Raw genomic sequence first — 559056 nt, 5'->3', positions numbered from 1 at the left:
AACTCTAAATTGATAACTACAATACAGGGTAAGAAGAGAAAAAGCCACTGGAGATGTATATATTAAGGTCTTTGGGACTTGGAAGAGGCCCAATACTCCAATAGCAGGGCAAGAACAAGGGTGATGCAAAGTACCAAGTTGCCGGACCCTAAGAGTGAGTGCCTCCTTAAATTTTGCACCTTAAGCATCTTGCTAGTCTGACCCCAGTCCCAGCCCTAGCTAATAGTGGGGATCGAGAGGACTTGATAGAAATGTTAGCACCGGAGCTGAACCTAGGGGCAGGGAAGACTTGGACTTAATGGCATTATCATATACCTCAAGGTAAAGTAACAATATAGAAAGCAGTCAGGCGGGCAATCACATGGTCTGCTCAAAGATCATCAGACTCTTGAGCGTGACTTAAGCATATGGGGCATGAAGGAGGAGGGGGCAAGAAGAAAAAAGGAAGGTACTTAGGGAAATCAGATTCTGCAAGCAAGAAGAAAATAGTGACAACTGCTAAGCTGGAAAATGACATAATCAGAGTAGTACTTAAAAAGATTACTGGAACCACAGCGCACAGCATGAACTAAAGGAAGAACTAAGGTCAGAGCAACCGGTTAGGAGGTTATTGTGATAATCCAGACAGAGAGGTGAAAGTCTAAACTAATTGGCACTGTGAGCAGAGGGACTGTAGGAGGAAATAAAATACAATTAAATATAACTTGGCAGTTGATCGGATGTTAGAGACAAGGGAGAAGAGAAATCAGAAATACTGCTAAACGCTATGCAGCTATAACAACGGATGAGAAAACATTTGATGAAACCATGTCCAAGATATATTATTAAGTGAAAACAGCAAGGGGTAGAATTGTGTACATGGTGTGCTATCATTTGTTCTCTAAAAAGGTGAAAAAGAAATATGTAAATAAATAATTTGCTTACATATGCCCAAAAAAGTAAAATTAAACAAACAAACAAAAAGACTCACAAAGCTTTCATGTTGGTGGTTGGTCAGGAGCGCAACTGGATAGCTGTGGGCCTGTAGTGGGAGGGAGTCTTTTCAGTGTTTACTGCTGGAACCTTTTTAATTTTGAACACTTTACATGTATTAATGAGAACAATTAATTAAAATTACTAAACAAAAACAACCCCCAAACCCAAAGATGATACTGAATTCTGGAGCTGGGTGACAGTAGCACCATCGGCAACAGTAAAGAGTTGTTCAAATGAAGAGAAATTCATTTGGGAAAAAGGATAATGTGCTTTGATTGGGACATACTAAGACTGTGATGCAGTTATATGTTCCTTTGGGTGGAGAAGTCCTGCAAGCAGTGGGGGAGAGGAGATCTAGCCAATAGGAGGTCATGAAAGACCTTTGCCAGAATAGTTTCTAGGGAATGATGTGAAGGTAAAGTAAGAAAGCAGAAATTACTAGAGTAGATGATTCCTTTAAGAATAATGGATGAAAGGGAAACAATGAAGAGGCTGTGATCTATCATAATGTTTGTTAGCTAGAGAGAAAGATCAAGGTAGAAGGGGGTCGTGGATGTGGTTCAAGCCATCGGGCTCCTGTCTACCATATAGGATGTCCAGGGTTCATTTCCTGGGGTCTCCTGGTGCAAGCTGGCCTGCGTAGTGAACTGGCCTGAGTGGAGAGCTCGTCTGTGCACAGTGCTGGCCCATGCAGGAGTACTGGCCTGGGCAGGAGAGCTGGTGCAGCAATATGATGCAACAAAAAGAGACTCAGAGGAGAGACAGTAAGAGATGCAGCAGACCAGGGAGCTAAGGTGGCACAAGGAATTGAACACTTCTCTCCCACTCCAGAAGGTCCCAGGATCAGTTCCCGGTGTTACCAAAGAGAAGACAAGCAGACACAGAAAAACGCACAGTGAATGGACCAGAGAGCAGACAATGGAGGGATGGGGGTGGAGAAATAAATTAAATAAATAAATATTTTTTTAAAAATGGGAGATGGTATTGGGGATAAGGGAGAGATAAATTATTTACACCCTTCTGGAAATGAGCCAGTAGAAAGAGAGAGGTTGAAACTAAAGAAAAAAGAGAAGGGGAGAGAAGTAGGTGTGGCTCAAGAGATTGATTCCCACCTACCACACGGGAAGTCCTGGGTTCGGTTCCCAGTGCCTGCTGGAGAAAACAACCAAGACAGTGAGCTGGCACAATGGGCAGGTGCGGTGAGCTGACGCAACAAGATGACACAACAAAGAGACACAAAGAGGGAAGGCAATGAGAGACACAACAAATCAGGGAGCTGAGGTGGCTCAAATGCGTGAGTGACTCTCTCCCACATGGGAGGTTCCAGGTTTGGTTCTCAGTGCCTCCTAAAGAGAAGAAGAGCAAACACAGAGAGCACACTACAAATGGACACAGAGAGCAGACAGTGAGTGCAAACAACAAGGGGGGGGCGGTAATAAATAAATAAAATAAATCTTAAAAAAAAGAGAGAGAAGGGGATATTGAAGAAGAAATTGAAGGAGGTAAGAAAGCACAGGAGTAGGGTGGGACTGGAAGATGACTACCTGAACATCTGAGATCAGCTGGAGGAGAAGAAAGGATGGGTTGAAGGTGAGGATATGAATGTTTGTAGGGGGCTGAGGAGGGAAGGAGCATTCAAGCCATCTGGTCCCTGTTTTATCTGAGGCAAGAGACTGAAACATCTGCCGAGAGGGAGACCCAGCGGTCAGCAGGGACCTTAAGGGGAATGGTGAAGGTGTGGAACAGGAACCTGTTTAGGAGAAACACTGAATAAGGGCAAAGAGGAAGGTTGACCAATGGTAGTGAAAGCCCAACTGAGATTCAGCGCATCTCACAAGTCAACGTGGCTCGTGCTTTCCGTGACTTTCCACAGCAGCACGCACGCACTCAAGTAGCCAGCACGTAGTTTTCTTTGCTTGTTTTTTGGCTTTCCCTTTTTTGAGAGTCAACTTAGGTGTTTTGTTTTATTTTTAAATGTATTCCTTATGGCTCATGTGTCTTTGATAGCGTCCTTGCTTTCTGTAACCAAGAAGATATACCAAGCAAAACAATATCTTCCAGTCTCATTCCTGCCAAATACTAACAAACAGCCATTCCTATAAAGAGCCTTGGTTCCTATTAGTGGGGAATTCATAGAGAACAAATCCAGGCACTGGGAGTGATCATTCCCCTTGGGCTATCATTTTCAGTGGACAGTGCTAGGAAATATGCTTTTTCGAAAAGAGCAAAAAGAGTTTATGCTATTTCCAACTCAGATTTAATCTTACAATTGTTTACTTAACTGCATTGATTTTATACTTGTATCACTTCTCTCTCAAACTGAAAATATTAGTTCCCAATAATGTTAGGCGAATTACTCATTTATCATATAATGTATACAGAAAAGTTTCAAAGTAATAATACCAATATTGCTACTTACAGTAAGACTATTGAATGAAGTTTAAGATTTCTTTGCACCCTTTATTTGTCCTTTAAAAAAATTCCACCAAGGATATACAGTCAAAATACGATGATCTAAAGTCACTTGAAATACTTTCTTTCTCTCAGTTATGACACCAACTTGCTATACACATAGACTCATTCACAGCTGTTGTGTCCAAAACTGCATGTTGGCCACCTGAGTGTGTGCTGCTGTGAAAAGTCTTGGGATTTTTTTTTTAAGATTTATTTTATTCATTTGTTTCTCCCCACCCCTCCTTGTTATTTCTCACTTGCTGACCTGTTCATCTTCCTTGTTTCTTTCGGAGGCACTGGCAGCCAAACCTGGGACCTCCAATGTGGGAGGGAGGTATCTAATTGCTTGAGCCACCTCTGCTCTCTGCTTTGTTGTGTTTCTCATTCTCTTTTTCCTCCTCACATCTCTTGTTGCGTCAGCTCACCACATCTGCCATTGCTTCAGCTCACTGTCTTCTTTAGGAGGTACCAGGAACCTCTGCTCCCTGCTTTTGTTGTGTCTCCTGTTATGTTCTTTTCTTCTGGGTCTCTTGTGTCAGCTCACTGGACCTGCCCATCATGCTAGCTAGCTGTCTTCTTTAGGAGGCACCAGGATCCAAACCAGCGACCTCCTATGTGGTAGGCGGGAGCCCAGTCACCTGAGCCACATCTGCTTCCCTTGTTTTATTTTTAAATACACTAAACATTTACGTGATTGCAAACTGAAAATGTAAAAGGAGGTATATTCAGAGCTGGCCAACTTCCAACCCTGTCCCTTCTCTATGGATATTAACTTAATTAGTACTTTTAAAAAATCAATTTTATTTTTAAAATTTTATTGATACATATTCATAAAGCATACAATCCATCCAAAGTGTATAATCAGTGGCATTTGGTATAATCAGAGTTGTGTACCCAGCACTTTAATTATATTTGAGCATTTTCATACTCTAATAATAATAATAAACAAAAATCTGATAAACAGAAAAACTGTAACTCCTTAATAACCACCTCTCAATCTCTCTATCCTTCCGTCATACATAACTGTATATGCTATACAGTCCCACGTTACATTTTTAAGCTTTTCTTCTAGTAATATACATGATCTTAGACTTTCCCCTTCAACCACTATCATACCTGTATATTAGCACTGCTAGTTAGAAAGCTCTATGATGAGCTTTCACTATCTCTGTTTATTTCCAAAGATTTACAGTCTTTTTTACCAGTTCTTCACAAATTAACCCTCAGCTTTCCATTCTCTAAACTCATTCTATTTTCTGGTGACCTGTATTCTAGTTATTAACTCCATGAGCTTACATAATATATTTAGTTCATAAAAGCACAATCATACAATATTTGTTGTTTTGTGTCTGGCTTGCTTCACTTGACATAATGTCCTCCAGGTTCATGCATGTTGTCATATGCTTCACAACTTTATTTCTTCTACTAACTGCATGATATTCCATTGTGTGTATATACACAATTTGCTTATCCATTTATCAGTTGATGGACATCTGGGTTGTTTCCATCTTTTGGTAATTGTGAATAAGGCCACTATGAACATTGGTGTGCAGATGTCTGTTCATGTCACTGCTCTTGGTTCTTCTGGGTATATACCTAGTAGTGGTATTGCTGGGTCACATAGTAAGTCTATATTCAATTTCCTTAGAAACTGCCAAACAGTCCTCCACAGTGGCTATAACATAATTTTATTAGTTTTTATTTCTCCTTCTGTTTCTCTTTGCAAAATAAGCACTTACAAGCATACACACAAACATTTGCCTACATGCACATTTCTTAAACAAAAGGTTACATTTTATGGTTATGTTTGCATGGTATATCATTTCCATCCTTTCAATTATCTATGTCTTTACATTTGAAATTTGTTTCTTTAGATAGCATATAGTTGGAAGTTGCTTTTCTATCCAGCCTGATAATCTTTGACTTTTAATTGGGTTATTTAGAATATTTCTATTTAATGTGTTGTCAATATAGTCTGGTTTAAATCTATCATCTTGCAAGTTGTTTTCTATTTGTCCCATCTGTTCCTTGTTCTTTTTTCCTACTTGCCTGTCTTTTTTAGGACTGAGGATTTATTTTTCTTTTAGGATTCCACTTTATCTCCACTATTGGCTTGTAAGCTAGACCTCTTTGTTTTACCTTTTTAGTGGTTGCTGTATATTTTATAAATATGTACCTTTAACTTATTAAGTCAATCTTTGTTTGATATTATATCACTTCATATTTAATATAAGAATCTAACTATGGTAGAAATCAATTTTCTGCCCATCTGTCCTTTGTGCTACTTTTTTCACAGGTTTTTACTTCTATATATAATATAAGCATCACAGTACATTATCATATTTGTCTTACAGTGAATTATATTTATAATGAATTTTAAAATGAGGAGGAAGCATATGAAAAGATTTCAGCATCATTTGTCACTGGAGAATTGCTAATTAAAACAATAATGAGATACCACTACACTTCTATTAGAATGGTGAAAATCCAAAAATCTAACAATACCAGTTTCTGGCAAGGATTGAGAGTCACAGGAACTCTCACTCATTGCTAGTGAGAATGCAAAAAGATACGGCCATTTTAGAAGACCATTTGGCAGTTTCTTACAAAGCTAAACATAGTTTTACCATATGATCCAACAATTATACTCCTTAGTATTTACCTAACTGATTTGAAAATTTATGTACACACTAAAAACCTGCATATGAAGGTTTATAGCAGCTTTATTTATAATCACAAAAAATTAGAAGCAACTAAAATGTTCTACAATAAGTGAATGGATAAACAAATTGCTATACATCCATACAATGGAATATCATTCAGTAATAAAAATAAGTGAGCTATTTAGCTGTGAAGAGGCATGGATATATCTTAAATGCTTATTGTCAAGTGAAAGAAGCCAGTCCGATAAGTCTACATATTATGAAATCAATTATCTGACATTCTGGAAAAGACAAAGTATAGCAACTCTGAAAAGATCAGTGGTTGGGGTGGGGGTGGAGAGTGGGAGATGATGCACAGAAGATACTTTGGGGCAGTGAAACTACTGGGTATGATACTGTAATGGTGGAAAAATGATACCATGCATTTGTCAAAACCCATAGGCCTTTACAGCACAGGTGAACTTTAATGTATCCAAATTAAAAAAGAAAAAAAACTTCAGGACTCTTACTGAAGTCTAGGACTAGGGCAAGAAATAAACAAGATGAGCAGGAAGTATCTTGTAGTGCCAGAAAATAAGGAGGTACTCCAAGAATAATGATGATATTAATAATAATAATTTTAAAATCCCACAAGGATGGGTTTATATCAAAGGGATAGAAGAGTCAACTGAAAGAGCTCCCAATGGCTGAAGATAGAACAATTTGGGCAAAGAAATAAAGTAGTACTGGATTTTATCCCAAAATATAAAATAAATATCCGTGAGTCAATACTAATTTATATGTATTGAATGTGTATACGATTGAATAAATAAATAAATGAGAAGAAGAAACAAATCTCCTGTGCATAAGAATTCCTAATAATTTATATGATACTTTGCCTTCAAGGAGGTGAAGCATAACTCTCTACTTCTTAAGTGTGGGCCTAGCACAGTGACTTTCTTCAGGTATTGTAAATCCTCAAACTGCATTCTCTAAAATTGTTTTGACTTTTGCATTTCCACATAAATTTTAGAATCAGCTTTCCTTTTTTCATAAACTGTCTGCTTGGATTTCAATTGGGATCACACTGAATCTATAGATAATTATGGGAAAAACTGACATCTTAACAATATCGAGTCTTTCCTCCACCTATATGGACCGTCTCTCCATTTATTTAGATCTTTAATTTCTCTCAGCAATGTTTTGGTGTTTTCAGTATACTGATATTGAACATATTTTGTTTAAAATATCTACAAGTCTTGCATATTTTAGTGCCATTATAATGGTGTTTTTAAAATTTCAATTTCTAACTGTCCATTTCTAGTATTTAGGAATACAGTTGATTTTGTATATTACTTTGTATCCTGCAAACTTGCCAATCTCGCTTATTTGTTCTGGTAGCTTTTTTGTAGATTCCTTAGTATTTTCTACATAAATAATTATGCTATTTGTGAAGAAAGACAGTGTTCTTCCTTTTCCATTTGGATGCCTTTTACTCCTTTTTCTTGTCATATTACATGGATAGTACTTCCAGGAATGTTGACTAGAAGGGGTGAGAGAATACACCATTTCCTTGTTCCTGATCTTAGGGGGATCTTACCATTAACTATGATGTTGTAAATAACTATGATGTTAGCTGTAAGATTTTTTAGCTACAAAATTTTCATAGACGTCCTCCATCAAGTTGAGGAAGTTCTTTTCTATTCCTAGTTTGCTGAGAGGTTTTTGGTTTGTTTTTATCATGAATGTATGCTGAGCTTTGTCAAATGCTTCTTCTATATGTATACAGATGAATACATGTTTTTTTTTAATCTGTTAAATACAGTGAATTACATTGACTTTTTTTTTTTAGGTACCAGGGCCAGGGATTGAACCATGGACCTCATATGTGGGAAGCCGGAGCTCAACTACTGAGCCACATCAGCTCCCGTAAGTTGTTTTTGTGGTTGTTTGCTTGTTGTTTGTTTTTTTGTTTTTAGGAGGCAGTGGGAACCGAACCTGAGACCTCCCATGTGGGAAGCAAGGCGCTCACCCACTTGAGCCACATTCATTCCCACATTGATTTTTTTTTTCCATTTAGTCAACTTTTTTTTTTAAGATTTTATTTGTTCCTCACTCCCTCATTGTTTTGTGCTCGCTGTCTGCTTGTCCTCATTTTTTTAAGGAGACACAAAACCGAACCCATAATCTCCCATGTGATATGCAGGCACCCAAAGGATTGAGCCACATATGCTTCCCTAGTCAACATTTATTGAGCATCCTCCATGAACCAGGCACTTAATATGTGCCTGGGGTTAAACAGAAACAATCCCTGCACTCTTGGAAATTATGATAGAAATGGGTTGCCTGGTTTTGCTGGAGTAGTAGCAGATATCTTTCAGTAAATACTTTTGGTTACAAACTTTGGCAAAAAGGAATTAATTGGCAGAATTATAGGGGACAACAGAATCAACTGGAGACTGGAGAATCAGACCAGGCCAGGTGTGGCCCAGGATAGGTCATGTGGTAGGGGTATTACCTTTAACCCCACAAGACAGCTTCACATGGCTAGGTTCTCTCCACAAACTCGGGAGAGTGTTCAAGCAGCAGAGCTTCTGTCAGAGGCTCACACCAAGGCATCAGAAGGTAGAGATTCTTACTATCAGAAGGCATAAATACATTCTTAAGAAAAGGGTCAGGGAAGCGAGTTTGGCTCAGCAGATTGAGTGTCCGCCTATCACATGGGAGGTCCAGGGATCAAACCCAGGGCTTCCTGACCCATGTGGTGAGCTGGTCCACGCACAGTGCTGATGTGTGCAAGGAGTGCTGTGCCACACAGGGCTGTCCCCCGCGTAGGGGAGCCCCATGCACAAGGAGTGCGCCCCGTAAGGAGAGCCGCCCTGCATGAATAAAGCACAGCCTGCCCAGGAATGGCATCGCACACACAGAGAGCTGATGCAGCAAGATGACACAACAAAACGAGACACAGATTCCCTGGTGCTGCTGACAAGAATACAGTCGGATGCAGAAGAACACACAGCGAATGGACACAGAGAGCAGACAACTGGGGGGGAGGGGTGGGCATGGGAGAGAAATAAAAAATAAATCTTAAAAAAAAAAAGAAAAGGGTGATTTTTACTTTTAGAAGAAAGTGACCAACACTCAAGAATGATCCAAATCAACCCCAGCCTGATTGATAACACTCAGTAGGAAGATATGGAGAGTAAAATTTGTGGATCACTTTTTCAATTCTGATTTATTTCAATAAAGAAATATAGACTTTGGAAAATTCTTCCAGAGCATTTGATATTGATTTAAAATATATATATATATTGCTTTTCCCCCTTGTCTTTTCAACACTTTTAATTCAGCATGCTGCAGTGTTAACTTTTACAAAGTACTTTAAACAGTATTAGAATGTATACCATAAATCTGCACTAAAAATAAACCCATTAGATTCTAGGTTAATCTCTTCTACATAAATGCAGAACAGACATGCATTCTCTTTTTTTTTTTTAAGATTTATTTTATTTATTTTTCCCTACCCTCTCATTGTGTGCATTTGCTGTGACTGTTTGTTGTGTGGTCATCTCCTTTTTTTTTTTCCCCAGGAGGTACAGGGAACCGAACCCGGGACCTCCCATGCAGGAGGGAGGTGGCTAATTGATTGAGCCACCTCTGCACCCTGCTTTGTTGTATATCTCATTATGTTTCTTTTTTCTTGTATCTTTTGCATCATTTTGTTGCAACAGCTCGCCACAACAGCCCGTCGCAACAGCCCGTCACATCAGCTCACTATCTTGCTTGTCTTTTTTTTTTAAAGATTTATTATTTATTTATTTCTCTCCCCTTACCACCCTCCCCCATTGTCTGCTCTCTCTGTCCGTTCGCTGTGTGTTCTTCTGTGTCTGCTTGCATTCTTGTCAGTGGCACCAGGAATCTGTGTCTCTTTGTTGCGTCATCTTGCTGCGTCAGCTCTCCATGTGTGTGGCACCATTCCTGGACAGGCTGCACTTTCTTTCCCGCTGGGCGGCTCTCCTCACGGGCGCACTCCTTGCGCGTGGGGCTCCCCTACGCGGGGGACACCCCTGCGTGGCACGGCATCAGCACTACGCATGGGCCAGCTCCACACGGGTCAAGGAGGCCCGGGGCTTGAACCCACCAGACCTCCCATGTGGTAGGCAGATGCCCTATCCATTGGGCCAAGTCTGTTTCCCAAGGTTTTCTTTTTAATAATATTATCTTATTTTCTTTTTTAAAAACTTGGATATTACTTGGAATGTTGCAATAGGCTTATTTTTTTTTAATTAGAGAAGTTGTAGGCTTCTAGAAAAATCATGTAAAAAATACAGCATTTCCATATACCCCACCCCCTATTATTAACACTTTGTATTAGTGTGGTACCTTTGTTACAATTGATGAAAGAATACTATAATTGTAGTATTAACTAAAGTCCGTAGTTTACGTTAAGGTGTATTTTTTCACCCAATTTACCCTACCCTGTTTTTAAAAATATGGAACGCTTCATGGATTTGCTTGTCATCTTTATGTAGGGCCCCTGCCAATCTTCTCTTTATCATTCCAATTTTAGTATATATGCTGCCTAACTACGCATTCTTATTTTCTTTTTAATGTCAGTGTTCAGTAAATCTGCCTAACGATGTTTACTAGCTAAAATGCCAAACTCTTCTCAAAATCATCCCATCTATTAAAATATATTTTAAGTGAAAATATATAGATATACTACATCAAAAATGAGATGGAATATGTCTATGTTAACAGTAGTTATATCAAGGTAGTTCAGCTATAGGTTATGTTTAGCATATATTCTGGCCAGTGGTTCTTCCCTATTCCCTGCCTGATTCACACCCGAGCATGCCCAAGGTGTCCTTCCTTAGCACCTGCAGGCTTGCTCTTGGCCTCACACCAGTAGGGATAGGCCAGAAATCCCAGAGGGTCACAACCCCAGGGCAGCCCTGAGCCCGCTGACAGGTGGGAATGGGAGGACGACTACCCAATTTACTAATTCCTTGGTTGGGACCATGGGAGGTGTGTTCTACACTGCCACAGAGTCCTCCCGCAGGATTCTGGAACTCTGCTCTATCATGCACCCTGTGTTGGCTTCCTTCCCCCCACTTCTCACTTCCCTACTCCCCAACAGCACTTCCCAGGGTCACTGTCCAAATAAAATATTTGCATTCAAATCCTTGCCTACAGGGTCTGCTACTAAGGGAACCAAACCCAAGACATCAAGCTCTGTTTTTTAAGAAGTATTACTTCTGTGAGAGAAGAAAATAGAGAAAAAAAAAGACCCCAAAATATCATATCTATAGGGTGACTCCACGCATGAATCTAAAGACGACAACATTTTAACCAGATTCCAGTGAGTTTGTTATCTAAATGGCCAATAATCAATGGAGTTGGAGGATAACCACTGTTAGTTAGTTGGAGTTCTGTAAATTGGGTATTTGATATTTTGATGACCAGGCCCACTATGAGGCAGAAGCTGGATGGGAAACCTTGCAGGCTAGTTGTGCCAATACCAATCAGCCATGTGCTGTGTTTTTCTTACCTAAGGAGTAGAAAAAATAAAACATTGTTACTTTTATGCAAATAAGACTATCAAAAGTGAAAGATGCTTTGGAATTCAAGATATATTATTATGTTATTTTTGGGAGCCAAGTTGTATTTTTTACTTGACATAGTCACAGTGCTAAGTATTTAAGAGAAGACTTTAAATGCTGGGCAAATACTAAATTTAAGTGTATTTTTAGGAAAGCGAATGTGGCTCAAGTGATAGAACTTCCACCTACCATATGGGAGGACCCAGGCTCAATCCCTGGGGCCTCCTGGTGAAAAGGAAGAAGAGAAAGCATGCCTGCGTGGCAAACCAGGGCCCGCTCCAGTGCCTGAGTGGTGAGCCAGTGCCAGCACGAGTGCCTGCACCAGTGCCTGCATGGTGAGCCAGTGCCCTGCGCAAGTGAGTCATGCAGCAAGATGATGACACATCAAAAGAGAGAAAAGGGGAGGGTCAAGGTGAAGCACAGCATAAACCAGGAACTGCAGCGGTGCAATTGACAGGGAACCTCTATCCCCATCGGAGGTCTCCAGGATCGAATCCCAGTGAATCCTAGAGGATAGAAAATAAGAAGGGAAGACAACACAGACAGCAGAAACAGCAGGGTGGAAGGAGGGGAAGGGGGGAAAAAACAAACAAATCTTTAAATATATATATATACTTTTAATGATAAAGTGACTAAAGCTCTGAATAAGGAAAAATAATTTCAGTATATTTAAGACCATCTACTTGTTTTTAAAGGGAGAAATGTGAGACAAAAATGCATCAAAATTATAAAGCAATTTGTGCTTAAAATGGTGGGATAAGTTGGGGTTTTTGGCTTTTGTTTTCCAAAATTTTGTTTATATGATTGTGTTATTTTTATAGTAAATATAATATTTTAGAAGAATGACTTGCAGACAGCAGATTTAATGTAAAGAAAGCTATCTTAATACTCAGCTGTCCTTTTATTTACATTTGGAATTTCCACTGTAGGAAAAGACTCAGGAAACAAATGTGCAAAATTTTATCAGCCACTGGATTTCCCCCCCACCTTGTGGTTTGCTTGCAGTCTGCTCTCTGTGTCCATTCGTTGTGCATTCTACTGTGTCTGTATTTATTTTTATTTATTCCCCTCCCTTGTGGCTTGCTTGTTGTCTGCTCTCTGTGTCCATTTGCTGCACGCTCTTCTGTGTTTTTACTTGTCTCCCTTTTTGTTAAGTCAACTTGCTGATTCGGCTCTCCGCGGTGCTTGCAGGCAGTGGCTCTCTGCAGCGTGCCGGCGAGCCTGCCTTCACAAGGAGGCCCTGTGACGCGAACCCAGGGCCTCCCATGTGGTAGACGGCAGCCCAAATGATTGAGCCACAGCCGCTTCCCCAGCCGCTGGATTTTTAAATAGGGTCTCCTCACTGATTTTTTAAAAAGATTTATTTATTTTATTTTATTGTCCCCACCCTCCTGTTTTTGCTATCTGTACCCATTCACTATGTGATCTTCTGTATCTATTTCTCTCTTTTTTTGGTTTTCTCTTCTCATTTTTTCTCCCCTAGGATTCACCAGGGTTTGATCCAGGGGACCTCTGATGTAGAGAGAGGTTCCCTGTTAGCTGCGCCACCTCAGTTCTTGGTCTCTGATGTGCTTCGCCTCGACTCTCCCCTTTGTCTCTTTTGTTGTGTCATCGTCTTGCTTGCGCAGGCACTGGCTCACCACGCAGACACTCTCACCGCACCGGCACTGGCTCACCACGTGGGCACTGGCTCACTGCGCAGGCATTCTTTCTCTTCTCTTATACCAGGAGGTCCCGGGGATTGAACCTGGGTCCTCCCATATGGTAGGCAGAAGCCCTATCGCTTCAGTCACATCCACTTCCCACCACTGATTTTTAAAAAGATATTATTTATTTTTTAAATAAACTTTTAAAGTGAATTAAAACACAAAAGAAAAAAAGCACAAAGCTCAATGAAATTTCAGCATTAACTCGGCTGTGTAACAACCACCCAGATAAGTAAACATTACCAGCACACAATCCCCTTTATCCTTCTTTCCAGTCATTACCAACAAATCCTCCCCAAAGGCAACCATTAGCCTTACTTCTAACACCATGAATTAATTTTGCCTGTTTTTGAAGTCTATGTAAAGGGAAATTTACAGTGTGAATTCTTTTGTGCCTGGGCTTTTTTGGTTCAACATAGTTTGTGAGATTTGACCATGTCATATGTAAGCAATTCCTACAACTTACAAATATACCAAACTTTATTATTCTAATATTCTGAACATTTTAGTTGTTTCCAGTTTGGGGCTATTATGGGTAATGCTTGTATATTCTTGTGCATGTCCCTGGATGCACATATGTATATGCTATTCTGTTGGGTAGATATCCAAGAATACACATGCTGAATCATGGAGTATATGAAGAGAATACAGTTTTAGTAGATATTTCCCATTTTCTTTTATTTATTTTTATTTATTTCTCTCCCCTTGCCACCCCCCCCCCCCGAAGTTGTCTGTTCTCTGTGTCTATTTGCTGCATGTTCTTCTTTGTCCACTTCTGTTGTTGTCAGTGGCACAGGAATCTGTGTTTCTTTTTGTTGCGTCATCTTGTGTGTCAGCTCTCCGTGTGTGCGGCGCCATTCCTGGGCAGGCTGCACTTTCTTTCACACTGGGCCGCTCTCCTTATGGGGCTCACTCCCTGCGTGTGGGGCTCCCCTACGTGGGGGACACCCCTGCGTGGCATGGCCCTCCTTGTGTGCATCAGCACTGCGCATGGGCCAGCTCCACATGGGTCAAGGAGGCCTGGGGTTTGAACCACAGACCTCCCATGTGGTAGACGGATGCCCTATCCACTGGGCCAAGTCTGCCTCCCTATTTCCCATTTTCTAAAGAGATTGTATCACAGTCCCCCAGGTGCAATGGTAAGGACCAGGAAGGAATGAGGGTCCAACAGTGAGCCCCTGATACTAATGACTGTGCTTATGAGCCTATACACCTGAAATAAGAAAAAGGCCTAGAGCAGCACTGTGCCTAAGAGTTCTCTCCTGACAGCCTCCGTGTTACTCAAATGTGGCCAGTCTCGAAGCCAAACTCAGCATGTAAATGCAATGCCTTCCCCCTAGCATGGGACATGACACCCGGGGATGAGCCTCCCTGGCACTGAGGGATCAATACCAAGTACCAGCTGATGATGTAACTAGAAAGTGACCTTGAATTAAAGGTTCAATGCGGACCAGCAGAATATCCCTGTCTACATATAATAACAGGAGTTTAAAATGCTGTTTGACCTAAAGTAAGGGGGAAATGGAAAGGACAAATGAGTTCATATGGCTATGAGTCTCTAAAAAAGAGTCTGGAGGTTGTCAGAGGGGTTGCCCTTATGCACACCTGAGCAGAGTCTCAGAGACAGATAAAGTAGATACAACCACAGGTATTGGTCCTTTTGAGGGCTAAAGAGACCCACAGGTTCTATGGTCATGGCAGATGGGGTTCACTGCCATGTCGGTTGGCCCTTCTTTGGAGCTGGTGTTTCTGCGTGATGGAGCTGGACTCAGATGGGATCTCTTTTCACAAGCCTTTCATGCTACTTTACTGGAATTGTAGTTGGTGCTGGGGTTTAAGATATATCTAGGGGATTTGAATCTCTGGACTGACAATGTGATAGCCAGGCCCTGAGCCTCAACAGACTTCAGCTCCTACACTCTGATTTATTGGACTTACCCCATTCAGCTAACATGGAGTTGAAGAATGTCAACCACCACACCATGGAGCCTAGAGTGCCTACAACTGAAAGCAGGAGGATTGCATCCAGTATCCATGTGGAATCTAAGCCCCCTCTTGACATAGATGTGGAATGGACACAACCAAGCCAAGGTCCACAGGAAGGAGGAATACAGTAAGGATCAGAGTGGACTTAATGATATCCTATTCATGAACTACTGTGGTTAATAATCTAGAAAATGTGGCATTGGTGTGGAAAAAGTGGCCATGGTGGCTGCCGGATGCGGGGAATGGAAGGAAGAGATGAGATGTGGAGGCATTTTCGGGACTTGGAGTTGTCCTGGGTGGTACTCCAGGGACAATTGCCAGACATTGTATGTCCTCCCATGGCCCACTGGATGGAACATGGGAGAGTGTGGGCTATGGTGTGGACCATGGGCCATGGGGTACAGCGATGCCCAGAGATGTACTCACCAGATACAATGGATGTGTCATGATGATGGGGGACAGTGTTACTGTGGGGGGAGTGGTGGGGTGGGGGCGGTGGGGGCGAATGGGGACCTCATATTTTTTTAATGTAATATTTTAAAAAAAAAGAATAAATTGAGTAGAATTTGGAAAAAATAAAAATAAAGAGATTGTATCAATTTACACTCTTTCCAGCAGCATGTGAAACTTCTGGTAGATACATATTCTTTTTCAACACTTGGCTTTCTCAGCCTCTTTAATTTTAGCCTGTTGGTGAATGGGTATGGTATGGTGGCTTCAATTTGCATTTCCTTGTTGACTAAAGAGGTTACCTTGGGAAGCAGACTTGGCCCAGTGGTTAGGGCATCCGTCTACCACATGGGAGGTCCGGGGTTAAACCCCAGGCCTCCTTGACCCCTGTGGAGCTGGCCCATGTGCAGTGCTGATGCGCGCAAGGAGTGCCCTGCCACACAGGGGTGTCCCCCATGTAGGGGAGCCCCACACGCAAAGAGTGCGCCCCATAAGGAGAGCCACCCAGCGTGAAAGAAAGTGCAGCCTGCCCAGGAATGGTGCCGCACACATGGAGAGATGACACAACAAGATGACGCAACAAAAAGAAACACAGATTCCTGTGCCGCTGACAAGAACAGAAGCAGACAAAGAAGAACATGCAGCAAATAGACTCAGAGAACAGACAACTGGGGAGGGGGGCTTAGGGGGAGAGAAAAAAAATTATAAAAAAAAAAAAGAGGCTACCTTTTCACATCCTTACCATTTGTATATCTTCTTTCATGAAGTGTCTGTTCAAGCTTTTGCTCAGTTTTCTATTGGGTTGTCTTTTCTCATTGATTTGTATGAGTTATTTATATATTCTGGATGTGAGACTTTTGTTGGTTTCATGCAGTGCAAATAGTTTCTCCAGGCTGTGTTTCGCTATTTCACTCTATTCATGGAAAATCTTTTTCTTTAAAGTTGTGTGTTGTGTCTCCTCTTAAAGAAATCTTTAACAATAATGAAGATGGGAGCGGATGTGGCTCAAGCAATTGAGCACATGCTTTCCACATGGGAAGGTCCTGGCTTCAGTTCCTAGTGCCTCCTAAAAAAACAAACAAGCAAACAAATGAGAAAACCAACTCAGGGGAGCTGATGTGGCTCAGTGGTTGAGCACTGGCTTCCCACATACTAGGTCCCGGGTTCAATCCCTGGCCCCAGTACCTAAAAAACAAAATTCATATATATATATATATATATATATATATATATATATATATATATATAAATTTTAACATTTGGATCTGCCATCCATCTAGAATTTATTTTTGTGTATGGTGTGAAGTAGAAGTCAAGATGCTTTTTAAAAAAAAAAGTTAGTGTAGCCAATTGACCCAGCATCGTTTATCGACCAAACTTTCCCCAGTAATCTACATTGCCACCACATAAATCAAGTGACTGTACATGTGTGGGTCTCGTCTGGATTTGGGTTCATTCCTCTGTGGCATAAAACTCACAAATTTTAATTTTTTATGTATATGCTTAAACGACAGGAATTGATTGGCTCATGGTTTCGGAGGCCAGGAGGCCTCCTTCTGCTTGGAGTCGGTAGCATTCTAGTGGGCTGGCAATCCTTGGAGTTCCTTGGCTTTCCTGTCCCATGGCCATGTCTTCACCTTTGTTTTCTAGGCTCCCTTGTTTCAGCTTCCAGCTCCTCCCTTTGCTTTCTCTCTATTTGGCCTCCAGGAATGAGTGTACAACCCACGCTGATTCAGTTGGTCACACCTTAACTAAAAACAAGAGTTTCCAAAGGTCCTATTTACAATGGATCCTCATCCTCAGGAACAGGATTATTATGAACATGTGTTTTCTGAGGTACGTAATTCAACCTACCACACATATAATATGTATACTCTCTGATTTTTCTTCTCTTAATGAAGTTACACAAAGTAAAAACTTGAGACACTTCTGTCTCTAGCAGTCCAAGTTTCTTTAAAAGAGAAAATGTCCCTTTTTGGTTGTAATCCAAACTCACAACAGAGACTAGGTCCTAAAACAGCCAATATGTCATTCACAAAAAAAACTTTCTATAAAAGACACACAAACTGGGTTGTTATCAATCACAGTTTTTTGTAAAAGCTTGAGTTAACATTTAAAAAATCATATGTATTCACATAAAACTCCAGATTTCCAGTTTTTCTTGAAAAATGTAGATTATAGCCAAAGACGAACCTGAATCTATACTTGACAACAAGTAGCTCTAGCTGCTTCCCTTGGACAGGACATGTACTTTGCCATTCATTGCAGATCCCATCACTCAAACACTAAACAGGCATGTACTTATATCCTCTTCATAATCTGCTCATCCCTGGTAAGTATCTGAGTTTGTAGTCTAATGAAAATGAATGCAAATTCTTTTAGATAAAATATTAGAAGGATGGGATGGGAGCTGCCTTATGATTGTACTCCACTCTCAGTTCCTTAGCAGACCAGGCTGACGTCTTAGGAACTTGAGGTACTGGACTCCAGAGAGACAGGTGAGTTTAGGAGAGTCAAGGGATGTCTTGACAGAAGCTTCTTAAACCACAACGTTAAGCGCTGCCAGGATGATCAGGCACACAGAGATGTGGCTCCCATCCCAGCAGAGGAGGATGTCCTGGGCCCCTAGACTGCTGTGCCTCACCCGGCAGGACAGGACAGCCACCTCTCCAGCTGCCACATGCAGGGACAGCCAGGGCCACCATGTCCCATCAGCACTGAGCAGGACATTGTCTCTCTGAGGGTCTGACTGCTCCTCCTCACCGTTGCTTTCCCAGCTCTGACTTCCCTGCCCAAGGAGGCGGCTGACAAATCAGGAGCAGGTGTCTATGTGGAGCCACTGCACTGTTCCCTTAGTCCCTTGGTCCTGGTTGAGCACTTTGTTGGCTATTTGGACCCAAAGCAGGGTGCCTGGGAGTCAGCTCCCATGAAGTTCCTTGGAAATTCAGGGTATTTCTTCCTTGAAATGCTCTGTGGAAGCTTTCTGAGGCACTCCAGTTTGCACCTTACACCTGGCAAACACCTGGATCTCAATGGGATAGGTTAAATGCAGCATTTTGACAAAATCTTGACTGTCCCTGGTGAAGGTGCTTTGATAAACCCGAAATATCTGCTGCAGTTCCTCTCACTACAGGTGGCTGAAGTTGCCCTGGGACCAGGGCTGCTGGAAGCGACTGGCCTCCAAGTAATTGCTCTGAGTCAATCCAAGCCACGCCAAGGTACCTGTGCGCATCCAGCAGCTGTTGGCAAAAGATGAGCTCTTTAGAACTTCCCCAGATTTGAGGAGGCCCCCGAGCAGCAGAAACGGTAGGCTCCCCATGACCCTGAGCGCGGGAACCTCCTAGGCGCCTCGGCAACTGAGCTCTGACCTCTGCTCTCAGTCCCAGGCCGCACCCCTGGCTGCTTCCCAGCCTGTCCCCACCTCGGCCCCTGGCAGGACTCCCACTCTGGCTTTCTGGGTTCACGTTCAGCACAGACTTGAGGTGCCTTTTCCAACATGCAGGTGGTTTACCTTGCCTTTTGCCAGGTAAGCTGCCAAGAGCTGTGGTTGGGGTCACAGTCACAGTCCTGAGGCTTATTTCAGTAAGTTTCACAACCAGGTTGTCTACATGTCTTGTTTCAATGAAGAGTTTGGGATAGCAGTTTCAAGCTAGGAGAAGTCCACAATCAAGGCATCCTCACGGCCATGCCTTCTCCCAGAAGACTGTGGCCTTCTGGAGCTGGCGGCAGGCAACCCTTGGTTCTTGGCTTTTCTGTCACGGCAAAGCACATGGCGGCCTCTCCTGGCTTCTCCCTTCTCTTCCCGGCTCTTTTGACGCTCGAATTCTGGCTGCGACTCTCGCTTTCTCTTCGTCTCTTCCTTCCCTATAAGGCTGAAGCTGGACTACACAAGATTCACCTGTGCAAGCAAATTCTCTACACCAGCTCGGGCCTAGTGATCCCAGGACTGGAACAGGCCCCCTCAGAACTCAGATTTTTTGATTCATAAAAACCTTTTGGACTGAAAAAGAGAAAGGGTAGGAGCATTCATTATAAACATATAAATAGTAAAATTCATCACTACTGTTATTTTATATGCTTTAGTTGCAGCATAGTATATATTTCTTCTTTTTAAAAACAAATATTCAAAACTGCAACATAAACTGTTAGCAATTAATTTTTTTTAAAAATCTTTAAATTTTCAAATATGTAATATATACTTGTTGTTCAAACATTAAAATGTATTTAAAGACATACAGTGAAAAGTTTCTTTTCTACCTCTACTGCCCCATCTGCCAAGTTTCCATCTACCCAGGAAGTAACTACTGCTAATAGTTTCTTGTTTTCCTTCCAGATATTTTTTATGCATATATAAGTTCTCATGAAAATATTTTTTACTTTTATCCAATAATAGTGTGATATACACTCTTCTGCATCTTGCTTTTTTTACTCAAAACATATATTGAAGATTTTTCCATAATAATACAAAAAGATATTCTTCATCTTTCTATAGCTGCATAGTATTCTATTACATATGTGTATCATTATTTAATTAACCTAGTGAGGGACATTTAGTTTGTTTTTAGTCTTTTACTATTAATAATAATGTTACAAAGAATAATCTTGTATGAATGGCATTTTACATGTGAGGGAGTGTAATTGTAGCAATAAATTCCTAGAAAAGGAATTGGTAGGTCAAAGGGTGTCCTTGATTAGATACTAACAAATTCCCATCTATAAGGGTTCTTTCAATTTGTACTCCCACCACCAATGGAGGAAAGTGTCTCTTTCTCCACAACTTTGCTAATATATCATAGTTATTTGTTTGCCTGGATAATGCATCATATTAAAAAATTAAGCAAGTATATGTAATTACATTATCATGTTATCATTTTTTAAAGCTTCTATTTTATGGCTACATATTGCAAAATAAGAAACTTTAAGTATATATAAATGAAATAATGCTACTTATTCCAAATCTTAAGCTCTTTGTGCTCCATTTTTCCTTTCCTTTCATATTGTTACTTCCCTATAATCCAAAATTACTTTTTGACAATGGTTTTATCTATTTTAAATAGTTTCATATATGTTTATATCACATACTTTTTTTTTAACAAATCAATTTCATTGATACATATTAATAAAGCATACAGTTCATCTAAAGTGTACAGTCAATATTTGGCATAATCACATAGTTGTTCATTCATCACTTCAATCATCATTAGAGCATTTTCATTATTTCAATTATAATAATAATAAACAAAAAACAAACAAGAAAATTCTTCACCCCTTAATGTCTCCATGCTTCCCCTGCTGTACATAGCTGCTATTTCTGGCTATCCTTGCAAATTTGCTTATTTATTTATTAAGCAGTTTTATTGAGATATATTCACATACCATATGATCTATCCAAAGTTTATAGTCAATGGCTTTTATTATAATCACAATGCTGTATATTCATCACCACAGAAAATGTTAAAACAATTTTATTACTCCAAAAAAGAAAACTCCACACCTCTTAGCAGTCCTTCCCCAGCCCTACATAACCACTAATCTAACTTTGTCTTTATAAATTGATTTATATTTACATGTTATATAAGTGGAATCATACACTATATAATACTTTGTGTCTGGTTTCTTTCACTTAGCATACTGTGGTTTCTTGTCTATTAACATCTTTAAAATATATATATATATATATATTTATTAATTTATTTTTAAATGAGACATAGATCACACAAAATTTTACATTAAAATATATAGGAGGTTCCCATATGCCCCACTCCCCACACCCCCCACTTTTCCCACATCCACAACTTCTTTCATTAGTGTGGTATCTATTAACATCCTGTAGTGTTAACATACATTTGTTTAGTTTCAAAGAAAAACAGTCTTCTATATGCAATTTTACCCATATTCATATTTCAAATGCGGTTTTACTATGCTCTACAGTCCCATGTTACATTTTTTACCTTCAATATCATATACTTTTTTAAAAACTTTTTTATTATGGAAAAATTTTATCCATACAGAAAGTGAAATCACCCAGCTTCATTGACTCTCAATTCACAGCCATCTTATTTCACCCAATCTTTCCTACTCAGGATTATTTCAAAGCAAATCCCAGACATCATATCATTTCTCTATAAATATTTTCATATGTATTTATAAAATATAAGGACACAACCACAATAGTGTTATTATACCTTAAAAATTAACAATAATTCCCATCAATGTTCATTTTTCCATTATTGTCTCTTAAAATTTTTTTTCTCATAGTGTATTAAAATAACGATTCAGACAAAGCCCACTTATTATGATAGGTCAAATTTCTTTTTAAATCTTAAATGTTCTTAATCTGTAGGCCCACCCCCCCACCCACCCACCCATCTTCCATGAAATTTTTTGTTAAAGAAACTGGGTAACTGGTCTTGCAGAGTTTCCCACAATCTGGATTTTGCTGATTGCATCCCCAAATATTGTCTTCTGTATGTCCTGTAAGTTGGAAATTAGATCTACAGGCTTGATTAAGTTTTAGTTCAAAACCATTTCTTTTGGCGAGACTACTTCATAGGTGCCTGTGTACTTCTTTCAGGAGTCACGTAGTATCTGCTCATGTCATTTGGGATGCTACCATGCATTGATACCTAGATCCATTAGCTTCATAGAACTTTAATTCTCAATGCTGTAGATACTTAGTATTCAATAAATATTTATACATTTATATCACCTTTAATTCCCATATTGGACATGTTCTTTTGGTCTGCACTGTACACCTTCCTGTGGGGGATACTACTGTTCTCCCACTCCCAGTCCTTGTGGTTCAGGCGGGACAGACTGCACCCCTATCGCTATAGCTCCCAGGCTAGGTCCAGGATGCAGGTCTGGTCAGTGAGAGTCCTCCATCGCTGGCCACACCGATAAATTCAAGGAAGAAAACATGTTATAAACCAGGCCAGTGAAAAGCATCCATAAACTTTTTTTCTAAAGAAAGTAGAAAGGAAGTACTCTTTTCTCTGCTATTGTACGTTGTAAGAATAAACTAAGCCTAGCACTGCCGGAGCGGCCTTCCATGCTACCAAGGAAAGGAGGTGCTGGGGATGAGCCAATCCAGGGACAACAGAGCCAAGAGAGGGAGAAGGACATCCAGGAGCCCCTACATCCAGCCTGATGGATAACCCAGAGGCTATGTGTGTCAAGAACAGCTTCATCTTTTTCTCCTTCTCCTTCTTCACTTATGCTGATTGTAGTTTGGTTTCTACAACTTGCAACCAAAAGACACCCAACTAGCACAACTCCCCACCTTCAAGTTCTTAAAATAATTTAACATGCTAGTTTACTGATTAAGAAACCCTACATTCTTCCCTTACTGTCATCTTCATTCAACTCCCCATTGATTTTCATCTTCTATTACCTAACCCTTGTTTGACTAATGAGTTGTTTAGTACTGAACACAATCTCTGCAAGGCCCCATTCGAGATACTATGGAGGATACAGTTCTTTACCTAAAGATGCTTGTGGTCTGGGAGGGGAGACAGACATTTACACAGGAAAAGGTGATCAGCATCACCTGGAGTTCACTAGTTGCTGAACAGTGAACAGGAGGCTGGAAGAAAAGGCCTCCCTTTTCCCGGGAACAGTAAGAAAAGTGTTCATGGGAAGATGAGATTGTTTTGAGTATTTTGTTTTAGTATATAATACATTCACATACTTCGACATTCAAAAGATACAAAGAGGGATACAGTAAAAAGTTTCCCTTCCAACCTGGTGCCCTGGGCCTCAACCACTATTTCCAGTTCAAGATTGTCTTTGGTGGATCAATAGGACCTAGGTGGGACAGAGGAAGGGACAGGGGCATATCAAAATGGCACCAGAAGCTGAAGTCTTGTGGGGGGAGGGGAAGAAGAGTAGAGGAAAAGGAGGAAGAAAGTGGCTGGTGGTGAAGATCATTCAATGAACATTATGAGTGAGGAGCTGGAGGACCAGGCTTAGAGGCGCTTGCTACCAATGGGCCAGAATGAGGCCAGTGAGGTTCACGCCAAGAGGATATCTGGGGAAACCAGGAGAGCTGCCAGATACCCGGGTCTGGGTAGGCAGAGGGTGAGTGAAGACATCGGGTGCTGCAAGGGAACAGCATCACCCACCCCCACCCGATATCAATGTTTTCATTTAGTGTAAATCTTGACTAGTCTAAGTTAATATTATACAATCTTTTATGGTCTGAGACTTCACACTCCTGGACTTCACACTCCACAGTACTGCAGTCACACTTGCTGGTCTCTAGTTTTTTTTGTTGTTGTTGTTGCTGTTGTTTTGTTTTGTTGTTTTTTAATGCTTCTGGTGGTTTTTACTAGCAGGTATATAGAAAAAAAATTTTTTTACCCAATTAATATCTGCATACCAGATACTAGGAGATACGTTGATCTGCTCCAGTAAAGAGACCACATCTGAAACAGCAGCTGCAATTGAAGTCCCCATTGGAATAAATTGAAATTTAGAAAAAAATCCATTATCATTCTCCAGGATCCTTCTGCCTTCTGAACAGGTCAAAAAGTCAACCATCAAAGCAAACTGTTAGGACGACTCCGAGCCACTCGAGCAGTGACATCATAAGTATTGATGGCTTTAAATTTAACCAGATCAGAGAGGTGGTTCCAGATTCCCATTGTGAAGTTCTGTTTCTCTAGGGCTCGTTACATGGTTTCTTTTTTTCCTTCTTCAGTAATGTTTCTGATCAGTCCTTTGGGGCTCAACTGTTGATCGATTCAAGTTTTATTACAGTAAAAGGATACAAATAAGAAGAAGCTAAAAGAAGAGACACATAGGATAAGGACTCTCCAGTGAAGTCAGAACACATCACCCTCCAGTTAAAATGTCACCTCTGCAGGAAAGTTGATCCTGTCTTCTTTGGAAGTTTCTATCACTGCCACCGTGTTGCCATCTTCATGGCCACCTCTTTGTAACTGTATCCCTGAATGCCCTGGCTAACTCCCTGTCCTCTATCCTCCTGGCATTTGCCCATGGCTCCAGGTCCAGGTGCAGTTCCTGTGCAGCTCAAAGCAGTAGAGGGACCTACGCATTGCTTTCCTCACTTGAGAAATGAAGGGATTGTATCAGGGGCAAGAGAATGCCATTTCCAAAATCCAATGCTTCTTTAAAAAAAAAAAGGCAGTTTTCTGAGAGTTCTTTCAGAGCCTGCTGTTTCACTCCTTTATGATGTACGCCATCATGCACCTTTCTACAGTGTCAAAAGACTTATATGCCTCTTAGCTATTGGGCAGGAGGAGGAGGGTGTAGCAGTTTGATATGGTTATCAATTCCAAAAATAGATATTAGATTATGTTTATAATCTGCTCTGTACCTGGGCATGATTGAGTCATGATTAGGGTGTTGATTTCCCACCACTTGGTGGGTGGGGACTCACAGATAAAAGGCATGGCAGGGAAACGGACTTTGGCCCAGTGGTTAGGGCGTCCGTCTACCACATGGGAGGTCCGCGGTTCAAACCCAGGGCCTCCTCGACCCGTGTGGAGCTGGCCCATGCGCAGTGCTGATGCGCGCAAGGAGTGCCGTGCCACGCAAGGGTGTCCCCCGCGTGGGGGAGCCCCCACGCGCAAGGAGTGTGCCTGTGAGGAAAGCCGCCCAGCGTGAAAAGAAAAGTGCAGCCTGCCCAGGAATGGCGCCGCCCACACTTCCTGTGCCGCTGACGACAACAGAAGCGGACAAAGAAACAAAAGCAGACAAAGAAACAAGACGCAACAAATAGACACCAAGAACAGACAACCAGGGGAGAGGGGGAAACTAAATAAATAAATAAATCTTTAAAAAATAATAATAATAATAATAAATAAAAGGCATGGCAAAGGACAGAGTTGATGGTTTTTGATGTTGGAGTTTGATGCTGAAGCCTTAAGCTGGAGCCCTGGGAAGTAAGCTCACAGAGGAAAGAGAAGCCAGCCCCAGGAAGAAAGAAAACTTGAAACCAGAGAGAAGCAAGACTGTGGAAGGGAGGACCCCAAGAAGCCTGAACCCTCACAGCTGTTAGCAGCCATCTTGCTCCAACAAGTGAAAATAGACTTTGGTGAGGGAAGTAACTTATGCTTTATGACCTGGTATCTGTAAGCTCCTACCCAAATAAATACCCTTTATAAAAACCAACCAATTTCTGGTATTTTGCATCAGTACCCCTTTGGCTGACTAATGCAGAGGGGAAGAAAAAGTGCCCTACAGCACCCACTGGCATGGCTTTTTCCTTCCTTGGAGGAAAACCTTCTTTGCCTCCACCTTCAGCTACATCCTTTCATATACTGCATTCTCCATGATCCTGGGGCCGTTACAATGCTACTTGGGACTTTTGCTGAATCTTTCACAGGAAAGGATTGGGACCACTCAAGCTTCCTTCATTCTTTCTCTCTTTTCTTTTGCCTTTTTCACTTTAGAAAAAACAAACAACTAAACAATTGTAGTGCCATCGTCTAAGAGAGTGCCCTTGTTCTTAGGAAACACACACTGAATGTTTAGGGGAAAAGGAGCACAATATCCCAGTTTATAAACGAGTCAGATAAAATACATATCTATATAAATATATAAAGAAAAAGGATAAAGCCAATGGAGCAAAACACAAACAATTAGTGAATCTGGGTAAAGAGCACATAGGCATTCCTTTAACTTCTGCAACTTTTCTATAAATTTGAAATGATGTAAAAATGATGACAGAAATAATCAGAGAAGCAGATGTGGCTCAACTGATAGAGCGTCCACCTACCATATGGAGGGTCCAGGGTTCAATACCCAGGGCATTCTGGTCTGTGTGGAGCTGGCCCGCGTGCAGTGCTGCCATGCACAAGGAGTGCCATGCCGTGCAGGGGGGTCCCCTGCGTAGGGGAGCCCCACATGCAAGGAGTGCGTCCCACAAGGAGAGCCACTCTGTGCAAAGAAAACACAGCCTGCCCAGGAGTGGTGCCACACACACAGAGAGCTGTCGCAGCAAGATGACACAACAAAAAGAGACACAGATTCCCATTGCTGCCTGACAAGAATGCAAGTGGACGCACAAGAACACACAGTGAATGGACACAGAGAGCAGACAACAGCGGGGAAGGGGAGAGAAATAAATAAAATAAATCTTTAAAAAAAAGAAACAATCAACAAGACTTCTGTTTTAGATACCCAGTCTTCTCCACGAATTAAAAACAAAGTTTGTTTTTTTTAAGCCACCTTCTTTTTGTTTTTTACATAATATCCCAAACTGCAAAACAAGTGTTTTCACATCTGGGTCAGTGTGATGGTAAATTTCATGAAACTTGGTGACAAGGTGGTGTCCAGTTGTTTGTTCAAGCAAGCACTGGCCTAATTGTTACTATGAGGGTACTTTATAGATGGGTTTAAATCATTATCAAAAACCGAGGATTTCAGCAGTCAGAAGAATTTCTACCTCTTTCTCAGCTGGCCTACTTCTTCTGTGGCCTGTTCTGAAAAATTCAGATTTGCCAGTCCCAAAGTCACAGGAGCCAGTTCCTATAAATCAGTCCCCTCCTCTCCTTATACATCTATCAATTCCATTTCTCTAGAGAACCCTGACTGATATAATTATCTTTGATCTTTCAAAAATTTATTGAGCGCCTATTATATGCTGGCCACACATTGAGAAATTAAAAAATTAAAAGATGGGGTCCTGGGGAAGCAGATTTGGCTCAACTGATAGACTGTCCACCTACCATATAGGAGATTCAGGGTTCAAACCTAGGCCTCCTGACCCGTGTGGTGAGTTGGTCCATGTGCACTGCTGACACGTGCAAGGAGTGCCATGCCACACAGGGGAGTCCCCTACATAGGGGTTCCCCATGTGCAAGGAGTGTACCCCATGCGAAAAAAGCACAGCCTGCTCAGGAGTGACACTGCACACACGGAGAGCCAACACAGCAAGATGACACAATGAAAAGAGGCACAGATTCCTGGCGCCGCCAAGAATGCAAGCGGACACAGAAGAACACATAGCGAATGGACACAGAAAGCAGACAACGGTGGGGGGAGGGGCGTGGGGGGAAGAAGAGAGAAATAAATAAAAATGTAAAAAATAAAAAATGAAATATGGGGCCCTGGCCTTCAAGGCCCTTAGAGTTTAGTGGGGACTATAGGCAATTAAATAGCCAATTGAAAAAACGGGTATGTGCTGAGCCCTATGGGAATACATGCCAGAGGATGGAGGGTGGGGTGCAGGAAACTTCGGTGGGAAGTGGTGGAGAGAATCCAAAAAGTCCTATCAGTTATAAGTCAAAGCTCACATGCATCTTGAAGAGTGGAAACATTAGGGAGGCAAAGAGGCAAAGAGACAGGACAAAAAGCAGGAAGATGTGTTGGTGAGGGCAACAATGTTTACTGAGGTCCTTGTCATGTACCAAACCCTGTGCTAGAAGCTAATATAATCCTCACTGCAACCTTGGAAGTGAAGCGTGATCAGCCATTCACAGGGAGCACCAGTAACTTTCCCATCTGGTCTGTGACTATCCAGATTCCAACTGGGTGTGCTTGATTCCAAGCCCCACTGCTCTGCTTCTACTCAGATAACACAACCATTGTTCTTGCCTCCTTTTTGCCACTTGTTGCTGAGTTGCCTCAGTTTCCCCAAGGACCACTTTTGCAGGGACTACAAACAAAATGGGTCTAAGAAAATATAGGGGAAATGGATGTGGCTCAAGCAGTTGGGCTCCCATCTACCATATAGGAAGGAGGTCCTGGGTTCGATGCCTGGGGCCTTCTGGTGAGGGCAAGCTGGCCCATGCAGCAAGCTGGCCCACGTGGAGTGCCAGCCATGTGGGAGTGCCACCCCATGTGGGAATGCCACCCCACACAGGAGTGCCAGCCAACGTGGAGAGCTGGCGCAGCAAGATAATGCAACAAGAGACACAGAGGAGAGAAAATAAGAAGACATGGCAGAACAGGGAGCTGAGGTGGCGCAGAGAGTGATCGGTTCCCGGAGCCGCCTAATGAGAATACAAGCGGACCCAGAAGAACACAGAACGAATGGACACAGAGAGCAGATAATGGGAAGGGGGAGAAATAAATCTTTTAAAAAAATAAAAATAAAGAAAATATAGTAAGCCTGAGGTGCACTGGCCCTCTCTAGGGAATCAGCCCACTAGGGGTAAGAGCCGACCTAGCTGAGCTCTGTCATCGGCTGCTGTGTACTTCTCTAGATCAAAAGGATGGAAGGTGCTTGGAACAGTGCCAGGCACATAACAAGTACTATTTTCCTGTTTTCTCTTACTGTTATTATCTCAGAAACAATATCATCTGCCCTTTGGACCTGGCGACTGTGAATCATTTTCTGAGTCAGAATCTGGCTCTCACCTACAGCTCTGGCCTTTGCTGTGCTCTGGGCTCCAGGATTAGGCCGGCGTGCTGAACCCCACCCGAAGAGTTAAAGTCTCCTGGTTGAGTAGAGCTCATTTACACAAGAAGAAAGGAGACCAAGTGTAGGAAGCTAAAATTAGATAACCTACGACTGATCTTCTTTCAAGGTGTCTAAAGCTGGAGGAAGGGGGGAATGGGCAATTGTGGAGTCCGTGGCAAGTGTAGGAAGCCTTGCCTCTTGTACAAGGTGGGTGTGATCATCTCCACCAAATGGATTAGACTGGAAAAGGTTAAATGACCTACCCAAGGTCACAGGGTAGGTGGTTGAACTGGGCTCTGAAACCAGTTGTCCTTGGCCCATGCTCATTCCACTAGGTCACATTACCTCCGTTATACCACCCATGCCATAATCCACTGCAAAATTTCCACTTAGGATAATTACAAGGACCCACAAAACCCAGCTAGGTCTCTGCTGGCAGATTCTTAGGCAAAAGATAAAATTTCTTAGAATTACTTTAGAAGGGTTTTGATGCTAATTCACAGCTATTCACACCAATCAAGTGGAATTTTTCTCACTCTCTGAGCTAAATGGAGCATCGTTAAATGCAATTTTCATTGAAGACCAAGAAAAAATTATACCCACCTCTTTCCTGGAAATTTCCCCCTGAGTGAAGCTACCACAGCCACCTGGGCTTTCCCAGGAAATCCCATTTTCAAATTCTGTCTCTTTAGATTATTTATCTTGAATTTTAACTTTTAAAATGCAGTCATTATAAAAAATGGAATTCAGCAAACACTTGTCAAGCATGTAACAGGTACCAAGCATTTTTCTAACTGCTAATGTGCCAGGATGAATAAGACAGACCAGTGAGGGTGACAAATATGAAATATCCCTTGATGTCAACCTCAAGTTCTCCCTCTCTCCTAATATCCAACAACTATACCTTCCCCAACATATCTTCATCCCTACTACTTGCTTCCCATTTGAAAAAGAGAGAAAATGGAAAGAAAATAAGGAATCACCAGTCCCAAGGAATTTCAAAATCTACCCAGGCAAACATTAAGTTTCAAGGCCTGGTATAATCCTCTGTAGTCTCAGCTCTACCTTGTGGGTTTGATGCTCTACCCCTTGAGTAATTCTTTCTTTTTCATGAAATGTAGCTCATGTTCGCAACTAAGTTTTGTCAACCTGTTTCCTGTTGGTAGATTTGGAGATCTGATAGTCTTCTTTCATTTCATACTCTGCTCCTTTTAGTCCAAACTGGCAGTGTTTCTGCTGATATGAAATTCTTAAGAACCTTGTGGGTCTCCTATGTATATTACGAGGATTAATTTCATTAGACGAGAGGCACGTCTTTCCAAAATAATCTCTTCTCTATGTTTGGCTTTTGCTAAGAAGGTTGAGGGGATTTATGAGTCACAAGCTCTTTAAAGAGTCTTTTGTGTGACTAAATACTCTGGCCTTTCGATCTATCTAAGGTATTAGCAAAAGGTTTTGGTGGTAGATTGAATTATAAACCCCCAAAGACACAGGTTCTTAATCATAATCCATGTCCCTGTGGATATGAATCCATTATAAATAAGACCTTTTGAAGGTGTCATTTTTACTTAAAGTGGCCTCCTGAATCAAGGCGCACCTTAATCCATATTACTCGAAACCTCATAAAGAGAAAAAACTTGAAGCCAGAGTCAAAGAAGGCAACACAAAGAAACCAGAAGTTGACAGAGACCAGAAGGTAGAAAGGAGAGGACTTTGCATGTGAGGATGGCTGAGATGCAAGCCACGGACCCCCGAGGATTGCCGGCAGCCACAGCAAGAAGGCTGTAGGCTCCAGAGGAAGCAAGCCTTGCCGATCCCTTGATTTTAGACTTCTGGCTTCAAATCCATGAGCCAATACATTCCTTGTGTTTAAGGCTACCCATTGTGTGGTGTTTATCATACCAGCTTGGCAGACTAAGATAGTTGTACAGCTAGGCTTGGAAACTGCCTCAGCTAAATGTCCGGTTTCATCATTTACTGGTTCTGCTTTCCATATGACTGTAGGACACAGTTCTGCTAAGCTTTCTATCTCTCTATAACAAGGACTCCCTTTCCTCCAGTATACAACAACATGTTTCTCATTGCTTTCTGAGCACTCACCAGCAGTGTCTTTATCATCCACATTTCTACCAACAGTCTGCTCGTAATGGTTTAGGCATTCTCTAAGGTGACGTTTTCTCTACGATGCTCTTTGTTTCCTTCTGAGTCCTCACTAGCAGAGTTGTTAACATCCCTATTTCTATTTACAATCTGTTCAAGACAATCTTGGCTTTTTATATCATGCTGCTAAAAATTCTACCAGCCTCTTCCCACTGCCCAATTTCAGAGTCACACATCTACATTTTCAGTTGGTTATTTGTTACAGCAGCCCCCACTTCCAGCTATCAGAAGCTATCTTTGCTGTTGCTGCTGTAACAAAATTACCGTGAACTTGGTGGCTTAAATCCACACACATTTATTATCTTAAATACATAGTTCTATAAAACAGATGAAATCAAGGTGTCAATAGAGCTGCGTTCCTTCTGGAGGCTCTGAGGCTCTATTTCCTTGCCTCTACAGCTGCCTGCATTCCTTGGCTCATGGGCCCATTCCTCCATCTGCAAAGCCAGCAAATTGGACCAAGTTCTCAAACTGCCACTTCTCTGGCTCTCTCACTTCTCCTGCCTCCCTCTTTCGTGTGTAAGGACCCTTGGGATTATATTGGGCCTATATATATTATATTGGGCCTATACAGTACCTGATACTGTATGGGATCTAACAAGGGAGGAGAGAAAACTCCAAAGGACAGTATTAGGACATCTGAAAAAATTGGGATATACACTGTAAACTTTATATCAATGTTAACTTTCTTGGACTTGATAACTGTACTTAAGGTACTATTAAATGCATAAGTGGTATACAACCTACACTCATGTTCAGAAAATGGTTGATAAATAGAAAGATGGAAGGATGGATAGGTGGACTGACAGACTGATAAAAATATACAGCAGGGAAACAGATGTGGCCCAACCAACTGGGCTCCGGTCTACCTTAAAGGAGGTCCAGGGTTCAATGCCAAGGGCCTCCTGGTGAGGGCAAGCTAACCCACGCAGTGAGTTGGCCCACGCAGAGTGCCACCCCATGAGGGAATAAGGCCCCGTGTAGGAGTGCCACCCTGTGTGGGAATGCCACACCACGCAGGAGTGCTGGCCGACGTGGAGAGCTGCGAACAAGATGATGCAACAAGAGACACAGAGGATGGGAAACGGACTTGGCCCAGTGGTTAGGGCGTCCGTCTACCATATGGGAGGTCCGCGGTTCAAGCCCCGGGCCTCCTTGACCTGTGTGGACCTGACCCTTGCGCAGTGCTGATGCACGCAAGGAGTGCCCTGCCACGCAGGGGTGTCCCCCGCGTAGGGGAGCCCCACGCGCAAGGAGTGCACCCGTAAGGAGAGCCGCCCAGCACGAAAGAAAGTGCAGCCTGCCCAGGAATGGCGCCGCCCACACTTCCCGTGCTGCTGACGACAACAGAAGCGGACAAAGAAACAAGACGAAGCACATAGACACAGAGAACAGACAACCGGGGGAGGGGGGGAATTAAATAAATAAATAAATCTTAAAAAAAACAACAACAAGAGGCACAGAGGAGAGACAATAAGAAGACGTAGCAGAACAGGGAGATGAGGTGGCGCAAAGAGTAATCACCTCTCTCCCACTCTGGAAGGTTCCAGGATTGATTCTTAGAGCCACCTAATGAAAATACAAGCAGACACAGAAGAACACACAGTGAATGGATAGAGAGAGCAGACAACGGAGGCAGACAACGGAGGGAATGGGGGAAACAAGGGGAGGGAGATATAAATAAAAATACATCTTAAAAAAAAAGATACAGCAAATGTGGCACAATGTTAAAATCTGTGGATCTGAGTATCTGTGAGTATGGGGGTATGTTGGAGTTCTCTGTATAGGGTTTGTATTACTTTTGTAACTGTCCTATAAGTTTGAAAGTATTTCAAAATAAAAAAGTTTTAAATTGAAATTTAAAATAAATAAAAAATAAAACAAAAAAGAAAAGGTGTTAATGAATTACTTTTTGTACTCTGCTTTATTAATTTATTTTTACTGACACAATTATACGAAGTTCAATAATGAGGCTTTTCTGAGCCTTATTAGTATTCACTTATTTTCATAATTATTAAAAAAATAAATTTGCCATATGATAGCTATATGTTTCAAATACATTCATTGGCTATGCCACTGAGCCTCAGAGCCTAGAGAAATGACTGAATCCATGAAATCAGAATAGGATGCATGCAAAAGTATGACTGTAGAACAAAAAGGAGCTCTTGGAAATAAAATACTTTATAGCAGATATTAAAAATTCAATACAATATAAATTCCTGGAGGCACTTGCCGGCTTGCGCGCTCCTTTTCCGCTCTGTGGAGCGGGTGGGATCCCGCACCGTGGTACGCGAGCAGCTGCACCCCCGCCGGCTCCTGCGAGCCCAGGAGCGTCCAAACCACTAGCCGCCAGCCCGCGTGGGGAGCGGGCCGTGCCCGCTGCCGGCCCCACCATCCGGGCCCGGGAGGCCACAGCCAGGGCACAGAGGGAGGAGGTGAGCCTGGACAACTTGTTTTCCGAAAAGAGCGGAAGGAGAGGAGCAAAGCAACCTGGCGGTGAGCGCGGGCTCGGTGGGCGCAGCGGGGGAGCCAGTGTCCTGGGCCGCCAGGAAGGCAGTGTGGAAAGATGAAGACGAGAGCAAAGAATTTGAACAAAAAGAGGTTAATTACAGGAACTCCAAGTTCAGGCAATGCGAATAAGTGAAAAGGAAGAAGATGATCATGTGAAGAGAGAAGAGCCAGGTGATAACTGGGAAGGTGGTGGTGGTGTAGAAGAATCTTGAGGTCCCTGGAATAAAACAGCCCTGGCTTATTACCTCCTGCTCCGGTGATTGTTAGAGAAACCTCAGAACCTGTGATGACTCGCGGTGTGTTAGGCCTCCTGGCGCCAGGTTCACCACAGCAGGAAAAACACCACAAAGATCACCAAAAATATACAGATAGCCGGTTCCCCTGCCTCGCTTGTGGAAAGCCAGAAGGACAAAGAAATGGAGCAGAACTTCAAAGTAGTTAGACACAAAAATAGAGATCCTGAGCCTTCCTAAGGGCTGACTACCTCAGATTTGCTCATTCATTGTGGACTTGATGTGCATCACGTCTTCTGGGTAAGAAGGTTACAGCTGCTATAAGGGTCATAGGACCCTTGAAACAAGTTCTACTGGATTCCTATCAGAAATCCTGCAGAAAGTCAGCCATCTGGGTTCTGATCTGCTTGCTGTAAAAGATGAAGATTTAAGTGGCCCTAACTAACCTGTCCTGTGCCCCACCCTTAAGGCTCACTCTCTGTAGTAGGCTGTGGCTATATTAGACTTCCGGAAACATGTCTCTGTAAAGAACTGATGGTTCAGATAATCTGTGTTGGGCTGTAATTTATAATTTAAGCCTTAATTTGTATTCTGAGGCAAGCACAAATTAAATTAAGCCAAGCTTGGGTCCACCAAGTGGGAAGGGAGGGTGGGAGGGGTGGGGGAAAAAATAATCTTATTTCTTTAAGTAATTTTTTATTTGGGTAGTGTTTTTGCTGCATTCCACAACAAAGCCTTTTGGCTTTGATTTGGAATTTAGTTTCTTGACAGAGCATATCACTTCATTTAGTAACGTGAAATATGCATTAGGATTGTGAAATGTCTGCTGAATTTGCCAACTCCTTGAGGGGAATCAAATAGCCTTTGGTGCAATGGCCAGGGGGCTCTACTTCGGATGCTGCTAAAGTCTCTAATCAGGTCTAAATTGTATAGTAAATGGCAGTGGAAACAGTATCTAGCAGGTTTCTGCTCAGATGAAAGGATTCATTGAACTGCTCTTGTAAGTTCAAAGCATCATGAGCAGAATCTTGCCTAAAACCCTTTAGTTTCAGAGATCTTGTGTGATCTTTGACAAGGATCCCAGATAACATAGTTGTGCCCACATTTTAAAGGTTTTGAACATTCTATAGCTTCAGTGATTGTCCAGCTAGCTCTATTATCAACCTTTTGGTGTGTCTTTATGTTGTTCATTTGGAGAGTCAGGGGCAAAAGACAGGTGATATAGCACTTGTGCTTTTAATAATTATAGCTTAAACTATCCAGTCAGTTTTAGTCCTTAAAAGGGACTTGAAGAAGCTATGCAGAGTTACTGAAAAGTCTCTTTCCATCTAATGAGATATTCTGGTAATTTCCTAGTTTTATCTCTTTAGTTCAATAGAAGAATTTCAAGGTGGTATGTGACCATTTGATGCTGCATCTGGGTTTCTCTAATAAATTCCTTTTGCCAGATGCAGAAGTTGCTACTGGTAAGAATGAAGCAAATGAGCAAACAAAACTATACTGAAGTGGGAGCATCTTCTTGTAGGAGTTCAGTGTTGATGAAAGTGCCAATGCAGGACTTGGACTCCTAGGACAGTTACAGTTTCTCCTAATAGGACCCGCCAACGACTTGTGGGCAGTAATGTCCTTCTTTGAGGTGGCAGGAAGGATGCCTATCTTCTGATCGGTTTGGGCAGGTAGCTGAGCCAAGGAGAGGTTGGATGATAAAAGAGACAGAAGGGATTCCTGGTTAAACTGAAGACTTCATTTGGGAACCAAAAACCTTAATAAATAATCTCTTGGACATTGAGCCACCAATTTTCCCTGAAAAGTATGCATCTTTTCCAGCAAAATTTTGTCGGACGTTATGTTTTTGAGGGATGAATGTAGATGAACATGTGGAAATGTTATTTAATGACATACTGTACTAGAAATCTGAAGACCTGCAGCAGATTTAAAATTCCAACTCCTGTTACAATCATTTAAAAGATTGTAAAATTATCAAAAATGCACATGAATCAAGTTTTAATATACTATATGATGGGTAGATGAGGCTGTCCATTGTACCATTTATTTCTTTGAATTCTCAGGCTTGGTTTTGGCAGTACAGGAACTCTGTATATTAACAAATTCAATAAAAAGTAAATATGTGGGGAAAAGGATAAAATCATGGAAGTCTCTCTTTGAAAGTAAAACAAAAAGGCGAAGAGATGGGTGATGTGGGAGAAAAATTTTTTAATTTAAATTTTTTAATTTAAAAATGAGTGAGGTAACTAATGAAAGATGTTGTTAGTGTGGGAAAGTATGGGAGGGGGAGGGAGGTATATGGAAATCCCCTATATTTTTGATGTAACATTTATGTATCTAAAATTTCTTTAAAAATAAAAAATACATATATTTTTAAAAATGAGTGAAGTAGACCAGGAGGCTCAATTTCTGACTAATGAGAGTTCCATGAAAAAGAGAGAGAGGAGGAGAGAGGAAAATAGAGGGAGAAAACTTTCTATGAAGTAATACAAGAAAACTTTTCAGTACTGAAAAATATGAGTTTCTAGATTGAAAAGACCACCAAGTACCCAGCACAATGAATGAATGAAAATGAAAAATATCACTTCTCATCCAGGTGTATTTTCATGAAATTTTAGAACACCAGAAATAAAGGGGGAAGCAGACATGGCTCAACTGATAGAGCATCCGCCTACCATATGGAGGGCCCAGGGTTCAGTATCCAGGGCCTGCTTGACCCGTGTGGAGCTGGCCCACACACAGTGCTGCTGTGTGCAAGGAGTGCCTGCCACACAGGGGTGTCCCCCATGTAGGGAAGCTCCACGTGCAAGGACTGTGCCCCATAAGGAGAGCTACCCCACATGAAAAAATCGCAGCCCGCCCAGGAGTGGTACTGCACACATGGAGAACTGACAGAGCAAGATGATACAGCAAAAAGGAACACAGAGTCCTGGTGCCGCACGACAAAAATACAAGCAGACACAGAAGAACACACAGAGAATGGACACAGAGAACAGACAACAGGGGGCAGGGCGGGGGGGGGGGGGGTAAATAAAATAATATTTTTAAAAAGAAATAAAGGGAAGATCCCATGGTAACAGAATAAGGACACCCTCCCCCCATGTCCTAATTGCCAGAACCTGTAAATATGTAAGTTATATGGCAAAGGGCAAATAAGGCTGAAGGTGGAAATAAAGCTGCTAATCAGCTGGCCTTTAGATAGCGAAATTATCCTGGATTATCCAGTTGGGTCCAAAAGAATCCCAAGCATTCTTAAAAGTGGAAGCGGGAAGCAGAGGAGGGACAACCGGAGAGATGGCAGCATGAGATGCCTCATGCTGAGGTGGCCTGATGTTGCTGGCTTGATGATGACCAGGAGCCAAGGAAAGTAAGCAGCTTCTAGAAGCTGGAAAAGGCAGGAAAACAGATTCTCCTCTAGAGCTTCCAGAAAGGAAGGCATCCTGCTGACACCAGTGAAATCTGTGTCAGATTTCTGAACTATAGAACTGCAAGATAATAAATTTGTGGTTTTAAGTCATTAAGTTTGTGGAATTTGTTGCAAAAGCAATAGAAAACTAATGCAAATCATGAAAGTTTCCAGAGCGAAAGTAACAGGTCACATAAAAAGTTCGTGGAATATGAATGACATCAGACTGTTGAAGAGTAGCAATGAAAGCTAAAACAAAGTGGAGCAAAGCCTTAAGAATTACGAGGAAAGATGATTTCCAACCTATAATTATATTATTAATAGCCAAACTATTAATCAGTGTGAGGTGGATAAAGACATTTTGTTCTACCAAATATTTTGTACCACACCCTCTTTCTTTGTAAACTGTTGGAGGCTGTGCTCCACTAAAATGTAGCCTAGCAAATAGGGGTTCCAACACAGGACCAAGGTGAGGGAATTTGCAGGATGACTGTGGTGTAAGACTTAAAATTAAGGGAAACGGACTTGGCCCAGTGGTTAGGGCGTCCGTCTACCACATGGGAGGCCCGCGGTTCAAACCCCCGGCCTCCTTGACCCGTGTGGAGCTGGCCCATGCGCAGTCCCCCGCGTAGGGGAGCCCCACGCACAAGGAGTGCGCCCGTAAGGAGAGCTGCCCAGCAAGAAAGAAAGTGCAGCCTGCCCAGGAATGGCGCCGCCCACACTTCCCGTGCCGCTGACGACAACAGAAGCGGACAAAGAAACAAGACGCAGCAAATAGACACAGAGAACAGACAACCGGCGGGGGAGGGGGGGAATTAAAGAAATAAATAAATCTTTAAAAAAAAAAAAACGACTTAAAATTAAGGTCCTATATTACATGCTTCCTTGACATCTGGGGTAACTTGAGAGGGCCTTGAAAGGCCCAATCACAAGTTTCTCTCCCCCCCTGCTCCTGTGGACAGATCCCCTAGCCAAACAACCCCACCTATCACAGGGACCAGGTGCAGTTCCTGCTTATCCTTGAGTCACAGGCTGCAGTTCCCTTCCAGCCCATGGAATTATTCAAATAAGCCAATCACATCCTCCCACAGAAACAAGCGGGCACCCCGCCCTCTTAATACTACAGAGCCTGCCTTCCACAGCCTCTGGTGGTTCATTTTGTTTCCTGAGTACAACCCCTGTGTGACCCTGCATGATGTGGTGGCTTCTTTCCCCAGGTATATGTGACTAATAAACTGCTGTCCATTTCATCTGTCCAGTGTCAGATGTCGTGTATTCAACAATTCCCATAAAGTAGGGCAGGAATCCCTTTCTCACCAATGGGTGAAGACGAGGCAAGCAAAACAGTGACAAGGAGGGAAAATCTCAGGACAACAGGACAAGAGAGTGACCCATCCAGACTAGAGCAGTTGGGCAGAATTCCAGAATTCAGCAGGGGAGAATAAAAAAGAACTAACAGAAGAGGAGGAAGCATCCTCTACCACTTCTCTTTCTCTTACCTGGGTTACTACATAGGAACTTCCATCCTTTCCAAAAGAATTGGGAAGAATAACTTCCCTCCAGGGAAGGAGGTGAGACTTACTGATTGGTGACATGGGAGAAGGACCTCCGTATGGTCAGCTACAAGAGCAGGCTCTGTGCTGTCGAGGGGCAGCCTGCAGTTCTAAGTGGTACGTCTAAAAGGGGTGAGCGGTGGGGCAAGGATGGCAGACAGATGAACTAGAAAGTGGCTACGGATCTAAGTCCTCTTCTTCAGCCACCTTTACCTGCAATAATGTTGCTATTTTAACTCTTTCTCTGATTCTTGCATTGTTTCTGCACTCAGAGGGGAATTCTAAACATAGCAGTTTATCTGATACGTTTGTATGAAAAAATTGGTTTGAGAGTTAACAGATCCCCAGTCAAAATTCCAATGGTCTTTTTCATAGAAACGGAAAAGCCAATTATCAAATTCATATGGAAGACTCTGTATAGCCAATACCATCTTGAAAATGAAGAATAGAGTTGGAGGATTCAGTTTCCAATTTCAAGACTTATTACATGGGAAGTGGAACGTGGCTCAACAGATAGTGTCTGCCTACCATGTGGGAGGTCCAGGGTTCAAACCCAGGGCCTCCTAGCCCATGTGGTGAGCTGGCCCCCATACAGGGTTGCCACGCACAAGAAGTGCCATGCCACACAGGGGTGCCCCTTGCATAGGGGTGCCCCATGCACAACGAGAGCCGCTTCATGCAAAAAGTGCAGCCTGAGCCAGGAGCTGCACACACGGAGAACTGATGCAGCATGATGACGCAACAAAAAGAGACACAGATTCCCAGTGTTGCCTGACAAGAATGCAAGCAGACACAGAAGAACACACAGTGAATGGACATAGAGAACAGACAATGGGTAGGGGAAGGGGAGAGAAATAAATAAAAAATCTTAAAAAACAACAGCAACAAAAAACTTATTACAAAGCTACAGTAACCAAAAAAGTGTGATACCAGCAAAAGGACAGAAGTATAGAACAATGGAGTAGAATTGAGAGCATATAAATAAATCCACCATCTATGGCCAATTGATTTTTTTACACTTAAAACCTTTATTCATTGATTTACAAAATGTACAATATTTACAATATTTAGGTATTAATCCCATATTGAGGGAAATGGACATGGCTCAACTGATAGAGTGTCCTCCTACCATATGGGAGGTCCAGGGTTTGAACCCAGGGCCTCGTGGCCCGTGTGGTGAGCTGGCCCACGCGCAGCACTGCTGCGTGCAAGGAGTGCTGTGCCACTCAGGGATGTCCCCCAAGTAGGGGAGCCCCATGTGCAAGGAGTGCACCCTGCAAGGAGAGCCGCCCAGTGCGAAAAAAAGCACAGCCCGTCCAGGAGTGGCGCTGCACACGTGGAGAGCTGACGCTGCAAGATGATGCAACAAAAAGAGACAGATTCTTGGTGCCACCAAGAATGCAAGTGGACCCAGAAGAACACACAGCAAATGAACACAAGAGAGCAAACAATGGGGAGGTGGAGGGAGAGAAATAAAAAAAAATAAATCTTTAAAAATAAATAAAAAATAAATCTTTAAAAAAAAATCCCGCATTGACATGAAAATGCCATGGGGAGTCTAAAAATAAATATGTGATACAGTGGTTAATATAAACATCGCCACTCTTTGCACTTCAAGCCGCCACCAATGGTGGGATTTAATTGAAGGTTTAATGTGGTAGAAAGGTCAGGTGATTGAACAGTCCGGGCCTTCCACACAAATGGGCCTTGTCTCCTTGAAGCGGAGACCACTTTCTTTAGGAAATGAACACAACCGCTCCAATGCCAGGCCCCTTGGGTGCATGCAGGAACATCAGTGCGGAGTCAGCAGTACCCACCTTGCGGTGGATGACTCTGCACCGTTGAGGACCTGCTCCCTGCACACCGGTCAGGGAGGCTTTGGTGCTGTCCCTTTCTCATGATGAACCAGCATTTAGACGTTGTCTCTTATTCAGATAGCATGCAGTACTTGGAAAGTGTCATTATGCACAAAAATGGCTTTGGTAGACAGGTACAACATCAATTTCATCACATCTAATAGCATCTTTAGATGCAGGATCAACCTGTGACCTCCTTTAAGCAAGAGGGTTGAACGAGGAGGTGGTACACCATCTCCCTCCCGAAAAAATATCATCTGGGGAACATGCAAATGGCATTTGTTGACTAAATAACATCCACAAGTAAGATGGACAAATTCCCATCAAGTCAGACCTGAAAGTTTTCCTAGAGGTGGTAAATTCTTTCCCCTTCCTCTTCAATCTGGCCTCTCCCATATAACCTGTATGTGAAGGAAAAGGCTTTGTGTTTTGGTGTCTTCGAGTGTGAGTACCTTCATCAGTAAAGTGTAAATAGTTACATTCCTTATAAGGTTCTTGTGGGGATTACATGGCCTACCTTAAAGTGCTTAGCACAGTGCCTCGCACACAGGAGGTGCTAAATAAATGTCTTGCTTTCTTTCCCTCTAATTCTCTCCCTCCCCACAATTATGAGTGACCTATTGATAAGTCTACCAAACTCTGAATTAAGGCCATTTGATACAGTTTTGATTATTTTGTATCAGTGTCACCACTATCAGGTCATATTTAGTCCTGAGGGGGTTTCATTTCATGAACCAGATGTGTTTTCCTGAGCAGAGCAGATGAGCCCTGACAGCCCTGACCTCTGTATCAGCAGCGGCTCCACTGAGTTTCAGACACACCCCGTAACCCTGCGCAGAAACTCATACTGGCGTCAATCACCACCCAAAGATTCTAGGACAACGCGACTGAGGAAGCCATGAGCAAAAACCTTGAAGCAAACACATTACTCTCCCTCTCTCACACACACAATATGTTAACTTTTCCCAACACTGGTGCAAATATTATAGACAACTTTCAGCAAACATACATTACAAGCTCTACCACTGTTGAAAAATAAGTATTCTAATTTGACCATTTTGTTCAGAATAAAGGATTTTTTAAACAATATATTTTAGTTTCCAGTTATGCCACACTAAAATAAAAATGGTATAAATGATTTACAAGGAAGGAGAAAAATAATAACTTGGGATGCCAAAAATATAAGAAAGATGGTGGAAATTTCGTCGTCTATCGCAAAAGCAATCATCTAAAAGAAATGAAAGTTTCCCGCTGCAAAGTTGGCTAGATTGGGAAACAGGTGTGGCTCAACCAACTGGGCTCCTGTCTACCATACAGGAGGTCCAGGGTTCAATGCCCAGGGCCTCCTGGTGAGGGCAAGCTGGGCTGTGCGCTGAGCTGGCCCATGCAGAGTGCCGGCCCATGCAGGGTGCTGCCCCACGCAGGAGTGCTGCCCTGTGTGAGAACGCCACCCAGCGCGGGAAAGCTGCCTTGCGCAGGAGTGCCAGCACAGCAAGATGATGCAACAAGAGACACAGAGGAGAAAAAATAAAAAGACGAAGCAGAACAAGGAGTTGATGTGGCTCAAGAGTGTAATCACCTCTCACCCACTCCTTAAGGTCCCAGGATCAGTTCCTGGAGCCGCTTAATGAGAATACAAGCAGACACAGAAGAACACACAGTGAATGAACATGGAGAGCAGACAAGGGGGATATGGGGGTGGGGGGAGAAATAAATAAAATAAATCTTAAAAAAAAAAGCCAGCTAGATCACCTTATTAATTCACCATCACCCTGCTGGTCCACCTGCTTCTCATCCTAGCATGCCTTCTTTCCCTATCGGAGACAATTCAATGCAGATCCTTCTCCCTAAAGTGCTTGGGGATTTGGAAGTAGTCTGAGGAGACTCTTAGGCAATATAAACTTCAGATGGAGGAAAAAATTAACTGAGCCACTTACTGAGTCTGTTAGAACCAGCATCAATCTCCACCCATCTCCTTCCTTTCATTCCAGAAATCTTCTCTATGTAGATTAGCTATGCCTGAAGATAATCCTACTTCCGGAAAAAATACTGCCTCCTGCTTTGCAACTCTTTGGAACAGGGCTAATCTCATTTTCCCAGGTGTAATCAGCCTCTCAAGAAGCCGAATTAGATGCCATGATATGAAAGGATAAACATAGCTACTTTGTGGATGTTGATTTCATTATGGTGGGAGAAAAATCTGCCACCCAACCTATACTTCACGTTTCTATGATTGTCTTCTTTATCTTCCTCACAGAGCAGAGGAAATATGAACCCAACCATTGGAAGAAAAATAGTGGGGAAAATAAATTGGACAAATTGCTTAATATTCTCTCCCAGGGACTCAATCAGAATCTCTAAGGAAATAGTCCATCCATTTTCAGAATAGACATTTTAACATTATAAAGCCATACATGAACTTATGAATTTAAACTAGTGGTTTTTTACCTTTCTCTTGTAAGACACACCGAAGCACGACCATACAACACATTGCCTAACATCTCAGGTCCCTGGACCTCCTGAAACTCATTAATGTATCCCAAATTAAGAACCCCAGATCTTAATAAATGCATAACAGTTTCTTAGAGCAACAACAAAGGTTTGAAATATACAACTCAGGGCCCATATTAGGGGCAGGCTGGCTTCAGTGGTGTCTCAGACTTGAAATGACCACACTGAAGCAAGGTTTGTTCCTAATGGTATGTGATGATGTGTGGCCATGGCGATCTCTATGAATGCTGTGGTCTCACACTTGTGACTACTGTCAGGCCAGTGACTTATGCTTGACCGTGGACACTTATGGTGCCCATGGATTGCTACTGTACATGATGCCCTCAAGATGCTATAATGTGAGTCACAACCAAACCTACAAGCAGGGCACGATCACTGACTATGGCTAATTGGTTTTGACAAGGGTGCCAAGTCCACTAAATAGAGGAAGAATAGTCTCATCAACAATGATGCTGGGAAAACTGGCTATCCACATGCAGAAGAATCAAAGTGGACTCCCACCTCACACCATATATAAAAATTAACTCAAATGGATCAATGACCTAAGTGTAAAAGCTAAAACTATAAAACTCTTAGTAAGAAAACATAGGGAAATACTGCAGGACAGATATTTCTGTCCTGCAATGGGTCCTTAGACTTTATACCAAAAGTATGAGCAACAAAAGAATAAATGGGTAAATTAAACTTCAAAAATGTTTAGAAAATATGTACATCTATGGACATTATCAGAAAAGTGAAAAAACAACCTACAGAATAGAAGAAAATATTTGGAAACCATACATCTGATAAGTGTTTAATATCTAGAATATAAAAAGGACTCCTACATCTCAATGTTAAAAAGGAAACACAATTTAAAAATAGGCCGAACACTCGAATAGACATTTCTCCAAAGGATATAAATAAATGACTAATAAGCATTAAAAAATACTCAACACTACTAGCCATTAGGGAAATGCAAATCAAAGCCATAGTGAGATACCACTTCACAGCCACAGGGATGGCATTATTAAAAAAAAAAACCAACAACAGAAAATAACAAGTGCAGGTGAGGATGCAGAGGAGTGGGGACTTTAGTACATTGTTGGTGGGAATGTGAAATGGTGCAGGCGCTGTGGAAACAGTTCGGCTCTTCTTCAGGAAGTGAAACACAACTACTGTATGACCTGACAATCCAAAAGAATTGAACTCAGAGATTTGGACAGATATTTGTACACCAATGTTCATAGTCACATTTATTCACAATAGGCAAAAGGTAGAAGCAACCCTTGGATAAACAAAATGTGGTATATACACACAATTGAATATTACTCAGCCTTAAGAAGGAATTACGTCCTGATACATGCCAGTACATGGGTGAACACTGAAGACATCATATTGAGTAAAATAAGTCAGATACAAAGGACAGACATTTATGATTCCACTTAGATGAAATAGCTAGAATATGCAAATGCATAGAGACAGAAAGTAGAGTACAGGGGCCAGAGAGTGGGGATTGGGAAATTAATGCACAGTGGATATAGGGTTTCTGTTTGGAGAAATGGGAAAATTCTGGTAATGGACTGGTGGTAAGGGTAGCACAACATTGTGAATATGACTGATATCACTAAATGGTGTGTTTGGGAGTGATTGAGATGGGAAATTTTATGCTGTATATATGTTTTCATAATTAAAAGAAAAAAGGAGTAACTGAAGAGATAGTGACAATTAAATGTGAGACATGATCTTGGACTGGATCTTATAATGGAAGAGAAAAAGCCCCAAAAGACCTTATTGGGACATATGAAAAAACTTCAAGACTTCTTCATAGCAATGTTAAATTTCTTGAACTTAATAACTGCATTTAAAATGGTTACCTAAGTGAATATCCTTGCTCTCAGGAAATGTACACGGATGTATTATGTGTTTAAGGAGCCTGATGTTTACATCCTACTCTCAAAAGTTTAGAAGGTGATAGGATATATGGCAAATGTGGCAAAATATTAAAATTGATGGATCTGGGTATCTGGGGATGGTATTTTGGAATTTGCTGAATGGGTTTTGTATTACTTTAACAACTGTTCTATAACTTTGAAGTTATTTCAAAATTAAAAGAAAAAACTGGCTTGAGAGGCTGTTGAAGGGTGTGGTGCATAAAAAACTAAGTGAATGAAAAACCAAGGTAAATATTAACTTTCATGTAGGGGAAATTATACAAATAATTAAATGAAATCACAGTAAATCAATTGGCTCAATGTTCATTCATTCAATTACTAGCTATAGCTATTGATAGCCTTTTTTTTTTTTTTAAGGTACTAGAGGCTGGGGATTGAACCTGGGACCTTGTATGTGGGAAGCCAGCGTGGCCATATCAGCTTTCCTTAGTTGGTTTTTTCATTTGTTTTCCTTGTTATTCATTTTTGTTTTTTCAGGAGGCACTGGGACCCAAACCCAGGGCCTCCCATGTAGGAATCAGGATCACAACTGCTTGAGCCACATCCGCTCCCTACTGATAACCTTCTATATGCCGGGTACTTCCTTAGGTCTTGGAGGATACAGCAGTAACAAAGTCCCTGCCCTCAATAAATATAATCAATATTTAAATCAATGAATTTGTAATACAAGGCTGCTAAGAAGAGAAAAGTCAGGTGAGCAGGTGTAGTATGGTGGTTGTTATTTTAGATAGGATGGGCAGGAAAGACCTCTTTGATAAGGTGATATTTGAGTAGATTCCTCGATGAAACTAGGAAGTAGGTCAGGCAAACACCAGACAGGAAGACCGTTCTGACAGAGGGAAGAGCAAGTACAAAGACCCTGAGGTAGGAGTGTGCTTGGTGTGTTCACAGGTTTGAGGAACCAAGGATGCCAGTGCAGCTGGAAAGGTGAGCACTGGACATGGCAAGAGGTTTGCGGGAAGGGGGAGCCAATGGCTAAATCTTGTGGGACTTCGTAGGACATTGCAAAGACTTGAAGGATTCCTTTTTTTTTTTTTTAAAGATTTATTTATTTCTTTCCCCCCCGCCCTTGTCTGCTCTCTGTGTCCATTCACTGTGTGTTCTTCTGTGTCCGCTTGCATTATCCAGTGGCACTGGGAATTGGTGTCTCTTTTTTGTTGCGCCATCTTGCTGCGTCAGCTCTCCGTGTGTGTATGGTGCCAGTCCTGGGCAGGCTGTGTTTTTTTCACGTGGGGCGGCTCTTCTTGCAGAGCGCACACCTTTGCATGTGGGCCTCCCCTACATGGGGGTGCCCCTGCGTGGCACGGCACTCCTTGTGCGCGGCAGCACTGCGCATGGGCCAGCTCCACACAGGTCAAGGAGGCCCTGGGGATCAAACCCTGCTTCCCTGAAGGATTCCTAATCTGAATATTGATTTACCTAAAACATGGTATAAGGGTGTAGGGGTGGTACATTGAGTTAAATCGTCATCTAATATAATAGAAAGTCAAAAACATCTACAATTGGTAAATCAAGAAATATAAGAATATGCATATTCTTTGAAAATGTGGTGGGAAATAGCAGAAGAAACAACTAAAAGAATTGAAAATTGTTGCCTCTGGAGAGGAACCTAATTGTTTGGGGAATGGGGAAGGAAACTGTTGTTTATTGTTTAAAATCTTTTAGCATAATGCAATTTTTAAACTATATGCTGTACTCCTTTGACTAAACTAAAAAATAAAACAGGAAATATACATCCCCCAAAAATACAGTTTACAGGCTCACAGTGAATGACAGAGAAGGCCTCCTTCTGTTAAGTTGAAATCTGGCTCCCTATAATTTTCACCCATTGGCCTAGTTCAGCGGCCTGAAAAGACCCAGATAAGGCTGCTCCGTCCTCCCCCTGACTGTCCTGAGGTAGTCAAGACACATCTCTCAGGAAACACTCTCCCCAGACTGCCCAGTGCCTTCGACGTTTCCTCACAAGACTAGGTTCCCCACAGAGCTAACGTGACGATAAGCGGCAGCCACAGCTGAGGCAGGGTGGCGTCCAGGATAAGGGGGACAAGGGTTTGGATATAAGCACCAAACCAACCAAGGGGTCCTTGCTAATCTGCACAAAACTGTGGGCCATACATTAGTTGGAAAAGCTGAGAGAGGAGAATTCAAATTCATTTGAGTTTAAATTCACAAATTCATAAACTCTGCTCCACTTTATGTGTCAGAGGCTTCATACACATTATTTCATTTAATTCTCAAAATCCATCCTGGGTGGAAGGTATTGCCCCATTTTCCGATAAGTAAGCAAAGGCTCAGAGAAATTAAATAACCTGCTAGTGGGGTCTGAGGCAGGTGTGAACCAAGGTCTGTCTGGCTTTACATCAATGTCTGTCTGCCCTGCCCGGGTGTCCCAGGTGACAGGGTAAACGCTTAATGAAACTGCAGTAATCAGCTGTAACACGGGGTTGTGACCTTCCTTTCAAGTCGCACGAGCTTGCCCACTGCCGGCTGGCTTGGCAGTCCCCTGGAGAGGACCTGGTGGGGAGCAGATCCCAGAGAAGGGTCTGCTGTGGAACCCTCTCCAGGCCACTCTGGTCTGTTCCCCGCCCAGGCAGGCCGCAGCAGGGAAGGGCGGCGGCCAGGGCAACAGGCAGCTCCCAGGCTTCTTAGACTCTCTGCGGGAGGTTCCTTTCGCTTGATTTCGGGTTCTGAGCTAGTTGAATTTTTAGATGATGCAAATCTGATTCTCCCCTGCAGGAGCTGGGAGAAATGACAGCGATACCTGACAGGGCGAAGCAGCAGCCTACGGGTAGAATCCCGTTGGGAGGGCTGAGAAGCGGCAGGGAAGGCTTGGGAGGACCGGAGGTGTGAATAACATCACAACAGCAGCGGCCTCGGGCCCTTTCCTAAAGCTCGCTGGGGCAGGCTCTGTTCTAAGCACTTTCGTATGTTAATTTGTTTAATTATCATACCCACACTAGGAGACTCTTTTGTCTAAAGAGTCAAGAGGTTAAAAAAGCTAACTCAAAGCACTGAATTATCCTATATGTCAATTTCCAAGAAAGACAGTAAAAGAGTATTATTTAGAGCAGACAGACTAGAAACCACCTAAACGTCCAACTACAGGGAATTTTTTTTTAAGATTTCTTTCTTTCTTTCTTTCTCACCCCCCTAACCCCCCATCCCCCCACCCCCCCACCCCACCCCGGTTGTCTGTTCTCTGTGTCCATTCACTGTGTGTTCTTCTGTGACTGCTTCCATTCTTATCTGCAGCACCAGGAACCTGTGTTTCTTTTTGTTGCGTCATCTTGTTGCGTCAGCTCTCCGTGTGTGTGGCACCATTCCTGGGCAGGCTGCACTTTCTTTCGCGCTGGGCGGCTCCCCTACATGGGGACACCCCTGCGTGGCAGGGCACTCCTTGCGCACATCAGCACTGCACATGGCCAGCTCCACACGGGTCAAGGAGGCCCGGGGTTTGAACCTCGGACCTCCCATGTGGTAGACGGACGCCCTAACCACTGGGCCAAGTCTGCTTCCCCTACAGGGGTTATTAAAGCCACAAAATTTACGCAGACAGAAAGGATAAAGAACACTAATAACTGTTTTATCCTGAGGGCTCTCTGTGTCCATGTAGCTTGACAAGCGTTACTTCTTTAATCCTCACAATGACCCGATAAGGCAGGGGTCTTAACCTTTTTTGTTCCATGGACCCCTTTGCCAGTGGGGTGAAAGCCACGGACCCCTTACTAAGTCCACACTATACTGTGGATTATTTAATAAATGTATCAACTCGCACCCACAAGAATAATGTTTTTGAAATTTCCATTCAAGCTCACGGACCCCGGTTATGAACCCCTCCTATACGGGCAGTCCTAAGAGTAAGCTCATCTTGCAGAAACTTTAGAAGGTTAATGAGAAAAGATTTGAGATCCATCCCCTCAAGGAGGCAAGCTCTTACCTACTATGTTATTCTGCCTCTCAAGGCTAGAAGATAAAATGTATCACACAGAAGTGTTACTCCCCTCAATCCTATAAACAATCACCTAAAACCTAAGGCCACAGACAAATGTAAATCATGTGAAATAGGTAAGATGGCAATTGGAGGGAAATCAATGGAAGTTGTTTTCCTGATAAATACAGTTGCTAAAGGAGCCCCCAAAGGGTCCTACTTTCCCTCTCTCTCACTGATACCGTTCCTCTTTAACTGTCATCACACTTTGGGCCACTTGGGACATCTGGGCCTTGGTGTCCCGGGTTCCAAAAAGGAGAGAGGCTGCAGAAAATAGTGCTTTTCCTTTTTCAACTCCCCTGGGCCTGCTGGACGGCCGCGGACCCCTACTGTTGAGGTCAGTCTTGGTAGGAGCAGAAGACTATGGCCAGGGGTCCTTGCCACCTCCATTGAGGTTGAATCCCAGGCCTCCTGGAGTCCTGGATACCACTCCAAGGGCCTGCTCTAGCTCCCGGCTCCTGCGTCCTGTGTACCATCGGCTGCATGAGGTGTCTCAGATGTGAAGCTCGTCTCCTTTGAATTCCACAAAATAGACCACTTGGCCAGAGCTTCTGTTGTCAAAGTTGAGTTTCCTGATGATTCCAGGGTGCAGACAGGAGAGGACGGCACAGAAGCCACACTATTGCATCTCCTTTCTTCTCACCAGCCCTGGCTTCTGCCCAACTCTCTGGTTCTTTCCGTGCCCTTTGTCATCCCTTTCATTCCTCTTTTCTTTGCCAGCCTCCTCTCTACCCAGGAGCAAACAAAACTCAGGAATTCCTCCCCTGCTTCCTGCAGAGCAGCTCCCCTCTTTGACTTAACTCCATTCCTCTGGGGTCTGAATTGTATTCCAGGAGACTGATCAAGGTTTTCTGTTTTGTTTTTCTTAAATTTTAAATTTTGAAATAGTTTCAAACTTACATAACAGTTGTAAAAATAATACAAAACCATACAGAGAACTTCAACATACTCCTCCCCCAGATACACAGATCCACCAAGTTTAACATTTTGCTACATTTGCCGCATCCTTCTATCTATCTATCCATCTATCTATCTATCTATCTATCTATCTATCTATCTATCTATCTATCTATCTATCTCTGTCTAGCTAGCTACCTATTTTCTAAGCATTTGAGAGTAGGTTATATACATCATGTTTCTCAAACACATAATATTTCCATGAACATTTCCTAAGAACAAAGATATTCACTTATATAAACATCTTAAGTGCAGTTTTCAAGTTAAAAACTTTAACATGATATAAATCTTATCATTTATATTCCAATTTTTTCGTATGTCCCAATAATGTCCATTTGGGCCTTTTCTCCTCCATTATTAGATCCAGTTCACTATTAGGCATTGCATTCAATTGTCATTGTCTCTTCAGTTGCTCTTTTTCTTTAATTGTGGAAAACATATATTACATAAACTTTCCAAGCAAACCCATTCAGTGAGATTCATCGCACTGGCAGTGTTATGCTACCCTCACAACTATCAATTATCAGAACTTTCCCATCATCCCAAACAAAAACCCTATATCCATTATGTCAAAATTCCCCATTCCCCTTCCCCCCACTGCCTTGGTAACCTGTATTCTAATTCTGTTTCTATGTATTTACATATTCCAGCTATTTCATATAAGTGGAGTATCAAGAGTGTTGGTTTTCCTTTTCTCAAAGACATACTCTTCCCTAAGGAAAATTCTAGTAACAACTAAGTGAAAAGATTTTTTTTTTTTTAAAGATTTATTTATTTATTTAATTTCCCCCCTTCCCCCGGTTGTCTGTTCTTGGTGTCTATTTGCTGCGTCTTGTTTCTTTGTCCGCTTCTGTTGTCGTCAGCGGCACAGGAAGTGTGGGCGGCGCCATTCCTGGGCAGGCTGCACTTTCTTTTCACGCTGGGCGGCTTTCCTCACGGGCGCACTCCTTGCGCGTGGGGCTCCCCCACGCGGGGGACACCCTTGCGTGGCACGGCACTCCTTGCGCGCATCAGCACTGCGCATGGCCAGCTCCACACGGGTCAAGGAGGCCCGGGGTTTGAACCGCGGACCTCCCATGTGGTAGACGGACGCCCTAACCACTGGGCCAAAGTCCGTTTCCCGAAAAGATTTTTTTAAAACCTTTTATATTTGCAATTATCTCAGGTCAGATTACCCAGAAAACAGACAAAGAGACAGAAATTTGCATAAGGAGGTTTATTGGGAAATGCTCTTGGGAACTGAACCTGGAAGGAGTGAGGGAAGCAAGACCGAACAGAGGGTGAAGTTAGCTGTGGTGCAATTGGAATAGAGTCCTCACCCAATCCCACGGAAAGCTCTGGAGCTGGAATGCCCCTTCAGAGTTAGGCCACTGTGGCGAGGGAGTCGGCCAACACATCACACATGTGTTGGCCAGGCAGCCCACCCGGCTGAGGACAATTCCAGATAGGGACACAGCAGTGAGCCATCAGCAGGCAAACTGGGGGAAGGAGGCCTTAGTCCCGAAGAGGGGATCTGGATGACACACCACAGCACCACCTCAGCAGTGGTTAAAAAAAAAAAGGCAAGAAGCAACCTAAATGTCTGTCTACTAGGGACTTGGTGAATAAACAAAGGTACATCCATGCCAAAGAATGCTATGCAGATGTCTAAAAAGTCTGTTTGTTAGGGAGCGGATGTGGCTCAAATGGTTGAGCACCTGCTTCCCACGTGGGAGGTCCCAGGTTCAGTTCCCAGTGCCTCCTAAAAATAAACACAAACAATAAGCAAAACAAACAACAAAACCAACTCAGGGGAGCTGATGTGGCTCAGTGGTTGAGCACAGACTTCCTGCCTAGGACGTCCTGGGTTCAATCCCCAGCCCCTGGTACCTAAAAAAAGTCTGTTTACTGATGTGGAATGGTAGTCAGGATATATTCTTTTTTTTTTAAGATTTATTTTTATCTTATTTTTTTTAAAATTTATTTCTCTTCCCTTCCTCCCGCCCCACCCAGTTGTCTGTTCTCTGTGTCCATTCGCTGTGTGTTCTTCTTTTTTATTTTATTTCTCCCTGCCCCCCAGGATGTGGCTTTTGCTGCGTCGTCTTCTTTTTCTGCTTCTGTTGTTGTCAGTGGCACGGGAATCTGTGTTGCTTTTTGTTGCGTCATCTTGTTGTGTCAGCTCTCCGTGTGTGCGGCACCATTCCTGGGAAGGCTGCACTTTCTTTTGTGCTGGGCGGCTCTCCTTACGGGGCACACTCCTTGCGCGTGGGGCTCCCCTACGTGGGGGACACCCCTGCGTGGCAGGGTACTCCTTGCATGCATCAGCACTGCGCATGGGCCAGCTCCACACGGGTCAAGGAGGCCCGGGGTCTGAACTGTGGACCTCCCATGTGGTAGACGGACGCCCTAACCACTGGGCCAATTCCGCTTCCCAGGATATATTCTTAAGTCAAAAAAAAAAAAAGCACGCTGTAGAACAGAGCATGCTGTCATTCCATTTTTATATTTTAAAAATACATATCTGTGTACAAGAAAGTCTATAAAGATCTAGTCTAAACTTTTAATACTGAGTACCTCTGGTGGGGGAGATTAACCAAAAAATTAACAAGCACTATTTTTATTATAATAAATCTTAAGAAAGTTTTTTTTTCTTAAAAAAAACAACAACAACCAAAAACCTTAGCCAAATGAGACCAGGCAGCAGTTGATCAAATTTAAGCCAAGGAAGTGATTTTTCTTGCTGCTGACTTGAATTTCACTCACGGTGAATTTTCAGTAAGAATGGCATTTCTCCTCACTTCCTGCCTTAAATTGGGCTGCAGCCTGTGCAGCTGTTGAGCAGCTGTCACGTCCCATTCCGACACAGAGGTGGCCATGAGCACCTGATGGGAAGGCTGTTGGTGTCACATACAGTGTGACTAGAAAAGGACACGTTGGGGTAGCCCAAATTTCACAAAGCTATGCAACAAATTCCCAGGTGGTAACCACTGCTTAGCATCCCTTGCAAAACTAGAGTCTTTGCACAACTCTGAATATACTAAAAACTACTGAACTGTACACTTTAAAATGGATGAATATTATGGTATGTGCCTTATATATCAATAATGCTATTTTTAAAAGAGAGGAAAAAAACTGAAGCCCATAAAGGTTAGATAACGTGCCCAAGATCACAGTTACTAAGTGGCAGGGTTTTGTTAGCAAGAAAGAGGCAGTAGGTGGATGCTGGGCAGAGTCTATCACAGCAGAACTTCCCAGCATCAGAGTCGCTGACAACCTCATTTCCGGGGGTAGGGGAGGGTGCCCTAGGGTGGGCAGAGTTCCCTGGGCAGTCACTTCCAGCTGTGAGCAGCAGCATCTGGGTTCTATAGAGAGTGGCCCAATCAGTGTGGAAATGGGGAGAGGGTGGTATGAGAGGGAGTGAGAAAATGAGTGACATCTGCCACTCATAACCCCACTGCTGAACATTCTCCACCACCTAGGCATCTGTGTCAGGAACTGGAAGAAGCCTGCTCTGCAGGAGGTGGAGCTGGAGTCAAGGAGCTGCTGGGGTTCAAGTTCCAAGTCTCCTGGAAGGCCAGGATCCAGCTAAGGAGATGGGGAGTGAGGGAATAGAGGGACTTGGGCTGCTGGAGGGGCAGGTGTCCCAATTCTCTGTCTTCGCCCATACTGGAATCTCTGTCCTCCTGAGGTCACGGTGACTTTGTAGTGGTATCCAACCTGTGTGGTGACTGCTCTAACAAGTCATGTGGAACTAGAGGATCAGCATTATCTTGAGATAGGTGGCATGAAAAAGTTTGGTGGATTTGAAATCCTATCACAAGAAATTTCAACATCACATTTGTCAATGAAAGATAGGCTCTTTAAAGATAATTTCAACAGCTGAAAAATGCTTGGGGGAAGGTAAAATTACTTTCAAACTTTTTGTCTTCTACTGGGGCAAAATTTCTCATTAATGGCGATTATCAAGAATTTGAATAGCTCATCATTTTAAAAAATCTTCATTGGTAATTGTTTACAGCCATTTAAAGCTATAAAATTTAAAGTATGTTTTTAAAAAGTTATGTTGCACACCGATGTCCATAGCAGCACTATTCTCAATTGCCAAAAGATGGAAGCAACCCGACTGTACATCAACCAATGAATGGATAAACAAAATGTGGTACATGCGTGCATGAGATATTATTCAGCTATAAAACGGAATGAAGTCTTGATGCATGCAACGACATGAATGAACCCTGAAGACATTATGTTGAGTGAAATAAGCCAGGCACAAAGGGACAAATATTGTATGAGATCACTGATTTGAAGTAATTAGAATAAGCAAAATCATAGAGTCAGAATCTAGAACACGGGTTACCAGGGGAAGGGATGTGGGTAGGGAATGAAAAGTTAAAGACTTAAAATGTACAGGGTTCCTATTTGGAATGATGGAGATGTTTAGGTAATGGATGTTGGTGATGGTAGCACAACACTGTGAACGCAATTAGCAGCACAGAAATACATACCGAATGTACCTAAAAGGGAAAATGTTAGATTGTATATACAGTAACAGAATAAAATTGTGATTTTAAAAAATCCATTAAACTACTCTAGGCAAACAGGGAACCCTACTAAATTAAACTATGGGGCTTAATTAATAGTACAATTATAAAAATTGCTATCATCAATTACAACAGATGTTCCACATCAGTGTTGGTGGTGGGGTGGCATATGGGAATTCTATATTTTTTGCCTGATTGTTCTGTAATAAAAAATAAATAAATAAAAAGTTGTGGTTCATGGAAGCAAACTCAAGTTTCTCATTAAAAATTTGAAAATATTTTCCTTGGAAATTTCCCTACAAATTCAGTATTTAATATGATCTTTAATTGCCCAAATTTTATTTTTATAATATATTTTATACTCTTTAATAATAAAGAAAACATAATTACTTTTTTTCCATCAAGCCTCACATTTGTCTCCAAATCCCCTCTAGTTTACTTGAGAGTGCCATAAAAATATGAACATTTCCTCTGAGTACAACGGTTTAACAGGGAACCCTAAGTTTCAAAAAAAGTATTTTTTGAGCATCATTAAGATTCAGAAAAGGCATATTTGAGCCTCTCTCTACACCTGGTGTGGTGCTGGATTCTGAGGATTCAGAGATGCTGTACAGAGCAATTGTACACATGGCAATAGTTATGCAAGGGGAATCTTTGTTGTCTCACTAAGGAAAGAAACAGCTGGCGATGAACCTCCAGCAACCAGCTCTGTTGGTCATAGAGTTCTTGGGCATCTGAGTGAGGTGTGGAGCAGCCACAGAGCAGTGGACCTGGGAGTATGGATCTGAACAGAAAAAGTGCCCGTAAGGCCCTTTGCTTTCTCGAGCTTTATCTTTACGTAGCGCCTCTAGCCTGGCTGCCTATTGAATGTTTCCACACGAGGCATTTGCTCTGCGCTCTGTTCTCTCCAGAAGCCCTGGCTGCGTGGCCTAGCATCTGCATGCAGGTTCTTATAACCCATAGCCTGAGGCGACATGTCTCCAGAAGTTAGAGGCCAGGCTGCTCTGGTGCCTGTAAATTCAGTTAGTTTTTATGTGGGTGACTTTGGCAAATCACTGACTCCTCATTAAGGACCAGCCTAATGCCAAGGCTGACATTCTCTTTCCAGCCTCGCACCTCTGGGCCGACTCCCGCAAGCTCCATAAACGGCTTCTGCAATGGCAACGCAGGAAGCCACCTGCATGCCACTCGCTTACATAATTCAAGAGCTGCTGACATTTTCTCGGCTCTTCTGAGGGAAGGAACAGCCAGATAAGATTTTCTTAGCCACACACACTATCATGGGTAGGTCATGGTTAGAGCCTTCTAAAAGGAAGGCAATTTAGCAGCACCCATCACAGTTTTCAGATGCTCATACCACTGGACACTCAATTCGACTTCTAGGATACCATCCAAGAGAAATATTCCCACATGTAACATAAAGACAGATGCCCAAGTGATTAGAAGCATCGATCATCCATTAACAGGGGAATGGCAAAACAAATGATAGTACCTCAATAGATGGAATATTTGGCAGCTTTCTCGAAGTGCAGTGGATCTCTGTGCACTGAAAAGGAAATGTTTCCAAAGTATCTTGATAGTCTGTGCCACGAGACAGCTACTTGTAGAACTATTTTTTGAAAGTCATTTTGTATGAGTATAGAGAAAGTTCTGAGAGGATAAAAACTAAACTGCTAAAAGTAATTAAACTTTGAGGCATGGGGAACGGGAGGAGGAGTGGAGGGAAATTTTTACTTGCTCCTTCATATATTACCGAATCATTTCAATTCTTTACAGTGAATATGCATTACCTTTGTCATTAAAAACCTAATATGGAAAAATTATTCCAGTGTTTTCAACCTATTTTTAATGATATGGGCAAATATTTTAACAAGTGAAAAAATTAGAGCCTGGAATTCTGTATATAGTATGATCTCAGCTGCAGAAAAATGCATTTAAAATCCAGGACGGAAATATATCCTCAATGTTAATAGGAACTGCCCCTGGGTGGCAGGATTATAGGTGTGTGTGCGTTTTTCCTTTTGCTTTTACTTTTCTGTAGTTTCTAGATTCTCACAATGTGCCTGTATTCATTTTATAATGAGGAAAAAAAATTAAGCAGGTCTGCCAGAGGTAAATGGCAGGTTGTAAAACGCAAGCAGCTGAGCCTGGCAAAGAGCTTTCACTCCAGGTTGTCACTACCTGCGTGCTGGGTGGCATGAAGGTCCAAAATCTTGGGTCACCTAAGGAGAATGTCCTAATTGCATGGGACAGATGAGGAGAAAAGGTGGCTCTTCTCCATTTTCTCTTCTGATTAAATTCCAATAGGCAAAAGAAGAGGGAGATACCAGGGGAGGGAAGGTTCTCCTGCCAAAGGGGGTGAAACTTCAGAATGGGGCCCACACAGGTCTCCCAAAGGAAGGTTGCCAATCCTGAAGGGGCAGTGATGAGCTCTCAGGGGCATCTGGGCAATGGCTGGGGCCAGGTAGCGTCCGCACTCCTCAGGAGCGACCGGGCCTGGAGGGCTGCCGCGGCCCTGGCGCCATCTTGAAAGGGGCGGTAGGGAAGGCAGGCACCGTCGCGGGGGTGGGTGGGCTGGCTGAGGCGCTTACGTGGCCCCAGAGCTTGGCTGAGACGCTGCCATGACACAGGGCAGAGGTTGGGGTCACAGTCAGGGTGGTAGGACGTGGGTCATTCCTGCTTTTTCTTTTTCTTCTTAAAAGATTTATTTTATTTATTTATTTTTAATTTCTCTCCCCTCCCTCCCAGTTATCTGCTTTTGTGTCCATTCACTGTGTATTCTTCTGTGTCTGCTTGTACTGTCAGTGGCACCAGGAATCTGTGTCTCTTTTTGTTGTGTTATCTTGCTGCGTCAGCTCTCCGTGTGTGCGGCGCCACCGTGGGCAGGCCACACGTTTTTCACGTTGGGCGGCTCTCCTTACGGGTGCACTCCTTGCGCATGGGGCTCCCCTATGCGGGGGACACCCCTGCGTGGCACGGCGCTCCTTGACCACATCAGCACTGCGCGTGGGCCAGCTCACCACCCAGGTCGGGAGGCCCTGGGTTTGAACCCTGGACCTCCCATGTAGTAGGCAGACGCTCTATCCATTGAGCCAAATCCACTTCCCTGTCCCTGCTTTTTCTTGACATAACAGCCAAACCACAGTGAGAGGGCAGAGCACCCTAAAGCCCACTTTCACAGCGTTTGGGAACTATAGAAATCATTCCTTTATTCCTTCTTTCATCCAGCTTTCATCTGAGGGACTCAGTACTCTCAACCCCTCCCTTGGTAGTAGAGCCATTCCCCTTCCCCTAATGAAGGCCTTACTGCCATACTTGAAGACTTGGGATAACCTCTTTGAAGGAGTTGTTGTCCTGCGAGGGGAAGCCAGTTCTTATCGAGGCCCCCCCTGTGACCCTGTCTTCCCAGAGTCAGAGCCCAGCACAAGATGAAGGGTGGGAATTCATAAGGGGAAGGGCAATTACAAAGGCAAACCTCAAAGGAGAAAGCTTCCTCAAGGAAAGAATTCCAAGATTTTGCTAATGTATATTGGCAAAGATCTAGAGAAGACGTTGGAGGGATGGCTTCTGAGAGTGGAAAGAGGAGTACAATTTTAGAATAGGGAAACGGACTTGGCCCAGTGGTTAGGGCGTCCGTCTACCACATGGGAGGTCCATGGTTCAAACCTCCGGCCTCCTTGACCCGTGTGGAGCTGGCCCATGCGCAGTGATGATGCGCGCAAGGAGTGCCCTGCCACGCAGGGGTGTCCCCCGCGTAGGGGAGCCCCACGCGCAAGGAGTGCGCCACGTAAGGAGAGCTGCCCAGCACGAAAGAAAGTGCAGCCTGCCCAGGAATGGCGCCGCCCATACTTCCCGTGCTGCTGACGACAATTTTAGAATAAGTTAATTTTATAAATATTGTTGCACTTACCAGGGACCCTGCTTTCAGTATGCCATTGATAGCACATGCAAGTGACCATTGTTTGCCCATTGGTGAACTAAAACCTAGGTTCAGAAAATAAAGTTGAGAAACCATTCTTTGGGGTGATAAAGAATCTGGGCAAGTGATGTGGCTCAAGCAGTTGGGTGCCTGCCTACCACGTGGGAGGTCCCAGGTTCGGTTCCTGGTGCCTCCTAAAGAAGATGAGAAAGACAGCAAGCTGACTCAATGGGCTGGTATGGCAAACTGATGCAACAAGGTGATGCGATGAGATAATGCAATGAAGAGACACAAGAAGGAAACACAATGAGAGGTACAACAAGCAGGGGCAGAGGTGGCTTAAGTGATTGGGTGCCTCCCTACCACATGCGAGGTCCTGGATTCGGTTCCAGGTGCCTCCTAAAAAGAAGACAAGTACACAACAGACACAGAGAACAGACAGCAAGTGCAAACAACAAGGAGGCGGGAAGCAGAAATAAAATAAATCTTAAAAAAAAAAAAGAATCTGAAGACTTAGGGAAGTAGGAAAGTTGGAGTGGATTTGTCATGGGCAACTCACTCACTTGTTCCCTAACGATGTCTCTCAAGGAGCCCAGTAGAACTCCCCTTCTCGAGGAACTGGTCCTGGTGTGGGGAGCCTGGTAGATGCTCTGCAGCCTGGAGATGCTGGTGGGAAATGCTGCATCCTGACTTAACTGGCATACCAAGATCCCAGGTGGCCGAGGCCCAGTAGGGGCATTTTGCAACCTGCCAAGGCAGCAGGAGTTACCACAGCGGGCAGCAGGAACTGCCTGCTAACCTGTCTGGCCCAAGCCTGTGGGATCTTTGCTGGTGCCTAATTTTTATCTTGGAATGCCTGGGATCAAGAAAGATAGACAGTCCACTAAAGTCTTACCTGATTGGCATTTATAATGAAAAAAAATTACAGCGGCAAAACATGAGCTTGGGAGACAGAAATTGATTTAAGCCACCGTGACAGAAACTCAAAGCCCCTCACCCCATCCCCAGACCTGAGTCAATTCACCAACCCTTTCAATGGACTTAAAGGCTGGATGCACCTGGGGAAAAAACCTTATCAATGACTTCAAAACTTTGTTCTCTGAGTATTCCCCTTACCTTTCTCAAAGGACAAATGACCATTCACCAGGATAACTGTGGCCCTGAGAAAGGCAAATATCCGAACTTCTCAAGGATTAGTGGTCACTGGCTCTGGGCGGACACTAGTTCCTGGAGGCCGTGATGCTTCTTTGGTTCTCAAGGGCAAGGGCTTGTGGGGGTGTAGCAGGCACAATTTGTTAGCCCCCAGGAGCCATCAGCACCACCCCCCCCTTTTTCTTGTGAACCTTGATTATCTTTAGCTGTTGGGGGTCTCATGTGTTCACTCTTCCCTACCTCAAGTGCTGAAAGTTGATTAGTCTAAATCTGTCATGGTAATTCCAGTCCCCTTGTCAGGGCTTTCTTTAGGTGAAAGTATGAGACCCAGACCTGATCAAATAGATGTACGAGGAGTCTAAGGAAGGGCTTTTGGAAAAGATTTCCTCACTCAAAGTAGTTCAGGAGGCAGAACTAGCCAGAAGTGACCCTACGAACTCACTCTAGGTTATCTAAGCAACACGCTAACTGAGTCAAGGGTTCCCTCTTCTCCCAAGCTCAGCTTCTCTCAGGTCCAGTGGAGCCCTCCTCCTTATAGGGGAGCTGTACCATCCTGTGGACCTGGAAGTCTAGGTGCTGAGTGGCTGGCATGCCCAGTGAACTCCTATCAACAGCGGGTTCCCCAGTCCAGACTGCCTGGAGCCATGCGGTCCCCAGAGCCCTTACTGATTAGGTGGCTTTCTTACTCCCTTACTGTGAGTTGCCCCCAGCACAGAGGAGTCCCTTCACTGAATCTTGGACCAATGTTGTGGACCCAGCTGCACCCTGGCCCAAGCCAATATCCCTGAGGGATAAGGGAAAGAACACAGGCCTCTTTTTGGTGACTCTTGCCTTCTAAACATCCCCTTTCCCTAATAAAGCCTATTCCTTAATCCAGACCGTGTGACATTGAGGATTTGACCCTGAAACCCTGGCATGACCAGTGGAAACCCAGAATGAGCCCATCTTGCAAGACGCTGGGATAAAGGGACATCAGGCAGGACATCAACTCTCTCTCTTTTCCCTTCTGGATATAGTTAGGTGAGGAGACAATTCCTTTAGCTACAGCAACTATCTTGCAAAATGAGTGGAATTACCAATATTTTGAAATGTCAGAGCAGAAAGATGGAAGGAAACTGTGCAGGTCCTTAGTAATATTATTGTACCCTAAATTAACCAATCTTACAACTTTTCTAAATTAGGGTTCCTTGTTATGTGATAAAAATAAATTCCTTATTGCTTCAACTATATTTAATTGAATCATCAGTTCCTTGTAGCTAAAATCATCCTAACTTACACAAGAGTTCAGGGAATAGTTTTTTTTTCTTAAGTCTATCTCATATTCCAGTTTGGCCAGATATGGTAGTTTGATATTGTTTATGAATTTCAAAAATAGATATTGGATTATGTTTGTAAACTGGTCTGTACCTGGGTGTGATTAAATTATGATTAGGGCTTTGATTGGCCACATCAGTAGCATGTTGAGTCCCTACCCCCTTGATGGGCAGGGACTCAACAGAGAAAGCTACATTGCACAGAAGATAGTTGGAGTTTTTGAGCTGGAGCCCAGAAAGTAAACACACAGGAGAAGAACACAGAGGAATAGAGATGGCTCCACAGACACAGCAGAGGCCCGGGAAAGATTAATGAGCCATTCACCTGATAGTCTACAGCTGATCTTGTGGAGAGACACAAGCCTGAGCCTGGAGAGAATCGAGCCCTGGGGAGAGAGACAAAAGCTAGAGAGTCTGATGGCTTACAGCTGATATCAGAAGAAGGTGGCACCATGGATCCTTAAGAGGAAGAGGAAGGCTGGACGTTGGCAGCCATCTTGTTCCAACAAAAGGCAACAGACTTCAGTGAGGAGAGTAACTTATGCTTTATGGCCTTGTGACTGTGAGCGTCTACTCCAAATAAATACCCTTTATAAAAGCCAACAGATTTCTGGTATTTTGCATCAGTACCCCTTAGGCTGACTAATACACCAGGGCAGAGACAAAAAAGATATGTCTTGTAGGGTAAAAATGGGTTAACATAAGCCTAATAAAGTGGTGATTTCATTTGTAGCTGCTATTCAGGATCTGGTCTCCATTCTGGACCAAATAAACATCACCAATGTCATCTGTTAGGTAGCTATTCAGTCTTTTTAAAAAATTTCTGTAACCAAATAGAGAACAGTGAAATTGTGTTCTTTGCCCTGGTAAGGAAAGCAATATATCCTCAAGATCTAGCTCAGGGTTATGTCAATTTTGTTCTCAGAGACCTTGCTTGTCTCACTATCTCACAAGAAATATCGTTATTTTCTTCATTCATGATATAATACTGATCAGACCTGAAGAATAGGAAGTAGCAGCTACCCTCGCTGTTTTGTTTTGTTTTTTAAAGATTTATTTATTTATTTAATTCCCCGCCCCGGGTTGTCTGTTCACTGTGTCTATTTGCTGCGTCTTGTTTCTTTGTCCACTTCTGTTGTCGTCAGCGGCACGGGAAGTGTGGGCGGCGCCATTCCTGGGCAGGCTGCACTTTCTTTCATGCTGGACGGCTCTCCTTGTGGGGCGCACTCCTTGAGCGTGGGGCTCCCCTACGCGGGGGACACCCCTGCGTGGCACGGCACTCCTTGCATGCATCAGCCCTGTGCATGGGCAGCTCCACACGGGTCAAGGAGGCCTGGGGTTTGAACCGCGGACCTCCCATGCGGTAGACGGACGCTCTAACCACTGGGCCAAGTCCATTTCCCACCCTCGCTGTTTTGATAAGACACACATGCCAAAGACTAGAGATAAATTCCACAAAAATACAGGGACAACTACCGCAGTAATATTTTAAGGGAGGGAATCCAGTAGTCAGAGACATATTAAGATAACATCCGAAGCAAAAGACAAGTTTCTCTACTTCACGTTCTCTATCACTAAGAAAGAAGGATAAAACTTGTTAAGCCTATTTGAATTCTCTTTTTTAAATAGCAGGATATACATTCTCTCTCTCTTTTTTTAAGATTTTTTAAAAAATCCCCCCCTCCCCCAGATGATTCTCTTGTCTGTCTGCTCATTCTTTGCTCACCTTCTCAGGCAGCACCAGAAACAGGACACAGGACCTCCCACATGGGAGGCAAGTGCCCAAACGACTGAGCCACATCTGCTCCCATGGGCTGTGGCCTCTGTTGGCTTGTGTCATCTGCTCGTTTAGGCATCTAGAGCATGTGGTTGCTGCAGTATCTAGCTGATTGCGGCATCTAGCTTGTTGTGGTGGGTATGGCATCTGCTCGTTTTCTTTAGGAGGCAGTGGGACCTGAACCTGGGACTTCCTATGTAGGAGGCAGATGCCCAACTGGTTGAGCCACATCTGCTTCCCTCCATTTAAATTTCTGAGAAAATACATAGCATATTTGGGTGTGCTACGCCATTTATTTATTGAGTCGCCCAAAAATTTCCTGGAGCAAAAGCAGCATTTTAGCTTACCCAGGTTGCCATGCACGCAATTCTGTCACTTGGCCCATATGGCCCAGCAGATCAAACAATTCATGAGGCCACAAAACCTGAGACTGGATACTTCATGGAGCCTATATAATCATAATAGCAAGCTCTAGGATTATGGAGAAAAGTACATCTTTTTTTGTTGTTGTTATGATAAAGATTTAGTTTATTTATTTCTTTCTCCCCCCACCCTCGATGCGTGTGTTTGCTGTCTGCTCTCTGTGTCTGTTCATTGTGCGCTTTCTGTGTCTACTCATCTTCTCTTTAGTAGGCACCAGGAACTAAACCCAGCACTCCCCATGTGGGAGGCAGGCGTCCAAAATGCTTGAGCCTCATCCACTTCCCATGGAGAAAAGTACATCTTTGACAAGTAATTAATCTCCTTCAAGGAACAGCTGTTGGCTTACCAGCCAATTCCAGTCCTGTTGCTTCCTTTATCTTCTGCCGCTCTGCTCTTCACTTCCCAGTCTCTGTGTCTGCTGAGTTCTGGCTGGAATCAGCGAGGGGGTGACACTGTTGGGAGAGTAGAAGATAGGAGAAAGGAAAAGCCAAGATATTTCTCCTCTATCTCCTGCCTCAGGTGGTGCCTTTGGCAGCAAATGAGTTTCTTCCATTTCTTCCACTGAGTAATTTTGGGTTCAAGTAACCCCACTTCCTGTCTTTGTCCTGCCAGTTTCAGGACAAAAGTGGCTTCCTGGTGTTGCTAATCTGTAAATTGCTTCGCCATCCTTTGGCGTAGCAGCTCTTCCATCACATGTGTAATCAATTCCCTACATTAAATTCTCTCTTTTGAAAGTACTTAAAATGGTTTGTTTTCCTGGTTAGATCCTGAGCTAATACCTTTTTGGTACTGGGGTAGTCCCAATAAACAGAACCTCAAGATGACACTACTGAAGTAGGTTTACTATGTGTCACGTATTTATCCTCTCTCCCTTACTCTGTCATCCAGGGGCACCCACTGCTTCTCAGTCTTTAATGTACATAAATTACCTGGGGAGCTTGTTAAAGTGTAGGTTCCAGTCCAGCAGGTCTGAGGTAGGGCCTGAAATATGCATTTCTTACAAGCTCCCAGGTGATGCCAATACTGCTGTTGCAGACCTGACTGAGTTGCAAGACACTAAGGCATCAGAAATATATTAGTGAGAACACCAGCATCCTTTAATAGCTCCATGGCAGATGTCCTCTGTAGAACCACCAACAAGAAAGAGGCATAACACTTAGTGAATCTCTTTGGTTCTTAGAGGCAACAGATTCCATATTTGACTATATCATTGTGACACATTTATGGAGTAATCTGTAAGTCTCCTGGTTTTGAGAGGGACAGAGGCAAGAGAAAGCTTTAAAGAAGTCCAGGCTGCAGCGTAAGTCATCATGCCACCCAAGCCTATGACCTCGCCAATCCAGTAGTTCCCAAGGTGTCAGGTGTAAATAAGAGTGCACTGAGCTGCTTGTAAGCCCCAGCAGGAGAATGGCAGCACCAAGTAATAAGGTTTGGGGGAAAGTGAACCCCTTCTTTGCTGGTAACTCTTCTCCTTTTGGTAGAAAGGACAACTGGATTGTTCTGAAGACTTAAGCACAGGACACCAAGTTCTATGCTACCTGAGCTGCCTGTAATGAACTAGATGCTTCTGACCCAGGAGCTATCTGCCTTGACATAAGGTTGGATGCATGCAGCAGCAGCCTATTCTCAGATGGAAGTGGCGTACATTAGATCATGATTAAACAGGTCTGTCTGATGGCACAGGCAAGTTAAATGAGCAAGTGACTCAGACTCCCATAACATTTTCACCAGCTGCATTGCCACTCCTCCTTCAAGCCACATCTTTGGCTTCATGAGGAGCTGATGGGCAAATTAAAAAATTCAATTCTGGATATGGGTCTGCACAAAGTGCTGGCAGAAGCCAAAGGGGACTGCTGCCACATTATCATTTCACTCAGGGGTGGCTCTGAAAGACAGCAGTGAACAAAATTCTCCCAGAGGGAAGATTTCAGGCAGTACACCTGCATCCCCTTCATGGAAAGAGACATGGCCAGAAGTATGGACCGTCACTAATTCATGGCAGTAGACAACAGTTTGGCTACTTGGTCAGGGACTTGGAAAGAGTAAGATGTAAAGATTGGCGACAAGAATTCTGAGGAAGAGAAGAGTGGAGAGACCTCTCACAAAGTGTGTGAATATTTGTGCCCCATGTGAAAGCTCAACTAAGGGCATTTACTAAGAGGCGGCATTCAACAATCAGGAGGACAAGATGATTCATCCTCTGGGCATCAACCAGCTTCTTCTTCAGCCACACCGGTGCTTGCTCAGTGGACTTAAGTACAAACTGATCATGATGGCAGGTGTGGTGGTTTAAAAATATTTCCAAAAATTCTATGTACTCCTCCTTTCAGAAGTAGAGCCTAATCCCCCAATCCTTGAGAATGGTTTCCTAACAAATAAAATAAAGTGGACTTTACAGAGTGTGATTTTGGAAACTAGGTCATAAAATGAATGATGGTTTCCTCTTTGCTTTCTTTCTTGACTCACTCACTCTGGGGAAGTTGGCTGCCGTGTTGTGAAGAGAGGCCCACGTGGCAAGGAACTAAGGCCTCCTGACAACAGCCTTGTGTGGTGGTTTGAAGGTGTGTACACCAGAAAAACATATTCTTAGAGTTAATCAATGCCTATGGGTGTGAGCCCATTGTGGACAGGACCTTTGGATAAGGTTGCTTCAGGTAAGGTGTGGCCCACCTTAATTAGGACAGGTCTTGCTCCTATTACTGGAGTCCTTTATAAGCAGAATGAAATTCAGACACAGAGAGAGAAAACCATGAGAAACAAGAAGCTGAAACAATGGAAACTGGAAGATAGCTGAGAGTCCAGGAGAGGCCACCATGTGCCTTGCCATGTGAGAAGCTAAGGACCAAAGATCACCAGCAGCTCCCCCCAGAATGCCTTCAGGAAGACTGCATCACTTTGATGAGGCCTTGATTTAGGCTTTCTGTCAGCCTCAAACTACGAGTGAATAAATTCCATTTGTTTAACCTGTTTCATGGTATTTGCTTGAGCAGCCTAGGAAAACAAAAGCACCATGTGAATAAGCCATCTTGGAAGGGGATCTTCCAGCACCAGTCAGACTTCAGGTGACAGCAGCCCTTGCCAACATCCTGTTGCAACCACCTAACAGAACCTGAGCCAGAATGATGCAGCTAAGCTGCTGCCGAATTTCTGAACTGAAACTATATGACAGCATATGTTTGCTGTGTTAAGCAATTACAGTTTAGGGTAACGTGTTACACAGCAATAGAAAACTAATACAGCTGAGATGAAGGCTATGGATTCCCCCTCATCAAGGCCATTCTGGTCACCGTGACTGCTGCATGCTTAACCTGCCAACATCACAGGCCGTTGCCGAGCCCTTGAGCTGCCACCATTCCCTCGGTGGGTGGATGGGAGGCCAGAGGCCAGCTACCTGGTGGCAGGTTTGTTACTTTCATATAATTGCATTTGACTATTTTATTATGACTTCTAAAGTTGTTGTACCTGAGCATTTACTTATTTAAATATATCTTATTTTACCTAAATTACTTTCTATTTGGCTTTTATTAAACAGTTAAGAGATGATAGATGGGTAGAGAGTATGTAAGTTATTTATTTTAGCTAGCTAGCTGGTGTGACAATTTGAAGTTCTTTTTTGAATCCCAAAAGATTATGTTCTTAAACTAATCCATTCATGTGGGTGTGGGGCCCTTTTGATTGGCCTATGTCAGTGAGGCATGACTCGGGTTTCCGCCTTCTTCATATAAATGGAGATTTATATAAATGGAGACACACAGAGAGACACAGCAGAAAAAGGAAGTTACCGTATTGATCCTGCCATCTGAGAGAGAGGACTGCAGGAAAACAGAGGAGCCCGAGAGGTTGAGGGAGGTCCCAGAGTCTGGAATCAGCAGAGCACAGAGACACAGAAAGAGGCCCCTGAGGGGCTGGACCCACGGAGCACTCAAGGCTGAGGAGACGAGCCCTGTCATAAGCCTCATTGCCATGTGGCAGGATGCCAGGATCAACAGTAGCTGACTTTGGTGAGAAAGCATCTCTGATGGTGCCTTGATCTGGACATTTCACAGCCTTGGAACTTAAGTTTTTACCCCAAATAAAATTCCTGTTATAAAAACCAACCTGTTTCTGGTACATTGCATTGACAGCCCTTTGGCAAAATAAGACAGATATTATGCACATTAAGATATTTTATCTCTGATTTTCATTTTCAGGGTAGTAAAGGGGATGTTACAAAATATTTGCTTTATAAAGGGGTTTGGGGGTCTAAGAGGGTTGCAAACCACTGGATTAGAGGATCCAAGATGAGATTGAGATGTCTAGAGGTGAATGGGTGCCTTTCAGGAATCCTGGACCAGAAGTAGGAACTGATAAGACACTGGGTTGTTTCCCTTTAGCAGCAGGCGATGCTTGCACTCTTGATTGTACCGGGATAGGGAATAGTGTCATTGTGTTGGGTGACAGCACTTTTGTTCTGAAAGTGTAAGAATAAGGAAAATTATTTATGTGGCAGCCAAGCAGCCAGAGAGGTGGGTGGTGGGTACATCTGCCTCCTCAACTGCACAGCTGCTGAACACCCTTTGTCTGGGTTGGGGGCAGTCTTCTTCTTAGGAGTCTCAGGGGCAGCCTGAGCCAGCCTCCCCTTTCAGAAGCTCCTAAGTCCGAACACTCACTTTCCCAGCCTTCCCTGCAGCAGGTGTGGACTCATGTCCTCAGCACACATGAAGCCAACGGATCTGCCCTGGACTTGAAACGAAGACATGATTTTTCCCCCTGGGTAAGGAGGGAAGTTATTACTGAGAAGGTGGTATTTAAGCCAAACTTTGAAGCATGAGTAGAATCTCCACTGTGGGCCGGGGTGTTGGAGGAGTGAGCAGTGGGCGACTGTGGGATGGGTGAGTCGGCAAGCATTCCCAGCATGGTAAAGGCGGAAGTGTGAAGATACTTTAAAATAGGGGGAAATGCTGTTAATTTTACACATGGATGTTATTGTTAAAGGACTCTGACGGGATTGGAAGACCTGCGTTCAAATATGGATAGTAGGGAAGCGGACTTTGGCCCAATGGATAGGGTGTTTGCCTACCACATGGGAGGTGCGCAGTTCAAACCCCAGGCCTCCTTGACCCGTGTGGGGCTGGCCCATGGGCAGTGCTGATGCGCGCAAGGAGTGCCATGTCACGCAGGGGTGTCCCCTGCGTAGGGGAGCCCCACGCGCAAGGAGTGTGCCCCGCAAGGAGAGCCGCCCAGCGCAAAATAAAGTTCAGCCTGCCCAAGAATGGCACCACTCACACGGAGAGCTGACACAAAGAGATGACGCAACAAAAAGAAACACAGGTTCTCGGTGCTGCTGATAAGGATGGAAGCAGTCACAGAAGAACACACAGCAAATAGACACAGAGAGCAGACAACTCGGGGGGGAGGGAAGGGAAGAGGAAAAAAAAGTATAATGGAGTGTTTTTAAAAAAAAAAACAAATATGGATCGTGTCTTGTGTGACCTTGGATGAGTCCCTCTGGGCTCAGATTCCTCCTCTGTAAAAAGGAACTACTACCGCTGATCTACCAACTTCACAGTTTTTGTGGGATCAAATGAAAAGGAATGTAAACACACTTTTGATGGAAAAGTCAAAACAAAAATTAATAATTATCAATAATTGGAGGGGTAAAAAGAAATAGAGGAGACAGCCAAGTCTGGGCTGCGAGAGGTGGGAAGAGAATCAAGAGTCAGGAGGAATTCATCTGATCAAAGACCAACTCTTCCTGCAAGCTGTGGGCCTCAGAGATCAGGTCAGGTTGGGGAATGGGTAGGCAGAAAATTGCAGGAAGCTTTTCACACCTAGACGGTGGGCAGGTGGCAGAAGGGACAGATAGCCAGCCAGTGAAGGCAAGAGTGGTGCCTTCCTCCCTTTCTTGGGCAGAGCACATACTCCCATTCTCCCTGAGGTTCCAGCCAGGTCATTTCATTCGCTTAGTGAGTGTTCCCAACCTGTCAGTCACTGTTGCTGTAAGTTTCTTGTGTTATTTGTTTTCTCTAGGTGGCCAACATCTTCTGGGGCATTTTTTAAAAGACTTATTTATTTTCTCCCCTCCTCCCCTGCCCTGCTATTTTTTGCTGTCTGTGTCCATTTGCTGTGTCATCTTCTGATTCTATTTCTCTTTATGTCTTCTCTTCTTATTTTTTCTCCTCTAGGATTCACTGGGATTTGATCCTGGGGACCTCTGATGAGGAGAGAGTTTCCCTGTCACTTGTGCCACCTCAGTTCCTGGTCTCTGCTGCGCTTCACCTTGACTCTCCCCTTTGTCTCTCTTTTGTTGTGTCATCATCTTGCTGCGTGACTCACTTCCGCAGGCACTGGCTCACCGCATGGGCACTTGGCTTGCTGTGCAGGCACTCAGCTCATCACACAGGTACTGGCTCACCACATGGGCACTGGCTCACTGCACAGGCACGTTTTCTCTTCTTCTTTTTCACCAGAAGGCCCCGGAGTTTGAACCTGGGTCCTCCCATATGGTAGGCGGAAGCCTTATCACCTGAGCCACATCTGCTTCCCTCTATCACATTTTGATTCTTAACTTTTGTAGCAGCGGGATTCTCCAGAGTAACAAAACCAACAGGATATATGTACCTATATATGAAGAGATTTATTTTAAAGAATTGACTCATGTGACTGGAGGGGGTGGGGTGGGTGGCTGGTGAATCCCAGATTCAAAAGGCTTGAAATTCTGGTAAGAATTGATCTGGAGTCCGAAATCTGTAAGGGAGGCGAGTAGAAGAAGCAACTTGAGGCTGATTTCTTTTCTTTGGAACCCTTAGTTCCTTGGTCTTAAGGCCTCTGGCTTGGGGGAAACGGACTTTGGCCCAGTGGTTAGGGCGTCCGTCTACCACATGGGAGGTCCGCGGTTCAAACCCCGGGCCTCCTTGACCCGTGTGGAGCTGGCCCATGCGCAGTGCTGATACGCGCAAGGAGTGCCCTGCTACACAGGGGTGTCCCCCGCGTAGGGGAGCCCCACGCGCAAGGAGTGCACCCATAAGGAGAGCCGCCCAGCGCGAAGGAGGGAGCAGCCTGCCCAGGAATGGCGCCGCCCACACTTCCCGTGCCGCTGATGACAACAGAAGCGGACAAAGAAACAAGACGCAGCAAAAAGACACAGAAAACAGACAACCGGGGGAGGGGAGGGGAATTAAATAAATAAAAATAAATCTTTAAAAAAAAAAAAAGGCCTCTGGCTGATTGGATGAGCTGACCCACATTATCTAAGGTAAACTTAAAGTTCACTGATTGTAGATTCTAACCCATCTGGGCTCAAAAGCAGCAATCCTGTTTGCATTTAAACTATCACTAAATCCTGATGATACATTAGGCATTGGGCACTCACAAATTTCACAGTCAAGGTCATGACTATTTGCAAGTGACTGCAAAGTCTGTGCAACGGGGTTAATACAACACCACATGCAACACCAACACCCACTGTGTAAGGCTACTTTCAGGGGTAAACAAGAGGGTGCTGCAAAGCCCCAGCAGTCATCTAAACTGCAGCTTTCCGGGTTGCTGAGCAGGCAGTGAGTCATTTAGCATCTGAGGCCACTCAGCCTGCGGCGCCCACAGCCCAGTGAGAGGTACTCTTAAAACCAGGGATTCTGGAAAGCCTCCAAAAAGCATTCTGCTTAAATGGCAAGGATCCATTCCAGCCCCTGTGAAATGTCTGTGGGGACCCTCTCCTTTTCACTCCCGAAGCCCCAGTTCAGGTACTTACCTCCACTTGGACACTGGCAGCAACTTCCCACTTCCACCTGCCATCGTGAAGGTTCTCAACACACCTGGTCACACCATTCGTTCATTCATTCATTTATTTATTATTTCTCTCCCCTTCCCCCCTCGCTGTGTTCTTCTGTGACCACTTCTATCCTTATCAGAGGCACCGCGCTGGGCGGCTCTCCTTACGGGGCGCACTCCTTGCATGTGGGGCTCCCCTATGTGGGGGACACCCCTGCATGGCAGGACACTCCTTGTGCGCATCAGCACTGCACATGGGCCAGCTCCACACGGGTCAAGGAGGCCCGGGGTTTGAACCGCGGACCTGCCACGTGGTAGATGGATGCCCTAACCACTGGGCCAAGTCCGCTTCTCTGGCCACACCTTCTTACACCTTTAGGAGTGAGTCTGTCCTGCAGAATCAAGTCTGAGCCTCTCAGCCTGGCCCTTCAAGCCTTCACAGCCAGGCCCATAACTCCCTCTGGCCTCATCTCCCATCTAGCCACTCTCTCCCCACTGCTGCTGCCTCTCCTGCTCCAGCCAAATTCACCCATAAGGTGGCTTGCAATTGAAAAACCAGCCCCTGTTTCATGCTCTGTCAATTTAGTCAGTGTTGTCATTGTCCTGTGGCATCAAAGTGTTACTCTTAACACTCCACACCATGAATGGTCAGCTAAGACAAGCCAGCCCATAAAATGCTGAAAATGGAGCCGATGATTCAAGCTGCATAAATTAATTGTACGGTGAAGAGAAAGAAGGGGCACGGGGCCTTGCTGGGCTGGAAGGCTGCCTGCTCATCGTGTGGGGCCTTAGCGCTTCGAGGATGGCGGGCCACAGAAGCACAGTGGGTCCCTGTCACTTCTTGGGCCTCAGCCCAGCCTCATCGTTGAGCTGGCCAAATACACAACCTGAGGGGATTGGGCATCGCATGGAGGAGTTTTCACACTCCGTGGCTGGAAAAGGCCTGGAGGCAAGTGCCTTCTCCCCAGAGGGTTGGTGGATCAGAGAAGAAGCAGTGAGAAAGGTCCTTCTTTGGCCAGTCCGAGGCCTGGCTTCTCCCTGAGCAGACCCAGCCTTTGGGCTGTAGGGGAAAGAGCAAAATAGGAGAGACTGCAGAAGAGAAGCCCCAAAGCAAGGGAGAAGTGGGTGAGAGCGGGAGGCGGAGGCGGCAGGAGGACATCTTCCCGTAAGTGGGAGGGGGGAGGGTTTCAAGGAGAGTGTCCCGCCCTGGCCCTCCTCTTCCCTCCTCAGCACGTCTTTCTGGGAACTCCACCCAAAGAGGGAGGGGACCGATGGGTGCTCCCAGTGCTACCCACAGCCCATCACCTTCACTGGCTGGTGAGAGCCACGCCGTCACCCCCTCCCAAAGGTGGCGGCCTGGCACGGACCAAGGCTTTAACTCGGGGCACGGACAGGCCTGGGCCTGGATTTTGCCCCTGTCGTTAGAGCAGTGTGACCTTGGACCCGTCACTTCAACGCCCCCTACCCCGCCCCAGCCCGGCCCGGAGCCTCAGAGGACTGTTGGGAGGATTAAATGAATCCGTGTACAGAAGCTTCTCTACTTAGCTGTCTCCCTCCACAACCGCGGCCTCAGAGGCCCCTCCAGAGCCCGCTAAAAACACGGACTCCCTGGCTCCTCCCCACCTGAATCAGCCTCTCAGAACCTCAACAGTTTATAGGTAGAGGTGCTCCAAGGACCAGGGGCCGCGCTCAGTAAGTAGCAGATGGATAGTAAGCTGGGGGGAGCTCCTGGAGGAGGGGTTCAGGCAGCGTGAGGAGACCAGGGCAATGCCAGTCACCTCAGCCCGGCTCAGCGCAGGTGGCCAGGGCAGGGGGCACGGCCGTGAGCCAGCCCCACGGCGGGTGGTGGTATTTCCTGCGGTGGCCCTCGCCCTGCAATGAGGGCTGTTCAGTAAACCCAGGACAGGCAAGATTTTCAGCTTAGTTAGGTCTGGGATGAGAAATGAACTTACTGCCACAGAGAAAAATAGAAATGTCACACACACATTGAGCACCTGTACATTCCAAACTGGTGAAGGGATTCTTTATTCATTGATACATTCGTTTGAGAATAGAACTTTCTTTAAGCAAACTTGTTTTCTCTGGTCATCTTTTATCTACAAATTCCATGTAAGCTAAAAATGTAGAGTTCACCTCTAACACTCACTTCTCAGTCCAGCTTACTTCCAACACAAAGTATCTTTGTATAATTGCTGATGAGAGAGCAACATTTCACTGAAGTGATTTCGCAGAACTCTGTAGCCAACACTCTCCTCTCACTTCATCTCCCAACCAGCGCTTTGGTGGAGTGAGCCGGGACCTCAGACCTCAGGCTTCCAGTTTTCTAGAATGCGTGACTCATCCCACCCAGGCTCGCTTGAAGAAGGTGAAATTCAACTCTCCCACACTCCTTTAAAAATGTATACTCTAAATTCCAGTTGTCCTAGTAACATCCTCACTCTTCCTTGGTGCCTTTTATATATTTTAGTGTGATGGACCATCAGTTACCATGAGAACATAAGTGGTTTCAAACAAAGGGAATTTCGTAGTGCTTATCTTTGCATCTTGTAAAAAAACAAAACTCACATCCACAGGGACTCAGGAAGCTTAAGAAAACGATGCAGAACCCCAGATCGGTGAGACCTAGAAACCACTAGAGTTTCACTTTATTTATTTTTTGAATTTCACTTTATTAACTGTCATGCTAAGTGAGTAGATCATTTTTAAATGCACGTGCCTACCTTTGGCCTTGAGAATAAACATGCTCACCTGCCACAAAACCTGATCACTCCCTGAGCTCTGCTTTGCTGAACTCAGCAGTACTCCCCACCTCTCCATCCCCACCCCCAGACAGCTCATCTGTGACGGCGACACTGACTGACCCTCCCTTCCCTGCTGCTTCAGAGCAGAGGTCTGGGCATTTATTCTTCCTTGCCAAGCTGAATGTTTGCAAAATGTAAGCTCTTGGAGTTCAAGGACATACACATGCTTCTTTGAAACTCTCTGCACAGTCCTATTTGTTGATTGATTTGAGTTTACACTTTCCATTCTGATATGTAGACTGTCAGCTGAGAATTTTAAATTGTTATCTCCTTGGGATTTGTGTGTGGGAACAACCTTGAAGACAGGAAGAAACCAAACCCACAGTCTGAATGGCAGGCTGGGTCAATGACACATGCTTTAATGAGTTTTATTGATAGAACTAACATTTATTGTACATGTAGCATGTGCTAGGCACTCACTAAACATGTGACATGTATTACGCCACTTAATTCTCACAACACCTAGGTAGCAAGTTCTGTTTTTATCTCCCATTTTACAGAGGAGAAAACAAAGCCACAGGCAAGGTGGGCAACTACTACCCAGTGGAGCTGGGATGTGACAACATCTTCCTCCACAACCCATTCTGTTACCCCTGTGCCAATTAATCTACATTTTACAAAGACATTTGAAGTCAGAGGCCAGTTCAACGGATGGGGCGGAGGGATCTTTTGACTGGTTTTTCCCTCAGTTCTGTCTCTGTCCTGCAACTTTGCCACAGTCTCCCAGGCAGAAGCAAACTCGTAGGCTCAATGACAGTGTGAGAATCAAATCACTGCCAATGGCCCTACAAATGACTGCCCAGTCCTTTGGAAAATACTGTGTCAAAAACAAGAGGCTCTCTAAAAGGCTTTTACTTTTTTTTTTTTTTAAAGATTTATTTATTTATTCATTTAATTCCCCTCCCCCGGTTGTCTGTTTTCTGTGTCTTTTTGCTGCGTCTTGTTTCTTTGTCCGCTTCTGTTGTTGTCAGCAGCACGGGAAGTGTGGGCGGCGCCATTCCTCGGCAGGCTGCTCCCTCCTTCGCGCTGGGCGGCTCTCCTTATGGGTGCACTCCTTGCGCGTGGGGCTCCCTACGCGGGGGGGGGGACACCCTTGCGTGGCGCGGCACTCCTTGCGCGCATCAGCACTGCGCATGGCCAGCTCCACACGGGTCAAGGAGGCCCGGGGCTTGAACCGCGGACCTCCCATGTGGTAGACGGACGCCCTAACCACTGGGCCAAAGTCCGTTTCCCAGGCTTTTACTTTTTGAACCAATAATCCCCCTCACCGGAATTTATTCTAAGAAAATAATTCAAAATAAATAAGCATATGCACAAGAAGGTATTTATTCAACATTATGTATAATAGTAAAAATTGGAAGCAATATAAATGCCACACGATAAGGGACCAGCAGGTAAACTGCAGTACAGCAACTGTCTTGAACAGATAGTGCTGAAACCACACAGTAAAATGCTCATAATTTCATAAACATGTTCAGCTTAGCACTGGAAAACTACCCTTCACCTAAGACCATGACAATGTTTTTTTAAAAATGTTTATAAAGTTAAGTGAAAAATAGAATATGAAAATTTTTGTGTTATGGTTACAATAATAACTACATAAATCATAAATCAACCTTGTTTGCAAATGGCTTGGAAAGACTGGAAAAAATATGCAAAAAACCAGGTACCAAGTCTGATTCATCTTGGTATTCCAAGCTCCTAGCCAGCGCCTATACCCATATGAGGTATTCAATAAATATTTTAGGATGGAATTTTTTTTTAATGAAAAATAAAATCATTAGTGTGGCAGAATCCAGGGTAACAAATTTCCTTCCTTAGTCATTTCTTTTTTTCTTTCATTTTTATCGTGGTAACGTATATGCAACATAAAAATTTCCATTTTAACCACTTTCAAGCTTAGTAATTCCTTTAAAGCTTTCATAACAATGTTAATACAAATGTGAAAAGGCAGGATATCATAACTGTCTTCCAGATATGGAAGTTGGGCTGTTCTTATACATATAAGAATATTTTATATGTATATAAAATATACATATAAAAGAAGCCTGGGCCCATGATAGCAACTGGAGACCATTCAGGGCACTGTGATGGTGACAAGTCCTGTGGTGGGGCCATGGAAGGCATTTTGATGCTTCTTGCCCATCCGCAGAGCTCACAGAAGACTGGGTCATTTTATGGGCACCAGGGAGAGAGTGGAAGACCCCAGCAGGATCAATGAAAGGAGAAATGGAGGGTGAAGGGCAATAACCTGGGGCAGGGGGACAGCTGGAACTTCTGCCATACCCAGTGGCTCTGACTGGGCATTTTGAGAACCCAGATTGTCATCCAGAGAAGGAACAGTCAGTAGGCCACTTAGTTTCAAGCAGAGGTTGAAATCAGAAGGGGATTTCAAACAAAGAAAAACTGGGTGAAAAGATCCTTCTCCCTTCTGCTGCTCCTGGTATAGCCCCTTTCGTTGTCTCCCAAGGTCAACAAGGAGCCACACCCTCAGACTCCACCTCCGTCCTGGTGGGACAGTGGTGGCTCTGCACACACCCAGCCTGGTCTGCCATCACCACCTTGTTGGGTTCTTGGAGGCTGGCTTCAGTAGTCTGGACGGAGCCCAGTGACACCCTGGCATCAGACTGCTGAAGAGGTCTAGAGAGAAAAAGCAAGTATCAAGTGGCCCTGGGAGATTTAACTTGCAAGGCCAGGGGGTGGACCCAGATAAGTTTATGGCTGTTTATAGCTCTCCCAGCGACAAGTCTGTGGCAAAGCAAATGTGACTCTATGGGCAGTACAACTGTGACTGTTGCTCCAAAAACCGGAGACCAGGAGGCCCAAAGAGAGGCAGGCTGAGGGACACCGGGGACTCACGAGCCTCAGGCTGCACAGCCTCCCCGTCGCCTGCACTCTTGTCCTCGCCCTGAGGCTCTGCAGCGAGCCTGACCTCTCATTTATCATAAATGCATTTTACATCCTAGCGGAGAGAAGAAAACACAAAGTTGAAATAACTAAGGAAAGTCAGTCACAGCGTAACAGATCCAAGGTGCACAGAGGTGGAGAGAAAGTATTGATACAAACTCTGAGCCAGGACTGTCAGTGGAGGAGTGAGGGGCAAGTGAGGCCAGCTGTGAACTGTTCTCCGTGAGCCGTAGATTGAACGGTGGGCCAGGCAGGGCAGGAGAACAGCGGTGTGGCCCAGGGGTCAGGAGGGGTGAGCTGGGAGCCGAACAGAGAGAACACTGATTTCTCTGCATCACAGCACAAGGAGGAGAAATAAGGCTGAGTGTAGGGCACGGGGAGGAGGTCAGGAGGGGGTGTTGGAGGATGATGTATCCCAACAAAAGGCATTTTCTTAATCCACGGTCCTGTGGGTGTGAACTCCCGGGTGAAGAGGACCTTTTGAAGGTGTTTTTCTTTTAGCTAAGGTGTGGCCCAAATAATCAGCGTGGGTCTTAATCCATATACTGGAGGCCTTTTGAAGAGAAGAAGCCAGAGGACAGGGAAAGCCGCAGGAAGGAGCCAGAAGTCCAAATCAGTGGAAACCAGATTGGAAAGACAGGAGAGCAAAGGCATTGCCACGTGACGGGAGGCAGAGAGGAGAGCCAGGGAACCCCAATGATGACGGCAAGCCACACCAGAACACTAGGGGAGAAAGCGTGGTCTTGTCAACACCTTGGTTTTGGACTTCTGGCCTCTGAAACTGTGAGAAAATAAGTTCCTTTTGTTAAGCCAACCCACATGTGGTATTTGTCATAACAGCATGACAAACTAAGACAGGGGGAATTAACCATCACTGTGGTGGTTAATTGCATGTGTCAACTTGTTTAGGTTATGGTTTCCAGTTGTTTGGTCAAGCAAGTGCTGGCCTGATTGTCCTCCCCCCACCCCTGAGATGGTTCCCTCATCTGTCTGCTCATTGTCTCTGCTTGTCTTCTTTAGGAGGCAATAGGAACCAAACCCACGACCTCCCATGAGGGAGGTGGGCGCCCAACTGCCTGAGCCTTTATCCACTCCCCTGGCCCAGTTGTTACAGTGAGGGTAACTGCTTGAGCCACATCTGCTCCCCTGGCCTGATTGTTACTGTGAGGGTATATCATAGGTGGATTTGAACGTATAACCAGTTGATTGCACCTATGAATGATTGCATCTACAATCAACAAGGGAGCTTGCTCTCAGCAATGAGAGGAGTTTCCTTATCATATCAGTTGAAGGTCTAAATGCCAGAACTGAGGATTTCAGAAGTCAGAAAGAAGGATTCTTTCCTCTACTTCAGGCAGCTAGCTTCTGGGGAATTCAACCTCATCTTCACTGGTGTTTCCAACTTGCAGCCGGCATCATAGAATTCAAAGTTGCCAATCCCCTTGGTCACATGAACCAATTCCTATAATAAATCTCTTAATATTTACATATATAGCCTGTCAGTTCTGTTTCTCTCAGGAACCCTGACTGACATAGTCTCCTTCCTTCACATCTGCCAGCCCCTTGATCCACCCCCTGCTCCACTGCTCTACAGGAGAAAGGAAGCCTCAAGGGAATTCTGCTGCTCTGCATATGCCTATCCATCCCATCCCCACCTCTTCTGGAGGTCTAAAGCAAAGAAAGAGAAGCCTCGATTTATTGGAAATGGAGACTGAATTTAAAAAGCCTCATGTCATCTTGACCTGCACCATTTTCATTCCCACCAACAATGAATGTGTTCCTATTTACCACATCTTATTTCTCCACATCCTCTCCAACACTTGCTATTTTCCATTTTTTAAAATTGTGGCCATTCTAGTAGGTGTGAAATGGTATCTCATGTTTTTCATTTTCATTTCCTAATGGAAAATGATGTTCAGCATCTTGCAAAAAATCTTATGAATTCAACCTTCCATTCATTCAAAGGCAGAGCAACAGGACTACAAGAATCCCACTGAAGCATGAGCTCTTACTCTGTCATGGCTTTCTTGCCTTGACTGTGATAATCCTATCGTGGCTATATATGAGAATGTTCTTGTTCTCAGGAGCTACCTGCTAATGTATTTAGGGGTGAAGGGTAGGGATGTATGTAATTTACTTTGAAATGGTCCAGGAAAAATGTATGTGTATATATGTGTGTGTATATACATGCAATTAACATTTTTTCATGTTTACTTGCTCTCTATATATGTATGTTCATATATACATACATTATACTTATTACATATAGACATATGGTACATATATTATGCATGTATATTATATAGATTCACAAATTAACATTTATTCATCTTCAGTATGTGTATTATGTCTATATGCACATATACTGTATGTGTGTGGCATAGGTGTGACATATGCATATTTATATACATACATGTATTAAGTATGTATGCAATATGTGCATGTATTACATGTGTTTGCGTGTATATAAAGAGAGTGCAAACACAAATGGGACAAAATGCTAATTTGTGAATCTAGGTCAGTGGTTCTCAATTAAGGAGGGAGGTGCTTTTGCCCCCAAGAGGACATTTGGTAATAATCTTTGGAGATGTTTTCTGGTCATCACAAGCGAGGCGGTGCTGCTGGCTTCTAGTGGGCAGAGGCCAGGACGCTGGTAAGCATCCTGCAATGCACAGGAAGCCCCCACCACAAAGAATTCTCGGCCCAACATGTCAATAGTGCTGAGGTTGAGAAACCCTGACCTGGGTAAAGCAGTTCAGTATGCATTGTACTTTCTTCCAACCTTTCTGTAGATCAGTAATTTTTTTAAAAATATAAATTTGTATTAAAAAAGTGAGAGGAAAATGGGTGACCGAAAGGAGAGGATGTGACGACAAAAGTGTAAGTGAATTCTTTCCAGGATCTTGACTGTAAAAGGATGGATTAGAGCTAGAGCGAGGCACAGGGTGAGAGCAAGCAAGCCCTAGTCTCGACCACAGTCTCACACCCCCAGCCCCGCTGACGAGTCCGTCCCAGGTGTTCGTGGTTGGGAATGTCTGGCCGTGACCACTGTCAGGCACAGCTGCCTGGGCTGGCAGGCCCTTCCCTTACAGCACAGCCTGGCCCCCAAAGACCAGGCAGGTCTACTGGCTTCTTTCTCCTGGAAAGACCCAGAGAATGAGGTCCGTAGGCGAGGAAGTTGAAGCTCAAAGGGAGTAGAGAGATCATAAAGTAAGCTGGAGTCACAAGAGATAAGCAGAGGTTGTAGAAAAGCAGAGAACTAGAGTAAGCAGAATTTATGAGGCAGAGAAGAGATGTGTGGAGTATAAAGAGTCAGCAACTAGCAGAATCAAGTCTCACTACAGTGGGGCAAAGAGTGAAGAATTCTCATTTCTGCTGCTCAGTTTCCAGCACTCTCTTAGATCCTGGGAGCCAGGAGGGCTGACTCCAAGGGGTAAGGTTGGATTTCCACAAGGTTTTCACCTCAGGCCTCTTCCCCTTGTCTCTGTGCTCCTTGTTTCAGTGCCTTGAACCTGCCATGCTCTCCCCTCAGCCTAATTTAGCCCTAGTCAATGCTTTCTGGGGAGCAGATCCAGGTTTTGTGGGGCTTATAGCATGGGGACTTTTTTTTATATTTCTGTTGTGTTAGCCAAACTGTGGTGTGATATTTGTCATAGCAGCTCTAGCAACCCTAACTCAATTTCATTTTCCCCATATGCATTATCAATTTTCTCAGCACCACTTATTGATAGTCTCTCCTTTCTCCAATGTTCTCACATATATACTCATATCACCACCTAGAGAAAAGCCCAAGAACATACCAAATACACCAAAACGTCGACAGAGCTCATCTCCAGTAGGGTGGGCATCGGGTGATTTGAGTTCTCTTCTTTGTGGCAATTGTTTTCTCAGTGTTCTATGGTGTACCTTGTTAAAGGGATGATCAATGAAGCAGGCTCCAAACCCTCAAATAAAAGGGAAGGATTCAGAGCCTGGGTGAAGACCAGGCCAAAACACTCCTCCCCGAATGTTATGTAAGGGTGGGTGGGGGCAGAAAATTGAGGGGACCTATTCAGACCAGAGGCTCTGATATCCCTGTGAAGGGGAAGCAGAGAGGTGAAGCTAAGATCAGAGAGGCCAGGAATAAAGAGCTGTTCCTGTCCTCCAGCCCTGAGCGCAGGACCTGGCAGACGGGAGGTGTTTAAGGCATTAGGTGAATGGGTGAAACAAAGAACGAGAAAGAGGATTAGGAACAAGGAAGTCACTGGTAACTTCAGAACAAAGTTTTGGTTAAGTAATAAGGAGTAGAAGCCAGGTAACAAGGGCCTTGGGGTAGTTCTGAGAGAAAGCAGGCTTGGCCACTCATTCAGTAAATATGGGGGGAAAAAAAAGGGAAAAGAAAAAAAGAGGAGAGGAACAGAATGGAAACCAATGGGGTGGCAGGGTCATGTCAAGGCTTTTCAAAATAGAGGTGACTAAGGGTGTCTCAAGAAAGCAGAGATGAGGAGCAACAATGGAAAACTATACCCTTCCAGGTAGAGTGGACACTTAACAAATGTCCACTGAGTAAATAAAATCCCAGCTGGATCACACCTGAATTTAAACCTACCTATTTCAAATAGCCAGGATACTGAAGTGTTCAGGGAAGATATGAGATTTGCTTTAAAAAGAGAAAAGGGAGCACAGATGAAATGAATAAGGCAAACTATCAGTAGCTGTTGAAGCTGGGGTTTGTTGTATTCTACTTGTGTGTGTGGAAATTTTCAAATTAAAAATTAACATATTTTTTTCTGGGAAGCAGATGTGGCTCAAGCAGTCAGGTGCCCACCTACCACATGGAAGGTCCAGGGTTCGGGTCCCAGTGCCTACTAAAGAAGACTATCAGGACAGCGAGTTGATGCAACAGGCTGGCACAGCGAGCTGACACAAGATGACGCATTGAAGAGACACAGTGAGGAAACACAATGAGAGACATAACAAGCGGTAGTGGAGGTGGCTGAAGCTATTAGGCGCCTCCCTTTCACGAGAGGTCCTGCATTCCATTCCCTGGTGCGTCCTAAAAAAAAAGAAGGCGAGCATGCAACAGACACAGAGAACAGACAGCAAGTGCAAACACCAGGGTGGGGGTGGGGGATAAATAAACAAAAAAATGAATCTTTAAAAAAAAAAGTTAATTTTTATAAATAAAAAGTAAAATACCAGGTGTCCGGTTCTTCAAGTTCCACCAACTTCACTTCTCTTTGTTATTTTGGCTATGTCCTAACTTTCCCTGGGCCAGTGGAGGCAGGGGAGGGCGCTGGAATGATTCAGGGGCTGCCTTGGGTTGGTGTGTGCTTGCACAGGTTGCTGACTTTTTTGAAGTCCCGTAGGTTAAATGTCTTAGCAACCAACTCCACGAGCCTGGACTAACAGAGGCACAGGGCCGGGGGGTAATCACTAGGGCAGGTGTTCCCCCAGGAGCCTTACAGGTCTGGGGAGGACAAGGGTAGAAGACCCTTCTACAGGGAGCTGGTTGGAGTGCTTCAACCAGGCAGTTGGTTCTGTCGTGAACTCTCTCTGTGCCCTGGCAGAGGAGAGGCTGGACTCGGTATCACAGCATGTGGGGTAGGGAATCTCCCCCTAACAATGAGATCTGGTCCGAGAATGGCAGCCAGAGAATAGAGGGTAGAAAAGGTAACAGAGGCTAGAACTTGAGGGAAGAAAGACGACGAGGGCCAGCCCATAATCAACTCTTCTGCAGGCAAGCTGGGCACCGCAGGCGTGAAGTCCCCACTTCAGCCCCAGCTCCCATGTTGCTCGCCCCGAGCTTCCAGCCTGTACGGCTTGACCAGGACCCGGGCATCCTCCCCTGCCCCATCTGTTTGGGTTACCTGTTCTGGCATTTTCCACTCGTCTTCACTGCCTTTATTGCCAAGGCTTTTGGGGCCTTTACTAGCTGTTGTTTGTAAAATTTGGATATAATTCACATACTGTAAATTTGCCTTTTAGAAGTATATAGTTCAGTGGTTTTTAGTTTATTCACAAGGCTGTGCAACCGCATCACAATCTAATTTCTGGACATTTTCATCACTCCAAAGAGAAACCCCTTATTCTTCAGCTGTAAAAAGAATGACGTTCTGATGCATGCTACATCATGGGTGAACCTTGATAATATCAATGTTGAGTGAAAGGAGCCGGACACAAAAGAACAAATACTGTCTGATTTCATGTATATGAAATAACCTGAATATGCAAATTCAGAGATAGAAAATAGATTACAGGTTACCAGGGGTAAGGGGGTGGTGGTGAAGGGAATGGGGAGTTAATGCTTAAGGGGTAGAGTTCTGTTTGGGGTGATGGAAAAGGTTTGGTAAAGGATGATGGTGATGGTAGCACATTGTGAATATAATAAATGCCATTCAATTGTATACTTGAAAGTGGTTGAAAAGTGGAATTTCATGTCATATACAAGTTACCACAATAAACAAAAAACAAAAAAACCGCCTACCCATTAGCAGTCACTTCCCCTTTCCCGTTCCCCCCAATTCCTTGGCAGCCACTAATCTACTTTGTCTCAATGGATTTGCCTTCTCCGGACAATTCATATAAATGGAATCACACAGTACGTGCCCTTTGTGCCTGGCTTCTTTCACTTAGCATAACGTGTGTTTTTTTCATTAGAAAAGTTGTAGGTTTACAAAAACAATGATTTCAAGGTTCATCCAATCCTTGTATTTATCTGTACTTCATTTCTTTTTATTGCCAAATAATATTCCATTGTACAGATACACTACTTTTGTTTGTCCATTGTTGATGGATATTTGGGTTGTTTTTACTTTTTGGCTATTACAAATAATGCTGCTATGAACAGTTGTGTACAAGTGTTTGTATGAACAGTTTCAATTTGGGGGTATATGTCTAGGAGTGGAGCTGCAGGGTCATACGGTAATTCTATAAATAACATTTTGAGGAATGGCCGGACTCTTTTCTAGAGGCCCCAGAGTCATTTTACACTCCCACCAGCTATAATAAGAGTTTCAGTTTCTCCTCATCTTCACCTAGAAGAGTGGTTCTTGAGGCATGTGGTCCAGAAGCGTCAGCATAACCTGGGAATGTGTTGGAAATGCAAACCCTCAACTCCTACCTACTGGGCTGCGAGTGGAAAGGTGCTCCCTGTTTCTAGAGTCTGTAGAGAGAGAACTGAGGAAGAATGGCCTCCCTTCACTGCAGCAAGAGCTCCTCTGGCAACTAGCCAAAGGCTTACATTGACTCTGTACAGATGGTACAAGTAGACAAATGTCATTTCCAATAAACTCACTGGGTTATGAGGTACTCCATTTCCCTAGCACAAAGATTCATGCAATCTTCTTTCTCCTCTGATATTTATGAAATCCCGAGTTTTGGGTTGCAGTCTCCTTAGCAAACGCCATGGATTTTTGAGATCTTCACAAGGCAATCTGTGGCAAAATTATAAGTAATTCAGAGAAACTAAAACGCCCCTGGAATGGTGCTGTCTAGAGAGAATCAGTCTGAGCCTAGAACTGTGAATGGAGATGACAGTGCAGGTGTCAGGGTGGGGGGAAGCGGAAAGCTATGCTGGGAAGGCAGAACAAGAAGCAGAGACAGAATGCTAAGTGACTCAGAGATGATGTTTACACTTACAAATGCCTTTCTTTCCAAGTTTCATATTTGGGGCTTATAGTTTTACCTCTATATTTAAGTGTCTCCTCAGAGGGTTAAGGGGATACTAGAGTATCAGTTGAATACCCATGACAAGTTTCTAGCACCAATTTCAATGACTCAAGGTTAGCCAAGTTTAAAAGAAAGCCTGTGGAAGGTGAGAAGAAAATAAAAGTACAGAGAAAAAGAGGGAGAAGAGGGATGAGTGCTGATTTGCTCCCTTTTCCCTTCACCCCAACCACTGAACATTGTTAGCTATTGGTTTTCATTTTATTAATTTAAAAAATTTTTTAGAGAAGTTGTCAGTTTACCAGAAAATAATGCAGAAAGTATGGCATTCTCATCTACCCCAGCCCTCATGCACACAGGCTGTCAACTACTTTTAATCATTTGTTGATAGATCTTGGCCAAGTTCAGAGCATTAGTGCCGATCTTGGCGCCTGCTGGCATCTTGTGGATAATCCAAATCAGAGAAAGAGTCAGACTGCTGAGAAGAGGATTAGAGAAACAAAATACTTTTTATTATTTGCCCTGAAAAAGATGGGGAAAAGAAGCAGTGTCCAAGAGAGGAATGTTCATAAATATCTCCTGTGCTTTTTGCCCTGTCTTCTCTAAATAAGAAATCCCTTTGGCAAAAGAAAACAATTCATGTGAACCAGAACTGCCTTCTGAGAGCATGGTTTAATTCTGACCCAGAATTACAATAACAATTTTTGTTAAAGTACTGTGAATTCCACCAAGGGCAGTAGGAATTACCAGACCTTTTTTTACCCCTTTAACTTATGAAAAACCAAAGTGGCTAACCATACCTGGCCTCAGCTGATGAAGTAAAATGCATTTCTTTATCATTAACTACCACAGAAGAGCACCCTTGGCTTGAGTTTCAAGCTGTCTTCAGTAAAGTCTATTTTGCTTGCAATATCTGTATTGTCTTGATTCCTTTCCCCAAATCCTGTTCTCTGCAATAGAGGTATGTTGTGAAATGCCATTCCTTAAGTCTTGTTTTTGCCTTTCTTCCCCTTGGGAGCACCCGGCCAGGGGAAGCCTCGCAGGTGCAGGCAGTCGGCGACATTGTGTGCGATGTAGTGCAGGTTCAGCATCGCAGCGGGGCTGAGAATGTCCACTTCTGGCTTCTTTTGCTTCTTCCCATGAGACTTGCCCCGGCCTTTTCCTCTTTTCCCTTTACCTGGCTTTTAAAGACAAGTATAAATAAAGGGGGGATGGAATTAGTTTTATAACCTCTATATACTTTTCGATATATCCTGTTGAAATTAAGGGGAAAACTCTTAAGAGGGGAAAATAATTTAAAAAGCAACAACAAAAAAAACTTTTGCATGGAGGGGGATGTATAGTCAGTCACATGCAGTTACATAAATGTGTACTGAGTGCCCCAGATTGAAAAAGACTCTGTGATGCAATGTGTGGCCCATGTTTCATTTGGATATAAGCAAACTGCAAAAAGACATTTTTTGAGGCAATCAGGTCCATCTGATAATGTCAAGAAATTATTATTATTTGTTAGATCTCATGATGGCATTGAGTCATGGAAGAAACTGGTCACATCAGAGATGCAAACAGAAATCAGCAGTGATGAAATGACAGAAGACATGAGATATGCTTTAAAATACTGTAGCTTGCCCTTACCTCTCAAAAAATAAATGTGGCAAACTCTTGCTAATCTCTGAATGTGAGAAATACATATGTGGGCACTCATTTTACTCTTTTATTTTTGTGTAGGCTTGGAAATTTTCATGGCAAAAATATTTTTTAAAAGTTAGGTAATCAGGATGCAGTATGTACATCTGGGCACTTGTTATGCAGTAGTCTCTGCCTCGTTAAGCAGCCATGAGAATCAAGCAAGACATGAATATAAGGCAGGAATATAAGTATGACATGGAGTAAGCCCTTCATAAATGATTGCTGTCATTATCTTCGTTACCTCTAATCTTTAGAGAGAAATTTCAAGGTAGGTAGATATTATTTCTGTCTTATAAATAGAAAAGCAGAGGCACAGCAAGGTTCCAGTGCAAACTGATGTCCACCAGGCTCAATGCCTGTGCTCTTTCCATGACCACACTGGAAGGTCAATGTCTTCTGGGAAAAATCGATAGATACTATTTTCATCTGGAAAGAAGCTATTTCCAAAGTTTTGCTAGAGCTGCACAAAGGTACAAGTTCAACCTTACTAAATGCTCTGATTCACCCATATAGAAATTAACAAACGGAAGTATGTTATTTAAAAAGTGTTTCTTCTAGGCATGGAGAGGGAGAGGCATGTATAAATTAACAAGGACTTCTGCAAGGGCTAAATATTTGTATAAAGTAGATGTCCGGTCCAAGCATTTCACTTAAAAAAAATGTCCCAAGCTAAACAAAGAGAAACATGGTTACTGTGTTAAAAACACTAAAAGACATTTTTGCCAAGTAAAATGGAATGCATTCGTATTGACAAAATCCAGGAATGAAGAGATGTATCTTGCGATGCAGTATCCTGGCTTCTGTGAGAAAATCTAAGTGAAAACAAACATGATGCCTCATCTGACAACTGTATTCTCCTGATAAAACAATCCTCTTGGCGAGAAAAAGAACAGTGTCCAGGCAGTGGAATGTACAATTTGCCATAAGCTCTTAAAGATTCCAGGTCTTCAGCTTTCATTATGACTTTATATTTTTTGCATGTAAACCATACTTGACTTACCTGCAATGTTGTGGGAGTGTGTTTTAATCTCTAAAATGACTTCTGAGAATTAAAATTCACAGAAAAGTTTTTATCTTTTGGTAGATGATTCTAAAGTTCATATGGAAATGCAAAGGGATTTGAAAAAGAACAAAGCTGGAGGACTAATGCTTCCTTATTTCAAGAATTATTATATAGCTATAGTAATCAAGACTGTTGTGGTACTAATGTCAAGGCAGATAAACAGATCAATGGGACAGAATAAAGGGTTCAGAAATAAATTCACACATATATTAACAACTAATTTCAACAAGGGTGCCAAAGTAATTCAGTAGAGAAGAGGTAATCTTTTCAACACATGGTGCTGGAACAATGAATATTTTATAGCAAAAAAAATAAACCTTAATTCATACCTTGCACTATAAACAAAAATTAACTCAAAATGGATCACAGACCTAATATAAAACCAAAAGCTATACAACTTTTAGAAGAAAATACAGGAGAAAATCTTTGTGACCTTGGGTTAGGCGAAGTTTTCTTAGATATGACCCCAAAAGCACAATCCACAAAAGAACAAATGGATAAATTCACCATCAAAATTAAGAACTTCTGCTCTTCAAAAGATACTGTTAAAAGAATGAAAAGGCAAGCCACAGATTGGAAGAAAATGTCTGCAAATCATATATCTAACAGAGGTTTTATATCCAGAATATATAAACAACTTTCAAAATACAATAAGAAAATAAACAACCCAATAAAAAATGGTGAAATGATTTGAAGATGCTTTCTTGAAAAAGACAGATAACAAATTAGTACATGAAAAGATACTCAAGAGCATGAGTTATTAGGGAAGTACAAATTAAAACCATGATGAGACACACAACAGACCTCTTAGAATTGCTCAAGTTAAAAAGACTGACCATGTGAAGTGTTGGTGAGGATGTTGAGGAAATGGCACTCTTGTACACTGCTGATGGAAATCGAAAATTATACAACCACTCTGGCAAACAGTTTGGCATTTCTTAAAAAGTTAAACATATGCATATCATAAAATCCAGCCATTCAACTAATTGGTATTTTCCTAAGAGAAATGAAAGCATATGTCCTTTCAAAGACTGGACCATGAATATCCACCACAGCTTTATTTGTAAAAGGCTCAAACTAGAAACAACCCAAAAGTCCACCAGCAGGTAAATGGCTGACAAACTGTGGTATATACATATAATGGAATACTACTCAGCAACAAAAAAGGAATGAAACACCGATACATGTTACAACATGGACGAATTTCAAAATATTTATGCTGAGTAAAAAAGGCCAGACCCCTACCCCCAAATAAAATCATAATATTGTTTTAAGTCCATATATAAAAACCTAGAAACTGGAAACTGATCTATAGAGACAGAAAGCAGATTAGAGATTGCCTGGGGATGGTGTAGGGTAGGGGAGGCAAGAGAGAAAGACTGATTACAAAGTAGAGCAAGTAAATTTTTGGAGGTGATAATCATGTTTATTTTCTTGACTGTGATGATAGTTTTTGTATGCGTGTACGTATATAAAACTTACTAAATTGCATATTTCAAGTACATGTAATTTATTGCATATCAATTATACCTCAATAAATCTGTTAAGAAATTATTACAAGGGAGCAAAACGATTCAGTTTTCCAGCCAATCCATTCCTTGGGCTGGTTCAATGCAATTCCATGGCTGGTTGGCTGCCTGTGGTCTGAGAACAGCTCCCGATTCAAGACCGCCCAACTCCCTAATGAAGACCACGTGGCTCCAGCCACACTGCCCTTCCTTCTCTTTCCCAGACTCACCAAGCTCCTCCCTGCTCAGCCTTGCTCTTCCTACAGAACTTGATGGGACATAATTCATCTCTATTTGTGCTGGTCTCTGCTCAAGAACACCTCTTACAGAACAACCTCACTGACACTTTGTCTATATTTAATCTCTAACTAGGATGACCATATAATTTATTGGTCAAACCAAGACACTTCAATAAACAAACCTAAACTGGGACTGTCCCAGGCAAGGAAGGTAGTACAGAAGGTCTCCCTAACTGTAACGGTCTCCCACTATCCCCCCAGCAGTTGTCACTTTCTATCTCCTTACCCTAATCACTTTGTGCTATTCAATAGCATTGTTTGTTTGCTTCCCTAACTATAGTTTTATCTATGAGTTCACCACTACATTCCCAGGGCACAGAACAATGTCCAGCACATTTTAGAAATGAATAAATATTTGCTGAATGAATGAATACAGTGCAACACAGATGCAATTCAGGGAGAGGATTTAGAAAGCAAATGTGGATTCTGCTCTTCTGAATTTTAAGATGCTTCCTTCCTCCATTCATTATAATACGGTGTACCAGGCCCTATATTAGGTGGAGAGAAAAGCAAAACTGGGTTATCTATCCTCAAGATACTTATAGTCCAGTGAGGGACAAAAATACTTGCTACCTAGTCATCGACACATTTAGTCACCAAAAATACTGTGAAGGAAGAGTAGAGGGGTACATGGTATTATGACAGCACAGGATGAGTGGAGGCTGACCTAGTTTGGTGCATCAAGGAAGGTTTCCTGAAGAAGGGCCTGTGAGCTGAGACAAAGGAACTACCCAGGCAGAGCAAAAGGCCTGTGCAAAGGTTTTGAAGTTCTTTGAGGCTCAAGCATGCATAGCCAGAGGAAGCAAAAGGAGAATCAATGTGGCTGGTCTTTAGGCAACCAGGGCTGGTGGTGGGTAAGAGGAGTTCAGGCTATAGGCCTTGCAGGCTGTGTAAGGTATCTGACTTTTTATCCAAGGAGCAGTGAGAAGCCATCTGCTTAAGTGGTTTTGTTAATATTATTCTGGTTCAACTCCCTGGGCCCTGACAGGAAATGGCAATATAAACCATGCAGGGAAATGGAGGAATGACTCTCAATCCAAATGAAGAGATATTTATTTAGTATTTTTACATACAATGAACTGGAAGGAATACAGAGAATTTGGGGGTGAGATATAAGGCTTTCCCAGGCAAAACAGGCAAAGCCTAGTGAGTGATGTGTAAAGGACCATGAGCACTTAAGGAGCAAGAAGGAGGGAGGCCTAGAATCAGCTTCAAGATGACTTCTGAGCTGGGTCCTGAAGAAAAGTTGATCAAGAGCTTGGGACAGGGCAGGTGCAGGATGCTTGCAGAAGAATGCCACTCCAATATAGGGTGTGGTGTTTTCTCAAGTTGGAAAAGATGTTGTGGTGTTTAAAGCTCAAGGGCTGTGAGTGCCAAGCTCAAGCACAGCAGTCTTGGTTCAGCAGGTAACAGTGTCTCTCTGAGGACCTGGAATAGGGGCTAACAGGTCAGCGCTGTTCTGGAAAGATCAAACTGGCAGGGAAGGAGGCTGAAGGAAGCAGACAGCCCCTGCATGCAAGCCAGTCAGGTCGTGGGTTGCTGCAGAAACCAGGCAGACAGTAAGGAGGGCCTGTCTTGAACAGACCGAGTGAGAATGGGAAAAGGGCTGCCCAAGACCAGGACAGTGACTGCATGAGGGCTGAGGAAGAACGCTTGGAGTTTGAGGCCAAGAGAATGAAGGTGTCCCTGGGAAGTGAAGAGGAGGTAGTAGTAGTTAAAGGACAATTTGGAAAAAAAAGAAAAATAAAAACAAACCAAAAAAGACAACTTGGATTTTGAACACAGTTTGAAATGACTCTCAGATGGAAAAACCCATCAGGAAGCTGGAAGTGGAGGTCCGGGGTTCCCCAGAGAGGTCTGGCTAAAGATGGAGTTCTGTAAACCAATGACTTGGAGGTGAGATAGAGACAAGGATGTTGCAAGCTTTCTGCGGCAGAAAATGCAAGAATTCCCTGCACAAATGGTCCCTAATAGCCTTTCCTCCAACTGGAGTCTGAAGGGACAATCATTCTCTACAGCCTGTAGTCCCTGTGGCAGGACCAGGTTTCATTTTCTACTTGGTTAAAACCACCGTGAAGAATCCTGCGCTTAGATCGGCAGCGATGCACCGGAGCCAGTTGCTGTCGGCTGCTATTGACGCCTGGGGTTCCACACGCCGTTACAAGCCTCTTTTACTTCCCACGCACAAACCATCTTCTGGGTGTGAAAGGTGCTCAAAAGAATCAAAGAACTAAAACCAACCAAGAAAAAAACGGGCTCAGCCTGATTGTGCGGCCTGCTTTCCCCTGGGGCAGGTGCAGACCACCAACCAATCCCTGCCGTCATCTCACTGAAAAAAAACTGCTCCGGACACTCTCCCCCTCTTACGCCTCCTGTTCGGATCATGGGGTTGGACACGACGCAAAAACACAGACGACGGAGGAGGCGCTCTCTCGGTGAAGGTAACTCATTTTAGTGAGCGCCCAGACGGCGGTAAACTAAACGAGCGAGAGCCTGAGACGTTCTTACATTTAAGCAAAACGTGTTATTACCATGGCAATTCCTTCCCGGGCTGGCCAGGTGCGTGGAGGAGCATCGGCTCCCAACCGCGAGATACAGAGGGGCCCGAGGTGTGCGCATCACCGGGGAGCGGCGCCGCCGCGCATCCCGCTTCCTCCGCACGCGCCAGCGAACCGACGCCAGGCGGCGACCACGCCAGGCTCGGCCCGAGCCCGGCGCCCAGCGAGGAGCAGAGACACCCAGAGGAGGCTGGCGGGCTGGGCTCAGGAGGCAGCCGGCGAACGAGCGGCCTCGGCGCAGCTCCGCGGACAACCGAGCGGCCTCTGCTCTCGGCGACGTCGGCGAGGCGCGGCGGCCGCTCGCGCGGCTGCGGGCGGCACGACGCTGCACCGACGCTGCACCGACGCTGCACCGACGCCGCGGGGGCTGCTGGGGGCCGGGCTCGCGGGCGCAAGCGGGGCCGCGCGCACAAACGCCGCGCGCCGCGGGGGCGGGGCCCGCAGTGTTTACCTGTTGCCAGGGCAGCGGAGCGCGACGCCCAGCTGTTAGGCCCACCCGGACCGCTGCGCAGGCGCCCCAGCGTCCGCGCCCGCGTTCGCTGCGGGGTCCGATGCCCGCCTCTGGGCCGGCTGGCTGGGCCACGGCGCTTTGCGCGCGGCGGGGTGGCTGCGGGCGCCCGCATCCCTGGCTCTGCCCTGCGGCGTCCGGGTTTGCCCCGCGGGATAGGCGCGGGCGAGCTCCGGGGCCGAGCTGGGCGGGGCACCCGGGGAGGGGGCGGGGCGCGGGCCGAATGCGGCCGAGGCGACCCTAGGTCCTCCTTTGCGTGGGGTACCCGCCTTGAATAGAAGACTGGGTGTGAATGTAAGTTCCACCACTCACCGGCTCAGGAGAAATAAGCGGAGACTCGGTGACGTCTTTTGGAATAAGGACTTTTAGGGATGCCGGGAAATAACATGGAAAAATGCTGTAAGATCCCGGTCCAGGCACCGAGAGAGTAAGAGAAAGGCTAGCTCTTATACCCGCATGGGAGTAGGCAAGAAAGGATAAGGAGGTGCAATTACACTTCAACCTGGCGAGTTTATCTCGACGTCTCCCTCCCCGCAGTGGAAGGCTGCAGTTTGAGAACAACCCCACCTTCTTTTTATCCTGCTATTCTTTTTTATTCAACTGTTAGCATATGCCATATGCCCAACACATTTCTAGGCCCTGGGAATTCAACCTGAATGAGACAGCCCTAGTTCTTTTAAGCGGTTCTTGGGGGGGAGGGGAGGTGGGAGGGGTCAGGTGGGAGTCAGGGCAGACTTTTAAAAGGATAGGTGCTGTATAGTGTGTTACATTAGGTGTATTAAAATTGAATGGCATGGGGGTATGTGGGAACTCTGAATTTTCTGCTTGATTTTCTATAAACATACAACTCTAATAAAAGAAATTTATATTTGAAAAAATTGAGTGATGTGACTGGGAGCTATTTTAGATTGGTGATTGGGAAAGGCCTCTCTGGAGAGACTTTTAAACAAATCTGGATGACAAAAGAGGAGTCAATTATGCAAAGATGGATGGGGGCAGGTCATTGCAGGTCAAGGAAGCAGCTGTGAAATGCCCTAAAGCAGGAACAAGCTGGACCTGTCTCACGGTCAGTAGTCTGCAGGGAAGAAGAGGAGGCTGGACCTGGAAGCAGGGGCGGGTTCCTGAAAGGTTCTGTGAGTAAGGATAAGGTGTTTGCGTTCTCCTGACTGATGAACCCGCCTCCAAAAGCGAGTATTTATGTACCTTTTTCATATGCTTCCCCTAATCCCTCATCAACAAAAGTTCCAACTACTTTTGATTTGTCTAGTAATTTTTCCATAAGGCCATATAACCTTTGATATGGCAAAGTCTTCTGCCCTCTGCCTGCTCCTTCTCTTCAACCCCATCTTAGTCCCTGGATGAGGTTGACCCACCCTTCCTGCTTACACTTCTCTAGGTCATCTCAATTCTCCCAGGCTCACCCACATCAGGATCAGTTGCAAATCTGTTCCAGCCCTGCTTTTCCTGAGTTCCAGATCTTTCCTAAATTCCAGATCAGAGGTCCAGTGCCCTGCTGAAAGTTGTGAAATTCATCCGTCTTAAAAGCAGACCAGTGGTTGGGGAGATGTCATGGGGTGTATTGGGAACAGTGGGCAGTTGACTTTCAAAGGTTAAGAGGAAAACCTAGGAATGATGGAAATACTCTGCATCTTGATTGGGGTGGTCGTTACAAGGGTGCCGGGCTGGCTACATAATTTTTGAGGCTCAGTGCAAAATGGGAATATGGTGAGGCAGGAAAATAATGCCATTAAAGGTACTAAAATACAAAACCTTTTCCTTTTTTCTGTGATCTTGCCCAACTTATGCTGTTTTCGATTGTTATTTAATGTTGTGTTCTCTCAGGCTCAGAGACACTTCTTTTCCAGGTTATCTCCCCTTCCCACAGGCTGCCACCCCAACCAATAGTAGATGAGCAACCCCTAAGGGATCGAAACCTCTGAGCCGGATGTGCACCACACCAGCATCAGGGTGGGTAAGATGCTCTCCAATCCCTGCTGAATGTGCTGGAATGCTGCCAAGCCTGGGGCAAGACAGCCAGGGCATGCCCCACCCTAAGGCAGGAAGATGGGGGGGTGGCAGGAGTTACGAGACTCCAGACTCGGTGTGAGCTAAGGCTCCAAATGCCCTCCCCAACCCGCTCCGTTGTCTCATCAGTCTTCACTTAGAAAACACAAATTCAAAGATAAAATTACTCAGAATATCAAGACAGTGAACTCAAAGCATTAAACCCCAAGCATTGGGCACTTTTGAAAATGGGGTGCTGTGAGACTGTGTGGTCACACATCTATGAAGCTGGTCCTGCCCAGGTATATACATTTGTCAAAACTCATTGACCTGTGTACGTTAAATGAGCACAGTTTATTATATGTGAGTTATACCTCAATAAAGTTGATACTGAAACTTCAGCTCTTAGGAACCTCAGTTTCAGCACATCTAAAACCAAACTTTTCTCATAGTAAATGTGCACCTTTTTCAGTTTTGGAAAATGGCATCAGCAACTATCTAGGCACCCAAGCTGTGAGCTGGTCAGCTTTGATAATTCCCTCTGTCCTTCCATCCAGAGCTCTTCCTCACCCACACCTACCTGAGTCACCTCCTGACTTTCACATGCCTTAGGACAGTACTGGAGTCAGTGGATTGCTGGATTCCTCTGGGTTCTTGGCTATGTCACATAAAAGAATGTAAGAATAGGCCAGTTTAGATAGGCCAGTAAAAAGAATTTAGTGAGAACTTGAGAACTGGGGGAAAAGAACAGAAATTACACCGAGATATTGATGCAGGCTCCTCAGGCAGAGAGCGTTTTGGGGTTGAGAATCTGCCTTTACTAAGGCTGCTGGGGGAGGAGTCCCGACTGTTTGCTGTCCTGATTGATTGCCCCCCCTCCATAGCTTTCAGCGGGCCAATGATAGGCCTTCAACGATGAGGCCCTTTACTTGGGGTCATCCAGGACCAATCGGGAGGCTTGTTTGGAAATATCCAGGGTCTTCCTTGACCTGGAAAAGGTGCCAAGGAAATGGGACCTCACGGTCAGGGTCTGGGCATGGGGGTGGGGGTGGGGAGTGTCTTCCAGCTTTGTTTTAGTAGTAGGAGTTTCTGGGGGGGCCTCGCAGCCATGTTGTCTGCTGGCTCTCATCTGTGACTTGTCTTCTCTTCCTTTCCCTGTACTAACCTGCCTCAGTGCCACCTGCTCCCAGACTCCATGCTCAAACCTTCCAGTGTGCTCTCCTTGACTCCTTGTCAAGTCCTGTCTCTATGGGGGCCTTCACTTTTCTCCTGTCTCTCCCTCTTGTTCCCCAGACCACAGGAGAGAAGGGATCACTTCCCAACTCATTCTATGAGGTCAGCATTACCCTGGTACTAAAGCCAGACAAAGACAGCCCAAGAATATTACAGACAGTATCCATTATGAATATAGTTGCAAAAATCCTCAACAAAATAATGGCAAACTGCATCCAACAGTATATTAAAAATGTTACACACCATGACCAGTGGGATTTATTCAGGAATGCAAAGATGGGTTCAACATAAAACCAATCAATGTAATACACCACATTAATAGAAAGAAGGAAAAACCCACATGATCATGTCAATTTTTTTTTTTTAAAGATTTATTTACTTATTTAATTCCCCTCTCCTCCCCCGGTTGTCTGTTCTCTGTGTCTGTTTGCTGCATCTTGTTTCTTTGTCCGCTTCGCTTCTGTCGTCAGCAGCACGGGAAGTGTGGGCGGCACCATTCCTGGGCAGGCTGCACTTTCCTTTGCGCTGGGCGGCTCTCCTTACGGGCGCACTCCTTGCACGTGGGGCTCCCCTACGCGGGGGACACCCCTGCGTGGCAGGGCACTCCTTGCGCGCATCAGCACTGCGCATGGGCCAGCTCCACACAGGTCAAGGAGGCCTGGGGTTTGAACCGTGGACCTCCCATGTGGTAGACGGACGCCCTAACCACTGGGCCAAGTCCGTTTCCCTGATCATGTCAATTGATGCAGAAAAGTCATCTGACAAAATCCAACACCCTTTTAGATAAAACACTCAGAAAATTATAAATTTAAGGGAACTTTCTCAACATGATAAAGGGCATTTATAAACTACCCACAGCAAATATTATAACCAATGGTGAAAGACTGAAAGCTTTCCCCTAAGATCAAGAATAAGAAGGACACCCAATGTTGCCACTGTTATTCACCATGGTACTGGAAATTCCAGCCAGAGCAGGCAGGCAAGAGAAAGAAATAAAAGACATACGCATTGGAAAAGAAGAAGTAAAATTGTACCTGTTCACAGGGAACATGATCTTGCATAAAGAAAACCCCCAAGAGCCCCCAAGAAAGGTACTAGAACTAAAATGATAATTTAGCAAGGTTGCAAGATACAAGATAAATACACAGAAGTCAGCTGGGTTTCTATATACCAGTAATGAACTATCTGAAAAGGAAATCAAGAAAACAATTCTATTTACAATAGCATCTAAAAGAATAAAATACCTAGGAATAATTTTAACCAAGGAGTTGAAAGAGCTGGACACTGAAAACTATAAAACATTGCTGAAGGAAATTAAAGACATACATAAATGGAAATATATTCTGTGTTCATGGATTGGGAGAATTAATGTTAAGATGTCAATACTACCTAAAGCAATCTACAAACCCAGTGCAATCTCTATCAAAATTCCAGTAGCCTTTCTTTTTTTTACAGAAATGGAAAAACTGATCCTCAAATTTACATGGAATTGCAAGGAGCCCTTAATAGCCAAAACAATCTTGAAGAAGAACAAAGTTGGAGGACTTACACTCCCCATTTCAAAATGTACTATGAAACATTGTGGTACTTGCGTAAGGATAGACACACAGACCAATGAAATAACATTAAAAGCAGAGGTAAGTTCATACATCTATGACGACTTGATTTTCAACAAGGATGCCAAGTCCATTCAATGGAGGAAATAGTAGTTTCTTCAACAAATGATGCTGGGACAACTGGAAATCCACATGCAAAAGAAAAGTGGACCCCTACCTCATGCCATATATACAAATTAACTCAAAATGGGTCAACTACAAAACTCTTACAAGAAAACACAGGGGAGCATCTTAAGGACTGTGTAGTAAGCAATGGATTTTAGATTTTACACCAAAACAACAAGCAACAAAAGAAAAAAATGGATAAAATAGACCTCATCAAAATGAAAAATGTTTGTGCATCTGAAGACATTATCAGGAAAAAGACAGCCTACAAAAATGGGGGGAAATATCTGGAAACCAGATATCTGATAAGGATTTAATATTCAGAATATATAAAGAACACCTACAACTAAACAACAAAAAGATAAACAACCCAATTTTAAAATGGGCCAAAAATTTGAATAGACATTTCTCCAAAGAAGATATTTAAATGGCCAATACATACATGAAAAGATGCTCAACAGCATTAGCCATTAAAGAAATGCAAATTAAAACTATATGAGGGGAGCAGATGTAGCTCAAGTGGTTGAGCACCTGCTTCCCATGTACAAGGTCCCAGGTTCGATCCCTGGTACCTCCTAAAAATAAACAAACAACTCTCATTGGGGAGTGGATGTAGCTCAATGGTTGAGTGCCTGCTTCCCAGATTCGAGGTCCTGGGTTCAGTCCCCAGTACCTCCTAAAACCAAACCAAACCCAAACAAAAAATCTATGTGAGATACCACTTCACACTCTCTAGGGTGACTATTATTAAAAAACTGAAGGGAGGCGGACTTGGCCCAATGGATGAGGTGTCTGCCTACCACATGGGAGGTCCGTGGTTTGGACCCCGGGCCTCCTTGGCCCGTGTGGATCTGGCCCATGCGCAGTGCTGATGCGCGTGGGGAGTGCCCTGCCACAGGGGTGTCGTGTCCCCCCCCCCTTGTGGGGGAGCCCCACGCACAGGGAGTGTGCCCTGTAGGGAGAGCTGTCCAGCACGAAGGAAGTGCAGCCTGCCCAAGGATGGCGCCGCTGAGGTGCTGCTAACACAGCAAGATGATGCGGCAGGGAGAGGCACAGATTCCCAGTGCCGCTGGGGATGGAGGCAGTCACAGAGGAACGCGCAGCGAATGGACACGGAGAGCAGACAGCTGGGGGTGGGGGGAAGGGCAAGGGTAGAGAAATAAATAAAATAAAAATGAATAAATAAAACTTATAAAAAGAAACCCTGAAAATAACAAGTGTCGACAATGATGTGGGAAAAATAGGAACCCTTGTACATTGTTGGTGGGAATGTAAAATGGTATAGCTACTGTGGAAAACTGATAGTTCCTTAGAAAGTTAATCATAGAATTATCATATGAGGGGAAGGGAGGTAAGGGGAGTTATTACTAAATGTATATGTGTTTTGGTTTGGGATGAGGAACTTAGTCTAGAAATAGTGATGAAAGTTACACAATATTGTCGATGTGGGAAGCAGACTTGGCCCAGTGGTTAGGGCGTCCGTCTACCACATGGGAGGTCCGCGGTTCAAACCCCGGGCCTCCTTGACCCGTGTGCAGCTGGCCCATGCGCAGTGCTGATGCGCGCAAGGAGTGCCCTACCACGCAGGGGTGTCCCCCACTTAGGGGAGCCCCATGTGCAAGGATTGTGCCCCAAAAGGAGAGCCGCCCAGCGCGAGAGAAAGTGCAGCCTGCCCAGGAATGGTGCCGCACACACGGAGAGCTGACACAGCAAGAAGACACAACAAAAAGAAACACAGGTTCCCATGCCGCTGACAAAAGGAGTGGACAAAGAACATGCAGCAAAATAGACACAGAGAACAGACTACTGGGGTGGGGGAAAGGGGAGAGAAATAAAGAAATATTAAAAAAAAAATATTGTCGATGTACTTAATGTCAAAGAATTGTCCACTTCTAATGGTTTAAATTATTTTTTAAAATATTTTTATTAGAGAAATTGTATGTTTACAGAAAAACTATGCAGAAAATACGGAGTTCTCATCTACTACCCCATTATTAACACTTTGCATATGTTACAATTGATGGAATATAATAGAATATTATTATAATTGTACTATTAATTATAGTCCATAGTTTATGTATTTACATAGTTTACATAGTTAACATATTTCCCTGTTTGTATTGTACAGTCCTATGGCATTTACAACTTTTTAATCTGGTAACATATATTACCTAAAATTTCCCCTTTTAATCACATTCAAATATTTAACTCAATGATGTTAATTACATTCACAATATCGTGCTACCATTATCAGATAAAAAATATTTTTGTTATGCATATTTCACCATAACTTTTTTAAAACCTTGTCCAAACTTCAAGGCCCAATAGAAGCTGTACCATCTATGTGAACTCATTTACCACTACCAATGTGTTGTGCCCCGTAAATTAGTCTAGCAGAGCAGGTGTAGCTCAGTGGTTGAGTGCCGGCTTCACAGGTACAAGGTCCTGTCTTCAATCTCTGGTACCTCCTTAAAAACAAAAAACAGGAAACAAAACCCAACCAAGATCTTAGGCTAGGCCTCTAGCAGTGTTCTTAACTGTAGTACGGTTTGATATGTTTACTTGTCCCCTCCACCGTGAGTTTCATGAGGGCAGCATTGTCTTTTGGCTCATCTTTGTATGTCACAGCAGTAACTCTAGACATTAATGGAATAACTTTCCGTGATTCAGTAGGAAGTCCTGCCCCTTCATTCTGCCAAGCCAGGCGACTTCATTCTCTCTGACATCTGAGTCCAACTTAATACTGCTACCCTCCCAGATGTGCCTTGTGCTCCTGCTCATCCCTGACCTCACTTAGGTAACTAAGCTTTCTTAGATAGCTTTCTTTCAGGCCTAGCTTTCTGCTGTACTCACCATCCAGTCCTCAGCCCTCTGCCACTCTCCCTCAGGGGCTCCCTGTGTGATAGCCCATGTGGTCATGTCAGCGACGGCCTCTCCTGGGGTGACGTAGTCTCTCTAGTGCGTCATGGCCTCTTTCTGAACTCCAGTCCTCCAGCCCATTATTCCCTGGCCTTAGGGACCTCACCCTTGTGCTGGCCTCTCCTAGTTTCCTCTGTCAATGGCACCATGGCTCTCCCAGGCGGGTCTTCCTCCATCTCAGATGATGAACCCATCACCGAGGCCTGTGCACACTGTGAAATTCTCTTGAACTGATTCCTCCCTGGACATTCTCATCGTTTTAGTTCAGACCTACCTTCGTCATTTCAGTACAGCAAGTAACAGTGAACGCTGATGGAGAGCTGGAGTCAGACCCAGCGCTGCGTACTTTACACACACCAGGGACTCCTCACCTCTCTCCAGCCAGTGGGGTAGGTTCTACTATTTCCTCCATTTTGCACATGAGGGTTAGAGAGAGTAGTATACGCTCAAGTTCACACAGGCAGAGTCAAAGCCTGCTTTTTCTGTCTATCTGTTTAGCCTGTGCTGTTAACCACTAAAATTATTCTGCAAGGTGTCCTGGACTTGAGGCCAGAAGTTGTGACTTCAAGCCTTGTTCTCAGCTGTACAACTGTGGGCAAATCTCTGAACTTCAGTTTCTTCCCTTAGGTTGATAATATAGAATGGATGTCCAAGCACTACATAAATTGAAGTGTTTTGTGATTTTAAAGTGTTTCCAGGAAGCCCTATTTTAAATGTTATATTGCTCAGGAAAACATACTTCGCCAGTGGACAGGAGGGATATAAAGTGAGTGGTCTAGTGACTATCTGAACCCCTTGAATGCAGCACATTTCCTTTAACCAAGTGGATCTTCAGACTGCACTGGAGGAAGTATTGGGGTGCAGGGAGGTGGGGAGGGATGCTGAGGTGTGTGACCGAAAGGCAGACAGACTTTGGTTATAATATAACACCTAGGGTGGACTGCTATGAGAATGGAAAGATCATTTATAACATATGCATTTTTCTTAAATGTCTGTCCATGTCAAGAATCACTCAATGTTTAGGAATTAAGACATCTGTTTACTCCCTAAGAACTGAACAAATCTTCCCATGTAAACTGGAAAAAGATGTTAAATTTAGATAACTATTCAACCTCACATCAGAATAACACTAGTTATTCTGTTTATGAATATATTTCCTTATGTCTTCTTTATAAATAGTGTTAACTGTGCTGTTCTTAAAAAAAAAATAACATCAGAATTGAAAAACACTTTTGGAATATTCAAACTTAGAATATTTCATCACCCTCTTTCTGAGAGGTTACAATAAAAATTTCTATTTCCTCCTTTCCACTCTGGTGAGGTCTATATACTCCCTTCCTTCTTTGTCTGATTCTCGCCTGCCCTCCCTCCCTCCTTCCTTTCTTCCTTTCTTCCCCATTGGAATAAAAACATAAAATGTTCTTTGTAGGTAATTTCCTTCTAGTCAGCCGCTAAGGTACCAGAAATGAGAACACTGGGGTGCAGTAAGACCAGGAGGGGCAGACACAGGAGACGAATACTCCAGAGGAGGGGTTGGCAAACTCTTTCTCTAAAGGACCAGATAGCAAATATTTTAGTCTTTGCAGGCCATTCAGTCTCTGTTGCAACTACTCAACTTTGCTGATGTAGCACAAATGCACCCATACATACATAAATGAATGAGCATGGCTGTGTACCACTGAAACTTTACTTATGAAAACTGTACTTAGAATCTCATAGAATTTTCATGTGCCATAAAATATTCTTCTTTGGATTTTTTTCCCAACTATTTCAAAAGTAAAAACTATTCTTTTTTTAAAAAAAGATTTATTTATCTCCCCCACCCACCCACACATTGTTTTTGCTTGTTGTCTGCTTTCTGTGTCTATTCTCTGTGCGTTTTCTGTGTCTGCTTGTCTTCTCTTTAGGTAGCACAAGGAATCAATCCTGGGACCTTCCAGAGTGGGAGAGAGCCACTCAATCTCTTGTACAACCTCAGCTCTCTGGTCTGCTATGTCTTTTACTGTCTGTCCTCTGTGTCTCTTTTTGTTGTGTCATCTTGCTCTACCAGCTCTCCGTGTGGGCCAGCACTCCACATGGGCAGCTCTCCACTTGGGCCAGCTCGCCTTCACCAGGAGGCCATGGGAATTGAACCCTGGACCTTCTATATGGTAGATGGGAGCCGAATCGCTTGTGTCACATCCGCTTCCCGTAAAAACTATTCTTATCTCATGGGCTTATGAAAACCTGTGATGAACCAGATTTGGCCAATGGGCTATATTCTGCTGACACCCGATCTAAGGAATTAAAATGTGTTTTAGCCTTTGAGGCTGCCTAAATGCAACATGCCAGAAATGGGTTGGTTTTTAACAAAGAGGTTTATTAGCTTACAAGTTTACAGTTCTGAAGCCATGAAAATATTCAAATTAAGGCACCATCAGGCAATGCTTTCTCCCCAAAGACTGGCTGCTAGTGACCCTGGACTTCTCTATCACATGACAAGGCACATGGTGGCATCTGCTGGTCTCTCCCTTCTCTTCTGGTTTTCTTTCAACTTCTGGCTTCCTTGGCTTTTCTCTCTCAGCTTCTATGGGTTTCTCTCCTTCTCACTCTGTATTTAGAGATTATATTATAAAGAACCCCAGTAAAAGGATTATGACTCACCCTGGGGCATGCTTTAACTGAAGTAACCTAGTCAAAAAGCCCCTTAACTGAAATTACCTAATCAAAAGTTCCCACCTGCAATAGGTTTATACCCACAGGAATGGGTTAGCTTTATTTTATTTTATTTCTCCTAAAGATTTATTTTATTTATTTCTCTCCCCTGCCCCCCAGTTGTCTGCTCTCTCTGCCCATTTGCTGTGTGTTCTTCTGCATCCGCTTGCATTATTGGGCAGCACTGGGAAACTGCGTCTCTTTTCTATTGTGCTGTCTTGCTACGTCAGCTCTCTGTGTGTGTGGCGCCACTCCTGGGCAGGCTGCGCTTTTTTCACCAAGGCGGCTCTCCTTGAATGTGGGGCACCCCTACACAGGGGTGTCCCTGCGTGGCACGGCACTCCTTGTGTGTGCCAGCACTGTGCGTGGGCCAGCTCACCACACGGGTCAGGAGGCCCTGGGAATTGAACCCTGGACCCTCCATATGGTAGGTGGATGCTCCATCAGTTGCGCCACATCCGCTTCCCTGGATTAGCTTTAAGAACATGATTTTCTGGGGGTCTATCAAGTTTCAAACTCTCACAAAACGTTATTTATCATTCTTCTGGGGAACTTTTAGGAAAGGAAGAGAATGTGGTGGGAAATAATAATTAGCAATTACTGAACACTTGCATTTAACAAGCATTATTCTAAGCACTATTATTTATCAACTCATTTAATCTTCACAACTCTGGAAGGTAAGTAGTAGTAGTATTCCCATTTCACAGATCAGAAATCCGAGGCATAGAGAGATTAAATAACGTGTCTCATATCACACAGACAATAGGGGCAGAGCCCAGACATAAACTCACAAAGTTGGGTTCTAGTGCTGCCAGTCTGCACCATTACACTGTTCAGCCTTTCTGGGTAAAAGCTATTATATCTTGTGGAAAAGACATATTTTCAAAGGAGTCCACATGGAGGGTCTTTGTCCTGCCAGCTTTTTAAAGCATTTGAACAAAAAGTTACAGAATGTTCAAAAGTAATTTTCCAGCTGGAGGCAAAGGGAGAGACGGTGCTGTCTTATTTAGCAAGGAAGCCACTGTCCTTGATGGTGTTTGAGCACAGGTGGGATGACTTTTGTACTCTTGCAGCCTTAGAAAGACTTACGTTATTTTCTTTTACATAAAATTTAAAAAATTGAAATCACTTTTTTTTGAAATTTAAATCTGGCTGATTGCTAGAGGAACAAATAGTTTGAAAGCATTCTCCACAGCACTTGCGGGGGGCAGGGGGAGGTTTGGGAGTCTGATTAAACAGAAGAACTACTAGTAGGAACTTATATTTCAGCCTGCTTCAGTTATGGGAACTGAGCGGATTTCCTTTAACCCATCCCCATCACCTACATACACATACACACCATTCTTTAAATCTCATACTCTTTTTTTCTTAGCTGAAAAATATTTGAAGTATCAAGGAAGAATTATTGTTTTAAATATTAAATTATGTAGTTACAAGAGGGTGTATTAATATGGAAAGATATTCAAGATAAATGATAAACTCAACTATAGAATAGAGTGTATTGTGCTCCCAATTATATGAAAAAAAAAATTGGGGGGAAAGGGATGGGTAAGTATTTGCATGGGAATTTTCTAAAAGGATAAAATAATAGAAAAAAATATTGATAATGATTACATCTAGGAAGTGATAGAGGTCTGGGGTAGAGGAGAGTCATTTTTGATTGTGCACAGATGTATTCTTTGATAAAATACTTAATAAAATACTAATAAATACATAATTCAATTACATCCTCAGTTCATATCACTTACCCAAGCAAGTCTGAAAATCTTTCTTTACTTGATTCTCCTTTGACTATATCTATAGGTGCAAGCATTTTTCAAACAAAAATAACTTCAGATATTTACGGAGAAGTCTTATTTGGATGTTGCTCTGTTTAAAACAGTAGCTTTTACTTCTGCTCCCTTGGGACTTTGCTCTTCTAATATGATAGAGAGGAAGAGTAAATGAATCAGTTTTGCTATTTGTTAAGTGTCTGATGGGTATTAATGGGTATAGTGGGTTGAATGGTAGCTTCCTCAAAAAATATGTCCATGTGGTGCCTGGAATCTGTGAATATTATTTATGGTAAAAGAGTGAGTATTACCTTAAGATAGGAAAGGATATGATTAAGTTCAGGATCTCAAGAGGAGGTTCTTATCTCGGATTATCCAGGTGGGTCCTAGGTGCAATGACGTGCATCTTTTTTTTTTAAAGTCCTCACAATAGTGATTTTATTAAATTAGTTGCTTTAGAAAACATGCAAAAATATGAAACACTTCACAAATTTGTGTATCATCCTTGCGCATGGGCCGTGATAATCTTCTCTGTATCATTCCAATTTTAGTATATGTGCTGCCAAAGTGAGCACACGTGTCTCTTTTTTAAGATAGTCACAGAGGAGGAGAGACAACAGAGAGGAGGCAGAGATTGGAGCGATGTGGCCACAAGCCAAGGAACACCTGGAGCCTCCAGACACTGTAAGAGTCAAGGGAAGATTCTTCCCTAGAGCCTGTGGAGGGAGGGTGGCCCACAACACACCTTCCTCCAGAAGTTGAGAGAACAAATTTCTGTGTTTGATGCCACCCAGGTTGTGGTAATTTGTTGCAGCAGCCCTAGGAAACAGATACAGTGAGGAAGAAGAAGGATGTGCAACTAAAAGGTAAAGCTAGGGTTTGGGGCTATGGATTCCATTAATTTATTTATGAATCTTCTGACCACAAGCTGATTGTATTGAGTACTGAATTCTGTCACAGACATTTCAGTTCTTATTAATGAAACTGTGAGTTAGTGATAGTCTCGTTAGTGAAAATATTAGAAGAAGGATGAACACATGAGGATGCTATTAAAGGAAATCCTGCACTGGGTGGAAATTGGTTTAGATGATTTCAGATTCCTTTCAACTCAAGCACATATTTCCATAGAAGAATGTTTCAAATATTTAGGTCTCATGGTTTAAGGATATTAGAATTGGCAAAGATTAAAAAAATATGTTTACCGAGAAAATACGTTTGAAAATCTAAGGTCTATAAATTTCTGGACCAGGATTCTAATGGAATACCAGAAGCCACTGAAATTCACTAGTAGAAAAATAGGTAGGATAAGTCATGTATTTTCCCCAAATCACCTTGGATTGATCTATGCCAACATTTCCAAATTTGTATGTTCTTGCAATGCTTTGCCAGTATAAACAAAGCTTTGATTGTTCTAACCTATTTTAGAGATTACACATTTCCTGATATTGTTAAGCTGCCACTACATAAATAGCTCGGTGCTGAGTGGTAAGATTATAAGGTAAGTAAATTATTTTCTTCACTAACATTCTTCCTTTTTTGGTTGAAAGAAAGTAAGAAAGCAGGAGAAAGCTCAGACACAAAGGTTATGTTTGATGTATGGATAATAAAATCACACTGTAGATATATTTATTCTAAAATGTGTTTTTGATCTATCTCATGTTTTCACACTTATAAATATGTATTAAAACATGTATTAGTATTAATCACATGTAAGAATATTTTTAGCAATAGATCTGTTGGCTGTTCTACAAATGTTCATGGCTAAATTCTGTATTTCATAAAATGTTCTCTTTCATAGAAAGGTCACAATACTGCAGAAAAGTCTGGCCTGGAACTATATTATAGATGGAGCAGATGCCAGATGGCAGAGTTCAGTATTTCTGAGATCATGACAAGGCTTTCTTAGCCCCTGCAAATCACTTTAAACATACACTTAATACTTAGCTTCCCAGAGAGCCAAAGAATAGGAAACCTTCTCCTTAAAATAGCCAGAGCATTCAGAAGGCTACTTAACATATCAATTATAGCATCCACGAGATCAAGGTCATGAGTCTGAATGTTGTATGAACCAGCTTCATTTTTGTTCCAGAACTACATCTACATTTATAATCCTAGCTAATTTATGAAGAGGTACTAGAGGAAAGAATTCAAATGCACCGAAACTACTTGGGGGAAAAGAGAAACCACCAAAACACTCATCCATAGGATTTCCTTTATATAACAATGATTTAATGTTTGTGTTCACAGATATATTCATAATCCATTCCAGAATTATGTCAGTCAGGATTTGGTTAAGAAAAGAGAAACCAGTCTTTGCTCTGAGTATGAAGGGTTACCTTAGGAATTAGGTTAAGCAGTTAGGGAAACTAAGGACGACGGTCAAGAAAGCCACAATTGAAGATCCCAGCATAAAGCATGGAAATGGGTAGTTCTCTATACTCACTGCAGAGCTGCTGAAATCTTCAAGGATCCCTAAGAAAGTCCCCCCTATTAGTCTCATGAACTCATTGGGAAGCCACAGCGACTGATCTCTACCTGTATGTCTGGTTGCAATTGCCATCAAAAGGATAAGGCTCCATCTTTTCTTCCATCTTCCAAATCTTGTGTGAGTTGCTTTTATTGGTAAATTCTAACCTGGAACCACTGGGGTAGGGGGTTCTGGGAAATATAGTTCTAGGCTTCTCTTCTTATAATGCAGAGACCTAAGAAAGGGATGGTGGTCATTTAGAATTAATAACAATTTAGCATCTATATACATTATCTTTTCACTCACATTTAACTTCTGAATAAAGACAATATTATGTCACTGTGGTAGCTGTTACACTTGTTCCTAATTATCACTCCCTTCCCTGTAAGGGTATAATGCATGCTTGATTCCCTGTAGGTAGAGTAATCTTCCCTGCCTGTCAGGCTTGTCCATGTGAGTTGCTCTGGGCAACCACATCTGGGTTATTGTGAATTACACTACCTCTGAGAGAAGCTATAAATTCATTCATATGATTTCGTCTCTTGCTTCTACTCTTCACTCCTGTATGGGCTAGTCCATCAGCCAACTAGAGCCCAGCATAGATCAACTGGTACAGAGATCTATGAGCAAGAAATAAATGTTTGTTGTTATTAACCACTAAATTTGAGGATTTTTGGTTGTACAGAGCAAAAGAGTTTAATACTGACGTTGGTAGCAACAGTAGGGTGTTACCATAATAAAATCTGAAAATATGTGATATTGGCTTAAGGGGCAATGCCTAGTGAGACAACTTACAGGAGGCTGGAAATTGACAGCCCGTGTCATGTAATGGCAAAGCATTTGGTGCTGCCTGTGATAACTCAGAAGGGAGACGATGCACTTAGTGAAAGTGTGTGTTTGGGTGAAGAGGTTTTAAGACAGAAAGTTGGAGGTATGATTTGGTTGCAATTAGTTGTATTTGATAAGATACAATAAGAAAGAGATGACAGAAAAGAATTCCCTGTTTTTAGACAAGGATAGTATGGAAAAAAGAATCCAGAAATTTCAGGATTTATGAGGCTGAAAGATGCAACCGTTCTTATCCAACTTTTGAAAGATAAGATTTATAAATGCTTTGAGCAAAAAAATTGTTTAATATTCCCTTGGAGTAAATACCAAATCAAGGGAAAGATATTCAAACCTTTTATCAAGACCTCTGATTGGGAAACGGACTTGGCCCAGTGGTTAGGGCGTCCATCTACCACATGGGAGGTCCGCGGTTCAAACCCTGGTCCTCCTTGACCTGTGTGGAGCTGGCCCATGTGCAGTGCTGATGCGTGCAAGGAGTGCCGTGCCATGCAGGGGTGTCCCCCGTGTAAGGGAGCTCCACGCGCAAGGAGTGCTCCCGGTAAGGAGAGCCGCCCAGCACGAAAGAAAGTGCAGCCTGCCCAGGAATGGTGCCACCCACACGGAGAGCTGACACAACAAGATGACGCAATAAAAAGAAACACAGATTCCCGTGCCACTGACAACAACAGAAGTGAACAAAGAAGACGCAGCAAATAGACACAGAGAACAGACAACTGGGGTGGGGGGGAAGGGGAGAGAAATAAATAAAAATAAATAAATCTTTAAAAAAAAAAAAAGACCTCTGATTGGACTATATGGCCTTCAGTGAATTCTTTCAGTTGGACAAAATGGTTGAAAGAAAGAGACTAAAGGAATGGTCCCACAGAAGTATGATAAACTCAAAAGTACCAATAACTAGGTTTAGAAAGGCATATATCAAATAGAGTTGGGGTAGTAGGTATTGGCAATGGCGCTGACTGGAATTAAATAGATTTTAGAACACTTTTGAAAAAAAAAATGTTTTGAGGGTTGTATTATCAAGTTGTCAGTCCAGTTAAAAAATAGTGACTAGTGCTGATCAACTTGGTGATGTAAGACATCTCCTGAAAATGCCTTCCCAGAGATTTAGTGAATAAAAGGGAAAATTTTATTTGCTTAGAACTCTGGAAGATGGAAGAGAATGGAGAAGGATTCCACAAATGCTGAATTAATGAAACAAAAAAATCTCAAGTAGGAGAGTTCTGCCCTGGTAGCTGGTTGGCCCCTGCTCCCCTCCCCCTTCCTGGGGAGGCACACAGAGGCAGCATGACCCGGGCTCCCTCTCATTGCAGGCTGAGACTGTAGACATACAATAGTGATTTTGACCTCCATGCATATCCAGGCACAGGAACTGAAGTCCATAGAGACCCAGGGTGGAAAATGAGCTGCTGAGGAGCGCCAAACACAATAGGACTCTGAGGATAAAAAAAGAAAAAGAAAAGAAAAGAAAAGAAATGAAAAAAGAGAGACCACATTAGAAAGGTTGGTAAGAACTGTTGTGCCCTCACTCAATCCAGTTTCAGCCAGCTAGACACCTAAAGGCAAAACAGACTTGTCTAAGTGACCTACCTTTCTGGACTGACCCTTCTGGCTCTCCAGAACAGGATACACTAACAGGGAAGAGACCAGAGGAAGAAAATCCCCATAGGAAAAAAAAAAAAAAAAAAAAGAGGGGGTGGGGTTTAAACCGAACTGCTTTAAGACGGGATGGGTCCCAGAACTGAAAAGTGTAAGGAAAGTGTAAGTGAAAAGTGTAAGTGTAAGGCACTGAGTGAGGGAGAGAATTTAAACATATCACAGGAGCTGGGAAGAGAAGTCTGCACAAAAACAAAACAGATCAAGATTTCCAGAGAAGAAACAGAGGAAAGGAATTGCTTTCCTGGAGATGAAACAATTGCACAAAAAGTGCAATATTAAAAATTGCATTGTATATCTAGGGCAAGAATCAGAGGAAGAAGAGCTGATAAAATCTAAACAGTTAAACATGGGCCATTCTAAAGGTCTAGAGTAAATTAAACCAAGCCTCAAAGAAGAGCATTAACACAAAGTCAGTCAACAATAAAACCCTGAACAATGGGGAGAAACAGACATTCAGAGTTACCTAATCAAGATAATGAGCTGCCTAGATATCAGCAAAAAATTACAAGTCAAACCAAGAAACAGGACGCTCAGTCTAGTGAACAAATTAAAACTTTAGAGGACACTCAGATGTTGGAACAACTAATCGAAGATGTTCAAACAAATCTCCTAAATCAATTCAAGCAGATGAGGAAAAATATACATAAACAGATATAGGATATTAAGAAGACAATGTGGGAGCATAAAAAATAATTTGAAAGTACAAAAAGAAACATAACAGAAGTTTTGGAGATGAAAGGCAAAATAGTAGAGATTAAAAATACACTAGAGGCGGGAAGCGGATTTAGCCCAATGGATAGGGCATCCACCTACCACATGGGAGGTCCAAGGTTCAAATTCAGGGCCTCCTGACCCGTGTGATGAGCTGGCCCATGCTCAGTGCTGATGCATGCAAGGAGTGCCGTGCCACGCAGGGGTGTCCCCGCATAAGGGAGCCCTGTGCACAAGGAGTGCACCCTGTAAGGAGAGCCGCCCAGCACAGAAAAAAAAAAGTGGAACCTGTCCAGGAATGGCGCCACACACATGGAGAGCTGACGCAGCAAGATGACGCAACAAAATGAGACAGGTTCCGGGTGCCACTGACAAGAATACAAGCAGACACAGAAGAACACACAGCAAATGGACACTGACTGCAGACAACAGGAGGCAAAGGGGGAGGGGAGAGAAATTTTAAAAAATACACTAGAGGCATACAGCAGCAGATTTGAACAGGCAGAAGAAAGAACCAGGAAACTAGAAGACAGGACAATAGAAATCTTACAGACAGAAGAACAGATAAAGAAAAGAATGAAAAAAATTGAGCAGAGTCTCAGGGATTTGGGTGACAGCATGAAGTATACAAACATCTGTGTTATGGATGTTCCAGAAGGAGAAGAGAAAGGAAAAGGAGTAGAAAGAATGTTTGAGGAAATAATGGCCAAAAATTTCCCACTCTTATGAAAGACATAAATATACATACAAAAACTCAAGGTACTCCAACAGAATAAATCCTAGTAGTCTTCCTCTGAGACACATACATTTATCAGAATGTCAAAAGCCAAAGATAAAGAGAGAATTATGAAAGCAGCAAGAGAAAAGTAATTCATCACATATAAGGGATCTTCAATAAGAGTAAATGCTGATTTTTCATCAGAAACCATGGAGGCCAGAAGGCAGTGGTATGATATAGTTAAAGTACTGAAAGAAAATCTGCCAGCCAAAACTCTTTATCTAGCAAAACTGTCCTTAAAAAATGAGGGAAATTAGTAGGTTATAGATGTAGGTTGTATAATATATATCTCCAGGATAACCACAAACTATTTTAAAAATATACAGAAACAAAAATGAGAAATGGATCTGTCAAACATATCACAAAAAATCAAATATACTGAGAAGGTTACAATAAAAGAAAAGAGAGATGGCTCAAGCAATTGGACTCCTGTCTACCATATAGGAGGCCCAGGGTTTGATACCAGAAGGTCCCAGGATCGGTTCCCAGAGCCACCTAATGAGAATGCAAGCAGACACAGAAGAACACACAGCGAATGGACACAGAAAGCAATGGAGGGGGGGGAAGGAGAAATAAACAAATCACTAAAAAGAATAAAAAAGAGAGACAAAAGAAAGATATGACATACAAAAACCAAAGGACAGAATGGGTGAAGTAAGTACTGCCTTTACAGGAATAATAATAATAATGAATGTTAATGGATTAAACTCCCCAACCAAAAGACACAGATTGCCAGAACGGACAAAAAAGCATGATCGAACTATGTGTTGTTTACAAGAAACTCACTTTAGATGCAAAGACACAAATATGTTGAAAGTAAAAGGTTGGAAAAAAGGTATTCTATGCAAATAGTAACCAAAAAAAGAGTTGGGGTAGCTATACTAATATACATTAAGTCAAAAGCTGTTATAAAAGACAAAGGACACTATATATTAATAAAAGGGGCAATCAACCAAGAAAAAATAACAATCGTAAATATTTATGCATCAAACCATGGTACCTCAAAATACATGGTAAAACACTGGCAAAATTAAAGGGAAAAACAGACATTTTTATAATAATAGTTGGAGACTTCAATACACCACTCTCATCAATAGATAGAACATCTAGGCAGAAGATCAATAAGAAAACAGAGAACTTGAACAATATGCTAAATGACCCAACAGACATATACTGAACACTGCAACCCAGAATAGCAAGATAAACATTCTTCTCAAGCGCACATGGATCATTCTCGAGGATAGATCATGTGTTAGGTCACAAAAGAAGTCTCAATAATTTTAGAAAGACTGAAATCATACAAAGCATCTTCTGTGACCGTAACAGAATAAAGCTGGAAATCAGTAATGGAGAGAGAGATGAAAATATCCACAAATATATGGACGTTAAATAACACTCTTACACAATCGGTTGGTCAAAGAAGAAACTGCAAGGGAAATCAGTAAATATCTTGAGACAAACAAAAATGAGAACACAACATATAAAAACTTATGGGAGGCAGCAAAGATAGTGTAGAGAGGGAAATTTATTGCCCTAAAAAACTACATTAAAAATGATGAAAGAGCTAAAGTCAAAGACCTAACTGCACACCTGGAAGAACTAGATAAAGAAGAGCAAAATAAACTCCAAGCAGAAAGAAGGAAATAACAAAGATTAGAGCAGAAATAAATAAAATCAAGAATAAAAAAAACAATAGAATTAACCAAACCAAAAGTTGTAAAGATTAATAAAATGGACAAACCCTTAGCTAGACTGACAAAGAAAAAAAGAGGATATAAATAACTTAAATCAGAAATTCGAGGACAGCTGTTACAACTGACCCCAGAGAAATAATAAGAGGATACTATGAACACCTGCATGCCAACAAATTAGACAACCTAGATGAAATGGACAAATTCCTAGAAATATATGAACAACCTACACTGACTCTACAAGAAATAGAAGACCTCAACAGACCAATTACAAGCAAAGAGATTGAGTCAGTCATCAAGCACCTCCCAACAAAGAGAAGAGCCCAGGAACAGATGACTCCACAGGGGAATTCTATCAATCATTCCAAGAAGTAACACTAATCCTGCTCAAACTCTTCCAAAAAAAATATGAAGAAGTGGGAGCACTAACCTAACTCATTTTATGAGGCCAATGTCACCTAATACCAAAGCCAGATAAAGATACTACAAGAAAATTAAACTCTTATGAATATAAATGCAAAAATCCTCAACAAAAAAACTTGCAAATAAAATCTAACAGCACATCAGAATAATTAGACACCATGATCAAATGGGTTTTATTCTAGGTATGCAAGGGTGGTTCAACATAAAATCTATTGATGTAATATACCACATGTTACAGTTGGATATTGTTTATATTTTCCAAAAATCGATATTGGATTATGTTGTAAACTGGTCTGTTCTTTCAGGGGTGTTCCACCTTGATTGTACTAAATTCAGAGGTTTCACTTTTACTTGATTAAATTATGATTTGGCCATGTTAGTTGGTGGGCAGGGACTCACAAGAAAATGACAGGGCAGAGTTGGAGCCCCGGTAAGTGAACACACAGAAGAAAACAGAGGAATAGAGAAAGCTCCATAGACACAGCAGAGGCCCTGGGAAGAGAAAGAACCTGACAGTTTACAGCTGACCTTGTGGAGAGACCAGAGCAGCTGAACCTGGAGAGGAATGAGCCCCAGGAGAGAGGTAAGACTTATTCCAGCCTACAGCTGATACTGGAAGCAGCTGGGACCATGGTGCCTTGAGAGGAAGAGGAAGACTGAACCTTTGCAGATGTCAGCAGTCATCTTGCTCCAATAAGTGGCAACGGACTTTGGTGAGGGAGGTAACTTGTGCTTTATGACCTGGTAACTGTAAGCTTCTACTCTAAATAAATACTCTTTATAAAAACCAGCAGATTTCTGGTATTTTGCATCAGCACCCCTTTGGCTGACTAATACACCACATTAACAGAATGAAGGGGAAAAAACACATGATCATCTTAATTGACACAAGAAAAGGCATTTGATGAAATTCAGCATCCTTTCTTGATAAAAGCACTTAGAAAGTAGGAATAGAAGGAAACTTCCTAAACATGATAAAGGGCATGTATGAGAAAGAAACAGCTAACATACTCAATGGTGAAAGACAAAGCTTTCCAAGATCTGGAACAAGACAAGGATGCCCACTGTTTCCGGTGTTATTCAACATTGTACTGGAAGTTCTAGCCAAAGCAAATTAGGCAAGAAAAAGAAATAAAAGGCATCCAAATTGGAAAGGAAGAAGTAAAACTTTCACTATTTGCAGATGACATGACCCCATATATAGAAAGCCCTGAAAAAATCTACAACAAAGCTACTATAACTGATAAACAAATTCAGCAGTGGCAGAGTCCAAGATGAACACATAAAAATCAATAGTGTTTCTCTACACTAGTAATGACCAATCTGAGAAGAAAATCAAGAAAAAAATTCCATTTAAAATAGCAACTAAAGGAATCAAATATCTAGGAATAAATTTAACCAAGGATGTAAAGGACTTGTACATAGAAAAGTACAAAACATTGCTAAAAGAAATCAAAGACCTAAATAAATGGAGAGACATTGTGGGTTCATGGATCAAAAGACTAAATATCATTAAGATATCAATTCTTCCCCAATGATTACAGGTTCTTTGCAATCCCAATCAAAATTCCAACACCCTTCTTTGAAGAAATGGAAAAGCCAATTGTCAAATTTATTTGGAATGAAACAACATGGATGAACTTTGAGGACATTATGCTGAGTGAAATAAGCCAGACACAAAAGGACAGATACTGTATGATCTCACTAATATGAACTAAATGAAATGAACAAACTGATGGAGTTAACATCTAAAATATATGTCACCAGAAGGTGGAATGAGGATAGAAAATGGGGAGCTAATGCTTAATTTATGCAGAATTTTAAATAAGATTGGCTTTAAATGTTTGGAAATGGATGAAAATAATGTTACCACAGTATTGCAAGTGTAATTAATAGCACTGAATCGTGTGTGATTATGGTTGATAGGAGAAGTTTAGGGTCATGTATGTCACTAGAAGGAAAGCTGGGGAATGAAACAAAGGACTGTAACATAGTGAACACTGTTGTGGACAATGAAGGTGGTAAATAGTACAAATATAAGAATGGTCTTCCATGAACTAGAACAAATGTATGTCATTATTATAAGAGGTTAATAATACGGTGGCATTTGGGAAAAAATACACCTAATGCAAACTATGGATTACAGATAACAGTAATATCTTAATATTTTTCCATCACTTGTAACAAAGGTCCCACACCAATGCTAAGTGTCAATAATAGAGGGTAGTATGGGGTTTTTCTTTTTGGAGCAATGAAAATGTTCTAAAAGTGATTGTGGTCATGAAAACACAACTATGTGATTATACTGAGAACCACTGATCATACACTTTGGATGGATTGTATTGTGTGTGAATAAAACTGTTCAAGGAATTTATTTAGAAGGGGTTAAGGAGCCCCAAATATCCAAAAACATCTGAAAAAGAAGAATAAAGTTGGAGGACTCACACTTCTTGACTTTAAAGCATATCACAAAGCTACAGAGGTCAAAACAGCATGGTATTGGTACAAGCAATGGGATTGACTTGAGATTTCAGAAATAGACACTCATATTTATGGCCAATTGATTTTTTTTAAAAGGAGATCCTGGAGATTGAAGCCAGGACCTCCTACATGGGAAGGAGGTGCTCAACCACTTAAGCTACATTCACTCCTTGTCAACTGATTTTTGACAAGGCTGCCAAGTCCACTTAATTGGGAAAGAATAGTCTCTGCAACAAATGATGATTGGAAAACTGTATATCCATATGCAAAAGAATGAAAAAGGACCTCTATCTCACACCAAATACAAAAATTAATTCAAAATGGATCAAAGACCTAAAATTAAGAACCAGGACTATAGAACTCCTAGAAGAAAATGTAGGAAAGCATCATTGGGATCTTGCGTTGGGTAATGGTTCCTTGAACTTTACATCCAGAGCACAAGCAATGGGAAAAAAAAAAAAGATAAACGGGATCTCCTCAAAATTAAAAAACTTTTATGCATCAAGAGACTTTGTCATGAAAGTGAAAAGACAACCTACTCAATGGGAGAAAATATTTGGACATCAAGTATCTGATAAGGGTTTCATATCCAGAATATATAAAGAAATCTAACAATTCAACAATAAAAAGACAAATAATCCAATTTAAAAATGGGCAAAAGACTTGAACAGACATTTCTCCGAAAAGGAAATACATGGCTAAAAAGCAGATGAACAAATACTCAATATCACTAGTTATTAGGGAAATGCAAATCAAAACCACAATGAGATACCATTTCACAACCACTATAATTGCTACTATTAAAAAAACAGAAAATTACAAGTGTTGGAGAGGATGTAGAGTGTTTTAATTGCTATAGGCTGCTTGGTGCAATGTACCAGAAATGTGCTGGCTTTTATAATGGGAATTTGTTAGGTTAAAAGCTTACAGTTCTCAGGCTGTAAAAGTACCCAGATCAAGAGATGCTGTCTCACCAAGCTGCAGCTGCGGGAGATCAAACTCATGTCAGGGCACAGTGCTAGTCCATTTGCCTCTCCCCTCTTCTCTGGGCCTGTGGCTTTTCTCTCTCCTGCCTCATCAACTCCTGGAGTCCTTCCTTTGTCTCTTCTACTTTTTTCTCTGTGTCTGCTGCTTTTTGTCCTCTATTTATAAAGGAAGCCAGTTAGAGGATTAGGACCCACAGTGGGCCACACAATCCAATCAAAGGCCCTTAACAGAAGCAATTTAATCAAGAGTTCCCACCTACAATAGGTTTACATGCACAGGAATGTATTAGCTCTAAGGACATGATCTTCCCTGGGATCCACAAAAAGCTTCAAACTGTCATATGGAGAAATAGAAACATTCATTCATTGTTTTGGGGGATGTAAAATGGTGCAACCACTGTGGAAAAGTTTGGTAGTTCCTTAGGAAGCTAAATACAGAATTACCATATGACCTAGAAATCCTGCTACTAGGTATATAGCCAGAAGAATTGAACAGATATTTGAACACTAATGTTCATAGTGGCATTATTCACAATTGCCAAAAGATGGAAGTGTCCATTAACTGAAGAATGGATAAACAGAATGTGGTATATACATGAAAGAATATTATTCAACTGTAAAAAGGAATAAAGCCCTGATGCATGCAACAACATGGATGAACCTTGAGGACATTATGCTGAGTGAAATAAGCCAGGCACAAAAGGACAAATACGGTATGATCTCACTCATATGAACTAAGTATAAGTTCATAGAGTCAGAATCTAGAATATAGGTTACCAGGGGAGAGATTGAGATAGAGAATGGGGAGCTGATGCTTAAATTTGTACAGAATTTCTATTTAAGTTGATTGTAAAGGTTTGGAAATGGATGGTGGTGATGGTAGCATATTATTGTGTGATTAATAGCACTGAAAGGGGAAGTTTTGGGTTATGTAAGTTACTAGAATGAAACAAGATAAAACATGGGACTGTATAACACAGTGAACCCTATTGTGGACTATGGACTGGAGTTAACAGTACAAGAATATTTTTCATGAATTATAACAAATGTATGACACTAATACAAGATGTTAATAATAGGGTGGTATATGAGAAAAAGTACACCAAATATAAACTATGGATTATAGTGTAAATATTTTAATGTTTTTTCATCTATGATAACAAAGCTACCACACTTATGCAAATGTCAACAATGGGGGGTATATAGGGAAAATTGTATTTTTACATAACTTTTCTGTAAATCTACAACTTCTCTAATTAAAAAATAATAATTTTAAAAAGTATGACTGCTCAAAGTATAGAATGCCTCTTGGGCCCCCAACATTCCTTAAGTAAGAAGCAGACTAAGAAAACTACTCAGTCAGCCAACATTCTTCAATGCCCTCTTCAGATTTTGCCAAGGAGGATATGGAAAAAAGCCCTCCTCTACCCCAGAGAACAATGAAGTAGGGTTGGAGAGTGGGGACAAGGTATTTATAGGAAGCAAACTTAAGAAACATTCCTATACCTAGAGTAAGAGGACCTATTACAACATTTGCCCAGTGAGATTGCAGAATTGCTCTGGGCCAGTGATCACTGTATGCCTTCTGTTTCTTCCTTTTCAGAGTAGAAATGTTTATTGAGGCTATTTTCTCCCTGTTGCACCATTGCATTTTGGATGTGGGTGTGTATGTGTGTGCATGGGGGGTGGAGTGGGGCTTGGGTGCAGATAATGTTGTAATTTTTAAGCATACAAATCTTGGGATCAAGAAATGCTGCATCTAGACCTGATGTAGATCATGAGATCCTGGACTTCACATCTCATGTCATGACTGGATATGACTTTTGGAGTGTCTTCCTTGAGGAAGGGACACATATATTTTGCAGATAGGATAGAAGCAGATATTCATGACAGGAGAGTAGGGCTATAATAGATTGTATTATTGTTCCCAATTCACTTTCTCTACTGTAAGATTACACATCCCCAGCACTTGCCATTCTGTAGGTAGAGTATACTTCTCTAGCCCAAAGTTAGGCTTGTCTATGTGAGTTGCTTTTGATTAAAGGAATAAGGATAATTTTGACTTAGACCATATCTAAGCAGAAGTTTTAATGACCTTGCATAGTTTGGTCTTTTGCTCCTGCTCTTCACTGTGAAAACAGTATGTCCCAGATAGGATTTATTCTATCAGCTAGTGCCAGAATGAGAAGACTTGTGCAGTAGAGCCAAGCTAGCAAGCCAAGCTGAGTGGAGGAGACCAATGAGTAAGAAATAGGTTTGTCATAAGTCACTGAATTTTGAAGTTGTTTGTATTAGTCTAACCCCAGAGTATTTCCTAGGGGTAATACCCTCTTTTTGTATATTCACCCTTTTTAATTATATATTTCCTTCCTATATATTTTTTTGGATATTTACCGTCTTTAATTATATATTTCCCTCCTATATCTTACATGCCTTGAAGATTCTCGTGTTGAAGAATTTAAAGACCAAATTACTAACTCCAGTTCATTTTTCTTTTTATTAAAGTGCTTCAGTAGATGAACAGTATTACCAGCAATCAACATTAACTTTACTGAAATATTTACAAAATTAAAATTCTTGAGTTTATAAATTACTCAAATAGCATTCTTCTGTTTAGTAACAATAATCACCATTGGAGATTGATTAATCTGAATTTATTTCTAACCACGGACATGATTTCTCAAATTGGGGATCCAACCTGGTTACTTTGGTATATGGCGCTGTCAATATACTAGCATACTGCTGAACGCTAGGCCCAGCAAGTCAGTGGAAAAAGGATGTGATCTGAAACTAATCACCTATCCTTGGTGCCTCAGTTTCTCCATTTGTATTGAAAATTAAACTTCCTGTAGAAAAGAGGTGTAAATAATATAGTATGAAATAGTAAAGCTTAGTATACTTGCGTGCTTTAGAAAGCATTCATGTGCATATCTTTAAAAGCTACTTATTTGTTCTTGATAGAAATTAAATACTATATAGCTTTAAAATAGATTGATGATTACTTCCCTGAAAGTTGTCTTATCATTCAAATCACATTAAAATCACACTAACTTGACCCTAGATTAATACAATTCATATAATCCATAGTGACATGCTCAATAAATTATTTTAATCACAATGTGGACTGTTGTCCTACTCACATAAAATTTACAAATTATTTTAAGAAGTTTCATCCATTTACATTCTTGCATTATTCATGACCTTTTCAAAAAAACAGAAATCCTGCTATCCTAAAGTACAAAGAGGTAAAATCTAAGGGTGACTTACTAGAGTATTGGTATACTTCCTTCAGGCATTGTGAGTAACTCCATCATGAGTACCAAGTGAGACTGTGGCTGACAAAAGACAGAGTGAGTGAGCTAATTTTGCTAGACCTCCTGGCTCATTTAAAGTGGCCAGGTGCTATCATAAAAAAGTTTCAGTAGTGTCTAAGTTGGAGGGAGGTATTTATAGTAAAAAAAAAAAAGCTTGAAAATATAGGTAACATAATTTTAGAGGCAGAAGAGAAATAAAATGATCTGACTGAATCAGAAACTTTTCAAAAAATCTTATTTCTGTTGGGAAGTATGTGGTTCTGCTGTAAAAGAGAGAAGTATAAAGAGGTTGGTACAACAATCCTTATATTTCCAAAGAAATATGAAACACTTTTTTAACAAATGGTATTGGTAAATCTCCACATGACGCTTTGAAACCACTAGCAGGAAAAAAGAAAAAAAAATCATTAATCAACTTTAAGAAGAAAAATGGTAAGCTGTAGTGTTCTTGCTGTTCTATTCAATTAAAAATAAATCGATTATGAGCACAAATGGACACACTATCTTGATAAATAAAGTCTCCAGTAGCTAATTTATCATTTGAAAAGTTAATTTGATGAAAAAGATGATTTTCTGCAGTGTACTCAGCCATTTTCAGAAACATGAAACATCCTTTAAGAAGGCCTATTTCATATTGGTTGTGGCTCTTAGAAAATGGCAGAGGACTCTATGCCCTATAGAGAATACACAGGAAAAATTTTCACATTGAACACAGATTTCTTAGGGAATAAAGAAAAAATACTCTACATAATATACTTTCTATAACATGCAGTATTTAGGGAACAGTAAATCATCATCCTTCACAAAGAAGGTGCAGGTGCTCTAAAATCATCTCAGAGCTGATGATTTTAGAAAGAGGTGAGTGTGTGTTCAGGTCATCTTTGTTAAAATTTACACACAATTTCAAAGGTCGTTTTGCCAAACCTCTGGTAAGTCCTAGGAATCCAGAGTGAGCAATTTTTTATAAAATTCATTTCTCATTACTTGTGATGAATGCCATGGATCAAATGCCATAATAAACTTTCTCTCACTCCTGGGCCCAACAAAGGCTACCCTGGTTCTAGGCAAGACTAATAAAGTGGTACCACCCAAAACCTTGGCTAGAATGGATCTACCAAATTTCCAAGGCCAGTGGGAACCCAATCGACCCCAGGGAAGGCTGATCAAGTTTTTGTAACTTGGGATCCCAGGCCTGTCCCACCTCCAGGTCCAACAGCCCCCAGACTGCCCTGAACTATACTGAATGTCCTTGGGCTGGGCCAGATCTCTCCTTGGCAAGCATTCTTGGAGCTGGAATCAAAGGATGAAGGGGCAGGTTAAGCAGAGCACCATTTATTGGAGCCAACCCCCATGTAGCAGACGCTTTGACAAGAGCATAGTCAGTGATTCTGGAGCAGCTCCTCCCAACAGATGGGCTGTGAAAATACTTCTCTCTCCAGCCAGAGCTCATATGAGTAGTGGAAATCCTCAGGAAGATCCAACCTTTGCCCCAGCACACTCTGCAAGCAGTTATCCACAGGTGAAAATTCAGAATCCTGGGGTCTGTCATACCGTCGGCTGTTAAAAGCCTCAATGTTGGCCCTCAAGGTACATTCTTCTGCTTGGAAGTCCCACGGCCTAGCATCAATGTCTGTGTTGGGAAGAAAGGAAGAAAAGGATATACACAACTCAGGCCACAGTTCCTCTTACCATAGAGCATAGTCTATGGTACTCCAACAACAAAACTGCTCAGAATTCCCTTTTAAATAAAGACCTGAATGCTACCATTCAGGTTAATAAAACAAACTCACAGGGAAGTGGCTGTGGCTCAGTCCACTGGGCTCCAATCTACCATATGGGAGGCCCTGGGTTCGCCTTCCAGGGCCTCCTTGTGAAGGCAAGCTGGCCCGCGTGCAAGGAGAGCTGATGGCCCACCCATTCACAGAGAGCTGGCGCATCAAGATGACCCAACAAAAAGGGAGACAAACAGATAGAGAAGAACACGCAGCAAATGGACACAGAGAGCGACAGCAAGCAAGCCACAAGGGGCGGGGGGGGGGCGGGGGAGGGAATAAATAAATAACAAACCTTTAAAGACAAACAACGCCCCCTACACACACAAATGCCCATATACATATGCTTGAATATGCAGACTATTTTTGGAATGGTAGTCTAGAAACTGGTATCAGTGGTGGATTTCTTTTATTTCCTTCTTACTATTTCACTTTCTTACCTGTTATATGTGTTATGTTTTCTAAAACAGTAACACAATTCCCTTTATTGACCTTTCCCTAGGGCATAGAAGTTTCCTATTTGAATGGAATCACCAGCTCTCAAGTTATGGGAAGGAGCAGGAAGGGCACAGCAAGGACAATCAGAATGGAGCAATTACTGAAGGCTTTCCTGATTCCCTAGAATCTCTCCCAGCACATGATAAATCGTCAGCCTGTGTTACAGTTATGAGATGGAGGCTTCCACAGAGGCAAAAATAGAAAACATATTTGCTTTGCTTCTATTCATTCCACTTGAACATTTATTTCAGGGCTAGAGATACATATTTCCCAGGCCTCTTACGTTCCACACTCAATGATTTATCATAAGGAAGTGTAGTTTATATTATGGCAGCAATAATAGGCATGCCATTTGCAGGATAAAGCATTTTCAAGTTTTAAAAATTTACAAGAATTTAAATAGCTAGCTGTGCTTTACATCTTATAGAAGTTACACGCTGGCTTGTTATATGCCAATAACATGCTTCCCTTAGTTCTCTGAACTCTCTTCTGCAGCTTCCTCTGAAATTCAAGCAAGTTACAAATTCCAACAAAGACAAACCATTAGTCACCCTGCCAAAAAGCCTTGAATATAGCTATGCAAATAACAGTCAAATCTCATTATTGCAAAATACAATGAAAAAGCTCTCCAAAATAAAGTTTCCTTAACTCTGACTGATGGTTCATTTGTTTCAAGTATTAATACACAATACAAGGGAAGCAGATTTGGCCCAATGGATAGGGCGTCCGCCTACAACATGGGAGGTCCAAAGTTCAAACCCAGGGCCTCCTGACCCATGTGATGAGCTGGCCCACGTGCAGTGCTGATGTGCGCAAGGAGTGCTGCGCCACGCAGGGGTGTCCCCTGCATAGGGGAGCCCCACACGCAAGGAGTGTGCCCCGTAAGGAGAGCTGCCCAGCTTGAAAAAAGTGCAGCCTGCCCAGGAATAGCGCCGCACACACGGAGAGCTGACACAGCAAGATGATGCAACAAAAAACAAGACACAGACTTCAGGTGCCGCTGACATAAGCCAACACAGAAGAACACACAGCGAATGGACACAGAGAGCAGACAATTGGAGTGGGGGTAGGGAAGGGGAGAGAAATAAATAAAAAAATAAATAAATCTTTAAAAAATATATACAATACAAATAAGTTACTGAATTGAGTTCTGAATTAATCATATTTAAAATATGGGGAGTGGATGTGGATCAAGTGGTTGAATGCCAGCTTCCACATGGGAGGTCTTGGGTTCAGTCCCCAGTGCCTCCTAAAAACAAACAAACAAAAATAAACAACAAGTGAACAAACAAACAAAAAAACCAACTCAGGGAAGTCGATGTAGCTCAGTGGTTGAGCACTGGCCTCCCACACACAAGGTCCTAAGCTCATTCTCTGGGCCCAGGTGTAGCGGTTTGATATAGTTATGAATTTCAAAAATAGATATTGGATTATGTTTGTAAACTGGTCTGTACCTGGGCATAATTAAATTATGATCAGGGCTTTGATTGGGCCAAGTCAGTAGGGTGGTTTGGGATTCAAAGATAAAAGGCATGGCAAAGGACAGAGTTGGAGGGTTTTTAATGTTGGAGTTTTGTTTTTTTTTTTTAAAGATTTATTTTTATTTATTTATCCCCGCCCCCCCCCCCCGTTGTCTGCTCTCTGTGTCCATTTGCGTGTTCTTCTGTGTCTGCTTCCATCCTTAACAGCGGCACCGGGAATCTGTGTTTCTTTTTGTTGCATCATCTTGTTGCGTCAGCTCTCCATGTGTGTGGCGCCATTCCTGGGCAGGCTGCGCTTTCTTTCAAGCTGGGCAGCTATCCTTACAGGGCGCACTCCTTGCATGTGGGGCTCCCCTATGCGGGGACACCCCGGCGTGGCATGGCACTCCTTGCGTACATCAGCACGGCGGGTAGGCCAGCTCCACATGGGTCAAGGAGGCCCAGGGTTTGAACCACGGACCTCCCATGTGGTAGGCGGATGCCCTATCCATTGGGCCAAGTCTGCTTCCCTGATGTTGGAGTTTGATGCTGAAGTCTTAAGCTGGAGCCCCAGAAAGTAAGCACACAGAGGAAAGCGAAGCAAGCCCTGAGAAGAGAGGAACCCAGGAAGCCTGAACCCTGGCCAATGTTGGTAGCCATCTTGCTCCAACACGTGGAAATAGATTTTGGTGAGGGAAGTAACCTATGCTTTATGGCCTGGTTATCTATAAGCTCCTACCCCAAATACATACCCTTTATAAAAGCCAACAGGCTTCTGGTATTTTGCATCAGCACCCCTTTGGCTGACTTGTACACTGAGTACCATTAAAAAAAAAAATGGAGAAGCAGATGTGGCTCAAGGGACTGAGCCCCCGCCTGCCATATAGGAGGTCCCTAGTTCGGGTCCTGGTGCTTCTTAAAGGAGACAGAGAGCTGGTGCAATGCACAGGCATGGCAAGCTGATGCAAAAAGAGACACAAGAAGAAAAACATAATGAGATACAAAACAAAGTAGGGAATGGAGATGACTTAAGCAATTAGATGCCTCCTTCCTGGGAGGGAGATCTGGGGATTGGTTCCCAGTGCCTCCTAAAGTGCCTCCTAAAGAAACAAGGAAGATGAACAGACACAGTAAGTGCAAACAACGAAGGGATGGGGAGAAATAAATAAATAAAGTAAATTAAAAAAAAAAAATGCATTAGGGGCCAGAGGCCAATCTTAGCATAATTCCTAGTAGGTCAAATCGATATCATATTTCCTGATGTGAGTTAATATGCTGTACTCAACATTACCTTGGGTGTACAGTAGCCAAAAAAAAAAAAAAAAAGGTTTAAATTGAATTAATCAAACCTTTAGACCTAACTTTCAATTTACGTAAAGTACCAGAGATAGAGGAATAAGCTAAATGGCACCCCAAAGAAGCAAACAGACAAATCCAGAAGTTAGGCTATTCTGTAGGACAACTGGCCTAGTTCTTCAATAAGTCTGTGTGATGGAAAAAGAAAGACTAAACTAGATTTAAAATGAATTAAAAGATATAACAACCAGATGAAATTTGTGATTCTAGATTAGATTCTGATTTGGAAAAAATAGCTATGATGAGCATTTGGGGATACCTGGAGAATTCTGAATATTCTAATTATTAGAAAGAATGAAAACGTACTGACATGGAAAAGGCAGAGAGAGTTAACTAGAAAGAGAAGACTATAAAATAGCATGTACAATTTGCTTTCATTTTAATAAAATATGCATATATATGTATAGAAAAAGATCTAGAAGAATATACAATAAGATGCTTAACATGGCACTCTGGGTAGTACAATTATGGTGTAAATATGGTAATATATTTTTCTAGTTTTTCCTAATTGCTTTTGTAATAATGAAAGGCTATTTTAATTTAAAAAGTCTTGGGAGTGATGCCATCAAAATAGTGGGAAAGAGTCCCCATAGAAACTAATAAAAATGCAAATTCCACTTGCTTGTGACTCAGGAGGACAACAGAAACTGGAGAAAGACTATAGAAATGCTGAACTGAAGAAAGAAAGAAAAACGCTACGAAAGAAGGTAGGAGATCTGTGACTCAGACCTGCTAGCCTGGATTTTTCCTCCTCATTAGGTCCCATGCCTTTCAAGAGTCACAAAGTGGCAGCACTCTGGCCCAGGTACCTACAGCTGTGGTCACACACACCAGTGATTTAGAACCCCATGAACATTTAGACATGGGGATCCAAGGCCACATAGACCCAGGGCAGAGTCCAATGGGTTGGGGAACATGTGCATACAAAAGTATTCCCAGAAAATAAGAGACCCACAACGGAATGGCTGGCAAATGGTGCATATACCCAACCTGGTCTCTAATTGCTGAAATACCTAAATGAAAAAAAGGGGGGGGTGTTTTTTAGTGCTGACCCCATTTGGCTTCCTGGGACAGGACACCCTAATGTGGAAGTAACTGGAGGCAGAAAAGACTCATAGAAAGAAGGAGAAACTGAACTGACATAATGTATGGTGGGCCCCAGGACTGAAAATTGTAATGAAAAGGAGGCACCTAGTGGAAGAGTAGTTGAGCATTAAATCATAGCCACTGGGGAGGAAAATCTGCATAAAAACAAACAGAAGAGCCCAGGACCTCCAGAGAAGGAAGACAGAAAAGGAAATCTTCTGGAGGTGAGACAATCACACGGAAAAGGGCAACCTGAAAAGTTGTCCAGGGCAGAAAACAGGTACAGAACACTCACTAAAATCTCAACAAATAGGGACTGCTCTAAAGGTTCAGTATAAGCTGGACCAGCCATTGAAGAAGAGCCTTAACACACAGCCAATTTACCAAAAACAAAACACAAAAAACAAAAAAAAACCCAGGCAAGAGGGAGAAACTGACTTTCAGAGTTAGCACATCAAAATAATCAGACGCCCAGACATCAGCAAGAAATCACAAGCCATACTAAGAAACAGGAAGATAAGGCTCAGTCAAGGGAGCAAATTAAAACTTCAGAAAGCACATAAACTTAGGAACAAATAATCAAAGAAGTTCAAATAAATCTCCTAAATCAACTCAAAGAGATGAAGGAAAATAAACTAAATAAGTACAAAGAATTAAAGGATATTAAGATGACAATGTGTCTAAATTAGGAAGTTAAACAGCAGATTTGAACACAGAAGAAAGAACTAGTGAACTAGAAGACAGGGCAGTCGAAATCATATAATCAAAAGAACAGAAAGGGAAAAGAATAGAAAAAATTGAGCAGGGTCTCAGGGACATGAGTGACAGCATGAAGCATACCAATATATGGTGCCAGCAGAAGAAAATGAGGGAATGGGACAGAAAGAATATTTGATGAAATAATGGCCAAAAGTTTCCCTACTCTTACTAAAGACATAACTATGCATGTCCAAGAAGTACAATGTACTCTAAATAGGATAAACACTAATAGATTTACTTTAAGACATATACTAATCGAAGTGTCAAATGCCAGAGATAAAGAGAATTCTGAAAGTAGCAAGAGAAAAGTCAACAAGGCTAAGTGTCAACTTCCCATCAGAAACTACAGAGGCCAGAAGGCAGTGGTATGAAATATTTAAGATATTGAAAAAGAAAAACTGCCAATCAAAAATTCTTTATTATGGAAAAATTTTCTTAAAAATGAGGGAGAGTTTAAGATATTCACAGATAAACAAAAACAGAGAGTTCATCACTAAAAGGTCTGCCCTACAAAAATTGCTAAAGGGAGTCCTTCAGGTTGAAAGGAAAAGACAGGAGGAGAATGGCCTGAGCAGTATGAAGAAGTGAAGATCTTCAGTAAAGATAACTAAATGGGTAAATGCAAACCTAAATAGTCCATATCCTCAGTATATAACTCTACGCCTCATTTCCTCTAAGAGATAGAATACAAATGAATAAGAAATAATCACATTTCCTTATAATGGACATATAAAATATAAAGAGGTAACATGTCACAAAAATAAGATAAAAAGGAGAAAAGGAAGCCAAGAGAGCAATGAATGTGTATGCTATTGAAGTTAGTTGGTATCTTTACAAACTAGTAGGTTATAGACTTAGGTTGTTTACTACACCCAAGGATAAGCACAAAGAAAGTATTTAAGAAATAAAAAGAAATGGAAATGATAAAGGGATCAGTCAGTTACATCACAAAAGATCAACTATACACAAAATGAGCCTGCAATAAAAAAGAGGAAAAAAATGTACAACATGTATTTGAAAAAGGGTAAAATGGCTGAAGTACGTACTGCCTTTTCAGCAATAACACTGAATGCTACTGAATTAAACTCTGCAATTAAAAGCACAGGTTGGCAGACTGGATAAAAAAGCATGATCCAATACTTTTTTTTTAGAAGAGACTAATCTTAGACCCAAAGATATGAATAGGTTGAAAGTTAAAGGATGGAAAAAGGTATTCCATGCAAATAGTAACCAAAAGAGCACTGGGGTAGCTATACTAATATGGAACAAAATAGACTTTAAGTCAAAAGCTATTATAAGAGACAAAGAAGGGTACTATATATTAATAAAAGAGGCAATCTACCCAAAAAATAACAATCATATATTTATGCATCTAACCATGGTGCCTCAAAATACATGAGGCAAACCCTGGCAAAACTAAAAGGAGAAATATACCTTCTATAATAATAACTAGAGATTTCAATATACTACTTTCAACAAAGGATAGAACATGTAGATAGGAGATCAATAAAGAAACAGACAACTTAAACAATATGATAAATGAACTAGACCTAACAGAAATATATAGAATACTGCACCCCAAACAATAGGACACACATTCTTCTCAGTGTATATGGCTCAATCTCCAGGATAGACCATGTGTTAGGTCACAATACAAGTCTTAATAAGTTTAAAAAGATTGAAACCATACAAAGTGTCTTCTCTCACTATAATAGAATGAAGCTAGAAATCCATAACTGAGAACTGGAAAATTCACAAATATATGGAAGTTAAACAATACACTCGTAAACATTAAATGGATCAAAGAAGAAATTGAAAAGCAAATCAGTAAATATTTTTAGATGAACGAAAATGAATATACAACATATCACTTATGGGATGCAGCAAAGGCAGTGTTGAGAGGGAAATTTATAGCCCTACATGCTTACATTAAAAAAGAAGCGCTAAAGTCAAAGACCTAACTGCATACCTGGAGGAACTAAGAAAAGAACAGCAAACTAAACCAAAGCAAGCAGAGGGAAAGAAATAATAAAGATTACAGTAGATAAAATGAAGTAGAGGATAAAAAATAATAGAGAAGGGAAGCGGACTTGGCCCAACAGATAGGGTATCCGTCTACCACATGGGAGGTCCATGGTTCAAACCCAGGGTGTCCTTGACCTGTGTGGAGCTGGCCCACGCACAGTGCTGATGTGCGCAAGGAGTGCTGTGCCAATCAGGGGTGTCCCTTGCGTAGGGGAGCCCCATGCGCAAGGAGTGCGCCCCGAAAGAAGAGCCACCCAGTAAGAAAGAAAGTACAGCTTGCCTAGGAGTGGCGGCCGTACACACGGAGAGTTGATGAAGCAAGATGACGCAACAAGGATAGACACAGATTCCTGGTGCCGCTGACAACAATACAGCAATAGAAGCGGACACATAAGAACACACAGCGAATGGACACAGAGAACAGACAACTGGGGTGGGGGCAGGGGGAGAGAATAAAAAAATAAATAAATAATCTTAAAAAAAATAATAGAGAAAATTTAAAAAACCAAAAGTTGTTTTTTAAAAAGATCAATAAAATGGACAAACCTTTATCTAGACTGACAAAGAATAAAGGAGGATACAAATAATTAAAATCAGAAATGAAAGAGGATATTACGCCTACTGACTCATAGAAATAAAAACAGTTGTAAGAGGATACTACGAACAATTGTATGCTAACAAATTAGAAATCTAGATGAAATGGACAAAATTCCTAGAAACATACAAACAACCTACAAGAAACAGAAGACCAATTATAAGCAGGGATTGAATCAGTCATAAAAAAACTCTCAAAAAAGAAAAGCCCACAAAGAAAATTCACAGGTGAATTCTACCAAACATTTCAAGAAGTTCATGCCAATCCTGTTCAAACTGTTCCAAAAATTGAAGAGGGAACATTCCCTAACTCATTTTACAAGACCAACAACACTAATACAAAGACAGATAGAAGGAAAGAAAAGACCAATATCCCTTATGAATATAGATGCAAAAATCCACAACAAAAGACTAGGTAACTGAATCCAACAGCATATTTTTTGTTCCTTATTTTTAAAGAAGTTTTAGATTCCATAAAAGTTACACCAAAATATAGGGGATTACCATATACCTCACCTCCTCCCCATCTCACAGTTTCCCTCATTAACAACATCTTTCATTAGTGTGGTACATTTGTTACAACTGATGAACAAATATTGAAGCATAGTCACTAACCATGGTCAATAGTTTACATTATGGCTTATACTTACACTGCACAATTTTATAGGTTTTGACAAAATGTATAAAGGTTTTTATCAATCACCGAAAGATCATGCAGAACAATTCCAATGTTCCAAAAATGTCCCATGTTATACCTTTTCTCCACACCCCTCTCCCAAACCCTTAGAACCTCTGGTGACCAACTGTCTTTATATCAATGTTATAAGTTCTTCCATTACTAGAATAACAATAAGTCTACTTTAGTCCATAGCTGCATTCCCCACTTATATGTGTTTATTCCTCAGTCTTGAAGATTTTGGGATGGTGATACCCATTCTGCTTCCTATTGGGGCAGATGGATGGAACTGTCTTGCCTGCAGTAGTAGATACTCTGTTTGTTTTGGGATGGGTGTTGTCCATCACCATCCTATTGTTAGTTGTCCTGGGTGAGTCTGATGAACTGGAGAGTAGGTGTTGGTTGCAACTCTGCTAAGATTCAAGGCTCAACCAGCATATGAACAGACCAAAGATTTAAGTCTCTGGGACATATATTTAACAGGTATAGTGCTATTATAGGTTCAAATAAAAGGGGCAGAAGTACACGTGTAAGAATATTATACATGATCTAACTCTAACTCTGATAGACTGGGGGGGATAGATTATCATATATTTCAAGGTAAGGCCCACCGATGGGGTACAGATTTCCTGGGGTTGTCTGCTCTGCCTATAGTGTCCAGATGCCTCTATATTATCAGAATGAAGGGAAAAAAAAACATATGATCATCTCAACTGATGCAGGAAATGATCTAGCACCACTCCTGATAAGAACACTTAGAAAATTAGGACTGGAAGGATACTTCCTAAACATGATAAAGAGCATATATGAAAAATTCACAACTAACACCATACTCAATGGTAAAAGACTGAAAGCTTTCCCTCTAAATCAGGAAAAGACAAGGATGCCCACTGTCACCACTGTTATTCAATATTGTACTGGAACTTCTAGCCAGAGCAATTAGGCAAGAAAATATAAAATAAAAGGCAAACATATTGAAAAGGAAGAAGTAAAACTTTCCTTATTTGCAGATGGCATGATCCTATACAAAGAAATTCCCAAAAACTCCATAACAAAGCTATTAAAGTTAATAAACAAATTCAGCAAAGTGGCAGAGTATAGATGAACACCTAGAAATCAGTGATATTTCTATATACTAGTAATGAACAATCTGAAATGGAAATCAAGAAAGAATTCCATTTACAATAGTAACTAAAAGAATCAAATATCTAGGAAATGAATTTATTATCTAGGAAATAAGCATATTTAAATATCTAGGAAGTAAATATCTAGGAATAAATTTAACCAAGGATGTAAAGGACTTACATGCAGAAAACTACAAAACATTGCTAAAAGAAATCAAAGACCTAAATAAATGGAAGGACATTCTGAGTTCATAGGCTGGAAAACTAAATATTGTCAGGATGTCAATTCTACCCAAAGTGATTACAGATTCAACACAATCTCAATCAAAATTCCAACAACCTTCTTTGCATAAGTGGGAAAACCAATCATTAAATTTACATGGAAGGAAAGTGGATGTAGCTCAAGTAGTTCAGTGCCCACCTACAACATGGGAGGGTCAGTTCCCAGTGCCTTCTAAAGAAGACGTACAAGACAGCAAGCTGGTGTGGTGAGCTGATGCAAAAAGATGACACAACAAGGAGACACAAAACAAGGAGACACAATAAGACACAACAAGCAGACAGCAGAGGTGGGTCAGTGACTAGGTGCCTCCCTTCCACATGGGAGGTCCCAGGTTTGGTTTCGGGTGCCTCCAAAAAAGATGTGCACACAACAAACAGACACAGAAAGTAGACAGCGAATGCAAACAAGGACGGTGGGGAGGTAGAAATAAATGAATCTTAAAAAAAAGTATATGGAAGGGTAAGGAAACTTGAATAGCCAAAATTATATCTAAAAAGAAGAACAAAGTTGGAGGATTCATATTTCTTGATTTTAAAACTTATTACAAAGCTACAGTGGTCAAAACTTAATGGTGTTGGCACAAGGATAGACATATTGACAAATGGAACCAAATTGAGAGTTCAGAAATAGACCTGCACATCTACTGTTGACTGATATTTGACAAGGCCACCAACTTGTCACTCAACTGGGACAGAATAGTCTCTTCAACAAATGGTGTGGGGAAACCTGGGTATCCATATCCAAAAGAATGAAAGAGGATCTCTATCTCATATCCTACATAAATATTAACACAAGATGGATCTAAGACCTAAATAGAAGAGCCAGGACCATAAAACTCCTACAAAATAGTATAGGGAAGCATCTTTGAGATCTCGTGGTAGACAATGGTTTCATAAAATTTATACCCAAAGTACAAGCAACCAAAGAAAAAATAGATAAATGGGAACTCCTCAAAATAAAAATTTTTATGCTTCAAAGGAGTTTGTCAAGAAAGTGAAAAGGCAGCCTACTCAAAGGGAGAAAACATTTGGAAATCACGTATCCAATAAGGGTCTAATATTCAGCATATAAAAAGAAATCCTACAGCTCAACAATAAAGAAACAAACAACCCAATTAAAAAAATGGGCAAATGACTCGAACAGACATTTTTCCAAAGAGGAAATACAAATGGCTGAAAAGCACATGAAAAGATGCTCAACATCCATAGCTACTAGGGAAATGCAAATCAAAACCACAATGGAAAAAAACAAACAAATCACAATGAGATATCATTTCACACCTACAACTGGTAATATTTAAAAAAAAAAAACAACCAGAAAACTACAAGTGTTGAAGAGGATGTAGAGAAATAGGAACATTCACTACTGGTGGAATGTAGAATGGTGCAGCCATTGTGGAGTTGTGGAGGGCAGTTTGGTGACTTCTCAGGAAGCTAAGTATAGAACTGCCATAAGACTCAGAAATCCTGCTGCTAGGTATACAACCAGAAGAAATGAAAGCAGAGACATGAACAGATATATGCACACCAGTGTTCATAGTGGCATAATTCACAATTGCCAAAAGATGGAAGCAACCTAAGTGTCCATTAACTGATGAATGGATAAACAGGATGTGGTACATACACGTGGTAGGATATTATTCAGCTGGAAAAAGGAATAAAGTCCTGATGCACGCCACAACATGGATGGAGCTTCAAGACCTTATGTTGAGTGAAATAAGTCAGAAGCAAAAGGACAAATATTGCAAGATTTCACTGATATGAACTAAACATAGTGAGTAGACTCATAGAGACAGAGTCTGGAAGTTTACCAAGAGATAGAATGGGAGTAGAGAATGGTGAACTAATGCTTAATTTGTGCAGAATTTATAATTAGATTGACTGTCATGGTTTAGAAATGGATGAGGTGATGGTGGTGCAGAAATATGAGTAAAATTAACGGACCTGAAGTGTGTTCGTGTGAATGTGGCTGGAAAAGGGAAGTTTTGGGTTGTATATGTTATGAGAAGCAAAGCTAAAGGATAAAATGGGGGATTGTGTAACACAGTGAACAAATAAGAATATTCTTTTAGGATCTATAACAAAGGTGTGTCACTACTATAGGGTGTTGATAGTGGGGTGGCATATGGGGGAAAAATGCACCTAAAGCATACTTCTATGGGATATAAAAGTATCCTTGTTGCCATAGGTATATTTTCTGGATAGATAGAGACCCACATGGTAGCTAACAAAATACTAATCCCTGGGGAAGTTCTGCTATTGCCTCAAATAAGATGGCAAAAAATCCTGGAATATATAAGCTTTGCTTAATAAAAGAAAACAGGCCAATATGCCAAGCCCTTGATCTTCATGCTTACACTTATGAAACTTATTCTCATAATAATGAAACTAAGTCTAATTATAATTAATGCCTAAGAGTTATCTCCTGAAAATATCCTTGTTATTCAAATGTGGCCTCTAAGCCAAACTCTGTAAATAAACTCACTACCTTCCCCACGATGTGGGACACTGACTCCCAGGGATGAGCCTCTCTGACGCTGAGGAATACCAAGTGTTAATCAGGGATGCATTTGGAAAGAGACCTTGACCAAAAGGGAGAAATATTAAATAAAATAGTTTTTATGGCTAAGAGATTTCAAAGTGAGTCAGGAGGTCATTCTGGAGGTTACACTTATGCAGGTCTCAGGTAGTTTTCACAAACTGCCACAGCAAACAAAGTCTCAAACAAAACTGTTCCCAGTGGCTCTAGGGACGCCAGGACACCATAGGCCTCGTATCGCCTCATGAAATCAACACCACCTTTGCAGGCTGAATTTGGGAATTTATGAAACTCTATTTTCCCAGTAGAACATAGTTACACTCATTTATAATTCCTCTAATCATGATTCTTCTACTCCTTGTATTCGAACCTATAATTTTCAATGAATCTGTTAAGTATATTTCTCAGAGACTTAAATCTTAGGATTGTTTATATGCTGGTTGAACTATGAAACCCAGGAGAGTTGCAGCCATCTCCTACTGTCCAATACTTTGGGCTTACCTTGGACAACTAACAAAATAATGATGGACCAGTCCCATCCTCCAAAACAAAGTGTATCTTCAACTGTAAGCAAAAGAATTCCTTTCCTCTGCCCCATAATATCGATGTCCCTTCTCAGCCTGAAGCAGCCAGAGTGGACATTGTCCCAAATTCCTCAAGATTGAGGAATGAATAAAAATAAGGGGGGGGGGGGGAGGGAGTGTAACCACAGTCCAAAGTAGATTTATTATAGTTATTACATTGTGTTAATGGAGTAACTTGTAACATTGATACAAAAAATTTTAATGAAAAAAAAAAATAGTATGGTATTGGCACAAGGAGAGCCCAATGGCATTGAACTGAGAGTTCAGAAATAGACCCATAACTACCATGGCCAATGGATTTTTTACAAGGGTGCCAAATCCACTCAACTGGGAAAGAACAGTCTCTTCAATAAATAGTGTTGGGAAAACTGGATATCCATATGCAAAAGAGTGAAGGGGGACCCCTATTTCATATCATGTACAAAAATTAAATCAAAATGGGTCAAAGTCCTAAATATAAGAACTAGGACTATAAAGCTTCTAGAAGAAAACATAGGGAGGTATTTTCAGGACCTTGTGCTAGACAATGATTTTAGGCCTTATACCAAAAGCACAAGTTACAAAATAAAAAAACAGATAAAGCAGAACCTCACTGATATTAAAAACATTTGTGCCAAGGAATTCATCATGAAAGTAAAATGACAACCTATAGAATGAAAGAAAATATTTGGAATCCACACAAGTGGTAAGGGTTTAATATCCAGAATTTAGAAAGAACTTCTATAATCAACAACAAAAAAGAAACAAACCAATCAAAAATTGGCAGAAGACTTGAACGGACATTTCTCCAAAGAAGATATACAAGTGGCTAAAAAGCACATGAAAAGATAGTGAACATCATTAGTCATTAGGGAAATGCAGGTCAAAACCACAATGAGGTACTACTTCACACCCACTACAATGGCTATTCTTAAAAAAATGAAAAATAGTAAGTGTTGGAGAGAATATAGAGAAATAAGAATATTCAATCATTGCTAGTGGGAATGGAAAATGGTGCAGCTGTGGTAGAAAACAGTTTGATGGTTCCTCAAAAAGTTAAGTATAGAATGACCTTATAACCTGGCAATCCCACTTCTAGGTATATAATCAAAAGAATTTAAATCAAGGTCTTGAAGAGACATTTGCACACTGATACACATGGGGCATTGTTCACAAGTGCCAAAAGATGGGAACAACCCAAGTGCCCACCAGCAAATGAAAGGATGAGCAACATGTGGTAAATACATATTGCAATGGAATATTATGCAGCCATGAAAAGGAAGAGTTCTGATAACATGCAACAACATGGATGAACCTTGAAGACAATGTTGAGTGAAATAAGCCAGACATAAAAGGACAAATTTTGTATGATCTCACTGATATGAAATAAATAGAATAAGCAAATTCATAGACTCATCACCTAGAATACAGCCTACTGAGGGCTGAGGAGGGGATAGGAGATAGGGAATTAAGCTGAATTTGTATAGAATTTCTGTTGGAGTTGATGGAGAAGTTTTGAAAATAGATACTGTTGAATGCAGCATAACCCTGAATTTAATTAACACCACTGAAATATTTGTGGTTAAAAGGGGAAATTTTAGGTTATATATATTACTACAATTTTTTAAAAAAAGAAAGAAAATCTTTCAATCCAGAAAAAAGGAGGACAACTTTGGGACAACTGAAAAAAATTGGAATATGGACTATATGCTTTATATCAATGCTAAATTTTTGAACTTGATAGTTGTACTTAAGTCGTTACATAGCAAAAGTCTTTGTTCTCAAAAAATTTACCAGGAAGTATTAATTAGAGGTTCATGATGTATGGAACCTTCTCTCAAAAGTTTCAACAGGGGAGTGGATGTAGCTCAAGGGGTCGAGTGCCTGCTTCCCATGTACAAGGTCCTGGGTTCGATCCCTAGTGCCTCAAAAAAAAAAAAAAAAAGGGAAAGAAAAGAAAAAAAATTGATAAAAAGAGTCTAGACAATAGACAGAATGATATAATAATTGTTGCAAAATGCTAAAAGTTGATAACTCTGGGCATCTGGATGAGAGGATATTTGGGAATTCTATGTATTGTTTCTATTTTTTTTTTTTTAAATCCTCTTCTGAGATGGCTCCTCAGTCTGTCTGCTCATTGTCTGCTTGTCTTCTTTAGGAGACACTGGGAATCAAACATGGGATCTCCCATGCCGGAGGTGAGTACCCAAACCGCTTGAGCCACTTCCATTCCCTCCTGATTACATCATCTGCTCATCATCTTTGGGAGGCACCAGGAACCAAAACCGGGACCTCCCATGTGGGAGGTGGGCACCCAATTGCTTGAGCCACATCTGCTCCTTGCTTTTACATTATTTTGTAACTTTCCTTTAAGTTTGAAGCTCTTTCAAAACAAAGTTTTAAAAAAATCTTTAGGCGTATCCTGTTACTTACAGGAATGTTTTAGAAAGGAGATCCGTACCCTTCAAGTTACTTGTTTTATAAAACGGATTTTCATATAATGATTTATATAAAACAGAGTACATGCTTGCTGGAATTTGGGCACTGTCCTAAAATTTCTTCTATTAGAACCTCACCTATAATCAGTTGTTTACTCATCCAAAATTTATAACAATTCATGCCAATAACAGAGTCAAGAAAAAACTCCTGGAGGGAGGGAAGAACTCTGAGAATACGTACCGTTCCCATAAGCCCAGTCATCATTCATACGGTGTCTCACTTTCTGATAAATGGCTGACATGGTTTTCATGTTGCTTTTCCTCCACTGGCGTCCCAGGTATTTGGTCTGTATCTTTAGCAGCTTCAGGACATAAAGTTGAAGCATGGCCTGTTTGACTTTGAGGGCCCGCTTTAAGATTGGAGCAGACTTAAACACCACCAGCATCTGCCCATTGACAGAGGGATAGAGAGGAAGAAAGGCAGATAAACATTTAAAGTTTCTTGGAATTTCCAAATCACAGACAATTTGAGCCAGTGGTTTCCAAACCTGACTAGCCTCAAATTCCCCAGGAGCTATTGGTAGATTTAGTCTTCAAGAACATAAAGGAACCACTACATTTATATTTCACAATTCAAAGTTTTTGATATTTAAAGTAAATTGTCTAAAGTGCATCATCAGTCACACATTCCATTTCTACTGTTTGCAGTTTCTTGTGTATCTTCCATATGTATTTCATGTATATATTCCATTTTTAAAAAAATACAAATGATAGCACCACATATACTGTCATATTGTTCTACACCTTGTTCTTTATTTAATAATATACCTTGGAAATCATTCCATGTCAGCACAGAATAACCTCATTATTTTTAATGGTTGCATAGTATTCTATGGTAACCATTTACCATAATATATTGAACCAGTGCGTTCTGTACTAATGGGCATTGTTTGTAATTCTTCACTATTACAAACAATGTTACAATGAATATTTTTGTATTTGCATTATTTGAAATGCGACTGTAATTCAAATAACAATGGTAACTTCTCTACCAAGAGCTGGTTCATTCTCAGCTCTCTGAAAAAAAATGGCCTGATGAGTCATTATCTCATGCAGAGTAAGTGCCTGGAATTAAAGCATTCACTGTATATTTATAGAGCCTGCAAAGCGGGCAGTCCACAAACACTTACTAATGATTTAAAAAAATTCAGTCAGACACCTCCATTACCCGAAGTCCTACTCACCATAGTCCTGGAGTGTTTCCATTTGGTCAGTTTATTGAGCAGCCTCAGAAGGTTGATGCAGGAAAAGAGATTCCTCCAGCAGAACTGGTTGTTGTCTCCAGCTTCCTGTAATAAGGCCACACATCATTATCTCAATAGCCACAAGGCTTTCATTTCCACAGAAGCCTGGAAGTCACTGTTGATCAATTTAGGTGAAGCTTTATGGCATGAAATACAACCTCCTCACCATCCTCCTCTGCACATACTTGGAGGTCTCTGAACCATACAATATCCTTCATGTGAAAATATACTCAGTTGCCAATTCTGGAAGACTCTGTACCTAGAAAATTACTGGTTAGATGATACATGAACATAAGAACTTAGTTCAAGCAAGTTTTCTTTTGCAGCTTTCTACTTTAGCATCAGAAAAAGACAGAATTTTACTTATATAAGCTATGCTTGTAATTGCTAAGAGTTAGGTCTCATTCTGGTATATTTCATACCATGTTAGACAGATCTGCTATTCTGGTTGGTTTTTTTTTGTTGTTGTTTTAAATCATCCCTCAGCCTTCTTTATTAAACCATCTTGCAGTAAAGTGCTTAATTCTTCAGAATGAAAGGAAAAATGGAAGATGGCTCATTCTAACCTGGTGTTTCTCTTTTATGTTTCTTGATAACTGCGAGCACCCAACTGGAAATGGGATGTTAGATTAGAAACAGGTCTATTCATAGAAACATTTTTCATGTACAAAAATAATACTTATATGATTTGGGAGCCTACAAATATACACTAGTGTCAGAAGCTACATAAATGAGTAAGCAGAATAGTCAAACTAACAACTTGAAAATTCCTCATGTCAAAAATGTGATAAAACAATACAGGAGGAGGAGGCATGTGTAGAAGTGAACCCTGCTGTCTGATGAATGGTAGTCCTGCTGCTCCCCCCCCCAACCTGGCCCAATTAATTTGATGCAAGCAAGGCAGGTATATATTTAATATGGAATGAACACCCAAGGTTTTTTTTTTGTGTGTGTTTTTTTAAAGATTTATTTATTTATCCTCCCTCCCCCTGTTGTCTGCTCTGTGTCCATTCGCTGTGTACTCTTCTGTGTCTGCCTGCATTTTTGTCAGTGGCACCCGGAATCTGTGTCTCTTTTTTGTTGCGTCATTTTGCTGCGTCAGCTCTCCGTGTGTGCGGCGCCACTCATGGGCAGGCTGTGCTTTTTTTTTTTTGCACAGGGTGTCTCTCCTTGCAGGGTGCACTCCTTGCACGTGGGGCTCCACTGTGTGGGGGACACCCCTGCATGGCACAGCACTCCTTGCGCGCATCAGCACTGTGCGTGTCCAGCTCACTGCATGGGTCAGCAGGCCCTGGTTTGAATCCTGGACCTCCCATATGGTAGGCAGATGCCCTATCCATTGAGCCAAATCCACTTCCCAACACCTAAGGTTTTTGAGGGCATTAGGCTCTCCTAAGAAATAAGTAAGCTCCAGGATCAAAGTTTCAGGGAAAGAAACATTTTAGAAACATCACTCAGAAATAATCTTTTTCCTGTAGTAAATGATCAGTACTGTTTTAGAATCAGAGGTACCATCTGTCTGCTTCTGAGGGAAATGTCCAGTCTAGTGCAAACTAGTTTGACTTGGGAGCTTATAAATGGGAAGCAGGTGCTTAACCACTGAGCTACACCCACTCCCCAGGATAGACTTTTTTTTAAAAGATTTATTTTATTTCTCTCCCCTTCCTCACCCCTCCTCCCCCACCGCAGTTGTCTGTTCTCTGTGTCTATTTGCTGCGTGTTCTTTTCTGCTTCTGTTGTTGTCAGGGGCACGGGAATCTGTGTTTCTTTTTGTTGCATCATCTTGTGTCAGCTCTCCGTATGTGCGGTGCCACTGACAGGCTGCACTTTTTTTCACGCTGGCGGCTCTTCTTAAGGGGCACACTCCTTGCTCTTGGGGCTCCCCTACGCAGGGGACACCCCTGAGTGGCACAGCACTTCTTGTGCTCATCAGCACTGTGCATGGGCCAGGTCCACACGGGTTAAGGAGGCCCGGGGTTTGAACCGCGGACCTCCCATGTGGTAGACGGACGCCCTAACCACTGGGCCAAGTCTGTTTCCCAGGATAGACTCTTAAATGTTTTTTGTTTTGTTTTGTTTTGTTTTTAGGAGCAAGAAGACACAAAATATGGGATAAGTATTTCTGTGAGCTTCCTTTTCCCTGGTTTCTAACACGATAGCGTAAGAAAGCCTTGCATCCCTCAGCACCTCAAAGAATAATATGAGATTAGAGATACAGCCTTCTAGAAGAAGCACTGGACTAGGCATCAGGACATCTAATTTTGGCTTTGGCTCCAGCTGTATAATCTGAGGCAAGTAGTTTAAAACTGAAGTTTTGATAGAGGCAAGCTGACTGCAGTTGCTCCCTTCCTCAGAACTCAGTCTTGAGCCCAGGAAAGATACCCCACTTCCCTCTCTGAAGACAACCTCACCTGCCCAGGACTTTGCTCACCCTTCATTCTGATAATGCCTCCCCAGATGGCTGTAACTATCCTCGCTTCTTGCATCACCAGGTGCAGCCTGGAGCTGGCACTGAGTGTGAGGCTGGTCAATGGTTCTCTCAAAGAGTTAAGCCCAGATTTGTCTGTCTTCTTTGCTTGTAGCAGCAGATCCTACATGGGGCACTGCTACAGTTCTTTGCCCTTATTCTAACCCAACAGATAAACATTTTCCCAGCAGGCCTTCAGCAACACAGGTGCTTTTTCAGATTTTCTAGACTTGAGGGATTTTCTTTTTCCTTTTTGTTTATGTCCATTTGTCACCTCCTCTCTGTCTCCCTCTCTTTTTGATAGGACTCAGCAAATTGAATATGATGTGAACCTCTGTGTGGAGATGCTTTGTGAACAGCAGCACACAGCCACACTCCCTTGTTCTGGTATTTCACATGAACCAGAGTGAGACTCTCACTCCCATTTCCTATCTATAGGTCATTTCCATGACCCATTCTCACAAATATTTATTTGAAATGAAACCTTAGGTCTAAAGATTAAGTTTAGGGATATCCTTTCAGAGTGAATCCAAGACACTGTGAGGGCTCTGCTCTCATAAAGTTCCCTGCATAAGGGGTGTCCCCCGTGTAGGGGAGCCCCACACTCAAGGAGTGCGCCCCGTAAGGATAGCCCCCAAGTGCAAAAGAAAGAGCAGCCTGCCCAGGAATGGTGCCGCACACACGGAGAGCTAACACAAGATGACGCAACAAAAAGAGACACAGATTCCCGTGCTGCTGACAACAACAGAAGCGGACAAAGAAACAAGACACAGCAAATAGACACAGAGAAAAGACAAGGGGGGGGAGGATAAATAAATAAGTAAATAAATCTTAAAAAAAAAAAAAAGAAATAGTGTAATGGAATTGTAAAACAGATGAGAAAATACAAAAAATATGACATCCTTTTATTCATTAACTATAGTCTTTTAACATAAAAAGTAAAATAAAAATTGCTAATTAAAAAAAAAAAGATAACATATAGCTGTAAACGGCAAAACCATATCTCAAAGCCAGGTCTGCCTGCCTTTTCTACACCACAAACTAGTCCATTTCTTTGCCTCTGGACTTCAGGGTTTCTATGCCATGTTAAAAACTCTATTGCCAGGAAATGGATGTGGCTCAACCAACTGGGCTCCCATTACCATACAGGAGGCCCAGGGTTCTATGCTCAGGGACTCCTGGTAAGGGCAAGCTGGCCCATGTGGAGTGCCGGCCCATGCGGGAATGCCACCCTGCATGGGAAAGCCACCCCGCGCAGGAGTGCCAGCTGATGCAGAGAGCTGGCACAGCAAGGTGACGCAACCAGAGACAGAGAGGAGAGAAAGTAAGAAGAGGTGGTGCAAGAGAGTAATTGCCTCTCTCCCACTCCGGAAGGTTCCAGGATCAGTTCCCAGAGCCGCCTAACGAGAATAACAAGCAGACACAGACGAACACACAGCGAATGGACACAGAGAGCAGACAACAGGGGTAATGGGGAGGGGGGGGGGAATAAATAAAATAAACTTAAAAAAAACAAACAAACTGGGAAACGGATTTGGCCCAGTGGTTAGGGCGTCCGTCTACCACATGGGAGGTCCGCGGTTCAAATCCCGGGCCTCCTTGACCCCTGTGGAGCTGGCCCATGCGCAGTGCTGATGCGCGCAAGGAGTGCCCTGCCACGTAGGGGTGTCCCCCGCGTAGGGGAGCCCCATGTGCAAGGAGTGCGCCCCATAAGGAGAGCCGCCCAGCGCGAAAGAAAGTGCAGCCTGCCCAGGAATGGCGCCGCCCACACTTCCTGTGCCGCTGATGACAAAAGAAGTGGACAAAGAAACAAGACGCAGCAAATAGACACAGAGAACAGACAACGGGGGGGGGGGGGGGGGGGGGGAGGAATTAAATAAATAAATCTTAAAAAAAAAAAAACTCTATTGCTATTGGTGCCTATTTAAAATTCAGTCCTGCATTTGAAATTATTTGCAAAAACATTTGCTAGGTCTTAATACTTACCAATAGCTATTATTGCTAATTTGCAATTTCTTGGCAAATGATTTTTTTGCACCATTTCTTTATTATGGTTCACAAAACTAAAAATCAAGTCATACTTTTTATCTTAATTTTGCTTTTTGCCTATATCATTATAGAGTAATTCCCTATCATAAAGTGTGATAGATTGAATTATGAACTTCAATCTAGAAGCGATCTTAATCTTAGCCTGTATATATTATGTGGGTGTAAACCCATTGTAAATGGGACCTCTTAAAGATGTTTTTAGTCAAAGTAGCCCAACTGACTTGGGGTGGGTCTTAACCTGGATTACTGGAGGCCTTATAAAGAGAACCCAGGGGTCACAGAAGAAAAAAGACATTGCCATATACCATAGACAGAAACACAAGCCAAGGAACCGCAAGGATTGCCAGCAGTCAGCACCCAGATTTTCAGGAGAAAGCAAGCCTTAGCAATATCTTGATTTTGGACTTCAAAACCATGAGCCAAAAGTCCTGTTGTTTAAGCCAACTCATTGTGTGGTATTTGTCATAACAGCCTGGCAAACCAAGACATATGGATTTCTGATGACTAGTTAACTTGCTTGATTAAGTACCTAGATCTAGATATCATAAGAGAGTAACGGTTCTCAAGTAGGGTGAGGGAGTAAGAGGGAAGGAGAGAAGAAATTTCAATATCAACTGAGGAACTTTAGCAAATTACAAGTGCCCCAGGGAGGGGACCTTGGCATGTGTGTTTGAAAAATCACCCCAGATGATTCTAATCTTCCCCTCTAGCACCCACTACTGAATAGTTACCAAGAGGAAAATTTATTAAGTGCTAACACAATCCTTCTGTTTAAGATATCTAAATTAAAGATATTATTAGGTGCAGATATGACTCAGTGGTTGAGGCCAGTTTCCCACATATGAGGTCCCTGGTTCAATCTCCAGTACCCTCAAAAAAAAAAAAAAAAAAAGATATCTTTATATCATATACCGTATGGGGTGTTCATATTATATCTAGGATAGAGAAAACAATGATACTAAAGTCTAGTATTTTAATATGGTTTTAAGGAGTGATGGTGAATGTTAGAACAAGATACTATATTTTAAAAGGTCACATATCATTAGTTAAATAATACCTGAAAGGAATATTATAGACTTAAATACTTCAACATGATGATTATATTCCACAAAGAGAACCAGAACCAAAACCACAAAAATCTTTTGAGGTGTCTAAAAATACCTGGATTAGGAAGTTATAAAACTAAATTTAAGAAGGATAGATATAAGGTTATGGTAAATAAATTTAAATGATATAAGGAAACGGACTTGGCCCAGTGGTTAGGGCGCCCGTCTACAACTTGGGAGGTCCGCGGTTCAAACCCTGGGCCTCCTTGACCCGTGTGGAGCTGGCCCATGCGCAGTGCTGATGCGCGCAAGAAGTGCCGTGCCACACAGGGGTGTCCCCTGCGTAGGGGAGCCCCACGCGCAAGGAGTACACCCGTAAGGAGAGCCGCCCAGCGTGAAAGAAAGTGCAGCCTGCCCAGGAATGGTACCGCCCACAATTCCCATGCCGCTGATGACAACAGAAGCGGACAAAGAAAAAAGACGCAGCAAATAGACACAGAGAACAGACAACCGGGGGAGGGGAGGGGAATTAAATAAATAAATAAATCTTTAAAATAAATAAATAAATAAGTAAATGATATGAACATATGCTTAGGCCTTCCTGAATATAAATCAAGCCAAAATTTGAGGAATTTTGCAATCTTTCAAACATTAACTTGGTAAATTTCACTTACCTATAACTAAAAGGAAATGCCAAGCACTTCTTTGCAAATGGCTAGGTCATACAAATTCTGACCTACTGTGCACTCTCTACTTAGCTATAAGGATGTCACTTCAGTACTCCACTTGTTTCCTCATCTGTAAAAGGGGGTGAGGAGTGGGCAAGACACTTTCCAAGGAATTTATGATTTCATAAATATTTTTTTCATCCTGTCATCTTTAGCTTACAGGATAGGTTGAACACCTAGACTGTTCCAAATATGCCTCCTTTGTATGTGATGCTATTTTTTTTAAATCAATTTTTACTGAAATGTATTCATAAACCATACAGTTCACCTAAAGTGAACAGTCAATGGCATTTGGTATAATCAATTGTACGTTCATCACTTCAATCAATATTAGAACATTTTCATTACTTCTAAAACAAAAACAAAAAAACCCCACACATACACAAAAACCCTTAGCAGTCACTTCTCAATATCTCTATCCTTTCGCTGACATACATGACTGCTAATCCAATAATTTCCTTACCAAGACCACATCTTACTTCCACACAATCATATATTTACCATCCTTCATCTATATTTTGGATTTAATTTTAATTTCCTTTCTAGTTTAGTAAATTATATTTGAATATAGAAGTATTCTGGGATCCAGAAATTGTAAGCCTTCCTACATCAGGTGGATTGGACAACTGCTCTCAGTACATGGCCGAGGATAGCCTATTCCAAAGCTGAACATTTTGACAAAATGTAAAGACTTCAGAAATTAACGTGGGAAGTGTATGTGGCTTAAGCGATTGGACTCCCATCTACCATATAGGAGGTCCAGCATTTGATTCCCAGGGCCTCCTGGTGAAAGGGAAGCTGGACCGAGTGGAGAGTGCTGGCCCGTATAGAGTGCTAGCTGCGCAGAGAGCTGGTGCAGCAAGATGACGCAACAAAAAGAGATACAGTCATATTACAGTTAAAATAGGGAAACAGATAAGAGACGCGGCAGACGAGGTTGCTGAGGGGGCACAAGAGACTGAACACCTCTCTCTCCACTCCGGAAGGTCCCAGGATTGGTTCCGGGTGCCGCCTAATGAGAATACAAGCAGACACAGAACACACAGTGAATGGACATAGAGAGCAGACAGCAAGTGCAAAAACAATGAGGGGGTGGGGTTAGGGGAGAAATAAAATAAAATCCGGAAAAAAAAAAAAAGAAATTAATGTGCCAATAACTTTGCCTTTATTTCATATCCATTATACTGTACAGCTGGAGTTCCAAATGAAGTTATATTGAATTAAGTTCAAGTACAGAAAACGAAGAAAATATGAATCAAGACTACCTTGGCCCAGTAATTCCACTTCAAGGAATCTATCTGAAGGAAATAAAAAGAGATGAGGGCAAAGATTCATGTGCAAGGATTTTATCTTGGAGTTATACAGAGAAAAACTGAAATAAATGTCCAACAATAGCAGAATGGACTTTGTTTGTTTAATTAAGGAATGGACTATTATGCACAGTCACTAAAAATTGTTTTCAAGCGGCAGACTTGGTCCAGTGGTTAGGGCGTCCATCTACCACATGGGAGGTCCGCGGTTCAAACCCCAGGCCTCCTTGACCCATGTGGAGCTGGCCCATGTGCAGTGCTGATGCGCGCAAGGAGTGCCCTGCCACGCAGGGGTGTCCCCCGTGTAGGGGAGCCCCACGTGCAAGGAGTGCGCCCCGTAAGGAGAGCCACCCAGTGCAAAAGAAAGTTCAGCCTGCCCAGGAATGGTGCCGCACACACGGAGAGCTGACACAACAAGATGACGCAACAAAAAGAAACACAGATTCCCGTGCCACTGACAACAACAGAAGCGGACAAAGATGATGCAGCAAATAGACACAGAGAACAAACAAACGGGGTGGGGGGGGGGGGGAGGGGAGAGAAATAAATAAATAAGTAAATCTTTTTTTAAAAAATTATGTTTTCAAGAATGTTTAGTAAAACCGTACCATATATTTTTGAATTTTACTGTTTATATAAACCTATCTATATATATAAAACGCTTATCGTGTTACAAAATGTATATGCACATATATATGTGTGTGTGTATATATATAAGCACACTCAATTACTTTATATATATGAATTATTTAAAGAAAACCCTATACATGCCCATGAATTTTAGGAAGCATTTATATTGTAAAATTCAAACAAAAAAATCTATGGATACCAAATGAAACCACCAGGTGCCACTACTGTTTCACAGAAAGGAGTGGAATAGCAAGCATGAATTGATTTTTTATTAAGACTAGATAATATGTCTCACTCACCCTTTGATAATAATAAAGTCTTCTCAGAAGGCATAACATTTTCAATAATTTTATTCTCATATCCCAAAAGGTCAACTGAATGAGATGTGAAAGTATAGCTCCTATCAATTCTTACATAGGAATTGATGGGGTTGCGACTGGGAATAGAGAACACATTGTATCAAGGAAGAGATTCAGGCCATAAAAGCTGACAACTTTATGTTCTGAAATAGTCTAATAGCAAAAGACTTTTTTTTCATTCTTTTAAAAAAAATGATTGCAATAACATATATAACATAAAGTTTGCCATTTTAACCATCTTTAAATGTCCAGTTCAGTGGCATTAATTATATTCACAATGCTGTGCAACCATCACTACCATCTATCAAATAATAAGAGAATTTTAATATTACCTACCTAACATTGTTTCTGTGAGAAAACGTATTACTCACTCCACCTCCGAATGGTAGGGATGCATGTCTCTACCCTAGCTCTATTATTTTAACTGTAAGGCATTGACAGTTTTTTTACTTCTCCATCTCCTCTAGGAGTTTTAAAGATTGATAAGATCATGTACATAAACAGTGTTAGACAACTTATTACCTCTCTGCAGGAGTAAGAGGCTCCCAGCTTCCTTGGCTGCTGAGACCACATCTAAATATGACAGGGAATATCTGCCTGAGTGGTAGAAAGGGTGTTACACTTTATCTCAGGACATTGGTGTAATTCAGGGTCTACCACCTATGAGGAGGGGATCATGACAAGTCGCTTTATCCACTGGGCCCTCAGGTTTCTCATCTTTGATACTTTCTTCAAGGAGTTTACAGTTAAAATAGGGCAACAGATACAGATAATTACCACACAACAGAGTAAGGGTATGGACTGAGCTATATTGGAGCTGTAGTAATCCATGATGATATACACATCTGACCTTTAATTTGATATTGGTCAGTCAGTTTCATGGAATTCAGAAAAACTCTGAGACTTTTCTAATTTGCCTTGAGCTGTTTTCAGGATGAGGAATTTTCTGGGCCACTCTTCTGTGGCAATATCGATTTTTGCCTCAGAGAGATCTAAACAAGGTGTTCTCTGAAGTACACACTCCTCAGTTATATAATCTCTGAGAAAATGAAAAGTATAAGCCTGTAACAGCAGAAAGACAGATAATGGTTTGTACCAGACCAGAAGATGTTCACATTTGATTTCAGTCCCATCATCTTTCTAAACTTCAGCTCTAAGTCCCTTTTGCTTTTGAGCTATTACTAGTGTGCCTTTATTGACCCGAGGCTCTCAAACCAGGGGAATATGAGCTGGAGAACAAATGAAAGAACAAATGCCAGCCCTTGCCACCCTGGTAGTTTTAAAGCTACCAAATTCCCATCTGCTTACCAGACTTTCAGTAGTAAGCTCTGGCAAATCCTGGATGGTACAGCACGGGAAATCCAGAACTGAGATGCTGCAAGATGCAGAGACAAGGAGAGGTTTTAGGTAAATGGCAACAGCAGGAAACAACTCTATCAGCAAAGGGCAGGAGTTACTTCTCTCTAGCAGGCCCCATCCATTTCCCAAATTGTTTAGTGACCTCAGCAGAATATGAGTGCTCTGGTGTTGGACAACTCCCACCCGTCTCCTCTCCTGCCAGTCATGAGAGAAACCGAGAGTTCATTCAGGCTGGCCATGATGCTTTTGCTGGCAGATATAAAAGTTACATATAGAAAGAACATACAGTTATCTTTCTACTCAGCATTCCTCTTTTCTTTAAAGGAATAAATATACTTGTGTGCATTTGTGCCTCAGCATATAAGTATGTGCTTATGTGTATATGAATATAATCATGTTTCCAGAAATACTGTCCAAATCCATTCTACTAGATAACACTCTGAGAACATAAAGATGAAGCAGAGACCCTTCCTGTGCCTCTCATCAGCTCTTTCTGAAAGCCAGGAGCTCTGGGGAGGATCCCAGAAGCCACTCCTAAAGGGAAACTTGAGACAGAAGGGCAGCTCCCTACAGCAGGTTCAATCTGGTAGAATTCAAGAATAGTAACAGTGTCTGCCCCCAAAACAGACAATGGGGGACTGGAAGGGAACTGGAGGCTTTATGGTGAGCCCAGGGAAGCAGGCATGAATCAGGAGCGGAAATAAGGAACCACGTGATGACATGGATATAGTCATTCAACAAATGATAGTTCTTTTCCTTCCTTCTTTTCCCTTCTTCATTGGTACAATATAGAATTTGGATTAATGCTTCTTTTGGTCTAACATTTCATGAGGCCTTAAACATTAATCTATTAGAACGAGTGCAACTGGAAATGCACAAAGGATATTGGCAAAGCAGGGGCTATAGAGAGGAATATGAGGGGAAAGAAGGTCTTTTGACCTATCTCTGCATTTTGAGTAAAAACTATTCAAGCAAAGGGCAGTAATTTATCTGTCTAGAAATGTTTACCTGTATCTAAGAAACCCAGACCAGGGTAACCTAAGAGACCAGGGTAGGAGAAGGGTCAGCTTGGCAGAGGGCAATGGGTCCATCTAAAATGTTGCTTACCATCTTGCTTCTCTCTGGATTCTCCCAGGGTTACTGGTTCTGTACTGCTCCAATAGGATGAACATTCTTGGTGGACTCATCCATTTGTCCACCCACCTCCCACTGACAAGGCCCCATGGCAATGTAGGTACTGGGTGTCAGGAAATGGGGATAGGAAATCAAAGACAGAGTAGGTCCAATCCCACAATGAGTTAAATTCTAGCCTAAAGGGGCATAACATAAATTTACAAATATCTAGGATATCTTGGTTGTACAAGCCATGATAGAACAGTGCAGTAAGAGCTGTGGGTACCCCAAGTTCTCAGGAATCATTTAAAATTAAAACTTGGGAAATGGACTTGGCCCAGTGGTTAGGGCGTCCGTCTACCACATGGGAGGTCTGCGGTTCAAACCCCGGGCCTCCTTGACCCATGTGGAGCTGGCCCATGTGCAGTGCTGATACGCGCAAGGAGTGCCCTGCCACGCAGGGGTGTCCCCCACGTAGGGGAGCCCTACGCGCAAGGAGTGCGCCCGGTAAGGAGAGCTGCCCAGTGCGAAAGAAAGTGCAGCCTGCCCAGGAATGGCGCCGCCCACACTTCCTGTGCCGCTGACGACAACAGAAGTGGACAAAAGAAACAAGACAACAAGATGCAGCAAATAGACACAGAACAGACAACTGGGGGAGGGCGGGGGAATTAAATAAATAAATAAATCTTTAAAAAAAATTAAATTAAAACTTAACATGTGATGCATAGCAGGACTGTCTAATCCAGGCAAACGTTAAGAAAAAGTATAGTCTGTCACTACCACTCTTCCAACTCTAAATCAAAACTACTAGATTGTCTACTTCTCCCTTCCAGGCCTAAGGGTGCAGTGGGTGCATTCAGTTCCTTTATTCCATCCCAGTCAGTTGATTGATCCAGGGGAGGACCTCTAACCCTGAGAGTCAATTTAGTCTCTAAGGATGGGGGCATCCTGATGTGTTAAGCTCATGTGAGTATATTTCGCCAAGTGGCCTGAGGAGCAGACAAAGTTATTTGTCAGTGAGAGAAGAAACTGGAGTGGAGATACAGAGGCTTGGTGTGCACAGATGGAGGTGGAGGGCTACCTGAGCTCCCCATGCTACAGGCCAATTCTGAGGCCCAGTTTCATCCCCTTTCCAGGTTCCTCAAGATATCAAACCTTCCATTTCCCTTTTTTTTTTTTTTTAAAGATTTATTTATTTATTTAATTTCCCCCCCTCCCCTGGTTGTCTGTTCTTGGTGTCTATTTGCTGCGTCTTGTTTCTTTGTCCGCTTCTGTTGTCATCAGCGGCACGGGAAGTGTGGGCGGCGCCATTCCTGGGCAGGCTGCTCTTTCTTTTCACGCTGGGAGGCTTTCCTCACGGGCGCACTCCTTGCGCGTGGGGCTCCCCCACGCGGGGGACACCCTTGCGTGGCACGGGACTCCTTGCGCGCATCAGCACTGCACATGGCCAGCTCCACACGGGTCAAGGAGGCCCGGGGTTTGAACCGCGGACCTCCCATATGGTAGACGGACGCCCTAACCACTGGGCCAAAGTCCGTTTCCCTCCATTTCCTTTTAACAAATTTCCCATTTTGTGTTAACCAGGTTTAGGTGTTTTTAGTTACTTAAAACCAAGTGGGTTGGCTGATACACACAGGTGCTCACATGCAGCTGTGGCCCTCACTCAGTCCAACCTACACTTTCATTTTCCCTGAAAACCCAACTAGTATGTCTTAAATGTCATTTATAAGGGGACTAGTGCATAGATCTTTTAGGTATTTAGGAAAAAAACCATACTCTGATACTTCTTCTCCACAAAGGAAAAGTGTGTAAAGCCTCTCACATATTTTTATCTTAACTAATGTTTACAAAAGTCCTATGGCATGGTCAGAGTAAATATCATTATTCCCATTTTAAAGATGAAAATACTGTGGTTCAGAGAAATCAAGGGTCTTATTTGATATAACTAGCAAATGGCGGATCCAGGTCAGGAATCTAGGTCTTATTACTTCAGAATTGGTGTTGCATATTGCTTCTATTTAAAAAAACAAAACAAAACGACCCAGAACAAACAAACAACTAAGTAGGTTGCCTTTCCGTGGTAGAATTTCAGGCAGGTACTAACAAACTGGTGAGGCAAAATTTTCTAGTCCTTCTCCAGTCATTCCAAGTATGAAACCAGTCCTCTTCTACTACTTTGGGAACTTCCCTTCTGATAAAGTAATTCTGGTAAACTCTACCAATTAAATATGCTTCCAGTTCCACTGGAAGTAGCAAACTGAAAAACAAGGGATAATTCTGCCATCCCCCAACCTCAAGTCCTCTCTTGGCTAGAAGAGTGGAAGACAATTTGTATTCATTGAGAAGTCTGTGTTCTGATCCTCTCTATACTGCCTACTTAAGGGGACTTCCTAGCATGCTGACCTTGAACAAGTTGATGAACCTACCTGAATTTGTTTCCTAATTGGTAAAATGAGAATAAAACATGTAATATTTCTTAACACTGAAGACTAAATAAAATGACAGAGGTGAAAATATTTTTAAACTACAAATTGATATAAGTAAAAACCTATTCTTTACCTTCAGTTACAAATTTTGGATAATATTTTATAGTTTACAAAGCAGTGCAGTTGTTCCAACTTATGATTTATAATAAGATCAGGGCTGGTCAGACAAGCAGGCTGTTTCATAAAAACAAATAAATGAAAACAAAACAAAACAAAACAAAACAAAACAAAACAAAAGAGCCCTGGCTCTTTCCGCCAAAGGCTATATTTTCACCATCACAGCTTCATTTCTTTTAATCATATTTCTCAAGTTCCACAAATGATTAAAATACAAATACCTCTGTGAAGAGGCCAAACCAGATACTCCATCAGCTAACATTTTAAGGAGATTAAATTTAATGGTAACAGCTCTAAGATAGGAGGGGCTGGGAACATCAGGAAAAACGAAAAGCTCAGAGGACACAATTTTCTTGACCACCTCAGAATAACCTCTTGAAATGAACCCATCCAGAGTCTGTACCTGTTTTTGGCAGTGATGTAGGACAAGATATTTTGATTGAAGAACTTCAGAATCAAGGGAATGCAGTTGGCAAACACCAAGTGTTGTGACACATATTCAAACTGAATTAAAAGATCAAAGGAGAAAGGACCGAATCTTATTTAGGGAGAAGGCATACATGAAAAAGAGAGGCAAGTATGAATCTGTGGTGTTTCCTAAGAATAGTCACTGTCAACTTGTGTTATCAATATTCTTGTCTAGGAAGTGGGGAGAACCATTTTTATCCAGCTTATCCTACAGGGAGGGGGGAAATCTGCAGTGTGTGTATGTTGCAAGCTCCTAACCAGGATAAAATAGACACATGCTGAAAAGAAAATCCCATTTTAGATAAATAGAAAAAATCACTGTAAGATTTGTCCTTAAGCTTAACAGGAAAGGAAGACTCCCTGAGAGAGCTGTCTTCCATACCAAACCTCTGGCTCATAATCCTCCAACTGGGATTGATATAGCAGGGACAGGTGCAGTTTATACCCAGCAATGGCTGGCATCTCTCAGGACAGGGACAGTGCACAGGAACCAAATGAACCATCGGAATGTGGGCTCCAGCTTGAGACTATCTATCTTGTTCACTACATTATTCCCAGTATCTAAGATATCAGCAATTATTTATTGAATAAGTGAATGAACAAGAGCCCTTCAGGCAACAGAGACTGTACTGAAATTAAGTTCAAAATAGGGTAAACATCAGAACATGGGCCCCACTTTGCTCTCTTGAATTTAGATGGGGTTTGTGCTCAGGAAGACTTAGTAGGGCAGATGGCAGTATTATGGGGTTGTCACCATGGATTTTACCTATGATACTACCCAAAATATCAGACACAATTTTTCTCTAGACCTAGAACACAGGGTGGTGGGAAAGTACAGAAACTGGGTGGAAAAAAGCAGAAAATTGTCCTGTCTTAAATTCCCTCGCTCTTCCTGAACACCAAGAAGTAGCTATAGCAACAAGTTAAACTGTTCCTCTGCCACTGGGTGTATGGTTGAGGTGGAAAGTCAGCTTGTGCTACAACTACTTCTGCTCAATTTTTCTCCTGGATTCTGACTCAGGTTATTTTCCAAGACCCAATATATACATATCCACTAAAAAGTGCTTCAAAACTTTCTTTTGTTTGAGATGGGCCTTTGGCCTTGTCAGGATTCACCAACATTGATACACACTGGTGCATCCACTGTCTGGCTATCTATCCATGCACTATCCAGAGAAAAGCAGACATAAACACACATCCACAGTTCCCTGGTCTCTTCCCCCTAGGGACATTATATAATACCTACCTCTACTCTGCCCAGCTCTGCTGCTGCTCAGCAAACATTGGCAGAAATATGAACACCCAGGGCATCCTAATACCCTCAAAGATGTCTTTGAATATACTAAAATGGAGAGATACCCTGGTTGTATAGTCAAATCTGCCACGGACACTGGCCCTTCAAGGGACTCCCTGTACTTTGAGGACCTGCTCTTTCATCAGAAAGGTTGATTCTTACTTCTTAGGAGAAAAGCAGGGTATTGACCAGGCAGAGCGTCTGTGCAGGAATAGAAGCCTCCTTCTCCTCAACTTGGTTTCACCACAGACAGGAAGCTTCCGGTCACTGACCCTATCTTTTCCCTACATCTTAGCCGTGGCCACAGGACCAAGTCCAAACTCCTTAGCATGGGAAACAATGCCTTCATGAAGTAGTTTCCTTAATTTTTCTTAGCCTCAGTTTTCTCATCTATAAAATAGGGATAAAATAAGATCTACCTCATAGGGTTATGAGAATAAAATGAGATCCCACACAAGCTTAATGGAGTGCCTGGCATACGAGAGGTACTCAGTAATTGTGAGCTTCCTGTTGTCCCCTTCAGCTTCAGGTATCACCGAGCCATTCCCACTCCAGACAAACCTCCAATTTAATTTAACTGAACTGTGTTTAAAAGTACTGTGCTCTCTCCCTTCTGAACTTTACACATTTACTTTTGTTTCTGCTTGAATTGTCTCCCTTCCATGCCAATTACCATATGCTGACTAACATCTTTCATTAGGACCCAGGCTAGGTGTCACCTTTTCCCCATCCCAGTTATAAATGAGGTTATTTCCAAAGCACCCAAAGTTCACCTGTATCACAGGCCTAAACACTCTGTAATGGGCTCTTCACATATCTGTATCCTTTACATGACTTCAAGGTCCTTAAGAGCCAGAACTATACCTTATTCAGAGTTATATCTCAAATATCTAGGAAAGCGCTTCACACATTCACATACAGACAGGGCTCAGCACGATTTTTTTTCCTTTTTCTTTTTGTGGAATGTTCGAATCCTGTCTTCATTGTTTCAAAGCTGGCTGGACATATTCTCAAGAAGCTAGAGATACCTAATGCTACCCGCCTACCCAATGCCCTGGGAAAATGTACAAAGGACACAGACATCTGTATCTTCCTAGGATGGTTACCCACATCTCACTCCATACCTCCATCCCAAGCTCCTTCAACAAGTATCTGGATTTTCTGAAAAAGAAAAGACTGAAAGATGCTTAGCTTGTCTACAGGCCCTGGAAAACACCTGAGACCTGTGGAGAAGGGCTTCTGGCTGTTTACCTGGTAGATATGGTTCAGTTTAAAGTGTTTCAGGAGTAGCAGGAGCAGGGTAGAAATACTCTTTACAATGATCTCTTTGTGCCTGTTCACATCAATGCCCAGCTTCATGCTCTGGAGAACGGTGATGCTATAATAGGAAGAGAAGAGTCAGTGCAGAGGGTGGTCTCACAGGGAGACCTACACGGGTCCAGGTGTTTGGGTCAGACACAATATACACGAGAGAGCCAGGAACCTGGGAAACCTAAACTTCTGTGTAAGGGAAACCTCCAGAGTTCCTACTTATGAACCTATCTGGAGAAAGGCTCCTTTTATCTCTTTGTTTGTCTTTCTCCTTTGGCAACCTTCTTCCTTGGTATATCCACTCACATATGTGGACATGCACTGGCACTGATGTTACCCTCTAGACCCTTGGTTCCAAGTTAAAAAGAAGGCAGCAAGGAGCCCTGCAGTAGAAAGGTGTTACTGGTTGGAGAGGAGTATCTTTTCGGAGAAAATCCCTGTGTTAATGAGGTAGAGTGGGGACTAGAGACACCCCGTGGACAAGATAGCTAGGATTCAGCAGCTGCCCCAATTGAAGTACTCACGGCATTTCCTCAGGCAGGACATCTGCCAGGATATTGATAGAATCTGTCTTAGCCTTGGAGGTGGGGGCTGCAGCCAGGAGAATCTTAAGCAGAGCAATCTGGGAAACAGAAAATGAGAAAATTCATTCTTGCCCATCCCACTCAGCAAGGAGTTTATTCTTCCACACCTCAACAGTCCTGTGAAAAGCATTTTAAGCCTTTTTCTTAGTTCTTCCCTCAATGACCAGATGTCCTCAGCATCCAGAAAGACAAACAGGCACCCAGTTCTGAGAGGCCTGCCTGTGAGGCTAAAGAGAAGCCAGAAGTAAGCCTACAGGCTGTTCTTCTTCAAAACTGTTCTTTCCTAGGGGTGGGGGTGGGGTATATGGGAACCCCTATAATTTTGATATAACATGTTTGTAATCTAAAGCTCCTTTAAAAATAAATAGTTTTATAAAAGGAAAAAAAAAAAGATTGTTCTTTCCACAGGGGAGGATAGGAAAAGCAGGGTTAAGATGGGTAACATCTAGAAATAAGGTAGGAAGTATAAGCAAGATATTCACAGCCCAACTTTTCTCACCCTTTTACTGGCTCTATCCTGTCTATCAGTATCCTTACCACTCCAGCCTGTGGCTACCTAAGACATGACAGACCATTGCAGGTTTCAGAGGGACTAGGGGACTTTCCTAGGAAGTGGGCCACCAATGCATCCTGTATGGATGCCACCTTATTCTCCATCCCTCCCAAAGAAGGACTTGGAAGAACAGAGGAGCCCCAAGGAAAGCTCAGAAAAACTGTCAGCCTGGCCTAAAGGACAAAGGCTCTTAGGAAACAAGCTCAAATGACAGAGAGCTCAGCTTGAAATGCCTCTCAGCTGTCTGTTCCTCAAGGCAGAGAAGGGCAATTCTGGCCCAGCCATCTCCTTACCATGTACTGGGGTAGGCTATACAGCATTCCCTGGTAGAGGATTTCACATGGTGTCTCTGGTACCACCTCTTCCCCCTATAGCAGGAAACACACTGTTTGCCCAGGCCACTTTTCAGTTGACCAAAGGTTATAACATTTTGTTGGTTGTGAGAGGTGACATGAAAAGAGCCAGATCTAGACTCCTATCCTAGCTGTGTTAATAACTTCCCATGTGACCTTGGATAAGTCACTTTCTTTCTATGAGTCCTAATTTCCTCTTCAGTAGGATCACAGGGCTAGTCTGGATAACTCTTCCAGCCCTGATGATTTAAGATTCTAGTTTTCCCATTTGAAATCAATTCAGAATTCTTCCTTCCAGGTCACACGCTGAATCAGGAGTCAGAACTCCCACCAAAGAGTTGGTTGAAAACACTGCTTTGCTGGATACACACACGGAAAGACCACCCTATATGTATATGAGCTCAACTCAGGCTGTAGGTAAGCCTGACACTGGAACAGACAACCCACATTGAGGCACTACCCAAGGTGTCAATCTGAGAGGTAGGCAGCTCAAAAAAGAGGGTTAATAACAGAAATGGGAAGCCTTTGGCCTAGGGAGGCAGGAAGGAGTATTAGGACGGAAGTCTTTAGGTGGAAACTATTTTCGCCCCTCTCCATTAGTTCCTACAACATTCCTTCCTCCTCTCTCCCCAGCCTCCTCATAGTCTTCAAAGGGCTATCTTTGTCCTCTTGATGACCTAGCTTAGCTTTTTATTAGAGTGGGGAGGCAAGGGGCTTTGAGTGCTCAAGGCTGTTAAGGTCACAGGTATCCTTGGTTAATAGTCACTACTCCCCCAAGATCTCTCTTTCCTTTACAGACAAGGGTCACTCATGAGATTGAGGCAAGGAGGGGTAACTCCTTTCACCCCATACAACTCAGCTGCTACTAAATGGACAACACAAGTCTCAAATGGGCATTTGATAGAGACTGGTACTCTTGCCATGTTTGCCTTTTTCCTCTCCAAAACACCTATTTCATACCTTTCTTCTCTCCCATCAACCCTACGCCCTCCCCTCAACCCTTCAACACTGGTGTTGATCTGCCTCCTACTTCATGGCAAAAACTGTTTTGCCTCTGCCTGTGCTGGTTCCTTCTCCTGGAATGATGCCATTTCCCTTCATCTCAGCATATCCCAAACACCTCCCATTCGTCAAGACATAATTCAAGTCATATCACCTCCTTGAATGTCTTATCCACCCACCTAATCCAGTAAAAAACAACAGCAACAAAACAGAAGCAATCAGACAGACATCTTCACTTTCTTAACACTTTATCTACCAGAGACTCTCTGTCCCTTTTATTTTTTTCTCTGACCTCCTTCTTGATATGAAGAATGAACTGACTGTGCTTCCATTAAAGGTCAATTCTCCACTTGTGCTCAAGATGATCCTATACCCTTTCACTTTGCCAAATGTGCCAGTCCTGTAATTACCCCTCTCTTCTTTTTAGGACATAAATTTAACTCCTAGTATCTTCCAGCTTTAAAATCCCTCCCTTGACCCCACATCCTCCTTCAGTTATCATCCCTTATTTATGTTCCTCTTCACACAAAAAAACTTCTGTGGTCTATATTGATTCTCTCTACCTCCTTTCTTTACATTCTTTTCTCAACATAGTCCAGCGAGGCTTCTGACCCCACCATTTCACTTGAGATCACCCTTATCAAGGTCACCAGTTACATCTTCCAGGGGCACCTCTGTTCTTATCACGTTGCACCTATCAGCAACACTTGACACAGCTTATCACTTCCTTCTTGATATGCTTTCTTTTCTTAGCTGTAATTATATCACAATTCCTGGCTTTCCTCCTACCTCACTGGTTTTCTTACTCTTCTTTTCTGACTCATCCCACCCTCAACATATTGATGTGTCCCAGGGCTTGTCCTAGGTTCCATCCTCTTCTCTATCTTTACTCCATCCCTGGGGGATCTCAGCTAGTACTATGGCTTTTAACATTGCACGTAAATCATGGACTCCTAAATTTCTCTAGCCCAGCCCCCTCCCTAGAACCCTATACCCATCTATCTTACTGTTTAGCATTTCCACATGGATATCTAATGGTCACCTAAAGTTTTGCATGACCAAACAGAATTCTTCATATTCTTCCCCATTTTGGTAAATGGTACTTATTCTTGAATCTTCTCTTTGCCTCTCTATCATCTCTCACCTATGCTATTTTAATAGTTTCCTAACTGATCTCCCCATTTCCACTATTTTCTGGTCCAATCCTCAAACAGCAGCTAGTGGTTTTTTAAAAGGTAAAATCAGATTATGTCACTGTCCTGCTTAAAATCCTCCAAAGGCTTTACTGTGGCCTTTTCTTACAAGGTTCTATGGTCCCAAGCCACCTCTCAAACTCCATCTGGCCCCTGGCTCTGGCTATACTTGCTTTCTTTCACTACCTTTTGCTTGCTCTTACTGTTTTAAGGCTGTTCCCCCAGCTTGAAATGCTCTATTCTGAGATGTTCCTCTGGGTGACTCCTTTTTATACCTTGGATCTTGGCTTAAACATCATCTTCTCAGAAGTCTACCCTGAGAATTCAGTCCTATTTAAATTTTCTTCATTATATTTACCATTCTGATAGTCTTCTTGTTTACTTATTTGTTTATTATCTCTCTTCCCTACCTTTAACGTATCATGATAGTAGGAACTCTATCTTGCCTGGCACACATTTAGAGCCCAATAATTGAACAAATCCATGCATAAATGCTCTGTGGCAGCACTGCAGATAGACTGTCTTCTGCCTTCCTCCTGTGCAGGACCCATAGCTCACCAAAGACATAGGGCACTTCTCCAGCTCCTCCTCGTTCTTGATTTGGACATCTGCGATGGAAATATACTTGTGCTGAGGAAGATAAGAAGATATCAACATGTAGCTGAGGGCTCCAGGGCTTTGCCTCAATTACATATGTATAAGGCTCTTGGTTACAAGGAAATGTCCTGTTTCTATGTCTGTCACTCCAGATGGACCATGAATTCTGTGAAGGCGGAAGTCTAATTCCCCTCTGCATCATTAGCAGCAAGCAAGGTGCTTTATACTCAGTAAGAAGTATTTATGTTTATTCCATGTTTCCATATTTGTTGAAGAGCAGCGAATACTTAAGATTTACTTTTAGCCAAAGTGCAAGAGAAAAGCAAGAACAGGACAGTGACTGGAGAGTTTTGCTGTATATGTGCACATGTGTGGGCTTATGTGTATATGGATGATAATGAAGGGGAAAGGGAGGACTCAAGGCCTGTGCAAGAGAACTCTACTTGTACTCTTTGTGCTTATACACACAGTAAATGTAGAGCAGGCAATTCTGGGCCTGTGGAGGTCAATGGTCCTGGGGTGAGAGAAGTGAGAGAGAAGAGTGGGAGGAAGGAAAAGGAATGAGAAGAAAAAGTAACTTTTTAATTTATCTGAATGTAGGAAACTGGGTAAGTAGGGAGAGACTCAATTTTCCTTCTTTAGCCAAAAGTCTTGTAAGGTTAATGCAGAGAAGTTCAGTGTGTCTGGAAGAAGAGCCCCACCCAGTACCCAGGACTCTGATAATCCAGCTTGCCTTGAGAGCTCCCTATCCCTAAAAGTTGAGAACCCACCCTGTTCACCTGCTTTAGGGTCTTCACACTCTCATGAATAGGCCTGGGTAATCCAACCAAGGTGTCTGTGTCTCTGTGAAAGGCCAAATGGGGGAGAGGGACACAGCATGCATAAGCTTCAAAAGCATAGAGAACTACTCCCCGGGAGTCACACAGATGTGCTACTTTCAGTATCTACTCTCTGGTGCCCTGGATCTTCCTCTGCAAGCTTCTGGGTCCTCCATCATTGCTTCAGGACACAAAAAGAACAACAGTACCCAGAAGTGTCATTAAAAACTAGGAGACCTGGATGGTCTCTTGGGGACTCACTTGGTCTAGGAGTGCTTGTATCCTACTTAAAAGGGTATGTAGTCCAATGGTACTTTTGAAAGGGAAACCCAATAACTAAGATGCATTCTGAGGTTTGGTAGTGGCCAGCAGGAAGGATTCATGAGGGTGGGGAAATGGGGAAGACTGCATCTGGTTTTTAAAATTTATTTTGTTTTAGGAGGTTCCAGGGATCGAACCCAGGACCTCCTACTTGGGAAGCAGGCACGCAATTACTTGAGCTACACCTGCTCCCTGACTGCATCTGTTTTGACTATGTATCATCTTCACAGAATTTTAGCCCATTAAGAACAGGAAGGGCCTCTAGGAGCCATGTAATCTAACACCCTCAATAGGAAATTCAGGCCCAGAAAGTAAAGGACTTGTTGTTCAGGGCCCTAAAGCTGGCCAAGAACACAAAGGCTCTTCTTTCCACAGAAAGAACCCAAACTAGGTCACCAGGAGTTGCCCATGGCCTAAAGGCTCTAAGTTGCATAATGACTACCTGGCAAAACTCATCATTCCAAGTCACCCATTTTTCTGGCCCTTTAGGAACTACGATAGCTAGTTCTAACCATCCCGTCACTTACTGCCCCAGAGTGAATCCGATGAACTTGTTCCTGCTCATTTCCAGGAAGTGCTCGATATCCTTCTGTCTGAGATGACAGTGGAGAGACCAACCCCGGAGAAGAGAAGAAAAGCAAACATTGAGAAAGAAAACCTTTCTGGGCTCCTATCCTGTTGATCAGAGGATTAGAGCAGTGCAGAAAGACAGGAGGCAAGAGAGGGAACTTCAAACCTAGGAGTTCTGATTTCCAGCCCAGCTTATTGGGCATTGGAACACACAGACCACCTCACCCTGGGCATTTAGTGATTGAAACCTCCCAAACTCAGAATCCCTGGTGCTACTAAACCTACCTGACCTTTGGGGCCCAGGGTAAGCCCTTGGGAAAGGCAACCCGCTCAGCAGAGAGGGATGCCTGGGAGGGTGGAGGTGGCACCAGAGGGTCCTGCTCTAACAGGTCTAACTCTCCGTCCAAGGTTCGCTCTCCATCGCCAGCAGACTCCTCTTCCTCCTCTGTTGCTGGTTCCTCAGTCTTGAAGAGATCTCTTTCATTGTAGATGTCCAGGCTGTCCTGCTTAGTGAGGAGTTGCTGGGGAAGGAGGAAAAGGAGGAGGTGTGCAGGGAGATCTCATGCTAGGCATCCCAGCCTGAGGCTATCCCCTATCCACAGGCTTCCAGACTTCAGGGAACATGGAGCAAGAACTCGGCTCTTGTGAGAGCATCCCATTCCACACCTCAACCCTACTGCTCCTGCCAGGTCCAAGAAAAGGAGCTCTTAAGCAACCATGTCAATGGCCAGGGAATAGAGCAGAGATAATTCCAAAGTCATAGTTATTTAGCTTTCAGAAAGCACTGATGCCTTTTTTTAAAAGCAGCACTTTCCTTCCTAATTATGCTCTGCTTAGGTGAACATTCAATTAGTTTGCTTTCTGTGAGTGTACACCAGCTGGCTGGCTGAGGAAGAGGAGGACAGAAGCTTGCTGCTAGGCAGAGGGAAGTAAGTTTGGAATTTTAAATCTTGATGCAGAAAGAAAAAAAGGTTGGACAGAAATAGGCCAAAAAGTTAACAGTAACTGCCTCCGGTTGTTAAGATTGTGGGTGAATTTTTTTTCCCTTCTTCACATTTTAAACTTGTTCCAAAATTCCGACAATGAGTAAGCATTCCTTTATAAAACAAAAAATAAAGGTTAAAAAAAAATCATATTGCAGATAATGTAAACTGGATTACTGAGTCAGTGGCTGGCCCTGTCAAGTAGGTCAAGCATTTGCATTATGGGAGCATGGCCAGGCCCGTCTAATTTGTCTCTTTGACCTTTGCAGGGCTGCAGACTAGAACCCTACTCAACCATCTCACAAATGTAAGCCTTTGGTTCTAGGGCAGGCAAGAACATGGCTGGCTCAGAGTAAAACTTGTTGCCAAGAAAATGGTGAAATACTTTACTCCTGGCACATGGACTTGCTGTGGGCCCTGTTCAGGTGCTCCAGGTCCATATACCCAGGTTACACCCTAGCTGTTTCTCAGGATAAGAGGGGACATGGGGTCCAGGCCAATGACCCTGTAGAAAGGATCTGTGATGTGATATCATGCCACAGCCTAGAAGTCTGTCAGGGTTAGGGGAGAGAGGCCAAAGTGATAGACTCCAAGGTTACAGGTTGGTCCTAGTGACAATGAGGGCAGAATGAGACTTGTCAGTTACTGCCATTTCCCACCATAACCAGAATAATTTAGAATTTGACTTTTGGCCAGCCAGTATCACGATACCACAGTCTGCTTTAGTCCATACCCTTCGAGAGCCACGGCGGCCTCGCAGCTTGGAGGGCGGAGGAGCCAGCTGAGACTCCCCCAGGTCGAGAGTGTAAGATGGCGGAGAGGCAGCACGCATGCTCTTCACCACCTGAATACTGTCTTCAGCCAGTGGAGGCAGGCCCAACTCTGCCCGCTTCTGTACTTTGAGAGCCTGCAGATGCTCAAACCCTCCAAGGGTAAACTAAGGGGTAAATAAGAAAGGGGCAGAAAAAGGAAATGATGGAAGTCAGAGAGAGCAAGGTCAGGGACACATGGATGGAAAGAAAAGAGCCATCACCTCTAGTCCCCTCAGGTCTCCTCCTTAATAAGGAAGTGGTAAAACAGGAAGTGGCACATATGATTATCATCCACAGTTTGAGGTGCTCAGGGGTCAGGGTAAAGTACTGTTTACTGACTTACTGACCCAGGAATTAAGACCAGGAATTAAGAGAGGAACCCTGTAACTTCCATTGAAAAAAACAGGAAACTGTATCTCCCCTTCTAATAAGCATTCCCAAATACTGTTGACCCCCAGAGGTCACTCAATTTCCCCTGTAGTCAAGGGGCAGTTCTCCCCATGGGGTATGCCCTGGAGGGTGTGATGTTCAGCTCGCCCTGTGGGGTGGGGACTAGAGATGAAGGGTCAGTCTGAATAATTAATAACAAAACTGCAATGACACACTTAGAGCAGGGTTTCTTAACATTTTTTGTTCCACAACCTCTTTGCCAGTTAGGTGAAATGAATACTATTGTCATTTATTTATTGCATACATTCATAAGTGAAGGAAATACTTGATTTCAGTTAGAGGTCAGAGAAAATAAAGATGATTTTTTTCAATTCAAGCTCATGGACCCCCTGAAATCTTTCCATGGACACTTGGGGGTCCATGGATGCCTGGTTAAGAACCCCTGGCTTAGAGGGACTTCACTTTTTAAAAGCAAATCCTATATTTATCTGGATGAAGGGTAAGCACTAACTCTCACATTTTACATCTAGACAAACTAAGGCAAGAAAGCTGTCTGAGGTTCTTCAGTACCAGCCGGGCCAAGATCTCCCAATTCCCACACAGTTGTCTTTCCACAAAATGTCATCAACTTCAGGGGAAGGTGTCATAAATCACCCCATCTTATAGAGTGGCATCTCCCATCTGTCAAACAGAAACAAGTCATCTGCTCTGACACCCAACACAATTTCTCTAGGACAGCTTTGTTGCCCCTTTACTGGCCAAAAGCTGCCCTATTTTGCTGCTTAGCCCCCAGCCTCCTGGAATCAGACTAGAAGAAATTGAGGGGGTAGAGGGCATAGCCAATCCTGATGAGTTGGGAGTGGGGAGGAACAGTCACTCACCATGACCACCTTCCACAGCAGAAGCAGGACTTTCTTTATGGGGAAGTGGGGGGCCAGGCCACTGCAGAACTTGGTAACCATGGAGAAGAGAAGAAGGGCAAAAGGTTCCTCATTACGCATGGAGAAGCCTGGGAGGTGTGGAGAGAGGCAAGTGAAAAAGTGAGGATGAGGAAGCCGAAACCCTGCTCCTGTGCATAATGAAGAAAGCTCTCATTTTCTCTGAAGAATTCCAGGGTATTTGTCATGAGAAGGATGCCTGAAGAGCCCCAGAAAGAAGCCCTTCAAGGGCAGGGAGGTAAAAGGGCTTAGCCTCAAAGCTCAGGGTGATGTTTGGGGATGGATGCCCAACAAGAAGTAACAGTAATGAAGAAGTAGCTTCCCTGCTGAAGGGCTGTGGGCTCACACTTCACTTTCCCACATCAATGATTATATTTTTAAAATTCCATAGGTCTTCATATTCCATCTCTGTCTGATGACAACACCAACGTACATTTGAACAGAGACTGGTTTTCAAGGTGATACAACTCATTTTTTTCATGTGGGATTCATGATGGAATGGGAGGGGGTTGATTATTCCCATTTAAACCCAAGGAAACCATGGCACAGAGAGGTTATATGACGGGTCCTGGCTTGTAGACACAGAAGGACAATCAAGCCTGGCCCTTATGCATGCCACACAGCATCTCTGTCCTAAATGAAAAGATGTTAATTCTTAAAAATGTCTGCCTCTCTTAGGCAGATGCTATTCCCATCAACTCACTTAGCCCCCATCCCTACCATTCCCCAAGTGCCGCTTCTTACTTAATTCAGTGCGGAAGGTCTCTCGCGCTGTCTGCCACCCACAGGGGTCTGTCTCTCGTTCCAGGCGGATATTTTCCACTATCAGATACATGACACTCAGCAGCACCCTGAAGTTACAGAAGGGTCAAAAGAGGTTCTCAAGGCAGCTCCCAATCTGCAGTCAGTGGGGAAGGGGCCTTCTCATTCACCTCATGGATAGTCTCTGTGGGACTAAAGGCATCTGAGATTTGGGGGTGGGGTGACCCACTGCTACTCATCCCCCTCTTCAATCCCCATACCCAACCCCACTCACCGGAGCTCTGTGCTGTCAGCAATGGAGATGGCTGGTTTCCGAAGGGCACTGCTACAGGCTTGACTGTTGCTGCCATGGGGAGGAAGAAGAGAGTAGGAACTCCTAAGGCCCTTTTCCTCCCTGTGCTCCCACTTATCATACACATAAACACGACTACCTGCCATTTTCTGGCTATGCAATCATTAAAGAAACTGGTTTAAAGCAAAGAAGCCCATAGAATTCCTTCTGCCATCTTGGCAAATCCATATCTGTGAAGACAGGCAAAGAATAAGGTCTGTGGTATCTACTCCTCTTATAATCCCTCCACGCCTAGTACTGTACTGAATACAAAAGAGATACTAAGCAACACCCAGTGAATAATGAACAAATTTCATCATATCCCAAACCCCTGGGTGACAGGCATGAGAGAGAAAATGGGGGGTTCACTGTAATGGTAGCAGCAGATAAGGCTACCTCTAGAGTTGTAACCCAAGAGGAAAACAGCTGGGCACAACTATAGAAATGGGTCCTGTTCCACTTGGGCCATGCTCTCAGGCTTCCTTTATGGATTCCAGAATCAGTTTGAGCTGAGGTGCTTGGATAAGAAGGGAACCCATCTAGCACAGGCCCCTGCAGCCCAGAATTAAAGCTGTAAATGGAGCAGATGCAGGTGACGAGCCCAACCTCAGAGAGGGAAGAAAGAATATCAGGGACCATGGCTAGATGGAGGGGAACTGTCAGTGAGCTTTGTGCTGAGGTGTGAGTAGACCCAGCTCTCTTTAAGAGTCTTTATGGGTAAGGAACCAGCATAGAATCGAGGTCCTTTCAAGGATATAGGTTGTCTAGGTCGGCCCTCCCCTAAGGTTTCTCACTCAATTTCCATGTGGAGTAGCTCCAGGAAGGCTGAGAAGGTCCCCATCTGATAGAGGAGGAAGCAGTTGTACCTGGACCAGTGTAGCACATCAACCTCTGAATCACATTCCCCAAAAGTACCTAAAGAACAAGACAGTACCATAGAGGTTGAGAGGGTATCATAGTTCTTTCCACCTTGCCCTATGATCTTAGACTACCTTCCAACACCCTGCCCAAAAATTAGGCTGCCAATGAGAAACAATGCAGAGAGGATCCATGTGTAAGTCTGTGACAGGTCTCCTCAACAGATCACACTCCTCTGTTCCCCTCCTCAGGGTTTGGTTCCAGGCCACAGCTGATCAAAGACTCTGTCCTCAGCTGGTGGTACCTCATCGGCTCTGCCACACTGACCCAGATGCTAGTCTCCACATAGGATCATAGTCCAGGCTGGGGAAAACAGAACTCTGTAAGAAAATCTGGCATGACTGGTAAGATAAAAGCAGCTCCCAATGGATCCAGAACAGCACCCATCACCTTCTCCTTCTTTCTCATAAGCACCAGATTACTCCTAAACATGACAAGATCTGTCCTTGAGTGGCAGGGGACCTAGCTTTCCCAGTCTGGCCTGCCTCATTCCTGTCCTGATAACTCCACTTCACTCCCCCATCTCTACCTCTCTCAAGGTGGCAAGGATGGTCACTTACCCTGGGCCAGGTAGAGAACAGCCCGAGCCACCTTCAGCCGCCTCTCCCTACTGACCACTTCCAGCCGGTCCAGGAGGCCCATCACATAGGCCTTCTGAGCATCTTCCTCCAATTCCAACCACTCCTTGCCCTGTACTGGGGACAGAAGGTCATATCTATTCAATGTAAGCTACTACTGTCCCACTACCTCTGATCTCAGTTCCCAATAAATTCTCTTCAAAAGCTTTCCTTATGTAGCTAAGAAAGAAAAAGGGATGGTAGAAGGAAAGTGCTAAAAATGTTCTGGCCTGAACCCATTTCTATAGCCTTATCTTCAACATCCCTTACATCCTCCAAGCACTACTTATACTATACTATCTTGCTGTCTTTCTCAAGTCATTCCTTCTGTCTCTGTACATACTTAATTCCTACTCATCCTTATACAACTAATACAAAACTACCTCTTTCCTGCTAATGCATCCATCAGAAGCTCTGTCTCCTAAGACTTTTTACTCCTTTTATGGTATTTGCTATATTCCTCTTGGCTTCAGCTAGTTTTGTAATGTATGCATCTCCCCTCTCCTTCCAGACTATAGTCTCTTTGAAGATGCTGCAAAAATTTTTTTAGATTTATTTATTTATTTATCCCCCCCCACCCACCCAGTTGTCTGTTCTCTGTGTCCATTTGCTACGTGTTCTTCTGTGACTGCTTCTATCCTTATCAGCAGCACTGGGAATCTGTGTTTCTTTCTGTTGGGTCATCTTGTTGTGTCAGCTCTCCATGCGTGAAGCACCATTCCTGGGCAAGCTGCACTTTCTTTTGCGCTGGGTGACTCTCCTTACGGGGCACACTCCTTGCGCAGGGGCTCCCCTAAGCGGGAGACACCCCTGCGTGGCACAGCACTCCTTGCTTGCATCAGCGCTGCGCATGGGCCAGCTCCACACAGGTCAAGGAGGCCTGGGGTTTGAACTGAGGGCTTCCCATGTGGTAGGCAGGCGCCCTATCCATTGGGTCAAGTCTGCTTCCCGAGATGCTGCAAATTTACCTTCACCCCAGCCACCCACATCTCAGGCACGGACCAGATATCACACATTTGTTAAACTAAAAATTAAATTGCCTCTGACCAAGTACAGAAACAGATGTCAGAGAGAGTATAGAGCAGGCACATGGCCTCTCTACTTGAGATATATTGAACCCTGTATCCCATATGCAAGAAGGTAAGGGTATATGGTTTTGGCGGGGATGAAGAAGGATTATACTTTGGTTTAGCCTTTTATAGGTCAGATTGGGATATCATGGTGGCAAAAAGCAGGTCCATATAAATAAGGGTCTGGGATCACCTTGAGTCTTGAAATCTTCTTCAAAGCACCTCCTGTTAGTGGTGAATTCCAGATTCTCAGTGTAACTATACAATTCTGTGGCAGGAAAGACAGAACAGAATCAAAAACATTCAATAGACCCTTATAGCAGGAGTCTGGGGTAGAGAGGATGGCATTGCAGAACTAAGCTTCTAACACATTCCTGTGTCCAATTCAGTCCAGAGCCAGCTTCCTCCTTTTTGGAGCAATTAAAAATAGCCACTGTGTCCCCTGGTGATTAAACTATCAAACCTGTCCTCCTCCTGCCAGCTGGCTGCTGCAGCACAGAAGGCAGCCTTTAACATTTGGTGAGGGCCAGGTGGAGGACTGGAGCAGAGGCCTTAATGTTATCACTCCTGTTTCTCAGGACTACAACCCCTTCTGCTTTGCCAAACCACACTGAGACCATCCTGTCTCAAGGGAAAAGGAGAGAAACATAACCTTGAAGTTCAGAGGTAAGATCCTTGTGCTGTTCAGGAAGCCAGGGCAGGGGTAGAGGGTATGTGCTGATTACTCTTCAGGACTGGAGCCAGCTCATTCTCCCTGGGCTGATTTTCCTCGAAGGGTATTCAAGTTTACGCTCCTGACCACAGTCACCCAGGCAGAGGCAGTAGCCAACAGCTTAGACAGCAGTTATCATTGCCAAAGGGCTGCCTGGGCCTAGGAAAATCTAACTTCATTGGCAGCAGCCTCTCAGTACAAAATGCGGAAAGCTTATGAGAAACAAAAATGTCCCTTCCTACAAAGACACACATATTCCAGAACGTTATATCAGTACCTTCATCTCACAGGGAATGAAGAATTGAAGTTGAGAAGTCAACAGGTGATCAGAAGAGTTCTCAAGATCTCTGCTCCCCAACTGGGACACTTGTTGACAATTTAACTAGATCCCAGATAATTCACAAAGCAAGAGGAATTCACCAGCCAGTTGTCTAATGGTTGAGATACACTATGCCTACAAACCAGGGCTTTTGAGCCCTGGAGTAATCAGAAGCAAATCCCATCTCGGAATCTTAAATTTCTTAGTTAATAGTGGTGAGTGCAGATATGAATCTTTTTTATGAGTACCACAGCACAGTAAGAAAATTGAGAAATGCTCTTAAGTACTGAATTTGGTTTTTGTTCTCATTTTATTTTTGAATTTTAAATCATAAACTTTTATATACAGCTAAGTATAGAATGCATATAAGATACCTATTCTCTATCCAGAATAAACAAATGTAGATCTTTATACATCTAAAGTCCCCCATCTCCCCTATCTTACTCCTCTCTCTAGAGGTAACCACTATTATGAAGTTGATTCCTTCACATGCCTGTTTTTATATTTTTACTACATATGTGGCTGGTAAACAACATATGATATTGTTCTGTGTTTTAATTCTCTCCAAGTAGTATCAGACCATATAAAATTTGTTGCCACTTGCTTCTTCCCTGACTCAACATTATGTTTTTAAGATTTATTAATACTGAGGCATGTTGTTATAGATCAATTATTTTAATGGCTATTAAATAATAGTAGCCTATCATATTGATATATTAGTTTATCCTGAAGGACACAATTTTTTTTCAATTTTTCACAATCATAAACAAGGCTGCAATAAACATCCTTGTACATGTTTTCTCATGCCAAAGTATAAGTTTATTCAGGGTATATACCCAGAAGTAGAATTGCTGGGACATAATATGTGTACATCCAGTTTTATACTCTGCTCCCCCATCCCCAGCATTATATAAAAGGACCCATTTCTCTGCACCCTTCACTAACACCAGACTTTTAAATTTTGCAATCTGATGACTGTGAAATCTCATTGTTTTAATTTGCTTTTCCCCATTTGTCAACAAAGCTGAACATCCTTTCATACATTTATTGCCCATTTGGTTTATCTTCTATTCCTATCGATATTCTTTGCCCACTTTTTTCCACTTTTCTATTGGTTGTTCGCTTCCTTTTTCTTTCTCTAAATATATTCATATTCTGATTTCTAATCCTTTGTTGATTATTAACTTAGCTCTTTGTCACTCATCACAAAATTTATTCCCTGTTATGCACAAGAAATAACTTCTTAAAAATTTTGTCTCCTTCTCTAAAAAAGCATGACTCAAAGTGCCACCTCCATGTGACAGAATTTTTAACTTTCACATCATCTCCACCCAAGTTATTTATTAATAACTGGCATTCATGGCATGTGTAACATGAAAGCCCTTAATGTGAAATCACATTTACTCTAAGCAAAAAAGCCAGCGAGAAGTAGCCCTGCACCAAAAGAAGAATGGGATGACTTTACCCCAAGCAGAGCTCCATTATGATGGATATAGGTGACATGCCAGGCCTTGCTCAGCTGGCCAGGTAGTTTTCTCCCTCACAAATTCCCTCAGGTAGAGTTTTTCCCTCAGAAATTGCTGAGATTTTAATAAGGGGCAGGCATTAGAGGAAGGGGGAGGAGACAAAGAAAAGAGAGATGGAATGGGATAGAGAGTGCATAAGGAAGAAGGGGGCTTGCAGAGATATGGGTAACAGAAAGTGAAAGAGAAGAGGGGAGTAGGGAAAAGGGAGGAGGGAGAGGAGAAGGTAGAGCAAAAACAGATCTGAGAGTACACCAAGAGAATAAAGACAGGTGAGCAGGAAGGAGCTGATAGAAAAAGAAAAGAGGGCATGTGCAGAATGAAAGAATGGACGGAGAATGCCATAGTCAAAGGAGAATCCAGAGAAAGAAATGTGAAAGTAAACAAAGGGATACTCACCACTAAAGGGTAGAAAGAAAGGGTATGTAGAGAACAGCCTTTTCTCAATGGCCACTTGCTGAGAACAGACTAGCTGACATGGGAGATCACATGCCCCTCCCCTCTCCTCCAGGCCCTTCTTTCACTCTGAACAGACCCCTCTACCTCATACCTGACAACTCTGCTGCATGCCCATCTGCATCTCCATATTCAAATTCCAGAGTGGGGCAGTCCACAGAGCCCTGTAACAGAGAAATCTTCGTGGTAACTGAGGTAACTTGGGAAAAGGAGTTGAAAAGGAAAGATTATGCCCTCATTTTCATCTCTTCTTAGAGGCCAAGGTTAGTTCAGAGAGGCAGCTAAGAGTTCCAGCTGGTCCTTCCTTAGAAGGGGTACCCACCTCCAAGTCAAAATGTGAGACTCGGTGCAGGCAGGGGTTAGGGTTCCTATACAGTGTGAATCAGAAACCCTGGGTAAAGGGCGGAATCATGAACGGATATGAAAGCTACTACCTATGACCATACCTGATCTGCATAAACACAGACCAGAGAGCACCTTGCTGATATCTAGAAAAAGGAGATGAACAAAAACAAAAGGGGAGAACTAGATTCTTGGTTCAGCTGTGTCATTAACCCACTATGGGATCCTGGGCAAGTCTCACTCTGTAGACCATAGTTCCTCATCCATAACAAGAGATCCTTCAGCTCTAATGTTCCCTGACTTTAGGATTCTCAAACAGGGTAGCATTTCCACTCCAAGCTGTATTAAAGGCTAGAATTCCTATGATGTTATATGTATAAATTTATCATTCCATTTAAAAATATTTTTAATATAATTTCACTCCCTATATTTTTAAGCATTTTGGGGTATTTCCTTCCAATATATATTACACATATATATACAAATTCAAGAAGTTGTGAATCTCGGTTTTGTCACATACTATCTATGTGATCTTAGGCAAGTTGTTTAACCTCTCTGCACTTCCGTTTTCTTATCTGTAAAATGGAAATAATAATAAGACTTGCTTCATTAGAGTTACTGTAAGGACTAAATGAGTTAATATAGGAAAAGCATTTAGAATACTGCCTAGCACTTAATAATGCTATATAAATGGTTAACTATTATCTTTTCAGTCTACTTACAATTTCAATATTATGTTATAAGGATATTTTCTCATGACCATCACTTTAAATGGTTGTATAAGTGAATGGATAGCTATTGCTTTACTTAACTAGTTTCCTATTATTGAACATTTAGGTTGTTTTTAAGTTTTACATGCATGAAGCTGTAAGACACTTGTAAATGTTTCCATATGTAGGGTCTTTCCTAATGATAGATTCTTATAAAAAGAATTAATGCATAAAGTCTTATGAATATTTTTATGGCTTTTTGTACATAATAAGCTGTTTTCCAAAACGACTGTACCAATTTATACTGCCAACAATACAAATCATGTTTAAATCCAGTGTAGCAAAGATTTCCAAAGACAGTAGAAATTTAAAAAAAACAACAAAGTTTGGGTGTGGGGAGGACATAGGGTTGTTGATGCTTTGTTTTGATAAGCTGGGACTTATAAACCTTTTTTAGAAAACATTTCGAAAAAGAAAGAATAGTTTAACATGCTAAAATTGGAAAGGCCAAAATCTTAGAATAGGGGAAAGCCATTAAAAGCAGTGTTTTTCAAATTTTTCTGATGTAAACCAAAGTATAAATACACTTTACATCATATCCCAACACACAATATAAAACTAGAACAAAAGTTTAACAAAATAATATTTACCCCTAACATGATTACTCTGATATTTTTTTATTCTGTTCTATTTCTTAAAAAAAAAAAATGCTGGTCCCAACTCAGTTTGACTCCCACAGTTTGAAAAACACTACTTTAAATTGCATATACCCTTTAAATTAAATATATTGAAGTGTACTTTATGAAAAACTCATTTCAATGTCCTGAATTTTCTGCATTTTGCCACAAGCCTAGTTAAAACTTTGTCAAGGACCTTGGAAACCTAGAGACCAGGGGATCTGCTTAAAGAGGTGAGAAGTGAAACCTTTTGCTATGTTAAGAATCTTTTCATTAAGCAGGCAATTATTCTCTAGCTTCCTTTTTAGATTAGGATGTTCATATACTAAGCCATTGGGAGAAGGGAAGTAAAAAATGTCCCTTAAGACAAGGTGATGTTCAGGGAGGAGATGTGATGTGGAGACATTTTCAGGACTTGGAGGTGTCCTGGGTGGTACGGCAAGGACAGTTGCTGGACATTGTGTGTCCTCCCACGGCCCACTGGGTGGACTGGGGGAGAGTGTAAACTATAATGTGGAACACATGTGGTGCAGCAGTGCTCAGAGATGTGTTCACCAAGTGCAGTGGATGTCCCGTGATGATGGAGGGGGTTGTTGTTGTGGGGGGAGTGGGGTGATGGGAATGGGGGGTGTATGGGGACCTCATATTTTTTGAATGTAACATTAAAAAAAAAAAGACAAAGAAACTCCCCTGACTTCTGCCAACAGTAATTCTCTTCTAGTAATTCTAGAAGCCCAAGAGAGGAAAGAAAGCCATCTCCCCTGAGGACCGTGATGTATAGGAAGACTATCTTTCCTTCAGGAAAGCAAACAGAGAGAAGGAAGGGAAAGCATAGTCATCTGAATCTGGCACCTGGTGCTGTGGTGATCGGAGGTGACAGCAGGAGCTCTCCTGCTGCAGAGGAAGGTGGAGGAAAGCTAATCTTTCCAGCTAGCCGTTTGGCAGGCAATGAGCCCAGATAGAGATGATCACTGCAGTTGTTGGTTTCCAAGAAAGAAAAGTGCAGTTGCAGATAGTCCGGACGTAAACTGTGGTGCAGGATGGAAAGGTCTGGGTCTTTGGATGCTGAGATCACTGGCCAAAGCAAAGTATCATTGGAGCCTTTTGTTGAAGGAAGACTTGAGAGGTGGGGACAGGCCTCCTACTTCAGAAGGGAGATTTGAACAGGAACTGTATTAATTCCTTCTTAGCACATAGCATCCTGAAATTATTTTATTTACTCGCATATTATTTGTCTCTCCCCACTAGAACATGAACTCCATAAAGGCAGAGTCTTGTTCACTGAGGTATCCCTAGCACTTAAACCAGTGCCTGGCGAAAAGGACTCAATAACTAGTTGTTGAATTAATAAATGACTCATCCACCCCCCCGAAAAAAAGCACATTTGAACAAGAAAAATGTCTCTGTGTTCTTAAGGAGGCACTGGGTGCCCTAAAAGGCTAGATTCTTACTGAGGCAGGGAGGCAGATGATGTGGTGGAAAGAACACTGATCCTGCAAGGCAGGAGGGCTAGGAAACAACCTAACTCTGCCTTTGAAAGGTAGTGTGATTTGGGGCCAGTCTTTTCACCTCTTCCACTTGTACCTTTAAAACAATTAGGTGGATTCCTACTCTGCCTTTATCAAAATGAAGAGCATCCAGGAAATCACTCTGTAAATGCAGAAGTACTAGTTATAGGGCAAGCCAAAGACCTGGCTTTCAGTGCCAGCTCTTGATGATCATCACTTGATGATGATGATAGTAATACAGAACCATTTGCACTGTATTAAACATTTTACACTCAATTATCTCATTTTGACTTTATCACAACCTTCTGAGGGAGGTACTGTGAACCCCACTTTACAGATAAAACTCAGAGTGGTTTGGTAATTTGTTAAAAATCACAGAGAGTAAATGGTAGAGAGGAGATTCAAAGCCTAGTCTAATGGAGCCCCAGGCTGGGGTTCTTGGCCACTACACCCTATGGATGATCTTAGGCGAGTTACTTCTGTCTCTTTCGTGTGTGTAGAATGAAAGGGCTAGACTAGGTGACCTCTAGAGACTCTTCCATAGCTGGCATTTGGTGGTTTTATTATCCTGATTAATGCTCAGATCCAATTCTATTCGTGGCTATTTGACGGGAAGTGGCTGGCTGGTGGTGTGGGGGGATTGAAATAATTCAATCCTCTCATCTTCCTAGTTTCAGGAGAAGAGGGAGAGACCCAAACATTCAAACTCCTGTCTGTGGGTTTGTATTCTAGGACAGTTCCATCCCAATACCCACTCTTCTACTGCTCCTACCTGCGTCCTTTCTCAGGCGGGGCTGCTGAAGTCTGCGCTCCCTACACGGTCAGACCACACAGGCGGGGAAGGCGCAGGCCAGAACACACACCGCAAATTTGGATCAGCTCGGGGACACGCCGCAGGCGGCCCTGGGCGGCCCCACATCGCCCACCCTCCTAACGCTCGGGCCAGTCACTCGGTCTCCCCGCGCCCGTTTCCTTCCCTGCCAAATGGGGGGCACGAACTCCTACCTCAAGAGGCTGCCGCGATTAAATGAGATAATATTCGAAAAGTACCGGGCACGCACGATACGGCGCTACCCCTTCGCGCCCCCGGGGAAGGCCTGAGGCGAAGAAGCCTCCAATCTGCGGCCGAAGACGTGCGGAGAAGGGTCAGGGGGGCAGAGCTCAGAGTCCCAGCTCCGGTGGACCCTGCAGCGCCCGCCCCCAGGGGCGTCCGCGCGGGGGAGGGGCCGCGGCACAGTCACCTCAGCCGCCGCTTCCAGCCCGCGGGCGACTCCCCGCCCCGGCCGAGCTTCTCCGTGCTCCTCACCTCGGACTCCCGCCGCTGGTTTCTGAACGCTTCCCGGCCCTTGGGCGCCGCTGGCTTCCCTTTGCCGCCGCCGTTGCCGTTGCCGTTGCCGTTGCCGTTGCCGCTGGCGGGCGGGCCCCCCGCCCCGGCGGCTGCCGGGTCCTCCATGCGGCTTCCCCTCGGCGGCGCGTCGCGCTCTGCCCGGGGCGACCCGGCCGCCGCGCGCCTGGAGCCCGGCCCCGCCCCCAGGAGCCCGGCCCCGCCCCCTCCACGGCTATTGGCTGCGGCCGCCCCCCGCAGCCCCGCCCCGCGAGGCGATTGGCGGTTCGGCCGCCCCGAGCGGGACTTCGAGGAGGAGGGGCTTTTTCAAGGGTTTTTACATTTTATCAGATTTATTTAGTCCTTTGGCGCTGCTGGTGGCCAGAAACTCCTGCATTGGCTCCCGGCACCACCTCGCGAATTCTGGGCCTTAAGCCCAGGCGAGTTATCTCTGCTTCTCCCTCGGCGTCTCAGCCCTCGCGCTCTCCTGAACAGCTACCTTTTGGGGGAGCCCTCGTCTCCGCCTCCTGCTCCACTGCAGGGTGTGCTTCTCCGTTGCCACAGACCCCTGCCCTCCGAATCCGAGCCCCGGCCCGCGCCCCAGGTGCCCCTTCAGCCTCAGTGGAGGGATGGCACCACCGGGCTGCGAAGGCCCCCGCAGGGCTCAAGGGACGCGGCCTTCGCCCTCTCTGAGATGACTGAAGGGAACGCATCCGTCCCCGGAGTGAGCGCTTGCCTGGCAGACTAGGCGCTGCAGGAAGGGACTGCGTTTTTAGTTCACTGAAATTGCTGGATGCCCTGGTCAGCTTTCTCTGCTTTTGTGGGGTGCCCTCTTCATGGTGTGAGCTAGGGAGTTTAAAGAGGGAGTACTGAATGGAGAGCAAGCTCTCATCCCGACTCTGCTCCCCAGTCCTTCCGTTCCCTTCTCTTTCCTTTCTAAGATCCTGCCTAAGGTCTTAGTGTTACACGGGGCAAATGAAGCTGGGTATCTGCCCTCGCCCGAATTTATCTAAAAATCACTTTACAATAACTAGGGCAGCCTGAGTTGGTAATAGAAGCCCTCAAACAAGTAACCTGTTGGTAGCTTCAGGAAGATGACTGGGGTGGGGTGGGGTGGCTGAGCTGACACTGGTCTGACATTGCACTAGGCACTTTCTAGGGACCAGATATCATACCTCTTTGATAGGTTGTTTTCACTAATCCACTATTACTGATGCAGAATCCAGGACTCAGTAACCCTTGCAGTTTCCAAGCTTGTCTCAGGTCTGCATATGCTGTTTTTTTCTGTCTGAAGGAAACTTTCTGTTCTCTTGGCTGACTATATTCTTCCTTGAAGATTCTACTTCGTTATCACCACCTCCTCCTCCAGGAAGCTTTCCTTTTGACCCTCCAGACTGGGCTGGTGTCCAGCTGTGTCTGCCTCCATCAGAAATCCTTACATTGTCCAAAATATCTCCAAAGCAAAGGGTCCAAGAGGAATTAGTCTTCATTCCCATTTCTTAGGGACAACTTTATCCCTTTCCTACATGTCTCCCCCAGGCTTCCCTCTGGTGGTCTGTTGTTGACAGACCAGGGTTGGGGGGAGAGGGAGCGATGCACTTCTTGGAGCTCTCTGGATTCCCTACTCTCCCTGCTCTATACTTTCTCCTTACTGTACCCAAATACTTTCCCTTTCCTCTCCCACACTGTCCTCAACCTAGATATAAGCTCCTTGAGAGTCTTGTTCATTTTTGTATGCCTCATTTATGCATGTTTAACACAGGGTTTCTTGGCCTTTGTACAAGTGACATTTTGAGCTGCATACAACACTGCTGTTAGGGGCTGTCCTGCACACTGTAGGATGTTTAGCAGAATGCCTGGCCTCTATTCATTAGATGCCGGTAGCACACACACACACCCCCTCCCCAATCTGACAACCAAAAATGTCTCCAGACCTTGCAAATGTCCCTTGGCAGGGGGTGGGTAGGAATGAGGGCAAATTCTTCTCTGGTTGAGATTCACTGGTTTAACAGCATTGAACTGAGATGATTTTCTAAGAAATTTCCTGGCTCAAGGCTTAAGCTATTTGATTTTGGAGTTTTTTTGGGGGTATAATTTGTTAAACTCTTAAAGATTCACACTCTGCTTTAAAATTCACAACCCACGCCTAGCTCATCACTGCTTCAGTGTGGGAAACCTGCCACAGCACAGCCGATGGGGGTTTCTTAATAAAAATAATTAATTATTCTACCTTCCCTCTTCCCAGTACTTTTCCTCCTAGTAGCCAGAGCTCTAGAACTCACAGGCCCAGAACTTCATATTCCCAGCAGAAGTAACAGGATAGGAGTGGACAGTTTCTTTGTTTTTTTAGGAGGTACTGGGGATTGAACCCAGGATCTGGTACATGTGAAGTGGGCACTCAACCAATTGAGCTACATCTACTCCCAGCAGTGGACAGTTTTGAGGCTTTGTTTCTTTTCCTGCCTACCCTAGGGCACAGGGAGGAGACTGATCTTCAACTGAGAGTAAGATTGAAGACTCAAGTCCCCTCTGGCCTCTATTCAAAGTCAATTGTACAGCCTAGAGCTCCATCTGGCTTCATTTTTAGAGAAGGGAATTGAAAAATTGGTTCTATGGAGATTGCAGAGTAAACATGAAGAGACCTCAATCCATGATCTTTCCCACGCCCCAGTGGAATGGGAGACAGTAAATACATCTACCTGCTCATCATAGGTCCAGGCTTTCAGAGTTGTCATAAGGAGGAAGATATCTAGAAACAACTCCTGAGAGGAATAACAAGAAACCACATATTAACCGAAAACTTTGAGACCATGGAATTGGCACATACTCAATTTTTTAGCTTATTTGTCAACATTGGAATGACAGCCAATACCATTAACCACAGAGACATTTAATAATACACATGGGAGCTACTTAATCAGAGATTGGTCTTCAATCTTTCCATCCTGCAGCATCTTCAGACATGGCTCCAGTGCTGAGTTGTTTTTAAAGCAGATAGCCTGCACTACAAATTTCCCTTGTCTCCAAACTCAGGTATTCTAAGCCTGACAGAGGATTGTTGGTAAAAATAGTTACAAGCCCCAAACATACCCCTTCTCTCATATAAACACTCTAACTTGATTAACACCTGCCACTGAGAAAACTTAAGGTGGAAGAAGTCTTAAAGGACCTAGTTGGGGAGGATATTGGGCAGCTAGAATAATGTAATAGAAAAAGCATAGAACATTCCCTTACCCCCATTAAGGTCACATGTGTGTGTAATGAGGAAACAGATGCTGTAGGGCCCTAGACAGAGGCAGGGAATTGACATTTATGTTGTACCTGATGTGTACCAGGCTCTATAAGCAGCATTTTTAAAAATACATCCTTTATGCATGTTAAGTCCTTGCCCTAGGAGATAAGCATTATCCATTTTGCACACAAGAAAACCAAGGCTCTGAATGGTTACGTAATTTGGCCACCTCACAGACTTTAACCCCATGTTAGCCTGATTCAAAGTCTGAGCTCATTCTTCAATATCATGAGGTGGAGAAACTTGCACAGCAAGTCTGAAATTAGGACCCAGGGCACTCAAGCTTCCATCCTTCACAAAAGATGAGTCAAGCCCTGCTGTCATGGAACAAATCCTGTCAGCTGGTTCACAGGCTTCATTGCTAGTTGCTGCATCTTCCTCCTCGCAACTGGAGTGGCACCAGCTTTGAGCCATTACCAACTGCCTAGACTGTTCTATCCCTATTGGCTCTTATTTTAGATAAACAGGAGTCAAAGTGCAGAGGATTCTGATAGGGAGGAAAGGGATGTAAATAAGTAAGCATCTTATATACAAGATGTGGAACTAGAATACGTTGGCAACTAAAGGTGGCTATCAGAAAGCTACTCTATTGGTAGTAATGACAGATAGCTGGATTCATCATCTGGTTAATGATTTAGCCATGTAACCTGATTTAAAGAGATAAATTTTGACCTGAGTTACTTTTTTCTTCCTATTGGTTGGATGTAATCAGGTCCTGGGTGTTAGGGTCCTTTGTTCTCAAGCTGTGGGCATGCTGGCTTCCCCTGCTCTCCAGCTAAGGGCAGTATACTTCTTTGTAGGCTTGGGGGACCTACAGCCAGGTTTTTGTATCTCTGCCTTAAGCCTACAGTACTAAACTCCACAAGGTAGTAGTTCTGAGAGAGCAGGTTCTTTAAACACACAACCAGTAAGGGGGATAAGATATTTATTAGTGGAGTGACCCCTCATAGAATAAGGGTCTCAAGGCTAAGGCCATTCAAACATGCCTATTGGTAACTGTTTCAGCTTTTCACATCCTAGCCCCACACAGCAGGCTCTCTGGTTTGTTGCCCAGAGATGACTCTCATCTCTGCTGAATTCCTAGATCACAGAAGCAGAGAATACTCTGAAGACAAGAATCCATTTCAGGAATATTTTATTTGTCTTTTGAGATTACATAGTCATTATTGCTGATCTAATACAATCACTCAGACATAGAGATTTCCAAGAGCCTCTCAGAAATGACACCCCTCAGACGTTTTATTTCCTTTCAATAAGATGACAGTGAGAACTAGATGATTATTTTTTGAGATATATATGGATATATAATTCAGAACTTGTCCACGTATAATTTGCTGGTGTTGCCTATTTTCTGTAATTTTCCTTTGTTAAAAAAGCTTAATGCAACAATGCATTATGATTTCTTTTTTTAAAAACCATGACAAAGTTAATTTTGAGAAAACCACAGGAGCAGCAATTTCAGATCTGTTCTGAGAAAAGCCAAGCAGCAGAAAAGCCTTTGCAGGAGTATGTGGCCATGGGGAGCCATGCTCATATAGAAACATAGGATGGGAGGTGGGAGGGCAAACGGAAGTTAGATACAATTTTTTTTTTAATAAGAAAAAGAAAACTGAATATTCTGATTAAGAAGGTAAAAAAAAAGACCTTGAAACGTAGTACAAATTCATTGTAGAGAAAATGGTGTGCATACCCACAGGCCAGGGCCATACACAGAGAGATACTTAGCTCTTTCCCATACTTCCAGATACCTACAATGCATCTAATGTGAGAGCTTGGAGAGAAGACAACACATTTGCTCTGATTTCAAGGGTAGAGGGAATAATGACCAGATTCCAACCCTAAGGTAGAACCTGAATACTCAGGAGGAGGCCTGGGCCTTTCTTCTTCATGATGGTTGATGAAACAGGGTACCCAGAGAGAGAAGAGAGATCTTCTGAAACTCCACAGCAAAAACCTCACCATTGGCAGCAGCATTAGCAATCCAGCCCCAGCATGGCTCTCTTTTTGTTCGGAATGGGCCTGTTCACCCAAGCAGGTGACAGTGTTCTCTTCTTCAAGTATCAGCACATGCTGAGCTCCACAGTCAGGTTTTGCTGAGAACAGTGTGCTAAGATTTTTGGCCTAAGAATATTATAGACTAAAAATCCAGATTTCTGCCTAATGGAATCTTCTCTGGATATAAGATGAGGTATAAAATATCTGAATCATTTGCTAAAGGGATGCAATTAATTAATACAAAAATCAGAACGGGATAGGCAAAAGGAAAAACTGAGGTGCCTCATAGAATTTTCAGCATTTATAATCTTCCTGATAGGGAAATACAGCCATGTATGTGCTACTTCTCCAATACCTGTTGAGACTTATGGCTTCCAAAGAACCAAACTCTCTGGGCTGAGCCTGTATTCTATTTCATAAGGCAAATAGCCACGTACCCAAGCTTCACCTCTCTACCTCCAAAAGTAAGGGCCCTTCTAGTCTCACTCCAAGGGTATATGTGAAGACCAATGAAAGCTGGAGAAGAAAGGAGCAGAGGAAGAGAATCAGAGTGGTAAAAAAAAAAAAAAAGGTAAACGAACAAATAAACCTGAGAATGTTAAATAGGGTTGGCACAGGGAGGAGGGAACTCATTTCATTCAAGATTTCCAGGGTCACTCTAGACTTTAACTTTTAATACCAACCTGGTCCCAATGGAACCCTTCAGTAGGAATCCAACTCATGGGTAGGGCATAAAATTTCATGCTCGCACATTACCAAATTGTTTGTAATATTGGAGTTGCTCAAGAAACTTCTACTGAAAAACAGAATCCTTAGATGGAAGAAGCCAGAACTTAACATGATATCCCAGTAGAGAAGAAGGGATGCAGATCAGATTGCAGTGACATTAGATCTTGGTTTCATTGATGGCAATGGCCAACAGGATGAATGTCTAATGAGGGTCAAACTAGTCAAACTAGGTTTGATCATTTGGACACAGTGTACAGTGTCATCTTTGTATAGCTTAGCTGGTTAAGCTGCAAAGCCCTTCCCGGGAGATGAGTATACTCTGCTTGTTTAGAAAGCAGGTATGTCAAGCTGTGGGCCTGAAAGACCTGCCCCATTTCCAAAGCCCTAACTCCCCAAATCCCTTGGAAAGTATGCCTTTCCCTACTCATTTTCAGAAGTTTCAGAATTAGTTTCAGGCAATAACAGGAAGTTCCAGGAAACAGTGTTTCTCAACAAGCCCTTCTTTTCTGAGATGGTTCCAGTCTGGAGGGGGCTTCCTGGGAAACATTCTGGTTAAATCACAATAAAGTAAAACTGTGGGTTCCAGGGGAGCTGGCCCCCCACTTCCTGAGCAGAGTATGGGTGGGTTAGAAAGACAGCAAAACAAATGACTGAAAACACCAGAGCTGCTGAGGACATAATGGAGGCACATTCCTCTTAGAACCAGAAAGTGTTAAAATGGACATAGATATTCAAGGAGAAGAAAGGAGACCTGGGTAAGGAAGGAGACCCTTCTAGGCACAGGCACAGGCACAGGCACAGGCACAGGTGCAGGCATAATGAATCCTTGGTGTAGCTTGCCAAAGCCATAACACTCTTTCCTTGCTAACCATTTTATAAAGAAGGCAGTGATAGTGATGGTCAAGACTGGGAACCCAGGCCATGTTAATTCAGTGGTTTCCAAAGGCCTCACCTGGGGAAGGGCTAAAGCTGAGGAAGGCAGCTGCTGAAAACTTATTCCAGAAAACCCCAGGAAACAAGGAGTGTGGAACCCCTGGACAAACTCCTGATCCTGGACAAGAGAAAAATGGCCATCACCAAGGATTCAGAGTCATTGGGGAATGATGTGAAAGACACATTGGGGATGGCTTTCCTTCCTCAGCCTGTCCTCTGTGGCTCTCAACGCCTTCAAGGCAGTAACCACACTCTGGGCCAAGGCTACAGGCACAGGATTCTAGATTTTAATAAATAAATAACCTAACATATGGTCTATAGGGTGAGCACGGCGGGCAGCTCTGATTGGAGAAGCAGCTTGCTGGATTCTTTCCTGTACAGTAGTGGAGAAAAGACTTGGAGTTCTATTCCCTAAAACTTCTTCTGGCTTGAGTTACAGGAACTTAATACCTGGAGGGAAAAAGAAAGATGAAACTGTGATGTTATCAGCCTGTGGGAATGCTGGGACATAAAGAACCTGCCTAAAGATGCAACAAGGAAGCAGGGACTTTTCTGGAGTATATGCTGAGGGTAGATTGAAATGGCTCTTCTTCAAATCAGTGTTTTTCCATAAAAAGATAAGAATCATAGCAAGAAGATAAAATGGGGAAAGGCAATTCTGGAAGGGAACACTGTTTAATGAGCAAATAGCCATGAACTTAAGCTCCACCTCTGTATGTTCAAAAGGCAAATTCAGGAAGGGAAACACTACTTAATGTTGGAGGTGGTCTTGAAGAGCCTTTGGGGGTGGGTCTATATTTCTGAGTTCATGTATATGTGGTAATGGATGCAAAGAGAAATTTCAGTGCAGGAAGCTCTTCACTACGCAGACTTCCAGAGTCCCTCCCTGTTTCCTGCAGAGTCCAAAGTACCTGTAGTAATTAGGCTTGAAGGGTCCATTTTTGTTGAGTCCCAGATACTTAGCCTGTTCATCTGTCAATTCTGTCAGGTGGGCATCAAAGGTGGGCAGGTGTAGGCTCGCCACATACTCATCTGGAACAGATGACAGAAACCCAGGTATAAGCATCCATGCCTCCTGACTGGCTGCTCTTCCCAGGCCAGGCCTTAAAATGTTGAAGATACCTTCTAATTCTTGGAGTATATATGAAAATATGCTCACTGCCCTCAATTATAAGGAATGGCTACCTTAAGCTTCAAGCCGAGTGCTTCTCAAAAACTCTAACATTCCTTCCTTACCAGCTCTTTCAGCCTTGAACCTTTCTTTCTGCCCAGAAAGGTGACAGAGTTGAAAGAAGCAATAGACTTTAGGGAATAAAGAAAGGGTGGGGTAGTGGGGGGACTGAAAAATGGGAAACTCAAACTTTAGTTCTGCCTTGGACTTCCTATACTTTGGGTTACTCAGAAAAACTAACACCTGGGGAAATGTGGAAGGAATAACTAAGAAGGATGCTAAACTGTTGGCTTTGCTATTGGTACTTTTAACTCTTATGGGTTTCTGTTTGTATTTTATTATCTCAATACATGGTACTAATTATGGTTTCAGGTAATTTCCTATTTATTTGTTTGGTTCTCCCACACTCCATTATGGTCATAATATGGATTGCTCTATTTCTTTTATATCCTTCCAGAACATCTGTTAAAGGAAAAATATGTCAACTTCTAATAGTTGCTATGCACTCGGTGCTGAAGCAAAATAAAATCTGAAGCTGATTTACTCTCTGGCTTTTGCCTAAGTAGTTTCTAAACACATTGTGTCAGTTCAGGAGCTCGAGGCACATTCTTTAGGAATGTATACAGTTTAATGTTTCTCTCATATGAAACACCCACATAACTAAACTCTTGACAGAAACCGTTTGAAGTCTCTCCTTTGGCCTGAAGTAATGGGGTCAGAATTGGAAGGTACAGTATGAAAAGTCTTGCTTGGTCTGAGAAAAATTTGGTAGGGGCTATTTAGTAACACAGAGCTGGAATAAGCCAGATGTGACAAAGTAGGAGATGATTCCTCTCCCTTGGGAGAAGTTTTTTTTTTTTTACCCCTCCTGTAAGATTCTTGCTGACAAGATACTTATAGAGAGAAGGCCCTTAAAATTATGGGCTGGTAAACTAAATTATAAGAAAATGTTATGACTTCACTGGGGCATGCCATGTGGAAATGTGATAAATCAACTGGAAATGGAATCTCAGAATCCCAGCACTACTTTTACAAGATAAAGATATCCTTTTTTTGATCCATCAGAAATTTAATGTGCTTGAACTTTTTTTAGCCTATGATTCTGGACTACTTTGGCAAAGATGGGGCAGGAACAGTGCATGCTTACCCATTTTCTTGGGCAACAGGTAGACATCTTGCTTATAGCGACCCTCAGGAGCATTGTAAAGCTCTATCAAGGCGAGAGCCTAGAATAGCAGAGAGACGGATGCTGACATGCCACACACAGCAATCTACCTCAAATCATGTGAAACCCTGATGGTCTGATGACCCTCTACAGGCCCACTGCTTTCCCACTCTGGAGGCCTCACCTGAGTAGTAGCAGTGATTGAGAGTACAAATGTAGGCACTGTGGAGCAGCTTAGGTTCAGCAAACGGCCCTAGAGAGCAAGGATTAAGATACAAATGGATTAGGACAAAGTGTCTGGCCTTTGAAAGTGTGAGGTAAGAACACAACGACCACTTTCCAATCATTTCCCAGCTAACATTGCAGGAAAGAAAGCAGGTATTCAATAAATAGGAATTACTTGATTGACATTTAAAAGAAACTATAAAAAGTTTTGGAAAATTTGATGAAGGTAGCAGATAAAAGATCTCCGAGATTGTGCAAAAGGGAATAGAGAGTCATATGATACTAAAGTTTATGCCAAGGAAAGGTGCATTTTTCCTGAATTTTCTACTCTCTCCAGCAGACTACCCTCATTCTGAGGCAGCAACATTCCTTTGAAAGACTGTCCTAAACAATGATTAAGACAAATTCAGGGAAGCAGACATGGCTCAACTGATGGAGTGTCCGCCTCCCATATGAAGGGTCCAGGGTTCTATCCCCAGGGCCTCCTGACCTGTGTGGTGAGCTGGCCCACGCACGGTGCTGCCGCGTGCAAGGAGTGCCGTGCCATGCAGGGGTGCCCATGTGTAGCGGTGCCCCACGCTCAAAGAGTGTGCCCCATAAGGAGAGCCGCCCTGCATGAAAAAAAGCACAGCCCACCCAGAAGTGGCGCCGCACACACAGAGAGCTGATGCAGCAAGATGATGCAACAAAAAAGAGAGAGATGCAGTTTCCCAGGGCCACCGGATAATGCAAGTGGACAAAGAAGAACACACAACGAATGGACACAGAGAGCAGACAATGGGCAGGGGCGGGGAGGAGAGAGAAATAATTAAAAATAAATCTTTAAAAAAAAAGACAAATTCATACTCGAAAGGGGAGATCTCTCCAGATTGTGAGGGGAGATGCCTTTGGATTTAGGGAGCTAAGCTGATTTTTGTGCTTCCTTCTCAGTTTGGCTCTCCTGAATTCAAGGGCAGTATTGTATTTTGAATGGGCAAGTCAGAGAGTAGAAGAAATTACCCCTAATCCTACCCTTCTTACTTTGTTTCCTAGGAAACCTGACTACCTTTTTCGTCAAGCCATAGTAGCCAAGAACAAAATTACTAGGTGAGACCTCCCAGGGAAATTAGAAATAAGTCACCAGAGAGCAGGCTGACATCAAATTCACCCACCCACTCCCTCCTTGTAAATAGTCCTTCCCTGTGAAGAAATAATTAGGTACCTTTACAGATGTCCCAAAGTATCTGAGAAGAAAAGTCAGGAGAAGGTGAAGAGAACAGTAAATATATGGGCCCCTAGATAAAGACAGTATATCCTTTATATTTTCATATTCACTCTTTGATTTAAAAAAAAGAAAAGAAAGAAACTGACTGAAAACCAAAGCCTGAGAAAAAGAATTAATATCATCTTTGCTATTTTATCTTCCCCTAAAGAGGAGGAAGATTCAAGGTATGAACAAAGGGTATCATCATAGCTGTCAGAAATCCAGGACCAGGGAAGAAAAGTTTCAAGAAAGGAAAGGTGGCCAAACACTGACATGGAAGGCTAAATGGAATGAAAGTAAAGAATAAACCTGTACAAGAAGAAGATGGGGAAATACCAATTAAGCAACCAATATATAACTGGATACCTACTACACGTCTGGTTTAATTCAGAGGAATGGACACTCAAAAACAGGGAACCTATCAGCAAAGAACATGACTTTTCCAGACCTTGCCTAGAATAGTTATAGTCAGGAACATCTACTTTGTGCTTACTGATTTAACCGTCCCACAAACGACATTATCTCTTTGTAAGCATCACTCAAAGTGGCACTGGTTCTATCAGTTAATTCCTTCCCCAGTAATAGTCATTATCTGAGTCAACCTGTAGACTGACATGGAGAGACAGGATAATTGGTGAAAAGTGGGGAACCAAAATAGATTCTTAATGCTGAATGAAAAGACCTTTCACAATAGAAGTAAAATCCATTGGTAAAGTAAACTTGTGCTTAAGGGAAGGCGCTCAAGTATGAGAGAACATGAGGAGGAGGGGACGTGGGTTTTGCAGTCTCTCCTGTCAGGGATGACTCTCTCTATGCCAGCCCCAGGTCTTACCTCTGCCAGGAGAACTATCCTCTTGCCATCTGGCCATATTACATGGTCAACTTGGGATCTCACTCGTTCCCAGGTCAGTTCTGGTGTCCGCAAACTTGCCTGGAACACATACAGCAAGTACGTCATCAACGGTGGCAAATCCCACTGTTCGGATGGAAAGACACTGAAGGGAGCCATTTCAAATAGAAGGTTGAAAGGAGCAACCAACATGCCAGATGGAGAATACCCATCCTGGATTGGTCAGAACTATTCCATTTCAGGGAATTTAACCTTAAGTGCAGCCAGGGAGGGATCACTCAGGATGTCATTCCACAACATAGACAGTATGTCCCATCTCAGCTGAGCACAGTACAAGGTGCTATGGGAAATACAAAAGAAACCAAAGGCATGGTTTCTGCCTTCAAAAAGCTCAGACTTCAGTTGGGGACATAAAGCAATATACACGTGAGGGGGTAAAAAAAAACCTTCAAAATAACTAAAAAGCAGCATGCAAACAAATGCAAAGTAATCCACTGCAAACTGAACACACAAGGGCTGAAGAGACACTGAACACAGGAGGATCAGAGCTGAATAGGAATAGACAGAGAAGGAAAAATGTCCTAAACCCAGCATGCTAGGGCCCAAAGCTCTGCCCTCATGACCTGATGTCTCAGATTCTACCTCCTCTATGATGGTGATTCACCCTTAAGTTACAGAAGCTGTGTGACCTAAGTGCAAATGTGACATAACCTTTAAAGAAATGCTTAATAGTAGAGTAAGGCTCCCAAAGGCTCACCTTCCTTCCATTTCTGTACATTGTGTATTGAGAAAATAAGAGAGGGAACATTAGGTTTATTAAAAATAGCAATCAAATAAGACTCACGGACTTAAGACAACTCCTTCTTCCTACAGGCAATGCCTGTAGCACTACTTCGGCTTCAGAAATATGTTCTTTATATAACAGAGTAAAGTTTTAAAAGTTATGTCAGATTTTATCACTAACCTGCTCAAAACTTTCCAGTGGCTTCCCTCATACCTGGAATAAAATCTTAAGTCCTTCCCATGGTATACAAAGCCCAATATAATCCCACTATACCTCCTTGAGCTCTTATCTTTCACTCTCATTGAAATTGTGTTCCTGCAAAAATGCCCTCTTCTCTGTTTTTCAAACTCCAAGCATGTTTCCAGCCCAGGGTCTTGGTTCTTTATACATAAAATGCTCAGATGACTGGCTTTTTCACTTCACTCAGATTTTTGTTCTCAAAGAGACCTTTCTGGACCACCCTAACTAAAACAGCATCATTTTATCATTCTCTATTTCCTCACCTTGCTTTATTCTCAATACTAAGCACTAATTGATGATATGTTTATTTGTTTATTGTCTGTTTCCCCCACTAGAATATAAGCTCTGTGAGAGCATGGATGTTGTTCACTTGTATTTCTTTAGCCAATTAGTATCTGACATAGAACAGAGCAGGTATTCAATACAAATTTGTAAACAGTGAGTGAACATTCTGGTTTCAATGATTAGTTTTGCTATTTAAGTTTCATTTTACACGTCCTATGTCATGTTGAGCGATTTAACTTTTCAAAAGTCCATCTGAACATCTCTCTTTCTGGACCATTCCATTTAGCCATATACCCTCTGCTAAGAAGAGCATAAAGAAACTGAGATTTGGTACTTGGCTCATGCCAGTGGCAGACCCTGGGGTTATCTGGCAGTTACCTGCAAAACTAGATCTATTCTTAACACAGCAGCCAGGGTAATCCTTTTAAAATAAAAATAATCCTTTAAAAATGTAAGTTAGATTGTTATACTTCTGCTTAAAACCCTCCAAAGGCTCCCTATTTTTCTTAGATTAAAATCCAGGGTCGTACAATGGCCTATAAATTCCTATAAGGTCTGGGCTGTTACTTCCCTGATCTCATCTTCTACTACTTCCCCACTCCATGCTCATTCTGTCCAACCATGCTCGACTTCTTGATTCTCAAACAGAACAGGCACACTGCCTCTTAGAGGATATGCACTGGCTGTTCTTTCTTCTTGAGAAGCTCTTCACCTAAAAGTCCACACAGGGAAACGGATTTGGCTCAACTGATAGAGCGTCCACCTACCATATGGGAGGTCCAGGGTTCAAACCCAGGGCCTCCTGGCCAGTGTGGTGAGCTAGTCCACGTGCAGTGCTGCCAGTGCAAGGAATGCTGTGCCACGCAGGGGTGCCCATGTGTAGGGGAGCCCCACATGCAAGGAGGGTGCCCCATAAGGAGAGCCGCCCAGTGCAAAAAAGTGCAGCCTGCCCAGGAGTGGCGCCGCACACACAGAGAGCTGACACAGCAAGATGACACAACAAAAAGAGACACAAATTCCTGGTGCTGCGACAAGAATACAAATGGACACAGAAGAACACACAGTGAATGGACACAGAAAGCAGACAACTGGGGGGGGAGGGGAGAGAAATTAAAAAAAAAAAAAAGGCCACATGCTAATTCCACAAGTCTGCTCTAATAACACCTTCTTAATAAGGTTTATCCCAATCCCATTCAACAATACAACCCTGCACTCTTGATTTTCCTTATCATGCTCTAGCTTTTCTTTCTTTCTTTTTCCCCCATGGTGCTTTTGCCTTCTAATGTAGAAAAATTTTACTTTTTTATGCTTATTGTCTTTCTTCTCACTAGAATGTAAGCTCTATGCCAAGCAGTGATCTCTGTTTTGTTCATTGAGTCAAAGCACTCCAAAACCAGCACCTGGCATATAGCAATCACACAATCAAGGTTTGTGACTGAAGATAAAGTGTCTCGGTCTGAGACATTACTTATGTTCTGGGCTGCCTTGGGAGGAGAGATATGTTCTTTGTCACAATTTGGAGGTAATCTAGAAGTCATGAGGGCAGTAATAATACAACATATATGAAAAAAACCCAAAAAACCCAAACCTGGACCAGGAGTCAAAAAACCTGTTTTTTATGCTCAAATTTAATTTTTAGGTTAATATATATAACTGAACAATGTATTGACTTCTTAGTTTTCCATTTTAAAACTAAGAATAAGAATGAAACCTTGTGGGGTAGACAACAGGATGAAATGAGATAAAGGAAATTTTTATATTTGAAAAACACAAAAGTTATATGATTGTACTTAGAGTTATTTTTATTTCAGAGCTTCCTGAGGGTTTAGAATGGGAAATTCCTTCCCCCTTCCCCTACTTTGAAGATTTCTCATCATGTCCCAAGGCATGACCACTTCCCTGTAGATTTTTCCCATTTGGGGACTCTCTGAACAGATCAAGCCATGAGAGGACAATCATGTGCTAGAAACAGTTTTAGAAATCTTAACATCTTTGACCATTTAGTAAAGAGGCAATATGGCACATAAGTGAAACAAAAAAATGAGCCAACTAAATTATTTGTTGTAAACAAAGTATCATGGAAAGGCAGAGTAATGGAGCCAGGCCATTCAAACACCTCAAGAATAGAAACAAATTTTGGTAAGCTATTTTTCCAGTTAATTTTAATATCAGAAGAATATAGCACAGAGTAAAAAAAAGAGAAATCATTTAAAATAGATACCTACCAGGCTCTCAATATATCAACTGATCTTTATCTGGCAATGTTGAAGCTCAATCAGAATAGCTCTCAGTGAGATGAAAGCATGCTTTGCTTAAGCCAGACCCATAGAAAAATAGAGTTGCGCCGGAAAAATTTAAAACCAGAGTGAAAGTCACACTGAGAGATACTTTGGTAAGTATGAAAGAAATAAATAATACTTCCATTAACTATCAGCTGGGCAACTTAGTAGGACACAAAACTACTGGAAAATTTAGATTGAAAAATTTTAGGGTGAATGTAATACAATTAAAGAACCAAAGTGAACGATTTTCTAGGTTTGAGGAACAAATGTTACTACAGAATGGCACTACATTGATTATGACACTTACAGACCCAATTATTACAGTTTGGAAAATGTATAAAGGAGATACCTAGCCCAAAGAAAAAGGTAGGGGAAAAGAAGGAACTGCAGTATTTGATAGATACATTCAATCAGTTGTTTTTTTTAAGGAGGTACCGGGGAATGAACCCAGGACCTCATACATGGGAAGCATGTGCTCAACCACTGAGCTACATCTGCTCCCCAATGAGAGTTGGTCTTTTTGTTTGTTTGCTTTTAGGAGGCACCAGGGATTGAACCTGGGACCTTGTACATGGAAAGCAGGCACTCAACCACTTGAGCTATATCTGGTCCGCACATACTCAATCTTAAGCAATGCTCTCTGATCCATAGATTTCTCTTCCTTGTTTTCTTGAGGCAACCTACTTGCCTCATCTTTATGGTAAGATCAAACACCCCAAAATGTTGACTACTTTATTGACTCACATTTTTGTAGTTTTGGGTTTACCCAGCTCTCAATCCTAAACATACTCTGGCAAGGTAAAACGGTTTATAGTGTAAGTAGGTATTCACAGGGTTGGGTGAAAGAGGACAATCACTTCAAATGATTAAATTGAGCAGAAGAAACTTTATACTATCCATGAAAACAGGTCATAGGGCTAGTAAGAACAGATTGTTGACACCTCTGCCAGGACAGCCAAACATGATTAAGGTAGCTGGTGACCCTGCTTTTTCCTCTTCCAGTTTATGTTTCTAGGGAAGAAGAGGAAAAAAAGGCCCCCAATAATGAGTTACTTGATCTTACCACATCAATCTCTGTGTTGGAATGTCCCATGTTACAAACAATACAGCTGTTCTTCATACGGTCCAAGTGCTCCCTGGTTACCACATTCTTGTTACCTTAAAAACAGAAGAGATATTTACTTATATGCAAAAGAATGAAGTTGGACCCCTACCTCACAACACGCACAAAATTAAACTCAAAATCGATCAAAGACCTAAATGCTAGAACTAAATATATAAAACATTTAGACAAAAGCATAGGAGTAAATCTTTGTGCCTTGGGTTAGGCAATGGTTTCTTAGATATGACACCTAAAGTACAGGTATACCAAAGGAAAAAATAAATATCTTAGGACTACATAAACATTTAAAACTTTTGTGCTACAAATGATACCAAGAAAGTGAAAAGACAACCCACAGATGGGAGAAAATATTTGCAAATCACGTATCTGATAAAAGACTTATGCCCAACATAAATAAAGAACACTTATAACTCAACAATAGAAAGACACATAACCCAATTGAAAAATGGGCAAAGGATCTGAATAAACATTTCTCCAAAGAAGATATACAAATGGCCAAAAAATACATGAAAAGATGTAAACATCATTAACTATTGGGGAAACACAAATCAAAAACTCAATGAGATAACACTTCAAACTCACCAGAATGGCTATAATAAAAAAGACAGACAATAACAAGTACTGGTGAGGATGTGGAGAAATGAGAACCCTCATACATTGCTGGTGGATTGTAAAATGATACAGCCGCTTTGGAAAACAGTTTGGTAATTTCTCAAACTATAGAGTTACCACATGACCCAGCAATTCTACTTCTAGTTATATACCCAAGGGCATTGAAAACAGATGTTCACACAAAAACTTGTTCATAAATATCGATAGCAGCATTATTCATAATAACCAAAAAATGAAAACAACCCAAATGTCCACCAACATGAATGAATAAACAAAACATGGTATTATCCATAAAATGGAATATTATTCAGCAATAAAAAGGAATGAAGTACTGATACATGCTAAACATGGATGAACCTTGAGCACATTATGCTAAGTGAAGGAAGCCAGTTGCAAATGCCCACATACTGTATGATTCCAATTATATGAAATGTCCAGAATAGGCAAATGTATAGAGATATAAGGTAGATCAATGGTTGCCTATGGCTATGCGAGGGTAGAAGGTAGAAAGAGGAGTGACTACTAATTATATGGGGGTTTCTTTTCGGGATGATGAAAATTTTCTAGAATTAAATCATGGTGATAGTTGCGCAACTTTACCAAAAATCACTGAATTGGATACTTTAAAAGGGTGAATTTTATGGTATGTGAATTATATCTCAATAAAAAAAATTAGATTGTGGTGATGGTTGCACAACCCTATGAATTCAGTAGAAAACATTGCTTTGTATGGTTATGTGTGACAGTTTGAAATTATTTTATAAATCTCAAAAAGAAAAAGATTATGTTCTTGAACTAATCCATTCCTGTGGGTGTGGGGTCCTTTTGATTGGACTATATCACTGAGGCATGACTCAAGTTGGATCTCCACCATCTTACTGGAGCTTTATGTAAATGGAGGCGCAGAGAGAGGCAGACAGAGAAAGGAAGCTGCCATCTTTGATCTTGCCATGTGAGAGAGGACTCAAGGGCACTAGAAGCCAAAGCTTAAGCACAAAGCCCCTAAGAGGCTAGGCCCATGGAGCACCTCAAGGCTGACTGACAGCCCACAGCTGAACTCAGGAAGAAAGCAGAGCAGTGGAGACTGAGAGAGGCAGTCCAGAAAGAGACATAGCCCTATGCCTGGTTGCCCACAGCTGAGCTCCAGGAGGCAGATTCTGGAGGGGAAGGCAGGGATGTTGGAAGGGATTGGCTGCCATCTTTGTGAAGTGGCAAGATCCCGCATCACCAGTAGCTGACTTTGGTGAGAAAGCATCTCTGATGGTGCTTCAGTTTGGACATTTCATGGCCTTAGAACTGTCAGCTTTTACCCTAAATAAAAATCTCCATTATAAAAGACAACCCATTTTAGGTACTTTGCATCAGAAGCCCTTTGGCAAGGACAGCTTCTGTGTGAGGCAAGAACAGCTTCTAATGTTACCTATTCCCTGCCCCCAAATAAGTAGCTTGGTCCAAGGAAACAAGTCATTTTTTGAGTTTTAGAGAGGAATATGCAGAGGTGGCTTGTTTCCCACTTTATTTTACTTTTTAATTTTTATTTCTCTACCCTCCCACCTCCCGTTGTCTGCTCTCTGTGTTCATTCACTGTGTGTTCTTCTGTGATCGCTTGTATTCTTGTCAGCAGCACCTGGAATCTGTGTCTTGTTTTTTGTTGTGTCATCTTGCTGCATCAGCTCTCTGCGTGTGCAGTGCCATTCCTGGGCAGGCTGTGCTTTTTTTGTGCTGGGCGGCTCTCCTTATGGGGTGCACTCCTTGCATGTGGGGCTCCCCTACACGGGGGACACCCCTGTATGGCACGGCACTCCTTGTGTGCATCAGGACTGCGCGTGGGCCAACTCATCACATGTGTCAGGAGGCCCTAGGTTTGAACCGTGGACCTCCCATATGGTAAGCGGAGACCCTATCCATTGGGCCAAATCCACTTCCCCCCACTTTCTCTATCTATGAAGAATCTAGCTCTAGCCTTGCCTTGATTACATTGAAAAACATACTTGCTTACTTTTGGAGGTAAAATAAAAAATCAAGAGTACAAATTTAAGATACAGCTTCCCAAATAAAACAACAAATAAATCTCATCTCTAGCTATCTCTGAGGTAGTTAAGGATAGATGGAGATATAGAACAATAATAAGGGGGTAGAGATATACTTTTTCACAGGGATGATCTAATGGTAAACCTGTGGTTAGAGCTCAAAAGAGGTAGGAAGAATATAAAAGATTGACTGGTTTTGTGGATTACTATCTCTTGTTCTTAGAGTTTGGTTTTGGTCAGACATTTCTAGTCACTTTTCATTTGCTGCATGAAAGTGTTCTCAAGTGTCACCTATTTTATTTGTCATAATCATACCTGTACAGGTAATAACAATGTCCACTTGTCGGATGACCTCATTTAATTTCACCAGTCGAAATCCATCCATGCTGTTGAAATAAAGCATGTTAAATTAACCTTAATAGGCAGTTGCAGAGTCTTTTGCCACAGAAACTCACAAAAGCTATTACCAAGTCCCTTTGATACCTACATTGTCACTTCTTGATAGAGTAGGACTAACCTTAGCAGTGAAATCTTCAAACTATTGACTCAGTTCATATGGGACCAAAATAAAAGGTCCCTTCACATTACTGGAACTTATATCATTACTGGAACTTATATCTTCCTGATATTTGTGAGAGAGAGGTTAACATGAGATTCTCTAATCAAGTTTCTAGAGAGTGCCACTTAGCCATGGAATTTACTACTCCATTGAAACTGCTCTCGCCAAGATCATGGTCTCACAAATGCCAAAAATAAAAGCAGTTCTTAGCTCCTTATATTATTTGACTTCCTCTGCTACATTTAACATTATTTGCCTTCTTAAAACTCTGTATTCCTTGGACTTGATGATACCATTCTGGTTTTCCTCTTACTTTTCTGATTGCTCCTTCTCATTCTTAGCCACCATTTGAATGTTGGTACTCTACATGGTTCTGCCCTTGACACTTTTCTCTATTCTTGCAATTCTCATCCATACCCTTTCCTTGGCTGCAATGAACACATATAGCCCCATATCTTTATAATAGGTGGCTATGACCATATATGGGGCTGATTCTCACTTTTACATCTTTAGCTTATATCTCTCTGAAGCTTCAGAACCATGGAGTAAATGACCTATCAGATAGCTCCTCATGGATGCCCAACAAGCATCTCAAAAACTTATTGTCTTTGAAATTAAACTTATTACCTTCTCCAAACACCATCTGTTTCTTCTTTTTTTCTCCTATATTCCTATTTTGATCAATGGCATCACTGTTTGCCCAAGTGTACGAGCCAAATAAACTCTCCTTATTTGAATTTTACCAAATCTGACTGATTCTTTCTCCTTAACTCCTTAAGATCTCTTGAATTTGTCCTCTCCATCCATACTGGCCTTGGTTAAGTTCAGGTCTTATTACTTCTTGTCTAGATTATTACAATACCCCTGGCCCAACCTCATTGCCTCTAGCTTTACATCTCTCTAATCATTCTGCAGAGTCATTTCCCTAAATGCAATTTGGATCATGTAACTTCCTTGGTTAAAATACTGCAGTGAGACTGCCCACTGTTGTTAGGATAAGATCTAAATGTTACTTTGGCATTTAAGCAAGGTCCTTTATGATTCCTATGATTCCTATCTTGGATATTACTATTTTCCCAAATTTATTCTGTCTAATAACTATATTAAAATACTCACAGCTTCTGAAATATGCCATGCTATCTCCTTCTTCTGTGACTATGCACATGTTCCTTTGGTATGCTTGCAATATACCTCTAAACTACAAAAGCTTTTATACAAGTTTCAAGACTCAGCTCTATTGACACCTTTTTCTACCCTACCCCCTTGCTCCCGAGTTAGATATTTCTTCTTTGTGCTCTACAGAAGCATGTGCTATTTACCTCCATCATAGCACTTACTATACTTCACAGTGGTTATTTGTCCATGTGCTTCTAAAAGCAGGAACCCTGTCTTAGTCATCTTATTCCTCCTCAGCACAAGCACAGTGTCCAATACATAGTGAGAGATTAATGCATATCTATAAGACAATTTGAACAATATCTAAATCAAAGGATGTTTAGATTTCTATAATGAATTCGGAGAGTATTAGAAAGGTAACAGTTCCTCATTGTTTGCAGGAGTCCTGACCCAGAGGAAGTCAAAAACTCTGTTGGAAAAAATCTGTGTGTTTACAGCTGGGTGTGTGGAAAGTTGTAGGATCAGAGAAAATGGTTATGGTAAAATCCTTAAGAAGCTTCACTCTATCTTGGTGCCTTCCACTATAGGGTTAATGGTAAGGATGGGGTGAGTTAGTTGTCCAGAGATGGGAACTCTGCAACAGTTTTCAGGACAGTGGTATTTCCCATCCTGCTGAGGATGGCAAAGGACAGTTTTAATAATAGCTACCATTTAGTGAGCATCCATTTTATGACAGAAGCTCTGCACTTTAAATAGTTGCTCAATTATTACATAATATATAGTAACACATCATAATTACATAATTATTTTACTCAGTTCTCATATCCCTATGAAGTTAAGGATGATTACCTACATGTAACAGATGGTAAATATGCAGTTTAGGGAAGTTAAATAACTCGCCCGGGTTTATTTGACATACCATACTTATTCTCTCATAAAAAGGATCCATGTGATTGGAAAAGCCTAAAAACTGGCCCTGAAAGCAGGAGATCGGAGCAGTACTAGAAACTATTCTTTTTTTTTTTTTTACCTTTAATTTTGGAATAATTTCAAACTAGGAATTATAAGAGTAGTACAAAGAACTCCTGTATCCCCTTCAGATTTACCAGATTTTACCTTTAATTTGGATTTGTCTGACGCTTTTTATGATTAGATTCAGGTTATACATTTTTGGGAGGAGTATGACAGAAGTGCTCTTCTCAATGAATAACATCAAAAAGCATCTGAGGTCAGCCTATTTCTTTTTTGATCATTGTTGCAAAGGGACAAGGATTACTAGAGAGACGGTAAGGGGCAACTTGTTCTCTAGCTCAAGGCATTCCCTGTTACTATTGCCACAGGAATTCTAAATTTTACCTTCTCTGATAGTCTCTGCTCTCTCAGAGCAGAGCTCTTTTATCTTTGAAAGACAGGAGGTTGTAGTTGTTGGCAGCTTGTCTCAGGATCTAGACCCCTCTAAGAAAAGATGTGGCATTACTTGGAGGCAGCTACAAGAGCACATGTTAGATGGCAGTGCAGAGGAAGAAGCGAGTCTCCTTAAGCATGCTCACCAGGCTTGCAGAGCACAGATGGGGTCAATCTCAGTTACATACACAATAGCACCCATGGCTTTCAGAGCAGCGCAGCACCCCTTCCCAACCTGAGGAGGGGAGAAAAGGCACAAAATAAAGGAAGTCAGTTTCTCAAAGCTTCTGGTAGAATTCACCGCCCTTCCCCCGCACCCAAAAGGCATTTCACTGAATAGATTCATCCTTGGGGAAAAATAAGAAAAACAAATAAATGAATGCAGCTCATAAACAAATTCCTGGCTCCTGCTTAGCACATGCATGTGCACAAGAACACCCACACTCACGATTTCTAATCAAAACACAAGCTAAAAGAACAGCACAACAGTGTTCCTGGAGCAAGTCTGAAAATCAACCTAAGGAAAAATTGGCAAAAATGCAAAGGGAAAAAGAAAGATTGCTTTTTAACCAGAGGGTCTCTCTAAAGTTCCTTTTATTGATCTGAAGAGGTAAAAGGAAGTACTCTTATACAAATAAAAAATTCTAGTATATTTCAACAAAATACATTTTAATCATCTAATAAGTAAAAGGTTAAACTTTACCTCTCCATAGCCACAGACCACCACTTGCTTTCCACCAAACATCATGTCTGTTGTCCTTTTAAGTCTAAGGGGGGAAAAACATTAAATCAGAAAAATCTTCTCTGTTACTCTCTTGAGGCTATCTAGGGTGTTTTAGTTTTCATGGGGTTTTTTCATTTTGAAAGAAATCCTGGTTTCTATCCTAGAGAAACTAATGATCAGAAAGAAAAGTTGAATAAACTATGGATTTTCTCACTTCTTGTCATTCAACCAGTTCCATCTATCTGTGAGGTGTTTTGTCTTGATATGCTTACAAAGTGGCTTTTAAACATAAAAACAATGTACACCTATTATGCCATATTTAGAAAAAAAGAAAAGATACAAAAAGAAAAAAATAATAAAGATTTTTATTAAGTGAGTGAAAACACTCTGGTTTAATAGAAACATTACTCTAGCTTATTGGTTTGGAAAGAAAATGTAAACTAGAACAATGATAAATGAATAATGCATTTAGTAGTATCAGAATGCCAACAGGTCCTACATTAATTCAACAGGGAAGGCAATGGGTAATAGGTGGAAAAGAGCTTTGGAATTGCCAACACTGACTATTGTGAATTTTCTGAGGCTGATTCCTTCTCAGGCACATTCTCTTTGTCTCTGAATCTCTTATGGAACTGGTCCTTACTGATCTCAGGGTCTCTTGGAAGAACATGTAGGAGCAGTTTCTGGCTTCTCTTTCAGTTCATTTAGTCTCCCTTCTCTAGGAATCTCTGGCTAGGCAGAAGAAATCCAGTCTATTCTAAAACAGTTCATACATATAACTGTGGGTCTTTCTATCCATTTATCTGTTTAACTCTCCTGTTTAAAATCATCTGTAAATGCCTCAAAGACAAAGTAGAGATATTGTCTGTTTAATGATTTGGCAGCACCATTCAATAGGAACTAGTATAATGCCTGATCAATAAAGATCAGTTAAGATCAGAGGAAATTCTTGTTGAGTGACAAGAACAAGTCCATCATACTCAAAAGTCATGGTCTAAGAGAAAGGTCCCAGAATAGAAGAAATCATATTTCTTAACTTCCTTTGCTTTTATTACCCACAAGTCTTTCCTCCTTTCTTCCATTAGGAAGAGGGCTCTCTCTTTGTGACTATGAATCACTGTATGGCAGAAAGGAAACTTCATCAACACTGCTACTCTGCATATGATAGTTAGGCTGCCAGACCTGGATGGATTCCAGTTTGGCAATAATTTCCCTATGATCTTAAGGACCAGATCTGCTGCAAGGTTCAGGATGAAAGATAGAAAAGACCTCAGCCAAGGAAGAGGGGTGTAAGCTAACTGGTGGTATATACGAGGCAGGCCCAGTCTCTGACTTCTCTTTCTTCTAACCCAGGACCCTCTAGAAGAGTACCTGAAATACTATCTATTTTACAATATGAAAATTACATCTGGGTCCTTTGGAGCTACTGTGATATCCTTAGTCTTTCTTCAAAGTGGAACTTCAATCTCCAGAAGACTGAGCTTGTACCACTTTTTTGGCATTGTAACCCAGTTACAGGAGTGTCCTCTAGGTGTCAGTGGGGCCATTCTAGTATTGCTTATGGTACAGTGTGTAATCAGCTCAGAACTACAGAAGGTCAATCACTAAAATCTTCCTTATATGGTGTTTTATTGGCCAAATCTTTCCATTACTGCCTTCCCTGATGCATACTTTGTTTCTTCTTTAATTTTTCCTGCTTTCAACTCTTCTGATAAGAACAACTGCCCTTGAGTCAACTGGAAAGTTTTTTACCATCTGAAAATGCCAATGATCCTTTGCCTCCTCAGCAGGTTTCTGGTGGATAGCTGATCTTTCTCTATTTCTTCACTGTTGAAATCTAACCTTAACCCCTGTTTCACTGCTTCCAACTTACTCTTACTTTCATATATCTCTTATATTAAAGAATCTTTTTACAAACAGGATGAACTCTCCTTAGGAAAGACTGTCAGTTTTTATGAACCTTGTATGGGCATCATAACATGTTTGTTTTTACTGAACCTAATATAACAGACTTTAGGCTCAATGATTTGCAACTTGAAAAAATTAAGATATTGAGTTGTGGATGAATGAATATTTAATGAATATGTGCCCAGCTTGCTACTGATTTTATCAGGCTTAAGGCTATTCATTACAATAACACATGTGGAGAGAACTCTGGGCAGTCTGTAGGCAGACTGATGGATTGGAAATTCACTTAAATGTCCAGTCTAATTGATAATACTATTGATTCTATAGCATTATTAATTAAAAATATTTAGAATCTGCATTAAGCATTCCCCAAATCAAAAATATTTCAAAGCAAAAAAGATCCCCTAAGAACTGTCTATTTTAACCTCAGAACCTCCTATAAAGGGTTCTAGAAACAAGGGCCAGGGAACTAACACTGAACAACGGAATACATATGTTATCCCATTTAATAGTCAGAATAGTTCTACGCAGTAGGTCTTACAGTTACCATTTTACATGTGAGAAAATAGGCACAGAGAGGTTAAATAAACTAGCCCAAGGTCTTATAGCTAATTAATGATAGTGCCAGTATTCAAACCAAGGTCTTTCTGGCTCCAATCCCTGTGGTACTGCCACCCAGGATAATGTCTGAGACCAAGACTGGATGGTGGGTGGCGGACTTGGACCAGTGGTTAGGACGTCCATCTACCACATGGGAGGTCCACGGTTCAAACCCCGGGCCTCCTTGACCTGTGTGGAGCTGGCCCATGCTGCAGGGCTGATGCGCGCAAGGAGTGCCCTGCCACGCAGAGGTGTCCCCCGCATAGGGGAGCCCCACGCGCAAGGAGTGCACCCTGTAAGGAGAGCGGCCCAGCACGAAAGAAAGTGCAGCCTGCCCAGGAATGGTGCTGCACACACGGAGAGCTGACGCAACAAGATGACGCAACAAAAAGAAACACAGATTCCCGTGCCCCTGGCAACAACAGAAGCGGACAAAGAAACAAGACGCAGCAAACAGACACAGAGAACAGACAACCGGTGTGGGGGGGAGAAATAAATAAATAAATCTTTAAAAAAAAAAAAAAAAGACTGGATGGTACTGTGACCCACAAGCTCTTTTTTCTTTTTTCCATTAACCTATACATTATGGAAACCTTTTGCCAAAAGAGGCAATATTCTAAACCAAGTTAATGGTTTCCCATAGAGAATTTTGAGTCTTCCTAGCAAGAATGAAGGTATTTCAGGACATACATGCGGGATAAGAAAATGAGTACTAGAAAAAAACACACAGTATTTGGTATATATCTAAGCAGATTATGTTGCACTAGCAGAGCTTACAGATGAAAAAAATTAGAAATGCCTCTGAGAATTGATTCTTTGCCCACCACAAGTGTCCAGATAGCTAGAGAATTATGTGATAGCTGGAACTTAAGAACCGACAGCATGACCTGGAATAGGAGCACCAGGAACCTTCTTCCAAATCACCAAAGATAGTTATTTATACTGACTTTAGTTATTGACCTGAAGGACTGACAGGATCACAAAATAAAAACTGCCCACCAATAGACAGGAGCTAATCTGATTTCTTAAGTGAAAGAGATTTGCCTCTACTAGCAATAGTAACAGTAGGCTCTGAGTTATGAAATATTGTGTGCGATGTGCTGATAGATCCAGAGATGCCACATGAATTACTTCTAGAAACAACCAAAACCAAAAACCTTAGATCCTCAACTCAATAACTCAAGTTCATCCCATAGATAACAAAACATACCCATCAAATGAAATAAAATAAACAAAAATATAGCAGAGAAATAAAACAAAAAACATACCCATCAAGAATTGATTCACGACAACAGTAGAGGTTGTCAAATTTTTGTTTGGTGACTGAGTCATTGACATTCATGGCTGGAACACACAGCTTCCCAGCCTTGGATAGCTGGTACAGTCTGAGGATGAGAGAAATCAGGAATATAAAACAATGAGATATTGCAATCAGATTCATATCAAATCCCAAAAAATACATTGGTTGAACATGAGAGTATGAGATTTCACTAGTCTCATTATGTGACTACAGAGAAATAAAGAATATCTTTCTAGAGTCTGTATATAGCTTAGACATGAAGATCTTAATCAAAAGTCATGTGGAGAAAATTCTTGATTGAACTCTAATTTTTAAGGGCTTAAATGTAAAAAATGCAACTGCATCATATTAATTTTATTCCTTTTAATTATAAAAGGAGTAACTTTAAGTACTATTTTTAAAATAATGCATAGTCCCACGACTTTAATTCAACAATTTTAATTTTCAAATAGTCTTAGTTCACATACATGTAATTATGTATATCTATTTACACTTATCATAACCATTTGCAAGATTCTGCATAATACTCTTATTTATACATTTTGATGGCTGTATATGACTTCATTATAGTTTAGTTAACTTCTGTGGAGGAACTGTTACATTACTTCCTCCTCCTTCTTTTCTATTGCCTGACATGGCAACAAACACATTCAAGGAATAGTTTTGTTTTCACTTGTTTCTTTTTTTTTTAGGATACATAGCCAAGAATGGGATTATAGGGTCAAAGCATATGAACAATATGCATCAATAAACAATGCCTTTTATTCACTTACTGAACCAATATTTACTGAGAGTCTGCTATATGCACTGTACCAGGTGCTGGAGTTAATATGATTAGAAAGTTAGATATAGTACTTGTCCTTACAGAATATATAGTCAAAAGTTTTGGTAATGGATGGTTATGATGGTGGTACAACATTATGAATGTAGTTAACACCACTGAGCTTATAATTTTAAGTGGATAAAATGGGAAATTTTAGGTTGTATATATGTTGTCAGTATAAAGTTTTTTAAAAAGAGCAAAAAGTTTTCTCAATGAAATTTGGAAATGTATAGATAAATTATGTTAATTTATTCTTTCCTATGTAAAATACAAAAAAATAGTATCTCACATTTATTCTGGCAAAAAGACGTTTATTGGAAAGGTTGTAAACAAGACTCTGAGACATAGAGAAGATAGTAAAATAAAATATCAAATACTTACAACAACAAAAGGGTATTTCTCAACCAGGAAGCCATTGAAATTTAACATAGTACAAATCTTTGTTGTGTAGGACTAGCTTGGCACTGTAAGATATTTACCAACCCTGACCCTTAAAAGTAAATGGTAATAGTATTAATACTCTAGTAATTACGATAACCTAACACCCTCCAGACATTTCTAAATATCCTTTTTCCCCTCTGAGATGGCTCTCTCATCTGTTTGCTTGTTGTTTTTTGCTCTTTGTCTGCTCGTTGTCTGTTTGTTTTTTCTTTAGGAGGGACAGGAAACCAAACACAGGACCTCTCATGACAAATATCCTTTTTGAAGAAGGGTTCCACCTTCAGTTGAGAACTACTAAAGTACCAGTAATGTAAGAGTATAGTAAGCTTATCTCTATCTTGCCAGACTAAGTATTAAAATAAATTCTTTTTCCAATTTAGGTATAAAATGGTATGCCAAGACTAATTTAAATTATATTTCTGGAGTACTTTTAAGATATTATCTGATAAATCAAGCCATTTTCACTAAGTTAATGGATGGAAAGAACTGTGGGGATCCAGACTAAAAAAGTTTTATTTTAAGTAACAAACTAAGTCAACTAAAATTAGAACTAGGCTTTTCAATTGAAATTAATCCCTTTCTAAAAGTCTCAAGGTATAATATAGCCCTTAGTTTTATATATTAAAAAGTCACAATATACTTAAATACTGATAATAGCTTATTCAGAATTTACTTCTCCAAAATTATTATTTTATATTTTTGGGTTTTTTTTTTTTTTTTTTAAACAGTAAACAGGAGTGATTTCAGTTTTTACTCCAGAAAAACTGAAACAAAACCCTACATTTGAGAAACAAAATCCTACATCCTTGCTTTTTATGTAATGTAAGCTCTATGAAGGCACGAGTTTTTGTCTCTTTTGTGTACTGCAATCCCTGGCACCTAGAGTGGTTCCTGGCTTATTGTAGATGCTCAATACATATTTGTTGAATAAATGAATTAGTCCAAAAAAGACATTTATTGCATTACTACAACTTCAAAACATGAGGATCCCAGCTGTTTTACGTTTCTTATTTGTGTTAACTTAAAAAAAAAAAGTACACAGACTCAGATCTGGTCTCCTCATAACAGTTTCCAACTTTTAATATAATTTAGTCTATAGGCAATGTATAATAAGAATATATAGGCTGCATAATACCTTACCTATGGACTCCAGTAACACTCTCTTCCACTATGCCTTTAATTTTCTTAAACATGTTGGGATACTTCTTATAAATCCAGTGAGTAAGATCCCCTCCATCATCCAAGATCTGCAATAATAAGCATCAATAATTTCATTTTGCTGAACAGTGAAAGCATCCAGTCCTTCTCTGGGTCTTATAAAACAATTTCTAATTACCAATATACAAATATTTAAAATTTCCCATATGGTTATGCAAAGTGACTTAAAGCCAGAGCTAATGCAATAATGGAACAAATAGTCATGAAACTGAAGTAAAAGACAATGAGGGTGAAAAACCAATTGTAGGGAAGAAGACTTGGCCCAATGGATAGGGCGTCCGTCTACCATATAGGAGGTCCACGGTTCAAACCCCGGACCTCCTTGACCTGTGTGCAGCTGGCCCACGCGCAGTGCTGATATGCGCAAGGAGTGCCGTGCCACACAGGGGTGTCCCCCGTGAGAGCCGCCCAGCACGAAAGAAAGCGCAGCCTGCCCAAGAATGGCGCCACACACATGGAAAGCTGATGCAACAAAAAAAAAACACAGATTCCCATGCTGCTGACAACAACAGAAGCGGACAAAGAAGAACACGCAGCAAATGGACACAGAGAAGAGAGAACAGACAACTGGGGAGGGAGGAAGGGGAGAGAAAAAAAAAAGAATGAAAAAAAAAAAAGACCAGTTGTAATTCTCACAGCCAAATGATCTTCCCACATGACATTCTTACTATATCAAAATACACAGCAACTCAGATGAGGAACTTCTCATAGATCAATAGTTTAAGTGGTTATCTAGACTGCTCCTTCAATATACTGTAGATAATCAGGAAGCCTAAACCTGAAATTAGCAGATTTCTATTGCTTAAATTCAGGACTTTTAATATATTCAGTCAAGACTTAGTTTAGATAAAAGGACAGATAATTAGTCTCCTTCCCAGAACAAAGGCTTATAAAACTATATTCATTAATCCTTACTTCTCCCAAAGTAAGACACTCTCCTACTCAATATGTCAGGCAGCACTGTAGGGTTTTGCGTGGTACAACCTCACATGCTATATTAGCCAAATTAAAAATAACTGAGAAACTGTGCAGCATGTAGGTGTACAAGCATGCTTCTGAACAGCTCATCACTATTTCAGGTTAGGATTAAAGATAAATTCAGTGCTGTGCCACTGGAATTTTCATCAGTAGAGGGAAGGTTCTGAATTATAAATAAGCTAAGGCAGGACCAGCTTAGACTATTATCAGGCACTAAGCTGTGGTACTTCAGACCTTCATCTGGTATTGGAAGCACTTAGAAGAACTTTCCAAATTGTTACTCATCTTCCTGGAAAGTCTCCATAGAACTGAGTTGCTCTCTGCTGGCATGCTCCCATTTTGCATTCCCATCAATTTTCAACACCCCTACAAGTACCAAAATGCCACTCTGGACCCCAGAGTACACAAAATCCCCAACCTCATGGGTACCACCTGATCTTTTTCTTGTTCCTGCTCCTGGTGTTGATCTCTTTTCTCTGACTTAGCTAAATCTTGCCTGAAAGCAGGGATCCAAGGCAGGACTCCCATTAAAACTTTTATACATGCTCCACACTACAAGTTAGTGCTCCATTAGTTCCCTAGTAGAAACCATCACAATAGATGCCCTAGGAAACCGAAAGGTTCCTTTGGGTTTCCCTCTCCTTTTCTGGATATATATGGAATCCCACATGAAGGTTTTCGTTGCAACCCCTCATCCCTAGCCACAAAAAAGATATGAAAAAGAACAAAAGAGGACAATGACAAAAAAAGATATGACACAAGAAAGGTTGGGCACTTGGAAACCCTGCTTTATAAATCCCACTGCTCTTGTCCACATTTCCCCTATAACAAAGTTATCTAATAGAGGCAGGTTGCTGGCATACCTAATATTGATTTAATGAATGCAGCCTGTAATTCTTACCATATAATTCTATTGCAAAATTTTTTGTGACCAGGGAATCTTCCTGAAGTTAGAAAGCAAAGAAAAGTACTAGATCTTGATGGGGCCCAAAGAGGTACAGGTCCTGTTTTCTGGGGTGACAATTTTTTTTTTTGTCCTTGTCTTACTCTCCTCATTCACCTTTCTAGCAGCTTGTGCTGGCTCTTCAGTTTGTCAAAAGTTCTCTGGGCACAATCCCATGTGCTCTCTGTGATCATGACTATAAAATTAATGTTTTCTTCCCATGAGAAACACTTTGGTGCATCTTCTTTAGTATTTGTCAGTCATACTCTCTCATGTTACTGTCAAACTGTGTTATAATGAGATAATCCATCTTCCAGCCACAAATGCCCCCTTTTCAGGATATGAAAGCTTTAACCCAGCTTCCTCAAACCATCATTTGGTGCAATGTGACCTAGATCACAGAATCCAGAAAGAGACTGCTTTTCTCTGCCATGTAACAGGTGAGTCCTGCTCTGTAGTCTTTGGCAGCAAGTCATGGTTGGACTAAAGCTTTAAGCATTAATTTTTCTATTGATTCCTTAATTTCCTCCCTCATTAATATGAACAAATATTTGCAAAGTAAAACTGACTCATATTTTGTGCAGATTTTAGCCTTGTTTTGAAAATCTACTGTGTTATCAGCTGTATGAACTTGATTTATTTTAAAACAGAAAGAAAAAGAAAAATTGAGCAAAAATGGAAAATCCAAAACATTGCCTGGTAATATTTTGTAAGGTGGAAAATGGAAAAAGAGAAGAAATTTCAACTTGGAATATTTTCAGATTTTCCATAAATTCAGTATCTGGACCCTACAGACAAAGCTAAGTAATATAGGAACTGTGGGTTTTTTCTTGTTTTGGGGGGTGGGGATAGGGGTTGGAGAGATGGGTGGTGGGTGGTGAGAGAATTGGAAACTCATTACTGTCACTTTTTAACTAGCTATATGTGAGCCCTGAGCAGAATTTTAATGTTAATGATGAATAGTAATGCTTCCAAGATCAGCACCAACACTTGAGCCACTTTAAAGATATGCAGGGAAGCGGACTTGGCCCAATGGTTAGGGCGTCCACCTACCACATGGGAGATCCGCAGTTCAAACCCCGGGCCTCCTTGACCCATGTGGAGCTGGCCCATGCGCAGTGCTGATGCGTGCAAGGAGTGCCGTGCCACGCAGGGGTGTCCCCCACGTAGGGGAGCCCCATGTGCAAGGAGTGTGCCTGTAAGGAGAGCCACCCAGCATGAAAGAAAGTGCAGCCTGCCAAGGAATGGTGCCACACACACGGAGAGCTGACACAACAAAAAGAAACACAGATTCCTGGTGCTGCTGTCAAGAATAAAAGCGGACACAGAAGAACACACAGCGAATGGACACAGAGAGCAGACAGCTGGGGGGGCGGGGGGGGGGTTTGGAGACGAGGGAAAAAAGATATGAAGAGGTTCAATTTTCTTGTAGCGCCCTAAGCAAAAGCAACTAGTTTTGCTGGAAATCCAGGTACATCAAACAGAATGGGAACCATTTTCCTTTCTTCTGGTTGGGAAGCCCTCTCCCAGTCATGGCCTCCCTGTCCCACCTCAAACTCCTATAGCATTGTGTTAGCAGAAATCTGACCAACCAACCATGTTTGGCTGCCAGCCCTCCACATTCACACATCTATCAATGCACCACCAGAAGTCATCTTCTGACTCTCCTTTCCAGGCAAAGACAGGAAATCCTGTAAACAAAGAACAAAGAGAAACCATTAACGCCTTAAAAAAGGGCTGGACCCATATTTTGGCAATAAGATGATGGTTTTCCCCAATTCCAAACTTTCTTAGTCTGCTAAGCTCCTTAAATTCAAATTTCTTCACTGATTAGCATTGCCTTCAGCCCCTCCATCCATTCTGTGGGCTTTGGTGGTCATTCTGCTCGTTAGTCCAAAGGGGACAATAAAAGGGAAAAAGAATATAATGGGTACAAAAATATGACTAAAGGGGAAAAATAAGAACCAGATATCAGTACTTCTTGTCAAACTGAAACCCTCATCTTTTCCCAACTAAACTTCTACCTGTCTTGTTTCTGTGCTTTAATCATCCCATTCTCTTCACCAGGAAAACCCTTATACTCTTCTCCTTCTCTTAAAATATCCCTGTACTTCATGGCCCAGTTCAAGTGTAACAGTCTTAATTGAATCCTGATTAACTCAGCTGGAAGTGATCTCTCAAGGGATCTGAACTTTCATAAGCCCCTCGCTTGTGTTCTGAGGATGGATTTATGATCTGTTGTGGCATTTATCACATATGTCTTTGTATTAGCAATATTTATATTGTGTCTCATGTTCTCAACAACAACATAAGATTCTGAAGGCAAAGACATCTCATATGTCCTTATATCTCTTAGAATAGGTCAATTAGCATTTGTGGAAAAGAAGTAAATGAAGGTGGGGAGCAAATGTAGCCCAGTGGTTGAGCACCTGCTTCCCATGTATGAGGTCCTGGGTTCAATCCCTGGTACCTCCAAAACAAACAACAACAAAGTAAACGAAGGCATGTGTATAATTCATAGGTCTGTACATTTAATACTCGTGCAATTTTCTACACATTTTATGCATCAACAAAAATTTTAAAAGTGCTTAAATATAAGTGAAAGAACAAATGAAATACTGAGAATGCTAGCCAAAGGAGAGACACACATCACTTTAGGGCTTCCCCAGAACTTCTCAAGAGCTCTGAAACACATGTTTGGTACCCTGATGTGTGCTGTGCTGCTAGAGAGTGAAGCCAAGAAGCTGGCAAAGCCCAAATTTCTCTTTTTCTCTTGTCCTTCAAGTTTAAGTGGATGTTGTGGTCAAATATTAATCTGTTGGGTCAAGTCCTCTTTACTGCTGAAGCAGAAATACCAAACATCAGATCAGGGCAAACTACCTGCCAGAAAACCATCAAGGCCATAAATTAAAAATTACACCTAAAGCGTTTTCTTCTCTAATCCATATTACCTTAGGGAGTAGTGTTCACTGGTGCTCTGTATATCAGCATGGCAAGGCAATGCATTAACTAACAATGGAATATTAGACATGGGTAGATATTTACCATCTATAAAACAACAGAGTTAACTAGATCACATCTGACAAGAGAAGTCCAGATTAGAGCAAACTCATCAAGAATATGGATCCATTTCTTCCAAGAGAGCTCTTTTATTGCCAACCTTTACTAAAGATTTTATATTGAATCAGTGGAACTTTTCAGTTAGCCAACTTTTACATTAGTCCAAAACACAGAGAATATGCAAAAGATCTCACCACTCTCTGCTAAAGCAGCAGCTACTTCGTTGAGAGTGGAATAGATGTTGCAGGCAGCCCATCGGCACTGTGCGCCTAGAGCACCCAGAGTCTCCATAAGCACCTGTATTAAAGAGAAAGCAAGAGTGAGCAAGCCTGGGCCAAATAATAAGTCAGGGAGATTAAGTTTATATCTCCGACAATGAGAAGATACATCAGGAATAATTTAGGCCCGTGATTTTCAAACTGTTCTTTATGGAACCTCTTCAGTATTCTGGGAAGCGGGCAAGGGTTGGGACAGATGTGGTGGTGGTGGCGGCAAGTTCCAGCTGAGCCCAATGCTTTTACCTATTTAACATATTTGGCTTCTCCTTCAAGGAGAGGGAAAATTGTTTCACCTTCAGCAGAGATGAAGGAGCAGCTGCCCTACAATAGGGTAAGAAAAAATTATCTAAAAGTTTAAAGAACTCCAAAAGGTTGTGTGTCAGTTTAGAATTTCTGAGAGCCCCAGACCCAGGGTAGAAGCAAATCTAACCTGCTCCTAGGAGCAGGGCTGGAATTATTCCCACTCTTAGGACACAGGCAAAAATCTACTACTTCTAGAGGAGCAAACACTTCTGTGAGTAGCAGGAAACCTTTTGGTTTCTTGGGCTACCATCCTGCCCTGATACAAAATAAAGATCTGCTATCTCTCCTGTCCAAGACTCACCACAGATGTGCAACAAACTGGCTACTACACAGAGCAAAGACAGGAACACTGAAAAAAGCCCACGCCTCACATAACACTGAGGCTGCCTAACACTGAGGCTGGATGAGGAGATCCAAGAATCCTGCTTGCCCTCACCTATATACCTAGTACCTGGTAACAAGCAATAACGATCTAATGCTGTAGGTGGAGCAAGCACTTGAGAGAGCCCCTCTGTGGCACAGGTGTGCAAAAACACTGAGAAAAGTCCCCTGGCAACCTCAAATCATGAAATAACAGCAGCCCACTGCTAGAGGAATTTGAAGCCTATAAAGTCAAACACAAAATCAAAAGCAGCCCAATTCATGACTAAAATGGAATAACTCCTCAAGGTAACAGTCTGACAGAAGGGCAGACATGGCCATTTCCAGAAGCAAATACTACTAACATCAGTCTACAGTTTCAGTCTACTATCCTTCTACACACCATAGCTATGTGTGGTAGGCAGAATAATGGCCCTCCAAAGATGTCCATCCTCTAATCCCTGGAACCTATGAATATATTATGTACATGGCAAGGGGGAATTAACGTTGCCAATCATCTGACCTCAAAATAAGGAAATTATCCTGCATTATCCATGTGAGCCCAATGTAATCACAAGGGTTCTTAAATGGGGCAGAGGGAGGCAGAAGAGTCACAATCAGAGAGAGACCCATAAGAAAGACTTGACAGGCCATTACTGGCTTTCGAAGGTGGAAGGAGGCCATGAGTCAAGGAATACGGGTGGGCCCTAGAATCTGGAAAAGGCAAGAAAATGAATTCTTCCCCAGAGCCTCAAGAAAGGAAATGCAGCCCTGCCCACACCTTTATTTTAGCCCGATGAGATCCATGTTGGACTTTTGACTTCCAGAACTACAAAATAATAAATCTGTGTTATTTTAAGCCTCTAAGTTTGTGGTAATTTGTTACAGCAGCAATAGGAAATAAGTACACTATCATTCAATTAAAAATTACAAGACACATACATAAGTGAGTAAAAACAACCCATTGTCAGGAAACAAAAGAATCAATAGAACCAGACTCTGAGATGAGTCAGATGTTTGACTAGACAGGAACTTTAAAATAATTATGATTAATATGTATATGTTAAAGGTCTAGTGGGGGAAAAAAGGACAACATGCATAAATGGATAGGGAAATTCATCAGAGAGATGAAGACTATAAAAACAAATCAAATAGAACTGCTAAAAATAAAAAAACAATTATCAGAGATAAAGAATTCCTTCAATAGGCTTATCATCAAAGCACATCTGAGGATATAATCAGTGAACTTGGAGATAGACCAATAGAAATGATCAAACTGAAACACAAAAGGGAAAAAGAATTGGGGGGAAAAGCCCATAAATAAGCATTCGAGATCTATGGACATTATCAAATGTTCTAACATACATGTAAATGGAGTCTCAGAAGCAGAAGAGGAAGACAACATGTCAAAAGAAATATATGAAGAGTTAATGGGCAAGTGTTTTCCAAAATTAATAAAGACTATCCAGGAACAGTGACATCCCAACGGCAGACCAGATCCACAGGGCTCATACAAGATGAGCTTGGATCATTTTGTGCTGGAAGCAAGAAAGTGCTCTAAGAATAAAGGGGACATATCAAAGGATACAAAAGTCAGATTTATACCTGTTTCTAATATCACCTCATAAAATACTTATTAATTACAAAGGGGGAAAACTTTTACAGTGGAAAAGCCTGGCAGAAATCATTTCTACTAAGGGATCAAAGTGAACATATTCAGTTATGGGACAAAATGAAATCATGAGCCACCTGATACTCTTTAATAAGAAGAGCATAGATTTATTTCTGTGGGATTCCTGCCAAAAAAAAAGCATCCTGAATCTAATAATGTGGAAACATCAGGAAAACCCAAATTGAGGGACAATCTAAAACTAATTCATCTCTATAAAATAATTCATCTATAATTTTCAAAAGTGTCAAGGTTATGGACTGTCCTGATCTAAAGGAAACTAAAGAACATGACAATTAAGTGTTACACAGAACTATGGACTGGATATTTCTGTTATAAAAGCTATTATTGGGGCAAGCAAAACGAATGCAGTCTGAGGATTAGATGTAATAATGTATGAATGTTAATTTCCTAATTTTGATGGCTGTATTGGTTGCATAGGAGAATGACCTTGTTTGTAGAAACACATACTAAAGTATTTGGGGGTGAAAGAACATCAGGCTGGCAGCTTACTCTCAAAGGTTCAGAAAAAATTTATCTGTACTGAACTTGCAACTTTTCTGTAAATTTCTGTTTATTTCAAATGTTACAAAAATTACTGAAAAAATTTTAATCCACTGATTTGATCCTAACATACTTTTATTTCAATATATAACAAAGATAGGGTTCTTTTTAAGAAGGTAGAGTACTACCCTACTGTTTTGATTAAGAGTTATTTTAAGCAGAGAGGGCATAGTTCAGTGATTGAGTGCTTGTTTAGCATGTACAAGGTCCCAGGTTCAATCTCCAGTATCTCCTAAAAAAAAAAAGTTATTTTAAGAAGAATAAAGACTTGGTTAAAAAGCTTTCTTTAAGATTTACTGATAGAGGTTATCTTTGGGTATTGATAATTTTCATTTAAAAAAATTTGTATTTCTAATATCTCTAAGCTAAATAAAATTATACAGTATATTCTAATTTTTTACAAAAACTTGTGAACCACTCCACTGATTTAGGCTAACTCCCTCAAGTAATTTGTGCAAGGTCATATAGTGAGTTAATGGCAGAACTACTGATAAGTCCTAATTTCTAGTTCATACTATATTTCACTATCTGATCCCATTTTACTCTCCCATTTTATTTTTCACCTTTAAGAATTTCTGAATTTCCATAACTAGGATCTCCAAATTTGTAAAACAGAAGAATAATACTGAGAGTTAGCCACAAAGCAATATAAATTGATCTAGAAAAGGAAAATGAAATAGATCAAGAATATAAGAACTGGGGAGCAGATGTAGCTCAGCGGTTGAACATTGCTTCCCATGTATGAGGTACTGGGTTCAATTGCTGGTACCTCCTAAATAAATTTTTAAAAAAGGAATATAAGAACTGTTTAAAGAACTGTGAGTTAAGACTGCTAGCTATTAGGACTGAAACAGGGGTGAAGGCAGCTAGGGGGGTGGAGGACAGAGCATGGAAGCTGGTTTAAACTGACTTCAAATCATCACCATTTAAAAGGAGTAGCAATGGCATCTGATTAGAAGAAACTATGGAAACATCTTAAAAATGTAAATATATTCAAGTCTATTAGGAAACTATTAACTATAATAGCTATTTCTGGAGCATGGGGTTAGAGGAGACACTGTCTTCATATATTTATATATAATTAGAGAAGTTGTGAGCTTACAAAACAATCATGCTTAATGTGCAGAATTCCCATATGTCAGTCCTCCACCAACACCTTGAATTGTTGTGGGGCATTTGTTATAGATTATGAAAGAACATCATCAAAGTATTACTACTAGCTATGGTCCATAGCTTACATTGGTATATATTTTTCCTACATCTCTCTATTATTAACACCATGTATCAGTATTTTACATTTGTTATTAGTTCATGAAAGAACACTCTTATATTTGTACTGTTAACCACAGTCCATCATCCACTATAAGGTTCATTGTGTTATACAGTCCCATGACTTGCACAAGCCATCCAAAGTGTATACTCAGTGACTCTCACTTGCATCATAAAATTGCGGTCATCATCTCAATAAATTTTTGAATGTTTTCCTTAGTCCAAAAGAAAAAATTCCATACCCCTCTACCACTCACCCTAAGTATTAATATAGTACCTTCTTTGACACTGATGCAAGAATATTACAATATTGCTGTTAACTATAGTCATAAGTTGCATTCATTGTATTTTTCCATTGTACCAACATATTCTTACCATCTTGTAGTAGTGACATACATTTGTTCTAGTTGATAGAGGAACACTCTTATATTTGTACTATTAACCACAATATCATCTACCACCAGGTTCACCATGTTATTCAGTTCTTAGATTATTCTCTAACTTTCTTTCAACTGACATTTATGTCCCTAAACTACCGCTTTCAACTGCAACCCCATTTATAAACCAGCTGTGTTAGTTCTTTCTACTCACTATAGTATATAACCATCAACTCTATCCATTTCCACACTTTTACAGTCAAGTTAATTAAAAATTCTACATACATTAAGCATCAGTACCTCTTCTCAGCCCTCTAGGTTTTAACCTCATACGTTTATTCTTCATATTTAGTTCTTATTAGCAAGGAGACTGTCTTTCTACATTTCATATATTGGTAAGGTTTAAATATTATGAAATGAACACCAATCACTTTTGTAATCATAAAAAATAGATACCAAAAACAAACAAAGCAAAGGAAACTCCACTGTAATTGTTTTTTTTAAAAAGGGAAATAAGTGTGGGGTGGGAACAATAAAATAATATTAAGATTGGTAAATTAATTTTGACGTATCCATTCAAGAAAAGATAGAGAAGGAACTCTGAAGGGTAGAAATCTTCACTAAACTAGGGGATAAAAAGCAAACTAGGTATGATTTAGCAACACGTGACGATAGAAAAGTACTTACCTTACTATTTTGAGCCATCACTCTGAAGTCTCATGCCCCTGACTGGAGTGGTCCAAAAAGGTTCCAAGAGTATTCTGTCTAGATTCATTAGTCTGTAGCTGCACAAGTTACAGCTTTTCAATTTATTATATTAATTTTGGGCAGTCAGGGTATTTTTTTCCCTCAAGAACAAATAACCCAGAAAAGTCTTTTAGTGAAGATGGTGAGTAGCTGCCTGTGTCTTGAGTTATCTTAAATGCCCTTATTCAGGGATGTAGCAATATGACTGTTATGCTTCAGGAGAGACAATCTTTTGAAAGTTGATCTAGGTAATATAGTACCTGCAAATGATAAGTCCCATGAATGCTTCTAGACCATCTTTCAATATACCAGTTTCCCTCTGGAGGTCATTATAGTTGGTAATTCAATATCTGTTATATCCTTAATGACTCTAAGTCAGTGGTTCTCAACAAAGAAGCTTTGGTAGGGAAGCGGACTTGGCCCAGTGTGGAGCAGGCCCATGTGCAGTGCTGATGCGCACAAGGAGTGCCCTGCCACGCAGGGGTGTCCCTGCATAGGGGAGCCCCACGTGTAAGGAGTGCGTCCATAAGGAGAGCCACCCAGCATGAAAGAAGTACAGCCTGCCCAGGAATGGTGCTGCACACACGGAGAGCTGACACAACAAGATGACACAACAAAAAGAAACACAGATTCCTGTGCCGCTGACAACAGAAGCGGACAAAGAACACGCAGCAAATAGACACAGAGAACAGACAACTGTGGTGCGGGGAGGAAGGGGAGAGAAAAAAAAACAACAACAACCAAAAAAAACAAAGAAGTTTTGGGAAATTGGGGGTGCATTTTTGGTTGTCGCAATAATCGATGGGTGTGGGGGCAGGAGGGTGCTACTGGCATTTAGTGGGCAGGGTGCAGGAACAGGGATCTAGACATTTTGAATGTGCAGGACAGTCTTTTACAACAAAAACTGTGCCACATATCGAATAGTTTTCAAATGTCCCAATGAAAGTTCACTTGAATGGAAAGTCTATTTTTAATTACTCAAATTTAGAATCTTATTCCAGTTTATATATTAACAAAAAGTATTTTTTGCATTTTAATACAAAACAATAATAGTTTTTTTCCTAGGAATGCAACAACTGTGTAAGTCAAGAGAAAACTCACACTTTCTGTTGTTGTTGTTCAGAAATTTAAAATTGTACTATCTGGCAATACTGTTCTGATGCTCTGGAACTAATAATACTCCCCTATCTATCTGCATTTATAGCGGTCTCATTCAAATGATACCGTGTATAAATACAACTATGTCTATTCTAACATAATTGTGCCCAAGAATTTACATATTGAAATACACATTATTTTATTATAAATTGCTTTCTTTTATTCTCCTTCATATTTTAGCTAAGATTTTATATTGATTTTTAAAAAATTATACATAGATACATATAAATGAATTTCATTTCAGGATAATATGGGGTATTACAAATTATCTGATCACATAATAGGGCTGAGGATCACTGTCTAAACTCATCGTGGTAATAATCCCAGTTTCCCCGTCAGAGATTATGGGGCATGGACATGGGATCTAGTTCTGTGCAATGAGACATGATGGAGCATCCCGGAGGACTTCTGGGAAAGGTTTCCTTGCTCTTGCGAGTCAGGAAGAAATAGCCCTTCCTCTTCATCAGTCTGTGATTGCTAAAATAGCTGTAACCATTCTGCTACAAGCTTGAGGATGAAGTAAGCACTCTGAGGAGGCAGCTCTAAGAGAATCACAGAGAAGTGAAACTGAAGCCCCGAGATCCTGCAGCTGAATTTTGCTTGACCTCTGGGCTTCCAGTTATGTAATGGAATAAATTCCCTTAGGTATAAGCCATTTAAAATTGTATTTTTGTCCCTGGTGTAGGGGACCCCCATGTGCAAGAAGTGCACCCCATAAAGAGAGCCGCCCAGTGCAAAAGAAAGTGCAGCCTGCCCAAGAATGGTGCCGCACACACGGAGAGCTGACACAGCAAGATGACGCACCAAAAAGAAACACAGATTCCTGGTGCTGCTGATAAGGATAGAAGTGGTCACAGAAGAACATACAGTGAATGGACACAGAGAGCAGACAATGGGGGCAAGGGAGGAGGGAAAGGGAAAGAGATAAATAAAAAATTAAAATAAAAAAAAATTATATTTTCTCTTATTTGCAGCTAAATGTTGACTAACTCATAGGATGCCTTGCAGAAATGACACTGGAAGAAAAGATAAGGAGAAGCAGTGGAGTGGAGTGAAGAAGGCATAACCTTGGGAGTCAGATACACTGAAGAGCAAATCTTTACTCTGTGCTTTGCTAGCTCTATAATCTTGGACAAATTGTTTAACCTCTCTGAGCCTCAGCTTTCTCATCTATAAAATGAAAACCATAATACTTGCTTTATATGACTATTATAAGGAGCAATAAACTAGTATTTAAAAACTTTTAACCCAGAGTTTGACATGTTATAAGCACTCAATAGCTGGTGGCTATTAACTATTCTTATTAGGTAGAAAGGAAAAGGACTCACAGCAGTCTGAGCAGTAATGTGTGTACAACCCACAATTTTGGCTCCAGCCAAAGGCTTTTCTCCTTGAGCTCTCTTCCTCAAAGCCATCAGTGCAGGCATTTCTGAAAAGGCCCAATACACAAATAGCAATATTAGAGAGGAAAGAATAAGAGATAAAAGGATAAACAGAAAAATTGTTCTCTTAAGATCCCTCCCCTGCTCAGGTTCTTTGTTAAATTACTTTTCTCCAGGAATCAAGACATTACAATCTGATTTTTTTTTATAAGAAGCTTCCAGAGGGAAATACTCCAAGGCTCTGATTCCCTACATGCCATCCTCCTTATCTAGTCTCTCTCCCTTTTCCTTGTATCAGAGTTCTTTACAGACCTTCTAAAGTTCACTTCCTCCCCAGTATTTCCTGAGCTCAGATTTCTTTTGCTATAAAAATTCTTATGCATCAAACTGAAATTTTACAAGCTATCAGTCCCCAGGATGTAAAGAAGATTAAGAGCATGGACAAAAAGACATAGGCAGCCTGAAAAGGAAGGGTGCTTGCTTTCTTTACCTTGTTCAGCAATTTCAATTTCTCTTCGTCCAAACTCCGCCTGTTTGATGTTCTTGACACAGAAGTCACTGCTCCCTTTAGAATTCTTTTGCTGCTTGTCCCTGGGGGATGTCTCATCATCAGAGCTATCAGTATATGAAGCCGCTAGAACAACAGAATAAATAACCTTCAGGGAAAAAAAATGGCTTCCTCTAAGACACCAAACCATGGAAAGAACTGGGCCCTCTCTGGTTAGCTAGGGCCGTACAAATTTACACATCTGTTAAGCACTTATATGGCATCAGGGAGATGTCTCAATCATCTCCTATGGAAGGATTATTCACATGGCATTAGGAAGAAGCTGAGAGAAGTTGACAAAGACCTTGACTCTGGATAACTTGGAAACTAGGACTAACTATCTTTGCAGAGATTCTTGAATATGCAAAACGAGAGAGGTTACACTGATGGTGGCAATAGTCCTAAATTAGTATCATGGTCGTTAACCTACTGGTTTCTGGGATCACAGCCACTCTTCTCTGCTGCTTAAGCGCCTGATGTAATTTGTGTTTTAGTACAGTAAATGAACAGATAAGATCTAAAAAACAAGGAACCCATGGGAAAGTCATTAAGAACTGCACAAAAAGGATTTGTCCAACATAACAGAGCTTTCTTTTTAAAGACTGGCTCTGATGAGGCTGAACTATGCCTGCAGACCCAATTAGACATTGACAATTAAGTATTCAGTATGCTCTCTTTTTTCTGGCCTGAGTGGGTCCTGTGTTAAGCATCTTAGATTCCCAAAGAAGCAGATAAATTCTCTTTTGGCATAATAAGATGCTACGATAACCAATCCATGTAGCAATACCCACTGGAGAGCGAAAAGTCTAAGACTTCATTGTGGCTAACATGCAGCTGCTGCTATTCACATGCTTAGCTGAGGTCTTTTTAGTCTTCATCAAATTCTGTAGTTGCTAATCATTTGCTGGATAATTTGAAGCAATTTCCTTCCTCAAGTTGAGTTTCTGAGGATGGTTTTTTCCTAAGTTATCTTCAAGGTTTGTTGGGGAATGGAGGATAAAAGACATTGTCCATAAAAGCATTATGTATCTCTCAATGGGATTATATATCTCCATCACCTTTAAGGAGAGAAAGCTGCTCCTAGCATCTATGGTGCTCTGATCTACTTATGACCAAAGAATTAAGGCATTTCTGGGATTTCTTAGCAAAGTGTCTATCTCTGGGAGGGCTGTGAAAGGCAAGTCTGACCTTGTCCAGTTAATCATGCATGGCACAACAAAATGTTTGGGCAGCAGGGGCTTGAGTATCTCTCTTAGAACTGGAACACTGCCCTAGAGCAAAGTCCTAACACGAGGCAACAGGAATGAACATGGGCACCAGGGGAGGTGAAGGAATTAGTAAATCCCCAAAGAGACTTTTGTTCTTAATAGGAGCTAATCTGTACACAAAGTCTGTGGTTCCCCCTCCCAGGGTGAGTGAGAGCTCAAAGTACCCTTGGCAACAGAGCCCAGAATCAGCTTCCTGGGCAGTCGTCTGTTTCACTAATCAATACTCAGAAATAGTTTATGAGTTGGGGACTTAGGGAAACCATGCTTTATCACCAGAGAGAAGAAAGATAATAATAGCCATCCCTGATGGGGAAGGATAGAGGGATTTAGAGGTGACTACTAAGAGGTAGGGAGTCTTTCTTTCTGGAGTAATGAAAATCCTCTAACACTGACTGCAGTGATGAATGTGCAATTCTGATTATACCAAAAGCCTTTGATTGTACACTTTAGATGGACTGTATGATTTATGAAATGTTTTAATAAAATTGACTTAAAAAAAAATAGCCATCCCTAAATCCTGATCCAAATTTATAGGGTAAGTGCTTTTGAAGAAAATGTAGACATTCAGCATATCCTGATAGTCCAAATCCTTTTCCAGAGTCATGAAGACTTCATGCTTGCCAAAGGCCATCTAAATACAGTGGTTATATGTTCTGGAGTCGGAAAGACTTTGGTTGAAGTCTCTTTCTGGGTATATAAAGTAGAAGTGATAACAGACTCTATTAAAAATAGCTGTTAATCAATTCATGTATTCAGTCATCCATGCATTTAGTTATTCATTCAACAAAGTATTACTGTGAATTCCCTATGTACCAGGCATAGGCACAGTTGAAGTGTTAGGGATTCAGGACAGATATGGGTGGTCCTTCCGTTCAGGAAGTTTTTAGTTCAGTAGATGAGTGAGACACAGAATAACTAAATATGCAATTTGTTGTTTAAAGTTTTTCTACAACTGCAATGTGTACTATGACACAGAAGTCAAGATTTCATAGATTACATAATAGGAGGACATGACTTGTCAGAATCAAGTTGTTGAGAAGATTAAATAAGACACTAAGTAAAGTGCTTAGTGCAGGGCTTGGCATACAGTAATTAAGCACTCAATAAATTATACTTGATATTCTTACTGGCTTTTACACATATTTTTAGGTCAATACCAGATGTAACTTGTCTTTAAGGATTTCTACTAAGGTTTAGGATTTTGAACAGGAAACAAATGACATACATATAATATCATTTAGCAATAGCAATTTGTTTCCTTTTTTCCCCTATCTCTGTCATCTACTAATCTACCAAAGCAGCAGGTGTTTGGCTAGAGTAATTTAAATGGTTGAGCCTAGAATCCTAACTCTACCCAGGACAGCTCTCCCCTCCTATGCCTCTTCAGCTTCTAAGGATGAATATGGAAAAATAATAACAACAACAAAAACCACAAAGCTTTCCCCTTAAAAGAAGCATCTAATTTTTGGTCTGAGTTGTTTTTCTTCCAAATCAAAGGGGGAAAAATTGTATCTACTATCCCTAGAAGCCTAGAAGCTGGAAAAAAATTGTATTTTACCTTCTTAACTAACAGTAGTTGACTAAAGTTGGTTCAACCAGTCTTTTTCTTTGAGCAAAAATAGATTTGTTTTCAAAGAGCCCTCTATACACATCTGTTATCAGGTGAGAACCAAAAGTATCAGTTGTCTAGATACCGTGGATGCAACATGGCTGACAGACCAAGACCAAGAGAATGTGTTACTTCTGCAAGCACAGGGGAAAGATGATTCCTGAACTAGTCTGACATTTATTTCTCCTTTAAAATTCTTTGAAGCAATACTTATTTATGCTAATGTATTTAAACTAGCACATTCATAAAAACAATTGAGATAGCATTAAAGATTTTTCCTAGGAAAATTTAGAAAAACCCAACATATATGTCCACACATGCTTGAATAGTTTCTAACGTGATTGCAACTGTCAGCATACTCTGAGGCTTGGAGTCATAGTTTAATTACAAAACGAACAAGTGACAACCAAGGAAATAATCTACTTAAGTACAGACCTGAGATCCTAGACCTATCTTTGCCCCTAATTGGCTAAATGATCAATTTTCAATTTATCCAACTGTAAAATAGGGAGTATAAAAGACCCAGCTCTTCCTTTCCCCTAACTACTGCCAGAGAAAAGCCTTATGAATAAATGAGCTAATATCCAGCAAGTGTTCAGTTTCTAGGTAGAAAAGTAACAGAAAGTACAATATAACTTTACTATAGGACATTCTCCCGTTTTATGACTTCCCAGAGCCAAAACTCAAGTTGTAGTTGATCAAATGCAAATCTACTATCAATCCCAGAGTGAATTTGGTGATGCATATATATGCTCCATGGCTCAAACCTAATTAAGCCTTACTTCCTGGCAGCTGTGATATTACCTGCCATTGCCAGGAAAAGAAGCAGTAGGAACTCTGGTTGAATGAGTCCTATTAGACTATTTTAAATCAGGTAATTCCTCCTCAGCCCAATCTATTTATTTGGTAATAGAAATACAGTAGGGTCGTATGTGTCAGTGTGCCTCAGATTTCATTGATGAATAACACTCTAGAAACATGTGAAAAGCTGTGTTAGCTATCAAAATCCAAACTAACAAACAAATAGCTTTGTTGTTTGGGAAAATCTGAAATTATTCAAACTTCATAGGAACAAATCAGGAACTAAGGGACTTTAATCCTCCTCCTCATCCTTAACCAATTAGCTCATTGCAAAGACATCTTTTTTAGAAACACATCACTGAAAATAACTAAAGTCTTTTCTGTTCATTTGTTTTTATGTGTATTTTTTCCCCTTAGAGAAAGAGGTTTTAGAAGTTTATGTCTTATAAGATAATTTCAGCCTTTCTCAACCTGGGTTCCACTAGAATTAAGTCCTATTGCCTTGACGCATCCATTGTATATAATGAATTAACATTTCTCTTCTACATCTAGAACGGTACTAGTTATGTGCCATCCTTTGGAGAACTGAGAAAGCAGTCCCTCAGATCATTTTCTGTGTTCTGTGGCTCAGATGAGAAACCCTGTTTGAGAAAGACTGGTAGAGTTTCCTAAATGAAAGGACGACAAAGCATAGTGCTTGGGCCACTGAGAAGGGACAGTGGGCCATAACCCACTTAAGCCTTTAAAAATCTTCAGCAAAACAAGCACTTTGGATGGGAAGGTATATTTCTGTGAAATGTCATAAGCCTCTTTCTAGCTACTTCACATAGAGTGTAAAGTATAATAAGAATGCCTCTAACACCTTCACCAATATATATTTATTAAGCACCTCGTGTGTCAGACACAGTTCTAAGTGCAATGAAAAAAAAAACAGATAAATTCTCTGCCCTCATGATCTCACATTCAAGTAGACAGGAAAAGACAAAAATAAATTACAAGAAGGAGTAAGACAAAAAATAATTGGCAAAATATATAGTATGTTATATGATAAGTGCTATGGAAAAAATAAAGGAGGAAAATCTGATAGGGAATGTTGGGTGTAGTGTTTGTACCATTTTAAAAGAGTAGCTAGGATAGGTCTCAGTGGGAGAGTGACATCTGGTTAAGACTTGAGGAGGTAAGAACGCCAGCCATGCATATATTTGAGGAAAGAGTAAATGAAAAGCAGAGGGAATAGCAACTGCAAAGGCCTTTAAGAAGGAGAGTACCTGGAATGTTTCAAATAAAAGCAAGGAGGCTGGTACAGCTAGAATGAAATGATTATCTGGGAAAAGCAGAGATGGGCACTATTGTACAAATAGTCAATGTCTTTAAGGGAACCTATATGGTACTAGCTCATCGGGTATTAAGTGATAACTCAGTCCAGGGCACATATATTTGATTTACTACCCCTTCAAAGGAAGGTAGAAAGAATGAGCAATATAATGTCACAGCTTAGTAAAGAAGGGAAAAGGCCCATTTGTTTGTATGAACTTGACAGAATGTTTTCACTGCTTTTTAAAATTTTATATATATATATATTCTTAGAGAAGTTGCGAACTTGCAAAACAATCATACGAAATGTAGATAATTTCCATACAACACCCCTCTACCAAAAACTTACATAATTACATAACCTGTAATTATGAAAGAACATCATCAGACTATTACCACTAACTATGGTCTATAGTGTTCATTTGGTATATTTTTCCATACCTCCCTATTATTAACACAGTACCCTCTTTGACATTGATGCAAGATTATAATATTGCTAACAACTATAGTCCATGAATTACATTAATTATATTTTTCCATGCATCACCATATCCTTATCACCTTTGAAACAGTGATGTACATTTGCTTTTTGAGGCAACTAGATTTCTCTGTGAATGTGCAAATACTAACCAGAGGGAAGGGAAAACTTTTACTTTTAAAGAATGGAAAAAACATGTCTTTAAACATGCAGTTCAGTGAAGGTCATCAGTGAGCTACATATTCCCACTCTTCTGAGTAGATCAAAGAACTCAGTTTCCTTTATTACCTCCTCTGTCTCAACTGGAAGAGAGCTCCATTAAGCTTCATTCATAAGTTTGGTCTAAATTTTGACTTGGAGTCAAAGCATTTATTCCAAAGCACTGATCATGCCTAATTAGCCTTGGATAGATGGGGGGATCCAGAGTGCTCAGTACTCACCTGAGCTGTAGCTGTCAGTAGATGACTGAGAGATAGACCGAGACAGAGAGCGGCGTCCAATTTTGGTGGGACGTTTGTTGAATTCTTGCTTCTGGTCAGCAAATTGGATCTGCTAAGAAAAAGAACCCTAGTTATTTCCAGGAAAAGAACCTCTATTTTGAAACATTCAAAGGCTTGCTTTATAGGTTCTTTCCTTCCCTTGCAGTTGATCTGATTATACCAAGTGTTACTTGAAATATTAAGACTCTTTGGAGACAAGGATGCTTTCTCACACTTTATCTACTATGTTTCTATCAAATTTAAGTTTTTGATCCATAGTTTGTCTTTTACAGTAAAACTGTGACTAAGAAAATGGAGAATGGGATATTCTGGATAAAATTAATTAAAAAAAAAGAGATTTATTTATTTATTTATCCCCCCGATGTCTGCTCTTTGTGTCCACTGTGCATTCTTCTTTGTCTTCTCTTTAGGCGGCACTGGGAACCAATCCTGGGACCTTCTGGAGTGGGAGAGAAGTGCTCAATCTTTTGTGTCACCTCAGCTCCCCGGTCTGCTGCTTCTCTCATTGTCTCTCCTCTGTGTCACTTTTTTTGTGTCATCTTGCTGTGCCAGCTCTCCACTCGGGCCAGCTCGCTGCACAGGCCAGCTTGCTTTCACCAGGAGGCCCCAGGAATCAAACCCTGGATCTGCCATATAGTAGATGGGAGCCCAAGTCCTTGAGCCACATCTAATTCCCAAAATAAATTTTTAGAAAGTTGAGTCATATACTGAAATCCTTTCTATAATTTCATTGAAAATTAAAGCTGGAAAGAATCTTTGAGACTACAGTATATATACCAATCTTCATGTATTTAGATGAGAAAATGGGTATAAGAAGGTAAAGTGACTTGCCTTCAGGTTTCAAGATTGTCAGGAAATGTTTTAGTATAATGAAAAGTATAGTCTTTGCATTCAGACAGAACTTTCTGTAATCCCATTCAAATCCTGGCTATGCCACTTATTAGCTATGTAATGTTGGTCAAGGTGCTTCTGTGGGCCTCATTTTCCATATATATAATGGAGATAATAGTACTTACTTCACAGGTTTTAGAGGGGGTTAAATGAGAGAGACAATGTATATAAACTGTGAAACAGAACAAGAGATTGAATAAATCTACCCTCACCCCTGCAGTTCAGTGCTTTTTCAATTCTTGTAGATAGCCACTCTAGTTTTTAAAAGCTTTCTAATATGGATTAGTTAGCTTTCTGGTACTAGTAAGTACAGTAAATATTAATTTTTTAATGTTCAGAATCATAAAATACACAGAAAGCTATATAATTGATCATTTATTCACTGTAATATGACAGATGTAGAAAGGGTAGACAACCGGACTGAATATTATAAACTTCAGATGATATCCTAGAGCATGCAGTTTGGACAATATATGATAGTAACTTTCTTGCAATTTTACCTCTTTCTCCTATATATCTCATACAATTTATTCACTGAATAACTGTTTTCTTTGTCTCTAGTTGAATGTTTGCATAATTGCTAAGATTATTCTTCTGGATCCAAGGTGGCAGACACAGAGACAACACAGAAACTGAAAAGAACCAAAAAACCGATAGCTAATTCTACCTTTAATGATAAAAAGAAGATTCCTTGATGGGCAGACTCATAGACACAGCATATCAGAATGAAAGCAGGAAATGATGGCTACATTTCCTGCAGTTAGAAGTAACTACTGAGTTATTTGAGTCTTTAGACAAGGGGACCAATGCCTAATTGAATTAGCTTAGACTTGCTGTTAAGGGAAATTCATACATTTTCATAGCAATAACAACAAATAAAGCTCAAAATGAGTTTGCAAATTGTTTCCAGAAACAGCAAAATTTTCTGGATTAGAAGTTTGGTGTTAGAAGATCTTGGCATTTTTTTTTTAAATGGCAAGATTAACAATATTCTAAACTATTAATTTATTCCAAAAGGGGAAAATGTCCTTTTTATATACTCCCATAAGAAGTACATGAACTTCTTGTACTTCTCCTATCAAAGCACTTATCATACTGAATATCCCTGCCTGTCTACATACCTGTATCCCCTACTAAACCCTGGGCTTCTCAAAGGCAGGAGTTGTGTATCCTATTCATGCTCATATCCTCAGGCACAAATCTCTGGCACATATTTAGAAACTCAATCACTTACTGACTTAATGAACTTAAGTATGAAGTAGTCTATTCTATCTCCACTGTCTGTGCTTTGTTGATTTTTAAGCATACGTCAAATCTGACACTAAAATAATTTTTAAGGGCAAAAAGTACTGGGGGGAAAAAGGTTTAAAAAAGAGTATTGGGAAGGGGGAAAGGGTAGGTGGAAAGATAGGGAAGGTATTGCAGTCAGGCTCAAACCTTTGGCTTCCTGGCTGGATTTCATTTCAACACCCTGTTTAACACAGTCAAATGCCTTTATTCTGTTTTAAGGCCATTTAGGAAGTTACTAAATTGACTTTCCAAAGACCGCACTAAGTTACTAACTTCAGTGGTGCCCGCTTCTAAAACAAAGTAACAGATAACCCCTGCCTCCAACATGCACCACCACCACCTGCAGGTGCGCACATGCACACACACACACACACACACACACACACACACAGCACTAGAAGGGACCAGTCAAGTTATCCAGATTTGTAGGTTCAGGGTGCATCCACACCTGTTTACCCCAATAACATTAATCTATGCAGATACCTGGCTGCATCATCACCTCAAACCAGTTTGAGTTCTCTTCTCTATAAAATGTTTTCCATTTACAGTAATTCCTCCCACCCACACAAGTTTAGGGCTGTCTTTTTGACATTAAAGAAGACTAGGCTGTGTAGGTTTTATCCAGAAACACGGGGTAAAATCTTGCTTATGAGTTAGACAATGAACTCAAGTTTAAGGCAGAAGAATATTAGAAAGAGACTGCTTCAATAATACATATAATATAGGTTGTACAATTTTCCCCAATAAATAAATGTTTATTTTTTTACTGATAACCAGAACGTATGGGTTAATTGAGTCATTCCCTCATATCTGCCTCCCCTCAATTATTAAATGAGTTGACATTCTTTACTCAACAGTCCACCTTGAAAAATGGTAACCTACCTACCCCAGCTGTGGTACCATGGTAGATTCTACCCCTAACTTTCCTACCTTGTCTGAAATAAGAGTCCTTTAAATTTCAAAGCTTTTCTATTTCATTTCAGAGAGAACCAACTAATTCCAACAGGCATCAAAGCAAGAGAGGGAAAGAGATGTTAGGGCTGGAGCAGCAAAAGCAAGAAAGAAGGGGAAAAGAGAGTATAAATAGCTGGTCTTTTATGATAATGATCATAGCAGCAGGAAGACTGGGAAATAAGAGTTTAGCCTCACCTGGGCTTTAATCCCAAAGTTGCCATTGACAATGTATTTCTTCTTGCTGCTCAGCATAGCGACATTACCAGCCCTACTGCCACCTCTCCGATCCAGGGACCCTTGTGGCTAGGTCTTTAAACCTTTCTCATCAGCAATTCTTTTGGTTCTGATTCCAGCCAGCTTTTTTTTTGAGGGGGTGGAGGGTGGCTACCCTTCCCTGCAATCTCTGAAGCAGCTCCAACAACCCCTCCAGCCGTGTAAAGTCCTGATTAAAGAAGGCATTTCTGTTAGTGGCTCATCAGCCATTCCTAATTCTGGTGGCAGTTTTACTTTTATTTATTTATTTATTTCCTGAACACCTAATTACACGGATCCTCTGACCTCTAAACCTTAACAAGTCCCTTGACAAGGCCCAACTTGCATGCACATAACAATAGCTTATTTATATAACTGGTGCACTTTCCTGCCTGCTATAATTAACTTGCTAATTAGGTTCCTTTTTAACCTTTCCTTGTCAGATGATTTTAGTTAACCTAGTCTCAAAAGAAAAAAATTAACTATGCTAAAAACAATGGGGGAATTTATTTAGAAAAAACTAAACTAAACTAAACTAATGGTGCCAAGTGATCCGGCAGCCCCCACCTTACACCCTCTGTCTGTTGACTAGGGACACTGGTTTCAGCTTTGTTACCAAGGAAATAAACTTTCTCAGTCTGTTGCTTTATACTTTATTATGCATCTTTTATACATGTGTTTGGACATCTGGCTTCCAGTCCACGGCTGTGCATTTTTTATATATATTTTGACATTTGGTTTCTAATCCTTATTACTGATTTGGTGTTGGGTGACCCTGTTTGTTTGTTTTTTTCAACAACTCCGTCTTATGGGAGGTGTGACTGCAAAGGAGAGAGTTCCTTATCTCCTCTGAACGTCCAGAATCACAACCTTGTTATGTGCCAAATAAAGATTCAAAGGAAAGGGCAAAGAATCATTATCAATTGATTTCCAAAAAGACCCTGTAAAGAGGAAGCTACACTCAACTATATGTTAGAGAGACAGTGGTGAGAATGTGATTTGAATTCTTCTTAAAAAAGAGACTACTCTTTGAGCACTAGAAAGAAGATGAAATGGTAGATACTTTCTTCAGGATAACCTTTATTTTGAAGGAAAAGACCATACTAGTGTTTGTTGCATAGTTTATTGTTTCTCTGGAAGAATGAAAGGGGAGAGGAACTAATATCTATTAAGTACTTAGTAAGTGCACATCTGTTTACATACACTCTTTTAATCTACACAAGAATCTTAAGAGGTAGACATTATTATCCTCACTGACAAATCAGGAATTTGGAACTCTGAGAGAACAAACGATTTGCCTGAGTTCTCACAGCAAGTTAAGGTGATGGAACTAGAGTTTGAGTCCGTTTATGTCAGAGCCGAAGCTCTTTCCACTATTTCACACCTTAGGAAATTTCCGTCAGAAGACCGAAAAATTCTCCTATCCTTGATCCTAAGTGCATTAGCCCCACCTCTTTCTTTACTTTTACATTAACTTTCTTATCAGATTGGGTCTCATTGACACCTTCCCCAGGTGATCTTGGAGCCCAGATCAAACCACAATTCTAAAATAGCTAGTCATATAAGAAAGAATAATCTTACAGTCCTTTAATTGGTAACGCCAATTACCATAAATTGAAACTGAAATCAATTGAATCAAGTATTGACATTCACCATCACTCAGCCCACTTACTTTACTGTTAAAATTTTTATTGTGGTAAAATATATATAACATCAAGTTTGTCATTTTAACCATTTTTAAGCGAACAATTCAGTGGCATTAATTACATTCACATTGTGCTACCATCACATCACCACTATCTTGTTTCCAAAACTTTTTCACTACCCCCAACAGAAACTCTGTACCCATTAAGCAATAACCTCCCCATTTGCCCTTTCCCCTTTAGGAGCTGGTAAACTCTCAACCTTTTATTTCACAATAAAACCGATCCCGTAGTCATAATTTCATGAAATGAGACAGACCAATGTATTTTTCTGCTTAATGAATCTCTGTTTTTCCTAGCCAAAGATGTTCATCCTAGTAGACTCTAAGCTGATTTCCCATTTTCTTCACTCACGTGAAATGAGCTTTTTAGTTCAATGGTTTAAATCACTTGACCTGAGCCAGAAGCAGCTGAAGATCTCTACCAAGTACAACCAGAAGACATTTCAAGATACTATTACTGACAGGAAAAGTCTTACCACTTAATACATTCAACTAGCAGAGTAGCTCTCAAGCTTCAGTATGCATCCGAATCACTTGAGGGCTTATTAAAACACAGCTTGCTGGACTCCACCTTCCAGAGTTTTATTCAGTAGGTCTGGGGCAGGGCCCAAGACTTAGCATTTCCAGCAAGTTCTCAGGTGATGCTGATGCTGCTGGTCTGGGGACTATGCTTAGAAAACCACTGATCTAGCCCTTTCTCCAAGCATGAATAAAGTGACCCCAATTCTCTTCATTCTTATGTTTTCCTTAGCCAACTATTTTATCTTATCTGTGGCTACAATCCTGAAGGCACAGTCATAAGCAGAAAAGAAAGGGTTATTTGAAAGGCCAGAGAATAGATCAAGTGATTCTTTCTTTAAACCCAATACAGGGTAAAAAGAGCACTGGTCTATTCTGACTTCTACAACTTAAGGCTGTTAAGAAAGGATAGTCAATACATTAAGAAAAACAGGACTCATTGGGAAGATAGAAGATGGGTTTACCCTCAAGAGGATCAGTCTAAGAGAAACCAATTAATTCCTTTTCATAAAGAAGTAGTACAAAAGATGATAATCAGAGGTTCTCTCTGTATATTCTTTCTTTCTTTCTTTTTTTTTTTTTTTTTTGAGGTATCAGGGCCGGAGATTGAACCCAGGACCTCCTATGTGGGAAGCTGAGCGAAATCAGCTCCCTCCATTTCTTAACATCTCCAAAACTTAATTTTTGTAATTTTCATTTGTCAAATGTGAACAATAATATCTATTTCGCCTATCTCAAATGTGTGCTGAGACGGTAAAATAATAGGTGAAAGGGTCTTGAAGGATATATAAGTATAAAACATTAGTATTTCTACTTTTTTAGGTCAAAGTTCTTAACCTAGAATCCATTAATGCCTAGAACCTCCTAAATCAGTATGCAAAATTTTGTGTATATGCATATTTTCTTGGGGAGAGGGCCCATAGTTTTCATCAGTTTCTTAAATGGGTCTCTGCTTTAAGTGCTAATTCTGACCTAGAGTTATAGTCAAGCTACCTCTACCACCATTTACCTGGTAACTTAAAGGTTTCTGTCTCACTTCCAAGTGTATATTGTTCAAATATTCTTTTAGACATCCTCTCTTCCAGACTAAATGAGCTGCTTGAACGAACTGTTCACTTATAAAAGGGATCTTTTCTATTGGAAAGAAAATCAGGTCGCCAGCTGGTTGGCTGGGTTACTCAAGAAAGTCAATCAGTCAGATTTCCTATGGAAAAGTACCAACCACTACAGAGAGCTTAGATGGGAGGAGGAATTATTTAAATGTAGATACTTTAAAAAAGGGTTACTGTGGATCTGGTAGGCATTTCACCTACCAGAAGAGACTAAGGATTTCCCATGGCATGTAAAAATATATGAATAAGACAATCTTTAAAAGGATGTGTTCCCCCAACTTTCCACAATAAAACTATCTAAATAACGCCAAGAAAACCCGTCAGGTGAAAGTAGCTGAAAGTAGCAGAAGCTTCGGCAGAAGTTTTCCAGTGACTGATGGAATGTTAACTTCAAAGTCTACCTTGCCAATTCTTTGAAACTGGGGTTCTTCAAACTTCACCCTGACAATTTCCCTGCTGGGAATCAGAGATGTGAGTACTATAAGCTGCTGTGTGTGGGCTAAATCCCATTATCAGAGGGGTATGCAGGGTCCTTAACAAAGGGGGTGGTGTTGTAATACACATTCTCTGCTGAATTTTTCTTCTGAAAGAGGGTTTGAGATGCTTCTCATATTTCCTTTAGAGTCAGAGACCATCTCAGAGGGATTTAATTACGCTAATATGTAAACTGGGGCATAAGTTAGATATTTGTTAAAGCTTTCTAGTTGAAATCTTAGTCCAACATGGAACTGAAACTAGGGTTTTCTCCTGGGGATCAAAAAGCACCTTGCTATTTCACAGGTAATGTCTAGAAATATATAGATAATGCACTAGAGTTGCTCAGTGGCTAACTTTGCTGGCTAAGCGGATATCAGTGGCAGCCTAATGAAGTACTTTCAAACCAGGTCATAAGTTAATGACTTATGTGGTATCTGAAAGGGGTTAGTTAGTCTTTGGCCAGACGATAGTGAAGGAGACAGCTGGGTTATTGAAGGCAAGCACCTCACTACTCTTTCTCATCGTTGTCAAAACAAAACAAAAACAAAAACTTACCGGTCAAAGTTATTTTTCTGATTTTTGAGAGAGAAGGGCCAAGAAGTCGCTAACCAAGGGAGATGCTGTATTATAAAGTCGGACTTTGTTCTATTAAAGAATGCTCTCTAAAAGCTGGGAAGCCCTAGGTCTTATCCCTTAAGCAATAGTCAAACTAACTCTTGTAGAGCAGCCCTTCCTATTCACATAAATAGGAAGAAGTAAATGGGTAAAAGTTCAGTAGGAGCTCCTCTTGAGAGGATGTGCCCAGCAGGAAAGACAGTGAGACCTATTGCTTATAATAAATAAGAATTACTACAAAACTTTTATTTTCTGAATTGATACACTAATGTTCAGTAGAATTCTCTTATAATATTCCTTTACGGAAATATCAAAGTTTAATACCTTAATGTGGTCTCTTCCCTAAGAAAACCAGAATTCTTGCCCCCGCCCTTTCTATCTGTAAGTAGCTGGAGATTAAACAAACAAGAACAAATTAAAAGACCCAACTAGAATTATTAAATAAATTTCCCCCCTTAATTCTAAAATACTCTATTATTTGAAATAGGCCTGTGGATGGATAAGATTTCTTTCCAACAAATGCTTTAAAACCGAGTTCAAGGCTCTGAAACAACATTAAGAATAACAATAGTAATAACCCCAACAAGAGTAAGAAAAAAATAATAGCTGTAACAAGAGTTGAAACACAGGCTCCTCAGGTGAGCCTTTGTTCTCAATCTCTTTAGGCCTACTATACATATACCCAATCTTATTACCAATGGTTATTTCTTCATGTTCATAATTCCATAAGCACTAAAAGAATTTGGAATAATTTGTATATAGTCTAGAAATATATACATACACAAATTTATTATATGTAATACAAGCCTGTGTGTAGACTGTAAGACATGAGGCTAAATCTAGAAGAAATCAGACAGTTAGGAACTAAGAATTTTTTTTACAATCAAAAGTTGAATTGGATCTAAAATATTAGGTTTTACGTGCTAGTTCTTTTCAACAAATAAGTCCTTATTATGATTATATTAAAATATGCATGACAAATATGGTATTTGGAATAACTGTACCAAGACAGCTAGTTCCTGCCTTCTAGAAATACTGTGTGAACAAAGAATAGTTGGGGAAATATTTTGACTGGGAAAAAAATGGAGGCAGGTAGGGGAGAAATGTTTTAAATCAATCTTTTTAGGGGCTTTATAGAGCACCATTTCTGCAAGTTCTGTATTTTTTCCCCTCACTATTCTTTTTCTTTACTCCATGAGAAATAAATTAAGCATCAGCTTACAAACAGAAATGTGAAGTGATCACAGGATAATACAATCCATGCAGCGCACCAGCAGGAGGAACGCCCCAGGCCACCACAGCGACACCCAGGCCATAAGCAGGCTAGGGCCAGGCAGCTTCTCGGACGTCCCCCGTTTCACTCGTAATTAAGGATCATCAGGGGTGACCCTGTATATAAGACCCAGTCAGAAACTAGCATAATAACCTTTTCCAACCACGTATCTTGGAAGAGACTCTTACGTGATCACTGTCATCTGGCAGAAACAATTGCCTCTCATTAATAAGAAACAGAAAGAAAAACAAAATGACCAAAGAACTCACCATCCACTCAGGCATGTGAAAAGCTGAGGTGCCCTCATTACCGTCCCACTTCTCCATAGTGCAGACTTGGGTAAGATATGTCCTGAAGCAAAGTAAAAAGCTAGTTTGGAAACGTCAGGTCTATCTGAGTACCAAAAAGCAGACCCAACTGAGTGATTCCAGAAGTTCACAATGGCTAGCAAACTGCAAACCTCTCGGCAGAGGCTTCCAGTTCAAATCAAGATCATTAGCCAACTTCCTGACAAGTCCCTTTACTGGCCAGCTTCAAAGCTTTCTTCTGCTCCTGATTCAAAATCAGAGCTGAAGCAAAGTTCTACACCCAGGCACTCTACTTCCTACAGGGCATTCACTATTTAATGCTACCCAAACACCCTATCCCCACCTCCTCAAAGGGGACTTTCTGCAGCAATACAACAAAAAGTCGTCAGACTTCCTTTATTTCCCTGTCTGTAAAGCACTTATTAATATTCTCCCGCCCCTCAAGGACACGTCACTGGAGGTCTGATACCAAGATCAATAAGGATCGAGGTCAAGAAGGCACTCCCATTTCTCAAGAGTTGCTTGGTTTGGATCAGTAAAATAAACGGGCGTTTCCTTGAAATCAAGAGTTCTTTATGGCTTTCAGATTTAAACAGCTATGCAGAAGCGCCCCATCTGCTCACACCGGGGACCTGGCACCAAACTCTGGCATATCTCAAGTTAAATTCTTATTGCTTGGGAGGTTCAGATGGAGCCAGGGGAGATCTTCCGCAAAATCAGAATTTAGCTGCTCTGAACAAAGTTCTGGAATCACAGCTCCCTCTGCTGACACTGTGTGCTATGTACATGTAGGTCTAAGGGTCCCCCAGCTACAGAAATAACAGGTACTGATTGTAAAACTGCTTCACTGAGGCTAGTTAGGAACTACCACAGTGAGGGTTTAAAAGAGAGCCAGGGCTTCCAATCAAGACTACGCGGCCTCCAATTCCAGTTTTTGCTGACGAGTCTGGTTTCAGGGAGAAACAGAATGCCAAAACAGTATCACCTTAAGGGACCTCAGAAACTATATTTCCTCTTTATGTCTCCATAACAGTTCCCTCTTCTCTACCCACATCCGAAGTTTGGAAATTAGACAAAACTAGGAAAAAAGGTGGTCTATTTTACCTGCTTAGTTCATTCCTAGAGTATATTACCCAATAAGAGTACCACAGATTTCAGGTATAAAGGAAGCCCAACAAGATGCCAGCTCCATTCATTCCTCTGACCACAGGCGGGTAGAGAGCAGGTGCAATAAGAGGAGAGAATGGCAGAAGTGGAAGTAAAAGCCATTGTCATTGAGGAGGATTGTAGAGTGAAGCAGTTTGAGTAATGACAAGATATACAAAAGATTGCTGAAATGCAAGGGAGATAAGGCACTCTGAGGTCTCAGTAACCTTTGGTTATTGTCCTGTTGTCTACCTTTTAATCAAAAAAAAAATTTTTTTAGAAGATTTATTATTTTTTTATTTCTCTACCCTTCCCTCCCCCCCCATTGTCTGTTCTCTGTGTCCATTTGCTGCGTGTTCTTCTTTGTCCGCTTCTGTTGTCAGTGGCATGGGAATCTGTGTTTCTTTTTGTTGCGTCATCTTGCTGCGTCAGCTCTCTGTGTGGGCGGTGCCATTCCTGGGCAGGCTGTACTTTCTTTTGCACTGGGTGGCTCTCCTTATGGGGCGCACTCCTTGCGCGTGGGGCTCCCCTACGTGGGGACACCCCTGCGTGGCAGGGCACTCCTTGCGTGCATCAGCACTGCACATGGGCCAGCTCCATATGGGTCAAGGAGGCCCAGGGTTTGAACCGTGGACCTCCCATGTGGTAGACAGATGCCCTGTCCACTGGGCCAAGTCCACTTACCCCTCAAAATTTTTAAAAATGAGAAGTCATACCTGTACCTAACTTTCCAATGATCTATCTCACCTATATTTCACATGCAACATGTTTAAAATAAAAATTATTTTTTTATCTTTCCTATACCCCCACCTTCCAAACAATACTTTCTTCTCCTTACTTTTCTATTTGTGTTCATGATGCCTTAGTTCCCTCAGTCAACCAGATAGAAAACCTCAGCCTGTGATTTTTCCCCTGCTGCCTAGAACAATCGATTGCCAATTATTTTTGAGCTTCCTCCACCAAGCCTCTTATCTCTCTCTCGTCCATTTTCTCAGCCTATTAAAAAATTGCTGTAAATTCCTTCCAGGATGACCTTCCAGGACATATCCCTATGTATAGCTTAGCCACCAGCTAAGCTGTATTATCTGTCATTTTCTGAACATGAAGACTGTAGCATGGCAGTTAACAGCACTGGCTTTAGAATAAGACATACTGGATTGGAATCCTAGCTCTGCCACTTATTTAACCTTTCTGTCCCTTCAGTTTTCTTATCTGTAAAGTAAAAATAATAATAGGCATCTCACAGGATTGACACAAGATTGATGTGTTATTGGGGGAAATGGATATGGCTCAACCAATTGGGCTCCCGTCTACCATATAGGAGGTCCAGGGTTTGATGCCCAGGGCCTCCTGGTGAGGGCAAAATGGCCCAAGCAGCAAGCTGGCCCACATGGAGTGCCAGCCCATGTGGGAACGTGGCCCCGTTCAGGAGAGCCACCCTATGTGAGAATGCTGCCCAGCGCAGGAGTGCTGGCTGACACGGAGAGCTGGCGCAGCAAGATGACGCAACAAGAGACACAGAGGAGAGACACAGCAGAACAGGGGAGCTGAGGTGGCACAAGAGGTGGCACAAGAGAGTAATCATCTCTCTTCCACTCCGGAAGGTCCCAGGATTGGTTCCCAGAGCTGCCTAATGAGAATACAAGCAGACACAGAAGAACACAAAGTGAATGGACACAGAGAGCACAATGGGAAGAATGGGGTGGGGGGAGAAATAAAAAAAAATCTAAAAAAAAGATGTGTATTTGGGAAGGGGACGTGGCTCAAGCAATTGGGTTCCCATCTACAATACAGGAGGTTCAGGGTTCAATTCCTGGGGCCTCCTGGTGAAAAGTTGCATGGTGAGCTGGCCTGCGTGGAGTGAGAGCTGGTGCAGCAAGATGACACAACAAAAAGAGACACAGAGGAGAGACAATAAGAGACACAGCAGACCAGGAAGCTGAGGTGGCACAAGAGATTGAGTGTCTCTCTCCACTCCAGAAGGTCCCAGGATCAGTTCCCGGTCTTGTCTAAAGAGAAGACAATCAGACACAGAAGAACACACAAAGAGCAGACAGCAAGTGCAAAACAACAAAGGGGGCAGGAAATAAATACATAAATAAATCCTTAAAAAAAAGATGTGTATATACATGAAGTACTTAATAAATGGTAACTCTTACATATGTGATTATGCTGTGTCCTTCCCTGCTCAATGCCTTTGCTCCTGCCATTTCCTCAAATTGGAATGCATTTCTTTTTTTTCTGTCTCCACACCAATCACCTTTACTTATTCAAATTCTTCAAGATTCAGTTCAAATAAGAGTTCTGCCATGAAACTTGACCTAAGAAAGGGATCTCCCTGTCCTCTAATATTGTTCTTTGGTTACATCACTATTTAAACATGTCTCCGTGTTATAGTTACTTGAGTACATGCATTATCCTTGTTAGACTCCAAGCTCTTGGGGGCTTAACCAGCTTTAATTTGCCAATAGCACCTGGCATATAGTGAGGGCTAAAAAAATGTTAACTAAGTTTAATATTTTGTATGCTGTACATATACCTTGTAGTATTCAGGGGGCAACTTTCATAATATATTCATTACAATTATATCCATCTATAGGAATTGGGACATTATAGTCACAGGAACTTAGTAATATTATTGACAACAGTTATGATTTATTTGATGGTGAGTCCTTAAGTAGGGTTATAACCCTTATTTATAATATTTTCTCTGTAGGAATATATAATTCACTTTCCATTGCTTGATCTGCATGATACTAAAGCTTTTAGAAACAGATCATGGCTAAAAGTCTGTTTGCTGTTGGAGTAGAGTCCAACTCTGAAGAGTATTTCAATGATCTGCAAGTTACTTGATTATTGGTGCTCCTATTTATATTCTCTACATAATTATTTATTAAATAAATGGAAGGTTTTTTTGTTTCATGTTAGTGTTAAACACGGAAGAAATGACTTTTAAAGAAAACCAGGGGAAGCAGATGTGGCTTAAGCAGTTGGGCTCCCGTCTACCATAGAAGAGTTCCAGGGTTCAATACCCAGGGCCTCCTGGTGAAGGCAAACTGGCCCATGCGGAGTGCTGGCCAGTGCAGAGTGCTGGCCTGCATGGGAGTGCTGCCCTGCACGGGAGTGCTGCCCTGCACAGGAGTGTTGCCCTGCGCAGGAGTGCTGGCCCACTCAGAGAGCTGGCACAGCAAGATGACACAATGAAAAGAGACACAGAGTTGAGATAATAAGAGATGCAGCAGGTGAGGGAGCTGAGGTGGCACAAGAGAATGATGGTCTCTCTCCCACTCTGGAAGGTCCCAGGATTGGTTCCTGGAGCTGCCTGATGAGAATACAAGCAGACATAGAAGAACACACAGAGCATGGACAGAGAGAGCAGATGTGGGGGGAACAGATAAATAAATGTTTAAAAAAAAGAAAGCCAGGGGAATAAAATAATAAAAACCAGTAAAATACATCACTTTAGTATTTACTTAAGTAAAATAAAAAAATATATAATTTTAGTTGTGACATACATTTAATGTTTTCTTAGTGTAGGTTTATACTTAAATGACTTCATTGGAAAACTGTACCCTCACCACAACTTACTGTTTTGTATTCTAAAACAAAAATAAACAGCAGCTATTTAAGAACAAAAGGTCTATTAACTGACTGGGATTGTACTAGGTTTAAGTATTAGTCATAAATTTGTTTCCAATATAATTTTATTTTACCATAAAATGTCTTAGAAGATATACCTATAGCAAGAGCAGGGCTGAGAGCACTGCACATGAGATAGGGTCTGTAAGATTTAGGTGAGGAGCCAATATTAAAAAGGCTACAGACTATACCCACTCTTGCAGCCTTCTGCTTTAAAAACATTGAGAATGTCAATAGCTCAGAAGAATCTCATTTTCATTCCAAGAAGTACAGCTCAAAGTTCTATGTCTTAGTTGTTTTCCTAACACTGTGATTTGATAGTGTATCATCACCAGTGAGGGGAAGCCAGATGACCTGAAGCCAGAGGGAATACATGCTCAGGGCTAAAGGGGAGAGGACAAGAAGTTAATATTTCCAGCAGTCAAAGCCAAAAAGAACCAGGTCTTGGTGAAGAAGTAACTATAATGGCAGAACAGTTTTAAACATTAAGTGATGAATCTGGAACCTAGAGGGTCATAAGGCACAAGAATGTGTGCCTCATCCTCTTCTTCTGGCAAGTTACCAGTTGTTTTATTAGACTTTGGCAGGTTGCCTAATTACTCTGTCCTTCAGTTTCCTTATAATAAAATGAGGGGGAGGTATGGAAGAATGGACTGTGGAAGGTTAGAACTGGTTCCTTCCTGTTTTGACATTCTGTATTTCTAATCCACCTGATTTTTCTGAGGCCATAAGAGAAACATATTGTTCTGTTTTTCACTTAGTCACCTAAATTACAGTTTATTATAGAGGGTAAGGTTCCTAACCACCTGAAATCAAAGTTCAATGTGGCCAATTATGAGTTTGGCAGAATTTCTAGGCCTCTCATCTCCTTTGCGCCTTCAAATTTGAAATGCCAATGCTAACAGAGCAATTTTGTTAAAATCTCCTCGTCTATCCCACAACCTAATTCAATTCATTTAATTGAATTTATTTATGCAGGATCATTTAAAAGTATGATTACATCACTCCTTTGTTTATAATGCTTCAATGACTCTACCCTGTCTTCAAAATAAAATCCAAACTCCTTAGCATGAGTTTGTGAATGCTTAAAAAGACTTAAATCAAAGAACAGCTAGCTCAGAACAAGGCTGAAAACAAATAAAATATAGGACAGGAAGCTAAGAGTAAAAGGAAGAGAAAAGGGAACTAGGTTTGAGAAGGAATTGACAAAACCATAAATAGAAACACCACCATAAAAAAGTTATGCCTAGTGTAGCTAAATGTATCTCCTTGCCACTGACTAATCCAAGCAGTGTTACTCAAGTAAACAGTAAAGCAATATAGAGAATACAGTACACTAAAGCAGGCACCAGGCCACCTTCTCCACTCCCTAAATCCTCAAGAATCTGGGAGTGGAGTGTGGACTTAATTCCTTAATTTCCCTGACATGGCTAATAGTGCTTTAGGTCAGGGTTCAGTGTGCTGCACAGTTAGTGCCTCTGGCTAAAACTGTCCTCAAAGAGCGGTCCAGTTTAAACTTAAAAACTTCTTATATTGTTCAACCAGAATACAAGTGAAAGGAATTTGCACGCAGGGTCCTCAAATTTGTCACAGAACTGGGGAAAAGGAATAAAATTGAGACATAATGCCATTAAAGAAATGGAGAATATGGACTTTAAAAAAAAAAAAACTTTAATTGAAGCATAACTTACCTATGAAAAAAGTACACAAATCAAAAAGTTATGTCAGTAAAATTTCAAAAGTCAACACACCTATGCAACCACCACCCAGAGAAGGAACTAGAAACTTACCAGCACCCCAGAAGCTTCAGAGCCCTCCCTCAATTCCCCTTTGAGTCATTATTACCCCTACTCTTCCACAAAGTTAATCACTGTTCTGATGATTCCTATCACAATTGATCAGTTTTGCCTATTTTTGGCCATCATATAAAAATGTTAAAATACCTGCTCAAGTGCCTGCTTTTCTTTCTCAATATTATGTTTGTAAGAGGTATCTATGTTTGTTGCACTTAGCAACTCATCTATCCCAATGAAGGAACATACATAATTTATTGAATCCAACCTACTGTTGTTGGACTTTTTGGATGTTCACAGTTTGGGGCTATTAAAAATAATTATGTACCTTTTAGTGCATAGCATGAAAAAATTTCTGTTGGATATATATCTAGGAATGGAAATGCTGACAACTGTGTTGTCAGTTTTTCTAATACTAATTTGGCTGAGTTATTTATATATTTTGATCATGAGTCCTTTTCCTTTGTGGTTATATATCTTGCAAACACTTCCCCTCTGTGGCTTGCTTTTCCACTCTTATTATTGTCTTCAGCCCTGAACTTTTTATTTTGAAATAATTTTAGACTTAGATATAAATTACAAAAATAGTACCATTCCCATTTACACTTCACTCAGCTTCCCCTGTTTTTTGTTTTTTCAAAAGATTTATTTATTTATTTTTCTTCCTCTCCCCCCCACCCAGTTGTCTGCTCTTTGTGTCCATTCACTGTGTTTTTCTGTGACCGCTTCTATCCTTATCAGTGGCACTGGGAATCTGTGTTTCTTTTTGTTGCATCATCTTGTTTTGTCAGCTCTCTGTATGTGCGGCGCCATTCTTGGGTAGGCTGCACTTTCTTTCGCGTTGGGCGGCTCTCCTTACGGGCCGCACTCCTTGCGCATGGGGCTCCCCTACGTGGGGGACACCCGTGCGTGGCACGGCACTCATTCCGTGCATGGCACGGCACTCCTTCCGTGCATCAGCGCTGCACATGGGCCAGCTTCACACGGGTCAAGGAGGCCCAGGATTTGAACTGCGGACCTCCCACGTGGTAGGCGGACGCCCTATCCATTGGGCCAAGTCCGCTTCCCCTAATGTTAACATCCTTCATAACCATGGTAATTGTCAAAACTAAGAAATTAACACTGGTACAATACTATTAAGTAAACAACAGACTTTATTTGGATTTCACCTGTTTTTCCAATGACCCATTTCAGTTCCAGGACCCTACCATGCATGTACTTGTTATGTCTCCTTAGTCTAATTGAATCTATAATAGTTCCTCAGTCATTCCTTATTTTTCATGACCTTGACACTTACTTTAAAATAAAATTTTATTGAAGTATAACATTCAAGAACATAAAAAATAAATGTATAGTAATATTTGTGAATTTACAGTACAAACATGCATGTCATCGTGCAGGCTCCCATATATCTCCCCACCACCAACACCTTGCATTGTTTGTGAGACATTTTTACAAACCATTAAAAAGCATCGTCAAAATATTACTATTAACATATAGACCATATATTAAATTCGGTATATTTTCTCCCCAAACCCACCCAATTATTAACACCCTATATAAATATTATATATTTCTTAGCTCTCAGGAGAAAATGTTCTCATATTTGTCCTGTTAACCACAATCCATTTTCTACTCCTGGGTCCTCTGTGTTATACAGTCCCATGCTTTGTACAATCCATTCAAAGTGTATACTCAGTGGCTTGCATTTGCATCACAGAGTTGTACTGTCATCACTTCAGTCAATTTTAGAACATTTTCATTACTCCAAAGGAAAATTCCATACCCCCTTATACCTCCCTATTATTGTTCCTTAGTATTGAAGAAACATCTTTTTGCCATTGCTACAAAAATATTACAATATTATTGTTAACTAACATCCATAAGTTACATTAGTTATAATTTTCCCATTTTTTACCATATTCTTAGCACTTTGTAAAAGAGCATTCTTATAGTTATGCTATTAACCACAATCTTCAACCACTGCTGAAATCACTGTTATATATTTCCTAGATTATTCTCTACTTTCCTTTCAATTGACATTTACTTCCACATACTACCCCTTTCAACCATAATCACATTTACAAATCAGCAGTTATACTCACTATGTTTTACCATCAGCTCTACTCATTTCCACACTTTCACAATTAACCTTATTAATGATGCTACAATCACTAAGTATCATTGCCCATTCTGAACCCACCTTCTATCACCTAGTACCGTAGTACTATACTCTACAGTTTACCTCTGTGAATTTACTCATAGTATTTAGTTCATATTAGTGCGATCATATGCTATTTGTCTTTTTGTGCCTGGCTAATTTCACTCAACATAATATCCTCCAGGTTTATCCATGTTGTCATATGCATCCAGATTCCATTTCTTCTTACAGCTGAGTAGTATTTCATTGTGTGTATATATCACATTTTGTTTACCCATTCACCAGTTTATGGACACTTGGGCTGGTTCTATATTTTAGCAATTGTGAATAATGTAATATGCTATGAAGATTGGTGTGCAAATGTCAGTTTATATCCTTGCATTCAGTTCTTCTGAATATATTCCTAGGAACAGGATTGCTGGATCATATGGCAGTTATATATAAGCTTCTTGAGGTACTGTCAAAGTGTCTTCCACAGAGGTTGCACCATTCTACATTCCCAATAGTGAAGGTGTATTTCTGTTTCTCCACATGCTTTCCAGCACTTGTAGTTTTCTGTTTTTTTAATAATGGCCATTCAAGAAGATGTGAAATGGTATTTCATAGTTTTGATCTGCATTTCCCTAATAGCTAGTCATGCTGAACTTTTTTTCATGTGCTTTTTGGCCATTTGCATTTCCTCTTTGGAGAAATAGTCCATTCAAGTCTTTTGCCCATTTTTCAATTGGGTTGCTTGTCTTTTTATCATTGAGTTGTATGATCTCTTTATTGTTACATGGTTATCAAACCCTTTATTGGATAGATAGTGTAGCAGTTTGATATTGTTTATGAATTCCAAAAATAGATATTGGATTATGTTTGTGAACTGTTCCTCTGGGCATATTAGATTGTATTGGATTCAGAGGTTTTACTTTTATCTGATTAAAAATGATTAAGGCTTTGGGAAGTGGACTTGGCTCAATGGTTAGAGCATCTGCCTACCACATGGGAGGTCCACGGTTCAAACCCATGGCCTCCTTGACCCGTGTGGAGCTGGCCCACGTGGAGTGCTGATGCAAACAAGGAGTGCTGTGCCACGCAAGGATGTCCCCTGCATAGGGGAGCCCCATGTGCAAGGAGTGTGCTCCGTAAGGAGAGTCACCCAGCGCGAAAGAAAGGACAGCCTGCCGAGGAGTGGTGCTGCACACAAGGAGAGCTGACACAGCAAGATCACGCAACAAAAAGAGACACAGATTCCGGTGCCACTGACCAGAACAGAAGCGGACACAGAATAACACGCAGCAAATGGACACAGAGAACAGACAACTGGGGCAGGGAGGGAGGGAAGGGGAGAGAAATAAATAAAAATAAATCTTAAAAAAATGATTAAGGCTTTGATTGGGCCATGTCAGTAGGATGTTGAGTCCCTGTCCCCTTGGTAGGTGGGGACACATAGAGAAACAGTATGAGAGAGAAGAGAGGTTGGAGTTTTGAGCTAGAGTTGGGGAAGTAAACACACGGGAGAGAGCAGAGCAGTTGAGCCCAGAGAGAATTGAGCCCTGGGGAGAGAGACAAAGACTACAGAGCCTGATAGTCTACAAGGGACCTTATGGAGAGAAAAGAGCAGCTGGGCCCAGAAAGAAATGAGCCCTGGGAAAGAGATGAGACGTATCCTACCCTACAGATAATATTGGAAGAAGCTGGGGCCACACAACCTTAAGATGAAGAGGAAGGCTGAATGTTGGCAGCCATCTTGTTCCATCATGTGGCAACAGACTTCGGTGAGGTAAGTAACTTATGTTTTATGGCCTGATAAATGTCAGCTTCTACCCCAAATAAATACCCTTTATGAAAGTCAACAGATTTCTGGTATTTTGCATCTGCACCCTTTAGCTAATACAGATGGTTTCCAAGTATTTTCTCCCATTGAGTTAGGCTGCCTTTTTACTTTCTTGACTAAGTCAGGAAGTAAGAGTCCTCCAACTTTGGTCTTCTTTTTTTTTTCATTCTGCCCCCATTGCAGCTTGCTTGCTGTCTGCTCTCTATGTTCATTTACTGTGCGTTCTTCTGTGCTTTTACTTGTCTCTCTTTCTGTTGCATCATTCTGCTGAGTTGGCTCTCTGTGGTGCTTGCAGGCCAGGCAGCACTTCGTGGCGATTGTGGGCTGGCAGCTCTCCATGGCGTGCAGGTGAGCCTGACTTCATGAGGAGTCCCTGGGACACAAACCCAGGGCCTCCCATATGGCAGATGGGAGCCCAACTGATTGAGCCATAGCAGCTTCCCCAGTCTTCTTTTTAAAAGACATTTTTAGCTATCCAGGGCTCCTTACCCATCCAAATAAATTTGATAATTGAGTTTTCCATTTCTGCAAAAAAAGGCTGTTGTGATTGTGTTGAATCTGTAAATCAGTTTGGGTAAAACAGACAACAATATTTGGTCTTCCAGCCCATAAACATGGAATGCCCTTTTATTCATCTAAGTCATTGTCAGTTTCTTTTAGCAATGTTTTGTAGTTTTCTGAATACAGGTCTTTTATGTCCTCAGTTAAGTTTATTCCTAAATATTTAATTATTTTGTCACTATGATGTATGGAATTTTTTTTTCTGATTTCCTTCACAGATTGCTCTTCAGTAGTGTACAGAAATGCTATTGACTTTTGCATATTAATCTAGTATCCTGCCACTTTGTTGAACTTCTCTGTTAGTTCTAGTAGCTTTGTTGTGGATTCTTCAGGCATTTCTAGCTATAGGATCGATAGTTTTACTTCTTTCTTTCCTATTTGGGTGCCTTTTATTTTTTATATCTAGTCTAATTGCTCTAGCTAGAACTTATGGCACAATATTAAGTAACACTGGTGACAGTGGGCATCCTGGTCTTGTTCCTGATCTCAGTGGGAAAGCTTTCATTCTTTCACCATTGATTACAATAACATCTGTAGGTTTTGCATGTGTGCACTTAACTGTATTGAGAATGCTTCCTTCTATTCCTATCTTTTGGAGTGTTTTTATCAAGAAAGGATGCTGTATTTTGTCAAATGCCTTTTCTGTGTCAATGGAGAGGATTTTGTGATTTTTTTCTTCTTAATTTATTAATGTGGTTCATTACACTAGCTGATTTTCTTGTATTAAACCACCCTTGTATACCTGGGGAAAAAAACCCACTTGATTGTGGTGTATAATTCTTTTATTGTGCTTTAGGATTCGATTTCCAAGTATATTGTTGAAGATTTTTGCATTACAGTCAGAGTTATTGGTTGTAATTTTCTTTTTTTCATAGTATCTTTATCTGGTTTTGGTATTAGGGTGATGATGGCTTCACAGAATGAATTTGGTAACATTCCTTCCTGTTGAATTTTTTGGAAGAGCTTGAGCAAGTTTGGTATTAGATCATCTTTGAATGAGTGGTAGAATTTACCTGTGAAGCCATCTGGTCCTGGGCTTTTCATCCTTGGGAGGTTTTTAGTGACTGTTTCAATCTCTTCAGGTATGATTGGTTTGTTGAAGTCCTATAATTCTTCTAGAGTCAGTGTAGGTTATTTGTGTATTTCTAGGAATTTGTCCAATTCATCTACATTGTCTAGTTTTTTGGCGTTCAGTTGCTCATAGTATCCTCTTATGATCTCTCTTATTTCTGCAGGGTCTGTGGTATGTCCCCCCTCTCATTTCTGATTTTATTCACTTGCATCTTCTTTCTTTGTCAGTCCAGCTACAGGTTTGTTGATTTTGTTGATTTTCTCAAAGAACCAACTTTCATTTTGATAATTCTATTTTTTAAATTCTCAACTTCATTTATTTGTGGTCAGATCATCATCTCTTATAACAGTTTTGCATTTAATAAATATTTTCTTCAATATTAGTGTCGCTACCCCAGATGTTTTTCGGTTACTATTTGCAAGTAATATCTTTTTCCAAGCTCTCACTTTCAACCTGGTTCTACCCTTATTTCTGAGGCAAGTCTCTTGTAGATAGCAAATAGATGGTTCATATTTTTAAATCTATTCTATCAGTCTATGTCTTTTGATTGGGAAGTTCAAGCCATTAACATTCAATGTCATTTCTGTAAAGTCATTACTTACTTCATCCATTTTATCCCTTGGCTTTCCATTGTCATATCTTATTCTTGTCTGTCTTTTTATCCTTTAATTTACCCTTTCTAATAATCTTCATTTCTATGCTCTCCTCCAATTCTCTCATTCTTACCTTTTCCTTTCAGGCTGCATACTCCCTTTAGTATCTCTTGTAAATCTGATCTTTTGGTAATATATTCTCTGTTTTTGTTTGTCTGTGAAGGCTTTAAACTCACCCTCATTTTTGAAGGACAGTTTTGCCAGATAAAAAAATTCTTGGCTGGCAGTTTTTTACTTCCAGGTCCTTAAATACATCATACCACTGTCTTCTTGCCTCCATGGTTTCTGATAAGGAGTCAACACTTAATAATCTTATTGAGGTTCCCTTTTATGTGATGCATTAGTTTTCTCTTGCTGCTACCAGAATCCTGTCTTTATCTTTGATATCTGTCATTCTGAATAGAGCGTGTCTCACAGTAGGTCTATTCAGATTTATTCTGTTTGGGACGTGTTGTTCTTCCTGGATATTGATATTTGCATCTTTCATAAGGGTTGGGAAGTTTTCAATCATTATTTCCTGCAATATTCTTTCTGCCCATTTTCCATTCTCTTCTCCTTCTGGGACACTGATAATGCATAAATTTGTGTGCTTCATGTTATCATTCAATTCCCTGAGAATTTTTTCCATTCTTTTCTCTTTGTGTCCTCCTGTCTTTTCAAGTTCACGTTTTGTCCTCAATAACACTAATTCTGTCTTCTGTCAATTCAAATGAGCTGTTATGTGCCTCTGATATAATTTTAAGCTCATTCATTGTGTCTTTCATTCCCATAAGTTCTGTTACTTTTCTTTGCCGGCTTTCAAATTATTCTCTATGCTCACCCAGTGTCTTCTTAATATCCTTTATCTCTTTAGTCATATTTTCCTTCAATTCTTTGACTTCATTTAGGAAATTTGTGTGGTTATCATTGTTTAGTTGTCTTAATTCCTATATCTCATCAGGATTTTTGGTTTGTTCCTTTTGGCCATCTCTTCCTGTTTCCTAGTATGGCTTATAATTTTTTACTGATGTCTAGGCATCTGAATATGTTGGTGAATTTACTTTGACAGTCAATTTCTCTCTCTGGCCTAGTGTTTTTTTTTTTTTTTTCACAGCTCTTTGCTTTTTGGTTCAACTTATTCTGAGTCTTTAAAACTGCCCAGCTTTAGTCATCAAAATGGGGCAAGAGACTCATTAATGGGATGCAGATTTTTGCCCAGGAGTTCAAACAAAGAGAGACCTAAAAGTAGTTTTTCTTTTGCAGTTTCACAGCTGGCAAGGAGATAGCACTCATTGTTGAACCTTTCCATGGAGGTGTTTCTTTCAAACTCTTCTTGCCTGTTTTTCTTTTCTAGTCAAAGCTGATACTCACAGTAGGCTCTGCTGGCCTAATTCACAGAAGAGAAACCACTCTCCTCCCTCTTCCACACCTTCCCTTTTCCCAGAGAGGAAGATATCTGCTCCCCTCTCAACTGCAGTGGGCCTCAGATTTTATCCAGGCTGCACGTCTTCAAGGTGGGGGATGGGTGTCCTTCCCGGTCACCCCATGGGTTTAGTAACTCATGATTGTCATTTGGGGTTCTTCATCTCTCTGTCTCACACCCTCCTGTGGGTTGTGCAGCACTGTACTGGTCTGCTGACCTCCAAGGCAGGTTCATCAGAAAACTTTTGGCCCTTTCTCCATTGTTTTTGTGAGAGAACCATTTTCCCAGAACTCTGCCCTTGACCCTTTTGAAGAGCAAAACTGGTCAGCTTTTTTGCAGAATGTACTTTTATTTGGTTTTCTCTGATATTTTCTCATGATTAAGATGAATGTTATCCATTTTTGGCAAGAATACCACAGAAGTGATGTGCCCTTTCAGTGCATGATGTCTTGGTGACATGATGTTGATAAGTCTTAGAACTTGTGATGTTAGTCTTTTTTTTTTTTTAAGAATAGACATTCTAGTGGGTGTGAAGTATTATCTCTTTGTGGTTTTGATTTGCATTTCCTTAATGGCTAATGGTGTTTAGCACTTTTCATATGCTTTTTGGACACTTATATATCTTCTTTGGAGAAATGTCTATTCAAGCCTTTTGCCCATTTTTAAAAATTGGGTTTTCTGTCAATTTTGTGGTTGCATTGCAGGGTTTTAAATCCTGGATATTAAATCCTTATCCCAGGTTTCCAAGTATTTTCTCCTATTCTGTAGGTTTTTTCATTTCATGATAAAGTCTTTTTTTAAATATACATTTTTTATTAGAGAAGTTGTGAGTACAAAACAAGCATGCATAATGTGCAGAATTCCCATACATCACCCCTCCACCAACACTTTGTATTGTTGTGGAACATTTGTTACAGATTACGAAAGAACATTATCAAAATATACTATTAACTATGGTCCAGAGCTTACATTTGGTATATTTTTTCCATACCACCCCCATTATTAACACCATGTATTAGTACTGTACCTTTGTCATAGTTCATGAGAGAACACTCTCATATTTGTACTGTTAACCACAGTCCTTCATCTACCACATGATTCACCATGTTATACAGTTACATGCCTTGTACAACTCATCCAAATTGTACACTTAGTGGCTCTCACTTTCATCTCAGAGTTGTGCAGTAATTGCCTCAGTAAATTTTTAATGTTTTCCTTAGTCCAAAAGAAAAATCCCATACCCCCCTATGACTTACCCTTAGGATTGATAAAATACCTTTAAGATGAAGTCTTTTGATGCACAAAAGTTTTTAACTTTGATGAGGTCACACTTATCTATTTTTTTCTTTTGTTGCTCGTGCTTTCTGTGTGAGGTCTAACACAAGATTCTGAAGATGCTTCCCTACATTATTTTTTGGAGTTTTATAGTCCTGGTTCTTATATTTAGGTCTTTGATTCTCTCCAAGTTAATTTTTTTTATACAGTGTGAGATAAGGGCACCCCTTCACTCTTTTGCATCTGGATATTCAGGTTTCCCAGCACCTTTTGTTGAAGAGACTACACTTTCACCAGTCATTGGACTTGGCACTCTTGTTAATCAATTAGCCATAGATGTGAAGGTCTATTTCTGAAATCACAGTTCAATCTCATTGGTCTATATATATACTGATATATATATAGAGATACATAGTAGTACCATGCTGTTTTCTTTTTTTTTAAAGATTTATTTATTTATTTAATTCCCCCCCCCCCCCCCCCCCGGTTGTCTCTTCTCTGTGTCTATTTGCTGCGTCTTGTTTCTTTGTCCACTTCTGTTGTCGTCAGCGGCACGGAAGTGTGGGCGGTGCCATTCCTGGGCAGGCTGCACTTTCTTTCACGCTGGGCGGCTCTCCTTACGGGCACACTCCTTGCACGTGGGGCTCCCCTATGCGGGGGACACCCCTGCGTGGCAGGCACTCCTTGCGCGCATCAGCACTGCGCATGGGCCAGCTCCACACGGGTCAAGGAGGCCCGGGGTTTGAACCGCGGACCTCCCATGTGGTAGACGGACGCCCTAACCACTGGGCCAAGTCTGTTTCCCTACCATGCTGTTTTGACTACTCTAGCTTTGTAGTTGAGTTTTAAAATTGGGAAAGGTAAGTCTTCTGACTTCTTCTTTTTAGAGATTGTTTTGGCTATTTGGGGCCCATTGCCCTTCCAAATAAATTTGATGAGTTGCTTTTCCATTTCTGCAAAGAAAGCTGTTAGAATTTTTATTGGAATTGAGTTGAATTTGAAAACTGCTTTGGGTAGAATTGATAACGTGACAATATTTAGTCTTACAATCCACAAGCATGCAATGTCCTTCAATTTATTTAGGTCTTTGATTTGTTTTAGCAATATTTTGTAGTTTGGTGATGTTAATCTTGATCACTTGGTTAAGGTGGCATGGCAGTTTGAAATTATTTATGAACCCCCAAAAGAGAGATTATATTTGTAAACTAATCTGTTCCTCTGAGTGTGATACCCTTTGATTGTATAAGATTCAGCTAAGATATCTTTGATTAAATTATGTTAAGATTAGGGCTTTAAGTCACTGAGGCATTATAAACAAAGGAGTGATGTAATTATACTTTTAAAGTCGGTAGAGCATGACTCTGGTTGACTCCCTGCCCCCTTGGTGGGTTGATGTAAATGACACTCACTTGAGAAGTCACATAGATGAAGACATGGAAGAGAAGAGAACTTGGTCATTTCAGTCCTGACAGGTGACAGAAAGGAGAAGACTCAAACAGCTAAAGTCCCGGGAAGAAAGATGAGCTATGTGCCTGATAGTTTGCAACTGAAGAGAAGAAAGCAACTGAGCAGCTGATAAGGTACAGAAGGAAACAAGCTCTATGCCACCCTACAACTGAGATCGGAAGAAGCTGGGACCACAGAGCCTTAAGAGGAAAAAGGAAGGAGAGACTGGGCAGAGATCACCCGCCATCTTGCTTCAACATATGGCAACTGACTTTGATGAGAAAGTACCTCTTCCAGTACCTTGAGTTGGACTCTTTAGGGCCTTGTAACTGTAAGCTTTTACCGCAAATAAATACCTGCTATAAAAGCCAACAGAGGGAAGTGGACATGGCTCAATGGATAGAGCTTCCACCTACCACAAAGGAGGTCCAGGGCTCAATATCCAGGGCCTCCTGACCCATGTAGTAAACTGGCCCACGTGGAGTGCTGCCATGCGCAAGGAGTGTCGCCCTGCTCAAGGAGTGGCCCCCACACAAGGAGTGCAGCCCCTGTGCAGGAAAGCAGACTGCCCAAGAGTAGAGCTGCCCACACAAAGAGCTGATGCAACAAAAAAAAAAGACAAACAGAGAAGAGACAATATGAGATGGTGCGAAGTAGGGAGCTGAGGTGGCACAAGAGAATGATCACCCTTCCCACTTCAGAAGGTCCCAGGATGGGTTCCCGGAGCTGCCTAAAGAGAATACAACAGACACAGAAGAACACACAGCAAATAGACACAGAGAGCAGACAAGGAAGTGGGGGAAGGGAGGAAAAATAAGAGGAAAAAGAGCCAAGAGATTTCTGATACTATGCATCAGTACCCCTTTGGCTAATACAGGTGTTATCTGTTAAGATTTCTGCACTGTAAAGTTACTATTTTCCCCTTTGTAATTCATAAATATCTTGGGGAGATAGCTTGAGAATATCCAAATATCCTATATCTCCTCAAACTTGTGTTAGTGCTCCTTGGTGATTCTTGCCTGCAACAGTTATTACTATGGTGTTCTTATGGTGATTTTCTATTTCCTTCATTTCCTCATTAATTAATTAGCATTCTTTGGACTCATGGATATATATTTTATTTTAAAGGCTATAATTAGTACTATCATTATTTACTGTGTCCTGTGTAGCTATATGTCCTGGCTATTCTTGGACTTTTGTATTTCCATATAAATTTTTAAAACTATTTGTCAGTTTCTAAAAAAAAAATACTGATAGGATTTTTGTTAGAATTGTATTGACTGTCTGATCAATCTGGAGAGAATTTACAATATTGAATCTTCAAATCCATAAATAATGTATATCCCTCCATTTATTTAGGTCTTTGTTTCTCAGTAACATTTTATAGTTTTTTGTCAAGAGATTTTGATGATTTTTATGTTCATGTAAATATTTTACCTCTTTCTAATTTCACATGCTAATTGTTTATAGCAAATATTGAGAAAAACAATTTTTATATTGACCTTGTATTCAGTGAGCTTGCTGAACTAGTCTTACAGTAAAACTTTTCCCCACTGATTTTATCTAGAAGGTGATAATTTTACCTGTGTGACATTTGATAGATTTCTAGATTGCCCTTACAAATATCTTACATGTATAGTGACCCTTCCTTCTTAATCAATAGGAATTAAGTGTTTCTATTTCCATTAAGAGATCAATAGGGTCTAAGAAACTACTGAATTGCTGGTCTGTTTTCTGATTTTTCTGTAATATGAATATATTTCTCTTGAAGTACAAAAAGAGAGAGAGAGAGTGAGAGAGGCATGTGGTATGTAGAATAATGGCCACTGGAGATGTTCATGTCCTAATTCCCAGAACTTGTGAATATTTTAGGTTATATTGCAAAGGGAAATTCAGGCTGCAGAGAGAAGTAATGTTGCTAACCAGCTGACCTTGAGATGGTGTATTAGTCAGCCAAAGGGGTACTGATGCAAAGTACCAGAACTCTGTTGGCTTTTATAAAGGGTAATTATTTGGGGTAGAAGCTTACAGTCACAAGGCCCTAAAGAGTCCAACTCAAGGTACCATAAGAGGACTTTCTCACCCAAAGTCACTTGCCATGTATTGAAGCAAGATGGAGGGCAATGTCTGCAAGGGTTCAGCCTTCTTTTCCTCTTAAAGCTCTGTGGTCTCAGCTTCTGATGTCAGCTGTAGGCTAGCATAAGGCTCATCTTTCTCCCTGGGATTCATTTCCTTCCAGGCTCAGCTGTTCTGGTCTCTTCACAAGGTCATCTGTAGACTATCAGGCTCATCTCTCTTCCTGGGGTTGCAGGATCCTCTGTGTATCTTCTCTGGGTGTCTACTTCCATGTGAGAGTCTGTTTTATCAGCCCAAGGGGGCTGGGACTCAATCCTGAGTCAAACTCTAATGACATGGTTGAATCAAAGCCCTACTCTTAACATGATTTAATCAGACCTCAGCTGAATCTAATTCAAAAGGTATCATGCCCAGAGAAACAGACCAGTTTACAAACATAATCAATTTATCTTTTGGAATACATAAATAATATCAAACTGCCACAGATGGGGAGATTACATTGTTTATCTAAAAGGTCCCACAAAATTCCTTATAAATGGAAGTGGGAAGCTGAAGAATGAGAGTTAGAGACAGATTTGAAGATGCTACACAGCTGGCTTTAAAGATGGAAGAAGGGCCAAGGAACCAAGGAATTTTGGCAGTCTCTACAAGCTGGAAAGAGCCTTCAAAAGGCCATGTCAACACCTTTATTTTAGCTAAGTGAGACCCATTTCAGAATTCTGATCTGCAGAACTGTAAGATGATATATTTGTATTGTTTAAAGCCATAGAAAATGAAGTAAGAAGCCTCTGAAATCTTAAAGGAGGGGCTTTAGGAATTTGGTCTTAATATTGCAATCATTTCCAGCTAACTACATATGCAAACTCAAATCTGGCTAGCAATGTTTCATATTAAAGTCTTTACCTCAAAATTACAATACATTAAAAAAAAACTACACAGGGATAAGGTTCAAACCCCGGGCCTCCTTGACCTGTGTGGAGCTGGCACTTGCGCAGTGCTGATGTGCGCAAGGAGTGCCGTGCCACGCAGGGGTGCCCCCCACGAGGGGGAGCCCCAAGCGCAAGGAGTGCGCCCCGTAAGGAGAGCTGCCCAGTGCGAAAGGAAGTGCAGCCTGCCTAAGAATGGCACCGCCCACACAGAGAGCTGACACAACAAGATGAAGCAACAAAAATAAACACAGATTCCTGTGCTGCTGACAACAACAGAAGCGGACAAAGAAGAAGACACAGCAAATAGACACAGAGAACAGACAACCGGGGTGGGATGGGGGGAAAGGGGAGAGAAATAAAAAATAAATAAATAAATAAAAATAGACAACTAGCAGTCACTGCACGTTTCCAAGGAGGGCAAGTTTATCTCTGCAGAATGATGTGATAAAAATAGGCTAGAGGGAAATGGATGTGGCTCAAGCAATTGGGGGCCCACCTCCCACATGGGAGCTCCCAGGTTTGGTTCCCTGTGCCTTCTAAAGAAGACGAGCTGTGATGGGCTGGTGCAGCAAGCTGACACAATGAAGAGACACAACAAGGAAACCCAATGAGAGACACAACAAGCAGGAGCAGAGGTGGTTCAAACCATTGGGTGCCTGCCTCCCACATGGGAGGTTTTGGGTTTGGTTGCTGGTACTTCCTAAAAAGAAGATGAGCACTCAACAGACAGAGAGACCAGACAGTGAGTGGAAAGGAACGGGGGGGGGGGGGGGGGGGAGGCAGGGGCAGGGAGGAGAAATAAATCTTAAAAATATATAAACTATATATTACTTCTGTATAAAAAATATATTCAAGGGAGAATGTGATGGAAGAAATAAGAATAAGGTCAACCTTGAAAATGGTTCATCTGGATTTCTAGATTATGACTATATGAATGGAAAAGGACAAATTTGAGAAATCATATAAAGAAAGTGCTAGAAGAACATAGACAAAGGTCTGGGTGCACAGTTGAAGGAGGAAAAATGTTCCTGTAGTAGAATATGAATAGCTATTTTCAACAGCACATACTCTAATTCCATGTATCCAGCAACTTAATTTTTCCAAGAGCCTACATCATGCCTGCTTTATTCCTCTCTGATATTTTTCTGCCAAAAAGTTCTGATTGCTTTCTGCAAGTCAAACAGGGAATATTCCAAAGAGTGTCAAAGCAAACCAGTTAAATACAATCATGATTAGGAAACAGATCTAAGAAGGAAATTATGTCATCACTGGATTCCTAATAAGATGCAAAAATTGTCCTAGATTGTGAACCTTAAAAAAGACCTACTGAGTGAACTTCCCCTCCTCCCCCAATAACAAATAACCCACTGTCTAGCAGCCAGTTTCTCGAAATTATGTTAATGAACGAGCTAACATCTGTAAGACACTTTAAAGTCCTTGAAAAAGAACATAAAATAATGTTGGTGTGCATTTGCTCTGGATGATTCCATGGCAAATTTGTTCTGATTTTAAAGGTTATGAGCCAATTCTTGCCTCTAAGTGCTGTAAATACCTCCTGTGAGGACCATAAATCACCTCAACTTTGCTTCTAAGTGCAGTTCTCTATAAAGATGCTCTAATCATAATCTCTACCAAATCTAGCTGTGACAGAGAAAGTAGAAGAAATTCAATTTATCTTCTTAAAGCAATGCTGATACTGTAGTTTTAACAGAAGTCTACACCTTGTTGCAAGAGCAGGTCTTACTCGGTGTCATTCACAATAAAGACTTGTAAGGAGCCATAGTCAGGAATGCAAGACTATCACTGATAAATGACATGCCCATGGTTGGGCTGCTCTGCTGTTGAAAACCACCCAGGCACACAGATAGGTCAATATAATCTAGTAATTCTTCCATATTTCCCTAAATCAGCCCTTACTTCCCATTTCAATACCAGCTGTCAAAGGCTGTCTTCTCTTCTCATATGAGCAGCCATAACATCCTTTATTCTCAGCACACTGCCTCCATTCTTATTTCAAAAAGAAAACGAAAAACATTAGATGGACTTTTTTTTCAACTTCTTGACATCAAAACCTTCAAACTCCATGTCCATCCTCTCCTGCCAGCCTCCTGCTTTAGTGGGAGAGGAATCTCTCTGCCCATCTCAATCTAAACCTTCCACCTGTGCACTGGATCAAATTCTCGCTCACATTCTTGGGACTGCTGTCTATTAATTATCCCCTCACCTTTTTTCTTCAGCCTTTCTCCTAATGACTTCTTCCTGTAAGCATAGAATTTGCTCAGGTTTCTCCCATACTAAAAATTAATCTTGGTGGCGGACTTGGCCCAGTGGTTAGGGCGTCTGTCTACCACATGGGAGGTTTGTGGTTCAAACCCCGGGCCTCCTTGACCTGTATGGAGCTGGCCCATGTGCAGTGCTGATGCAGTGCTGATGCAGCCTGCCCAGGAATGGTGCCGCACACACGGAGAGCTGACACAACAAGATGATGCAATAAAAAGAAACACAGATTCCTGAGCCACTGACAACAACAGAAGCAGACAAAGAGGACGCAGCAAATAGACACAGAGAACAGACAACCAGGGTGGGAGGGGGAAGGGGAGAGAAATAAATGAATAAATAAATCTTAAAAAAAAAAATTAATCTTCCGCCTCCCTCTTTCAGCTACTACTTTCTGCACTTACCTTCACAGCCAACCTCCCTGACCTAAACTCACTATATCTCCAATTCTATACCTTCCATTCACTTCTCAGATCTACTACCCTCTGGCTTCTGTTTCTGCCAAGCCACTGAAACAATTTGTGCCATGGTCAGAATGTATTTGTTGCTAAATCTAATGAATATTTCTAAGTTTACCTTTCCTTGCAGTAATTTTTTTAAAAAGATTTTTTATTTATTTTTCTCTCAATCCCTGCCCATCCCTCCCCCGCCCCCCCCAGTTGTCTGCTCTTCTGTGTCCCTTCACTGTGTGTTCTTCTGTGTCACTTATTTCTTATCAGCTGCACCCAGAATCTGTGTCTCATTTTTTTGTTGCATCATCTTGTGTCAGCTCTCCGTGTGTGTGGCGTCATTCCTGGGCAGGCTGCACTTTCTTTCATGCTGGGCAGCTCTCCTTATGGGGCGTAATCCTTGCGCGTGGGGCTCCCCTACGTGGGGGACACCCCTGCGTGGCACGGCACTCCTTGTGCGCATTAGCACTGTGTGTGGGCCAGCTCATCACAGAGGTCAGGAGGCCCTGGGTTTTAACCCTGTACCTCCCATGTGGTAGGCGGATGCTCTATCTGTTGAGCCAAATCTGCTTCCCTCTAATGCTTTTTAAAAAATTTCCCAGGATAGCTTCCTCATCTGTCTGCTCATAGAATGATTGCTGTGTCTCCTCAATGTCTACTTGTCTCTGCTCATTGTGTTCGCTTGTTGTCTGCTTGTCTTCTTTAAGAGGCACCGGGAACTGAACCCAGAGCCTCCAATTCTTTAACTTTTAACCAATTATAACACCTTCTAATGCTTTTTTAAAAATTTCCCCTCCCAAGATAGCTCCCTCATCTGTCTGCTCATTGTCTGATTGCTGTGTCTCCTCACTGTCTGCTTGTCTTCTTTAGGAGGCACTAGAACTGAACCCAAGACCTCCCATGTGCCCAACCGCTCAAGCCATATCCACTTCCTGCTCATTGTGTCTGCTCGTTGCATCTGCTTGTCTTCTTTAGGTAGCACCAGAAACCAAACCTGGGACCTCCCATGTGGGAGGTGGGCGCCACCTGCTCCCCACTATAATAACATTTTAAAGTGGGTTTCTTGGGAAACAGATTGGCTCAATGGACAGAACATCCGCCTACCACATGGGAGGTCCAAGGTTCAAACCCAGGGCCTCTTGACCTGCATGGTGAAGTTGGCCCATGTGCAGTGCTGATGTGCGCAAGTAGTGCCATGCCATATTGGGGTGTCCCCCGCGTAGGGCAGCCCCACGTGCAATGAGTGTGCCCTGTAAGGAGAGCCGCCCTGTGCGAAAAAAATGCAGCCTGCCCAGGGGTGGGGCTGCACACAGGGAGAGCTGACACAGCAAGGTGGCAACAAAAAGAGACATAGATTCCTGGTGCCGCTAACAAGAATACAAGTGGTCACAGAAGAACAAACAGTGAATGCACACAGAAAGCAGACAACTGGAAGGGGGAAGGGGAGAGAAAGAAATTTAAAAAAATAAATCTTTAAAAATAAATAAAGTGGGTTTCTTGTAGACAGCATATAATTAAGTCTTGTTTTTTTTTAACAAATCTAGTTTGACAACCTGTCTTTTAATTGGAATATTTAGACCATTTTTACTTACTGTAATTAGCAATATGGTTAGATTTACATTTACCACTTCTTTGTTTTCTATTTCTCCCACTTTTCTGCATTCCTTGTTCCCTCTTTTCCTGCATTCTTTTGAACTGTGCATTTTTAAATATTTCAACATGCCTTAAAATAATAGTTGCTTTTGAATTTAAAATAATCATTTTTTAACTTATCCAGTATACATTTAAATAACACATTGCTTCATGTATAATATAAGAACTGTACAAGAGTATACTTCAGGGGAGTGGATATGGCTCAAGCAGTTGAGCACCTGCTTCCCACATGGGAGGTCCTGGGTTTGGTACCTGGTGCTTCCTAAAAAACAAACAAGAGGCAAAGAAATGAAAAAACCAACTCAGGGGAGCCAAGGTGGCTCAGTGGTTGAGCACCGGCTTCCCACATATGAGGTCTAGGTTCAATTCCCGGTCCCAGTACCTCAAAAAAAAAAAAAAAAGTATACTTCAATTTCTGTTTCCTGTCTTTTGTGCTTACAGTGGGTTGAATACTGTCCCCAAGAAATTTGTGTCTACCTGGAACCTCAGAATGTGACCTTATTTGGAAAAAAGGTCTTTGCATATGTAATTAAGGTAAGGTTTAAAATGATATGCTATTGGATTAGGGTGGGATGTAAATCCAATGACAATATCCTTATAAGAGAGAGAAAAGCAGACTCAGAGACACATAAAGAAAAACTGAAGGAAAGGCTGTGTGAAGACTGAGGTAGAGATTAGACTTATGCTGCCACAGCCAAGGAACATCAGGAGCCACCAGAAGCTGGCAGAGGCAAGGAAGGATTCTCCCAGAGCCTTCAGTAGGAGCACGGTTCTGTCACACCTCGATTTTGGACTTCTGGCCTCCAGAATCATGAGAGAATAAATTTCTATGGTTTAAAGTCACTCTGTTTGTTACAGAAGTTCTAGAAAGTTAATATCAGCACTATTATAAACATAGTTTACTTCTACATTGATATCATTACCTTCACAATTTTGTGCTACCTTCATCCCCATTACCAAAACTTTTCCATCACCCCAAACAAACACTCTATACATGTTACTTCTCCATTTTCCTCCCCAGCTCCTGGTAACTTCTACTCTACTTTCTGTCTCTATGAATTTGTTTATTCTAGATATTTTATATATAGAATCATAGAATATTTGTATGCTATGCTATGCTTATTTCACTTAGCATAGTGTTTTCAAGGTTCATCCATGATGTACTATGTATCAGAACTTCATTTCCTTTTTCAGATGAGTAATACTCCAGTGTATGTATATACCACATTTTGTTTATCCATTCATCTGTTCATAGACAATTGGGTTGTTCCCACTTTTTTACTATTATGAATAATGCTGCTATGAAGATTGGTGTACAAATATCTGCTTGAGTACCTGTTTTCAGTTCTTTGGGGTATATATCTAGGAGTGGAATTCCCAGGTATTATGGTAATTCTGTTTAACATTTTGAGGAACTGCCGGAGTATTTTCTATAGCAGGTGCACCATTTTACATTCCCACCAACCCTGTTCTAGGGTTCCAATTTCTCTGCATCCTTACTAACACTTGTTACTTTCTGTTGTTGTTTTTAGTAATAGTCATCTAGTGGGTGTGAAGCAGTATCTTCCTGAGGAAGACTTCTTTGTAATAATAAAACAACTCACAAACTGCTTGCTAATGAATAGTAATTATACTTTACTATCTATTGCCAAATAAACTACATAAAGAAAAAAACTGTGAATTTTGTGACTTTTCATAATCTATATTTTATTAATTTCCTCAGCATTTACATGTTTTTAAAAGAATAGCAATTCATAAATGTAAAGATATAACATTTACATGATCTACTGACAATACCTGGTATGGATAAAGAGTTGTAAAGTCCTTGCACAAACTCCTCAGGGGTCCACAGCCCTTAGGTCAGAAGTTCAGCAATAGATATTGAACTTTCATCTTTATATTTCTTTCACCTTACCCCCAGTACTTAGCAAGGTACTTGGCTTATAACAGGCACTCAACTGTGGAAGGTAATTTCTCTGCATCCATTAAATAGACAATAATGCTATATACCGTACTGGTTCAGTTTTTTTTACAATGTGAACATTTTTTATATTATTTATTTACTTAAGAAACACTTTCTAAAAAAATTATTTTCTAATACAAACATTTAATGATATAAACTTGTTTATTTAATTGAAGACATTTTAAAATAAGAAAAAAAAATCTTTTATTTACCTGCATATTTAACATTTTCAGAACTCTTCATTCCATCTGGTATCATTTTCTTTTTGCCTGAGAACTTTCTTTGACATTTCTTGAAGTGCATTTTGCTACCAATGAACTCTCAGATTTTATCAAAAAGTTTTTATTCTTGAAGGATATTTTCACCAGAGATAGAATTCTATACTGCCAGGGTTTTTATTTTTTTCTTTCACTTTTAGTATGTTTGAACATTTTTCCATAGTTTCTGAGAAGTCTGCTATCATTCTTATTTTTGCTCCTCTGTACATAGGTGTCTTTATTATTATTATTATTTGGCTGCTTTTAAGATATTTTCATTATCACTGGTTTCCAGAAATTTAATTATGTGTCTTGGTATGGTTTTCTTTGTGCTTATACTGCTTGGGTTTGATAATCTTCTTGTCTTTGTGGGTTTAAAATATTCATCAAAATTGGAAAAATTTTGGTCATCAATATCGCTGCAGCTGTGGCTATGTTCATTTCCCTCTGGTCTTTCTTTGTCTTTTTCCTCACTTTAGAAAGTTCCTATTGTTGTGTTGAAGACATTTTAAAAAACTGAGGTGAAACTGACATACCTATAAAATTAACCATTATAGAGTGAACAACTCAGTGGCATTGAGTACATTCACAATGATGTACATTCACTGCCTCTATTTCCAAAACATTTTCATGGCCCCAAATGGAAACCCCACATTCATTAAGCAGTTGCTCCCCACTCCTTCTCACTGACACCACCACACCCTTCCTGCCCCAAGCCTTAGGAACCACCAATCTGCGTTCTGTCTCTATGGCATTATCTATTCCGGATATTTCATAAAAATGGAGTCATATAAAATGTGACCTTTTTGTGTTTAACTTGTTTCATTTAGTGTAATCTTTTTTGAGGTTCATTCATGGTATAACATGTATTAGTCCTTTATTCTTTTTTATGGTTGAATAATATCGTATATATATACTACAATTTGTTCGTTCACTCATCCATTTATTGTTTATGTACATTCAGGTATGAATGATATACTTCAATAAAATTTTTAAAAGTGAAAAGAAGACAGTGGGTGAGCATAAAGGATAATGTCAAAGTCTGCTAAAAAAAAGTAACAGAGCTTATGGGAATATAAGACACAATGGATAAGATTAAAAATACATAAGAGGCATATAACAGTGGATTTGAATTGACGGAGGACAGAATTAGTGAATGGGAAGACTGGGATTCTGAGCCTGAAAAAACAGGAAAACGAAAAGAGAAAAGAAAGGAAAAATGGTACAAGGTCTCAGGGAGTTGAATGACAACACAAAACACACAAACTTATGCATTAATGGTGTCCCTGCAAGAGAAGAGAAATGGAAAAGGGGCAGAAAGAATACTGGAGGAAATAACAACTGAAAATTTCCCAACCCTTATGACAGACATAAATATCAATGTCCAAGAAGGACAACACACCCAAAACAGAGTAAATCTGAATAAACCTACTCTGAGACAGCTACAATACAGAATGGTAAATTTCAGAGATAAAGAGAAGATTCTGAGTGCAGCAAGAAAAAACCAATATATCACATACAAGGGAACTTCAACCAGACTAAGTGCCAATCTCTTATCAGAAACCATGGAGGTGAGAAAAGTGGTATGGTGTCTTTAAAGTAATGAAAGAGAAAATCTGTGAGCCAATAATCTGGCAAAACTGTCCTTCAAAAATGAGGGTGAGTTTGAAGTCTTCACAGAAAAACAAAAACTGAGAGAGTATGTTACCAAAAGTCCAGAATTACAAGAGATACTAAAGGGAATGTGGCAGTCTGAAAGGAAAAGACAAGGCCAAAAGAGTGCAGAAATGAAGCTTAATAGTAAGGGTAACTTAAAGGGTAAAAGACAGACAATAGTAAGATATGACAGTGGAAAGCCAAGGTATAAAATGGATGAAGTAATGCCTTTACATAATAGCAATGAATGTTAATGGCTCCCCAACCAAAAGGCATACCCTGATAAAATGGATTAAAAAAAATTGGAGCCATCTATATGTTGTCTACAAGAGACTCACGTCAGACATAAGGATACAACCAGGTTAAAAGCGAAAGGTTGGAAAAATATATTGCTCGCAAATAGTAACCAAAAAAGATCAGGAGTAGCAACACTAATATAGGAAAAAAAATATTTTCAGTGCAAAACAGTTATAAGGGATGAAGAAAGTCATTATATATCAATAAAAGGGGCAATTCACCAAGAAAAAATAACTACAATAAAAATTTATGCACCTAACCTGGATGCCCAAATATACATGAGGCACACACTGGCAAAACTGAAGGGAGAAATAGATATCTCTACAGTAATAGGATGAGACTTCAATACACCACTCTCAGCATTGGCTAGAACACCTGGACAAAGGATAAATAAGGAAACAGAGCTTCAATAATATGATAAATTAACCAGACCTAATGGACATTTATAGAGCATTACATCCCAAAGAGCAGGATGTATATACTTTCAAACATTCAGGTTACCTTCTCCAGGACAGACCATATGCTAGGTCACAAGACAGGTCTCAATATATTTTAAAAGACTGACATTATACAAAACACTTCCTTTGATCAAAATGGAATGAGGATGGAAATCAATAACAGACAGAAAATGGAAAATTCACAAATATTTGGAGATTAAACAAGAGACTCAGTCACTCAAAGAAGTAATTGCAAGAGAATTCAGTGACGGTCTTGAGACAAATGAATATGAGAACACAACATTTCAAAATGAAAAGGAAATTTATTGCCCTCAATGCTTACTTTTTAAAAAAAAGAAGAGCTAAAAGCAAAGACCTCACTGCTCACCTGGAGGAATTAGAAAAAGACCAGCGAAATAATCTCAAACCAAGCTGAAGGAAAGAAATAATAAAGATCAGACTAGAAATAAATGAAATTGAGAACAGAAAAAAACAATAATCGACAAAACCAAGAGTTGGTTCTTCGAGGAGATCAACAAAATAGAGAAAATGACAAAGAAAAAAGAGAGTAGATGCAAATAAATAAAATCAGAAATGAAAAGGGAGGCATTACCACTGACTCAACTGAAATAAGAATGATCATAAAAGGATTCTATGAACACCCGTATGCCAACAAACTAGACAACATAGATGAATTGGACAAATTCCTAGAAAGAGAGAAACCTACACTGACCCTAGAATAGAAGACCTCAACAAACCAATCATAAGTAAAGAGATTGAATCAGTCATCAAAGACCTCCCAAAGATGAAAAAGCAAAGGACCAGATGGTTCACAGGTGAATTCTACTAATCATTCAAAGGTGATCTAATACCAAGCTTACTTAAGCTCTTACAAAAAATTCAACAGGAAAGAATGCCTACCAAATGCATTCTATGAAACCAACCAACATCACCCTAATACCAAAACCAGATAAAGATACCACAAAAAAAGAAGATTCCAGACCAATAACTCTGATGAATATAGATGCAAAATATCCTCAACGAACCAAATCCTAAAGCACATTAATCCAAAAGATATGAATAGATGGAAGCTTTTTTCAGCATTACATATACAAAAACCCCACAGCTAACACTGTACTCAACTGTTAAAGACTGAAAACTTACCCACTGAGATCGGGAACAACATAAGGATGCCCACTGTCACCACTGTTATTCAATATTGTGCTAGAAGTTCTAGCTGGAGCAATTAGGCAAAAAGAAAAAAAAGAAATAAAAGGCACCCAAATAGGAAAGAAAGAAGTAAAACTTGCACTATTCACTGAAGATATGATCTTATATCTAGAAAATCTTTAAAAAATCCACAACAAAGCTACTAGAACTAATAAAGTTCAGCAAAGAGGCAGAATACAAGATTAATATGCAAAAATCAGTAGCATTTCTATACACTACTGAAGAGCAATCTGAGGAGGAAATCAGAAAAAAAATTCCATTTATCATAGAGACTAAAAGAATCAAATATTTAGGAATATATTTAACCAAGAACATAAAGTATTTGTATGCAGAAAACTACAAAGCATTGCTAAAAGAAACCAAAGAAGAGCTAAATAAATGGGAGGACATTCCATGTTCATGGACTGGAAGACTAAATATCCTTAAGATGTCAAATCTACCCAAACTGTTTTACAGATTCAATGCAATCTCAATAAAAATCCCAACAGCCTTTTTTTCTTTCTTCCAGAAATGGAAAAACCAATTATCAAATTTATTTTGAAGGGTAAGGGACCCTGAATAGTCAAAAATGTCTTAAAAAAGAACGAAGTTAGAGGACACTCACTTTCTGATTCTAAATCATTTTACTCAGTTACAGTGGTAAAAACAGCATGGTACTAGCAAAAGGTAGATATATTGACCAATGGAACCGAACTGTGAACTCAGAAATAGACTCTCACATGATCAAGTGATTTTTGATCAGGCTGTCAGGCCCACCCAGCTGGGCCAGAACAGTCTATTTAATAAATGGTGCTGGGAGAACTGGGTATCCATATCCAAAAGAAAGAAAGAGAACCCCTATCTCATACCTTATACAAAAGTTAACTCAAGATATGGGCTGTGTATTTTATTATGTGGGCTTTGTATTTTATAAATACACAACATTCTAGTTTCTTAAAATTGAAATACCATGGGTTTTGTCTTTTCCTTAAATGTACAATTAAAATGTATGTACATGTAAAAAAAAATTACCTCCAAATGGATCAAGGACCTAAATATGAAACCTATAACCCATAAAATTCGTAAAAGAAAATGTCATCTTCAAGATCTTGAATCATCTTCAAGATCTTGTGGTAGGCAGTGGTTTCTTATACCTTACAACCAAAGCACAAGCAACAAAAGGAAAAATAGATAAGTGGGATCTCCTCCAAATTAAACACTTTTGTTCTTCAAAAGATTTCATTAAGAGAGTTAAAAGGCAGCTTACTCAATGGGAGAAAATATTTGGACACCACATATCTGATAAGGTTTGATACCCATGTTATATAAAGAGATTATACAACTCAAAGATAAAAAAAAAAAAGACAATCAACCCAATTAAAAAATGGCCAAAATACTTGAACAGACATTTTTCCAAAGAGGAAATACAAATGGCCAAAAAGCACATGAAAAAAATGTTAAACATATCTATTAGGGAAATGCAGATAAAAACTACAATGAGATACCACTTCACACCTTATAGAATGGCCATTATTAAAGGAGAAACAGGAACACTCCTTCACTGTTGGTAGGAATGTAGAAAGGTGCAGCCTCTGTGGAAGGCAGTTTGGCAGTACCTCATGAAGCTGAATATAGAACTTCTGTATTGTCCAGCAATCCCACTACTAAGGATATATTCAGAACTGAAAGCAATCCCACTACTACGGATATATTCAGAACTGAAAGCAAGGATGCAAACTGACACTTGCACTGTTCATAGCAGCATCACTCACAATTGCTAAAACATGGAACCAGCCCAAATGTCCATCAATTGATGAATGGATAAACAAAATGACAAAATGTGGTATGTATCCACAATGGAATACTATTCGGCTGTTAAGAAGAAATGAAATCGGGATGCATATGAAAACTTGCATGAACCCTGATGACATTATGCTGAATGAAATAAGCCAGACACAAAAAGACAAATATTGTATGGTCTCACTACTATGAACTAAATATGATGATTAAACTCATGGAGATAAACTCTAGAGTATAGGTTTCTAGGAGATAGAATATGGGTTGAGAGTGGAAACTGACACTTAAAGTATGTAGAATTTTTAAATAAGGTTTATTGTAAAAGTGTGGAAATGAATAGAGGAAATGCAACACATTATAGCGAGTAAAACTAACACCACTGATTTATAAATGTAACTGCGGCTGAAAGGGGTAATCTATAGACGTAAATGTCAATTGAAAGGAAGCTAGAGAACAGTCTAGGGAATGTATAACTTAGTGATTTCAGTGGTGGTGAAGATTGTGGTTAAAAGTATAAATGTAAGAAGGCTCTTCTTTTACAAAGTGTTAAGAATATGGTGATACACGGAAAAATTACAACTAATGTAAATTATGGAAGAAAGTTGACAGTAATATTGTAATATTTTTGCAGCAATGGCAATGAAGATATTACATCATTTCTAAGGGACAACAACAGGGGGCTTAGGGGATATGGGATTTTTCCTTTGGGAGAAATGAAAATCTTCTAAAATTGACTGAAGTAATGCAGCACAACTCAGTGACGAAAATGAGAGCCACTGAGTATATACTTTAAATGGACTGTACAAAGCATGAGACTGTATAACACAGAGTCCTGTGAGAGAAGGTGGACTGTGGTTAACAGAACAAAGGTAAGAATGTTCTCTCATGAAATATAAAAAATATATAATACTAATACAGGGTGTAAATAGTCAAGTGGGTTCGGGCAAAAATAAACCAAATGTAAGATATGAGCTATAGTTAGTAATATTTGACAATGCTCTTTCATAGTTTGTAATAAGTGTTTCACAACAATGCAAGGTATTGTTGGTGGGGTGATGTGTTAGCTCTGTATGATGATATGCACATTTGTTTTTTAAGTTCACAATAATTACAATAAACTTTTTGTTTATGTATGTTCATGTCTGAGTAATACACTTCAATAAAATTTTTAAAAAAGAATGTTGGTAAGAAATGGGCCATTGGACTAAAGATGATCTTTCAACTTTGATATTTTTCTGTTTGGGGAGAAGTTTAACACAAAACAAAATAAAATTGGATTGGGGAATGGTAATTAAGGCATTGATTTTATTCACCTTGCCCCCAAAACATGAAAGATAATTTTACCTAATCTTTTCTTAGCATAGCATTCTTTGACCTCAAAATGTATTAGCAGCTTGAAAATATACAATATCATAATGACAAAATACTATAATAATTATTAATTTTCCCTTTAGGGTTAGTACCTAGTGTAGAGTAAGCAGAAAGTGATAACTGAGGTTCCCAAAATTCCAATTTCTTTTCCATTTCTTAAAGCCCTCCGTCTCCTTTTTTTACTTAGGCATTTAGCATTAAAAATTTTCAAAGTCAACACTGCTAACAGAGAAGGAATTTTAATCATCCACTTACCCTAAACACAGAGTGATATCAAGATGAAGATTGTATTCCTACTATACAGGACAAATAAAGTTTTCATTCTAAATTCTTTCTAAACACTCCCCTAAAAACGTTAATATCCTAGTGCCCTCTAGTGGGGGAAATTATAGGGATATGTCAAGCAAGAGAGAGATGAGTTAAAACATTATACATGTCGCATGTGTCAGTACTTCATTCCTTTTTATGACTGAATAATATTCTGTTGTATGATATACCATATTTTATTTATCCATTCATCTGTTGATGGACACCTGGGTTGTTTCCAACTTTTGGCAATAGTGAATAATGCTGCTATGAACATCAGCGTGCATATATCTGTTCGTGTCCCTAGTCGTGGGATTGCTGGATCATATGGCAATTCTATAGTTAACTTGCTGATTATTACAAAGCGCCAACTACCAATGCATTTGGGAAAAAGCGTTGACCAAAAGGGGGAAATACTAAGTATAAATGAGTTTTTACAGCTAAGAGATTTCAAAGTTAGTCAGGAGGTCATTCCAGGTTACACGTCTCAAGAGGATCTCACTGACTGCCACAGTAAACAATGCCTCAAGCAGGGGTGCTCCTGAGGGTTCTAGTGACATCTGGACACTATAGGTAGGACACACAACCCCAGGAAATTGGCACCTTGTCAGTGGGCCTTACCTTGGAATATATATTAACCTACTTCCCCAGTGTAACAGTTAGACTTATTTAAAATAATTTTCCTATATGTGGTTCTTCTGCCCCTTTTATTTGAACCTATAATTAGCACTATACCTGTTAAATATATGTCATAGAGACCTAAATCTTCTGTCTGTTCATATGCTGGTTGAGCCCTGAAACTCAGCAGAGTTGCAGCCACCCACCCACTCTCCAGTTCATCGGACTCTAACAAAATGATGATGATGGACAATGCTCATCCCGAAAAACAGAGTATCTACAACTGCAAGCAAAACAGTTCCACCCACCCATTCCATGGCATCTAACCCCCTCTCTCAATCGGAAGCAGCATAGACACCACCAGCTCCAAATCCTCGAGAATGAGGAAAGAACAAACATGAGGGGGAAATGCAACTGTGGACCAAAGTAGACTTATTATTCTAGCAATGAGAGAACCTGTAATATAGAGATAAAGATAACGGTCACCAGAGGTTCTGAGGGGAGGGTAAGGGAAGAACAGGTATAACATAGAGCATTTTGGGGACACTGGAATTGTTTCTGCACAATATTCTAATAATGGATATAGGCCATTATACATTTTGTACATTTTGTCAAAATCTGTCAAATTGTGCAGTGCAAAGTGTATACCATAATGTAAACTATACACCTTAGTTAATACCAATACTTCAGTATTTATTTATCAACTGTAACAAACGTACCACACTAACTAATGAAAGATGTTATTAATAGGGGAAAATGTGAAAGGGGGAGGGGTAGGGTACATGGGAATCCCCTATGTTTTTGACATAACTTTTCTGTAATCTAAAACTTCTTTAAAAATAAAGTAAACACATACACACACACACTATTCAGAGAAATACTGTCAACAAAGGTGACGAATATTTCCACTTATTCACCTCACTATTTTTAAACAAAAAATTTTCAATTAAATGTAAATATTTTACTATTTTAATCCAATGTGAATCAGTGAAATGGAAAACTGGTTAGGAAAACAAGTATTTGAAATTTGTATTCCCACAGTATACTTCTATACAAAGGAAATGGGGTACAGAAGTCAAGAGAGAGAAACAGGGAAAGGGTTTTACATAACTGAATGAGCAAGGATATAAATGGAATAGTTTCAACATATGTAATTCAAAATATATTGTCAAGTGATATATGTTAATATATACTTGAATATGATGTAATACATAATAATGTACACTATAATTCACACACATCCTAAATTTTTCTGAAACGGAGCATAAGAAACTGTTAACAATAGTGGTTAACTGTGGGGAGAAGGAGTAGGTAGGGAGAGACAGGCTACATATCTATATATTTCAGATATATATAACATACGCTTTTTAAAATAAGATACCTCATTCATTTTGAAACAGTCAAATGGTAATTTTATATGCTTACATATGAACCCAAGAAATAGCTGGCAAATGAATAATACTTTGTTCAGAAAAATCTGTTCTAAGAATTGATTATAATTAACTAACTCTTGTGAGGTTCCACAGGATGCATAGCTACATTTACCTCCATCATTCTCAAACACTCAGAAGGGGAAAACAATACATTAAAAGTAATTTTTATGAACTTTTTTCAATGTTTTCATTTTTTAAATGAAATATTTTCATATCCACACAAAGCCTCCATCTGAAGGAGGAATTCAAAGTGCTGCTTTCTGCATAACACATTCCTGAACAGGCTCTTGTGTTGCTATTAGCTTGAAAGTCAACTTTTCAATTAGTATATCACAAATTTCAATCAGGTTTTGAAGATTTGCCTGCTGAGTCTCAGTCTTTTGCTAATTCCATATATATCTCCTCTATCTCAGGACTTCCAACCTTATTTAAACAGTGAGCATCCCTTCTACTTAGAAACTGCAAATACTTTAAGTTTCCTTGTCTTTCCTCTTCTCTCCATTTCAAAAGGCTTAATAATAAAAATTTCTTGGTATATTCACCTACCTTTTCCTTCTTCCTTCCTGTTTTAAAGGAAGGTCTTTCTACACATTACTTCCTCCTTCAAACTACCACCCTATATTTACTTTTGTAATTTAAAAAATCTCACTATTATTATTCTAAATGTTGGTAGTGGGGGTGATGTATAGGATCCCTGTATGATAAGCATGTTTGTTTTGTAAGTTTACAACTTTTATTATACATTTATTGTTTATGTATATTCAAGTATGAATGATATATTTCAATAAAGTTTTATTTTAAAAATGCAAAGGTGAGCTGCATGCCTAACAGTTTTCTAACAAAGATCTAAGTAGCAGTTAGGAAGGGAAGCTGGTATATTAAGTAGGGCCAGACAGGAACCAAGAAGTGAAAAATTACTCACAAGAAATGAAAAAGCAAAAGGCAGAAAATATAAGCCAAATGACACTAGAGACACAGATGGTAATAAAAAAGAAAAACAAAGTACAGAGAGATTGCATGAATGAAACATAACTACAAAGTTATGAAGATATCTTTCTCTAGCCCAGAATGGAATTAAAGCTATATATGTGTAGGATTACATTTATATTCAGTTGATTTTTATATGCTAGTAGCTGTAGACTAGCCTCAAAGTGAGAATGTTAGTAAAAGGGGCTTAAAGTTACTAAAATTCCAATTTAAAATTATTTGAAATACCAAAGTATTTATCAGTAGATTTCTGGTTATATCAACTGAAGTACATTCAAACAATGGAATATTATACAGCTATGACTTGGTTTGCTAGGGCTACAACAAATACCACAAACTGATTGGCTTTAAAAAAAAACCCAGGAGGCCGCGGACTTGGCCCAGTGGATAGGGCGTCTGTCTACCACGTGGGAGGTCCGCGGTTCAAACCCCAGGCCTCTTTGACCCATGTGGAGCTTGCCCATGCGCAGTGCTGATGCGCGCAAGGAGTGCCGCCCCACGCAGGGGTGTCCCCCACGTAGGGGAGCCCCATGCAAGAAGTGCGCCCCATAAGGAGAGCCGCCCAGCGTGAAAGAAAGTGCAGCCTGTCCAGGAATGGCGCCGCACAAATGGAGAGGTGCCACAACAAGATGGCACAACAAAAAGAAACACAGATTCCCGTGAAGCTGACAACAACAGAAGTGGACAAAGAAGACGCAGCAAATAGACACAGAGAACAGACAACTGGGGTAGGGGTAAGGGGAGAGAAATAAATAAATAAATCTTAAAAAAAAAAAACCAAACAACCCAGGAATTTACTGTCTCACTGTTTTGAAAACGAGAATTCCAAAATCAGGGTATCAGCATGTCAGGCTTTCTCCAAAGCCTGTGGTGGTCTAATGATAGCTTGCAGGCAATCAATTTCAGAATCCACCTCAGGTTGATCTGTCTCCTGTGGTCTCTCCTGTGACTTCTACTTGTATGTCTGAATTTCCTTTGCATATGAGGATGCCAATCATACAGGAGTAAGGCCCAATCCGAGTCAATTTGGCCTCATCTAATTAGGATCTTCAAAGATCCTATTTACAAATGAGTTCACTCCCACAGGACTTGAACGTGCCTTGTGGGGGGCATGATTCAATCCCCAACAAGTTGTTAAAAAAAAAGAAGCTCTTTCTTTGTAATGGCATTTCTTATTTAATATTTGCTCTTTCCTAGCTTAAGGACAATCTGGACCATCTGGATAAAAATTTAATTTACTGTTGGATGGCCAACAGGATCTGAGCATGATGTATATGATACTAATTGATTTTCAAAGTCTACTAAGATCAGAAATGACTTTTTTCCTCCCTATCTGGACCAGATGAATAACTGCACACTCACTCTTTCTCTTCCCACAAAAACGCACAAACTTGTTTACTCCCACTAACTTCTAATCAATATTTACATTTTGAATAAACACCTTACTATCTTTTAATTAATGATTCCTAGTACTTTCCTAGTTTCTGTGCCATGTTTTAAGCTTCAACTGTCAGTTCCCCCAGTTGTCACTGTAAATGCCTGTAAGTCACTGTCTTTGCACATTCCCTCCAGTGAACATTTCATGAGACAGCCTGGAACTACTCTTTAATGCCAATAGCAAAGTATAACCCCTTGAAACCAAAATCACAAATCCCATGCTATGTCCTATAACCATTCATTTTCCTAGATTTTCCAGTACCAGAAGATAGCTTAAAATCTATTCATTTTAATCCCAAATAGTGGCAGTTTCCAATATGCAAACAAATAGAGAAAACTTAATAACCAACTTTATTTCTCAACTGCTGGCAAGAAGAAGTAAGAATTAACACAAATAATTATAGGCAACATATTCTAATCGCATACAGTTAAAGAGACAGAGTAAGAATCAAGACCAGGAATGAAAAGATAATACTCTCGTTCCCCCATTCCCACCTCTTCTTGTCTTCCTCAATTACCTTCACCATCTCTTCCCTTTCTCTAGAGAGGGAGGTTGTAGGCAGCAGCTGACTTACTCACATCTAAACTTTGGTTTACATGGCAACAGAAATGAACAAAAACTCAGGCACAAAAAAATGGCTATGATTGGTTCAACTTCTTTTCACCCAGGTAAAAAGACCCTTAAACTAGCAAAAAGAAATTAGGAGAAAGGAGGGAAGAAGGATGATTTTCTAGTGAAAAGCTGAAGGAGAACAGCCTAGGGAATTGTTCACTATATAAATTTCTGGGTTCTGAGTCTGGTTTCTGAATCTTGTTAGGAGTGGCCATGATCCCAGACCTAGGAAACAAACTGAATAGTGGTTACAATGTTATTTAAAGATCTTTCATCTGTTCACATCTTCAGATCTCAGAATAACATTGCTATTTCAACCTTGTAGTTTTTATAAACCAATGCCCAGAGGAAAATAACAGGCAAAGTCAAGAGCTGACACACCCAAATTCAGAAATATATCTCTGTCCAAAAACAAAGGGAATGAGGGAATGCATATTTTTTTAAACCACCCAACCCCTGTGCTATGAAACGAATATCTTAAGAAAACTTCAATTATAAGTCAGTTATGTGCATCGTTGAAAATAAGGGCAAAAGAGACAAATTTCCACTGTAATCCCGACACCCAACTATCACCACTGTTGACATTTTATAACTTTTCTTCATGTAAAATGTATTGTGACATATCATTATATGCAATAACTGTATGCGTAGAATTTAAAATCAGATGGATATAACTGGGTCCTAGCTCTCCCATTTACTGTGTAATTTTAGAGAAGCTATTTAACCTTGTCTACAATATATTTTAAGATGTACCTCATATTCCACTGAATAAATGTATCGTAGTTTATTAAAAATCCTTCTCAGAAACTAAATTACTTCCAAATTTCTAATACAGTAAATAGGAATGCAGCAAACATGAAATCTTTACATGTCTGTGATTTTTTTCCTTCAGGATAGATTCCAAAATATGTAATTCTAAGTCAAAATGAATGGCAGGGTCTCTATTGCCAAAGTGCCCTCCAGAATGTACCAATTTATATTCCCATCAGTATATATGAAAATGCTCATGTCCTCACCCATATACCACATAGAGATTCAAAGATTTTATAATTATTGTGTATGTCTTTTATAATCTATTTTTATAATTACAGAATATAGGATTCTGATAGAAGATTCCATCACTTCAAAACTGTCAGAAAGGAGTTTCCCTGTCCCAGTTTTTCTTCTATTTGGAGGTTAATTTTTATGCAGACAAATGTATCTGTCTCATGAATTCTTTAGAAAATCACTCATATCTTCTTGGTACCCTTGTAGTTTCATTTTTACTGACAGGATCAAATTATAGAAGTCATTCATTAATATGTTTATTAACCCAAGTGTGACGGCAAAGACCAAAAAAGAAGGAAGGTCCAACAATGAGCCCTTGATACTAATGACTAATGACTATGCTTGTAAGCCTGTGCACCTGAAATAAGAACAAGGCCTAGGAGCTGCAGGGTGCCTAAGAGTTACCTCCTGAGAGCCTCCGTGTTGCTCAAATGTGCCAGTCTTGAAGCCAAACCCAGCATGTAAATGTGTTGACTTCCCCCCAGCATGGGACATGACTCCTGGGGATGAGCCTTCCTGGTGCCAAGGGATTACTACCAAGTACTAGCTGATGATGTAACTAGGAAATGACCTTGAATAAAAGGGTCAACTCGGACCAGGAGAATATTTCAGTCTACATATAATATCAGGAGTTAAAAATGCTTTTTCTTCCCCCCAGCGTGGGACATGACACCCGGGGATGAGCCTCCCTGGCAACGAGGGACCACTATCAACTACCAACTGATGATGCAACTGGAAAATGACCTTATACGGAAGGTTCAATGCGGATCAGCAGAATATCCATGTCTACATAAAATACCATGACTTTAAAATGCTGTTTGACCTAAAGTAAGGGGGAAATGGAAAGGAGAAATGAGTTTATATGGCTACGAGTTTCTAAAAAAGAGTCTGGAGGCTGGCAGAAGGTTTGCCCTCATGCACAACTGAGCAGAGTCAGAGAGACAGATAAAGCAGATACAACCCCCAGATATTGGTTCCTTTGAGGGCTAAAGTGACCCATGGGAGTTATGGTCATGGCCGATGGGGTTAACTACCAGGGCAGATGGCCCCTCTTTGGAAATGGTGTTTATGTGTGATGAATCTGGACTCAGATGGGATCTCCCTTCATAAGACTTCCATGCTAATGTGCTGGAGGTGCAGTTAATGTTGGGGTTTAAGATATATTTAGGGGATTTGAATCTCTGGACTGACAATGTGATAGCCAGATCCTGAGCCTCAACAGACTCCAGCACCTACAATCTGATTTATTGGACTTACCACACTCAGCTAAGATGGAGGTGAAGAAGGACAACCACCACACCATGGAGCCTAGAGTGATTACAACTGAAAATGGGAGGATTGCATCCAGCATCCAGGTGGAATCTGAGCCTCCTCTTGACATAAAGGTGCAATGGACACAACCAATCCAGTGTCCACATAGAAGAGGTGGCATTGGATTGGGAAAAGGGGACATAATGGACAAAGGGTATGGGGAAAGGCAGGAAGAGATGAGAGGTGGAGGCGTCTTCGGGACATGGAGCTGCCCTGGATGGTGCTTCAGAGGTAATCACCGGACATTGTAAATCCTCACAGGGCCTACTTGATGGAATAGAGGAGAGTATGGGCCATGATGTGAACCAATGTATATGAGGTGCAGAGGTGCCCAAAGATGTACTTACCAAATCCAATGGATATGTCATGATGATGGGAACGAGTGTTGTTGGGGGGGGGGAGAGGGGGGGTGGGGGGGGTGGGGTTGAATGGGACCTCACATATATATTTTTAATGTAATATTATTACAAAGTCAATAAAAAATAAAAAAATTTATAAAAAAAAAAAAAAAAAAATGCTTTTTGACCTGAATAAAAGGGGGAAATGGAAAGGACAAATGAGTTTATATGGCTATGAGTCTCCAAAAACAGCCGGGAGGTTATCAGAGGGGTTGCCCTTATGCACACCTCAGCAGAGTCCCAGAGACAGATAAAAGTAGATACAACCCCAGCTACTGGTTCTTCTGAGGGCTACAGAGACCCACAGGTTCTATGGTCATGGCAGATGGAGTTCAGTGCCATGTCAGTTGGCCCTACTTTGGAGTTTGTGTTTCTGTGTGATGGAGCTGGACTCAGATGTGATCTCTGTCCACAAGCCTCTCCTGTTACTTTTACTGGAACTGTAGTTGGTGCTGGGTTTAATGTATAGCCAGGGGACCTGAATCTCTGGACTGACCATGTCCTGAACCTCAACAGACTTGCAACTCCTACACTCTGGTTTATTGGACTTACCCCACTCAGCAAACATGGAGGTGAAGAAGGTCAACCACCACATCAGGGAGCCAAGACTGCCTGCAACTGAAAGCAGGAGAATTGCATCCAGCATCCATTTGGAATCTAAGCCCCCTCTTGAAATAGATGTAGAGTGGACACAACCATTCTAAGGTCCACAGGATGGAGGAATAGAGTATGGATTAGAGTGGACTTACTGATATTCCATTCATGAACTATTGTGATTAGTAATCAAAGAAAATGTGGCATTGGTGTGGAGAAAGTGGCCATGGTGGCTGCTGGGGGTAGGGGGTGGGAGGAAGAGAAATGATGTGGGGGCATTTTTCGGGGGTTGGAGTTGTCCTGGGTGGTGCTGCGGGGACAGTTACCAGACATTGTATGTCCTCCCATGGCCCACTGGGTGGACTGTGGGAGAGTGTGGGCTATGGCGTGGACCACTGATCATGAGGTGCAGCGGTGCTCAGAGATGTATTCACCAAATGCAATGAATTTCTCATGATGATAGAGGAGGTTGTTGTTATGGGGGGAGGAGTGGGGTGAGGGGGGTGGGGGGTATATGGGGACCTCATATTTTTTGAATGTAACATTAAAAAAATAAAGACAAAAATGTGTTTATTAAAATTCAAATAATATAGAAATATAAAGAATTAAAACTGAAATTAACCCTCACACTCTTTTTTAGTAGTAACTGCTATTAATAATTTGAAGTTCATTCTTCCAGACATATCTATGAATTTACAGACACATTCACAAATAGTTTATATAAACACACACACACACACAAATATGGTCTTACATCAATCTACAAAAAGTGGTTTGCTGGTTTTAATTTTTTTTTTTTTAACATACCAGAGTATCCTAAGAGATCTTTCCATGCCTAAATACATAGAGCTACATTGTTCTTTTTTTCCTCTTCAAATTTTTTATTTTGAAATAATTTCAAATGTTCAGGACAGTTGCAAAAAAACCCCACAAAAAACAGAAAGTCCATAAAGAGAACTCCAACATAATCCCCAGATACATAAACTTTAACATTTTGCCACATTTGTTGTATCATTCTATCTATTCATACATCCACCAATATATCTATCCACCTATCATCTGTATGTCTATTTATTTTCTGAACATTTGAGACTAGGGTGTATATGTTCCTTTAACACTTAATATTTCCATTATATTTTCTAAGAAGAAGGATACCCACTTATGTCATCAACTTAAGAGAAGTTATCAAGGTAAAGACAATTAAAATTGATATAAAGCATAGTCTATATTCCAATTTTTTCAAATGTCTCAATAAGGCTTTTTTGAGCCTTTTCTTATCAATTATTAAATCCTGCGCAAGATCATGTATTACATGTAATTGTCATTGTCTCTTTAGATGCCCTTTTTTTTAAATTGTAGAAACATACATACAACAAACTTTCTCATCTTAACAATTCTCAAGCGTATCATTCAGTGGGATTAAACATATTCATTATGTTGTGGTACCTTCACCCTCATCCATTACTAGAACTTTCCTATCACCCCTAACAGAAACCCTACACCGATTATGCATTAACTCCCAAATCCCCTGCCCACTGTCCCTGGAAACCTGTACTTTACTTTCTATAACTATTAGTTTGTATATTCTCTGATATTTTCTTTGTGATTACCATCCTAAATCTATAACAATCTCGTTTGCTTTAATAACAATTTAACTTCAACAGCATACACAAAGTATGTCCCTGAGTTCCTCAGCTTCCAACCTTTATGTAATTCCTGACACAAATTACATATTTCTACATTGAGTTCAAACCATTGTTTTATCATTACATTAAAAAAATTTTTATTTGTTTATCCCTCCCATCATTACATTTTATGCATTTACCTTTTAAATCCTGTAGGAAGTAAAATGTGGAATTACAAACCAAAAATACAATAGCTTTGGCATTTATATTTACCCATGCTGCTACTTTTACTAGAGATATTTATTTCTTAATGTGGCTTCCAATTGTTGTCTAGTGTCATTACCTTTCAGTATGAAGAACTCCCTTTAACATTTCTTACAGGGTGAAAAACTCTAGTAGTGAAGGACTCCCTCAGCTTTTCTTTATCTGGGAATATCATAAACTCTCCCTCTTCATTTTTAAGTTATTTTATTAGAAAAGAGGGTTTACAGAATAATTATGCATAAAATACAGGATTCCCAATACCACTCCACCATGAACAACTTGCATTGGTGTGGAATATTTGTTACAATTGATGATAGCAATTTTAATAACTGTACCGCTAATTAAAGTCCAAAGGGAAGTGGACTTGGCCCAAAGGATGGGGCATTCCACCTACCACATGGGAGGTCCGCGGTTCAAACCCCGGGCCTCCTTGACCCATGTGGAGCTGGCCCATGTGCAGTGCTGATGTGCGCAAGGAGTGCCATGCCTAGGGGAACCCCATGCACAAGGAGTGTGCCCCGTAGTAGAGCCGCCCAGCGCGAAAGAAAGTGCAGCCTGCCTAAGACTGGCGCTGCACACATGGAGAGCTGACACAACAAAAAGAAACACAGATTCCCGGTGCCGCTGATAAGGATGGAAGTGGTCACAGAAGAACACACAGTGAATGGACACAGAGAGCAGACAAGCGGGGGTGGGGGGCAGGGGGAGGAACAAATAAAAAATAATTCTTAAAAAAAAAAAAAGTCCATGGTTTAACTTGGGGTTCCCTGTTTGTATGGTATAGTTCCATGAATTAAATTTTTAAAATTCTGTTACTATATATAGAATCTAACATTTCCCCCTTTTAATCACATTCAAATATATATTTCAGTGCTGTTAATTGTATCCACACTGCTGTGCTACCATCACCACCATCCATTACCTAAACATTTTCATCATTCTGGATAGGAACACTGTACATCATAAGCCTTAACTTCCCATTCTCTATCCCCACACCACCCTGCTGTAACCTATATCCTAGATTCTAACTCTGAGTTTCTTTATTTTAATTCTTTCAAATCAGTGAGATCATTGAATATTGCCCTTTTGTGTCTGGCTTATTTCCCTTAACATGATGTCTTCAAGGTTCATCCATATTGCCGCAGGTATCAGGACTTCATTCCTTTTTATGGCTTAGTACTATTCCATTGTTTGTATATAACACATTTTTATCATCAGTTGACGGGCATCGTTTGGCAATTGTAAATAATGCTGCTATGAATACTGGTGTGCAAATATCTGCTCAAGTCCCTACTTTCAATTCTTTTGGGTATATACCTAGTAGTGGGATTGCTGGTCACACTAGCAATGAGTGAATGCTCCTGTTTCTCCATATCCTCTCCAACACTTGTTATCTCCCCCACCCCCCCTTTTTTTTCATAGCAGCCATTCTAATGGGTGTGAATGGTATTACTGCAGTTTTAATTTGCATTTCCCTGATGGCCAATGATGTTGAGCATCTATCTAGTCATGTGTTTTCTGGCCATTTGCATATCTTCTTTGGAGAGATGTCTATTCAAATTTTTTGCCCATTTTTAAAATGGGTTGTTTGCCTTTTCATTGTTAAGTTGAAGGATTTCTTTATATATTCTGGTTATTAAACCTTTATTTGGGGAGTGGATGTAGCTCAGTGGTTGAGATTACTGTGGGATGTGTGAACCCTCCAACTTCATTATTCTTTTTCAAGATGAGTTTTAGCTATTCAGGTCCCCTTATCCTTCCAAATAAATTTGATGATTGATTGGCTCTTCCATTTCTGCAAAGAAGGTTATTGTAATTTTGACTGAGATTGCATTGAATCTATAAATTACATTGTGTAGTGTTGACATCTTAATGATATTTAGTTTTCTAATCCATGAACACGGAATGTCCTTCCATTTATTTATTTAGGACTTCCTTGATTTCTTTTAGCAATGTTCTGTAGTTTTCTGGATATGATGAGCTTTTACATCCTTTGTTGATTTTATTCCTAGATATAAGATTCTATTAGTTTTCATTGTGAATGAAATTCTTTTCTTGATTTCTTCTTCCGATTGTTCATTTCTTACATATATAAACACCATTTTTGGATGTTGATCTTATACCCTGACACTTTGCTGAATTCATTTACTGCTCTAAGCACTTTGTTGTGCATTTTCAGGATATGTATATAGGATCTCATCATCTACAAATAGGGAAAGTTTTACTTCTTCCTTTCCAACTTTGATGCCTTATATTTCCTTTTCTTGCTTAACTGCCCTGGCAAGAACTTCCAGTACAATATTGAATAACAGTGGTGACAGGAGGCATCCTTGTCTTGTTCCTGGTGTTAGAGGGAAAACTTTTCACTATTAAGTAGGATATTACTTTCACTATTAAGTAGGATATTAGCTGTGGGCTTTTCACATATGCCCTTTATCATGTTGGGAAATCTATCTTCTATTTCAAGTGTTCTAAGTGTTTTTCTCATGAAGGGGCGCTGGATTTTGTCAAATGTCTTGTGCATCAGTTGAGATGATCATGTGGTTTTTTTCTTCATTCTGTTAATGTGGTATATTACATTAAATGATTTTCTTATGTTGAACTACCCTTGTACACCTGAAATAAAACCCACTTGTTCATGGTGTATAATTCTTTTGATGTGCTATTGGATTCAATTTCCAAGTACTTTGTTGAGGATTTTTGCATCTATATTTACACAAGATATTAGTCTGTAATTTTCTTTCCTTGTGGTATCTTTATCCGGCTCTGGTATAAGGGTGATAGTGACCTTGTAGAAACAGTTAGGGAGTAGAGTGTTCCCTCCTCTTGAATTTTTTGCAAGAGTATGAGCAGAATTGGAGATAAGTCTTCTTGGAATGTTTGGCAGAATTCCCCTGTGAAGCCAACTGGTTCTGGGTTTTTCTTTGTTGGGACATATTTGATTACTGATTCAATCTCTTTACTAGTAATTGGTTTGTTGGGATCTTCTATTTCTTCCTGCATCCATGTAAAGTAGGTTGTATGTTTCTAAGAATTTGTCCCTTTCATCTAGGTTATATAATTTATTGGCATACAGTTGTTCATAGTATCCTTTTATAATTCATTTTATTTCAGCAGTGTTGGTAGTAATGACCCTTTTTCATTTATGATTTTAGTTATTTATATACTCTCTATATTTTCTTGTCAGTCTATCTAAAGGTTTGTCAATTTTGTTGATATTTTCAAAGACCAAACTTTTGGTTTTGATGATTCTCTCCTTTTTGTTTGTTTTCTATGTAATTTATCACTGCTCTAATCTTTGTTATTCCCTTCCTTCTGCTCACTTTTGGTTTATTTTGCTCGTCCTTTTCTAGTTCTTCCAGTTTTGAGCTCAGGTCTCTGATTTGAAATCTTTCTTCTTTTTTTAAGGTAAGCATTTATAGCTATAAAATTTACAGCTCAGCACTGCCTTTGCTGCCTCCCATAAATTTTGGTATGGTGTATTTCCATTTTCACTCACCTCAAGATATTTCCTAATATACCTTGTCCTTTCCTCCTTTATGCACTGATCATTCAGAACATATGGTTTAATTTCCCCATATTTATGAACTTTCCAATTCTCCCTGTTATTGATTTCTAGCTTAATTCTGTTGTGCGCAGAAACTATGCAAGGTCCAGAATCAAATAAGGAGTTTGTCTATTTTGCTCTGGTTAACATCAAGACACTTATGTCTGGTATCTCTAATTCTCAAGGTGATAAGAATAAAAGAATGAGTGAAGCATTTTAAAAAAGCAATGTATGATTTCAATATTTTTGAATTTATTGAGACTTGTTTTGTGACCAAACCCAATGTATGGTCCATCCTAGAGAATGATCCATATGTACTTGAGAAGAATGTGTATTCTGATTTTGTTGGGTGACCTATTCTACACATATCTTGTAGGTTTTGTTGATTTGGAGTATCATGCAAATATTGTATAACCTTACTGATCTTCTGACTAGATGTTCTATCCATTATTGAAAGCAGTATAGGGAAGTGGATTTGGCCCAACAGACAAAACGTCCATCTACCATATGGGAGGTCTAGAGTTCAAATCCAAGACCTCCTGACCCATGTGGTGAGTTGGCCCATGCGCAGTGCTAATGCGTGCAAGGAGTGCCATGCCACACAGGGGTGTCCCCTGCGTAGGGGAACCCCATGTGCAAGGAGTGTGCCCTGCAAGGAGAGCTGCCCCATGCAAATAAAAGCGCAGCCTGCCCAGGAGTGGCACCACACACACGGAGAGCTGATGCAGCAAGATGATGCAACAAAAAGAGACACAGATTCCTGATGCAACAAAAAGAGACACAGATTCCTGGTGCTGTTGACAAGAATACAAGCAGACACAGAAGAACACACAGTGAATGGTCATAGACTATGGTAGGTGGAAGGGAGAGAAATAAATAAATAATTAAAAAAAAAAAAAAAGGAAGTAGTCTCCTACTACTAATGTAGAACTGTCAATTTCTCTCTTCAAATCTATCAGTATTTCCTTCATATATTTTGGGGCTCTAGGTTCATATGTAATTGGTACATCTACCTATTACTTTGTCCCCATTATCAATATATAATGACCATCTTTGTCCCCTGTAACTGTTTGTATACTATTGGTATAGCTACCCAGCTCTCTTTTGTTTACTATTTGCATGGTATAGCAGTTTGGCATTGTTTATGAATTCCAGAAATAGATGTTGGATTATGTTTGTGAACTGGTCTGTTCTTCTGGGCATATTAGATTGAATTAACTTCAAAGGTTTCACTTTTGCTTGATTAAATTATGATTAAGGCTTTGAATGGGCCACATCAGTAGGATGTTGAGTCCCCACCCCCTTGGTGGACAGGGACTCACAGAGAAAACTACATGGCAGAGGAGTTAGTTGAAATTTTAATGCTAGATCCCTGGGAAGTAAATACACAGAGAAGCAGATACATGAGGAAGGAGCGAAGCCTCCATTAGACATGGCAGAGACCCCAGGAAGAGAGACAAGTCATTCACCTGATAGTTTATAGCTGGCCTTGTGGAAAGAGCAGAGCAGCTGAGCCCGGAGAGAAACAAACCCTGGGAAAGAGACAAGATTTATCCCAGCCTCCAGCTCATATTGGAAGAAGTTGGGACCATGGAGGCTTAAGAGGAAGAGGAAGCCTGAACCCTTGCAGAAGTCGGCAGCCATCTTGCTCTAACTCATGGCAACAGACTTTGGTGAGGGAAGTAATTTACACTTTATGGCCTGATAACTGTAAGCTTCTGCCTCAAATAAATATCCTTTATAAAAGTCAACAGATTTCTGGAATTTTGCACAGCACCCCTTTGGCTGACTAATACACATGGTAATATTTTTCCTATCCTATTGTCCTCAACCTACTGTTTCTTTGAATTTATTTATTTATTTTTTAAAGATTTATTTATTTATTTATATCTCTCCCCTTCCCCTTCCCCACCCTGGTTGTCTGTTCTCTGTGTCTATTCGCTGCATCTTCTTTGTCTGCTTCTGTTGTTGTCAGCGGCATGGGAGTCTGTTTCTTTTTGTTGTGCCATCTTGTTGTGTCAGCTCTCCGTGTGTGCGGCACCATTCCTGGGCAGGCTGCACTTTCTTTCGTGCTGGGCGGCTCTCCTTACGGGGCGCACTCCTTGCGCATGGGGCTTCCCTACATGGGGACACCCCTGCATGGCAGGGCACTCCTTGCGTGCATCAGCACTGTGCATGGGCCAGCTCCACATGGGTCAAGGAGGCCTGGGGTTTGAACCGCGGACCTCCCATATGGTAGACAGATGCCCTAACCACTGGGCCAAGTCTGCTGCCTCCCTGAATTTATGATGAGGCTCTTGATGACAGCATATAGTTGGGTCATTTTTTTTTTATCCATTCTGATCTCTGCCTTATGACTAGAATGTTTAATCCATTTACCTTGAAAGCCACTACTGATAATATGGGACCTTCTGCCATTTTGTTATTTAGGCCTTTCTAGGGCTTATACTTTCTGTCCCTCACTTCCGCCAATGCCTACTTTTGTATTTATTTGAGTTTTTCTTTCTTTTTTTCATTTTAATATTTAGTTGATTTTTTGTTGTACCATTTTGAGTGTCTTCTCATTTCTGTGTGGATATATTTTCCATCTATTTTTTTTGTGGTTACCATGGGGTTAAAATTTAACATCCTAAATATATAGTAATCATATTTGGCTTGTTACCAACTTAACTTCATTAGCATGTACATATTTCTTTATGCTTTCAGTCTGAAGAAATCCCTTTAGCATTGCTTGTAGGGTAGGTCTAGTGGTGATGAACTCCCTCAGCTTTTGTTTATCTAAGAGTTTCTTAGTCTCTCCCTCATTTTTGAAAGTAAAACTTGCCAGGTATATAATTCTTGGCTGGCAGCTTTTTTCTTTCAGTATCTTAAGTATTTTAATCCACTGTCTTCTTCCTTCATGGTTTCTGATAAGAAGTGGGCCATTCTTATTCATAATTCATTCTTATTCACTCATAATTGAGACTTTCTTGCACGTAACATGCTGATTTCCTCCTGCAGCTTTTAGAAAGCTCTATTTGTCCTTTGCATTTGATAGTGATCAGTCTATCACTGGGTATACTTTACCTCATATTTATCCATTTGGTGTTCTCAGGGCTTTTTAGATGTGTATATTCATTTCTTTTGCTAAGTTTGGAGAGTTCTCTGTCATTATTTCTTTGACCATTCCTTCTGACCCTTTCTCTCTTTCTTCTCCTTCTGAGACTCCCATAAAGCATCTACCAGTGCACCTGATGTTGTTCAGAGATGTCTTAAGCTATTTTCATTTTTTAAAAAAGATTTATTATTTATTTATTTCCCTCCCCTCCCCCCCCAGTTGTCTGCTCTCTGTGTCCATTCACTGTGTGTTGTTCTGTGTCCGCTTGTATTCTTGTCAGCAGCACCTGGAATCTGTGTCTCTTTTGGTTGTGACATTTTGCTGCATCAGCTCTCCATGTGTGCAGCGCCATTTCTGGGCAGGCTGCACTTTCTTTCACGCTGGGTGGCTATCCTTATGGGGCGTACCTCTTGTGCATGGGGCTCCCCTATGCAGGGGACACCTCTGCATGGCACAGTACTCCTTGCGTGCATCAGCACTGCACATGGGCCAGCTCATCACACGGGTCAGGAGGTCCTGGGTTTGAACCTTGGACCTCCCATGAGGTAGGCGGACACCCTATCTGTTGGGCCAAATCCACTTCCATATTTTCACTTTTTTTTTTTTAATTTTTAATTTTGTAAAAATATTACATTAAAAAAAAATTATATGAGGTTCCATTCAACCCCACCACTCCCCCCCCAGCAACACTCACTCCCTTCATCATGACACATCCATTGCATTTGGTAAGTACATCTCTGCACCTCATGGTCAATGGTCCACATCATGGCCCATCCTCTCCCACATTCCATCCAGTGGTCCCTGGGAGGATTTACAGTGTCCGGTGATTGCCCCTGAAGCACCATCTAGGGCAACTCCAAGTCCCAAAGGCGCCTCCACATCTCATCTCTTCCTGCCATTCCCCATATCCATCAGCCACCATGTCCACTTTTCCCATTCCAATGCCACCTTTTCTCTGTGGGCCTTGGATTGGTTGTGTCTGTTGCACCTCTATGTCAGGAGGAGGCTCAGATTCCACATGGATACTGGATGCAATCCTCCTGCTTTCAGTTGTAGGCACTCTAGGCTCCATGGTGTGGTGGTTGTCCTTCTTCAACTCCATCTTAGCTGAGTGAGGTGAGTCCAATAAATCAGATTGTAGGAGCTGGCGTCTGTTGACGCTCAGGACCTGGCTATCCTATTGTCAGTCCAGAGATTCAAATCCCCTAAATATATCTTAAACCCCAACACCAACTACAATTCCAGTAAAGTAGGATGAGAGTCTTATGAAAAGAGATCCCATCTGAGTCCAGTTCCATCATGCAGAAACACCAGATCCAAAGAAGGGCCATCTGACATGGCAGTGAACCCCGTCTGCCATGACCATAGAACCCGTGGGTCTCTTTAGCCCTCAAAGGAACCAACACCTGGGGATTGCATCCACTCCATCTGTCTCCCAGACTCTGCTTAGCTGTGCACAGGGGCAATCCTTCTGACAGCCTCCAGACTCTTTTTTAGAGACTCGTAGCCATATAAACTCATTTCTGCTTTCCATTTCCCCCTTACATTAAGTCAAACAGCATTTTAAGGTCATGTTATTATATGTAGACAGGGATAGTCTGCTGATCTGTATTGAACCTTTAATTCAACATATTTTCACTTTTAATATTGCTTTTTTCCCCCTGCTCCTCAACCTGATTCATTTCAAGTGTCTTGTCTTCAAGACAAGTTCTTCTGGCAGCTCTAAGCTGATCTGGAAATTCTCCTGGGAATTCTTCAATTCAGTACTTGTGGTCTTCAACTCCAGTATCTCTGTTTGGTTCCACTGTAAAATTACTCTCTTTATTAAGACTCTTATAATGTTTGTTAATTGTTTTCCTAATATCCTTTAGTTCTTATTCTGTATTTTCCTTCATCTCTTTAAACATTTTTAAGATAAAATTTTAAAGGCTTTGTTCAGTATGTCAATATTCTCATCTTATTCTTTGGGGTTTTCTGGATTTTTATCCTTGCCCTTGGGTTGGACCATCATTTCCTGTTTCTACATTGTATCCTCTTTTGTTGCATACCGTACAGAAATGGATTAAGTTTAAGAACATGTTTTTCAAGAGTACATACAGGGAAGCGTATTTGGCTGAATGGATAGGGCATCCACCTACCATGTGGGAGGTCCAAGGTTTAAACCCAGGGCCTCCCGACCCATGTGATGAGCTGGCCCATGTGCAGTGCTGATGTGCACAAGGAATGCCGTGCCATGCAGGGGTGTCCCCCATGTAGGAGAGCCCAATGCGCAAGGAGTGTGCCCCATAAAGAGAGTCACCCAGCATGAAAACAGTGGAGCCTCCCCAGTAATGGCGCCGCACACATGGAGAGCTGACACAGCAAGATGACGCAACAAAAAGAGACACAGATTCTGGGTGCCACTGACAAGAATACAAGTGGACACAGACGAACACACAGCAAATGGACATAGAGAGCAGACAACTGGGGGGGGAGGGGGAGAGAAATTTTTTAAAATTAATAAATCTTAAAAAAAAAAATACATGCACCTGCAAACCACTACACACACTATAGCATGGATGAATCTTTAAAACATTAAGCTAAGTGAAATAAGCTAGACAAAAAAGGACAAATAATGTGTGATTGCACTTATATGAAGTATCTAGAATAAGCAAATTCATAGAATCATAAAGTATATAGCAGTTAAGAGGGGCCAGGGGGAGGGTGAAATTTGGAATTATTGCTTAATGGGTACAGAGTTTCTGTTTGGGGTCATAAAAAACTTTTGGTAATGTAGGGTAGTGATGGTAACAAAACACTGTAAATATAATTAGTACCACTGAAGTACACTTAATATGGGTAAAATGGGAAGTTTTGTTAAATATATATGTTATCTAATTTAAAAAATTTATAAATGGTACATTTTATGTTGTATGTATGTTATTACAATTAAGAAAAATAGAACATTAGTGAGCTGTAGGACAACTTCAAGTAGTCTAAAGGAAGTTCCCAGAGGAAAGGAGAGAAAGAGGGTACAGAAAAAATATCAGAAGAAATAATGACTGAAAATTTTCTGAATTTGTAAAAACAATAAATCCATCGTTCCAAGATATTCAATTAACAACAAGCATGGAATTGAAACAGGCTAGACATGGAATCAATAGATAGATCTGGAACCTGAAAAAAAGTCCACATGGACATCAATACCCCATTAGCAAAGGGGCAGAATAATCATGGTTTAAAAAGCAAGCACAAAGGCCTTTTTTTTTTAATTAAAAAAAGTTTTTTCTTAAAGTTAATAGATCACAAGGAATGTTGCATTAAAAAACATAAAAAAAAAAGAAACATAAGAGTTTCCCATATAACCCACTCCCACCCCCACCACATCATTTATGTAAATTGTATTTTTTGAAGATATATACATCACACAAAAAAATGTTACACTAAAAAAAATAAGAGGTTCCTGTATACCCTCCACCCCCCCAGCCCACTCCTCCCACACCAACAACCTCCCTCATCATTGCGGTGCACTCATCGCACTCAGTGAACACATTTTGGGGCACTGCTGTACTACACAGATTATAGTTTACCCTGTAGTTCACACTCTCCCCCAGTACATTCAGTGGGTTATGGCAGGATATATAAGTTCCAGCATCTGACCCTGCAATATCATTAAGGACAACTCAAAATCCCAAAAATTTCCCGACATTGCATCCCTTCTACCACAAAGGCCTTTTTCTCTCTCTGCCTTCGCCTTGTCCCGGTGCCTATCCCAATGCCTGTTCATGTGCCTGTTCTGCCCTGTTCCTGCCTTCTGCACCCGGCTCTCCCTATTCCCCTCCTCCCCGCCCCGCAAAGATGAACAACTCGGGTATTTATAATCTATAATGGAGAATTGTATTCTATAAATCAGCCCTCTTCATCACTCTTCAGCCCCTTCCTCTCTACTTGGATCTGTTATTTTCTCCGATTTCTCTTCCCTCCCTACCTTAATAAATTACTGGCCTAACTAACCCAGAATGCTCTCAAAATTCATGCCCTGCAGTTTAGCCAAGAACCTAGACAAAATCTGGTAACAAAAACATGAGCAAAATTACCCCAAGGAACATCATAATCAAATTGTTCAAAACCAGATATAAAGAAGAAAACTTGGGACATCTGGGAAGATAGTGGATTAGGAGACACAGGACTCTCTCTCCTCTACCAGAAAAACAGCTAGAGGACAGGCAGAAATGGCTGGGAAAAAATAAGTTCTAGGGTTTAGGACACCAGGGAAGGCTGGACACCACCCAGAAGAGAGGGACATAGGAAAAGAATGTCAATATTTAGGCCTTAAGTAGAAGCTGCAGCCACAGACACCAATGCCCCTCCCCCACTGTAGAAGGAGAGAGTTTTGAATTCTCCAGCCTCCAGCCTGTGGCTATAAACAGAGGGGAGAGAGATCTACCTTAGCAGGAAAAGGGAGGGAAGGAATGCAGCCTTAGGCTGATTCAGCTTTTGGTGAACATATTTGGTCTACTCTGTCCAGAGGGCACTTTCAGGCCAGGTGGGGCAGTCCATTATTTGCCCTGAGAGGTAGCAAAGGACTAAAGAGATCTGACCCTCTCATTCACCCTCCCTACTGACTGAGACTGGTTATTGAAGGCACAGAGGGGAATGGAATTATTTCCTACCCAGGAAAAGGAAGAGGCTGCCAATAAAGGGTGGAGAACTGTCTCTGAGAAAGTGGTTTGTGAGGGTCTTACCCACCAGGCAGGATCCTCTGTCACATTGATCCTGTCCATATTGCAGCAAACACACTCTGACCAGGCTTTGAACTGTGAAGCCTGTGAAGAGTGCCATCTGCTGGCAGACCAAGGAAGTGCATGTGAGGAAATTACAAGTAAGAGAACCTTTTTACCACCTTTACAGACTCCCTCCCCAAGGCCGTTGGAAGAGGGTCTACAAGCCATTGGTAAGTCAGAGCCCAGACTGGGGCAATTTACAGGGAGAACCAAGAATCAAAGAATGTCAATAACACAGCCTCCCACCACTAAATCTCTATGAAAGAGGAAAAATTTGAGCATCAGAGTAAACTACCACCATAATCATATGCCTAGATATGAGCAAAAAATTACAAGCCATACTAAGAAAATGGAAGAATGGCCCAAGCAAAGAAATGTAACAAAGCCCCAGCTGAGACACAGGATTTGAGACAAATAATCCGGGAGGTTCATACATTAGAGGGGAGTGGATGTGGCCCAAGCAGTTGAGTACCCACTTCCCACATGAGAGGTCCTAGGTTTGATTTCCAGTGATTCCTAAAAACAAAACAAAACAAAACAAAAAAAGAATGAGAAAACCAAATCGGGGGTGCCAATGTGGCTCAATGGATGAGCACCAGCTTCCCACACACAAGGTTCTGGGTTCAATCTGCAGCCTAGGACCTCAAACAAACAAAAAACATTAGAGACATACAAAGGCAGACTTGGAATGTGAAAAGAAAGAATAAGTAATACAGAAGACAGAACAACTGAAAGTGAAAAGACAGGAAAACAAAGAGAGAAAAGAATGGAAAAAATTGAGCAGGAATTCAGGGATTTGAAGCATAACACAAAGTGCAACATGGTATGTGTCATGGAAGTTCCAGAAGGAGAAGAGAAGAGAAAAGTGGTAGAAAGAGTATTTGAGGAAATAATGGCTGAAAATTTCCCAACTCTCATGAAAGAAATGAATTTACATGTTGAAGAAGCACAGCATATCCCAATCAGAATAAATCCAAATAGACCTACTCCAAGACACATACTACTTAGAATGTCAAAGATCAAAGATAAAGAAAAATATCTGAGAGCAGCAAGGGCAAAGCAAACCATCACATACAAGGGATGCCCTCTAAGACTTAGGGCAGATTTCTCATCAGAAATCATGGAGGTGAGAGGACAGTGGTATGATAAAATTAGGATACTGTAGGAGAAAATCTGCCAGCCAAGAACTCTTTATCCATAAAAACTGTCCATCAACTATGAAGGTGAGTTTAAAATATTCACAAATAAACAGAAACTAAGACAGTTTGTAAAAATAATCTGCTTTTTCAGGAAATATTAAAGGGAGCCTTACAGTCCCAAAGAAAAAGACAGAAGAGAGAGGCTTGGAAGAGAGTATAGACAGGAGAAAAGGGGTTGGAGGAGAGTGTAGAAGGCAAAAACAGCAGAAAGGATACCCAAAAAACTAAATGACAGATGAAAATAAGATACGACATACAAAAACCAAAGAATAAAATGGTGGAAGTAAATAACAGATTTACAGTAATATGATTAAATATAAATGGACTAAACTTCCCAATCAAAAGATATGGGCTGACAGAATTGATTAAAAAACATGAACCATCCATATGCTGCCTACAAAAGACTCACCTTAGACCCAGGGAAACAAATTAGATGAAACTGAAAGACTGCAGAATGATACTCCATACAAACAGTAACCAAAAAAGAGCAGGGGTAGCTATACTAGTATCAGACAAAACAGATTTTAAATGCAAAGAAGGTATAAGAACTACAGAAGGCCATTATATATTCATAAAGGGGGTAATCCACCAGGAAGAAATAACAGTCATAAATGTCTATGCAAAATAAATGTGGCAAACTCTGGCAAAACTGAAAGGAGAAATAAACATCTCTACAATAATAGCTGGAGACTTCAAAGCATCACTCACATCATTAGAACGAGACAGAAGATCAACAAGGAAACAGAGAACTTGAACAATATGAAAAACGAGCTAGACCTAACAGATATATACAGAACATTGCATCCAAAATCAGTGAGTTATACATTCTTCTCAAGTGTTCATGGATCTTTCTCCAGCATAGACCACTTGTTTGGTAACAAGGCAGTGTGTATAAAAAGACTGAAATTATACAAAGCACCTTCTCAGATCATAATGGAATGAAACTGGAAATCAATAACAGAGGAGAAATACAGTTCCACTTATATATAAAATGTAAATATAAATCAATTTATAAAAATTGAATTAGATTAGTGTTTATGTAGGGCTGGGGAAGGATAGAGGGATTAGGGAAGGATAGAGGGACTGCTAAGGAGTGTGGAGTTTTTCTTTTTGTAGTAATGAAATTGTTCTAAAAGTTTTTGTGGTGATGAATGCACAATACTATGATTATACTAAAAGCCACTGATTGTACAATAGATTGTATGGTACATGAATTATATTTCAATAAAACTGCTTTCAAAAAACAAAACTTAAGATAAGTTAGAGAAAAAAAATATGTATAAAGGAACAAAGATAAGGATGAAAATGGATTGCTCATGGGAAAAAAGTCAAGTGAGAAGACAGTAGAGCAACATCTTTAAAGTAACGAAACAAAAAAACCCACTGTCAATATAGTATTGTATACCCAGCAAAAATATCTTTCACAAAGGTAAAATGAACACCTTTCTAGATGTACAAACACTGAAGGAAATCATCACCAGCAGGTCAGCAGTATAAGAGATGTTAAAGGAAGTCCTTCATGCAGGAGGAAAATGATACCCAGTGGAAAGGTGAGTCTACACAAAAGAATGAAGAGCACCAGAAATGGTAATTAAGTTGGTAAACACAAGACTTTTCCTTAATTAAATCTTCTAAGAAGTTTATAGTCTCTTTAAAGCAAAAAATAAAAATGTACTGTGGAGTTATAATACATGCAAAGGTAAAATGTATGACAAAGTTGGGAAGGGAGAAATGGAGGCTACTGATATAAGTAAAAGATGTACACTATAAACCCTAACACAATCACTAAAAGTTATAGCTAATAAGCCAATAGGGAGATAAAGTTCAATGATTAAAAAAATACTTAAGTTATCCAAAAGAAATAGAAAAGTAAGAAAAGGTAACAAAGATGGGACCAACAGAATATTTGGGAAGGTGGTAGATTTAAGCCCATCTATATGAATAATCACATTAAATCAAATGAAAAGGAAGAGAATGGATAAAAGCAAAGATCTAATTATATGCTGCCTACAAGAAATGTACTTTAAATATAAAGAAACAATTACATTCCCCTGGTGTGGGACATGACTCCTGGGGATAAACCTCTTGGGCACCAAGGGATTAATACCAAGCACTAACCAGCAATGCATTTGAAAACGTCCATGTCCAAAAGGGGAAACATTAAATACAAAAGAGTTTTTACAGCTAAGAGATTTCAAAATGAGTTGAGAGGTCATTCCAGGGGTTATATTTATGTATGTCTCAGACAGATCTCACTAACTGCCACTGTAAACAAAGCCTCAAATAGGGGTGCTCCTGAGGGCTCTAGAGCCATCTTGACATTACAGGCAAGGCACACTACCCCTAAAATCACACACTGTCAGTGGACCTTACCTTGGAATATGGGACAATCTATTTCTCCAATGTGACAGAGTTAGAATAAATAATTTCCCTACACATGATTCTTCTACCCCTTTTATTTGATCCTATAATGAGCACTACACCCATTAAATATATGTCCCAGAGACTTACTTCTTCAGTCTGTTCACATGCTGGTTGAGCCCTGAATCTCAGAAGAGTTATAGCCAACACCTACTCTCCAATTCAGCAGACTCACCCAGGACAACTAACAAAATTATAATGATGGACACCCCCCATCCCAAGAAACAGAGTATCTACAACTGCAAGCAAAATGGTTCCTTCCATCTGCCCCAAAGGATCTAAGCTCCCTCTCAATATGAGGCAGAGTGGGCATCACCATCCCCAAATCCTCAAGATTGAGGAATGAACAAGGGGGGAATATAACCATAGACAAAGTAAACTTATTAATATTGCAGTAACAGAAGAATATGTAATATTTATATAAAGATAGTAGTTATCAGAGCTTCTGAGGGGAGGATGAGGAGGAAGGAATAACAGGTGGAAAATAGTACATTTTTAGGGCACTGGAGTTAAGTGTAAACAACAATGTAAACTATAGACCATGGTTAGTAGCAATGCTTCAATATTTATTCAACTGTAACAAATGTACATTATGTAAAATATTATTAATAGGGGAAGATGGGGAAGAGGGAGAAGTGGGATATATGGGAATCCTTTATACTTTCAATGTAACTTTTCTGTTATCTAAAACCTCTTTAAAAATAAAGTTTATTGTACTTTTAAAAAGAAACAATTACATTAAAAGACAAAGAATGGGAAAGATATACATTGCTAACACTAATAAAAAGAAACACAAAAGGCTATATTAATATCAAAGTATATGTAAGAATGAAAAATATAACTAGGAATAGATGATATTATTTTACAACCATAAAGAAACAAATTTACAATTCTATTCAGAGGTTGCAATATCCCTTAGTAATTGACAGAAAAATAGAAATTCAATAAAAAAACAGAAGATTTGGTGGCGGACTTGGCCCAGTGGTTAGGGTGTCCATCTACCACATGGGAGGTCTGCAGTTCAAACCCTGGGCCTCCTTGACCCGTGTGGAGCTGGCCCACGTGCAGTGCTGATGTGCACAAGGAATGCCCTGCCACGCAGGGGTGTCCCCCATGTAGGGGAGCCCCACGCGCAAGGAGTGCACCCCGTAAGGAGAGCCGCCCAGTGCAAAAGAAGGTGCAGCTTGCCCAAGAATGGCGCCGCACACACGGAGAGCTAACGCAGCAGGATGACGCAACAAAAGGAAACACAGATTCCCGTGCCGCTGACAACAACAGAAGCGGACAAAGAAGACACAGCAAATAGACACAGAGAACAGACAACTGGGGTGGGGGGGGAGGGGAGAGAAATAAATAAATTAATCTTTAACAAAAAAAAACAAAACAGAAGATTTGAACAACACTATCAACACACTAACCTGACTTTTTTTGCAAATAACTTTATTTCAAATTCAGAAAAATAACATAACAGAAAAAGGTAGCTCAACAAGTTATGGAAGCATTACTCCTAAAAAGTTCTGTTCAGGTACTTTTAGCTCATCTATTTTTTTTTTTTTTTAAGATTTTATTTATTTATTTAATCCCCCCCTCCCCCGGTTGTCGGTTCTCTGTGTCTATTTGCTGCGTCTTGTTTCTTTGTCCGCTTCTGTCTTCGTCAGCGGCTCGGGAAGTGTGGGCAGCGCCATTCCTGGGCAGGCTGCACTTTCTTTCGCGCTGGGCAGCTCTCCTTACGGGGCGCACTCCTTGCGCGTGGGGCTCCCCTACGCCGGGGACACCCCTGCGGGGCAGGGCACTCCTTGCGTGCATCAGCACTGCGCATGGGCCAGCTCCACACGGGTCAAGGAGGTCCGGGGTTTGAACCGCGAACCTCCCATGTGGTAGACGGATGCCCTAACCACTGGGCCAAGTCCGTTTCCCTAGCTCATCTAATTCCAACTACTAACTCAATTGTTTCTCTAGAAACACAGATGAACACAAATTAGTTAAATGACATAGTCACAGAACATTTTAAAAGATAAAATACATTCTGGGTCATAAAGCAAGTTAAATAAATTTAAAATAACTCAAGTCATGCAAAGTATGATCTCTGACCACAAAAGAATCAAATTAGAAAACAGTAACAGAAAGATGTCTGGAAAATCCCCAAACATTTGGGTACTAAATAAACACTTCTAAATACACATTAATAAAAGAAATATCCAATTTCTTATAGTGTACAATTAGTAAAAGGAAATCAGAAACTATTTTAAACAGACTCAAAACGTAGTATATCAAAAATTGTGGGATGTAGATTTAGTAGCATGTTTAAAGGGAAAATTTCAGTGTAGCACTAAATACTCAAGTTAAGGGAAACAGATGGGGCTCAACTGTTGGAGCGTCTGCCTACCGTATGTAGGGTCCAGAGTTCAATACCCAGGGCCTCCTGTCCCATGTGGTAAGCTGGCCCACGCGCAGTGCTGCCGCATGCAAGGAGTGCCATGCCACGCAGGGGCGCCCCTGCATAGAAGAGCCCCATGCACAAGGAGTGAGCCCCTCAAGGAGAGCTGCCCAGTGTGAAAAAAGTGACCCCGCCCAGGAGTGGTGCTGCACACATGGAGAACTGACGCAGAAAGATGAAGGAACAAAAAAGAGATGCAGTTTCCTGGTATGACCTGACAATGCAAGCGGACGCAGAAGAACACACAATGAATAGACAGAGAGCAGACAACAGTGGGGAGGGGAGAGAAATAAATAAAATAAATCTTAAAAAAAAATACTCAAGTTAAAAAGAAGAAATGTCTCAAAAACCCTTAGCTTCCACCTTAAGAAATCAGAAAAAGAATAGCTTAATAAAACACAAAGTAAACAGAAGAAAGGAAATAATAAAGAACAGAGAGGCTCTCAGTAAGATAAAAAAAAATTAATAGAGAAGAAATAGTGAAACTGATAAACCTTTATTCGGGTTGATCGGGGGAAAAAAAAGAGAGAAGATCCAAATTAATACTATCAGGAATGAGAGAGGTGTTATCACTACAATTCTACAGATATTAAAAAGTAAAATAAGAAAATATTATGAACAACTTTTTGCCAATAAATTCAACAAAATCCTTGAAAGACACAAAGCTCACTCAAGAAAAAACAGATAAATCTGAAGAGACATATAACTAATTAAAGAAATTTAATTTGTGGTTAAAAACCTTCCCTCAAAGAGAAATCCAGGCCCAGAAGGTTAAACTGCTGAATTCTACCAAATATTGAAAGAAGAAATAATACAAATTGTACACAAAATCTTCCAGAAAATTGAAGGGGAGGAAATACTTCCCAGCTCAACCTATGAGACCAACATAATTCAGGTACAAAAGCCACATAGAGAGGGAAGCGGACTTGGCCCAATCAATAGGGCATCCACCTACCACATGGAAGGTCCGCGGTTCAAACCCCGGGCCTCCTTGACCTGTGTGGAGCTGGCCTATGCGCAGTGCTGATGCTTGCAAGGAGTGCCCTGCCACGCAGGGGAGTTCCCCGTGTAGGGGAGCCCCACGCGCAAGGAGTGCACCCCGTAAGGAGAGCCGCCCAGTGCAAAAGAAAGTGCAGCTTGCCCAAGAATGGCACCCCACCCACGGAGAGCTGACACAGCAAGATGATGCAACAAAAAGAAACACAGATTCCAGGTGCCACTAACAAGAATACAAGCGGACACAGAAGAACACATAGCAAATGGACAGAGAGAGCAGACAACTTGGGGGGGCGGGCAGGAGAGAGAAATAAATAAAAAATAAATCTTTACAAACATAAAAATAAAAAAATTAATGGAACCTGACTCCACTTAGTTCATACCCAACATCTTCTTTAAAGCTTCATCATAGTTTTTCTAGGCAAACAGAAACTATAGAGCTTAGACATGAAGGAAGAGATAAATTTTTATCTTAGTACACCGGGGGCTCCTTTGGCTATTTCACTTGAAAACTCAAGTACACTTGCCTCAGAAAACAGAGTTGTCTATTATTTTTACTTGCCCTGTCTCAAAAAGAGAACTCACTCAGATATCTGGCCAGCAATGAAGGCAATGCAACTACTCTCTGGCATTTAAAACATCCTGAAGAGCAAATATGTTATTGGCCCAAGGCTCATTCATCTCTATCACCAAGGTAAATCTCAGCCCGAGGATATATATTCTGCCATCATGTAACAGGCAACATTCATTTAAATAGGATTTCAGGGAAGCAGGTGTGGCTAAAGTGATTGAGGTCCCACCTACCACATAAGAGTTCCCATTACTCCTGGAGAAAATGAGGAGACACAGAAGGCACACAACAAATGGACATAGAGACCAGACAGCAAGTGCAAACAACAAAGCAGGGGAGGAAAAAATAAATGAAAATAAATCTTTAGGGAAGTGGATGTGGCTCAAGCAACTGGGCTCCCATCTACCATATAGAAGGTCCAGGTTTGATACCCAGGGCCTCCTGGTGAAGGCAAGCTGGCCCATATGGTGAGCTGGTCCATGCAGAGTGCTGGAATGTTTAAGTACTGCCCTGTGCAGGAGTGCTGGCCCATGTGGAGAGCTGACACAGCAAGATGACGCCACAAAAAGGGACACAGAGGAGAGACAATAAGAGATGCTGCAGACCAGGGAGGTGACACAAGAGTATGATTGCCTTTTTCCCACTCCAGAAGGTCCCAGGATTGGCTCTTGGAGCTGCCTAATGAGAATACAAGCAGACACAGAGAATATACAGTGAACTGACACAGAGCAGACAATGGAGTAAGGGGAGAGAAATAAATTTTTTTAAAAAAGACAACTACAAAACACTGCTAAGAGAATTCAAAGGAGACATAAGTAAATGGAATGACACTGTGTGTTCATGTATTGGAAGACTACATATTGTTAAGATGTCAGTTCCCACCCAAAGCAATTTACAAATTCAATGCAATCCCATTCACAATTTCAATAACCAAAAGGATTATGGGAAGATTGCTTAGTAGGAAGCTCCAGGACTCAATCTTTCCACCAGAACAACTCCTAAACATACAGGAACTGTCTGAAACAACTATTTTGAAACTCTCGAGGCCAGAAGAACACTGTACAGAATCTAGGGAAGATCAGGAGAAGAGGCTGATAAATGATGGTAAAGAACAGGAAATTGGTCTCTCTGCATGGTGGCTACCAGTGCTCATCTCCCAACTTCATGGGAGGTCACCATAGGGTCCATTCCTTGGGTAGCTTGCTAGCTACAGAAAGGGATGTGAAAATCCTCTTCTGCAAGATCAGGGATGGGTGTGGCTGATCACTGATCATGGCTTTTGACCAGGGACTTCAGATCACTGGGGGCCAGGCTCTGAGGGTGGCTGTTGTTTCAACCATCCGTTACAAAGGCCGTGGTGGAGGGGACTTAAAGATGCTGTGCTTCCTCAGGGCTGCAGAGGGAAATTAGGTGAAAAGCTGCATTTGCTGGACAGGTCAAGAAAGCTCAGCTTTGGGGAGCCACACAATAAGGTCTTGATGCCCCTTCTGACCCCCTCCCCAGGGGGCTTGGGAGCTGATATGTACCTCTTTTGTGTGTCCCTGGCCGTTTCAGCCGGGAAAGACTGACTTGGGAAAGTCCTTTCCTGATGTGTTCCTTTTCTCAGAATTTGCCCACCAGGCAAAAGCAGCTTGAGAAATGAAAGGAGTGTAGGAAACTATAGTGGCGGACTGTGTATCTGCTGGCCTGTGGCATCTGCTCGTTAGGCATCTGCTCTTTGTGGCAGGGTGCAGCATCTAGCTCTCATTGTGGCAGGGGTGGGATCTAGCTCTCATTGCAGCAGGTGCAGGGTCTAGCTCTTGTTGCTGCAGGTAAGGGTGTCTAGCTCTGATTGTGGTGGGAGTGCACGTCTGCTTGTCTTCTTTAGGAGGCACTGGGACCCAAACTCAGGAACTTCCATGTGGTGAAGGGATGCCCAAGTGGTTGAGCCAAATCTGCTTCCCTATATAGGTTTTTTTAATTTACATTTCGTGTATTTCTACCATCTTTATGTTCCAAAAGGAGAGTCTTAGTAATATTCCAAAGTTTCTAAACTATTGAAACAAATTGAGAATGCATAAAGCCTATACAAAGTGTTTTTACTTTAGAACCTCTAACCATGTTGCCTCATTCTATAATACTTATATACTGTGCATGGCTAATAAATACTAAAACAATCGTCCATAATCTGCCTTTTAGGACAAAAACCTCTTTATTCATGAGACCAAATTATTCCTCAACAATTTCTCAAAGGAAAGAGCTTCTTAAATCTTAACATTTTGGCCTTGCAATAACACACATTGTGAAAACTCCTACAGGAACTTTCAGGAAGATGGCAGACAAGAAAGATAGGAGACTCTCTTCTCTCCCAGAAAAATGGCTGGAGAACAGGCAGAAACAGCCTGGGAAAAAATCTTCTAGGGTTTAGGACATCAGGGGAAGGCTGGACACTGCCCAGAGGAGAGAAGGACAAAGGAAAAGAATCGCGATGGCAAAACTGTGAGTTAAAAGTGGCAGTGTCAGAAGGCGGGGCAAGATGGCGTCTGACTGGGTGCACCTTACAGTCTCTAGTGCAAAGAAGCGGCTGAGTAGGGTTGAAATTTTGCTGGACCGGGCTGTTTCGGGTGTTTGCAGGGTAGGAGGTGTCTGGACATTGATTTAGTGGGACGGTGACAGAGAAGATTCGTGTAAAAGGTAGAATTTTGGGTCTCTTTCACGGAGATTGGGGCTGCGCATGGGATGCTTCCCCCAGGGCTGGCAGCATGGCAGCTGTGATTCCTGGAGGCTTTGCTGCGCTGGGGAGTTCCCAAGCCCTGAGCAGGCTATTCAGGGGCTTGCAGGGTGGGAGGTGTCTGGAAGTCGATTTGGTGAGACAGAGACAGAGGCAATTCTTGCGAGACATGGAATTATGGGTTTCTGACACAGAGATCAGAGCTTCCAGCTAGAGTCCCTCCCCTTAGGGCAGACGGCCCATCTGCCGAGCCCCTGAATTTTCTGTAATACAGTGGCGCCCCCAGCAGGCTGTTTCAGGGGCTTGCAGGGCTGGAGGTGTCCTGAAGTCGACTTGGTGAGACAGTGACAGAAGAGACTCTTCTGAAGGGGAATTTTGGGTTTCTGACACAGAGGTCAGAGTTTGCAGGCATGACCCCTCCCCATAGGGCTGGCGCCCAGCTGCGGGGATCCCTGAAGGCTGTGTTGCGCTGCGGTGCTTCCAGGCTCCCTGTAAACTGGATTCATGGTTCCCAGGTCTGTGTCCACTAAACCCTGGTGGCCCACACCCCAGAGACTCACACCTCTTGAGTCTGCAATATCACAGACTTCCCATCTCTGAATCCACCAGTCCTGAGGGCCATCTGAGGTCCTTGATTGTCCTAGCCCTTGGCGTTTGTGTTTTTTTCCTTTTCTCTTTTTTCTTTTTTTTATTGTCTTGGTTGCTAATATTGCATTATTTCCTAGTCTTTTCTCCCATTGTATCCCCCAAGGACCTTTTTCGTTTATTTAGTTTTTTTTTTTCTTTCTTCTTTTCTTTTTCTTGCTTGTTTCCTTCCCTTTTCTTTGCCCACCACCTTTTTTTCTTCTCTTTTTTTCCTTTTCTCTCTTTTTCTTCTTATTTTATTTTATTTTACTTATACAATAGGTGCTGTAGGGAGCGCCTCACATTTGCTGTGTTTCCTCATCCTCCATTTCCTCGTTTCTGTGTGAATTGATTTTGCCACCTACACTATCCCCTTTCCCCCACATCTTGCTATCATCCATCATCTACTGTCTCTCTTACATTCCACCTCCCTTTCTTTGGTCCCCAAATTGTCTAACTTTTAATTTCCAATACCTTTGTTCTGTTTTCTGCCTTTTATCCACTCTTGATACTATTGTCTTTCTTTTCTCTTTCCCTCTCTCATGAAAACACTGGCTTTTTATTCATACTATATTCCCCCCCATATTCAGTTCACTATCTCATTATAGGTACTCTACTTACTGCTATAACTCTACACAACTTACATGAATCTAATATCCATTCTCCCAGATCTCACATTGTTGCTCTGTTAACATTTATTACCAATACTACTTTACACATTTTATTTTCTTACACAATTTCCTTTCCCTGGCCCTAATATTTTCCTTCAAAGTGAACTCAGCCAGCAACAAGAAATTAGAATTAGAAGAACAAAGTGACAAAGAGAAGACATAACACTTATGCAAGTGTAACAACTACTAATTAATCCCCAAGACTAGACAAAGAAGCTAAGGAACTGATTAAACCCGTCAAGATAAAATGATGACCAGACAGCAACAAAAAACTACAAACCAAACCAATAATCAGGAAAACATGGCTGAATCCAATGAACAAACTAAAAACCAGGAAGGGGAACAGAACATCGGACAAGTAATGAAAGATCTCAGAACATATATTAGAGACCAACTTAATGAAGCAAAGGAAGAGTTTAACAATATGAAGAAAACACTTGGAGAGGAAATTGCAGACATATGCAAAAAGATAACAGATATGATGGGAATGAACACCACAGTTCAAGAAATCAAAAATACACTCGCAGCAAATAGCAGCAGATTAGAAGAGGCAGAGGAGAGAATTAGCGATGTGGAAGACAGTACACTGGAAATCAAACAGATAGAAGAATTGATCAATAAAAACATAAAAAAATCCAATTAGGACTTATGGACCTGAATGACAAAGCAAAACACACAAACATACGTACAATAGGCATACCAGAAGGAGAAGAGAAGGGAAAGGGGACAGAAGGGATGTTGCAGGAAATAATGGCTGAAAATTTCCCAAATCTACTGAGAGAGACGGATATACATATCCAGGAAGCACAACGCACCCCAAACATCATAAACCCCAACAGGCCCACCCCAAGACATATACTTGTCAAATTATCCAATGCTCAAGACAAAGAGAAAATTCTAAAAGCAGCAAGAGAAAAGAAAACCATCACATACAAGGGAGGCTCCATAAGATTAAGTGCTGATTTCTCATCTGAAACCATGGAGGTAAGAAGGCCGTGGTATGATATAGTCAAGGTACTAAAAGAAAAAAATTTCCAACCAGGAATACTCTACCCAGCTAAACTAGCATTCAAAAATGATGGAGAGTTCAAAATATTCACAGATAAACAGAAATTGAAAGAGCATGCCAACAAGAAACCTTCCCTTCAAGAAATACTAAAGGGAGTTCTGCAGGAAGAAAGGAAAAAACAGGAGAGGCAGAGTTGGAGGAGAGTGTAAGAGCAACAAAAAAGACAAAAAGAGAAGGAAAAAAACAAACAAAATATGACAAACACAAGTCCAATCTAAATATGGCTAACATAAATAATTCCTTGAAAGTAATAACACTGAATGTCAATGCATTAAACTCACCTATCAAAAGATTCAGACTGGGAGATTGGATAAGGAAATATGACCCATCTATATGCTGTCTACAAGAAACACATCTTAGACCCAGGGATTCATGGAGGCTGAAAGTGAATGGTTGGAAAAAAAATCTTACAAGCAAACAATAACCAAAAAAAGGCAGGAGTAGCTATATTAATGTCAGACAAAATGGACTTTAAATGTGGAACAATTGTGAGAGACAAAGAAGGATACTACATATTAGTGAAAGGGACAATCTCTCAAGAAGAACGAACAATCATAAATATTTATGCTCCTAACAAGGGTGCCTCCAAATACATGAGGCAAACACTGGAAAAACTAAGTGAAAGAATAGATGCCTCAAAAATTATAGTGGGAGATTTTATACACCACTATCAACTTTGGACAGAACATCTCAAAAGAGAATCACTAAAGAAACTAAATATTTGAACAGTATATTAGAGGAGCTGGATCTAATAGACATATACAGATCATTACACCCGAATACAGCAGGATATACATTTTTCTCAAGTGCACGTGGATCATTCTCCAAGACAGACTGTATGCTGGCCACAAAGAAAGGCTCAATGAATTCAGAAAGATCAAAATTATACAAAATAATATCTCTGACCACAGTGGAGTGAAGCTGGAAATCTGCAAGGGCCAAAGCCCAGATTTCACACCATGATATGGAAATTAAACAGCATACTTTTAGAAAAACAGTGACGGGTCAAAGAGGAAATCTCAAAAGAAATTAATAACTACCTTGAAACTAATGATAATGATAACACAACATACCAAAACTTATGGGATGCAGCAAAAGCAGTACTGAGAGGGAAATTTATAGCCATAAATTCATACATCAAAAAAGAAGAAAGAGGGAAATGGACTTTGGCCCAGTGGTTAGGGCATCCGTCTACCACATGGGAGGCCCACGGTTCAAACCCCGGGCCTCCTTGACCCGTGTGGAGCTGGCCCATGCACAGTGCTGAGGTGCGCAAGGAGTGCCATGCCACACAGGGGTGTCCTCTGCGAAGGGGAGCCCCATGCGCAAGGAGTGCACCTGTAAGGAGAGCCGCCCAGTGTGAAAGAAAGTGCAGCCTGCTGAGGAATGTTGCCGCCCACACTTCCCGTGCCACTGACGACAACAGAAGCGGACAAAGAAACAAGACGCAGCAAAAAGACACAGAAAACAGACAACCAGGGGAGGGGAGGGGAATTAAATAAATAAATAAATAAATCTGAAAAAAAAAAAAAAAGAAGAGCCAAAATTGAAGAACTAACTGCACATTTGGAGGAATTAGTAAAAAAACAACAAAGTAACCCCACAGGAAGAAGAAAGACAGAAATAACAAAGATAAGAGCAGAACTAAATGAAATAGAAAATAAGAAAGCATATTAAAAGATAAACAAGACCAAGAACTGGTTCTTTGAGAAGATCTATAAAACTGACAAACCCTTAGCAAGACTAATAAAGAAAAAAAGAGAGAACATGCAACTACACAAAATAAGAAATGAGAAAGGAGATATCACCACTGACCCACAGAAATAAAGACTATCATAAGAGGATACTTTGAAAAACTATATTCCAACAAAAATGACAATTCAGAGGAAATGGACAAATTCCTAGAAACACATAAGCAGCCTATATTGACGAAAGAAGAAAATGATGATCTCAACAAACCAATTACAAGTAAAGATATAGAATCAGTCATTAAAAACCTCCCAACTAAGAAGAGCCCAGGGCCAGATGGCTTCACAGGTGAATTCTACAAAACATTCCAGAAAGAACTAATACCAATCCTGCTAAAACTCTTCCAAAAAACTGAAACAGAAGGAACATTACTGAACTCATTTATGATGCCAACATTACCCTAGTAGCAAAGCCAAACAAAGATACCACAAGGAAGGAAAATTACAGACCAATTTCTCTAATGAGCCTAGAAGCAAAAATACTCAACAAAATACTTGCTAACTGTATTCAACAACACATTAAACGAATTATACACCATGACCAAGTGTGATTCATTCCGGGTATGCAAGAATGGTTCAACATAAGAAAATCAATCAATGTAATACACCATATAAACAGACTGAGGGAAAAAAATCACATGATTATATCTATAGATGCAGAAAAAGCATTTGACAAAATACAGTACCCATTCTTGATAGACACTCCAAAAGATCGGAATACAAGGAAATTTTTTGAACATGATAAAGAGTATATATGAAAAACCCACAGCCAACGTCATTTATAATGGTGAAATCCTAAAATCCTTCCCTCTGAGATCAGGAACAAGACAAGGATGCCCACTCTCTTCCCTTCTATTTAACATTGTCTTAGAAGTACTTGCTCAAGCACTGAGGCAAGAACCAGATATAAAAGGCATCCAAATTGGAAAGGAAGAAGTCAAAATTTCATTATTTGCTGATGACATGATCCTATACATAGAAAACCCTGAGAGGTCTACAACAAAGCTTCTAGAACTCATAAATGAGTTTAGTAAAGTCGCAGGTTATAAGATCAGTGCGCAAAAATCAGTAGCATTTCTGTACACCAATAATGAGCCAAATCAGGAGGAAATCAAGGAACAAATACCATTTACAATAGTAAATTAAAAAATCAAATACCTAGGAATAAATTTAACTAAAGACGTAAATAACTTATACACAGAGAACTACACAAGACTGTTCCAGGAAATCAAAGAACACCTAAATAAATGGAATATTCCATGTTCATGGATAGGAAGACTAAATATTATTAAGATGTCTATCCTACCAAAACTGATCTACACATTCAATGCAATCCCAAGAAAAGTCAATACAGCATTCTTTAAGGAACTAGAAAAGCTAACTATGAAATTTATTTGGAAAGGAAAGAGGCCCCGAATAGCCAAAGACATATTGAAAAAGAAAAATGAAATTGGAGGAATCACACTACCTGACTTCAAAACATACCACAGAGCTACAGTAGTGAAAACAGCATGGTATTGGCATAAGGAGAGACACACAGACCAATGGAACCGAATTGAAAGTTCTGATATAGATCCTCATATATATAGCCATATAATATTCGATAAAGCCACCAAACCCTCTCAACTGGGAGAGAATGGCCTATTCAACAAATGGTGCCTGGAGAACTGGATAGCCATATGTAAAAGAATGAAAGAGGATTACCATCTCACACCTTATACAAAGATCAACTCAAGATGGTTCAAAGACCTAAATATAAGAACCAAGACCATAAAGACTTTGGAAAGCAGTGTAGGGAAACATACAAGAGCTTGTAATAGGAAATGGCTTCATGAACTTCACACCAAAAGCACAAGAAGCAAAAGAACAAATAGATAAATGGGACTTCCTCAAAATTAAGGCCTTCTGCACCTCAAGGAGTTTGTCAAGAAAGTAAAAAGGGAGCCTACACAATGGGAGAAAATATTTGGTAACCATATATCGGATAGGAGACTTATATCCTGCATATATAAAGAACTCCTATATCTTGAAAATAAAAAGATAAACAACCCATTTAAAAAATGGGAAAAAGATTTAAACAGACACTTCTCCAAAGAAGAAATACAAATGGCTAAAAAGCACATGAAAAAATGCTCCAAATCTCTAGCTATCAGGGAAATGCAAATCAAAACTACAATGAGATACCATCTTACTCCCATAAGATTGGCAGCTATGAAAAAAAAAACAGAAGAATACAAATGCTGGAGAGGATTTGGAGGAATGAGAACACTCATCCACTGCTGGTGGGAATGCAGAAGGATCCAACCATTCTGGAGGACAGTTTGGCGGTTTCTCAAAAAACTAACCATAGATTTGCCATATGACCCAGCAATTCCACTCCTGGGTATATACCCAGCAGAACTGAAAACAAGGACACAAACCGATATATGCACACCAATGTTCATAGCAGCATTGTTCACTATTGTCAAAAGTTGGAATCAACCCAAATACCTATCAACAGATGAATGGATAAATAAAATGTGGTATATACATACAATGGAATACTACTCGGCTTTAAGAACAAATACACTACAAACACACGTGATAACATAGATGAATCTTGAGAACCTTATGTTGAGTGAAGCAACCCAGGCATTGAAGGACAAATACTACATGACCTCAGTGATATGAAATAAGTAAACCAAGCTGCCTCAGAGAGCTAGAGACTGGATGATAGGCTTACAGTAAATCTGGGGTAGAGGAAAGATGTAAGCTGACATCTACATGGGTGAAATCTATGATAAGCTGGAGGTAAGTATGCGTACAAGGAAGGGATAAAATGGGGGCATAGGGTTACCTTTGGGTGGGGCTTTGCAGGCTTGAGGGGGGCTGGGGATGGGCGGATGGGTAATATTGCCCAAGAAATTGGGGGGAGGGTGGGGCAACATACAAATATAGGAGATTGTCAGGTGTTCGTTGAGAGTATAATGCTGAGAAACCCTTTTCAAAAATATAAGGAAAGTTACCTGTTTAAGATACTTAAAGGGGATAATCTGATGCAGGACAGACTCCTAGGGAATATGTGAATGCTCATTTTGCCAGAGTGGGTTATATCATTGGGTAGAGACCCATATAATGAGAGTGAAGGTATATCCACATCCTGGGGAGGACTGATGCCATCAAATAGAGGGAACTGTATCTCTCAAGAGAAATGGTGGCTCCCAGTGCATTAGGGCAATTGAGCATGTCAAGCCCTCAACACTGTTGCAAGTATCTCTGAACATGGCTCTTCAAGAAATGAAGATTGACTGTCACTGTGGGCCCTAAGGGGAGGGGGAAATAGGTATTGAATAGCTGGAACCAATGTAACTGTGAGGGCAATAGAAGTGTTTCACAAGAGTACGCAAGGATGGATATAAGACTTGTAAAATTACACCAAAAATATATAGGAGCTGATAGAGTAAAATGTAAATCATAATGTAAACATAGGATAACTAAAAATTTAGAAAATTGTATAGCCTAAAGTATAAACCACAATGTAAACACAAATGTTACCTCGTTTGAAAGCTATTGTCTCAATATCTGTACATCAGTTTCAGTAAATATGGTATGAATATGTTAAAAGATTATTGCTGTGGAAGGGAAAAGGTTTTATGTTGAATATGTGGGAGTACTGTATATTGTATATATGAATTACTGTGATCTAAAACTCTTGTGAAGATAAGCCTAATAATTAGAAAAAAGAAAAGAAAAAGATAAGATGTAGAATTTTTCCAAATTAATATGTATTCTATATCTAACCTTTAAACTCATCACTATATTCCATTTTACTATTAAGGGAACCTGGCAATATATTGGGCTTCACTTTTCAGGAAGTTTTGGATCACAGAGAGGTTCAACAAGGGCAGCGGAGGAATACTAGTGTGGGATGTTATTGACAGGGGACATATGGTTGACAGGGAGTTCTACAGGGCATATATCCAGGGTACATAAAAATGTTTGGATATTTTCATAGTGGAAACAATTAAAAACAACAACTGAAGGAGTGCTGAGTTCCTAGCCAGGGGAGGTCTATCACAGTCCCTAAAGGAATAGCAACAATCCCCCAAGTGCAACGGCAAAGACCAAAAAGGAATGAAGGTCCAACAATGAGCCCCTGATACTAATGACTATGCTTGTGAGTCTGTGCACCTGAAATAAGAACAAGGCCTAGAGCAGCAGTGTGCCTAAGAGTTCCCTCCTGAGAGCCTCCGTGTTGCTCAAATGTGGCTAGTCTCGAAGCCAAACTCAGCATGTAAATGCACTGCTTTCCCCCCAGTGTGGGACATGACTCCCGGGGATGAGCCTCCCTGGTGCCGAGGGATCACTACCAAGTACCAGCTGATGACGTAACTAGAAAATGACCTTGAATAAAAGGTTCAACTTGGACCAGTAGAATATCCCTGTCTACTTATAATAACAGGAGTTAAAAATGCTTTTTGACCTAAATCAAGGGGGAAATGGAAAGGACAAATGAGTTTATATGGCTACGAGTCTCTAAAAAAGAGCCTGGAGGTTATCAGAGGGGTTGCCCTTATGCACACCTGAGCAGAGTCTCAGAGACAAATAAAGTAGATACAACCCCAGGTATTGGTTCTTCTGAGGGCTACAGAGACCCATAGGTTCTATGGTCATGGCAGATGGAGTTCACTGCTATGTCAGTTGGCCCTTCTGTGTGATGGACCTGGACTCAGATGTGATCTCTTTTCACAAGTTTTTCCTGTTACTTTACCAGAATTGTAGTTGGTGCTGGGGTTTAAGATATATCCAGGGGATCTGAATCTCTGGACTGAAGATATGATAGGCAGGCCCTGAGCCTCAACAGACTTCAGCTCCTACACACTGGTTTATTGGACTTACTCCACTCAGCTTACATGGAGTTGAAGAATGTCAACCACCACACCATGGAGCCAAGAGTGCCTACAACTGAAAGCAGGAGGATTGCATCCAGCATCCATGTGGAATCTAAGCCCCCTCTTGACATAAATGTGGAATGGACACAACCAATCCAAGGTCCACAGGATGGAGGAATAGAATATGGATTAGAGTGGACTTACTGATATTCTATTCATGAACTATTGTGGTTAGTAATCAAAGAAAATGTGGCATTGGTGTGGAAAAAGTGGCCATTGTGGCTGCTGGGTGTGGGGAATGGGAGGAAGAGATGAGATGTGGAGGCGTTTTCGGGACTTGGAGCTGTCCTGGCTGGTGCTGCAGGGACAATTACTGGACATTGTAGATCCTCCCATGGCCCACTGGATGGAACATGGGAGAGTGTGGGCTATGATGTGGACCATTGACCATGAGGTGCAGCAATGCTCAGAGATGTATTCACCAAATGCAACGAATGTTCCATGATGATGGAGGAGAATGTTGCTATGGGGGGAATAGTGGGGTGAGGAGGGTGGGGGGTACATGGGGACCTCATATTTTTTTAATGTAATTTTTTAAAAAAATGAATTAAAAACAACAACAACAACAAAAAAAAAAGTGGCAATGTCTACTGCCATCACCCTTCTCCACACTAAAGACACTTAGGAATACTCAGGCCTCTGGGCCAGCGGCTATAGACAAAGGGAGCCCCAGGGATCCACCTCCTCAGGAAAGTGGAGAGAAAGGGACACAGCTTAAGGCTGAATCAGCTAGTAACCCACAGATTTGGTCTAATGTATCCTGCGAGCCCTTCCAGGCCGGGTGGGGCTGCACCATTGCTTGCCTTGGGAGCAGGTGGAGACAAAAGAGAGGTGGGGGAAACGGACTTTGGCCCAGTGGTTAGGGCGTCCGTCTACCATATGGGAGGTCGGCGGTTCAAACCCCGGGCCTCCTTGACTCGTGTGGAGCTGGCCATGCGCAGCGCTGATGTGCGCAAGGAGTGCCGTGCCATGCAAGGGTGTCCCCGCGTGGGGGAGCCCCACTCGCAAGGAGTGCGCCCGTGAGGAAAGCCGCCCAGCGTGAAAAGAAAGAGCAGCCTGCCCAGAATGGCGCCGCCCACACTTCCCGTGCCGCTGGCGACAACAGAAGCGGACAAAGAAACAAGACGCAGCAAATAGACACCAAGAACAGACAACCAGGGGAGGGGGGGAAAATAAATAAATAAATCTTTAAAAAAAAAAAAGAGAGGTGGGACTAAAAAGATCTGACCCTCCAATCTCCCTCTCTACTGACCAGGACTGATTGTTGTCACACAGAGGCGAGTGGGATTATTTTCTTCCGTGGGAAGGGAGGAGGCTGGCGACGAAGGTTGGAGAATTCTGAGAGCAGCAAGGGAAAAGAAAACCATCACATACAAAGGATGTCCAGTAAGACTTAGTGTGGACTTCTCATGAGAAACCATGGAGGCAAGAACACAGTGGTATGATACAGCTGGGATACTGAAAGAGAAACACTGCCAGCTGAAAATTTCTTATCCAGCAAAACTGCCCTTCAAATATGAAGGTGAGTATAAAATATTCACAAACAAATAGAAAGTAAGAGAGTTTGTAAAAAAGAATCCACCTTTGTAGGAAATATTAAAGGAAGCCTTAGATAGAGCCTGAAAGAAAAAGACAGGCGAGAGAGGTTTGGAGGATAGAAGAAAGAATAGCAGGAAGGATAACCAAAAGAATAGAAACATACAAAAATAAGATATGACAAATGAAAATCAAAGAATAAAATGGTGGGAGTAAATAATGCATTTACATGAATATCATTGAATATGAATGGATTAAATTCTCCAATCAAAAGATATGGGCTGACAGAATGGATTTTAAAAAAACATGAGCTATTCATACACTGCTTACAAGAGACTCACCTTAGTTAGACCCAGGAATACAAACTGGCTTGAAGTGAAAGGTTGGAAAAAGATACAGCACACAAATAGTAACCAAAAAATAACAGGGTAGCTATATTAATATCAGACAAAACAGATTTTAAATGCAAAAAAGTTATAAGAGCTACAGAAGGCCATTACATATTAATAAAAGGGACCAAGAAGATATAACAGTCATAATATCTATGCTCTTAACCAGGGCGCCCCAAAATATTAAAATATAAGCCAAACTCTAGCAAAATTGAAAGGAAAAATAGACCCCTCTACAATAATCATTGTAAATTTCAACACATCACTCATATCATTAGATAGAACAACTAGACAGAAGATCAACAAGGAAAGAGAGAACCTGAACAATATGATAAATGAGTTAGACCTAAAAGACATATACAGAATGTTGCACCCAAACTCAGCAGGTTATACATTCTTCTCAGGTGTTCATGGATCTTTCTCCAGGATAGACCACATTAGGTCACAATGCAGCAATCAATAAATATTAAAAGACTGAAATTATACAAAGCACCTTTTCAGATCATAATAGAATGAAACTGGAAATCAATAATGATGAGAAATGGAAAAATTCACTAATGTGTAGAGGCTAAACAACACACTTCAAATAATCAGTGGGTCAAAGAAGAAATTGCAAGTGAAATCAGAAAGTATATTGAGACAAATGAAAATGAGAATACAACTTATCAAAACTTATGGGATACAGCGAAGGCAGTCTTGAGAGGGAAATTTATAGCTCTAAATGCCTATATTTAAAAAGGAGAAGAAAAAAAAGAAAGAGCTAAAATCTAATATCTAACTGAACTGGAGAAACTAGAAAAATAATAGCAAACCAATCCCAAAGCAAGCAGAAGGAAAGAAATCATAAAGATTAGGGCAGAAATAAATGAAATTGAGAACGAAAAAGAAAGAAGAAAGAAAGAGAGAGAGAGAGAGAGAGAGAGAAAGTTAACAAATCCAAAAGCTGATTCTTTGAGAATATCAATAAAATTGACAACCCCTTAGCTAGACTAACAGAAAAAAAGAGAAGATGCAAATAAATACAATCAGAAATGAAAGAGGGGAAATTACAACTGTCCCCACAGAAATAAAAAGGATCATAAGAGGATAATATAAGAAACTGTATGCCAACAAACTAGACAACCTAGATGAAATGGACAAATTCCTAGAAATGCACAAACAACCTACACCAATGCTATAAGAAATACAAGAACTTAACAAACCAATCACATTTAAAGAGATTGAACCAGTCACCAAAAATCTCCCAACAAAGAAAAGTCCAGGACCAGATGAATTCTAATTAGCATTTTTAATACTAATCCTGTTTAAACTCTTCCGAAATATTGAAGAGGAGGGAAAATTACCCAACACAATTTGTGAGGTAATCACCCTAACACCAAAGCCAGATAAAGGCACTACAAGAAAACTGCAGACCAAGCTCTCTAATGAAAATAGATAAAAAATTCTCAACAAAATATTTGCAAATTGAATCCAACAGCATATCGAAAGACTTACACAATATGACCAAGTGGGATTTATTCTTATTATGCAAGGCTGACTCAGCATAAGAAAATCAATCAACATAATACACCACATTAACAAACTGAAGGGAAAAAAACACACGATCACCTCAATAGATGCAGAAAAGGCACTTGACAAAATCCAGGATCCTTTCTTGATTAAAAAAAAAAAAACACTTTGAAAGATAGGAATAGAAGGAAAATTCTTCAATATGATAGAAAGCATATATGAAAAACCCACAGCCAACATTGTACTCAATGAGGAAAGGCTGAAAGCTTTCCCTCTAAGATTGGGAACAAGACAAGGATGCCCACTGTCATTACTGTTACTCAACATTGTACTGGAAGATCTAGCTAGAATAATTAGACAAGAAAAAAGAAAAAATTAAGGCGTCCAAAAAGGAAAAGAGGAAATAAAACTCTCACTATTTATGGATGACATGATCCTATATTTAGAAAATTCTGAAGTGTCTACAACAAAGCTACTTGAGTTAACAAATGAGTCCAGCAAAGTTGCAGGATACAAGAACAAAACACAAAAATCAGTAATGTTTTTGTAAACTAGTATTGAACAATCTGAGGAGGAAATCAAGGGAAAATTTCCATTTACAAAAGCAACAAAAAGACTCAAGTACCTAGGAATCAATTTAACTGAAGATTACAGGGCCTATATGCAGAAAACTACAAAAGAATGCTAAAGGAAATCAATGAAGACTGAAACAAATGGAAGGACATTCCGTGTTCATGGATTGGAAGACTAAATATTGGGAAGATATCAATCCTACCCAAACTGATTTATAGATTCAATGCAATACCAATAAAAATTCCAAGAGCCTACTTTACAGAAATAGAAGAGGCAATTAGCAAATTCATTTGGAAGAGAAAATGCACCCAAATAGCCAGAAACATTCTAAAAAAGAAGAGCAAAATGGGAGGAATTTCACTACCTAACCTTGAAACATATTACAAAGCTACAGTGGTCAAAGCAGAATGGTACTGGCATAAAGACAGACACATTGATCAGTGGAACAGAAGTGAAAGTCCAGAAATAAACCCTCACCTCTACAGCCAACTGGTTTTTAACAAACCTACCAAGTCCATGTTTTTTTTTGTTTTTTTTTTTTAAAGATTTATTTATTTATTTAATTTCCCCCCCTCCCCTGGTTGTCTGTTCTTGGTGTCTATTTGTTGCGTCTTGTTTCTTTGTCTGCTTTTGTTTCTTTGTCCGCTTCTGTTGTCGGCAGCGGCACAGGAAGTGTGGGCGGCGCCATTCCTGGACAGGCTGCACTTTCTTTTCACGCTGGGCGGCTTTCCTCACGGGCGCACTCCTTGCGCGTGGGGCTCCCCCACGCGGGGGACACCCTTGCGTGGCACGGCACTCCTTGCGCGCATCAGCACTGCGCATGGCCAGCTCCACACGGGTCGAGGAGGCCCGGGGTTTGAACCGCGGACCTCCCATATGGTAGACGGACGCCCTAACCACTGGGCCAAAGTCCGTTTCCCCCAAGTCCATGTTAACAGGACAAAACACTCTCTCCAAAAAATGGTGCTGGGAGAACTGGATATCTATAATGAAAAAAATGAAAGAGGACCTCTATCTCACTCTCGATATAAGATTCACCTCAAAATGGCTCAAAGACCTAAATATAAAAGCCAGGACCATAAAACTACTAGAAGAAAATATAGGGAAACAACTTCAAGATCTTGTGGTAGGTAGTGGTCTCTTGGCTCTCACAACAAAAGAAAAAAATAGATAAATGGGACCTGCTCAAAATTAAACACTTTTTGCACATCAAAGAATTCTCTCAAAAGGGTCAAAGGCAGCCAGCTCAATGGGAGAAAGTATTTGAAAATCACATATCCAATAAGGGTTTAATATCCATGATATATAAAGAGACACTACAACTCAACAACAAAAAGACAAAAGACCCAATTAAAAAATGAGCAAAAGACTTGAATAGACATTTGTCCAAAGAAGAAATACAAATGGCAAAAAAACAGAAGAAAATATTCAACATTACTAATGATTAAGGAAATGCAAATAAAAACTACAATGAGATATCATTTCATACCTATCAGAATAGCCACTATTAAAAAGACAGAGAACTACAATTGTTGGAGAGCCTGTGGAGAGATAGGAACACTTATTCACTGTTGGTGGGAATGCAGAATGGTACAGCCACTGTGGAGGACCATTTGGCAGTTCCTAAAGAAGTTGAATATAGATTTGCCACATGACCCTCCAATACACTACTGGGTATATGCCCAGAAGAACTGAGAGCAGTGACACTAAAAGGTACACCTGTACACCAATGTTCACAGTGGCGTTATTCATGATTGCCAAAAGACTGAAACAATCCAAGTGTCCATCAACCAATGAATGGATAAATAAATTGTGGTGTACACACATGATGGAATATTATGCAACTGTAAGAAGAAATAAAGTCATAAAGCATATGACAACATGGATGAACCTGGAAGTCAGTATGTTGAGTGAAGCAAGCCAGACATAAAAGGACAAACACTGTATGACTGAGCTACTATGAACTAAATATATTGTGTAACATATTGTATGATTCCATTTATATAAAAAGTAAATATTAACCAATTTGTAAAGATGAAATTAGATTAATGGTTATGCAGGGCTAGGGAAGGACTGCTAAGGGATGTGGAGGTATTCCTTTTAGAGTAATGAAATGGTTCTAAAATTTTTTGTGGTGATGAATGCAAAACATGGTGATTATCCTAAAGACCATGATTATACACTTTGGACAGATTACACGGTATGTAACTATATCTCAGTAAAACTGCTTAATAAATAAATTGTGCAAGACAGCCAGAAATAGCAGCTATGCATGGCAGGGGAAACAGAGCGATATTAAGAGGTGAAGAATTTTCTTATTTATTTGTTTGCGTTTTGTTTATTATTACTTAAATAATGAAAATGCTCTAATAACGACTGAAGTGATGAATGCACAGCTATGTGATTATATCAAATACCATTAATTGTGCACTTTGGATGAAGTTATTAATATTTACCAATGAAATTTATTTATTTTATAAAAAAATATCACTCTTCATCTATCGAACTACCAAATTTGGGGGTTTTAATAAAGGTTCAATCTCATACTTCTGCTAACAGAAGATGAGCTGATAAAACCATTAAAAGATAATTTTGTCATAGGAATCAAAAGCTTTAAACATGAAATTACTTTTTTATATGTGATTACGCTTTTAAGAATTTATATTAAGTAAATAATTATAGATGTGCATGAAGATGTTCCTCTTTACTTTTATCAAAAGAAAAAACAATCTAACTCCTGAAGGCTATGTAAATAAAATAGGGAAGATGATACCAAGTATATTAATTATCGTGGAAAAATATTCATGGTATCTTTTCAGTGAAAAATAAAATCAGGTTACAAAACAATAAAAAAATAAAAACAAAAGTCCTACAGAATGAAGGTGGTACCTTTACCCAAAAGCTACATTGGGACATTACTTTTAGAGAAGCATAAATTCTACAGTCCTTAGTTTCACCTTCTTACAAAGTTCCCTAGACCAGGGTAAATAATTCCTCTCTTGCTCTGTTAAAACCTTTCAAATATTTGAGAGTGTCTTTCTTGGATCTTATAGTTGCCAGAACTCAGTCAACCCTGCACACTTAAATTATTTAATTGATCTTCATAATTCATCTGTTTATCCCTTTCAGCACTACAGTTGCTCACACAGTTCACCACCATCTGTTTCCATCATGCTGACTTTGTGTTAAATGTAATACTCCCAGTAGGCTTTTGCCAGCTCCCTATGCTGTGGCACAATTCTTCTTTGTAAGTTACCCAGAATAGCACTGGCATTCCTTTGACTTCCAGATCACATTTCAAGCCCAAACCAAGTTTATCTGCTATTTCTGTCAAGTCTCTTTTTCCCTCTGGGGTTTTCTATTTTTTTTTCTTCTTTTTTTTCCTATTTTCTTGTCAGATCTACTGCAACTCCACTTCAGCCTCAGAAACAAGGGTAGAATTGTGCTCTAATGCTAATTCCCCAGACAAATGAATAATGAATATTGCTCATATTTTGCCTGATTTTACTACTAGAAATTACTTATTAATGAGTTTCATAACTGAGTTTTTTTTTCTATTGGATATTGGATACTACCAAAGATCTTTCCTTGTTAAACTTTCATCCAAACTTATCTCCTACTTGCAGTAACTGTTTCACCTATTTAGTAGTAAAACAAAATAGACTGTACACTCTCCATATTCCCTTTAGATCAATGAACTTTTACTAAGAATGTCTAGATGCAGGTGTTATAAAAATGAATATGTAGGGACCCTGAATAGACAAAAAAATCTTGAAAAAGAAAAATGAAGTTGGAGGACTCATGCTACCTGACTTTAAAGCATACTACAGGGAAGTAGACTTGGCCCAATGGATAGGGCATCCGCCTACCATATGGGAGGTCCGCGGTTCAAACCCCAGGTTTCCTTGACCCATGTGGAGCTGGCCCATGCGCAGTGCTGATGCACGCAAGGAGTGCCCTGCCACACAGGGATGTCCCCTGTGTAGGGGTGTCCCCTACAGAGGGGAGCCCCATGGTGCAAGGAGTGCGCCCCGTAAGGAGAGCTGCCCAGGGCAAAAGAAAGTGCAGCCTGCCCAAGTGCCGCACACACGGAGAGCTGACACAACAAGATGACGCAACAAAAAAAAACCACAGATTCCCGGTGCCACTGATAAGGATGGAAGCAGTCACAGAAGAACACACAGCAAATGGACAGAGAGCAGACAACTGGGGGGAAGGGGGGAGAGGGGGAAGGAAGAGAAATAAATAAATAAATAAACCTTAAAAAAAAAACACATACTACAAAGCTACAGTGGATAAACCTCCATGAAATTGGCACAAGGATAGACATATTGACCAATGGAATTGAACTGAATGGATCAGAAATAGATCCACACATATAGGGCCAAGTGATAATAGACAAGGCTGCCAAGTCCTCTCAACTGGAACAGAAAAATCTCTTTAACAAATAATAATGAGAGAAGTGGATATCCATATCCAAAAGAATGAAAGAGGATCCTTATCTCATGTCCTATACAAAAATTACCTCAAGATGGATCAAAGACCTAAATATAAGAGCCAGGACCATAAACTTCCTAGAAGATATGTATGGAAGCATCTATGAGATCTTGTGGTTGTCAAAGGTTTCATGAGCTTTACACCCAAAGCATGAGCAACAAAAGAAAAATAGATAAATGGAACTTCCTCAAAATTAAAAAGTTTGTGCTTCAAAGGAGTTTGCCAGAAAATGAAAAGGCAGCCTACTCAGTGGGAGAAAATATCTGGAAACCATATATTTGATAAGGGTCTAATATCCACCATATATATAAAGAAATCCTACTACTCAATAATAAAAAGATAAACAACTCTATTTAAAAATGGGCAAGAGGGAAGCGGACTTGGCCCAATGGATAGGGCATCCGCCTACCACATGGGAGGTCCACGGTTCAAACCCCAGGCCTCCTTGATCCGTGTGGAGCTGGCCCACGTGCAGTGCTGATGTGTGCAAGGAGTGCCGTGCCACGCAGGGGTGTCACCCATGTAGGGGAGCCCCATGCGCAAGGAGTGCATCCTGTAAGGAGAGCCGCCCCGCGCGAAAGAAAGAGCAGCCTGCCCAGGAATGGCGCCACACACATGGAGAGCTGACACAGCAAGATGACGCAACAAAAAGAAACACAGATTCCCATGCCACTGACAACAACAGAAGCGGACAAAGAAGAACACGCAGCAAATAAGCACAGAGAACAGATAACTGGGGCAGGGGAGAGAAATAAATAAATAAATAAATCTTTAAAAAAAAAATAAATAAAAATAAAAATAAAAATGGGCAAGAGACTTGAACAGACACTTTTCCAAAGAGGAAATAAAGATGGTTAAAAAGCATATGATAAAGGACAATCAGCAAGATGGTGGATGAGTAAGGCACTACTAGAGTCAGCTTCTGCCGCAGTGCAGTTAGTAATCATCCAGAACTTTCTAAAGAACCTGTTTGGGGGCTCCAGGAGACAAGAAGAGCATCCTACAACATCCTTCAAAGGATGGAGGGAGGAGACTGCCCATCTGCAGAGAAGATTTGCAAGCAGAGCGTGCCACGCCAGGGAGGCTGGTGCCCTGGAGGATCCACTGGAGGCACGAGCCACCTGGGGAGTTATTCCATGGCTGGAATAGGAAGCTCCACTTCTCAAAAACAGGGGAGGAAGAGACAGTTAGGCACCAACTTCAGTTACTGATTAGTAAACTTGGTAGACTAAAGTATAATCCTAAAAACAGCTAAAGTTTGAACCTGTCCAAATTGGAAAGAGGCTGGTAGTCACCATTTTGACTCTGCCCCTGGAATGAGGGGAAGCCGGGTTGACTAAAAATCACAATGATGGTAGAGACCAGCTTCTTTCACCTAGATTGGCCTGCAGGCCTAGCCTAGGCTTCAGGCCCACCTCTAATAGGGAGGAAGCCCCTCGGGCCCTGCACCACCTTATCCATGTAACTGCAGGTACATTTGGCTAGCATAAACTGAATAAATGGAAGTCTACTGGGGCAACTGTGGTGGTCATCTTGGGCCCACACTGCATAGATTGCTGCACACATCTGCAGCTCCATCCCCGCCCCAGGCAGAGGAGAAAGGGGCATGAAGCTTCATCAGTCTTTCTGGTTAACTATAGTCTAGGACGGCACAAGTTGGATTATTCCACACAGCCTTGGCTCTGTCCCTAATGTGGCAAAGGAGAAAGTTGGGAGAAGCTTCATTGGTCCCTGGGTCAATAAGGGCAGCTTAAGCCTCCATAGATTATAGTACCAGCTACATCCTTGACTCCTAATACACAACCAGCAAGGGAGAAAGGGCAGGAAGCCCTAAACTAAAGAGAAAAACTGCACCCAGAATAAATACTCTACTAAGCCAGATGCCAAGACACCAACAAAAAATTATAATCCACATTAAGAAATATGACAATATGGCCCAGTTAAAGGAACAAGATAAGCCTTCAGATGACATGAAAGAGTTAAGACAAGTAATCACAGATGTTCAAACAAATCTCCTTAATAAATTCAATGAGATAGCTAAAGAGAGTAAGGATATTAAGAAGACATTGGGGGAAGAGGACTTGACTCAATGGATAGAGCATCCACTTACCAAATGGGAGGTCCAAGGTTCAAACCCAGGGCCTCCTTGACCCGTGTGGAGCTGGCCCATGCATAGGGCTGATGCGCGCAAGGAGTGCCCTGCCATGCAGGGATGTTCCCCACATAGGGGAGCCCCATGTGCAAGGAGTGTGCCCTATAAGGAGAGCCACCCAGTGTGAAAGAAAGTTCAGCCTGCCCAGGAGTGGCACCGCACATACAGAGAGCTGACACAGCAAGATAACGCAACAAAAAAGAGACACAGATTCCTGCTGACAAGAATAGAAGTGGACACAGAAGAACACACAGCAAATGGACACAGAGAACAGACAACAGGGCGGAGGGGGAGGGGAGAGAAATAAATAAAAATAAATCTTTAAAAAAAGGAGAAGACATTGGATAGGCACAAAGAAGAATTTGAAAGCATACATAGAAAAATAGCAATAAAAAAGATAAAAAATAAATAAACAAATAAATAAATAAATGGATACAAATATGAACCCCTCCCCCCAAAAAAAAGAAAAATAACAGATCTTATGGGAATGAAAGGTATAATAAATGAAATAAAAAATATACTGGAATCATATAATAGCATATTTGAGGAGGCAGAAGAAAGGATTGGTGAACTTGAAGAAAGGGCCTCTGAAGAAGAACACACAAAAGAACAGATGAAGAAAAGGATAGAAAAGATTGAACAAGGTCTCAGGGAAATAAATTACAGCAAGAGACGTGCAAACACACGTCATGGGTGTCCCAGGAAGAGAAGAGAAGGGAAAAGAGGCAGAAGGAATACCTGAAGAAATAATGGTAGAAAATTTCCCAACCCCATTGAAGGACATAGATATCCATGTCCAAGAAGTACAACCTACTTCCATCCAAAAAAAATCCAAATAGACCAACTCCAAGAACACACACTAATAAGAGTGTCAAATGCCAAAGACAAAGAAAGAATTCTGAGAGCAGAAGGAGAAAAGAAATGTATAACATAAATAAGGGATACCCAATAAGATTAAGTGCTGATTTCTCACCAGAAACTATGCAGGCAAGAAGACAGTGGTATGACATATTTAAGATACTACAAGAGAAAAACTTCCAGCCAATAATCTTTTATCCAGCAAGACTGTCTTTCAAAAATGAGGGTAAGTTTAGAATATTCACAGATAAACAGAAACTGAGAGATTTGTAACCAAGAGACTGGCTTTGCAGGAAATACTAAAGGATGTGCTACAGCCTGAAAAGAAAAGACAGAAGAGAGAGGGGTGGAAGAGAGTCTAGAAATGAATATTATATCAATAAAAGTAAATAAAAGTGTCAAAAGATTGGTGAAAATAAAATGACAAGATAAAACCCAAATATTATATTCAGGAATAAACTTAACCAACGATGTAAAGCATTTGTATTCAGAAAACTACAACTCACTGTTAAGAGGAATAAAAAAAGGCCTAAATAATTGGAAGAACATTCCATGCTCATGGACTGGAAGACTCAATATAATTAAGATGTCAATTCTGTTCAAACTGATACACAGATTCAATGCAGTCCTGGTAAAAAATTCCACCAGCATTTTAAAAATAAGTGGAAAACATGATTATCAAATTTATTTGGAAGATAATAGCCAGAAATATCTTAAAAAGGGAAAAGCAAAGTCAGAGGGCTCTCACTTCTGGACTTCAAATCATATTACCTAGCTACAATGATAAAAACAGCATGGTACTGGCATAAAGACAGACATATAGACCAATGGGACTAAACTGATGGTTCAGAAACAGACCTTCACATGTATGGTCAAGTGATTTCTGACTAGCCTGTCAAACCCACCCACCTTGGGCAGAACAGTCTATTCAACAAATGGTGTTGAGAGAACTGGAATCCATGCCAAAAGAAGGAAAGAGGACCCCTATCTCATACCTTACACAAAAGTTAACTCAAAATGAATAAAAAACCTATATATAAAAGCAAAAACCATAAAGCTTTTAGAAGAAAATGAAGGAAAATATCTTCAAGACCTGGTGGTAGGTGGTGGGTTCTTGAAGGAGATAAGAGGAGGACTGAGAGGGACTACTGATGTTTAATGTATGTAGAAGTTTTAATTAGCTTTACTGTAAAAGTGTATAAATGTACAGAGTTGACGGTAACACATTATAGTGAGTATCAGCTGGTTTATAAATGGGGACATGACTGAAAATGGTAGTCTAGGATGTAAATGCCAACTGACAGAATGTTAGAGAATAATCTAGGAATTGAATAGCACAGTAAACCAGAGGTGGATGAGAATTGTGGTTGATGGTTCAGATGCAAGAGTGTCATTTCTGAGATAGAGCAAATGTACATCACTATTGTAGGGTGATGAGAATGTGGAGAAATATACAACTGGAGTGACCTATGGACTGTGGTTAACAGTGATAATGTAATATTCTTGCATACATGCCAAAGATGTACTGTGTTGATAATGGGGGAGTATGGAAAATGTGTGCCAAATGTACGCTATGGACCTGGTAATAATCAGATGATATTAGCTCACAATCTGTAATAAATGTTCCACCACAGTGTGGTGTGTTGACAGAGGGGTGTGTTTTGGGAATTCTGCACTTGTGCATGATTGTTTTGTAAGTTTACAACTTCTACCATAAAAATATATTTAAAAAATAATAACAGGGTTGGTTGGGGGAAAATAAACCAAATGTAAGATAAGGACTATAATTAGTAATAAGATTTTGACAATATTCTTTCATAATTTGTAACAAATGTCTCACAACAGTGCAAGGTGTTGGTGGAGGGTTGATGTATGGGACCCCTGTATGACATTATGCATGTTTACTTTGTAAGTTCACAACTTTTACTATATACTTATTGTTTATGTACGTTCATGTATAAGTGATATAATAATAATAATACCAGGGTGGGTTGGGGGAAAATACTTTGGTTAGTAGTAATATTTTGTGGATGCTCTTTAGTCATTAGTTAAAAATGTTTCACAACAATGCAAGCTATTGATGGTAAGGTGAGGTATGAGAGCCCTATATCATGTTATGTATGTTTGTTTTGTAAGTTCTCAACTATTACTATACACTTATTATTTATGTATGTTCATGTGTAAGTGATATACTTAAATAAATTTTTTAAAAAGCACATAAGATGTGCAACATCAGGAGCTACTAGCAAAAAGGAAATCAAAGCCATAATGGGATACCATTTCACACCTACTAGACTTGTTATTAAAAAAAAAACCCAATAAAAAAACTACAAGTGTTGGAAAGGGTGTGGAGAAATAGGAACACTCATTCACTGCTGGTGAGAATGTAGAGTGAAGCCACCATGGAAGACAGAATAGAATTACCATGTGATCCGGCAAGCCCACTACTAGATATATATCCAGATGAACTGAAAGCAGGGACATAAACAGATATATGCACACCAGTGTTCATAGCACCATTATTCATAATTGCCAAAAGATGGAAGCAACTCAGGTCTCTATCAACAGATGAATGAATAAACAAAATAATATTCCATCATATGGTATAGACACATGATGGAATATTATTCAATTTTAAGAAGAAATGAAGTATTGACACATGAGACAACATGGATGAACCTCGAGAACCTTATGTTGAGTGAAATAAGACACAGGTATTGCATAATCTCACTAATATGAACTAAGGATAGTGAACAGACTCAGAAAGTAGAGTATGGAGGAAAATTTACCAGGAGATAAAAAGGGAGTAGAAATTGGTGAGCTGAATTTATAATCAGGTTGATTGTAACAGTTTGGAAATGGATGGAGGTGATGATGTTAAAGCGATGTGAGTGTGATTAACAGCGCTAAAGTGTGAGTATGAAGGTGGTTGAAAGGGAAAGTTTTGGGCCATCCACGACGCTAGAAGGAAAGCTAGATGATAAAACAGGTGACTGTACAACCGAGTGAACACAAGTGGATGAGAATTGTGGTTAAGAATACGAATATAAGAATGGTCTTTCAGGATCTATAAATAAAGGTATATAACTAGTAGGGTATTGCTAGTGGAATGAAATATACTTCTATAGGATATGAACGTATTTGTGTTGTCATAGATGTTTTCTAGATAGAAAGAGGCCCACACAGTAGAAAAGAAAATATTAAGCTTTCATCCTAGGGAAGTCCTGCTACTTTCTCAAATAAAATGGCAAAAATCTCTGGATTATATAAGCAGTGCCTAACAAACAAACAAAAAAAGCCAATATGCCAAGCCCTCAATCTTAATGCTTGTGCTTAGGAACCTTATTCCTATAAAAATGAAACGGCCTAATTATAATTAATGTCTAAGAGTTATCTTCTGAAAACTTCCTGGTTACTTAAATGTGGCCCCTCTCTAAGCCAAACTCAGGAAATGAACTCATTACCTTCCTCCCAATGTGGGACATGACTCCAGGGGAAGAGATTCCCTGGCACTGAGGGACTATTATCAAGTGCTAAATAGCAATGCATTTGGCAAAAGAGCTAGACTAAAAGGGGGAACTATTAAATAAAAAAAGAGTTTTATGGATAAGAGACTTCAAAGTGAGTCAGGAGGTCATTCTAGAGGTTACCCTTAACACAGGTTGTCAGGCAGGTTTCACTAACTGCCACAGTGATTAAAGCTTCAAACAAGAGTTCCTTAGGGCTCTAGGGACATCTGGACACCTGAGCCAAGGCACATAGCCTCATGAAATCAACACCCCATTGGTGGACCCTTTTTGGGAATATATGATAATCTATTTCCCCAATATAACATAGCTATACTAATTTATAATTCCTCTACTCATGATTCTTCTACTCCTTTTATTTGAACCTATAATTCTCAATATACCTGTTAAACATCTCTCTCAGAGACTTAAATCTTTGGATTGTTTATATGCTGATTGAGCCCTGAATTCAAGCAGAGCTGCTGCAAAATCCTACTCTCCAGGTCTTCAGGCTCGCCCTGGACAACTGACAAAACAATGATGATGGACAAGTCACATTTCCCAAAACAAGGAGAATCTACAACTGAAAGCAAAACAATTCCTTCCATCTGCCCCATAGTATCTAAATCCACTCTCAGCCTAAAGCAGTCAGAACCAACAACACCCAAATTCAAGATTGAGAAATGAACAAACATAAGGGGGAAGTATAACTGTGAACCAAAGTAGATTTATTGATATTATAGTTATTATCTTATGTTAATGGAAGAACCTGTAACACTGACATAAAGATAGTAGTTGCCAGGGGTTCAGAAGGGTGGGGGAGGGATGAATAGGTGAACAAAGGACATTTTTAGGGCAGTATTTGATATGATACCACAATGGTGGATGCATGATATTATATATTTGTCAAGGTCTATAAAACTGCACAGCTCAAAGTGTAAACCACAATGTAAACTATAGACTTGTGGTTTGTAGCAATGCTTCAATATTGGTTCATCAAGTCTTACAAATGCACCACACTAATGTAAGATGTTAAAAATAGGGTGTATTAACCAAAGGGGTGCTGATGCAAAGTGCCAGAAGCTGTTGACTTTTATAAAGGGTATTTATTTGGGGCAAAAGCTTACAGTTACAAGGCCTAAAGAAACCAACTCAAGGTGCCATAAGAGGTACTTTTTCACCCAAGTCAGTTGGCACGTGTTGAAGCAAGATGAATCTCTGCAAGGGTTCAGCCTTCCTCTCTCTCAGGTACAGGCTGGTATAGGGCTTGTTTCTTTCCGAGCTCAGCTGCAAACGATCGGGCGAATGGCTTATTTCCCTTCCCAGGGTCACAGGATCAACGTTCTCTACTCTGCCGTGTCTATGGAGCTCGCTCTCTCTCCTGTGTCTTCTATGGAGCTCTCTCTCTTCTCCTGTGTCTTCTATGGAGCTCTCTCTCTCTCCTGTGTCTTCTATGGAGCTCTCTCCTGTGTCTTCTATGGAGCTCTCTCTCTTCTCCTGTGTCTTCTCCTGTGTGTCTTCTTGAGTGAGTGTTTCTATCAGCCCACCAAGGGGGCGGGGACTCAACCGTGAATCATGCCCTACTGACATGGTTGAATCAAAGCCCTAATATTAATTTAATCAAAGACATCTCAGCTGAATCTAATACGGTCAAAGGGTATCACATCCAGAGGAACAGCCCAGTTTACAAACATAATCCTTCTGTTTTTTGGAATTCATAAATAATATCAAACTGCTACATAGGGGAAACTATGTGTGTAGGAAGGTGGGGGGGGGGGGAGGCTAATATGGAATTCCCTATACTTTGTGTAATTTTTTAATAAATCTAAAACTTCTCTAAAAATAAAGCACATTATTACAAAAAAAATAATATATACTTTTGCCCTCAAGCAGTTTATTGTTTGAAAGTCATGTAAACATATATTTCAAAAATTTACAAAAAAGTATAATACAATAATGGAAGTTTACACAAACTGAAAAAGATCAGGAAAAGTGGTAACTTTAAGGATGAATAGGAATCTGTCAGAACTAAAAGGAAGAGGAGAATATTCCAGTCAGAGATTCCAGGACAAAGATGTAGAATGCTTGGGAAACTGCTAGAATGATCTTGCTGGAGCATAAAGGGCAAGCAAGGCAGGGGAGAAATGGCAGGAGATAAAACTAGGTAATTAGGAAAGAACCAAGATCCTACACATGAAAGCCTTGAATCCCAAGCTAATGAATATGAACTTAATCATGTAAGCAGTAAGCAGTGGTTAAAGGAATATAAAAAGGCAAGATGCATGACCAGTGTTTTAGAAAAGTCATTCAACATGAATGAAGAGAATAAAATCAAGGAAAGAGGAATAGATATAATATTATGCCTATATTATTAGGTTAAAATGGTAAAATGGTAAGACTCAAGTTCAGAAACAACGCTAATTTATGTGGTGATGTAAGTCAGAATAGTGATTCCAGGGGCGGTATGTTTGTGACAGGGAATGGGCATAAGAGAACTTTCTAGAGAGAGGAAAATGTTCAAAGTGGATGGTTGTTATGTGTGCTATATACTTAAGAGTTATGTATTTTATTCTAGGTAACTTATACCTCAACTTCAAAAAAAAAAAAAAAAAAGAATAGTTAAAGGAAACAGATTAACTGTAGCAAAATAAGTCAGTAAACTGACACTTTGACTAAAAACAGGAAAGATACATTGAGAATCAGATGGGATTTGAAGACCAGTAGTGGAATGAGCAAGAGGAACTGTAATAAGAGAAGAGTTAAGGGGTTAATGACTATTGTTGGCCATTTTAAGGACTTTATTTTTGAGTGAAAGTGAGGAGTAACTGTATGGTTTTGACTTAGTACAGTCTCTCTTTCTCATTGTCTACTGCAAACACAGTGAGAAATAGGAAGCAGGGAGAACAGTTAGGAGGCTATGCAATAATCCAACTAATAAATCCACTAGGTTTAAACCAAAGTGGTGAGAAGTGGTTAGACTGTTAACATACTGAAAGTAGAACCAAAGGATTTGCTAATGGATTAGTGCGAGGTATGGGAGAGAGAAGTAAAGTGAAGTCATTCAGCTCAAGCTTCTGGAAGGAAAGGCAAGACTAGGAAGAATACATTTTAGGGAGAAAATCAGGAATTCAGTTGTTGTTGTTGTTTTTAGATACTAGGGCCTGGGGATTTTACCTGGGCCCTCATACATGGGAAGCTGGCACACAATCACTGTGCTGCATCAGCTCTCTTGAATTGGTTTTATCGTTTGTTTGCCTGCTGTTTGTTTTTTGTTGTTGTTGTTGTTGTTTTTTTTTTCGTTTTAGGAGGCACAGGGAACTGAACTCAGGACCTCCCAGGTGGGAAAGCAGGTGCTCAACTGCTTGAGCCACATCCACTCCCAGTTTTGACATGTTAAATTTTGAGATGTCTATAGACATCCAAATAAATGTATAAAAAAGCCAGTTGGATATGCAGTCTGAAATTCAGGAGACAGACCAGGCATCCTACATTAACAGATCCATAATAGGGAAAGATACCCTGTTTTAATACCCTCTATTCATGCTCTGAAGTACATTCCTTCCTTTATTTTCAAGAACTTCAGTCCATTTTTATTCCCTCCTTTCAATGTTTGCTGTCTTCCTTCCATACTCTTTCCCACAGACATTTAAATATATTCAATTCTGCCATACATTTAAACACACGTGTATGTGCACACACAGACACAAATACCTCTCCCTAGACCATGCATCCCTCTCTAACATCTCTAGCTCTCTTATCCTTTATAACTAATAATTTCCTAACAGTTTTAAACCCTTCTATCTTTGTTTCCCTCCCAATAATGCCTCCAACCGGTATAAGTTAGCTTTGGCCATCTATCACAACACGGAAACTAATCTTACCAATGACGCCAACAATTATTTTACTGCTAAATTCAATAGAGTCTTCTTTTTTTTGGGGGGGGGAAGGGGGAGATACTAGGGATTGAATCCAGGACCTTGTACATGAGAAGCAGGCACTCAACAACTGAACACCCAAGTGCAATGGCAAAGACCGAAAAAAAAAATGAAGGTCCAACAATGAGCCCCTGATACTAATGACTATGCTTGTAAGCCTGTGAACCTGAGATAGGAACAAGACCTAGAGCAGCAGTGTGCCTAAGAGTTTCCTCCTGAGAGCCTCTATGTTGCTCAAATGTGGCCAGTATCAAAGCCAAACTCAGCATGTAAATGCATTGCCTTCCCCCCAGTGTGGGACATGACTCCCGGGGATGAGCCTCCCTGGCACCGAAGGATCACTACCAAGTACCAGCTGATGACGTAACTAGAAAATGACCTTGAATAAAAGGTTCAACTCGGACCAGCAGAATATCTCTGTCTACATATAATAACAGGAGTTAAAAATGCTTTTTGACCTAAATCAAGGGGGAAATGGAAAGGACAAATGAGTTTATATGGCTCTAAGTCTTCAAAAAGAGCCTGGAGGTTATCAGAGGGGTTGCCCTCATGCACACCTGAGCAGAGTCCCAGAGACAGATAAAGTAGATACAACTACAGGTATTGGTTCTTCTGAGGGCTACAGAGACCCACAGGTTTTATGGTCATGGCAGAGGGAGTTCACTGCCATGTCAGTTGGCCCTTCTTTGGAGTTGGTGTTTCTGTGTGATGGAGCTGCACTCAGATGTGATCTCTTTTCACAAGCCTTTCCTGTTACTTTACCAGAATTGTAGTTGGTGCTGGGGTTTAAGATATACCCAGGGGATCTGAATCTCTGGACTGACCATATGATAGCCAGGCCCTGAGCCTCAACAGACTTCAGCTCCTACACACTGGTTTATTGGACTTACCCCACTTAGCTTACATGGAGTTGAAGAATGTCAACCACCACACCATGGAGCCAAGAGTGCCTACAACTGAAAGCAGGAGGATTGCATCCAGCATCCATGTGGAATCTAAGCCCCCTCTTGACATAGATGTGGAATGGACACAACCAATCCAAGGTCCACAGGATGGAGGAATAGAATATGGATTAGAGTGGACTTACTGATATTCTATTCATGAACTATTGTGGTTAGTAATCGAAGAAAATGTGGCATTGGTGTAGAAAAAGTGGCCATGGTGGCTGCTGGGTGTGGGGAAAGGGAGGAAGAGATGAGATGTGGAGGCGTTTTCGGGACTTGGAGTTGTCCTGGCTGGTGCTGCAGGGACAATTACTGGACATTGTAGGTCCTCCCATGGCCCACTGGATGGAACATGGGAGAGTGTGGGCTATAATGTGGACCATTGACCATGAGGTGCAGCAATGCTCAGAGATGTATTCACCAAATGCAGTGAATGTGTCACGATGATGGAGGAGAATGTTACTATGGGGGGAGTAGTGGGGTGAGGGAGGTGGGGGGTACATGGGGACCTCATATTTTTTGAATGTAATATTAAAAAAAAATGAATTAAAAAAAATTCCCACCCACATATATCATACCAAAATGAAAAAAAAAACAACTGAACAACACTCACTCCCCTCAATGGATTCATTTTAATACTGATTTTATTTTATTTACATCACTATAGCATTTACCATTTAAGTCTCCTCCTTAACTTTAGCTACTCCTGTTTTTTCAAAAAGATGAATTTTATTGCATTTTTAAATTATCACAAATAGGTCTGGCATCTTGTTTCCATGGGCTGCACTGTTACTTTTTCAGAGACATAGATACATCCATAATTTTTCTTATATCCTTGTTTTTAAATGTTGTGGCTTGCTGAATTTGATACACATTCAATGTCATTTCCTTCGAGAATTAACTCATCTTTCTGGGATTGAGATACTGAACAAGTAATGTCTGGCCTCCTCCAACCTCTGTGAGTATATTTTTTACCCAAGAAATTTTGGATTTCAACCAAAGAAGAGACCCACTCTTCTGAATAACAATGTTGATGGGGAAGTGAGCATGCACAGACCTCATCTTGTAATGAAGTATAACACCCTTGATCATGTTCTGTACATGACTACATATAGTGGGAACTGTAGCCAGTTCCTTTCTATTTCCCCACCATTTGTCAACCAGAAGCCTCTTTTTCTTCCCAAGTAGACTGAGTTCTACAGTGATGTGATTGAAGTCCCTCTGCAGGGTTCCTCTGGGGCCCTTCACAATAACTATGTGTCCCTTCAGTGTGATGTCAACATGAATGTTGACAGTCTAGTTGCTGAGAATGGTCTTCATTCTCACAGTAGATGCAGCAAAGACTAGCTGTTACTTCTTAATCTCCTTCATTCTCTTTTCCATCCACAACAAATTCCCTTAAATGTTGGTGTTCCTTAGGCTCAGCCCTCTTCTGTCACTTCATATAATCTCCCTGGTGATTCCACAGAAAGAATGATTTGACAATCAGGAGATACTTCTATCTTAGCAAATATAGTTTTCAAGGAAAAGACATAGGTAAAAAGTTCTATATAAAATAGAAAATGAAATTGATAAATCCAAAACAGCATATGTAGATACTCTAAAAAAAAAAGGAATGCAGATAAGAAGGGAAGGAGAAGGCTATTATTAGAGCTTTACAGGCTTTGTACAATGCTTTTCTTAAAGATGGGAGGGAAGAAGGTAATGGAGAGGGAGGGAATGAGGATCAAGGATATAAAGGATTGCACTAAGTCACTGAGGAAAAGAATGAGATGGTATCAAGAATCATCTTTTTAGGTAGATATCACAACTATCTAAAATGGGAAGAGCTAAACTTCTTTCTCGGGACAGGAGAAAAAGGATAAGGATGATAGAACAAAGACATGTAAAAAGATAGTAAAGAGACAACTGACAAGGGTTTGATTTCCATGCTATATAAAGAGATCATACAACTCAACGATAAAAGAGCAAGCAATCCAACTTAAAAATGGTCAAAAGACTTAAATAGACATTTTTCCAAAGAGCAAATACAAATGGTGAAAAAGCACATTAAAAAAATGTTCAATATCACTAGCTACTAGGAAAATGCAAATCAAAACTACAATGAGGAAGCGGACTTGGCCCAATGAATGGGGAGTCCATCTACCACATGGGAGGTCCGCAGTTCAAACCCCGGGCCTCCCTGACCCGTGTGGAGCTGGCCCAAGTGCAGTGCTAATGCATGCTAGGAGTGCCATGCCACGCAGGGGTGTCCCCGCGTAGGGGAGCCCCATGCGCAAGGAGTGCGCCCTGTAAGGAGAGCCGCCCAGTGGAGAGAAAGTGCAGCCTGCCCAGGAATGGCATGGCACACACGGAGGGCTGACGTGGCAGGATGGCGCAACAACAACAAAAAGAAACACAGATTCCTGGTGCTGCTGATAAGGATAGAAGTGGTCACAGGGGAGCGCGCGGCAAATGGACACAGAGTGCAGACAGCTGGGGGCGGGGGGGGGGAGGGGAGAAGGGGAAAGAAAGAAATGAAAAATAAAAATCTTAAAAAAAACTACAATGAGATATCTCACACCTCATGGAATGGTCATTATTAAAAACAAACAAACAAAAAACAAACAGAAAACTACAAGTGCTGGAGAGGATGTGAAGAAGTAGGAACATTCCTTCACTGTTGGTGGAAATGTAGAATGGCGCATCCTCTCTGGAAGACAGTTTGGTGGTTCTTCAAAAAGCTAAACATAAAACTGCCATATGATCCGGCAATCTGTATATTAGGGATATATTCAGAAGAACTGAAAATGGGGATGCAAACAGTTGCACACCAATGTTCATAGCAGCATTATTCACAATTGCCAAAAGATGGAAATATCCCAAGTGTCCATCAACTGATGAATGGATAAACAAAATGTGGTAAATAGATACAATGGAATACTATGCTGCTGTAAGAAAAAATGAAAATGAAACACATATGACAACATGAATGAAACTTGAGGACATTATGCTGAGTGAAAAAAGCCAGACACAAAAGGATAAATATTGTATGGTTCCACAAATATGAACTAAATATTAAGAATAAACACATGGAGTTAAAACATAGAGCACAGGTTACCAGGAGATAGGATGAGGGCTGAGAAGGAGTACTGATGCTTAATATATGTAGAATTTTTAAGGAGCTTGACTGTAAAAGTACGGAAATGGATAGAGTTGATGGTAACATATTAGAGTGAATATAACTAAGACAGCTGTTTTATAAATGGGATTGTGGCTGAAAGGAGTAGTTTAGGGATGTAAATGTCAATTGAAAGAAGCTAGAGAATAATCTAGGGACTGAATAACATAGTGAACCTGGAGGTGGATGAGGATTGTGGTTAATAGTACAAACACAAGAATGTTATTCTACGAACTAGAACAAACATATGTCACTATTACAAGGTAGTAAGAATATGGTAATGCATGGGAAAAGTAAAATTAATGCAGCTAATGATTATAGTTAACAGCAATACTGTAATATTCTTGCATCAATGTCAAAGAAGGTACTATATAATGCTAAGGGTAAATAATAGGGGGTATGGGATTTTTTCTTTTTACCTAAGGAAAATGTTCGAAAATTTACTGAGACAATGACTGCACAACTCTGATGAAAGTGAGAGCCACTGAGTATACACTTTGGATGAACTATACAATGCATGATACTGTATAACACAGTGAACTGTGTGATGGATGGTGGATTGTGGTTAACAGTAAAAATACAAGAGTGTTCTCTCAAGAACTATAACAAATGTACAGTACTAATACATAGTGCAAATAATAGGGATATGTATGGAAAAAATATACCAAATGTTAGTTATGGACCATAGTTAGTAGTAATATTTTGATGATGTTCTTTCATAATTTGTAACAAACGTCCCACACAAGGTAAAGTGTTGGTGGAGAGATGATGTATGGGAATTCTGCACATCATGCATGACTGTTTTGCAAGCTCACAAGTTCCCTAATAAAAAATATATTTTTAAAAAATTAAGTAAAGAGGAAGTTGAGGAAGTTCAAGAGTAAAGGCCTCAACTTTTTTGGTGGTCCAGGCCAGAGACAACAATGGGGCAGAGGTTAGAAAAGGGTTTTGAGGAAAGTAGCAGTGATATATGATAGCTTCTGAGGAAAATGATAGAGGAAACTAAGCTAAGGTAAAAGGATTGATAACTGATAATGAGAACCCAAATGAAATTAGAAACCATGAATTTAGAGAGGCAGCAATTTCAAAACTTTACAACACACAGTTGCATAGGCATAAACAGAAACAGGAAAGGTAGACTATAGGATTGATCTAGGAATTGGGGGTTGGTAGAAGGATTCAAGCCAAGGGGGTTGAAGGAATCTGTATGGGACTAATAAAATAATCAACCATATGTAATCATCAGCATTTGTAATTCAATGCTTTAAAATATTTATCTCCCAAAATGTAACTGACTAAAAACCACTACATGACTATACTGATATCAGTGACTATCTGCAATGACCTATATCACCTTGCCCATATCATGCACCCCACGTAGCCCAATGCCAGCACCACACGCCCCTCACCACAGCAAATTATTCTTCAGTTATAATAAGGGTTTCTTTTAAAAATCATTTTAGAATAATTCCATTTTCTGAATGTCTCTAGCTTTTATTTTTTTTAAAGATTTATTTATTTATTTATTTATTTATTTATTTATTTATTTATGTATGTATGTATGTCTCTCCCCTTCCCCAACCCCCACCCCGGTTGTCTGTTCTCTGTGTCTATTTGCTGCGCCTTCTTGCTTCTGTTGTTGTCAGCGGCACGGGACTCTGTGTTTTTTTTGTTGCCATCATCTTGCTGTGTCAGCTCTCAGTGTGTGCGGCACCATTCCTGGGCAGGCTGCACTTTCTTTTGCGCTAGGCGGGTCTCCTTACAGGGCGCACTCCTTGCGCATGGGGCTCCCCTATGCGGGGGACACCCCTGCGTGGCAGGGCACTCCTTGCGCGCATCAGCACTGCACACAGGCCAGCTCCACACGGGTCAAGGAGGCCCTGGTTTGAACCGAGGACCTCCCATGTGGTAGATGGACTCCCTAACCACTGGGCCAAGTCCGCCGCCCTGTGTCTAGCTTTTAAATGCAAATAAATAATCTACTATATGTATAATTAAGTGCTAAAATAGCCTTTAAAAATCATTTGGCTGTTTTGAATTTAAATTATTTGGACTGTGGAAATAAAACCAGAACAGATCAGAAGACAAATGTGGGTAAAGAATCATCTTCTATATATACAGAGATATTTACTTCTACACCATGTCGTTTGTGATGATGAATAGATACAACACCCTCTTGACAAGTTCATAGGAACATGTAATTACTCCTAAAGCAGGGGTTTTTAGCCCTTTTGTTTCCACAAACCCCTTTGTCAGTCAGGTGAAAACCACTAATGCCTCTTCAGAATATAAGGCAGATAGTGTTATGACACTCAACATCAGCATGTCTTTCTCTCAGAGAAAATAAAGATAAGTTGTTGTTTTTTTTCAACTCAAGCTCAAAGACCCCCTGAAATCCTTCCACAGTCCCCTTGAGGTCTGTGGATCCTTGGTTAAGAACCCTTGTGCTAAAGGTTGGGAAATTTTCTTCTAGATTTTCACTTCTGTGGGTTATGAGAACTTATTAATGGAATTTTTTTTTTTTGGCTTCTGAATATAAAGCAGGGGTCAGCAAACTATGGCCAGCATACCAAATATGGCCTGCTGCCCATGAACTAAGAATGATTTCTACATTTTCAAATGGTTGGGGGGAAAAAATAGTATATCACGGTACATAAAATTATATGAAGGTCAAATTTCAGTTTCCATAAAGTTCCCATAACCATAGTCACACTCATTTATGTACTGTTTACAGCAGCTTTCAAACTACAATGGCAGAGATGAGTAGTTGCAACAAAGACTATATAACCTACAAAGCCCAAAATACTTACTATACAAAAAAAAAAGTGTGCTGACCCTTAACAAAAAGACCAAGTCTTATTTTTTTGTATACTTCAGGGATGTCAGTAACCAATTATTTGCAAATGGGCACAAGAGCTTGAACCAATAACAATTTAGAAAATGATCACCTTAGTCAAGTAGAATTAACAAAGTTTAAACAGCTTCATAAGTAAATTAGACTTAATGCAACTGGTAGAATGGCAGGTATCAAACATACAATCGCAAATGTGCCACTTGTAGGAATTTCTTTTTTTTAAAGATGTATTTTATTTATTTATCCCCCCCTCCCCCCATTGTTTGTGCTCGCTGTTTGCTCTCTGTGTCCATTTATTGTGCACTGTGTCTGCTCATGTTCCCCTTAGGATGAACTGGGAGAAAGGGACTCAAGCAACTGAAGCACCTCCACTCCCTGCTTTGTTGTACCTCTCATATTGTATTCTCTTTGTATCTCTTTGTTGCATTATCTTGTTGCATTAGCTTGCCGCGCCAGCCCAACACACCAGCTTGCTGTCTTGCTAGTCTTCTCTAGGAGGCACCGGGAACCAACCTTGCTTGTCTTCTCTAGGAGGCACTAGGAACCAAACCTGGGAACATCCATGTGGTAGGCAAGAGCCCAAATGCTTGAGCCACATCTACTTCCCAGAATTTATTCTTTTGGTTTGATTTTGTAAACCTTCTGCTTCTCTTCAATTATTCACTCAAGCAATTTTTAGTAATCTCTCCAAAAACTCCTCTAGGAATTTTAATAAAAAGCTACATAAAGGTATCACTGCGACCCTAAAAAGGTACTTTCCATTGCAGTCATATTTCCATGTTTCAGGAACAAAACAAAACAAAAACTAGGTCAAGTGAATTGTAGCCAGTAGGGGGAGACAGTTTCTAATCAAACCAGAAAGAAAATAAGTACATTGTGGTAGAAATTTAAACTAACTCCAGAGCATTATCTTGAAATATTTACTTATATAGGACAGCATGTTTTCTTTTTTTTTTTCCTAGTTCAACAGTAAAAGCAGGCTACCTCATATTTCCTAAATCAGATTTCATTAGGGAATCAGAAATAGAAAGGCTGGTTAGTGAATACCCCATTCCCCATGGAATATAAACATACTTTATCAGTTAAAATAAACCAAAGTTTCTCTTCTTGTCAGAAGAACAGGAATATTTTCCAACTATCTTCTCTCAATGAGGTTAGCATCACTGCTTTCAAATCAAACCTCCGGCCTTCTTCTTTAATACCCTCTAGCTATTTGATTATATAAGCTAGAAATGACTGACTGACTATTTACCTGATAGTGATTTTGATAGCTCCAAATTACCTTACCAAATACTGTATAACTTCTTACACACACACACACACACACATGCACAATCCTTCAAGATTTTTTCTCATTTTATAAACAAGAAAAAGAGTTTCTTTTATATACTGCAAAATGATAGACAGGAATGAAATCCTGATTCTAAACTTCCAGGCCACACTATTCCATAGATACATGCAATTCTACCAGTATGTAGGAGGAAGGAGGCTGTTTCTATGAGGCCTCGGGCAAAAGCATCCTAAGCTTCCTATCTCAACTCCTGACACTTCTGCTATCCCATCCTGCAAGCACTCAGTGCCCAGAAATTGTTTACTAGCTTTCCTAAGCCTCAACACTAGCTTCTCTTTGGGACCATTATTTGCTCTACACTTTTCCCACCACCTCTAATTTCAGGAGTATGCACAATTTAGCTAGATGTCAAGATGAAAGCTTGTTTCAAAGTAAAGCATACGAAGGGCAAAAGACTCACAGGTAACTGCCACCATCACTACCACCACTACCCACTACAAAGAATTTCTAATTGTGGTATCTTCCAAAAGATCCCTCTCTTTGGAGCAGCCACTTCTATTCAATCTTTTTTTCCTTCCACATTCCCAACCACCCTACTTATCTTCACACATTATGCTATGGATACAATAGACATAGACACACACATACACAGAAGATCTTTTTTTTTTTTTTAAAGATTTATTTCTCTCCCCTCCCCCCCGACCCCGGTTGTCTGTTCTCTGTCTATTTGCTGCATCTTCTTTGTCCACTTCTGTTGTTATCAATGGCATGGGAATCTGTGTTTCTTTTTGTTGTGTCATCTTGTTGTGTCAGCTCTCCGTATGTGCGGCACCATTCCTGGGCAGGCTGCACTTTCTTTCGCTCTGGGCGGCTCTACTTACGGGGCACACTCCTTGCCCGTGGGGCTCCCCTACGCGGGGGACACGCCTGCATGGGAGGGCACTCCTTGCGCACATCAGCACTGCACATGGGCCAGCTCCACATGGGTCAGGAGGCCCGGGGTTTGAACCGCAGACCTCCCGTGTGGTAGACGGACGCCCTAACCACTGGGCCAAGTCTGCCGCCCTACACAGAAGATCTTAACACTAAATTGACCACCATATATAGAAAGGTTCAGTATATCTTACACTAAATGTTAGGAAGAAGACCATAAACTAAAGCCTCTAAAAACTAACTTGCCAGCTAAGAAGGGTAAGAACTCTAATACAGCAAGTTTATTTCAATATGAAAATAATCATCTCTTTTACAAGGTTATTTCCAGGGACTACTTCTTTTAAGTATTGTTCTATACCACCTAATATAAAAATGGTCTGGAAATTTTTATTTTATTCTCCAGTTTATGTGAAATATTGGTATAAACAACCTGGCCTTTCAATTTTAATCAACTCCAGGCAATTATATTCTACTGATGGCATGGATCACTCTAGGGGGCCAAAATATTTATTTCTTAAACAGATTAAAGCCAATAAAAGTGAACTGACATCAGGAAATAATTTTATCTTTCTTCACTTGATGTTTATGATCTTTTGATAAAGTACTTAATTGGAAGGAAAGTCAGTGGTTGATGGCATATTAAGGGGTACAGTGGTACCTCATTGCCTCCCTTTATGCAGCCTCTTTTCTCTCTCTCCCATTACTTCCTTGATTTTCTAATTTTCAACCAGTCATTGCCAGTTTTTTTCCTAAATAAAGTAACAATAACTTTAAGTAACCATTATATGAATAATCTTAAATGATGTCCCCAAAATAAGAATTATCTAGCCACACTTCCAAAAGTCTCCAATAAGTTTCTTTCAGTAACACATACCTGGTAAGGCGTGTGGGGTAGCAAAGCCTAGTGTCTGGCTTAAGGTACTAAGATTTTAAGATTCTAAAACCAGCTATTTTTTTTATCCAAACTCAATTTTGAAAATAAAGGCAACAGTATAAATGTAGAAAGCCTTTAGAGAAACTGACTCAAATCCTAATTTTATCCTAACTCTGGCCCAGTTACTTAAATTTGTGACTTTAACTCTGCATACATACATACACACCTCCAGCAAAGCTAGGAACTGTCAGGAGAATAAAGGACTGTACAAGATTTTCCCAATTAGAAATAATTTGAGTTACCAGGGCATGTAGTAATTCTCCAGGGATGCCTATAGTTACAGAAACTCAATTCAAGTTGTTTCTCTGGCCATTCACTGCCTTCATCTTGAAACAACAAAATAGGCATACTTCTACAATTGTTTTATTAAACATTCATACACTTACTTATTGCATACCTATTACTTGTTGAATGTTTTGCTTTAATTTGCTTCATCTATATAAAGGAATAAAGTATTTGAGTCAGCTTCATTCACAAAAGTATGGAGAAAAGCCATATAATGCCTAAATGGAGGGCTCAGTTCTACAGTCCACACAGTGGTCCCCTACTGCCTATTAGTCAGTTTTCAGAGTCTAGGTTTCTCCTCAAGATGCTATGGAATTGTTGAGGAACATTCCTTGAGTTTAAACTAGCTGCAGTGTTCCATTCTCAATATAGGCACAAAGGAAAGGCTGACTCACATGTAACATTTTTCAAGTTGCTGATTTGCAATGCACATCCCTCATAAAACCTTAATCACAATAAACTTAGTTAAATCTTTTAAAATCAGATTGCTCTAGCTTCACAAAACAAGTCTGGCTGCTCAGTTTCAATTCCCTGGATAGAAGAGAGCAGCCTCTACTCTATTATGAAACCAGCTTGCCTAATCAAATTCCCTTTCAGGAAAGAGGTCAAGGAGAAATACTGCTGTGTCATTTTTCAATTCTTTCTTCCAAGAAATTACTATGATTGACAGATGCTAGTTCTTTAAGTTCCAATGGCCTACTGTCAAGATCAACGAACTGTTACTTAGTTAAAAGAATTATACCAATCCACCAAGCCACATGATTCATCATAATCATAATACACAATACCTTACATTTATGAACTTTTATCATTTTCAAAGCTTCCACACACATACACATACTCCCAACACCCCACTGATAAGGTAGAATAGACACTTTTCTCATTTAACAGACTTGGAAACTGCATCAAAGGCAATGTATGATTTGGCCAAGGTTTACTTTTAGTGGCAGATCAAGAACTGTAATTTATATTGTTATCTCGTAATCATGTAATTTTCTCTACATTACACACCTTTGCAATCTTATTATGTCTCCTAATCTCATTATCTTCCCCCATCTTATTGAAGTGTTTACTAACAGAAGACAGACCGTTCAGATGAACAGCTATAGTGGTGTAGTGGAGACAGATTAGTGGTCTATAGCAGAAAGTGTAATATTTGAAAACTTAGATGGTTTCAAATCACAGCCCTGCCACTAGAGGTGTGTAACTTCAGGTCATTGTAACTAGCCTCAATTACTTTATGTGTAAAAGTGGTACACTATCTACCTCACAGAATTCTAAGAATTAAATGAGTTTACAAGTCTTAAGTACTTGATACATAAAAGGCACTCAAGTATTAAGACCTTTCTCTGAAGGAGTCCGAAGGTGACCACGGGCCTCTGAGCATTTAACCCATCTGATTTCAGAGACCCCTAAAAATTAAGAAATAAGAATAAGGGAAATTAAACTACTAACAGTTTCCTGCCACTTCTTTCAATCACATGGGGTTTTTTGGCCTCAATCTAAAAGCAGATTTTAGATATGGAGTCAGACCAATTAAGGGAAAAAGTAGAAAAAAACAAATGTGTCCAAATAAATAACATTTACCACGGGCACACAAAGTACTTGTTCTACCACCTAAACATATACTTGAATGCCAGCTAGAATATGACATTCAGTCTCCCTATAAAGAAGAACTAAATTAAGGTTACTTTTCCTACAAAACAACTGGCTAGAGCTAAACAAAGAGAAATAATATAAATGTTTAATCTAAACAATCCTTTTCCATTACTACCAAAAAAGCCAAATGGGAGAGTAAGAACTTGTCACAATCACATTGTGAAATAAGTTCCTAAAAGTAAAATAACAGTTTTCTAAAGTAAATTACTAGTTTAGAACAAATCATACCTAAGTCTTACTCTCAATACTAAATCCAGGGAAACGGACTTGCCCAGTGGTCAGGGCGTCCGTCTACCACATGGGAGGTCCGCGGTTCAAACCCCGGGCCTCCTTGACCCGTGTGGAGCTGGCTGATGCGCGCAAGGAGTGCTGTGCCACCCAGGGGTGTCCCCGGAGTAGGGGAGCCCCACGTGCAAGGACTACGCCCCCTAAGGAGAGCCACCCAGCGTGACAGAAAGTGCAGCCTGCCCAGGAATGGCGCCGCCCACACTTCCTGTGCCGCTGACGACAACAGAAGCGGACAAAGAAACAAGACCAGCAAATAGACACAGAGAACAGACAACCGGGGGAAGGGGGGTTGAATTAAAATAAAATAAATAAATCTTTAAAAAAAAAATACTAAATCCATACTAAACTACCTCTTTTCTGGAATTATACTATATTTCAATAGATATTCAAGAGAGAAATCCTGTAAATATGTGAGCAATTTCAACATGTTAGGTACCTGACATATAAGAACTTAGATTTGTAGTTGCTATTTTTTATTGTTTTTCTGTTTGAAAAGAAAATTACATGGGGTGGTTATAATCAATCTACGGTTTCTACTAGAAGATTTTTAAGACTATAACTAGACTGTGATATTAGTTGACGGCACAAACAAATTTGCATGTAACTTTTATGTGCTTTACAACTTTTTTTATCTTCCAATCTTGGGAAATTAGCTAAATATAACTTATTTTAATAAGTTTAGCATTGTTATTCCTTGGTTTCCTTTTTTAAAAATTCCTTTCCTGTTATAACTGATCTTCCAAATATTAAAGGTTAAAAGAAAAAAAAGAATGCTACTAGAAATCTTTGCTATATCAATTTGAAGAAAAGTAGTTAAACAATTTGTGTTAGAGTTATGCTTCTCAGTCTAAGGTCAAGTTGTAAAACTGTACCCCAAATAATTTTTCTTAGTAATACCTAAGTACCTTTTTATGAAAAAAATAAATCAGAACGTGACAAGTTTTCCCTGTCATGTTCATTATCATATTACATTCCACTTTATTGATTGGGACAGAAAGAGGTGACATATAGGCAGTCAGCAAAGAATTCTGCATAACCAGCAGAGTCTATGACAGATGCTACAGCCATAGCAGTGACAATTACAGCACTTGAGAGTTATCTTCTCTTTATCTATGCATAAGTTCATAATAAAGAAGGAAGCTATGAAAGAAAGAAACATGACTACTGCATCTTCAGGGCTCATGTATAAAAATGCTGTGAACTGTTAATAACAATCCTCGAAACAAGTCATAATTACCTAATCAAAGGAAAAGTGATGGCAAGTAATAGCAAGAGCTATTCCTACTAAAAATGTTTAAAATTGGCAAATTTTATAAATTCTAGTTTTTTTACAAGAAGAGAAAGTATAATGAGAATTCATTCTTTAATAGTTTATACTTGTTTGTCTTAATATTACCTGTGAAATGACAACCAAGGAAAAGAATTAAACATTTGGAATAAAGTTCCATTTTAAAAAATGGCTTAGCTAATCTACTTGTCTTTAAAAATGACATATTTTGTGACATTAAAGGTAACTTTATTACTCATGTGATTGTAAAATCCTTTTATGAACACCATCCCATCCTGCAAAAAAAGAGTCTGGTAAAGTCACTGAAGGCAATTTAACAGCACAGGACCTGAAAAAAGAATGCATGGTTTGATTTGTGGCTCTAAAATTCTCTAGTTGGGTGACCTTGAGCAAATTTAATCTCTGGCCTCAGCTACTTCCTCTATAAATTGGGGACAATGATAACAATCATACATACTTTATTTACAGGGTTGTGGTAAGAATCATTGATATACATAATGCATGTAAAAATGCTCAGAACAATGTCTAGCATATTGTAATTTAAAGTTAGTTTTGTTTTATTTCCCTCCAATTTTTTTTGGAGTTTTGCAAAATAAGTAGATAAACTCATGAGAAGCATGTATGTCATGAGTATGAATGTTCCTTGTCATTTACGTTAAGAGAGAAAAGAATTAGAGGGGGAAACAGATGCTTTTAAATGTTCTCTATTGTGGCAAAAGAAGGAAAAACAAGGACTCTGATTTACAACTTTGTACAAAAATACAATGAAAAGATCTACTGAAAACAAGGGGTAAACAACTCCATGTCTGTTAATAAATAGCAATTAAAATAACACTCACTTTTTAAAAAACACCTTTTGCTTTCACATTCTCCCAGAATATGTTTCACTGTTATGTTTCCTTTTTTTTTCTTTTCAGATTAAGCAGGGAAGCCATACTTGACATTGTTCCTGTCATGCCTTCAAAATAAACTCATTTTAAAATGCTGCTCAGAGTGTTCATTCATTTATTCAATAAACAGTTATTGAAAGTCATGTCCTAAGCACTAGGGATACAAAAATGACTAACCTCTTCAAGGTTAGTCAAATAGAAGAAAAATTACAGGCATATCTCGGAGATATTGTGGGTACAGTTCCAGACCACTGCAATAAAGCCAATATTGCAATAAAGCAAGTCACAGAAATTTTTTGGTTTCCCAGTGCATGTAAGTGGGCAATACCATTATGTCTTTAAAAAAAAAACCCATTCATATACCTTAATTAAAAAATACTTTATTACCAAAAAGTGTTAACCATCACCTGAGCTTTCAGTGAGTCATAATCTTTTTGTTGGTGAAGAATCTGCTGACCGATCAAGGTGGTGGCTACTTTCTTTTTATTCATGTATTCACTAAAATGGCACTTTTAATTTCCTTCAAGCTTTTCCTCTGCATTCAAACATGGCTAACTGGCACAAGAGGCCTAACTTTTGGCCTATCTTGGCTTTCTCACTAAGCTTAATCATTCTAGCTTTTGACTTAAAGTGAGAGATACGCTACTCTCCCTTTCACATGAACACTTAGAGTTACTGTAGGGTTATTAATTGGCATAATTTCAATATTGTTGTGTTTTGGGGAATAGGGAGGCCTGTGGAAAGGTAGAAAGATGGGAGAACGGCCAGTTGGTGGAGTAGTCAGAACACACATTTACCGATTAAGTTTGCCATCTTATATGGGTATGGTTCGTGGAGCTCCAAAACAATTACATGGAAACAGCAAAGATCACTAATCACAGATCACCATAACACCATAATAATAAAGAAAAATTTGAAATATTGCAAGAATTACCAATATATCACACAAAGACATGACGTGAGCACATATTTTTGGAAAATGGTGCCAACAGACTTGTTTGAAGCAGTCTGTGTAAAAAATGCAGTATCTGTGAAGTACAATAAAGTGAAGCACAATAAAACAAAGGATGCCTCTATGTAAAATTATTAGAAATGGAATAATGTACAATAATAATAGCAATGGATTAAACACATTTAAAAATGTTTAAATCTCAAGAGTTCATAGTGATACCAAAAACAAAACAGAATAAAACCCTTATTGGTCACCACTGGAGAATGCTAGTGAACCAATATCTTATTTTGAAAATCGTTAAGTAAATGGAATCAATCAAGCATTCATCTTGGCTTCCTATATGAACCATACCATTGATAATCAAATAGATCAGCATTTTGTAGCTTATGATGATTTAATAGATCTAAGCAAAGATCATCACAAGGAGAAAGACAACCAGACATTATGTACTTCTTGATGGAAGTACTTAACATCACTTTAGAAGTCTAAACAAATGTGTCTAAATATAAGTACCATTTACTATACTTATATTTAGGAATAAAGGAATATATTAAGAGATACCATAGAGATGCAATTAGCAACATTCAGACTCCAGGAAACAGTACAAACCAAATGACTTGGTTTCCTCAACAAAGACTTGCAAAAGAAAAAAAAAAAAAAAAGAATCTTGACAGACAAATTAAACTGCACTGTAGGAAGTATATTTGCATCCTGACTCAAATACCAAAGATTATATACCAATGGCATAACAAAGACACAATCAGAGAAATGTGAACATTCACTGGAATGTTGATGCTACTAAAAAATTGTTACCTATTTTAGTGTGATATCAGAATTGAAGTTATTTATTCAAAGTCCTTATCTTTCAGAGATATACATTGAAATATTTACAGATGAAATTATAAGATGTCTGGAATTTGCATCAGAATAATTCGGAAAAGTAGGTGAAGTGGGTAAAGGATGCACATGAAACAACTGGCCATGACTTATCAATTGTTAAAAGTGGGTATGGGTTACATTTTTACATTTTTTTCAAGTTCTTTAAAGGTCTCTTTTAGCTCTAAAATTCTGTGGTCCTGGTTCAAATTTTCCTCTCCCACTGGTGCCATGTCCTCCAAAAACACTGAACAACTACTACTTTAAAAAGCACATGAACTGGGACTAACTCCCAGTTCAATGCAGGTTTCAATTATACCGCCCACTTCAATTCTGGTGCCTGGATGTGACACTGCTTAATTGCTAGGTTAAAAAGCATTCTGATTAAACACATAGGAAAACTAACTTTACCCAACAGTAATAACGCTCATGTTTCTCACATAAACAGTTTGGGAACAGTGGTTCTCAAAATGTGGTCCAGAATCCCTTGGAGGTGTCTGAGGCCTTTTCACGATGTCCTTCAGGTCAAAAGTATTTTCATGGTAATATTAAGGCATTATTTGTCCTTTTTTTATTCTCATTATCTCATGAATATACAGTGGAGTTTTCCAGAGGCTATATGATGTGTGACAAAGCACCTGATCGAATGAAAAAGCAGACATAAGAATCCAGCTGCCTTCAATAAAATCAGAAATCAAAGAGATTTGCAAAAAAGAAGGCAATGTCTCTCTTCTGATTAAAAGTCTTCTCGTTTTGGAAAATATTATTTTTCAAAAAGGTGCTATTTATGTTAACATGTAGTCATTTATTATAATTTCCAAATGAATGTATAAAATTTTTTAAATTTCTCAGCTTTAGTAAACACTAATACATAACAGAATTTTTATTGTTATTTAAAATAAATCAAGGGACGTGGACTTGGCCCAGTGGTTAGGGTGTCCGTCTACCACATGGGAGGTCCGGGGTTCAAACCTGGGCCTCCTTGACCTGTGTGGAGCTGGCCCACGTGCAGTGCTGATGCGCGAGGAGTGCCGTGCCACGCAGGGGTGTCCCCACGTAGGGGACACCCCTCGCACAAGGAGTGCGCCCCTTAAGGAGAGCCGCCAAGCGTGAAAGAAAGTGCAGCCTGCCCAGGAATGGCACCACCCACACAGAGAGCTGACACAAGATGACGCAACAACAACAAAAAAGAAACACAGATTCCCGTGCCGCTGACAATAACAGAAGCGGATAAAGAAGAACACGCAGCAAATAGACACAGAGAACAGACAACGGGGGGGGGGGGGGGATAAAAAAAATTTAAATAAAATAAATCAATATATATTTTTAAATTTTAGTTTCTAATATAGTAATTATTGATAGATACAATCCACACAGACAAAAGCTCTTTGGGATTCCCAATTTTTAAGAGTGTAAAGGTGTCCTGAGACCAAAATGTTTGGGAACCACTGCTCTAGAAGACACATAACTGTCTGATTATGTTTTGCTACTATACCACTTCACATTATCATTACATTTTATATTGCATAGTAGCCTCAATTCTTTCATTTTGATATCTGAAACTTCTTTTTGGAGGTAGCCTCCTGGTTTAAAGAGATAAAGGATTACTACAAAGAACATAAAGAACTTTAATCATGTATCATATAGACTCTACAAGGTTAGGAAGAACATTTCCCTCTGGAGGGAGGCTGGGACTAAGTCCAAGGACCTAAGTTCTACTTCTCCCTTTTCATTAAGACTTGCCAAAACTAGAATTTAGGGTCCTCGATCCCACTTCCCTGACACCATGGAAGACTTTGGCAAAATGATTCTTCTTGGTCAAGGAGGAGCCAATCTTCTCAAGACATATAACTATTCATGCATCTCCTTGCCCAATGTATTCTCTATTAGGAATCTTTTTTAAAAAGTTGAAGTTTAATCAGTTCAACAAACTTGGCTGAGCTCTTGCAAGAAGGACCCACAGAGGCCACAAATGGGAAAGGAAGAAATTACTGCAGTCCTAAACATAGTTAATGCAGCTATAAATAAATATTGCACATATATACATATATACACACATACATACATATGTATGCACATCAAAGAGACCAAAGATGGCAGAAAAAGAAAAGACTGCAGCCCTAAAGAGCTGTTGCTTGCTATAAACACACACATACATATATAGATGCACATATGAACAAATGGAGTTGGCTGTTCCTTTCGCACATAACCCTGAGCAGCACTGGATCATGTCTTCTAAGTTTTTATACAAAGCATTTTAACTGCGTTTCTTTTTTTTTTTTTTTCTTTTTTAAGATTTTCTTTATTTATTCCCCCGCCTTGTTGTTTGCATTCGCTGTCTGCTCTCTGATTCCATTTGCTGTGTACTCTCACTGTCTACTCATCTTTTCTTTAGGAGGCACTAAGGAACCAATCCTGGGACCTCCAATGTGGAAGGGAGGCGCTCAATGCTCAAAGCAGCTCCCTGCTTTGTTGTGTCTCTCATTGTCTTTCCTCTTTTGTGTCTCCTTTGTTGCACCATCATGTTGCGTCAGCTCCCTGCACCTGCCCATCACACCAGCTAGCTGTCTTGCTGGTCTTCTCCAGGAGACACCAGGAACTGAATCTGGGACTTCCCATGTGGTAGGCAGGAGCTCAATTGCTTGAGCCATATACACTTCCCTTAACTGCATTTCAACCTTAGAAAAATATTATGACAGAAATTTGAAATTTGCCTGTTTTTCTAGGCTATAATTCCCTAAATTTGTACAATAAAAAATGTAGTATTCCATCTTACCAAGAATAAAACTCCAGAAACTAATGATTTGGATTCTTTATTTCTTAATACACTTTCCTGAATAAGAAAAAATCTTTTCATTCCCACTGCTTTTTAATTGATCAACAATTGTATATTAAGCATATAGAAGAGAGAAAGCAAGAGAGTAACAAGCTAGAATCTTCAAAGAGGATACCTTATTCTCAACTCAGAAAGATGAGAATTACATTGTCTCAGGATGGTTCCCTGAAAAGCTATTTCACAATTTTTCCATCCCATCTAGAGATGGAATTTTCCTATTCCTTGTGTCAGATGACCCTACATCCTCTCTAAGAAGAATGACAAACTCCCTTATCTTACTCTTAGAATCACACTATCCTCAAAGTTAACTCCATTCACCCATATTTTTCTTTCCTTTACTGCTTCCATCAACAGAAATCTTGTTCTTACCTTCCCTGAAACTACTCAGCTAGAACAGTCTTCTACCCCAGAGAATACTTGAAATCAGTTGTTTATAATAAAAATAATACTTAAATAATTCATGAACTAGGTTAAAGGACAGTGCTTTCTTTTTTTTAAAAAAAAAAAAATGACTCCATTGTGGAAGTTTGGAGATATTTATTTTAATATTTGGATCTAGATTTTTGTTTTTAAAGCCTCATGATATGAAAAGTTTCTTTGTTCTATTTCCAGGAGGTTTCTTCCCTGAAGTCACAAAACCAAATCAGACCAGATTAGTGGGTGGGTTTTAAAGTCAGAAATGACCACCTGATGCTATTTGGAAGCTAATACGAAACAAGATAGTCATGCTGAGTTCAGGCCTCAGGGATTGTAGAACAATAAGTATTGCTCTATTCATTAAATCATAGGACATATTAAAGCTCTTTTTCTTTCCATAGATACCTAATGAACTGAAGTCTCCTTGAATCAAAGCAAAAGGAACTATCCCCCCAAAAGAAAAAACAACTTGAAATGGAAAACTTAAGTCTATTAATATGACTGAGGCAAAGAAAGTGAAGTCTAATTCAAGTCTAGAAAAATCCAATCATTACCTTGCCTTTGATAAATACACCTGTTTTATACAAGTGCTTAGCATGAAATATTTTATGCATATTAAAAATAGATTAAAAAGACCATCAGAATACTTGAAGATGTTTAATATACATGCAATTGGAGTTCCTTGAAGGAGAGGAAGAAGGGATAGAGAAAGTATTTGAAGAAATAAAGGTCAAAATGTTTCCAAATTTGATAATAATAAACCCAAAGTTAACAAGAAAGCCAAGGTTCTCAAAGAATCTCAAACACACACACAAAGGGAAACCACACTGATAACATAATCAATTTGTTCAAAACCCGTGATAAAGAGTAGCTAGAGAAAAAAGGTACATTACATACAGAATAGTAAAAATAAGGATGAAACAATACAAGATAGGAGACAGCTGACCAGCATTGTATGGGGAGTTGAATAGGATCCACTCAAAATTCATGTCTATCCAGAACCTCAGAATGTTACCTTATTTGGAAATTGGGTCATTGCAGAAATAATTCCTTAAATGACGCCATACAGTATTAGGGTGGGCCCTAAGTCCATTATGACCGGTATCTTTATTAGAAGAGGGAAATTTGGACACAGAAATACTGACATAGAGGGAAGATGGTCACAAACTGCCCAGGAATGTCTGGGGCTACCAGAAGCAGGAGGAAACAAGGAAGGATTCTACCCTAGAGGCTTCAGAGGGAGCATTGCTCTGCCAATAGCTTGATTTCAGACTTCAGTCTCCAGTATTATGCAAGAGAATAAATTTCAGTTGTTTTAACCCACCCAATTTGTGATACTTTGTTACAGCAATTCTAGTAAACCTATACAAACATTTTTAAAGTAATGGTGAAAAAAAACAAATGATAACCCATCAACCTAGGATTCTATACCCAGCAAACAATAATTCAAAACTGAAAGTAAAATAAAGATGTTTTCAGACATACAAAAGAATCAATTACCAGTAGGCTCATATTGTGAAAAATGCTAAAAGAAATCCTTCAAGCAGTAAGATAGTACCAGATGAAAACCTAAATCTGCACAAAGTAAGGAAGAGCATCAGAAATAGTGACTAAATCTATATTTACATAAAAGGTAAAACATAATTTAAAGGTTAGTTGTGATAAGTTGATACTACAAACCTTAAAGCAACCACTAAACAAATACGTGAACAATGGGATAGGAAATTAATAAAAAACAATCCAAAAGAAAACAGAAAAAGAGAAAATGGGACAAATAGAAAATAAGTAGCAGGATGGTAGATTTATACCTAACCATATCAATAATGACTTTCAATGTAAATAGTTCAAACAAACCAATTAAAAGACAGAGTGAATAAAAAAACAAGACCCAACTGTATGCTGCCAATAATAAACCCATTTTAAATAAAAAGTTATAACTAAATCAAAAGTAAAAGGATGGAAAAAGGCATTTCATGCTAACATTAATTAAAAGAAAGATGGAATGGCTATATTAATATCAAATAAAGTATATTTCAAATAAAAGAATATTACCAGGGATAAAGAAATTCACATAATAATAATAAAGAAATCAATTCGTGGCAAGGGCATAACAATCTTAAACATTTAGGTACCTGATATTAGAGTTTCAAAATGTATGATTCAGGGGTATATGGAAAAAATATATCAAGTGTACTCTAGGGACCATAGTTAGTGGTAATAATCTGATCATGTTCCTTCATAATCTCTAACAAATGTTCCATAACAAAGTAAAATGTTAGTAGAGGGGTGATGTATGGAAATTCTGCAAATTACGCATGACTGTTTTGTAGGCTCGCAACTTCTCTAATTTAAAAAATCATAAAAAATATATGATAAAAAAAATATAGGACTGTAAGGCAAAATAGACAAATTCAGAATTACTGTCTCTCATTTTCAGGAACTGGTAGAACAAGTAGGCAGAAAATCAATAAGAATATGAAGACTTGAACAACATTATCAATCAACCTTGTTTAATTGATGATTTTAGGATACTGCACCAAACAACAGAATTTTTTTTTTCAAATGTATATGAAAAACATACCTAGAAAAACCATATTCTGGGCCACAAATCAAGCCTCAAAAAATATAAAGAATTCAAGTCGTACAAAGTGTTTTCTGACCACAGCAGATTACATTAGAAATCAATAAAAGAAAGGCATCTATAAAACCCACAAATATAAATAACATATGTCTAAATAACCCATAAGTGAAAAAGAAATCAAAAGGGCCTGTTGGATACATCTCAGAGTAAGTGGATCAGAGAAGTGTTGCTGGAGAACATCAATCATCTGGTCTTAGTTGGATATGAGGTCTGCAGTCAGATGTGCTTTCTCATTTGCAGCAAGGAGAGAAACATGGAGAGAAGGAATAGGATTTCTCAAAAACCAGAGTTCAGGCAGGGAAAATGGCCTTAAAAACAAAAAGTGATATACTTGCAATATGTATGCAGGAAGGACACACCTACCATCATGCAGTAAAATGGCAAGTTTCATTAAGTATGAACACTGGTCATCCAAATAGAGACCTAGGAATGGAATGTTAGGAATTCAGCAAAATAACCTGACTGTAATTAAGATGGAATTGGGAGCAGGTGTAGCTCCATGATTTGAGTACCCGCTTCCCATATTTGAGGTTCTAGGTTTAATCCCCAGTACATCCTTTAAAAAAAAAAGGTGGAATTATGTGCTGACCTAGCAAAAAGCCTCTGATGGTTTGAATTTAGGGAAAAATTAGCCCATCAATCTGAGTTTTGGTAATGGATGTCAGTGTTGGTAGCACATTGTGAAAGTAACACTACTGAATTGTATTCTCAAAAGTAATTAAAATGGGAACTGTTACACTGTATATACAATGCCACAAAAATTTTAAAATAAATCAAAAGGAAAATTAGAAAGCATTTTGAAATAAAAAGGAAAATACAGGGAAACGGACTTTGGCCCAGTGGTTAGGGCGTCCGTCTACCATATGGGAGGTCCGCGGTTCAAACCCCGGGCCTCCTTGACCCGTGTGGAGCTGGCCCACGTGCAGTGCTGATGCGCGCAAGGAGTGCCGTGCCACGCAAGGGTGTCCCCCGCGTGGGGGAGCCCCACGCGCAAGGAGTGCGCCCGTGAGGAGGAAAGCCGCCCAGCGTGAAAAGAAAGAGCAGCCTGCCCAGGAATGGCGCCGCCCACACTTCCCGAGCCGCTGACGACAACAGAAGCGGACAAAGAAACAAGACGCAGCAAATAGACACCAAGAACAGACAACCAGGGGAGGGGGGGGGGGGAATTAAATAAATAAATAAATCTTTAAAAAAAAAAAAAAAAAAAGGAAAATACAAGCCAAAATTTGTGAAATGTTGCTAAAGCTGCACTTGAGAGAAATTTATAGCACTATATGCTTCTATTTTTTTTGTTTTTTTTTCATGTGGTTTTTAAAAGTTTTTTCATTTATCTTTTTTATTTCTCCTATATTATTTTTTTGTTTTTTCTTTCTTATATGCTTCTACTTAAAAAAGACCTCAAATCAAACATCTCAGCTTCCATCTTCAGAAACTAGAAAAAGAAGAGCCCACAAAACCCAAAATAAGCAGAAAAATATAAACAACAAAGATCAGAATGGAAGTCAATGAAATAGAAAATGAATAGAGAAAATCAATGAAATCAAAAGCTGATTCTCTGAGATAAATAAAATTGATAAACATTCAGCCAGACTGATCAAGAAAAAGGAAGATTTGAATAATCAAATGAGTAATAAGACAGATGACAACACTACATATTCTATAGATATTTTAAAAATAATAAACATTATAAACAATTTTATGCTAAAAAGTTGACTAATTGAAATGACATGAACTAGCAAAGAGCAAAGTTCATTCAAAATGAAATAGATGGGAAGCGGATGTGGCTCAGGCAACTGAGCTCCCACCTACCACATGGGAGGAGGTCCGTGGTTTGGTTCCCAGGGCCTCCTAAAGAAGACAGCAAGTTAGCATAATGGGCAGTTACGGCAAGCTGATATAACAAGATTATGACACAAGAAGAAAAAACATAATGATGGATATAACAAAGAGGGAACAGAGGTTGCACAAGTGATTAGGCACCTCTCTCCCACACTGGAGTCCCTGGTTCAGTTCCTGGTGCCTCCTAAAGACTCAGCATACAGCAACTGCAAACAATGAGGGAGTGGGGAGAAATTAATTAATTAATTAATTATTTTTTTTAAAAAAGAAATATATAACCTGAATAGTCCTAGCTCTATTAAAGAAATCATTTTCATAGGCACATATATCTCACCAAAAGAAACAAACCAGCTAATTTCCAGGCAAGAGAGTTTAACTGGTGAATTTCTCCAAATATTTAAGAACAAATAATACTAACAGATATAAACTCTTCTAGGGAAGCAGATGTGGTTCAAACAATTGGGCTCTCATCTACCATATAGGAGGTCCAGGGTTCAATGCCCGGGGTCTCCTGGTGAAGGCAAGCTGGCCCGTGTGGCTAGCTGGTCTACACGGAGCACTAGCCTGCATGGAGTGCTGACCTGTGCAGAGTACTTACTGCCCTGTGCAGGAGTGCTGCCCTGCACAGGAGTGCTGGCCCATGTGGAGACTGGCGCAGCAAGATGACACAACAAAAAGAGACAGAGAGGAGAGATAACAAGAGATGCAGCAAATCAGGGAGGTGAGGTGGCGCAAGAGAATGATCACCTCTCTCCCACTCCAGAAGGTCCCAGGATCGGTTCCCAGAGCCGCCTAATGAGAATACAAGCAGACAGAGAAGAACACACAGCAAATGGACACAGAGAGCATACAATGGGAGGGTGGGAGGGAGATGAAAAAAAAAAAAACTCTTCCAAAAAATTGAAGAGAAAATATTTGCCAGCTCATTCTACAATGTCAGCATTATCCTGATACCAAAAGCAAAGACATAGCAAGGAAAGAAAACTGAAGACCAATATCCCTCCTGAACACAGACGCAGAAAAAATTTTAAAATTTTAGCAAATCAGTTCCAGCAATATATAAAAACAATAAAAATTTGAAAAAAAGAATGACACATCACAACCAAATGGTATTTATCCCAGAAATGCAAAGTTGGTTTAACATTCTTTTTTTTTTTTAGATTTATTTTTTTATTTCTCTCCCTTTCCCTCCCCGCCCCCCCAGTTGTCTGCTCTCTGTGTCCATTCGCTGCGTGTTCTAATGTGACTGCTTCTATCCTTATCAGCGGCACCAGGAATCTGTGTTTCTTTTTGTTGTGTCATCTTGTTGTGTCAGCTCTCCGTGTGTGTGGTGCCATTCTTGGGCCGGTTGCACTTTCTTTCACATTGGGTGGCTCTCCTTACTGGGTACACTCCTTGAGTGTGGGGCTCCCCTACACGGGGGACACCCCTGTGTGGCATGGCACTCCTTGTGTGCATCAGCACTGCGCACGGCCCAGCTCCACACGGGTCAAGGAGGCCCTGGGTTTGAACCATGGACCTCCCATGTGGTGGGCGGACGCCCTATCCATTGGGCCAAGTCCGCTTCCCAACATTCTTAATCAATTGATATAATTCACCAAATTAATAAACCAAAAAAGAAAAATATGATTGTCTTAATAAAAGCAAAGAAAACACTAGACAAAATCTATCATCCATTCCTGATAAAAACTCCCAGACAACTAGGAACAGAAAGAATCTTTCTCAATTTGATAAAGTACATCTACAAAAATCATACAGCTAACATCGTACTTAATAGTGAAAGACTGGGAATGGATGTGACTCAAGCAGTTGAGTGCCTGCCTCCCGCATAGGAGGCCCCAGGTTCAGTTTCTTGTGCCTCCTAAAGAAAAAACAAACAGACAACAAGCAGACAATGAGCAAAAAACAATGAGCATAAAAATAATGAGCGGACAACGAGAGCAAACAACAAGCAAAAACAAAGGAGCAAAAAGACAAGGGAGCCATCTGGGGGTGGGGGGAGTAGTGAAAGACTAAACGCTTTTCCTTAAGATCAAGAACAATGCATGTCCACTATCAAGACTTTTATTCAAACTGTATGGGAAGTTCCAGTGCAATAAGAAATGGACATCTATACTGGAGAGAAAGAAGTAAAATTATTTTTATTTGTAGATGACATTGTCTAATTTAAAAATTCAATGAACTCAACAAAAACACTACTAGAACAAATAGGTAGATTTCAAAAGGTTAAAGGTTGATATGCAAAACTCAATTTGTATTTCTACTAATATATAGTAGCAAAGAACAATCAGAAAATGAAATAAAAACTATCACTTGTAATAACAAAAAGTTTGCAGTGGGGAACGGTGGGAGGTGTGGGGAGTGGGGCATATGATAATTCTGCATATTTTTTTAACATAACTTTTTATGTAATCTAAGTATCTTTTAAAAATAAAAAATAAAAAGTAAATTTTAAAAACCCACCATTAAGAAAATAAATACAATGAACTCACCAGGACAACTAACAGGGAGAATGGACAGACAATATACCAAGGAACTGAGAGTATCTACAACTGCAAGCAAGAGAGTTCCATCCATCGGATGTATGGGATCAAAGCCCCCCTCAATTAATGGTGGAGTGGGCATTACCATCCCAGAGTCCTCAGGATTGGGAAACGAACTATGGACTAAAATAAACTTACTAGTATTCTACTATAGATTTATTGTGATTCTAGGAATGGAAGAAGAACCATTGTTGTGGAGGCAGTGACCCATGGATGTCCTGGGGTTAGGGAGAGGGAAAAACAGGTGTAATAAAGGGGCATTTTTGGGACTTGGGAATCATCCTCAATGACATTATAACAACAGATACAGACCATTATATATCCGGCCATTACCTATAGAGTTGAATGGAGAGTGTAAACTACAATGTAAACTATATCCATGCTTAGTGGCAATGCACCAAAATGTGTTTCTCAATTGCAATGAATGTATCATACTGATTAAAAATGTTGCTAATGTGGGAAAAAGTGGGAGGTATAGGGATTGGGGCATGTGGGAATCCCCTATATATTCTCTGTAACATTTATGTAATTGAAGTATCTTTTAAAAAATAAAAAAAGTGAAGAAAATAAACAAAAACAAAAAATTAGTTTGCAATAATAACAACAAAAAACCTTATGGATAAGTCTGACAAAAGATGTGCAAGACCTGTACATTGAAACTACAAAAGACTGCTGAGAGAAATTAAAGTACAAAATAAATAAAGACACATACCATTCATGGGCCAAAACACTCAATATTGCTAAGAGGTCAACTCTCCCCAAATTGGTCTAGAGATTCAATGTAGAAATTGACAAGCTAGTTCTTAAATTCATATTGAAATACAAAGGACCCAGAGTACCCAAAACAACTTTGAAAAAAAAAAGCAAAGTTGGAAGATTAACATTATCAGATTTTAAGATTTATTATAAAACTATTATAAAACTATAAAAATTAAGACAGCATGATATTGGCATCAAGTTAAACAAATAGATCAATGGAACAGAAAAGAGTCCAGAAAAAGACTCACACAGCTGTAGACAATTTATTTTCAACAAAGGTAAAAGGGTAATTCAATGGAGAAAGGATTATTACTCTGCATAGATATCCATATGCAAAGCAAAAAATAACCTTCAATCCATACTTTGTACCACAAACAAATTTTAACTCAAATTGGGTCCCTGACTTAAAAAATGTAATACCAAGAACCATAAAACTTCTAGAAAACATAGGAGAAAACCTTTGAAATCTTATTTCTTAGACATGACATAAAAACTATGCACAAAAGAGTAGACTGATCAAATTGGACTTCATCAAATTAAAAAGCTTTTGTTCTTCCAAAGACATTGTGAAGAAAATTGAAAAACAAGCCACCAACTGAAAGGATATATTTGCAAGTTATCTGTGTAGTAAAGGATTTGTTCTGAGAAATATATAAAGAACTCTCAGAACTGAATGATATGAGGAGCAGTGTAGCTCAGTGGTTGAGCACCTGCTTCACATGTACGAGGTCCTGGGTTCAATCTCTGGTACCTCCTTAAAAACAAAACAACAACAGAACTGAATGATAAGAAAACACTCCAATTTAAAAAAATGGTCCCAAGACTTGAAGAGATACTTCACCAAAGAATATATACATATGACAAGCACATGAAAAGATGCTCAGCATCTTGGTTATTAAAGAAAATGATATTAAAACCACAATGAAATACTAATTACACCTATTATAATGGCTACAAATAAAAAGACTGGTCATACCAAATGTTGATAATGTTGATAAGCAGAGGAGTTCAAACTTTCCTACATTGCTGATAGGAATGTAAAACAGAATAACTATTTTGGAAAACATTTTGGCAAATTGTTAAAAGTTAAACATACACTTATATGATCTAGCTATTACACTCCTGGATATCTAACCAAGAGAACTGTAAGCGTATGTCTACAAAGACTTGTATGCAGATGTTCAAAGCAGCATTATTTGTAACAGTCCTAAACAGGAAATAACCCAAATGTCCCTCAACAAGTAAATGGATAAACAAAGTGTGGTCTAGCCATGCAATGTAATACTAGTCAGCCATGACCCTTTGATAACTCAGCAGCATGTATGAATCTCAAAATAATTATGCTAAACGAAAGAAGCCAGACCCCCCCCAAAAAAGAGTACGTAAAAGTATATTTTAAAGTATATACAAGATTATATTAGAGTACATGAAATTCTAGAAATGCAAACTCAACTACCCTATCAGATCAGTGATTGCCTAGTGATAAGGAAGGATGGTTTGGAGGGGTAGGAGAAGACTTCAGAGGGGATAGATATGTTCTTTATCTTAGCTGTGATGATGGTTTCATGGTTGCAAACATGTCGAAACTTTTCAAATTGTACATTTTAAATATGTACAGCTTATTGTATATCAATTATACCTTTATGAAGCTGTTAAAAAAATATTACATCTGTGCCTCTTTTCTATTGGGTAGATATTCAATTTATTTAATGATTTATTTAATGATTATAGGCCCAGTCAAGTTTTTATTACTTCTTGAGCAATTTGGTATAAAATATATATATATTTTATTTTTTTTATTTTTTTTAAGATTTATTTATTTATTTAATTTCCCCCCCTCCCCTGGTTGTCTGTTCTTGGTGTCTATTTGCTGCGTCTTGTTTCTTTGTCCGCTTCTGTTGTCAGCGGCACGGGAAGTGTGGGCGGCGCCATTCCTGGGCAGGCTGCTCTTTCTTTTCACGCTGGGCGGCTTTCCTCACGGGCGCACTCCTTGCACGTGGGGCTCCCTCATGCGGGGGACACCCTTGCGTGGCACGGCACTCCTTGCGTGCATCAGCACTGCGCATGGCCAGCTCCACACGGGTCAAGGAGGCCCGGGGTTTGAACCGCGGACCTCCCATATGGTAGACGGACGCCCTAACCACTGGGCCAAAGTCCGTTTCCCAAAATATATATATATTTTAATGAAGTTACCCTTTTCATCTACATTTTCTAATTTAGTTGCATATATTTGTAAATAATGTTTGTTATTTCACCGTCTTTGCTGTATCTATAGATATTTCCTCTTGTTCAAACCTAGCAGTATTCGTGCCTTTACTCCTTTTTTTTCCTGAACAATCTTTAAAATAGTTTTTATTTTCCAGAAAACCAACTTTCGGCTTTGTTGATTCTATCACATCTTTGTTTTCTACTTCATTAGATTCTGTTCTTATTTTTATTATTTCTTCCTTCTACTTTCTTTGAATTTTCTCAATTCTTTTTTAAATTGAATACTTAGACTAAAAAGTAATGGCTTCCGGAGAAACCAGCAAGATGGCGGCGGAGTAAGGAGCTCCTAGAGTTAGCTCCTGCTACAGGGCAGTTAGCAAATACCCAGAGCTCTCTGAAGCCAGCTGAAGCACCTGTTTGGGGGTTCCAGGGGGCCAGAAGAGCATCCTGCCTTGTCCTTGGGGGAGTGGAAGGAGGAGACTGCCCATCTGCAGAGAAGAGTCTAAGTAGAGTGCTCCATGCCACGGAGGCTGGTGCCCATCCTCCACTGGAGGCACAAGGAGCGGATGGAATTGAAAGCTCTACTTCTCCAAAACGGGGGAGGAAGAGATGATTGGACACCAATTTCAGCTATGATAAGGAAGTTCAGTGGGCTACAGTATGATCCTGAGAACAGCTAAGGTTTGAGCCTGTCCAGGTCAGAAAGAGGCTGGGAGTCACCATCTTAACTCCATGCCTGGCACAGGGAGAAGCAGGACAGACTGAAAATCCCAGTGCTGGTGGGGACTAGCTTCTTCCCATCCAGATCAAATTGCAGGTCTAGCCTAGGCCCCAGTGCCACCCCCAGCAGGGAAGAAGCTGTGGGGACCTGCACCAGCCTCTTTGGGAAATTACCGGTCAAACCGCGGAGGCCAGTGATTGTCCTACTCTGGCAGCATAAGCCGCCCCAGGAGCTGCTCTGTGACAGGAATTGGAAGCTCCATTTCCCAGAAACAGAGGAGGAGGAGACGGCTGGCTGCTGATTTCAGCTTCTGATTAGTAGACTCGGCTGGCTACACGATAACCCTGGGAACAGCTGGGGTGAGAACCAACCCAAGTCAGAAAGAGGCCAGTAACCACTATTCTGACTCCACCCCCCGCCTGAGGGGAAGCCGGGCTGACAGTTTCTTTCACGCATATGAGACTGCAGCCCCAGCCTAGGCGTCAGTACCGCCTCTGGCAGGGAGGAGGCTGAGGAGCCCTGTACCAGCCTACACAGGTAACTGCAGGGAACTTTGGCTGGCATAGACTGAAAACCAGAAGTCTACCAGGGCAACTACAGTCATTCTGGACCCGCACTGCATAGATTACTGCCCACACCTGCAGCTGCATCCCAGCCCCAGGTAGGGGAGAAAGGGATGTGAAGCTTCGTCAGTCTCTCTGGGCAACTACTGTCTAAGCCTGCATGTGGATTATTCCACACAGCTGTGACTCTGTCCCTACCCCTGGCAAAGGAGAAAGTTGAAAGAAGCTTCATTGGTCCCTAATGCAATGAGGGCCATGAACCTCCACAGCTTACAGCACCAACTACATGCTTGGCTCCTACTGCACAACCAGCAAGGGAGAAATGATAGGAAGCCCTAAACTAGAGAAACACTGCACCCAGAAAAAATAGTAAGCCAGATGCAAAGACACCAACAAAAAATTACAATCCACACTAAGAAACAGGAAGCTATGGCCCAGTTAAAGGAATAAGATAAGCCTCCAGATGACATCAAGGAGTTGAGACAACTAATTATAGATGTTCAAACAAATCTCCTTAATAAATTAAATGAGTTGGCTAAAGAGATTAAGGATATTAAGAAGACATTGGGGGAAGCGGACTTGGCCCAGTGGTTAGGGCGTCCGTCTACCATATGGGAGGTCCATGGTTCAAACCTCGGGCCTCCTTGACCTGTGTGCAGCTGGCCCACGCACAGTGCTGATGAGCACAGGGAGTGCCATGCCATGCAGGGGTGTCCCTGCGTGGGGGAGCCCCACGCACAAGGAGTGCACCCCACAAGGAGAGCCACCCAGCGCAAAAGAAAGTTCAGCCTGCCCAAGAATGGGGCCTCACACATGGAGAGCTGACACAACAAGATGACACAACAAAAAGAAACACAAATTCCCGTGCCGCCGACACCAACAGAAGTGGACAAAGAAGAACACGCAGCGAATACACAGAGAACAGACAACTGGGGTTGGGGGGGAAGGGGAAAGAAATGACTTAATTAATTTTTAAAAACACTACTGATTTAAAAATAAAAAAGAAGACATTGGATGAGCACAAAGAAGAATTTGAAAGCATACATAGAAAAATAGCAGATCTTATGGGAATGAAATGTGCAATCAATGAAATTTAAAGAACATTGGAACCATATAATAGCAGATTTGAGGAGGCAGAAGAAAGGATTGGTGAGCTTGAAGAAATGGCCTCTGAAAGTGAACATACAAAAGAAGAGATGAAGAAAAGAATGGAAAAAATTGAAGAAGGTCTCAGGGAACTAAATGACAGCAAAAGGCATGCAAATACATGTGTCACGGGTGTCCCAGAAGGAGAAGAGAAGGGAAAAGGGGCAGAATGAATATTTTAAGAAATAATGGTAGAAAACTTCCCAACCCTGTTGAAGGACATAGACATCCCTGTCCAAGAAGCACAACGTACTCCCATCCAAAAAAATCCAAATAGACCAACTCCAAGACACATACTCATCAGAATGTCAAAGGCCAAAGACAGAATTCTGAGAGCAGCAAGAGAAAAGCAATGCATAACATATAAGGGATATCCAATAAGAGTAAGTGCTGATTTCTTACCAGAAACCATGAAGGTAAGACAGTAGTATGATATATTTAAGATACTACAAGAGAAAAACTTCCAGCTAAGAATCTTATATCCAGCAAGATTCTCTTTCAGAAATGAGGGTGAAATTAGAATATTCACAGATAAACAGAAACTGAGAGAATTTCTAAGCAAGAGACCAGATTTTCAGGAAATACTAAAGGGTGTGCTAGATCCTGAAAAGAAAAGACAGGAGAGAGGGGCCTGGAAGAGAGTCTAGAAATGAAGATTATATCAATAAAAGTAACTAAAAGTGTCAAAAGAGTGGTGAAAATAAAATATGACAGATAAAACTCAAATAGGAATAAACTTAACCAATGATGTAAAGCACTTGTATTCGGAAAACTGCAACTTAATGTTAAAACAAATCAAAAAAGCCTTAAATAACTTGAAGAACATTCTATGCTAATGGATTGGAAAACTAAGGTCAATTCTACTCAAATTGATACACAGATTTAATGCAATCCCGATAAAAATTCCACCAGCATTAAAGAAAAAATTGAAAACATGGTCATCAAATTTACTTGGAAAGGTAAGGAGTCCTGAATAGCCAGAAACATCATAAAAAGGAAAAATGAACCCTCATCTCCAGACTTTAAATCATAATACCTACCTATAGTGGTAAAAACAACATGGTACTGGCCTAAAGACAGACACAATAGACCAATGGAACCAAATTTATGGTTCAGAAACAGACCCTCACAGGTATGGTCAAGTGATTTTTTGACTAGCCTGTTAAACTCACAAAGCTTGGGCAGAACAATCCACTCAACAAATGATGCTGAAAGAATTGGACATCCATAGCTAAAGAAGGAAAGAGGACCCCTATCTCATACCTTTTCTAAAAACTAACTCAAAATGGATCAAAAAACTAAAAATAAAAGCAAGAACCATAAAACTTCTAGAAGAAATTATTGGAAAATATCTTCAAGAGCTGGTGGTCAGTGGTGGATTCTTAAAGCAGATAACAGAAGGACTGAGTGGACTACTGATGTTTAATGTATGTAAAAGTTTTAATTAGCTTTACTGTAAAACTGTGGAAATGTATAGAGTAGATGGTAACACATAGTGAGTAACAGCTAGTTTATAAATGGGGATGTAACTGAAAATGGTAGTCTAGTTATGTAAATGCCAATTGACAGAATGCTTGAGAATAATCTAGGAACTGGATAGCATAGTAAACCAAGAGGTGGATGAGAATTGTGGTTGATGGTACAGATGCAAGAGTGTCCTTTGTTAGCTAGAACAAATGTATATCACTACTGCAGGGTGCTGGGAATGTGGAGAAGCATGGAAAAAATACAGCTGGAGTGACCTATGGACTGTGGTTAGTAGTAATAATATAACATTCTTGCATCTATGCAAAAGATGTACTGTGTTGATACTGAGGCAGCATGGAAAATGTGAGCCAAATGTACACTACGGACATGGCAATAATCAGATAATATTATTTTATCTGTAGCAAATGACATACCACATTGTGGTGTGTTGATGGAGGGGTGTTGTTTGGGAATTCTGCACATGTGCATGATTGTTTTATAAGTTTACAACTTATGTCATAAAAAAAATATTTAAAAAATAATAATAGAGTGGGTTGGGGGAAAAACACACCAAATGTAAGAAAAGAACTATGATTAGTAGTAAGATTTTGACAGTGTTCTTTCATAGTTTGTAACAAACGTCTCATGACAATGCAAGGTGTTGGTGGAGGGTTGATGTGTGGGACCCCTGTATGATGTTATGTATGTTTGCTTTGTAAGTTCACTACTTTTACTATACACTTAATTGTTTATGTATGTTCATATATAAATAATATAAAGATAATAATCGGATTGGTTAGGGGAAAAATACTTTGTTTAGTAGTAATATTTTGACAATGCTCTTTAATCATTAGTTAAAAAGGTTTAAAAACAATTCAAGTTATTGGTGGTAGGGTGAGATGTTATAGATGTTTGTTTGATGTTATATATGTTTGTTTTGTAAGTTCACAACTATTATACATTTATTGTTTATGTACGTTTATATATGAGTGATATATTTCAATAAATGAAAAAATAAAGAAAGAAATGGAAAAAGCTGAAAAAAAAACAGGTAATGGCTTCCTTTTTTTTCCTAATGTAAGTATTTAAGGCTGTAGATTTCCCTCTAAACACTTCTTTTCTTATAAGCCATATACCAATATATAATATTTATATTATTTAGCTTTATTTCTAATTTCCATTAGGATTTTTCTTTGACCTAAAGTCATTTTTTATTTTTTTATTCCACTTCAATCTTGAATTGAGAATGTAGTCTTCATGACACCATTTATTGGTTTTGTTGAGGCTTGCTGTATGAATTCAGTATGTTTTCCATTTTTTTTAAACTGCTTAAAAAGAATGTATATTTATTAGGTACAGGGTTCCGGTACATGCCTATCAAATCAAGCTTATTGGTTGCTGGTTAAAATCTTCGGTATGTCCCCAAATTTTCTGTCTGTTTGACCATCAATTATGGAGAAAGATAGGTTAAAATTTCCTTATTTGTAAATGTATCAATTTATTCCTATAACTGTTAGCTATATATATTCTTCCTGTATTCTATCTATAAATTTTGAGGTTATACTATTGGATACACACTGATTTGGTATTATTGTTTCCTGGCTAATTATTCTTTTTATTTGTGTGTGTGTGATGATTTTTAACTCCAAAAGTGATTTTTTCCCATCAGTTCTGTCCTATTAACCTAGCCATACCAGCTTTCTTTAGGAAAATATTTTTCCATACACTTACTTTCAATCTCTCTGATTCCTTATGTTTTAGGTGTGTCTCATAAATTGCATAAAGCTGGATTACTTTTTATGCAGTCTAACAATATCCTAATTATCTACTGCCACAGAAAAACTACCCCCAAAAAACTTAGTGGCATAAAACAACAATAATGTTATTATTCTCATCATCCTGTGGGCCAGAAAATTCTGGCAGGGCAGAGCTTAGAGAGCTACTCTGCACTCCATAATGTTTGAGGCTTCAGATAAGGTGACCTGAATGAATGACGATGGCTAGCATGTCTCAATAGGGGCCACATGTCTGGGCCTTGGTTCTTCTGCAGGTGGCATCAGCTCCTTCAGTCATTCACATGACTGATGTTAATATTTGATGTTGGGAAACGGACTTGGCCCAGTGGTTAGGGCGTCCGTCTACCACATGGGAGGTCCGCGGTTCAAACCCTGGGCCTCCTTGACCCGTGTGGAGCTGGCCCATGCGCAGTGCTGATGCGTGCAAGGAGTGCCGCGCCATGCAGGGGTGTCCCCCGCGTAGGGGAGCCCCACGCGCAAGGAGTGCGCCCGTAAGGAGAGCCGCCCAGTGCGAAAGAAAGTACAGCCTGCCCAGGAATGGCGCCGTCCACACTTCCCGTGCCGCTGACGACAACAGAAGCGGACAAAGAAACAAGACGCAGCAAATATACACAGAGAACAGACAACCGGATGACGGGGGGGGGGGGGGGGGGGGGAGCGGGAATTAAATAAATAAATCTTTAAAAAAAAAAAATGTGATGTTGCCTGTTGGCTGGAAGCTCAGCAGGGCTTACCAACCAATGCTTACATGTGTCCTCTCTGTCCAGCTGGGGCTTCTCATAGCATGGCGGCTGGGTTCTGAGAGCAAGAATTCCAAGGGAGGGAATTCCAAAAGGCAGAGGCAGAAACTGTAAGCTTCTTATGTCCTTACCTCAGAAGTCCCAGAAAGTCACATTCTATTGGTCATGCAAGTCACTAAAGCCAGTTCAGATTCAAGAGCAGGGGAGAAATCAATTCTACCTCTGAAGAAGGGAAGAAATTGATGGTGGCCATCTTGGAGACAAGTTACCACAGACCACCCTCTGGCCCCAACATTTCCCTCCCACATGCAAAATACACTCACCCTCTCCTAAGAACTTCAAAAGTCTCATCTCATTATGGCATCAGCTTGATGTCCAGAATCTTGATATCTAAATCAGGTCCAGATGTGGATGAAATCTCCTCAGATGCAGTTCCGCAGGTACAGCTACTCGATTAAAGTTCCTCTTGATCTGAATTAAAGAGACAAATTATCTGCTCCCACACACCCAACATACAAACATACAATAGTGAGACAGGCTCAGGATAGCCACAATAGATACTCCCTTTCCAAATGTGATATAAAGGAGGAAGACACATAGCAGTTACTGGTCTGCAGCAAATCTGAAACTGAGTCAGGCAAACGTCACCAGTTCCTTGATTATAGCCCAGTTCAGCTCCCTGAGAGTGATTCTCCATAACTCTTGGCTCCATGCTCTGAGTCACCCTTCCTCTTACATAAAAGATGGCTAAAGTCTGCAACTGAATAAACGTCATAGCTTACTGCCTACCATAGACGGTTGCAAATCCAAAAGTCTCTTTTCATTTTGTACATTTTTGTTTCTATTTCAAAGTAGTTTGTTTAAAACCCTGAAGATTTCCTATGACTTATGACAGTTCACTCCAGTAGACAGAAGCTAAAAACACCTTCTCTATCTCAAGTCCTATATGATGCCTCTGCAAGAAAACATCCTTTAAATCCTTAGAAACCCCATTCTTTACCAGAGATAGTCTAAGAGGCATGCCCTTAAGCTCTTTATAAGTCCTTTTTATCTTGCCGAAAGGTTCTATGATGCAGAGGTTTCTGTATCTTTCTCAAATCTTAACAATGGGATTTACATTTGTATCCTTGAGATCTTTACTTGAGGCCATCTTTAATTGTCAGGCTTCTGAATTTTATCTTTGCTTTCCAGTCTTTCTTACTCTAAAATCATTGTCCTTCTTCTGCAACTGCAGATGAGAAAAAGTTTTATTTTCTAACACAATAGGCCCAGGGTAAGAAATATTTAACCCAAATTCTGCTTAAAAACTGAATAGTGAGACTTCTGGGGAGACAGCATCAAAGCAGGAAGGCAGGGCTCAACTCTGTCACAAAAACAACAGAGGAAGGGAAAAGAGTTATCAGAGGGAGCTGCTTTGGGGATATGTAGACCAGGAGAATTCTATGCATCATTCAGGAAGGAGAAGGACAGAGAGAGAGGCCAAATGAAAACCATGAGTTTCTCGCCCCTTGGGGTTGGGAACAGATGGACAGACCCCACCCTCAAGACGAACAGCCTCAGTAAAACGCCCAGCTCAGTGAAGCCAACTGAGTGGGAGATCATTCTCCTCAATGGGAAAGAAGGGTTTAGCAGAGGGCAGAGAGAGAGTTTGGCCAGCTGAGCCCCCTTTGAATCTCAGAAAAGACCCCAGCTAGCACTGGAGCAGCCCCAGGGATAGGGGAGTGGGTACTGGATTAGGCAGACTGTCACACCCAGCTGTCCGGGAAAAGAGGAACCAGGTCAGCTAAGAGGTAGGTGTAGACCAGCACCTAATCAGCCCAGGAGAGAAGGAAGCCAGGAGATATAGCAGGCAAACTGTTCGAAGCCCTACTCCCCTGAGAGAAAAGGTGCAGAGAGCCAGATAAGCTTTCAGAAGCCTACCTAACCTGTGAAGTGGGTGTAGCTCAGTGTAGGAATGCCTGCCTCTTATATACCCCCTTAAGTGAAGGGATCCAAAGAAAGATCCACCAGGTTGTCAGACACAGCTGGCACCTTATGACAGGAAACTTAAAGACGTGAGTTTTATTTTTAGGTTTTATGATGTTATTTTTTATTTTTTTATTCATTTTATGCACTAAAACCAGGTACATTACCTGTGGATGGCAAGCTGCAGGGTGATTGACTGATGAGCACAGGCAGCCTGAGACAGTTACCCAGGAAAAACAGGCTTCCCTGTTTATTTTTATTTTGTTTTTCGTTTACTTTTACTTTGTTTCCCTTTTTTTCCCTTTTCCTTATTTTTTTTTATCTTAGTTTCTTTATAACTTTACTTTCTTTCATTTTTCTCTTACACTGCTTTTCTTTCATTCTACCTTTTCTTCTTTGATTTCATTTTTCTTTACTTTTTTCCCTTTTTCTTCTTTTCTTCTTTTCTCTCCTCATATTTCCAGTCTCTTATTTTATCCTATTTTTTCTTCCTTCATTTTTTATTCCATCTTTTTCATTCCTATTCCTTTGTATTTTTTAAGATTTTTCACTCATTTATTTTTTTAGCTCTTTTATGGTTCCTTTTCTATCTTTTTTTTTTTAATTACTATTATTCTTTTTCTCTTTTTCTCTCTTTCCTTTTCTATGGTCTTAACATTTTTTTCAAGAGAACACAGACAACTACAAAGATAGAATAAATGAAAACCAAGTGTCAAAAAAGGAACCTTAACACAAAACAAAACAAAATAAAAACCTAGAGTAGAAGGAGAAGCTAACCATCTGAATAAGCCCCTCAAGATAAACAGATGCCTAGACACCAGAGAAAATTACAATCAACATGAAGAAATGGGAAGACATGGACAGGTCTAAAGAATAAATTAAAAACAGGAGATGGAAAATGTGGAAAACTAAACAAGGAAGGCCAAACAAGTATCATGAATCAACTTAATGAAGTGAAGGAGAAGATAAAATACATTAAGAAGACCCTGGGATCGCTCCTACAAAAAAAAGTAGCTGAGTGGGGACAAAATCCTGCCTGAGTTAGCTGTTTTAGGAACCCACAAATCAGAAGGCTGCTGGACATAGATCCTGAGAAAGCACAACAAGAGGAGTGATAGCTCAAGGTAAAACTGTGGGCTTCTGCCCATCCCCCAGGGCAAGTGTGGCTTTTCTCAAACTTTACTGGTCACAGAGCTGGAGGAGAAAAACTCTGAGAGTAGGAATGTTCTGGTGAAAGGTGGAGAGGGGTCCTACAAGTGTGGGTTCAATTGTCTGGAACCCCTTTTTGAGCTTTGAGCATACCAGCTGGCTTGAGGAGAAACCAGGAAGAGGGTAGGGGTGAACCTGTGGAGGCAGCCCAATTTATCTAACCTCTGTGGGTTACCTCTGGGAGAAGGTGGAGCCAGGCAATTAACTAATCTTACACAACACACCTAAGGGAGGGGGACAGTAGGAAGTGCTTGGTAGGCTTCCAAGAGCATATTTAGGGTTCCTAGCAAGGTATGGATGCTCTCTCTCAAAGAGACTGAGGGTCATTATTTTCCATGGTGATTTGGTTCACCAGGGTCCCATGTGAATTTCAGAGGGGAGCTCTCACATGGGCTTTCTGCTGTCCCGGGAGAGAGGGAAGTGAGGAACAGAGAAAGCTGGAAGGACAGATTCCTGATCAGTTTATTCAATTGCAAAGAGTCTATCTTGCCCTGGAAAGGGACTTTTTTGGAGGAGCAGGTTGACCCTGAAGGAGGGTTTGGCTCATGGAAGAGTTTCAGCCTTGAATGTGTGTGGTCTCTAGTTCAGTTCCCAGCTCCTATTAGAGTAGTGACCCACTGGCATATTAGCTGATACCTTGAGACAGGGAAAACATAGATAATATCCTAGTATTAGCTTCCCTTGGGTCTCTTATTTTCCCTAAATAAGAGCTTAAAAGGGAAGTCTGTTTTTTTTTTTTTTTATTGTTTGGTTGACTCCTTGCTTGACGGCTTGAGTTTTTTGTTTGTTTGTTTTTTCCCTCGTTATCTTGTCTTTCCTTCCTCTTTATACCACCACCTTTTTTTTCTTTCTTTTTTTTCTCTTTTTCCTTTTTTCAATTAGGTGCTGCCAGCTTGTTTATTGTTTGCTGTGCTTCCTCATCTTCAATCCCTTCTTTTCTGTGTGTACTGATTTTGGCTACCAACACTATATCTCTTTTCCTTCTGACATCTTTCTACATTCCACCTTCTGTTGTTGCTCTTACATTCCCTCTCTTTGTTTAGCCCCCAATTTTTCTGGCTTTTTATTTCTAACACTTCTACTCTGTTTTCTATCTTTTTAACTCTTTATCTTAATGTCCTTTCTTTTCTCTTTCCCTCTCTCCTGATGATCCTAGTTTCTTATTTCATACTATATTCTTCTCCATATTGTTTCCCTTTCATTGCAGGTACTCCACTTTCTTATTCCTCTAACTATACACTGCTTACAAGAGTTTAATATTTATTCTCCTACGTCTTAAATGGTTCTTCTGCTAACATTTACTACCAATACTACTATTATATTTTTTCTTTTCTTACCTCTTTTGCGTTCCCAGGCTCTAATCTCTTTCCTTTAAGGTAACTTAGACGACAACAAGGTAATAGAATAAGAAGAATAAAATGTCAAAGAGAAAAATTAACACACACACACAAAAACAGCACCTAAAAAACTCTGAGACTACAGGGAGAAGCTAATCAACTGAACAAACCCACCAAGGTAAAATGATGACCAGAGAGCAACAAAAAGCACAAATCAAACAAATAATCATGAAGAAATGGCCCAGTCCAATGAACAAATTAAAAACCAGGAAGAAGAGCAGAACATCAAACAACTAATCAAAGCTCTCCAATCAAATATCACAGACCAAATGAATGAAGTGAAGGAAGAGATTAAGGTTATTAAGAAAACACTTGGAAAGCATACTGAAGAAATTGTAAACATACACAAAAAGATAACAGATATGATGGTGATAAATGGCACCATTCAAGGAATCAAAAATGCACTCTCAGCAAATAAAAGCAGATTTGAGGAAGCAGAGGAAAGAATTAATGATGTGGAAGACAGTACATCTGAAATCAAACAGATTGTAGAATTGATAGATAAAAAGATAGAAAAAATCCAGCAGGGACTTAGGGACTTGAATGACAACACAAAATGTACAAACATATGCAAATAGGCATCCCAGCAGGAGAAGAGAAGGGAAAGGGGACAGAAGGAGTGTTGGAGGAAATAATGGCTGAAAACTTCCTAAACCTATTAAGGAGATGGATGTACATATCCAGGAAGTGCAGTACACCCCAAACAGTATAAATCCCAACAAGAAGACCCTGGGAGAACATACTGAAGAAATTGTAAACATAACGAAAATAGATAACAGATCTGATAGTGATGAATGGTACAATGCAAGAATTCAAAAATATGCTGGAAGCACATAACAGCAATTTGAACAGGTAGAGGAAAGAATTAATTATGTCAAAGATAGTATATCTGAAATCAGTAGAACAGATAGACAAAAAGATAGAAAAAATTCAGCAGGGATTCAGGGAATTGAATGACAACACAAACACACAAGCATACACATTACAGGCATTCCAGAGGGAGAAGAGAAGGGAATGGGGGCAGAAGGAGTGTTGGGGGAATTAATGGCCAAAAATTCCCCAACTCTTTTAAGGGACATGGACATACGTGTCCAGGAAGTGCAGAGCATCCAAACAGCATAAACCCTAATAGGCCTACCCTGGACATATACTTATCGGATTGTCAAATACTCATCAAAAAAGAAAAAGAAAAGAAAAGATAAAAAGAGACACACAGAGAGAATACTAAAAGCAGCAAGAGGAAAGAGATCCATCACATACATGGGAAACTTGATAAGATTAAGAGCTGATTTCTCACCTGAAACCATGGAGGCTAAAAAACAATGATATGACAGTTAAGGTGCTAAAAGAAAAAAAAAAAAAAAATCAGCCAAGAATTCTGTATCCAACAAAGCTAGCATTCAGAACTGAGGGAGATTTCAAAATATTCACAGATAAACAGAAATTAAGGGAGTTTGTCAGTAAGAAACATGCCTTTCAGAAAATACCAAAGGGAGTTCTGTAGGTTGAAAGGAAAAACCAGGATTGAGATGGTTGGAGGAGAGTGTAGAAAGGAAGATTATTAGTAGGAATAACTAAAAATATAAAAAGAGAAATAAAAACAAAATGTGAATCTATAAACTTAAAGAAAATATGGCTAATGTAAGTACTGCCTTGACATTAATAACACTGAATGTTAACAGATTAAACTCTCCAATCAAAAGACACAGATTGGCAGAATGGATAAGGAAATATGATCCATCTATATGCTATCTACAAGAAACTCACTTTAGACCCAGGAACGCAAGGAAGTTGCAAGTGAATGGTTGGAAAATGAATTTACATGCAAATAATAAAGAAAAAAGGATGCGAGTAGCTATACTAATACCAGACAAAATAAACTTTAAAAGCAAAACTACTGTAAGAGACAAAGAAGGACACTATATATTAATAAAAGTGGTAATCTATCAAGAAGAAAGAACAATTATAAACATTTATGCACCTAAACAGGGTGCCCCAAAATTCACAAGGCAAACATCAGAAAAACATGGAAAAATAGATGCCTCTACAATTATAGTTGAAGACTTTAATACACCACTATCACCATTAGACAGACATCTCAACAGAAGGTCAATAAAGAAACAGAAACCTTGAATAATACATTAGAGGATCTAGACCTAATAGACAAAAACAGAACATTAGATCCAAATACAGCAGGATATACATTCTTCTCAAGTACACATGGCTCATTTTCCAGGATAAACCAAATATTAAGTCACAGAACAATTCTCAACAAATTCAGAAAGCTTGAAATTATATAAAGTAATTTCTCTGACCACAGTGGAATGAAGCTGGAAATAAATAAGGGGCAGAGAACCAGAATACACACAAAGATATGGAAGTTAAACAACACACTCTTAAACAATCAGTGAGTCAAGGAGGAAATTGCAAAAGAAACCAGTACCTACCTTGAAATGAATGAAAATGAGAACATAACGTATCAAAACCTATGGGATGCAACAAAAGCAGTGCTGAGAGGGAAATTTATAGCCATAAATTCCTATATTAAAGAGAAGAAAAAGCTAAAATCAAAGACCTAATTGCATAACTGGAGGAACTAGAAAAAGAACAACAAAGTAATCCCAAAGCAAGCAGAAAGAAGGAAATAACAAAGAATAGATAGAGCAGAGCTAAATGAACTGAGAATAAATAAAACACTAGAAAAAATGAACAAACCCTTAGCTGGACTAACAAAGGAAAAAAGAGAGAAGATGCAAATATATGAAATAAAAAATAAGGGAAGGGATATCATCATTGATCCCACAGAAAAAAATAGTATCATAAGAGGATACTTAGAAAAATTGTATGCCAACAAGATGAATAATTTAGATGAAATGGACACATTTCTAGAAACACACAAGTAGCCTACATTGACGAAAGAAGAAATTGATGAACTCAACAGACCAATCACAAGTGACAAGATTGAATGAGTCATCAAACACATCCCAACTAAGAAGAGCCCAGTACTAGATGGCTTCACAAGTGAATTCTACCAATCATTTCAGAAAGAACTAACATCAATTCTGTTAAACTCTTTTAAAAAAAATAGAAGTACATGGGACTTTGCCTAACTCATTCTATGATGCCAAATCACCCTAATACCAAAGCACATAAAGATGCCATGAGAAAATAAAACTACAGACCAATCTCTCTAATGAACCTGGATACTAAAATCCTCAACACAAATACTTGCAAACTGTATTCCACAACACATCAAAAGAATAATACACCATGACCAAGTGGGTTCCATCCTGGTATGCAAGGATGGTTCAACATAAGAAAATCAATCAATGTAGTACACTATATTAACAGATCAAAAGAAAAAAAATCAAATGATCATCTCTTGATGCAGAAAAAGCATTTGAAAAAAAAACAGCATCTGTTCTTGATAAAAAAAATACTTAAAAAGATAGGAATAGAAGGAAACTTCTTCAACATGATAAAGAGTATATATGAAAAACCCACAGCTAACATCATATTCAATGGTGAAATGCTAAAGGCTTTCCCTCTAAGATCTGTAACAAGACAAGGATGCCCCCATCACCGCTCTTATTTAAGTGTGTTAGAAATACTCACTTGACAGCACTTAGGCAAGAAAAAGATTAAAAAGACATCCAAATTTGAAAGGAAGAAGTAAAAATTTCACTATCTGCAGATGAAATGATCCAATACATAGTAATCCCTAAGAAATCTACAACAAAGCTTCTAGAGCTGAAAAACAAGTTCAGTAAAGTGGTAGGATATAAGATCAAGATGCAAAAAAATCAGTAGCATTTCTGTACACCAATAATGAGAAATCTGAGGAGGAAATCAAGGAAATGATTCCATGTACAATAGCAACTAAAAGAATCAAATACCTAGGAATAAACTTAACTAAAGATGTAAAGGACTTGTACACAGAAAACTACACAACTTTGTTAAAGGAAATCAAAGAAGACCTAAGCAAATGGAGGAATGTTCCATGTTAAGGGATTGGAAGATTAAACTACATTAAGAGTCTATCCTACCCAAACTGATTTACAGATCTAAAACAATATCAATAATAATTACAAAAAATTTTACTGAATTGGAAAAGCTAATTATGAAATTTATTTGGATGGGCAAGGGGCTCCAAATAGCCAAAAACATATTGAAAAAGAAAGACAAAATAGGAGGAATCATACTACCTGACTTTAAAGCATACTAAAAAGCTACAATGGTCAAAACTGCATGGTGGAGGGAAGTGGATGTGGCTCAACTGATAGAGCATCCGCCTACCATATAGGAGGTCCAGGGTTTGAACCCCGGGCCTCCTGGCCTGTGTGGTGAGCTGGTACAGCAGTGCTGATGCACGCAAGGAGTGCCGTGCCATACAGGGGCGCCCCACACATAGGGGAGCTCCATGTACAGGGAGTGTGCCCTGCAAGGAGAGCCACCCCACATGTAAAAAAGTGCAGCCTGCCCAGGAGTAGTGCTGCACACACAGAGAGCTGTTGCAGCAAAATGATGCAACAAAAAGAGACACAGATTGCCAGTGTGCCGAGAATGCAAGCAGACGCAGAAGAACACACAGCAAATGGACATAAAGTGCAGACAACAGGACAGTGGATAGAAGGGGAGAGAAATAAATAAAAATTTAAAAAAAACAACAACTGCTTGGTGAGAAGCGACTGTGGCTCAATTAGTTGGGCTCCTATCTACCATATGGGAACCCAGTGCCTCCTTATGAAGGCAAGCTGGCCAGTACACCATGGAAAGCTGGCACAGCAAGATGATGCAGCAAAGGGAGACAAGCAGATAACGGGGGGAAAATGTGCAGCAAATGGACACAGAGAAGAGACAGCAAAGAATGGAACAAGGCGCAAGGGGGGGAATGAATGAATGATGAATGAATGAATAAATCTATAAAAACAAAACTGCATGGTATTCACACAAGAATCGCTGACCAATGGAACCAACTGAGAGTTCTGATATAGATCCTCACATATATGGTCAACTGATATTTGATAAGGCTACCAACCCAACTCAACTGGGACAGAATGGCCTCTTCAACAAATGGGGCTTGGAGAATTGAATACCCATATCCAAAAGAATGAGAGAGATCACTGTATTAGTCAGGGTTCTCTAGGGAAACAGAATCAACAGGAGATATCTGTAAATAGTATAAGATTTTATAAAATTCTCTCACGTGACTGTGGGGATGCACAAGTCCAAATTCCACAGGCAGGCTGCAAACCAGGGGCTATGATAAAGATCCTTGATGAGTTCCCAGGAGACACTGGCTGTCTGAAGTCAAGCTGGAAAGTTCTCTCAGTGCTCAAATCACTTCCATTTTTAAAGCATTCAACTGATTGGATTAAATGTCACTTATTGCTGATGGCAATTTCCTTGGTTGACTGTAGATGTAATCAGCCATCTACTCACTAGTGACTAAAGTCCATAAATGTCCTTGTATTAAAATTAGCCCAGTGCTTCTTGACCAAACAACTGGGTACAACTACCTGGCTGAGCTGACACATTAGCCTAACCATTACAATCACCATCTCATGCCCTATATAAAAGTTAACTAAAGATGGATCCAAGACCTAAACATAAGAGCCAAGACCATAAAGCTTCTAGAAGATAATGTAGGGAGGCACCTATGACATTTCGTAGTAGGAAATGGTTTCATAAACTTTACACCCAAAGCACAAGCAACGAAAGATAAAATAGATAAATGGGACCTCTTCAAAACCAAAAACATCTGCACTTCAAAGGAGTTTGACAAGAAAGTGAAAAGGTAGCTTACTCAATGAAAGAAAATATTTGGTAACCATTTATCCAATAAGGGCCCAATAACCAACATATGTAAAGAAATCCTACACCTGAAAAATAAAAGGAAAAACAACTCATTTTTAAAATAGGCATTTTTCCAAAAAAATACAAATAGCTAAAAAGCACATGAAAAGATGCTCAACATCACTAGCTATTAGGGAAATGCAAATCAAAACTATAATGAGATACATTCTTACACCCATTAGACTGGAGGCAATTAAAAAAACAGAGGGGGGTGGGAGGTGGGGAGTGGGTTATATGGGAAATTCTCATGTTTTCTAATGTAAAAAAAATAAAAAATAAAAAAACCAAAACATAAGAGGTTCCCATATAAAGACACTTTTTAATCACAGTATTGTTGTTAACAAAATTTTAGAATAGGAAAAAAATGTACCGCATATGCAGAGCTTCCATCAATCTGAGGACTGAATAATGCATCAGTTGATGTCTGTCTCAACTTCCGCTGATCTATAGACAAACTAAACTTTTATTTGAATATGACATTAGCTTTTATTGCATTGAATTCCGTATAACTTCAGGTCAATTTGTTGCTGAAGCCTAGTTTACCATAACTAAAAGAGAAATTGGAACTGGATGTGGCTTGTGACATAATATAAACCAAAAATTTATCACATTTTGGAACTCATATTAATAGAGTTTTTGCCATCTGAACTGATTTTTTTCTAGTTTTCATATCTCTTTTCCACTTTTCTTAATTTTGTTTTACTTTGAATCATGCTTTCATTTATCTTTAGACATATATTGAATTTTTTTTCAGCTCTCATTGTTTAAATTTTACTGTTTTTCCTTCTGAGATTGTTTCTTTTTAAAAGCATCTTGGTCTTGTTTTATGAATGCAAAATCCTTTGGGAAGCGAATTTGGCCCAATGGATAGGGCGTCTGCCTACTACATGTGAGGTCCAAGGTTCAAACCCAGGGCCTACTGACCTGTGTGATGAGCTGGCCCATGTGCAATGCTGATGTGTGCAAGGAGTGCTGTGCCACACAGGGGTGTCCCCCGCATAGGGGAGTCCCAAGCGCAAGGAGTGTGCCCTGGAAGGAGAGCCGCCCAGTGTGAAAAAAGTGCAGCCTGCCCAGGAATGGCACCACACACTCAGAGAGCTGACACAGCAAGATGACATAACAAAGAGACACATGTTCCCAGTGCAGCTGACAAGAACACAAGTGGACACAGAAGAACACACAGTGAATGGACACAGAGAGCAGACAAGTGGGGGGAAGGGGAGAGAAATTTTTTTTAAAAATCCTTTGTTCTACCACTGATGATATTAAATCTTTATTTTAGGGGGGAAAAAAAAACAGGACTACAAGTGTTGGAGAGGATGTGAAGGAATGGGAACCCTCATCCACTGCTGGTGGGAATGTAAAATGGTCCAGCTATTGTGGAAGACAGTTTGGCGGTTCCTCAAAAATTGAACTATATGCTGAGTTCCTAGCCAGGGGAGCTCTATCACAGTCCCAAAAGGAACAGCAACAATCCCCCAAGTGCAACGGTAAAGAACAAAAAAGAAGGAAGGTCCAACAATGAGCCCTTGATACTAACAACTACGCTTGTGAGCCTGTGCACCTGAAATAAGAACAAGGCCTAGAGCTGCAAGGTGCCTAAGAGTTACCTCCTGAGAGCCTCCATGTTGCTCAAATGTGGCCAGTCTCGAAGCCAAACTCAGCATGTAAATGTGTTGTCTTCTCCCCAGCATGGGACATGGCTCCTGGGGATGAGCTTCCCTGGCGCCAAGGGATTACTACCAAGTACTAGCCAATGATGTAACTAGAAAATGACCTTGAATAAAAGAGTCAACTTGGATCAGCAGAATATCTCAGTCTACACATAATACCAGGAGTTAAAAATGCTTTTTGACCTGAATAAAAGGGGGAAATGGAAAGGACAAATGAGTTTATATGGCTATGAGTCTCCAAAAACAGCCGGGAGGTTATCAGAGGGGTTGCCCTTATGCACACCTAAGCAGAGTTCCAGAGACAGATAAAGTAGATACAACCCCAGCTACTGGTTCTTCTGAGGGCTACAGAGACCCACAGGTTCTATGGTCATGGCAGATGGAGTTCAGTGCCATATCAGTTGGCCCTACTTTGGAGTTTGTGTTTCTGTGTGATGGAGCTGGACTCAGATGTGATCTTTGTCCACAAGTCTCTCCTGTTACTTTTACTGGAACTGTAGTTGGTGCTGGGGTTTAATGTATACCCAGGGGACCTGAATCTCTGGACTGACCATGTGATAGCCATGCCCTGAGCCTCAAGAGACTTGCAACTCCTACACTCTGGTTTATTGGACTTACCCCACTCAGCAAACATGGAGGTGAAGAAGGTCAACCACCACACCAGGGAGCCAAGAGTGCCTACAACTGAAAGCAGGACGATTGCATCCAGCATCCATGTGGAATCTAAGCCCCCTCTTGAAATAGATGTAGAGTGGACACAACCATTCTAAGGTCCACAGGATGGAGGAATAGAGTATGGATTAGAGTGGACTTACTGATATTCTATTCATGAACTATTGTAATAATTGAAGAAAATTTGGCATTGGTGTGGAGAAAGTGGCCATGGTGGCTGCTGGGGGTAGGAAGTGGGAGGAACAGATGTGATGTGGGGCCATTTTCAGGACTTGGACTTGTCCTGGGTGGTGCTGTGGGGACAGTTACCGGACATTGTATGTCCTCCCATGGCCCACTGGGTGGACTGTGAAAGAGTGTGGGCTATGATGTGGACCACTGACCATGAGGTGCAGCGGTGCTCAGAGATGTATTCACCAAATGCAACAGAGTGTCTCATGATGAAAACAAACAAACTACAGATCTGCCATATGATCCAGCAATTCCGCTGCTGGGTATATACCCAGAAGAACTGAAAACAAAGACACAAACAAATATATGAACACCAAATTCACAGCAGCATTATTCATTGATTCCAAAAGTTGGAATCAACCCAAATGCCCATCAATGATGAATGGGTAAACAAAATGTGGTAAATACATACAATGTAATATTACTCAGCCGTGAAAAGGAATACAGTACTAACACACAGATAATATGGATGAATCTTGAGGACCTTACATTGAGTGAAGCAAGTAAGGCATTAAAGGACAAAGATTGCATGACCTCTCTGATATGAATTAAGCAAATCAAGCCAACCCAGAGAGCTAAAGTATGGAAAAACAGCTTTATAGGAAATAGAAAGGGAGAAGAAGGTTGACAGCCAACACCCATATGGGTGAAATCTATGATCAGGTGGAAGTGAGTAGTTGTGCAGTGAAGGGATATGACAGGGGTGCAGTGATACAATGGGTTGGGCAGTGCAAGCTCAACAGGGGTGTAGGGTGGATGGGCTGTATGGTCCATGGAACTGGGGGAACACTAGGGGAGCGAGCAGGAGAACACTGAGGATTGGCGGGTCTGTGGTTGAAACCAAAATGTTGAGAAAGCTCTCTTGACAATATGACAAGGAAGGGTCACTGGTTTAGGGTGTTGGGTGGGTGGGGCATTTAGGACAGGATGCCCCTGGAGCAGTCTTCTAGATAATGGGTGATTATTCTGTCATAGTGTATTGTATCAGTGGATGGAGACCCACATAATGAGTGGGAAGGAGTTGGATTTCCATTCTGGGGAGGTCTGGTATGTTCTCAGACAGAGGGGAGGTTGTCTCTTGAGAGCATGGGAAGTTCTTAATAGGGGAAGACAGACTATTGTATTGAGCCCTAAGCATTGCTGCAAAATATCTATGAATCTTGTCCTTCAAGGAGTGAAGTCTGGTGGTTGCCATGGGCCCCAAGAGGAGTGGGAGGGAGGAATAGAATAGATGGAAGAGGGGATATTTGCAATGATGGATATAGGACATGTTAAATTTTATCAAAAACTTTATAAAAAGTGTATGGTCTAAAGTGTAAACCATAATGTGAACCATTGACCATGGTTGGTAGCTGTGTATCAATATTTGTACACCAGTTGTGGCAAATGTACCATCCACATGTAAAAAGGTTATTGATACAAGCGGGGGAAAGAGGAGAGGATGTTGGTTGTATGGGAGTCCCCTATATTCTGTATGTGACTTTACTGTGACCTAAAACTTCTTTGAAGACAAAATGAAAAAAAAAAAGTAAGACACTGGGGAAAAAGCAGAAGAAAACCCCACTGTACATACAGGATGACAGGATTACAGTGATAAAAGGCAAAATGTCAAAAGAAACTTTTTTCATTATTTTTTAATACTCCAATTTTTCTTTATTTTAGGTTGATTTTTCTAAATTTCTATTTTATTTATGTTTAAACTTACCATTTTTTTTTAAAGATTTTATATTTATTTCTCTCCCCTTCCCCCACTCCCATTGTCTGCTCTCTGTGTCCATTTGCTGAGTGTTTTTCTTTGTCCATTTAGATTCTTGTTAGCGGCACCAAGAACCTGTGTCTCTCTTTGTTGCATCATCTTGCTGCATCAGCTCTCTGTGTGTGCAGTGCCACTCCCGGCTAGGTTGTGTTTTTTTGTGTGTGCAGGGCGGCTCTCCTTGAGGGGCGCATTCCTAGCACATGGGGTTCCCCTATGTGGGGGACACCCCTGCATGGCAGGGCACTCCTTGTGCACATCAACACTGCGTGTAGGCCAGCTCACCACTCAGGTCAGGAGGCCCTGGGTTTGAATCCTGAACCTCCTATGTGGTACACAGACATTCTGTCAGTTGAGCCAAATCTGCTTCCCTAAATCTAGCATTGTTATTTCATTTTCCTAGGGCATTTGAATTGTTCTACATGATCTTGCAATGATGGATATAGGCCATTTTAAATTTTGTCAAAACCTATAAAAGTGTATGCTGCAAAATGTAAACCATAATTTAAACCATTGACTGTGGTTAGTAGCAGTGCTTCAATATTTATACATTAATTGTAATAAATGTACGGTACACATGTAAAATGTTATTATGAGGGGAGAGGGGGAGGGGATTGGGTATAAGGGAACCCCCTGTATTTTCTATGTAACTTTTCTGTAACCTAAACTTCTTTGAAATAAAGCAAAAAAAAAAAAAAAAAAAAAGACAATGGGGGATATACAGAAGAAATTATCATTGTACATAAAAGATAACAGATCTTACAATGATGGGAGACATAATGAAAAAAATTTTATTTTTTTATATATTTTTGTATTTATTTGTTATTTATTATTATTTTATGTTATTATTATTTTGTTTATTTTTTTGGCTTTGTTTTGGGGGAGGTTTTGGATCACAGAAGGATCACAACTGTGGCAAGAGAGGATCACTGATGTAGGGTATCAGTGATGGGATGCTCAAGGATGGGTGCATCTGGAGCATGCCTCTGTAGCATATGAATATGTTCAAGTGGTCATTGGGCATTGTCTTTCTTGGTGGGTGGAGACCCACACAATAACCAAAAGAATATTGAATTCCCATCCTGGAAGGTCCTGTTACATTCTCTAACAGAGTGGCAAGAATCCCCCAAGTACAGGGACAGTGCCTAGCAAAGGAGGACAGACCATTATACCATGCCTACTGCCTAAGAGTAACATCCTGAAAGCCTCTTACTTGCTCAAATGTGGCCTCTCTCTAAGCCAAACTCATCATATAAACACACTACCTTCGCCATGACCTGGGACATGACTCCTAGGGATGACCCTCCCTGGCACTGAGGGATTATTACCAAGAACCAAGTAGCAGTGAATTTAGAAAAAGACCTTGACCAACAGGGGGAAATATTAAATGCAAATGAGTATTTATGGCTAAGAGATTTGAAACTGAGTTGGGAGGTCATTCCAGAGGTTATACTTACACAACTCTCAGCAGGATGTCATTGACTGCCACAGTAAACAGTTCCTCAAATAGCAGGGCTCCTCAGGGCTCTAGAAACATCTAGACATTATAGGCAGGGGAGACCATCTCAGGAATTCAGCACCCTGTCAGTGTGTCTTACTTTGGAATATATGCTCCCCTATATAACAGCCTCATGTATAATTTCCCTATGCATGGTTCTTCTGAGCCTTTTATTTGAACCCATAACTAGCACTATACTCATTAAGTATATGTCCCAGAGACTTAAGTCTTCAGTCTGTTCATATGCCAATTGAGCCCTGAATCTCAGCAGAGTTGCAACACATTCTCTCCAGTTCATTGGACTCACCCAGGACAACTAGCAAAAGGATGATAATGGACAATGCCCACCCCACAAAACAGAGAATAGCTACAAATGCAAGCAAGACAATTCCATCCATCTGTCCCACGAGATCTAAGACCCCTCTCAATCATTAACAGCGGGCTCACCATCCCAAAATATTCAAAATTGAGGTTTGAACAAACCTAAAGGGGGAATGCAACTAGGGACCAAAGTAGACTTTCTAGGTATGGAAAAACTTGTATCATTGATATAAAGGCAGTGGTCACCAGAGATTCTGAGGGAAGGGAGAGGGAAGAATAGGTGGAACACATGGGAGGTGACATTCATTTACATGGATGACAGTTGATGACGGTTTTGGCTGGTAATTCACCTGGGCCTCCCCATCTAGTTTGTGCTTCTTATAACACGGCAGCTAGGGGACCAGACTGAGTGTTCCCCTGGAAGTGCGTTTCAAAAGAGAAGATGGAAGATGCAAAATTTCTCATGACCTAGCCCTGAAAGTCCCAGAATGTCACTACTATCACATTCTGTTGGCCAAACAAGTAACTTAGGCCAGTCTAGATTCAAGAGGAAAGGAAGAACAAACTCCACCTGTAAGGGGAGGATTGGTACACATACAAAGAAAAGGACCTGATGCAGGCCATCTTGAAAACATGCTATCAGACAATCTTTTAACTGTTAAGTGGATTCATCTACTTTTAGATGATTACTGATGCATTTGTATTTATTTCTACCTTCTTTTATTGTACATTCTATCTACTCTATCTTTTAATGGCATTTATCAAATTTTCCTTTCCTCCTTTCTATTAAATAGTGTACAAATCATACACTTAATGATCACAAACTGGAACAACCAGTTTGTTGTTGACTACCATCCAGGTGAAGAAATGAAACATTACCAATATCTTAGAAGTTCCTCTTATGGCCCCTCCTAATCACTACCTCTTCCCTTTTCCCCAAAAATTACTATTATGACTTCTAACTCTCTAAGTTATGGCTTTTTAACTTTATATAAATGAAATCATATAATACCTATTCTTTTATGTCTGGCTTCTTTCATTCAGCATTACTTTTTTAAATTTAAGTTTTATTTATTTATTTTTCCCCATCCCCTCAATGTTTGCATTTGCTGTGTCTATTTGTTGTGTGCTGGTCTTCTTTTTAGGAGGCACCAGGAACCAAACCCAGGACCTCCCATGTGGTAGGTGGGAACTCAATCGCTTGAGCCACATCAGCTTCCTTCAGCATTACTTTTATTCAACCATGTTCTTGTGTGTTGCAGCAATTTTTTCACTTCCATTATTGCACAGTATTGCATAGTATGAAGAATACAACACAATTTATCCATTCTATCATTGTGCTGTCTACTGAGTTTTAAATTTCAATGACTATATTTTTTATTGTTCCAAACTATACATAACATAAAAAATCATGTTAACCATTTTTAAGTGTACAATTCAGTGACATTAAGTATACTGACAACATTGTATAACTTTCACCACTATCGACTTCCAGAATTTTTTCATCATCTGAAACAGAAATTTGTACCCATTAAGCAATAACTCCCCATTCCCCCTCCTCCCCAGCTCCTGGTAACCAATATTATTCTTTATGTCTTTACAGATTTGCTTCCTATAAGAGGATTCACATGATTTGTCCTTCTGTGTCTGGCTTATTTCACTCAACATGAGATCTTCAAAGTTCATTCACATTGGAGCTTGTATAAGAAATTCATTCTTTGTGTGGCTTAATAATATTCCATTGTGTGGGTATACTACACTTTGTTTATTCACTCATCTGTGATGGACTCTTGGGTTGCTGCCACCATTCAACTTATTATAAAAATGACATTTGTGTAGAAATATGTGTCCCTGTTTTCAATTCTTTGGGATCTATACCTAGGAGTATAATTGTCAGGTCATATGGTAATTCTATGTTTAACTTTCTGAGAAATCACCAAACTGTCAGCGACTGCACCATTTTACATTCTCACCAACAATGTACAGGAGTTACTATATCTCTGTATCTTCCCCAACACATGTTATTCTACATTTGTTTGTTTTCTAATAGTCCTCCTAGTGGGTGTGAAGTGGTATCTCATTGTAGTTTTCCGTAATGGCTAATGATGTTAAGCATCTTTTCATGTGCTAATTAACCATTTGTACATCTTCTTTGGAAAAATATCTCTTCAGGCTCTTTGCCCATTCTTTAAATGGGTTATTTATCTTTTTGTTGTTAGATTGCAGTCATTCTTTATATACTCTGGATATTAAACCCTTATCAGATATATGATTTCCAAATATTATTAAACAATATTTTCTCCCATTCTGTAGGGTGAGGTTGTCTTTTCACTTTCTTGTTAATGAATTTTGATGCACAAAAGATTTTTATTTTGATGAAATCTAATTTACCTATTTTTTTCTTTGGTTGCTTGTGCTTTGGGTATAAAATCTAAGAATCCATGACCTAATACAAAATGCTGAAGATATACTCCTATGTTTCCTTCCAGGAGTTTTATGGTATTGGCTCTTAGATGAAGTTGTTGATCCATTTTGAATGAATTTTTTTATATGGTAAGGAGTAGGAGTTCAAATTCACTCTTTTGTATGTGAATTTCCAGTTCTCCAGCACCACTTGAAGACACTATTCTTTCCCCACTGAATGGACTTGGTGCCCTTGTTTAAAATCAACTGGGCATAGATGTGTAGGTTTATTTCTGGACTCTCAATCCTGTTCCATTAGTCTATATGTCTAACCTTATGTCAATACCACACTGATTTAATTACTATGGATTTGTAGGAGGTTTTTGAAAGCAGAAACTGAGTCCTCCAACATTGTTCATCTTTTTCAAGATTAGTTTGGCTGTTCAGGGTCCCTTGCAATTCCATGTTAGAGGATCAGCTTTTCCACTTCTGCAAACAGGCTGCTGGAATTTTTTGATGGGGAATCCATTGAATCTGTAGATCGTTTAGGTAGTACTAGCATATTAACAATATTATATCTTCTATTACACGAAGATGGGATGTCATTCCAATTATTTAGGTCTTCTTTGACATCTTTCATCAATGTTTTATAATTTTTCAGTGGATTTCACATACATGGTTAAATTTGTTCCTAGGTATTTTATCAGATACTATTGTAAATAGAATTGTTTTCTGATTTCCATTTCATATTGTTCGTTGCTGATGTACAGAAACACAACTGATTTTTGAGTATTGATCTTATACCCTGCAACTTTGCTGGATTTTTTGGCATTTTCATTCTTTAGGATTATATCATGTGCGGATAGATAGTTTTACTTCTTCCTTTTGAATTGGGATGCCTTTTCTTTCTTTTTTTTTTTTTCTTTTTCCTGCCTAATTGGACTGGCTAAAACATTCTGTACAATGTTGAGTAACAGTTGTGACAGCAGGCATCCTTGTCCTGTTCCTGATCTTAGGGGAAAAGCTTTATCTTTACCATTGAATATGGTATTTGCTGTGGTGAATGTCTTTCTTTACATTTCATTATTAGAGAAGTTGTAGGTTTACAGTAAAGACATGTATAAAATACATAAAATATAGAGTTCCCATATACCACCCTGTCATTAACATCTTGCATTAGTGTGGTATATCTGTTACAATTCATGAAAGAACATTTTTATATATAATCCATCATTTACAATAGGGCTCACTCTTTTGCATTGAACAGTGCAGTCTGGGTGTTTTTTTGTTTTTTGTTTTTTGTTTTTTATTCCAGGAACATATACAACATAAAATTTCCCCTTCTGACCATATTTACATACATAATTCAGGGCAGTTAAATACATACACAGTGTTGTGATACCATCACCACCATCCATTACTGAAACTTTACAATCAAACCAAATAGAAACTCTGCACAATTCGGGTATTAGTTCCCCATTTCCTACCCTCAACCCAGCCCCTGTAAACGTTTACCTCAGATTCTGAATATGAGTTTCTTAAACTAATTATTTCATATCAGTGAAATCTTACAGTATTCGTCCCTTTGTTCTGGCTTATTTCACTCAACATGATGCCTTCAAGGTTCATTCAAGGAACTTCATTCCTTTTTACAGTTGAATAATATTCCCTTGTATGTATATACCATTGATATAAAACCAAGAAATGTGAGTCTTTAAACACTGTACTTTTTCAATATGGCTTTGGCTATTCAGGGCTCTGTACACTTTCATAGAAATTTTTTTAAAATTTTATTGAAGCATATCATTTATGCATGAACATAATAAATGTATAGTAACATTTGTGAATTTACAAAACAAATATGCATGTCATCATACAAGGCTCCCATTCATCTCCCCACAACCAATACCTTTCATTGTTATGAAATATTGGTTGCAACTATGAAAGAGCATCATCAAAATATTACTTCTACCTGTAGTCCATTCTTATATTTGGAGTGTTTTCCCCCAACCCACCCAATTATTGACACCCTATATTAGTATTATATGTTTTTTTATCATTCAGGAAAAAACATTCTCATATTTGTCCTGTTAACCACAGGCCATCATCCACCGCTGGATTCCCTGTTACACAGTCCCATGCTTTGTAAAATCCATGCAAAGTGTACACTCAGTGGCTCTCATTTTCATCGCAGAGATATACTTCAATTTTAGAACATTTTCCTTACTCAGTATTGAAAAAAACCTTCTTCCCATTGCAATATCACAATATTACTGTTAACTATTGTCCATAAGATACATTAGTTGCATTCTTCCTGTGTATCACCATATTCTTAGCATGTTGCAAAAGAAAATCATTTTTATATTTATACTATTAACCTCAATCTTCATCTATCACTAAAAATGCTGTTATACATTTCCTAGATTATTCTCTAGTTCCCTTTCAATTGACATTTACTTCCATATACTACTCCTTTCTGCCACAATCACATTTATGAATCAGCAGTGTTAGCTACACTTATTATAATGTGTTTTTTTAAAAAAGATTTATTTATTTATTTAATTCCCCCCCACCCCGGTTGTCTGTTCTCTGTGTCTATTTGCTGCGTCTTGTTTCTTTGTCCGCTTCTGTTGTCGTCAGCGGCACGGGAAGTGTGGGCGGCACCATTCCTGGGCAGGCTGCACTTTTCTTTCGCACTGGGCGGCTCTCCTTACGGGTGCACTCCTTGCGCGTGGGGCTCCCCTACGCGGGGGACACCCCTGTGTGGTGCGGCACTCCTTGCGCGCATCAGCACTGCGCATGGGCCAGCTCCATACGGGTCAAGGAGGCCTGGGGTTTGAACCGCGGACCTCCCATGTGGTAGACTGACACCCTAACCACTGGGCCAAGTCCGTTTCCTATAATGTGTTTTTAACTCTATTCATTTCGACACTTTCAAAATAAACCTAATTACTAATGCATACATTAAATATCGTCTCACATTCTCAACCCACCTTCTATGTCCTAGTTATCTATAATCTAGTTTACTCTGTGAATTAACTCAACATATTTAGCTCATATTAGTGAGACCACACAACATTTGTCCTTTTGTGTTTGGCTTATTTCACTCAACATAATAAATGTTCTCCAGGTTCAACTGTGCTGTTATATGCATCCTGAATTCATTTCTTCTAATACCCGAATGGTATTCCATTGTATACGCCACATTTTGTTTATCCATTCATCAGCTGATAGACACTTGGGCTGGTTCCATAATTTACAATTGTGAATAATGATGCTCTGAACATCAGTATACACATGTCAGTTTGAGTCCTTGCTTTCAGTTCTTCCGAAAAGACACTTAGTAAAGGGAATGCTGAATAATATGGCAGTTAAATATATTCAGCTTCTTGAAGTACTGCCAAACTGTCTTCCATAGTCTGCATGATTCTACATTTCAACTAACAGTGAAGGAATGTTCCTGTCTCTCCACATTCTTTCCAGCACTTGCAGTTTTCTGGGTTTTTTTGGTTGTTTTAAATAATGGCCACTCTATAAAGTATGAAATGCTATTTTTTTTTTATTGTAGTTTTGATCTGCATTTCCCAAATAGCCAGCGATTTTAAGCATTTTTTCATGTGCTTTTTGGCCACTTGGAGAAATGTCTATTCAAGTCTTTGCCCATTTTTAAAATTGGGTTGCTTATCTTTTTATCATTGAGTTGTATCTCTTTATAGAACATGGATATCAAACCTTTATCAGATATGTGGTTTCCAAGTATTCTCTCCCATGGAGTAGGCTGCCTTTTCACTTTCTTGACTAAGTCTTTTGGAAAAAAAAAGTGTTTAATTGTGGGGAGTTTCCATTTATCTCTTTTTCTTTTGTTGGTCATGTTTTGGATGTAAGATTTAAGAAATGACTACCTACCACAAGATCTCGAAGACGTTTTCCTACATTTTCTTCTAGGAGTTTTATGGTTGTTACTTCTACATTTAGGTCCTTAATCCATTTCAAGTTAATTTTTGTATAAGGTGTGAGATAGGGGTCCTTTTTCTTTCTTTTGGATATGGCTATGCAGTTCTCCCAGGACCATTTATTGAATATACTGTTCTGGCCCAGATGGAAGGGTTTGACAGCCTTGTCAAAAATCATTCATCTGGGAAATGGACTTGGCCCAGTGGTTAGGGTGTCCATCTACCACATGGGAGGTCCGTGGTTCAAACCCGGGACCTCCTTGACCCGTGTGGAGCTGGCCCATGCGCAGTGCTGATGCGCGCAAAGAGTGCCCTGTCACGCAGGAGTGCCCCTGCGTAGGGGAGCCCCACGCGCAAGGAGTGTGCCCGTAAGGAGAGCCACCCAGCGTGAAAGAAAGTGCAGCCTGCCCAGGAATGGCGCCGCCCACACTTCCTGTGCCGCTGACGACAATAGAAGGGGACAAAGAAACAAGACGCAGCAAATAGACACAGAGAACAGACAACCGGGGGAAGGGGGGAATTAAATAAATAAATAAATCTAAAAAAAGAAAAAAGAAAAATTGCAAAAAAAAAAATCATTCAACCGTAGATTTCTGTATTCACAATTTGGTTCCATTGGACAATATATCTATCTTTATGTCAGTACCATGCTGTTTTTACTACTGTAGCTAAGTAGTATGCTTTAAAGTCAGGAAGTAAGAATCCTCCAACTTCATTTTTTTTAAAAAGACATTTTTGACTATTCAGGGCTCCTTACCCTTCCAAATAAATTTGATAATTGGCTTTTCCATTTCTGGAAACAAGGTTATTGAGGTTTTTATTGAAATTGTGCTGAATTTGCATATAGTTTGGGTAGAATTGACAGACTAATGATATTTAGCCTTCCAATCAATGACATGGAATGTCCTTTCATTTAAATTTTCTTCGGTTTCTTAGCAATGTTTTATAGTTTTCTGAATACAGGTCCTTTGTGTCCTTGGTTAAGTTTATTCCTAAATATTTGATTCTTTTAGTCACTATTATAAATGGAACTTTTTTCCTGATTTCCTCCTCAGAATGCTCATCGGTCGTGTTTAGAAACGCTACTGATATTTGCATATTAATCTTGTATCCCATCACTTTGCTGAACTTGTCTATTAATGCTAGTAGCTATCATGTGGGTTTATCAGAATTTTCTAGATATAGAATCATATCATTAGAAAATAGCAAGTATTTTATTTCTTCCTTTCCTACCTGGGTGCTTTTTATTTATCTAGTCTAACCGCTCTAGCTAGAACTTCTAGCACAATATTGAATAACAGTGTTGACAGTGGGCATCCTTTTCATGTTCCTGATCTCAGAAGGAAAGCTTTCAGTCTTTCATCATTGAGTATACAATGCTAGCTGTAGGTTTTTCATACATGCACTTTACCATATTGAGAAGTCTTCCTTCTACTCCTATCTTTTGTAGTGTATTTATCAAGAAAGGATGCTGTATTTTGTCAAATGCCTTTTCTGCATCAATCAAGAGGACCCTGTGATTTTTCTTCTTCAATTTATTTATGTGGTTTATTAAACTAATTGATTTTCTTGTGTTGTAAAATCCCTTGCATACTTGAGATAAAGTTCACTTGATCATGGTATATAATTTTTTAATGAGCTTTGGATTTGGTTTGCAAGTATTTTGTGAGGGATTTTTGCGACATATTCGTTAGAGATATCGACCTGTAGTTTTCTTTTTTCATAGTATCTTTATGTGGTTTGGGTACTGGGTGACATTGGTTTCATAGAATGAGTTTGGTAGCATTCTTTCCTGTTCAACTTTTGGGAAGAGTTTGAGCAAGATGTGAAGCCATCTGGTCCTGGGCTTTTCATCTTTGGGAGGTTTTTGATAATTGTTTCAATCTCTTTACTTGTGATTGGTTTCTTGATGTCTTTTATTTCTTCTGGGGTTAATGTAGATTTTTCGTGTGTTTCTAAGATTTTGTCCATCTCATCCCCATTGTCTAATTTTTTGTCATACAGTTTGTTCAAGTATCCTCTTATGAACTCTCTTATTTCTGTGCAGTCAGTGGTAATCTTCCCCCACTATTTTTTAAAATATTTTCTCTATTTTTTTTTATACTCAATCTCATTGATTTCTGCTCTGATCTATACTATTTCTTTCCTTTAGCTTGGTTTGGGATTAGTTTGCTGTTCGTTTTTCTAGTACCTCCAGGTGTGCAGTTAGGTCTTTGATTTTAGCTTTCTCCTTTTTAATGTAAGCTTTGAGGGCTATAAATTTCCCTCTCAGCACTACCTTTGCAGTGTCCTGTAAATTTTGATGGATTGTGTTCTTGTTTTCACTAATCTCAAGATATTTACTGAATATCTTGCAATTTCTTTTTTGACCTACTGATTATTTAACAATGTGTTGTTTAATCTCCATATATTTGAGAATTTTCCATTTTTCCATGCCTTATAGATTTCTGGCTTCATTTTTTTATGATCAGAGAAAGTGTTCTGTATAATTTCAATCTTTTAAAATTTATTGAGACATGTCTTATGACCCAACATACAGTCTATTCTGGAGAAGGTTACATGAGTACTTGAAAAGATTGAATATCTTGATGTTTTAGGGTATAATGCTCTATAAATGTATGTTAGCTCTAATTCAGTTACCGTATTATTCAAGCTCTCTGTTACTTTATTTATCTTCTGTCCAGATGTCCTATCCCAGGCTGAGAGTGGTGTACTGAAGTCTCCAACTATTATTGTACATACATCTATTTCTCTCTTCAGTTTTGCCAGTGTGTGCTTCATGTATCTCGGGGCATTCAGATTAGGTGCTTAATATTTATTATACTTATTTCTTCTTGATGAACTGCTTCCTTTTATTAATATATAATGACCTTCTTTATCCCTTGTAACAGTTTTGCATTTAAAATCAATTTTTACTGATATTAGTATTGCTACTCTAGATCTTTTTTGGTTACTATTTGCATGGAATAGCTTTTTCCAGGCTTTCACTTTCCACATGGTTGTAACCTTCATTTAAGGTGAATCTCTTGTACACAGCATATAGATGGCTCATATGTGTTTATCCATTCTATCAGTCTATGCCTTCTTTTTGAAAGATTTATTTTATTTATTTCCCTCCCCTTCCCTCACCCCCTCCTGTTGTCTGCTCTCTGTGTCAACTCACTGTATGTTCTGTGCCTGCTTGCACACTCGGTGGCACCAGGAAACTGCATCTCTTTTTTCGTTACGTCATCTTGCTGTGTCAGCTCTCCATGTGTGCAGCGACACTCCTGGGTGAGCTGTGCTTTTTCCCATGCATGGTGGCTCTCCTTGCAGGGTGCATGCCTTGTGCGTGGGGCACCCCCTGCGTGCCACAGCACTCCTTGCGTGCAGCAGCTCTATGCATGGGCCAGTTCACCACACAGGTCAGGAGGGCCTGGAAATTGAACCCTGGACCTTCCCATATGGTAGGTAGATGCTCTATCAGCTAAGCCATGTCCACTTCCCAGTCTATGTCTTTTGATTGGGGAGTTCAAGTGAATAACATACAATTATTACTATAAAGGCATTACTTACTTCATCTATTTTATCCTGTAGCTTTCCATTGTCATATTTTAATAACATCAGTCTTTTTGCCCTTTAATTTACCCTTCCTAATAATATTCATTTCTACAGTCCTACATAAGTCTATCACCCTTGTTTTTTTCCTTTCATACTGCAGCACTCCCTTTAGTATCTCTTGTAATCCCAGTCTTTTGGTAACATACTTTCTCAGTTTTTGTTTGTGAAGACTTTAAACTCGCCTTTTTTTTTTTTTTTTTTTTTTTTTTGAGGCTCCAGGGACTGGGGATTGAACGTGGGACCTTGTATGTGGTAAGCCGGCACTCAACCACCAAGCCACATGGGCTTCCCTCAGTTGTTTTTTTCAGGAGGCACTGGGAACCAAAACCAGGACCTTCCATGTGGGAGGAAGGAGCTCAAATGCTTGAGCTACATCCACTCCCTCACCCTCATTTTTGAAGGATAGTCTTCCAGGATACAGATTTTTTGGCAGGCAGTTTTTCTCCTTCAGTACCTTAAATACATCATACCACTTTCTTCTCACCTCCATGGTTTCTGATGAATGGTTGGTGCTTAATCTTATTGAGGTTCCCTACTTTGTGATGCTTTCAGAATTCTTTCTATCTCTGGTATTTGTCACTCTGAATAGTTAGGTGTCTCGGGGTAGGTTTATATAGATTGATTCTGTTTGGGGTGCATTGTCCTTGGATATTGATATTTATGTCTTTCATATGGGTTGGGAAGTTTTCAGTCATTATCTCCTCAAATATTCTTTCTGCCCTTTTCCCATTCTTTTCTCTTTCTGGGAAGGCAAGAGCACATATGTTTGTGTGGTTTACATTGTCATTGAATTCCCTGAGACCCTGTTCCATTTTTTCCATTCTTTTCTGTCCGTTCTGTCTTTTCAAATTCAGATATTCTGTTCTCAATATAACTAACTCTGCCTTCAATCAATTCAAATCTGCCGTTACTTACTTAGGACCTCCCTATGTGGGAGCGAGGTGCTCACTGGCTTGAGCCACCTCTGCTTCCCTCTAATGTACTTTTAATTTCAACCATTGTCTTTCATTACCATAAGCTCTGTTACTTTTCTTTGCCAGCTTTCAATTTTTCTTTAAGCTCACCCAGTGTCTTCTTAATATCCTTTATCTCTTTAGTCATATTTTCCTTCAATTCTTTGGAGGAAATTTCTGTGATTAGTTGTCTTAAATCCTGTATCTCATCAGGACATTTGGTTTGTTCCTTTAGCTGGGCCATCTCTTCCTGTTTCCTAGCACAGCTTGTTATATTTTGCTGATGTTTAGGAATCCTACTATATTATTTGGTGAATTTACTCTCATGGTCATTCTCTCTCTCTCTTGCCTAGTGTTTTTTGTTTTGTTTTTTTTTTAATGCCTCTTCTTTGATTTTTGATTCAACTTATTATAAGTCTTTAAAATTGCCCACCTTAAGTAATCAGGCCAGGGGTTTACTAATGGGGTGTAGATTTTCTCCCAGGAGGTTGAACCAAGAGAGACCGGAAAGCAGTTTTTCTCCTTGCAGTTTCCCAGCCAGCCAGTAGGTGGCATTTGTTGGTGAACCTTTCCACAGAGGTGTTTCTTTTCACCTCCCCTTGCCAGTGTTTCCAGTCTGGCCAAGCCAAGTTTCAAAGCAGATTTTGCTGGCCAAATACACTGAAGAGAATCCACTCTCTGCTGCACCTTCCCTCTTCCCAGAGAGGAAGACATCTGCTCCCCTCTCAGTGGGCTGCACTAGGCCAGGGGTTTTATCCAGGCTGTACAACTTGGACATGGGGGATGGGTGCCCTTCCCAGCCGCTGCAGGGATTCAGTAACTCACGGTTGTCATTTCAGGTTCTTCATCTCTCTGTCCTTTGCCCTCTTAGGTGTTGCGCAGCTCTGTCCTGGTCTGCTAAACCCCAAAGCAGTTCCCTCACACAGATTTTGGCCCTTTCTCTGTTGTTGTTGTTGTTGTTGTTGTTGTTGTTTGAGAGAGAGAATTGAGCCAAGCCTGCCTACTCCAACATCACCTTCCTGGAACTCCCTGAATCCATATAAACTTGATGATTGGCTTTTCCATTTCTGCCTAGAAGGTTGCTGGAATTCTTTTTTCTTTATTAGAGAAGTAGTGGAGTTATAGAACAATCATGCATGAAACAGGATTCCCACATACCAACCTACAATTAAAAACTTGCATTGGAACTGAACATTTCTTAATTGATGATAGTACACTTTTGCAATTGTGCTGTTAACTACAGTATATGTTTTAACTTAGGGTTCACTGTATAGTAGAGATCCATGGATTGTTTCTTAAATTTTCATTCTACTACCATATATAAAATCTAACATTTCATCTTTTAATCACATTTAGATATGTATTTTAGTCTGATGAAGTACATTCACCATGCTGTACTACCATCACCACCACCCATTACGAAAATATCTCCATCATTTGACATAAGAACCGTGTACATTGTAAGCCTTAATTTCCCATTCCCTATTCCTATTCAGTCCCCTGGTAAACTATATTCTAGATTCTGACTCTATGAGTTTGCTCATTCTAATTATTTCAAATCAGTGAGATTATATAATATTTGCCCTTTTGTATCTTATTTCATTCAACATGATGTCTTCAAGGTTCATCCATGTTGTTGTAACAAGATTTCTTTCATTTTTAAGGCTAAATATATTCCATTGTATGAATATACTGCATTTTATTTATCCATTCAGCAGTTGAGGGACACTTGGGCTGCTTCCATTTTTTGGCAATTGGGAATAATGCTATAATGATGTTCAAATAATTGTTCAAATCCCTGCTTTCAAATCTTTGGGATATATACCTAGTAGCTGGCTTGCCAGGTCATATTGCAGTTTTATATTTAGTTTTCTGAGTATACTTAGGCTCTGAGGAACCACCACACTGTCTTCCAAAGTGGCTGCAAGACTACATTCCCAACAGCAATGAATGAATGTTCGTATTTCTCCCCATCCTCTACAACACTTGTTATTTCCCATTTTTTTAATAGCAGCCATTCTAATGGATGTGAAATGGAATCTCATTGTGATGTTAATTTGCATTTCCCTGACGGCTAATGAAATTGAGCATTTTTTTCATGTGCATTTGGATATCTTCTTTGCGAAAATGACTATTGAAATCTTTTGCCCATTTCTTAATTGGGTTGGTTGCCTTTTGATTAAGTTGAAGGGTTTCTGTATACATTCTGGATATTAATACTTTATTGTATATTAATTTCCAAATATTTTCACCCATTGCATAGGTTGTCCTTTTACTTTCATGATAAAGTCACTCAAAGAACAAAAGATTTGTTATTTTTGATGAGGTCTTTTATCCACTTTTGCTTTTATTGCTTGTGCTTTAGATATACAGTCTAAGAAACCATTGCCTCACATAAGGTCCTGAAGATGCTTCTCTAAATCTTCTTCAAGAAGTTTGACAGTTCTAGCTCTTATATTTAGGTATTTATCATTTTTTAGTTGACTTTTGTATATGATGTGATGTAGGGGCAGGGGTGCTCCTCCTGTTTTTGTTTTTTGTCTTTTTTGTGTGTGTTTTTTCTGCAAATGGAGATCCAATTTTCCCACTACTATTTATTGAAAAGACTATTCTTTCCAAATTGAGTGATCATTGCCACCTTGTCAAAAATCACTTGATTTCTGAGCTCTCAATTCAATCCCAATGGTCTATATGCCTTTCTCTGAATTACTACGATGCTGTTTTGATTACTGCGGCTTGTAATAAGTTTGAAGATGGCGAAATGTGAGTCTTCCCATTCCCTTCTTCTTCCTTAAGAAGGGGTTAGGTATTCAGGGCCCTACCCTTCTTATAAATTTAATGGTTGACTTTTCCATTTCTGCAAAGAAGTTTTTGGAATATTGATTGGGATTGCATTGCATCTGGGTAGGACTGATATCTTAGAAATATTTAGTCTTCCAATCCATTAACACAAAATGTCCTTCCACTTATTTAGGTCTTCTTTGATTTCTTTTATCTCTATTTTGTAGTTATATTATGAGTGCAAGTCCTTAATTATTGGTTAGATTTATTCCTAGACAGTTGGTTCTTTTAATTGCTATTATGAAAGGATTTTTCTCTTTATTTCTTCTTCCAGTTGTTAATTGCCTGTATATATACTTACCACTGATTTGGGGGTATTTATCTTATTCTGCCACTTTGCGAGTTTATTAGCTCTAGGAGCTTTGTTGTGGATTTTTCAGAATTTTCTGTATATAGGCTTCCATCATATACAAAAAGGGAAAGTTTTACTTCTTTTCCAATCTAGGCACCTTTTATTACTTTTTCTTGCCTAATTGCTCTGTTAAGGACTTCCAGTACAATGCTGAATTATAGTTGTAACATATGGGCATCCTTTTCTTGTTCCTGATCTTAGAGAGAGAGCTTTCAGTCTTGCCCATTAAGTAGGATGTTAGCTATGGGCTTTTCATATATGCCCTTTATCATGTTGAGGAACTTTCCTTCTATTCCTAGTGTTCTAAGTATTTTTATCAAGAAGAGCTGCTGTATTTTGTCAAATGTCTTTTCTGCATCAATTGAAATAATCTTGTAGTTTTTTGACCTTCATTTCCTTAATGTGGTGTATTATATTAATTGATTTTCTTATGTTAAACTAACCTTGCATACCTGGGATAAATTCCACTTGATTATGGTGTATAATTCTTTTCATATGCTGTTGGATTCAGATTGCTAGTATTTTATTGAGGATTTTTGCATCTGTAGCCATGAGATATTGGTCTCCACAGTTTTCTTTTCTTATGGTATCTTTCATCTGGCTTTGGTATGGGGGTAGTGTTGGCCTTGCAGAATGAATTCAGGAGTGTTCTCTCCTCTTCAATTTTTTGGAAGAGTTTGATCAGAATTGGATGCGAGTCTTCTTGGAGTGTTTGTGGAATTTCCCTGTGAGGCCAAACTGGCCCTGGGCTTTTCTTTGTTGGGAGGTTTTTTGATTACTGATTCAATCTCTTTACTAGTAATTGGTTTTCTGAGGACTTCTTCCTAAGCCAATGTAGGTAGTATGTGTTTTTCTAAGAATTTGTCCATTTCATCTGCTACCTAACTTATTGGTATACAGTTGTTCATCCTATCCTTTAATAGTCTTTTTTTTATTTCAGTGGGCTCAGTATCACCCTTTTCATTTCTAATTTTAGTTATTTATAGCCTCTCTCTTTTTTGTCAGGACCTAAATGTTTGTCAGTTTTGTTGATATTTTCAAAGAACCAACTTTTGGTTTTGATGCTTCTCTCTATTGTTTTTTTGTTTTGTTCTTTTTGTTTTCTATTTCAGTTATCACTACTTCAATATTTGTTTTCCCTTCATTTTGCTTGCTTTGGGTTTAGTTTGCTCTTCTCTTACTAGTTCTTCAAGATTTGACCTGAGGTCTCTGATTTGAAGTCTTTCTTCTTTTTTAATGTAAGCATTTATCCCATAAATTTTGGTATGGTGTATTTTTATTTCCATTTACCTCAACATATTTTCTAATATACCTTGTGCTTGTTAGGTGCATATATATCTATAATATTATATAATAGTTATAGTATATGGAATATTTATAATTATCTTCTTTATTAGTATACAATGGCTATCCTTTCCCTCATAACAGTTTTTGACTTAAAGTCTATTTTATCTGATATTAGTATAGCTACTCCAGCTCTTTTTTGGTTACTACTTGCATGGTATATTTTTAACCATACTTTCACATTTCAGCCTTCTTGTACCTTTGAATCTAAGGTGTGTCTCTTGCCAACAGCATATAGTTGGGTCATGTTTTTTTTTTTTATCTTTTCCACTAATATCTGCCTTTGGACTGGAAAGTTTGAACCATTTACATTTAAAATCACGACTGATAATGCAAGACTTTCTTATGCCATTTTGCTATTTGGCTTTTATATGTCTTACAACTTTTTCCCCCCTCAATTTTTCCATTAATGAATTTTTTTTTTTAATTAGGGAAGTTGTAGGTTAACAGAAAACTCATGTAAAATATACAGCCTTCCCATACCCCTGATTTAATTAATACTTTGCATTAGTGTGGTACTTTTGTTATAATTGATGAAAGAAAACTGTAATTATAGTATTAACTACAGTCCATAATCTACATTAAGGTATATTATTTTCCTCAATATACCACCCTATTATTAACACCTTGGATAAATTAATGCCTACATTTTTATTTGTGTGTGTGTGTTGCACCACATTGAATGCCTTCTCTTTTCTATATGGATACATTTTTCATCTATTTTCCTTGTGGTTACTATGGGGTAAAATTTAACATCCTAAATACATAATAATGATATTTGGTTTGATATGAATTTAACTTCAATAGCATACACATATACTTTTCCTACACTCTTCTGTTCCCCCATCTTTTTTTTGTACTTTTCACCATTTATATATTTGTACAGTGTATGTGTAAAACCACAGACTTATCATTACTTTTATGCATTTGCATTTTAGCACCTGTGGTAAGTTAAGAAGTAGAAGTACATACCAAATAGTACACTACAACAATATTGGCATTTATAAAAACCAAATGGTTACCTTTACCACAGATCTTTATTTCTTTACGCTGCTTTGAACCACTGTCTAGTGTCCTTTCCTTTCAGTCTGAAGAACTCCCTTTAGCATTGCTTGTAGGGCAGGCCTACTGGTGATGAACTCCCTCAGCTTTTATTCTTTTGGGAATTCTTTATCTCTCCTTCATTTCTGAAAGAGTCTCACCAGATACAAAATTCTTGGCTGGCAGTTGTTTTCTTTCAGCACCTTAAGTATTTCAACTCACTGCCTTCTTACCTCCATGGTTTCTGATGAGAAATAGGCCATGAATATAACTGGGACTCCTTGTATGTATAAGTTGCTTTTCTCTGGCAGCTTTTAGAACAATCTCCTTGTCCTTTGTATTTGATTGTGTGATCAATATATGATGGGGTATATTTTACTTCATGTTTAACCTGTTTGGTGTTCTCTGGGCTTCCTGGATGTACATATTGAAATCTTTTGCTAAGTTTGGAAAGTTCTTTGTCATTATTTCTTTAACTATTCCTTCTTTCCCTTTCCTCTCTTTTCTATCTTTCTGGGACTCCCATAATGCATACAGTGTTCTGCTTGATGGGCATCCCAGGTTTCTTAGGCTAATTTTTGCTTTTACTTTTTCTTTTTTCTATCTGTTCTCCAACATGAATCATTTCAATTGTCTTGCCTTTGAGTTCACTGATTCTTTCTTCTGCCAGCTCCAATCTGCTGTTGAAACCCTCCTAGGAAATCTTCATTTCAGTAATTGTAGTCTTCAATTTCAATAGCTTCTGTCTGATTCCTTTTAAAAAATTATCTTTAATAAGATTCTCATCTTCTCTCAGTCATTGTTTTATGATATCCTTTAGTTCTTTCTCTATTTTCTTTCATCTCCTTGCATATTTTCACGATCGTTATTTTAAAGTCTTTGTTCAGTATGTCCACATTCTTCTTCTGTGGTGTTTTCTGGATTCTTTATCCTCTTCCTTGGATGGGCCATCATTTCCTGTACCTTTGTTTGCCTTCTACTTTTTTGTTACACACTGTACATTTTAGTATTTTTAAATGTTAATTCTTGGATATTGTATTAGTCAGCCAAAGAGGTGCTGATACAAATTATCAGAACTCTGTTGGCTTTTTTTTTTTTTAAGATTTATTTATTTATTTAACCCCCCCCCCCCCCCCCCGGTTGTCTGTTCTCTGTGTCTATTTGCTGCGTCTTGTTTCTTTGTCTGCTTCTGTTGTGGTCAGCGGCACAGGAAGTGTGGGCGGCACCATTCCTGGGCAGGCTGCACTTTCCTTCACACTGGGCGGCTCTCCTTATGGGTGCACTCCTTGCGCATGGGCTCCCCTATGTGGGGGACACCCTGCATGGCGCGGCACTTCTTGCGTGCATCAGCACTGTGCATGGGCCAGCTCCACATGGGTCAAGGAGGCCCGGGGTTTGAACCACGGACCTCCCATGTGGTAGATGGACGCCCTAACCACTGGGCCAAGTCCGTTTCCCTCTGTTAGCTTTTAAAGGGGTATTTATTTGGGGTAGAAGTTTACAGTCACAAGACCCTAAAGAGTCCAACTCAAGGTACCATAAGAGGTACTTTCTCACCCAAAGACATTGGCTATGTGTTGAAATAAGATGGTGGGTCTGTCTGTGAGGATTCAGCCTTCTTTCTTCCTCTTAAGGCTCAGTGGTCCCAGCTTCTTCTGTACTCAGCTGTAGGCCAGCATAAGGCTGGTTTCTCTCCCCAGGGCTTGTTTCTTTCCAGGCTTAGCTGCTCTGTTCTCCTCACAAGGTCAGTGGTAGACTATTAGACTTATCTCTCTTCCCAGGGCCACAGGATCCTCTGTGTATCTTTTCTGTGTCTCTCTTTCTGTGTGAGAGTCTGTTTTATCAGTCAATTAAGGGGTCAGGGACTCAGTCATGCATACCCTATTGATGTGGTCAAATCAAAGCCCTAATCTTGATTTAATAAAGCAAATGTGAAACCTCTGAATTTAATACAAAGGGATATCACACCCAGAGGAAGAGACCAGCTTACAAGCATAATTAATGTCTCTTTTTGGAATTCATAAATAATATCAAACTCCCATAGATATATTCCCTGAGATGTCTGCTTCTTGATTATCTAACCAGCTGGTGATAACACAGAGATTTTCTTGAGCTTTAGCCTTCCTATCAGGAATGTCTGTACAAGGCAAATGTAGTGTACAGGATATTCCCTGTCTTTCTGGGACTGCATCTTGTCCTGGGCTCTTGCTTGTTTTTTGTTTTTGAGTTTCTCCATTTACAGGAGTTTGATTTTTCCTTGTTTCCCTGGAAGGAGACCTCCCTCTCCCAGGTGTTTGACGCCTGCTCCATATTGTCCACCCACTATAGTTTCCAACACTCCTTCATTTATTTCTCAAGCTGCTTTTGCCTAGTGGACAAACTCTGGGAAAAGGGGCATGTCAGGAAAGGACTTTCCCAAGCCAGTATTTCCCAGCTGAAATAGGGCCAGGGACACACAAAAGAGGTACATATCAGCTCCCAAGCCCCCTGGGGAGGGGGTCAGAAGGGGCATCAAGACCTTCTTCTATGGCTCTCCAAAGCTGAGCTTTCTTGACCTGCCCAGCAAATGCAGCTTTTCACCTAATTTCCCTCTGCAGCCCTAAGGAAGCACAGCATCATTAAGTGTCCTCTACCATGGCCTTTGTAAAGGATGGTTGAAACAATAGCCACCCTCAGAGTCTGGCCCCCAGTGATCTGAAGTCCCTGATCAAAAGCCATTATCAGTGATCAGCCACACCCATCCCTGGTCTTGGGGAAGAGGATTTTCACATCCCTTTCTGTAGCCAGTGAGCTACCCAGGTAATGGGCCCTATGGTGACCTCCCATGAAGGTGGGAGATGAGCACTGGTAGCCACCATGCAGAGAGACCAATTTCCTGTTCTTTACCATCATTTATTAGACTCTTCTGCTCTTCCCTAGATGCTGTAGTGTTCTTCTAGCCTTGAGAGTTTCAAAATAGTTGTTTCAGACAGTTCCTGCATGTTTAAGAGTTGTTCTGGTGGAAAGACTGAGTCCTGGAGTTTCCTACTAAGCAATCTTCCCACAATCCTTTTGGTTGTTGAAATTTCTAATGGAATGGCACTGAATCTGTAAACAATATTTAGTCTTCCAATACATGAACACAGAATGTCATTCCATTTACTTAAGTCTCCTTTGATTTTTTTTAGCAATATTTTATAGTTGCTTTGTACAAGTTCTTTACATTCTTGGTTAGATTTATTCCTATATATTTCATCTTTTCAATTACAATAGTAAATGGATTTTTTTTTCTTGATTTCCTCTTTAGATTGGTCATTACTGGTGTATAGAAACACTACTGATTTTGGGGTGTTGATCTTGTATCCCGCTACTTTGCTGAATATGTCTATAAATTCTAGGAGCGTTATTCATTATTTTTTCTGTATAAAGGATCATGTCATCTATAGATAGGGAAAGACTTAATTCTTCTCAAATTTGGGTGCCTTTTATTTCTTTTTCTTGCCTTATTGCTCTGGCTAGAACTTCCAGTACAATGTTAAATAACAGTGGTAACAATGGGCATCCTTGTCTTGTTCCTAACAAGGGAAAGCTTTCAGCCTTCCATCAAGTATGATGTTAGCTTTGGGTTTTTCATATATTCTTGGGTGACAGGCCTGTACTCCATGGAGACTGTCATTCTCAGACCCTGAAGAAGAAGGCAGAAAGGACCACAGCATGGAATAGCAGGTGAATTGGTAGTGCTTCTGCTTGTTGTCCAAGTGGCCAGAACACATGTAGTATAGCAAGTTTAAACTGACTGCAGATGAACATGATTTCTACTCATCTTCATCTCAGTCTTATCTAAGGGTCCAACATGGTGGGTCACCCATATTCCTCCAAACCATCCCAGGACCTATAAACTCTTGGCTCCTGAGACCAAACTGAAGGAGACTCTACTCCCAAGTACACAGACTAGAGCAGGAAGGGGACAACAGTACAGCAGGCACCCCATACTCTCCTAGAAGCTGGAATGCCACCATTGCCCAGTGGCAGAGGGTGGGTGTCAGAGCCAAGGCTGGGAGAACTTCTGGAAGCTTCCACAGCCCCACTAGATCCCATGCCCCATCCAGGATTCTACTGGTGGGCTTCAGTGATAGCCTGCTCTTAGGGCCCCCTCTGGTCCTGATTCTCATTCTGCTCCCCAGCTCCCCACCCTTCGTCTCTCCTACCCCAAGGAGAGAAAGAAAATAAAAGGAAAAGAAAGAATGTGGTGGGGGGGAATATAATAATAAGGAAGGGCTTTGATTGGTCTGGTTTTAATAACATCCCTTGCTTAAAACACTTCAAAGACATTCCTTTATTTCCTAGAGTCCAAATTCTAAAATAAAGCCTAAAATAAGGCCTTTTAAAATATACCACTTATCTCTCCAGCATCATTTCTTGGGACTTCCCTTTATATTCCATATTGCAAACATATTGGATTATTTAAAGATTTCTCAAAACAACATATTGGTCCTTACACCCTCAATATATTTGCAAATGTTCTTCATAAATGAAATGTTCTTTCTTCAGTCCCACCCTAATCCACTGAAAATGTCTACACTTCCTTTAAAAATCTACCTAAACAGAGTCTCCTCCGTAGAGACTCATAGGAACCTATACAATTAGATACAACTGGTTGCCCTCTCCTCAATGCCACCACAGGAATTTTTTTAAAAAATTTATTCCCCCCACCCCATTGTTTGCACTCTCTGTCTGCTCTTTGTGTCCACTTGCTGTGTGCTCTCTGTGTGTGCTTATCTTCTCTCCTCAGGAGGCACTGGGAACTAAATCTGGGATCTCCCATGTGGGAGAGAGGCGCTCAATCTATGAGCCACCTCAGCTCCCTGTTTTGTTGTTATCTCATTATTTTTTCTTTTTGTGTCACCACAGGATTTTGGACATCCCCTATTAGTCCTTATCTTGCTATATTGTAAATATTTACAAAAACATATGTCTCTTCACCTATAACTTGACTTCCTTCAGTGCAGAGATCCTGTCTTATTCATCTTTGGAGTCCAAAATTCTAATGCAACATTCCAGAGCTTTGCAAGTAAACCTATGAAAAAGAAACATGCTAGTGGGAAGCAGACTTGGCCCAATGGATAGGGCGCCCGCCTACCACATGGGAAGTCCGCGGTGCAAACCCTGGGCCTCCTTGCCCCGTGTGGAGCTGGCCCAGGCGCAGCACTGATGCACGCAAGGATTGCTGTGCCACGCAGGGGTGTCCGCCACATAGGAGAGCCCCACACACAAGGAGTGCGCCCCATAAAGAGAACCGCCCAGCACAAAAGAAAGTGCTGCCTGCCCAAGAATGGCGCCGCACACACAGAGAGCTGACACAGCAAGATGACACAACAAAAAGAAACACAGATTCCCAGTGCCGCTGATAAGGGTAGAAGCAGTCATAGAAGAACACACAGCAAATGGACACAGAGAGCAGACAACTCGGGGCGGGGGGGGAGAAATAAATTTTTTTTTTAATTAAAAAAAAAGAAACATGCTAGTAAACTGAACCCTTGGTCACCAGACTTGCACTCATCAAACTTATTTCTGTAATGATGAAGCTAAGCCCAACTATAATTAATGCCTGAGTCACCCCTGGAGAACCTCTTTGTTACTCATATGTGGCCTGCCTCCTAAGCCAAACTCTCACTATCTTCTCCCTAGGTAGGGCAGGACTTCCAGGGATAAAGTTTTTCCTGGAATGTAGAAGATGGCTTCCACATATTTTCCTGGCAACATGGGACTTGACAACTCTCAGGGATGGGCCTCCCTGAAAACATGGGATTAGACCAAAAGGGGGGAAAGAACTAGAACAGAATAAAGTGGGGTTTTTTAAAATGGTTTAAGATGATTTTATTACTGCATAAGAGTCTATGTTGTACTGTTGTTTTGTTTTTCATTTTTTATCTTTTTTTTTTAAAGATACATAGATCACACAAAATGTTAAATTAAAAAATATAAGAGGTTCCCATATACTCTACTCCCCACACCCCCCACTCTTCCACATCAAAAACTTCATTAGTGTGGTACATTCATTGCAGAGGGAAAAAGAGGTATGATATTGGGGCATTTTCAGGACTTGGAGTTGTCCTCAATGATATTGCAGGGACAGATGCAGGACACTATATATCCTGCCATAACCCAATGAACTGACTGGGGGAGAGTGTAAGCTACAACATGAATTATGGTCCATGTGGTGTAGCAATGCTCTAAAATGTACTCATCAAATGCAAAGAATAAAGTTTAATGGCTGAGAGATTGCAAATAGACTCGGGAGGTCATCCTGGAGGTTACTCTTATGCAGGCTTCAGTCAGATAAAGTGTATACTGCCAGCCTAAGGACTACTCCAGATCTATTCAAAATTTATAAAAGTTATTTCCCAATGTAACATAGTCCTACTCCTTTTATTTAAACCTGTAATTCTCAATTTACTTATTAAGTTTATTTTTCAGAAAACTTCTGAATTATCCTATAACAAATAAGCTCAGAAACTCAGAAGTGTAAGTCTTTTCAAGAATGACACCCAGCTTCATTCCACTACCCCATAATGCTGATACCCCCTTTTTAACATGAAGAAGACAGAAAGATCCACATCCAGAATATCCCCAAGATTGGGAATTTTACAAAACAAAGAGGGAAGAGTTACAACCAAGGGTTAAGAATTAACAAATAGGGAAGTGGTTGTGGCTCAACTGTAAGAGCGTTCACCTACCATATGGAGGGTCCAGGGTTCGATACCTCGGGCCTCCTGACCTGTGTGGTGAGCTGGCCCATGTGCAGTGTTGCTGCGTGCAAGGAGTGCTGTGCCACGAAGGGATGTCCCCCACATAGGGGTGCCCAATGCACAAGGAGTGCACCCCACAAGGGCAGCCACCCCACGCAAAAGAAGCACAGGCTGCCCAGGAGTGGCACCACATACAAAGAGAGCTGACACAGCAAGATGATGCAACAAAAAAAAGCAACACAGTTTCCCCGTGCTGCATGTCAAGAATGCAAGTGGACACAGAAGAACATACAGTGAATGGACAAAGAGAGCAGACACGGGGGAGGGGGGGGAATAAATAAAATAAATCCTTTAAAAAAAAAAGAATTAGCAAATAGTTGTTTCATATATAGATGCCTTTATAATATCAATAGCCAAAATTAATACCTGAAATTATAGAAGCTAGCAAAACTGGTCTCACCCTTGTTTGTGGTTTTCGAGACTCAGCTTTACCCTTGTGTATGCTTACTATTGTAATGGTAATTCTAGACCAATCTTATCTGTATTTATGGTTATTCCAAAACTAGGTTCACCTGTGTGTATGCTTACTATTGTGATGGTAACTACTCCACTCTCCCCCGTTTGAATCCAAAGGAACTCTACAGTCCTAAAAAGCAGGGAAGCAGTTTGGGGCCATTAGGTCCCTGTACTCCTTTGCTTGTGCAAATGAACCCTTTTCTTCTTTGAAACCCCAGCATCTCAGGAATTGACTTTTAAACTACATCAGGAGGGAAAGAACCTGCTTTTGCTCGGTAAATATTCTTCATCAGACCACAGTCATATTTTTGGAACTATTTTCCCATAATAGTCATGTTTTTCACTATTCCTTCACAAAGAGCAAAACTGAGATAGACAGAAACTATTTGCTTAGTGTCAATAGCATAACAGTGGTTAGCCCTAAATTAGACCCCTAAACTTTTAACTCATCAGCCCTTAGTTAAAACCACTGGATTCATTAGGGAGGTAGTATACAATTACAGTGCTTAATTTAGCAACTCAAACCCAGTTTAGTCATTACTTTTGGTTTCACTTTTTTTACACCTATCTTGTAATCTGTGGGGGTCCAGTGGGTCTCCACTGGTTAAGGGAAACTCAGCCCACACTACACAGCTGCCTGCATGCCCCAGGATCCAAGTTAAAATATAACAAACCTCTTTACAGAAGAACAATGTACAGATGGTAAAATAGACTGTAATTTTTCTCAGGCTGCACAGTTCTTACAATAACATCACCAGACCCCATTTATGTATCTCTGTTATGAAATGTCTTTGTTCTAAGACTATATATTATTCCTCATTTTCCCTCCACTTTGCAGAGCACTAACTTAATTCTCTGAACCACCACATTCGGAGACTCCCTCTTGCCCATATGTCCCAATAAATAAAGCTTATGTCTAATACTGTACCAGGTACACTCTATGGTCTTGCTGCCGCCCTGACCCATGCAGTTCAGGAGCTGGACTGCAACAATTGGTGAGCAGCCAGCCGGGAGACCAAAGGACTACAGGCAGTAGGAGACATGAACTTAGAGAAGGGAGAATCCATGGGGGAAATCCCAGGTTGGCCTATAACATCCATATGGGGAGAAGCAGATTAGGCTCAATGGATAGAGCGTCTGCCTACCACATGGGAGGGCCAGGGTTCAAACCCAGGGCCTCCTGACCCATGTGATAAGCTAGCCCATGCACAGTGCTGATGCATGCAAGGAGTGTCGTGCCACACAGGGGTGTCCCCGTTGTAGGGGATCCCCATGCGCAAGGAGTGTGCCCCATAAGGAGAACCACCCAGGAGTGGCGCCACATACATGGAGAGCTAATGCAGCAAGATGATGCAGCAAAAAGAGACACAGGGAAACAGACCTGGCCCAGTGGTTAGGGCGTCCTTCTACCACATGGGAGGTACACGGTTCAAACCCCGGGCCTCCTTGACCTGTGTGGAGCTGGCCCATGCGCAGTGCTGATGGGTGCAAGGAGTGCCGCGCCATGCAGGGGTGTCCCCCGCATAGGGGAGCCCCATTCGCAAGGAGTGCACCACGTAAGGAGAGCCACCCAGCGCGAAAGAGAGTGCAGCCTGCCCAGGAATGGCACCACCCACACTTCCCGTGCCGCTGATAACAACAGAAGCGGACAAAGAAACAAGACGCAGCAAATAGACACAGAGAACAGACAACCGGGGGAGGGGGGGAATTAAATAAATAAATAAATCTTTAAAAAACAAAACAAAACAAAACAAAAAGAGACACAGATTCCCAGTGCCACTGACAAGAATGCAAGTGGACACAGAAGAATACACAGTGAATGGACAACAGGGGGAGGGTAGGGGAAGAAGAGAAGATAAATAAATAAAAAAAATAAATCTTAAAAAAAAAAAAGAACAGAATTAGAAATGTTAAGACAAGACTTAAATGGATAAAAGTAAATTTTGTTGGTTGCGAATTATAATGGCATAAGCTTATTTAAAAGTAAAAGTAACTTATGATTATAGGAAATTTGCAAAGCCATTTTCTAAACTGAAATATTTAAATAATTCCAGGAGGCCATTATTAATTAGAAACCTAAATTAATATTGACTTTTAAGAAGTAACTTCATAACAGGGAAATCTGTCAGAAGCTACTTCAATCTGCATATTAACGTGGTGGTAGGGGACAATAATCTTAATTCCCCTGGGAATCTTAGGTTTTCATAAAATATTAGAAAAGGTAGTGGTTTTTTTTCCCTATACTGCTAAAGTAAAATACCTGTTAATTAACATAATTATGGTAAAGGTATTAAAAGTAAAAAGCACAGTCCTAAAAATAGTTAAATTCATTTAATCTGCTATAAACTGCACTGGAAGAATTTAGAAAGTATGAAAATTTAAAAAGACAAACATCAGTATTGTCAAACTCTCTTGTGCATTCAAACCAGGCCTCAGTACCCTGCATAGTGCCTCTCCATTTGAGTTATTGGCTAGATCGGTCACTATGACTCCTAAAACAATATGAGTATCTACCACATCCCTGGACATGGCTCCTAAAGTGGATGAAACTACACTGTTATTTTAGACTCCTGCAGCATCAAGCAATGGCTTAATATGGTCAGATTTTGCCTCCAGACTGCTCTGTTGCAGAGTGCTGAATGGTGCTGTGCACCAGGATGGTGGAACACTGGAGCTTCCCTCCAAGGGCCAACAGTGCAGCAGCATGCTGGCGGTATACCAAGTGGAGCGGCAATGTGAGTAGAATTTAAACAAACACAACTGGCATTATGGCCTGCTCCCATGGAGAGACAACATATGGTATTGCAAACCTGAAGCTTAAATCTATTAAGTGCAGTTCAATAAGGAACTTGTGCATTGATTATTATCAAGTGCTGTACATACATGCCTCCTGAATATAATATCTCTTCTATTTTAGATCATATGCAGAAGCATATGTTAAATGTCTTGGCAAACTTAATACATTTATTTTCTCAGTTTATTTCTTCCAGAACAAGGTATTAGTCATACGGGGATTTCATCCAGTTCTAACCATGCTGCCAGACCCACCTACCCTCAACCTCAATACAATAGCAGAGTTTCACCCCATCAGGTAGACTACTGCCCTTGGCCAGCAGGAAGCAGTGGCAGAAGAATGACCATCACCCTTCAGCTCCCCCTTAAGAATAAAGGTATAAACTCTCTGATGGGGAAGGGAAGGCAGGTTAGTGTAGGAAATAGGGAAGGCGGCTAGTCAGAATAAAAAAACAAAGACCCTAGTAACAAGGTCCAGTTTGAAAGTCCTGGGCTAAAAGAAGTCCTGGATAACACCTTTATATTTAAAAGCCTCCCCATTGGTTCCCTGAAAGATGACAGGTGAAGGTAAAAAGGCAACCAATCAAGACAGCAAATAGCTGGGGTCCTATGTGTGTCTATGTAGACTCTCCTTGTGCCTAAACTAGTTTTTGATATCACCACAGAAAACTCAAAGAATATAAAATTAGAAAATGTATGGTACTAGAAGCCTCCTAAAACTCCCCTACCTGGTACTTAGTTATCTACTAATGAAAATATTGCTTAAATACTGCCAGATCAGCATGATCTGCCTTGTACAGTAACTCCTGCAAACTGAACAGCATGGAACACATTGCTGGCATGGCAGAATATGACCCATCAACAAGTCTGGAATAAGACCTTCTCATTAAACAATGTTCAGTGTTGTGTATATATTCCTGGTAACTCTCATAATGCCTCAAGTTTTAAAATCATATGCAAGAGCACATAAGTCATATTGATATATTAGCTATTGATTCCTTGTCTAACCGGATTAACTCCCTCTCTTGGCTTTGGCAACACATGAGTAAGTTTTTGGTGAGGGACTCTTAGTATTCTGTTGTATGCTGTACTGTTCTTGTGCAATGTAAATGCAGTATGCGTCCAATGGACAACACAAACTGCTGTGCAGTGGTGAACTGTGGGGGTCCAGTGGGTCTCCAGTCCTAGCTAAGGGAAATGCAGCGCACAGTATACAGCTGCCTGCATGCACCAGGACACAAGTTAAAATATAACAAACCTCCTCACAGAAGAACAATGTATAGATTGTATCACAGACTGTAATTTTTCCCAGGCTGCACAGTTTCTTCTTACAGTAACATCACCAGACCCTGGTTATGTAACTCTGTTATGAAATATCTTTGTTCTAAGACCCTATATATTGCTCCTCATTTTCCCACCTCTTTGTGGACTGCTAACTTTACTCTCTGAACAGCCACATTCAGAGACCCTCTCCTGTTCATAAAGTCCCAATAAATAAAGCTTATGTCTAATACTGTACCAGATGCATTCTTTGGTCTTGCCACCACCCTGACCTGTGCCCTTCAGAAGCTGGCTTGCAACATCATCCAATCTTTAAATCCACAAAGAATAAACTCACATTATAAATCTAAAAACTTATGCAAAATTTTATTTCTTAAAGCTTAAGGGCTCAAACAAAAAATTAAGACTTGAAAACAAGGATATGTCTCTTATGCTGCTTAAGGAGTAGCACTGGCACTATTTGTCCTACTATACATGAAATCTTGGCCATCAGGGTATCCTAGGCACATGCCATAGTTTCTACAGAAACCTAAATTACTTCCTTGTTCCAAAAGAGATTCAATGTAGAGCTAGAGCAAAGTTAGTGCCAGAGGCAGTGAGAAAAATGCTAGTAAAGGAAAAAGAAGTCATAATGTGTATGAAAGAGGCTAAGCACAACATAGCGTCATTTTCTCTTTTATATAAATATTAACACATGGTGTTAGCTTTTTCCGAGAACTGAAAGAAGTCTGGAATGGCATAGGACTCAGGATGTCCAAGGAGCAGCATATGAGAATTTTAAGAGAGCAAAATGCTAGCCAGCTCTGGTCATAAATATTACAAACTAATGCCCTAAAGAGTCGCCACACGCTCATCTTCCTTCTCATGGAGGCTCATTTTCATTATAATGGCTGCCAGGGTTACTTTAATTCCATCATACTTTCTTCTTCCCTTCAGTAGCTAATCTGGATCACTGGCCTGGGTGGTATACTTTAACAATCAAAAACCTCAACTGAGCTAACACAAAAACTCAGGCTATTCAAAAGTTCATAGCCTACAAAAGTAGTTCTAGCCACAAAAACTGCAAAAAGGTAGGAACTATTTGCTTCCCTAATCTACCCAAGACTTTACTGCTACCTCAGAGAACTTTCTGGAAGTCAGTGTTTTTATCTGCCCTAAATTCTTGTACAAAAAGCAAGATAAAATGAATTTTATAAAGAGTAATGAATCAAAGGAGTGACTTCTTTATTCCAAGTATTTTTCCCTTTGCTTTAGTCAGAAAAAGTCGTTATCTAAAAGGACATTAAAAGTTTGTTAGATGACTTAATCATCAAGTACTAACCTTCTAAGAATGACAACATATAGTGCTGGCTGTACAAATAGTACCTAATCAGACACATATAATAAGGCTAGTATACTGTACATTAAAGCCCAAAGGGAACATAAAACAGAAAAAATTCGTTACTTTATTACAAAGAAAACAAATTTAAATTTCTGAAGAAAAAGTGAAGAGAAAAAAAGACCAAACAAATAAAAAAGATTCACTACCATGAACTCCAAACATTCATTTTAAGTACAGTTAGATTACAAAACTCGCATTCCAATTTGTTATCAGCAACAATGGTAGACTCAAGGGTCCTCCAAGTCAGTCAAAAGATACTTCAAAGATCACCTCAGTGGAGAAATAATATTTAACATTTATGCAATTTCCCCTCTCTCATTTTATTTGTTTATTCTATTATTTTGACACCCATCCCCTCCAACTTAGGGAAACATGATGTGTTTGTTCAATGTGTTTACACGTCTTCTTGCAAACTGTGTAATGTGTTTTAGGTACATGTATTTTTAAATGTATATAATGCTATTGTGTCATATATCCCATTCCATTTCTTTCAGTTTTCACTCAGCACTAGGTTTTTTAAGATCCTTCTATGTTGCTATGTGGATTTCTAGCCCATTGCTTCAAACTATTCTGTGGTATAAATCCATTACATTTTATCCATCTTTGGGGGAAAAACAAGGACAAGATTGTTTTCCACAAGCACAAATAACACTGTAATGAACCTATGACCCTTCATGGACCTATATGAGAATTTCTTTGGAATACATACTCAGGGACAGAATTGCTGGGTCATGTACATATGCATAATCTGATTAAATTCTGCTCTCCAAAACAATGCCAGACACTGGACTAGGAGCTCTAGATTCTTTTTTTCCTATATCTCCTCATCCTGTCTGGCAAGTCTTTGTCCCTTTTGCTCTTCATATGAGCTGTCACCATGTCATATGAAGGCAGACTTTCTCTCTTACTTTTCCCTGACCACCATGCTCCCTATATTATTCCCATGCCTTAGGCCTCCAAGGCCTCCACTTACCATGAAGCTTGTGAAAACAAAATCAAACCAGCAAATGTTAATTTTAAAAGGTTTTATTCTCACTGTCATTAATTGAGGTTTACAATTACAGAGAAGATCAAGAAATTACTTTTGTATACATTTCAGAACCATTAAGCCCTTCTTATTTTCCTCTCAGGATTCTACAATCCATCTTTGTCTACTTTTTGGGTGGCCTTGGAGGAATAGTTTAATCTCTCCAGACCTCTCTTCTTCATACATAACATAAGGGGAGCTGGATTACAATCAGTATTTTCAATCTGATTGAGGTGGCTCAATAAAATCAATTCCAAGGTAAAAGAGAGTACCTACCTCTCTTCAATAAGAACAGCACAATACAAAAAGCATTATAATACAAATTTCACTATTTATAATTTTGTTTCTCCTAAAATTCGGTTTAGAGATTCAGTTCTGTTTATTCACATATTACTGTTTGGGAATGTTAACTGATATAACCACTTATACGTTTGGCAATATTCGTAAGATAAAAATATATATACCCTTTGATCCAGAAATTCCACTTGTAGCAATTTATCCTACAAATATATTCATATGTGTGTTCAACATATATATACAAAAATATCGTTACAGTATTAAATGACCAACAATAGCCAACTAGTTACATAAATTATCGTACTTTCATACAGTGGAATATTACAGGCTTCAAAAACAACAAAGCAGCTCTAAAATAATCTTAGCAGAAAAAAGCAAGATACAGAATGATGTGTGTAGTACGCTACCACTTGTATATTTTTAAAAAGTTATTTACACTTGTATATGCATACATGACTTCTGAAGGATATACAGAAATTAAAGATTCTGGTTGCCTTTGAAGAGGGCCAGTCAGGTGCTAGAGGGCAAGAATCTTAGTTTTGCTATCTATTTTTTTGTATCTTTTGAATTTTATACCATTGCATGCATTATTTCTTAAATTTGAACATTTATTTAAAGCTCTAATAACTTGTATCTTTCAAAGTTTCTTCTAGCCTCCCATTCTGACTGTAGCATATTGGCTTTCCAATTAGTATTTCTTCCAAATAATAATAATAATAATGAGAGAAAGTAGAAGGGTGTAGCAGTTTGATATTATTTATGATTTTCAAAAAAGAGGTATAGATAATATTTGTAAACTGCTCCATTCCTCTGGGCATGATACCCTTTTGACGGTATTAAATTCAAAGGATTATAAACGGACACACAATCAAGGAGACAGAAGCAGATAAGTGAAAAATGAGGAAGGGAGCTCCAAAGACACAGAAGAGGATCCTGTGGTCCCTGGGAAAAGAGATGAGCCATTCACCTGATAGTTTGCAGCTGAAGAAACAGAACAACTGAGCCCTATCTATGCCAGCCTATAGCTGAGATCAGAAGAAGCTGGGCCCATGGAGCCCTAAGAATAACGGTGAATCCTCGCAGAAGTCACCTGCCATCTTGTTTCAACACATGGCAAGAGATTTTAGGTGAGGGAGTAATCTTGAATTTGACTCTTTAGGGCCTTGTAACCGTAAGCTTGTACCCCAAATAAATACCCTTTATAAAAGCCAACAGTGTTCTGATACTTTTTATCAGCACACTTTTTGGCTGACTAATATAAAGGGTAATAAGCCAGCTTTAATTCAGTAATGTGGGTGCATCTACATAACTTTAGTCTTCACACTGCCTCCTTCTTTGGAATAAGTTTCATTTTAATTGGTACTCAACCTCTTTTTTTTTTTTAATCAACTTCCCTTGAGTTCAAGCCAGGACTATCAAATGAATTGCTTTATCCCTAATAATTGCTAGATAAAATATTCTATGCCTCGGTGAGTGGCACTACCACCCACCCAGTTGCTCGAGTCCTCCTTGATTCCTTATGTTCTCTTACCCTCCATATCTAAACCATCACAAAGTCCTGTCAATTTTACTGCCTATCTCTTGAAACTGTCCTCCATACTCCCTGATATCTACCTAGACCAAGATATCATTATCTCTCATTGGACTACTCTAATAGTTTCCTAAATGGTTTCCCTACTCTTGCCTCCTGCTAATCTGTTTTCCATGCCTTAACAAGAATGCTTCTTTTCAAAACACATATCTATTTATGCTTCAACCCTTCTGCACCCGTCCACCCTCTGACCTTTAACACCCACCATAATTTAAGATAAAGGTCAAATCCTTAAGAGACTCTATAAAAACTTGCATCTCACATCATATCATTGTCTCTTTGCTCTGGAAATTCAAGCCACCTGGCCTTATTGCAATTATTCAAATATGACATTCTCCCTCCCACTATAGGGCCTTCGCACACAAATTTTCTCTGTCTGGAACACACTTCCATTTTCTGTTCACATATTCTTCATATCTCAGTTTAAATGTCGCTTTCTCTGGGAAAATTTCATAACTCCTAGGTTAGGTCAAGCCTTCTTTAATGAATTCTCTCCATACTATCATATATCATTCTTTCCTTCACAGCATTTATTGCAGAAGTGATTTGTTATTTATTTTCATGGTCATTTGATCAAGGTGTGACTCCTTCATTAGATTCTTTGCTCCATGAGGGCAGGGAACATGGCTAGTTTTGTTTACCATTATAAACACATTAGTATCTGGCACTTATTTAGTACTAATAATTATCTGACAGAATAGAAGCTCTAAGACATTTTTTTTTTCCTTAGAGATATGTATGAAAAAATTTCTGAAGCTAGTGGATAAAGAAGAAAAGGATGGAATAATTAAAAGAAATATCAGAGATAATTAAAGGTACTGTCTACAAACCCATACTGTTTATCCCAGAAACTGAAGGGATTACACAGTTATAGGCCTCAGGGTTTTCCATTGATTAAGAAAGTCTGAAAATAATCCTATACCCTCAGCCTAACCTATATAAATCCTTTTCTACTTGGCAAACACCAATAATCTTCCTAAAGCCTTTAAATGACAATCAATAGCAGGGATTCTTAACCTTTTTTGTTCCATGGACCCCTTTGCCAGTCAAGTGAAAACCACAGACCCCTTACTAAGTCCACACTATATATTGTATATTATTTAATAAATATATCATATCTGTTCCAACACATCACCACAAGGATTTTTTTTTTTTTAATCCAAGTTCACAGACCCTTTGCTAAGAACCCCTGGTCTATACTTACAAGTTATTAGCAATAATATTCAATGCCAGAACAAACTCATTCACAAGCTTTATTTCAAAGCTACAAATCTGTAAATACACCTAAAGGCAACTTAATAGCTATACAGGTTAAAAAGTTACCTAAGTGACCCACTGCTTAATCAAGCCTTATGGTTTCACAGAAGTACAGTACAACAAAGAGATCCGGACAGAAAATTAAGTAATGTGGGTTCTAGTTTCAACAAAATTGGTATTTCTTCGAAAAACATTAACAGTATACCAATCAAGTACCAAAATAATTCAATGTAAAGTATCCAGATTTATTTTTAACTTTTATCTTAGTAGTTTTTAGAAAAGAAACAGTAATAGGTTCCTTGAAATTAACATTTTACTAAGAAGTCACCTAGTTTATTTCAAACTCTATTTCAGTATCAAATAAGATAATGACTTTAACTGGGTTGAAAGCTATAAAGAGCTACACAAAGGTAAAATGATGTTATGGTGGGTAATAACAATTTTGTCGGCCCTTTTTCTTCTATATGTTCCTCAGTTGTGCTTTGTACCCAAGGCTCTCACTTTAGCCACCTTTTGCCCTCTATGTTATCCTTCTAAGTACATTAAAACTGTGACCTTTATGATAAATTCCAAAGATATTCTTGATCCCTCCTTCCACTCTGACTCCAATTTCTATCTATAAAGCATCTTCACTTAAATGTTATGCTAACATTTAAAACAAAAGGTAAATATGTGAATTTGAATTCCTATTCTATGATACTTTAATCAAATGTTCATTTGATTAAATCATAATACTTAAGCACAAAAGATACAACTATAGATAAAACTAAGTTTGTTTCTTCTTTTCCTAATTCTGACTTTTATCCCTTTGAAAATTCACAAAACATGAAAACCTAAACAAGCATATTTTGATATATTTACATTCTAATCTCTGCTCAAGAATATTTGTTTATTATGACCTTATATCTCTGGATCTGCTCAGAATTACATTGTGTAAACTTTTAAATGTACCATTTGTTTTCTCCGTTTACAGCTCTGGAGTCTTGGACAAGCACTGAAGTAGAGGGCTTAATGGCCTTTAACAAATATTAATTGAATTTCATTTTATTTGGCCTTACCATTAGTAAACTGTAACTGCTTACAACAGTGCTTTTGTAAGAACTAATTCATATTTATAAGTGCTCTAAAGAGAGTATTTTTTGACACTCCTTCTACATCTTGGCAAAGTTCTGACTTTCCTAGAATAGGGACAGAGGCTTCAAGAATCTGACTGTAAGTCCCGAATTACCCAACATCTTTGCTCCTTTTAAGCCAAGGGCCCTTCTGCTGAGTCTCCCAGTCTACATGTGGGGATACAGATTTACCATGATCTCTGCTGCATATTTAAGGAACAATTCTGGAAAAAAAGTAGAAAAACTGTAAAATATGCAAAGTAGTTTTTAAGCCAAAAGTGTCTTAACTGGAAAAACCTGATGCTCTTGAATAGAACCAGTGTTGCTTTAGAATTGGCCAGTATCATCATACTGAAACCACATACATACACACACATATAAATACATATTACACACCGTTCTATTTTTGTTTAGCCTGAGAACCTAAAAACCTTTGAGCTCTTTACAAATGCTTAATTATCAATACCACTTGAAAGAAAACATAACCAAAAATGTTACACAAGAGCTGAAAAGCTAATATGAAAGTCTCCCATCTGTGATTGCATCAGAGATTACATCCATTCATGGGACAGAGATAACTGGGTTAGTAAGGGGCAAGATGTATTTTATAAATCAATGGTTCATGACTGGGGCTCATATCAACCACTATTTTGTGCCAGCATTAAACTAGGCAAGATCCACCAAAAGCAAATCATATACCTAATGACCAAAAAGTAGATCAGCTAGCCAAACAGAGGAGATCAAAAGAGACTACCCTAAGAGAAAGAGTAGAAAAAATTCTCATTCAGTAATTTCTGGAATGCCCCAAAAGATACTAAAGATCATAAAATTTATAAGCCACTGTGATAACTGAGACAGCAGTATTCCAGAAAAAGAATTTAGGATTAGCTGTGCCAAGTAATGGGGATAGTCAAGTTGGAAATAATTATTTTTAGATACCATCATTATTAAGCTATGTGAGTTATCATTATCAAGCAGTATAAGAAAAAAAGGTGAAAAAGTATGGACTAATAAGAAGCCCACAGAAGCATTACTGAGGAGCAAGAACAGAGAAGAAGGCTGGGAGCCAAAAATTTCAAGTACCACAATAAGCAAGTTCTAACAGTAGTCCTCCATGTTGTAGCAGGGTCTACGCAACAAAGCAGACAGAAATGGAGAAGTGGTCTCATGTGCCAAATAAGAATTCTTCATTCAAAGCAACCAAAATGAGCTATTCAATTCAGAATAAATATATTTATTAGCCTACCACAATTAACAAATGCTGATCTCTCTTCAAAAGAAGTACTTGTGAGTAAGAACAATGTCATGTTACTGGCGGCGGGCTTGGCCCAGTGGTTAGGGCGTCCATCTATCACATGGGAGGTCCGTGGTTCAAACCCCGGGTCTCCTTGACCCATGTGGAGCTGGTCCACACGCAGTGCTAATGCACTCAAGGAGTGGCGTCCCACACAAGGGTGTCCCCCATGTAGGGGAGCCCCACGCGCACTCGAAAGTGCAGCCTGCCCAGAAATGGTGCCACACACATGGAGAGCTGACACAACAAAAAGAAACACAGATTCCTGTGCCACTGACAACAACAGAAGCAGACAAAGAAGACACAGCAAATAGACACAGAGAACAGACAACTGGGGTGAGGGGGGAAGGGGAGAGAAATAAATAAACCTTTAAAAAAAAATTAAAAAGAGTTGATTTTTTTCAACTAGTCATGTTACTAAAGACATCAACTTCCTACATGATATTCATAACCATTCCTTTTCTGACAACTGATTATCACAAAGGTTTAGAGGTAACTGTTGAAACAGGTTCCTACAAAATTACCCATTTAGTCAAGACTGTCTAAGCCTAAAATCTCTAAGAAATCACATGAAAATAATTTGACTAATTGGCAGAAGCACAGCGCCAAATTACTTTGATTCTACCAAACTATAATGGAGAATAGACAAGTTTAAATTTTAAAAATATACATAAGAAAGAGATTAATAAACTTGGCAATATTTAGCTTAATTACAAAAAGGACACTGAGGAACAAAATCCTATTAAAACTAAACAGACAACAATCCCTACTCTGAAATGCTTTGAGGACTTAGAGAATGACAATTTACCTTAAATCAAAACCATTTTATACTAATCATTCTTCTATACAGGTAACACAAACAGACTGATTCATTCTTTCATTCAAAACCTTTTCTATCTGCCAGATGATAAAAATTTAGTGAACAAGAAGACACAGGCTCATTACCTCCTGAAAGCCTCCTTGTTGCTCAAATGTGGCCTCTAAGCCAAACTCATATAAAAGCACTACCTTCTGCCTGGCATGGGACATGACTCCAGGGGATGAGCCTCCCTGGCACCAAGGGATTATTACCAAGCACCAACTAGCAACTCATCTGGAAAAAAAGACCTTGACCAAAAGGGGGAAACGGTAAATACAAGTGAGTTTTTTATGGCTAAGAGATTTCAAAGTGAGTCTGAAGGTCATTCCAGAGATTATGCTTATGCATGTCTCAGCAGGATCTCATTGACTGCCACAGTAAATGATGCCTCAGATAGCAGGGCTTCTGAGGACTCTAGAGATATACAGATACTATAAGCAGGGCAGACAAGCTCAGGAATGTGGCACCCTAACAGTGGACCTACTTTGGAAGTTATGCTTCCCAGTGTAACAGAGTTAGATTCACTTTTAGTTTCCCTACACATGGTTCTTCTGCCCTTTTTATTTTTTGAACCTATAATAAATACTATACTTGATAAATATATGTGCCAAAGACTTAAATCTTTGGTTTGTTCATGTGCCAGTGGAGCCCTGAATCACAGCAGAGTTGTAACACCTACTCTCCAGTTCAGTGGTCTCACCCAGGACAACTAACAAGGAAATGATGATGGACAACACCCATCCCAAGGAACAGAGAGTGTCTGCAACTGCAAGCAAGATGGTTCCATCCATCTGCCCCATAGGATCTAAGCTCCCTGTCATATGGAAACAGAGTGAGCATTACCATGCCAAAATCCTCAAGATTGGGGAATGAACAATGGACTAAAGTAGACTTATTATTATTCAATTATAGACATTATTATTCTAGCAATGGAGGAACTTATGTCAATGATATGAAGGCGGTGGCCACCAGAGGTTCTGGGGGGGAGGCAGAGGGAAGAATGGGTGTAATACGGGGGCATTTTTGGGACACTGGAATTGTCCTGCATGGCATTGCAATGAGGGATACAGGCCATTATATAATGTGTCATAACCTAGAAAACTGGGCAGGACAGAGCATAAACTATAATGTAAACTGTACTCCACGGCTGCTGGCAATGCTTCAAAATATGTGTTCATCAATTTTAACAAATGTATCATACTAATGAAGGATGTTGTTAATGTGAGAAGGTGGGGGAGGGGGAGGGGAAAGGGCATATGGGAATGCCCTATATTTTTTATGTAACATTTATGTAATCTAAAGCTTCTTTTTAAAAAATTAATTTTAAAAAATCAGATATACACCACAAAAAATGTAAAAACAACTATAAGAACAATAAAATTCAAAATAAAAACATTAATTCAATATGAAAAAGACACATTCTCAGCCACTGTGGTGTTTACAGTCTAAGGGATAAAGCATTTATCAAACTCAGACATCTAGGTATCTTAGTGTCCCAACGCAATAAAAGATGCTGCTGGTGGATCTTATGGGAATAGGTAAAACTGTTGAACTATTTAAAAGAAAACCTATTAAAACACACATATTTTCCTTTCAAGAGAAAATGTCACAGAATTTCTCCCTATAGAAGGGAAATCATAACAGCATCAGAAAACACAAAGGCTTCAGTGTTTTGGTTGCAATCTTGATCAACTACAAAATACCCTGGACTTAAATATGGACATGCAGCGGCCTATGAGCTATCAATTTAGAATAATGATTCAAAATTTCAAAAGCTCAAAGTGAAAACATACAGGGTATCATGAGAATTGTCCTATTCTACATGAAAGACAAGAGCTGTTTGTCTGACAGCTGAAAGAAATATGAATACCAAGTAACTGATATCCATTGATACATGCCAATTTATCCAGTCAAAATAAAAACATTACAAATATATTCAGGGAAGCAGATCTGGTCCAATGGATATAGGGAATCCACCTACCACATGGGAGGTCCATGGTTCAAACCCAGGGCCTCCTGACCTGTGTGATGACCTGGCCCACGCACAGTGCTGATGCATTCAAGGAGGGCCGTGCCATGCAGATGCAGGGGCATGCTCCACATAGGGGAGCCCCACACACAAGGACTGAGCTCCGTAAGGAGAGCCGCCTGGTGTGAAAAAAGTTCAGGCTTCCCAGGAACGGTGCCGCACACACGGAGAGCTGACGCTGCAAGATGACACAACAAAACGAGACACAGATTCTGGGTGCCGCTGACACAAACAGACACAGAAGAACACACAGCGAATGGACACAGAGAGCAAACAACTGGGGGGAGGGGAGCCGGGAAAGGGAGAGAAATAAATTTAAAAAAATAAATCTTAAAAAAAGAAAAGAATATATTTAGAGAAAGTTGCCCTGCCAACTATCAGCTGACAGCATATTTAATAGTGAAAGACTAAATACTTTTCTCCTAAGATCAGGAACAAGACAAGGATGTCCACTTCACCACCTCTAATTCAACATTGCACTGGAGGTTCCAGTGGAACAGGGCAAGAAAAATAAATTAAAAACATACACATTGGTGGGAAGCGACTGTGGCCCAATCAGATGAGCTCCCATCTACTATATGGGAGGCCCATGGTTCGCATCCCAGGTCCTCCTTGTGAAGGCAGGCTTGCTCGCACGCTGCGGAGCACCGCCCAGCCTGCAGGTGCCATGGAGTGCCGACTCAGCAAGGTGACACAACAGAAAGAATGGAGACAAGCGAGAACACAGAAGAGCCTGCAGCAAATGGACACAGAGAAGAAACAGTAAGCAAGCTGAAAGGGGTGAGGGGAAATAAAATAAATGTAAAAATACAGACACAGAAGAACGTACAGCGAATGGACACAGAGAACAGACAGCCCATAAAAAGCCGCAAAGGGGGGGGGAGGATTAAAAAAATACACATTGGAAAAAAAGAAGTAAAATTGTCCTTTGTAGACAACATAGTCTTGTATGTAGAAAATTCTAAAGAATCTCCAAAAACAAATCAGGGTAATAAAAAGTTGCAGGATGTAAGATCAATATACAAAGTCAATTGTAGTTCTATATACTAGCAATGAACAATATGAAAATGAAATTAAGAAAACAATTCTGGGAAGCAGATGTGGCTCAACTGATAGAGCGTCCACCTACCATACAGGAGGTCTAGGGTTCGAACCCAGGGCCTTCTGGCCCATGTGGTGAGATGGCCCATGTGCAGAGCTGCCGTGTACAAGGAGTGCCATGTCACGCAGGAGTGTCCCCCATGTAGGGGAGCCCCACGAGCAGGGAGGGCGCCCTGCAAGGAGAGCCGCCCTGCACGAAAAAACACAGCCCACCCAGGAGTGGTGCCGTACACATGGAGAGCTGGCGCAGCAAGATGATGCACAAAATAAACAAGAGACACAGATTTCCAGTGCTGCCAAGAATGCAAATGGACACAGAGGAACGCACAGTGAGTGGACACAAGAGAGCAGACCAGGAAAGCGGACTTGGCCCAATGGACAGGGCATCTGCCTACCACATAGGAGGTCCACGGTTCAAACCCTGGGCCTCCTTGACCCATGTGGAGCTGGCCCATGCACAGTAGTGGTGCACACAAGGAGTACTGTGCCAATCAGGGGTGTCCCCTGCATAGAGGTGCCCCACGTGCAAGGAGTGCGCCCTGCAAGGAGAGCTGCCCCACATAAAAAAAGTGTAGGCTACCCAGGTGTTACACCGCACACATGGAGAGCTGATGCAGCTAGATGATGCAACAAAAAAAAAAGCAACATAGTTTCCCCATGCTGCATGACAAGAATGCAAGCAGACACAGAACACACAGCGAATGGACACAGAGAACAGACAACTGATGGGGGGGAGAGGGGCGGGGAAGGGGAGAGAAAGAAATAAAAAATGAAACTTTAAAAGAAAAAAAAAAGACTCACAGTGCCAAGACTGGAAAGGATGTGGAAAACTGGAACCCTCAATATTACTGGTGGGAATGTAACACGGTACAATTACTTTGGGAAAGTTTTCCACTTTTTCAAAAAGTTAAACATAAACTGAATATATGAGCCAGCAATTCTGCTCCCAGACATCTACCCAAAAGAAATGTGGGGAAACAGATGTGGCTCAACCAACTGGGATCCCATCTACCATATAGGAGGTCCAGGGTTCGATGCCCAGGGCCTACTGGTGGGGGCAAGCTGGACTGTGTGGTGAGCTGGCCCACATGGAGTGCCAACCCATGCAGGAATGTGGCCCTGCACAGGAGAGCTGGCTGATCCAGAGAGATGGTGCATCAAGATGACGCAATAAGAGACATAGAGGAGAGAAAATAAGATGTGGCAGAACAGAGGAGCTGAAATGGTGCCAGAGAGTAATCACCTCTCTCCCACTCCAGAAGGTCCCAGGACTGGTTCCTGGAGCCACCTAATGAAAATATGAGCAGACACAGAAGAACATACCGTGAACGGACACAGAGAGCAGACAGTGGGGGAATGGGTGGAATGGGGGGGGTGGGGGGGTGGGAATAAATAAAAATAAAATCTAAAAAAAAAAGAAATATGAACATATGTCCGTGAGAAGACTTAATCACAATTGTTCACAGCAGCCTGATTCAAAACAGGCAAACATGGAAATAATTCAAATGTCCATCAACTAGTAAACAGGTTAAAAAAAATGTGGTATATCCATACAATGGAATACTATTCAGTCAAAAAAGACAACTACTGATACATAAATGAACTTCAAAAATTTTATTCTAAGGGAAAAGGCTAGACACAAAAGACCATACGATTCCATATGATTCCATTTAACTGAAATTTCCAGAAAAGGCAAATTGTGACAGAAATGTCCCCAAACTAGATTGCAGTGATGGTTTCAAAACTCCTCAAATACATTTACTAATTGTAATTTATCATGGGTGGATATTTATGCTATGTAAATTATACCTCAATAAAACTTAAAAATTTTTTTAAAGACTGTATTAGGAGGAACTTCCCAAACCAAATACCAAGTTTTCATAAACTTCTTAGCAAGTACAAAAGTGTAGCATTGGTAAAAAGACAAAGAAACCAATGAAACAAAATGGAGACTCCAGGATCAGAAATGGATATGGGGTTATGATAGTGGCATTACAAACAATGAGGCAAAGATAGACTTAGTCAACAAACAGGGCTGGGGTGTTTAGTTATAAAAGTAAAATAAAATTAGATCATTATCTCACACATATATAAAAATAAACTTCCAGATATACTAAAGACCTAATTGGGGGGAAAAATTAATTAATAATTTATAAGACTCTAAAGGATGGCAGATTAGAGAGACACAGGACTCATTTCTCTCCCAGAAAAATAGTTTGAGGACAGGCAGAAATGGTCTGGAAAAAAATGTTCTAGGGTTTAGGACACCAGGGGAAGGATGGACACCACCCAGGAAAAAAATCACGACAGAAAGACTGTGAGTAGAAGGTGCAGGAGCAGCTGCCAGTGCCCCTCCCGCAACTTCCCAGCATATAGCTTTGAATTCTCCTGCCTCTGCACAGCTGCTACAGACAAAGGGGGCTGCAGGGATCAGGTCACCTCCCCAGGAATCTGGAGGGACACAGCCTAAGGCTGATTCAGCTTCTGGCCAATATCTTTGGTCTGCTGTGTCCCAGGAGCCCTTCCAGGCTGGGTGGAGCCCCACCACTGTTTGCCTTGGGAGCCAGCATGGGCGTAAAGTGATGTCACATTGTTGTCGTTGTTGCAGGGAACACACTCCAACCAGGCTTTGAACTGAGAGGGCTGTCAGAAGCATCTGTGGGTAGAACAAGGAAGTTCATGCAAGGAAATTAAAAGTAAACAAGTGGGGAGCAGGTGTGGCCCAAGCAGTTGAGCACCTGCCTACCATTTGGGAGGTCCCAGGTTTGGTTCCTGGTGCCTCCTGAAAAAACAAAAACAAACAACAAGAAAATAATGATAAAACCAACTCAGAGAAGCCAACATGGCTTAGAGGTTGACTGCTGGCTACCCATGTACGAGGTCCCGGGTTCAATCCTTGGCCCCGGGTACCTAAAAAAAAAAAAGTAAGCAAGTAAGAAAGGCTTTTCCCAACCTTTGCAGTCTCCCACCCCAAGGCCCTTGGAAGTGAGCCTAAAACCCATTCATGAGTCCAAAGCTCAGATTTAAGCAACTAACAGGGATAATCCTAAAGACCTAGAGCAGGTTGAACCAAAAATCAAAGAACAGCAGTAACACACAGCCTCCTGACACTAAATCTCTATACAATAGAGAAAAATTGAGCATCAAAGTAAACTCACCATCATAATCAGATGCCTAGACATCAGCAAAAAAAATTATAGGCCTACAAAGAAAATGGAAGAAATGGTCCAAGCAAAGCAATAGAGCAAAGCCCCAGTTGAGACAAAGGATTTGAGACAACTAATCAATGAGGTTCATACAAATCTCCAAAATCAAACCAATGAGTTGAAAGACAATATGGCTAACGAGATAAATGACATCAAGAAGACACTAGATGAGGACAAAGAAGAATTTAAAAACCTGAAAAGAAAAATAACAATTTATGGAAATGAAAGACACAATAGGTGACATCGAAAACACAGGAGAGGAAACGGATGTGGTTCAACCAGTTAGGCTCCTGTCTACCATATAGGAGACCCAGGGTTTGAAGCCCAGGGCCTCCTGGTGAGGGCAAGCTGGCCCATGCAGCGGGCTGGCCCATGCAGATTGCCAGCTCATGTGGGAATATCGCCCTGCGCAGGAATGCTGCCTTGCATGGGAATGCCACCCAGTGTGGGAAAGTCGCCCCGCACAAGAGTGCCAGCTGACACAGAAAGCTGGCACAGCAAGATGACACAACAAAAGACACAGAGGACAGAAAATAAGAAGACCTAGAGAATGGGAGTTGAGGTGGTGCAAGAGAGTAACAACCTGTCTCCCACTCCAGAAGGTTCCAGAATCAGTTCCCAGAGCTGCCTAATGGGAGTGCAAGCAGACACAAAAGAACATACAGCAAATGGACACAGAGAGCAGACAATGGGGGAATGGGGGGGCGGGATAAATAAATATTTTTTAAAGATTAAAAATTAAAAAGAAATTAGACAAAAAAATTAAAATTATACGAAAATAAAAAACACATTAGAGGGAGCAGATGTGGCTCAAGCAGTTGAGCACTCACCTCCCACATGGGAGGTCCCAGGTTCAGTTTCCAGTGACTCCTGAAAGAGCAAAAACAAATAACAAGCAAAACAAATGAAAAAACGAACTCAGGGTAGCAGATGTGGCTCAGTCTTTGAGCACCAGCTTCCCACATATGAGGTTCCATATTCAATCCCCAGCCCCAGGAACTCAAAAAATAAAATAAAATTAGAGGGAAGATAATGTTTGCTCAATTGAATGAGTACCTGCTTCCCATATACGAGGTTCCAGGTTCAATCCCCAGAAAAACCTCCTAAAAACAAAAACAAATCTCATTGGGGAGTGGATGTAGCTCAGTGGTTGAGCATCTGCTTCTCATGTACAAGGTCCTGGGTTCAACACCTTGTACCTCCTTTAAAAAAAAAAATTAGAGGCATACAACAGTGGACTCGAAAGATAGAAGAAAGAATAAGCAATACAGAAAACAGAACAGCTAATGTTGAAGAGAGAAAAGAATGGAAAAAATTGAGCAGGAACTCAGAAACTGAATGAGAACATGAAGCACAATAACATACGTGTCATGGGAGTTCCAAAAGAAGAGAAGGGAAAAGGGCCAGAAAGAGTATTTGAGGAAATAATGGCTGAAAATTAATTACCTACCTCTCATGAAAGAAATGAATTTATATGTCCAAGAAACACAGCATACCCCAGTCAGAATAAAGCCAAATAAACCTACTCCAAGACACATATTACTCAGAATGTCAAACATTGAAGATAAAGAGAAAATTCTGAGAGCAGCAAGGGAGAAGCAAACCATAACATCAAAGGAACATCCTATAAGACTTAGTGTGGATTTCTCATCAGAAACATGGAGGATAGAAGAAAGTGGTATTATATAATTAGGATACTGAGGGAAGCGGATGTGGCTCAACTGATAGAGCATCCGTCTACCATATGGAGGGTCCAGGGTTCGATCCCCAGGACCTCCCAACCCGTGTGGTAAGCTGGCCCATGCGCAGTGCTGCCACACACAAGGAGTGCCACACCACGCAGAGGCACCCCCACGTAGGGGTGCTCCACACACAAGGAGTGCACCCCCTAAGGAGAGCTGCCCCACATGAAAAAAGCACAGTCTGCCCAGGAGTGGTGCCACAAACACGGAGAGCTGGTGCACCAAGATGACATAACAACAACAAAAAAAGAAATGCAGTTTCTCAGTGCTGCTGGATAATGCCAGCAGATGCAGAAGAACACACAGTGAATGAACACAGAGAGCAGACAACAAGGGGGAAGGGAGAGAAATAAATAAAATAAATCTTTAAAAAATAATAATAATAATTGGATACTAAAAGAGAAAAATTGCCGGCTAAGAATTCTTTATCCAGCAAAATTGTCCTCTTTATGAATTCTCAATTTTGCTGGATAAAGAATTCATAAAGAAGAATCTGCCTTTGCAAGAAGGACCAAAGGAAACCTTGCAGTCTGAAAGAAAAAGACAGGTGAAAAGGCTTGGAGGAAAGTGTAGAAGTCAAGACGCACAGAAAGGATAACCAAAAGAGTAAAAAAGACAAAAATAAGATACGACATATGAAAGCCACAAAATAAAATGGTGGAAGTAAATAATGGATTTAAAGTAATATCATTGAATGTGAATGAGTTAAACTTTCCAATCAAAAGATATAGGCTGACAGAATGGATAAAAAAACATGAGCTATCTATATGCTGCCTACAAGAGACTCAGCTTAGACACAGTGATACAAATCAGCTTAAAGTGAAAGGCTGAAAAAAAGATACTTCATGCAAACAGATCCCCTCCTAAAAAAGCAGGAGTAGTTACACTAACATGGGGCAAAACGGACTTTAAATGCAAAAAAAGTTGTAAGAGATAGAGGTGGCCATTATTTATTAATAAAAGGGTCAAGGAAGAAATAATAGTCATAAATATCTATGTACCTAACAGATGTCCCAAAATACATGAGGCAAACTGGCAAAACTTATGGGAGAAATAGACATCCTGACAATAATAGTTGGAGATTTCAACACACTACTCACATCATTAGATAGAACAACTAGAAAGAAGATCAACAAGGAAAGAGAAAACCTGAACAATATGAAAAATGAGTTAGATCTAACTGACATATATAGGATGCTGCATCCCAAATCAGTGGGTTGTACATTCTTCTCAAGTGTTTGTGGATTTTTCTCTAAGATAGACCATATGTTGAGTCACAAGGCAGTCTCAATAAATATTAAAAGATTAAAATTATACAAACCACCTTCTCAGATCATAATGGAAGGAAACCGGAAATCAATAACAGACGGGAAAGGAGGAAATTAGCAAATGTGTGGAGGCAAAACAACACACTCTGAAACAATCAGTGGGTCAAAGAAGAAACTGTAGGAGAAATTAGTAAATATATTGAAATGACTAGAAACAAGAGCACAACTTATCAAAACCTATGGGATACAGCAAAGGCAGTGCTGAGAAGCAAATTTACAGCACTAAAGCCTGTGTTAAAAAAGAAAAAGAAAGTTAAAATCAAAGAGCTAACTGAACAACTGGAGAAACTAGGAAAAAAAGAAGAGCAAGCCAATCCCAAAGCAAGCAGAAGTAAAGAAATGATAAATATTAGAGCAGAAATAAGTGAAATTTAGAGTAAAGAAACAATAGAGAAAATCAACAAAACCAAAAGCTGGTTCTTTAGAAGATCAATGAAATTGACAAACCCCTAGTTAGACTAACAAAGAAAAAAAGAGAGAAGATGTAAATAAATACAATCAGAAATGAAAGGGAGGGAAGCAGATGTGGCTCAAGCAACTGGGCTCCTATCTATCAAATGGGAAGTCCAGGGTTCAACTCCCGGGGCCTCCTGGTAAAAGCAAGGTGGCCCACACAGTGAGCTGGCCTGAGTGGAGAGCTGGCCCATACAGGAGTGTTGGCCCATGCAGGAGTGTTGGCCTATGTAGCAAGTTGGCCCAAGCAAAGAGCTGGCACAGCAAGGTGACACAACAAAGAGACACAAAGGAGAGACAATAAGAGATGCAGCAGACCAGGGAGCTGAGGTGGCACAAGAGATTGAGACCCTCTCTCCCACTCCAGATTGTCCCAGGATCAGTTCCCAGTGCCACCTAAAGAGAAGACAAGCAGAAACAGAAGAATGCATGGACAAAGAAAGCAGACAACAAGGGGGAAATAAATAAACAAATCTTTAAAAAAAGAAATGAAAGGGAGGAAGTTACAACTGACCCCACGGATCATAAGAGGACATTATGAGAAACTGTATGCCAACAAAATTAACAACCTAGATGAAACAGTCAAATTCCTAGAAACACACAAATAACCTACAATGACTCTACAAGAAATATAAGAACTCAACAAACCAATTACATTTAAAGAGACTGAACCAGTCATCAAAAATCTCCAGTCAAAGAAAAGCCCAAGACTAGATGAATTCTAACAAGCATTTTGAGAAGAATTAACCCTAATCCTGATTAAACTCTTCCAAAAAATTGAAGAGGAGGAAAAATTACCCAATACATTTTATGAAGCCAGCATCACACTAACACCAAAACCAGATAAAGATATTATAAGAAAAGATAAATACAGACCATTCTCTCTAAATGAACATAGATATATAATTCTCAAAAAAATACTTGGAAATCAAATCCAACAGCATAACAATAGAATACACCTATGCAAGGGAGATTTATACCTGGTTTGCAAGGGTGGTTCAACCATAAGAAAACCAATTAACAAATTAAAGGAAAAAACCCACATGATCATCTTGATCAGTGCAGAAAAGGCATTTGACAAAATACAAAATCCTTTCTTGATAAAACCACTTTGAAAGATAGGAATAGAAGGAAAATTTCTCAGTATGAAAAGGGCATATATGAAAAACACATGGCCGACATCATACTCAATGGGGAAGGGTTGAAAGCTTTCCCTCTAAGTTTGGGAACAAGACAAGGATGTCTACTCTGACCATTGTTATTCAATATTGTGCTAGAAGTTCTAGCTAGAGCTAATTAGACAAGAAAAATAAATAAAAGGCATCCAAATAGGAAGAGAGGAAGTAAAATTCTTATTATCTGCAGATGGCATGGCCCCATATTTAGAAAATTCTAAAATGTCTATGACAAAGCTACTTAAGCTAATAAATGAGTTCAGCAAAATGGTAACAGCCTACTCTATAGAAATAGGAAAGGCAATTACCAAATTTATTTGGAAGGGAAATTGCACCTGTTTAGCCAAAAGCATCCTAAAACAGAAGAACAATGTGGGGAGGCCTTTCACTGCCTGACCTGAAACATATTACAAAGCTACAGTGGTATTGGCATAAAGACAGACACATTGATCAGTGGAATAGAATTAAGAGTCCAGAAATAAACCCTCACCTCTACAGCCAACTGGTTTTTACAAAGCTACCAAGTCTGTGTTACCAGGAAACAGTTCTTTTCAACAAATGGTGCTGGGAGAACTGGATATCTATAACCAAGAGAATGAGAGAGGATCCCTATCTCACTCCCTATATAAAAATCAACTCAAAATCAATCAAAGACATAAATATAAAAGCCAGGACCATAAAACTACTAGAAGAAAATGTAGGGAAACATCTTCGAAATTTTGCAGTAAGAGGTAGTTTCTTGGACCTTACACTCAAAGCACAAGCAACAAAAGAAAAAAATAGATAAATGGGACCTCTTCAAAATTAAACACTTATGCATGTCACAGGACTTTGTCAAAAGTGTGAAAAGGCAGCTGACTCATTGGGAGAAAATATTTGGAAATCATATATCTGGTAAGGGTTTAATATCCATGGTATATAAAGAGATGCTACAACTCAACAATAAAAAGACAAACAACCCAATTCAAAAATGGGCAAAGACTTGAACAGACATTTGCCCAAGGAAGAAATACAAATGGCAAAAAAAAAAACATGAAAAAATGTTCAACATCACTAGCAATTAGGGAAATGCAATCAAAAGCTACAATGAGGATCCTCCCATGGCCGACTGGATGGAACGTGGGAGAGTATGGGCTATGATGTGGACCATTCACCATGAGATGCAGCGATACCCAGAGATGTACTCACCAAATGCAATGGATGTGTCATGATGATGGGGGAGAGTGTTGCTGTGGGGGGAGTGGTGGGGGTCATCAAAGGAATGTATTAAATGACTAGAAGAGCATTAACCAGCTTTTATAAGACTTAACCAGCATTATAAGATACAGGCTCCTGATAGAAACCAAGAGGAATACAACTTCCCATCCAAGCATAATGAGTACATCAAAAACTGAAAATGATGCCCAGGAACAAGTAGTTCCAGGAACACCAACTCAGACAAAATGGCTTCGCAGCATTCACTGTTCTGCAAACCCAAGGGCAGCCGTATGTTTTTTGCCTCATTTTCTGGCTAAGGTAAAAGTACCTTAAAGACAATACTTATCCTTCTCCTCAAAATAACCATGGGAAATATTACTCAGGTCCTATGAAAATCTCCTTCTTAAGCATTACCTAACAGGTGTCAGTGTGTGCTGATGTCTTTCTGTGTTTCTCTCTCTCTGTCTCTCTCTGGAGGTCCCTATGTGGGTTTTTTTTTGGGGGGGTGCCTGTGTGGGCGTGCATGGGGGGACTCTCTGTGATTGCACTTGGGGCCTTTCTGTGGATAACCATGGGGTTCTGAGGAGATGCATGGAGAGTGTGTGCAGAGGTCTCTGTGTGGGGGAAGAGTCTGTGTTAGGAGGGGTCTTGGAGGTTCTGTGTACAGGCAAGGATGTCTGTGAGAGGGCAGTCTGTGTGTGTGTTGTGTGTGTATGTGTCTGGGTTTCTGTCTTTGTGTATCTGGGTCTGTATCGAGTTTTTCTTGTAACTATTCTAACAAGTTTTATTATAAATTTCCACCCTTCCACAAAGCCCTAAGATTTTCCTGCCTCTCTAACCTGAAGTTTCATAAAGGAGAAAAATTAAATAAGAACCACTGTTAAATCTATGTCTGTTCAACAATACGTAGAGAATTAAGGTTTTGGAGGGTACACACCAGTACAGAACAAAAGTTATCTGAGATTGTGCATCTCTAACAAGTTTCCAGATTATTCCAATGGTTTGGTCACAGTTTGGGTATCAAGGATCTAAAGTTCTCCAAACTTAATAAATTTCCTCTAACTATAATTAGAACTCCCCATGCAAATTTTCCAGCGTATTCTCTGATTGATTATATCAGATAAGCTTGACTGTTACATATCTGGCTATAAATGAGAAGTTCTCATTTTGCTTTAAATGAGTCTCTCGTGAGTTTGTTTGTGTGATCCAGTACCAAGTAGTGAATAACATTCACTAAATATGAATTTCTGCACTTCTAAAGCTGGAACATAGAAACCTCCCAAAGGTTCTTCTACAGAGTGAAGTCTCTTGGATGAACAACTAACTAGCTTTCCTAAGGTGATACACCTCTAGTTCAATGCTGACTTCTTTCAACTACAACAATTCTTGCTATCAGTATTTCTCATATCAAACTAACTGCATTTATTTATTTACATGTTTACATTCCCTATCCTTTCCTTGAGGGCAAGAATGGTATCTTGCTGGTTTTCTAACTCTAGCACTTAACAGTGTTTGGCACACAAAAGACAAATGGTTTTTGCACAAAACAAGCTCAAAATGTTTTAGGTAGATTATTAGATATGCATCCAAAAGCTTCTCTACTTCTATAATATACTCCAGGATAGGCTCTAAAAAGGAAATTGCTTTAGACTATTTCATTTCCATCTCCCAAAGCAGAAAGTGGTCCAAGATTAGACTCAGTCAAGCTTTATCCAACAAAGCTTTGTTGAAAGAGACACTTACCTACTAGGAAAAGAAGTCCCTCTTTAAACTGGAGCAAGTGATGCCAACTTCGAAAGGTAGATACACACAACTACAAAACCAGGGCAAATTTTTTTCTTCCTATACCCTCACAACACATACTCAATTCCTGGCAATGCCTAAAAAAATCAGGCATTATCCTGGAAAGGAACCATACAGTAATACATTTTTCCAACTTAGATTAACTGGAGAAGGTGTGTTCCTCTACATACTTCTGCTGTACAGGACATGGATTTGCGATAACCCTGAGACTTTTCTATAAAAACTTAAACTAATCTATATCTGCTAAACTAAAAGTATAATTTGCCAAAATATCAAGTGTTTCTGTGAAAAAGCTCATTACAAGCACTACAATTAGCAGTACCAGGATGATAACTTTCAGTATCATTCTTTTTCTTAAAAACATTCTATATACTTTTTTTTTAAGATTTGTTTTGTATTTATCCCCATCCCCCATTCTCTCCCCCAACCCCCCCCCCATTGTCTGCTCTCTTTCCATTCACTATGTGTTCTTCTGTGTCCACTTGCATTCTTGTCAGCGGCACCGGAAATTTGTGTCTCCTTCTGTTGCATCATCTTGTCACGTCAGCTCTCCATGTGTGCAGCGCCACTCCTGGGCAAGCTGCACTTTCTTCGCAGGGGGCGGCTCTCCTTGAGGGGTGCACTCCTTGTGCGTGGGGCTCCCCTACGCGGGGGACACCCCTGCGTGGCACAGCATTCCTTACACACATCAGCACTGCACGTGGGCTAGCTCACCACACAGGTAAGGAAGCCCTGGGTTTGAATCCTGGACCTCCCATATAGTAGGTGGATGCTCTATCAGTTGAGCCAAATCCACTTCCCTATTCTTTAATTAAGTATGTACAGATGTCAATCAAACTTTACTAAGTTACTTTACATGTCCAGCTCAAAGTTCAGAAAGAAAAACAGTTAAGGACAAGTTAAAGAGAAAAAAAAAATCAGAGAACAAGTAAAAAGTAAAATATTAAATTTATTTGGGGACAAAAAAAGTTAAACCCCTATCTTACATTACAAACAAAAATAAATTCCAGATGGATTAAAAATCAAAATATAATAAATATAACCACAAAAACAACTGGAAAAAAATAGAATTTGTTTATAAATTAGGGGTAAGAAAGACCACTCTGAAACACAGAATGTTTAAGCCACAAAGAAAAAAAACTGCTAACTACATTTTTAAAATGTAACTACATAAAACTTAAAGTGATAAAGTTACAAATCAATAAGAAATAGGTAAGGTAAAAATATTTGCAACATACACACAAAGAAGGAATATCCATAATATATTAAAAAAAATCCTTTAAACCGAAGACGAAAAGATAATCCAACAGGAAGACAGAGATTTCCATTTGTCTTGTTCAGGACTGGGTCCCCAGCACTTGGCACATAGTAGTCACTCAATAAATATCTGTTGAATGAATAAATATTAATAGGCAATTCCCAGAAAAAAATGTAAATTGTCAATAAATACATAGAAATATTCTCAATCTCATTAAAAGCAGAGAAATGAAAATAAAAGCAACAGTAAAATGTTTCCCAATCAAAGATTTAAAAATACCCAGTATTAGCGACAGTGTGATAAAAGCGTTCTCCAGTTTATAGTTAGCTGAGGTGTAAAATAGTACTAGATTTTTTAAGGTGCTACAATAATGTTATATATTAAATTTAAAATATAGATATCTTTCAACCCCAAAATTCTACTTTTAGGTATAAATTTTAGAGAAGCATTTCTACATGTACACAAAGAGGATACAAAAAATGGCCATTGAAGCACTGTTTATATAACAACAAAAAAAGTTAAGGTACACCCCAATCAAGACAGTAGAATGAGAAGCTTCAGGACTCTGTTCCCCCACAGAAGCTTTAAACAACCAGCAAGCACTGGCCGAAATATCTTTCTCAAAGCTCTAAAATATAGTTAAAGGACTGCAGTAAAAGGACAAGTATTGAATCAAAAAAAAGTGGTAGGATCTTGCACAACCCAGACCAGCCCCTCCCTAACCAATCATGCGCTTCACATGGAGCTGGGCTTTGCTCTCAGTGTAGATCCCTGGTTTCGGTTCTGGAGGGAGTAGAGTAAACCTCATGCACATACTGGGAGCATGTATGCCTGACCCAATCTGTCAGGTGAAGGCCTGAGGACTCACTGTCCCAGAACATTGTACATAAAAGGCAGCTCAGTGAGCTCTTCTACAGGACACTGTAAGAGAGCAGTGAAGTCATACTGCCTGGGATAGGGGACTTCTGGCTATAATATATACATTGCAGTGCCTAGGACTGTGAGAGAACTGTTTCCTATAGAAGAAGAGACATTCAGAACTGTGTAAACAGGCCAAGACAAGTCCAATGCACAGAAAGAATCAGGGAAGTCACTATTCATTGGCCAGGAGCTACTTTCCAAACTCACTATATGGATAAGCCCAAAATGAGAGCACTTCACATAGGTCCATCTGCAAGGACTAGGAAATAAGTTTTGTTTCACTCTTCTTTGTGTTTTGTTTGTTAGCTCCTGGCATTCAAGGAAAGCTCTGTCATAACCCTAACTGGATACAGGCTTAAGGAACAAGTGCGCAGAGTCTAAATTCCGCAATAACTAACTCCTTAAAATATCAAAACATCCAGGTTTCAGTGAAAGGTTACAAAACATACAAAGAAACATGAAGTGATGGCCCAGGCAAAGGAGAAGATTAAAGCATTAGAAACCATCAGGGGGAGCTAAGGTGGCAGAAGAGATTAAGTATCTCTCTCCTACTCCAGAAGGTCCCAGGACCGGTCCCCCATGCCACCTAAAAGAGAAAGACAAGCAGACACACACACACACACACACACACACACACAAAGAAACCATCAATGAGGAGGATCAGACCTAGGACATAACCAGACAAAGACTTCAACAAGACAGTCCTAAATATGCTCAAAGAACTAATGGAAAATATGGACAAAGAACTAAAAGACATCAGGAAAATGACAGATGAACACAAATAAAATATCAGTAGAGAGATGGAAATTATGAAAAGGAACCAAACAGAGCTGAAGACCACAGTAGCAGAAATTAAAAATCCCTATTGGATACCAACAGCAGATTGGAGCTGGCAGAAGAAAATATCAGAGAACTTGAAGTAAGATGATTGGAATCATTCTGACTGAGAGGGAGAAAAAAGAATGAAGAAAAGTGAACAGAGTCTGAAGAACCTGTGGACACCATCAAATGTATCAATATGCACACTGTGGGTATCCCAGAAGGAGAAGAAAGAAAGAAAGAAAGAAAAGAAAGAAAAGAAAGAAAAGAAAGAAAAGAAAGAAAAGAAAGAAAAGAAAGAAAAGAAAGAAAAGAAAGAAAAGAAAGAAAGAAAGAAAGAAAGAAAGAAAGAAAGAAAGAAAGAAAGAAAGAAAGAAAGAAAGAAAGAAAGAAAGGGGCAGAGAGAGTATTCAAAGAAGAAATAATGGCTGAAACCTTTCTAAATTTAATGAAAGACATGATTATACATCAAGACACTCAAACTTCAAACAGGGTGAACCCAAATAGATCCACACTGTGGTATATTATAATCAAAGTGTCAAATGCCAGATACAGAATTCTAAAAGCCACAAGACATGGGCAACACATCACATACAAGGGAGCTTCAATAAAATTAAATGTTGATTACTCACTGGAAACCATGGCATCAAGAAGGCAGTGGAATGACACATTTAAAGTGCTGAAAGCAAAAACTGCCAACCTAGAATTCTATATCAGGCAAAACTGCCTTTCAAAAGTCAGGGAGAGTTTGAGACATTGCCAAATAAATAAAAGCTGAGAGAGTTCTTTACCACTAGGCTGGCCCTACAAGAGATACTCACGAAAGTTTTGTAGGCTGAAAGAAAAGGACACTAGACAATTGATTGCAACTACATGAAGAAATAAACATCTCCAGTGAGGATAACAAATATAAATATAAATTCCAGTACTATTGTATTTTTGGTTTGTAATTCCACTTTTTACTTCCTACAGTATCTAAAAGGCAAATATATAAAATGTAAGGAGAAATCAGTAAATTTGGACTTAAAACACATAAACGTAATTTGTGTTAAGAACTGGATAAAGGTGGGGGGACAGGGAGTACAGGTACATAGTTTGTGTACACTATTAACAAGTTCAGTTAGTATGAAAGCAAATGAAAATATTACAGATTTAAGATGTTAAATTTAAGCCCCATGGTAACTTCAAGGAAAATATTAGAAAATATGCAAGCTCATAGACAGAAATTAGAGTACGGGTTGCTAGGGGTGGGAGGCAGGGAGCATAAGGAGTTAATGTATAATGGGTACAGGGTTTTTGTTTAAGGAAATGGGAAAGTTCTGGTAATGGAAGGTGGTAAGGATACCTTAATATTGTGAATGTAACTGATCCCACAGTATTGTAAGCTTATAAGTGGTTGAGATGGGCAAGTTTATGTTGTATATACGCTCCCACAATTAAAAAAAAGAAAAGCAACTAAAGAGACGATGACAATTAAATACAATAAATGATTCTAGATGAGTTCTAGCAAGGAAGAAAAGACTGCCTTATTTTTATTGGGACATTACTGGGAAATATAAAAAAATTGGAATATAGACTATAAACTTTAATATCAATGGTAAATTGCTTGAATAATGATAACTGCATTTAAGGTATTTATATAAGTGAATATCCTTGTTCCTTGGAAATGTACAAGGCAGTATTAAGTATTCAAGGAGCATGATATATATAACCTATACTCAAGTGTTCAGAAAATGTGACAGACAGACGGATGGATAGATAGAATGATATGGAAAATGTGCAAAATGTTAAAATTGATGGAACTGGGTATTTGGGGGTACAGTGGGATTAGGGTATAATAGGGTTCTTTGTATGGCATTTGTATTATTTTTTTAACTGTCCCATAAATTTGAAAGTATTTCAAAATAAAACATTAAAAAATAAAGAAAAAAGTTAAATGTGCACCAACAGAATGGTTTAATAGGCAATGGTAAAAACTTTGGAAATCAATTCAGGAATTAAAAAGAATGAGATAGGTCTATATGTACTCATATGTGAAGAGCCCAAGACATGCTGTTAACTAAAGAAAGCAACCTGCTAAACAAGGAATATGTAATGTACTTTTATTTATGTATGATTATAAAACTAAAAAATTCTCTATGTACAACCATGTATATAAACTCACAGAAAAAAAAGTCTAAATAAATGAACAAACTGATAGCAGAAGTCACTTCTGGGGAGGAGAATAAGATTCGCTGAGGGCCAAGGAAGGACTATAATAATACTTTATTAGATTGACTACTTTACAAGAGCATATTCATGTATTTCTTATGTAATTTTAAATAATTTTTTAAAAAGAAAAAATAATGGAACTATCATTTAATTGACATGAGGAAAACAAGAGGAACAAATTGGGCCAAGGGGGTTAGACAGAGAATTTTAAAAATCAGTCTGGGACAAGTTAGCTTTAGTTCAACTACAAGTAGACAGTTGTACATACCCAAGATTGGGCATTCAGAAGAGAAGTTTTGACCAAAGAAATAAGTTTGGAAACAGTTGGTGTGCAGATGTTATTTAAAGGCATAGGAGAGGGAAGCAGATGTGGTTCAAGCAACTGGGCTTCCGTCAACCATATGGGAGGACTCAGGTTCGATCCCTGGGGCCTCCTGGTAAAGGGGTGCTGCAAGGCATGCAGCGACACAACAAGATGATGACGGAACAAAAGAGAGATGCAGGGGAGAGTCAAGGCGAGACACAACAGAGGCCAGGAACTGAGGTGGCTCAAGTGACAGGGAACTACTCTCCCACATTAGAGGTCCCCGGGATCGAATCCTGGTGAAGCCTAGAGGAGAGAATGAGAAGAGAAGACAAAAAGAAAACAGACACAGAAGGTCACACAGCGAATGAACACAGATGGCAAAAACAGTGGGGGCGAAGGGAGGGCAGTGAGGGGGAGAAAAAAATAAAATAAAATAAAGGCATTGGAGAGCCATTTTCCATCCAACCAAACAGCCAAATGGAGACAAGGGCCAACCAGGGCTGCATTAGAGGATGAAACTGAGCAAAGACCAGACATCTTTTTAGAGTGGTTCCTAAGCACCACTCACAACATCATTCTTTTTTTTTAAGATTTATTTTCTATTTTGTTTCTCTCCCTGTCACCCCCCCCCCCCCATTGTCTGCTCTGTGTCCATTTGCAGTGTGTTCTTGTGTCCACTTGTATTCTTGTCACTGGCACCAGGAATCTGTGTCTCTTTTTTTTGCATCATTTTGCTGAGTCAGCTCTCCGTGTGTATGGCGCCGCTCCTGGTCAGTCTGGGTTTTTTCGCATGGGGCAGCTCTCCTTGCAGGGTGCACTCCTTGTGCATGGGGCTCCCCGATGCAGAGTACACCCCTGCGTGGCATGGCACTCCTTGCACGTGGCAGCACTGTGCTTGGGCCAGTTCACCACATGGGTCAAGAGGCCCTGGGTTTGAACCCAGACCTCCCATATGGTAGGCGGATGCTCTATCAGTTGAGCCAAATCCATTTCCCCACAACATCACTCTGATGGTATTTCATGACAATGGATGGTGATAGTTCTACAACAAATGCTTCTCAAATAGGAATTTTTGCAGACTGTACTGGAGGAAGTAATTATGCTATACAGCCTCATGATGATACTGAGGACAGCATGAATGATCATGAAGACACAAAAGGCTCAAAAGAAAGTTTCAGAGAATAAGATATATATCTTCCAATTGCAAATGTAGCAAGAATAATTAAAAATGCCATACCTCAAACAGGAAAGATTGCAAAAGATGCCAAAGAATGTGTTTAAGAATGTGTGAGTGAATTCATCAGCTTTTTAACTTCTGAAGCCAGTGAAAGATGCCATCAAGAGGAATAGAAGATAATCAGTAGAGAGGATATTCTCTTCGCCATGTCTACTTTAGGCTTTGACAGTTATGTAGAACCTCTGAAATTGTACCTTCAGAAATTCAGAGGCTATGAAAGGAGAGAAAGAAATTGGTGGAATGGTCACAGCTACAGATGGACTCAGTGAAGAGCTTACAAAGGAGGCATTTACTAACTAGTTACCAGCTAGCTTAATAACTGCAGATGGTCAACAACAAAATGTTATGGTTTATACAACATCATAGCAAAGATTTTGGTGTTCAACAAACTCAGTTTTCGTGATCTGAAGAAATGATAGACTAGGGAGTATAGAGAAGCAGAAGAGGCTATACAATTCCAGAATAGAGACATTAGAAGAAGCGACTGGTTGGAAAGATGTCTCTTTGTATATCAAACAGCTGCAATGTAGCTTTCTGCTACTTGACTAGTTGAGGTGTTAATTCTGACTTGAGAATCTTTTTCATTAATGATATAAAAGAAAAACTTGGATTTTAAAGGCATTAAAATATTTTGTTTTTTATGAGAGCTGTTGCTCTGTATGACTCCTGTATGCATTGTATATTGTGATTTATTATTGTCAGAGCTTTGCAGACAGTTTCTTATTTTCATATTGAATCATATTACTTCTTTAATTCAAGTAAATGGCTGGGTGAATTCATGAATTCAAGTTGCCTTTATTATAAATTTGAGTTTGTCTTGGTTATAATAATACCTTGCATGAAAACCTAGCTAGATTTTCAGCTTTTAATGTATTTATTAAAGTTTTTTTTTAATGTTTTTGGTAAAACATTCATAACTTAAGCAGCACCATTTTTTTTTAAATGTAACTGAAAAATTAAGTGTTAATGGAGAAGCAAATAATGTCTGACTTATTGAACTCAGTACCCGCTAACAAACAGTGTTTACACCATTCATTGTGCCTGTTAAAACAGTCTTAGTTATTGGATCTTTTTATTAAGACTAGATTTCCTTTGAGTTACATTATGAGTATTGAATTCATTTAGGTTTAATGTAATCCTAGTGCCCCTGAAATGGTGCCCCTTTCATCTTGTATGTGATTTTTTTCAAAGAATCCTCTTCCAGAAGAGGAATTTTATAGTCTGATGGTAAATGTCCTCATTTTACCTTTTCAATTGAAACGTCAAGTTTCCCACTTTACTATGGAACCAAGAAACATCAGACATTGTGTATACAGCCTGTTTGCATGGGTGAGCAAATGAAATGAAAAGAGTGAGTGCTTGGAATGAATGGTATGAAATGGAAGCCGTCAACTTCTAGTGTGCTGTCTTGATCTGTGCAATAAACTAAATTCAGATAATGCAACTTGGTATAATTTAGTAGTATGTACTTGGGTTGCTTATTTTTTAAAGCAAGGAACTGTATTTTCTCATCTGTTATTTTTGGTGATAATTAACTTGAGTTTTTTATTTTAGTGCCAATAATTATATTATATAGTTTTCCTAAAAGGAAGTTTGAGTGAATGTCATCTTTGAAGTATACTCAAATTTATAAGGTAGAAGTATTTTCCAAGATACAAGCTGAACAGATACATTTACTTTGCCAGAATATTGGGGGCATATTTGGGCTAAGCTGAGGTTAAAACACTTCCCTCACCAACTCCAGCCACCAATGAAAAAATAATCTTTATTACAGAAAATTCAAATAGGCCAAAACAAAAAGGTGCAGGTGGTGGTGGTAAGCAAAATCAATCATCAACCTACTATGCTGAAATAATTAATGTTAATATTTGATAAATATAATTTGTCCTTTTACTTTGCTAATTATGTATACTTTTATTAAAAAACTCAAATGTGCATACTGTTTTGTAACCTACTTTTTTACTTAACAATATATTGTGGCGTCGCACTTGGCCCATTGGTTAGGGCATCCGTCTACCACATGGGAGGTCCACGGTTCAAACCCTGGGCCTCCTTGACGCGTGTGCAGCTGGCCCATGCGCAGTGCTGATGCACACAAGGAGTGTCATGCCACGCAGGGGTGTCCCCCGCGCGTAGAAGTGTGCCCCATAAGGGGGGCCACCCAGCGTGAAAGAAAGTGCAGCCTGCCCAGGAATGGCATCGCACACACAAAGAGGTGACACAACAAGATGACACAACAAAAAGAAACACAGGTTCCCGTGCCGCTGACAACAACAGAAGTGGACAAAGAAGACGTGGCAAATAGACACAGAGAACAGACAACCAGGGTGGGAGGGGGAAGGGGAGAGAAATAAATAAATATTAAAAAATATATATATATATTGTGAGGGAAGTGGACGTGGCTCAACTGATAGAGCATCCACCTACCATATGGAGGGTCCAGGGTTCTATACCCAGGGCCTCCTGATCCGTGTGGTGAGCTGGCCCACATGCACTGCTGTCGTGCACAAGGAGTGCCATGCCATGCAGGGGAGCCCCCGCATAGGGGAGCCCACATGCAAGGAGACCGCCCCACAAGGAAAGCCACACCCATGTGAAAAAAGTGCAGCCTGCCCAAGAGTGGCCACCGCACACATGGAGAACTGACATAGCAAGATGACACAATGAAAAAAAAGAGACACAGTTTCCCGGTGCTGGCTGATAATACAAGCAGATGCAGAAGAAAACACAGCGAATGGACACAGAGAGCAGACAACGGGGGGTGGGGGTGAGTGGACGACACGGACGGATGGACAGGAGGAAGGGAAGAGAAATAAATCTTTAAAAAAAACAAAAAATAATATATTGTAAATACCTTTCAAGGTGAAAAAAAGAAACCAAAGGCATAGGAATGGTGTGAATGGCTTTGAGAGAACAGACAGTGGAAAGTGAAGAGGATCCAGGACCAAGTAGCCAACAAAGAAGACTGAGAAGGAACAGCCAGAGAAATAAGAGTAAAACTAGTAAAGAGCTGTATTGTAGCCAAGGGAAGAGAATATTTTGGTAAGAAGACAGTGTCAAATGATGCCAAGAGAGCTGATAAGAGGAAAACCAGAAAACAGATCATGATATTTCCCAATCCAATGAAAATTAGTGACTTTGCACTGCCACTGTTTCCCCTGTAACTTGATATTGTCTAGAGACTAATGTTACACAAGGATTTCCTGATGAAGGAGGCGAAAGTTGTTAAGAACATAGTGGACGGGTCTAGGGGGATAGACCAGCTGAGAGGATAAGAGAGTGGTAAGGGAATGAGTATTAAAAAATTAATGGATGACTGGAGGTCAGGTGGTGACTGAGGTAAAAAGGGATATGAGGTTTGATAGCTTAGGCCTTCTCCTGGAAGAGGGTAGACCCTAAGGTCTGAAGTGTTGCACAGAGTGGTCTTAGAAGCAGCATGGGTTCAGTCACTTAAGCAGATTTCACATGTGAGTTTAGTCAGGGAAGTAGGGGGTTGACAGTACAACAAAGTCTCAACAAAGAAACAAAGCAGTGTTTCATCTCAATCCCAAAGGCATCAAAGGTTGGCAAAGCCTTGAGCAAGTTAATTACTCTCTTTGAGCCTGTATTTCCTCATCTGTAAAATAAAGACAATAAATTCTCACAACTTTATCAGATAGGTACTACTGTCTTTATTTTACAGATGATAAAGTTGTGAGGATTAAATGAGATAACATAGAAAGGTGTCTGACACATTATTAAGTATTCCAGTAATTGGTTACCATTATGAGTGTCACTAAAGCCAAAAGAGTTTCCAAGAAAGGAAATCAAGAGTATTAAGTCTTTTAGAGTGACCAAAAGGGTTCATGTTGGAACATTGCAGGAGATAGGTTTGTAGGGAAGATGAAGCCAGTATTAGTCTCAGGTTCCTTAATATTCAAAGACTTCTCTGCAGTATTCAGAAAGGCTTTAAGAAAAAGCCTTATAATCAGAGAAATTCAACTAGCAGCTTTAGAACCTCTGCACCCTTTCTTAATATACCCTTCTAAGTACAAGTAGGGATCCAAAGGTGATACATTTCTACTGACAGATCCTTAGGGGAAAAAAAGAACAGAAAATCACCAAATATTAATGCACATGTCCAAGAGGCAAAACAGCTAAATGATTGGTATAGAATATTGCTGGGGAGGAGGAAGACTGAAGATAATCCACATTATATATCTTAAATTATTTTATTTAATCAAAATAGTTTTAGACTTGGGAACAGTTATGGAAGAAATTTCAATCTACCACAGCTTTCCCCTCTGTTCTGCTCTGCTCTCACCAAGTCTTGGGCCATAGGTCATTCAGACTATATAAAAACTTCTATAAATTCCATAGAAACCTGATCAAGATTACTAAACCTCTTGGTGTGTGAACGGAATTTCAGTTCCTCTAACTGTGCCTACCACCTGAACATGTTTACAGAGTGGCAGGTCAGGGCAACTGCCAAGATTGTCTTCCTCCCATCATCCTCAGTTATATATCTCTAAATTATTTTAACAAGAACTATCATGAAACAAACCGCCTATTCTTTTTTTTTTTTTTTTTTTTTGAGGTACTAGGGCTGGGAATTGAACCCAGGACCTTGTTTACGGGAAGCTGGTACTGAGCTATACCAGCTCCCATATATTCTTCATAAATTCAACTTGACAAGAGTTTGAATAAAGATTCTAAACTTTTTTTTTTCTTTCATGGGAGAAAGGGGACAATCAAGGAAATTATATAATAAAGAAACTAACTTTCCCTTTCTCATGAATTATCCATTTCCTCAATTAATTGGACACTAAGGATCTAAGGAGACTTCAAGACATCAAACACTACTGCAACTTCAGTCCTGAACAACCACCTAAAAACAGCTCTTAATTTTCAAATGCTTTCCCAGATCTAAAGAGGATAGAATTCACAAATTATACTGAACAATATAAGGGCTGCTTTGTCAGGAAATTCATAAATGTTCACATAAATATATGGTAATACCGTCATCCAGCTCAAAAAGTAAAAAGAAACTCCCTGTGGATTCTGCTCATGCAATAACAAAAACATCCACCTGAAAACATACAGAGTAATGTTTAGTAATGTTAGGATTTAAAAAGTTCAATCCTGAGCTTTGTACAGAAAAATACATCACTTGAAAAGCAACACCGAATTTGGGTCTTAGAGTCAGATTGACTAGGGTTTTATTAGCTCCATCACAAATTTTGTAACCTTAAGACAAATTCCTCATTCTCTCCAATTCTCACATCCCTCATCAATAAGACTCCTACCTAATCCTGAGGGCTCTTGAAAGGATTTTTTAAAAAAAATAGTATAGGGGAGTGGATGTGGCTCAAGCGCCTGCTTCCTACTTGGGGGAAAAAATAAAAACAAACAACAAGCAAAACAAATGAAAAAAAAAAACCAACTCAGGGAAGCCGATGTGGCTCAATGATTAAGTACTGGCTTCCCACATAGAAGGTCCTGGGTTCATTCCCTGGTACCTAAAAAGAAAAACAAACAAAGAAACCAATTCAGGGAAGCCAATACAGCTAAGTGGTTGAGTGCCAGCTTCCCATATGCAAGATCTTGGGTTCATTCCCTGGCCCCCAGCACCTAAAAATATATAGAGAAATAAATAGAAATAAATTTTAAAAATTAAAATAAATTAGTATGTATAAAGCTCTAAGTATAATGCCTAGAACAGTGGGAATACCTAGTAGTATGCTTCCCCTTCTAATGTTCAAAAGGTTTAGAGATTGATTCATAGAGAATGTGGGACTTAAAGAACAGGAGACAACTGTGAGCTGGGCAAGAAGGGTCAAAGTCCTCAGGCAGGATAAATTTCTCAGATTACCAGTAAATTCCTAATGTGAATCCTGTATCATCGATCTTGAAATGCTATTCTATATATAAGATGCTCTTCCTTTCCTCTTCAATTTTTACAACTCATTAAGAGTCTACATTTGGACAATTTTTTTCCATCCTCTTCCTAAAGCCCTGATTCAGATCCTCCTGACATTTTTGGTCTTGGGATGACCTAATCCTTAGTCAGACAAACTCAATTTAAGAGTTCACTGAAGATTCTAAAAGCCTTCTGGGAGAAGACAAGAACTCAGTATCTAAGAAGTTAGAAAGAGTAAGTAGAGTATAATGAAAAGGACATGAGCTCTGGAAACAAACAGACCTGGACTTAATCACCTCTGCCACTTTCTAGATGTACAACCTTGGGTAAGACAGTTAACCTCTCTGGACCTCATTTCCGCATGTGTAAAATGGACATAAAATCACCTACATCTCTTTTCTGCTGTCAGGGTTGGAGAAATACCTATAACAATTCCAGGCACATAAACCATTATTAGAGTCAAACTACCAATTGCCTTACTGTAACACCTTACAAGGCTGTACTTTTCTAACTGGCAAAAGGAGTCATACTCTTCCCACATTCCCATACCTATCTCCAAGGCATTCCATTTCAGCAATGTATAATTAACCAAATCAAGAGCTTAAAGAATTCAGGGCAAGAAAGCGCTAACATGGCTCAACTCATTCTCTCCTGACGGCAACAAAGCCAGTGCAAAGTGTATACGTTTGCCAAAAGACGTAAACTCTGCTAGAACATGGTCATTACTGATACTGATAAAAGCACAAACTAGTTGAAGTTCTTGGGCTCACAGCCTTATTGTCAGAAAGTCTCAACTTTTCTGAAATAAATCTTTTCCTGCCTTGTTTTCCCTGCTGAGCTATAACATTCCCATTGTTCCTTTTCAAGAACACGAAAAGGAAAAAAACCTCTCAACCACTGCTACTGCTTTCACTCCGGAACTGATCTTGCCCTTTCACAAATCACTTCATATAGAGATTTCTGGTCTGCTAGGTTCACTTAATGTGAGCTTATGAAGAAAGACATTAGGTACAATTATATCAGAGCCACAATGACAAGTTGACCCCCAGAGCACCACAAGATACAGGAGGGAGGAAGGTGCCAAGATAAGTTGTGACTGAGTAACTTGCACACCAGATGTTCATTCTTATTAACACTGCACTCGGGAATTCTGGCTCTTGTAAAAAGTTCATTTCCCTTGTGTGGTTGAGCAGAATAATCAACTAAGAAAACTGATGACAGATACCTGACTGGAGTAAGGGAAAAACGATCAGTGGAAATGTTACAAAATAAATAAGCCTGTATGTGACAGTTACAAAATAAAAGCAACAGTCACCAGTTACATAGCCAAAGGCAGCTATTTCAATCCCCATTATCCCAACCCCTTCTCTCACTAAAACAAAAGCAGAAGGGAGTCAAGGTCAGAAAGGATATTTAAACAGACAATCTGAAAATTAGAGGCTCAACACATCAAAATGTCACTCTGTGGTCCCTTGGTGAGGTGACTTTCAGGTTGAGGAAAGAAGGGCAGTATCATGCACTTATTTTCACTTAGCCAAGTTAATATCAAGAAAGTTAAAAATCTGAGCCCCCAAAAAGCAGCTCTATGTTCTTAGTTGTGTCATACAGCTGCATCCTTGCCCAGACTTAGACCTGCTTAGCTTCCAACAGAGAAGTTGCATGTTGGTGCATTTAACACTGTAAGGCAAGCTCAGCCCTGCCTTCCATAGCCTTGAGGCTGCTGAGTAAATCCAGAATCATACAACTACACTTTGCTGTTGGAAAAAACAGGAGGGAGGCGGTTGAACAACAGGCAAAATGCTCAAGAAGCAAATCCAGAATTAAGAAAAACAGACTCTGGTATGCTAGCCTGTGACTTTTAAGTTCTTTATCTAGAATCTAGTGAATTGTGTGTGTCTTTCAGAGATGATCATGGTGGTATGCACTTAAGCAATGATAGGAGAAATTTTAAAAATCAATTCTTCATGATAAAAATACCTCTCATTTCTTAAGCCCCTACTCTGTGTGACAAGTTCAATGCTAAGCCCATTATAAATATTTCTAGTCCTCAAGAGTATTAGTATCCTCATTCTTAGAAGAGAAAACTGGGATTTTGAGAATATGGAAATTGCCCAAAAGCTAGTTAGTGAGTCTGCCTGACTGTAAAACTCATGTTCAGAAAGTAATTTGTTAAATGCTTTTCCCCTCAAGGGCTCTAATCTAACTCCAAATTTTACACAAAAACACCCTCAATCACAAGAAAAAGATTTGACCAAAGTTATAAGACAATTGGACTAGTCATAAATATACTACAATTTCTAGATAAGCACTAGAGTCCATGCTGCCTTTCTAAGCTACCATAGTTTTTCTCAGAAGAGTTTCCTAGTGAAAACAAGAACACTGTCCTAAATCAGCATTAAACAAATTCCCTAAGTCTTGCCTCTGAAACCATTTATTTAACAGCCATTTTTGGGTAGTACGAATGAAAGGGTCATCTACTTTAAATCTTAACCATGAAGCTATTAGGCAAAAAGTCAGGCTAGATCCAAGGTTCCAATTCAGCAGAGTCCCCCAAACAGGGAAACAAATGCAGACTTCACTGCTATTCTGATAAAGCAATTAAAAGTCATTCACAATCATCAAAAAGAAAAACATCAATCACTGTGTTCACATTGTGCCTAGGAAATTAGACTTATAACCACTTTCTGTATGATCCTCATCAACTCCGTCTTTTAAAATATTTGCCTTCTTGTTATTCTTTGCTAATTTCGCTTTAAGGGTTGGGGGGAGCAGGTGTAGCTCAGTGGTTGAGGGCCTGCTCCCATGTAGGAGGTCCTGGGTTCAATATCCCGTACCTCCTTAAATAAGAGAGAGAGAGAGAGAGAGAGGGAGAGACAAGCACTTGGATAACATTGGATAACATAGGTGTACCATACATATAAGTGCACTTACTCCTCGGTGTTCTGAACTAACTGCCCCTTCAAAACTATTTCTAAAAGAAACTGTCGTATGAGACGCCCCAGGATGATCACCTTTCCCAAAAGTAGAAGTATTCTTCCTATCACTTTCAGATTACACACACAAACACACACACACACACAGTGGAATCAGTAAAACAATATTCACTTCACACACAGCCTAATAATCCGGGTGACCAACTACGAAGCAGAGAGGACAAACGTCTGAAGAGAAGAGTGAAGGCAATCTCTCCATCACCCTTCTCTACACTGAGAAGATGCAAAGATATTGCAGTATCTCGAAATGAAAGGCACAGCATCAGCACTGATCTATGAAAGCAGCTGGCCACACGAGGGGTAGAAAGTCATCATCTGTACAGAAATCAGACAACTCTGTGGTTTTCACTGCGAGGTAACTACCGATTACTCGTTCTTCAAGTAGAAAAAGATCTTTCCACCCTTGTTGTCGGACGAACTCTCAAAAGCGGTAAGGTTTTTCTACACCACAGGGGTCTCCTCCCCGGATAGTCTGGAAAATAACACACGAGTGCGTTGGGGGTGCAGAGGAGGGCCGTAGTAACAGAAGCCTCGTCTCCCCAGACTATCCCAGGTGCTAGAGGAGAGCGCTACCTCCATGTTCTTCACAGCGAGGGGCGGCGTGGCACCTGGAGTCTTCGGGCCCCAGCCGTGGGGGGCGGGTGGGGGCATCTCCGAGAGAGCGAGGGATCTCCCGGCTCCCAAGACCAGGAATGACGGCGTGGAGACACGCGGCTCCCCGCTCCCTCCCTTCCTGGCCGCGAGAAGCAGCCCGGCCCCAGTACCTTCTTGACGGTGCGCGGCGCCTCGGTGACGGTGCCGTCGGGGCTCACCAGGGCCTCGCCGCCGTCGCGGTGCCGCTGGTGCTGGTGATGCGGGTCGCTCCGCTTCATCGCCGACGCCTGAGGCAGCTTTCCCGCGGCGGGACTGAGGGCGGCGGCGGGTCCCGAGCCCGGGCCAGGGGCCGGGGGCCGCTCCGCGGCGGGCGCCGGAGCGTCAGGGTCCCCGCCGCCCGCCGGGGGGGCCATGGCGCCCACGGCCGCCGCGCTCAGTCCTAGTTGCTGCTCCGCCTCGGAGGGGCTCAGGTCCTTCAGCTCCACCTCGGGCACCTTCGCAGCAGCCGCTGCCGGCCCAACCTGCACGGACATCACCGCTTCCACTGCAACCGTCGCCTCAGACTCCAGCTCCGGCTCGGCCCCGCCTCCTGCCTCTTTTCCCCTGCCCTCCCCCATTCCCCCACTCCTCCCCTCCATCGCCTCCGCTCCCACCCCCTTCCTCCGCCCGCCAGCCAGCCAGCCCGCCCGCCGGCCACCCAGCCAGCCAGCCCCGGCCGGCCCCGCCCCGGCTTGGCCCGGCCCACGCGCGGGGCGCTACGGAACCTGTAGTGCGCTTGCTCCGAGCCACACGCGGCGAGAAGACCGCGGGACCTCAGCCCCCGACCTGCACTGCGCGCTGCCGATGCGGGAGGGCCCGCGATGCCCCCTGGGAGTTGTAGTCCCTTTCACCCTTCCTCCGGAAAGTGAGCTGGAATTCTGCAGGGCAGAGGAAACTATAAGGCTAGCGACTAACAGAAAGGGTTGAGGCTAGGTGAGATCACCGTGGACTTGAGGAAGAGAAAGTCGCCTGAGGAGTTGCGGCTTCCGGGGAGGGAACGCCAGAAACCCCAAGGATAGGAAGGTGGGGGAGGAATGACTTGCTCCCCTGACAGCGTAAATTTCCTCTGTGCACGTCTGCGATCACGTGCGTGGGCATTTAAAGGAAAAGCGGTCTCGTCACGTGAGGACAGTGCCGGCCACGAAGCTTAACGTGGCTTGATTTCTCTGTCTCTGGGAAATCAGGTTCCTAATACCTCTCTGAACTTTGATGGCCTTGTGTTTATAAGGAATAAAATGGACTCTTGCCTGCTGTGACAGTTTGGGTCACATTCTGGGTTTGGAAATTAAAAATTAGTCCCCAAAGAAGTTAGGTATCACTCGTCGAAATTTCAAGTCTGAGGAATTACAAGTTGCCTCAAATGAGGCCAAATCTTTTGACCTGACCTATTAACTCTACTATGGAAAAAATCAGAATTCGGGTAAAGATATCAGCACAGAGGAATGTTAACTCAAATATGAATAGTGATTCCCTAAGTGATGGGATTTGGGGTGACAATTACTTTCTTCTTTGTATTATTTTAAGTTTTTGCATTTACTGTAAAAGATGTAAACATGAAGGCATACTGGCAGCTTTCTTTTTAATATCAAAAAGGTATCTCTGAAAGAGCTTTCATGTCCAACAATAAAATAGTTACAGGTTTTAAAATTAACTTTGCTAAGATCTTAATGTTAAGAAGAAATAAATGTGGTGAAATATTAAGAAATCAGGAGAAAATTGCACATTCTATATTATTTTAACTATGTAAATAATACAGAAAAAAAAACAACGCAGTTGACTCTGGGTAAGAGGTTAAGGATAGGTTTTTTTCCTTCTGTATTCTCAGAGAAATTAAGGCAAAGAGGATCTTTTTGTTCAGAGAGTAAGCAATACCCTAACAACCCCAGAAGGCCACCAGACATGTAATCTTTGGAGTAACTATTTTTCCCCTGGCAAGAGGGAGGAACAGGGAGAAATCACCTGCCTTCATCTCCCGTCCCCAGTGTTATAGTACTGTTTGGGAAATCTATTCACTGTGTGGAATTTGTCCTTTCCTGAGCCGAATCTTTCACATCCTGGTCTCCAAATTTCTGCCTCACTGAGCACTGCCATTTCCACAAAGCCCACAAGTCTACCAGACAACACAGGCTTCTTAAGCTTTCTCTTCACACTCTGACTTTCCGAATTTCCTTCCTGTTAAAAGGAACCAGCCCAGAGCGCCATCCTCCAGCTGTCAGGGCAGAGATTAGCAGCTCTGTAACGGATTTCTTTCTTCCCCCTAATGCACAAGGGAGCTGAGGTACAACCCCCTGGCATGTGTCAGAGCTCATAGGCAGCAGCTGCCTACCTGGACTGCCACTAGAATTGATTACTGAGGAGATGAATTAATTCTTCAGTGGGATGTGTTTACAAAACATAAGGAGTCGGAGCACTGGAAAGAAATGGATATTAATCCTTTATTTATCCAGGCACCATCCACTGTTTGGGGCCAACCATCAGGGCACACACCTCACCCATCCCTACATATCTATTGCTTCTGCCATCTTGGTTGCAAAGGGACAAGAGGCCCAGTTGAAGATGGAAGTACCATACTGGAAATATGATGATTAAGCAAGGTTATGATCTGAATATTTAGACTACAGATCTTCCTTCACCTGACTTTCTTCACCAGACCCTATTTTTGCCTTCTCCAGTAAATAAACTAACAATCAGCCAAGGGTGAGAAGGGTAATCATTTGACTGCACAGAGTTAGCTAGGGGATCTGGGTGTCTAATTGCTTCTTAAACTTTCAACAAATCTTCCTGCTTTCATCTGCATCTCCTGGAGTACCTGCTGCCTCCAATTCAGAGCCTTCTGAAAGTGCTGCAATGTAAGTTTTCCCCACTGCTGGCTAAGAATTTGGCTCTTCCGGATATGCTAAATTACCACTCATCACTTGCTTTCCACCTTTCAAACTGTGTTCATATTGGCACCTCTTCTTTTCCTCTTTGTAGGCAGAGAGTGAAAAAGAACTAAGTCTTTGTCGCACTCTGTATTGGAAAGTCAAATGATAATGCCTAAACAAACATTCAAGAAGTAGCAGTATAAACTTGTTGTTCAAATGTATGGAAGTGAATACCACAAGGATCATCGAAAATAAAGTGGTTGAATCCCAGGAACAGGAAATTATGGGGTAGGCAGTTAAGAGTGGGATATCAAGACAGCTGTTTTAAGTAACAAGATTTTAGAGCTATTTGACTTTCCAATTATATAACGTATAACTTAGATGGAAAAAAACTTTAAAAGTAGACAAAGGCAATAACCTGTGTAAGGATGCACAGATGCAAATATGAATATGAAAGTATAAGAGTAGACTGGGGGAAGCAGATGTGGCTCAGCTGATAGAGTGTCCACCTACCATATGAGAGATCCCGGGTTTGATACCCAGGACCTCCTGGCCCGTGTGGTGAGCCGGCCCACACATAGTGTTGCCGCACGCAAGGAGTCCCATGCCACACAGTGATGCCCCCCGCCTAGGGGTGCCCCACGCGCAAGGAGTGCACCCCGCAAGGAAAGCCACCCACATGAAAAGCACAGCCCACCCTGGAGTGAAGCCTCACACACCTCTGGAGAGCTGATACAGCTAGATGATGCAACAAAAAGAGACAGAGATTCCCGGTGCCGCCTGACGAAAATGCAAGTGGACAACGTGCAGCAAACTGACACAAAGAGCAGACAAAGCCCGGGGTGGGGGGGGGAGGGGAAAGAAGTTAAAAAAAAAAAAGAGTGGACTGGAAGGTGACCCACTAAACTCCAATAGCTGTTTTTCCTCAAGAGGGGAAATGGGACTGGGGGTATTGGTCAAAGGGGACTTTAATTAAATCTGTAACTAGCTATTTAAAAAAACAAAAACAAAAAAAAACAAAAAAAGTAAGCCAAAACGAATATGATACACTGGTCATTGTTAATTCTGAGCAGTGGATATATGAGTGTATACTAGGTTGTTCTTTGTGCTTTTCTATATCTTTTCAACTTCTTAAAATTCAAAAAGAATTTCTAGTAAGTACATGAAGGGGTGGGAGCAGTAGACAGACTGCTTTAAAGAAGCTGGGACAGGCAGGCCCCAAAACCTGGGAAGCAGGATGATTGAGCTGGTAAGTGGCATAGGTGGGGCCCACATGGAGCAGCTGAGGACAGAAGCTGCTACAGCAGTTAGTACATGGAAACCTCTAGGGCGTCCCCCAAACCAGGCTCCTCTTGCACCCTGAGGAGGCTCTTCCAAGAATCTAATTCAAGAAGGCAGTCCCTATTGCCCAGCTATCCGGCACTGCCTGTACAGGGCCAGCTGTGGGAGTATGCATGGTCCTGGTCCTCCAGCAAAAGCTGGGCTCACAGCGCCCTCTGGTGACCCCGGAGTCTCTGTAAGCCGCCACAGCCATAAGTGGAAAGGTGACGCTTCTCAAATTTTTAAGGCCCATTTTGAACACTTCCACCCCATCCCCTGACCTTAACATAAGTAATCCACCAAGGAAAGAAGGGATGAAGGGAGGGAGGGGGACTAGTGGTCGGATGAAACAAAGAAAGAAAATCGTAACATTGTCCCTTATTTCAGAAAAGATCTTTAGGTAACACTGATAAATTTTGTTTTAAATATTGTTGATGATAAAGGTTTAAAAAAAAAAAAAAGCTATAACGCTGCTAAGAGAAGGAGTAAAGGCAGGGATGAGCTAAGTAGCCAAAGGGAACACAAATGGGAAACATGAAGAGGAGGAAAAATTAGAGGTCAGATTTGAGAGTGGAAAGAGCTGGATTTGAGAGTCGGGAAGACCTTGCTTGGTCTGTCATTATCTGTGAGGATGGGGCAAGTCATTTTCCTTCACTGAGTCTGTTTCTACATAAAAATAGCTCCTTGGATTGTTATCCACTGCATTAAATGAAAGGCAATAGAGCACAGAGTTTAAGGGCAGACTCTGGAGCAAACAGCCCTGATGGAATCCCAGCATTCTCACTCCCACTTACTCTGTAGCCTTGGGCTAAGCCATTTAGCTTTTCTGTGCTCAACATCATGAGATTTTAACAGTGTCTCATAAGTCTGTGGTGAGAGTCAATGAGTTAAGGCACGTGAAGTGCCTGGAAGAGTGCCCAGGACCTAGCAAGCATTTGGTAAGAGGTTGCTATTATTATTATAATGATATACAGTAAACTGCCTAGAATAAGATCAGAGTATTAGTTCTCCATCCCCTTCCCCTTGATTCTGGCTTTAGTAAAAATGCTTGAGCAGCAGTAGAAAGGTATACTCCTCCAATAAGCCTGCCTGGTCATACTCTTCTTACAGTACCCTCTAAGCCTATGGGTACCCCCTCCTTCCTCCATGGATCTTCTTTCCATGTACTCCTGAGTCCTAGCAACCCAGTTCCCAGTCTTCTAGTGACACCTTTTTGGGAGAAATGGAACAACAGATTTCCCTTTGACTGGGAGGAAGCTGTGGATCAGAATGCACCTGGCCCGATTGACATCCCCTTAAAGAAGGGAAAGTCCCCAGAGGTGGAGCGCAGGATTGCCACCAGGAGCCAGCCCCATCCACGGACACCATCAGGAGGACACTTGCTTCCAATTGTCCGTCCAGGGGCAAGTTGTATGTTTTTGCTCAATTACCTTATGAGTGGGCAGTGAAGCAGTTGTGGCCACAGAAGAGCTTTCGTCAGTAGAGAACCAACTGGCCAGGCAGGACAGGCAGCACATTACGCTGACATCAGCCTGACATTGGATTGCCAGTCATGACCTCATTAGCATCAAGCTCTTGGCCTCTCAGAATAGCCTTCAAATGTTTTTGAGATCAGTACTAGACCAGAACCAGGTTAACAGGTCAGGACCAGAGCCTATGGAAAAGAAGCACACCAAGAGTTTATACAAAAACCTTTTATTTACTATTTATATTTCTTCTTCCCCTCCCTTTCCCCTGATCTGGAACCCAGCCAGCTTCTAAGGCTTCCTGCTGTCTGCTTCTTGAAATTGGGGTTATAAAATGTGGGAATTTTCTCACCCACAGATTATAGAAGTTGAAGGAACCTTTTCTGCCTGATTGAAGCTACAGCAACTTCCAAGGGGAGCCCCTCAAGCTGGAGGATCCATCCCCTACTGGGTGGCTATGAAGAAGAGATAACCCAGAGGTCACTGTTTCTACACCATGGCAGGCACAAGGCTCTAGAGCTGAACCAATCTCTCACCTGGAGATGGAGGCAGCAGCAAAGGGGCGGGGATAGACAGGATGGGGAGTGCTTCTGGGGAGTGCTGCCACCACCCTTTGGGGTCTTAATCAACACACAGGAAACAGGAGCAGGTTGGCCTGCTTGAAGTGAAGTGGGAAAGAGGAAGGAGAGTGCAGGAGCACAGAGGATGGGTTACTGGCCTGGGGTAGGGTCAGCTGGGCAATTCCCAAGAGAGGTGATAGCCCCCTTGGGAGTAGGCACCTCCTAGCCCCAGAACCACCTGTAAGAGGGAGACCTGCCCCCACTCAAAGGGCTAATGACATAATAAACTGACTTTCGGTCTGAGATCACTGGGAAAGGGCATGAGTTGGCACAGTAAAGGGCAGCCAGCCCTCATCTGCCAAGCACAGGCTCGGCTGCCTCCCTGGTCACCACAGCCCACTCTGATACTGTCACCCCTGCCTCTGCCATTACTGCTCCAGTCTAAGCTCCACATACTCCATGATCCTGTTGGAGACAGATGCTGTCAGCCAGGCACCAGCTGGTGGGATAGAAATGGGGACTCTGTGTTCCAGGGCCTTGCCCTGAGATGAGTCCTACCCTGGGAGATGCAGCCAATCAGGGCTCTTTCCCACGGTCATGCTGCCTTTAGCCAGGCATATAGAACAGCTGGGTCCTCGGGTTCTCTAGAAGACAAGATCCTGGGGAAGCACTCTCAGGGAGGAAGAAGAGCCTTGGAATGGTGTTTGTCCCTCCCGTCCTGTCCCAGATCCTGCTCTCTAGACTCAGAAGTCTGAGTCTGCATCCATGAGCTCTGCCTCCATCAGGTTGGTGCGGGAGTGAACAGGCCCCAGACCCTGCCGGCAGCCCTGAGCCCACGCTGTGGGGGCGGGGGCGCGGGGCAGAAACGGAGCCTGAAGGGGGCTGGGCTCAGGGCAGAAGGGGTTGGAGACCAGGGTCCAGGCTCCCTGCCGACAAGGTTCGCCAGCTCCCCAGGCTCCTGTGGCCACCAGGCATTTCTGCCGGGGCAACTGAGGCAGTCGAGGAACGGCACTGCAGGTGGGAGCAGGGCTGGGGTGGGGAAGCTCAGGGGGTGGCACTAGTGGGCACACCTCCTTCTTCCTCTTCCTCCGCTTCTTCTTCCGCCCCAGGCGCTTCTCCAGCTCTGGGGAGATCTCTGCCTCAACCAGCCACCGGTTGGCTTGCTCCTCTGGAGGCACTGGAGGAGAGAGAGAGAGTACATGCACACAGGGCCCAGGCTCTGTCCCTCCTCCCCTCAGACCCCTACTCTTTTAGCTTGGGACCCAAAACTCTAGACCTCTGGTGCCTCCCCTAAACTTCAGATCCTGCAGGGCCTCTCCTTCCTCCTCCCCTTCTGACTCCCCTGGCCAAAGACCCCACCTTCCTACAGAAGCCCATGTCTTCCTACCTGGTGTTGCCACAGGGGTGACAGACACATCCTGGGGCAGTATGGCTCCTCTCCGGGCCACCATCTTGGTGACATGCTGGGCCCAGGCAGAGGAGACATCAGCTGAGGGCTCGTTGAGGTCAAAGGCCAAACCCGCTGTGGGATGGGGAGGTAAAGATAAGGGTTATTGACTGCTCAGATCCTCACAGTGACTCCCCTTATCAGCACCATTCTCCTTCCTCCAACAAATCCCTCCCACTCTGCTCAGCACAGAAAGCCCACCCTGCTAATCCCAGTGCTCCCTACACATTCCAAACCCAAATGGGGCAGGAGACTTTAAGCTCCCAAAGGGCCTACCTAGAGGCCAGCAATCCAGGTCCTAAAACCCTGACTTATTTTAGGTCAAGAAGAGCAACTGGAGAAAACAGGGAAAGAAGGAAAAGGGAAATCTGTCCTCTCAGAACCAAAGTACCAGCAAGCAGACCCAGAGGCAGAACCATAAAGAAGGCACAGGGCAGAGGGGCAGATGAGGGGCAGCTGGAGAATGGAGAAGAACAAGTGTATGAGAGAGGAGAGAGCGCCTTGATCCTCACGGCCTTCCAAACGGTCCCCACAAGTTCACACCAGCCAGGAGCCCATGGGACAGGGCATCAGGTGGGGGAAGGGGCTGGAGCTCACCCACAGGCCCATCGTGGGAGACGGTGTGCATGCTGAAGGAGAGCTCCTGGCCTGGGTTCTGTAGCAGCTCCCGCCGTTTGGAGAAGGCCTTGGCGATCATCTTGCTCTTCTTGATCCGTTTGGGCTCATCATCACTCTGCCCAGTCAACCTGAGAGGAGAAAGGTGGGGGAGGGAAAGTGGAGGAGCAGCCACTTCCCATCAAAGCTTGTGAAAGACCAGCAAGTTGCCTTCCCTCCAGAGAAGGAGGCTCCAGAAGGTCTCAATTCCTTCAAGGACTCTGAGGAATAGCGATCTTCTCTGAAAAGAAATGGGCCTAGAATGAAGGGCTCCTGTGTGCCCAGCTCTCAAATCACTCGCTTCATTCTTTGAAGATGCTGGCAGCTGGCTCAGCACTTGGCCCAAGACCAGGACCTCAGGCCTTCCAGGGACAGGAGGTGTCACCAGGGGGCAGTGGTGAGCTGCAGGGAAGGTGGCTTTAGGCCACTTAGAGCAGTCCGTTAGAAAACTCACTGTCTGAGGCTATGGGGAAAGTGGGACTAGCTAGCCAAAGTCTAAAGATGGGACGCTGAGGCTGAGAGAGAAAGACACAAAGGTCAGAACAGACTGGTTACCGGCCCCACCTGCACCAGGTGCGCCTCCAAATGAGCAGAGTGGCCTTGGTCCAGACCCAAGTGCTCATGGCAATGCCAGTGCCAAACATTGCAAACAGGTTGATCTTCTCCACCAGGAGACTGGGGCGATTCTTGATCTCACAGTCAGGGATGGGCTTCTTGGTGGGCAGCCCAATGGTCACATTGGCCTGGCATCTACGGGGAAGGAAAGCAGAGAGACAAGACGTTCGGGGCCCACTTAAGTAGGTGCTATGACAATCAGCAACGCCCCGTAGCACTGATTCGCAACACTGTCTTCTCATTAGAGTCACTTGGGGAGCTTTTGATGCCTGGCCCCCAATTCAGGCAATTAAATCAGCATCTCTGGAGAAGGGACTCAAGCAATCAGTGTGTTTTAAAGCAACCCAGGTGATCTGATGTGCAGCCATGGTTATGAACCACGCCCTACAGTCTAGAGCCATTGAGAAAGAGCCTGACGTAGTCAGGATGTGGACCCGTGTCAATTTTGATGAGCATTTTAAATGTTAACCATGGGAATTGCAAGTGCTGCACTTCTTTTGGCAACTGAGATGATGTATCCTCTCAGATTCATCCTCATTACGACACAAAAAAAATGGTAAAAAACTAGCAAACATTAACATGCTATTAAACTAACATAGAGCGGTTAACTACTCCTGTTCAGGGATCAACAATAAACTCTGTGAAAGAGTTCCCAAGAATTAGAGAGCAACTTCTGTGATGTGAATTGGCTTCTAACAGCTACAAATACATCAGCCAGGCAGGCCATGAGGATACAGAGGGCTTAAGCAAGGAACTGAAGGTTATTTGTCATGATTGGTAAATGACAGAATAAAGGATGTCTTGGGCACCTTTGGTAAATGACAGAATAAAGGATGTCTTGGGCATGGTGGCCAGTTTAATCTGCTGTCAGAAACAGGGAATTGGAAGAATTTCTGCTGCACAGCAGAGGAGGGCCTCTACCTACATCCTACCTCAGCTCCTACCACAGCTGCCTCCAAGCCCCCAGTCCCTCACTCACAGCACGTAGTCCCGGAAGCTGCGCTCCCACTCAGCCTGGTTGAAGAAGTCATAGAAGTGGCAGCTGAAGGTAATGAGCACGAAGCCAAAGGCCAGGAAGCCAAAAATGCCTGTGAAGGAACAGGGGCAGGACAGGACATGACCAACCCCAGGTATCGCTGCCCTGGGACAACTCAGTCTGGGGTAAATTTAAGCTGGACTCAGTTCAAGAAGATTACTCTCCAAAATAAGGCCAAAAGGACACTTAAGGCAACTGTGTGAAGACTAAAGGGAGAGGGGAGTGGGCATTAGGTAGCAGTCTTGGCATGAACTCTAGAATTCTTCTACCTGAAAAGGCTGTCTTCTATTGAGCTGTCACTATCACCACCACCACCAAGACACACACATCATGCCCTCATCCCCATCACTGCTAACTTGACCCACTGACATCCTCCAAGACCCTTTCCTGCAGTTCACATGGCCCCAGGAGAATGCAGTACTGGGCTGGCCAGAACCTCAGGCCAAAGTCCCCCTGACCCACTCACCCAGGCGCAGCATGGTCTCGTTGATCTTACTGGCAGCCTTCTCGCTCAGCAGCCCAGGGTGGTTGCTCTTGATGGAGAACAGAGTCATGACTCCTGAACAGAGGGAGACCTCAGACATAAGCGGGAGTGAGGCCACTCTCTAGGGGGATGGAGGTATATATGGGGAGGTCTCATGACCCTGGAGTCCTGTGCTGATTTAAACCTTGGGGAACTGAAGACACTAGAGAAATGGAGAACAAGTTGGTGGCAGAGACCATAGGGAGGGTTGAGAAGAGAGAGGGAGCCTCAGTCCTGGCCTGACCACCCCTAAGTAAGGCTATGAGGTCAAAGCTGCTGGGACAGACAAGGCATAAAACAGTGCTGTCCAACAGAAATACAACATGAGCCATTAAATTTTCTAGTAGCCTCATTAAAAAAGTAAAAGGAAACAAGTGAAATGAATTTTAAACCCAGTTTATCCAAAGCATGGTCATTTCAACATGTAATCGATATAAGAAATGATTGAGATATTTTCCATTCTCTCATACCAAGTGTTCAAAACGCAGAGTGTATTTTACGGTCTCATTTTGAACTAGTTTCATTTCAGGTGGCTGATAGCCACTGTGACTAGTGGCTACCATCCAGGACAGCACAGATACCAAACACCCGTCGGAAGTCCAGACACATTGCCACAAAGAGGGAAAAGAGGTGGGCTGAACAGAAGGCCGAAGATGCAGGGTGAGGAAATGGAAGTTTACAAAGAAAGCCCGGCAAAGGTGAGCTAAGTAGATACAAAGGCAATGTGGAGGTGGCAGGTCAAGTCAGGGAGAGTGGAGAATAGTGAATCCATGTATCTGGTGAAAATTGTGCATGGGGGTTGGTGGTAGAAGGTGGGAGTGAGAACCTGAGCTCCAAAACATCAAGGGTATATATAAAACTGGTGCACGTATACATGACCAAAGGCTCCAAATTGGTCCGTGTGGACAGGGAAGATTGCTGAGGGTGTTTGGCACACAAGGGCATCTGGCCAAGGGGGTGAGTGGGGACTGGAACCCAGCCCAAGCTCCACTCGCCCTGGAACAAGGCTCTGGGGAAAGGGGTGCATTTTTCTGGCCAGCACAAACACACACTGTTCCCATACCCAGTGTCCAATTGTGCCCACCTAATTTGCACCAAGGCCCTCTGTGGGCTTGCTGAGGTCCCAGTGGGAAGGTGACAGAGCTGGCAGCTCCTAGTGCCTAATTACACATAGCAGATGCTCAGTACTTTCTGTTGCCCGACTGGCCCTGGCCTGGTCTTCACTCACCTCGGATGAGGAAGTAGCCTCCCACAATGAGCACCAAGCCAATTGGGGCCAGCACGAAGCCAGCGCGGTATCGGTAGTTCTTGTAGCCCACAAAACAGATGCCGCTCACAGAGTCCCCATCTACCTGCAGCAGGAGGGGACAGGGAGGGACAGGCTGAACCTGTGGCCTTCTCACCCAAGCCCACGCCACACAGGTCTCCAGCCACCTCCCAGCCACTATACCTGGGCCACGGCAAGGATTGCCACCGTGAGCACAAAGGGGAGGGACCATGTGAGCAGGTGGAAGTAGGAGGTCTTGCCCGAGAGAGGCTGGTAGGTGGTGCCCAGGGCTTTGAAGGAGGTGTGCCAGGCATAGGTGAGGACCACAAACCAGACCACACCAGCCATCAGAGCATAGTACACGATGACAAAGATGATGACGCAGGACAGGGTCTCGTTGGAGCTGTGCAGAGGCGTAGGGTGTCACTTGGGGAGGTCATTCTGTACTCCCTCAACAAAGTTGGAGGTTATACTTCTTCAACCCCCAACCTTGATCCAAGACCCTTTGTTTCTAGAAGTTCCTAGGAGGCAGAGCTTGAAGACAGAACCCAGGTCATATTTGAAGAGGATAAAAAAGATGCCTTTTTGAACAGATGCAAACAACCAAGGTCCTAACACTGAAACCTAAACGATGCAAGGCAGCAGAGCCGAATCCCTCAATGACATCTCGGTTTCATGTCCAACCTCTGCTTTTTCCACGGTAAATATGCATTTAATCAGCCTTTCTCCCCCGACCCTCACCTCTGTGTCCCCAAGACACCTACGTGGGCTCCCCAAGCCTCATGGTGCCATCCGCACGGCAGACGATTTCCCGGCGGGCACCATCCATGAACTGGGCCAGCCAGCCAATGCTGCCCACAAAGAAACACGCATTGACATAGAAGAGAATAACAGCAGGGTAGCGATTCGAATTCCGCCAGTCAGCAACAAATGTGGCCTAGAAGAGAGAAGTGGGGCCTGTTCTGTGAGGCTGGGGTTCTTTCGCTGTCTCAGATGCAGCTCCTCAGATCCCCGGATCCCTTATGGCTACCTGCCCTGGGGCCGCCCCACCAAGTTCTCTTCTCCCCACCTCCCTCTCTGCTCCCAGAGCCCAGCCTCTCTTGTTGACAATCCCATTTCCTTTCCATCCTTCAGGCTGAGGGTTTCCAGGGACCCGCCTGCCTCTCCCCTGACACCCCGACCCCCACCCCAGGCCTGCTCTCAGCTGACCAGGGTGAAGAGTGTGCAGAGGCCGGTGACGGCACCGAAGGCGGCGATGTAGCTGTGCATGTCCCGGTGCTCGGCCTCGGTGAAGAGCGGGTTCTGGCACTGGATCCCGCAGCCCTCCACGTCCTCGTACCAGCTCTTGGGGTTGTCGGTTCGCACCAGGGGAGCCTCACACTGGCCCGAGCTGTTGAACTTGATGTTCTGTACTTCATTCTGGCACCAGGGGAGGGAGGAAAGTGCAAAAGGGAGAGGGAGGCTCAGGGGCAAGCCCTTCGTTAAAAAGAAGGTTCAGGGACAGCCTGGCAGAGTGGCTAAGAGCACAGGTCTGGAGACAGACTTCTGAGGTGTGAATCCCAGACTTGCCGCTTAATGGCAGCGTAACCGTGGGCAAATTATTTGACCTCTCTATACCTCAGTGTCCCCAACTATAAGATAGTAGTACCTACTTCATTGTGTCTTTTAAGGGTTAAATGAATAAATATACATTAAATGCTTAGAACAGCATTTGGCATGCAGTAAATAATAATACAATTATTACTGTTGCTATTATTACTACACTTATAATCTATCCTTCACCCCCAGAACTAGATCACACTCCCCATCTTGGTGTCTCTAGCTGCTTTACATGTGCATGCCCTGACTCTCCAACTATATGATAAACTTCTTGACAACAGGTTCTTGTCATCCACAACTTCTTTAACTCCCCAACACAAACAGAATGAGCACTGAAAAATTACTCGCTGGACACAAATTATCTTTTATAAATAAATAGATAGCCCTGACAGTCGGACCTAGCCCGGGAGCTTCCGTTCGGGTTTGTAGCCTATTGACCCCAAGGTTGTAGACTTAGCATCTCCCAGGGACACGGCTCTCAGCACCCTGACCCTGCTTGCTGGACCCGGCCCTCTGCCTGGTCCTGTCCTGCCCATCCCAGATAGCCAGGACCTTGTCCCGACAGACTCACCGGGCAGCCTTCGGGGAAGTGGTCGGGGGTGCAGCGCAGGAAGTCGGGCCAGCCGCGCTCCCTCTCCACGATGGCACAGGGGCCACGGGTGGCCTGGCAGAGGGTGCGGCTGGGCAGCTCCACCCGATCGTTCTCGCACTTGGGCATGTACACAGCACACAGTAGGGGCTGGATCACTGCCCAGCAGCGGGGGGCGTTCCGGAGGCCTGGCGGGTGGCAACAGTGTGGACATATTGGCCGAAGACCCCTCCTCACTCTGATCCACAGCCGCTGCCGCATCCCTGTGTCCCCAGGCCTAAGGCACCTGTCTCGTTGCCACATTGCAGGTCACTCCTGCTCAGAGCTGTCAGGCACAGTGTTTCCCCACAGGGCATTTGGGCAGGACAATTCTCTAGGCTACAGGACTGTCCCCATGCATTGTAGAATATTTAGCATCCCTCGACCCCTCTCACCAAATGCCTCTCACCAAATGCCAGTAGAGCCCGTCAATCATTGGGACGACCTAAAAACACCCCCAAATACCCATCCTCTTCAGGAGTAGTCACTGAAAAAAGGCCTGAAGAGGAAGTGATACTGGTCACACCAATTTTCACCCTAGTGAAAATTTACTGAGCTATGATCTGTGTAATTTTCTGTCTGTACATTATAATTCAGTTAATTTTCTTCCAAAAAAAAAATGACCCTCATTCCCAAATGCCTTGCTCGGGAGTAGCAGTGCCTCTGGTTCCGAGTCCCAGGCTGATTTACCCTTTCAGGAGCATTCTTAAAAGCTCTGCTGGCCTCTCTCAGAGGAAAGGAGGGCCCCACCCCTCATCAGCACCGTTCAGCAGAACCAGGAGTTATTTCCCTTTGCCCAGGCCCCAAGAACTCTTGTTTCTCTTACCAAGCTGAGGTGAGACAGAGGAGAGGTGGGAGCTTAAGAAGAGGTAGTCAGAGGAGCCAGGTACTCCAAAGCCAGAGGAGGAAACAGGAAATCAGACGGAGTGAGACAGGGAAGGCGCCCTCTGTCCAGTGCAGAGGGAGGAAAGGTATGGTCAGCAAGACAGAAACAGACCAGGGTCTCCCAGCGCCCTGCCCCAGCCCAGGCTCCCCCTCTCCTCACCCCAGTAGCTGGGCTCACTCTGCTATCTGTCCCCTTAGCCTCTCCTGACTAACGCTTCAGGAACACCACTTTCCAAGCAAGACGTATTGGGAGAAGCTTCTGAGGCTGTGAGAGCCAACGTGGGTGACTGTCACATAGTCATGCAGAGGGAACAGGTAACCACTTTCCTTTGGGAGGGTTGAAAGAGTCGAGTGGTAAGGAGCACAGACCCTGCAACTAGCTCACCTGCGGCCAAATCTTGGCTCTACTGCTTCCTGGCTGGGTGATCGTAGGCAAATTACTTAATCTCAGTTTCATCATCTGTAAAGTGGGGATAATAGATTTACCTCGTGGAATCTCACTAGTGAAGACTGAGATCACAGAATCTGTTATATAGTAAACACTCAATAAAAGTGAGCTGCTGTGTTACTTGTCTGAGACCTCTGACAGCTCACCGTTCCCATTACTAGTGACAGACAACTCCAGAGGCAGAAAGCAAGTTCCAGCCACTTGAGAAGCAAGATCCTCAGGCAAAGTGTCCAAACCTGACTCAACTCAGAATCACCCAGACAACCTTTCTCACTCTAGATGGAGGCCCACCCTCAGAAATGTCACGTGGGTGGGCCCTGGGGGACGACAGCGCAATAGTGGCCAGGGGTTAGGGGTACCACCAGACTTGCCTATGAACCAGCAGCATGAGGGACTATTTGGAGGGCATAGTATTGTTCTGTGCATTTGTCTAAATGCAAATGAGCAAACAGACCAGGAAGCCATGGGGGTGGGGGTTGGGGCAGAATGCAATGCAATACATCTGTTTCAAGTGTAGTTCTTTAAGTTTTGCCTAAGTCAGAGAACATAGAAAAAAGTTTCCCTTGGATCCTTCGCCATCACCCCCTTGCCCCACTTCAGCTTTGGGCAACCACCCATCTGCTTTCTATCACTGTAGATCAGATTTATCTTTTCCACAGTTTCATATACAAGTAATCATTCTTTTATAGAATAGGGTGTATTCTTTTGAGTAAGCCTTCTTTCACTCAGAATAATGTTTTTGAGATCTGTTCATGTTGGTACATGTATCAGTAATTCATTCCTTTTTATTACTAGGTAGTGGTCCATGGTATGGACATATCAGAATTTCTTTATCCAGTCCCCTACAGATAGATATTTATGTTGTTTCCAGCTTTGGGTATTATTAATAAATCTGCTGTGAACATTCATGCACAAGTCTTGGTGTGAACAAATGTTTTCACTTCTCTTGAGTAAATAGCTAGGTGTGGAATGGCTGAGTCATACGATAAGTATATTTTTTTTGAACAAATAAATTTTTTAAGGGTAAGAACAAACCAATAAAAGATATCTACAGGGGAGTAGATGTGGCTCAAGCAGCTGAGCACCTGCTTCCCACAAGGAAGATCCGGGTTTGGTCCCCAGTGCCTCATAAAAACAAAAACAAACAACAAGCAAACAAATGAAAAAACCAACACAGGGGAGCCAATGTGGCTCAGCGGTTGTGCACTGGCTTCCCACATACAAGGTCCCAGGTTTAATCCCCAGTTCTAGTACAAAAATATATACAAATTTCTGGGATACCAGAAGCTCCCCAGAGAAGGAGAGAAAGGCCTGGAACTAGAAAGTGGGATAAAGGGGACATCAACTTTATTTGAATTGGGAAGCAGATGTATCTCAGTGTCTTAAGTGGTTGAGCGTCTGCTTCCCACACAGGAGGTCCTGGCTTCGGTGTCCAGTGCCTCCTAAAAAAAAAAAAAAAAAAAAAAAGTGGAAAGAAACACACAAAAAAACCAAATCAGGGAGCCAATGAGGCTCAGTGGCTGAGCACCAGCTTCCATCAAGGTCCCGGGTTCAAGTCCCACCCCGGTACCTTAAAAAAGCAACAACAACAAAAAACTTTTATTTGATTTGCTTAATTTATTTTATTTTCATAAAATATGAACCAAAAAGGAAAACTACATGTATAGGTGTTCTAATAATATTAACCTCTGCAGTTTTCTATATTCATAGACTTTTGAAATAATGTTTGCCACAATTTGATCAAGACTTTAAAAAGATGTTTTGGTTGTGGAATTCTGATAATGTCAAGTTTGAGAACCATTGTTTTAAGATTTTTTTTTTTTTTAATTTTATAAAGATAAAATTAGATTAGTGGCCATGCAGGGCCAAGGAAGGAATGCCAAGGGGTGTGGAGTCCCTCCTCCTGGAGCAATGAAATTGTTCTAAAATTTTCAAGATGAATGCACAACACTGCAACCACACTAAGAGCCACTGGCTGTACACCCTGGACAGACCACATGGCATGCAAACACATCCCAACAAAACCACTCAATAAATAAAATAATTCCTGTGCAAGAATAGCTAGAAACAGCAGTCATGCACAGCAGGGGAAACAGAGACACCAAGAAGCAGGGAGCCCTCCTATCCATCCACCCGCTTGTTCCTTGCCTATCATCATTATTATTGAAATAATGAAAATGTTTTAATAACGATCGAAGTGACAAATGCACAACTATGCGATCACACCAAATACGACTGACTGCACACCTCTGATAAACTGCATGCTTAATATGCATCAATAAAATTGATCCATTAAAAAAATACACTTATCATATGACTCAGCCATTCTACAACTAGCTATTTACTCAAGAGAAGTGAAAACATATGTTCACACCAAGACTTGTGCATGAATGTTCACAGCAGATTTATTAATAATACCCAAAGCTGAAAACACCATAAATATCTATCTGTAGGGGACTGGATAAAGAAATTCTGATATGTCCATACCATGGACCACTACCTAGTAACAAAAAGGAATGAATTACTGATACATGCACCAACATTGAACAGATCTCAAAAACATTATTCTGAGTGAAAGAAGGCTTACTCAAAAGAATACACCCTATTCTATAAAAGAATGATTACTTGTATATGAAACTGTGGAAAAGATAAATCTAATCTACAGGGATAGAAAGCAGATGGGTGGTTGCCCAAAGCTGAAGTGGGGCATGGGGGTGATGGCGAAGGATCCAAGGGAAACTTTTGTTTTATATATTCTCTAATTTGGGCATGGTGGTGGTTATACAGGGGCAAAACTTAAAGAATTACACCTAAAACAGATGCACTGCCTTGCATCTCGCCCCGCCCCCGGCCCCTCCCCCTCGCCCCCGGTCCCCTGCCCCCCCAGCTATGGCTCCCTCGTCTATTTGCTCGTTTGTTTTTGGTTTTTTTGCTCGTTGTTTGCGCTCAAGATTCATTTTTAATTGTGGAAAGCAGAAAAGTTTACCCTCTGAAATCCAGAACAAGTCAAGAATGCTGCTATTAGCACTTCTTTTTAACAACATATTAGAAGTCTTAACTAGTGCTATAAACAAAAATAAATAAGAAGTATAATGCTTGAAACAAAAGAGACAAAGCTGTCATTCACAAAGCAGAAAAATTAAACAAGTTTAATGGATTCAAAATCAATTGTATTTCTATATACCAGCAACAAAGAGAAAATTAAATAAATTTTAAAGGTACCAATTAAAATAGTGTCAAAAATATCAGGTATCTTAGAATAAATCTAAGAAATGATATATAAGAACTCTCGGGAAGCGGACATGGTTCAACTGACAGAGCATCTGCCTACCATATGGAGGTCCAGGGTTCTATCCCCAGGCCCTCCTGACCCGTGTGGAGCTGGCCCATGCACAGTGCTGCTGCGCGCAAGGAGTGCCGTGCCACGCAGGGGTGTCCCAGCAGAGGGGTGCCCCACATGCAAGGAGTGTGCCCCACAAGGAAAGCTGCCCCCTGTGGAAAAAAGTGCAGCCCACCCAGGAGTGGGGCCGCACACACAGATGACACAACAAAAAAGAGGTGCAGTTTCCCAATGCCGCTGGATAATGCAAGCGGACACAGAAGAACACACAGTGAATGGACAAAGAGAGCAGACAATAGGGAGGAAGAGAAGAGAAATAAATAAATCTTTAAAAAAAAAAAGAACTCCATATGCAGGAAACTGTGAAAAATATTGAGAAAATGAAGAAAGAGCTCAATATACAAAAATATATAAATGTTTAATGATTGAAAGATTCAATGTTATAAAAATGTTAGTTTTTTTTTTCAAATTTATATATTTGATACAATCCCAATGAAAATTACCAACAAGTATTTCTATATTAAAATGCAAAAGGCATCTATAAAGTAGAGATTCTTATCCTGGGGTTTACAGGGATTCATGGATAGAATTCAGGGATCCATGACCTTGGGTTGGGGGGAGAAATTACACCAAACTGAAATTTAGCATTTCCTTCCATTATGAATGTAAACAATGTACCACAGTAACAATAGCAGTACCTGTAACTTTGTCACAAATGGAAATCACAGACATTTTTGTTGCAGATATCTAAAAATATTTGTAGTGCTCATCACCACTTGAAATTAGAGTATTAGAGCCACACTAAATCTTGTTATTTAATGTATTACTAAAGAAGCACATAAATTATCAAATCACACACTTGTTTTCTTAATATTTTGATAACTATTTCAATACAGTTCATTTCCTTCGTAATCCTAGATGCTTTTTTAAAATTCTATGTGTTTTACTTTATGCATTTAAAAATAGTATAGAGAGAAGAGTCTATAGATTTTACCAGGCTGCCAAAAGGGTCCATGGCTCAAAGAAGGTTAAGAACCATAAAGATATATCTAAGATGGTGTGATATTGACAATCAGACCACTGGAACAGAATAAAGATCCAGAAACATATATTTAGACAGCAGATTTATGGCAGAGCAATAAGTTGAGAAGGATTTCTTTTTTTTTTTTCTAGGCGAATTATATGACACTAAAAGGATAGGTTATTTTGTAAAGCTTTTAGAAGATAATATAAGAGAATATCTCCATAACTTTGGAGTAGGAAAAGATTTTTTTAAAATGAGATACAAAAACCACTACCAGTAAAAGAAAAGTTTGATAAATGACTACCTAAAAGTTCAGAACTTCTGCTCAATGGAACACGCACAAAGAGAATGGAAAGGCAAGCCAAGGGAGTGGATGTGGCTCAAGCAGTTGAGCATCTGCTGCCTACATGGGAGGTCCCGGGTTCAGTCCTCAGTGCCTCCTAAAAACAAAAACAAACCAACAACTAGCAAATGAGAAAATTAACTCAGGGGAGCCAATGTGGGGCTCAGTGGTTGAGACCAGCTTTCTGCATACAAGGTCCTGGGTTCAATACCTGCTCCTGGTACCTCAAAAAAAAAAAAAAAAAAAAAAAAAGGCAAGCCACAGAATAGAAGATATTTTCAATGCATAAAATCAGTAAAGAACTCATATTCAGGTTATATAAAGAATTCCTACAAATTTTATGAAATGACAATAGACTTATAGAAAATTAGACCAAAGATTTGAATAGATGCTTCACAAAAGAAATCTAAGGGGCCAGCAAACATTTGAAAAGGTACTCACCCTCAGTAGCAACCAGGGAAATGCAAATCAGGACCACAATTCCATACCACTACATATCAACTAGACTGGAAAAAGTAAAAGTCTGACAATACTAAGCATTGTGAATTAAGTGGGGCAGTGATGCTCCTTCAATTCAGCTAGCAGAGTGTAAGTTGGCACAACCATTTTTAAACAGGTTGGCATTATTTAGTCAAGTTGAAGGTGTGCATACCCTATTACCTAGCAACTCTACTCTTCTAAGTACATACTTAGAAACCTGTGCTACTACACCAGGATATACGTAAAAGAAAGCTTACAGCAGTGTTAGTCACAGTGGCCAAAAACTGGAGACAACCTAACATTCAACAACAAAATGGGTAAGTTGTGATATGTGCATACAATGGAATACTACTGGGCAGTGAAAAAAAATGAGCGCAAGAACATGGATCAATCGTACATTTTAAATAATGGAGAGTAAAATAAGCAAGACATAAAAGAACAAACAGAGCAGGATTTCTTTAGTATAAAGTTCAAAAACATGCAAAACTGAAATATATTCTAGATTCTAAATCTAGATGGTAAAACTTTAGGAAAAAAACAAGGTAATGATTACCAAAAGTATCAGCATAGTGGCTACCTCTAGAAGAGGAGGGAGAGCGATGTGATTGGAAAAGACAAAGGTGGAGCTTCTAGGAGGATGGGAGTGCTCTATTTCTTCAGCCAGGTCTCCTTTGTAATTACTTGTTACTCAGTACATCTGTTTTATGCACTTTTCTGTATATGTGCGATATTTCACAATTTTAAAAATCTGAAGCAAAAATGAAAACTTGAGTCCACAGGTGTTTTTTCTGTGTGTCTCTACTTAAAAAAAAAAAAAATATATATATATATATATATAAACTGCTTCTGATCATCAGCCAGGTTTGGCAACCACTCTAAGGAAATTCTTCCTGATAATGCCCCTCAAATAACCCACCATCATCAACAACATACCTCCTCTCAGTTCTCACTCGAAGTCTGGGAGGCAAACGAAAAATTCCTTCCCAGCTTCTCTGTCTTTTTCCTCCTGGTTGCACTCCAGGTGGGTGACAGGGCCACACGCCCATGTGCACACACAGAGCCAAGCAGCAGTCAACAAGGAACAGCTACGTGCTTGCTCTCAGGGATCTACTCCCTCACCAACTGCAGGCCTCTCTGCAGTTTTTAACCCATTTACAAATCAAATTTGGTCTAAGGTGGGCCATGGCCTGGATATTACATTTGACTGGTCAGCTTGGAATGCCTAGGAAGGAAAATTTCCAGTTACAACGGGGAGACATGCTGACTGATAGAAGGCCAAGTTCAGAGAGTTGAAAGATAGAGACCTGCATTCTATGCAGACTTAGAAACTGGCCTGGTTTGAGCTATAAACATCCTCACTCGGTGGCACCCTCCCAAAGTCTTAGTTCTCTGGGCCACGAAAGCACATAGTGGCACCTCTCTTCTTCCACTCACACTCCTGACCTGCTGGACATTTCCACTTTGGATGCCCAACAAGCAGTTCAAATTCAATGGCTAAAACTGAACACATGCTTTCTTCCTAAACTCCAGCGGTCTCTTAGTGAAAGAGAATGGGATCACATTCCAGCCAAGCCTGAAACCCTGCTCCTCCGGCTTGCTCATGCCCCGCCTCCACCACTTCAGCAAGTCCTATTGGTTCTACCCCCAAAACTCCCTAGGTTCCATCCGTTTCATCCATCCTGTTATCCCCTTCCTGACCTCCAGCATCCCCTAACCAAGCTCCTGGGCTCTGGGCTTTCCCTCCTTCTATGACTTCTTCATACACCAAAAGAGCTTTCTAAAATACAAATATGATTATATCTCTCTCTTGCTTAAAAGCCTTCGATGGCTCCTCATTTATCTCATACATCTCTAGCTCTCATATGCTTTAATCCAGTTGCGCTAAAATTCTTGTCTCTTTAAAAGTACCAAGCCCACTCTCACCCTTACACCTCTGAGCATACTTTTTCCTCTTCCTTTCCCCTCCTGCCGAAACCTTCCACTGGCCCAGGTAATTCTTACTTATTTCTCAGGTCATGAATTAAATGGCAGTTCCTTTGGGGATCTTCCCTTGCTCCCCAAAACCCTTTGTGTTCCTTCAACACCCTGTCCTTTCACAATACCTTTTGCAGGTATTATTACAGCCTGTTGAATGATCTGTCTTCCCCCTGAAGGCAGGGATGTCTTTCTTTTTCATCTTTATATCCCCTAGAAACTGGCCCAGGTTGTGACATGTAGCAAGCACTCAATACATAACCGAGTGAATGAGTGGATGGCTCAGCATTCTGAGAACACTCAGAGGAGCAAGCTTGGGTTTTAAAAAAAGGGAAGACCAAGTCTCTACCTTCGAAAGATTACAAACAAGGAAGACAACCTAAGGTATTGGAAAATACCTTATCTCATCTAATACCTAAAAAGAAAAAAGAACCCTTTGAGGGCTTGGCGACACTAACCACGTCTAATACTGAATCAAGATCACTATCTCAGGAAGGGACAAATCACTAGCCAGAGACTCCCAGCTGAACATGTACCTTGGGATCACTCTAGCCACCTGCTGACCCAGCTTTGCACCAAACCTGCATCTCTCCCTGCCTCATATAACACCAAGCTGAAAGACCCAATGCAGAAAGAGTCCAACTAGAAAACACACAAGGACCGGACTGAACTGAGTGATGAGAGGCTGAGGCAGAGGAACTCCGGATGAACCCAGGGTGAGTTAACGAACCTTCAGCACCCTGCCCACCAGAGGCAGAGCTAGTGAGGTTTGAACCTGCACAACCAGCAGAAGGCTCTAGCCCATACACTTTCCTGCCCAAATCACTTCTGCCTGCTTAGCAGCTATTCCCAGTAGAGTGGACTGGAAAGAGATTCAAACTCTTCCTCCTCAATTTCATGGTAGCTACAGAGGGTCAGCATCACCCTAGCATTTAACCTAGAACTCAACCATGGATTCCTGCAAAAAATAAATAGAGAGCAACCCTCTCCTAGTGCGAGCAAACTTAGACCTGAAAGTTTGCTAGATTTTTCCATACAGCTGGTTCCTGAACTCAAATCTTATTTTATGTGGTGCTCAAAGTGACCTTGCTTATCCTTTCTCTAGTCTTCCTTTTTCATTCTCTCAGGCTTCTGCTATTTTGCATTTATGTAACTTTAAAGATTGAAATTATATTTTGTATTATATCCCTTCTTATATACTGTGTATCACGCAATTTATACAAACAAATTACCATAAAAAGAGTGTATAGGCAAAATCACATATACCATACATTATGGTAATTTGTGACTTTTTCAAGGATAGTCACACTTCCTGCTTTATGTACTGCCTTTAGAACCTGACCCCCATATAAGATGCAGCTCCACCATCCTCAAGGTTCCCCCTCTGGCATCCGCACTAAGCCCCTAAGTCCTGCCTTGACCAACATCCCAGGGAAGGCCACTCTAATGGCCAGGATGACAATGATGGGTAGTCTACATATACTCCCCCCAATCACAGTCCTCACCATCTGAGCTCCAAGGCAGAACTAAGTTGTGGGGTACCTCAGGACTGTCAAAAGGAGGAGGCTCTCAGGTCTGCTCCTGACTTTATATTTCCTTTCCTTCCATGACAGTTTTGTAATCACACTGGCCAGAAGCTGGGAATGACAAGGCCAGCTCCTTCCCCAACACCCTCTAGTCCCCAGCCGAAAAGGGTGGCAGGTGGGAGATAATTCACTCCACACTGCTAAGGAAAAACCTATTTGGGTTCAGTATGCAGTTTCTCAACACCTGCCATAATACCACTGTGAGAATAAGGCTCTGGGACATGAACCCACCGTGGAAGTATCTACAGGCTCTCAAGATCCCAGACTTAAGTGTCCCTCTATTGTGCTAACGGGCCTGAGGATCCAAATCCCAAAGAGCCCACAAAATAATTGTTGGAATAGTCTTATTCCTTCACAACCTCCAGCAAGGCTCAGAGTCCCCATTTTTCAGATGAGGAAACCAAAATCACAGGTGAAAGCAAGACAATATCAGGGTTCTCTGAACTTCCTGTCCCCCAAAGCAAGAGTTCCTGGACTTGAGGTTACCTTTTAACTATTCATCACCAAGACTTTTCCTTTTTTCTTCACAAATTCCACCCAATTATTTTGCCCTGTCCTCTGTCTCCAAAATGCTTAAATCTCTTCTACCCCTATCTTTCTCTTTTTCCTCTCTAACTCAAAATCTAAGTCTTTCCCCTACAGTCTAGAACTCCGTTTCCAGGGTGGCAGTTTAGTGGGGTATCTCATTTTCTTTAAAAAAAGAAAAAGTCCTTTCCTGTGACCTGGAGCCCCCTTTTCCCGGTACCCTCATTCTCCTGCATCCTTTGCTCACCCAAACCAACTCACGCCTTTTGTGACCGTCTTCTCAACTTCCTTGCCCGCCCTCCCCTACTACCGAAGGTCCTCCAGCACGTAACCTGCCCCCAAAGTTTCAGACTGTCCCTCTAATCCCTCCACCCTCTGCAAAGCTCAGGCCTGAGCCTATTCGTTCCAAAAGTTTCCCCGTTCCACCATCGGAAGCCCCTGGTACCGGGCTCTGGCGCACTTACCCGACCAGAGCACCAGCTTGCCGTGTGCTTCCTCCTGGGAGTCCGAGTCCCCTGCCAGCAACGTGGAGGTAGCCGCGTAGGGCAGCGCCGAGCCCAGGCACACGTTGTAGCGCAGCGGCTCGCAGGGGGCGGCGCGGCCGCAGCGGCTCAGCAGCGACGGAAGGCCGGTCACGGCCGCGCTCCTTCTCGTGCTCCCGCCCGCGCTCCGGGGCCCAAGGCCGGTCGCATTCCCGCTCAAGGCCGCTCCCCGGCCGGGGCCCCCCAGCAGCAGCAGCAGCCCCAGGAGCGGGAGCACAGGCCCCCGCGCGGGCCGGGCAGCGGCCATGGCCAAACCCGCCAACTCAGCAGAAGCTCCGGCGTCCCCACGCGCTCCCCCGAGACCCCCGGCCTCGCACGCGACCCCCGGGGCCGTGCAGGCGCCTCAGGCTCTCTGTGCGCCCCGCGAGTCCGGGGCCGGACCCCCCCCGGATGCTGCGCGCTCCCCGGCCCCTCCGCGCCCAACTTCGCAAACTTCGGAACCCGCGGCCCATGTTGGGCTGCGGAGGCCTGGGCCGGGACGCACAGCTCCCCACCCCCTCGCCTGGCCACTAAGTTGTCCTCAGCGCCGGGAGCCCCCTGCGCCCCCGATCTCCAGCACCATTTCCCCTCCCAACATTAAAACCAACTCCCCGCCGGGCGATGGAGGCCAGGCGCGGGCTGGGGGTGCAGAGCTAAGTTCCCGGCTCCACCCCCGCTCCAGCCCGCCGCCCGGACGCCACTTTCGCCCCAGCGCGCCGCAGCCCCCCGGGTTCCCCCCTCCAACTACCCGGCTCCTTTGTTGCTCCAGCTCGCTCGGCTCTCTGGAATGTACAGGGCCTCGCGGAGCCAAGCCCGGCCCCCCCCTCCACCGCGGCTGGAGGAGGGACTGGCTGAGGGAGGGAAGAAGAGAGGAGGGGACGAGAGAGAGGAGGAGCGCGAGCTTTGGCGTCCCAGGCGCCCCGAGAGGCCAAGGCTAGGGGACTATAGTGACCCTTCCTGCCATCAGCCCGCGCCTCCGGGCAAGAGACGGATGGAAACCGTGGCCCTGAGCTGCAACGAGACTCCACCGACACCTGGATCGTTCTGAGGATCTTTCAATTTGGTGGTCAGCAGGAAGCGGACTCCTCCCGCCCTGCTTTAGGGTGTGAGAGACAGAGGGTGCCTGAAGTCAGCGGGAGCTTCCTCTACATTCCCGTCCTCCGCTCCGCCAATTTTTCTTTCCTACTTTTGGCTAGGTCTTTCCACTTGTCCCAGGGTCCCAGTGAAGGAGCGCCAGGATTTGGGGATCCCGCTTCTCCAATTCCTACCAGCATGAATGGTCAGCTCCATGCTTCCTACCTACCTAAGAGATGACCTCAGGGTCACTCACAGCAGTTGCGCAGCTGCCGTCACCTGTGGGAGCAGGTGTCTGGAAACAAAACGTGCCGACGTGTGTGAAATCTGAACTGTGATTTCCAACCACTGGCACTGTCATATTTTTGGTTATGTCCAGTCCGTGCTTGTTTGCTAGCCAAGAGAGGTTTTTGCTGCGCCCCTTCCCTACTCTGCTCATTTTTTCTTTCCTCCTCCCTTTGCTTGGCATGCTTCCAGTCACAGCACTTGGTTTCACCTCGCAGCAATCTATACCTATAACCAGGGGTTCAGCCAGCACTGAGCAACTCTTCAGTTTTACTGATCTGGCAGCACACTAAGGTAGCTTTTCTTTTCTTACCGCTGAGAGACTAGCTCATAGCCTAGCTGAGTTGGACTAGCAGGGTTAAGTTTGGCCTTTTAAGAGCAAATTAGCTATTATGTAATTAGCCGTTATGTTTCAGCCACCATCCTTAATTAGTACATAAGCCCCAGAGAGAAAGAGATTTAATTCAATTTAGCAAGTCTTTCTGAAATCCTAGGATGTATATAGCACTGTGGTAAGCAAGATATCCTTGCAGAATTTGAGGACTTGCATTTCACTGGGCTTGCCCTCAAGGACCAGTAATGCATCACAGCGGAGCAGCAAGGTCTCCTCCTCCAGGGCAGGGACCTGATCCTATTCTTTTTGTATCCCCTTTTTTAAAGCATCTATTTCAGTCTCTGTTAAGCACCTGATAAATGAACTGCCAAAATGAGGTGTACAGCAAATGTGCTACAAGCATTTATAGCAGGGAAAGGTCAGTGGAAAGAAGTGGAGGAGGTGGGACTTGAATCCAGCCCCAAGTGTGAGTAGGAGGAGTTAGAATAGGAGAGAGGAGTAGAGGGGGGCATTACTTGTGGAATATAGCTCAGACTATAATCAGCTGTTTATCGGAGCATAGCAGGCGATAAGATAAGTAAAGAAACATTAGTGAAAAGTCTCAAACAAAATACAGAGGAATTAAGCTTTAATTGTATTGGCAATAAGGAAATAGTGCAAATTTTTTATCAAGAAAGTAATATGTGGGAAAACGGACTTTGGCCCAGTGGTTAGGGCGTCCGTCTACCATATGGGAGGTCCGCGGTTCAAACCCCGGGCCTCCTAGACCCGTGTGGAGCTGGCCATGCGCAGAGCTGATGCGCGCAAGGAGTGCCGTGCTACGCAAGGGTGTCCCCCGCGTGGGGGAGCCCCACGCGCAAGGAGTGCGCCCGTGAGGAAAGCCGCCCAGCGTGAAAAGAAAGAGCAGCCTGCCCAGGAATGGCTCCGCCCACACTTCCCGTGCCGCTGACGACAACAGAAGCGGACAAAGAAACAAGACGCAGCAAATAGACACCAAGAACAGACAACCAGGGGAGGGGGGAAATTAAATAAATAATAATAAATAAAAAAAAAATCTTAAAAAAAAAAAAAGAAAGTAATATGTTTAAGAATATTAACCAGGCAACATGTGGAAGGTAAAAGGCAGCAGAATGGAGGCAAGGGACCATTTTCAGGAAGTGGGAATAGAATATGTCATCAGGGACATATATTCCCACTGGAAAAATCATTTAAAACATTATGACCTACATTAGGTGGGTTTTTTCATTTCTGTGCTATAAATGAAATAGTTGTTATGCATGTACAAATCTGAGCTACTGAGAAAGTTGCTTTGGAGCCAGATACCACACTGATGCTTTGCTTTGTGAACTTTCTCCACTTATTATTTTCTATCTGGTGGTTACTGTGACAGCTTTGAAGCATTTTCTCAGCATTTAATGTATTAGCGAGAAACCTACACATGCCCAGGCAGCCCCTTACTTCTCTGCTTAAAAACACTGCACCCAATTCCTCTAGTATCAGGGCTCTAGTATTCCTTGTCTGGGTACAGCAGAAATTAATCAGGAGGTGTCTTAGTTTGCCAAAGGGTTGCTGACGCAAAGTTCCAGAAATGGATTGGCTTTTATAATGGGGATTTTATTTAGGGTAAAAGCTTACAGTTCTGAGGATTTGAAATGTCCGAATCAAGGCACCATCAGAGATGGTTTCTCACCAAAGTCAGCTACTGTTGATCCTGGTGTCCTGCCACATTGCGAAGCAAGATGGTGGCCATCTTGGTCGCAGTTCCTGCCTTCCCAACTCCAGAATGTACTGTCTTCTGGAACCCAGCTATAGGTGACCAGGCATAGGACTTGTCTCTTTCTGGGCCTCCTCTCTGTCTGGGCTTCTCCGCTTTCTTCCGTGGGTTAGCTGTGGGCTATCAGGCATACGGTTCATCTCTTTAGCCTTGAGCTACTTTGTAGGCCTAGCCTCTTGGAGGCTTCATGCTTAAGCTTTGGCTGCTAGCAATCCTCAAGTCCTTTCTCACATGGCAGAATCAAAATGGAAGCCTCCTCTCTCTGGGTCTCTCTGGGTCTCCCTTTATATAAGACCCAGCAAGAGGGGAGCTGATATGGATCAGGTGGTTGAGTGCCTGCTTCCCATGTACAAGGTCCTGCGTTCAATCCCCAGGACTTAAAAAAAAAGACCCAGCAGGAGGGCGGAGTCTCAATCTGAGTCACACCTCACTGATGTAGTTCAATTAAAAACAATCTAATAAAATGATCTAAAGTGAATCTAAAGCAATCGAAAGTACCAGTTCAAGAACATAATCTCTTTTTGGGATTCACCAAATTCAAACTGTCACAGGAAAGAAGATTCACATCATTATAATATACTACCTTTACACTGGAAATAGAAGAGGATGAAGTGAGAAGATCCTAAGGTGTTGTCTTCCCTGCAAAATTCTCTTCCCTTTGGGGGCGGGGGGGAGAAGATATACTAATTTTTCAACTTGGTTTGTGTGTATGCCTATTCCCCAAGCTTCAGCATTTCTTTCTGGGAACCCTCCTAGCCTAGGCAAAGGGCAGCAGGAAGGCAGACTGGGAAAATTCTTGTAGTATGGTCATAGACTACTGGACCAGGTTTCCATCAGTGCCAACTGCAACAACAGCCAGGGTTCTGCATTCCTCAGAATCAGAAGGAAGTGTAAAGAGATTCAGAAATCCTGTCAGGCAGCAGGTTTGGAAAGGAAGGAGAGTCTTCACTAGAGAGTGGAGAAGAGAAAATTCCTGGTGTTTCCTGAATGGCATTCAAGGTCCCAGGGTAAGCACATCCATCCCCTCCTGCTGGTATACCAAGACTGCTGGTGTCTGTTAGAAACTCCTCAGAGACTTCACACACTGTCAGACTTCAGCCTGGTGAAAGGCTGCAAAGTGCGCCCCTCCTGAGCCTGAGCCAACCCTACCTGCCCAGTTCCTCAAGAGTCTTAACCTGATCTACATGTCATAACACAATCCCTTTGTCAGGACCATAAGAGGCTGTCCTGTGTTGACAATGCAGTAGAGTACTTGATTTGCTACAAGTAACTTCTTGATTTCTGAGTCATACTCATCAAATATTTAGGCATTTTGAGGTCACACATTCAATGCTGACTTATTGTTACAATATTTGCCACTGGGCCCGCCACTCAACGAGGATGAGCATGGAAGTACCCATGGAATATTCATTGGTATCCTTGAGGCCTTGGTTGCCTCCTAATGGTTCAGATTGTCACACTGGCTGGAGTTGAGAGCATAACTGTTGCAGCATTTCAGTTCTCTTTCTGCAACTAAGAGCATCAAATCAAAAGGAAAGGAAAAATGGGAAAGGGGCTAGGTAAGCAATGTCATCAAAGAGGCAGCACAATAGATTTGGAATTGGAGAACTAAATTAAGTATTACTACTCAAGCAACTTTGAGCAACTTATTCTGAGCCTCCATTTTCTTCCTTTATAAATATGAGGGTATTAGTATTTAGCTCTAAGGAATCCAATGAGGATAAGTATGCAGTAACATGATAAAGAGCTTGGTCCTTAAGTGCTTAATAACTATCCATTTCACTTTCCTTTTCTTCCGTCTCCAAGATCCTTCTTTGTGGTACTATATCAGCAGTTCCTGGAAGTCCAACCAATAGGCAAGATGATGGAAATGTGGCTAGTTTGGGAAACAGTAATTCTACCCCATTACAGTTTGTCACTGCACATTGTGACATCAGATTTTAGGTCTTTTCTGGGTGGTGACTCTATGTTTTTATACTATGGAATGTAGTTTTTCTCTTCTCAGTAAGTGGCATGAAGCAGGCAAGATAGGGAATCAATAGATGAATCTGGAACCTGGCAAGAAGTCCACATGGACATTGGTGCCCCACCCCCCCAAGATGGCTGCTGGAGGACCCTCATGGAATTCTTCATTCAGAAAAAGATTTCCTCTGGAAGCCAGAAGAAGCCTTGGCTATTCTCCAGGGGCCTTATTATTGGGCTTTCCTGGGGAATTGATTGGTGGGGTAATCAACCAAAACAGCAAACAGCTGGGATTCCTCCTATGCCATTAGCAAAGGGGTAGAACAATTAATGGTTCAAAAAGTAAGTGCAAGTGCTCACTTCAGCAGCACATATACTAAAATTGGAACGATATAGAGAAGATTAGCATGGACTCTGCACAAGGATGACATGCAATTTCATGAAGCATTCCATAAAAATAAAAAAAATTAAATTAAATTAAAATAAATAAATAAATAAAAACAGGTGCAAAGGCTGAATCTCTCTCTCTTTCGCCTTTGGACCTCTATTCTGGCCTTCTTCTCCCCAGTTTGGATCACTACACAAGCAAACCTGGAGATTTATAATTTATAATGGGAAATTGTAGTCTGTAAATCAGCCCTCTTTATCACTTTCAGCCCCTTCCTTTTTACCTAGGACCCATGATCTGTTATTTTCTCCCATTTCTCTTCCCTCCCTACCTTAATAAATTACTGGCCTAACTAACTAGACATGCTCTCGAAATTCATTTCTGCAGCATAGTCAAGACAAAACCTGTTACAGTGTCACCATGCACCCAGCTGCATGAGCCAAAAACCTTGGAGTTATCCTTTACCCTTCTCTTTCTCTAACATCCCACACTCAACCCATTAGCAAATCCTGTCAGCTCCACCTTCAAAATATTCCAGGACTCCAGCCACCCTCCATCACCCCCACAGCTATCATTCGGATCTGAGCTCTCACCATCTCTCACCTGGACCTCTCCAAGAGCTTCCTAACAGAGCTCCCTATTTCCCATTGCCCTCCTTCAACCTATTCTTCATTCAGGGCAAGGCTGCTAAAATATGTCAGATTCCTGTGCTTAAACGTCTCTGATAGCATTTTACCATAGAATAAAATCCAAAGATTTCATCATGACTTCACCAAAGTTGTGCTGGTCCCTGGCAACTTTCTTGATCACATTTTATGGCACTCTTTTTCTATGTCACTCCCCTCCCCCCCACACTTTTTTTTTTCTCTCCCCTTCCCTGCACCCCCCACTCCTCATCCCAGTTGTCTGCTCTCTATGTCTGCTTGTATTCTTGTCAGCAGCACCAGGAATCTGTGTCTCTTTTTGTTGCAGCATCTTGCTGCGTCAGCTCTCCGTATATGTGGCGCCACTCCTGGGCAGGCTGCACATTTTTCGTGCTGGGTGGCTCTTCTTATGGGGTGTACTCCTTGCACATGGAGCTCCCCTATGCGAGGGACACCCCTGCATGACATGGCACTCCTTGGTGCATCAGCACTGTGTGTGGGCCAGCTCACACAAGTCAGGAGACCCTGGGTTTGAACCCCGGACCTCCCATCTGGTAGGCAGATGCCCCATCCAATTGAGCCAAGTCTGCGTCCCAGCAGTACTATTCTTTTTGCTGGTCCTTGCAAAGTTCATGTCTCGGGATCTTTGCACTAATGGCTCACTTTCATGTCCTCTCTTTATTCAGGTCTCTGTTCAAATTCCCTCCTCAAGAAGACATTGCTTACAAATTGCTTCAAAAAGAAAAAAAAAGAGAAATACTTAATATAAATTTAACAAAGCATGTACAGGTTCTGTATGATGAAAATTATAAAATGCTGATGAAAGAAATCAAAGACAACAAAAATCCTTGGAGAAACATACCATGTTCATGGATTGGGAGATTCAACATCGTGAATTCCTGCCAGGATCTCAGCAAGTTTCTCTGTAGACATAGTCAAGCTTATTTTAAAATGTATATGGAAAGGGATCAGCCCTAGAGTAGCCAAAAAGCCAAAATAATTTTGAAAAAGAAGAGTGAAGTAGGGGGAATCAGTCTTGCCTGTGGGAAAAAGAGTTTAAATTGTATTTGAACTTTGTATGGCCTGTTCCTTATTGTAGATGTTGCAGTTGTTCCCTATTATTGTAGATGATGTTTCAGTTCAGAGAGCAAACAGCTGCTTGGTAGTTTCCAATAAATACGAGGTGGAAACTAGGGTGGAGGTTCTCAGTTCCAGAAGCTGTGCATCCCCTGGTCCCATCTTTATCTCCTCTCGTGTCTTTCTCTCTGTCCTTTATTTCATAAAGTTCTGCATTGCCTTCCCTTTGAGCCAACCTATTGCTGAGCTGATCTCAGCAACTAGCACCCAATGTGGGGCTTGAAGAGAAGAAGGCTTGCAGCAGCTGGCCGCCAAACAGGGACCTGAAGGGAAGAAGGACTGCTTCGAGTGAAACTAAAGTTAGTGTGACAGCACAGAGTCCTGAGAGGTTTGGAAAGCCTTCGAAGTCCTTGAGGGTTTGCTTGTATTTCCCCAGGAGACAGAGAATGTCCTGTGTGGGTACCAATTCATTGGATAAAGCCATGCCGTGAACACCAAGAGATGACAAAAGTTCCTGTGGAACCCAGAACCTCCGGTCATGCAGATGGAGAGACAGATGCTGGAAAGTACACGGCTGGTTCTCATTCCGAAGACTAGAACGGCTTTACATCAAACTATCTAAGCTACAGAACTTGTTCAAGCATGGCATCATAAAGCAAGTATGGCTTGGGGACAGAAAGAGATTAAGAAGGAAAGTGAGAGGAGGAAAACTGGAAAAGTAATGTTGAATTATAAAAGGAAGCAATGAAGAAATTCTAGATTAATAGATTTGGAACTGCTTTTGTGTTTGTTCAATGTCAGTGTGTGTGTTGTAATTGTTTCAGTGTGTGTGATTGTTCAAAAAAGAAAAAGGAAGAAAGAAAGAAAAAGAGAGAAAGAGAGAGAAAAAGGAAGGAAAAAGAGAAAGAAAGAAAAAGAAAGGAAGGAAGGAAGGAAGAAAGGAAGGAAGGGGGAAACGGACTTTGGCCCAGTGGTTAGGGCGTCCGTCTACCATATGGGAGGTCCGCGGTTCAAACCCCGGGCCTCCTTGACCCGTGTGGAGCTGGCCATGCGCAGCGCTGATGCGCGCAAGGAGCGTCGTGCCACGCAAGGGTGTCCCCCGCGTGGGGGAGCCCCACGCGCAAGGAGTGTGCCCGTGAGGAGAGCCGCCCAGCATGAAAAGAAAGAGCAGCCTGCCCAGGAATGGCGCCGCCCACACTTCCCGTGTCGCTGACGACAACAGAAGCGGACAAAGTAACAAGACGCAGCAAATAGACACCAAGAACAGACAACCAGGGGAGGGGGGGGAATTAAATAAATAAATAAATCTTTAAAAAAAAAAAAAAAAAAAAGAAAGGAAGGAAGGAAGATAGGAAGGAAGAAAGAATTTTCAGTGTATATTTTGATACCTCCGGATGGTGACATAATTTGATAAATAAAAGGTTCTGAAAGAGCTCTATTCAAATGGCAAAAAAATTAAGTAAGCACTTATATTATTACCTAAGTTTAAAATGTTTATGAGATCTCTATAGTTGTAAGTCTCGATTAATAGAATTACTATCAGTTTCTTCAACAAAAATAGTTCTTGCTTAAATTGAAATGAATAGTTTATTTTTCTTCATAGGATAAAAGAAAGATGTAAACGTTAAGTGAATACTGAAAAAGGTAAAAAGTTTGTGGGAATGCTAACTGAAATGTTATAAGGTGTATTTTGTCCTAAAATAAAATGGTTAGTTTTATAATATCAGAAATGGAGATATGTGGGACAGACCTAGTATGCAAATAGCAAGTTATAAAAGTATTATGGTAGCATTCAGTGAGATAACATGGTTTGTAAAAGTAAAACAAGCCTGAATAAATACAAAAAGTGCAAAACCTGTGTGAAAAGGTCAACAATGGACTTTTGCAGTATTTCAAGGCTTTCTGCCCTGGCCTGATGGCAATGAATCTGGCTGCATAGAAGAAATCTGTGGCAGTGACCCTACTAAGAAACATCAGAGACAATGGTATTTTAAGGGCCTGGAATAGGCAAACAATTGGGACAAACTGTAAGGTCCCTGCTACTCTATCAAATTATTAAATGGGAAGTGGTTGTGGCTCAACTGATAGAGCATCCGCCTACCATATAGTCCAGGATTCAATACCCAGGGCCTCCTGACCGATGTGGTGAGCTGGCCCATGTGCAGTGCTACTGCGTGCAAGGAGTGCCATGCCACACCCCCCACATGGGGATGCCCCACGCACAAGGAGTGCACCCCACAAGGAGAGATGCCCTGTGAGAAAAAAAGCTCAGCCTGCCCAGGAGAGGCACTACATGCACGGAGAGCTGACACTGATGTGGGCTATGAGTGGGAGGCTCTTTGTCTCTTCAGAGATAACCTAAGCTGTTTGACTTGTGGGTGTAGAATAGTAAGAGGCTGCAGTCCTGCCCTTAGTGACATTGGCAACGACTCCAGTCCCAGGAAACAGTTTAAAATGCAAGGTCTATAAACTTTAAGTATTTAGGGGAAATGCAAACAAAATATGTTAAAAGCTTATCTTGAATGTCTGGAGTCCATTCTAAAAGCTTACCTAAGATGTGGAAGATATATATGCTAATTCAAGCCTATTGAGAACTGAAACAAAGGGACCATTTGGCCTTTCCTCTCTGTATAAAAGACATTTGAAAATCTTGTTCCGGGCTGGGGATTCAAACAGAAAGCTCCCGAGTCCAGCCGGCAGTCAATAAACCATTTTTCCTTCTCAAAATCATTCCTGAGTCCTGGCCTCTCTATACGCAAATAATTGGACCTCTCTCAAATTCTACAACAACACAGCAAGATGATGCAACAACAACAACAAAAATGACACAGTTTCTCCGTATGGCATGACAAGAATGCAAGCAGACACAGAAGAGCACACAGCGAATGGAAACAAAGAGCAGACAATTGGGGGGAAGGGAAGAGAAATAAATAAAATAAATCTTTTAAAAAATTATTAAATGTTGTTTGGTTGGGAAGACAAAACTATACTCTCTGCTGTAATTGATAAAGTATAATGTTTTTTCATGTTAATAGAATTTGTAATATTGTTGGAATACTAAAAGTCTTTTATCCCTCACTGACATGTGTTAATTAGGAAAGGTCCTTCATGGGAGTAGGAAGACCTCCAGCAGGCTGCTTTAAAAAAATAAAAGAAGAGGGAGAAGGTGGATATTGATTTAGCCTGTGAATTGGATGTGGCCCCAGGTCCAGTGAAGATGCTCAGAGCACTATACAAACTGGGGAAAATGAGATCATTTTTGATCGAGTACTAGCCTATATAATCTTGTTGGTTGGGAATATTAAGTCCATGAGAAATGAAAGTGTATTCATTAAATGTCTGCTAGTTGGAAGTCTTATTATTTGTTGTTATATAATCTACAGTAGTTATGGATTATGTATAAAATGCTTGAATACTAACCAGAATTTTAATAATGATATTGTGTACTTAAGTGATTCGAAGTGATATACAAATGTACCTTGTTGAATGTATATGTAAATCTCTTGTTTTAAGTTTGAACAATCCTGGGACTGAATGTATTGAGAAAAAAACCATTTTTTTAAAGATTTATTTTATTTATTTCTCTCTCCTTCCCCTCCAGTTGTCTGTTCTCTGTGTCTATTTGCTGCGTGTTCTTCTTTGTCTGCTTCTGTTGTTGTCAGCGGCACAGGAATCTGTGTTTCTTTTTGTTGTGTCATCTTTCATCTTGTTGTGTCAGCTCTCCGTGTGTACGACGCCATTCCTAGGCAGGCTGCACTTTCTTTGTGCTGGGCAGCTCTTCTTACAGGGTGCACTCCTTGCACATGGGGCTCCCCTATGCGGGGACACCCCTGTGTGGCACAGCACTCCTTGCGCGCATCAGCACTGCGCATGGGCCAGCTCCACACAGGTCAAGGAGGCCCCGGGTTTGAACCGCGGACCTCCCATGTGGTAGACGGACGCCCTAACCACTGGGCCAAGTCCGCTTCCCAAGAAAAAATTTAATGAGTATTGTTCAAACCTAAAAGTGAAAATATCACACAGGATGCTTTGTTAATCAGTGAAATATCATTTACGTAGACTTAGCCTTAGCAAAAACAAAAAGGGGGAAATGTGGGAAAAAAAGAGTTTAAATTGTACTTGAACTTTTTGGTTTGTTTCTTATTGTAGATGTTGTAGTTGTTCCCTATTATTGTAGATGATGTTGCAGTTCAGATAGCAAACAGCTGCTTGGTAGTTTCCAATAAATAAAGGTGGAAACTGGGGTCGAGGCTCTTGGTTCCAGAAGTTGTGAGTCCCCTGGTCCCAGCTTTATCTTCTCTCTTGTGTCTTTCTCTCTGTCCTTTATTTCGTAAAGTTCTGTGTTGCCTCCCCTTCAAGCCAACCTATCGCTGAGCTGATCTCAGCACTTCCCAATATTAAGGTTTACCATATAGCTGCAATAATTAAGAGAGTGTGGAACTGAAGGAGAGATAGACACATAGACCAATGGAACAGAACAGAGAACCCAAGAACAGATTCACACAAATATGCCCAATTCATTTTTGACAAAGGAGCAAGAGCAATTCAATGGAAGAGGGAGAGCCTTTTCAATAAATGGAACCGGAACAATTGGATATCCATAGGCAAAAAAGCAAAACAACTTAAACCTCACATCTTTTACAAAAAAAAAATAACTCAAAATGAATCATGGACTTAGACATAAAATTGTAAAACATCTAAAAAAGAATACAGGAGAAAATCTTCAGGACTCAGGACTAGGCAAAAAGTTCTTAGACCTGACACAAAAAGCACCATCCATTAGAGGAAAAATTGATAAAATGGACTTCATCAAAATTAAAAACATTCGTTCTGCAAAGAAACCCAGTTAGAAGGATAAAAAGACAAACTACAGAGTGGGAGAAAGTAGTTGCAAAGCACAAATCTGACAAAGACCTTATATGTAAAATATAAAAAGAACTCTCAAAACACATTATTACAAAAACTTTTAGAAAGTGAGCAAAAGACATGCACATACATTTCACCAAAGAGAATACAGATGGCAAATAAACATATGAATAGATATTCATTAGCCATTAGTAAAATGCAAATTAATCTATAATGAGATATCACTGCATGACTATGTTTATAGCTAAAATGAAAAACAGTGATTAACACCAAATGGTGGTGAGGATGTGGAATCATCCAACGCTGGAGATCATACAGAGAAACTGGGTCACTCATACTTTGCTGGTGGGAATGTAAAATGGTATGACCATTCTGGAAAATAGTTTGGCAGATTCTTTGAAAACCATATATTCAGTTACTTTATGACCTAGCAATCACACTCCTGGGCATTTATCCAAGAGAAATGAAGACTTTTTTTCACGCAAGAACTTGTACACAAATGTTCATGGCAGTTTTATTTGTAACAGCTCATAACTGAAAACTAGCCAAATGTCCTTTAATGGGTAAATGGTTAAACTGTGACACATCTTACCATGGAAAACAACTCAAAAATAAAAAGGAACAAACTATGGATAGATGTGCAAACTTGGATAGCTCTCAAGGGATTATACTGAGTGAAAAAAAGCCAATCTCAAAAGGATACCTACAGCATTGTTCCATTTAGGTAACATTCTTAACAATACATAATTATAGGGATGGAGAACAGATTAGTGGTTGCTAGGTGTTAGTGATGGGGAGGAATGGGTATAGTTATAAAGGGGTAATACCAACATGTCTTATTATGATGGCACAGTTGAATATTTCTTGTAACAGTTTTATCAAGATATAGTTCACATACACAGTTGATATCTTGTAGCGATGGTTACACAAGGTTACATATGTGGCAAATTACATAGAGCTATACACACAATGAGTGCATGTATAACTGGTGAAATCTGAATAAGCTCTATGGATTGTACCAATGTCAATTCCTTGGTTTTGATATTGTACTCTAATTGCACAAGATGGGAACACTGGGCGAGGTTGAAAGGTACACAGAACTACCCCGTACATTTCTTTGCAAACTCCTGTCAATCTAATTATTATTTCAAAGTAAAAAGTTTTAAAAAATTTTAAAGCCAGTTTTAACTGCCTCATCCAAAATACCAACCTCTCCACCACTCTTTCCTTTTAACTTGCTTTACTTTTCTTCAAAGCATATATCTCTACCTTACATTATAGTTATATAATGTAATATATAAAATAGTAAGGGTAATAGACAATAAGAGATAATATATATTTATATAAATCTGCCTCCTCCAGTAGAACCCAAACTTAGGAATTTGTTTTACTTCTCTACTGTATTCCCAGTGTTAGGATGGCACCTGGCACGTTTTAGGTGTCCTATAGATGTCCATTTCATTCATCATGTCTATGCATAAGTTGGCTCTTCCAGCTCCTGCCCCAAACAACATCTTTATCAAGGTGTCCACCCCTCACTGTCAGTTCAGAGGAGATTTCAATTGTTTTCTAGGTAACTGCAATTTTTTAGTAAGAATAGGCATTTGATCGAATTCTGTCCTTTGTCTCTTTGGCTCCAATCAGACAGGTCTTTTGGAAGTATGTTCTCCTCTAATGTCTTTCTGGGATAGCTAAAGCTTCCACTAGGAGTAGGCATTTTAATAAAGGTCCTTAAATCTAATAGAGTTGATCCTGTGTCTCAAAAAAGAGCTTCAATAGGCCAGGGTTTTGGACTGTGTTTCCAAATGAAGCAATTTTATAAGAAAAAAGAAACAGCACGAAAAAGATCATTAAGCTCTGAGTTATCTATATTACTACAAATGTTCATGATATATTTTACTGTGCATCTGTCATAGGCAAATAATGGTCCCTAAAGATAGCCACGTCCTAATCTCCAGAGTAGTGAAGATGTGACTTTACAAGGCAAAAGGACCTTTGCAGATGTGACTGAAGTTAGGAACCTTGAGGTGGGGAGACTATCCTGGATCACACAAGTGTGCACAATCTAATGCCATGAGTCCTTAAAAACGGAGTACCTTTCCTGCTGCAGACAGACGGCTGAGTGAGAAGCCTGCCATTGTTGGCTTTGAAGATGGAAGAAGGGCGTCACTAGCCAAGGGAGGCAGGTGACCTCCAGAAGATGGAAAAGGCAAGGATACAGATTCTCCTTTGGAAAAAGGAATGCAACCCTGCTCACACCTTGATTTAAGCCCAGTGAAATCCATGTCAGACCTCTGACCTATAGAACTATAGGATAGTAAATTTGTGTTATTTTAAGCACTAAGTTTTGGTAATCTGTTACAGCAGCAATTTAAAACTAACACAGCATCTTACTCTGATTACAGTTTTTCTGCTAATTTTGTTTGTAAGTAACAGGTTGAAGAAGAGTCAGGAAACAGCAAAGGATTTGCAAATTAAACTACATAATAAATATGTGCCTGGCACACAGTAAGCACTTTATAAATGTTAGGGAATTATTAGAATGGAAGCCAGAGAACACCTACCTCAAACTCTAGCCAAAATCCAACATTAGCTCATCCCTGTATCTCCCCCACTTAAATCATGTATGAGACTGGAAAGGGGGTACAGTAGGTTGAATAAGGGCCCCCGATAATGTCCTTGTCCTAATCCCTGGTACCTGTGTATACACCACTTTACACTGTAAAAGGGATTCTGCAGATGCGCTTAAGTTAAGGATCTAGAAATGGGAAAGTTATTCTGTATTATCTGAGGGGGCCGAATATAATCACAAGGGTCCCCCTAAGAAGGTGGCAGGAGAGTTGCGATCAGAGAAAAAGGAGAATGATGACAGCAGCAGAGGATGCAGCGATGAGCTTTGAAGATGGAAGAAAGGACCTTCAGGAGGCTGGAAAAGATCAGGAAAGGGAATCTCTCCTAGAGCCTCTGGAAGAAACTTGGCCCCGCTGGAGGCAACAGAACCAAGCAGTATCTTTTTTGTGTTGACACCCCAGCCAGATTTTCACCTGTCCCTCAGGCCTCTTCTTTCCTTCTCTCCACACTCAGCCTAATTTCTGCTCCCTCCAAGAATCTCCTTCCAACCACCCATCTTTGGGGCTTGGATTTGATTAGCCGTTCTGAGGAACTGGGTTAACCCCACATCCTTGGGACTAGGGTTACTAGAAATAGGTAGAAAGTTAGAAGCAAATTAAACACAAATATGAAATAACAATGAAAAAAACTTTAAGAGTCGGTGCATTTTCTCCTGCAAGATTAGGCTAAATTTCTTGTGAACGCGCGCGTGCGCGAGAGAAAGCAAGAGAGAATCTGGGAACCAGACATTGGCACATGAGCCAGGAACATGGAACCTGCACTAGGAGCTTCTGAACACTTGCTCAGCATGTTTCAAGGCCTGGGGTCTGGGCAAAAATTCCCGGACCCTTTGTCCAAGGCCAGAAGGATAGAAACTCAAGGACATCAGAGACCTTTAAAAAATCTGGATTTGAATCCTGGCTCCGAAAACCACCCTTCCTGGTCTCCTAGTTCCACCAAGAAGCCTTGATGCCGATGAACGCCTCAAGGCCGGTGAATAGGGTAGGTGTATCCTCCCAACCCTTACCAGAGACACCGGCTTCTGGGTCCACGTCACTAAAAGAAGGAACCGTGTCTGCAGGTCTCTGGCACCAAGGAAAAGCCGCGTCACTAAGAAAGCGCGTTTTTGTTTTCCTTCTTTTCTCCCAGAATAAAAGGCCCTTATTTAATCTTTTTTTACTTGTGATGATTTTTTTTCCTTCCGATCTGTTGTTAGCTGGGAGCTAAACCTTGGCCGGGGCCTCAGGCGGCTGCTGGATAGACGCCCTCCCAGGAACACAAGGGCTGGGTTAAGAAGCTGGAGCGGGGGCGGGGCGCGAACCCGCGATTCTTTGTCTGGCACCGTAGGTGTTCCCTCGACTCCTTCCTCGGCCGGCACGAGGCCCTAGTCGGAAGCCCCCGACCGCAACCGGCGGCGAAGAGACTTCGCGGACAGGGACCAGGGCAGCGACCAGGGCCCGCGCCCACCCCTCGCAGCCCAGGCCCCGGCTCCTCGTCCCAGGAGGGCGGAGGTGCGCGCGGCCGGCCGCGGGGGCGGGACCACCCACGGAGCCGAGCGGGCCCCGCCCCCGCCCCGGCGCTCCCCCCCCGCCCCCGGCGCTCCCCCCGCCGCGGGCGGGGCCTCGCCGCTCGCCGCCCACGCACACTCGTTTGGGAGCGAGGAAGGCCCGCGCTCAACGCCCAAGTGCTGCCTTGATTCCCTAACGAAGACGGGCTGCTGTCTCAGCTCCTTTAGATAAAGGTGCAGGAGGGGCAAGGGGCCCAGACTCGGAGAGAAGAGACGACTTGCTCCCTCCTCCTTCCACTCCTCCCCGGGGAGGGGGCTAGCCTCTGGCTTCCAAACATATTCTTCCCGCCCCCAGTCTTAAAAAAGGTTTTGGGTAACAGATTAATTTGATTCACTTTAATACGAAACTTTTTTTCCTTCAAGTACCATCAGTTTTGGGGATAAAATGGACCTGATTTCGAACGGGGAGGGCCGCGTTGTGGGCAGGGAAAGGGTGGTGCACCTGATGATGAAGGAGGTGGGACGTGTGGCGGCCAGAGAGGTATTGTGGCCCACAGGCGACTCTCCAGTCCCCGCCTGCAGGGAGCACCCACCGACGGGGCGCTTCCACCCCTCCTTTTCTAGTTACCAGAATGGAAAATTCGTGGAGTCCAGCTTGGCCCAGGTCAACAAACTTTTATTGCTGTTTCTGGCTCCCCCAACCCCAGCAAGATTCTTGTTTCTTACAGTGTAGAAATACTGAGCTCTGGTGCAGGGTGATGGTGTGTGTGTGTTACCTCTCTTTTGCATACTGCTAAGGTTAAAGAAAACCTCACTTGGTGGAACGGGAGAGCTACACAGGGAGGAATTCAAGAGCATGTATGGCTCTGAACCACTTCTACCGGCTGCAGAGTATAGAGGCCATGGTTCCAAACTTTTTTTCAAAAAGAGGGGGTGGGGAGATAAATTTGGCTGCTGTAGTACCCCTTGCCCTTGCTGCCATGTTTCCATGGAAATCAGGGAGGAGCAGGATGTGGCGGGCTGAGACTGGGGGGGGGGTGGTATGGCAGAGCAGCATTTGGTAAACATATCCCCTTCCACTCCTACCCAATGCATACAAATGTCCCCAGCTGACACCCAAGCTCACTGCCCTCTCCACTCCCTTTCCTTCTGGAGTTGGTATCTAGCCAACTGGACTCCAGGCAAGGGCTGCTGGTGCCTACTCTCCACAGCCAGGTCTGGCTGACAACAGTTGGAATCAGAGAATGTCTTCCCAGCTCGGTAGCAGCCCTAACAGAGTTGTTAGGTTGCAGTGCCTCAGTGAGAAAGAAGCAGCTAGTACCCAATAATTCCCTGTGCAGCTGCTGTTTCCAAACATGTCTGCTCAAACAAAACTTAAAAAAAAAAAAAAAAAACACAAATGCTTAAGGTTAGAAACAAAATAATTCTCTGACAATGCTAGGATGGGGGAGAGGGGACATATCCTGAGACTTGAGCCACTTATGCCTTCTGCCCATCTGGAGTTTGATTCTTCCCACTAGACTGTCACTGGGGGGGCTAGAGTAGGAATCTCCATTTGGTGCTGAAAGCTGTATCCACCGCTGTTGGAAGATGGGGCCTGTCGCCATGGTGAGGAGGTGCAGGATGGATTCTCAGTGCCATGGGTCAGCCCGGTGTTGCTGGTTGTAGAGCTGGAGCCTGATTTGATCTTTGATTTGATTCACCAAGATCTGGGACAGCAGGATTCCCACCAGCTAGGAGAGGCAAGAAGGGATTGGGCCCTCTTGTGAGGCTTTTTTTGCCCCAGGTTCATATTCCTGGCACAGTCAGCACCGTTCCTCCTGTCTGCCCACTGTGCCTTTACTCCTCTCTCCCATCCCCTGCCCCTCAGCAATGTCAGTGCTTTAACACCCTAGCAAATCTCCACGTGCCCTCCTGAAAACAAAGGAGTCTTTGTAGAGTTTGTAGGACCTGCAGTTTTACAGGGTAAGTTACCTGGGGGATGGCCAGGCCCAGTGCCACACCGCCAAGTAAGAAGAGGTTGCTGTGTATCCAGTTGACCAGCTTGTCAATACAGCCATTCGTGTAGATGACCTCACTAGCTTCCAAGTACTCACGTTCCTGCATACCTTGGCCACACATGGTGTTGATCACTGCCTGGGGAGAGAGTAAAAAAGCCAAGTGGTACCCACATCCCAATGGCTTTTTGTCATTTCAGGCCGTAGCTGATGGACATCCCTCCCTTCCTCAACCCCTAAATTGTTAGAGAATACACGTGGAAGCTGCTGGGTTGGAAATTACTAAATGCAGACTTCCCTTTCTCTGAGAGGTCTGAGTTCAGTTCTCTGCCCCTTCTGAACCCCCTTTTGGGCTACAGGAGTGAAAGGTTAATAGAGCCATCAGATTGGGGTTAAGAGAAACATGAGAGGCTGTCCAATGAAATTGATGGCTTAAGCTAGGGAATGGGCTTTCCACCCGCAGCTGCCCTAATCAGAAAGTATCTCATACCACTCACTGTTCAGGAGGAAATGAGATGAGATGGCTGCTCACCTGGTTGGGGGTGGGTAGGCAGCAGGAGTAAGGCACAGAACAGCGCTCACGGCTGGGGTTGTCATCCGAACAGTTGAAGTACATGTTCAGGGACCAGTCCCTGTATGAAATCCCTCCACAGCAGCTGAACTGCAACAAAGCCCACCCACAGAGGTTAAGAACCAGCTACCCCTCACAGACAGGTGACCAGGGGAATTCTCAGAGCACCAATTATCTATGGGAAGCTTCTGTTTGTAACTTCGGGTTGTGTTTAAAATACCACCTTGAACCTTGAGCTCAAGCTTCTTGATTGCCCTCATCTGAAGAATCTTCTCTTCTTTAATGGCCATGCCATTTTACATTTTGTTGACCTTATAGCAGGTCTTGCTATTACAGTTGTATATGTATTTTATTTTATACACCTAATTATAACTCCCTGGGAAGCAGGTTCTGGTTCTGTAGTCCTGCACAGCACAGAGCTTGCCAAAGTTGGTGCTCAAAAATACTGGCTGAGGGAAGCAGGTTTGGCTCAACTGATAGAGCATCCACCTACTACATAGGAGGTCCAGGGTTTAAACCCAGGGCCTCCTAACCATGCGGTGAGCTGGCCCACGCACAGTGCTGATGCGCGTGCAAGGAGTGCTGTGCCACGCAGGGGTGTCCCCCACATAGGGGAGCCCCACACGCAAGGAGTGTGCCCTGCAAGGAGAGCTGCCGCACACGAAAAAAGCGCACCCTGCCCAGGAGTGGCACCACGCACACGGAGAGCTGACGCAGCAAGATGATGCAACAAAAAGAGACACAGATTCCCAGTGCTGCTGACAAGAATACAAGCAGACACAGAAGAACACACAGTGAATGGACACAGAGAGCAGACAATGGTGGGGGGTGGGAGGGAAGGGGAGAGAAAAAAAAAACACTGGCTGAAATAAGTAAAGGATCAGTACTGAAAACCTTTATCTTAACATAATGAAAACACAGAAGAGGAATCTTCAATACTGAGGGCCCATAATTACTCTCTGAAAGTAAATACTCCATGATCCCAAAGTCACAAGTGCCTGTTGCACCAGGAGAATGGAAACTTGGCACTGTTCTCAAAAGCACTTTCATTTAAGATCTGAATAATTTTAAATAAAAAATTTGAGTAGGTAATAGCCAAAAAGCTTCCCAGCTCCTCAATCCCCTATAAGTAACTATTGTTTGTGTGTTTTTATGAATCCTTCCAGATTCCTTTTGCAAACATGAATCTATATTCTTTCCTCCCTCTTTTTCACACGAAATATTAGATTACTATATATACTCTTCTGTGCTGTGTATGATGTTTTTTTGTTTTGTTTTGTTTTTGACAAACCTCTTCCCAGAATCTATTACCTAGCAGACAATGAAGAGGCCTAAGGCCTGGAGGGGGCATCTCTGGGGATGGATAATATTAACTTACACCCACAGCCTCCCCAACCACTGGCTGATGTCACCACCCTTAGCCCAGACCTTTTTCTGGCCAAAGTCAATGAGGTTCTGCAGATCCAAGTCATCTCGGTAGTGTACAATGGCATTGTTGATGATCTCGCTCACTTTCCCCCGAGCCTGGCAGAGACATGGGGAGGAAATCAGGACACACGACAAATCCCTAACTTGCTCCTCCTTGAAGAAACTCTAGAAGAAAGTGAGTATCCTTCTTTATTTGAGTCAGCTTTCAAATCAGAACCCAGTCCTAGCAATGGGGGGGGGGGGTAGCCGGTTCTATATTCCTGCACCCTGGGTGGGGAGGAGGAGGGGAGGAAGTTAAGAGAGATGCTGGACCTGTTGCTGCTTTCTGGAAAGCAGCACTTCTGTGGCCAGAGGTGAAACTAGTCAGAGCTGGAAGGAAGGAGCTGTGTTTGGGAGGGGGAGGAAGGGGATCCATTTTAAGATAATCCAACATTTATCTACCTCCGAATATTATTATCACAAAATACTTGTTGATTGATGCAAAGCAGAGAAACTACTATTTTTTTTTTTTTTTTTGGCAGAAAGGGACTCACTGAGCTGAGACACTGACCTCTAGTGGACAAAAGTGAATAGCATGTCTTTAGACTCAACAGTTCCCATGTCATTTTAGGTTTTTACTAAGCCAGAAGGTCTAGGATATCTGAATTAACTCAGTGTCTCTCAATGTCATAGTTTTCTACAATGCTCTCTTCTTTTCTTCTCTACTGCTTTTTTCAATGTTTCCTATCCATAATCCTACACTTTGCCCTGGGCAATCATTTGTACTTTGGGAAAGGAATTCAGGTTCTTGATTAAATGGACTGTCACTGAATGGCAGACCACTTCCAGATATAGTAAGCACGGTTCAAAATCCTGTTTCCTCTTCCCCCTTCCTTCCCTCTCTTTACACCAACAAAATTTTTAAAGAAATAAGAGACTCTTCTCATTGTCTATGGTCTGCTCCCTAGCTGCGTTTTACTTCGTCATTCACCATTAATGTTTGCAGATTTTAACTTTGTGTTCATAGAGATTACTTCCCTGTTGGTCTCGCAGACTGTGAGAGGAAAATCCCCGTACAATCTTGAAATCCTCTTTAAATATGGTGACTTTAAAGACCATGCATTCATCCCTAAGGAGAACCTTCCAAAGAGAGATGCTTCTCGGGGGTAGGTGGCTGGGGTTAAATAAACAGACCAACCATGAACAGGAACCTTCCCTTCCTCCCTCTGGTTCACACCTGAGGAGGCCTTTTCGGCTCCCAGCATTACCTTGTCTGAGAAGACAAAGCCCAGAACCCCAGCAGCCAGCTGCAGCAGGAACACCACGGTGAGGCAGATGGAGAACTGTGGGGGAGGAGGCAGGAGAAGGGCAGAGTCTTACCACTCTGGGCAGCAACCCCTCCCAGGGCCATAGGGATATGTCGGGGGCCAGTCTTCCTAGATGCCCCACACAGGGGAAAGGCTGCTGTCTCTGGGACTCGGGGTGGGGGTGGGGCTACCATGCCCTGGGGTCACCCAGAGCTAAGCTATGCAGTGAGGAGTGGACAGCGCTGTCCTTAGGGGTGGGGTGGAATGGAGGAAACTGAAAGGTTATAGGAATGGCATCAGGAAGTCAGGACCTGAGAGGCATGTGGGGGAGGGCCGTAATGGAGGTGGGCCCTTGACCACTCACTGTCTGCAGGAGGCAGATGTTCTCACGGAGGGATCCAATGCAGCCACAGAAGGTGAGCAGGAACATGAGGACGCCCACCACAATCAGCAGGATGGCAGGGTCCACCGCCAGGCAGGCAAAGGCTGCTTCTGGGGAAGGGGCCGTCCCTCAGACAGAGCCTGGTGCCAACTGAGTGGTCATCCAGGGACAGGTTGGGGGGGGCGGTGCCCAGGAACTGTTCTCTTCCCCTGGTGGGGATGGCTCTGGTATGGCTGGGTGAAGGCCACAGGGAGGCAGTACCCCCTCCCACGGAGAGAACAAAAAGAGCCCAGCAGAGTTTGTGGCATTTAAATTGAGGAACTAACGAAATAAGATTCTTTATTACTTCAGGCTTAAAAGAGAAGGGGCCACTTTCGCTCCAGGAAAGAAATCAGAGTGGCATTAGCCTCCTCAGATTTGCAGATTTCTGTTTCCAGGAGACTGTGCAGCAGAGTAGGAATGAAGGTCAAGTTACTCCAGGACAGAGCTAGGAAGGTGCTAGAGTCTTTCTCTACTCTCCGCTCTCAGAGGCCCACCTTCTTTCCTAGACACCTCCTGAGCCTAAAATGTAGGCATATCTTGGAAGATCCACAGAGGTTCAGGGAAATTCAGGTGAACTGGCATGGGTGGCCTGACGCGTCAGAGTAGGCCATTAAGATTTGGCTAGAGGGCCAGGGCCAGAGGAGGCTGAGGGGGAAGGGGCATGAGAAGAGTCCTGGGAGGCTGAGGGGGACAGGTGGCTCACCTGCGTGCTTCATCAGCCGGGCATAGACTCCCACAGCCATCATCAACATGGCAATCACCTGCGGAGATAGGGAAAGAACCAGAGCCTGAGATTTTTGAAAACCAGAGAGCCCTAAGAGCTGAGTGTAACCTTAAAGGAGACTAGGAAAAGAAAGACTTTTCCAGGATCAGAGATGAGAATTTTTCTCCTTCCCAATTATACTACTATTTAATAATAACATCTGTTAGTGCTTTGCTGTCTAGAAATGTTTTTACTAACATCCTCTCATTCAACCCTTACCACAAAATCATTTTGTGAGGCAGATGAAGAAATTAAAGACAATACAAGGGAAGCAGATTTGGCTCAACGGATAGAGCATCCACCTACCACATGGAGGTTCAGGTTTCAAATCCAGGGTCTCCTGACCCGTGTGATGAGCTGGCCCATGCTCAGTGCTGATGTGTGCAAGGAATGCAGTGCCATGCAGGGATGTCCCCCGTGTAGGGGAACCCCACGTGCAAGGAGTGCATCCCATTAGGGGAGTCACCCTGTGTGAAAAAAGTGCAGCCTGCCCAGGAGTGGCACCGCACACACGGAGAGCTGATGCAGCAAGATGATGCAACAAAAAAGAGACACAGATTCCCATGCTGCTGACAAGAATACAAGCAGACACAGAAGAACACACGGTGAATGGATACAGAGAGCAGACAATTGGGGGGAGGGGGGAAGGGAAATAAATAAATAAATAAATAAATCTTCAAAAAATAAAATAAAGACAATACAAGGTTAATATAAAACAGTGGTTGAGAACATGGGCCTTGAAGGGACTCAAACCTGTGCTATATGACCAGGACATGTTTCTGAAATTCAGTTTCTATATTTGAAGATGGGAATTAAGAAAAAAAACCAAAATACGAAAAAAAACACCCTTACATCTGATAAGATTCCTGTGAGAATTAAATAAAATAATACCTAGAAAGCATTCAGCACAGGCTAGACAATAAATATTATCTATCATCGCCAATAATTAACTTGCCCAGAGTGAACAGAAACTCTGTGAAGTTCTGAACTCTAATCCATTTACATCAACGGACAGGTCTTAAGGCTAAAGCAGTCTTGAGTAGACTGCACACCCCAGATTCTAACCCTCTTGAAGGTCAATATGCTGTCAAGTGCAAGAGAGAAAGTACACAATGTGCAAGAGTATGCGCATCAGTGTGTGAATATGTGTGTAAAATACTGGAACTGCCTTGGCAAAGGAAACTTCATCTTTAAAAACTCCAGTTCCAGCGTGGAGGAAATGAGGAGCTGACACCTCTCAAACTTCCTGGCTTCTGCCTGAAGGAACAAACCCTTCAGAGACTACCAGGAGCCCCCAAAGGGGCCTTTCCTGTGTCCCTTCCCCCTGCCTCCAGGAGTGCAGGGCAGGCTCTGTGTGTGCCTCCCTCACCACCCATTCTTCATGCTTAGACCCCAGGCTGGTGCCTAAGCAGCAGCTGGCTGTCACCATGGCAATTGCTCAGCCTCGCTCCGGCTGGGGGGAGTTCTCAGCAGCAGGGACTAGACCAACTCAGTGGGGAAGGAGGTGGCTGGCTAGACTCTACCGTCCAGCGAGACAGGAGCCAGCTGGAAAGAGCCGCCTTGGAGCTTTGGTGGGAGAAGGGAGCTGGGCCCCTAGAACAGGCAATAGGATCAAACTAGTCCCGAAGCAGAAAGGTGTGTATCCTTGTGAGGCCCCTTTATGAAGATCCTCTGTCATCTGGCAGGGAGAGAGGGGACGTTCAGAAATAAATGGGAAACCCCTACCTGAAACCACGTCTTTCAGGACCGTTCTCTGCCTGTAAACACAGACCTCTCTCCTCACCTCCGATCATTTGACTCTCCCTCTGACTCAGGGCCAGATGTGTTATCTGCCTGTCCTGACGCTCTTTGTCCAGGAAAAGAGGGAGCTGCTTGTCGGGCTGGGTGTGGGACAGGAGGTGCCAGCTGGCTTCCCATCTCACAACCAGGCTCAGGGAGCCCAGGGGAGGCAGAGAAATCACACCACTGAGGTCCTGTAATCCCCCCAGGCCTTGGCTTCTGCCTTCAGGCCTGGGGGATTGAGCGTCTGCCCTTTCAGATTCATCAGAGTCAATTACAGGTCTGACTATCATTTTACTGAAACATTTAAAACTATGTATCTGCTCATTATTTCTGTTGCTACCAGGCTCCTCCCTGTTTTTTCACATGTTACATTTTAACTAGAGTGTATAACTTTCTGCAAAAATAGTCTGGGATTAAATCCTAACATGGCTAAAACAAGAAAGGGAAGTCAAAAGATGCTGCACATCACAAGGTTACGTCATTCTGTTCTTTGAGCCTGTAATTATAGCAGTTGCTCTGTCTCTATCTGTGGTAGGTAGAATAATTTCCCCCCAAACATGTCCATGCCCTATGTTATCTTACATGACAAAGGGGACTTTGCAGATGTGATTAAGTTAAGGATTTCAAGATGGAGAGATTCTCCTGGATTATCCCAGTGGGCCCACTATAATCAAAAGGATCTTTATAAAGGAAAGATCAGAGTCAGAGAAAGAGGGTGACAATGGAAGGAAAGATTAGAATAATGTGCAGCCACAAACCAAGAAATGCAGGGGGCCACTGGAAATTAGAAAAGGCAAGGGAATGGATTCTCCCCTAGAACCTACAGAGAAGAATGCAGCCCTGCTGACACTTTGATTTTAGCCCAGTGAAACCCATTTTGGATTTTTGACTTCTAGAGCTGAAAGATAAAGTATGAGTTTGTGTGGTTTTAACCCCCTTAAATGTGTGCTAATTTGTTCTAGCAGCAATAGGAAACTAATATTCTATCCAAATCCATTTCAGCAACTACTATGCATAAAGTACGCTGAGAAATGCAGAGATGGACAAAATATGGTCCCTGCCCTTAAGAAGTATATAATCTATGTGTTACATGGGGTAGCCTAAAGCAGTTGTTGTCACCCTTAACTGCCATGAGAATCACCTAATGGGGAGCAGACGTAGCTCAAGTGGCTCCTGCTTCCCAGTACAAGGTCCTGGGTTCAATCCCCTGTACCTCCTAAAAAAAACAAAACAAAACAAAACACAGAATCACCTGAGGTGGGGCTTAAACATTCCTAATGCCTAGGCTGTAACGCAACCAAGTATATCAGAATCTCTGGCATTGGAATCCAGGCAACAGATTTCTAATGCTTCCCAGGTAATTCCAATGTGCAACCAAGTTTGAGATCCACAAGCCTAAAGCACAGTCAGGGATCTAGAACAGCAAATGCAGGTTTCATTAAAATCAGGATCAAGGGAAGCAGACTTGGCCCAGTGGTTAGGGCGTCCGCCTTCCACATGGGAGGTCCGCAGTTCAAACCCCGGGCCTCCTTGACCCGTGTGGAGCTGGTCCATGCGCAGCACTGATGTGTGCAAGGAGTGCCATGCCACGCAGCGGTGTCCCCCGTGTAGGGGAGCCCCACACGCAAGGAGTGCGCCCGGTAAGGAGAGCCTCCCAGCGCGAAAGAAAGTGCAGCCTGCCCAGGAATGGTGCCACACACACGGAGAGCTGACACAACAAAAAGAAACACAGATTCCCGTGCCGCTGACAACAACAGAAGCAGATAAGGAAGAACACGCAGCAAATGGACACAGAGAACAGACAACTGGGGTGGGGAGGGAGGAAGGGAAGAGAAATAAAATAAATAAATCTTTTTAAAAAGTCAAGATCAAAACTTAATATATTAATATTTCATATGATCATTATGATGTCTCTTGCCTGGAGCTCACTGCTGGTTTGAGTCTTTTGTGGACCCCCAAAACCCTCATCCTTTTCTTAAATTCCTGTGCCTATAAACCTATTGTAGATGGGACTTTTGATTAGATTTTTTTTTTTTAAGATTTATTTTATTTTATTTATTTCTCTCCCCTTCCCCCCGGTAGTCTGCTCTGTGTCCACTTGCTGTGTGTTCTTCTGTGTCTGCTTTCGCCCTTGAAGGCACCGGGAAACTGCGTCTCTTTTCTGTTACATCATCTTGCTGCATCAGCTCTCTGCGTGTGCAGTGCCACTGCTGGGCGGGCTGTGCTTTTTTTCATGCAGGGTGGCTCTCCTTGCAGGGCACCCTCCTTGCGCATGGGGCACCCCTGCATGGCATGGCACTCCTTGCACCCAGCAGCTCTGGGTCAGGAGGCCCTGGGTATCGAACCCTGAACCCTCCAATATGGTAGGCAGACGCTCTATCCATTGAGCCATATCTGCTTCCCAGATTAGATCATTTTTTATAAAATCACTTCATTTAAGGGCCTTTGATTAGATTTCGGGACCCAGGGTGGGTCTTTTTTTTTTAAAGATTTGTTTATTTATTTATTACCCCCCCCCCAGTTGTCTGCTCTCTGTGTCCATTCGCTGTGTGTTCCTCTGTGACTGCTTCTATCCTTATCAGTGGCACCAGGAATCTGTGTTTCTTTTCGTTGCATCATCTTGTTGTGTCAGCTCTCTGTGTGTGCAGTGCCATTCTTGGGCAGGCTGCACTTTCTTTCATGCTGGGCAGCTCTCCTTACGGGGCACACTCCTTGCACATGGGGCTCCCCTACGTGGGGACACCCCTGTGGGGCAGGGCACTCCTTGTGTGCATCAGCACTGCTCATGGGTCAGCTCCATATAGGTCAAGGAGGCCCTGGGTTTGAACCATGGACCTCCCATGTGGTAGGCAGATGCCCTATCCATTGGGCTAATCTGGAGTCCTTTATAAAGGGAGGACTAAAAAGTTACAGACACAGAGAAAAAGCTGCAGAGATAGAGAAAGCCTTAGAGGCTGAGAGAGAGGTCCCGGAGGCCAGAAACTGGAATCAGCAGAGCACAGAGGCATGGAAAGACACCCCAGAAAGGCTGAAAGAGATGATGCCCATGGGAGAGGGGATGACACCAGCCACAGCTTAGGGAGAAAGTAAGCTTGAGGAGAAGGCAGAGATTGGCAGAGTTGCATTATGTCCTACCATGTACCTGATGACCCACAACTCGGAGAGAAAGCATCTTTAGATGATGCCCCATGTTCCCAATTGCCCACAGGTGCAACTTGGTGAGACATCATCTCTTGATGAGGCCTTGATTTGGACACTTTCATGGCCTCAGATCTGTAAGCTTTTAACCTAATTCCCATTGTAAAAGCCAACTCATTTCTGATATATAGTTCCCAGCAGCTTTTAGCAAACCAAAAGTGGCTTACTCTGGACTTCTACATTTCTATTACTGATTTGCCTCTTTCTCTTGGAGTCACAGCTTGCCCTTTCATACTTGCATTCCTGCCTCTACCTTCTACCCTGAAGTCCTCCAAACCACTGCCATTCCAAAGTGCTGCTATTGTTAATAGCATAATGTTTTAGAGCTGAATAGAACCTTAGAAATGAGCTTGGCCAATCACCACTTTTTATGGATGAAGTGGAGGCTAAAATAAGGGTATCACTGACGAAATGCATGTGGGTGCAAGAGCAAAATCTGGACTAAACCCAATTTCTCAGTCTCAGTCCAGTGCTCTTCCCACTATATCAGTCTTTGCTACAAAATCCTCATAACATCCCACAATACCACCAATGACCTCCTTTCATGATGAGGATGAAGATAAAGATAGTTCTCTTTTTAGAATGGCTTTTCACATTCTGACTAGAATGAAGCCTGGCTGGAAACTTTTAAAAGCTGGATACAGTTTTTAAAATAGCTGAGTCTAGCTTGTAGCAAAAGGCATGTTCCTGAAATGCAGTCAACTAAATTATATAATTTGTATGTACCAGTACCTTTATCTTTATATAAGGTGAGTAATCACCTTGGAATGAAAATGGCCACCCCACTGAGCTCCTTGAAGAAATGGCTAATTCTAGGGCCAGGCAGAAAATATACAAGAGGAGCCTAGAACATCTTAGAGAGCCAGAAAATACAGAAATGCTCAAAATACAAACAAAAACAAAAAGAAAGCCCCACGTTGATGGTGATATGTCAAAGGGACACAGGAGCCCAGTGAAAGAGCTCCCAATGGTCAAAGCTGGGACAATCTGAGCATCAAAGTGAAGAAAGAAGTATTTGATTGTTATCCAAAGTATAAAATAAATATCTGTGAGTCCATACTGATAAAAATAAATAACTTTAAAAATAAATGGAAGAGAAGAGACAAATCTCCCATGCAAAAGAATTCCAAATAATTGATGTAGATATTCTGTCCCCAAGGAGGGACAACATAACTCCCCATTCCTTAAGTGTGGGCTGTACACAGTGACTTCCCTCCAAGGAGTCCAGGATGGAAAAGGGCAACAACAACTAAAAAGGCGGAAACCTGACAAACACCACCCTCAGTGAGGTGACCAACTTAAACCTGGAACAGGATACCAGATTTTTTGTTTTTGATCTTTCAGGAAACTGATATTTTGTAAAATCAATTTTATTTTATTAGAGAAGTTATAGGTTTGCAGAAAAATCACGCAGAAAATACAGAGTTCTCATATACTATCCTCCCCCATCCCCAGTATTATTAGCACCATGCATTAATGTGGTATTTTGTTACAATTGATGGAGCAATACTGTTATAATTATACTATTAATTATAGTCCATAGTTTACATTGGTGTTCAATGTGTTATACAGTACTGTTTAATTTTTTTTAAGATTTATTTTTTATTTATTTCTCTCCCTTTACCCCCCATTGTCTGCTCCTTTGTCCATTTGCTGTATATTCTTCTGTGTCTGCTTGCATTCTTGTCAGTGGCACCGGGAATCTGTGTCTCTTTTTGTTGCATCATCTTGCTGCATCAGCTCTCCTTGCGGGGTGCACTCCTTGTGGGGGGGGCTCCCCTACGTGGGGAACACCCCAGTATAGCACAGCACTCCTTGCACACGTTAGCACTGCGCATGGGCCAGCTCACCACAGAGGTCAGGAGGCCCTGGGTTTGAACCCTGGACCTCCCATATGGTAGGTGGATGCTCTATCAGTTGAGCCACATCTGCTCCCCTCTTTTATTTTTTTTCTAGCAGCATATATACAACCTACAATTTCCCCTTTCAACCACATTCAAATATAGAACTCAGTGGTGTTAATTATATTGCTGTGTAGTGCTACCATCACCACCATCCATTCTCAAAATGTTTCCATCACTCCAAACAGGAAACTCTCTACCAATTAAGCATTAAGGTGCCATTCTCTACCCGCCCCTCCCCCCCATCCCCTGGTAAGCTGTATTTTAGGTTCTGACTCAATGAATTTGTTTATTTTAGTTATCGTATATCAGTGAGATCTTACAATATTTGCCCTTTTGTATCTGGTTTATTTCACTGAACATATCTTCAGCGTTCATTAATGTTGCCCCATGTATCAGAATTTCTTTTTTTTTTTATGGCTAAATAAATATTCCATTTTATGTATATACCACATTTTGTTTATCCATTCATCTGTTGATGGACTTGGGTTACTTCTACCTTTTGGCAATTGTGAATAATGCTGCTAGAAACATCAGTGTGCCAATGTCTGTTCAAGGACCTGCTTTCAAATCTTTTGAGTATACACATAGTTACTTAGAAGTGAGATTGCCAGGTCATTTGATAATTCTAAACTTAACTTTCTGAAGAACTGCCAAATTGCTTTTCACAGTGGCTGCAACATTTTACAATCCCACCCACAATGAATAAGTGTTCCTATTTCTCTAAATCTCCAACACTTGTTTTCTGTTTGTTTGCTTTTTTATTATTTTAATTAGTGGCCATTCTAGTGGGTGTGAAATGGTATCTCACTGTGGTTTTTATTTACATTTCCCTAATTGTTTTTGTTTTTATTAGTGGCCATTCTAGTGGGTGTGAAATGGTATCTCACTATAGTTTTTATTTGCATTTCCCTAATGACAAAAAGATGTTCAGCATCTTTTTATGCGCCTTTTGGCCATTTGTATATCTTTTTTTTTTCCCAAAGATTTATTTCTTGCCTCCCCCCCCCCCCCCCCGCCGCCTTGTTCCCCCTGTTGTCTGCTCTTTGTGTCCATTCGCTGTGTGTTCTTCTGTGTCTGCTTGTATTCTCATTAGGTGGCGCTGGGAACCGATCCTGGGATCTTCCAGAGTGGGAGAGGGGCTATTACTCTCTTGCGCCACCTCAGCTCTCCTGTTCTGCTACACCTTCTTACTTTCTCTCTTCTGTGTTTCTTGTTGCGTCATCTTGCTGCGCCAGCTGTGTCAGCTGGCACTCCTGCGTGGGGCGGCTTTCCTGTGAAAGGCAGCATTCCCACACAGGGCGGCATTGCTGCTGGGGTCTGCATTCCTGCATGGGCTTGCCCTCACCTGGAGGCCCCGGTCATTGAACCCTGGACCTCCTATATGGTAGATGGGAGCCCAATTGGTTGAGCCACATCTGTTTCCCCACTTGTATATTTTCTTTAGAGAAATATCTATTCAAGTCTTTTGCCCATTTTTTAATTGGGTTGTTTGTCTTTTTGTTACTGAATTGTAGGATTTCTTTATGTATTTTGGATATTAAACCCTTATCAGATATGTGGTTTCCAAATATTTTCTCCCATTCTGTAGGTTGTCCTTTTTATTATTTTATTTTAACATTTACTTTATTTATTTCTCTCCCCTTCCCCGCCCCCAACCCCTCATTGTCTGCTCTCTGTGTCCATTCATTGTGTATTCTTCTATATCCGCTTGCATTCTTGTCAGGAGGCACTGGGAATCTGTCTCTTTTTGTTGCGTCATCTTGCTGTGTCAGCTCTCCATGTATGCAGTGGCACTCCTGGGCAGGCTGTGCTTTTTTTGCGTGGGGCGGCTCTCCTTGCGAAGTGCACTCCTTGCATGTGGGGCTCCTGCTGCGTGGCAAGGCACTTCTTATACACAGCAGCACTGCATGTGGGCCAGCTCACCACACAGGCCAGGAGGCTCTGGGTATCAAACTGTGGACCTCCTATGTGGTAGGCAGATGCTCTATCAGTTGAGCATCTGCTTCCCTCTTTTTATTTTCATGATGAAGTCCTTTGATGAACAAAAGTTTTTAATTTGATGAGGTTCCATTTATCTATTTTTCTTTTGTTGCTCATGCTTTGGGTGTAAATTCTAAAAAAACACTGCCTAACACAAGATCCAAAAGATTCAAATCATCTACAGATAGGGAAAGTTTTACTTCTTCCTTGTCAATTTGGATGTCTTTTATTTCTTTTTCTTTCCCAGTTTCTCTGGCTAGAAATTCTAGTACAATGTTGAATAACAGTGGTGATGGTAGGCATCCTTGTCTTAGTCCTGATTTAGAGGGAAGATTTCAATCTTTTACCATTGAGTATGATGTTAGCTGTGGGATTTTAATATATGCCATTTATCATGTTGAAGAAGTTTCCTTCTATTCCTAATTTTCTAAGTGTTTTTATCAAGAAGTGGTGCTAGATTTTGTCAAATGCCTCTTCTGTGTCAATTGAGATGATCATATGGTTTTTTCCTTTGTTCTGTTAATAAAGTATAATTGATTGTATTATTCTGAACCACTATTGCATACCGAAGATAAATCACACTTAATCATGGTGTATAATTCTTTTAATGTGTTTTTGGATTCAGTTTGCTGGTATTTCGTTGAGGATTTTTGCATTTATATTCATAAGAGATATTAATTTGTAATTTTCTTTTCTTCTGATACCTTTATCTGGCTTTGGTATTAGGGTGATGTTGGCCTCATAGAGAGGCTTTGGGAAAGTTCCCTCCACTTCAATTTTTTGGAACAGTTTGAGCAGGATTGGCGTTCCTTCTTCTTGGAATGTTTGGTTAAATTTACCAGTGAAGCCATCAGATCCTGGGCTTTTCTTTGATGGGAGGCTTTTCTTTGCTGGGAGGCTTTTGATTTCTGATTCAATTATTTCACTTGTTATTGGTCTGATGAGATCTTCTATTTCTTCTTTAGTCAGTATAGGTAGTTTCTCTATTTCTAGGAATTTGTCCATTTCATCTAGGTTATCTAATTTGTTGGCATAAGGCTGACATTTTTTTGACACTGACATTTTCTATAAGTACAGGACAGTTGTTTTGTAAAATGTCCATTAATTTGGATTGTATGGTTGTTGCCTAATGATTAGATTTGAATAAGTATTTCTGACAGGAATACTACTCAGGTAACTTTGTGTTCTCAGTGCGTTGTGTGAGAAGGCGCAACACAATTTCTATCAGAAATGAGGAACAATTTTTACTAACAGATGATATATCTCTGCATTTCATAAAACAGTGATACAGGCAATACTCTAGATAAATCAGTTCCTAGTTTCTCATAATATTTGCTGGCTACTTGTTTTCTTTGCCTTCTGCTAGTAATTGCTGCCAGATAAGCAGTCACAGGTACTAATGTTCATGGGAGAAAAGAGAAAGTGAAGAAAAGCCTCTCTATTATCATGGAAATTGGGAAGAAAGAGCCATAATTTGATGCTTATGAGAAAAACCCTTACTCCAGCCCCTAGGACACTTCAAGACAGTTAGTACTAAGAGAGGAAAGATTACAGGGCCTCAGGTTGAGACCAGGGAAGAGGGTTCTTCTGGACCTAAAACCCAAATGCCAATAATTACAGGCAAATCCCTTATACCTCAGGGTCCATTTCCAATGGATTGCACCTTTAGACCAAGGTGGTATGACAAGCTCTGCAAGCGGACTAGGGGTGGCCCTCAGAGGCAACAGTGGGGTCTCTGTTCCTATGACAGAGATGAAACTCCTCTGTATACTAGTAATATAAAATATGAAGGCATCATCAATTATCATCTGCCTCTGGCTAACAGTAAAAATGTGAACAAAGGGTTTCAAGGCTGAAGGAAGTACAGCTCAGGGTTGGCCCTTACCTAGACTCAATCCCCTCTCCTTGCCACTCCCTTTCCTCCTCCCTAGAGGAGCACTCATCAGGAGAAGCAGTCTTCAGGAGGAGCACTCATTCTTGCTCTTCATGCCCATCGTCAACAGGTGATCTTGAGGAGCTATTTTCAACAACAGTAGTAACAGCTACCTTTTGTGGGGTGCTAGGGGCCAGGCACTAAACACTTTATACACACCATCTTATTTAATCCAGACCACAACTCCAAGAGGTGTGTTAGTGTTGCCACTAAACAGAACTGACGTTCAGAGAATTCAGCTAACTCTCCTTGGTCACTCAGTTAGTGAGTAGCTGAAGAGGGACTGGAACCCGGGTCTGTGTGTCTCCAAAGCTTCACGATCCTGACCACTTAGCTGCTTTCCTTTCCCTGCCTCACAGCAATCCCAGGAACTGTGCGTTCACCTCACAGCATCATGTGAAATGGGCAAAAGAAGCTGCCTGGGGTTCTCTTGAGGGACCAGCTGGTAATCTCAAAACTGGGTGGGGATCATGCAGGGGGAAGTAAGATAGCACCAGGAGATGGCAGGGTGCCAGCAGGGCACAGGAGGCAACTTGGAGGGAAGTCCCTGGAACAGTGCCCTGAAACGGGAAGACACAATATCAGAACCCAGAGCCCACCAGCCTCAGCAGCCTCCAGGAGAAAGCCTTTTCTGTCTTCCGCATTCTCAATTCCAGTCTGCAAGAAGGGGTGGATCGTCACTCCTCTTCTTTGGAATCTCTTTCCCTCCTCTTTTGAAGGTGGTGCTGGTAGGGGACAGCTAAAGGTAGAGGGATTCCCCTTGGGGGAATCAAAACCCTGTCCCAACTCTGAGGGAAGTTGGGACGGAGGGGACTCTGCTTACGGTTTCTCAAATAAGTCCTTTCTACCCTAACTTCTGGATGAATTCAAAGAAATCACAGCCTGCTAGACCTAAAGCAGGGCCTCTCTCTCATCACCCAGGATCTGCACATGCTGTTCCTTCTGTGGTCACCCTGGCATTGTTTTTCCTGTGTTTCTGAGGTGGCAACTATCCAAGTGAAACTCGCTCTTGGCTTTCTCTCTCTGGGTTGGATGCATCGTCTGGCTGGAATGGAGGAGGCCAGAGGGCTCATATCCTCATGCGGGAATATCTGGGGCCAACCATTTAGCTTCTTTCTCAGGCCTTGGCTGGTTTGGGTCAAGATTTCCCCTATATTGGGAACCGGACTTTGGCCCAGTGGTTAGGGCGTCCGTCTACCATATGGGAGGTCGGCGGTTCAAACCCCGGGCCTCCTTGACCCGTGTGGAGCTGGCCATGCGCAGCGCTGATGCGCGCAAGGAGTGCCGTGCCACGCAAGGGTGTCCCCCGCGTGGGGGAGCCCCACGCGCAAGGAGTGCGCCCGTGAGGAGAGCCGCCCAGCGTGAAAAGAAAGAGCAGCCTGCCCAGGAATGGCGCCGCCCACACTTCCCGTGCCGCTGAGGACAACAGAAGCGGACAAAGAAACAAGACGCAGCAAATAGACACCAAGAACAGACAACCAGGGGAGGGGGGAAATTAAATAAATAAATAAATCTTTAAAAAAAAAAAAAAAAAAAAAAAGATTTCCCCTATAAATGAGGGAAAGACCTTTAGGGGAAGGGAAGTCCATAAGAGCTCACAGTAGCGTAAATATTTATACTCACAGCCCTGGAGTTACAGCCTGCTACAAAGCCTGCCGCCAAGACTCTGCCCCCAAGACACTGCTTTTCTACTTGGTATAAGGCAAACGGAGCTGAGGAGGAGTCCAAAGGCATGCACGTGACCTGGACAATACAGAATGCGGCTCTCAGCTTCAGTTTTTTGGACTTTTTTGTTTGTTTATTTGTTTGATAAAAGAAACTCTGATTACTTCACTTATTGAAGCCTGCCTAGCAGGGAAGGGGCAAGGAGGAATGGGCTCTGCTTCCTAAGGTATTCAGGAGTGTGGTGGGGGTGGGTAGTAGGAGGACTCCCTCCACCCACAAGGTTGTTTTTTTTTGCCAGGCCTGATGTCTTGTCACTTCCTCTTGACTTCTGAGTCAGGACACAAGAGATGGTGCTACAGGTGGTCTAGGGTAATCCAGGTGCCCTGGAGTCTCCAATATAGTGGTCCAGGGTGGAAGAGCAGACTTCTAGAAGAAGATGCCTCACCAGTGACCTGGATAGGCCCAGGGAAGACTGGATGGTGAAGGACCAATTCCCCAAATGACCCAGTACTGTGCTATGAATAGAAGTGTGGCCCTGAGTGAGATGCTGGAGAGGATTGCTGCCATTTTTTTCCTACCTGGCTTGGGGTAGGGGCACCAGGCCATGGGATCTATTGCAGAAGAGGACACAGTTGGATAGGCCACCACCAAGAGTGCACAAGGAGAATGAGGGAGGGAGGAAGGACATGAAGCATCTACCCCATAAGGTTGCTCTCTCAATGGGAGTAACATTCTGGAAACAACCACTCTCTGACAAATACAGCTGGGCACTGGGAATCGAGAATTGAATAAGGCTGTCCCTAGCCTCAGGAGCTCAATGTTGACAGGGGGAACAGATAAATAAACATGTAATCGCAACACAGGTAAGGGACATGGCAATCAAAGTATGGACAAGGTGTCACAGGAGCCCCGAGGAATGGCCATTGAGGAGACCTGGGCTGAGACACAGGGTCTGGAGGTCTGAGCTACTGGGCTCTGCCTGACTCAAAAGCCACCCCAATTGCTTCCCTGAGCAGCCAAAAGGACAGGCAAGGAAGGAGGTGGCAATTGTGGACAGGACTGATAATGTTCCTGCCGTTGAATGCTCAAAGGCTGATAGAGTATGTGCTGTCCTGAGCTATGCGATACAGAGAGCAGAAAGTCAGCTACCTTTTTTTTTACCGTGTATTTAATTTTTTTCTTGTTTTAAAATTAAATTAGTATCATCCCACCTACCCCATCATGTAAACAATATTATAGGGAAGGCTAAAATCTTCTTTGATTATTGACAACAATCTGGATCTACCCTACTAGATAACCACTGGTATCACTTTCACTCTGACCTACCAAACTTTTCTCTGCATTTATGTACATACATACATTCCCATGGGAATGTAAAGTTATGTTTTGCTACTTCTTTTTTTTTTTAAGATTTATTTTATTTATTTCTCTCTCCTTCCCCCGTTGTCTGCTCTCTGTGCCTATTCGCTGTGTGTTCTCCTGTGTTCACTTTGCATTATCCAACAGCACTGGGAAACTGTGTCTCTTTTTTGTTGCATCAGCTCTCCATGTGTGCGGCACCACTCCTGGCGGGCTGTGCTTTTTTCACGCAGGGTGGCTCTCCTTGCTGGGCACACTCTTTGCACATGGACCACCCCTACATGGGGTCACCCCTGCGTGACACAGCACTCCTTGCGTGCAGCAGGACTGTGCGTGGGCCAGCTTACCACATGGGTCAGGAGGCCCTAGGGATCGAACCCTGGATCCTCCATATTGTAGACGGACGCTCTATCAGTTGAGCCACGTCTGCTTCCCTTGTCTACTTCTTAACTGAAAGATTTACAGACAACTTCTGGGATCTTGGGGCAACGACTCTAGGCCATGGCATCCCAGTGATCAGTAACCCAGCAACATGATTCTGGGGAGAAAATCTAGAACTCCTAGGCCAAAAGGGGAAGTGAGATTTGAAACATGAACAGGAGGAATTGGCCCTGGTCCCAAAGGAGTCATGGGTATAGCAGCTTTCTGAGTCAGACTCCAAATGCCCCAAGGGTCAAGGCTCCTAGAGCAGAAGCAGAGATAGCCACTGCCGCCACTGCCGCCACTGCCACCACTGCCACCACCACCACTGAGTGTGAGCCCTGATGATGCTGGCTACCTTCCTAATGTGTCCCAAGCACAGACACAGTCACCGCCCACACACAACTCGCCCAGCAGCTGGCCAGAACAGGCACTCTGCCTGCAAAGGGAGACAGTACCATTCATGGGTACTTTCTGGGCAGAAGAGGGGAATTTGAGTAAGATGGTGGAAGCCTGCAAAAAAGAAAGCACAGTAACCAGTCCCTGAAGTGGGGGCTGAAAAGAAAGATGACCCTTCTGATCTGGGGAATCAGCCCTTGGTCTCCATCTAGCTGTACTTGTGTGAAATGTAATAAACTCTGAGGTTCTGGGCCGCGGAAGGAGTGATATTTAGTAATGCCTGAGAAGTACTGTCCCCTAGGAAGGTCAGTGTCCCAAGGACACCAGGATGCAGGGAGATGCATCCTCAGATCTGGCCGCAGGTCTTGAAGAAAGAAAACAGCCCCCAATGTGATTCGTTCATCTTTAAATAGTTCACAAAGGCAGAATTTTTTTCTCTTTTAGAGGAGCAAGATTAAGGACAGAGAGACAGTTACATTGGTTTAGGGTCACACAGTAAGTTGGTGCCAGAAAGAAGCTCAGCCTCTTGTCCTTCAGTGTGCTATTTCTAGAGACTCTGACTTTTTGTGAATCTAAAGTAGGGCCAAGAAGGGGCTGTACTCTAATTCAGGGTGGTGACAGCTTGGCTAGCCAGGTCCTCTGACCTTGAATGAAGCATTTTTACCAAGGTAAATGGGTCTATGGAGCCAAATACTCTCCTTGGCTGTGACCTCCCAAAGCCATAAGTCTGCTGGGAGGTGAGGGGAAGGAGTCCAAGAAAACGACCACGAATACCAGTGAAACAGATGCGCCCAGTTGTTGTCACTGGGAAGCACAGATAAGGGTGAGGTGCCAAAGGAGAATGCAGTGGGTTAGCTGATGGAGGAAGTCAGAATAAGGACCTGAAGTCCCTGGGATGCTAGTGCTGGCTCTGAGTCCTCCAGGACAGTATGTCACTGGCCTGGCACACTCACTCGGTACTTGCCCCTAGGTGGGGGGGTTCCCCTTGGCACATTCCTCACCCCTGAGTGCTGGTAAGGGATTTTCTTCTGTTCTTCCCTGACATCCAGCTGTAGCAGAACCTAGACCCTGGAAACTTGGGTTGACTGGTTATTAATACTGCCAACATCTCGGCTACAGTAGCAGCCATCTGGGCCAAGGACTTCCCCAAGGGGGAGCGTGGTTCAGTAAAGCAACTTACCAGACCAAGCCTGTTAATCAGCTGTTGGACCTTGGACAAAATATTGAACATCTCTGGGCTTTAGCTTTCTCACCTATAAAATGTGGGTGCTGGACAAGGTACCTTCTAAAATTCCTTCCAGTTCTAAAACTGAGAATTTCATAGGAGCCAAAATTTCATTTTCCCCAGAATTATGACGGCTGAGAGTGAGCTGTCATCACCACCCTCCGAGCCCTCTCTCATTTGTCCCAACTGGCTAGCACTTATGTGCTTTGTGTCTGTACTTTCCACCGCAACCCCTGTGAAACCTTTCCAGCAACTGGCTTAGATGTCTGGTCTGCTCCCTCTCCTAGGAAACATATTTTAGACTCATGATTCCTCCCTCTAGCAGGCCTGAATGTTAGGTCTCAAGCAGAGGTGGGAAAGGCTGATGGGCAGCAGCTCTGGTGTGGTAGGAGATGGAAGAGAAATGGGAGTTGGGGGAAGGACCTCCCTATGTACTCAAACCCCAAGGGGACCTGGGAATCTAAAAATGAAAAACAGAATAAAATAAAATAAAAAATAAAAATGAAGAACGATGGAGCTAGTATTTCCTCCTACCCTCTAACCTCCCAATTTTCAGCTCCAGTTGAGTAGTCCTACTATCCCTGCTCGTGCTGCACTTGGTTTTATGGAGGAGGAAACTGAGACCTACAGAGGTGGACATATTCGCACAGGTCATTCAACAATTCCTGGCAGAGCGGGGATGAGAATCCAGGTCTCCTGAGCCCCATTCAATACTCTTTCCACTTTTCCACCCCCAAGCAGAAGATTCTGAAAGGACCCCTGGCCTTCCAGCTCAGCACAGGGTCCTATTTAAAGAGTTGAAAACTGTGGGCCACAAAAATGGAGTCTGGGCTTGAGAAACGGAGGGGAAGGGGCGGCAAAGTTTGGGGCAGTGCTGAGAAAAACATCCACACAGGGAGGTCGTGCCTGTCTCATCTCCAGGCTCAGGGGAAGGCAGGGGACAAGACAGGTCTGCAAAAGGGAGAGATGAAGTCCCTTAACCCATCCTCTCCAAGATGAGTGGGTAGAGTGGTTTGTTTTTCAAACCACATCCCCCACCCCCACCTCCTCTTCTTTCTTTCCCAGCAGGGCCTTGCAGCCCCAAGTCTGTAAGTCCCCCAATCATAAATGTGCCAATGGGTCCGCCTTGGGCCAACAGGAAAACCTGCTTCTCCCCTAAACACAGACCCTCATCCGAAACCCAGAGAATACGCATACATCTTTACTGAAGCCCCTTTATATCCTACCCAACACTATCCACCGTGTGCCCCCCTCCGCAGGATCAATTATCCCAAAGTGTCATTAGCCCAGAAAACTAGAGTGCCGCTCACCACCGTCGCCTTGAATCTGGCATCTCTAGACGCCCCCTCCTCGGCCGCGGGCAGCTCCTTGGTGGGGGCGGGGGGCGGTGCCCTGCAGCCCAAGTGCCCCCATGACCCCCGAGACTCACCCAGAATAACATGTTTAAGAAGAAGAGCAGGTATTTCACAAGCGGGCTGACGAACGAGAACTCCTCCCCGTAGGCGGCCCTCGCCCCGGGTCTCCGGGCCATGGTCCCGTCGCCGCCACCCCCGGGGGCCTATCTCGCAGCGGCGGGCCCACCTGCCCGCTCCGCGCCCGGGGGATGAGCCGCGCCACGGCGCGAGCCGGCGCTGGCCGCGGAGCTGCGCCGCGGCGGGAGGCGCCCGAGCCGCGCGTCCCGGGAACGGCGGCGGGCTGGGGAACGGCGCCGCCCCGGAGCGCCGCGGGCAGCGCGAGCGGCCGAGACTCCGCGGCCGCCCGGGGCCCGGCCCGGCCCTCCCGGCTCCCGGGAACCCGGGCCCGCCCCCGCGCGCCCATTGGCGCGGCCGCCGAAGCCTGACTTCTCATTGGTCGGGCCCTGGTGTCGCTGAGTGTCCAGCCATCCCTCTCCTCCCAGAGGCGGGGGAGACACCTGTTCAGTGAGGGACAACTTGTTAAAGGGTCAGCGATTCTGCCTCCTCCCCCAGGAAGAAAAGCATCCAGGCTGCAGCTGTTCGAAGGGGGAAAGGGTGAGAAGAAGGAATGCACACTGTATCACCCACCCAGGTCCTCTACCCAGGCGCTGTGCACGCGTGCAAACACACGTACATTAAAATCAACAAGTACGTTCACCGTCTGTTTAGCAATGCGCCGAAGGCTGTGGGAATACAGGAGAGTAGGGTTAATCCCCGGGGAGATGCAATGAAATGAAATCTGAGAGACAAAACTACCTCACACATAACAGAGTATGTAAGAGCAGATGCAATCCTATTTAGTAACTATATATTTTAAATGCTTATTTCAAAAGCTCTGTAACCCAATAATAGGAAATTTGGAAATGTCACCGACAATCCTGCCATTTTAATCCATTACTGTTTCAATCCTCCCCATTTCTTTAGAGTCTTGTCTACACAAGGACACTTTTTTTTTTGCAAAATTATTAATTTTATTGGAAAATACCCCAAAAGTCTCAACAGACGCCGTTTTTAACACACTGATCCAACTCACACTGGTTGAGTGCAGCGGAGGTGGTGGGCACGGTGTTGGCTACCATAAGTAATACAAAGACGTACCTCAGAGAGGAATCTGTTTCCAGGGTCAACTGCATGACCTTGGGCAAGCTACTTAATCTCTCTGAGTCTCAGGTTCTCTAATGTTAAATGGGGGATACCTGGCTTTCCAGTGTTGTTGTGAGGATTAAATGAGATAATGCAAGTAGAACAACACTTAACACAGGCTCACTAAATACAGTATCTTACTGTAATAGAATTTAGAGTCAAGTAGGGAAAGATAATAACTGCAGCAATAACTATAATACATTTGATGGAGAGTTAGTAAAGATATCATGACAAGGGAAATTTGGGGAGGACGAGATTTAGAAGAGCAGAGGTGGAGGTGAAGGATAATCCTGGTGGACAAAAACAGTGAACCAAAGCTGGAGGCATGAAAGCACAGCTGGTGTTTAGTGAAACATAAGCTGGTCGGTCTGGCTGGAGCACAGAGTATGTTTAGTAGAGCAGTGGTAGATAACACTGACTTGATGCTAGTGAAAGTAGAATTAGCTTAAAACTGTGGAAAGACTTGCATGTCAGACTGCGGAGACAGCACTCGGTTTAGAAATAAGAGTTTTGAAGAGGGAATGATGTAGGGCCTGCTTGCTTTTTCAGTTAGGGTGGGAAAAGGATGGAGGCAGGCAGATCTGTTAGGAAGTCACTATTAATAGTTCAGCTAATGAAAAACTAGGGTCTGATGGGGGGGTGATGATCAGAATTGACAGAGGATAGATGTGAATCCATTGGGAAGATACAATCTCTAAAGCTAGACTATGGCTGGACTTGGAAGGGGGTGTGGGATCAGGGAGAACTGAGGGTGGTGGTCAGAGAAGGGAGCCAAGGCCAGATTGCTGGGAGATTGGCCATTAAAAGTTCAGGTGACAACCGAAGGGGCAGAGTGGGCAGAAGTCATATTACAAGAGGTTAAGAAGAGAATGGGTAGGCAAAGAGTACCCATTTTCAGATGTTAGGGGGGAAAGACTGAGAAAAAGACCAAGCTATTAGATGTTTTGATTAGATGACCTGGCAGAGATGTTTTAGTAGAAAACATCTAGGGAGACAGATCACAAGTCAAGGAGTGAATGGGTGGTAAAACAGAAGCTGTGGGTGAAGTCTGTGGGGCATCTCCTTCTAGAGGTTTGCAGTTAATTAAGGAGAGTGAAGGGAAGTTTCTCTTTAACATGCAAGAAACCTGACATGTTTGTAGGCAAAAAACCAAGCCAGGAAAAAGGGAATGAAGTAGATAATGGATGGGACAAGGTTTTGGAGTTAACGGGTAGAGATAGGATGAGGAGTCAAAGGGGAAAGTCAAGGATGGCACCTATGCAGTAGGAAGTCATACTGATGTAGAAAAAATCATGAGAACACTCTACATTGGGCTGATACAATCTCCAAGCTATGTTGTTAAGGGAAAAAAGCAAAGTGCAGAGCAATGCACTGAATATGCTACATTCTGATTTTAAGAAAAGGAGAGACAACGGTAAGAAATCATGTTTGCATCTGCCTAAAGAAATTCTGGAACGATAGATAAGACATTAAGAAAAAAGGTTACATAGAGGGAAGGGGGTGGGAACTAAGAAGACTGGAGAGAAACTTTTCACATGTGCCATTTTATTTTTCCTGATTTTTGAAGCATGTAGTGTATTAACTACTCAAAACATTAAATTTTTAAAAAAATCTTTATTATGGGATGTGGTGCAGTCATTAAATATAATGTAGAAAATATATGTACTGACTTGGGAAAAGGTCCATGATCTAGCAAAGTACAAAAAGCAGGTTGTAGGATCAAGTATATAAAATATCTGATAACCAGGGAATGGTTCCATTTATTTCAGGTCTTTGGAAGGTATTTTAGTTTCTTGCTATGATCATTGAAAATAGAAAAAACAAAGATGTAATAATATGAAAAAAAATTAGCAATATAAGTGAAAAATTCTAAAAGCCTATTCACAGAGGGAAGTTTGTTTATATATTAACAGAGATGAAGAAAATGTAAAACTGAAATCAGTTGCATTGATGTGATGGGATGAGTAGCAATTTCTAACTTTAAAAATGTATTTAATATTATTATATATGATTAGGAAAATAATTAAAATATCCAAATGAGATTTCTGTTAAGTAAAATGCAAAAAGAGTCATGCGGCTGCGGCTAACACTGGCAAGAATGTTGTGAAGGAGAAGAGAAAATATGGATTGAGAACTTAAGGAGTGGAGGAATTTGAGGTAGATCAGGGCAGAAGACCAGAGGGAGGATCATTCAGCGCGGTGATCACCAAACTGGGGTGGCTGATGGTGTTGCGGTGACCCTGGTTGACTACTGGTCATTTCTTCAAAAAAAATACTTGGTAGCCTAAAGAACCCACAATTGGTTTGGGGTTTGAACTGCGGACCTCCCATGTAGTAGGCAGATGCCCTATCCACCGGGCCAAGTCCATTTCCCTATCTTCTTAATCTTAACTTTAACCCATTCCTTTGGCTATCAATTCATTGTAAATAGGACCTTTTGAAGATGTTATTTTTTAACAACTTTATTGAGTTATAATTCACATACCATACAATTCATCCATATAAAACGTATGATTCGATGGTTTTTAGTATGTTCAGAATGTGCAACCATCAACAAAATCAATTTTAGAATGGTTTTATTACACCTCTTTAGCCATTGTACCTGTTCATCTACCCATCATTTCCCTAGCTCTAAGTAAGCACTAATCTATTTTCTGTCCCTATAGATTTGCCTATACTGGATATTTAATATAAATTAAATTGTATAAGTTGTGGTCCACTGTGACTGGCTTCTTTTACTTAACATAATGTGCATTTCTTTTGTAATAGAGAAGTTAGAGGTTTGCAGAAAAATCATGCAGAAAATACACAGTTCTCATATATTCCCCATTAAAAAATAATAGTTTCCCCTAATTATTCATATATTCCCCTAATACTTTGCATTAGTGTGGTATCTTTTTTACACTTGATGAAAGAATATTATTATAATATTATCATAATTATACTATTGACTATAGTTCATATTTTACATTAGAGTTCACTGTTGGTGTTGTACAGTCCTATTTTTTTATTAACATATATACAACATAAAATTTCCCCTTTTTAACCACATTCAAACATGTAATTCAGTGACTTAATTACATTCACAATGTTGTGTTACCATCCAACCATCTATTACCAAAACTTTTCCATCCGCCTAACCAAAGGCTCTATACCAAGTATCGACTCCCTATTCCCTACCTCTACCTAGGTCACTAGTAACCTGTATTATAGTTTCTGTCTTTTGCTAATTGTTACTTGTTCAGAAATTTGGCAGGGGTAGGGGGAGCTCTGGCACCCAGGGGTGTGTTATACTACCATCTTGGTTGAATGGAAGCCTCTGAAGATGTTATTTTTAGTTAATGTGTAGCCAACTTAATTCTGTTACTGGAGGTCTTATAGAGAAAGTCACAGGAAGAAAGCTCCCAGGGGAGGAGAAGAATCTGGAGTGGAACTTGGAAGAAAAAGGAGAAGACATTGCCATGTGATAGAAAAGCCAAGGATCCAAGGATCACTGGTAGCCAGCCACAGAACACCAATCTTTGGGGTGAAACCATTACTTTGCTAATGCCTCAATTTTGAACTTCTCCTAGCCTCAAAACCATAAGACAATACATTCCCTTTGTTCATGCCAACTCATTTTATGGTATTTATTTTAGCAGCTGGGAAAAACTAAATAAGGAAAAAAATGCTTATAACTATTACACAATTCTTTCTGCACTGGTCATGTGTTTGCTGCCGCTGTTGTAGCTACCTTCTTCAACTACTGCATTTCCTTTGCCCTCAGAAGAACTTCAGCTGGTTGTGGTCTGGTGGAGAGATCCAAACTTTCATTCTTTAAGGATATGGCCCACTAACAGTCTTGTCTAGATGAGTTATGATAGTTTTTCACTCACTTTAATCAGATGGTAATCCTAAAGAATCCCCCGGGGGTCTTCTGCATTCTAGACATATTCCTCTTTACCCCCATTGTATAGTAGCATCTCACTTTCCCCTTATTAGTCAAGATCAATCATCCCAACCAGTACAGAAACTCCTTTTTTTGCCTATTGATTAACTAGCACGAGGAGCCCAAATGGCCAGAAGGATTTCTCAATTTCCAATTTAATAGAATCACTAATGTGTTCCCTGGTGGAACTGTTCTTCCCTTGGAAACTAAGATTTTTAGACTAAGTAAGACATCTGTTGTTCTATGAACACAAGCCCCTTGCTATACTTCATTTTCTGCATTCCTTGATTAGAAACAATGATGGGGGAAGTGGATTTGGCTCAATTGATAGAGTATCCGCCTACCGCATGGAGGTCCAGAGTTCAAACCCAGGGCCTCCTGATCCATGTGGTGAGCTGGCCCATGCGCAGAGCTGATGCATGCAAGGAGTGCCCTGCCACACAGGGTTGTCCCCCACATAGGGGATCCCCATGTGCAAGGAGTGCACCCCATAAGGAGGGCCACCCTGCATGAAAAAAGCGCAGCCTGCCCAGGAGTGGCCCTGCACACATGGAGAGCTGACGCAGCAAGATAACGCAACAAAAAGAGAGACAGATTCCCGGGCCGCTGACAAGAACGCAAGTGGACACAGAAGAACACATAGCGAATGGACCCAGAGGGCAGACAATGGGGGGAGGAGGGAAGAGGAGAGAAATAAAAATAAATAAATAAATCTTGGGGAAAAAAAGGAACAATGATGGATAAGGCATTCTATAAGTCCATGGACAGTGATTTTGGCAGAAACACTATGGGCAGGGAAGGCTGATCTGTATTCAGAGTAAGGTCTATTCCAATAAGAACAATATTTCTTTATAGAAATATTCCTATATAATTAACCTCTACCACATGGTTGGCTAGTTTCCTCTACCTCCCTCCATCCTCTGGAATGGTGGCATGTCAGGACTCATTGTTGGTCTCTGCTGTTGTAGGTTGGGACTCCACAATGAGTCTAGTCAGATTGGCCTTGGTGAGAAGTCTATGTTGCTGAGCCTATGCATAGTCTCCATCCCTGCTGCTATCACTACTTTGTTCATGAGCTCTTTGGCCAAGAACAAGGATGGCTGGAGAAAGAAGCTGACTAATGTCCACTGGATGGGTCACCTTGTCCACCTGAGTATTAACATTCTCCTATACTGAGGTTGCTCTTTGTTGAACATTCACATGGAACACACATTATCTTCACACTTTGTGTCTGTTCACATACTTCCAACCACATACTTCTTCAGACCTCTTAATCTCCAATTTTCCAAACATGTTTCTTCCCAGTCCTTGTATATCCAGTCGAACTATTAGCCTCTGTCCATGAGGTAGTGTAGATCTGTACCTCTAGTCATCTCTCCTTTCAGGCACACTGCTTGAAATTCTGCCCCTAGGGGAATTTCCTTCTCTATTATACTTCAGGTCCACCTTGGAGAGGGGTTGTGGTCCTGCAGCCATCCACTTCTGAGTGGAGTCAGCTTATCACGCAGAACCATCTGCAAACTAGCCCTAATTTCTTTTATTCCTCGGTCAACTGGCCATAGGGAATTCCAGTGAAGCCTTAGATGCAGGTAGATTGGGTGGAGGAGGCAATGTGGCAGGAGGATGTGCATGGGTATCTGTGTTATATATTCATGCAAATTACTTGTGTTTTCAGGACGTGTTTCAGTTCAATCTTCCAATCTTCTATACTCCACTTACATTTGATGACAGACTACTGCTGTGCATGTCCAACTTTAGGACTTGGTGGATGGACAGCTCAGGTCACATAACAACTCAGTGGATCATGACCAAGCATTCAATCCTACCAAGTCCAGGTAGCAAGTCAGAACTGTTTCTCAAATGAAGAGCAGTTATCTGCAGAGGATAATATAGCTGTACTTCAAAATCCTAAGAATCTGTATTGTGATTCACCAATAGTTATCCGCCAAAGTCTCCATACAGCTTCCCTACCTGCCACAGATACTTCAAGCACCATTATATCTGCTGGGTCATGGCAAGTACCAGAGCAGCTTGCAAGGCAATATGGGATTATTTCAGAGTGTTCTGTTATCCTGGGCCCCACTCAAAACTGGCAGCTTTTCAGGTTTCTCAATGAAAGCATCAGAGCAGCACTCCCAAATGAGATATATGTTGCCTCCAAAATCCAGCAAGGCCTACTAGACATTGTGCCTCTTTTTTTTAGAGTTGGAGGAGTCAGATGGAACAACTTGTTCTTCATTTTGGAAGGGTATCTCAAATGCCCTAGACCCCAGGAACTCTAGAAATTTTACTGAGGTGGTAGGCTCCTAAATTTTTGTGATTTACTTCCAGTCTCCTGACACACATGTATATTACCAGTTCATCTAAAGTATTTGCTACTTTCTACTCACTGGGTCCAATCAGTGTGATATCATCAATCTAATGGACCAGGATGATGTTCTGTGGAATAAAAAGTCAATCAAGGTCCCTGCAGACTAGCTTATGACATAGTGCAGGAGAACTGATATAGCCCTGAAGTAAGATGGTGGCCCTTCCAGCTGGTAACACAAAGTGTACTGCTTCTGATGACCTTTACTAACAGGTATAGAGGAAAAAGCATTCACCAGATCAGTAGCTATCTACTAGATGCCAGGAATAGGTTGATTTACTCCAGAAAAAAATAGATATCTGGAACAGCAGCTACAATTACAATCACCACATGATTAAGCCTACATTAAACTACTTTCATTCTCAAAGATCCATTTAATCTTCACAGACAAAATAAGTAAGTTGAATGGGGGTGTATTAGGAATAACTGCTCCTGAATCATTCAAGTTTTTGAAAGTGGCGAAAATCTCAGGAATATGATATATTATAGTTTACTATTTTGGTAGGTAGAGGCAGTTCTAATGGTTTCCACTTGACTTTTCTTTACCATAATAGTCCTTACTCCATGAGTCAAGAAAACATTGTCGGGGGGAGCAGATGGGGCTCAAGCAGTTGGGTGCTCGCCTGCCACATGGGAGGTCCCAGGTTCAGTTCCCGATGCCTCATAAAAAATGAAGACAGGGAAACGGACTTGGCCCAGTGGTTAGGGCGTCCGTCTACCACATGGGAGGTCTGCGGTTCAAACCCCGGGCCTCCTTGACCCGTGTGGAGCTGGCCCATGCGCAGTGCTGATGCGCGCAAGGAGTGCCGTGCCACGCAGGAGTGTCCCCCGTGTAGGGAAGCCCCACACGCAAGGAGTGCACCCCGCAAGGAGAGCCGCCCAGCGTGAAAGAAAGTGCAGCCTGCCCAGGAATGGCGCCGCCCACACTTCCTGTGCCGCTGACGACAACAGAAGCTGAATTTCAGCAAATAGACACACAGAACAAACAACCGGGGGTGGGGGGGAATTTAATAAATAAATAAATCTTTAAAAAAATATATGAAGACAAGTACACAACAAACAGACACAGAGAACAGACAGTGAGTGCAAACAACGAGGGGTGTGGGGGTGGGGGAATAAATAAATAAAATAAATTTTTAAAAAAAAGAAAAAAACCAATGTGGGGACTCTGCCAGGTGCTGAGCATGCCTAGGCCAGTTATACATTACAGAATTGGGGAAGTAACCAGAGGGTGGTTGTGGGAACTCACTGGGCCCACTGGGAGATGAACCTAAGCTAAACCTCCACTGATCATCTGACATCCATAAATCCTTTTTCTGTCTGGTGGATCACAGTGGTGTTCCAGGTGTTGAAGAATTAATGTTAGTTCAGAGCCAGTGTCCAGTTTTCCCTGAAAAGTCTGGTTATTTCCCCTTTCCCAATGCACAGTCATCCAGGAAAATGACCTCAGTTTCTATTAGAGAAGAAGGAAGAACATTTACAGTATACAATTTTGTCTGGGTAGTAGGTTCCTTCCTCAAGGACACTTGGATTCCCCTTCATGCAATGGGGTCAGGGTCTGTGAACTTGTTCCAACATCAGAACTTGTTGCAAAGCCATGATTCCCTATTTTGGTGACTCATATCAGAATTTTGTTACCAGACTCAAAGCTTTTCCACCTACACACTTTAAGCAAGACTTTAGTAGGCTGCCCATCTATTTCAGTTCTAGGAACACTATGATCAACCAAAGCTCTCTGCTGGCTGGACCTCTGATTATTGCTTTGGTCCCACTGTCCATTGCAGTAATCACACCCACGCCTTTGGCTGTTAAGTGCCTCTACTTGGTCCTTGCCATCCCCCAGGATCCTGTCACCCCCACTGAATTCAGGGAGCCCAGTTTAATGCCAGCAGTTCCCACTGACATTCCTGGTCTACAGAGAATAGCCACCATAGAGTTCTTTAAGGAAGCTGGAGCTCTCCTCTAAACATATATTTCTCCCTGCCATGAGGACCCTCTTTGGGGTCATAATGATGGGTGCACATCTTACATGATAAATCCTAGCCTTTCAGTATCTCTGAATGTTTGGAAACTTTCCTCTCCAGCAGTGGTTTTCAACCAGGGGAGATTTTGTCCTCCAGAGACATCTGGCAATGTCAGGAGCTATTTTTGGTTGTTATAACCTGGAGGGTGCTACTGGCATCTAGTGGCTAGGGGGCAGGGCTACTGCTAAACAGGGCCAGGACTAGGGCAAGGTGACACCTCACCCCCCTCACCCTAGTCTTGGCCCTGCTGCCAGACATCCTACCAAGCTCAGGGCAGCACCCCCACAACCAAGAATTATTTGGCCTGAGATGATAATAATGTTGATGTGGAGAAACCCTGCTGTACAGTGCACCAAGGAGACTTCATTTGGGCCAGGCTACCTTTAGGACCAGATTTCAGTAAAGTAATCAAACAAACTACTAGAGCCATTTCCAGCATATTGAGCTAACATATTAAGTACAGAATCTTTTCTTAGTGGACCCAGATAACTAAATTTGGCCTGGCTCCACTTTTTATTTCTTTCACCCTGATGCCATACTCTTGGGATCCATTCCCATACATACGATCAGGTTTTTGTTGATATAAACTGGTACAATGATGCAATTCTTTCAGTGTGTATCTCACCTCCTCACAGATTTACTCTGTACCTCATCCTTTGCAACCTTTGGAATTTGAATCTGTTATAGATCTAGGAGCAGTGAGAGGGGGTGGGGATAGGCCCTGAGGAGGACATGCTGTCCTCAGCCAACAACGACGTCAGGGGAAGGCCATTATGGTTTCTTCATTCAAGAGGAAACTGTCTCAAATTCTTCATGGAAGGAAACAGGAAAAAGAAAAATATTGAAGTACAACTGAATTTTTTAGTTCAAGTATGGTCAGTTCTTTACAGGCACCTCATTATATAAAAATAGATCGAATTTGTCTTTTTTTGAAAGAGAGGTTGGACACAAATTGGGTTTCAGACTACATTAATTCTAGTATTATATTCATGTGTTTGTGATAGAACTGGCTGGGGTGGAAATTCCCACTGGCAATTTTGATCATCATCAGTCTTGGATTTTATGTCACCTTGATTAAAGGAGAGTTGTGACTCACCTTTTCAAGGGGGATGTATTTGTAATAAGATAGTGTTCTCTACAGCATTTTTTTGTGTGCAGTCACTATGAATGCAAACCTGTGATAAAAGGTTTAAACTCTTTAATCCGTGAAAAGAATTTGGATCCTTGTATCAAGAATGGAGTTATGCTTATGGGAGTATTCAAACACAGTGTAGCAAACATGTCATGGGCACCCATTTTATGTCAGGCATTGTACTAAGTATTGGGGTACAAATCTGAATAAAATATAGTCTTACCCATAGCCTTAAAGAGCATACAATCCAACTGCAAGTTTAGCTCAATTGCTTAGAAATGAAAAGAAAATTTGGCTCTGCTTTACCACTGATGACTGAAAATAAATTTGAAAAGAATCAAGATAAATCTGGAGACAAAATACCAGCATCTCTTTAAAAAGAAAAAAAAAAACCTTCATATTGTTCTACAATTAGTGCACTTTCAATATTAGCCCATTGTCTTCAAGAATTTTCTATGGGCACACACATACATATACACAAACAAATATGTTTTCACAAAATAGGTTTGATAGTTCATATTTTCCAGAGACCTATGCAACATCATACAGAATATCTGGATTTTTTAAAATAACAAGGACAAGAATTCTGAAATTGCCTTTTGAACTGTCCCCTGATTAGCCTTTTCAGATTAATTCTTAATGAGTGTTCAAATTGTTTTAAGTGTCCACTTTGATGTGGAATTTGATATGTTTGTCAGTATGTTTTGCTTAATGGTTTGAAAGAGAGATTAAGTTTGAAAACCTAGGGAAAGAAAAATGGAACATCAAGAGATTTTAAAATGATTTTTTTTTTTACTTTTCCATGAAGCTGTTTATTGTAAAATTGTCTTCTTGAAGAATTATGGGGTTGAGCCTGGCTGGTGGCACCAAATAGGCAACCCTAGACCTTACACTGAATCTCAGCTGTAGTTACTGGCCCATGAAATCAAAGTCAGCATACCTCTAAAATAATCTTGAACTGATGTCAAGAAGCTGCAAAGACCTATCTCACACCATATACAAAAATTAACTGAAATGGATCAAAGATCTAAACATAAGTGCTAAAACCATGAAACTCTTAGAAAAAAATAGAGAGGAAAATCTTCATGACTTTGAATTTGGCAGCAATTTCTTAGATATGACACCAAAAGCACAAGCAACAAAAGGAAAAATAGATGTGCCCTTATCAAAATTATAAACTTTTGTGCATGAAAAAGTATTGTCAAGGGGAGCAGATAAAGCTCAGTGGTTGAGCACTTGCTACCCATGTACGAGATCCTGGGTTCAATCCCTAGTAACTCCTAAAAAAAAAGAGAGAGAGAGACATTATCAAGAAAGTGAAAATCTATAGAATGGGAGAAAATAATTGCTTATATATCTAATAAAGGTTTAATATCCAGAATATATGAAGAAATCCTACAACACAACAACAAAAAGACAACCCAATTTTAAAAACGGACAAAGGAACTGACTAGACCTTTCTCCAAAGAAAATATACAAATGGCCAATAAACACATAAAATATGCTCAGCATCATTAGTTATCAGGGAAATGCAAATCAGTACTATAATGGATACCACTTCCCACCTACTAAGGTGGCTATTATTCTTTAAAAAATGAAAAATAACAAGTGTTGCCAAGGATGTGGAGAAATTGGAACCCTCATACATTGGGAATGTAAATGGGACAGCCACTGTGGAAAGCAGTTTGGCTTGGCAGTTCCTCAAAAAAATTAAAAGGAATAGAAAGACTAGAACAACAACAACAACAAAACCAAATAAAGGGAAGCGGACTTGGTCCAATGGTTAGGGCGTCCGCCTACCACATGGACTGTGTGAAGCTGGCCCATTCACAGTGCTGATGCGCTCAAGGAGTTCCGAGCCACGCAGGGGTATCCCCCACGTAGGGGAGCCCCACGGGCAAGGAGTGCGCCCCTTAAGGAGAACTGCCCAGCGTGAAAGAAAGTGCAGCCTGTCCAAGAATGGTGCTGCACACATGGAGAGCTGACACAACAACAAGATGACGCAACAAAAAGAAACACAGATTCCTGGTGCAGCTGATAAGAATAGAAGCAGTCACAGAAGAACACACAGTGAATGGACACAGAAAGCAGACAACTGGGGGGAGGGGGAGAGAAATAAATAAAAAATAAATCTTTAAAAAACAAAACCAAATAAAACAAGAAAAAGAAAAAAATTAAATGTAGAATTACCATATGACCCAGCAATTCTACTTCCAGGTATATAACCAAAGGAATTGAATGAAAACAGGTACTCAAACAGACATCTATACACCAATGTTCATAGCAGCATTATTCACAATAGCTAAAGGGTAGAAACAACCCAAGTACCCATCAGTAGATGAATGGATAAACAAAATGTGCTATATACATTCAATGGAATATTATTCAGCCATGAAAAGAAATGAAGTTTTGATACATGCTACAATATGGGCAAGCCCTGAAACAGTATGCTAAGTGAAATAAGCCAGACATAAGAGTACCAAAATTGTTTGATTCCACCTATATGAAATATCCAGGATAAGCAAATTTACAGAGACAGAAAATAGATTAGAGGTTACCGGGGTAGGGGGCAGAGGGAATAGGGAGCTATTACTAAATTGGTACAGAGTTTCGGTTTAGGGCTATGAAAACATTTTGAAAATGAATGGTGGTGATGGTAGCACAACATTGTGAATGTAATTAATACTACTGAATTGCACACTTAAAAAATGGTTAAAATAAGAAAATTTGTGTTATAAATATGTTACCACAATTAAAAATTTTAAAGTTACAAAAAAGAAGTGGTCAGCACTAATTTAGGATGCTATACATCTGGTATAATTAAGTTTCCTGGCTATTTACAAATTCTTTGGTTCCCAGTATCACTTGAATATGCTTACTTACTCTTTTTGGCCATGTTTGTAATAGTCCTTCTATACAAATCACTCTACCCTCCAGGGACATCAAGGAATAGTGCAAGCAGACCAAGCTCTTTGGAGACATACTACTTTAAGAATTTCCAAAGTGAGGAATGTTGAACCAGGCAATGATTCAGTCTGAGGAGGGGACCTCTCTGAAAAGATGATAGGACTTCATTAGACACTGAAAAGGATATTTGGAATAGTGTTGACTAAGTGCCAGTCACCATTCCAAGTAGTCAGGAAACATTAGTATGTTATTTAGTATTTCAAATAATATGTTCAATGTATTTTTTTCAACCCCCAGACTTTTTTTCAGGTGAAGTACCCCAAATTTGAAGCAATGCATCCATTTGTTAATGTGGAGAGAAAAGTTTATTTTGAATTTTAAAATATTTTTAAAGATATAATTTTTCCTGTAATTCTAGACTTTTTATGTAATTTCCAGTATATTTATCATCTTTTTTATAGATTAAAATTAGACCCACTGCTTTAACATATTGTTAGAAAAGCTAGCTAACATACCGTTTAAAAACAAGTTGATTCTGTTTCCCAGCTTTTCAGACACCTTGTACTTTATATGTATTAATTCACTTAATCCTTTTAATGACAATGTAGGAGGGGGAAATTATTATCCTCATTTCACAAATGAGGAAACTGAGGCAAAGAGCAGGGTGCTAACTTGCCCATGGTTATCCAGACACAGCCAGGTAGCTATAGAGTCTGGATTTAAACCCAGATAGGTTAGCTCGAGATCTGTGCTCCTAACCACCAAACCTCACTGCCTCTCACAAGAAGAGTGAGTCTGAAAAATTAATGACTTGGAACTGATCAAGTCTATGAAGAATTCAGAGACTATGTTGATTCTGAGGAAGGGAAAGGAATCTGATATTAATTACATAATATTTCGAGGCTGTACCTAGATCTTCATAATAACTCATGTATGATTACAAACTACCTTACTAATTAAATATGGTGAAGAAATGGGGCTCTAATATTATCAGAAATGCCCCTCTTCAGTCTCAACTTCTTATTACTGCCCTATCTTCAAGACAAGCCTAAACAATGGTTGCAGACTTGTTGTACACTAGCCTCTTTGGATCCACGGGTGAGTCTTCTTTGTCCCACGATATTTTAAAAAGTTTAAATATGAATGCCTTTTGTGTGGGTTTACAGTTTTCAGTTGACCACAGTCTCCACCACTCTTAATTATGTATTTAGCCAACTTCAAATATTGTTTTGTTTTTCCAGCTGTGGTAGGCATTACAGTTCATATATCTCACCTGTTAGAGCAAGACATACTGAGAGAAACTAAGATCATTTGTGCTGCTAGAGTAATAGAGCAAATGAGATGCCAGTGAAGAATGGCTCAAAGAAATTAGGGGCAGGTTGTTAATGAGGATGGACTAGAGAGAAGTAAAAATTACAGGACAGGGAAGTGAATGTGACTCCAGTGATAAGGCTTCCGCCTACCATACGGGAGGAGCTGGGTTCAATTCCTGGTGAAAAAGAAGAAAAGAAAGCCTGCCTGTGTGGTGAGCCAATGCCTGCACAGCAAGCCAGTTCCTGTGCTGCAAGCCGAGTGGCCGTGTGATGAACCAGTGCCTGTGCAAGTGAGTCACACAGCAAGATGATGATGCAACAAAAAGAGAGACGAAGGGGAGAGTCAAGGTGAAGCACAGCAGGAACCAGGAACTGAGGTGGCACAGCTGACAGGGAAACTTTCTCCACATCTGAGATCCCCAGGATTGAATCCCAGTCAATCCTAGAGGAGAAAAAATGAGAAGAGAAGATCAAAAAAAAGAAATAGATACAGAAGATTACACAGCTAATGGACATAGGCAGCAAAAACAGAAGGGTGGGGGGAGGGGAGAGGAGGAAATAAATAAATAAATAAATCTCACACACACGCACACACACACACACACACACCCAAAAAGAAAAAAAAGATTACAGGACAGGAACATGTTGTAGAGGAATCTAAGGTGATGACCCAAAAAAGATAATCCTATTGGATATGTGAATTGGCAAAAGGCCCTGAGAGATTTTTGAAGTTTTTTTTTAAGCAGAAGAGCAACAAACCAGTAGAAATTTCAGGTTCTTTTGTACTGACTCAAGAAGTCAAAAACACCAAGGAGTGTTACTATCCAGAGAAAAAATCCAGTTGCACTCAACCTCCGTTGACAATGTCATCATCCCAGATCACAGCAGGTGGAGGAGCTACAACATGTAGAAGTCAGTGATATGGGAGGCAATTGCAAAATGGACATAGAAGAGGTCAGAATGCATGTGCCTTTTGGAAGGAAGAAGAGCCAGAGAAAGAACACAAACAGAACAGATTGTGTTGAGTTGGAGCACGAAATCAAGTTGGGGTTGAGTATGAAGGTTTTCAGAAGGCAGGCAGAAGAGTATGGATGATGTATAGAGTAGGAACAAGTAAGTTTTGGAATCTGGAGCCCTGGAGTACCTTGGAGGAGATGTTCTCTCTGTAGGATATCTGAAACTAGAGCATGTAGGAGGGATCAGGACATTAGCTGTAGATTCAGAAGAAGAGGAGGTAATCCAGGAGCTCTAACCACAACAAGAGGGAAAGAAGTCGGCCTTTGTTTGTAGAAGAGGACACAGTGAAGGAGGTAGCTACTCCATTCAATGGTGACCTCATGGAGAGCATAGTGATTCCATGGGATTGAGGCCATGGAGTGCAAACAAGGGGGTAGAAACATTTCCTAGCAGGTACAGCCTCACACCCAGATAGGGGTAGCCCTCTTACATTTTTGTTTCATTTGATGGGCTTCATAAAGCTTCCCTACCCCTACTTCTTGCCCTTACCAGTTTGCCTGAAATCTCACCATTCCCTAATACACAGTATTTTTAGATTACAGGGTTGAATCTCTTATTAAATTGCAAATAGATATTCCTGAAAGGGATATCCACCCCAATATCTGAACTTCATATCTTAGAAGTTATACATTTATTGAAACATTTATTTTGTGCACTGTGGCAGTTTGAAATTATTTATGAATTCTGAAAGAGGCATTGTTTGTAAACTGGTCTGTTCCTATGGGCATGATCTCCTTGATTGAATTAGATGCAGCTTAGATGTCTTTGATTAAATTATGTTAAGATTAGGGTTTTGATTCAACAACATCAGTAGGGTGTAACTCAGGTTAAGTCCCTGCCCCCTTGGTGGGCTATACAAATGAACGCTCACTCAGGAAATCACACAGAAGACACAGAAGAGGAGAACACTTGGGCATTTTGGTCCTGTCATGTGACAGAAAAGAGAAGACTCAGACAGCTAAAGCCCTGGGGAAGAGAGATGAGCCCTATGCCAATCTGTGCCAAGAGAGAGGAAGGCTGAAGGCTGAACCCTTGCAGAGATCCACAACCATCTGGCTTCAACACGTGGCAACTGACTTTGGTGAGAAAGGAACCTTGAGTCGGACTCTTCAGGGTCTTGTAATTGTAAGCTTTTACCCCCAAATAAATACCTTCTCTAAAAGCCAAGAGATTTCTGGTACTGGACATCAGCACCCCTTTGGCTGACTAATACATGCACCTTTCATTCAAACCACCTGGTAATTAAAACATGGCTGAGCCTAGGTAGAATCTCAGGTGTCTGAAATTCTGCCACTCCGATTTGGGGGTTAAACTCTTTCAAATGGTTAAATGGGTAGAACTGAATCCCCATCTGTAGCATGTTTGTTCTTATTCCAAGCCTAACATCCATGCCCCTCCTAACCCTGGAATTTTAGCTTTCCTTCCAGAGACCAACTTACCTTCCCTCTCAAGCGAAATGAATGAGGCGGAACATGTGACTCAGTTATAGCCAATCAAAGCAGGGATAGCCATGTGCGTCAAGTTGATCCAATCAGAATGAATCCTGGGATTTGGTGAGGGAGGGGAACATTATCTAAAGAGGTGCTCACTCCCTTTTTGTTGGGGCCTCTAGTGGTACAGATGCCCTTTTGCTGCTGCTGCTGCTGCCACTGCTGCTGCTGCTGCTGCTGGGGGTGGGGGGTGGGCGCATGGAGAGCGTGGGACCTCATGCATCCTGAGAGAGAACACCGAGGGGAGGCACAGCTGCTAGACAGGGTTAAACCAAGTCCTGATAACATTATTTGAGCCCCAAGTTCCAGTAGTGCCTGAAATCAGCCCTATCCTTAGACTCTTCAGTTATGTGTCAATAAACCATTTTCAGGCAGCAGATGTGGCTCAACAGATAAAGTGTCCACCTACCATATAGGAGGTCCAAGCTTTGATATCCAGGGCCTCCTGGCTCATGTGGTGACTGGCCATATGCAGTGCTGCTGAGCACAAGGAGTGCTGGCCCACACAGGGATGCCCTCACATAAGGGTGGCCCCCGTGCAAGGAGTGGCCCCTGAGCAAGGAGAGCCAACCTGCGCAAAACTGCAGCCCACCCAGGAATGGTGCCATACACACGGAGAGCTGACACAGCAAGATGACACAACAAAAAGAAACACAGATCCCCAGTGCCACTTGATGAGACTACAAGCCGACACAGTAGAACACACAGCAAATGGACACAGAAAGCAGACAAGGGGAGGGGGTAGGGGGAAAATAAATAAATAAATGAATTTCTTTGCTTACACTAGTTTAAAATGGATTTTATCACCTGCAACTGAAAAAAGTACTGAGTGGCATACTATTTCACCTGACTGTGTGGCTGTGAACATTAACATTGACAAGGTTCCTTACCTTAGGAATTCAACCCATATTCAAGGTCACCTGTTTTCATAGTTTAGCTGTTGGCTTCTTCCTGACCGCTGGCAACTGCCTCATGACCTCCTTTCAACAGCTCTCCCAGGGAGAAGCATAGAGGATGCTGGAGGCTGGTTATATGGACAAAGTCATATTCTGCTGTTGGCCTGGCCAGTCTTGAGACAAATGATCCACCCCTATACTGTAGGCAGCACTTCCTCAAGTGCTAGAGCCAAGAAAGAACCCATTTCCATTTCCTCCTGAGGTGGGAAATAACCCCAAGAAGTTTGACTCTCTTAGCTGGGGACAACCAAGGAATGAGCCTTTTGGAGAAAAATCCTCCCTCCCACAGTCAAGTGTTTCACCCTCTCTACCATGCCCCCGCCTCCAACTCCCATCCCAGAAAGGCCTATGTGTTTCTTTCAAGAGTATAATATCTTATATATGAAAAGCACCAAAGTGCGAAACCTTTTACACGGTGCTTGTGCATTCATGATCTCACTAGGTTTCCACATTTGCTGTTTTTTTCCCTCAGATTCTTTTTTTTTTTTTTTTAAACTTAAATCCAGGGGAGAAAATTTTTGAGGCTTTCAATGAGCCTCGAGAAGAGAAAATCAGAACTCAGTCCAAGGGTGAGGCTTTCCTAGAACCACAAATAAAAGCCTTCTCTCTTATGCCAAAAATAATAAGGCTCAGAATCATTCAGGGGGCTTAGACTAGCCTCTAGAAGAAAGGACATTTCCTCTAGAGTGGGAGTTGAAATCGGGGTTTTAGTTCCAAATCCGCCACTACGTAGCTGTGTGACTTGGACAAGTCCCTTCATCTCTCTGGGTCTCAGTTTCTTCCTTTATAAAATGGCAGTATTGAGGCTTCCTAGGGAGATTGGCCTTGATGTTCTTTGAAGGCCTTTAAAGCTCTGAGATTTTTTAGCTTGGGAAATTACAGACCTGAAGGGACTGATTTATAAGCAAGTTGGCACGGTTCTGTGTTGCTGCTTTGGTGTTTGAGCCACTGCACAGGTGTCAGGAGCCATAGCACAGTGGGTGTCCCCAGGGACTCCAAGCCCCTCCTCAGGATGCCTCTGATGGTGGCAGTTCCTTAGTGGTGGTTAGTTGGATAAATGAAGGGCGACTGTCTAACCACTCACAAAGTGCTGGCCTCTTGAGAGATTAGGAGACGCTGCCATCTGTGGGATGAGGCAGTCAGTTGCCAGAGTGGGTCTTAGAACTGGAGGGAAGTGGTACCCTGGCATCCTCCTGGGGACATGGCCTGTGGAGGAAGGACTTAGCGGCCCAGGGTGTTAGGCCCTATTTAGTGATACAGAAACTGGCCCGAGACCTATTTCTGCCTGAGTTTAACCTTCTCCTTATGGCCCTTTCGTCCCGTAAAACTTTTCTGCCTGGTGGGACAGTAAAAGGGTTCCAATCCTCACAAGTCCCTTCCGTGTGACTATACTCTCCAAAAGATCCTGACTTTTCCTTCTATTTCCAATGTGTACTTTGAGAAACTAGGATGTTAGTGGTTGATCTTGTCTCACTAGTGACTGAATTAGGTATTCTTAGAATGGTGCCCCTTGAGAGCAGGGACTATGTAGGCATCAGACTGCCCCCACCTCACTCAGCGCTGTTTTGGACCCTTCTTCAATATGTCCTCTCTTTCCATTAAAAAAAAAAAAAATCAAAACAACCGACTACCACCACCATTACCAACACAATTCCTAAGCATTCCATTACATATCTTGTCCTCTCAGGAAGTTTTCTTTGTTCCTACAACAATTCATACTAACGTGCTAAAAGCTGTTAAGGCATCATCCCTTATGCCCCTTATAGACTCTTCTGCTCCCTACCCCTTAACCCTCGGGCATCATGGCCTGAGATTAAAATAGGGCCAGACATACACACACACACATACAACAGGACCAGAGAAAGGTAACAGAACATGATGCTGCATTTAAGAGAGTAAATAACATGTGATACCTCCCCAGATTAAGAGAGACGTGCAGGGAAAGGGGAATGGGAGCTAATCCTTTTCTCCTATACCCACAGCTCTCTCTTCTCATTTGGCTTCTTCAGGAAAGGTTCTCTGGGCTGAGCTTCCAGAATTCCATTAAGTAAAACCAAACTCTAATTAATAGCAGGAAGCCAGCTGAATTCCAAGAGCTTCCAGATCTACATTACAAAAGTGAAACTTTCTGTTCCAGAAGTTTGCCAGCTCTGAATTTTGGTCCCAGGCCACTACTTTGTCACCTACCTTCTCCCACCCCACTATCCCCAACAAGGTTAAGAATATCCCTGTGAACAGGAACCCAGCTCCCTCAACTTGGAAATCAGTTTCATTCTTTTATTTTTTTATTTTTCTTGACTTTTAAAATGGCAAATTTATTAGGGGTAAAAGCTTACAGTTCCAAGGCTGCAAAATGTCCAAATCAAGACACTTCTATCATCAAAGATGTTTCCTCACCAAGGGTCAGCTGCTAGCAGATCGTGGAGTTCCACCACATGGTGAGACAAGACGGCGGGTCTGCTGGTATCGCTCTAGTGTCTCCTTGAGCTCTGCTGTGGGCGATCGGGCTTCTCACCTGGGCCTCTGCTCCTTGAGTCTCTCCGGGCTTCTCTATCTTTCTGCAGCTGTAGGAGAACCTGGAGTTCTTTCTCTCACACAGCAGGGTCAAAATGGTAGAGCTCCCTTTCTGTGTCTCTTCTTTTCCTGGGTATGTCAGCTTCATTCTTTTATGGCACCAGTTAGAAAGGGCATACACAGTTCAGGGATATCCTTAAGTGATCAGAAGCTCTGATTTTTGATGGCCTGTGCTGGTGTTAATGTATAACCATAGGCAAACTATGAAGGTGCTTTGCACTGATGTGTGAATTATGGTAGCCCAGCTAAAGTCATAAGGTGAGTAAACAAATAATATGAGGAAGGTGAAATAATATGAGGAAAGAAAGCTTGCAATTCTAAAGTAAACCAGCAGATAGTTCCACTGGCAAACCGACACCACCTGCCTCCCACCACTGCGTGGGTGCCGAGTCTTGGAAGTCAGTCTATAGAGGAGAAAGAGAATCATGCTCTTTTCCGGTGCCTGCTTCATCCCGCTTGGCTCTCTGTCTGGTCCCCATCTAAACTTGCTGGTTAAAAAGGTGGTCACTTTAGTCATCTTCTGTCCAGCCATCCTCCCTTTTCTGCATTCTGACACTGATTTGGTGGGCCACACAGTAAAAGCCAGGGCAAACCCTCAGGAGAGGGGACACTCCAGAAACCTCTGTTAGGTCACAATTTAGAGATCAATGAGCCTCGCAGAGATTGGGAGGATTGTGGGAACCATATACATGAAGAGACTTTACTGAAAGAAAGAGCGATGCTGGGACTGAGGTTGAAGGAAATTTGCTAACCAGGGAACGGCGATCGGCGCTCATTGCTGCAGCTGTGTCCGAGGTTGAGTGGATTTGAGCAGAGAATGTTCAGCCACAAAACTAGAGCAGCCGAGCAGACTTGGTTCCTTGCCGGGATTCTCTTATGAAAAAGGAACTTGATCATCATCTCTAGACTTCTCAAGCCTCACCAAGTTTTCCCCGTTTATTATTCTAGAACCAAACTTGGCCTAACATGGAGCAAAGGAAAGACGCTTGTGCTGAGTTCTCTGGTTCACACTCTGGCCGGCACGGTCACCATGGCCGGCACCGAAAGGGCAGAGCAAGTTGGGTCAGCCCTGCTTTAGGCAAAATTGAGATACAGAAAACCAGATTTTCTTTCCATAAACTTGGAAGGTGATTCTGTATTTGTTGGTTTGTTCATTTAATTTTTACTTGACAAAAGCATCTCTGAAAGGTTTCTTCAGTTTTAAATGGTTTTTGTTTTAAAAAGATTATCTGTGTTGTAAAATTTTATAACAAATTACAAAAAGATTTGGAAAAAATTGAAAATGGAAAACAATTTGACATGACTCCCTGTATACATCTGTCACTTACTGGCATTTGGAGTATTTTTTTTCTCATCTTTTCTCCTATGTACATCTTTTTTTCCCTTTAAAACACTGAAGGTTCATTTTGTTTTAACTTTTTAACAGTAATTCATGCAAATGATAAAAAGGGTAAAATAAAAAGTAACAGTCTCTCTCCTCAACCCTTATCCCCCATGACCACTGCTAAGTTTTATATTTCTTTCCAAAAAAAGGTGTGTGGCTGGGGATGGGGGTTGGTCTGTGCCGTGAGTGGTAAGAGGTAGGGAGCAGATCGACTCGTATTAGGATAGTGGACAAATGAACCACATTAGCAACCCCTCTCTGGTGTCAGAACTCTAGAGTGTGTAACTTGGCCGCTGCCAGGGATGATGTTTTTGGCAATATAATTAAAATAAGTAAGAGGAGAGTTGGAGAATCTTGGTTCTGTTAGAGAGTCCGGATTGAGCTCTTTCTGAGGTTGCGTATGTCCTTGTCTTTCCTATAAATAGGCCTCCAATTAGATTAATTGTGGGGAATAGGGCTAAATTGGTTAGGCTAGCTATGAGTCATCAGGAGGCTATTAAGGGTAGAAGGTAGCTTTTTGTCCCATCCTCAGAGTTCATGACAGTAAATTCCCTCTTTGCTAAAATGTATTTGAATTGAGTAGGTATTGTGGTAGGTTGAATTATATACCCCAGAAAAAACTTAATCTTAATCCCATTTCTGTGGGTGTGAATACATCGTATTTAGGACCTTTAGAAGACATTACTTTTAGTTAAGGTGTGGCCAAAGGAATCCGAATGGATCTTAATCCTATTATTGGAGACCTCATGGAAGAAAAAGTCAGAGGGAGGAGTGGGAAGTCAGAAGTCAGTGAGAATCCAAAAGCGAAAGGAGAGGACATTGATTGTCATGTGGCAGGAAAGCCAAGGAACCCCAAGGATTGCCAGCCAGCCAGAACACTCCTAACCCTGGGAGGAAGTAAGCCCTCGAGGCTTTGAAACCGTGAGCCAATAAATTCCTGTTGTTTAAGTTACCCCCTTGTGTGGTATTTGTCATAGCCATCTGGCAAACTAAGACAGATGTCATTTGCCAGCAAATTGGCACATTAATTATAAGCACTTTTTTCTGTACAACCTTCATATCTATAATTTTTAAGGCTAAAAAATAACCTATTCACCAGCAACAAAAAGAGATCATCAAAATTTAAAACTTTTGTTCTTCAAAAGTCACCCACAGAATGGGAGAAATTTTTTGCAAATCATATATCTGATAAGGGACTTGTATCTAGAGCATATAAAGAACTCTTACAACTAAATAATAAAAAGAAAAATAACCCAGCTAAAAATGGACAAATAATTTGAATAGATACTTCTTCAAAGAAGAGATACAAATGACCAATAAGTACCTGAAAAGAATCTTGTTTTAGTTTGCCAGCTGCCAATCTCTGCTCAGCTGAGGGCAACCAGGCATAGGGCTTGTCTCTTTCTGGGCCTCAGCTCTTTGAGCCTCTCGGTGGCATCTCTCCTCTTGAGATGCTCTGTGGACCCAGCTTCTTGGGGCTTTGTGCTTAAGCCATCTCTAGTCCTCTCTCACATGGCAGGTCAAAATGGTGGCTTGGGAAGCGGATTTGGCCCAATGGATAGGGTATCCACCTACCATATGGGAGGTCCAAGGCTCAAACCCAGGGCCTCCTGACCATGTGATGAGCTGGCCCACGTGCAGTGCTGATGTGCACAGGAGTGCTGTGCCACGCAGGGGGGGTCTCCCGTGTAGGGGAGCCCCACATGCAAGGAGTGCGCCTTGTAAGGAGAGCTGCCCAACACAAAAAAAGTGCAGCCTGCCTAGGAATGGCGCCGCACACATGGAGAGCTGACAGAAGATGACACAACAACAATAAAAAAAACAAGCCACAGGGAAGCTGACTTGGCCCAATGGATAGGGTGTCCGCCTACCATATGGGAGGTCTGTGGTTCAAAACGTAGGCCCCCTTGACCCGTGTGGAGCTGGCCCATGCACAGTGCTGATATGTGCAAGGAGTGCCGTGCCATGCAGGGGTGTCCCCCACGTAGGGGAGCCCCACGCGCAAGGAGTGCGCCCTGTAAGGAGAGCCTCCCAGCATGAAAGAAAGTGCAGCCTGCCCAAGAATGGTGCCGCACACACAGAGAACTGACACAACAAGATGAATCAAAAACATCAAAAAGAAACACAGATTCCCAGTGCCACTGATAAGGATAGAAGTGGTGACAGAAGAACATACAGCAAATGGACACAGAGAGCAGACAACCGGGGCGTGGGGGAAGCAGAGAGAAATAGAAAAAAAGAATGAGACACAGAGAAGCAGACTTGGCTCAACTGATAGAGCATCCATCTACCATATGGAGGGTTCAGGGTTCAATCCCCAGGGCCTCCTGACCCACATAGTGAGCTGGCCCACGCAGAGTGCTGCTGCCCACAACAAGTGCTGTGCCATGCAAGGGCACCCCCGTGTAGGGGTGCACCATGCGCAAGGTGTGCATCCCTCAAGGAGAGCTGCCCCTCATGAAAAAAGTGCAGCCTGCCCAGGAGTGGTGCCGCACACACACAGAGCTGACACATCAAGATAACACAACAAAAAAGAGACACAGTTTCCTAGTGTTGCTGGATAATGCAAGCAGATGCAGAAGAACACATAGCAAATGGACACAGATTGTAGACAATGGGGGGAAGGGGAGAGAAATAAATAAAATAAATCTTTAAAAACAAAAAAAAATGAGACACAGATTCTGGGTGCCGCTGGCAAAAATATAAGCGGACACAGGAAAACACACAGCGAATGGACACAGAGCAGACAACTGGGCGGGGGGGAGAGAAATAAATAAAAAATAAATCTTTAAAAAAAAAAGGTGGCTTCCTTTTCCTGTGTCTGTATCTGTCTGTGTCCCTCTCTGTGTCTACATTTTTTTGTTTGTTTTTTTAAAAGATCTATTTATTTCTCTCCCCTCCCCCACCCCACCCCAGTTGTCTGTTCTCTCTGTCTATTTGCTGTGTCTTCTTTGTCCGCTTCTGTTGTTGTCAGTGGCATGGGAATCTGTGTCTCTTTTTGTTGCGTCATCTTGTTGTGTCAGCTCTCCATGTGTGCGGCACCATTTCTGGGCAGGCTGCACTTTCTTTCACGCTGGGCGGCTCCCCTTATGGGGCGCACACCTTGCACATGGGGCTCCCCTATGTGGGGGTGTGTCTACATTCTTATCAGACCCAGCAAGAGGGTGGAGACTCAACATGAATCACATCCTACTGATGTAGTCCAATCAAAAGCCCAAAATTGATCTAATCAAGTAATCAAATCAAAGGTCCCTCAACCAGATTTATTGCAATCAAAGGGTATCATACCCTGGGGATAGATTAGTTTAAAAACACAATCATTCTCTTTTGGGGACTAATAAAATAATCTTAAATGACCATGATGCTCAACATCATTAGCCAGCTTGGAAATGCAAATTTAAAAATAATTAATATTAATAATAAGAGTTGTCAAAGGTATGGGGAAATTGGAACTCTCATGCTGTTGCTGGGAATATAGAATGGTGAAACTGCTGTGGAAAACGGTCTGATAGTTTCTTAAAAGGTTAACCCTAGAGTTACCATATGACCTAGCAATACCCAAGAGAAATGAAAAGCAGAAGAGCATCTCATGGCCCAGCCAAGGAAGGAGCACCCATACACGGAAGGCAGCTAACCACAAAGCAACACATGATGAATGCTGCAGGTTGTAAGGCAGGCTTGTAATCATGAGCTGGCAAAGCCTTCACTGAGTGGATCTCAAAGGATAAACAGAGAGAAACAAAAATATGACACAGTTCTCAATTATTGAGCACTTATCATGGCCCACATTGTGCTAAAGGCAGTGTATAGAGGGCGGGACTCCCAGATTGGTAGAGAAAGAAGTACAGTGACCAAACAACAACTTAACTGGTGAAAATTATGAAACACAGCAATCATTTAAAATCTGTGGAAATTGTTTAGAGGAAAAGGAGAAACAGAAACATTATTTAAGAAAGTCTATGAAATCTTAGTAAGAAAAACAAGAATCAATGGCTTATGAGCCATGACCATTCCCTCCTCATCGCCTCCCCCCCTTATTATGGAAACTCTACCTGGGAGTTTTATTCTTGGCTACAATTTCATCCTGGGAGGGGCAGGCTGTCAGCACCTCCCTCCCCCCCTCCAGCTCCCTGTAGGAGAAGCTCTATTTCGGGCAGACACATCCGAGAAGATAGCATCTCCCCTGCCCCAGCCAGCCCCACACCTAGGGCAGAAACTACGCCAGGCGCGGGAAGCTGAGGATACTGAAGCCTCATCACTCCCCACCCCAGCCAGTTAGTAGAGTGGAGTTTCTCCACCAGGACAGACAAACAGAGAACAGTGGCTTCCACGACTGCCAGTGCCCACTCACAGAGCAGGGTGTCAATCCAGGAAAAACAGGGCCCCTCATCTAGCTCTGGTACAGTGACACATGTGTTCTTCTCAGGAGGAAAATCAAGCCATAAAAGCTTCAGAGCTCTGCCTGAGAGGACTGACTTTATTAGAAGAGGGTCAGGAGAACTCTGCCTACGCATATTATTGAAAACAAAGGGGATTTTGGTAGATAGCAATTAAGAGAGGACACTAGTACCTCCATGATACACTGAAAAATGGCAGAGCAGCTAGAAGTCTAATAGAGAGAACTAGGGAAAGAGAGAGCCAAGAGGAGCCCTCCTGGAAGCACATTCGACGCTAGAGCTTGGGGAGGCTTTGCACGTGTGCCAGGCTGCACTCCAATGCAATCAGAACAGGACATGGCACAGACCTGAAACATTTCCCAAGTCACGCACAGGCCTGTTAACAGGGGGGAAGTCTCATTGGTACAAGGGGCTTAAACACAACCTGTAACCATACACTGGCTAAACAAAAAGCTACCTGACCAGGAGCAATTTCCAGGAAGCCAGACTTGAAAATAAAATCACACTCATCCCTGGCAATCGGAAAGACTGTGCATGCCCAAGGCTGCACTGTTTCAGGAACGATCAGAGATAGAACCTCCAAGCTACTAGGCCTTGGCTAGACATGGAGTAAAAAATGTAAACTCCCAGCACTTGACAGCAGTCAAACATACAGCCATGGGTAGAGAATAAAAAGCTAACTGGCTCAGAGGACTTAAGGACAATCTTTGACAAATAAGTGCCTTATGCCAACCCAGGGCAACCCCTGGGTACTCAGGCTAAAAGATTAAAGCAAGGAAAAATATCTGAGCAGGACGTCAGAGGCTGCACATTATGGGAGTAATAGACTTTGCAAAATTAGTTCAACTAAGTCATTAAACAAATAAACAACTTTCAAAGCAAACAGCCACAACCATGGGGGGGGGGGGGTATCAGTATCCACAGTAGCTACAAAATATTATCTTTCACTTTCTTGGCATGTCCTTTAAAATACAAAAGTTTTCCATTTTGACAATTCCAATTTATCTATTTTCCTCTTTCATTGTCTGTGCTTTTGGTGTCATCTCTAGGAAACCACCCCATAATCTAATGACATGAAGATTTACCCTTATGTTTTCTTTTAGGGGTTCTAATGTTTTATCTTTTTTATTTAGGTCTTTCATCCATCTTGAGTTAGATTTTGTATGTAGTATGAAGTAGGGATCCAACCTTATTCTTTTGCATGTGGATATGCAGTTTTCCCAGCACCATTTGTTAAAAAGACTATTCTTTCACAGTCTATTTGAAAGACTAAGTGGGAACTATTTTCCCCATTGAATAGTGTTGGCACTCTTATTGAAAATCAATTGGGATTTTTTTTTCCTTGACATTCAATAGGAATTTATTGTCTCACGGCTCCCAGTCAGTAGCATTATGGCTGACTGGCAGGCAGTCCTTGTTCTTTGGCTTTCCCATCACATGGAAATGTCTTCTCCTTTCTCTTCTGGGTTCCACGAATTTCAGCTTCTGGTTCATCCCCATGGCATTCTGTCTGGGAGAATGTTTCTTGTAAATCTTGTTTCTGATAAGGGACTTGAATATAGAAATAAGTCAATAAAAAAGACAAATAACTCAATTTTTAAAGTGGGCAAAGGATCCAAACACATTTGTACACCTCCATAGAAGATTTACAAATGACTAATAAACACATGAAAAGATGTTTGTATTAGTCAACCAAAGAGGTCCTTATGCAAAATACCAGACATTGGTTAGTTTTCATAAAGGGTATTTATTTGGGGTAGGAGCTTACAGATACCAGGCCATAAAGCATAATTTACTTGCCTCACCAAAGTCTATTTTCACGTGTTGGACCAAGATGGCTGCTGACGTCTTGGGTTCCTCCCTTCCTGGGGTTTGCTTCTCTTTCCTCTGTGAGCTTACTTCCCGGGTTCCAGTTTAAAGGCTTCAGCATCAAACTCTAACATCAAAATCTAGCATCAGAAACCCTCAACTCTGTTCTTTGCTCTGTTCTTATCTGTGAGTCCCCACCCCTCAATCAGGGAGAGTCCGTCTACCATATGGAGGATCTGGGGTTCAATCCCCAGGGCCTCCTGATCCATGTGGTGGGCTGGCCCATGCACAGTGCTATGGTGCACAGGAAGTGCCGCTGCACGCAGGGGCATCCTGTGTGGGGGAGCCCCACGCGCAAGGACTGCACCCCTCAAGGAGAGCCACCCCATGTGAGAAAAGCACAGCCCGCCCAGGAGTGGCGCCGCACATGTGGAGAGCGGACGCAGCAAGATGACATAACAAAAAAGAGACACAGTTTCCCAGTGCCACTGGATAATTCAAGCAGACACAGAGGAATGCACAGCAAAATGGACACAGAAAGCAGACACAGGGGGAAGGGGAGAGAAACAAATTTTTTAAAAAATCTTAAAAAAATAAAATAAAATAACTAATCATGCCCGGATATAGATCATATTACGAACATAATCCAATATCTATTTTTGGAATTCATAACCATATCAAACTGCTACAATGTTTAATGTTATTAGCCACCAGCAGTCATCAAAGGGTGAATTTTATGGTATTAACTTAAATCTCAATTTACAAAAGCAAGTGCATGAAATAATATATATAGAATAGTACTGTGGGCCTATAACATAAAATATAATGTATTTGAGAGAGCCGATGTGGCTCAGTGGTTGGGTGCTGACTTCCCACATATGAGGTTTCTGGTTCAATCCCTGGTACCTCAAAAAAAAAAGAAAAAAAAGAAAGAAAAGTAATGTATTTGACAGTAACATCATAAAGGAGGCAGGCAGGAACAAAGCTGTATTGGAGTAAGGAAATGACACCAGATGGTAATTGAAATCCACAGGAAAAAAATGTAGAGAACTGGAAAGGGTAAATAAGAAGGTTAATATAAAAAACTCTATAAGTATGTACTTGCTTTCCTGCTTTCAGCATCTTTAAAAGACTTAAATTATACAAAGTAATAATTACTAACGATGTGTTGTTAGGTTCATAACTTACATAGAAGTATCATGTATAACAATAATAGAACAAAAGGGGGAAGGCAATGGGACTATTTAAGAGTACAGATTCTATATTTCACTGGAACTATTTAGAATTTAGAATGCCTAGGTCTGCTGAATCATAATTTCAGGGGACTGGCTAGTGCTTTTGTGTGAAATCAATGAGGCGCCCTTCCTCCCATCAGAGTAGCCCCATGCCAGGCCCAACGGCTTGGCAAGCAGAATATGAGCTGGACTGCAACCTCCTACTCTTGTGCAGTGAATAATCAACACAAAAGCACAACAGAGGTAGCCCCAGGCAGGAAGCATTTCTGTATTTTACCATTTTCCTCTAATAATTCTAATGTTCAACCAGGGTTGAGAGATGCACTTGAAAATAATCTGAAATATCAAGTAACTCATTAAATGAAAGAGATGGTGATTAGAGAGGACGTAGAGGCAGTACTCTCAGGTTTTTAATCTCAAAGACTGAGAGAAGGAGAACAGAAGTTGGAAGGATAAACCTGATTTGGAGGGAATGAGTTATTTCAGTCAAGAAAACTTGAGGTCATGGCAAAGCATTAAAGTAGTAATGTCCAACTGACAATTGGAAGAAAGATGGTCCTGGAACTCCAAATCGTTTATTTAGGGAGCATCACGTAGCATGATGATAATGAAAATAGGTACATTTATAAAAAGCCTACTCAGTGCTTGCCCTGTGCTGGGCTTTTTATATAAATATGAACAGCAGTGGGTCTGAAGGTGATGGCACAGATGGTTGCTGTCCTTATGAGGAGTTACTTACTCCAAAAACACCTTTTTTGGCCAGCAGCAATAGCAGGTGGTTGAAGAGGGGGTTGTCAGCGGAGGTTCCAGGGCACTCCCTAGAATCTTCGAACAAATAAACTCCAGTATCACCCATGACAAGTGGGTGAGTAAATGTCAGTGGTTCCACAAATTCCTTGACTAGATGTCATGGGGTCTCTTGTGGGACAAGCCCCTTTTGCACCTTTCATTCCCAATAGATTGTGTCTGGTATCAGGACATCTACCACCAACACCAGAAGTCTGTCTGTGTTAATATCTGTGCCCTCTGGACTGGCCCTGTTTGATAAGATGGCTCAAATACCCTAGATCCTACTGTGGCTTGAATCATGAATAAATTCTACACGTAAATGATCAGACAGGAAGAAATAAGGGGAGACATCAATAGGATTGGGACAGGCATACAGCAAACCCCACACCATGGCATAAATGACACTTAACTCTATGGTCAAGCACAAACAACTGCAGTTGTCCTCTTGGGCCTCCAATCTAGGTTCAGGGCTTGGTCAGACTGGTGAGCTGGTGTGGGCAGGTAGCTAGCTTACCTTTCTGCTACACCCTCAGGGCCAGCATTTCTCTAAGGCCACCTCCTGCTGCATCCAAGCTTGTTTATTGCATCAGTATGTTCATTGCTTCCTGGAAATTTGCACAAAGGTCAAATTCAGAGTTAGGAAGCAGAATTTCACAGCAGAGAGCATCAGTAACTTCTTCCTTAGCTGAAGTGGCACGTGATCAATGCCTGCCAGCATCTTTTGTATTGCCAATGACCTCATGAGGGATCCAGCAGAGTTTCTGTGTGCTGACTTTTTGGCTACATGAGGGGCACAGCCCAATTCAGAATTTTCCATTAGGGCAGGGAAACAGAAATTTTGCTATGATTTTCATTCCCCAAGAAACAAGGGGCCTGGAGGGTAAAAAATTATGCAGCTGCAGCAGGATGCCAGGAAACTGAGGGTCTTTGGTGTAGTGTTGGGAAGACACTATGGACTTGGCCAGCACTTGGGAAGGATAGGAACAGTGCTTACAGGCTCAGAACTGTTGGCCCAGCTGGCTGGAAAAACTGGAATTCACCTCTGGAAGGAGAAACTCTCTTTACAACGCCAGGTTAGCCAAGCCAAGCGAATGCAAACTGCCTGTAAACTCTTCCTTCTCGCCTGACTGGGCATCCTAGAATTTGCAAATTAGTTACTAAGTAAGGATTGGAGGCAGGGGTGATGTGACCCTAAGGCCTTTCATAGAATCAGCAGTTGAAAGAACTGCAGCCAGGCAGTGAGGCCAAGGTCAGAGCCGGGAGAAACCAAATCCTGGGCTACCCTGCAGAACTGTGTGGAAAAGAGAGACCAGTCCAAGTCATGTAATAAGGAGGCAAGTGAACGGTGCAGAAGGGAAGGGGAAGTGAATTTGTGCAGGATTTAAATCTGGCCTCAGATTGTCTTGATGGGATGAGAGCCGAGCCTAACTGGGCAGGGCACGATGAGCTTTGTGCCTTTCTACAGAATCTCTAGGAGTAGACCCTTGGAGTAGACTGAGCTGACATTCTGCAATTCCTCTTATTTTCTATTTGATACCCAGGAGGTGCGTTACTAATTATATGGCTTCTTCTACCAAGTGACCTTCCTTACTCTCCCCACTTCTGAGAGCAGAGTTCATAGGTCTCTAGCTTAGCACTTAAACACACCTCTCTTTGCACTTATCTCACTCTACTGAAAGTGTTTATGTACATAACTCATTCCTCTCACTATACTATGGCTTATTGAGGGTAAAGCCATTTCTTATTCATTTTTATTTGTTAGCAGTATGTGGTGGTTTGGAGCTATGTACCCCAGAAAAACATATTCTTGAACTTAACCCATTCTTGTGGGTGTGAACACTTGTAAATAACACCTTTTGATGAGGTTGCTTCAGGTAAGGAGTGGCCTTAATCCTATTATTAAAGACCTTATAGGGAATGTCAGAGAGAGAGAAAAGAGCCACACAGAGGAGCAGCCAGACGCTGCAAGTCAACAGAAAGGAGAGGCCAGGAGAGGCTGCCCTGGGCATTGCCATGTGACACAGGAGCCCAGGACTGAGGAGATTGCCGGCAGCCAGCCCAGGTCGCCAGTCTTCAGGAAGAAAGCACCGCCAGAGGGCACCTTGATTTGTACTTCTTGCAGCCTCAAAACCTTGCGCCAATAAATTTCTGTTGTTTAAGCCAACTCATTGTGTGGGTTTTTTTTGTTTGTTTTTTGTTTTTGCACTGAGGAAACTAAAAAACACTGTGCTTGACTCAGTGTTGGGTGCATAGCAGTTACTTAAAAAATCCCTAGCGAGTGAAGGACTTAATTTACCCGAATGAAGGCATGCACGTATATCACCTAGGCCTCCTTCACTTCTGCAGTCTGCCCTTGCCTGGCATCCCACCACTCATCCTTAGCTTGAGCCATCTCTTATCTGAATTTCCCAGCCAAGAATGCACTCGGTAAATCTGCTCCTTGTTATGTTTTGCTTAATTGCCATTTGTTTAAGAGGATTTGCCCGGGAGATGAGATGAGTAACTAACAAACCAGTAGGAAAATTCAGTGCAAAATGGGGTTTGAGCAGGAGTAGTAGGAAAATACTCCTATTTCATGGTGACCATTTAGTTAATAGCATGAAGTCATCTTGGACTTTTAATTATAAGGGAACTCTCAGCATGCCCTTTATTCCACTTGAGCCAAATGGGTGGGGAGAAGAGGACAGCATGGAGAGACATCTCCACCCTAACTGTATCCTGCCCCTGCTCCCTGCCCCAGCCCTGGGACAATGCCAGGTCTACACAAAATTATGAAGTGGTTAAGGGTGGGCTTTGGCTCTGCCCTAACTTTATGCCTCTTCCCCCTCTTTGTCTCTTTCTCTTTCCTAGCTCCTAAACTAAATGTTTCTGCTCTGCTCCTGTCCTTCCAGGATGGAGAAAAGGGAATTTGATGAATCAGTAACCAGGGATGGAAATCTCAAATGTTCCCAGAAGGCCAAGGGAAAACAGTCAAGTCGGCTAAGTAGGGACAAGATGACCATGGTCCAGTTAAAGGGGCAGCGACTTCGTCTTAGGTGGGTGGTTGGCCACAGGGACTATGGGCCCGGGACTGCTGATCCTGTTCTACAAAGTCACCCTTGTTGTGAGCCTTGGTGTTGTCAGGAAAAACTGTCCAGGACTCGAGAAAGGGTAAAAGGGATTTATGGGTATCACTTCAGTGAGGCCAGAGTGTAGGCTCCTGGGCTCCCTGGGGATTACCTGATTCTATAGGAGTTTGTATCTTTGATGATCTTGAGACAGGGAAATTATCCAAAGCTGAAAAAACAAACAAGGAAATAGATTTTCTCCTAGAGCCTGCAGAATGAATGCAGCCTTGCTGACACCTTGACTTTAGGCAAGTGAAACTCATTTTGGACTTTCTAGCTTTGGCGATGTAAAGACAAATTTGTATCATTTCAAGCCTCTTTGTGGTAATATGTTATAGCAGCAATAGGAAACTAATACCAGGTTGTTTTTTGTTTGTTTGTTTGTTTTTTAAGTAGGTTTTACTTTATTTTATACCAGGTTGTTTTACAACTCTGGAGAGGTAGAAGTTAAATTGTAGAAAAGCAATAGTGGGTGGTAGACTTGGCCCAGTGGTTAGGGTGTCCGCCTACCACATGGGAGGTCCGTGGTTCAAACCCTGGGCCTCCTTGACCCGTGTGCAGCGGCCCACACGCAGTGCTCATGCGCGCAAGGAGTGCCCTGTCACGCAGGGGTGTCCCCTGCGTAGGGGAGCCCCACGCTCAAGGAGTGCGCCCCATAAGAAGAGCCGCCCAGCGCAAAAGAAAGTGCAGCCTGCCCAGAAATGGTGCCGCACACACGGAGAGCTGACACAACAAGATGATGACACAACAAGATGACACAACAAAAAAAGAAACACAGATTCCCGTGCCACTGACAACAACAGAAGTGGACAAAGAAGACACAGCAAATAGACACAGAGAACAGACAACTGGGGTGGGAGGGAGGGGAGAGAAATAAATAAATAAATCTTAAAAAAATAACAACAGAAAAGCAACACTGAAGCAAATGATTCTTATCCATAGCAATGCAAATGATTTCTGTTGCTAGAGTTGTATAATTAACTTTGCCCAGTGGCAAATACAAATCTCTGTAAATCAAATTCTCATTTAAACTGGTTTTAACATCTTATTAGTTTCCTCATTAATTAAGGAGTTGAATAAAATCTCTGACATTTGTTTATTTTTATGAGTCATGTTATTTACTTTTAAAAAAAATTATACTTTAATGATGTTATGTTCATATTCTGTACTTCTTTACTAAGATTTCGTGCCATTATAAGATACTTCATTCAAATTTGGGGAAGTGTCAAATAGTGTATTTTCTCAATAGCTGAGGCCTTAAGAAGTATTTTCTACTGGGGCAATAGATTTTTTTTTTTAAAGATTTATTTTATTTCTTTCTCTCCTTTTCCCCACCGTCATCTGATCTCTGTGTCCATTTGCTCTGTGTTCTTCTGTGTCCACTTGCATTCTTGTCATGCAGCACTGGGAAACTGTGTTGCTTTTTTTGTTGTTGTTGCGTCACCTTGCTGCATCAGCTCTCTGTGTATGTGGCGCCACTCCTAGGCCAGCTGCGCTTTTTTTGCGTGGAGTGGTTCTCCTCACAGGGTACACTCCTTGCACGTGGGGTACCCCTTCATGGGGGACACCCCTGCATGGCACGACACTCCTTGCGTGCAGCAGCACTGCGCATGGGCCAGCTCCCCACACGGGTCAGGAGGCCCTGGGTATCGAACCCTGGGCTCTCCATATAGTAGGCATACGCTCTATCAGTTGAGCCATAACTGCTTCCTTAGATACTTATTTTAACATTTCTTTTTCCATAGTATACCTTTATCTCCTCTGTGTTCTCTACTGCTGAAAGTATTTATCTACAGAGAGTAGGAAGATCAAAAGCACTGTGAGCTGGAGTAACTGGTCAACCATGCAAATTGTTGCCATCCTGGGGTAGGCAGTCTGTCCGCCTGTCTGGTGGACAGACTAGGGGCCGAACAGTGGTGGGTAAGGGACAGAGGCTCTCTTCAGACAGCCTGCCTGCAGGCTGCAAAACATAGCAAAGTTGTTGCTGATAGGGGATGTGGAGGCCAGGCTGGTCTTCAAGCTGAGGACGCTGAGGCTGGGAGATGTTGAGGGCCTTGCTTACAGATAAGGAGTAGCTGAGGGCTGAACCCTGGGCTTTCCCATTCCCTGGCTCCGCCTTTCACTTACCTTCCTTATTCCAGGCAGGAACTGTGCCCTACATTGCACCTAGTGTGGGGTTATCAGTAGGAGCAGTACTGCTCCAAGGAATTTGGGGTTGTCACAGGATTGGGGGTCACTCTTGCCACATAGAGAGTGTGGGCCATGGGTGCTAATATGTCCTACAATGGATGTGACAATTCAACAAAATGAAGAATTGCCTCCTGTGTTGTCCAACTTTTGAATGGATCCTCAGATATTCATGTAGGTGAAAAACTGTCTATAATTATCTGAGCCTAAAACTGAACTCCCTTTTGTACATATACACAATGTATTTTTTAATGAATTATGGTTTAAAAATACAGATACAATAAACAATACATACACACTTTCCATTAAATTTTTAGCCTTGTGGCAAACAAGTATTAAAACACTAAATCTAAGATAACATCTTCATAAAATTTAAGGGAAAATGTTTGTTTTAACATGACATAATAAACAAACAATGAATTTTCCAGGAATACAACTACAATGTAAATTAAGAGAAATCTCTACTATGTTTTTACCTAAATCAGAATTTTACCTAAAGTTCTTCACCAACTTGAAAAAATCATCAGAGACAGCAATGTGTGGGATTAGAGTTGCCAGTACAACCACCTGTGTTTGTTTTTGTTTGTGGCTATTTGAATTCACACTGAGTCTGCATTTAGGAGCAAGCATCTGTTATTTCATTATGTGTTCTAATGTAGTTGTATAATATTTATTATTATTTTATTTGCAATTATATCAATTATTTTACTATAAATTACTTTAATTTTACTTCTCTTTCATATCATAGAGGCAATATATTGATTATTTTTTGAAATTACCTATAAATTTAATTTCAGTTTAGCAAGGAGGGGAGTACAAAATATTCGTTTTAAAAAGTGAGATAATTTAAAGGTGTAGAGAACCTCTGTAGTAGAATGAGCACTGGCCAAGAAATTGCAAAACCTTGATTGGAATCCTGGTCCTGCCACTTATTTTGAGCATGTCAGAACCTCTCCAAGACTCTTTTCTTCTTTGTAAAACAAGGATAACATCCATCTTCTAATGTTCAGAGTGGTTGTTATATTAACCAATGAGATCATGTAAATACGGCACAAGTGTGCGGAGTCTCTCTCAATGTAGAGCATGAAGTACCTAGAACATACTTGTTTTGGATTAAGTTGAGCACTTAACATTGTTCTTATCATTCATGGTGGGTAAATTTAGGCTTTAAATTGTTTGCCTAAATGCTTGACTAGGCACTTCACAAAAGAAGATATCCAAACCAAATGGCTGATATGAAAAGGTGCTCAACGTCATTAGTCATCAGGGAAATACAAATAAAAACCACAAAGTAATAATATTACCTACCCACCAAAGTGATTAAAATGTAAAATAATATGCCAACTGTTGTTGGAAATATGAAACATCAGAAACTCTCAAAAATTGCTGGTGGAAATGCTAATTAGTACCACACTTTGGAAATGTGGAAATATTTGCCGGTGTCAATCAAAGTCATTCTCTGGAATCTTAGCAATTCCACTCCTAGTTAAATGTGTGCATATAGTTCCCAAAAGCAATGTCCAAGAGTGTTCATAGCATCACTCTTACAGTAGCCCGAACTAGAAATACCCCAGACGTCCACCATCAATAAAATGGATAAACTGCAGTATATCTACACAGTGGAATACTAACTACAGCAATGAGACTGACAATATGCAGTAACATGGACAAATTTCACAAACAATGCTAAGCAAAGCCAAACACATGAATACATATTGTCTGGTTCCTTTGATGTGGAATTCAAAATCAGGCCAATGTGTTAAAAGTCAGAATAGTGGTGACCTTGCGGGCAGGGGTTGTGACTGGGAGGGAGAATGAGGGAGGCTCTCTGGGGTGCTGGTAATGTTTTCACTTGATCTGAATGCTGGTGACACTGGTGTGATCACTTTGTGAAATTTTTTTGAAGTGCACACTTATGATTTGGGTATTTTTCTATTTTTCATTTTGATTTGATTAACTTTCTAAGAAAAGTTGCTGGATGGAAGGTAGATGTTTATCCAGGCTTTGCTACTCTGGTCATATGTTATGGAGAGTTTAAGGTTCTATTTGTGACCACAGAGCAGAGCAAAGCTAATGGGTCCCTGCAGAGTCAAAGTCATGCCCTCAGCTCCAAGGTCCTGGAGAAACCCAAGAACAGGAATGTGGTTTGGCCCACCCATATCCAAAACACTAGAAAGGCAGGTACATCGGTTGCTATTTTTCCAGTGTTTTCCTCCTCATTTCGGAATAGGAAGAGAGGTGGTGTGAAAAGTGAGTGGGAAGGGATCACATGAGATTAGGTTTGTGAAAGCACCTTATAAACTGTAAGGCAATAGAAAAACATTATTAATAGAGGGTAAGGGCAAGAAGGAGGACTGGTTTTAGGGGCCGAAAGAAAAAGTGAAAGCAGAGACTGGATGAAAACAGTCCTTCTGGTGGTCTCTTTCCTTTCTCCTTCTCTCCCCTGCCTCAGATCCCCAAGGTGTAGCTTTGGGTATGTTCCCAGGTGGCTGTCTCAGCCCCTGGTTTCGTCCCCTGGCCAGGAGGAGTACCGCTCTGTGCCAGAAGAGGGCGGTATGGCCACTGTGAGCTGAAGCTGCACCTGCGGAATTGAGTGCTGGACAAGAGGCCAGGGCTTACTCTGTCCTTGCTGTCCCCAGACTGAGCCAAGGAGAAACTGGAGAGCAGGAGAGTGAGATAGTCCAAACTTTGCATGTAAACTCTGGAGTAATCAAGTCTGGAGGATGGTGCTGGGAAGTTTGGGAGTGCTTTTTTACTGCAGGGCACTATGGCTTGTGTAGAATAAATTGTGCTGGCAAAGGGCTTGGAAACCAACGCTGGCTTTTCTGAACCATGGTAACGGGGACTTTCAGGAAGGGTGTACATTGATACAACAGGCTTTTTAAAAAACTCTCCATCAACATTCGCCCCTACGTGTTGAGGTCTTCCCCCTTTTCCCCTCCCCATGATCCAGCTGTGTAATTTCTCTTCACCAACTCCACCTGAATCACACAGAGACCATTTACACTTGTGGTTTTCACATTATGCCCCAGGACTACCGGGATCAAAACCAGCCCAGGGCTTGTTAAAAAGGCAGATCCCAGGGCCCTGACCCACACTTACTCAACTGACTCCTCTGGATGGGCCAAAAATCTGCATTTTTAAACAGACTCTCAGACCCCCACCCACACCCCTACATACATAATGATGCTAAATTTTGAGGACTTATTTCGTTTAGCCTCCTGGATTTGCAGAGGAAAAAATGAAGTTCAGAGAGAGGTCAAGTAAGGTACCCAAGGTTACATACTGGTTGACAGCATCCCTACTTTTTCTTAAAAAGTTAACACTCCTGCCATGTGATTCAGCCATTCCACTCATGGGTGTTTACCCAAGAGAAATCATATATCCATACAAAGCCTTATATGCGAATGTAAGTAGTGATTTTATTTTTTTGACATTTTATTTAATTTATTTTCAGTCAAATATCCACTCTTACAATGAAATTAAAGTCAATAACAAATGATCCAGGGAAGCGGATTTGGCTCAACTGATAGAGCGTCTGCCTACCATATGGGAGGTCCAGGGTTCCAGGGTCCTCCTGGCACATGTAGTGAGCCAGCCCACGTGCAGTACTGATGTGCGCAAGGAGTGCCATGCCACGCAGGGGGAACCCCCACATAGGAGAGCCCCATGCAGCAAAATGATGCAACAAAAAGAGACACAGATTCCCAGTGCCGCTGACAAGAATGCAAGAGAACACAGAAGAACGCACAGTGAATGGACACATAGAGCAGACAACCGGGGGGGGGGGGGGGGGTGCAGGGGAAGGGGAGAGAAATAAATAAAAAATAAATCTTAAAAAATAATAATAAATAAATAACAAATGGTCCATTTGGGCCTATTTATCATCAAAGCTTCCAGATGGTTTGTATAGTGATGTACCAAAAAATGCCGTAGATCTAGAAATGTATATATTTAGTAGGTATTTGAAAGATGTGTTATTTATAACTGAAGAGTATTATACTTATTTATTATCTTATTATGCTTATCTAGTAGCTTGTATGTACTTTGGAGGTACAGATTCAAAGTAATAGAAGTATTGCACAATGTGGTAATTGTATAATTTATGTAATTTCTATGTAGTATACAATGATAATTAATTTATTATAATTGATTAAAGGGTTTAATCACTGTTACCAATAATGCATCAGGACATGAGTCCTCCTTTTCTTTTATTTTTATTTTTATTTTTTAATTTTTTTATTTTTAATTCCCCCCCCCTCCCCTGGTTGTCTGTTCTCTGTGTCTATTTGCTGCATCTTGTTTCTTTGTCCCCTTCTGTTGTCGTCAGCCGCACAGGAAGTGTGGGCGGCACCATTCCTGGGCAGGCTGCACTTTCTTTCGTGCTGGGCTGCTCTCCTTACGGGCGCACTCCTCGCGCGTGGGGCTCCCTTCACCCCTGCATGGCAGGGCACTCCTTGCGCGCATCAGCACTGCGCGTGGGCCAGCTCCACACGGGTCAAGGAGGCCCGGGGTTTGAACCGCGCCCTAACCACTGGGCCAAGTCCGTTTCCCCTCCTTGTCTTTTAAAAAAATGTTTATTGTAATAACATATACACAACATAAAATTTCTCATTTTAACCACTTTCAAACATTCAATTCAGTGGTATTAATTACATTCACAATGTTGTGCTGCCATTGCCACCATCCATTAACAAAATCTTTTTCTCACCCCAAACAGAAACTCTCTAACCTGTAATCTCCTCTGTGTATTCTGGACATTTCATATAAAGGGAATCATATAATATGAGATCTTTTGTGACAGGTTCTTTCACTTAGCTTAATGTTTTCAAGGCTCATTCATTTTGGAGCATATATCAATATTCACTCTTTTTTATAGCCAAATAGTATTTCATTGTATGGATAAAGCACATTTTGTTTCTCCAGTCATCAGTAATGACATTTGTATTGTTTCTACCTTTTGGCTATTATAAATAATGCAGCTATGAACATTCATGCACAAATGTTTATGTAGACATGTTTTCATTTTTCTTGGGTATGTATCTTAGGAGTAGAATTGCTGGATCATGTAGTAAGTCTGTTTAAACTTTTTGTTTTGTTTTGTTCTTTTAAAGATTTATTTTTTATTTCTTTCTCTCTCCTTCCCCCCCTCTGTGTCCATTTGCTGTGCGTTCTTCTGTGTCCACTTGCATTCTTGTCAGTGGCACCAGGAATCTGTCTTTTTTTGTTGCATTGTCTTGCTGCATCAGCTCTCCATGTGTGGCGCCACTCCTGGGCAGGCTGCACTTTTTTCGTGCAGGGCAGCTGTCCTTATGGGGTGCACTCCTTGCACGTGGGGCTCCCCTATATGGGGGACACCCCTGCGTGGCAGGGCACTCCCTGGGCGCGTCAGCACTGTGCACGGGCCAGCTCACCGCATGGGTCAGGAGGCTCTGGGTTGAACCCTGGACCTCCCATATGGTAGCAGGCGCTCTATCAGTTGATCCAAATCCACTTCCCTGTTTAAACTTCTGAAGAAGTGCCAGGCTTTTCCAAAGTGGCTGCACTGTTTTCCTACTATTAGTGTATGAGAGTTACTAGTTCTCCTCATTCTTATCAGTGCTTCTTATTATCTGACTTATAGCCAGTATAATGGCTATAAATTGATGCTGCATTGTAGTTTTAATTTGACTAATGCTATTGAGCATCTTCACATATGCTTATTGGCCATTTGTATATATTCTTTGGAGAATTGTCTGTTCAGATTCTTTGCTCACTTTTTTTCATTGGGTTATATGTCTTTTTATTATTGAGTTGTAAGAGTTCTTTATTTCTTGTAGATACAAGTCCCTCATTGACCCGGTCCGCAGGTCAAACGAACCAGCACCTGAAAGAGGGAGTGGGGATTGGGGGACAAGAGGCGAGAGAAACGGAGACAAGACAGGATTCTGATCAAGTCTCCGTTTATTGAGGGTAGAGCATCAGAATATATACTAAGGGGAGGGTATGTAGCAGGGGGTGATAGGCTGATGAAGCGGCTCTTCCGTATAAGGCAATAAAATGCTGTTACACCACTTGCTATAGGTTGTGAGTCTTCAATGCTGGTCATGGCTTCAACATCTTGTTGTGCAGGTGCCTGGGAAACTGGGGAAAGGGGAAGAAGAAGGCAGAAGCACAGGGGTGGAGTAGGCGTACTTATGAAAACTGCCATGTTGCTGGAGACCGCAAATGCACGCAGCTCCCGGCGGCTCCCCACAACTCATCAGAGGAATAAATTATTATATACACTATGATATAGATGCATCTCTAAATGAGTATCCTGCAGAAAGAAATTAGTCAATAAAGAGTACATAAAGAGAGGCTGTGGACTTGGCCCAGTGGTTAGGGTGTCCGTCTACCACATGGAAGGTCCATGGTTCAAACCCCGGTCCTCCTTGACCCATGTGGAGCTGGCCCATGCGCAGTGCTGATGTGCACAAGGAGTGCCCTGCCATGCAGGGATGTCCCCCGCGTAGGGGAGCCCCACGCGCAAGGAGTGCGCCCCGTAAGGAGAGCCGCCCAGCGCGAAAGAAAATGCAGCCTGCCCAGGAATGGTGCCGCACACACGGAGAGCTGACACAACAAGATGATGCAACAAAAAGAAACACAGATTCCCATGCCGATGACAACAGAAGTGGACAAAGAAGATGCAGCAAATAGACACAGAGAACAGACAACTGGGTTGGTGGGGGGAAGGGGAGATAAATAAATAAATAAATAAATCTTTTTTAAAAAAAGAGTACATACTGTACAATTCAATTATATAAACTTGCAGAAAGTGCAAAATAATCCATAGTTCTAAGAAACAGACATTGCCTGAAGACAGTCAGATTTTGGGGTGCTTGGGAGATACAGAGAGAGAGGGATTATAAAAATGCACAAGCCAACTTTTGGATGTAATATTTATTTTCATGATCTTGACTGTAGTGATAGATTCACAGTGTATACCTATGTCAAAACGTGTCCAATTGTACACATTAAACATGTCCAGTTTACTTTATATCAATTAAACCTCAGTAAAGCAATTGAAAAAAACATACAATTCTACAATACTGTGTATTCACTTGTCATGTCACTTTTTCTTTTCCAGTCTAAAAAGTCTTTCCCACCTGCTTTCTCTAAGATGTCTTTCACGCTTTTAACCTCATCACCCTTCTCCAGCTTCACCCAGCCCATCTGATGGCCCATTTCCAGTCCATTCTTGGTGCTCTTCTCCCTAAGGCTACCTGGTGCCAGGACCATGCTACTTAAGACCCTTGCAGTATTTATTCCAGTGGCTTAATTCCTGTTCAGTGTGGTAGTTATAAGGACAGACACAAAAGGCCAAATGTTGTATGATCCCAATGATATGAAATAATTAGAATAAGCAAACTCATAGAGTCAGAATCTAAACCATAGGTTATCAGGGGATGGGGTGGGGATAGGGAATAGGGAATTAAGGCTTAAAATGTACAGGGTTCTTATTTGGAACCAAATACCATAGAAATGTTTTGGTAATGGATGGTGGTGATGGTAACGTATTGCGAACATAATTAACAGCATTGAAATATATAAAAATATGTATCTGCATGTGGTTAAAAGGGGAAATGTTACACTGCATATACAATAATAGAAGAAGAAGAAAAAAAGGACAGACTCTGGAGAAAGACTTCTTGGGTTCCAGTTCTGGCTCTTTTCCTTTGACCTATTTGGGAAGGTGAAAGATCTCTTAGGCTGCTCCGGAAACGGTTTCATCAGGAGTTTCTTCTTTGTGGAAAGACCTGTTTCTGCCGGCCTTTATGCTAAAAATTCTGGTTGGTGATTTTCCTTTGGTGTATGTTCCTTTTCATGGCACCTACAAATATTGAGGGCATGGTGGACCTGTTACCAGGGGGGATGCAAACGTAACTCAGGAGCAAAATTATCGTCTGGAATTGCGATGTGCTCTAAGCCTTAAACATTTGTTATATAAACCTGGGTATAGTGAACTCTCTGAAAGCTGGTTTTCCCAGCCTTTTCTCTGGTCAGAAATTTGTTAACTCTTCCCTTCCTGATTCACCAGCAAGGTGAAAAGGCTGGTAAGTGTGGAGTCTGAAGCATTGCAGAATCCTAAATGATCTCTTGTAATTGGGGACTACAAAAGCTTGAAAATAAGCAGAATAAAATTGTACTTCATATTATTTAGGGTTAGGCTTAGCAGTAACAGAGAAAAACTAAGTACCCTAAAACTAGACAGAAATTCCAGAGGCCGGTGGTCTTGAATTGGCAAACCACCCCACAGCGTCAGGCTCCCAGGCTTCTTCTAGAGCAAAGGTTCTTAACCTTTTGGGGACCATGGACCCCTTTGGCAGTCTGGTGAACCTATGGACCCTTTCTCAAAATAACATTTTTAAATGTATATACTAAAACATATAAGATGACCAAAAAAAAAGTCAATTATTTTGAAATATAGTTATAAAGTATGTTTTTAAAAGTTGATACAGTAATGTATGTGTTTCTCTTTTGCTCGATTAAATAATTTCTAGAAGAAGTAATAATTACCATAACTTTGAAGTGGAGATGAGCCTAAATGATATATTGAGGTATCTGCAATAACTGTGATATGAAAATATCAAATGAGCTGCTCAATTGTACTGGTACTCTATGGTTTGTTGACTACATTCATAATTAAAGGAAAGCTAAATTTCAGTTATAGGTTAGCCAAAGTTCACAGATCTGATTCTATCCTTGGAATCCAGGTTAGAAACCTCTGTTGTAAATCATTGCTCTACTGTGCGTGGCATACATTCTTGAGGTTACTTCATGGTGCAGATGGACGCTGTGATACGATGGAAGCCATGACATCTGCGTTCCAGGCAGCAAGATAGAAGAAGGGATAAGAAGGAAAAAGGGTGCATATAACAGCTGTCTCTTAGAGAAGGTTTCTGGAAGCTGTTTCTTTGGAAGAACATTTAAAACAGTTTTTATATATATATATAAATGAACATACAGCAAACTTGATTTTTTTTTTTTAGTTCTATGAGTTTCAACACGTGTAGATTCCTATAACCATCTCCACAATCAGAATACAGAACATTCCATCACTCCCAATAAACATTCTAGTACAACCCCTTTGTAGTCAAAACCTCTTCTAGAGTGCTTCTGGAAATCTCTGGTCTGTTCTTCAGCACTATTTGTCTTTTCGAGAATGTCAATGTAATGAAATCATACAATTGTAATCTTTTGAGACTGACTTTTTTCACTCAGCATAATGCCTTTGAGACTTACTCAAGTTGTTACCAGTATCAGGAGTTCAAGTATCGATAGTTCATCCCTTTCTATTGCGGAGCAGCCTTTCATTGTTTGTGTGTATCATAATTTAACCATTCACCCACACAGAACATCTGGATTGCTTCCAAGTTTTGGTAATTATGAATAGAGCTGCTATAAACATTCGTGTACAGGTTTTTGTGTGAACATAAGTTTTTATTTCTCTGGGATAAATGCCTAAGAGTGAGACTGCTGAGTCATATGGTTGGTGTATATTCAACTTTATAAGCTGCCAAACTGTAGAGTGGCTGTACCATTTTGCATTACTACTAGCAAGTTCCAGTTGCTCTACATCCTTGGTAGCACATGGTATTGTCAATATTTTTTATTTTAACCATTCTATGTGGTGTGTAGTAGTATCTCACCATGTTTTTTTAAAATTTTGTTTTGTTTTGTTTTGTTTTGTTTTGTTTTGTTTTGTTTTGTTTGAGGTACCAGGGCCAGCTGGGACCTCTTATGTAGGAAGCCGGTGCTCAAACACAGAGCCAACCCCTGAGTTGTTTTTGCATTTATTGCTTGTTGTTTTGTTTTTGTTTTTAGGAGGTACAGCGGACTGAACTAGAACCTCCCATGTGGGAAGCAAGTACTCAACTGCTTGAGCCACATCTACTCTTCTCATCATGGTTTTAATTTGCATTTCCCTCATGGCTAATGATGTTAAACAACTTTTCATGTGCTTATTTGCCTTTCATATATCCTTTTTGGTGAATTGTCCATCCAAGTTCTCCCTCCCCCAGCTTTTAATTGGGTTGTTTGTGTTTTTCTCATTACTGAATTTCAGAGAATTCCTTGTATATTCTGGGTGCAAATCGTTGTAGTATATGTGATTTATAAATATTTTCTCTAGTCTGTAGCTTTTTTTCCTTTTCTTAACTTTTTCTTCTTTTTTTTGCACAGCAAAATTTTTAATTGTGATGAAGTCTGGAAGAAATATTTTAATCTTAGTTTGGATTAGAGATAAAACCAGTGGCCAGTCTAACGCTCAAGGGAGGGAAATGGGGGTAGGCCTAAGAAAGTCATTTTTTGAGCACCCTCTTCAGCTGTCTTCCCATGATACTTTTACTCTGCTTTCTCAAAAATTCTTTGTTGGAAACTGAGGCACAGTGGCCTCACAGGGAGAGACGAGCTGTCTCCATGCTAGTGCTGTCTCCATGGCTAGGCTTGCAACCTAAGGAATGCAGTAATTAAGAGTTCCCGGCAAATGGAATGAAGCTGTAAAAGGCTGAAAGAAAAGATGAGCACATACCTTTTGTAGTGAATAGAACACTTAGACTTTGTACCTTGAGATAAGATTTTTTAAAAATTCCTTAGACTATGGGTAATGCTGATAGTTAATACGTGTTGCTGCTTGATGTCACTTGATGTCACATACACTATGTGTTTATGCTTATTGGCACGTAGGCTACGTATGCCTGCTTCTTGTCACGTACACTGGGGTATATAGAAAGCCCCTTGTAAACAACAAAGTTGTCTGAGGAGTTATTGCTCGCAGACCCCCTGATCCCAGCTCTCTCGTTCTTTTTCTCTTGCTTTTTCTTTCTCTTTGTTTCCTTCTCCCTTTTCTCTTTCTTTCATTCCCGATACCCTTCAGGTCCAAATCTCCAACAATTCTTTATCATAGTCTTAACAACTGTGATGTCAACATACTACCTTAAAACATTTTGAAAAGGTGCCATTTAGAAGGAACGTGCCAAAAAGGAGCAAATGCCCCCTTTAGATAGGCTTCTATCCTGAACACAAGATGAAGAAAGGAAGTTTTTCTACTCCTATGAGCGAAGGGTGAGAAAAGAAAAGAAGGAGCTACTGGGAAGAGAAAAACTGTGACCTACACATGTGCTTATTCCC

At 41.3% G+C, this 559056-nt stretch overlaps 4 protein-coding genes, 1 long non-coding RNA gene, 3 other non-coding genes and 1 pseudogene across 28 annotated transcripts; 3 read left to right on the top strand and 6 right to left on the bottom strand.

Moving 5' to 3' along the window:
* Window positions 1-10558: 10558 nt before the first annotated feature.
* LOC111765317 (U6 spliceosomal RNA) lies at window positions 10559-10665 on the bottom strand. The gene has a single exon (XR_002797698.1). It is a non-coding gene; the product is annotated as a U6 spliceosomal RNA (small nuclear RNA).
* A 94279-nt stretch (window positions 10666-104944) lies between these two features.
* Window positions 104945-105051, bottom strand: LOC111765315 (U6 spliceosomal RNA). The gene has a single exon (XR_002797696.1). It is a non-coding gene; the product is annotated as a U6 spliceosomal RNA (small nuclear RNA).
* Window positions 105052-106678: 1627 nt separating this feature from the next.
* STRIP2 (striatin interacting protein 2) lies at window positions 106679-175631 on the bottom strand. Of its 8 annotated transcripts, none has more exons than XM_058297345.2 (21): window positions 175411-175631; window positions 170962-171031; window positions 168051-168125; window positions 166731-166865; window positions 166047-166167; window positions 165196-165264; window positions 164904-165010; window positions 164103-164230; window positions 162753-162956; window positions 161322-161557; window positions 160994-161059; window positions 160107-160170; window positions 159289-159360; window positions 156476-156550; window positions 155570-155667; window positions 154986-155112; window positions 152376-152476; window positions 148206-148272; window positions 138249-138353; window positions 137246-137450; window positions 106679-109225 (listed from the first exon to the last, which is right to left on the bottom strand). In XM_058297345.2, the coding sequence occupies exons 1-21, from the start codon at window positions 175555-175557 to the stop codon at window positions 108927-108929; spliced, it is 2571 nt and encodes an 856-aa protein (XP_058153328.1). In that variant the 5' UTR covers window positions 175558-175631; the 3' UTR covers window positions 106679-108926. The 8 variants fall into 8 exon arrangements, with proteins under 8 accessions (XP_058153328.1, XP_058153327.1, XP_004463285.1 ...); XM_058297344.2 differs by having other exon boundaries at window positions 160098-160170; window positions 175411-175593; XM_004463228.4 differs by lacking the exon at window positions 106679-109225 and adding an exon at window positions 118997-121462.
* Window positions 175632-179838: 4207 nt separating this feature from the next.
* AHCYL2 (adenosylhomocysteinase like 2) lies at window positions 179839-452447 on the bottom strand. 8 transcript variants are annotated; one of them, XM_023590153.2, is made up of 19 exons: window positions 452346-452447; window positions 447457-447609; window positions 446863-447213; window positions 224026-224137; window positions 218059-218202; window positions 217515-217615; window positions 209656-209758; window positions 207998-208092; window positions 204403-204509; window positions 201967-202083; window positions 198170-198233; window positions 197613-197701; window positions 194703-194773; window positions 191686-191780; window positions 187014-187112; window positions 184898-184966; window positions 184696-184774; window positions 183289-183409; window positions 179839-182827 (listed from the first exon to the last, which is right to left on the bottom strand). In XM_023590153.2, exons 1-19 carry the CDS (start codon window positions 452430-452432, stop codon window positions 182821-182823), a joined length of 2064 nt encoding a protein of 687 aa, XP_023445921.2. In that variant the 5' UTR covers window positions 452433-452447; the 3' UTR covers window positions 179839-182820. The 8 variants fall into 8 exon arrangements, with proteins under 8 accessions (XP_023445921.2, XP_004463281.1, XP_058153326.1 ...); XM_004463224.4 differs by lacking the exons at window positions 446863-447213; window positions 447457-447609; window positions 452346-452447 and adding exons at window positions 233443-233524; window positions 233825-233874; XM_058297343.1 differs by lacking the exons at window positions 446863-447213; window positions 447457-447609; window positions 452346-452447 and adding exons at window positions 233443-233524; window positions 233825-233874 and having other exon boundaries at window positions 224026-224134.
* On the top strand, window positions 230992-264839 carry LOC131278530 (uncharacterized). Its single transcript, XR_009185884.2, has 4 exons — window positions 230992-231279; window positions 243884-243985; window positions 258274-258366; window positions 261017-264839. It is a non-coding gene; the product is annotated as an uncharacterized lncRNA (long non-coding RNA).
* On the top strand, window positions 436990-437572 carry LOC131278529 (nuclear transcription factor Y subunit beta-like; annotated as a pseudogene).
* A 147-nt stretch (window positions 452448-452594) lies between the features above and the next one.
* Window positions 452595-472578, bottom strand: SMO (smoothened, frizzled class receptor). 4 transcript variants are annotated; one of them, XM_071215271.1, is made up of 13 exons: window positions 472417-472578; window positions 471780-471830; window positions 460654-460859; window positions 459693-459902; window positions 459248-459420; window positions 458667-458886; window positions 458445-458568; window positions 457160-457252; window positions 456637-456745; window positions 455607-455792; window positions 454986-455134; window positions 454329-454463; window positions 452595-454118 (listed from the first exon to the last, which is right to left on the bottom strand). In XM_071215271.1, exons 3-13 carry the CDS (start codon window positions 460798-460800, stop codon window positions 453685-453687), a joined length of 1980 nt encoding a protein of 659 aa, XP_071071372.1. In that variant the 5' UTR covers window positions 460801-460859; window positions 471780-471830; window positions 472417-472578; the 3' UTR covers window positions 452595-453684. The 4 variants fall into 4 exon arrangements, with proteins under 4 accessions (XP_071071372.1, XP_004463275.1, XP_071071373.1 ...); XM_004463218.5 differs by lacking the exon at window positions 472417-472578 and having other exon boundaries at window positions 471780-472341; XM_071215272.1 differs by lacking the exons at window positions 471780-471830; window positions 472417-472578 and adding an exon at window positions 461981-462028.
* Window positions 472579-477617: 5039 nt separating this feature from the next.
* Window positions 477618-477724, top strand: LOC111765316 (U6 spliceosomal RNA). Its single transcript, XR_002797697.1, has one exon. It is a non-coding gene; the product is annotated as a U6 spliceosomal RNA (small nuclear RNA).
* Window positions 477725-484729: 7005 nt separating this feature from the next.
* On the bottom strand, window positions 484730-512441 carry TSPAN33 (tetraspanin 33). Of its 4 annotated transcripts, none has more exons than XM_023590151.3 (9): window positions 512121-512441; window positions 507247-507366; window positions 494767-494824; window positions 494004-494128; window positions 493601-493675; window positions 492354-492449; window positions 490887-491015; window positions 490332-490493; window positions 484730-490090 (listed from the first exon to the last, which is right to left on the bottom strand). In XM_023590151.3, exons 1-9 carry the CDS (start codon window positions 512220-512222, stop codon window positions 489989-489991), a joined length of 969 nt encoding a protein of 322 aa, XP_023445919.1. In that variant the 5' UTR covers window positions 512223-512441; the 3' UTR covers window positions 484730-489988. The 4 variants fall into 4 exon arrangements, with proteins under 4 accessions (XP_023445919.1, XP_023445918.1, XP_004463274.1 ...); XM_023590150.3 differs by having other exon boundaries at window positions 494004-494131; window positions 512121-512440; XM_004463217.5 differs by lacking the exon at window positions 507247-507366 and having other exon boundaries at window positions 512121-512437.
* Between the last annotated feature and the right edge of the window lie 46615 nt (window positions 512442-559056).

This window comes from Dasypus novemcinctus, chromosome 5 (genome assembly GCF_030445035.2).
Source record: "Dasypus novemcinctus isolate mDasNov1 chromosome 5, mDasNov1.1.hap2, whole genome shotgun sequence".
Classification (NCBI taxonomy): Eukaryota; Metazoa; Chordata; class Mammalia; order Cingulata; family Dasypodidae; genus Dasypus; species Dasypus novemcinctus.
Note: the sequence above shows the minus strand (reverse complement) of the source record. Positions and strands in the feature narration are given on the sequence as shown.

Bases quoted from the DNA above. Each gene is read 5' to 3' on its own strand.
- AHCYL2 (XM_023590153.2), bottom strand. From the start codon at position 452,432: ATGTGCTGCCTGTCCTGCCTGGCCAGTTGGTTCTCTACTGACGAAAGC. The intron at 224,138-446,862 runs GTACTGGGGCCG...TCTTTTTCTTAG, and splicing joins CGCCGCGCACCGTCAAGAAG to CAGATCCAATTTGCTGACCA. The intron at 191,781-194,702 runs GTATGATTATGA...TCTGTTTTTAAG, and splicing joins CATTGTTATTACCTGTACAG to GTAACAAGAATGTGGTAACC.
- TSPAN33 (XM_023590150.3), bottom strand. From the start codon at position 512,222: ATGGCCCGGAGACCCGGGGCGAGGGCCGCCTACGGGGAGGAGTTCTCG. The intron at 494,825-507,246 runs GTGAGTATAAAT...CTATCTCCGCAG, and splicing joins CAGGCTGTAACTCCAGGGCT to GTGATTGCCATGTTGATGAT. The intron at 491,016-492,353 runs GTCTGGGCTAAG...GCTTTGTTGCAG, and splicing joins TTGACTTTGGCCAGAAAAAG to TTCAGCTGCTGTGGAGGGAT.
- STRIP2 (XM_058297344.2), bottom strand. From the start codon at position 175,557: ATGGAGGACCCGGCAGCCGCCGGGGCGGGGGGCCCGCCCGCCAGCGGC. The intron at 164,231-164,903 runs GTAAGAAGCGGC...CACACCTCCCAG, and splicing joins GACCTTCCGCACTGAATTAA to GCTTCTCCATGCGTAATGAG. The intron at 156,551-159,288 runs GTGAGCTATGGG...TTCCTGCTATAG, and splicing joins AGAAGTGCCCTATGTCTTTG to GGGGAAGAGGTGGTACCAGA.
- SMO (XM_004463218.5), bottom strand. From the start codon at position 472,104: ATGGCCGCTGCCCGGCCCGCGCGGGGGCCTGTGCTCCCGCTCCTGGGG. The intron at 459,903-460,653 runs GTGAGTCTGTCG...CCCTGGTGCCAG, and splicing joins ACTTCCCCGAAGGCTGCCCG to AATGAAGTACAGAACATCAA. The intron at 454,119-454,328 runs GTAGGAAGACAT...TCTCTCCTCCAG, and splicing joins CACCCCTGTGGCAACACCAG to TGCCTCCAGAGGAGCAAGCC.